This window comes from Camelus dromedarius, chromosome 31 (assembly GCF_036321535.1).
Source record: "Camelus dromedarius isolate mCamDro1 chromosome 31, mCamDro1.pat, whole genome shotgun sequence".
Lineage (NCBI taxonomy): Eukaryota > Metazoa > Chordata > Mammalia > Artiodactyla > Camelidae > Camelus > Camelus dromedarius.
Window position 1 is genome coordinate 16,636,742 of NC_087466.1, and position 524,227 is coordinate 17,160,968.

General features: G+C 41.2%; 11 protein-coding genes, 1 long non-coding RNA gene, 4 other non-coding genes and 1 pseudogene across 40 annotated transcripts; 6 read left to right on the top strand and 11 right to left on the bottom strand.

Moving 5' to 3' along the window:
* The first annotated feature begins 8,878 nt into the window (after nucleotides 1-8,878).
* Nucleotides 8,879-173,288, top strand: HECTD4 (HECT domain E3 ubiquitin protein ligase 4). Of its 9 annotated transcripts, none has more exons than XM_031442742.2 (76): nucleotides 8,879-9,253; nucleotides 49,157-49,674; nucleotides 53,122-53,211; nucleotides 54,077-54,207; nucleotides 57,004-57,112; nucleotides 57,777-57,915; nucleotides 60,326-60,496; nucleotides 71,665-71,857; nucleotides 75,794-75,952; nucleotides 79,784-79,897; nucleotides 80,649-80,789; nucleotides 84,680-84,912; nucleotides 85,289-85,434; nucleotides 86,127-86,197; nucleotides 86,825-86,930; nucleotides 87,519-87,639; nucleotides 88,326-88,454; nucleotides 90,368-90,492; nucleotides 92,041-92,194; nucleotides 92,564-92,664; nucleotides 94,237-94,435; nucleotides 96,538-96,684; nucleotides 97,816-97,920; nucleotides 99,023-99,186; nucleotides 99,759-99,992; nucleotides 101,007-101,199; nucleotides 101,393-101,497; nucleotides 101,993-102,081; nucleotides 102,520-102,695; nucleotides 104,662-104,797; nucleotides 104,891-105,032; nucleotides 105,129-105,295; nucleotides 108,170-108,316; nucleotides 109,008-109,192; nucleotides 111,141-111,294; nucleotides 112,177-112,457; nucleotides 112,637-112,826; nucleotides 114,061-114,142; nucleotides 115,466-115,668; nucleotides 116,343-116,478; nucleotides 117,278-117,460; nucleotides 117,925-118,089; nucleotides 118,490-118,659; nucleotides 119,592-119,707; nucleotides 126,841-126,944; nucleotides 129,082-129,243; nucleotides 129,369-129,517; nucleotides 129,782-129,861; nucleotides 131,925-132,088; nucleotides 132,941-133,178; nucleotides 134,273-134,409; nucleotides 134,872-134,998; nucleotides 138,346-138,483; nucleotides 140,070-140,206; nucleotides 141,733-141,893; nucleotides 145,916-146,097; nucleotides 147,282-147,487; nucleotides 147,783-147,913; nucleotides 148,222-148,427; nucleotides 150,109-150,288; nucleotides 152,573-153,879; nucleotides 154,902-155,109; nucleotides 157,557-157,780; nucleotides 157,867-158,018; nucleotides 159,358-159,464; nucleotides 160,118-160,244; nucleotides 162,572-162,762; nucleotides 163,840-163,986; nucleotides 164,807-164,926; nucleotides 165,491-165,646; nucleotides 167,106-167,209; nucleotides 167,445-167,666; nucleotides 169,099-169,265; nucleotides 169,551-169,746; nucleotides 170,307-170,529; nucleotides 171,115-173,288. In XM_031442742.2, the coding sequence occupies exons 1-76, from the start codon at nucleotides 9,077-9,079 to the stop codon at nucleotides 171,249-171,251; spliced, it is 13,287 nt and encodes a 4,428-aa protein (XP_031298602.2). In that variant the 5' UTR covers nucleotides 8,879-9,076; the 3' UTR covers nucleotides 171,252-173,288. The 9 variants fall into 9 exon arrangements, with proteins under 9 accessions (XP_031298602.2, XP_031298604.2, XP_031298603.2 ...); XM_031442744.2 differs by having other exon boundaries at nucleotides 160,121-160,244; XM_031442743.2 differs by having other exon boundaries at nucleotides 159,361-159,464.
* Nucleotides 33,899-33,963, bottom strand: LOC116150081 (U7 small nuclear RNA). Its single transcript, XR_004133756.1, has one exon. It is a non-coding gene; the product is annotated as a U7 small nuclear RNA (small nuclear RNA).
* A 9,554-nt stretch (nucleotides 173,289-182,842) lies between the features above and the next one.
* Nucleotides 182,843-203,087, bottom strand: TRAFD1 (TRAF-type zinc finger domain containing 1). The gene is made up of 12 exons (XM_010995837.3): nucleotides 202,959-203,087; nucleotides 200,302-200,360; nucleotides 195,695-195,830; nucleotides 195,528-195,581; nucleotides 193,255-193,657; nucleotides 192,393-192,599; nucleotides 187,948-188,024; nucleotides 186,469-186,699; nucleotides 185,303-185,423; nucleotides 184,282-184,621; nucleotides 183,967-184,039; nucleotides 182,843-183,737 (listed from the first exon to the last, which is right to left on the bottom strand). Exons 2-12 carry the CDS (start codon nucleotides 200,346-200,348, stop codon nucleotides 183,681-183,683), a joined length of 1,746 nt encoding a protein of 581 aa, XP_010994139.2. The 5' UTR covers nucleotides 200,349-200,360; nucleotides 202,959-203,087; the 3' UTR covers nucleotides 182,843-183,680.
* A 9,647-nt stretch (nucleotides 203,088-212,734) lies between these two features.
* On the bottom strand, nucleotides 212,735-212,918 carry LOC116150090 (U6atac minor spliceosomal RNA; annotated as a pseudogene).
* A 14,036-nt stretch (nucleotides 212,919-226,954) lies between these two features.
* On the top strand, nucleotides 226,955-287,699 carry NAA25 (N-alpha-acetyltransferase 25, NatB auxiliary subunit). 4 transcript variants are annotated; one of them, XR_010378592.1, is made up of 25 exons: nucleotides 226,967-227,035; nucleotides 236,423-236,508; nucleotides 237,005-237,143; nucleotides 242,553-242,671; nucleotides 246,752-246,826; nucleotides 247,961-248,068; nucleotides 248,437-248,515; nucleotides 250,062-250,173; nucleotides 250,758-250,847; nucleotides 251,890-252,059; nucleotides 254,022-254,134; nucleotides 260,943-261,150; nucleotides 261,967-262,056; nucleotides 265,662-265,842; nucleotides 266,534-266,633; nucleotides 271,512-271,663; nucleotides 272,208-272,333; nucleotides 274,255-274,498; nucleotides 274,926-275,049; nucleotides 275,773-275,838; nucleotides 276,967-277,064; nucleotides 278,194-278,304; nucleotides 280,301-280,462; nucleotides 284,259-284,411; nucleotides 284,500-284,634. XR_010378592.1 is itself a non-coding variant. In XM_031442732.2 (24 exons), the coding sequence occupies exons 1-24, from the start codon at nucleotides 226,978-226,980 to the stop codon at nucleotides 284,620-284,622; spliced, it is 2,919 nt and encodes a 972-aa protein (XP_031298592.1). In that variant the 5' UTR covers nucleotides 226,955-226,977; the 3' UTR covers nucleotides 284,623-287,699. The 4 variants fall into 4 exon arrangements, 3 of the variants coding, with proteins under 3 accessions (XP_031298592.1, XP_031298594.1, XP_031298593.1); XM_031442732.2 differs by lacking the exon at nucleotides 284,259-284,411 and having other exon boundaries at nucleotides 226,955-227,035; nucleotides 280,301-280,447; nucleotides 284,500-287,699; XM_031442734.2 differs by lacking the exon at nucleotides 284,259-284,411 and having other exon boundaries at nucleotides 226,972-227,035; nucleotides 284,500-287,699.
* Nucleotides 238,694-238,809, bottom strand: LOC116150094 (small nucleolar RNA U109). The gene has a single exon (XR_004133767.1). It is a non-coding gene; the product is annotated as a small nucleolar RNA U109 (small nucleolar RNA).
* Nucleotides 287,700-290,563: 2,864 nt separating the features above from the next.
* Nucleotides 290,564-298,821, bottom strand: ERP29 (endoplasmic reticulum protein 29). The gene is made up of 3 exons (XM_010995839.3): nucleotides 298,506-298,821; nucleotides 293,232-293,370; nucleotides 290,564-291,381 (listed from the first exon to the last, which is right to left on the bottom strand). The coding sequence occupies exons 1-3, from the start codon at nucleotides 298,647-298,649 to the stop codon at nucleotides 290,879-290,881; spliced, it is 786 nt and encodes a 261-aa protein (XP_010994141.1). The 5' UTR covers nucleotides 298,650-298,821; the 3' UTR covers nucleotides 290,564-290,878.
* A 202-nt stretch (nucleotides 298,822-299,023) lies between these two features.
* TMEM116 (transmembrane protein 116) lies at nucleotides 299,024-384,131 on the top strand. Of its 9 annotated transcripts, XM_064481212.1 has the most exons (13): nucleotides 306,185-306,410; nucleotides 306,981-307,027; nucleotides 307,980-308,043; nucleotides 315,542-315,595; nucleotides 315,675-315,806; nucleotides 323,608-323,712; nucleotides 326,756-326,805; nucleotides 327,700-327,783; nucleotides 328,125-328,263; nucleotides 329,995-330,139; nucleotides 330,726-330,799; nucleotides 371,785-371,887; nucleotides 383,969-384,131. In XM_064481212.1, the coding sequence occupies exons 1-12, from the start codon at nucleotides 306,363-306,365 to the stop codon at nucleotides 371,872-371,874; spliced, it is 1,032 nt and encodes a 343-aa protein (XP_064337282.1). In that variant the 5' UTR covers nucleotides 306,185-306,362; the 3' UTR covers nucleotides 371,875-371,887; nucleotides 383,969-384,131. The 9 variants fall into 9 exon arrangements, with proteins under 9 accessions (XP_031298598.1, XP_010994146.1, XP_010994147.1 ...); XM_031442738.2 differs by lacking the exons at nucleotides 306,185-306,410; nucleotides 371,785-371,887; nucleotides 383,969-384,131 and adding exons at nucleotides 299,024-299,131; nucleotides 331,533-332,007; XM_031442737.2 differs by lacking the exons at nucleotides 371,785-371,887; nucleotides 383,969-384,131 and adding an exon at nucleotides 331,533-332,007 and having other exon boundaries at nucleotides 306,197-306,410.
* On the top strand, nucleotides 307,586-307,693 carry LOC116150074 (U6 spliceosomal RNA). Its single transcript, XR_004133751.1, has one exon. It is a non-coding gene; the product is annotated as a U6 spliceosomal RNA (small nuclear RNA).
* On the bottom strand, nucleotides 312,211-312,282 carry TRNAD-AUC (transfer RNA aspartic acid (anticodon AUC)). Its single transcript has one exon. It is a non-coding gene; the product is annotated as a tRNA-Asp (tRNA).
* Nucleotides 339,561-342,615, bottom strand: LOC105102554 (disintegrin and metalloproteinase domain-containing protein 1a). The gene is made up of 2 exons (XM_031443283.2): nucleotides 342,500-342,615; nucleotides 339,561-342,153 (listed from the first exon to the last, which is right to left on the bottom strand). Exons 1-2 carry the CDS (start codon nucleotides 342,613-342,615, stop codon nucleotides 339,687-339,689), a joined length of 2,583 nt encoding a protein of 860 aa, XP_031299143.2. The 3' UTR covers nucleotides 339,561-339,686.
* Nucleotides 357,771-361,760, bottom strand: LOC105106748 (disintegrin and metalloproteinase domain-containing protein 1a). Its single transcript, XM_011000526.3, has one exon. The coding sequence runs from the start codon at nucleotides 360,676-360,678 to the stop codon at nucleotides 357,988-357,990; it is 2,691 nt and encodes an 896-aa protein (XP_010998828.3). The 5' UTR covers nucleotides 360,679-361,760; the 3' UTR covers nucleotides 357,771-357,987.
* Nucleotides 364,693-397,168, bottom strand: MAPKAPK5 (MAPK activated protein kinase 5). 3 transcript variants are annotated; one of them, XM_010995847.3, is made up of 14 exons: nucleotides 396,507-397,168; nucleotides 385,966-386,039; nucleotides 385,411-385,486; nucleotides 384,580-384,677; nucleotides 382,508-382,616; nucleotides 380,982-381,071; nucleotides 380,139-380,234; nucleotides 375,212-375,292; nucleotides 372,500-372,687; nucleotides 370,503-370,623; nucleotides 368,449-368,579; nucleotides 368,087-368,202; nucleotides 366,942-367,046; nucleotides 364,693-365,080 (listed from the first exon to the last, which is right to left on the bottom strand). In XM_010995847.3, the coding sequence occupies exons 1-14, from the start codon at nucleotides 396,540-396,542 to the stop codon at nucleotides 364,986-364,988; spliced, it is 1,416 nt and encodes a 471-aa protein (XP_010994149.3). In that variant the 5' UTR covers nucleotides 396,543-397,168; the 3' UTR covers nucleotides 364,693-364,985. The 3 variants fall into 3 exon arrangements, with proteins under 3 accessions (XP_010994149.3, XP_010994148.3, XP_064337281.1); XM_010995846.3 differs by having other exon boundaries at nucleotides 368,081-368,202; XM_064481211.1 differs by lacking the exon at nucleotides 364,693-365,080 and having other exon boundaries at nucleotides 366,909-367,046; nucleotides 368,091-368,202.
* A 10,593-nt stretch (nucleotides 397,169-407,761) lies between these two features.
* On the bottom strand, nucleotides 407,762-435,339 carry ALDH2 (aldehyde dehydrogenase 2 family member). The gene is made up of 13 exons (XM_031442736.2): nucleotides 435,167-435,339; nucleotides 425,432-425,536; nucleotides 424,138-424,278; nucleotides 422,950-423,029; nucleotides 420,575-420,686; nucleotides 419,950-420,078; nucleotides 419,441-419,554; nucleotides 416,950-417,052; nucleotides 416,480-416,664; nucleotides 413,391-413,555; nucleotides 412,011-412,168; nucleotides 410,586-410,700; nucleotides 407,762-408,184 (listed from the first exon to the last, which is right to left on the bottom strand). Exons 1-13 carry the CDS (start codon nucleotides 435,290-435,292, stop codon nucleotides 408,152-408,154), a joined length of 1,566 nt encoding a protein of 521 aa, XP_031298596.1. The 5' UTR covers nucleotides 435,293-435,339; the 3' UTR covers nucleotides 407,762-408,151.
* Nucleotides 425,536-460,586, top strand: LOC135319746 (uncharacterized). Its single transcript, XR_010378593.1, has 4 exons — nucleotides 425,536-425,721; nucleotides 432,352-433,251; nucleotides 458,417-458,657; nucleotides 460,485-460,586. It is a non-coding gene; the product is annotated as an uncharacterized LOC135319746 (long non-coding RNA).
* Nucleotides 442,515-478,498, bottom strand: ACAD10 (acyl-CoA dehydrogenase family member 10). Of its 3 annotated transcripts, XR_004133615.2 has the most exons (22): nucleotides 478,400-478,498; nucleotides 474,000-474,199; nucleotides 471,426-471,574; nucleotides 469,808-470,002; nucleotides 466,444-466,602; nucleotides 465,574-465,733; nucleotides 464,206-464,347; nucleotides 462,779-462,847; nucleotides 461,124-461,305; nucleotides 459,064-459,214; nucleotides 457,802-457,947; nucleotides 456,893-457,066; nucleotides 452,920-453,320; nucleotides 449,631-449,771; nucleotides 449,027-449,164; nucleotides 448,816-448,906; nucleotides 447,787-447,945; nucleotides 446,775-446,947; nucleotides 444,961-445,104; nucleotides 444,770-444,859; nucleotides 443,904-443,981; nucleotides 443,253-443,304 (listed from the first exon to the last, which is right to left on the bottom strand). XR_004133615.2 is itself a non-coding variant. In XM_010995849.3 (21 exons), exons 2-21 carry the CDS (start codon nucleotides 474,184-474,186, stop codon nucleotides 443,164-443,166), a joined length of 3,180 nt encoding a protein of 1,059 aa, XP_010994151.1. In that variant the 5' UTR covers nucleotides 474,187-474,199; nucleotides 478,400-478,498; the 3' UTR covers nucleotides 442,515-443,163. The 3 variants fall into 3 exon arrangements, 2 of the variants coding, with proteins under 2 accessions (XP_010994151.1, XP_064337280.1); XM_010995849.3 differs by lacking the exon at nucleotides 444,770-444,859 and having other exon boundaries at nucleotides 442,515-443,304; XM_064481210.1 differs by lacking the exons at nucleotides 444,770-444,859; nucleotides 447,787-447,945 and having other exon boundaries at nucleotides 442,515-443,304.
* A 104-nt stretch (nucleotides 478,499-478,602) lies between these two features.
* On the top strand, nucleotides 478,603-506,272 carry BRAP (BRCA1 associated protein). Of its 2 annotated transcripts, XM_010995850.3 has the most exons (12): nucleotides 478,603-478,833; nucleotides 480,570-480,731; nucleotides 481,408-481,606; nucleotides 482,828-483,017; nucleotides 486,970-487,083; nucleotides 488,782-488,930; nucleotides 492,425-492,500; nucleotides 492,959-493,097; nucleotides 493,466-493,575; nucleotides 495,637-495,726; nucleotides 500,231-500,334; nucleotides 503,830-506,272. In XM_010995850.3, the coding sequence occupies exons 1-12, from the start codon at nucleotides 478,752-478,754 to the stop codon at nucleotides 504,191-504,193; spliced, it is 1,779 nt and encodes a 592-aa protein (XP_010994152.2). In that variant the 5' UTR covers nucleotides 478,603-478,751; the 3' UTR covers nucleotides 504,194-506,272. The 2 variants fall into 2 exon arrangements, with proteins under 2 accessions (XP_010994152.2, XP_031298590.1); XM_031442730.2 differs by lacking the exon at nucleotides 500,231-500,334.
* The last annotated feature ends 17,955 nt before the right edge of the window (nucleotides 506,273-524,227 follow it).

The window sequence follows — 524,227 nt, forward strand, 5'->3', positions numbered from 1 at the left end:
TGGGTTGTTCGCAATTACTGGAGGTTATGAATAAAGCCACCGTAAACGTTCATGTACAGGCTTTTGTGTGGACATACGTTTTCATATCTCTTGTGTGAGTACCTACTAGTAGGACTGGCTGGGTTATATGCATGTTGAACTTTGTGAGACACTGCCAAACCCGTTTTGCATCCCACCAGCAGTGTTTAACTGTTGCAGTTACTCTACTTCCTTCTTGGCTTTGGGTATTCCCAGGTTTTTTTTAAAGTTGAGTTATAATTGATGTGTTTCAGGTGTATATCATAATGATTCAGTATTTGTATATATTGCAAAATAATCACGTAAGTCTGGTTCACACCCGTCACCATGCATACTTAAAAATTTTTTTTTCTTATGAGAACTTTCAAGATCTACTTTTAATAACTTCCAAGCTTATAATGCAGTGTTACTAATAATAGTCATGTTGTACATTATGTTCCCATGATTGTCTTTAATTCTTGTGGTTCCAGTAAATTTGCGCTGATAGTGATAGGTTTTGATGTATTTTTGAAACAAATCCAAACATGCCCCAATACAGCCCTTCAGTGGCTCCTTACTAAGGTTCAGTTCCAAAATTATGGCCCTCTGACTGGCCTATTTCTTCAGTCTCTCTTCTACTCTGCCTCTCACCATGTTGAGTTTCTTTAGTTCCTCAGATTGGGCTGTTTGCCTGCTTCAGAGATTTTGCATGGGCTGTATGCCCTGTTGGACTGCCCTTCCCACCCTATGACTGGCCCCTACTGTGTTGACCAAATAGTAGTGATCATTTGACTTGAGCAGCTTACCCGGCAGCTAGGAAGGAAACATTGCTCAGACCAGTGCAAGCATCTGGTGGTCCACTTGACAGATGCGTTTATCATGATGAAGAAAAGATAATGTGGTTTATCAGTGTGAGCTTAGGACTAGAGCGACCTTCAGTGTATTGAAAAATAAGGTTTCTGTTTTTCCTGCAGATTCACTCCACTTCTATGCAAGGATGTTCATTGCAGCACTAAAGGTTCCATCAGTAGAGGATTAGTTTACATCCATACACTGGAGTTTAATGTGTTATGAAGAATGAAGTCGTTGCATAAGAACTGTTAGGAAGAGACCTCCATGACATGTCCAGTGGAAAAAGCAAGTTGGAAACATGACCAGATGCAGTATCTGGTCCTAGGTTGGATCCTGATTTGGAGAAACCAACTATAAGGGATACTTTGGGACAGTTACAGAAATTTGAATATGGACTGGTCAGTAGAGTGAAAACTTACTAACATAAAGACATGGTAAACAATAACTTAAAAAATGTTACAAGATAAAATGCATAGGGTTTCCCCCATCTCTGGGGGACCACTGTAGTTTAATCCCAACTTGCTACTCCAGGGTGCCTCCCTGTGAGGATCAGTTTCTCTACTCACAACCCTTCTGATGCCGAAATGTGTGGGTTTTCCATACCAAGCAATTCTCCAATTCTCTGCAGACAGTTCAATCCAATTCTGATGTTACCTACCCGGAGGTAGCAGGGGCTCCACATGTTAAGGGCTCAATCCCACAAGACTGCCCCTTGTGTCGGATGCCAGTCACAAGCAGTGAGTGGGTCCCCGGTTTTCCCACACTCAGCTCTGCCTTGGCTGCAAATTGAGGGTTCCCACTACTCCCTCCTCAGGTTTGGTAATTTACTATAATGGCTCACAGAACTCAGGGACACACTATGTGCATTCATTCACCGGTTCGCTGTAAAGGATACAACTTGGGAGCATGAGAGGGGAAGGGAGGCTGTCCTGTGCATCGTAGGATGTTGAGAAGCATCCCTGACCTCTACTCACTAGATGTCAGCAGCAACTCACCCCAGTCACCCAGTCATGATGAGAATCATTTCCAGACATTGCCGAACATCCCCCAGGTAGGTGCAATAACCCCTAGTTGAGAACTGCTGCTCTAGATCTAGCTCCTGGTCCCCCAAGCCTCACCCCAAGTGTGGATCAAGTGCTTCTGCTCTGTATTCTCAACTTGTCCATCACAGACAGGACTTCTTGCCCTGCAGCATGTGTCCTGATTCCTTGTCTTCTCCCCCATTAGACTTTAAACTCCTCAAAGATAGGAGCTATGACTCAGTTATAGCTAAGGTCTAGCAGAGAATAGGAACTTAATAACTCCTTGTTGGATGAAAAATTTCCATAGGTAAGTTTCTAGGAGAAATGACGGATCAAAAGATAACAATCCTTTTATGACTTTTGGTATGTATGGCCAAAGTGCTTTCCCCCAAAGACCATGCTGATTTAAAGTACCACCAGCAACAGATGGGGTGTTTACCCCAGAGCTTCAGCATCCCTGGTTCAAATGAAAATCTTTGAATTAATAGGTGAAAAATGGTGCCACATTTAATGACAGCTAATACTGAGACCTTGTTCATTCTAGGCATGGTGCTGATAGTCCTGCCCGTGTTAAGTCATTTAATCCTCACAAAAACCTTGTTTTTTACCTAAAATAGGATGATTACCATCATCCTATTTTAAGGTGGGAAAACTGCAGCACAGATGTGAGGAGTCACTTGGCGGAGGTGACACACGAAGGAGCTAGGACCCAAACTTAGGCAGGCCGTGATTGAAATCCCACACACCCTGCGTTTCCCGCAAATACTTTTCTTTAGTTACTAAGTTTTCCCACCATCCTCATGTTCATTTCGTTAACTCATACACACCAGTTACCAGAATTAAATGTGACATCCTGGTGGTCATTTTGTGATGTGTGAAATGTCAAATCACTACGTTGTGCACCTGAAACTAACATACTGTTGTAGATCGATGTGCTTCCAAAAACAAACAAACACAAACTCGTACAAGAAGAGGTCAGATTTGTGGTTACCACGTCTGTGGAGATGGAGGTTGGGAATGGGGTAGGGGAGAGGGAATTGGATGAAGGTAGTCAAAGATACAACTTCCAGTCATAAGATAAATAATACTATTTGTGTAATGTGTAATGTGATTAATATAATTAACACTACTATATGTTACATATGAAAGTTGTTTAGAGGGTAAATCCTGAGTTCTCATCACAAGGAAGTCACTTTTTTAATTTTGTGTGTATATGAGATGATGGATGTTTGCTAAACTTACTGCGATAGTCACTTCATGATGTATGTAAGTCAAATCATAATGCTGTGCATCCTAAACGTATGCAGCGCTGTATGTCAATTATAGCTCAATAAAACTGGAAGAACAACCACGACAAAACTCCAGGACATCCTCAGGGAAACTTCCCCTCTTCTCAGATCAGGTCCCTGGACTTCTCATCCCCTTTGGAATTACTTGTTTAGAGTTGCTTTCTCATCCTAAGCTTCACGAGGGAAGGAAGCTGCCTGTCTCCAAGAGGGAAGTGCCAAACCTAACATTTTGTCTGGCACAAAGGCGGCACTCAGTGAATACTCAGTGAATGAAGAGATAAAGTGTTTGCCTTTCTTCTTGTGAAAACGCTAAGATTGTGTCTTTTACCCACTTTTCCTTTATGGGGTCTACCTTTTCTTAATCTAAGTTCTTGCAGCTGGGGAGTGCTTCCAAATTTGTAAATCAGAATTGGAAATTCCAGAGCTGTAAGTCCTCTGATGTTCACAAGAGGGCGGCAGAGAACACAGCATCTTTGGGAGCTCCAAGGTGCTTATTCCTCCAATGACAGTTGCACTTCATGCCGCTTCCTCTTGGAGCATCAGCGTGGAGTCTTGTCCCTTAGTTACCGTAATCAAGGGAGCTCTAAGGAGAATTTCTCCCTCTTCATTTTCAAATATCCTTTACATCCGATTTCCTTTCTCTGCCGCCTCACAGGCTCACCTGTGAGCTGAAATAATCTTCCTTGAAATAAATTGTAAAGAAACAAAAGACGGAGCCAACCAGATCACTTGGAAAAAAGGATTTTGAGTAGGTGTATGTGTTTCCTCTTTGAGACTGTGATTAGTGAGATGGAAATAATCAGTCACCCCCACAGATTCCGTCAGTGTGTGTGCATGTGTTTATTCAGCAGATGTGTGCATGTGTTTTTTCCCTTGGTGTTTTGAAAGGCCTTAAAAATTAACATGGCTGCTTTGTTTAAAGCTATTTCAAGCTCTATTAAGGCTTATCAAAGACCACTTATCTTCACACTACACTCACATTTTTGTGGGCGTGGAAAGGATTACAGACTTATTTTAGATAGTCAGCTGGTGTAGAAAAGCCAGCAGAAGGGAGAGATATCGCAAAATCCCAGAGGGGCCCCAGCTTGAGCCAAGGCCAGTGAACATCATGCCAGCAACTGGGGCAGCAGGGAGATGGTCTCCATCAACAAGCTTGCTCCCTCTTGGGGAGATGCCTCCCGGGGGAAACCGAGGTCTAATCTATTTCTAGCCCTTCTTCCTCTTTGCTTCCAGCATAGGTTGCCCAGCCAACACCTTCTCTTGTGTCTTTTCCCATCCTGAGCCTCCACTCCCAAATGGAATAGTGGAAAGGACAATTCCAAAGGAAAGAAATCATAAACCTTTCTATGATTCTATGAATGGATGTCTCCTGTGTGCGTGGTGTGTGTGTGTGTGTGATCTTGACTAAATTTGGAATCTCTGCCTCCAGGCTTCCAGCGTAGAGTTCTTTTGACCAGGGACTTTGTCTTGCTGATCTGTTCTAGAAATTCCCAGTACATGGTCTTTTTCTAGAGGGGTTTCTATAAATATTAATTCCTCAACTGCCTCATCGTGGTACGGTGGCAGCCATGCAGTCCTATGACTAATTAATTACTGTTGCTAAAATATTAAGTAACTACTCATTATGCAGTCTAAAGACTTTCAGCCCTGATAGGTGCTGTTTTCATTAATTGAAGTGAAGGACAATATAGATGGTCCCTGACCTAGGATGGTTCAACTTACAGATTTTTTTTACTTTACGATGGCATGAAAGCGATGCACATTCAATAGAAACCATACTTCAAATTTTGAATTTTGATCTTTTCCTGGACTAGCAATATGCAGTAAGATCCTTTCTTGTGATGCTGGGCAGCAAGATGTGGCTCCCAGTCAGCCATGTGATTATGAGTGGGACAACCTATAGACTTATGAGCATCTGTTTCTTACTTTCAGTACAGTATACAATATGTTATATAAGATATTCAACACTTTAGTATAAAATAGACTTTGTATTAGATGATTTTGCTCACCTGTAGGCTAATGTAAGTCTTCTGAGCACATTTTAGGTAGGCTGGGTTAAGCTATGGTGTTCAGTAGGTTAGGTATATTAAATGCATTTTTTGGCTTTTTCCAAATGCATTTGGATATTTTCAACTATACAATGGGTTTACCTAGACACAACTCCATCATAGGTCAAGAAAGATCTGTAGTTCTTGAGTGTCTTGACTCCTGATCTTTAAATATAAATCAAGAAGGAAGAGAATTTTTCTTTGAGCCACACAGAAAGGTTATTTAGATTCCGAAACCTAAGCATTAAAAAAATTGTGATGGTTGCCATTAGATTTGGAAGTGGCAAGCAAAAGAAATGAAGGGGTTGCTTTACAGCCAGAATAAAGAAGCTGGGCTTATGGAATCAGACAGACCTGGGTTCACATCTGAGCTTTGATATCTACTGGCTGTGAGATATTGAGCAACGTATCCAATTCAGCCTTGGTTCCATCTGTAAGTTGAGGGGTGGTGAGTAGTAATATTTCCATTCTACATGCCTCTCAGGATTTGACACCTGCTAGAAGCTTAGCAAATTATTGTGGAATGAATATCATGAAAATGAAATTGACAGTCATTGTAAAGCACATGAGATTGTTATAACAGCACAATGTATATGAATTACTTATTTGGGAGCAAGGCAGTATAGGATCGAGCCAGCTAGGGGTTCAAATCTCAATTCTGTCAAATCCTAGGCAGGTACAAGTCATTTAATTCTGAGCCTCAGTTCCTTGTAAAATGGAACTATTAATGAATACTCAGAAGGGTATTGTGATGGATGTATGAGTGAAGGTACCCTGATTCCTAGGTGCTGAATACATTTTTTTTAAAGTTTCGCTTTTTTCAAAAGGAATGCGTGCTCTAGGAAGAAAACGTGGAAAAGGTTGCAAAGCACAAACCACAAATCCCCCAGTCACCTGTAAATGCACTGCTGAGATTCACCCAAATGTTATCAGACATGATACCTTCCCTGTTTTTTCTTCTACACCTATAATCATACATGCATGTAATTTAAAAGTGCAATCATACAGTAAACAAATTTCAAAATTTCCTTACTATTTTAGCCTGATTTTTTCCATTTAGCAATATATCATGAATATTCATTTGTAGTAATATTCTTCATAAACATTATTCTACATGGCTTCACAATATTCCATCATATGGATATACCATTATTATATTTAACCAGTCCCATATGGTTGGACACTTAAACTGATCATAGCTTTTCCTCTTACAAACAATACTGAGCTATACATCCCTGTATGTACATCCTTGACTATGGGTCTGATTATTTCCTTCGGACGACTTCCTCAAAGTTGAATTCCTGGATCAAAATGTATACACTTTAATGTTCTAATCTATTTGTCTATTTATTTGTTTGTTTGTTTATTCTTCATTAAATTTTAATTTTTTAGAGCAGTTTAAGGTTTGCAGCAGAATTGAGGAGAAGGTGCAGAGAGATGCATGCACTCCCTGCTCCCACACATGCTTAGCCTCCCCTGTTTTCACAATCCCCCAGCAGAGTGGTACATTTGTTACAGCTGATCAACCTAATTGACACATCATAATCCCCAAATTTCACAGTTTATATTATGGTTCCCTCCCAGTGTTGAACATTCTATGCATTTGGACAAATGTATGATGATGTGTACCCAACATTACCGTCTCATACAGAGCATTTTTATTGCCCTAAAAATCCTCTGTGCTTTGCCTCCTCATCCCTCCCTTCCTGCAACCCCTAGTCACCATGGATCTTTTTATTTTATTTTATATTCCAGAATTTCTATTTGGTTCTTTTTTATAATTATCACTTCATTGGTATTTCCCATTTCCTAAAACATTGTTCTTATAATTGTTTAGACATGGTTTCCCTTAGCTATTTTTTAAATTTTTATTTTTTAAGATTAAAACAATTTTTAAAATTGAAGTATGGTCAGTTTACAGTGTTGTGTTAGTTGAAATAGATCAATTGGGCTTATAATGTTGTGTTAATTTATGGTGTACAGTATAGTGATTCAGATATATCTATATATATCCTTTTCATTATAGGCTATTACAAGGTTTTGAATATAGTTCCCTGTACTATACAGTTATTTAGCTATTCTGCATATAGTAGTTAGTATCTGCAAATCCCAAACTCCCAATTTATCCCTTTCCCCTCTGGTAACCACAAGTGTGTTTTCTGTCTGTGAGTCTGTTTTTGTCTTGTAAGTAAATTCATTTGTGTCATTTTTTAAAATTCCACATATAAGTGATATCACATATAAGTGGTATTTTTCTTCCTCTTTCTGGCTTACTTCACTTAATATGACAATCTCCAGGTCCATCCATGTTGCTGCAAATGGCATTATTTTATCCTTTTTTATGACTGAATAGTATTCCATTGTATATATAAACCACATCTTCTTTATCCAATAATCTGTCAATGGACATTTAGGTTGCTTCCATGTCTTGCTATTGTAAAAAGTGCTGCTGTGAACATTGGGGTGCATGTATCTTTTCGAATTAGAGTTTCCTCTGGATATATGGCCAGGAACCACTGATCTTTTTATTTCCTCCGTAGTTTTGCCTTTTCCAGAATATGATATAATTGGAATCATACAGTGTGTAGGCTTTTCAGATTGGTTTCTTTCATTTAGTGATGTGCATTTGTTTCCTCCATGTCGTTACATGGCTTTATAGTCATTTCTCGTAAGTGCTGAATAATATTCCATTATCTGGACGCGCCACAGTTTGTTTATACATTCACCTACTGAAGGACATCTTGGTTACTTCCAAGTTTTGGCAATTATGAATAAAACTGCTATAAACATTCCTATGCAGTTTTCAAGTCCTTTGATACCAATAAGTGCTTTATTTATTTAAGTATACAAGCAATACAAAGATAGCAGTCTCACCTCGACCGGTCCAGACGGGTCCCACTCTGCATGGCTACTCACATTAACAATTTGGTGCATATTTTCCCACACACTTTTCTCTACAAATACAGTTCTTTCCTTTCTTATTTTAATAAAAATGGGATGGCAGGCATATTTTTAAGGTGTATGTCAATCAGTGTTGAATACCGATGGAATGTAACAACCGTTTTAAGTCCCTCTCAGCATTCAGTAAGTTCCAGACAATGGACACCAATCATTGTTACTGGTGCTTAATTTTCACCAGGTTTTGAGTGCTTACTGAGTACTAGAATTTGTAGTAAATATGAAGCACCTACTGTGCGCTTCTACCAAGTGCTTATCAACAATTGTGCAGCGCCTGCTTTGTGCCAGATTTTTGCATCTATCTCATTTAAACGTGAAAGCAGGGAGTGAACCTCCACGCTCTGCCCAGGTTGGGGACTCTAGCCGGAGATTGGGGTGCACACCCGAGGAGGGGGAGGAGGCAGTGGTCTCTTCCGGTGCACTGTAGACCCAGGCGCCCTCGAATGGCTAGAGGAAGAAGGTGCGCGGGAGGTCAGTCTGAGGACAAGTTGCAGTGAAAGGCAAGGCCGAGGTCCACCGGACCAGGCGGCCCCGGGACGCGGAGCGGTGGGCGGGGCCAGACGAGTGGGCGGGGCCGGTATTGTCCGGTCCGCGGGGCATGCCGGGAACCCCGCCTCCAACATGGCGTCTCACTGACAGTTGGCTGCTGATAGGCAGAGGCGGATCCTGCTCCTCAGGGCGGCGGCGGCGGCGGCGGCGGTGGCGGCGGCGGGGCTGGGGTCTCCGGGGCCAGGGGTGGGAGGATGGCGACTCGGACCTCCTAGGGCGGAGCTGCACGGGCGAGGCGGCGGGTGGGGCGCTGCAGGCGGACGCGGCGGCTGCTGCCATGGACTGGTGATCACGGCGGCTCCTGCTCGTGTCTCCCCGGGCCGGGCGGCTGCTTCTCACTGCAAACCCCTCAGCCGGGGCCATGGGCTCTTCGGCGGCCGCGGCGGCGGCGGCGGCGGCGGCCGCAGACTCGGCGCAGTGGCTCTCGGTGAAGGAGGAGACCATCTTCCTGCACGACGGGCTGATCCGGGTCACCGACCTGGCCGAGCTGCCCAGCGAGATCCTCGGGGCCCCGGAGGCCGCCGACACCGACTTAGAGGTGAGCGAGGCTGCCCCTGGCCTTCGCCATCAGTTTAGTCCACCCACTCCGCATCCCCGGGGTCGGGCCCTCTCATCTGCGCCTCACCCCGACCCCGAGGCCCCCGGAGGCAGCCCCAGCAGGTGTGTGTGTGTGGGCGCGGGGCAGGCAGGTGGGGGCCACGGCCGCAAGTCTGCACACCGCCAGCCTCCCTCCCTCCCTCCTCCGGGCCTCAAGCCTGTGGGGGATTTCATTTGTGGTTTAATTTTGAACGTTCCGACTCCCAGCATTTTATTAGACGATCACCCGGCACGGCCTTCACGCCCGGGAGGAGCCGCCGCCGCCTCCCGGACCCTGTCTCCCCTCCCCCACGGGCCCCCAGGACTCACCTCAGGGCACACCCAGGTTGCTTAGCTTTGGGGACATTTTAATTTTAACGCTCTACACCTCCCGCCTGTCATTCCCCAGGGGTGTGTGTGTGTGTGTGTGTGTGTGTGTGTGTGTGTGTGTGTGTGTGTGTGTGTTGTTTGCTTTTTCGGGAGAGGGTAGTGGCCGTCCGTGATGGGCAATCCAGCAACTACTCTGTGTCCAGCCTTAGAATGACACGGGGCCTTTGTCAGGGAACCAGGCGGTGTGGACAGCGAGGGGGATGTACAGCGGCCCTCGGTGCGCAGGGTCACGGAGGTTTTAGGCCGCAACGCCTTTTTACGAGCTCAGGGGGTCGCGGAAAGCCCAGGCTTCGGAGCCGTGGCAGGAGCAAGAGCAAATCTCAGCGATTGTGTGCTACTGGGTTTGGGGCAGAAGGAAACCAGATATGCTTGGTAGATGGGAACTTTCCACGGACTTCACTTCGTTTCGTGTTTGCCTAGGGATGGCAACACTGGCAGGATAGGTTCATGAAGGCTAGCAGATGCTGACACTGCGCCCCCTCCACTTTGTGGGATGACATTTTGCTGTGTAGGTAGCATGGGGTGTCACGAAATTCTTGTCGCAAGGAAGACTCTCTGGGGCAGGGCGCAGAGAGGATGGCCTGTCTTCTGGCTATAAACGGAATGCGAAGAATCTGTTGTGTTTTGAGGTTTTGCAGGCACTTTGGCTTTCAGCACAACGAACATTTATAGAAATGGGTTAAAACCATTACTGTGTGTTTCTGGAAACGGCACTGATGGGATCTCGTTGGCCGAGACATTTGGACGTGCCTGAGATGCGAATGCGTTCCTCTGTATTTTTGTGTCTGGTTTTGAGGTTGAGGTTGCAACATTCCCATTGCGAAGTGTGAATTGACTTATTTTATAGTCTGGCCATCCAAAAAAGGAAGATACAAATTGGTGGGGAATTCCTAATACGGAATCATAGTTTTATTATGTCTCATTTGGGCCCATTCTATAAAAAGCAAGGTGTATCTGAGTGTCTTACCAGCTTGAAAACTCAAGGGGTATTATGCTATAATGGTGGAATCTTTGGCTTTCTTGTATGTGAAATGTGGACATCGGATGCTCTTTGTACCTTAGAGACCAAGTTCACAGGGCCAAGATTTTTATGTATGTAATTTATTTATTTTTAGGATTAAAAAGTATAGGAATAGTTAAAAATACCTGAGCTGTTTAGCTGGCTTTCCTAAGCTGTTTACTGTATTTTGAGCATCTGTCAAATATTTCTACAGAAGAATGATTTTAAGAGAAAGAACCTCTCTGGTCTGGAAGATTTTTTAAAACCTCTTAAAAATTGTATATATCTGACCTCTCAGAAATCAATACCTGTATGGGTGATAAACATTTCTGACTGGTAGTAGTGAGGAACTTTTTTCATTTCTTTCCGTATGTTAATACAGGGCACATAGTATTAGGAGAAATGGATAGCTGAGAACGTTTTTTTGGCTGTTAGATTTGTGTTCTGTGTAGGTGTATTCATATTTAATTATTTAATAATAATAATATTGATTAAGTTTATCCTGTGTTTCAGGCATCATCTTATTAAATTCTCAAAAGGATCTTGGTTTAAAAAAAAAAAAAAGGATCCTGATAGTTACATATTGTTACGTCTTGTAACAGTTGTAAATGTTGTACCCATGTACAGGTGAGGCAAGTAAAGTGCAGAGCAGATATGCAGTGTGCTCCAGATCACACGTGGTGGGAGAAGAGAGCCTGGTGTGTTGGTCTCAAACATACCTGCTCCTAATCATAATATTCTACTACCTTCAGTCATGTATGATACATTTGTAATTATTTTAAATTTAATAAACTGAGTACAGGTAGAGTAATAGACAGATATGTTTATTTCCTTTCTAGTAATGTATTCTTTTTTATTTGAGGAAGATTAAAGGTTCATCAACTTTTTAAAAACTAACTTTTGAAATTGCCACCACTCCTACGAAGCATACTCTTCCAAGCCTGTCCTTCCGGTGGACATCTGGGTGAAAATGACCTTTTTTTTTTTTTTTTCGGTTTTAACAGAGTTTTATAGTTACATAGAATCTTTCAGTTAACAATTTTGGATTAAGAAAGATGAGACTCAAACTAAGCCAACTAATTTATGATTGACAACCTTACCGCATAAGACTACGCTCACTGCAATAGAGTCTCAGAATTTTAGAGCAAGAAGGAAGTTTAGACTCATTTCCCTCATTTTAGAGAGAAGTTGTCTAAGATCAGGAGAGGTTATGGCTTAGTGGCATAGCTAATTATGGCAGGGCGAATGAAAACTCTGGTTTTCCTGTGTTTGAATTCCAATGTTCTTTCACTCTGTAAATGCTGCTCAAAGTTAAATGTCAATCTGAAAAAAGAACCCATCCTAAGAAGTAGACTAACATTGACTTAGCATTTTAATTTAAGCAAGAGCAGAGCATTTGAATTAAAAATTTTCTTCTCAGTTAATTCTAAACGGAAGGTTTTTGTTTGTTGTTTTTTCAATCAATAATGTTTAATCAACAAATTCGTTCAACAAGTGTTTGTGGAATTCAGAGGTGAGCTGAGGCCGCTGTCCTGGGTGTTGGGGACATAGGGGATAAAATAAAATCCTTGTTCTTAAAAAAGCCTCTATTTTAGTGAGGGATAAAGACAATAACAAATTGTCAAACACAGGACATGTGTATATATGTCCATGTATATAATATGTCCAATGACAAGTGCTGTGGATAAAAGTATTGCTGAGTAAGAGGGGTGGAGAGCAATGAGGGGGGCGGGCAGGAAGGGAAAGCCTAGGATGGCATTTGAGACCTGAAGGAAGTGAGAGTGTACCATATGGCTACTGGGGAAAGCACATCCCAGACAGAGGACGGCAAGAGCCAAGTTTCCCTGTGAGGGAAGCAGCCTTAGCATCCTTAGTTTGGAGCTCTGAGCCCAGTAAGCAAAGGGGAAGAAGAGAATGAGTGATAGGAGATGGAGACGGGGGGTGCAGCTCAAGTACAGCCTTATAGATAAGGACTTTGAATCTACTCTGAGTGAGTTAAAGATGCAGAGTAAAGCTCTTTTTTGGCCTTTAAAATAGCTATCTGTATTTAATTTTATGTTGTTGGCAAAAGCGAAGGCATGCAGGAGATTATTTTTTAAGTGTTGAAATAAATATAAATTTAAGAGAAATCAAAAAGCAATAGCTCAAAAATGACAACTCAAATATTATTGAATTTTGCACCACATTTCATAGAACATTAGTCTTTTTAAAATAAAGGGAATTTACAAGAAAAAGGCATTAGCTTATTTGTGGACGTTCCAAAAGACTTCCTATTTCATTTTTCTTTACAAACTCCAGGAGGAGTCAGGGATCATACATAGGGATGTTGACAGAATAGCTAATTGACTTGGCTCAAGGTGGCCAAGGTATTTTTTACCCCGTAGTTTAATTTTGAACCCAAGCATTTTGGTTAGTGTTTTTCATTATGTTTGTTTATAAGCTCCCCTCACCAAAGACTTGAATGTAAATGTTCATGGCAGCTTTATTTATGATTGGCAAAAACTGGAAATAATTAAAATGTCCATCAATTAAAATGTCCATCAACAGGTGAAGGGGTGAACAAGTTTGGTACACCCATATAATGGAATACTACTCAGCAATAAAAATGAATGAACTGTTGATACTGACAACATGGATTTATGCTGAGTGGAAGAACCCAGTCATATAGGAGTGCACACTGTAAAATTCCATTTATGTGATATTCTAGGAATTGTAAACTAATCTGTAGGTACAGAAAGTAGATTGGTAGTTGCTTGGGGATGGAGGCAGGCAGGAAGGGATGAAAGAAAGGATTGCCAAGGTGCATGAGGAAACTTTTGGGGTGATGCTTATGTTCCCCATTTTGATTGTGGAGATAGTTTTATGTTGTCTGTATACATATGTCAAAACTCATCAAATTGGGGGAAGCAGGGTTTAGCTCAAGTGGTAGAGTGCATGCTTAGCATGCAGGAGGTCCTGGATTCAATTCCCAGCATCTCCATGGAAAATCCAAATAAATAAACCCAAGTACCTACCCCCCCCCAAAAAAACTCATCAAATTGTACACTTGAAATATGTGCAGTTTATTATATGCCAGTTATACCTCAATAAAACAAAATCCACACAAGCCCAGAATGCTTTACTGTTTCTATTTAGGAGGTGAGAAAAGGCTCAACAGAGTTTTTTGTTCAGTTTGTTTTTTTATCATGTAAGGGAAGGAGCACTTGGGTTTGGAGGTGATCACCTGAAATTGTCAGGGCTTTGAATACTTATGTTACACTCAAGTGAAATCTTTAAGGCAGTATTTAGTTTCACAATTGTTGATCTGTGTTCCTAGGAGAATACTACCACCTATTTATCCTTTGGCCAGAATTCTTTGGACAGTGTTTATGTGCTTTTAGAGAATTCCAAATTCTAGATTTGGAAGAATTAACGTATAAATGGATAAGCTATCTTTGTTCATCAACAGAATTAATTACCAGGTAATTAATGAGCACTGGAATAAGAGTCACTGAATCTTGGTACAGTGTACTGTGAGCTTTGGCAGATAGCTCAAAAGCTCTCAGGCTTGGCTGGCTAGCAGTAAAGTCAGGACAAAGTACCTGAAGGCTGTGGGAGGCAGTGTTGCCCAGAGGTTAAAGTCCAGTTTAAAGAGTCAGACTGGGATTGAAATTCTAGCTCTGTCCCTTGTTAGCTGCGTGACCTTGGGTACATTCAATACCTTTAGTAATCCCTGGCTTCTTCCGCTGCAACTTCTTTGTCATCATTGTCACCACCTCTACAGCCACCAGGACAGCAGCATCAGCATATGTCATGCCAGGCTCTCTGCTAAGCTCTTCCTACCCATTATCTCATTTAATCTTCACTGAAACCTTATGTGGTTGATGCTACCTTTATCTTTATTTTACAGAAAAGGAAACTGTGGCACAGAAGTGAAGTAACTTGACAAAGGTCATACAGTCAGTAGCAAAGCTGAGGCTGAAATAGATCTGTCTGATTCCAGCCCAGGTTCCAGGCTCGAAAAACAACTGTTAAGACTGGCTTGTCGTCTGTAAGGGGGATAATAATAGGGTTAATATAAGGATTAGACAGGGGTGGATGTGATTATGGACTTACAGTGTTTACTCTCTTTAGAAGGTGCTGTGTTGCTGAAAAGTTATTTTGTGTATATTCAGTATATGAAAGCATATGAAAGCAAAACTATCCCATCAACAAATTTTTTTTTTTCTCTAGTAGTGAATAGTGGAGAGCTTGCTTTTTTTTGGTGTGTTTGTGATCCCTCTGGAATTTTCTCCCTCCCCAATTTGTTTGGAATATGGCTGGCAGATGAGATAGTAGTCTCATTTCAACTTTCCTCCAGTTGTACGCCTAGGGTCTTGCTAAATAAATCAGTTTTGATTATTATCTGTCTTCTTGGCTTCCATACTGACTGTCACAAAGTACCACCTGTTGGCCAGGGCTGCTGGGTGGACTGTCATGCACCTGTTCTTTCCTAAGTCACAAGGTACCTGTGGTGATAATTATGAAAGGACTGTCAATTCCAGAGAGTGCCCATGCTTTCTCCTCCCACTTCTCTTTCTGGCTTGTTTTACAGCAGTGGTGGTGGGGTGAACACAAGGAGTGTAGTCTGCTTTACAAGATATTTAGTCAATAGTTGTAGACAAATGTAAATAACAACTGGTGATCGACTATGGGACAAATGCGTAGTTACCTGAAAAGGAGAGAAGACTGCAGAAATTGTACAACTATTAGTTTGATCCTGCATTTTTAACACAGCTTACATATCCATTAAATTTATGTATTTGTATATTTATTTTTAAAATTTTGTTTGGGGTGGGGGAAGTAATTGGGTTTATTTATTCATTTATTTATTTTAATAGAGGTACTGAGGATTGAACCCAGGACCTTGTGCGTGCTAGGCATGCACTCTACCACTGAGCTATACCCTCCCCCTATTAAATGTTTTTTAAACATTACATGAATACATTCTTCTAAAAAATGCAGGTGAAACTGAAGTTCCTTTTAACTACCATCACTAATCCTGTCTCCATCTACTCCCCACCCCAGTTAAATCAATGACCAATTTTTTTTGTATGTTCTTCAAGACCATTTTTAAATGTGTGTGTTTGTCTGTATGTATACATAACACTTAGCATTTTTCTTTTTTACATAAAAGAAGTGATGTTAGACATATCTTTTTGTAACTTGCTTTTTAAAAAAAACTCAGTGATACGTTTTGGTCTTTCTACATATAGATCTACTGCATTTTTTTTAAAGGTGCTGCACAAGATTCCAGAAATACCATAGTTTATTTAGCCATTCCCCTACTGATGGGTGTCTTAGTTTCCTGTTGCTAACACATTATTACAAACTTAGTGGCTTAAAACAACACAAACTCGTTCTCTTACATTTCTGGAGATTGGAAGTCCTAAATGAGTCACATTGGGTTAAAGTCAGGTGTTGGCAGATCTGGTTCGTTCTGGAGGCTTTAGGGGAGAATGCCTTTTTCAAAGCTTCTAGTGGCCACCTGTATTCCTTGGCTTGTGGCTCCTTCCTCCAGTCTTCAAAGTTTATCGCCGTAGTATCTGATGTTATCATATCATTATCATTTTCTCCTCTGACTGGCTCCTCCTGCATCCCTTTTACAAGGACCCCTGTGACTGCACTTAGAGCCCACCTGGATAATCCAGGGTAATCACCTCATCTCAAGATCCTTAATTTAATCACACCTGCAAAGTCCCTTTTGCCACCTAAGGTCACATTCACAGGTTCCAAGGATTAGGACATGGACATCGTGGGAGTCCATTATTCAGCCTACCACAATGGATCTTTTGGTTGTTTTCAGGTTTTCACTATTAAAAATGGTCCTTCAGTGCACATCCTTGCATTTCTGTTTGTGCACATGTTGGAGTATTTCTCTAGAGCAGGTCCTGAGAAGTAGAATTGCTGAGTCATAGGTGACCATTTCCAATTTGAACAGATACTGCCAGATTGCTCTCCTAAGTGACTACTCCAATTCATACTCCCAAGTTACACAAGTTACAGTGCTTGATAGGACCTCTTTTCCTCACACCGTCATACAGACCATTTTAGAACTCATGGATTTGCTGAAATTTATCGTTTGCTTAAGCCAATGGCTTGCGCTCCAGCAGATGAGTCCAGTAGATGTAATTGGGTACCTGGCTATGCATGTCGAATCATGGTCAGCAGAGAGAAGAGTTTTTTGGTAGTGCCGCCGAGCTATTTTCACTTCACTTCAGAGGACCTGTCTTCTGGCTTGGTCTCCTTTGCCTCCTGACTCGTTTTGGTCAGTAATCCAGTTCATACAGACATTGTCCATATATAGGCAGGAGAGAGCCACAGCTTTGTATTCTGATGGTCTGGGGATGCTGCCAGAGGCCACCCAGTCTGGGAGGAGATGCACTGGCCCCTGAAGTGTGATCGGCGTGCATAGCAGTTGTTAGGCAGACTATTGGGACGCAGACTATCTTAAAATTTTCTCTCTTACATGGCAATATAAGGAGTAATTCTACATTTTTTTGACCTTTATGAGAAATAACTGATAGTAAGTTCTATTTTTATGCTATGCAAAAATTTTTTGATTATAGAGAAGTAATACATGGATGTTGTAGAAAATAGAGAAAACACTTAAAAGTACGAGAGAAAAGAAATAATTCTTTGATTGCACCATCCAGAAATAGCCATATTAAATAATTGTTTACTATTTCCTTCTTAAATTCACATTTATATATATTATTATAAATAAATCCAAAAGATTTTTAGTGTTTGGAGTGTTATGTTCTTGTTAAAGTTTGGTAAATTATAAATTTGCAGTAATTATTAAAGTGTGTTTCTGTAACCTGTTATTATCGGCAGTTTATAATTGAGAGGGATTTTTTTAGTGCTGTATGATTCCTCTCCCAATAATACTGAATATTTGTGTGGAGCTTTGAGTTTATGGAGTGCTATTAAGCACAGTTGTAGAGTAATTAATTAATGTTCTGTGATGGGACACTTTGGAGTGGACACGTTTGAATCCCTGGTGTTTCTACTGAAACCTGCACAGTGTAGGTCAGAGCACAGTGTGTAGCAATTTTAGATTAACAATAAAGAGATACGTAATTTGCAAACTATTTTATGCAAATTGTAGGTTTAGCAACACTAATAACTACAGATGTGTGGTTAATGTAGTGGTTTTATACCAACAAAATATTAACATTCAGCTTGTATTTGTAATGGATCTTTTCAGTGTTTACTATATATTTTTTGAGCTCTGTAGTTTGCATTACTGATTTCAAATGAACATACTCTAATATAAGAGATCTAGCTATTTACAGGACAGACTAAAAATCTGGACCTTTTATCTCTATTGATATGTTTGCTTTTCTTAGTCTTGAAATAGAATCATTAAGAATGTTAAAGGAGAATCTGTGTCAACATATTTTCATCAAAACAGTGGCAAATAACAGAAGGATTACCTTTATTTCTTGATATTGATTCCTTCTTGATCATTCAGTTGTGGTGTGGCTGAAAGACAACTACTGGTTTATTTAATCTAGAAAAGAGCAAAATGGGTGATGGAAAGATAAAAACACACTTGGGGAACTCTGGAGGAAGCATTTTTTGGATGAGCTTATAATGAAAGTTTCCTTTCCCTCGGGGGTTCTGAACCTAAATAGGATTCAGGGATCCTTGGGATCCAGGAATCTAATTCAGGGGCTATATGAACTTGGATAGGAAAAATTACATCTTTATTTAGTCATATCTTTAGCTAGAACTCAGCATTTCCTTCAATTATGAATTTGGTCAACAAATCCTAGTAGTATTGGCAGTACCTGTGACCATGTAACCAATAGAAATCATAGATATTTTCATATCATATTACAGTTGTTGAACATGTCTTAAATACTGTTTATGCTCACCGTTACTCAGAAATTACGGTAAGCATTAGCTCTTGTTATTCAGCGTTCTAATGAAGCTCCTGTATTAACATCACAAATTTGTTTCTTAAGATATTTTGGTAACTGTATTTTAGGATACAATAATTGGTTTCTTATAATCCCATGCATTTTGTTTTATGCATTTAAAAATGTTATCTGAGATGGGTTGGTAAGTTTCACCAAACTTGCGAAGGTTTAGGGCCCCTGAGATAGACCATGTTTCTGCCAGCATCTTTCCCTTTTAAGTTGAAGTTTGCTGCAGACCAGCATAGTTTGCAGTTGTTTGAAATAAAAGTGACCACATTTTGGAAACTCGTTAATGTTTTCTGTGATAGAAAATTTTATCCTCCTACAATTTTTTCCATTACCTACTGACTGCAAGCTATTAGCTAGTAGTAATTTTCTTGGGTGATCTGATTTTTGCTCATTTGCCAAACATGGTATCAATAACCAAGGAAGCTATATTTTTTAAAAAAGAAAATATCTACTAAAAATGACAAGCAATTCTTTTGAAATAGAACAATTTTTTGTTCATCAAAAATTTGGGATTTTTCCCCCCTCGTCTGGGGAGAATGTTGGTCAGCTGAAGCTATGGGAATGAAAATGCATTAACAGACTTTATACTGGTATCTTACACTGTTAACAATGAGCCATTTTAAACAGGTGGCCTCAAGCACTAACAGTTGGTATCCCAGGGGAAACATTATTTTTCATGTTTGAAATTCATTTTCCTTTCATCTTCTCTGTAGAGTACAATTATGTGATTGTGGTTTCTTTTATTGTTCAAATTGTTATTTTACACTTGTCTTGTCAAAATTTAGCAGTTTTACTTAAATAGCCTCCAGAACTGTGCTGTCCAGTTGGTAGCTACTAGTCACGTGAGGCTATTGAGCACTTAAAATGTGGCCAGTCAGAAGTAAAGTGTACCGAAGGTGTAAAATACACAGCAGATTTTGAAGACTTCATGCCAAAAAAGATGTAAAATATCTTCATGATAATATCTAAGTTGGTTAATTGTGGAAATGATAGCATTTTGGATATGAGGTGTTAAGTAAAATATATTATTTAAAGTATACTAAAATTAATTGCATCTATTTCTTTTTACCTTTTTAAATATGGCTACTGGAAAATAATAAATTCCATGTTTCACCTATTTCTGTTGGACAGTGCTTTTATATATAGAGGTCAGTAAACTGTGGCCCTCATATCCAGTTGTCTGTCTTTGTAAATAAAGTTTAATTGGAACATAACCAGCTTATTCATGGACATATTATCTGCTTTCATGCCACAGTGCAGAATTGAGTAGTTGTGACAGAGACCTTTAGGCCAGTGTGCCTTCTAGGGACTGTCATGTATACTGTTTTCATTTCATCCTTTCAGTGGCTCTATGAGGCAGCAGAGGAGATAATAGCTATTTTAGGAAAAATGGCTTAGAGAAGTGAAGTGATTTGTTCAAGGTCATATAATTAGTGCTAGGCCTGTAGTTCATTTCTTGGGTGATTTTCCACTGTACCTCTGTTTTAGGTAGCACTTGTTCTTGATAACCTGTTATCTTTGAGACAGTAGTTAATGGCACCTATTACTCAGCCAGAGTAATCTTCCTGCAGCACAGTTATGTTACATCCTTGTCCAGATCTTCAGTGGTTTCCCATTTCCTGCAAAATAAAATGATATTTCAAGGTAGTTATGATTTGGCTCCATCTACCTTTCTAATCTTATCTCATTACTCCTTGCCCCCACCTCCCAGATTTTACAAACTCACCACATTCTCTTCTACACTCTTGGCTTATGGGGTTCCATTGCCTTGGGGAACCCCACCTCCACCTTTGTAACCCTACTCTTTATCCTTCAAGTGGCAGATCAGATGCCGCTCCTCCATGAAATTTTCATGATGCCTACAATTAGAAGCAGTCATGCTCTCTTCTGTATCTCCATAGCTGTGCCTTATGTATATTAAAGTTACTTATTTGCATCGTGATCACCCTTACTTACTATATTACAAGCTGTTTGAGGGCAGCCACTTCATATTGTCCGTTGAGTACCTGCCCTAATATATTAGGAGCTCAAATATTGGATGTTGATTGGACTGAATGTTAAAAGGGGCATTTACTTATTTTATTATTTTTATTTTTTAAAAGGGGCATTTAAAATGCATAAGAGTATGATTTAATGAATAATATCATGAATTAAATACATAGATGAGGAAAAATTCATTAATAGAGAATAAAATAAGATGAGAATAGGTGGTTATCTTTGATGAACAAAAGGAAACTAGTTCAGGTAAGACTTTAGGCATTTTAATTGCAGTTATGCTTTGCATTGTAGATAAGAAGAAAGAACATATCCCAGTAGTTGTAATAAATGTTGTCAGTGCTGTCATGTGGATAATTTGGGGTTAAGATCTTTGATTTTGTATACAGCCTAATGAATTTTGCATAGAGAATAGTGAATTCCTGAGAGATTTCTGCAAACAGGTAGATTGAAGCAGTTAACTGAAAATACCTTGCTCTGATCATCATTCTAAAAATCTTAATGAATTTGAATGAATTTTGTTTAATTTAGTTGTTCTATGGTTAGGTATCAAACTGGAGCACTGTTCTTTTTGTTTTGAGCTCTTCTGTGTAGAGATTTTTTTTTTTTTCAGGGTTTTCAGTGAACTGTGTCCATTTACCAGCTTTTATTGAGTGGCAAGGCCTCAAGGACTGAACTGTCACAAAAATTATATTACAGGATTTAGCATAATCTAGTTACTGATTAGCATAATAAGGCTGGTAATCATAATTTATTTAAAACATTACAAAATGTTTACAATTTTAAAAACTAAAATGTAAGCATTTTATGAAATCTGAAAGATGTAGAAAAAGTATAAAGAAGAAAATAAAATCACTCATATTACCACCACCTAGAGATGAGTTTAGTTAACTGTTCCCCTTCAGACTTTTTTCTTACATGTACACTTAAACGCACATATATTTTAAGAAATCGGAATTACTATATATACATTTTGTGTCTTGCCCTTTTCACTTAACATTGATGTTATTTGGAGGACAGTTCTCTAAAGCTTCTAGTATTGTTGAGAATATATTTTTTTAATCCCTGAATAGATATTAAAGCCTGCATAGTATTTCATTATATGGGTATTCAATGATTTATTTACCCGATCCTCTATTGTTGGATATTTAGTCGATCCTTTTGAAAAGTTTTTAAAATTAGGAAAATAGTTTTTATAAGTAGTGAGATTCTTCCCTTTAAGTAAGCTACAGCACACATATATGACCACCTAGGTTTTTTTTTACCATAAGTGAGAATGAGAGGCTTCAGAACTGTGCTGTAACTGTGTAAACTGATAGGATTATTCCATTCATTTTTATTTGCATAATCAAGTTCATATTTCTGATCATGTAAGGTAATACATAAATTACACATGTAGTCTGTGGCTTCATAAAGTGCTTTATTTAATACAAAATTTTAGGAAAGCAACACATATTCAAAATTCTTAAGTTTCTAAAGGAAGTTCAGGAAAAAGCCTCCTTCGTAGCCTTGCCTCCCCTGCAGCCAGTGATGCCCTCAAAGGTATTTAACGCACAGACAGGCTGATGCTTAGAGGATTCCTGGGGACTTTAGCTCCTGCTCTGCCCACCCTCCTTCCCTTCACTCCACGGCAGCCACCCTGGCCTCCTGGCGTTCGTCATAGGTCAGGCTGGCAGGTCCCAGAGGCTCCCTTTCCTCAGCGCCTTTGCTGTTCCCTCTGGATGAAGTTAGCTTCCATAAAGCAGCAGTCCACAAAAGTGATAGAGATGGTATTTTGAGAATATTAAAGTATGAAAAACTTAGACACTTAACATAGTAGAAAGCAAAAATAGCCATATTATCAAGGGCAGCTTTAGCTCTGGTAGCAGAGCAGTGGGAGAACTTTGGAACAGCTAAAACAATGAATCTTTCCAAACAGATACGAGCAGCTATGTGCGTCCCAGAGAGTGCAGACAGAAATCGTACTTTAAGTACCACACATGGCAGAGGAGACAGAGGACTTTTTAGTTCAAAGGTTCTCTAGATGCAAGACTGTGGCAGTTCCACTTAACTGGGACATACAGTGTTAACCAGAACTAGAGCTGTTCTCCCAAATCCTGACCCTACAGATTCATTGTTCTTTAAGTAGTTCTAGTTGGTGCTAAAATGTCACCCTTCCTGCTAAATTAAACAGGCACTTACATGGTAAGCAACTATGTATCTTGCACAGGACTGTTTAAAAATATGTATAAAGTACTATATTGTATGGGTCTTTCTTTGCCTGATGTTTTTAGAATGCATGTTACTATGTGGGGCCATGCAGAATATGGTGCCCTCTGGGATTTAAAGAAGAATGATATACTGAGTCAGTCACAAACCAGCAACCTGGGACTTCTAAATACAGGAGTCTTCAGGGATGTGTGGACCCAGAAAGCGAGCCCGTTGGTTAAGCCTGTAGGTTTCAGCATTAATACATCTAGCCGTTTTTGCCACCTGTCACAACTTCCGTTCCTTGATGATATTTTAAACTTTTTTCATGACTTAGATTTAATTATTACTATGTCGGATTTTCTTTTTTTATTTATTATTATTATTATTATTATTATTATTTTTTACCATGTCGGGTTTTCAGAGACTGATTTGTAGGCGAGCTGCACTCCAACCCTGAATGATCCCAAATAAAAGCCATTGTAGTTGGTTGGTGTTTATCCCTCTTACTCGGCTACATCTCCTTGCTGTTGGTAAATTCTTACTCCTTTTCTCTGAGCTTATTCTTCCCTTTTTAAAATTTGTCTTGCCTCCATTAATCATGCCATTGGTATGACACAGGTGGCTGTCATTAGACAATGAGGGTTTTACTTGCCAATCACATCACATCTTCAGCATTCAGAATCATAGAATTTGTGGGGCTGAAAAGGATCTTGAGATCATTTAATTCAGCCTTTTTTTTTTTTTTAAGAAGACATTGAGTTCCTTTAGCCTGTAGTGGTCATTACTAAGAGCTTGGAAGCTGTTGAAAACCACCTTGGAAAATTAGATACTTTGCATATAGAGCAGTGCTCCTCTTAAGTGTGGGCCACATACCATGACAAGATAAGTACAGGAATTGAGAGTAAGCATTTAGAAATGTCATAACAGATTGCTAGACTAATTAAACAAAAATTTTTTAATGGAGGTACTAGGGATTGAACCCAGGACCTCGTTCATGCTAAGCATGTGCTCTGCCACTGAGCTAAATCCACCCCCGTAGGCTAATTTTATATCCGTTGAACTAACAGTAAAACTTGGGACCTGTATTTTTGTCTTTTTTTTTCACTTTTAGGGGATGCTAATTGATTTTACTGCATTTTACAAAATTTTTGTTCTGCAGTTGATTGCCAAAAAAAAAAAAAAGAAAACCCAAACTGTTCCTGCACCCAAGATAGTTTGAGAAGCAACATTTAGCACATAGTAGGCACTCAAAATCCAATAGCTTCCTTGTTTCTTTTTTTAAATTTATTCTTTCTTTCTTTCTTTCTTTTTTATTGAAGTATAGTTAGTTTACAGTGTTGTGCAATCTCTGGTGTACAGCACAATGCTTCAGTCATACATGAATATATATATATTCGTTTTCATATTCTTTCATATTCTTTCATTTGTAAGCTACTACAAGATATCGAATACAGTTCCCTGTGCTATACAGGATAAACTTGTTTATCTGTTTTATATATACCAGTCAGTATCTGCAAATCTCGAACCCTTATTTATCCCTTCCCACCCTCTTCCCCGCCCCACCCCTCCGTAACCATAAGTTTGTTTTCTATGTCTGTGAGTCTGTTTCTGTTTTGTAAATAAATTCATTTGTCTTTTTTTTTCTTTTTAGATTCACTTCCTTGTTTCTTAAAAGTTTGCATTTATTTTGGGTGAAGATGCTAGATATCTGAGTAGCAGATAAATGAAACCTTACTTTATAGAAATGAGGTGATTCAATTTGACACTGCTTGTTTTCAAATATAAGCAACTTAGTTTTTTTTCCTTTTTAAACTTAGTCTATGCTTTGAAGAGAAATTTACACACAGGAGAATTGTAATACATATTTGCACTAATTCTTGGAGATACTTCATAACATTTAATGTGCTACTAAATCCTAAGCTCAGCAAGGTTTAAGGAACTTAACTTTTTGGTAGCTAGCCACATCCATAAATATTTGAATACATCATGGCAGTATGTATTATCTTCTTGAATAAGAGAAGGAAAAGATCAAGTGAGAAGCACTGGGGCTTTTGTCAGTTTTCTCATGTCATCCAGCTTTTGGAAAGTACATAGTTGTAGTATTATTTAGCATTCCCATTTTGAAGCAATTTAGTGCCACATACAATAGCTCTTATATTTTTAGCAGTCCTTGGTTATTTTTTGAAATTAGAGTAGTCTTGTCCTGATTTTTAAAATTGAATTAAATTGTAGTTAAGCTTATATATGATACAATAAATACAGACTATCAAAGGCTATTAATTTACCATGGTTTACAGGTTTGAGGGACATCTTTTTCATATTATCAAGATCATGAAATTGCCACTCCCTATTTAAGGATAAAGGAATGTCAATGACTGAGCCAAGTGACTCTCCTCAAATGTCACCCCTATAAAAATTCTGTTTATAATCCAAGAATCCTTAGAAACAAAATCCCTTTGACTTATGAGATTTCATTTTGGCAGATTTAAAAAATTTTTTGAATGTTAAGAAACCTGAAATGATTGCTTTTTGCTTGACAATACCATCCACCTCCAAGTGATACAATACACATAATGTAATAGGATAAATTTTTATCCATATAATGAAATGAAATGACACATTTAAAAAAATCCTATTTGGAACATCCTTAATCTTATTCTTATTTAAATATAGAATAAATATTTGATCTGTAAGGCTGCATTGCTTTTTGTTTCAAGCCTCATTTTTATTTGGACAAGGCTCAAATTCTTTTTTCCTTTATTTCTTGCCTTTAAAAATTTTTTTTTAATCGCAGTATAGTTGATGTACAGTATTACACATGGATGTACATTATAGTGATTCACTATTTTTAAAGGTTATACTCCATTTATAGTTATAAAGTATTGGCTATATTCCCTGTATTATACAATATACCCTTGTAGCTTGTTTTATAAATAATAGTTTGCACCTCTTAGTCCCCTACCCTTATATTGCCCCTTCCTCCTTTCTTCTCCCCACTGGTAACCACTAGTTTGTTCTCTATATTTGTAAGTCTGCTTCTTTTATGGTATATTCACTAGTTTGTTGTAGTTTTTAGATTCCACATAAGACAGTATTTGTTTTTCTCTGACTTATTTCACTTAGCATAATATCCTCCAAGTCCATCCATGTTGCTGTGAATGGCAAAATTTCATTCTTTTTTTTTTTCTTATCAAATTCTCTTTTTTAAAAAAAAATTTGAGGGGGGATAGTAATTAGGCTTCTTTCTTTCTTTTTTAATGGAGGTAGTTGGGGATTGAACTCAGGACCTCATGCATGCTAGGCATGCCCTCCAGCACTGAGCTATACGCTCCCCGCTCAAATTCTTAATATCTGTGATACTCGAAACTAACCTAGGATTTGAAATAACAGCATACACCATGATTGAGAGTAATTTTGCAGTGATGAGTTAAAATGATTTGAGATTTGAATTGTTGCTGCCTGGTTTTAATAGGTTCATTTGAATAACACACCCAGGTTTCCCCCTCTTTCTGTCTCTTTTAGGAGCCAGGCTGAAGAACTTCAGAAAAAAAGAATCGTTATTATTAATCTTGTCAAGTGCATATTACATTTTGGCAAATGCTGGTGGATGAGATTAAAATTACCCTTTACATTTTAAAAGATATTTCTTTAATGTCATTAGCAAGCAGGTAGATCCTAGGAGGACAAGAAATGAACTTTCTTTTAGGCTAACTTTCCAAAGTTTAGAATTTATTTTGGGGTTTTGCTTTGACCCATGAAGAATATGGTTGTAGTTTCTTAAAGTAACACAATTTATCTCTCTTCAGCAGTCATTTTGAAACTCAAAGAAGGGCCATATTTTGGAAAATATGAAAGACAAATAAGAAACTGGAACTCTTTTCGTGGGATAATACGTTGTTTTATGAGAGAGATGATAAATACTAAATAGTCTATACGTGAGTTAATAATTTCAGAGCCCTTTCTCTCCAGTAGCATGTTTAGGATTTAGGGAAGCAGCCCAGGCTTGATGAAATATCCATTAGCCTAGAAGGGTACCTGGTAAGAATCCCTCACCTGTTCTTAAGTTGCTCCTTGACTATAATGAAACCATGTGCTGGTCCTGGAATCGGCAGAGATGCCAAGATAATACTGTTAGAGAGGTCAGCATAGTTTTATCCTGGTAATAGTGGCGACTAGTCAAGGTGCTATCCAGTCTGGTTCTTAGTTCTTAAGAAATCCTCATGCTTGTTTCCATAGGGTTGTTATTCTCTTTTGGTCTAGGTTAGGGCAAGGACTGCATCCCTGTCATGGATGTTTGTTAACATGAAAACAATGATGCTCCCAGCCTTTTGTTGACTGACTTGTTGCAATTCTGATGTTTTCTTCACTGCAGACAAGATTTCATCACTGCTAAGCACCAGTTTCTGCTGCTGAGTTTTTGAGGATCAATTAGAATTATGCTCTCTGTGTTTAAAACTCAGGTTGATAGTTAAAAATTTTTTTCCCCCTTTGCTTCTTGTGTTTTCAAGTACCTAAATAAAGCAAAGAAAATTTTTGTTGTATGACTAAGTGTTGCTCTATGGCCGTATCCCTGTGGGGCTTTGTGCCTTAGTATAGGTGACCCGAATGAAGTTCAGCTCTGCACTGGGTTAGATCATGCCCCTCCTTGCTGACTGTCCCTTTTCATCCCTGCCTCCCTTTTTATCCCTTAGAAATGCTTTTAATGGTCCCAAGGGAGGCTAGGTAATGCTAACGTTTTAATGACTTTTAGGGTCAACTTCCCCAACTTGTTTTTATATCTGAGTGATTTCAGCTAGTTTTTGCCTGTTTTAGGACTTGAAATGTTAGTAAAATAGATATGAAACCTTTTTCAAAGAAGCCTCTAGTTGCCTGTCCTGATAGGGTTATACTGATGGTCGCTTCCTTCCTAGTTTCTAAAATCAATTCATGCACAATCTAGTTTCTCTAAAAATAAACTTTCAAATAGAACATTAATATTAGTTACTTTTTTAAACAACGAGGACCTATTGTATAGAACAGGGAACTATATTCAATATCTTGTAATAACCTGTAATGGAAAAGAATCTGAAAAAAAATATATATGTATAACTGAATCACTTTGCTGTACACCTGAAACTAACACAACACTGTAAATCAAGTATACTTTGATTAAAAAACTATTACTTTAAGATATATACAAGATGCAGTTCTAGTCATAAAATGTACTTTCCATATTAGAGCCCAGTTGTTTTTTTTTTTAACATCTAAAGGGGAAATGGAGTTTCAGTCTTCTGAAAAGGCAAGGAAAAATCCACAGTCTTTTGATAAAACCAATTCAATATCATAAGCTAGAGAAATAGAGGTTTTTTCCTTCAAACAAAAACAAAAAACCTCTGCTTCTGAAGGAGTCATTGTAAGATTGAACAAAGCTTGTAGACCATAATAAGGAAAAGCAGAGCCCTTATATAAAACCTCAGGTTTCATGAAGAAATAAAGTTTCATGAAAAAACGAAAGCAGAGAACAAGATTGTCTGGAGCAAATAGAGAAAACGGGAGGCCCCAAAGCTTGGGCAGAAGGGTCAGGACAGTCCCCTGGCCTCTCACTGTCATTGATTAGATTTACCAAACTGTGCTCTTAGATGTTAAGGAAAGACTTCGGCTAGTAGGTTATGTTTCTGTAGCAAGCAACTACCAAAAGATTTCTGGGTCTTACTATTTGATTTCAATATGTTCAACTTTCTCAAAGGGTGTGTTTTTCTCCCCTTGTGTAGATCATAAGCCGTCCTGTTCAAATTTCACAACACAGTTAAAAAACTTTGAAACTTTGAGTGTATTTCTTATAATTAAAGTGAATCAAGTGAGTTATGTTTTGAGAATTTTAGAAACCTACCTTGAGGTAATGGGGAAGAGGTGGGTATTCTTGCTTCAAATCATTGTTTGGCAGCTCAGAGATGTCAGATGGTCCTTACCCTTTCCTCTTATCCTTTCCTCAGAGTTTCTCATTGTTATTGTATCTTATTTATTTGAATGGATGCGCGTAAATAGCAGAAAGGAATCAAGATGTCAAAGACCGGCTTGAATACAGCCTTACCATAAGGTGTAGTTTCTGTGCATATGGAAACTGTATACCTCTGTACCGTCAAAAAAGGAAAACAGCGCCCTCAGCAACTCCACAAAGTAAAATCTACCCTCAAAACTTTACTTACAAATTTTCCCTTTTTTAGGTAATCTAATACTCAGTGACAGTAATTCATTCATCTAACATAGTAAGTTATTTCTTTGGCTGTTTCTGTTCCAGCCCTCCTATTCTGAGGCTTTTCCATAGGACTGCTAGTTCCCTATTCCTAGGCTAGCAAGGGTTGTGTCTAGTGATCTTATTTGGGGTTGTTCTTTTTCATTTTTCCATGTTTCTACTTTGCAGGGGCCTAATATGGCCCAAACTAAATGGATGTCTTATGTTTATTGATGGTTTTGTTTCCAAGTCATATTCAAACTATGACATATTTTAAGTTTCCTGATATGTTTAAGAGCTGGGCATTCTGTAAAACAAAAAAACAAAAAACCTTAATGGGAAAAGTTCTCAATTTCCCCATAACTGCATGAATATTTGTAAACCAGAGCCTCTTAGCCTACTTAACTACCCACAGTGTGCTATGTTTGCTGAATATTTGTTAAATTGAACTAAAGCACCAATAGATGAGAGGAAACTGGCATATTAGTTATGGACCTTATTTAGTCACATTTCTGAGAGGTAGCTTGGGATGGACCACTATGTTTTTGTTTTAAAGACTAGGAAACTGAGGAACAGGAAGATTAATGACTGACATGCCTTGGATTAGCAGTTTTGCCTCTTACACTAAGCAGTGTTTTCTCAGTTAAGCCATGTTACCAAGTAAGTACATAAGACAGCCTTGGTAATGAAATCTTTCTTGAGCATTGGCACAATTTGTCAGGCAATGTAGCATTAAAAATATGTAAACATACTCTGTTACAATCTTCCATGATTTATCTGTAGCTTTCATAGGAAAAAAACCCAACTAAACACCAAATTAAAAACTCTCATTTTTACCCCTTCTCTAGAAATTTCTATTTATTAAAGTGTGAGATTTATTTGTATCTATCTAGCCAGTATGAATAGTTGATAGATCTAGAAATCTCCAGAGTTGTCTTTGTTGAGGTACCTGCTATAGTCCTCTTTCCTAAGCCACTCAGTTGGTTTTTTACTATGACAAGATTCTACAAATTGGTTCCCTAGAGGAGAGCTCTGTGGTATTGGGAGCCGCAGTCTGAGATAGCAGGAGGAGGGCCAGCTGTGTGCCCTTATCTGCGTCCTGGCAGACACTAAACAGACCCGACCGTGGCACATTTGGTGAGAGGCGATAGTGTGTCAGAGCTGACGATGAGCTGTGGCCCCTTCGTGCACTGGGGACATCCTTTCTCACACTAAGCTGGATTTACTTTGGAAACAAAGAGATTTGAATTCTTTGTAAACACTAATAAAGCGAGGCAAGAGGGCTGTGCTGGGGTCGGCTACCTGATAATGCCTATAGAAAGCTGGGTTCAGATCATTCAGACCAGCAAGGTATAGGAAATCAACCCTTACCCAAACTGAATAGGAAACGAGGTGGCTGATGAATGAAGGTGATGGTTTATGCTGCCGCTCACACTCCAGTGGATTTCTGATACAGGTTGGAGCTCTTCCTTAGGGAGAGTAAAAGGCCCTTAATGTAGATTGAACCACAACTTAGTATTTGGTTCCAGTTGACCGAGCTCGCCATGTTAGCCCAAAGAGGTGACCTAGCCCTCTCAGCAGAAAGGAGAGCAAAGTGTGGTGTGATGTGTGGTCCAAAGTATTGGCATCATAAATCAGAGCTGATTACATGTGGACAGTAAAAATTGAGGGTGTGTCTTGCTGACAGCCTTAAGCATTTTAAATTGGATTTTTTTCTTATGATGAAATAAAGTCTTATTCACTTGAGGGACGCTGTAAAGATGTTTGATTCTTTTGAAGCCTAGGAAAATGAATTCATCTGAGAACACTAAAGCATAGAGTTTATTAGATAAAAATATACTGAGAGATTGGGGAGGACCTCTTTTACTTCATTGGCTTCATATCCCTAATAAAGAAAAACAAAATAGAAACTTTAAACCTTTAAGAAGCAAAGTCTGGAATTTGCTTTAGACTGCTTAGAAGCTTGGGAGAATATGACAGTATTGCCCCCAAAATCAGTGAAATCAAAATAAGAAAAGTTATGCAAAATAATAATTTTTTCCAGTAACATATGCTGTTTTCTCAGAAATGATTATTACCTTCCTCACTTCAGCATGTTATGAGAATGGCATGTTTATTTTGGGTTTTGTGTCTAAAAAGACATTTGATACCAAAATAAAAATTGCTGTATTTTTATTACCAATAGCCTTTCCCCTCAAATATAAAAATTTTCAGAAATATAAAATTACTTGAGGTATTCCCAACATTATTGCTTTTCTAGAATTAAGTAGGTTTCTTTAGTCAATTTGTTTTTCTCCTTTGCCCTCACACCTTGCCAGAAATAAAATCCTCCTCCACGTGCACATCCTTTTTTACTCCATAACACTCCAGGCACTGTTTCTAGGAAATGGTTAAAATTAAGAATAATGTGTTTCCTGCTGACCACCATGTTGGTACTGCCACAGCTGAATTCTGTGCCAGTTTCTTCTGCCATCTGTTCTCAGCATGGAGATAAGTTGAGATTCATTCAACGAGAGAAAAGCAAAGCTACATGTTTCATCTGACTTCTTCCCCAAGAAGCATGGCTTATCTTTGCCAGTTAGTCTTCACTAGAGAATAATTTGATGTGGAAATATCATGCAACAAATTTTTAAAATGTTGATTTTGAGGGATTTTTAAAGTAGTAGAAATATTTTTTGTTTTGTAGCCTGCTTTATTTGCCTAATATTTTATATTTTAAATAATCTTCCCATGATATTATATCCAACCTTCCCCCTGATTTAAAGGCAGTTTTTGCTTATTGTACACAACTTGGAAAATAAAGAAGGTAAAAATAAACCATAATTTCTCCACTCTTAAGATTTTGAATCTTTTCCTCTCCTCCCCCCATATATACACTGTATATGTACACACATACATTTATATATAAAGCATATACATGCACATTTAAAAAATAGGATTATAAAAATTAAAAATAGGATTATGCTGTACCTACTATTTTAGTGAATGTAAATTTAAAATTTTTGATCCCTAGTTCTGGTTGATACAACATTCAGGAACATCATAAAACCTGTTTCAAGGACATCTAGAATCTGCTTGTTGAAGCTTATTTCTCTCAACAATGAAATTGATTGGTTCCTTAACTCTTACTTTAGAGGTTGCTTACAAAAATAGAAAGAGGCCAGGGTCTTCCAGATAAAATATATGGTCCTCTTAATGCATACCCTTCTAGAACACTTCTTGTGTTAATCTAGTTATTTCTTAATATCAAAGCAATCATAAGTTTTTTTCTGTGCTGCAGTGATTTGAATAAAAGATAAAGAAGTTTTTCCACTTCAACTCGAATACTTGATCTTTAAAAACTTACTTTTATCTTCACTGTGCTCCACTATTTTATCTCTATGGCTTGTCCAAACTAAGAAGTGAACTGTTTCTGCTCAAGCCTGGGGCAAGGACTTGGCAGGGCCAGTGAAGTGACAGGCTGAAAAAGCTCAAGCAGGGAATTCTGTGTATTGTCCTATTACACGTCATCCATATAAATGGAATGTGTTTATAGTTCATATGGCAAGCAATTGGCATGAGAGCAAGCACAGCTTGGGCCGACATACTGTCCTTATGTTCTAAATCAGCAATTCTTAACACCTGTCACGGGCCCCCCTCTCCTTCTGCCCCAAGCATCACTGTGTTGGGAAACCACAGTGACTGGGGAGAGTGTGACTTATCTCTCAGCTGTGTTGGAATAGAAGGAAGGTTGTGATTTGTCTGCTAGGGGTCTGATATCATTCCTAATTTCAATATGCATATTGATGATTCATGGTAGGTAAGTGAAGTGCAAGTAAATTCCGTATTTTACCTGGCTGAGTATTTCAATCACTAGGTTATTTCCAATTCTGAGTTTCATTTTTCAAAGAACCCACTTGATGGATACCAACTCATTTATCATCAGAGGTTGTTTTTTTTTTTTTTTTCAGCCTTATTGAAGTATAATTGATCAGTAAGAGATTTAAATTCAATACTTGTCCCCTCCATGAAATATATACCTACCTATTTTATATAATAAATGATATATATTTATGGAAAAAGGAACTGAGGTATGAAGAATTTGGGCCCACAAGCATTGCAGACTATAGTCAGAATGTCAGATTCAACCCACAGATAGGTTTTGTTTGACATGCTGAGTTTTAAAAAGTATTTGCATTTAGGAGGAACTTGCATTCTCCAGTTTGTGGTGGACCTCGCCATTGCCTGTAGATACGTATGCACTAATTCACATCATTGATAACCTGTTTTAATATGAAACTCAGTATCTCATTTTCTCTTATTTTCAAAAATGAGATCAACAGAGTAGGGCAGTCACTGAACTCACCTCCTGCTCCTTTCTCCTTTCCCCAGCCACTGAGTTCATGGTTGGGGAAAATAAGTTGCCAGTGACTCTCAGAGCAATTGTGGAGGTTGTAGGAATTCAGGAACTATGGCAGCCTCAACACAAAAGCTTAATCTCCTGCTTCATGTTATAAAGTGGTTATTTTCTCTCTCTGGAAACCCAAGAGTGGCTTCAACCAATAGACTGTCTTGGTTTTCTTTTGTGTTTTGGAGAATGCAGCATCTGGCATTTAAGAAGTTCATCCTAGCAAGAAAGGCCAATTTGTATGTTCATCTTAACAAAAAGTTTGCGTGGCAGTAGAGGATGGGTGGGTTTTCCACCTTATAGCTGGTGAGAATTACTGGGATGCCTATGAGATATACAGATTTCCAGGACCTCTGATAGAGGGTGTAGGGGAGTATGCTTTTCTAACTAGTGCTCAAGGTGATCCTAACATGTGTGGGAAATACTGGTAGTGCTGTTCAGAACAGGGGCTCTGTTTACAGACTGCCTTTATTTTTGGATGGGGCAGGATTCCCATGTGGACCAGAAAACCTGCTAAACAATTTCTAAAAGAGCTGTGACATTTGAGACTGCCTTTTAATCCCAGTTCACCATTTACAAGTGATTTTGGTCATTGGTTTAATCTTCCAAACTAGCCATTTTCTTATCTAATGGGGACAGCACTACTACTTACCTACTTCATGTTATGATTTTCCAGATTAAGAACCATAGTGAATCGAAGCTTCTTGGCACAGCCCCTGGCACATAAGCATTTGGTAAATTTTGCAAATGTAGTTTCCTCACCACCAAAACAGTTCCCTCCTTTGAGCTCTTGAACTACAGCTTTCTAGAGCCTTTAGGAAAGACATTTGCTTTTTACTCTTTCTAAAAGAACTTCCTAAAAAAGTAATATCTGTTCTCTGGAGAAAATTTGAAAAAGCAAAATGAAGGAAAATATAAATTACTTGTACTCCATAATTTCATGAATTTACTTCCAGTCTTTGTAGGCAAATGTTATAATGTGATTAATGTATAACTAGTAATTTTCTTTTGTGAAATACTTAATTGTCCTCACATTGCTTATTTTGCTATTTACCTTTTTACCTGCTCTTATTAAGATTTTGGTTTTTTGGTTGGTTACTTTTTGTTTGTTCTCATAGATAGGGTTTAGAGTCTTGTTTCTTGTTTTTGTATTGTTTCATTGTTCATGATTTTTTTCTTAATCCAAGAATTTTATATGCAAGAGGAAAAACTCAAGATGGTCCAGAGACCTACTGCCATTTTTGTTTCCAGTCTCCCTTCCTCCCTGTTAGTACCTACGTGCCTCTGCTATGTTGAGCTTTTTATGAACTCTGAGTTAAGCTAGTTTTGGAATTTGTATTTTGGACTGAGACCTTGCTGCCTTACTTAGTTTCTTACAGTGTGGCTATTCACCAGGCCATGTTCTTTATGCTTAACTTAAGTTGGTTCAGAAATCATAGGACCGCTTATAACACTGGTTTTAGTTTGCGACTTTAGTTGTTTTTTCACTAAAACAGGACAATTGTAGGATAGTTCCGTAGTTGTTGATTTTTCTCCTTAAAGCCTTTAAGAGTTAGAAATGCTTTGGAGTTAAAAATTTAAGTTTTCCCAGGAGTGACAGTTCTAAGTAAATGGAAATCTAAATTTATTACAAAAATTTAAGTGATCTACATACTTGCCCCTGGAGTTCTTTGCAGAGGTACTTAGGATTCACATTCAGCCCTATTCAAATCCCGTTTCATTGTCCCCCTACGATAGTTGGCCTCCTTCAGGCGTGTTCATCTCAACTCTTAGCTTGTTTCTCACAGAGCCTGAAGATGCTACTATAGGAGATATGTAGTATTGGCTTTTTTTTGTCACCTCAGTAAATGTTATAGGCATGTTTTGGCAGTTTTGTTTTCTTCTACTTAGTGTATGTTACAGCTTGATTCATGTATGTGTGTACATGATTTATATATGTGAATATGGACTATATTTTGAATTATATGTAATTATATGTGTATTGTGTCTATATGAATGTGTGGATTATAATTATTTTAATAGAATTCACATATGTGAATTATATATAATTATATTATATTATATTACTTATTTATTTGTATGAATTGCCCAAGCCTCATTCTTTTAAACTTCCTCACAAATTATTTAGCCCTCCTCCTGTTGATAGGCATTTTAGATTCCAGTTTTTCTCTAATACAATGTTCAGTGTCTTTGTACCTCCAAATATTTTGAATGCTGCCAGTGCTTATCAATACTTGGTACATCAGAAACCATGTCAGAAATAAAGTTTGCTGAATTGAATTTGAAGAATGCTGATTTATTTATTTAGCTATTTACTTATTTACCTATAAATAGAATTCAGTAGTATTTGTTGAAATAGCAGTATTATTAAAAAATGTGAAGCATAGTTTTGTGAGACTGTCAGTATCACTAGTCAGTATCACCTATATGCTCTGGGATGTCATGCTAGTTGAACCTATTTACAACAAATCTATGTAACAAAAATATTTTTAAGCCTAGTTGGTGGAAATTTATTTTCTGTCATATTTGGTATACACATTTCCCATGCAATAAGAAAAATTGACATCTTTGGAAGTGATTTTTGTCTGTAGTTTTAAGAGTTATAGTGAAATTCTAGAATTGCAGTTATATGATTTTGACAAAAAAGAAAGAGCCTTATTTTTCATTTGATCAGTAACCCCTGGGTAGTACAGAGTGTAGTAAGTTAAATGTACATTGATGTGGTAAATTATAGTGTTTTTGAAATAAATCTCCAACATGTAAGATTTTTTATGCTTCATCTTGTTGTCTGCTACATTGCTTACTAAAGAAAAGATCCCTTTGATTAAAAAAAATCATGTTGGAAAGAGAAATTGAACTTTAGATATTTTGTGACATTTCAGAACATAGGCATAACATGATATAATTTGATATATTTGGCTTTGGCAGTAAAAATTAATCCATCCAAAATCTCACAGAAGCAACTTCTGGCTGTTGAAATCCGTAATGCACTAGGTCTTTTTCTTGTGATCATCGTGTATCATTTCTAGGCAAGGACTTTATAATTCAGAAGTTATGATAGTAAAAGTTGTACCGAGAATTTTATGTATTTTGCTGTAATAATTTATAAAACTGTTAGAAATGTGAAATTACAGATTCCAGATAAAGGTCATAAAAAGTGGATTTTTTAGTGTTTTCCTGATCATGGGACAGGGCCTGTAGCTCACCAATAAATCATCCATATTTCAGATATCAAAGTGAAGCTATGGATTATGAGCCAATTTAGGTTTTCTAATGTCCAGATGAGAGGAAAATGGATGAGCAAACCTTTGGGGTTGATAGCCCTATATAATTATTTTGGGTGAGCAATGTTTGACATGTGTTAATTTCACCAGAAAGTTGCCCTTAGATGTAAACCCGTTTTAGCCAAGAGTTTCTGGATTTGTCTCTGATTTGCTAAGAGCTGAATATCTAAGTATCTAATAGGGTTAAGCTTTGTGTTATCTTCTTTTTAGTGGTTTATCCTTAGATGCCTTCCTCCCTGCCCCCAACAACATATTAAGTCTTAGCTACAAAAGGTACATTTAATTTTAGCTAGTTGGTTAGTTTTTCTGAACATTTGTTCTTTGCAGACTGAGGGAGACAGATGGACTTGAATTCTAAAGTGGAATCTTTTGATTTAGTAGAAGAAATAACCAGTAAAGTGATAGACGAGGTTTTTGGGCAGTTTTAATTAGTCAGGCACAGCTGTGAGTAGGAATTGGTGAGAAGGGCAAGATGCAGTGGCATAAAAGATGAAGCATTTTTTGTGTTTCTTAGAGGTACTTAGTGGTCAGCCGTGGTCATCAGTAATTTTTAGTGAGTAGTCGCTGGGTGCCTGTTTGTGTCCTTGCCTAACAATTACAGGCCACAGGTCTTTGATCTTATAAGCGACAAAGTCCGGATGATACTGATTTCAGCTTTTTTGTTCTTGCTGACTAGAGGAAGATGAGGTCAGGAGTCCCATTAGAAGTGCTGACCTGGGAGACTGTTTGCAAATGGTGCCTCATTGTGTCTTTTGCTTTCTGTTGTTTTGTTTTGTTTTCTTTGGGGTCATGCATGTTCACTGTCAGGTAGCATTTTTATGAGCATTTGCTCATTCAGTAAATATTTATTGAGCCTCTGGTATGTGCCAGGTTCTCTGGTGCTTGGGATACATTAGGGAACAAAACCGGACAAAAAGCTGTAAGCTATACTGACTGACTTTGAAAATAATATTTTAAAAAATAATTTTTAATTTAACATTTTTATATTTATTTATTATTGCATTATTTAATTATTTTATTTTGGCAAGGGGGAGGCAATTAAGGTTATTTTTGAAGGAAGTACTGGGAATTGAACCCAGGACCTTATCATGCTAAACATGCGCTCTACCCCTTGAGCTATACACCCCCCTTGAAAATAATTTTAACTAATGTTACCGAGTGCTTACTACATGCCAGGTGCTGTGCTCTGTGCCTTATTTAAGGAGAAACAATTTAAAACATGCCAAGATTGTAGTGCAGAAGATAAAATGATGAACGAATCTTAAGTCTGCCCCCTTGAGGAGGTTACAGTCTATCAGAATCCCTTTGGCAATAATAATTATCTATAAACCTTGTATTTTCATTGAGTATATGATTAGAATCTCTCTTGTGCACAATTCTGAGGACTGCCAAATTTCGCAGACCGGAACTTTCTACAATGGGAGGTTGCTTCTTCACACTTAACGGCAGGTGGCAGTAGTTAGGTAGGCTTATTGTGTGCACTCAATCAAGTGGTTACTAAAAAGCAGGAGTTTCCAACCTTGGCCAGGTGATTCCCCGTGGTGGGGGCTTCCCTTACGTTGTAGGATGTTAAGCAGCGTCCCTGGCCTCTACCCACTAGATGCCAGTAGCACCTTCTATTTGTGTTATGACAACCAAAAATATTTCTAGGCATTGCCAAATGTCCCCTGGGAGGCATTAGGAGTCTCTGCGCCAGGCGTTAGTCTCCCTAGACAACCAGCAGCTCCTTCAGGAGACAGAGCCAACCACAGCATCACCCAGAGCTTAGCTCGTGCCATCAGCTCACACTCTTCCTAAAAATGTGAAGCGCTTGGGCTGTTCACACCTTATACTGGGATCTGTAGAGAAACAACTAAGTGCTTATCAGTAGTGGGGAGAATGATCTTAATCCACTTTTCAGGGCTAGAATAATCAGTGGGAATTACAACATTTATTATTATTAAATACATTATAAATTCAAAGGTATATATGTAAGGTATATACATTTGGGGTAGAATTTTTGAATATTTAAATTAAAAAAAATATATATATATTCTGTTACTCCACAACCCAGTTAAGAAATGGGCCCTTACCAATACCTTTAAAGCTCTCTGCATGCTCTACCATCCAACTGTCCCTCTCTCCCACATAGGAAACCACTATCCTGAATTTTGTTTATTTTTCTTTGCTTTTCTTCATTGTTTTATCATATTTTGCACACAGCTCTAAACATTACAGAGCTCAGTTTTGTGTGTTTGAAGACCTTACTGTATAAATGTAGTATGCCATATATTTTTTTTGTGACTTGGTTTTTTTCCCGCTCCACGTGCGTTATATGATTCTTCCATGTCGATGTGTGTAGCAGTACTTTTTTGTTTTCACTGCTCTGTAATTATATGACTACATCACAGAGTATCCATTCTGTTAATGGATGTTTGAGTTGTTTCCAGTTTTGTTGTTATTATAAACGATGCTGCTGTGAATATTCTTGTGCTTGTCATCTGGTGTTCATGTGCAGGCGCCTCTGCAGGGAGTTACCTAGGGATGAATTGCTGTAGCGTAGGCTGTATGCATGGAGTAGGCTGAAGGATGGCTTCCAGAGATACTGGTCCTGATCCCTAGAACCTGTGAATGTTACCTTATATGGAAAGAGGCTCTTTGCAGATGTGATTAAGTTAAGGATCTTGAGCTAGGGAGATTATCTTAGATTATCAGGTGGGCCCTAAATGCAATCACAAGTGTCCTTAATAGAGGAGAGGCAGAGGGAGATTACACGGAGTATAAGAGGAGAAGGCCGTGTGATCACAGAGGCAGAGACCGAAGTGTTGTGCCTACAGCCCAGGAATACCAGCAGCCACCAAAAAGTGGAAGAGCCAAGAAATGAGTCGCCTCCTAGAGCCTCCGGAGGCAGTGCGGCCCTGCCAGCACCTTGAATTTGGCCCAGGGAGGCTCATTTTAGACTCTGGCCTCCAGAACTGTGAGAAAAGAAATATCTGTTGTTTTAAGCCACTAAGTGTATGGTGATTTGTTATAGCAGCCATGGGGAACTAAGACAATGCATTTTCATTTTAACTGGACAATGCCAATTGTTTTCTAAGCTGTTTGTACCAATTTATATTTCCACCAGAAGTGTGTAAGAATTCCTGTTGTTTCACGTTCTTCTAAGCATTTTGGTACTTTTGCATTTTACCAATAGATTTTTCTAAGCAGTTCTATGAACTTTAGTGTAAACTTTAAAAATATAGTTCAGAATGCAAAAACAGATGAGTACACTAATAAGAAGGTAAAAATGTTGATATTGAATACTGTTAATAATGAAGGTGAGGGGCTTGATTAAATTAATAAATATGCTGTAGATACTGTATTATACCTATTATTTCTCTTGCCTCATCTCCTAACCACTAAAATTAATATCTTCTGCATACACTCTTTCTTCTCTTGAAAATAATCCAGTGACTCTTTGGTACTCATTACATGAATTGGCATGCTCTTTAGTTTCTGTTTGGTTTGTTTCTGTTTTTACTCTATCCCACATTAAGTCTTTTTGGCTAAATAAACATAGATTGGTAAAATAGCATTTTTTGGGAAGGGGCAGTTAACTATAACCTATCTGCTCAATAAGATGGTATATTTGTCCATCTGTTTTAAGGGAACAGATGTTAGTTATCAGTTCCAGAAAACCTATCAGGCCCTTGTCTCACAAAATATATTGTTTGATGATAAACATGTTCCACATGCTAACAATACTTGTATCTTAGAACTGTATTTGATGCTTAAAATTTTTTCTTTAAATGTATATTCTCATTTGATTAATTTCTTTCTTCTGTTGTGTTCCTTAAAGGGAAGCATTTAAGCAGATATATTTATATACCGAGGAAACTGGGTTACTCATAGTTGTTGGTAAACCGTTTTGAGAGTCCCAAGAATAAGTTTCTGTTAGCCAAATTAAGTGGCAAATTGAGGTGATTTAGCCAGGTCTCTTTAAGACTGCTTATTTTAGTAGAATCCTAGCATTTGAAGAAGAAATGCCTGTGTGTCATTTACATTACAAGAACTATAATAAAGGGCCATCCAGTTTCTTCTTGATTATGGCCAGTGATGGGACCCTAACAACCTCTTAAGCTTTTGGTTTTGATAAGCTTTTTTTAAAAAACAAAACAAAAAAAAACTCTTTTCTTATAAAAAATTTGGAAAATTGCAAAAATATTAAAGTAGACAGAATTGCATAACAAATCCTTATATGCTCATTAGCAACTTCAACAATTTTCAACTCATGCCAATCTTGTTTCAGCTGTATTACCACCTATTTCTCTCTTTCCCATATTATTCCCATATTATTTTGAAGTAAATCTGTGACATCCTATCATTTTATCCATATGTATTTCAATGTGTATCTGAAAGATAAGGACTCATTACAAAAACCGTAATAATATTTCATATCTTTAAAAATTAACTAATTCTCTAATTAAATATGCAGGCAGTGTTCAAATTTCCAATTGTCCTATAACTGTGCTAATATTTTTAACAGGTTAATTGAATCAGGATCTAAATAAGACGCACACATTGAGATTGGCTGATTGTTTTTTAAACTACATGTTCTTTTTTTTTTTTTCCTGCCTTACAATTTATTTGTAGAAGAAAGTTGATACATTGTCCTGTTGTGTTTCCCACCGTCTAGGTGATGCTTATTGTACCCACTTGGAATAGTTTAACATGTTTTTTCTGTCCTATTTCCTGTATATTCAATTTCCCTCTTTATTTTTGGTAAGACTGCTTCACGGGTGGTGGTGTATATTTTTCAGTAGGCACATAATGTCTGCTGCTTTTTGTGTGATGTTTGCAGCTGCTAATGCTCAATGCCTAGACCTAGTTACATTGAGATTGCAAAATAATGATAGTCTGCCTTTCTTTCATTTATTAGCTGGAATTTTTCTATAAAGAGAAGTTTTCTTTCATCAACTGTTGCTTACCTAGGTGGACAGTTTATAGGAGAAAGGCAGGATAAATGATTGAATCTTTCCCTATATTAACTAATTTTCAAAATAGAGTTGGTTTGCCAACATCCTTCACTTTTTTTGCTTTGTAATATCATTATAAGCTTGTGGAGGTAAATGTATTTGATGTGTAGTTCTGTCCATTGAAGTTATTGTCCTTATTGGTTTGGCAAAATCATTGTTTCTCAAAATGGACTGTTTTTCCAAAGAAGATATACAAATGACCAATTAGCCCATGAAAAGATGCTTAACATCATTAGCCTTCAGGGAAACGCAAATCAAAACCACAGGAGTCACCACTTCACACTCCCCTGAATGGCTCTAATCAAAAGACAGATAACAGGTGTTAGCATAATGTGGAAAAATTGAAATCTTCATACATTACTGGTAGGAATGTAAAATGTGCAGCCACTTTTGGAAAACAGCTTAACAGTTTCTCCAGAGGGTCAAAAGAATTACCATGTGACTCTGCAGTTTCACTCTTAGGTTTTCATCCCTTATGTCCATACAAAAACTTGTTCTTGAATGTTCATAACAGTATTGTTTGTAATAGCCAAAAAGTGAAAATAACTCATCTCTATCTAGCTAATTAATGGATAAATGAGTTGTGGTATACCCATAAAATGGAATATTATTAAGCAATAAAAAGGCATAAACCACTGATACATGGTACAACATAGATAAATTTTAAACATGTTAAGTGAGAGGGCAGGCACAAAATAGCTCTTAGAGTATAATTCCATTTCTATTAAATGTAAACAATAGTTAAATCTGTAGAGATAGTAGATTAGTGTTTGCCTAGGGCTGAGAGATTTCGGGGAAAATGGGGAGTGACTGCTAATAGATACAGAATTTCTTCTGGAGGTGATGAAAGTGTTCTAAATTTATGGTAATAATTGTGCAACTCTGTGAATATGCTAAAAGCCATTAAATTGTATACTTTTAAAAGAAAGTATGTGTTGCCGAAACGAGCGTGGACTGTATACTCTAATTTAGTGAATTTTATGGTGGGTGTATTATACTATAATAAACCTTTTATAAAGATTATTATGTTTAAAAAAAGGACTACCCAGAGTCACCCAGAGAGCCTGTTTTAGGTGCAGATTCCAGGGTATATCCTAGACCTCTTGAAACAGTGTTTGTAATTGGATCCCAAGACTCTCTTTTGAAAGTAAATACATCCAGGAATTCTATTTGCATTATTATGAAGTTCTTTGTTGGGCCGTGCATCCCAGTAACTTTCTGTTTCTGCCTCTTCTGAAGCAATAGAGAATAAGTCTTCATCTTCCACATGACTGCCCTTGAGTCTTATGAAAGCAGCTCCCCTTTCCAGCTCATCTCTTTTGAGGGCCACGCATCCCTAGTTCCTTAACCATTTCTCATGTGACATGATTGCCAGATTAGTCAAATCACCCTCTTTTGGACACATAGTCTGTTAATGACTGCTTAAAATGAGGTACTTTGAACAGGATATTCCAGTTATAGTTTGACTATTGCAGAATATAAATGGGATTATTAGCTCCCTTGCTTCTGACACAGGAATTCTACTAATGTATTAAGATTGCATTAGCATTTTTTAAACTGTATTGGCTCCAATGAAGCATGTGTTTGATTCAGACCTCCTCTACCCCACCTCCAGCACTCCCAGCTTTTATCTAGTCAGGTCTTCCTTCTTAGAGGCTTATCTGGGAAAGTTCCCTTTCTTGGTTGTGATCTGGTCCAAAATAAGAAAGTATCTTTAATGTTTTAACAAGTGTTTAGCAGTTTCAAGGTTTTCAGAGCACTCCCTGTACATTATTTCCTTTGATCTTAATAGTGTAAACCCCTTATTTTATAGATAGTAGAAACACAGACTGAGATAATTCAAGTAAAATGCCTAAGGGGAGACGATTATTTGCTGAGGCTGGGCCAGAACCTGGTTCACCTAACTGGGTGGTTTGTAATGTTGGCTGTATATTGCCTTCACCTGAGTTTTTAAAAAAAAAAAAAAAAGCCTTGGTCCCATCCCAGGTATTCTGAGTTCATTGGACTAGGGTGGAGCCCACTCAGTATTGTTTTAAAGCTCTCAAGGCAGTTCTGATGTTCAGCCAGGTTGAAAACAACTGCTCTAACTCACGTCTTGGTGTTCCTTCCCCCATCACAGGTATTTTCTTCATCTAATTAGAAAGCTCTTATATGGAAAAGGAAGAATCATTTTCCATTGCTCCAGAAGGCAGAATTATGATTAGTCCAAGTGAGAGAGGGTTACTTGGATGTGCAGTGGGAACCAGATGTACATCCTAAGAGAATTATTCTTGGAATTTATGTATCTTCTTCATTAATCTATCAAACATTTATGTGCCAGACACTTTGCTAAGCTCTGGTGATACAAGTATGAATAAGACATGGTTTCCCCCTTTCAGGGCTCACAGTTGAAAGGGCGGGTAGACTTAAATACCATTAAAGTAAATGGCATGTGTTACACATGTTGGGAGCTGTATAATTTCCTTCTTTAATTTGTTATATATAATATTTTATTTATTATTGTATTATTTGATTATTTTACTTTGGCAGTTGGGAGGTAATTAGGTTTATTTTTTAGAAGAGGTACTGGGGATTGAACCCAGGACCTTGTGCATGCTAAGCATGTGCTCTACCACTTGAGCTATACCCTACCCCCTTAATTTGTTATATTTTTGTATTTTTAAATTGTCAACAGTGATTTTCTTACTAAGATATATTTATGCTGAGGATTTGAATATGTCACACAATAGTAGTCTTTACATTAAGTATGTAATTCAAGAATAACAGGTAAAGTTAGTCTTTGCATAGATATCTTTTCTTTAAATACTCCTAATAATAAAATTTGTAACAGCGTTCAAACCATCTCGAGAGTTCATTCCTACATCTTTCTCTGAATTTTATTCTGTCGATTACTAAGCATAGGAAGATGATCTGTATTGGTTTTGTCAAGATTTTGTGTTGGTGAAAAAAATTTTGTAACATGGAGAAATTTTTTGATTTGGATTTCATGCCTCAGATCAACTTTGAAGTCATTCTGTATACCACTCACTGCATTTCCTTTATAGACATCATCTATTAAAAATAAAACATTGATACATTCCTATTGAAACAGCAGACACATTTTTCCTTATAGTTTATATCTGACCATCTGATAGAGGTATGTGCTGGATACTATGGAAACACCAAAAGGTTATTCTGGAAAGGGGGGGAGAGAGAGAGAGAGAGAAAGAGGAAGAGAGAAGAAATCAGGGTTTTTCAAAGTTGGTGGTGGAGCAGAGCTGAGTTCTGAATGATAGGTAGTGTTTAGACTGAGTGGTGTGGACGTTCAGGCCACATTGGCCACGTTTAGGGAGATGGAAAAGTAGGACCCTGGTCATGGAACATGAGAAAAGATAAAAACTGGGCAGGGACCAGGACAAGATGGAATTTTCATGCAAAAAGAATTTGAACGGTAATTTCTTACATGTGGGAGTCCTCACAGTTCCAACAATCCTGTTCTCAGTAGCAGTTATACAGGGATCTGGGAAAAATCATCATGTGCTGGAGAAAGTTTTATAGGGCTGAGCCAAAGCTGATTAATCTGGTGATACGTGAGGGTCCATTCATAGTTTTGATCCAAGCCTTAGGGGCTAAAACTCATGAATTAAAGTGTGAAATTTAATCGTGGTTATCAGTTAAGACCCTTTTGAAAAATAGGTGATGTAGAAAGAGAGTTTGAATATATGTTTCCAAGACTGGATAAGGTCATGCAGCCTCAGAGTCTAATTTAATTGATAAGTGATCCACTCTTGATTTCAGCTTTCGTAGTGGAGATAGAATTCCATCCTTCCATTCATGATTCATCTACTTGGTTCACTGAAACCATTCTCATCTTCTCTGAGTTGCCATATGCAATTCAATTTGGCCATGATTGCCATCTTCATAATGTGAAAATGGTAGGAAAACCTGTAGAAGGGTTTAAAAATCCACTCCATCACTTGAGAGGGTTTTGGTATTCTGTAGCCTCTACTGAAAAGTTTTGTACTAGGGTTGCAAGTCTGGCCAGTTGATCTGCTTTGGAATAATTCAGGTTTAAATTCCTTTTATGCTGACAGGTTCGTGTAATGAATTGAGTCGGTTAATGTTCCATACTAAGGAGCATAGGAATTCATTTATTTGCAGCTTGAGTGATCCTGAGTTTTAAATGTCCTTTCTTTTTGGAGAATGAAAGGTTTTATTGTCCACTGGTAGTTCCTAGGATCCATAGTAGTGTCCCCCATCCCACCCCACAGTTCTCTCTCCTAGCCAGGAGTATAACCAGCCCTACATTGAGAGAAATTGCTGCCAAAGTAGAATAGGTGGGACTAGTGAATGGATTTAAGGAAAGTACTTCCTATGGTACTTGTGATTATCTTTGTCAGATATGTCTCCCAAATGTTGAATACATCAATTGTGTTCCCATTTGTTTGACTAGCAGTTATTTAAAGATAGTGTCTGCTTGTGTAAAATATTAGCTCTAGCTATGACTGCTTTTCTTCAACATAAACTAACTTGTCATCACTGTTACGTTTAATTTTTTTAATAGAGTGAAAAACCCCTCATGTTTCTGTTGTCACAAATACTAATGACATTTCAAAACTGAATGCATATGCTTTACATAACCTAATTATGGGGCATACACAATTTTTATACTGCTTTTTATTGTGTGATTTTAATTATTTTTATTTATGGCATAATATTCTACTGTGATATGTTATAATTTAATTGAACACTTCTGGATTTTGAGATTGCTTCCACTTTTTCCACTATAATAAGACTGCAGTGAAAATCTGTGAATTTTTATTTCTGGACTCTTTCTTTAGGATAAATTCTTAGAAATGAGATATCTTTCTACTTCTTTCAGAAGTAGAAGCTAATACATCTTTTAGTTTCTTTCTTGACCCTTTGAGAGAATTATATCTCTGCTCTTCTGAACAGCAAGGTTGATGGAGATTGAGATTTACATTTAGGGGAATACAGTAGTTCATTCCCCAATCCTGACTTTTCTGCTAATTATTAGCCTAGTTAGTTTCCTTATTTCGATATATAATACTTTCTATCCCATGAAAAGCCTCTATATGCTTATTCTCCCTGCCACATTTACTTGAAATGCATATTGGCATTTTACATTTTGCATCATGGCTGACAGGTACATGTTCCATATTTTCCCAGATGGAAAATGGAAATAAATTGGCTAAAATGATACGATCCTCTATAACTGTTCTTATGTCAAATATTGGAGTCTTGCTCACAGCCAGATTTGGCTGGCAAAGAATATCTTGCCTACTTTCTCTTAGCTTTCCAGAGTGATTGTTGTTTAGCTTGAAAATGTGTATGCCATGTATGATAAATCATATAAAGACTATGAGTTACTTTGAATGTTGCTCCTTTAATGGGGGTGACTTCAGCATTATCACCGAAGTATAGTTAGTAAACCTTCCTTCTGATTAAGGGTGATGGGAACCTTCCCTTTTCCTTAAATAGCATTTTTCCTTTTTAAAGACAAAAAAATACTAATTTTCTAATGACATTTTGGTCTTTTATCTTATTTGTCAAGAGCTGTCACTGATATGATGATCTGAGACAAATTATTTAATATTCATAAGCACCAGAATAGATCCTCCATAGCTCACTTACTAAAACCCAAAGGTCTGATGTCTTTATAATATAACTTTAGGCCATGACCTTCAAACTTTAGAATTCTTAAAAAACAGCAGCATATTGGACAGTTCTTAGTTTTCATAAGGGGCCACTGAAATGGATAGTGCTGAGTAATCTAATGGATTTCTGAAAGCGTAGTGTGCTTTAGATACTGCTAAATCAATAAACATTATAGTCACTTAAGTGTGTATGTTATATAATATTGGGTTAATTATATTATAACTCAAATCCTTTTAGAATATTTGTCTTTCAAGTAGAATGCTAAAAATATAACTGAAGTGCTTATAAAAATAGAACCATGGGAAAAATGCAGAAGTATAGTATATATATTTCTTAGCTAATGTTAATATTTGGAGTTAGCTACAGATTCTGTCATAAACATCAGTTTATGAACCATGAAATACCATGTTTCAGAAGCACTTACATTTTGAGATTGACAATAAAAATAAATAGCTGGGTTTAGTGTTACTGAATTGTTCTTTGATTCTTGAGTCCAATAAAAGCCTGTATTGAATTTTTTAGTAGTTGCTTTATATAACATAAGTAGCTGGTCAGTGTTGCATAAGTAAAAATATATTTGGAGCACATATGTATTTTATATCAGAGTTGTTTTGGGTAGAAATTACAAAATCAATATTGGAAAGCTTTTAAAAAATGCAATAAAATTTCTTACTTGTTTAGATACTCGTAACTGAGAAGATGATGAAATTTAAAATTTTGTGATTTTTTTCACGTTTTCTTTGCTTTTGTGCCAAGCCTCTTCCAATCTCAACTTTCTGGTCTGCTGAGAACCAGACCCCTCTGGCACCTGATAATCTGTTTTCATGTGCTTGCTCTAAGAATACCTTCCTTTATTTGTTGGATACAACACTTCATTCATTTTAACTTAGTCAAATTTATATGTATAATTCTTTGCATCATAAATTTAGTTTGAGTCTTTTTTTTTGTAGTGTAGAGAAGAGTTTTATCTGAGCCGAATAGCACTGGCCCGGAAGCCCGCTTCCCAGGTTCCTCTGAGGGGCTGCTTCGGAGAAGCGTGGCTTCCAGCACAGTTTTATATTTTATCAGAAAAAAATAACATTAACAAGTCAGGGATACATTTCTTCAAGGTTTCAAAAAAAATGATTCGTTATCTTGATAAAGCAGTTTACTTTCTTAGTTAATTGAGGATTTGATGGTTTTATTTTTTCCTCAGCTGTTGAAAATCTCAAGAAGGTCTCCTGATAATTGTTTTTGGCAAGAAATTAGTGGTGGTTCCGTTATCAGTGTGAACTAGATAAATCTATACCTATCACCAATTGAAATAATGGATTAACAGTGGTAAGAATGGAGTGTCCTTCAAAATCAAAGATTAATAAACAATCACATTATTAGTAGGTATTTTTGATTTTGAAGATAAAACTTGTTCTGTTTTCACTGACAATCCACCTGGTAATAGAAGTTAGAGATATAGATTTATAACCCAGGCATTGAATAAAGATTTACACCTCAATTTTCTAGAATGTTACTCAACTTTTTGTTTTCCAAATCAACTTTTGACTTCCGCACTTAATTATTTTAATGATTTGGGTCCTAATCTCACTTTTAACAGGAGCACTAGCAGAAATGCCAGGGGAGGGGGGTGAAAGTCAGCATCAGCAACCTGGCTTTACAGCGCCCATTTTCGTATTTGGTCACAATGAAAAGAATTGTTGATGTGGGCCATTTTTAGATACCGTTGGATAGATTTGCTTCCATCGATGAGAGCAATGGTGAAAGCTGTACACACCAACTTCTTCTCTATTGATTCTTTCCTTAGATTTTAACATTTGAGACCAAGAACCCGACAGAATTAGCAGAACGTTTGCGCTCTGTTTGTGGGAATCAGAGTAACGCTTACGCCCGCCTGCTGGAATACCGCCTGAACGCCCTGCGAGGACTGTGGAATGCCCAGCGCCAGCTGGCCTTGGAAGAGCAGCATGAAAGGGAGAGCTCGGGGGATGAAGAAACTTTGGCCCTGCTCAAACGCCAGGGCTTGCTGCAGCAACCCGAGCAAGCTCCGTTCACATCGAGGATGGGGCTCCTGCTGGTCTTCCCCCTTATTCAGTCCCAGAGTAGAACAGACCCCTCTCTCTGTAACATAACTGCTGAGGTGCTATTGAACTGCCTTCGCGACTGCCAGCCTTTGAGCTTGACCAAGGAGCCCGCCGACTGTCTCAATGGAATTGAAACTTTGCTGTGCTCCTGGCTAGAGGAGACTTCTGACACAGGCCGACACATCCCACATAAGCAAAAAGAAAATGCTGCTGCTGCCCTGGTGGCTTTGGCATGTGCCAGGTAAGGAAAATCAAAAGTGCTAACCAGTGACCTTGTGACGGCTGCTGCCTGGGTTGGGTGAATGAACGAGAGGGCAGCGTCCTCCAGTGGAAGGCTTAATATTCAGAAGTCGTTCTTTGCTTTCAGTGTTGAATTTCATAGCCTTGATAGTGCATAAGATGCTTTCACCAAAACTTGGCACTGGGGAGATGGAGCTGGAACCTAAGTTTAAGTTTTTGCTTTCCGTTATACCGTGATAACACCTTAAACAGTTTAAAATGGAGAACACTCGCCACTGTCTGTTCACCCCTTCGATGATTAGTGTTTTGCATGAGGTAGTTAGTGGAGGATGTTATGTTTGTATTTCTCCTGGAAGGAGCATCAAAAAAATATGCAGAGGTTTTAATTTTTTTCATGCGTGTCTATAAGGAGTGCATCAGCGAGGGGGCGGGTTATTACTCACCCAGACTCGGTCACACAGACTTGGTCACAAATTATGTTTCTGCACCTTGATGCTTGGCTTCATCAATTTAATTAAAAGCTCTCTCTGTATGTATCAAGACCTAACAACATGCTGTCTTTGACGTGTAAGTTGATGTTATTGATCCACTGTCAATAGGAAGTATGTTTTCCAGGAGAGGATTTCTTACATTCTCCTGCCCAGTAAACTGTGTGGTCATTCTCACATATTTGTGAGAAAAAGGTTCACTACCTTTGCTTTCCTCTAACCTAATTGTCTAGGGACCAATTAGGACCATGGTCTGACAGATGAGTGTCACTAATCTATTCCTCTCCCTTCAGAATTTTTCTTTGATTGTTTCCTTCCTTTTTTTAGTGAAGCATGTGTGGGAAAATTCTTCTTGGAGGATTATGAGGTTCTTAGCTATAAGACTTCTTCCTCTATTTTTATGGTTTCAAAGTTGACCTTTAAATGGTTGAATCTCAAGCTATTTTTAAAGCAAAATGGCACCAGTATTTATTGTCAGTTTCTTTGCCCTGAGCGAACTGTCATAGCCTAGTTTTAGATCCTTGAAAACTGTAGTTGATTATGGAAATCCTGACATGAGCTTAATACTGGAGACATTATTGGGTGACCTGTACTAAAATAAGTTTCTGTGTAAAGGCTTTATATTGGATTGATTTATTTTTGGGGGGTTATGCAGAGGACAGTTTTGAGCCCTAAATAGATTTGTTATTAATGCAAAAATCTCACTTTGGGAAATTTTGCTTTTAGGTAGTCCTATCTTTAGATTTAGGATGTCTGGAATAATCATCAGCTCTTCAGTTTCAAATGTTTTAATTGAACATTGGATCATAAACTCACTTTTTTAAAATTATGGTCCCTAATTTAGTCTGAACCACAGATAGTTATTGAAATTGCTTTGTATATTTGAGATTCCAAATTCCATTCAGCAGAAATGTTGAAATGAGTGTTTATATTTTTTTCTTCTTGAGTGTGTGTTTTTGTTTATGCTTTTAGATGGTTCCTGCATTCTTTTCCTAGTATTATCACCTTGTACTTAGCTTTATTTACTTCAGAATTCACATGCTTTCCAGTGTTAGGTCATTTCCTTTAACGAAATTACTAGGAACATATTACTGAACTTTTGAGAATGATGCTCTCAAAGACAGAATGACTTCTCCAAAATATGTTGAAGATGTTTTTTTATTCAACCATCATTTATCGAACACCTCTGATGTTCCTCTGCCAGGAACCTTGGGAAATAGTGAGTCATAGTTTCTAATCTTACAGTTGAATGGACTCTGGGCAGTTCATTTCATAAATCATTATTGCTCATTCACCACGTGCAAAGTAGCCTTCTAGGCAGTGGGGCTATAGCAGTAAGCAAGGTAGATGATCCCTCAGATTGTGAAGTTTACATGAGAGTGAGACAGGTAGACAACTAGCAACAAATGTATATATAAGATATTTTCAGAGAGGAATATTCATTGTAAAGACAAACCAGGATATTTTGATAGAGAGTGACTTAAGTGGAAGTGGGGATCAGCGTTAGCTGGGGATACCAGGGAAGGCCTTACTGAAGAGGTGACATTTGGACTGAGGCCTAGATGATGAGCAAGAGCCAGTCACACAAAAAAGCCAGTGACGGGGTGTTCCAGGCAAGAGGAGCAGCAAGTGGCACGGCTCTGATCCTCTTCCTGTGCTTGGGGTGACTGAAGGGCAGCAGCGTGAGCAGGGCGGCTGGGATGCAGGGGTAGAAGGAGGGGGCAGGAATGAGGCTGGCAGGGCCCAGATGAGGATGTAAGGGCTTGGGAGCCATGGAAGGAGTTTAAATTGTACTGTTAAAATCTGATTGGGTCTGGCAGGTAATATCTTACAGCTGGTTTAATGGTTTTAAGTGTTCCAGTGCGCTTTTGCCCCTTTATTTTAACTTCATTGTACCCCAGGGAGGTATCCCTGCTGGATAGATGAAGCAGCAAAAACCCATAGGAGTCTGGTGACGAGACTGAGATGGTGCCTAGGGTGAGTGGCAGAGCCAGGTTTCAGAGCCTGGGGGTCCTGACTCCCAGCTTGTGCTTTTATACCCAGTTGCTGCCTCCCTTCCTTAGACGGTTCTTTGGTTTTGATTCTTTAAACACCAGGGATAGTGAAAGGGGCAGTTAAGAGGAGAACTCTAGGCCTCCTTGGCCCCACGTTAGGTGTTCCATTTCTTTTGGGTTTAGGCACATGATACCGAGCAATTAAAGTCTTGGCTAAGAGAGGAAGGCAGCAATCCGAAGTCTGCCCCTCTGATACAGGCGATCATTTAGTTCAGGAAATGTTCTTGTGGTGATTTATACTTAGAATCTGGCCAGGTAAGTCCTGTGCATCTTAAACGCACCTTCTTTTAGATGCTACTGACTATATTACAGACTTCCCAGAGCCTCAAGCCTTGGGAACCAAAAGAAAACCAGGTGTGGGTGAGCTCTGCAGGCATTACATTCACATAGTTCACAGCAGTGGGAGGCAGAAGAAACACTTCTCAGCCCAATGTATTAATTATTTGAATGTTTTCCTTTTAGGTCATATTTAATGTGATAGGGTTCAGTGAGATGTTAAGTAAAATGGATGAACTTAACAAATATATTAAAAAAAATTAAGCCTGGAAATGCTGTTAGATTTTAAATATTACCTCTTCCTATGAAATCTCTCCTCTAGACTAGAGACTGACTTGATGACACATATCCAGGCCTAATAGCCACATGTTCTTTGTGCTTGAGCCTTATGTTTTGAACTTTTATGTTAGGGGAGAGTTATTTACCTTTGCAAATGCAAGAAGAATATCATAACTGGTGTACAAACATCAAGTTTTCTTTGTACAGCACTTCTGCTGATTGGCAGAAGCAGACACACTTTGGAACCAGGCACATTTTGGAACTTTCCCATGTGGTTAATAAAATTAACTTTAACAATCTTATTATTTGACGTTTCAGTTTTGACGGTTTTTTGTTCCGTTCTGTTTTTAGGGGATCGTTGAAAACTTTTGTTCATACAGTTCATCTATTACAGAAACAGACTGATCTAGGGTCCCTGCCCGTCGCCGATGTGCTCTATAGGTAAGATGTCACTTTCAGTCGCCACCCTTCTCTACACAAGGGAGGTTTGTACATAAAAGCTCTTTTAATAAGTAAATTGCTAAAGTCTCTTATCAATTAATGATTCATATTTTTATTTTTTATTTTATTTTATTAAAAATTTTTTTCTATGTAAAGAATTTTTACAACTTTTTTGGGGGGGAGGTAATTAAGTTTATCTATTTATTTATTACTTTTTTGGGGGGTACTGGGGATTGAACCTGGGACTTTGTGCATGCTAGGCATGCACTCTACCACTAAGCTATACCCTCCCTGCTTAATGATCCATATTTTTAAATAAGCATGTTATTCTATTCATCTTAAGTGAGAATTTTGTTTCTTTCCTTCTTTGAAGGTGTTCCCAGAGAATGTTGTTTTTCATTTTTTAATTTTTGTGGATTTTTTTAAAAGTGCAGTAGTTTGTCATGAATTCTCATTGTAGATTTCGAGATGACAATATGTTAAGGTAAAGAAGAAAGTGAAAATCATTCATGATCTCATTACTCAAAGATAACCACTCCTAGTGTTATGTGTGTTCTGTGTGTTTCATAGTGCATACCTCTCTCCTTCCCTCCTTCCATCCCTTTCTTCCTTTCCTTCTCTGTCTCTCACATACACAAGTATACATGTAAAATATATACATTTTATACACAGCTACAATTTTATAATATTTCTATAAGCATAACTTCATAATTTTTTAATTAAAAAATATGTATCATGAATATCTTTTCAGATGTATAACATTTATGTAAAAGTCCTTGTTCTTTGAGATGGTAAGTAGACTTTCACCTCCTTGCTGAAATGAATGATCTCAGTGTCTTTATGATTCTCTCTCTCTCCTTTTTAGGCTGTTACTTTTGGAAGGCGGGCCGGGATCCCCCTCCTGTTTGCTTGGTGGCAAACACATAGTATCATGGGGATATGAAGACATGTTGCCTGCACCGGATAGCAACACTGGCTCCAGTTCTGAGAATAAAGGTAATGGAGGGGTTTTGGTCCTGTAATTGAAATTAAGATGTGAAAAGACTGCTTTTAGATCACTGTGGCAAACAATTTAAATATAACTCTGTGTTCCTTTTAATTAAGAGCTCAAGGTTCCTATACAGTGTGTTCATTGTCTGCTTTATCAGTAAAACTATAAAAGCTGATACTCAGTGAGGTAAGAAAATGGATAGGTTTTATTATCGCAAGGGAAAAGGATCGTCTATACACTCCTGCCAAGGAGGCATGAATTACTTAAATTGGTTCCTGGGTATTTGAATTTGGGCTTGGGGAGCCTTAAGTTGAGTTTTTCTGTCCACGAACAGAGTATTGAGGTTGCTGCCTGATACTGTTTCTTTTAGTAATTTATTGTATGTGTTGATGAGCCCTCCCGTCCTAAAAGCAAAAAACCATGAGATTGTTCAAAGGAGCATGAATTATCTCCTTTAAATAGAGTGGACAGGTTAAAATGTTTTTACACAGTTTCGCAAGTATTATATATCAGTTTATTCTGTGATCTCAGCGAAAATGGCAGAAGGTCTATTAAATGACCTGCACTTAACTTGCTGGATGAATTAGGCCTCTTAATTCGCTTAGTAGATGTACTGAACTGTGCTGTGACACACCAAACCGGTGAGGCCAGGGGGCTCTTCTTGACCGTCTGTGCATTGCTGCTCCCACCTGTGGGGTTGCAGGCTTGCCAAGAGTCTGCCTTGCTTCCAAACCTGTTTGTTGTTGTAACTTGTACTTGTGATTATATCGTTAAATATTACGTAATTGATGAAAGAGGAATTTTTCTTAAAACCCTAGGGAATTGTTTCCATTAAAAAAATGGAATGTTTTAGAAAGACTCAACAAAGCGAATCTCTAAGAAATGGGTGCTCTCTAAGAAATTAGAGTGGGATTCAGGGTCTATTCTGCCCACCCCTTCACTTCACACCCTTGATGGGGGCAACTTTCCCAGGTAACGGTAAGGGTACCGGGTGCAGTCTAAGCATGAGCCACCCCTGCACCTCTCACCAGGGCCTGTGCCTTTTCGCAGTCCGCTGTTTCTTCCAGGCAGTCATGTGCAAGTGGTGAGAGGAGCAGACAAGACTTCGGGATGTGAGTTATTACTTTCACTGACTCAACTAGAGTCAACAGGAGAAGCGAAAAGCCTGCGATGCCTAAGAAGTTCTTAACCATTACAGGCTGAAATTTATGAACTCACACAAAACCAAGCCCCCTTCTTTACACTCTCCTTTTAGTCTCTCCTTTGGAGTAGTTTCTCACTGAGGATGATGATATTAAGCTGATCTGTGTTTTGCTTTGGTTTTGCTTCTGGCTAGAGGATGTTTTCCTTATATTAACTTAAAAAGTAATCTCGCTTAACTTCTAACATGGAAACATTTAACGTATACAGAAGTTGAGAGACTACTGTAGTAAACCCTGTGTTCTCACCCCTCAACTTCAGCAAGTATCAACTCCGGCCAGTCTTGTTCGTTCTGTCTCCTTCTCTCCCACTCCTTGTTAAACCCATACTCAAAAGCCTTTGGCCTTAATCTAAAGAATGATGAATAAATGTATTTTTGTAAGTTTTAAGTTAAAATGTTTAAGGAGTGAAATTAATATTTTAAAAATGGTTACCCATTTTAATTGTTTTTTTTAAGAACCAATAGGAACAAATCTAATCGTCTTGAATTAGTAGACTGAATTTTTAAGATAACAGCATATTCAGTACTAATTTGAGTACTGTGACCTTGGATTTCCTCTAATATGACAAGTTGTAGAGAAACTCCGCTTAAACATAGTAAATAGCTTGATGTTTGAAAACAAGCACTGAGAATTTTATTTATAAGCTCTCTTTTTAAGGTAAGTTTTCTAGAATACATTAATAAACCATTTACTACCAGAGAGACACTGTTTTAGCTTGGGGAATATACAGCTAAGGGGAAACAAAATTGCTGTTTTTAAACGGAAGAGATATAACATTGGGCTGTGTCACTCTAGAAATTTAAAATTAGGATCTCTAGATGGAGAATCCACAGGAGCATATTTTAGTTCAATGTGTATCATTGGTATATCAACATAATATCATTTGCTGTTTCTGGAGCACTGACTTTGTACCAGAGAGTAATGTGTGTGTTTACCTATGTTGTCTCATTTAACTGACATGGTAACTCTTTTTTTTTTTTTTTTTTTTTTTTTTTTTGCTTCATATGGTTACTTTTTTTGTGCATATATATTTTTATTGACGTATAATCAGTAAAAGTTTACAATGTTGTGTACAGCATATGGTAACTCTTGAGGTACATACTACCCTCATCTTACAGATGAAGAAACTGAAGTTCATAGAGGCCCATGGTCAACTAATAAGTGCCCCAAACTCAACTCTCACACCTTTTTTCTTAGAAAATCATTAGGGAAAATATTGTATTCTTAGTCATTTCAGATTAGTATTAGGAATGCATGAAGTTAACTCAGTATTTTTGCTATTCAAAAAAAAAAAAAAAAGAAAGAAAGAAAGAAAGAAAAAAGAAGAAACAAAAGATCTTTGGCAGACCGAACCAGGTTTTCCTGCTAATAAGGATCTGACCTCTTCCCCTAATCTTGGTCAGTGATCGTACATACATTTTGGAGTTTGATTTGGGGGTTCAAACCATTTTCCCGGGAAGTCACATTGAAAGACTTATTTTAGAAGTGAGAGGTTATCTTTCACTCAGCCTCCTAATGGCTTTTTCATTAGAAAAAGCAGGTTTATAATCTCATTAGTAAAAGCACGTATATAATTTACCTGTGAAAACACAATTTCAGATGCTGACTTGGGACGCTGTCTCACGGCAGATGGTCTTTACCTGTATACTACTAACTCAGTTGGAAGAGGAGTAAGCAAACTGGGGTCTGGATTACATGGCACGCTCAGGTCAGTTGCATGGAACTTGCTGAATGATTTGGCTGGAATGTTTTCCTCATTAGGTAGATCTGTGATGAAGCCACCGGGGGGTGCGGGCTGTCTCCCCGTAGACTGACTAGTAACTACACAAGTCTGAATGACTTCAGATGATTTTGGTTTTCTGTTACTGTTACTTTCTGCCTCTTTTAATGCATTTTGCTTTGTTTTGACTCTATACTTTGGTAGCCCTAAGATCATTGTTTCTAGCTTCTATCCAGAAATTTCTCTAAGATCAGAGTTTCTATATTAGTGACTTTTCCATTTTGATAAATGGATATTTTTCTAGTTAAGCCTGTTTGTCCTTGGATTCGACATTGGATTAGCAGTAATTTCTCAGTTGAGATATAAGATCTATGAATTGCTGCCAAAAGAAACCACAGTTTGAGATCCTTATGCATATTTAATTAGACCGTTTCCCCAACTTTTTCTCCTCTCCAGTTTGTTTGTGGGAAATTAATATTTTGCCATAGTTTGTCAATCTCTGAGTTAATAAAATAGCTTCACTCTCCTTTAGATGTCTTGCACATTTAGTCATTAAAAAAAATTAGGGGAAAGTTTTGTTTTTGTGTGTTGGAGCTCATTGCGGGGCTTCAGACGTGTCCCAGTGACAGCCTGTATACTTCTTTTCCCACAGAGGTTTTGTGTACTGCCGGAACGAGGAGCTGGAACCTGGATGGGTTGCTTTTGGCAGTGGCAGTCTTCTCCATCGGCCTGTGTCTTTCGACAATAAACCTCACTCCCTTTTCCAGGTCATTGACCAGAATACCCTTCAGGTAAACAGAACACCAAGGCTTTGTCTTCTGTATTTTAGAGACAGTAGGGGAATTTCATGACATCATCAGTAAGAGTAACAATACAGGTGATACAGTTTCCTGCCAGAGTGGCATCCTTTTAACTGTCATCATTTGGGCATTCTGGTTTTTCTCTGTCTTAAGTTTTCCCACATGATCTGAGTGAATCTGCTCTCTAAGAGTTTCTAAGGCCAACAGACCTTTTTTTTTTTTGGTGGTTAAAAAAATTTTCTAGACAAAGATGGTATAAATACTAGGTTTTTTTTTTTTAACCAGATCTATTTTGGGAAGACATTATTTTCCTATTCAGTTTGTTCTAAACAGCCTTTCTGTGGGAATGGGATCTTTGAAATGAGTTTAGGTAGATTCATTGTGTCAGGGATTAAGAGCTCTCACAGCACTCTCTTGTGGCACTTGCTGCATTGCACTGAAATCACCTGCTCTTGTGTCTAACTCCTCCCCAAGACCACTCACACCTTTGGGTCTGGACCCTGTCTTACTTTGTGTCCCTAGAATGTAGCACAGTGCCTAACATTTAATTGACAATAATAACAATTGATAATGATAATGACCATGTCTCTCTCTGTGCTGGGTCCTGGCCTTGGCATTTACTTCCTCTCCTACCTGTGAGGTGTGACTCTGGCAGTTTCATCTTACAGTTGAGGCGGCTGTGGCTAGGCACATTGTGAGCACTCAGTAAGTGTTCATTGTTCAGGGAAGGAATGTAGCTCAGAGAGGTTAAGTAACTTGCCCCACAAGAAAGGCAATATGAGAAGTTGAACTCATCTGCTGTAGAGTTTGGGCTCTTTGTGCTACAACTTTCTGCCTTTCAACCAAAGTTGAACTGAATGGTTAGAGTTACCGTCTGTGGAATGAGTGCCCTGGGAGTGATCACATCCAGGACTTAAGTAGGCTGTTGCATCTGTTCTCTCAGTCAACTGTGCCTTTCCTGGAGAACAGGGACTAAGTCTTATTCACCTTGCATCTCCGGAGCAAATAGGAGGTGCTCAGTAATTGTTCAATGAGTAAAATGAGCAGATAGATGCCAAACTGACTTCATTTCTTATCACTAATGCAGACAGTTGAGACTATTGTCTATATTTATTTAAAATAGAGTTATAAGCCTGAGAGTTAAACCGATGTTAAATCTTGGAACATGGTTGGCATTTGAAGTAACGTCAGTATCCTCTGTGTTGTTGCTAAAACTTTGATGTTGTCTAAGAAAGTAGTGTTGTCACTAGCTAGGTAGATACATTGGAACAATTTGGGGGTAGCTTAAGCCAATCAGGAGCTGTCAACTTTCTAGATTTCTCGGCAGTGTAAGTTTCGTAAGTTTCAAAGTGTGGTTATAGCAACTAAATGATTTTTTAAAAAACTTTTGAGATAGACAAAACAAGTCTGGAAAAAAAGTTAAAATGGAATGAGTTCAGGGGTCAGAAGAAACCTTAGGAAAACTAGTGACTCACCCAAAGAGATGGAGTAACTGAAGGTCATTCTTACTGTTCCCTGAAGGCATCTGACTTTCTCTAATTGTTTTTATTGGGGGATTTTCAGTTCTGCTCCTATTCTTGGATTTAAAAAAAAAAAACAAGAAAACCAAAAAACCTAGCCAGCAGTTTTCTTGATTCTCATTTTCTCTCATTTGAAGTGCTTTTCTCTGGCAGTAAAAATTAGTACATAACTGCACATTTAATGTAAAGTGATGCAGGACTTACTCGTTATACTGACACTGAAGAATGTTTAGTATTAGAAACACATGCTCTTGTGTCTAATGTAGAGAGCTGGTGTTTGTCTTTTTCCTCCTGATGGACTTGGTGAGTTTGAACAGGCCCTAGTGTGCTAAGTTAGGATGTGTGTGTGCCTTTGTCATTTTCCTCCTTCCTCCTTCTCCCTCTTCTCTGGCCTTTTTGTTTTCCTTTTGCTTTCTCTTTTTTGCCTTCCTTCCATATTTATTAATTTTTGAGTTAGACTCTGAATTAGGTGCTGGGGATATAAAGAAAAATAAGATATAGTTTTTGTTTTTTAGATGTAATTCTTTAATTTACTAAGGGAATTTCAGAAAGTACTGATTCTCTGAAACCTTGTTTTGAATAAATGTTTGATAAAACATACATGTATAGCAAATTTAGAATTAATACTTTTTTCCTATTAAAATGTAATTTGAATTAATCTCAAGAATCTTTTTATCTGTTGCTTGGCCCATTGTATGAGCTTTTATATTTTTTGTCAGGTAATTTTCATATATTATTCTTAGAGATAAATGTCAGTTTTATTTTGACTAGGAAACTTACTGAGTTCTCTTCTTGGACTTAACAGCATTAATGATAAACTGATGGAATTAATCAGAATTTACATGCCACACTAATGAAGTTTCCCTCCCCTTCGTGTGCAGGTGTGCCAGATGGTGCCAATGCCAGCCAATCACCTCCCTGTTGGCAGCACTATGAGTACTGTGCACCTTTCTTCAGATGGTACTTACTTCTACTGGATCTGGTCTCCTGCCAGTCTGAATGAGAAAACACCTAAGGGACATTCTGTCTTCATGGACATCTTTGAACTTGTGGTGAGTTTCACTTTCTCATCTGGTGTCTTTGCAGAGATGGCTTTACTTGCTTTCTTTTTATATTGGCTTACAAAGGACCTAAAGAAACTTGGAGTACTTAAACAGTTATTCATTCTTGCCTCAAAAATGATTTTTCACTTGGATGCCTTTGAAGGTTTCTTTGTTTGGAGTTGTATGACACAAATAAAGCCAAGCTTTTTGAAGGTTAATCCAGCAGCAGAGTGGAGATAACCGTCGTTAACGTGAAGACAGTGGGTTTTTAAGTAGAAGTGCTCATAGGCTTGGAAATTTGAAACAAAATTTCAGTGGCAAGATTGGGTCTGTAGATGGATATTGGGAATCTCTGGGAGAGATGACAGTTAAAATTGAGGGAAAGCATTCATTCATTAGGTATTATTTGAAAGCCTGCTGAAAGCCAGGCAGTGTGGTTTCAAGGTGGTGGGAATACAGTGACGGGCAAGGGGGACGGGATCTGTGCTCAGGTGGAGCTTGTATCCTGGCTGGTGGGTGGTGGTGGCTGAGAGACAAAATGTGAACCATAAGCAAGTGAGCATATAAATGGACAACATGATTTTAGGAAGTGAGGGAAGAGTAACAGCTGACCAGATGAAGAAATTGGGGAACAGGGGAGGGAGGAACATTCTAGGAGAAGAGACCACAAGTGCCAAAGCTCTGGGACAGGAGCGAGCATGTGTGTTTTAGGAAATGACCGTGGGCTAGAAGAGCTGGAATGCAGAGGAGAGACTGGGAACCACCGTAGTCCGATCTGCACTGTGCAGTGCAGTAGCCAGTAGCCACATGTGGCTATTTAAAGTTAAATTAATCAGAATGGAATACAAACAAAGCTTTAGTTGCTCAGCTGCATCAGCCACATTTCAAGTGCTCAGGAGCCACATGTGGCTGGCTAGTGGCTACCATATTGAACATCAACGATAGAAAACATTTACATCATTGAAGAAAGTTCTGTTGGACAGTAGTCTAGATAGTATTTGTAGAGACTTGTAAATGAAAAAATTGCCCCAAGGCATATCTGTGACAAAACCTTTTTTTCATGGTGTAACTTACGGCTTCCTTCTGGGAAGAAATTAGCATTCCTGAAGGGGAGAAAAAAAACGCAGAAGCATTTTCTAATAAACTTGAATGGGGTTAAAACTTGTTCTGGGAAAGCAGTCACCCATCCCGCCGGCTAACTGTCAGTCTGGTAAACTTTAACTGTACATTCTTTTCTTTTTCTATCTAATTTCTCAATATTCATGAATCATTATCTTTTCTTATAAAATGTCTTAGCCAAAGTCTATCTTCGAATTGATCTGCTGGAGATTATACTGCTTAAACATGTGTTCATAATTAAGTGGTCAGAAAAGCCTTTCTTAACTCAATTAAAAAAATAAAAAATTAATTAATAGATTTTGACCAACTTAAAAAAAAGAAAAAAGAAAGGCCTTTCTTTTGTTTATTTGTTTTTAAACAGACTTACCAACTGATTAAAGGATTTAGGTCTTTGTCCTAAGAATAATGGGAAAACATTGAGTTCCCCCTTTCCCTGATATGCTTTTGTTAAATTAAAAAAAAAATTGTATCAAAGAAAAACATGCACATGGATTAAACCTTCGGGTAGCACATCCATTCTCACAGTGACACGTGCCATCCCTGGCACTCTCCTCACAGACAGTTGTTTAATCGTGCCAGCTTTTCCTTCCACTGGTGGTTACCTTCATATCACTAAGTAAAAGGCTTACATTACTGTTTCTTGATCTGCTAACTCCATGTATTGTGTGTGTGTGTTTGTTTCATTGTTGTTGTTTTGTTTTTTGCTGTGATAGATAATTTGGCTCAATTCATCCTCTTATTTTTCTCTTCCTTCCTCCTAATGTATTTATTTCATTCATTTAAAGTCCTCTTTTGGAGGAGGAGGTCTTTGTAACTGAAACCTTTATTGCTTGTTCCTCAGCTCTAGATAGTAGCTCTTGTCCCCCAGCCTTAGAAAATGGAGACAGTAGTGCCCCTTCCTGTCCTTCAGTGTGAGAAGAGCCAAAACTCAAAGTCTATATTCAGGGGAATCCCAAGAGGAAGGAAGGTGATTTCACCCCTACCAAGCCTTAAAGAGTCTCAAGGATTCAAGGCATCAGATATGGTGCAGAGCCCTTGTGAGACCAGGATGTAGACTGAAAGTTTATAAAGTGAACTATCATCCTCCTTCCTGGTGCACACAGCATTTGTGCTCAGATGCTGGCTGCCCAGGCAAAAGTCTAGACATTTCTTGTATTAAGAAACTGAATTACCCTGGAAAAAGACCCCAATATGCTGACTTTGTGGTTCATCCAAGGAAGACACTTGCTGCCCCAGTGAATCACCCACAGGTGATGTCTTCTTCTAGTAAGCAAGCCTCAGCCATGTGCATAGCATCCTGACTAGTGCTGAACTGTTTTAAAAATAGTAACAGTAAGAGCAGACATGAAAAAAAAAAAAATCCCAAACAAACAAAACCCAAAGCTTTGGAGAGGCTGTGTATGGAGGGGAAAGGAATAGATTTTAAAAAGGTTGGCAAAATAGTGATAATGATTAAAGCCATGTGATGGGTACATGGGGAGCTCATTATACTATTCTTTCTTCTTTTGTGTACATTTAAAAATTACCCTAATAAAAAGTCTTAAATTTTTAAAGCAGACCATTGGGGATCTTTAGACAAATGAGGCACATCTCCAGTTTGGAAATTTAAAAATAAGAAAAAATATCAGAACAGCTAGTAGAAAGAGTAAAATAAAACTTCCTAAATAACTACTCTGTGAGATGTGAAGATGTGCATTCATAAAATAGAACAGATTGTTACGAGAAAAGAACTATCAGAATGAGAAAGAGCTTCTGGGAATTAAAACTATGATTGTCAAAATTTAAAAATTGATAAAGGGATTAAAGATAAGAGGAAATCTCCCAGAAAGTAGGACAGAGAGATAAAGAACAGTAAACGTGAGAGAGATAATAAGACATAGAAGAGTAATCCATCTAAAGTCTTACAAAGAGGAATTCCAAAAAGAGAACAGAGAAAATAAAGAGCAAGATAAGATCAAAAAAAAGGAAAAATGTCAGACTAAAGGACACTGATGCCCAGATTGAAAGGTATTTGACACAGCGAATGAAAAATGTACACACTGTAGCACATCATCTTAATTTCAGATTCTCAGGAATAAAGAGGATTCTAAAGCTTCTAGAATAAAATCATGCACAAATGATGAGGAATAGGAAAAGCATCAGGCTGCTCGATAGCATTACTGATGTGACAGTGGGGCTGTTCTTTCAAAATTCGGAGGGAAATCAATTTCTAACCCAGAAGTCAGTAGCTAACCAAAGTATCAATCAATTATAAAGACAACAAAGATATTTTTAGCCATATAATTATACAGTCAAAAGCCCATCCCTGCCCTGGAGGAAAATAGAACAACCAAAAGCCTCTGCCAGTGGCATGAAATAAAAAGTTGGGGAGGCAGGAGGCTGCTCTAGGTGAAAGGACAACCTTTGAATCACTTTTGGAGTCTGAATCAAACAAACCAATCGTTTAAAACAAAAAACTTTTTGGAGACAGTTTGAAATCTGATTATAAAATGAGTCTTTGATGAAACCAATGGTTTTCTTCTTGTATTTTTCAAGTATGATAATGGCCTTGTGGTTGTATAAGAATGTCTATATTTTTAGAGATGTGTAGTGAAGCATTCAGAAGTGCGATTACATGATGTCTGGGATGTGTTTTAAGATGCTGGAGCAAAAAGAGATGAGTGGGTTAAAAAGAGATGAGTGGCCACATCTGGATAATAGTTGTGTCTGGATGATGGATATAGGGAGGGTCACTATACTCTTCACTGTTTTTTGCATATGTTTGAAATTTTTCATCATAAAAGAAGACATTTTTAAGCATCACTAGTTTAGCAGCTTCTAAAATGCTGACTTGGGAAGCTAAACATAGAGTATCTATCTGGCTTACTGCCTATGGTACTTCCACGGAAAGGAACACTGTGTAGCCATCAGAAAGCACGGACTGAAGTAGATTAATTTCCAAGTTATATTGTTTAGTACAAAAAGCTAGTTCTAAAACACTATGTGTAATCAGTACCTGATGTGTAATAAAAGTTGCAGTGGGGCACATGGGTTCTTTCTGGAGTTGTCCTTCTGCAGTAACAGCTTTCCTCTCTCATGGCTCATTCATCACAACATACAAATACACGAGAGGATATCCAGTCTTGAAAGACCAAAGACAACCCCTTTGATCCATACTTGCCTCCATTCTCCTGTCTTTGGCCCCCCTTTACAGCAATACTCTTGAAAGAGTTTATTCTTACTGTTTTATGGTCTTTCCTTTCATTTTCTTTGAATCCTCTCTAGTCAGTCTCATATCCTCACCATGCTACCAAAACAGCTCTTCCCAAGTTCGCCAGGGACTTCCTCGTTACTGAATTCAAGATCAACTCAGTCTTCTTTTTACTTGGCTCTTTAGCAGGATTTAACGTGGTTCTCACCCTCCTCTTCTTGGAGCTGTTTTCACTTGGACTTTGGGACACCCCCAGACGTCTCCTGTTTTTCCTGCCCAGCCTGTCTTCCCTGCCTCTCAGCAGTCATGTGTGCCAGGACCTAGTTCTAGGACCCCTGCTTTCTGCTCTTTCTGCTCTTACTCTCTCGTTGATCTCATCCTATCTTACCATTTGAACACCTCTATACAGGTGATGCTCAAATTTGCTTCTCAGCCAAAACTTGTCCCTGAAACCCTAGATGTGTATTGATGTGGATGTCTTTTTGTATATGCACAGAGTATGAGACTTTTCCAGTTGGAAGTCTGATTTGCCCCTCAAGCTAAATATACCCTCAACCAAACTCCTGATTTTACCCCAGACCTGCTTCTCCCACAGGCTTTCACATTTCATTTAATGGCGTCTGTGTCCTTTAAGTGCTGGCTGGAGACCTTTGATGTCACTCTGGATTCTCTTTTTTTCCTTCCTAATTTCCATGTCCAGTCAGCACATGCTACCTGCTTTACTTTCAAAGTGTCTCCCAAATCACGTTAGCCTCTGTAAAGGTACCATGTGATTTGGGCCGCCTCTCACCCAGCTCTAGCCACAGCTGGCCTCCTTGCTGACACACAGACACACGGATTCTGCTCCCACCTCAAGGCCTTTGTGCTGGGATGCCGTCCCACAGATAACCACATGGCTTGTTCTCTCTATTTTTTTAAGTGTCTGCTCAAATATCACCTTAGCAGAAAGACCTTTCTGACCATTTTTTATAAATTATTTTATGTAAAATAAAATCTTGTCCCCACTTATCCCCCATATTCACAGATGTTTTTCTTCATGGCTCTTATTACTACCCATTTATTTGCTTATTTATTGACTGTCTCCCTTGCCTAGAATGTCAGCTCCGGGAGGGCAGGGATTTTGTTTTCTTTTGTTGACCACAGGATCCCCAGCACCTAGAACAATGCCTGGCACACAGTAGGTGCTCACTAAATATTTGTTGGATGAATGGAAACATCACAAGAAACTGGCAGCACTGATTGCCTCTGGGGAGGGAGGATGGAGGGGCAAGCAGTGCCTTCCACCATTCATCTTTGTATGTGTTTTAAAAGTTTAAAAACAGGCTATAAAAATTAAATTTTTATAAAATTGTATAAATTTTTTATAAGAAGGAAAAGTTGGTTAAGCATTGAATTCTCTTCAGAGGTTAAGATTGAGACCAGAAGAGGTCTTTTGGATGGAGAATGTGGAGGCTGTTGGTGGTCACCGTAGCAAAAGCTCTTGTAGGTGAGAGTAAGGGCTGGAAGACGGATGGAGTTGGTTGAGGAGTAAGGTGGAGAGGACGATGCAGAAGGATAGATAATTCTCTCCAGAAGTTTGTCATGAAAAAAAAAAAGATATCTGCAGGAGGTAGTAGACTGGGGACATTGAAGTATTTTCAACTTCCTTAAAAAATATTTATATTCTTCATTTTCGTTGATATATCCTGAGAAAACATTGGTTCCATGGATAAATTAGAATGAAGGAAACTTTGTTAAAGCAGTTTCACTCAATTATTTGAAACACTTCCAAGTAACATGCAAAAAATCACATGCCAATATATTATCAAAAATAAACTAGCATTTGACAATTCAGTTATTTCTTAATTCCATTGAAAGCCAAGATTTTTAAACCATTTGACATTCAATAGGATTTTTCACCCAGTTATTAGAATCGTTCAGTTTCTTAGTTTTAGGCTCATCTATGTTTTCACAGATGGCAAGATTTCCTTCTTATGGCTGAGTCCTTTACTTTGCTGATCCATGAAAACTTTTGGTTTCTAAATAGTATAAATATTTGCCACATAAATGTGGCTAATGATTATCATTGGAAAGAATTTGCTATGAATTGTGATTTCACCCAGATACTTGGAAGTATTGATAAGTTTCTCTCCCAATTTAGTGGTAGTTGTATTGTTTTAATGTTTTAGAAATATTGTTTTTTAAAAAAGATAATGTATTCACATAGTTAATAACACTGAAAATGGTACAGAAGTCTCTCGCCTACCGGCCTCCCAAGCCCAGTTTCCCTCCTGGAGGCAAGTAATGCTAACATTTTCTTCTGTATCCTTCCAAAGATATTACGAGCACATATGAACAAATACATACGTAAGTGTTTGGTTTTGTTTTTCTGTTGTTACACAAATGGTTTAAACATCGTGCCTTGCTCAAGTGGAGTGACGAGAGAGCTGAGTGACAAGAGGGAAAGTTGGAGAGGTAGCCAGCGCCACTTCTTGTAGGGCCTGGCAAGGTACTTGGAATTTATTTCAAGTGACATGGGAAGCTCTTGGGGAGCTTTGAGCAGGATCCGATTTTAAAAGTTCATCATAGCTTTTGGGTCAAGAATAGACTAAAGCAAGATTTCCAGATTCTTAAAGAGACTAAACAACTATAGAAGGGAGCATGTATTTTATAATCAGTAAAAGGTTAAATGTTAAAAACATACTTTTTGGCAGCTTGAAACTGCAGTGTTTTTCCATTGTGTCATTTTTCATGAAAAATCAGCCAAGCTTGGCCTACAAACTAGGCCTCTTGGTACCTAGGATTGAGGGAGGGTAAAGGATTGAAGGATTACCTAAACTGAAGAGGCAGCTGGAGTAGGGTCCAACTAGCTGTGCTTATCTCTCAAAATGATTTCTTATTAACTCAGAATGGAATTAGATAACTAATCGTTATATAAGGTAGAGGATGGTCTTAAAGTATATTTAATAGTTACACTGTTAACGTGGAACAGCCTCTAACATTTGGATCCTAGAATTTCTGTGACTCTTGGGGTATCTGCCGCTGCTCGGCAGACCGCCTACAAAACTGACTTCGAGCAACAATGAGTTTTGGGTGAACTGGGCTCAGCTGGGTGGTTCTTCTCCACGAGGTGAGGCTGAGGTCACAGCCGCAGCTTCCCTCCGCTTGGGGCTTGAATGGGCCTGTAACATTTCAAGTGGCCTCTTACCTTCCAGAGTCTCTCTCCACGTGGGGTCAGTAATCCAGGTTGAGCCTCTTGATAACAAAGAGGCAGGCTTTCAGATGGGAGCTTTTCAGGAGGACAAGTGCTTATCAAGCCTCTACTTGCATCATGCTTTCTACTGGCCACGCCCAGAGTCTGTAGCACCAGGGCCACCAGTGTGACAGTCTGCTGCTTGGAGTCACAGACCTTGTGAAACTCTAAGACACTTAGAATTCTGGCCTTCAAGACTACAGAATGGCTGGGGCATGGAATTTTCCGGCTTGATTGGTTACTTCTATACTGGGCACATCCCAGCTTGAGAATCTTCGGTGACTTTTTTACCTTTCCAGGGCACATGTTTTGCATCCTCACTTCTGTTTTGTTCTGAGAGTTCTTCCTGCCCCCATGCGCTTTCTATAAACTGCTGTTCTTTAGATAGATTCTGTGACAATTTTAGTGCTGTTTTATTCTGTCTCTTTCTAAATACATGGTCAGTATGGTAATGGACATACTAGGTCCCTTCCCCTCTTCACCCTACAGGTTTATTATTTCCTTTAAATTATGATCTGGGTGACTGAGATGCCCTTCATTCATCCAGTATTAATCCAGTACCTTGCCTGGGTAACAGGGTAATAAGCCTTTGTTTTCAAGGTGCTTACATTAGTGTGTGGGGAGTTAGAGATTAAGAAAGTAAACAACAAGAGCAAAATAATTTCAGCTAGTGATAAATGCTGGGGAGAAAATAAAACAGGATAATGCAAAAGAGAGTGAGGGGGGTGAAGGTGGGGAGCCACTCTGGTTTGCCTGGCAGACAGGGCCGTTCTGAGGAAGGGCATTTGAACTGAGATGTGCCATCCATCCTGACAGAGAGGGTGACCAGCCGTCCCTGTTTGTCTGGGCCCGAGCGATTCCTCGGGGCATGGGACTTTCAGTGCTAAAACCGGGATGATCCTAGTCAAATCAGAAAGGTTAGGTAGCGCAGGAAGAGGAAGCAGCAAGTACAGGTCTAGCCTTAGTAGGCAGCTTGGCATTTTGGAGGAGTGACAGAAGGCAGTGTGGCGGAAAGCCTGGTGGGAAAGGGGAACAGAGGCAGATGAGGAGGGGTGGTCGGTGCATGTCAGACCCTATGGGCCTTACTGGTAGGTTGGATTTTATTATAAGTGGGTTGTGAAGCTTCTGCAGATTTCAAACAGGGAAGGACGTGGTTTTATTTACCTTTGTGAATGATCGTTGGCTGGTGGGTGGAGAGTGAGGCATATAGGGGTCTAGGTGGAAACGGGGAGACCATTCAAAGCTGATTTGGTCATCGGGCTTAAGATAATGGTGACTGGGCCAGGGAGGCAGCCAGGAGGGAAGTTAGTCCCCACTAACTGTTCTGCTCCTTACTCCTCCCAGGCTCTTCCCCTCCTTTCTAAATCAGTACTAGCTTTTTCATCCCAAAGATTAAGATGAATCTAACCAGACGGTGGGGGTAAAGTTACATGGTGAAATGTGGATGTGTTAAATTTTAGGTGACAGTAGACTATTCTAGTCAAAATGCTGGGGAGTGGGAGGCAGTTAGAAAAGTAGGACTAGATCTTTGTAGCAGGATGGGTCTCTATATAGAAACGCGGGAGTTGCCACGGAGAGTTGGGGTTGGATTTGGGTGAGGGCACCGATTTGTTTATTCAGCAAGGCTTCAAGTATGTATTGCATGCCTCCTAAGTGCTAGAAATTTGGTGAACAAGCAGGCAGGATCCCTGCTGTTGGGGATCCGGCATTCAGTTGGGGTGGGGGAGGCAGAAGGGCAAACAATAAAGGAACTAATGAGTAAGATAATTTCAGAGAATGTTAGGTGCTGTGCAGATAACAAAACTGGCTGATGTGCTCTGGCTTGTGGGAGGTGGGTGGGTGGAGATTCTTCTTTAGATTGGTAATCATGGAAGGTCTCTTTGAGGAGGTGACATTCTACCTGAAACCTGAACAATGAGAAAGAGCCAGCTACACACAGAAGGATCTAGGGGCAGTGTTCCAGGCAGAGGTCTTGGATGCCAGAGGCTAGGTCTAATCCAGACAAACTCCCATTTAAGTAAGTGGAGATAGGAACCAGCAAATAAGAGGATAGCAAGGAGGGTAGGGACTGTTTTCGTTTTTGCTCATTAGCAGAGTACCTTACACACAGGTAAGTGTTCATGTTAAAAAGAAACAAACCAGGATTGCATTCTACCACTGAGACTGACAACCATGGCACAACCTACAACGGAAGTCAAGGAAAAGTTCGATGATTTTGATTTTAGGTTATTTGTGGACCATCAATAATGTCCAGTTGTTAGAAGGGGCTGAGATAAGTAACTGCAAAGGGTTAAGAAGCTGGGGCGAGGGAATAGAAACAGCATTTTCGAACTCTCTAGGAAACCCCTTCGCTTATCGTTTGTGAATGTGTTGTAAAAGGCTCCTCCGGCAGGTCCAGCCCTCTCTGGGAATCCTGCCTGGCCGTGCTCCTGAATCTGTTCTCTTTCTCTTGCCCCTTCTCTGTTAACTGTCCTCTCACTTTGGACTCCTTTGCTTTTTATTTGCTTCTGGAAGCCTTGCCATTTTGTACTCCTTTTCTCTCTTAAGTCCTGCCCACCTGTTTTTGAGACTCCAGCCAGATCTAGGAATTGGGTCTGAAGGGGGCAGTGAATACAGAGGCTGCATGAGACATATTTGAGACATTTGACAATGAATGGAAGTGGAGAAGAGGGATGATGCTGCAATGGGCTACCAAGGTTTTCTTTAGGATCTCAGAGACTTGTGAATATTCAAAATCGAGGAGAAGAAAATCAGTAGAGAGGGAGACCTTGACCATGAAGGGGCAGACAGCTGATAATTAAGGGAGCAGTCAGAGAGGAAGCAGAAGTGCTTCTTTCTTAAATAACACGAGGTGCAGTACTTCTTCCTCTGAATTCAGAGGAAAGGAAAAACATACGAGTTGGATACAAAGATTCTTGACTTGGAAGAAAGATGAGCGGGAGCAGCTTACAGTAAGTGGTCTGGATCTTTTTTAGCAATAAAGAAAACCAGGTGGTCTGCTTAAAGTCAGACTCCAAATTGGTGAAAGAATTTTGGAGTCACCACTCCAGGGATTTTGCTGGGGAATAGTCAAGTGATGAAGGAAGAACGGCCAAGTACCAGCAAGGATCCAGCTGAAGCTGGCATGTATTTTCACCAGACAAAGTCAGCCTTTCTCCAGCATTGCTCTGCCAATACCCATGTTAACTGCTGTTAATACAGGGTTTGGATTTTGGCCACTAATTATATTTCAAGAAGACATCCTCAGAGTTGTACTTAATAGTTAATCAAAAACTGATTGATTTGTTTTCCTCTCATCTTACTTGTACCTGTCAGAAGCTTGTAATTAGTTAGAGCTGCCTGTGAAATTCAATATAAGGAATTTTAATCAACAACCTTTTGTAGAACCCATTAAACTTGGCTGATCACTTTTAAAATCTGGGCTGTTATGAAACATGAAAGCTCTCAAACTTCTCATAGGCTTCTTTTTGTTCTCAGTTTCTGTAGAGCAGGTAAGTTTTGAGGTATACACCTACTCACGTACAATTTTGGGAAATGTTTTCAAGTAACCAGATGACAATGATATACTTCTCAAGTAGGAATTTGCTAACTAAATGGAAACAGATATCATTTTACGGCTTTTTTTCCCCCCTCTAGCTTGAAAATGGTGTATTTGTAGCCAACCCGCTTCAGGAACGCACAATTCTAATGAGAAAAGAGGGCGAGTCTGCAAAAAGCATTAACGAGATGCTTCTGAGCAGACTTTCACGCTACCGAGCCTCCCCGTCCGCAACTCTGGCTGCCCTCACCGGCTCCACCATCTCCAACACCCTGAAAGAGGACCAGGCAGGTAGGCTGCACTTCGCTCATTGTGTGTTTACCTTATGTAGCTCCAGTTAGCTATATATATCTTTTAAGACTTTGTTTTTTTAGTGGCAGTTTAAATTTACAGCAAAATTGAGAGGAAGGTACAGATTTTCCATAGAGCTCCTGCCCCCAGGTGTGCATAGCCTCTCCTGTTATCAACGTCCCCTGCCAGAGTGGTAGGTTTGTTACAACTGATGAACCCCACTTGACACGTCATTATCACCCAGAGTCCATAGTTTACATTAGGGTTCACTCTTGGCGTTGTACATTCTGTGGGTTTGGACACATGCATAATGACACGTCTCCATCATTACGGTCTGGTCTCCTCCAGAGTAGTGGTACTGCCCTACAATTCCTATTCATCCCCCCCCACCCCCCACCCCCTGGCCGCCACTGATCTTTTTATTATCTTCATAGTTTTGCCTTTTCCAGAATGTCATATAATTGGATTTATAACTATGCAGCCTTTTCACATTGGCGTCTTTCACTTAGTAATATGCTTTCACAATTCCTCCATGTCTTTTAATGGCTTAATTGTAATCAGCTTGTAATTAGTGCATGCTGCCTGTGGAATTCAGGCAGTACTTTTTATTAAGGACTTACAGTGTACCATACAAAGCACTTTGCTTTCCATAGTTCACCTTTTATGTCCTTCCAGTCATTGTTCATTTTTTTTTTTATTCCAAGCTAATACATGCTGCTGGCTGTGGACATGAATTAGCATGAGTCTCTAATAATTCGAAACAGCTCTGTCTTTAACTGTACATACCTTACCATTACTGCTAGTGTAAATTAATTGATTTCACGTTTAGCACATGCTTCATGAATGTAAAGTAAAAGACTCATATTTAGCATCATCTTCACTAAATACAATCTTGACCAAGCAAGCAAGAGGCAAACCTTCCACAACAGAGATGGCTTTTTCTAGAATTTGTCATTTAGAGTTTGTACTTTAATATTTTAAAATGGATAATATGTTTGAAAGTGAAGACAATATGAAAAGATATATGCAGAGAAATCTTACTCCCACATCCTGGTATATTCTGTAATTTGCCCCCAAGCTGCCCCCTGTAGGTAACTCTATTTATTTGTTTTTGTTTATCCTTAGAGTTTCTTTACGCAAAGACAAATTAATTTAGAAAGACAAATTTATATATTTTTATTGTTCTCCTTTTCTCAAGAAAAGGTAGCTGCCCTTTTTTCACTGTTTAAGGAATTTTTATTAAAGCAAGAATTTTTTAATCCAAATTACATTTCCTTGCTCAGTTATCAGTTCTGTTATTTAAAATGGAAGTGACATTCTGAGCTATTCCACGGTAAAGAATTATAAAATTAAAGAAAGGAAAGCTTTAAATTTTTGTACTTTGCTGAAAATTCTTTTTTCCAGGGTCTATAAAACATTAATTTGTTTTTATATTATAGTATTTTTTTTGTAGTTTTTTGTTGTTTTTAAATCAATATGTAATTTAGGACTAGCATCATGTTTGCTAGACCTGGCATTTGCTTGGTACATAAAGTTGAGTTTCCTTTCCTTTTTTTATTTATTTTATATTTTGTAATGTTTTTTTCCCGTAATATTTAAGTTTTTTGATGTTTAGGTACTTTTCTTCGGTGAAGCACGAGTTTCTTTTCGTGGTCCCTGATAAATTTTAAACAGTTGTAACACCAGTGGCACTGTTAACTGCACATTCTGGGCAGCCTTCTTTAGCTTGGTGGGAAAGGTAGCCTTCTAAATACACCGTTTAGGACTTTCAAAGCAGGAGTTCTTAATTGGGATAAATCTTTCAGAAGTTCACAAACATGTTCCCCCAAAGTTTTAAGTTACATCTTATATGTGTCATTGTGATTTTCAAGGTCATATATGATCCCCCAAAAGTTAAGAACTATTATTCTTGAAGAGTTTTCATATTCTGTACAACTACATGAATTTATAACAAATCGTGACCTGTAGTAAAAGAAAAGGCTTGAAAAAGATGCCATGTGTAGAAAAATGTATCTGAATTAATATGTTTAATAAATTTAATGTTGAATGAAATTAAAGCAATTTTATACTTTAATCCTTTTATATATTGAAACGTTAGGAAGAGGAAATATTTGTGATTAATTCTTACAGGTTATTGTCGTTATTTTGAGCTATCAAATTTTAAATATTTATTAGTCCATATTAGAAATTAAGAATCGTATTTTACTTCCATACGTCCCTATTGTATCAAATATGAGTGGAGAATTTATTAATAGTTTTTATAACTTGGGTATGTGGATAATTTGAGTTATAGGAAATACTTTGTAAGGGGACAGTCCTTTTTACCTAAATATTTTCCTGACAAGGTGAAGGCTTGATATGCATTTATCCTTTGGGAGAAAATTGAATCCTACCCTGCACAATAGAAATACTAAAGGAATGTGTTTGTTGCATAAGAAAATATGGGTGAAGTCAAAAAGAAGACTCAGAAAGCGAGGGTTTATTTAGAATCCTGTGAAAACTGGTATCTGTATTCTAAATATATGATCTCACTCATTGTACTTTTTTTTATTGAAGTATAGTCAGTTTGCAATGTTGTGTCAATTTCTGGTGTGCAGCACCATGCTTCAGTCCCATAGGAACATGCATATATTCGTTTTCATATTCTTTTTCACCATAAGTTACTGTGAGATATTGAATATAGTTCCTTTTGGTATACAGTATGAACTTGCTGTTTATCTATTTTATATGTCTTAGTCACTCATTGTACTTTTACGCACATTCTGTCTTTATTCATTTAACATGTTGTTGCTGCATAAAAATTCACCAGTTATAAGCTAAATGGACTTCTGACAATTAATTCAGAGGGTCTAGAATTTTTTATCCTCTGATAACTAATACCTATTACCATGTTAATAAGAGTAGGTCTGTTAAAAATATCTCGGTGAAAATATGCTCACAAAGTTGCTAACTTTTCAGTCATTCCCCCTCTTGGGTTTCTTACTTACGGAAATTTATGCTACTGGATTTGTGTCCTAAGTGAAGAATATACTTGTTGGGGACTTGGAGTTTTTTTTAAAAAATGTAGCTTTGTAGAAGCACAAGCATTCAAAACAGATGACAGATTTGGTTTCACCTGTCTTATTTTTCTAATCTAAATCATCTAAAGACAATTTTACGTCACTGTAAACAATTATATTTTACACCCTGACAGCTTCCTGGGTAAAACACTCTGACTGACTTTCAGTTGCTGTCATTGGTCCTCACTAGACTAATATAGAGAAAAATCTTTGAACTCACCCTGCATTTTCAGATCTGCCAATGAGTAAGAAAATTAAAGTACACTTTATACCTCGTGATTAGAAACAATAATTATTTTCTTAATGATAGTTTATGTCACTGACCCTAAAAAAAATACATCATGGGTCATAAATCCTGCAGGCATAAAATTATTTTGTGATAGATAATTGTAAGAGCTTTTATTCATTAGCTATAGGTTGAAATTTCTGGCTGATTTCATGTTCGAAGTTGTTTGTAATGAAGGTAGTATCACAAACCTGTAAAGAATTTGTTCTACATAAAATGAAGAGCTCTCTACTTGAGCTACCATTTCCTAGGGGAAGCACAAACAGTAGGATTCTTTTTTTATTTTGAGGGTTAGTCCATGTGAGGATTCATTCTTTTGAAAGATTTTTTTAAGAGACATAAGGGCTTATTGAATTCTGGGAACACCTTTGAGAAATGTTCAGCTCATGTAACTCAGGAGGTTTGGGACCAGACTGTGGTCCAGAAGATCATTATTTTTTCCTTAGCTTGTTACTTCTTGCTCTGTTTTCTGAATCTGAGTATATCCTTGTTAGAATTTGGGACCCCCTTATTATACTCTCATCTGTTTTGGTAATCCAATTGATCTGTGTGTCAACTGTTTCTACTCACCATTTTCATTCCTTTTACCAGCAAATACTAGCTGTGGTCTTCCTCTAAAAATGCTTCGAAAGACACCCATTTATACCTGCGGCACATACTTGGTGATGCTGGTCCCGCCTCCAGGGGGATCAGGCAGCTCTGCCACTCGGTCTCTTTTTGGTGGAACAAGTGGTTTGTCATCTTTAAAAAGTAAGTGAGCTTTGTTTTGTGTCTTTTTTCCCAGTTTGTCCCCAACGTTGAAATTTAAGTTTTTTCCTATTAGTGATTTAAAACTTAATCTTTTAAACTATTGTTTGCAATAGCTTGAGAACAACAAAAACCCTTATCAGTATAGTTACAGGCTAGGAGGAATTAAAAATAGAATTTTTATAGGTGATGTAATAGTACACTTCTGAAAACTATTGTCCTATAAAATTACTAGAAATAATAATGAGGTCAGGAAAATTTTAGGAAATAAAAGAATCTGTTGGCACATAATTTACTATTGACACAGCAAGAACTCTACCCACTGTAGAGCTGTTAAAATAAGTCTGTGAAGTGCCTCCATTTTAGGACACATATACGAAATGTTAAGCAGAATGTGTGTATATCACACAAAGTACATGCAAAATTTCATTAATGTTGTTAAGTGTACGTATGTTTTTATAAAAGAGCAAGGCACACTATAGTAATTAAAGCAATGTGATTTTGGCTTCAGAGTGGACAAATAGTTAAATAAAATGTAGACTCAAAAAATGAGTCTTTTTACTTTGCAATTTTCTATCTTTCTTACCTTAGGGACATCATTTAACCCCTCTGAGCTTCAGTTTTCCCAACCTGTAAAAAATAATAGGCTAATAATATCTCACACTATTGTTTGGTGTTCATATGCAATAGAGTATGTTAGAGTATTTCTAGAAACAAGAACAAAACCCCCCAAAATATTCCTTTTATATATGGTAACACCTATTTTTTTGTATTCTTTTTTCTTTGAGATTTGATTTGTTTAGGTACATAAAATTAAACTGTTTTAGAATCAGTTTATTTGTTTTCATTTTCTAATATTTCATATTCTGTTCTCTATATAATTTCTTATAGTTCCATTAAAGGGTCATATTTTACATTTAAGTGAGTATTTAAGAAAACATTTCTTACTCTAACTTAAGCCTGCAAATATAAATTTGACCTCAGCAGTTTAAACAAAATCATTTATCTATTATCAACTTAACTTTTAGGCCATTTCAGGCCATTTCAAATAGTTGTGTATGTTTCGTTTTTAGATATTCATAACAACTTCAAAACTCTTTTGCCTTTAGAATCAAATTGGTTAGACTTTTTCTCAGTAGCTTGTTTTCTCTAACATGTGACCAGCATGTCCCCTTCAGCCCTTGAATAAATGATGTAATTTTATTATTACTCTATTTTGAAAAAAATAACAGCTTTATTGAGATATAACTTACATACCATAAAATTCGCCCCTTTAAAGCATACAGTTTAGTGGTTTTTAGTATATTCACAGAGTTGTGCAACTATCACAATTATCTAATCCTAGAATATTTCCATCACTCCAAAAAGAAACCCAGTGCCCATTAGCAATAATTCACTTTTTTCCCCCTCATCCCAGCCCCTGACATCCACCAGTATACTTTCTGTCTATGGATTTACCTATTCTAGAATTTTCATATATACAGAATTATATAATATATGTACTTTTGTGACTGAGGTTTTTTTTTTTTTAATTTATTTAAACGTAATGTTTCCAAAGCTCATCTGTATTGTAGCATGAATCGTTACTCCATTTCTTTTTATGGCCAAATCATATTGGTGTGGATATGTTCCATTTTGTTGACATTTGGGTTGTTTGTGTTTCTTGGCTGTTTGAATAATGCTGTTGTGAGCATTCATGTACAAGTTTTTGTGTGCACATGTTTTCATTTCTCTTGGGTATACACATGGAGTAGAATTCTGGGTCATATGGTAACTGTATGTTAACCTTTGGAGGGACTGTTAAGCTTTTCCAAAGTGGCTGCACCATTTTATATTCTCATTAGCAGTGGTTCCAGTTTCTCCACATCCTCTCTGACATTTGTTACTTTCCTTTTTTTTTTTTTTTTTTAAATAGCCATCCTAGTGGATATGAAATTATCTTACTGTGGTTTTGATTTGTAGTTCCCTAATGACTAATGATGTTGAACATCTTTTCTTGTGCCCATTGGCCATTTGTATATGTTCTTTGGAGAAATATTTATTCAAATGCTTTGTCCATTTAAAAATTGGGGTATTTGTCTTTTTATTGACTGTTGGTCTTATGAAATCTTTTAGTCTCCTTGGCATGGCTTTGTTCTTCAATTGAAGTTGGCCCCATTTGTTTAAAACAGGCCTTCATGGTGCCATGTTTTCATGAAGGTATAGCTTACCCAGTGATTCTATTTTAGACCAACAAATAAAAAATAAATGTTTAAATTCCTTCTATGTCTTATCCCACATTGTTCTGTGAGGAGGCTACTCAGTAAGTGGAAGAAGAGATGCTTGCCGTGAGCTCACAGTCTGGTTGGGAGGAACCATGCAGGTGTGTGAAACAACCAGAAAATGCTGCACAGTGCTGTGTCACTGCCTGCACCCTGGGGAGCAGACGGAAGTGCTGCAGAATCAGAAAGAAAGGGGCATTGTCCCGAGTGGCAGAAGGGAGACTTCATGAAGTTCTAAGTCATGAAAAATGGCTGTTATTAATATGAGTGGCCACGTGGGGGAAAGGCATATGCATGGTAAACACCATGAAAAAAGCGATTTGGAGAAGAAAATTTTGTTGGTGTGCAGGATGGAACAATAGAAAATACAAAAGAAACAAAAGAGTACAGTTTAGATGATAGCTCAAGTCAGGCGTGATGAGAATCTGGATTACTAGGGTGATGGGAATAAGAAAAAGAAACTTGAGAGGCAGTGCTAGAATTTTCTGTTGGAAAGTAGGGAAGAAAATAATCATAATAGCAGCAGCTAACTCCTTCGGCCGCGGCAGCCATGGCTGTGCCTAAGGGCCATGGGGTGACCATGAACATGAGCGAGCTGGGGCGTAGCCACAGCCACGGGGCCTCACCAAGTGCACCAAGTGCGTAGGAGACATGATCCAGTGGGTGTGCGGCTTCACCCCTCAGGAGTGCATGCCATGGAGATGCTCAAGATCTCCAAAGACAAGCAGGCCCTCGAGTTCATCAAGAAGAGTGGGGACACACCCTTGTGCCAGGAGGAAGAGAGAGGAGCTAAGTAATGTCCTGGCTGCCTTGAGAAAAGCAGCCCGCCAAGAAGGATGGAGCTGCGTCCCCTCTGTGCACAGTAAATCCTTTTCAGAGAGAAAAAAAATAATAATAGCAGCTAGCACGTAAGTGTTGGTGGAGATTCTTGACATATTTTAACTCGCTTAATCTTCACAGCAACTGTATAAAGTAGGCACTTTTATTCTCACCACTTTACATAGGAGGAAGCTGAGAGGTTTGGTAAATTTCCCAGGGTCACACAGAAGTGGTGGAGCTGAAATTGAAACCCAGAATCCGAAAGCTCATGCTTGTCATCACAACACTATCCTGTGTTAAAGGAAAAGGCCAAAGCGTCTCCGAGTGCTAGAGCCAGGGCTTGGAAGGCTAGCAACTGAACTGTGTTTGAGCATCCACGAACCTTTATTGAGCACCAATTATCTGTAAAGTATTTCCTATAAATGTTGTTACATAATTAATGTAATTAATGTATATTGATTATCATAACTCCTCTTGCAATTACCCCTTTGACAACCTATGTTGAAAAAAACCTGCATGCAAAAGTTGTCATTTTAAAAACACTTTCGAAAATATGGTTCACTATATTGGAGGAGACTTTGTGACAGTTTCTTTTGTGGTCTTATGTGTGTCTCCTCATTGTCGCCACCAGCAGACAACCAAAAAAAATGTGATTTTTATGAAAGTCCTGTTAAGAGGCTAAAGTTTAAGTTTTGAAAAGTAGACTAACCATCATCTTAAGGCTTATTAAACAGCTTAATGTTTGTTTCGGAAGTCCTAGCCTCTAGCTTGGTGTACAACATCTCGGATGGTCAGTTCACGAGTCGTGCGGATCTCATAGATGCTGCTGGAAGCTCTCTGGGGCGTGGTGCTCTTGTACCAGGACTGGGTAAGAAATAAATGCCCACACTGCCTTGGAGAATTCAGAGGTTTAGCAGTTTCTCTCAGAAAATTTTGCCAATTCCCTGCGGCATTGTAGTTTCCTTGAAAGAGAGAATCTTTTATGCTACTGTTTAATTTTGAGGATTAATATAAGAAATTGCCATATTTGAAATTCCTCTGCATAAATTACTGTGAAAGATACTTTCCATTAGGTTGTGTGATGATACCTGTAACAAATTCTTCTCAAAGTTCATGCCATAAAAAGGTTTATTTCCCCAAAGGAATTGATATACTTATTGTTTAAAAATGAGCGTTATGTAAGACATCCGATTTTCCTCTTTGCCTTGGCACCTAGGAAGCTCACATCTAAGTTTTGGGCTCAGTTACTAAGGCTTTTATTGTGTATCAGTGATCATTAGTCCTGTTGTACCTGGGTTTTAATGTAAGCCACTTAAATTGGAATTAAATTTGGAATTAATTTGGAATTAAAAAGGTCACATGTAAATCAGTTACTAAGAACTATCTATTCCATAAGAGTTATTCCATTCTCACATAGGACTTAAGCAAAGTAGGAATTGAATCCTGCCTTCTTACTGAACCCCAGTTTAATGCTTTGCCAGGTAAATAATTTGGGAGTGGGGACGTGGCTTATCAGCATTGGGGAGAATCTTTGCCCTTCCTTTCTTTAGCAGTGCTTCTGAGAAGTATGTATACAAGCAGATGACATGCTGGTTGAATAAAGGATGCTCTTTTTGCAGGCGCCTGTTATGACACGGTGAACAACATGCTGTGGACGTGCTCGAATGACTATATCGATCAGTGGTGTAATCCTGGGAATCAGGCCTTCCATTACGTCTGTCAGAGACTTGGAGTCAGCCACATCATCACTGAGCCCAAAGGTGAGGTGCACTCGTAGTCCCACAGGAAGAGAGTTTCCCTCATGAAGTGTGAGAGAGCGCAGCAGCGTTAGTAAGCGGGAACACAGCCCAAACAACACATGTGTCAACAGCCTTCCCTCTTTGAATTGAGAAGACAAAAATTCTAGTTATCTGGTTGGTTTGTAATTGAGTAAATAAGTGTGTAGATAAATAGAGCTTTTGAGGCAGTCTACAGACTTTTTAAAAGGAAAATTGTTATGTCCCTTTTGAAGTTGTCAGAACTTTGGGTCAAAAATTGGCTCTATATTTGTACTCGGCATGGGATTATATATGCTGTTACTTTGCTTTGCATCAATAACGATTTACTTATACATAAACTTATAATTTGATAGAATTACTGGTAAGGACCTTTATGTTTCTTAATATTCAGATTTTTAATATTAAGTTAATATTAAGTCAACTTAAGAGATACGGAGCAGTGAGTAGCTCAGCAAATCCTCTCCCGATAAAGCAATAACAAAATGGACTTGAATTATCAAAAATAACTATTTCTAGGCTCTGGAAATTGACCAAAGGCTTACGCCAAATTGAGAAGTGGTATTCATTAAAAAACAAAACAAACAAACAAAAAAACAAACAACAAACCACTGAACTTTGGTTAAGAACAGTAGAAGTCTGTGGTGTTCTTAGCTGGGGATACTCCTTTCCCACCACCTCAAGCCCGGTCAGTGCAGTAGCTCCACCAGGGTGGGGCCGGTCATGTCAGCGAGCAGCTTTGCTGTCAGAGGGGGCTGACTTGGTTTGGAGCAGAGCAGGGAAAAAACTCATGCTCAGCAGCGATGTCTGCAACAGTAGTCGTCTTGGTGGCATACAGAGAAACCGGTGGCTTAGCCTGAGGTTGTGGTCCTGGTGAGGGCCAGCAGCGAACCAGCAGACTAGCCAGAATTTTACTTGTGAGCTCTGGGGAGTGAGAAAGCTACAAAGGGCTTTTATAAGCTCCCCACACATCCACACAGAGGAAGCCAGAGAGGGCCCAACCTATTCACACAGGCATGCCTGCCAATGAGCCTGCATACACACATGCAGAGATTTGAGGGGGCCCAGCAGAAAATGAAAATCAGGGAAAAGTTTAAAACTGCCTAAACTTTGATGTGCTTCCCCCAAAACACACAAGTCCATCCAGGGTGGAAGAATTACTGGCCCAAGGTGTTTGAGTACAACCTCTGACCCAGGCGGGGTGACCCCTAGGAAGGCAGGCTTAAAAATAAGAAGAAGGATAATAAAAATAAACAAATGAAAGTAGAAAGTAAAATGGAAATGAGGATTAAAAAAAAACAAACTGGAGAAATCCGTAGCTAAACACCTCAGGGTGAAACTCAGATATTGGGCTTGTTAGCAAATGAAGATTTTTAAAGTAGCCTTTATAAATAAATCCAAAGAACAAAAGGAAATGACATTTAAAGATTAAAGGAAATACGATGACCATGATTAAACAAATAGAGAATTTCAACAAATAATTTATTAACCAAAAAAAAAAAAAAAAGAAGAAGAAGAAGAACTAGTTGGAAATTCTGGATTTGAAAAGTTCAGGAACTGAAAAAAAAACCATCAGGGTGGCTCAAAGCAGATTCGAGAAGGTGGAAGAAAGAATTAACAAACTTGGATGTAGATGGATAGAGTGAGCCTATCTGAAGACTAGAAAAGGACATTTTTAATGAATACTGGGGAAAAAGACCTCAGTTTGGGGTCGTCTGATGTTTTCCCATTTTAAACTGAGGTAGTAGATTTTGGGGAAGAGTACTGCAGAGGGGAAGTAATTTTCTCATCACATCACATCACAGGGTACGTGATAGCAACATGACTTATTACTAGTGAAACTAGGATTGATCACTTGGTTGAAATGCCATCTTTTTTCACTGCAAAGTTACTACTTTTCCCTTTCCAAAATCTGTTAGAAGCAAGATATTAAGCCCACTTGAGCGCCCCCTCCTGGAAGGAAAAGCATCAGAGAATTTATGGACACATCTTAATTACCTCAGTAATTAATAAATATTTTGGGAGAGGTGATACTTTAAGGCTATGAAATTATCTGTTACCTATTTCTATTTCTTTCTGAGTTTGTTTTGATAATTTGTGTCTTCTTAGAAACTTGTGCGCTTTATCTAAGTCTTCTTGTTTTTTGGCATAAAGGTGCTCATAGTATTATAATTTAATTTTTATAGGGTCAGCAGTAATTTCTCTGCTTTCATTCTTGATTTTGGTATTTGTGTAAATTTACTAAAAAATTGTATTTTGCACTTAGAATGGGTGAACTTCATGGCATATGTACATTTTATCTTGAGAAAGGTAGAAAAGATAACTTTCTTTTCTTTTTTGCTGTTTATCTATATGTTATTGACTCCAAGTTGTTAACTCCAAGCCTCTTGCCTGGACTCCAGACTGTGTATTCACCTCCATTTGGATGTCTAACATCTTCAACTTAACATGTCAAAAACAAACTCCCTGTATCTCCCCCCACAGATCTATACCTACTGGGTCCCCCATATGCCAGCCAGTATTTGGATCACTATTCTTTCATATACTCAGACCAAACACGCAGGGTTATCTTTGACTTTCTTTCTCTCATTATCCCACACCCAAAAGGACATCAGCAAATCCTGCCAACTCCTATCTTCAAGATGTAGCCCAAGTCTGACCATTTCCCTCTGCCTCTGTTGGTGATCGTCTTCACCTGGATTATCCTAGCAGCCCCCAACCCCGCTGGTCTTCCTACTTCTGCAGTCACCCTCCTCCACACCTCTTAGACTCTGGCTGCTGTGTGGAGATGAGCCTCTTACAATGTTGTAGTCGGATTTGTCACTCCTCTGCTCAGACATCTCCAGTGGCTTCCCATCTAACTCAGGATAAACATTAAGGACCTCATTTAATGAAAGGTCTTTTTGAAAGCTACCTTGCACAGTACTGCACAGTACTGACCTGAATTCTGTTGTAAGGCCAAGACTCACAAAGGCACCGAAGAGAGCGGGACCCAGCCAGCCCTAGGGTTAATACACAACTGAAAAGTTTAGTTTGGGCACGGTTTACCTTCTGTTGGGTTTCCATGATCCTTTCCTCATAGTTTCCAGTGCCCACAATCCTTTTGCAGCTCTAAGACTCCCTGACCCAAGCTTGCCTCTTTTTCCTTTTAGGTAGTTCATTTCAGCTGGTTTAAGGAAAAAAGCTATTTCTTTTTGCACTTTGCCTGTTTAGATTATTTTCACCTGCATTCCCTGAATGCCTGTAACCATCCAGGAGGCATTTATTATTATATAAGAGGGTGCTTGTCAGCTCTCACGAAGTTGAACTGATGGCTGTCTAGGGTCTGGTGACTAAATGAGATCACAATGTTTGAGATACTGTGGGAGGAGATATTTCTGGCCTGAGGAGGGTGCTGGGTTCCACTATAAAGGAGGCATAGAAGATGAAGAGATTTTTCTAGAAGAGTTACCAGCATGGAATCTGAGCTAAGATGGCTTGAATTCAAATCCCAGCTCTACTCCTTAACATCTGTGTGACCTAGGGCGAGTTACTGCACCTTCCTGATATACTCATCTGCAAAACAGAACTGAAATAGTCAAATTTTACAACGATACTGTGAGGTGATGCGTGTAAAGCATTCTGCCCATTGTCTAGCATATGGAAAGGGCTCAAGAAGTGGTAGCTACTTAAGCTCTTTAAAAAATGGAAATTCCCAAGTGTTTTCGTCTCAGCGTTCTATGGCAGGGAGGTGGGTTCTCCAGCAGGAGTAGAAGAGATTGGAGCCAAGATACTGTTTCCTAGTGTGCGTGTGCCTTTTATAAACCAGAGATATGTTCCTTGGGGACCACCCACAGAGGTGTCTTTCCTCACTGAATTTCCTTTTCATCTTCTAGATGAGGCTATAACCACGAATGAGGTTATAAACCAATTATTGCACCACGTTGGTGCGATGTGCATACACCAACTCAATCTTCTTGCTACCAACCCCAATCTTCCAATCACAAGTGTCTTGGGCAAGCAGCATCCGATCGAAGCACACCACCTCAGCAGTATCTGTGACATTATGGAGAAGGCCATGGTTAACGGAGACACCTGTATTATACGCTGCATTCTCGTTGTCTTTCAGGTAAATACACTGTTTTGAGGTAAATAAAATAGAGAAAAAGAAACACAAAACCTTGGCTTCAGCCAGCAAATTTCTACCAGAAGAAAAATTTAATAACATTCCTGTTTTACATCTTAACACATTCTAATCCTGTAATTAGAATTATCATCATATTCATTGCACTGCAGTTAATAGAGCATTGCTATATGTAGCTCACTGCAATTAATATATGTAAAATATTTACTGTAATTATACCATTACACAATAGAAGAGATTGTGGTTAAGAAGCCACCTTGGGATTTATTCATAAGAATAACTAGAATGTACTTTCTTCATAAGGATAATTTTATCCCCAGTAGAATTAGCATTTTTAGATATTCCCGTTATGTTTCTGTAGGTGGTGTTTAAATTTTTCTTCAGCCCACAAACTGAAAGGAATCGAGACATCATTCGACGGTCGGGATTGCTTCTTTGGCAGTTGCTGATGGCACCAAAAGATCAGATTTGCCCTGAAATTCAGAAGGAAGTCTGCCTTGCCATAAGGTAATCAGCACATGTTTTCTTGGTGCTCTTTGCAGAAGGCTTTTCCTGCACCGCATTGGAATCTTCCCTGCAGATTGGTAGCCTAGATGTCTCTTTCCCCATCCCACAGTTAGGACCTTACGTGTAGAGGATAATTTAACTGGAGAGAAGTTTGTGGCCCCACTCCCAGAGAACCCAAGTCATCCATGTACATAACTCCTCATCTCGACTTTTGGATCTTAAAACAACAAAAGGAAGAAAACAATCTTTAAGTAGATATTTTGATGGTTTACAAGCAGATGTTCCTCTCACGTGGGACAGCGTGTGGCAGGGTGTTAAGAAGCTGACTTTGGCAGCTGGCAGACCTGGATTCCAGTCTTTGCTCTGCCCCGTACTACGCAGATGGTTTGGGGGGGCGCACAGTCTGCATACAGCTGACTTGACTGCGTTGACTTTTTACAGCTGAGTTCCCTTTACCTAGTTCTGCGCCTAGCCTCCGATAAGCTATCACTTTGGTAATTCACAGACATGAGAAGGAGAGAGAGATACCGTTTATCAGGGAGGTGATTGGGCTGTATCACAGTAGTGAATTTAGACTCAACTGCTTTTTTTTAGTGATGAAACTACTCAAACTGGCATCTTTAATAAAAATTTAGAGTTTGGATTTTCTAGAACATGAGTTTAAAAGCTTTTTGAATTTTCTGTCATTTCAGCTCTGGTTTAAATATCTTGTACCCGGGTGAAACTGAAATCAATAACTTACTTAAGCTGGTCTTAACAGAAGGTGAGAATTATCCTTTAATTATCCTTGAAAAACCATCCTTTTCTTTCCCTAAGGAAATGACTGAGTATTAAGATTTTTTTTTCCTTCATATCTGTTAGTCAGTATTATTTTAAAAATGCATCTGCACATATGCCAACACTTCAACTAGATTGAAAGCAGAAACCATGCTTGATATATCATCAAGCTTTATAAACCTCCTTCTTCCCCACTGTGTAGCATAATGTACCTGACTGTAGATGTTTAATGAACGTTAAATATGACGATTTCTTGGGTTTTGTAAGCCAGTTTTTTCCCCACATGTTAAAACCCAACTTTAAAGTTAGACTAAACAACAACAACAAAATTCACCACGTTAAAGACACTCTGCATTTATAAGCAACATTAGTTCAAGGAATTAGAAATCACACTTCATGAAATAGCCAGAAAGTAGCTACACTTTAATGAGGATGTGCTGGGAAGAGGAAGTCTGATTGGTTGTGATGTAGTTTTGCTGTTTCTGTTTGTGTAAGTACATATACCTGGTGCCCCTAGATGGTTGACAGTCTGCTCATTTTAAAACTTTTTTTATCGCATCAGTTTTCTAAGAGTAATTATCGAGGTAGTTTATGGAGCTTTATTCTGTGTTAGGAGAGAGAAACAGCGGCCTCTCCCAACTGCGGGATGTGATCCTAACCAACTTAGCTGAACAGCTTCAAAACAACCGATTTGGCAGCGAGGAGGATGATCATTACAGGTGACACCAGTTATGTCATTCACTACTAGTTTTTTCTTTGTGTTTTTCTCAGTAATTAATTTATATTTAAATACATTTGATCTACTTTAGTCCCTTAAAATATCTCATATGGTCATTAGCATGAGAAGTCTAAACTGTGGGTCACTTGAAAGATAATGAATCCCACAGTCACCCTCAGAAATGATAATGCACATTTTGGTTTTATGAATAAAGTAACGTGGGCCTGGCCAAAGAGTACTTAGCAGAAATAACGGGTGGAACTCATGTAAGAAAACTTGGTGGAGGGCATCGTTCAGATTGCTGGTCTGTGACAGGGTGAGGGTGTGGTCAGAGTTGGTGAGGGGAGGAAGGTGTTTCTTTGCTATTTATAAAATATTTGGACTAGGTGCTTGGGTACTGTTTTGATTCCCTAAGTTAGATTTAGGTAATACACCTAGTTGTTAGCATCATTACTGAGTAAGGTGATTTGCTTAAGAACCAATGAATTTTGTACTGTCTATTTGTCGTCTTGTCCCAATTGTATAAAGTTTATCCTTTTATTAATAAACCATCAGTATCTTACTGTTACATTTCTCCTGCATTTTAAAGGCTAAATGATGAACTTTTACACTACATTCTGAAGATTGTTGTACGAGAATCCTGTATCTTAATCACCAAGTGCCAAACTGTCTCTAAAGATGATTTTCAAAAACTCCTTTCAACTGTGCCTGTAAGTAAAAATGTGCTTAATGAAAGCAGAATTATATCGTGTCCCTGTTTTCATTTTACTGAATTGAGATGTATGTGTACACACATACTTACATTCTTTGCAAGGATAGACTTAATTGATGAAAGTCAGTGATCATGCTTGTCTTAGAAACGTAGAACTAGACAAATCCACTGGAGCTACTTCCTCCAAAGACTTTATTCCTCCTGCTTAAGTGTCTTGATGCAATAAATTCTTAGACTGAATTTGGATAGTCTCGCTTTGTTTAAAACCCTGAGGATTTCGCTCCTGTTAATTTTTAATTTAGCATTGTTTTCTAAACCATCAGTGGTTTACAGAGACTGATAAGAACCAAAAGATTCTTTTATGGGCTTGAGTAGAATCTTCTCTCGTGGAGATGCATGTAAGGGGAAGAGGGTAGGACAGAATTATTAAGAGGCAAAATTCAAGTAAGTATCTGAGTGATTAGTGAGAAATACATAGCAGAAGGCAGAAAGTTATTGGTAAATGTGTCAAATTATGTATCAAAAGCCATATGGAAATAAGTCTCCTGAGAAACTAACTTGGTCTGTTTTCTGTACTTTCTCTTTTGCTTCCCTTGTCGAAATCTTTTTTAAAAACATGAGGATTACATGAGCCCTTCTCTGAGTAGGGTTTAGATTATTTAAATGCCCTTATTTGTATTAAAGGCTGCATCCTCCTGCCTGCGCTATCTGATGGCAGTTCAGAACCACCTTCTCAGTAACACTATTTTGATTAAACCTGATGAGAATGATGACAGTGACAACTCCTTGCAGGGAGAGACATTGAAGGTACAGGTAAACACCAAGCTTTATTCTAACAATGCTTTCTACCCAGTGTGTAAAGCACAGCTTAATTGGCTAACTTTCTGTGTATGATGATGTCAGATTTCACCATGTGGCTTATAATTTTGTGAGAGGTAACATTAGGTCACTCATTTCATAGATTTTTATGTCATTGCACAGTGGTTACCATACTTGTGACACTCTCATAATGTGTCATCCATGTGCTCCTGTCAACCTTTTTGTGCCTTTGTTTATTTTCATCGTTTTTTAAAAACTATTAAAATACGGCCCTTACAAGTGATCGCAGACGCACCCGAAAGTTATATGTGTAAATATGTATCTATAGAGAGAGAAATGAATCTTGGAACACAACATTTAAAACAATTTTGACATTTTGGCTGGTTTATCTTGATTCAAATAATTTTAAAAAGGTGCTGATTTTCTCACAATCCTTATATTGACTGATTTCTGAATCTATAGTTCATATCATTTTTGGTAATTATTTTCAAGTTAACTTCTGTGTAACTCAATAATTTATTCCCACATAGCAATTTATAGCAATCCACAGATTTTTTTTTTATAGCTGTGGTGGTTATAATTCTGACAGATGCTTGATGGTGGTGTTTGCATTATTCTTCAGAACTTCACATTTGTGGGAGAATTAGAGAAATCAATAAGAGCTTGATTCTTCCTTAAAACATTGACTAAACCACACTTAAAAATTAAGTGAGGAAGCCCTAGTTAAAGATTATAGTTTGCCCTTTTCTTACCCCTTTAAGCATGTATACTATGTAAATCTGCTAGTTCATATGTATGGGTTTATCTCATTATGTAATCAGTTTTTAAACAGGATTAATCATTTAAATTCCTGACACTGTTTATTAACTTCTCTTGCCTTGGTTTCCTACTCGGTAGAAAGGGGCCATAGCATCTCCCTTGTGAGGTTGCTGGGAGAATTAGAGCGAGGCCTGTGTGTCCGGTGCTTCGGGGCGTGCAGTCAGTAGGTGATGGCTGATACGGTTAGTGTGACTTCAGCCATGATTTTTCTCTAGCCACTTCAGAATTCCTTTTCTCTTAATGATGAAAATATCTTAATAATACCCAAAAAGATCCCAGAAAATTCCAACATTGAAAACCGGTGTATTCTATTTGAAAGGCTAAATGTTATAAATTCTTAATTAACCCATGGAAGGAAATACTCTTGGCAAATGGCAGAGTAGGCTGCCTTGTCTAGTATTTCCAGGAAAAATAAAAGATACAGATTTCACCTAAAAGGTTAGTTTGGTTGTATTTTTTCCTTTCTAGAAAATAATTGTAATCTAAACATTTCTATGATTGTAACTAGTGTCTTTCACACATTATTTAGTATTTGTACTGCCATGAACTCTCTAATAGTTATTTTTGATGTTTAATAGACTAACTGCCTGTGACTTTAATTGAATTTTTTAACTTGCCTGTTTTCAACTGTAATGGTTTAAAACATTAAGTAAAAAGGTCACTTGTACTGTTTCAGAATGTTGTGTTTTTGTCTCATTTTATTCACCGCCTATACATGCGCCTTTTACTGTTCTATTTTTCTCTTTAGCTATCCTCATACCACCCAAGGCAATCTTCCACCTGGACAGTTTCTGGGCTGGCCACCGGGAGCTCTCTTGTGCTGGAGGGGATGGGAGAAATGCCTTTTCTCCTAGGGACTCGGTGTGCTCCCCGTGAAATACTGCGTATTTCTGTCAGCACTCCAGACTTTAGCCTCCCAACTCAAATTGCTACTTGCCATCCTAGCGGAACTTACTGCTTTGGGCTTATTCTGGCCACCTCATTATTTAATTTGGAAATGCATCATTAAAGGCATCATTTCATGTTGTCATTGTGAGTGTATATTCATCACAAAGCTTAAAAATAATTTGATGATATTTTCTACCTAGGAACTAAAGGTCAGTATTTTGGCTCTTGCCACCCAAATCCTGACTGGATGTGATGAAGTGTTGGAAATGCTACAGCAGGTCACAACTGCCCTCATAAATAGTGACATAGCTGACCGGGAGCAGAGGTGAGGAAATGTGTTGTGGGCTGTGACCTGCTGCCCTTCAGGAAGAAGAATTTGCTAATGAGAGAGAAATTTTTTAGAGCAGAGCATCAGATATTCATTTAATATAGAGGAATTTTTGTGAGAATAGATCGAAATGGCAAGTGTTTCAAAGCCAAATGCAAGCCAGCTCTTTAATGGTTCTTTTAGGTGAGACTGGGCTGACAGCCACCATATAAGGGTCGAAGGGCTATGGTGGACACCATCATCTCTGACGCTTGGGTCTTCTGCCATCATCACTCCCAAATTGGCCTTTCTTTCCATTATCTAGATCAGCACCTGTGTACTTAGTTTCCTTATGGCAAGTACTCTAAGGAGGTAGAAGTGATTCAATGATACAGACAATCAACTGCTGTGCAAAAGATGACACTGACATGATATCTCAAGATTATACTGTAATTTTACTTTTCCAAATACAGGTGTGATCTGTAGGGTAAGCTTCTCTTTCCCAGTAATAAAGCTCTTTCTCGATCCTCCCCATTAAAATTTCTACTATGGCTTGTTGTTAGAGATGAGTTACATACTGTGATTATTGTTGATTTCAGTGTTGAGATGCTGACCTGAAACAATCCTACAGTGTAACTTTTCCTCCAGTAACTCTGTCTGTCCCATGTCCCTCATGTCCCTGTTTCTTGCCCATTCCTGGAGAGTCGGGGGGCAGGTTGGAACTGAGAGCAATATAGTCCAGAAAGGCATTGCACTGGGGCTTGTTAGCACATGTAGGGTTCACTGCTGGCATGTGCTGTAGACCTGCCCTGGGGATGAAGTACAGTCTGAGAGCCTGGGAGACATGAGGACTGTTTCTGATTCCAACCCCAGTATCTTAAGTAGTTTTAGAGAATTTGCATAACCCGCATGTTTGAGTTCTTCTGGCAGAAGATTGAGATACTAAGAATGTGATTTTAGGAAATCATTTCATAATATATATATAGCTTGAATCATTATGTGTACATCTTAAATTTATACAGTGATGTCAGTTATGTATCAGTAAAACTGGGGGAAAAAAGAATGTGATTTTGAAGACAGATTAAAAATCTGCCTGCCTCTGTCCTCCACGTGAACCAGTTTCTCTAGGTTCAAAGTGGGTTTTGCTACTCTGGACACCAGAGTCAGTGTTGTAGCCACTCACTGTCTCCCTGTCAGAGATTTGGTGCAGCACAGTGACCTGCAGCCCCAGAGCCAAGGGAACTTGGCGGGTGATAACTACCTAGTGTTGCTGTTTGCGTTTTAGAACCCATTTATAAAGTACTTTGAAGGTACTGTGAAATGCGCCATATAAGCTTCTTTGGGGGCAAATGACAGATCGAAGGTGAAATCTATTACTAGATTTCTGTTCTCTCCCTCTTCCTCACGGTAGGTGGGAAGTTTGTGAACTGAATTGCTATAATGACAGGTGCTTAACTAGTTCAAGGAGATACAGTTTAGGAGAATTTGTCAGAGAAGGGCGATGTAAGTCGCTTCTTTGCATGATTGAGAATTGCTTAAGCTGTGTGTTTTCTTGAACTTTTGTAGGTTAAAAGGCTTGGAACAAGTTACTAAGGCAACTATGCTTGGTCACCTTCTCCCAGTTTTACTGACCTCCCTGATGCATCCAAATTTACAGACTCTGACCATGGCCGATGCCCTGATGCCTCAGCTCGTGCAGCTGGTACTCTATACTAGCCAGGTATGATTGTCGGTGTGCCAAAGGGAACTGCTCCTTGGGATCAGGAAATAAAGATGGAGTGAAGAAAAATACCGTGTCACAAAAATAAACTGAAATATTAAAGGAAAACATTGAGTTTGTTTGGCTAAATTACTTACTGCGACCTTTTAGCAAGAGTTAATTGCTGGCAAGCTGCTGTCCACGATGCTCCTGAGATCCTGCCATAATATTTAGTCTCCTGAGCCCTTGCTGGCTGTTGGTAACTAGCATAAGTGACATGTTCCATTCAAGTGTTAGTGAAGGAGAGCAGACGAGGGTTGGAAAAAGATGAAGTACCATCCAGATAACTGACGGTACGCACTGGGACATGATGATGATTTTGTGTTTCAGACGGCTCTGCTGCTCAAAACCCAGTGTCCATTGTTTGCCGAGGTGGGCTGTTCCCCATGTGGTGCCTCAGACCAGAAGGGCAGGTTGTTCCCAGATGAGAGGTAAGGAACGCCGCCTCCCCGCAGGAAGCCCTGCCACGTGTCCTTCTGGTGAAAGCTCAGTACTCCTTTCACAACAATGATTTTTAGCAAAACTGGGAAAAGAAAGAGACTTCAGGGTCAAAATTCTGCAGGTAATCATAGAATTGCTTTGAATATTATTGGAACAGGTTAGAATAAATTTCCCTACAGATCAAGAAATTAGTTCAAAATTGACAAATTCTCATATAGTAATGTAAAGTATCATGACAGTTTCTTAAAAAGGTAAACATAACATCTACCGTATGACCCAGCTTATTCCACTTCTAGGTATTTACACAAAAGAAAAGAAAGCACAGATTCTTACTGAGACCTGTATGTGAAGGTTCGTAACAGCTTTCGTTACAATAGTCCAAACAACCCAAATGTCCACCAGCAGGTGAAGGGATAACCACACTGTGGTCCACTGATACAGTGGAATCCTGCTCAGCAATAATAAGGGATTAGTACTGATATCTTCAACAACACGGGTGAATCTTAAAATACTTATGCTACACTCAGCATAAGGAAGCCAGAGCCCCCTAGAAAGTACATTTTGTATGATTCTGTTTATATAAAACTCTAGAAAATGCAAAATAACTTCTTGTGAAAGAAAGCAAAGGAATGATCACCTGGATTACCAAGACGAAGGAGGAAACTTCACAGGTGTATACGTATGGCCAAACTGACCAAGTTGTCTGCTTTAAATATGTGTGATTTATTATATGTCAATTACACCTCACTAAAGCTATCTTTAAATCCATTGGTCAGAAAAGAAGGACTTCTAGATTTCTCTAGAGCAGTGTGCTATACAGTTGAGCTTTGTGTGGTGGTGAAAATTTGTATCAGTGTGTGGTTCAGTGCTGTCAGCCACGGCCATGGGCTGTTATTGAGCACTTGGGATGGGGCCAGTGTGACCAAGAAACTGAATTTTGCATTGTATTCCATTTAGATTCAATGTAAATGGCCATATTGGACAAGTAGCCACCATATTGGATAGCGCAGAGCTGAAAGAGAGTAAGAGAATTCGGCAACAGCTGAGTTTAGTTTACAGGAGTTTGTGTTCCACAACCTTGGGCTGGGGAGTCCTTGGGTTCAATTTCAGTAGATAAGAGGACCCACGAAGGCACTTGTCTTTAGTAAAAATTGTAGAAAGTAGTCATGTAGACTCATGAGTTTTTCATGATTTAGATATCAAAAAGGAAACTTTACAGGACACTAATCCTGTGGGATTTGGAAAGTGGCCAATTTTAAAGGTCCTTTGCAGAATCTTTTTTATTTTTCTGGTGAATTTTTAATGAGAGTTGGCAAGATCTTCTCATGGATATGAATTGGGCTTCCCCCTTGAAAATGAGGGGGGAAATGCAAATATATTATCTAACAAAGAAAAAAGAACCTTAAACAAAGGAATTTTTTAAATGTTTCTGGTTACAATGTCGTCATACTGCATGTTGTGGAAAATTAAAGCAAAATTTCTTAACCTTTTGTGTTTTACTGTGTCTGCATTTTCCTTTCCTTGCTGTTAAGCTAAATCACTTTCTCTTTGTCTGGTTTTAGAATGCTGGAAGAGAAGGAAGAGCCAGGCTTTCTCACTGGTCTAAAGATTCCTGCTCCGTGGGCTGCTGGGAAGACTGTGGAAACAGTCCACCCCGTCAGAGACAACTATAAATTTAAAGAAACTGTCCATATCCCCGGAGCTCGCTGCCTGTACCTCAGATTTGATAGCAGATGCTCTTCACAATATGACTATGACAAAGTAAGCAAGAACTAGTTTAGTATTGCTTTTACCTCTAATAGGCTGATTTATTAGATGCTTCTTATTTTTCTTTGCCGCTGGTCACCATTCTTGACTTATTTCTGCCTGCAGATCACTTAGGAGAACTTTCCTAAGATAATACCTTGAAGCGTAGTGACTTGGGGAATCAGAGCCTGCACTTCTGTGGCCTAAGAACAGTGTTGTCATGAAACACTGTTGAAAGTGGACTTTTGTAGGCTTTCAAAAGTTCAGATCTGAGTCAAAGGAAATTTTTCTTTCCAAGCTGTTTATTTGCTGCCTTCTGTGCTTGGTATTCCTGTAGACGTGGGTGACCATTCATCTAGAAAGGTCTTACTGCCCAATTCTTGGGGCTTCTCATGTATCTTTTGGGAGAAGGTGACCTTTTAGCACGGTTTCAGACGTGCCTAGAATCTGGTTTACGTTTATTTAAATTATGTGTTCTTTTTTGCCATTACCTCAGGGCCCACATAGATTTTGAGAAAGTATAGTTTCCAACCTAGTAGCTTAACAATTAAAAGTAAAAGGAAGCTCATTTTAGGGGTTGAAATATTTACTTCTGTTTCTAATTATTGCATTGTAAACCATCGTGCAGAACTTCTGAGGAAAGGCTAAAGAAACTGTGATACATAACATATAAGAACAACTGAAGGGTTGTCTGATCGCGTTGTAAATGCACAGGGTTATTTTTATGTAGATTGTTAGCCGTTTCTTGTCTCTCTGTGTGAACTGTGTAAGGGCAAGTGGTCTTAAATCTCATCAAGGGAGATTTTTAGGTTAAAAATAGAGGACTTCTTAACTGTATATACTGAGAGGGTGACACACATTATTAGGCAATTTATAGAATCCTCTTTCCCATTATCTTTTAGGATAGTGAAGATTCCCAGATGTCTGAAGGGGCTTAAGACTTGCCCCTCTAACTCACCTTAGCTGGAAACAAGGGAATTTAGAAAATTCTTCGGTGGGCCTGTCAAAAACGTATCTCCCAGCATCAGTTTATCCCACTTGATAGCTCCTGGCGTTAGCTACCCACATTTCCTCCAGTCAAATGATATATGACTATTTGAAATGGAACAGGTTGCCATTTTAGCTGGTGTCATTTTGTTTCTTCTTTTAAAAGACAGTAACTTGCGTCTTCTGATATAGCTAACCGCCACCTGCAGTAGACTTAGTGTTAAGTGTGGAGGCACGGGGAGGCTTATTATTTGGATAAAAGTAACACTTACTTTTCCAGTGGTCCCTGGCTGGTGTCCTCCAAAGGTGCAAAAGGGTAAGAAATCACAAAATGATTAAGCATCCAGAGCTAAAAGTGCAGTTGTTAGATCCGAACTGAGCTCAGAGGTGACCAGCGTACGTGTTACAAGACAGAATTTGGTATTTACAGAAGCCAGAGCCTTCTTCCTGTGAAGCTATTTGAATGCCAAATGACCTTTAAATGTTTTTCCTGCGTATTATAAAGTTGGTTAATTGGATATAAACAAATAGCCTTTATTGAAGAAAAATGTTGATACATGAAAACTGACCCAAGAAGCAGCAGCCCCCTTTCTGGCCCAAATCTGTGTCATTTTCTTTTATACTATTAAGCAATTTTCTAAGAATATATGGCTTATTTTCAATTTGTTGCATTTTCTTAAATCCTCATTCATTTTTTTCCCTTTTATTTTGTTGCTGTGTTAGATAATAACCATCTTTCCATTTGTATTTGCTCACTTTTTTAATATGGGGGAGGACTTAAAGGGGCAAATTGTACCTGTTATTAATGGGTTATATGTCATTACTCAGGATTAAAATAGCTATTTTAAAAAATACAATAGCTGAGTGTAACATTTTAATGTGAGGTCCCCAAGCCAATTAAATTGTGGTAATATTTGTTACTACTCTGTGGCTGCCCTGTAAATACCAATGACTGATTGCAACTAAATTAGTGTCCATTGTATCTTTAAAAAATATTATTTTTAAGAAATATTAGGAAATATTAGTTACATTATAATGACACCAATGCCTGGTTGTAAATGTATTTTTAAACAAACATTTTTTTTGCAGCCTTTTTATTTGTAGATGTTGTTTTTGTTTTTCTTTTACAGTCTAACAGTATATTTTCTGTTTTGAAGTTGGTGATATACGCGGGGCCTAACACAAACAGTAGGAAGGTTGCTGAGTATGGAGGCAATACACTGGGATATGGCAGCCGTAGTGTCTTAGGAACTGGTTGGCCGAAAGACTTGGTGAAGGTATGGTATCCAGGCATGTTTGCTTCCTAGAAAAGAAAATGAACTTGCATTCCTCACGGGCCCAAGTATTAATGATAATTCTAGAGAACAATTTTCCATGGGGGATTTTGTTGATGTGGGGCTACTTTGCTAGGCCTGTCAACTCACTGCTTTGTTTAGAATGACTGTCCTTTCCCTTGTACGGCATCAGACCCCTGTCCGCTCCAGAAATGGTATCTGTTCCATAGGTTGCTCCATGGACTGAGGTTGTCACAGCATTTCTGTCCCAGTGCATTAAAAGGACTACTAATTCTTCCCACTTACTTCTTCTCGAGACTCCCTTATGAGGGATATCTTGGAACCACAGGGCTATTGTGGTTTAAAAATGTGCAATCAGTGTTTTCAAATGAAGTTGGACCTTTGGACTAAAAATAATAATCTCTTCTCAAACTGGTGAGATTGGAGCCATGCTTTGAAATGTGGGCCCTTTAACTATAACGGATCTACCTAGAATATGAATTTGAACTGAAATGCCCACTAAAACCTGAAAATCCATCCAAAGACTGTTCCCAGAGCCTTTATCTCACATACATTATGTACCCTCTTTAATTCAGCCATAGATAGCAAGTTACCTCCAGAAGCTGGTCTGGATGTATCCAAATCCAGATGAGCACAATACTTCTAATTGTTCTCTGATTTCCTGCATTTAGTTTCTTACTCATGGTGTTGGTTCTACAATACAGAGCAAGGTCTTCCAGCACTGTGTCTTGTGTTCTTCAGGATATTGGCTAATTGCCTGCCTTATTGGCACAAGTGAGGTGGCAAAGTGGTGAGGGGGAGGGCAGAAAGAATAGAAATCTGAGGAATTTATTGAAATTATGCTCAAGATTTGATCTTGACTCTGGTCCTGCTGTTGGGCAGTCGTTGCCCGTTTCACAGATGCCTTGTTCCCAAAGCTACCTGGTCAGGAGAAACACCCAAAGGGTTGATGTCCAGATGAGAGGGGATGGAATTTGAATCAAAAAAGCAAGTGAGAAAAGAAGTGAAATCTGCCTGTGGTCCTTTTGAAAGTAAATCTCTGAAAATTCATTGCTCCCTTGAATTGTGTGTCTTGTTTTTAAAGTGCGTTTCCCCCCTCCCTTAAATTTTAAGGTGGAAGGAGATACAGTCACCTTCTCCTTTGAAATGAGAAGTGGCCGTGAACACAACACTCCCGATAAAGCTATGTGGGGCTTTGCTTGCACGGTTCGCGCTCAGGTATTTGACTCTAACCACTGCTGTGACCATAATGTACCTTTCCCATGTGCCTTGGTTACATACATCATATTTGCCTTGGAAACAGGGCAAAATATGAGCTGCTGTTTTATCCATCTCTTCCATTTGACAATAATAGACTATGAACAGAAGTAATAGTTTTATGAAATAAAACTAGTTGAGACCTAAAAGCAGTACAGCTCCACAGAAAGAATCCCTTGCTAGGGGCTCCATCTTCAAAGCCTGGAGAGGTGATCTGCCTCCAGCATCTTTCCAGAGGGTGAGGAAGACTAGAAGACCTGGTAGAATTAGGCCCTTGGATTCTGGGTTATAAGAGTAGTAGGATCAGATTATTGTCATTCTGTTCCTAAAGGCTCTTCCTGCTAGTCTAGATCTGTCTCAGCTTAATTACTCGTGTTACACTTTGTGTATAGGTTTAATCTGCTCCTTTTAGCAGTACTAGTTACTGTCCTCCCAGGAATCTGTTTGAATAAATTCTTCTCTTACCTGGAAAAAAAGGGAGAGTAGCAGGAGTTCTACTTTGTAAAACATATTTTAGACTTGTAGGTTGCTTAAATTTAACCAAACCAAAACTCTCTAGAGTGGAATTATCTGCTAGAATGTAAGCTCCGTGAGAGCAGGCGTATTTGTTTTGTTCTCTGCTTTCTCTCAGGCACCTAGAACAGTGGCTGGTACACAGTAGGCACTCAATAAATATTTGTTGAATGAATTCAGTGTAATCATTGACAGCATCTTCGTTCAAGCCTAGGATGGAGGTGACAAAATGAAATAGTGATTTATACCTGGGAGAGGTACAGCAGAGGGAAAGCTCTCCAAAAAGTCTTGCGTGAGATTTGTGCTGTTTCGAATATGGAGTCGTATCGGCCCTTCTCTCTCCAGAATTGTGTTGAGACTTTCCTCTGTGGTCATTCCAGTGCCACCTTCTTTCTACTCTTGGTGTTGGGTGCTGTGTCTGTGTCCCGTCGCAGTGATGCTTGATGCTGCCCTGTGAGCGTCATAGTGGGGGCAGTCCAGTGCGGTGCAGCGCAGGCGGAGCGCTCCGCCGTGTCACTGACCAGCGCGGTTTGCCCCGTCTGCATTGTAGGAGTCTTCAGAGGATGTGTCAGGAGGCTTGCCCTTTCTGGTAGACCTGGCTTTAGGTCTGTCGGTGTTAGCTTGTTCCATGCTGAGAATCCTGTACAACGGACCAGAAATTACCAAAGAAGAAGAAGCCTGTCAGGAGCTATTGCGGTCCAAACTTTTACAAAGGTAACAAATGGCTCAAACAGGACTACCTTTGCTCATGAGGGAAAAGGACTTAATGTAGAAAGCTACTTTTAGTACGTTTCCTAGCTGATTGAACCTACTGCCTGCGAATCCCATGGGTATCATTGTGTCTAAGAAATAAGATGAAAATTACCCTGAAGTGCCTTGTGGCTCTTACTTTACTAAATTTGAAATTACAGTCTTGAACTACATAAGCCTTTCTCCAACCCAAATATTGTTATAATTAAATTAAAAGATCCCCAAAAGGATGGGAAGATGGACAATAAAGCAAAAATAGCAAAATGTTTATTCTAGAATCTTGGCTTTGGGTATATGAGTGTTAACCATATCATTCTTTCAACTTTTCTATGTATTTAAAAGTAAAATGTTGGGGAGGAGGTAGATTCCCAAAGATGTGGTTTCATATAATGCTCATTTTTTTAGTCTCTGGAGGAAGTTTGATGAATAAATACTTAATATATAATGTGATCCTTCATATATTTGATATATCTGCAAACTTTAAGAAGTTTTCCAGATAGAAGAGGGAGTGAAGAATCTCTTTTCTTTATGTCCAGGTGCCAGTGGCAGGTGGAGGCCAATGGTGTGATCTCCCCTGCCCTAACTCCAAGCCCATCTCCACTGCCACTGACCATCGAGGAAGACAGAGAATTCACTTACCCCTCTGATGTCCTAGTGCCTCCCGTTGGAAACTACTTTGACCTACCCCGGATCAGACTGCCTCCAGGAATCATGATAAAGCTCAGGGAAATTTCTGGGCGTGCTAGACCTCAATTTAGACCAAGTATAAAGTATGTTGCTATATAGCATTTTGTTTTCCCAATTGAAAAATCGTTTAACCAAGTGAAGGGTGTGTATTACTTCTTGTAGTCTAGTAAATGAACTTTTAATTTTACGTGTGCTTAATGACTGTTAGCCAGGTACTCTGGGGAGTACCCCCAGATGGTAGTCTGGGTCAGCGGGTTTCAGAGGGTGGGCTTCCAGTCAACAGCGTTAGTATTCCCTGAGAATTTAGTTCCTGGGCCTGATTTCACACCTGCATAGTCAGAACCTCTGAGGATGGGCCCCAGTAATCTGTGTTTTGACAGGTTTTCCCTATGATTCTGATACATTTTAAAATTTGACACGTTCTAGGTTGTTCTCAGGTGATTTGACCTTCTACTGAAGGTAGCCATCACCTTTGGTTTCCATAGTCTAGAGACGTTTCTTTATTTTTGATGCCTAGAGAGGTAGTGAAGGTCTTTAGTCTAGAATGTGAAGTCTTACAGTTACAAATGTCTTTGCAGTATTCTTGCTTAAATCAAGTCTGCGTTGCAAAACTCTTCTCTGCCTTCTGAGACACGATTGGCCATTTCAGAGAGAAAACTTTGAAGAATAGATGAAGTGTGACATGAAAAATACAGAAGTACCACTGTTTTCAGCCCAACCCTCCCTAAGCACAAAATACTACAAGTTGTAATACTGCATACAATTAATTGACCGATAAATGGTGCCAAAGGCCTTTTGTTAACCTTAGAGCTGGTCCAGCTCTAACATAACTCAAGCTCAAAATATACAAATCAGAGAAAATGAAGTCTCTTTAATTTTGATTTTCAGTTTCACCAGCCAATGTCAGTTTTATCAGTTAAATATGTTAAATTTTTTCAACTTGTTATGAAAGCCGTCGTAATGTTCGTGCCTCTTTATTGTAAAAATTGGATATGATGAATATTTAAATCGAAGCCTGTATTTTGCTACCTATGAAATACAGTACTGGTAAGCGGAGAGCATGGCACATACCTGGCTCATCTCCCTTGTAATTACAGAGAAGTAATTCAGCCAGACGTGATGGAGGAAATGGTGGTATCATGTGTTATTAAGCACTTGAACTTGGTTGATGCACTGCAGTCCCTAATAAATTTCCAGTATCAAGAAGAACATGCTGAGGAATATGATTTATTGTGTAAAATCATGGGAGAGACATTTAAGAAACTCAATGCCATGGAGAGACAGCTGCAGGTAAGTGAAAGTTCAAAAATTTAGATGTCTCTTCTAACTATTGGAAATAACTTCTTTTCTAGAAATTTAATGAAGTTCAAAATGTCATCTGAATTTTAAAAAGATGATTGTGACTAAAATTTCCAAATTTACACATTGCATTTGTTTTTATTTTGCATCTAGTTTCATGTTGTTTTATATTTTAATATGTCAGAGTGTTGCAGAATTGGAACAGAAATGGCAAAGTGAGGTTGATGATGCCATGCAGGGGAAACTGGAGAACAACATGCCTTTCTTCTATGATTACCATTTTAATGAGGTGAGCAAGTTGTATGACTTACCACTGGGGCATTGCTGTTTACAGTGCAGAGGTTATAGACCATGTGTATAGAGATAAAACAACGTCACTTCTTAAAATGTTGTATACCTCAAAACGTACCCATTCTTTGAAAAGGGTTAAATTAAGTTCATTAGATCAGCATGTCAGTGATAACAGAGAATAAGTTGCTTCTTAAGCTGTTTAACTGATTAATAGTGTTATAAAGCAGTTTTCATCATTATATTTTACCTTTAAGCCTTAAACAAATAGAAGGCAGAGTTATAAGCACTGAAGAAATCCCCAGAGAGTAGTCAATGCCATTTTAATCATTAAAATATCAAATAATAATTTACAAATGTGCTTCTGGCATAGAAGTATAGACCAAAGATGGTAGGGTTTTCCCCCTGAAATTTGTCTGTTCCTTTTAATGTATACGGTAAAACTCGGTTTTTGCAGATTCTGCATACCATCTTTTCTTGATTTTTCCTTCTTTAGAACAAAATGAAAGAACTAGAACTTTTGTGTTCAATGAAGGAAGTCTCCTTTGATGGAAATGATCTTGAAAATATGGTCCTATCTCTGAGGTTAGTGATGTTAGTAACTGTGTAAAGCTAATTTATCACCTTGATGCTCAAAACAAAGTGTGCAGATCTAGTCTCTTAACAGATTTTTTTTAAAAATATTGTACATTCACTACATACTTTAGAGTTGGAATTCATTGGATAGTTTGGGAATTTTGATTTTAACCTTCAGAAGTTAGTATATAAACATTTGAAACTGGGTATAAGGAACTAAAACTTGCCACAGTTTATAGCACTGCTCCCCTCGATGGGGAAGGAGGAAGGTGAGATATATATATATATCTATATATATGGAAGAATATATGTATATGTATGTATGTATGTATATATCAGGTTTCTTTTGCTTAGTTTCCCCTCTGTCTTCTCATATCCTTTGTAATTAAACATTTTGGTTTTGGTAAACTAGAGAACGACTAAATGCACATCAGTCTTTTTTTATAGGGAGAAGTTCCTACAAGAAGTGAACTCTCTTATTCAGAAACCCTCGCACCCACTGGCTAAAACGAAGTCGTTAGTGAAGAGCTTAATGAACCGAGCTGAGCTGTTGCTGCACGTCACCATTGCAGCCCAGTCCGGCCTCACAAGAAGCATCTCGGGGACCCCTGCAGAAACACCGGGTACTGCTAAAAGCCAGCCCTGCAAAGCTCTCTGCCCTAGTCTGTTCATAGAACAAACATCAGCTACTTAAAAAAAAAAAAAAATCACTTTGTATATTCCTAGAAAAGTAAAAGAAAAAAAGGAAATTTCAACCTTTTTAAACTTTGCCTTTTACTTTTTCCAACCAAGAAATATTTTTCATTGATTTATGTGTTGGTTTGTGAGCCATCTGAGCATCAGGGGTGCCTCCTTTCCCGCCTTGTTCAGTGTTGGAGGGGAACATCTAAGGAGCTCAATGGCATGTTTTTATAATCCAGTGCCCCTTATTTTTAGATTATGATTTGTAATTTTCATAGTAACGTCTAATTAGTCAACACTGTGAATCTTGTAATACATCATATTTTCCTCTTTACTTGAAGCTGAATTTGCATTTCATCTTTAATTACCTTCTGGCATGAATTCCGTTATTAATTTTTTTCTGGATCACATTTTAATTGTTAGCCTGAAAATACATTTCTCAGGGAAATGAATGAGTCTTCTTCCTTAAGTGAGATCCACAACACTGGGCAGAACCCATAATAGCAAGTGTTAATTCTTACCCTGAGAGAACAAGTCGAATAAACATGTTCTTAACTGAAAGACTCCATGTGATCTAGCCCCATTGCCCAGTGGACACTGTGGAGCAAGTGAGCATGTTTTCATCCCAGCTGATTGCCCAGGGCTCCTGTCACGTGGAGAGAAGTCTAGGATGAGTCTCAGGTTTCTGACCCTAGTAATAGGGTCCCCCTCCCTGAGAACATCAGGGCAGGTGCGCCAAGTGACCGGCATGATCCCCTGCCAAGATGGTCTGCTACACCACATCCCTGGCCACGTTAGCCCTTGGTTCATTAAAGGTCCCATGAAAGATTTAACCACTCAGTAAGGCTGGTGATGCTTTCCAAGAGGCTCTTACCATTAGACACGATGAACTGGTAGTTTCCTGAGAATAATGTCTTCAAAAATTATAATTTTTTTAGATTGAAGCTGTATAACATTCTTAAGACAGATTCGAAATGACCTCAACTTTCTTAACCTCTTTTTTTCTTAGCTAATCTTCACATGTAGTTTTGTCTTCTTCCATTAAAGTGTTGTTTTATAAAACAGTTATTTCCCTGGATAGGGTTAAGATGTATATATCTTATAGAAAGGGCCAGTCAGATTCTAGCTAAATATATATATTTATTTATTTATTGAAGTATAATCAGTTACAATGTGTCAATTTCTGGTGTACAGCACAATATCTGAGTCGTGCATATACGTACGTATATTCGTTTTCATACTGAAGTGTGTTATTTACACCAGCTATGATCAAAGCAGAGGTGCCACCAAATGGCAATAAGTCAGATAAGTAAATCTATGATTAAAAGGGGAAGAAAGATCATCTCTGGAAAAAAAATGGATCTGGAATTATTTGAATTCAGATTTTCTGCTTCCAGAACTTACTTTCTCTGTCATCTCTTGCTTTTTATTTTTTTATTTTTAACTTTTTTTGGGGGGGGTGTGATTAGATTTATTTATTTATTTATTTTTCAGTGGAGGCACTGGGAATTGAACCCAGGACCTTGTGCATGCTAAACACGCACTCTGCCATTGAGCTATACCCTCGCCTCCCTCTCTTGCTTTTTAGAATGCTTATATTAAAGTGAACATTGATAGTTATGAAATCAAATGAGTTTTCAGTCTTTCTTTGGAAACCCAATTTAATAAAAAGATTTTACTTTTTTAAGCTAAAATAATTTTTAGCCTCAACGTTTGATATTTGAGGCTTTAAAAAACTGGCCTAAAGATCATCTGTGTGCTGGGCTAGCTGGTTTGGTGGCTGAAAGCTCACAGAAAGCGAAGACCCTCTCAGACAGTTTGGTAGTTTCGTGTTACTTTTTCCGGTTGCTGCTGTCCTTACAAATAGGATAGCAGGTACGTCAACCTTTTTATTCCTTTCTGTTCCAGCTTGTAAATCAGCCTCAGAAACAAAGGTGATATCTCATGCTGTGCGGCAGCCTGTTTTTCTTCGCAGCATGTCAGCTCCTTCTGACCTGGAAATGATTGGTAATGAAGATTTGGAATTTACTAGAGCAAATCAGAGGTGAATGGCTACTGGCCAAGGTTGGATTCCCACATGTGGCTGAGCACATTCATCGAAACACATTCCTTGAGCGGGTTTTTTGTTTGGCCGTAGGCGGCGCCACGTGACCAGCCACCGCAGCAGCTCCTTTACGCTCCTGCAGTCATTGGCCATCGAGGACAGCAGGGACAAGCCCACCTACAGCGTGCTGCTGGGGCAGCTGTTTGCTTTCATCGGCACCAACCCTGACCAAGCTGTACGTCATGTTTTGCCGATTACAGATGCGTAGCAGCGAACACGTGAGGTTCCTGTGACAGCAGGAGTCAGGTGTGCTTCCTTCTCATGATTTCAGGTGTCCAGCAGTAGCTTTCTCTTGGCCGCGCAGACAAGGTGGCGGCGGGGAAACACTCGCAAGCAGGCCCTGGTGCACATGCGGGAATTGCTGACGGCTGCCGTGCGAGTCGGGGGAGTGACGCACCTCGTGGGTCCGGTAACCATGGTCCTTCAGGGAGGCCCCAGGTCAGTTGTTTCTGTTAGTTTATACTGTCCTGTCTGGAATGGGCTAAAGTCATTCCAAAGATTATTCTTGGGGTCAAATCATAGACAGTGGCATTTGCTAATGTTTTCCCCTGAAATAATGTATTTTTATAAAACTGGTACCTGATTTTTTTTAACTTTTTTTTTTGAGTAATAGTCATTTTACAATGTTGTGTCAAGTTCCAGTGTAGAGCACAATTTTTCAGTTATACATGAACATACATATATTCATTGTCACACATTTTTTTTTTTGCTGTGAGCTACCACAAGATCTTGTATATATTTCCCTGTGCTATACAGTATAATCTTGTTTATCTATTTTACATTTTGAAATCCCAGTCTATCCCTTCCCACCCCCTACCCCCTTGGCAACCACAAGTTTGTATTCTATGTCTATGAGTCTGTTTCTGTTTTGTATTTATGTTTTTTCGTTTTCTTTAGATTCCACATATGAGTGATCTCATACGGTATTTTTCTTTCTTTTTCTGGCTTACTTCACTTAGAATGACATTCTCCAGGAACATCCATGTTGCTGCAAATGGCGTTTTGTTGTCGGGTTTTATGGCTGAATAGTATTCCATTGTATAAATATACCACATCTTTATCCAGTCATCTGTTGATGGACATTTAGGTTGTTCCCATGTCTTGGCTATTGTAAACAGTGCTGCTGTGAACATTGGGGTGCAGGTGTCATTTTGAAGTAGGGTTCCTTCTAGATATATGCCCAGGAGCGGGAGTCCTGGGTCATATGGTAAGTCTCTTCCTAGTCTTTTGAGGAATCTCCATACTGTTTTCCACAGTGGCTACACCAACTGGTACCTGATTTAATAAAAAAAAAATTCAACATATATAGCAGAAAGTAAGTCTCTTTACCTTCCTTCCCTTCCTAAATTGAACTCTGTTCATTAAGAGCTTGTTGTATCAACTACACATACATAAATGGCCGTTTCATTCTCTTTGTACACATAGGGGTGTTTGTGTGTGATGTTTTTAAAAGTCTATTCAGATTCTATTACAAATACCTTACTGTAGTCAGAGTTGTTTTACTCAATGTGTCTTGGATATCTCTATCTTTTCGTATTAATACATGTAGATTTGCTTTATAGCTTTAAAGAACTTTGTGGACTGCCATCTTATGGATGGCTGTATTTTGTTTAACTCATTCCCTGTTGATGGACACGTAGGTTCATTTGTTCATTCTTTCTTTCTTTCTCTTTTTCGCTCATTCTCTCCTCCCTTTCCTCCATCCTCCCTTCCTTCTTTATTCCTGTTTTGTTTTGGTTTGCATTAACAGTAGTGCTGCAGTCAACATCCTTATATCTATATTTTTGTATACTTTTGTACTTATTTTTATTGGATCAAATTTCTAAAAACATAGCTGTAGATACTAACTTTGAAGAAGGGTTTATAACTTATTTGTGAGGAGTTACACTAGTTCCCTATTGGGCTTTAAAAATATTCAGATAGAAAAGATATTCTCTATAAGTATTGGGCTGGAGCTGCTGGAGGCTGCTTGGGTCTCCTGACAACTCTGAGGAATTCTGACCAACAAGCAGAAGGCAGTGGCTGGAGGAAAAGGTGTTAAGGAAGAGCTAACATGAATGTCTTGAGAAATTTCAATGTCAGTCAGGAGAGACCAGGTTATTCTTTCAAAACGACTCCAAAATCTCAGTGGCTCAAAAAACAAAATTTTAGTTCTTGCTCATGTCCATCGCAGGTCCATCTTGGCTCATGGCAATCACAGAGAGCCCAGGACAGAGAAGGAGATCACCATCTTGGAAGCTGTCAGGCTCCTTGTCAGAGCTCTGGCTCATTGGCCAGACTGATGACATGCCCACCCACCCCCAGGGGTGCCCAGAAGGCATCGTAACACTAATGACTACACAGCTTACTTCCAGCATATTTTCTCTATAACAGTGGCAGCATTATTCCTTTTTCCCTCATTACAGTTCTCTCATGACATTATTAATGTCATATGCCAGACATCTGTAACATAGGCAGAAAATCCCAAAGCATAAAATAAAAATCACCTGTAAATCCAGTATCTTACACTAAAACATTAATAGGTTTTATTTTATTTGTTCAGTCTTCATTCTAACCAGAGAGATCTCCTATCATGTTTCTAGTAGTCGTCTAGCACTGCATCAGATTCCTGAACCTTTATTAAGCCAATTTCCTGTTTTTAAACCTTAGGTTTAATTTATTTGTCTTTGCTATTATAAACAATATCATGTTGTATATCTCTGTAAATAAGTCAGATAGTTCCAGTTTTCAACTACTTTTAGTTGCTACTGAATCTGTCCCGGGCTGTGTTTTTACATTGGGAAAGTCTTATTTCATATCAACTGGACTCTCGTACTCTGCTAATAATTGGATTGTGAACATGAAAAGGACACTGAGCTAATCTATCTGTGACTTGGTTTTCTCATTAGTACAATTGGATTTATAGTATTCAGCGTGATGTGGGATATTATAGGCACGTCTCAAATAAATGGTTTCTTTATTGAATAAGTTTGGGAAATGTTGGATTCCATTCTTTTCACCTAGAGATATGAAAAGCTTTGAACTTAAAAGGCTCTGAGTAGTGCTAGAATGAGGAGCCCTGCTTACCTAACTGAGGATTTCCCAGACATCACTTGAGAGTGAGCATTGTCTTTGAGGCACACTTAGAAATCCTGCCCGACAGCATTCTGTGGTCCTGCAATTTGGGGAACACTGATCTCCAAGACTCCTTCAGTTCTGGATTCATCCAGACACTCCTGGGTTGCTCAGAAGAACTCCCCTGCTCTTTGGCTCACTATTGCTCACTATTCTTGACATGGTTCAGGAAGCCTGAGCTTTGGTTCTGTTTCCTAGAATTGAAGAACTGACCTGTGGTGGGATGGTCGAGCAGGTCCAGGAAGCCTTTGGCGAGACCATGACCTCCGTTGTGTCTCTGTGCGCTCGTTACCCTATCGCGTGTGCCAACAGCATTGGACTTTTGTGCACCATACCTTACACCAGGTAAGCAAGGAAAGGCTTTTCATTGTGTGTATGTTACACCACAAGGTAGTTGATTAAATGGGAATATTTTTTAATTAAAAAAATTGGATTTTTTAGTTTTGATTATCCAGTGACACTAATCACTCATTAAATGAGCTCATCTCCTGACAGACACCTAAAGTTACTATGTAAATTACTGATTGTTGAGTTCCTACATGATCAAAAGTGGATCCCCATTAGGGATTATATTACGTTGTCAAAATGGAGAGGTTTGAAGGAAAGAAAAATGTTCCTGGAAGATTACTTATATTTTAGGCAAAGTTTTTGCATATGCACACTTATTTCTTCTCTTAGTTACTTGATTAATAGTTTGGAGATGTCAAGAACTCATGCAGTCATTCTTTGAATCCTCTTATGGTAAAATGTTTGGTTTTTTCTTTCTATTATTATGGTGACCTTGTGTTGATTCCTTCGAGTTTTACTTTGCTATTCAGTATGAACTAACCAGAACTTGAAGTTCATTATTTATGAAGGAAATCTCATTCTAAAAAATTTCTGTGTTCAACTTACACATGGTCGTATCCTAAGTTCTGTGTAGACACAGAACTCTACTGACATGTTTATGCCCCTTTGATAACCTGAATCTTAAGTGAGAAGTTCCTGAGGGCCAGTCGGTTACATTTCTTTTCTTGACCCTTTCTGCCTGGCCCAGGAGTGAGGAGAAGTGCCTGGTACGCAGTGGCCTTGTTCAGCTTATGGATCGACTGTGTAGCTTGAGCAGTCAGACCGAGTCCAGCTCCAGTGAGAAACAAACCAAGAAGCAGAAGGTGGCCACTATGGCCTGGGCAGCCTTCCAGGTGCTTGCCAACCGCTGTGTTGAATGGGAAAAAGAAGAAGGTAAGAAGCAGGATTCCTCTCTAACGCATCAGTTTCTTCCATCAATATGTTTATTAAGTATTTGTGCTGGATGGGAGAAAGAAAGGCTATATTAAATTACACAGTTAAATTGGTTTAATCAATTAATGATTTCCTGGGAGCCTCTTCATTGGCACGGTTCTGTGAAAACTTACAGCTACACTGGGCATTAAACAGCATCCTAACCTGGAGGACGTTATGCTAAGTGAAATAAGCCAGACACAGAAAGAAGGATACTGTAATGATCTCCCTTATGTGTGGAATCTGAAAAAGCCAAACTCCTAGAAGCAGAGAGTGGAATAGTGGTTGCCAGGGTTTGGGGTCAGAGGGAAATGGGGAGATGCTGTTCAAAGGGACAGACTTTCAGTTATAAAATGAACAAGTTCTGGGGATCTAATGTATAGCATCGTGCTTGTAATTAATAATACTTTATTGTATTGTAAAAAAGTCTTTTGTTCTCACCATGTACACACACACACACACACACACAGAACGCTAACTATGTGAGGTGATGGATGTATTAACTAACTTGATTGTGGTAATCACTTCACAGTATATCTGCATATTAAATTATTATGTTGTACAGCTTTTTAAAAAGTCACATTCTACAATCTGAATATATACAATTATATTTGCTAATCATGCCTCAGTAAAGCAGAGCGAGCAGGGAGGGACAGTAGGCACTGAAAGGAGTACAGTAACCCCAGGAAATTGAAGGCATCTTTTATCTCCTTCCTGTCAGCATTGCTAACAGTGTCCAAATGAATATTTTTATGAAATGTTTTTTTCAGTTGCACTTTTGAGGTGCAATTTCCAAATTATATTTTTTAGTCAGCAATCCAATTTAAAAAGTAAACTTGAAGGGTAACATCTCCATAATATCCCAGGTATATAGCTTGTTTGTTTATCCATTCACTGTGCATTTTGTTGTCTTGAGAGCCAGCCATAAGATGAATGAGGTATTGTTCCTCCCCTAAAAATTATGGTCCAGTTGGGGAAGTAGACCAATGCCATGATCAAGGTGCCCACAAAGTGCTGTGGGAGCGGAGCGTAGAGGTTCCCACAGACCAGCTGTGCTAGGAATCAGGCAAAGCCTCCCAAAGAAGGTGACATGGAAGTTCTTCTTAAAGGATGAAGAAGACTTCCCAAGCAGAATGAACAGTAAATAACAAATAATTTTTGTGGCTTTTACAAGAGATGCTTGAGGGAGGCTCTGGAACTTATAGTGAAAATGGAAAGATCCAAAAAGGTCTTTTATTTTGTTGGAGAAGAGTTAAGGTGTGAGTCAAAAATCAAGATGTTCTCCAAAAAAGAAACAGACTCACAGATACACAGAACAAACCACTGGTTATCAGTAGGGAGAGGGGAAGTGGCAGGGGCAAAACAGGGGTAGGGCCTTAAGAAGTACAAACTATTATCTATAAAATAAGCTACAAGGATATATTGTACAGCACAGGAAATATAGCCACTATTTTATAGTAACTGTAAATGGAGTATAACCTTTAAAAAATGTGGCTCACTATATTGTACACCTGTAACTTATGCTGTACATCAACTGTGCTTCAATTAGAAAAAAAATCAAGATGTTTTCATTACAGTAAAATGATACTTCTCTGTCAATCAAAGTATGTTCCTGGGTTTTGTGTGGATTAATTATATTCAATTTTAATTAAGAATAATGTCTTTCCCCAGCATTGAATCATTTTTCAAGTTACTGTTACCTTTTTTATGTACAGTTGTTATCTAATGAGGAGATACTAATTGAATGGCTAAGAAATACTGAGCAGTTAAAGAAGAATTGGGCAAGGGGGGAGCTTTAATGGGGGGAGCTTTAATGCAGGGAGGCCAAGGGGCAGGACTCGCCACACCTGCCGGCTCGCCGTGGCGTCCTGAGGTTTTCACTGTGCTTTGTCTTTCTCGAACTCTGAAGGCGGTTCCACAGAAGCTGTGCACTCAGGTCTGGCCCGTCAGGTGTCCAGCCTTCTCACGAACCATCTTGCCCGAGCGACCGAGTGCTGTGGCAACCAGGCTGCGGGGAACGACGCTCTGCAGGATGTCCTGAGTCTTCTCAATGACCTCTCCAGGTGCGGAAGGCCCGCTGGAGCGGGGGGGTGGGGGGAGGGAGGTGCTTCTCCTCTGAATGCTTGGGGTTCCTTTGGGTGGTGGTTGTCTTTAGAAACATCTAAATCACCGGGCTGTTCTGAAATGCTCCTGCCTCAGGAGAGACAGGAGAGTAAAGTCATTGAAAAACAACGTTTAGTCACAAAATGTGAAAATTATTGAAGTGAAACCTACATCACAAAATAATATATTTGCTTTAATACTTTGCTGGCAACAGCTGCCAGCCTTCTGAGTCAATGCGGTTGAATTCAGTAACCAAAAATCTTTCTCCTCATTCTAGCAAGATTAAAGAGTGATCCATCAGGACCTGTAATTAATTCATCTTCTCATGCTGTGTCTTAAAAAGAAGATATTCTGTGGAGGTTTAATCACGTGTGAGCTGTGAGGCTCACAAAAGCTTGTCCACTTCAGGCTGCTTATTCTTTGGTTTCTGCCATGGCAGGTCCCAGACTGTTGAGGCCAGTACAACACTGTATTATCTCTTTAATCTTAAAGCACTCCTTAAAAATGAATAAAAGACTAAACTAAAAGCCTCCTCTTTTGGGTTTCCAAGTCTTGGTGCTCTGTGAATCGTGCTGAACTATAGGATCTCGATTAAGTTAAACGTCAGGGATCAGAAAATATTTAAAAATCTTTTTAAGTATTATTGGTCAGTTATGAGCTTTCATCAGATGTTCACCAAAAAACCTCGATTCTTCTTCATAAAAACATATTTCTAAATCCATGTCTTCCTCACGAAATCTGAAATCAGCAGTTTGTTTAACCTCATTTAGGGAACTCCTGCTTCTGAATTTCTGTGGCTCAACATTCCCAGCGTTGTGTGCCTTGTCTTCCTCCCTCTCCAGGAGCCACATAGGAAAAGCCATCCTGAGCCAGCCAGCCTGTGTGTCCAAACTCCTCTCCCTGCTGCTTGACCAGCGCCCATCCCCAAAGCTGGTTCTTATCATTCTTCAGCTGTGCCGGGCAGCGCTCCCGCTCATGAGCGTGGAAGACTGTGGGAACGTGGAGCTCCCACCCTGGAGCTACTCCGTCCCCTCCCTGAACAGCGAGCAGGAGGATCCCAGCGACCCAGCGTCCAAGATCGCCTCCTTGCTCTTAGCAAAGCTGGCCGATTACGTGGTCCCAGGTGAGTAGCCTCCTGGACGGAGAAAGGCCCTGAGGCACTGTGCTCCCTGTGATAAAAGGGAGAGAGGAGGCAGGAGGGGCAGAGCCAGCAAGAGGGAGGAAGAGAAATTCCCAAACCAGTGCTCTCCCTGTACAAGGTTGCTGCGCAAACAACTTGGTAGTTTTTCTGTTTACTTAAAGGATGTCAGACAGTCCTTTCTCCAACCGCTTCCGAACCCGACACCACATTGACAAAAACCAGTCCCAAGAGTTCCTTAAAAGGAGATAAAGATCCTGGAGAAGAGAGTGAAGCGGTGGATGGCAAGCTCTCTATCTTTATCCACAAGCGGGAAGACCAGTCATCCCACGAAGTTCTCCAGCCGTTACTAAGGTGATGCTTGTAGTAGCTGCGTGTCTTCAGACGCTAGCCCCGTGGCAGGCACTGTGCTGAGTAAGCCCCTTACAGGTCTCAGCGGTCTCAGCCCTCTTACCACCCCTGCGAGGTAGCCACTCTTACTCTCACCCTGTTGTTACACATGGAGAAACAGGCAGAGCTGAAATGTGGATGCAGTCTCCCTGACCTCAGAACCAAGCTTTTAACCACAACTCTACTGTCTCTCCAAAACCAACAGAGAGTGAAAGCCCCATTGAGAAAGTATCATTTGTGTCCAGCGGAGAGTCTGCAGTGTGACTGGGGCTCTGAGAAGGAATAATGCAGCTTCGTTTTCAGTTACTGGCATCCTTCAGCCATTGGTAACTTTAGGGATACCATTGACTATGAGGTGAAGAAATAAAAAACTAATTTAAACCTTTAATTTTTCAAAGTATGAATGGTATGATGGCTCAGAAAGGAAGTTAAAGGATAATTATTGCCCAAAGATTACAAACCTACAGGGCCCTGTTAGTGGAATCCAGGACAGCGGGAGGGCCTGCCACAACACACAAGGGAATTTAGAAGAGGTGTTGATGTCTCCGATGGGAGAGTCCTCTCTTCAGATGAGTGATTGGATGATGGTGTCATCTACATAATTGTGTCCCTTGTCTGCCCTCATGGCAGCTGAAAGCACTAACGGGCATGGACCAAGCAGGGCCAGGGCAGGTCAGCACTTAGATGAGGAAATCTCCAAGAAACAGTCCTGGGCATTGCAAAACGTCATAGTACAAATTTGGTGACAGATTTTTTTGGAGAGCCAGGTTTATGAGGCAAGGGGAGCTGAATTATTAGAAAGAAAGATCCACTCTTTCTACTTACACCAAGGCACGAATCCAAGCTGTTAAAATCCCCTCACCTAGGGATTTAGCTCACTTACCAAGGCCTCCTGTGTGCCGGCCTTCTCTTTATTTTAGGTTCAGATGGTCACTTTGTTCAGCTCGTAAATTTGTGTGTCATTTTCATGTCGGTTTTTAGTTATCATTATAACTCTAAAAATAGCTGTTGTTTTGATCCCTAAAAGTGCTGTAATTAAGCAATAATGAATCATTTCCTTTTGAAAAGTTGAGTCTCACTGTGGATTTGAAAAGTCTGTTGTGCATATAATGGACTATTAGCAGGTTGTGTCACGGCCTGCAGCCCCGCCTTGACCGTGCCTGTAAGATCGTTGCCTCTTTCTGCCTTCCCATTTTAGCAGCTCAGAAGGACGGCCCTTCCGACTTGGTACTGGTGCCAACATGGAGAAGGTGGTGAAAATGGACCGAGACATGACAAAGGTAACCCCAGTGTGGAGGAACCTGCTCTGACAAGACACACAGTCGAAGGACATTTGCCATGCTCCAGGTTTTCAGGAGGAATTTTTTTTTAATTTCAAGTTCCCACAAAGAGGCAGAGTGAGAAAGTGAAGTTAGTGGCTTAACTGAGGCCATTTTCAAGAGAACTAGTCAAAATCAATTTAAGTTAAAGTTAAATCATTAAAGTTAAAAGGTAAAAGAGAGCTCTTGGTTTTGACCTAGGAATTTTCTTTTCTTTTTTTTTTTAAACATTTTTTATTGATTTATAATCCTTTTACAATGTTGTGTCAAATTCCAGTGTTCAGCACAATTTTTCAGTTATACATGAACATATATATATTCATTGTCACATTTTTTTCTCTGTGAGCTACCATAAGATTTTGTGTGTATTTCCCTGTGCTGTACAGTTTAATCTTGTTTATCTATTCTACAATTTTGAAATCCCGTCTATCCCTTCCCACCCTCCGCCCCCTGACCTAGGAATTTTTTTAGCTCTGTTAAGGAAGATTCACAACCTAAAAATACTTTAAAAGTGATCATAGGGTAAAAGGCTAAAAGAGTAATAATAATAGATAAGAAATAAAGACATATAGCCCATAAAAATATAAAAATATGCCAAGGCTCACAAATTACACAATAAATAGAGGAATGGAAACAATAGTAGCATATCATTTTCACCTGTCACACTGATAAAGTTAAGAAAGACTAGTGATACCCATGACTGCCGAGGTGAGGGTAAACAGGCATTTTCAAATACCCAGAGACAAGCGTGTTCTTCACAGTTCTGTTTGAAAAAAAAAAAGAAAATAGAATATCCATGTGCCCATAAACAGAGACTTTTAAAGAAACTGTTACATTCATCTAATGAAATACTGTACAACTGTAAAAAATAATCAGGTGGATCTAGATATGTAGACATGGATATTCATGATATGATAGCAGATGAATGATATCAGTTATCAAAATTCATGATGTCTTGGTAACTGATAAAAAGAAAGCAAAACTGTGTATAATGGGGAAAAAAACAAAACAAAACAAAACAAAAAACTGTGTGTAGTAGGGACCTATGAGTGTGTATGTCAGAACCTGCATGGAAGAAATTCTAGAGGACTAACAATTATCTCTGAATAGTCAGGATTTGGACAAGGGATGTTTGTGGAGATTTTACTTTCTACACATAATTTTTTAATATTTGAATTTATCAAAATGAGCCTGAATTGCTTTGACAGTTGGGGGAAGTAGATTCTTAAAAGCATCAAGCTGAGTGAAAAAGAATATCATGAATGTCTTCACACTGCCCCCCAGGGTGGCTGCTGTGAAGTGATCACAGAAGAGGCGGCCGCTGCTCTGCGGAAAGCAACCAAGTGGGCACAGTCGGGCCTCATTGTCAGCGTCGGGCCACCCGTGGAATCGGTCAACCCAGAGACTGTGAGTGGACTGTCCACAGGGGACAAAAAGAAAACCGCCCAAACCTCCATTTGCCGAGAGAGGAACTCCGAACTTGCCAGGTAGAACCTTTCACAGGAACGAAGCTTACTTAGTAAAGGGCTCATGTTCAGGGTTTTAATTTTACATCCTCCCCTTGACCTCCTGGAAACAAGGACTGAGGGCTCAAAATGCCCATAAGTTGTAGTTGTTGCTCTCAAAGTCAGGTTGGCGAGTGATGACCGTCCAGGTGGATCGAGGTTGTGAGGGACGAACACGGTGGCACTCAGCGCTGAGTTGGATGTCTGTAGCCGGAGGGTCATCTTTTTGAGAAAAGGTCATCACCAGGAACATCAGCTACAGTTTTTTTGAGCAGTGATAGTAAACTCTGGCCTTGCTGCCTTTACTTCTTCCAAGCGATGCTTGTCACCATCCCAACTGTACACAGAAGCTTTCTAGTTGGAGAAAGGATGAATGAGGGTTGCCCCTGGGTGTTCATGTGAGGTGTTCTGTACCTGCTGGCCAGCAGCACAAACAACACAGTATCTCTCCTTTATCCTGATGTCTTATATACACTTAAAGTTTGAGCCATTGTTTTAAAGGCTTCTTCAGTTACCAGAAAGAATGGGAGTCACTGAAACCCACTTTTTTCTGATATAAATAGAAATGTTTCCGTATGATGCTAACCCTGGAGGCCATTTCTCTCCTGTCTTCACCGTCACTGGGCAGTGACACTTTTCCCTGTTGACGCTTGCAGGACTGACCCTGTCCGACCTTTCATCAGTGGGCATGTGGCGAACAGCATGGCTGCCGAAGTGATCGCCTTGCTTCATAGCTTGCTGATGGCACCTGAGTCAAACGCTGCTCAGATATGGACCACGACAGCAGAGAAGGTTAGTACACAGTTACTGCTTAACTGAGGAAGCCAGACAGAAGTTAATGTTCTCTTCTAGCAAGGAACATTTTAATAAAGAGAGATTTCCCCCAGATTGGCCAGATAGACTCATTAACTGTGTTTCTTCTGAAGTTTGCTTTGATTTAGCAATTTCAACTCTGTTAACCTACATCTCCTGCCACTGCCAGTTCTGACTTCACAGAAGACAGAACAGTATTCTCAGGGAAAGAATGGTGCTCCTTGTTTCTCCTCCTTGCTTATGTGTACCTGGTACTGACATCAGAAAATCACACAGCCTCGCTTTACTGGATCTGTTAAGTGTACTTACTAAGTCCTAAGGAGGCCCCTGTGTGATTTTCACTCCCTGAGTGCTCTGTCAGTGATTCATCTCTAAGTTTCATGAAAACTAGAGTTCAGTAATCAATTTCCCTTTTCCCACAGTCATTCTTCAAGTGAAAACCTTCTAACATGTCCTAAAGGTAATGGGGTTGAGGTGTAGGCAGTGTGACGCGATGGTTTTCCTTCAGATAAATTTTTGCTTCATTTTAAAGGTTTTTTTCTAACACAGTGTTTGATTATCCCATAGTTTGAGGTTGGTATTTCCTGTTCTGTGTAATTACATAAGGCAAATAGGGCAAGAATGTTAGTGGTTACACCGGATAGTTATTTCACCCCTCCTATATCCGGAATTCTTTTAGTACCTGGTACCCAGGCACTATTGAAAATACTGCATCACCCCGAGGATCACAACCACCAAAGCCTCAACTCCTGTTGCTTGGGCTGCTTCTTATATTTAGGTTTTGTCTCGTGCGCTGATGTACATTCCACAGCTGGGGAAATATGCAGAAAGCATTCTGGAAAATGGCAGCAGTAGTGGCCGAAAACTCGCCAAACTTCAGAGAATCGCCCGCCAGGCTGTCGCCGCACTGTGTGCACTTGGAGGCTTCAAAGAGACAATCAAGATAGGGTCTGAGGTTCAGGTAACCAGCCACCATTTTCCTAAGGCATCACTCTCCCCTGTATATCAGCCTCCATTGATTAACTGATCGGCCGTAAGACAAGTATCAGCCACCCAGCTGGACAGAAATCCTTGTTCTTTCGGGCTAAGAAACTCATGAATTCTAGTCTACACTGTGCTACAGATTATTCAGATATTGGTACAGTACTATATAATGTTAACTGCAATACTTGTATCCTGCGGTGTCATTAATATTGGCAATATTTTAGAATTGGAAGTTTGAATTTATATTGTATTGTGATCACCTTGATATAAGGTTTAGGACCTGTTATTTTAACTCGTGTTCACAGCTTGGTGTCTGTTACAGTAAACTATGACTGTAATGCCGATAGTGACAGCTATAAATTTACTCTTCCCACTTGTCACATCAGTAATTGCTTTCACCATCAGAGCTGGCAGGTAGGACTAATCCATCTGTGTCTCTAGGTTTTAGGTAGAGGAATATCAGGAAGCATCGGAGTGGTGGCTTCTATCAATGAACAGGAAGGTATAGCCACAGTCAGATTCCCACCCATAGACTGTAGAAAGACTTCGCAAGCATCAGACACATTGACTATTCCATTGTCTAGACTTTGTGTTCCAAGATCAGAGGTAAGGTGATTTTTAAATGCATCATAAAAATGTCACTGCAAATGGTAACCATACTGTAATGATTAATCATGGACATACACATTATAAAAGCACAAATACTTGGTTTTCTTAAATTTTACTTGTGATGTTTATTTATAGATTGGGCATAATTACTTTAGAGTAACATTTGTGTGAAAATTTTCACCTAGATGACAAAATTCATTTCTTTGGTTAGGAATATTCCACAGTGTTCCATATGTTTAATTGTTTTGGTCTAGTTTGCAATTTTCTGTATGGTGATTTGATTTTTTTTTAATGAAATTTTGAGAATTAACTCCAGATAATAATAACATCCTCATTTCTTATAAACTAACTACTTGAATTTAACTTTTTGCCATGCCCCCCCGCCCACCGCCATCAGGCATTGCCTCTTCATAAACTGTCCATTACTGAGAAGGTAGTACAGGCAGTCCAGTCCATGTTGCTTCCTCAGGAGGGAAGTCTCTCTATTCATACCTCACTTCCTGCAACAGGAGATGGGTCAGCTCCTGTGATGGCAGTCGTTCGGCTCCTGGCTGAAATAAGGACAAGGTGAGCGCCCTCCAAAGATCCCCTAATGTGCTGAGGTGGTGCAGGCCCCAGAGGCAGGGGTCCTTGGTGGGCCCTTCTGCTCTGGGCATAGTGGGTCCACGGTGTGATGTTCATGCCAAGCTGAGTAACAGAAACTCGTCTCTTATGCTACATTCACTACAGTTTTTGTTGCATTCCCCGAGTTCTGCAATTTTGGGTGCGTTCCCCAATTTCTGCACTTGGAAGTAAAGTTTAGCTGTTTCCCTAAGAAAAGAAGCACTCAGAATGTAATACAAAGTTCAGTAAAAGAACTTTGTTCTGTCACAGGAATTCTTCTGCCACTTTGCTTTTTTTAAAGTGGTTCAGACCGCTCCAAGTGCACATACCTATATGGTCCATTACTTTCCAAACTGATGAGGAAAAAATTAGCCAATGTTCACCAGTATTGTGTTGGAAAGAAAAACAGTCTTTTCCTACAAATATGTTTATTTACCATTAAATAACAGCAACAGATTTCTCTTTTGATAATGAAATTTCTCGGAAAGTTCTAGTATGTATTTTGAATCAGGTGAGAGAGATCATTGTACAGATTTTCTAAGCGTTTGGATCCCTCTTGTTCCCAGGTCGTTACTACTGCCCATGGGGCACAGTTTAGGAAAAGCTGTTAAAGAGATGATCCCGCTTCTCACCTGGCACTTGGTGTCTCCATTTAGAGAAATGGCCACCATCTTCCCTTTTCTGATTGCACACAGTGTCAGCAGTTACTATGTGGGAAAAGGGAAGTTAGTTATGTATTTTGAAACGAGTCCAGCTCAGAAAAAAAGCAAGAGGAATGGGGAGTTTGAACCTGGTTTAAATTAGGGGATGAAATTGATTGAAATGTTTTTCACAGTTGACTTTTTAGAGAATGACCATTGATGACTTTGAAATATTATAAATCTTTTAACATTAAGAGCATGCCTGGTCATGGCCCAGCTTTTAGAAGACAGCTTATTTTGTGAAGAATTCATACAGCAGTGTCCAGCAGCTGTTGAAGTTCTTAACCTGGTAGCCCAGGAATGCAGTGCTGGTGAGTGCCTGTTGCTTTCCTTTTTACTCTATTTTATTGAGTTTTATCAGCCCTTTGACAGTTTGATAATGGAATGTTAACTGTTTTCATATACACATCAAACAGCTGAACTCAAAATACAACACTTATCGTGATTTACTTTCATTTCAGATCTAGCAATGTAAACAAAAAGGTATATATTGATCTATATGCCAAATAGGAAATCAGCACTTTTCAGTTTAACTTCTGGACCATGTCAGTGTTTTCTTTTCCCCTTTCATACTAATTGCCTTTATTTCTCTATTAGAATTATTTATGAGCTATCCTTAGAGCTGCAGATATTTCTGACTATTGTCATTGGCTACATTTGAATTCAGAGTCAGGAGTTGGCACTAACATCCATCCTTGTGTGTCTGCTTATGGAAAAGTTCAAACAAATACAAAAATAGACTGTTTTTGTATAATGAACCCTCATGTTTCCATCATCGAGTTTCAACAGTTATCAACTCCTCACCAAGCCTGTTTCATCTACACTGCACCCTCCTGGATTATTTTTAAACAAAAATTTAGATACTCTGTTACTTTATCCATAAATATTTTCAAATGTCTCAAAAATAAGGACTCTTAAAATAACCACAATACCATTATCACATCTAAAGAATTAACAGTAACTGTTTAATATTAAATATCTAGTCAGTGCTCAACTTTCTAATTTTCTCATAAAGTCATACTTGTTTTTACAATTGTTTGCTTGAATCAGGATCCAAATAAAGTTTGTCCATTGCAATTCATTGCTGTGTCTTTTAAATCTCCTGTAAAATATAGATTCCTCTCAGTATCTTTTTTCCCTTGCAGCTTATTTGTTGAAGGGTTTCCCGCAGTCTAGATTTTGCCCTGTGGTGTCATTTAACATGTCCTTTTGTCCTTGAATTTCCTGTAATTTGGTAGTTTTCCTGAGTATTTTTAAGTGAAAAATTTACCTTATGTCTCCAAGGATGTAATTGGACTCTAAATGTAATTGTTCACAGTTAGATTAGCATTTCTCCAATGCCTTAGTACTAGAATTTTCATAAACTGTAAGTAAGAAATGAATCTCTTTAACTTCCTTAACGGTTTTAGTTTTATCTTTTTTTTTTTTTTTTTTTTTGCTTTTGGTCATTTTTGTTATCTGTATTATTTCCTGTTTCTCATGCTGTTTGCTTTTTTTTTTTTTTTTTTTTGCCTTTTTTTTAGTAACTCTCTGATCTCTTTTTTGACCTTAAATTTTTGTCCTTTTTCATGTGGCAGTGATTTCTGTTGGTTTGTTTTTGTGTTTTAATTTGTCTTCATTCTATATCTGTTTTACTTCTCAAATACCCTTTCTTTAATAAGGGTGGTTCTGTGGAGCCAGCAACCATTAAAAAACCTCAGAGAATGGTTACCAAAGGGGAAAGAGAAGGAGGCATAAATTAGGAGTTTGGGATTAGCAGATACAAACTACTATAGACAAAATAGATAAACAAGGTCCTACTGTATAGCACAGGGAACTATATTCAGCATCTTAGAATAACCTGTAATGGGAAAGAATCTGAAAAAAATATGAATATGAAAAAAACATATATATGTGTGTGTGTGTGTGTATTACTGAATCACTATGCTGTGCTGTACACCAGAAACTAACACAACATTGTAAATCAACTATATTTCAGAAAAAAAAAAAAACCTCAGAGAGACCCCGAGAAAAGATAACAAAAGAAAAGAAGCTTGCTTTCTAAGCTTCTCGGGTGAACTTACTTGTTACTAAATTATCTGCTCATAATTTACTTTTGTACTTGTGTAGTAGGTGGGTCCTTTGTTCCCTGACTCTGCTTTTTAATAGTCTTGGCTTGGGTTGCATCCTAAGACATATTTGACTGATTTTAGCAAGCATGTAACTTGCTGAATGAATCAATTGCTTTTCTGTAGGATTCTTTCTGGGTACCTTTTATACGTTTTATAGAATAAAGGGGTCATAAGATCTGTAAATTTAACTTTGGTACTTAATGTACAAAATAATTTAGAGCAACCGGTTTTAATAATAACCCACTCAACCCATTTTTCCTGTGGAAAAGAACTCTGTCATAACAAAGAGTTGGAAAGAAATGTGTGGGAAAGTTCTTATTAATTGCTACAAAAGAGAAGACTATGAGCTTATACACAGCAATTTATATTCTAAAACAATGCCTATGTCAAGTTTAACAGTCCTTAATAACTCATTTATTAGATTACCAGAAAGAGCCCTGAGGTTCAAAGTACATATCCACGTTTGCTTATTCCCAAGTCATTTACCTGTATTCAAAACGAAAACAACTCTGCATCTGAATTACTTCATTACACAACAGTGGATTCTTACAGCCTGTAAGGGAGTCATAGTCTGTGTTCAAAAGAAATACTGTCTAATAAATGACATTCAAAGTGGTGGGTAGAAGAGAAAGAGTACTTTGATTTTTTTTTAATGTATTAAGATTTCTTAAATTTCTTCTATGAAAGTGTCATAAAATTTATAGGCACTAATATATTGATTCTCTGAAATGAAAAAAAGGTCAATGAATTCCTTCTGTTATTTTACTTCATCTGGGATAAATTAATCCTCAGACTTGGCCATTGTAATGTTAACTCACTCATATCTAAATTTTATGGCTGCTTAATCCAAGGAAAAGAGTGCCTAACTCCATTTGGTCTTCCCAGGAAGGGAGCACTACAGAGCTTTTTCCCATGAAGAAATATTCCCTAGAAGTTAACTGGGTCTCTTGGTCGAAAGAGCATAGGAACCAAATTGTGAACCTGAAGGAAAGGCTTGTAGTGACCAAAAAAGTTCTCAACTTTATTTTACACTCTTGCAGAAGCCAGAATCTCTCAGATTCGCTGTTTCCTCTTCTCCTTCCTAAATGTACACACTCCCTGAGCCAGAGGTTCTCACACTTTGAAAGTTCATAAGAAACCCTGGGAAGCAAGTTTAAAATGCTTTCCGAGCTCCACCAAAGAGTCAGAAATCAAGGGTTGGCCTGGGCAGTTGTGACTCGAGTGGTCCTCACACCTCACTTGAAGAAACTGCTCTAAGTTTTGCCCTGATCCTCCTTCTCTGCTTTATCTGCCCTCCCTCCTGCTTTCATGGCTTCTGCTGTGGGCAGTTCTTCTCTTGAGGTCCAGACCTGGTGTCTGTTTCTCGCAGAAGGACCAGACCCTGCCAGCCTCATGAATACACCACATTTGAAACCAAAGTTATCATTTACTCTGGAGTCCGCTCTCCTTTCCAACTTCCCTGTTCTAATACTCAGACTGTTTTTGACACGCAGGCGCTGAGTCAGATATGACACTTCCTCTCTGGTCCTTTCAAATCCAATCAGTTGCCATATCTGAGTCTTCCTTTGAAATGCTCCTGAAATTTATCCCTTTCCTGTTCATCTCCAACTCCTTAAGTCGGGTGCTTTTTATCTCATGTTTAGACGTCTGCATTATTCTCCAAACTTTTCCTTCTTGTGCTTTGTCTTTTCACGTTGTCATCACAGTCACCTTCCTGAAGGCCCAGTCTGAGTGGCTGATTGTCAGGAGCATGGAGCTGTCACCAAGAGGCTGGCTTCCCTAAGCATGGTCACTAATGTGAGGTTGTCATTTATAGACTGGAATGAATTTACAGCCAGTTCTGGCGGGTTATTTGTTACTGTGGCTAAAGTACAATCAGTCTTTTCTTTCTTGAATTTGAAGTCTGGGAGCTTTTTATTCTCACACTAAATGCTGTAAAGTCTCCTCTTAACAGTAAGCCTACCTCACAGCACATACCCCTCAACTCTGCCCAACAGACCCCGCTTCCTTCTGTTCCTTCCTTCTAAGAGTTGCTTTGCCTTTGTTATCTGGTATGATCCCACCCGTCTGCGTTGAAGTGTCTCCGTGACACTTGTTACTGGTTGGTTGTAAGGACACCTGCTACAGACGTTATTCGCCATATCACCCAGCATTCTGTGTGTAAAGTCTCTCAGAATAATTTTTAAGTCATTTTAACAAAAATGATTGGGAAGTGTTTATTAAAAATAATTGGGCTCTTTTTGACTAGTCAGCTTGCACTTACGTAATGGTCTCCACAAATCCTGTAACTGAATAGTTTCCCTCTTTGGCTTGGCTACTGGGAAGCCCAGGTCTGGACTTGTGTCCCCTACCCAGGCGTAAATAGAGGACACTGGACACACACCTAAAGGCCTGGCCTTACTCCCGGCTTCACTTTGACTGTTTTATCTTTGCCTCATCTACCTACCGCTGTCTAATCCATAACATTGGATTGTGTTAGGTGTCTAAGTGTCTGTAGATGCTAAGTATAAGTCAGCAAGTCTTTCTTGCTACTATCCTAAGCAAATTCTGTGGTTTACTCTTACTAGACTACATTTCATTCCTCCTAAGACATCTTTTTAAATTGAAATATAATTCCCATACACACAATCTACTATTTTAAAGTGTACATACAGTTCAGTGGATTTTAACATATTCACAGAGTTGTGCAACCATCACCACTATCTAATTCCAGAACATTTCTACCCCTAACCAAAAAAAAAATCTTCCATATTCATTCTGTCTAACCCTCTCCCTCAGCCCCCGGCAACCATCAATCTACTTTCTGTCTCTGTGGATTGCCTGTTCTGGACATTTCGTATGAATGGAATCATGCAGTATGTGGCCTTTTGTGTCTGGCTTCTTTCACTTAGCATCATGTTCTCAAGGTTCATCCATGTTGTAGCAGGTATCTCGTAGTTCATTACTTTTTATGGCTGAATACCATTCCATTGTATGGATAGACCACGTTTTATTTATCCATTGATCAATTTACGAATACTTATGTTGTTTCTAATGTTTGGCTATTTTGAGTAATGCTGCTGTAAACATTTGTATACAAGTTTTTGTGTAGACGTAAGTTTTCTGCTGCATATATATAGAAGTGGAATTGCTGGGTCTTATCGCAGTTCTGTGTTTTAACTTGAGGAACCTGCTTCCTTTTCTGAGAAACAGTTTTCAAAAGTACCATTGCAGCCATTATGGGAAACAGTATGGAGAGTCCTCAAAAAACTAAAAATAGACTTACCATATGATCCAGCAATCCCACTTCTGGGTATATATCCAGAGGGAACTCTAATTCGAAAAGATACATGCACCCCAATGTTCATAGCAGCACTATATGCAATAGCCAAGACATGGAAACAACCTAAATGTCCATCAACAGATGACTAGATAAAGAAGTTGTGGTATATTTATACAATGGAATACTACTCAGCCATAGAAAGGAATAAAATAATGCCATTTGCAGCAACATGGACAGACCTAGAGATCGTCATTCTAAGTGAAGTAAGCCAGAAAGAGAAAGAAAAATACCATATGATAGCACTCATATGTGGAATCTAAAAAGAAAGGGGAAGAAAAGGACACTATGAACTCATTTACAAAGCAGAAACAGACTCACAAACATAGTAAACAATCTTATGGTTACCGAGGAAAGAGGGTGGGAAGGGATAAATTTGGGAGTTTGAGATTTACAAATCTTAGCCACTATATATAAAAGTAGATAAAAAAGCAAGTTTCTTCTGTATAGCACAGGGAACTATGTTCAATATCTTGTAATAACCTTTAATGAAAAAAAACATGAAAACAAATATATGTATGTACATGCATTACTGGGACATTGTGCTGTATACCAGAAATCCACACATTGTAACTGACTGTACATCAATAAAAAATAAATAGTAAATAAATAATTCTTTTTTAAAAAGTATCTGCACCATTTTACATTCCCACTAGCAACGTATGAGGGTCCTACTTACTCCATACCCCAGCCAAGAATGGTATTGTCTTTTGATTATAGCTTCTTAGTAGGTGTGAACTGGCATCTCATCGTGGGTTTAATTCACATTTTCCTAATGACTAATGATGAGCGTCTTTTCATGTATTATTAACCATTTGTACATCTTCTTTGAAGAAGTGTGTATTCAAATTTCCTGCCCATTTTTAACTAGGTTATTTGTCCTTTTTTGTTGAGTTGTAACAGCTCTTTATATATTCTAGATATACTCGTCAGATACGATTTGTGAATGTTCCCTCGCATTCTGTGGGTCATCTTTTCACTTTTTCAAGTGTCTGTGGAAACACAAAGGTCTTTTATTTTGATAAGTCCAATTTATCTAATTTTCTTTCATTACTTGTGTTTTGGGTATTATATCTTAGAAAACATTGCCTAATCTAGAGTCATGAATATTTACACCAATATTTTCTTCGAGGAGTTCTACAGTTTTAGCTATAGGGGATTTTTTAGGTCTTTGATCCATTTTGCATTTTTGTGTATCATGTGAGGTATTCCTGAGAGATCTGATTCTAGACTGTTATAGACTACTCTCGTAGTGCCAAACCGGTGAAAATTTCCTTCCTTCTCTGTGGATTGAAATCCTGCCTTCTCTAAGATCTAACTTATTAATGCTGTCTGCACTGAGCCTTTCTGGATCCTGGAATGAAGTCAGTGCTCACTCATCTGCACCTGTGTTTGTGCCTTACATCACATAATAACACGCTCCAGCTTTGTTGTTCTTTATCGTGTATGTGTATACGTGTCTTATCTCTCCTCCCCGAGTGGGGGCTTCAGCTCGTATTCACTTTGTATTGTCCAACATCTAACGCTGTGCCTTGCTTATAGGAGGTGTTCAGCAGACTTTAAGAACTCGGACTTTAAGAACTCAACTTAGATTATAGGAATTATCCCTTTCATTTATTAGAGGATAAGAATATCTTTAATTTCTTGAGTGTTTGCCCTGTGCCAGGACTTGGCTAAAGGCTTTACTTGTATTATTTCATCTCCTCTTCACAACTACCCTGTGAGGCACAGGCCCTATTAGTACCCTCATATTGGAAGTGAGATGGTAAATATTGAGTCGTGGAGCCAGATTCTGAATCCCGGCAGCCCAGCGCCATAGCCTTTGCCCTTGACCACATTGCTACGCTACTGAGCTATGCATAGTAGACAAAGATGTCTCAGGGTGTTTGCCCTTTTGTAAGAATCTGAATAATCTCTGTAAGCATTTTATTGCTCTGACCCTACTCCAGGAGAGTTGGAACCCTCTCAGGGGTTGTAGGAATTGTTTTCACATATTTGATGTATCCCCTTCCAGGAGAGCGCCTGGCAGTTGTGGAGGTGCAGTGTGAAAGGCTGAGGATGCTCTATCGGGACTGTGCTCGGCCCCCGCCGCCTCCACTGCAGGCGGACCGGAGACAGGTGAGCCCTCTGCAATGCCCCACGCCTGCCACCTGTCTGTAGCGCGCAGCACTAAAGAGTTAAAAGAATGCCAAGCAGCACGTTAATAACATTTAGAGTGAGTGTTTGCAAAGTCATTGGAGGTGTATGCTCTGCAGTAACATGTTATCATTTTTGAATGTCGAAGCACATTGATTTGACATTCTGAATATTGAAAGATTATAGCAGAGGAGCAGAACTCACTAATTTATAAATAATTTCTATGTTACCTATAACAGAAAGAACAAGAAAGCTTTTTCAAAATTTTAGATCTATAGTTCATTTCATAATAAAGCAAAAGAGGCACTTTCTCAAAAGTGAAAGACAAATATCATATGATATCACTTATATGTGGAATCTAAAAAACACAACAAACTAGTGAATAAAACAAAAAAGAAGCAGACTCAATAAAAAGTCTCATTAGGGGGAAAAAAGCAAAAGAGGCAAAAATGTTAAATTTTGATATATCTGTGAATGTTCTTAGCAGCACTACTCATAATAGCCAAAGTGGGAACAGCCTAAATGTCCATCAACTGATGAATGAATGCATAACATGGGGTATAGTCATACAATGGAATATTGAATAATATTCTATTTAAGGCTGAATGCCTTACAAAGTAATGAAGTGGTAATACATGCTACAATGTGGATAAACCTTGAGATTATGCTAAGTGAAAGAAAGCCGGTCACAAAAGAGCACATACTGTATGATTCCATTTATAAGTAACGTCCAGAGCAGGCAAATCCATAGAGCCCGAAAGCAGGTAGGTGGTTGCCAGGGCCTCGAAGGAGAGAGGGATGAGGATTGACGTCTGAGGGGTACAGCTTCTCTTAGGAGGTACAGAAATGTCCTAACATTACATTGTGGTGACAAAAGCTCAACTGCATGAATATACTAAAAACCATTGAATTGTATACTTTAAATGGGTGAATTGTATGTTCTATGAATTTTATTTCAGAAAATCAGTGCTTCTAGGTAAGAGTATACAGTTCTATAGGTTTGAAATTATTTCAAAATGAGAAAGTTAAAAATACGTGAAAGAAGAAATGTCCCCTGAAAGCTCAGCGTCTCCGGTTGCTATTGTCAACGTGTTAATGATACATTCCCTATAATTTTCCTAATTACAACTGGGTTTCTACTGTCCGTGCTGTGTTTTGTGTCTAGCTTCTCTCCCTTCGTAGATGGTGAGCCCCTTTCCATGTCCATCGATAGCAACCTAGAGGCTAGTGTGCTTGTGCCTCGGTTTCCTCACTCAGGTTTTTATCGTTCACATCTGCATCGTCTTCAGTTGTCACCGTAACAGTGATCTGATGCATGTCCTTGGAGCTAATTGTTACATGCATCTTTCACTTCTTTTCTAGGGTAAAAAGTGAAATTGAGGGTTAAAAAATGTGCTAGAGAAGCTTGACATTTTTGATTATTAGATTTACTTCAAATTATGAAAGTGAAAAAAATGAGGCAACTAACCTAAAAGAGAAAATGGAAGGGTAATCATGTTACTCCTCCTTAGCTTTGAGCTGATGATTATTAAGTCATAGAAATATAAATTCTAATTACTGAATGAACTAAAAACTTTGCCCTGTAAACTATCCTCGGAGCATGAGGAGGTGAAGGCCTGAGTCTGTACATGTGTGGAAGGAGGAGTAGATGTGTAGGAATTAAGGGGGAGGGTATAGCTCAGTGGTAGAGTGTGTGCTTAGCAGACATAAGGTCCTGGGTTCAATCCCCAGTACTTCCGTAGACAAATAAATAAATCTAACTACCCCTAAAATTATTTTAAGAGAATAAAAAATATAAAAAACTTCATTTGTCATGAAAGAAGATAAACGATGTCTTAAAGGGATATTAAGCTTTATAAGTATAGAAGGAGAAATATAGAGGTAAGTGTCAGAATTAACAGTTAAAAGACAGTGTTTCTAGAGAGCACGCCTGGGCATAGGGAAGGAGAGTGCCTTTCTTCAGATGAAGAAAAGTTTCCTTTAGGAAAAAAAAAACCTTTAAAAAAAAGATACTCCTATATTATAATACCATTAGAGAAACATTATTTTTCTCCTTTGGGAGAATGAAGGAATTTGTTTTTGCAGTTCTGTTGAATGAGGGTGTTTTTCCCCAATGCAGCCCAAAGAGATCACGTGGAGCCCCTCGCGAGTGTTCCCACCCGTCCGCGCCTGCATGTTCTCCTCGCACCTCACCTCCGTCACCTTCCTGGCCGACCCCAGCGCTGGGGGTGGTCTGCCCCGGGGCACGTTTATCTATGCCACCTCACCACTGCCTGTTCAGGTGAGAAATCACATGACACACTGTCTCCTGCCTCTTTCCTTCAAATGTGAAAGAAAAAGCAAGTTCAAGAGCAGGTTCTCTTTGGTGAGCCCTCTGATCATCTGCCCACTTCTGGTGTTTTTCAGGCCCCATCTTTCTACTGGGAAATTGAAGTTGTTTCCTATGGAGATACTGATGACGACACTGGACCAATAGTTTCCTTTGGCTTTGCTACAGAAGCAGAGAAACGAGATGGGGCTTGGACGAATCCAGTGGGCACTTGTCTTTTCCATAAGTAAGTGGCTACTATTGCTGTTATTAAAAAAAAAAATGGTGGGTGTGGGCATTTTAATACTAAAGTGGTATCATTATAATCTCTACCCTAAAAATGTAGAAATTACCAGTGGAAATATACTCATGTTTAGTGATCAAGAATAGCTCTTAGGATTTCTTTTCCAGTTACTCCCATGCTACTGCCACTGCTCCACCTATTCACTTCTTTGCTCCTCTGTGTTGGCTGATCAGCTTTGTCTTTGACTTCCCTTTGTTTTTTTCACAGCAATGGCCGAGCCGTGCACTACAACGGCTCCAGTTTATTACAGTGGAAGAGCGTTCGCTTAGACGTGACTCTCTCTCCAGGTGAGTGCGGGGGAGTTTTGTTTTGTTTTTTTTTAACCCTGTGTATTTCTTTTGTTACCAGGTTTTGGTCAAAATAGGTTAAAATTAATTAAACTTAGCAACTGGAAACAGGCACTGTGTCTTCTAGTGAAAACCAAACACTTGTCATAGCTGTCCCCTAGTTTACTCCAAATCTCTCATTTTATAAGGCACCATCATCATTAAAGCTTCTGATAATTTGGGAATCACATTGACTTTTGTTCCTTCATCTTTAGAAAAATCTGAGATATTGCTTTTCTCTGAAGTTTGGTCCTTCATCAGCTTTTCACTGATGAGCAGATAAATGCCTTCAAAAAAGAACTCTACCTGTTGCCATGAGCACTCAGGTGCATTATGGTAGATAAGATACCTGCTGGAGACTTTGTTCTCAGTAGCCTGAACATCTTTTGCCCAGATGTTTTAGTCACATAGTCAATTCAATTTTAAAAATCTTTCCCCTCTTCTTTTTAAGCCTCCATATAACTAACTTGGTCTGTATAGTAGATGAATTGAGGTCAGTCCTACCTCCTGCAGGGGAAGCAAAATACAGGCATTGTCCTCTTGACATTAGAGGCAGCCAGACATGTTGGCTGCTTATTTTCAGGTGATACTTACGTTAGCATCATCTGGGATAAAAGTGAAATTATTCTATGTGATAGATGATCTGGACAGCTTGGGTAGGATTTACTAAGTCACTCAACCCAATAGCTAACTTCTGGCAGCTATCTAGGGGGTAATTTTGTCATCACTTGTCCCTGAGGGAGCTGGTTGTTATATTGCACTTTTCCAGTGAGCATAGTGTTTTCAGTTATGGTCAAGTTATGCGTTGGAAATGATTTCCTGGCAAGTTGTTTCTCTCTTACTTTATAGAGCAGAACTTTGTAGTCTCAGCAGAGTACTTAAGTGCTTTAAGCACAAAGGGAGGGGGAGTAAAGAGGGCAGAGTAACCACGTTCATGGTTTTTATTTGTTTGTTGCAGTTGATTGTTACTTTGATCATACTTTGGTGTTTGAGAAAATTTTGGACTAGACTTCCTGCTAACATGATACCTTTAGAGAAATGTGTCTGTGTGGGAATAGGAATCAAGAACCCGCTTTTTGCAGCAGGATCCCAACCTCTCAACGCCTTTCAGTGTTCATTCATCAACAGATGTTCTGAGCAGCTTCTATATGCTGGGCCTTCCAGGCCAGGCCCTGGGGATGCCATGGTGAACAATGACAAGTCCCCAGACACTGACAAGCCCAGCCTAGTGATATTAAAAGCCTGTGAGATGCTGTGATCAGAAGCAATCACAGAACTTCGAGCACTTATTGAAGATAGCTTAATTACAACAGCTTAATTATACAGCTATGTGTGCTAGCAGCTTGCCCGAGGAAGCCTGTAATGGTGCTGATGTAGTGGACATGGTCCCTTTGGTTCCATGGTCCCTAAGTTTATTCTAGTATCCAGTCACCTCATCAGAAAGCAGCTTGCTTGTATTATTTTAGCTTCTTACAAAGACGCCTTAAATACGTATAAGTGATATGGGACATAATGTGATTTAACAGTGTATGTTTAATTTACATTGTAGGATGAGTTTTAAATTGTATTTTTTAGACCCTTTCTAAATCTTCTGCAAATTTACTGAGGAAATATTACCTTTTTATCTTTATGCATAAATAATCTTACACATGTCAAAAGATAAAAACTTGTATTCCTCTATTTGAAAAGTGTTTTTCCTTTTTGTCTTGGCTGCCTGGAAAATAAAGGCTATATTAATATGTAATTGTGGTAACTAACTTAGCTCAAATGCTAGATATTTTTCTTCTTCTAAACAGTTTCCTTCTCTTTTTAAAATTGTTTACCTCTATTGTGCTACTTTATATATATCTAAATACAAAGTACTTCATGTCGTTTTCAGATGCAGCTGATGGCGATGGCATGAATAAATAAAAACCAAGATAGTCGGTGATATGTGGCCTCACACCGGTTGCACATTGAAAGTTTATGTAATAGTCAATAAATGGGGGAAAAAAGTGTTATTCCCTTCCTGTCCTCTGCCCTAGGTGACGTGGCCGGCATTGGCTGGGAGAGAACAGAGGGGACGCCGCCGCCTCCGGGGCAGCCAGCTAAGGGCCGAGTGTACTTCACGTATTGCGGGCAGCGCCTCTCTCCGTATCTTGAAGACGTCTCTGGTGGGATGTGGCCTGTGGTTCACATTCAGAAAAAGGCAGGTTGTCTTGTTGGGAAAGGAAACCCAGTTCTCCTCAGTAATTTGTTCTGTCAGGAAAAGGAAAATTAAAGATACCAGACGTGGCCTTGGTGTGGCTTGGTCTGTAACCTGGGGACCTGGGAGAGCCAGTGGTGTAATTCAGTCTGAACCCAAGGGTAAGAGAAGATGGGATGAGATATCCTAGCTCCAGCAGGGGTGCAGGGAAAGGGGGTGAATTTCTCCTTCTTCTGCCTTTTATTTTATTCAGACCCTCAAGGAATTGGATGGTGCCCACTTACACTGTGGAGGGCCATCTACTATGTCCACTGATTGAAATGCTCATCTCACAGACACACCCAGCAGTGACAGTGTTTAATCTGGTGTCCTGTGGCCAGTCAAGCTGCCACATGACATTAACCTTCACAGTGTGACTGAAAGCCATAGACTTTATGGAAGCAAGTACGAAGCAAATCTGATCATGTCCCCATTACGCTGAAGAAGTGATGTTTGAGCCAGGTCTGGAATATTAACTGGTTTAAACAAGCAAAATCGGAGCAAAGAATTTTCCAGGTGAAAGGAAACAGCATGTGGCATCGAGTAGAAAAGAACAGTGTTAGAAACTGGAAGGGTCACTGTGTTTGAGTAGCAGACAACGTGAGCGCGAGGTGAGGGGCAAGGCGGGCCTGGCCGGCCCTGCAGAGCTGGAAACACCGGGGGACGCAGGTGCCCCGGCCCCTCTGCCCGGGTTCACGGATTCCACAGCTGGGGCTGTACTTCTTGTCTGACAGTGACGTTCACCTTGAGGTGTTAAAAATGAATACGTAAATAAACCCAGGTCCCTTCCAATCCTTTCTTTTGTCTCTTTTCCAGAACACCAAGACTCGAGCTAACTTTGGCTCCCGCCCATTTGCCTATGCTGAAGGGCAGGCCCACCGCAACGCCGCTGACCTGTGCACCGACCTGGCAGAAGAGATCAGCGCTAACTTTGAGGCCCTGCCCTTTGCCATGGCATCTGACAGTGACAACGATGCTGGCACCAGCATTGCGTCAGACCCTGGCACTCACGGGCCACCCTGCCGGATTGCTGCTGTGGCCACTGCTCAGCAACGTAGGTCACCTCCTCCCGGGGCCCCACTGCTTCCGGGGAATGCAAGTGCTATTAATTCCGTGCATCCCTTTAACTTGGGCGCACTCCAGGGCCCACTGGTAATGGGGTAACAGCCCTGGTAAAACAGAACGGGGAGCAGGAGGAAGTGTGGCAGGTTGGAAGGGGCATCCCCCACACGTAGGAAGCCTGCCACTTTTCTGGGCCAGCAGAGCATCGCCACATGGAGATAGAAGCCTGAAAGACTGCCCACGTTTTGTAAGACAGCTAAGAACCCCAGAATTGTATATGAATTCTCCTAATTTAATAATGTTAATCACTTTTAAAAACTGTTTTAAAATGGAAGTCATTGAAAATAATAAACTCTGGAATCTAGGTGGTGGGTGCATAGATGTGCACTTAAAAAAATTCCTGATTATTTGAAAAATTTCATAATAAGATGGAATAAAGCTGAGCTTCCTGAAATGAGATGTCTGCCACCATGTTTGGCCCTTGGGATACTGGTTTGAAAAGTTTTAAGAGTCTGTTTTACAGGGGAGGGTACAGCTCAGTGGTACAGCACGTGTGTAGCATGCATGAGGTCCTGGGTTCAATCCTCAGTACCTCCGTTAAAATAAATAAATAAATAAAAGCCTAATTACCTCCCCTGCAAAATAAACAAAAAAATTTTTCTTTTCGAGAGTATGTTTTAGAGGGGAGTCTGTTTTAGCTATTACCACTGTAATAGCTCAGTGGTAGCGTGCATGCTTAGCATGCACAAGGTCCTGGGTTTTAAAATTTTTTTAAAAAAGAGAGAAAAGGAGAGAAAAATAAAATAAAATTACAACTCCCTTAAAAAAAGAAAAGAGTCTATTTAATTATTTTCCGTGATGAAGAACCTTCCAAAGTCTTTGAGTTGAATGAATTATACCCATAAAAACTATTTTAGGATGCAGAGCAATTATAGACGATTAGTTATTCCTTTGACTCTGTGCTTTAAAACCCCTCCAAGAACTAGGAGTCTTTCTGTCACGCAAATTAAGTGAATCTGGTTTGTCTCAGGGTGAGAAGTTCACGTGCCCTTGCCTAGAATTCACTGTCTGTGTGCTTTGTTACAGAATATGATAGTGACACTTCCTGTCATTATAAAGTAGAGCTCAGCTATGAGAATTTCATCACCTCTGGCCCAGACCCCCACCCGCCTCCCATTGCAGATGACGAAAGTGATGACGATGACGACGATGACATTCCGCAGGTGGGAGACCCCCGGCGTTTGCTTAGGCCATGAGGAGTGTTTGGATTTGAGTGTGCAAGGCTGGAGTTGTTACACCTTCAGGCACATCACTGTGTCTGCACAGTGACTCTGTGGTATTCATTTTTCTAAACCAGAAGCATCAGTAGCAGAATGTTGGGCTCCACTGCCCAGTAGCAGTCCGGGTGTTGCAGAAATGAAGTACTTTGACAGTAATTCAGCAGTAGAGTTGGGGATCATGTGAAGAGTTTGTATGGCTTTAGAGGGAAAGGAAGAGCTTGCCCCAGTCCAGCTGTCGCCTCCCCTGTGTCTGAGGGTGCAGTTAGTTTGGTGGTCCGCACGGGATGTTTCCGTCCCTGGCATTTGAGTGGCTGAAGAGCTCAGGGGTGAGAACTGTGAGTCAGGGAAGGACTGGTGCCCGCACGAGGCCTTCCTTCTCCGTTCACGTGTGCCTTCTCCTTCCAGGAGGACCACTATGCCCTGCTGGTGAAAGCGTGGGAGACCAAGGTTTTTCCTACTATCCGAAGACGCTTCCGCAATGAAGCAGAGCGGAAGTCGGGCCTGGACCAGATAAAGGGAGCTCTCCAACTAGGTCTGAGGCTTTGTGTTTTCCTAAGGAGCTCGATTCATGACATGAAGAGATGCGTGTAGATGAAATACAGGATGTAAATCAGAAAAAGAGGCTCGTCTGAAGTCGAGCCAGACCTGACAGTATCTTCTCCCTGGGCCTTTACTGAACTTGGGAGTATTACTTAGCCTTTCTAGACTTCCCTCACCTTTAAAATGGAATCGATAATGGTAGCCACCTCATACGTACATGAAAAATAAGAATGAATACAGATAAAGCTCCTAAGAGCAGCGTACATAGTAAACATTCAGTTAAAACAGTTCTAAGTGTTGCGGTAACTCAAGTGATGATAGTGAGGTCTTTCTCCCATGGCCAGCAATAGCGCCAAGTCTGACTACAGACAGCAGATTATGAGTGAGTCTGAAGTGCAGATAGCTGATTCCTGTTTTAAGGCTTTTCCTCATCTGTGAAACACCTGCTTTTTGAGATGCGCAAATGCCTTTCCCCAAGAGGCCCAGCCGCTCTTCTGGTGGAACCTCAGTTGGGGTTTTCTGCCGTCATCGTGGCAGTCAGAGATGCTGTAAGAAGATGGTTTTGTCCCTGTGTCAGCAGTCTTTCTCCTCTTGTAACTTTTGTCCTGACTGAGACTAGAAACAAGGAGAAAAACCACTAAAGGGCCTTTATTTCCTCATCGACTTACATGCTGAATCTCTGATTTCCAGTGTATCTCGGTGATCCCTTTTTCTCAGACTGGTGCCAGAACTAGTCAGTGTGTGTACCTACCCCCTTTCTATCCCCAAAGCTAAGACCAATGACAGCGGAACGATCGTGTTCATATTTAACCGTGGAAATATCCACTCATCCTCTGACTTGGTGTCATCATTTCCACTCTCATCAGAGCCCTCTCTCAGCTGCCAACCCAAATTCCAGGGCAGATCATTCATGTTCTTCTCTTTTCTTTTCTCTTAAGAGTTTCAGGCAGAGGGAGCAACATCAGGAAGATCCTCGGATGGGAGTGAGCTTGGGTGGAGGAGGGAGCGGCAGTGAGGCTGAGCCAGTGTCTGGAGAGCAGAGAGGGTGAGGGAGGAGCTGCAGGAAGGACGAGAGGGAGCAGGGAGCTGTGGCAGCCTTGGCAGGGACTTTGCGTCTTTGATTCTGTGTAAAATGAGGAGCCTTTGGGAGGTTTTAAACAAAGGAGAAACGTAATCTGCTGTAGTAGGTCCTACAGATGGACAGATAATTCATGCCCCTCCATTCACTCTCAGCATCTGAAAGAAAATGCCGTGTCTGTGTTACATCAGACTGCGGAGCAGATTTCATCTTGTTTTCTGACGACTTTCCCTTAATCAGTGTGATACCAAACTCGCTGCTCTCTGCCATGAAGCACCGTACACGTCACTGACTTTGAGAGCCAGGAGGCTTTGTTTCTGTTGTATTTATTCAGCCGTCGATTCATCCAACACATGCGTCCCGGGGTCAGGCCCTATGGTAGGGATTAAGGAGTCTTCTGCGAGCAAGACACAGACGGTCCCTCCTCCCAGAGCTTACATCCTAATGGGAAAGAGGTAATGCAACAACATGCCCCACGTGGTGAAGGCTGTGTGTGGTCAATCAAGAGGCCACTGCGGGTGTAAGGAGGGCAGCCCGGTCTAGCTTGGCTGCTCACACAACATAGTATTGAAGCTGGGACCTGGAGCTAATTCAGCAAAGCAGCGTTACATTTCCAAGTAGGACACACTGTTTGTTCCAGGAGTCTGGTGCTGCTTACGGCTTTGGGAGAGTGAGAAGGGGGAGAATCTTTACAGTGTGTAGATAGAAGCTCATGTGTGTGATCATGGGTTGCCCTGCCTTCATTTTCATGTAGGTTCTGCTTAACTCGGGATTTCTTTTTCTTTCACCATTTGGTCCCAGAGCCATCTTAAATGTCCGTGACCAAGTGTGCCTTCTCTTCCTCTGCTCACAGTTTGGAGGAGGGAAAATATAGATAACACAGCATAAAATTTTTTTATCCAAAGGGAGCTGCGAGACAGAGCCAGACCCACGACTCCTGGCCTCTTGACTCACCCAGAAGTGTCTGTGGCCCCCTGACACACATGCTGCCAAGGGATCTTCTGGGGCTCCGTCTGTGCAGCCATGCAGGTCATCTGAACCACATTAACTTAAACATGAAACATTTACCTTTCAAATACAGTCTCCTTCAGTGTAGCTGTGGCAAAGGCCGAAAAGAGGATAGGAAGATGTCTCTAGTGCCCAAAGGGCCACCTCTGTGAGGGTCCTGTTGTCAGGACCCCAAGGAGGGTTAATGAAACCATCTCTGTGCTGTGCATGACTTAATTTGACATTTTCCCCACGTTCCCAGGTTCCAGCTCAGTAGACAGCAGAGTTGTTTTTTTTTTTTCTCTCCTACCCGCATTTCTTTGGAAAAGTTAGAAAAGTTGCAAAGACTACTTTTCCATAATCTTCTAATATCAGGCCACATGTCACGTTATTCTCTCTGACACTTCTTTCTCTAAGCATCCTCCTCTAATTGCAGCCCCTACTTAACTGGCTCAGAAAATTGCTATGCCTTTTCATTACAGCAAGGCCAACAAAGAAAGGAATGGTAGTTAAGTGTGATGGAGATACGCCTTGTTTAAAAGCAGATGCTGTCAACACTGGCATCCACCACTTCCCCAGCGGTTTGGGAGGTGGGAGGCGGCAACAGCAGATGGAAACAGGGTGCCCCACCTCTCCACCCTCCCCACAGTGCTGCTTTCTTCAGGGCCTTTCACACTTACTTACTTGTTTTATTCATTAATAGTGGCTGTTGTTATTGAATGAAATGATGTCTCCTCAATCTGAGAAGGAAGGACAGCAGATTCCAGTAGTGGATGAAAGTTAGTGTAGCTCTCTGTCTCTCTTAAATAAACAGTATGTGCTGGTTGTAGCAATGATCAAACACAGAACAAAAGCACAAAAAGTAAGAAAAAAACCCACCACCCTCACTTTCTTCTTACTCTCCATTTGTCATGTAGTTTATTCTCTTGACCTAACTAAAATGAAGTGACTACATGATAACGGACCATCATTTTTAACCATTCTCTATTGATGAATATTTTCATTATTTCCTTCTTCTGTTATATTTCCCAGCAGCACTGCGGGGAGTGTTCTCACACCTTTACACACTCATGTTTGTGTTTCTGTGGGAGAGACTGAGAGATTTCTAGAAATAGGGCATTGAGAATTTTAAACTTGGTAGACACTTCACCTTTGCTAAGAGGTTACGTACTCCTACAAACAGTGTTTGAAAGATCCTCTTATCTCTTCATTCTAGGAATGAGTCAGTGTCGTGGTTGGACTGAAGATCGTGTCATTCTGTTCTGTTCTTCCAGGCATGGTGGATATTGCCCGGCAGACGGTTGAATTCCTTTACGAGGAGAACGGTGGCATCCCCAGAGACCTCTACCTTCCCACCATTGAAGACATTAAAGACGAAGCAAACAAGTTCACAATTGACAAAGTTCGAAAAGGTTTTGCTTTCCCCCTTCCTTCATCTGTGAAACCTCCTCTGAAGTGAGAAGTTGAGTTTTCCCAAGCATAAGCTTGAGTCAAGCAGCTGCTGGCTTTCCTAGGGTGATTTTCCTCTCTCTCAGTGCCGTGACCTCTTCCAGGCTCTCCCGTGTGAGGCCCTACAGCTTCCTGGAGGGGCACGAGCAGATGCTTGTCTGGCCTCTGGGGGCCTCTTGCACATTCCCAGAGCGACTGGCGTGAGCCGGGGGAGCCGGGACGCTGGTCAGAGGGAGGAGCGGGGCCTGGGGGGAGCACTGCAGAGAGGCCCTCAGGCTTAGTCCTGGCTGCTGAGCTAGTAAACCAGGAGTATGTGGTTGTGCTGTGCTGATTAGAATTTGATGGAATGTGTCTATTCTTTTGATTAAAAATCTATTGCATATTTTGAGGAAATTAAAATACAGAAAAGCACAAAAAAGAGAATTTCAAACCACTTATTATTAGACCTTCACAAAAATATCAGAACATCATGGACAGAGTTAGGCATATATATATTTACTTTTCTTTTTTCTTTATTCCTTTTCTCTATTTTTTGAGAGATGTAATTCACATGCCATCCTTTTAAAGCCTACATTTAAGCGGTTTTCAGTATATTCACGAAGTTATGCAACCACCAAACCATTGCCTGCAATTCCAGAACATTTTCATCCCCCTAAAAGAAATCCTGTACCTGTACCACTCCCCATTTCTCCTTCTCACTAGCCCCTGGCAACCATTAATCTGCTCTCTGCTTCTATAGATTTGCCTAATCTGGACGTTTCGTGTAAATGGAGTCATAACAACACGTGGTCTTTTGTGTCTGGCCCCTTTCACATGGCATGATTTTTCAAGGTTCATCCCTGTTGTAGCTCATGTTGGTACTTTCTTTTTATGGCAAAATAATATTTCATTGTATGGATAATTCCCCATTTTGTTTATCCATCATCAGTTGACGGGGACTTGGGTTATTTCTGCCTTTCGGCTGTTATGAATAATGCTGCTGTGAACAGCCGTGTTCTAGCTTTTGTGTGGGTATGTTTTCATTCCTTCTGGGTATATTTGTGGGAGTGGAATTGCTGGGTCATGTGGTAACTTTATGTGTAAGTTTTTGAGGATCTGCCAGATTGTTTTCCAAAATAAGTGCACTATTTTACATTCCCACTAGCATGTGTGAGGGTTCCATTTTCTCTACACCCTGACCAACACTTAGTATTGTCTGTTGATTATAGCCATCGTAATACCATCGTGAAGTGGTATCTCATTGTGGCTTTGACTTGCGTTTCTCTAACAACTAATGCTGATGTGTATCTTTTCTTTCTTTGGAAAAATGTTTATTCAACTTTTCTGCCAATTTTTTTTTTTTGTCTTCTTGTTTTATTGTTGAATTGCCGGACTTCTTAAACAACATTTTGTTGTATTATCTTCCAGACTGAGCTGTGTCCCTTTTGGATTAGAACTAAACTGAGGGTCTTGATCAGCGCCGTAGAGCTATTTTAGACCCTAAAATATAGGGTCCCAAGGTGATAATGGTACTTGCTCCTGAAAAAACTTCTCGCTCTCCCCTCCTCAGGTCTCACGGTAGTAACCCGCTCTCCAGACAGCAATAACGTAGCCAGCAGTACAGTTGGAACCGCTCTGCCCAAATTTGCCATCCGAGGGATGCTGAAAACCTTTGGGCTTCATGGAGTTGTCTTAGATGTGGATTCAGTGAGTGAACACCTTTTATATACACTGAGACTTTCATGCCCAGACTCCAAGTAACCTCAAAAAGTGATCACGCAGATAGATTACTCTTCAGCTTGGGGGGAAGAAACCAGGCTGAGTGCTGTCATGACAACTGACTTGCCTGAGATTTTCTCATGGGCCCAGATCAGGGCTGATGACAGAATATAAACTCCTGACTCTCAGTGCCGTCAGCTCCCTCAGACCGTGCCGCCGCCGCCATTGTTTTCCACCAGCCGTGTTCATACTGCCCCTACGTTCTAGCTACCTGAGCTCCAAGGGAAGGTCCCCCTGTTGTCCTTGATGAATGGATAATCTGCTATTGTCATGATTGTCATACAGACTCAAAGAAATAGTTTTGTGATTTTGATATCGTCATCTTACTGCTTCTCGCATCCTCGGTTTCCCCACCTGGAAAACAAGTGTATTAAACTAGATAGTCATTTTCTTCTCTGCTTTGCGGAGCCCTCTCAGGGGCTCAGCAAGGACTGCGGAACGGGAGGTGGCAGGGAAGAAGGAACAGAGACAGGGAGTCAGGGCCAAGCTGAAGCTTTCTTTTGAAAACAGAGTCCCGTTTGAAAGCCATGACTGCATGGTCCTCAGGTTGTAAACACATGCTTGCATTTAAGTTTCCCACGAGGGAAAAACTGATGAAATGGTACACAGGTTAAGCCTAAGAGTCTCTGATAGAGAAGCACCAGTCACCGTGTAGATAGACTTTGTATCTGTCTAGTCTAGAGAGACACATAATGTTAGGTATCATTAATGCTTTGAAACTGAAAGTCTTACATCTTTGACTGACTCTCTTTTACCAGAATGTAATTGAAATCATTACATTTTTAAGAGAGCCTTTTGGCTGGTGGTTTACTAAGGTGAACTTTCAGGCAGAAAATTCCGTCAATAATACTGTTAATCTCCCGCTACCTTATGATACAGATTTCTGATTCTGGTTATCAGAAGTTATAAACCTGACACTATTTTTTCAGCAGTGGAAATGTGTGAAAGTAAAATTAGAAAAATAGAAATTTTGTTCATCATTCTGTTATTCCTCAAGTCGTTTGATTCCCTTTAATATTAATCCCTAAATAAAAATTACATTGCTGTTTGAATCCAGAATGTATATGCATGAGCTTACTTTTAAAATTTTTCTGGCAGTAAAATAGAGCTGTCAGATTCCCTGCTTTTACCGAATTATTAATACAAAAACAATGAACATAAATTTTACCTGGCAACAGTGTGTGTTGAACTGTTACTGAAATATAGCACTATTTAAGTTTCTAACTCATGATTACATTGAAGTTCTTTAATTTATTGTACCAATTAAAATTCGCCAACTGGTATGAAAAAGACTAAACACTATCTGAACTCTCAACTCTCTGATATGACACTGCATTTACTGCTATAAAAGTTTGATTGTATATATATATACACACACACATATTTAAACATGGGAAAAATAAGTCAGTGCTCAAAGAAAAAAAACAATTAGACATTTCCTTTTCCTATTGTAGGTGAATGAATTGGTGCAGGTAGAGACGTACCTGCGAAGTGAAGGTGTGTTGGTGCGATACTGGTACCCTATTGACATGTTGGAAAGGCCTCCAGCAGGCTACCGAAGGACTGCCACCAATGGGCTGGTCACGCTGGACAATACCAACCTTCAGATTCACAGGTAAAATTGAGCCCCTCTTTTTGGAGGGTTGCAGGAATCCACTGACTGTGTCTTATCTCACGTGCCGTTCATCGTTGACAAGAAAGCTTTTCCTTCAAAGAGCTGAGAGTTAGAAGGAGCTAGTAAAGGTAATAGAAAAATTTCAGGAGTTGGGAAGAAAAGTTCCATCACCCAGTATCACCTGGCCTGTCAGGCACTCTGCTGTGAGCTGGGGAGATGGAGGGGGAGCTGGAGATTTGGAGAGTGTAAAAGGAGCAAAGCAAGACAGGAAGAGACAGTGACAACGACCGACGAGGAGTCCAGGCGCTGGGTGAGCAGCGAGCTCATTTCTGTGATGCTAACGAGGTATTTCTTGCCCGCTGCTTTGTGCCCAGCGCACTGCAGGGCCTCTCAGGGGTCATGCGCCTGGCCTCAGTGGATTAAAACCTAAATATCTGGCAAAATTCCCTCACGTGCACCTGTAAATTGTTTCAAGCCTAAAAATTCTTGCCATAATTCAGAGGAAAAGGAAATAATAAATGGAGTTCTCTGATAAAAGTTTCCATAAACTATTTTTCATGCTGTTCAACCATTAGCATCACAATTTCTCATTATATTGTCAATTTTGAACCAACCTGAGTATATTTTCAGCTTAGATCTCTCATTGGAATGGTAGGTACGTGCATCCAGCTGCATCCTTGCCATTGTCACCCAGATATTCCGTCGCTCCATTGGGTGGTCTGAAGTTCAACTTGACAGTCAAATTCACAAGGCCAAAAGAGGCCGCACTGGGCATTTGCTTCACTTAGGAAGATCCAGGATGGAAGCAGGGCTATCCCCAGGGCAGTGTCTTCCATGTGTTTACAGCAGGGGTCGTGGTCATCCACACAGAAGTCCAGGGGCCGTTCTCTGACCCCATCTACCCAGTGACAACCCGCGTGTGAGGGACAGGCTTCACATGGTCGTGTTCACGTGGTGGCTGAGCAGCCCCACATCCCAAAGAGAAGCCAGTATCTTTTGTGACAACTCCACAGGCACAGCTTCCAGGGATTCTGGGAAGACATGCCCAGTTAGCAAGAGTCGTGGTACCCCCGAAGCTGTGGCTCCCCACCAACAGTGTTCTCCTTTCAGTCCTCCCAGTCCAGATGCAGCTTGCCAATTGTGGGTCATTTTGACCATAAGCAACATACCTGGTGATATTGCTGATATTCTGCTTTTGTCAGTTTTCCAAAGAATGGAGCTGAAAGCAAGTTCACCAAGTCTGTTCTTACATGGATGAGGCACTGGCTTTGTTGACCGTTTACTTACAGATAACCTAATAGCGCCTGAAATGTAGCATGTGAGGCGGAATCTGGTCCTCCTCCTCCAGCGGTCTTTCCTTGTCTCTGAGGGGCCCCAGGGGTCATCCTTTGTCCTCACAACCGCATGTAACCAATCAGCAAGTCCTGTTGGCTCTTCCTACAAAATACATCCCAGTCTGTCTACTTCTCCCCATCTCCGCCACCACCACACTAGTCTGAGCCTCAGCTCTCTTCTCCCCACGACAGCCGAAGTGATCTTTTAGAAGATCACAAATCAGATCATTCATGTCTCTCCTCTAATTTAAACCTTCCCATGGCGTTCCATCTCCCATGGAGTGGAATTCGAGCCTGGATCACGAAACCCTCTGTGAGCCTGAGAGTCTGTCTGCCCCTCCAGCGCCCTCTCCTGCAGCTTCTCTCACACACCAAGCTTGTTCCTTCCTTGGCATCTGTGTTTGTGGTTCCCTCTGCTTACAGTGCTTTCCCAGAACTTTGCTCATTCTTGTCACAATAAATATGTCACCTTTCCTAAAAGGCCTTGCCTCACCATCTAATCTGAAGTAAGCACACAGTAGCACGTGGTCGTAGACTGTAATTTACTTCCCTTCCAGGACCTGATGTTTTTTCTTTTCTTCTTCTTCTCCTTCCCCTTCTCCTTCTCCTCCTCCTTCTCCTCCTCCTTCCTCCTCCTCCTCCTCCTCCTTCTCCTCCTCCTTCTTCTCCTCCTTCTCCTCCTTCTCCTCCTCCTTCTTCTTCTCCTTCTTCTCCTTCTTCTCCTTCTTCTTCTTTTTTTTAATTTGCTTATTCTGTATCTTCTCCCTCTAGAACATAAGCTTCCCAAAAGCGGAGACCTTGTCTGGGTCATTATTGGAGCCCCTAGTGTCTAACCTGGGCCCTGGCTCTCACACTGTAGACTCCAAATATTTGTTGAAAAGAATCCCCAAACATATATGCTCGACTATCAACATAAACTATTCAAAGTTTGTAAAGCTTTATTTAATAAGACTTCCATATTTTTGGCAAATTTCTCTGATTATTGACTATTGACTAGCAACTGAGACAAAAGGCAAGAAAGTGCTTTGTAGAGTGCTAGGTTACAGATACAGGACATTTATTATCAGTACTAATGCAGTGATCTCGGTACTGGGAGAAATATGAAACATGCCACAGTTTGATCAGTAAAGTGACAGAGTTTCCGGTCGCAGTGTGGGTGTTCATCAGAGGTGCGCTCTGTCTGAAGCACTCACGTGGATTGGGCTAGGACTCTGGGAAACGAGGTGGAGGGCTTGCCAGCAGAGCCTTGGGAGGCGATGACAATCTTGCAGGGTCGACTGGAAATAGTCTCACTCCAGCTTCGCCCTGGCACGTGAGCTTCTGAAACCCGGGGAGGGAGCGGAGCGGAGTCTGGAGGGTGTTCAGCTTTCACAGTCAGACCTCATCTGTTCTGCTGCCCTGCTCCTATGAGCTCTGCTAGCATAGTTGACAGACAGACTTGCGAGGAGGGAGGAAGCAGCTGAAGTTGGTTTGTTTTAAATTCTGGCCCAAGAATATTGCACACTGTTGGAGAAGAGAAAGAAGCCAGCTACCACGCAGCATCTTAGCTGCCTCCTCTTTCATCTTCGCGTCGTAGCTCTACAGACTCATCCGGTGTTACGTGTTGGGTGGCGGTTTCTTTCGTTGCCCTTTGGCCCAAATCTAAGTTATGAGGGACCAGCGTTACCTTTAAGTCAGGTCAGTAGGTGGTATCAAATGACCCTTGTTGGCTCTGAGTGGGGTTTAGACCTAGACTTCAGAGAAGCAATGAGGCTGCTTCTAACTTGCCTTTTTGGTTAAGTGCGTAATACCAGGAGAATTTTAAATTATGGGGATTAGCTAATAAAATAGAGGGAGCCTCTATTTTATTATGCTTAGCATTAGCTAGGTTAGATTTTTTACCAAGAGGTGCGTTTCTAAATGAGACCTGCTTAGGCACTAATGAGCTGTTATTCAAGGTGAATGCCAATCAGTTCATACATTCATCACAGAAAAGGGGTGAACACAGTGACATTTTTATGATAGCTTTACTGAGAGATATTTCACATACTATGTGACTCACCCATTTAAAGCATAGAAGCCAGCGGTTTTTAGACTGTTCAGTTCTGCAGCCATCACTACCATCAATTTTAGAACATTTCATCACCCAGGAAGAAACCGCACACCCACTAGTGGTCACTTCCCATTCTCCTGTCCCCTCCTCAGCCCTGCCAATCTGTTTTCTGCTTCTGTGCATTTGCTTAATTCTGGACAGTCTATATAAACAGAATCATACAGCAGGTGGCCCTTCGTGTCTGGCTTCTTTCACTGAGCACAGCGTTGTCCTGGTCCATCCGTGTTGTAGCCTGTGTCAGAGCTTCATTCCTTTTACTGGTGAATAATAATCCACTGTACAGATCTGCCGTTCCACAGCTGATGGACATTTGGGTTGCTTCCACTTCTTGGCTACTATGAATAATGCTGCTCTGGACACATGTATATGAGGCTTTCTTATGTGAACATATATTTTCATTTGTTTTTCTGCAGTGATTTTTGAGTTGGGAAAAAAATCAAACATAATTAAATGTGGCTTTTTGTTTAAAACACAAGTGTCTAGCTCAGCGTACAGAACCTGAGATGCAGTCCTGCCCTTTCAGCCGCCCGCGGCCCTGCCCAGTGTGGGGGCCGAGCAGCGACGCTCAGTTTCTCTCCCCTGCCCTTTCCTTGCAGGGAGCTGCTGCGATGCGAGGCCGCGCTGGCCCGGCTGTACTGCCGCATGGCCCTGCTCAACATCTTCGCCCCGAAGCTGCCTCACCTGTTTACCCGCCTCTTCCACATCCCTGCCATCCGGGACATTACCCTGGAGCATCTGCAGCTGCTGTCCAATCAGCTCCTCGCTCCTCCCCTCCCAGGTAAACCTTGGCTTTGCTGCTGTCACTGCAGAAAGCAGCTCCAGGCTGGAGCAGCCCTGAGAGGGAGCCAGGCGCCGAGCAGGAGCGGTGCTCCGTGGGCTCATTCTCCACGTGAGCGGGAGGAGGAATTCCCCGCACAGGACCTTTACACTTAGTGTAGGTGAACCGCATGAAAGATCGCGGTTGTCTTGGCAGTACTTTCTCACTCTTTGAAAAATCTAAGTATATTACATGACATTTTAGTCGTTAACCTGTTAAGCCGTCATTGAGCTTCCCAAAGTAATCATGGATCAAGGAAAATGAAGTATTACTTATGAAATCTGGTCACTGTACTGGGGTCACAGACACTCTGTTTGGCATCATAAAGAAAGGAAAGCGGTCCTGCTGTCAGACTCCTCCAAAGAGACCTAACTGATTCATTGTGACTACAGGCGGAGCGGTTTTAATGGGCCAGCCTGTGTGCGTCGGCTCAGCTTGGGGCCCTCAGGGTGCGGGCCGGTGCTGGGTGTTCGCTCCCTGGTGAATGCTATGTGATGAATCTGCCCGCAGCCCAGGTGAACACTCAGGGGCCCCTTCTGTCTTTCTCTGGCGCCTTGGCCCCCAGCCCACTTCCCTTGACCTCCCAGCAACTAAGATGGGAGCAAGAGGTAAGAGGGCTGGCGACGTTCTGAACTTCGAGGGCATCTCACAGCCATGGGGTCCCAGCCGGGGCCTGTGTGAGCTGCACCTCCATGGCCCACCCCAACAACGCAGAGGCTCTGAAACAGACTTAGAATGCTTTCAAGTGCTTGTGGAAGAAGCTTTGCCACAGGAACAACACTTGCTTTACAAACTCCACTCTGAGTCGCCCTGGTGGTCCCTTGGGGCAGCTCAGGGTGGGTCAGACTCCAGGAACTCCTGATCCAAGCAGCTCCAAATCTACCTGATTAATAGACCTGGACCTCCACTCACGACTTTAGGAAACATTTTTTTAGCTTAAAAGAAAGCAAAAATGTGAAGACCACTGAACTCCTGAATCTACCCTCTCCGTGGGGTCAGGTTGGTAACATCTATTAGCCAAGACATATGTCCAGGCTGTCCCATCCCAGTTATCTGGACAGGTTGCTCCTTGTTTGTCACTTAGGGTCTCACAGTCCTTGTCCCCCGTGGTTCTTGTCAACTTGTGTCTTCGTTCCTGTCCCCAGACGGCACCATCAGCTCCAGCTCCATCCTCCTGGCACAGTCCCTGCAGCACTGCATCCATGCCCAGAACTGCTCGGCCACGGACCTCTTCTACCAGGGCAACTCCCAGACAGTGAGAGAGTGGCTCAACGTGGCCATCACACGGACCCTGCACCAGGGCGAGGAGAGCCTTTTGGAGCTGACAAGACAGATCTGTTCTTTCCTGCAGGTAAAAATCTAAAGCTCTGACATCCCTGAACCGGGGTTACAATTTTTAATTGGAAATCTTATTGGCTGACTAAAAATGACACTTTCTTGCTCAAGCCTCCTGCCCCACCAGTCTGCTTTTCTTCACAGCTCCCCTGTCTTGGCCCATCTGTGGTGTCCTTCCTCCCAGTGGGCTTTTTTTGTCCTCCCCAACCTGTTATAGCTTATGCATTGGTCTGTCCTTTGCCTGGGAGCTGAGAAGATGAAATGCTCTTTTGGGGTTAACCTATGGTTTTCTTTGTTAAATGTCTCTGCAGACGGCACCCGAGCAGTTCCCCTCTGAAGAGTTCCCGATTTCTGAGTCTAAAGTCAACATGGATGTTAATTTCCCTGGGGCAGCTTTTGTCGTTGTGTCTTGCAAAGAAAGCCAGTCTGGATTCCGCAAAGAGTAAGTTGCCCATTCTACAGGAGATGGTGATGGGGAGAGAAAAGTAAAACGGATGCTGGAGAAATTGACAGGAAAAAAAAAAACCTCACGTAGTTTTTATTCTTTAAGTCATCCTATATTTGAAAGTGATTTACAGTCCTTCCCTTACTTCCATGTTTTGGAAATTAGTTTTTATAAAGGATGACCTGAAATGTGGAAATGACTCATACGTGCCCAGTTCTCACTTACCCCCTTCTCACGACGAAGTGTCCGTTGGTGCCCCCGGCGTGCATGGTGGGATTCTGCTCACACTCATCCCCCCTCCTCAGTTCCTCTCTGTACAAGGCGCCATGGGCGCGGGTGCTCGTGTACGGGCTGGGCCACAAAGTGAAGCGCAACGGCCAGCTCAACCTCATCGAAGCCGTCTGCTACCCGCGGGACGCGTCTCCAGCCAACACGGGGCTCACGCCGCCTCCTACCACCAACCAGTACCCTTCTGTGATCCTCTCCACAGACAAGGTGCACATCAAACTGGGTAAGTCTCTGAATTAGCTCGCAGTCATAAGAACAGCTTGAAGTCATTCTCTGCTTAACTTCTTTGTGAAAGCTGGAAGGATTTTCTACCTTGCTGTGTTCCGCTTTCCTATGAGTAAAGAACAGGACCGCGTGGGCAGTGTCTTTCAGAGACAGGAGATTAAATGTTCTCCCTCGCCGGCCCGGGGAAGGTCTGGCAGATGCTGCCCAGGCTGCAGTGGGGATTTCCTTTCCTTTCACAAGTGTGTGCTGGGACACATACTGTTTAGGACGACCTGAACAGAGCCGTCTCATCACTTAGCTGTAATAATCCTGGCTGTCATTCCTCACGTTCTTGTGAAAACAGAATTCTTTTGGGTGTAATGTGGCTCCCTGAGACACGGGCCTCAGTGGTCCTCCACGCCCCATCTAAATGGTAAACCAAGCCTGGGAGGGAGGCCCAAGTGCTCTTGTCTCCCTGGTGTCCTCTGTTCAGCCTCTGCAGTTTGAAGTTTAGTTGAAGGCTCTGTCTCTGTAAATCCTGAAGACGTCGCTGACTGGCTGCTTTATATGCCGGGCCCCGCTGACTCTGCTTCTGCATGAGCGCACAGTGGGGAGGAAGACCTAGTCTCAGGTTTCCACTGTGCTTCCTTGGCGTGTTGGACAGGAAAAGATGGACATGTGTTAGCTGGAGACAGTTACAAAGATGTATTTAAACTTTCAGCCAAAATTGAGCCTTGGCTTCTCCACAGCCGCAATCCGGGGACATTGCATCTTCAGGGAATAAAATGAAAGGACATTTCTTAAGTGATTTGGTCAGTGCTAAATAACTTTATGATCTCTTTTTATTAGGGTCTAGGGAGTTATAGCTCAGTGGTAGAGTGCATGCTTAGCATGCACAAGGTCCTGGGTTCAATCCCTGGTACCTCTGTTTGAAAAAATTTTTAAAAATAAATATTAGGGTCTATTTTTTTCATCATATTTTGCCTAGACTGTTTTTTAAAACTTTATGTATTAAACAAAGATGATCTCTGTCTTACCTATCATTCCCCAGATAAACACTCTCCCCAAAGTACAGGCCAGTCAACGTGGTTCCTCCTGACTTGGCCAGAGACCCTAGACGCCCTGACTTATGTCTGGCCAGTGCTTGTGGAGGGGGTTGGGGGGTTAGGGTGTGAGGGGGATCAGGCCTCAGGGCCTTTCTTCTCTCACCGTGGGCGGCTTTGGTCAGATTCAGGCCACGGCACTGACAGAAGTTAGTAAAGAAGAGTCAGAGCCCAGGGTCCTGGTAGTGCCTGAAGCCTGGGGGCCCTTGCTGGTCCACTCTGTAAACCTCCGATAAGCTGGCACTCCCTGGGACTGCAGCGGCACCGGGCGGGGCTGTTCCAGCGAAGCATCTTCTAAAGTCTGACTTACTGTTTCCCTGCCGGTCATCGGGCTGACGGGGCATTGTTTGTCCTTCCCTGTCCCCTGCTGCCCTTTGTCCCACTGTCACACCAACAAGAGGACATCCTCCGGTCCTCCTGCACCTGCAGCTGAGTCTGTCTGGAGAGTGGGGAGTTATATTTCTTCTCGGCCCCAACACATGGGTGGATGGGCTTTCCGGCCCTGGCTATCTGCGCACACCTGGCGGGTCTTTTTCACAGGCTTACTTCGATCAGGTGCTGCCGCTCACAAGCTTCCTTCCTGGGTGCTTCTTCTAGGGGTGTCCCCCCCTCCTGGAGCCGTGCTGGTGTTGCACTCTCTGCCCCTGGAGTTCCCGCTGGCTGTGGCCTTTGCAGAGCAGCTGCTGTCCTGGAAGTCAGAGGACGGCGAGGGGAGAGCCGAGGACGAGCCTGACACCATCCCGACGTCTGTCCTCCTGCAAGTGGTGGAGCTGCTGGGTGAGGCCTCCCTCCCCTCGGGAGCCTGAGGAGGGGGCTTGCCGCAGGGCCTGGGGCAGCCACAGGTAGCCCAGGCGGCGACCGCTCTCGTCAGGTTGCTGTCATTTGAAGTGGGCTTGGGGAGTTGAGTGGAAGGTGCTGTCTAGACTTCCAAATCCATGACTCCCAGAGTATTTCCATTATTTTGAGGGAAATAACTAACCAGTTAGGAAAATAAGATTAATTTTATCATACTTTACTTTAAAACACAAAAATATGCCATTTATGGTAACTTTGAAGGTGAAAGGTGGCATGGAAGTGAATGATGTTAGAGAGTCAAACATGACCTCACAGCTCCTGAAAGGTTAAGAAGAGATAGCATTTTGGAAAAACTCATGGAATGGTTAACTTAAGGTTTGTGCATTTAGCATATGTAAATATACTTCAAGAATTTTCTAAATATTGAACTTTAATGATGTGTCTGCTTAAGTGTTTAGGGATAAAACATACTGATGTCTGCAACTTATTTTGAAATGAAATCAAAAGCTAAACTGAGTCTGTGGGTAAGCGGAGGGGTAGACAGATGTGTAATAAAGCAAACACAGCAAAATGTTAACGGTAGAATCGAGGTGGTGAGCATACAGATATTTACTGTGTAAGTCCTTCAAGCCTTCTATATTTTTATATTTTCTCCTAATAAAATGTTGGAGGGAAAAACATGTTGCAAACTCAGATGTCCTTAAGGGTCAGGCAGATGACGTCAGTGAGAGAAATACAACACAAATGTGGGCCCGGGACTATCCATGAACTGGAGGGCACGTGCCCTGGTGGGCAGCCACTGCACCCTGCTGCTCATTGCTGTGTAAGAATGTGGCCCCAGTCCTGCCAGATACTATCACTTTTTATTTCAAGAAAAGCCAGAAATCTAGATACTGATGTGAATTTCCCAATTTTTTAATGTTGAAAACAAATTCAAATTCTTTAAAACACACTGGGCAGGGCGTGGGGGGAGGTGAGCAGGGAACCACTGTCTGTAGGAACAAGATGTCTGTGGCCGGTCTCAGCCACGGGCCACCATTTGCAGTTTTAGTGGTGAAGACTTCTCTCCGAGGCCGTCCTCTTCCACAAGTGCCCAGTGGCAGAGGAAGGACAATGGAGAAGGAAACACAAACATCTGAGGTCCACAAACACCTGGCCCTGGACCCCACTGGCACTTGTCCCCTGTGAATAGCTCCATGAGTGCCGATGTCCCGGGACAGCCATGAGTTCATTTTCAGTTGGAATTACCGAACAGCGTCACCGCTGAGAGTAGTCAGCCTAGTTCCCTCCTTTGTAGGCTCCGGGCTTAGCCAAGATGATCGGTAAGTCAGCTGGACCTGGACCTTGCGACTCCCTGCCCATAATGTGACTGTGGATATAAGACACACGTCTGGCATGACCAGGACCTTGGCACAGATGTGTGGCCCATCACTGTTACAGACAGTATTTCCCAAACTTAGTTGTTCTCATGCCTCCTTTATGTGATTTCTGCCATGTCTACCAGTCATGTGTGTCATGCGTATTGATTTGTTCTTGTGGCAATCAACTCCTTTCTCCTATTTTTAAACTTAAATTTAATTTCAAAGGAAACTTTGTGTTGCTACTTTAAGTGAAAAATTAGTATGCCTTGCTATAACTATAAGATAACTATAAAAATAAAAAGGGTAAACAATTACTGTTATGAAATGTGACTAAATACTGTTGCCTGTCAAAGGCTCTCGGTCTCTGGCCTATTCTCTGTTAAGAATATTCTAGCCCCACAGGAAGGCTTCCTTGTTGACAAAATCAGGACAGAAAGAGGAATTAAAAAGGAATAATTTTCCACGTGTGTTTCTGTGCTGTTTGGTAAAATTGGGTTGTATGCCCCCAGTAGGAAGCATCCCATGGTTCAGGAAACACTGTTCTAGTGATTTGTCACCAACCTGCTTGATAACTTTACGAGAAAGAAAGTAATGATGTGTCAGCCTGAGCTGCGGAAGCTGGCTGCGTGCGATCACACGGCACAGGGGTCCAAGCCGCGGGCTCTGGGGCCAGCCTGCGCGACCCTCCCTGTGCGACTGTGACTGTGCGGTGGCGTGTGAGTCCTTCAGCTCTTTGAGCCTCTGCTTCTTCATCTGTGAGATGGGGATGAAGGATGTGGTACCTGTTTCACAGGGTCGCTGTGAGGGCTGACTCCATTAAAATGCCTAGAACAGTGCCGGGTACATTGTAAGCTGTGTGTAAGTGATTGCTTTTTTTAATAAGTATTCCTTTTTATTTGCCTCAGGAAACTTCCTCTGGACCACGGACCTGGCGGCCTGCGTGAAGGAGCTGGTTTTCCAGCTCCTGGCAGAGCTCCTGCGCACGGCGCATGGCCTGGAGCAGAGGAAGCACCCCGCCGGCCTGCCCTCCTCCGTCGCCCTCCAGCTGAACCCCTGTCTGGCCGTGCTCACGGCGCTGCAGTCGGAGCTCCACAAGCTGTACGACGAGGAGACGCAGAGCTGGGGCCCGGGTGGCGCGTGCGGAGGCTCGGGGGCCGCGGCAGCCCCCGACCACGGCCGATTCTCCACGTACTTTCACGCGCTCATGGAAGGTTGCCTGGCGGTGGCCGAGGTGACCCTGCCCACCAACATGAGCGTCACCGCCAGCGGGGTGACCTCGGCGACCGCCCCGAACCTCAGCGACTCGTCGTCCTCCTCGTCGTCCTCCCCCGGGCAGACGCCGCAGAGCCCCAGCCTCCTGTCCAAGAGGAAGAGAGTCAAGATGAAGCGGGAAAAGGCCTCCTCCTCTGGGAAGCGGCAGTCCGCGCGCTCAGTGGACGCAGACCCCGCCGTGCTGAGCATTGGGGGCAGCAAGCCCGAAGATATGCTGTGGTTCCATCGAGCCCTGACCTTGCTCATCATCCTCCGGCACCTCACCAGGAAGGACCCGCAGGGGCTGGGCGTGACGAGCGACGCCATCGCCGACGCCTGCCAGGCCCTGGTGGGCCCCACTGCCCACAGCCGCCTCCTGGTGATCTCCGGGATCCCCACCCACCTGGACGAGGGCATCGTCCGAAGTGCCATCCGCAAGGCCTGCAACGCCCATGGCGGGGTCTTCAAAGACGAGATCTACATCCCTCTGCAGGACGAAGACCCCAAGAAGCCCAAAGACAAGGCCGAGGGCGGTGATGGGAAAGCCGAGCCAGAGAAGACCCTCAGCTTCCCCAGCACAGACAGCGTGGAGGTGAGCACGTCCAGCAGCCCGACCCCTGCCGTGAGCGTCAGTGCCTCCGCGTCCACCAGCCAGGCCTCCATCTGCAGCTCCCAGGGCATCTCACAGGCGGTCAGCGACCTCTCCGCGGATCCACTGCCCTCGGGCCTCGAGCTGCCCATCCCCGCGGGCCTGTTGGAGCCCCACGTGGTGTCCAGCCAGGAGAGCCTGGACATTTCCTTATGCAGCACCGGCAGCCTGGGCAGCCTGGGGAGCCTGGGGGAGCCACTGGACAACGCAGAGACAGCCTCGGGGTCGGACATGGGCTCCATGTACACAGTCACGTCCCTGGACAACCAGCCCCTCGCAGTGCGCCCCATCAAAGGCTTTGCAGTCGTGGAGGTCAGTGTGCTCGTGCCTTGGCGACCACTTAAACCGTGAGCAGTAAGAATCCCCCGGGCCTCTTTAAACCTTCTAACATTATTTCCAAGAGACTATCTGATAGGTGACTCTGGGGCCCTTAGGGGAGACAACAAACACGTATCATGTCGATTGTCTGTGTTTGGGGTCACATCTCAGAGCGATAGCAAGTCTGATGTCAGGAAGTAAACACAGTTCGTTGTTGAGTGCGGGGCGGAGGGACATGGGGGCTCAGAGGGGCTGACCCTTCCTGACGGTGGGCTTTACCAGGTACTTTCCAACTCAGGCCGCACTGGCATCTTTCAGAGTGGCCTCGGGCCTTTAGAGCCATTGCCGTCAGCAGGAGGGATCCCTGCTGAGCAGGCAGAGATCAGACTTGCTGTTCGTTCTGTTCCAGTTGATCATGAGTTTCAGGTGGTGCGTGCGTTGTCGCCAGCTTACATTTCTGCTTCAAGTTCCCATTATTTCTTGGGCCTCCTTGTTTAGAAACCCTGCATCCTGTGTCTCGTGCACCCTCTCTAATGGGAGTCAGGGGTGAGGTAAAACCTGCCCTCCCCCTTATTGGATGTGAAGAGGAAGGCGCGAGGAAGAAACCTTGCACCGTCTTGTTCCCCACCCCAACCCACCCCATGGGCTCTGAACAGAGAGCTCAGGATCCAGCGGTTGGCTTCCTCCCCAGAATCACTTCTTTTAATCTGTCCACCTTCTTCTTGGGGACTTTCTTAGAGCCAAGCATGAACTTTACCCCACTGGGCATCTAGGTAAAGCCACAAGCAGGGTTTATCGACAGAGGTTTCCAACTGAGTTGTCCCCCTGTAAGTCAGTGCTGTTGGCAGTTGAGGGAGGCTTTACCGGCAAGGCCAGCTCGCCCAAGTCAGGCGATGCCCACAACACTCAGGATGAGTGGAGGCTTTCAGGGATGGCGGGAGGGAAAGAAAGGGCATACCTGTTGAATGACTGATGTCTCACTACTCAAGTCCTGACCCTTTTCTTTGTTCACACAGATAAGATCCCGAGCCAAAATCGAGAAAATTCGAGCAAGTTTATTTAACAATAATGACTTGATTGGTTTGTCAAGTTTGGATGGTGAAGACGAGTTGATGGAAATGTCCACAGAAGAGATTCTCACTGTGTCTGTAGTAAATCAGAGTTTGTTTGATACACAGGGGAGCCCAGGGTTAGAAGATTATTTCAACGATAAGTCAATTAAAGGTGGGTTATGGATTTTTTTTAAATAATAGACTTTCTTTGAGCAGTTTTAAATTTACAGAAAAATTGGAGCAAAAATCACTACCCCCCACCTTGCCCAGTTTCCCCTGTTCTAACATCTTACTGTAAAGAGGACCTCTGGGGGTCACAGATGGAAGAAATGATTCAGAGGGTACTGGGGACATGGGACAAGAGGTTCACTGCGTGGCTGACAGAAGACGCATTGTGTGCATCTTCACATGATGCAACGAGAACACTCCTACCCTCTCCCAGCAGAGCTTTCGGGGCCTCAAAGGCCGCTGGGCCGGCCCGGCCGCAGGCCTGCCGCGTTCAGCCAGCCCGGGGACCACCAGGAAGGGCTAGGCCGCAGCCTGCGTCAGCCTCCAATGTGGGCTTGCGGTCAGGTAGTTTTACTTCTTTTTGTCTAGCCAGGCTTCCCGTTGCTCAAGATCCAGTGTCTTTATTTTGTTTTGTCTTCTGGGGCCAGAATGTGCCAAGTCCACTGCTGGTAACCATTTGGTCCTATGCTTGAGGAGGCTAATGCCTCACCCTTTAAAACGAATTCTTGGGTAATAAACAGTTCCAGTTCCTTTTTTAAAAAGTCCCGCTTTGTCTTTCTGGTGGCTCTTAATGTCGGTGGACCCTGTCTGGCTTCCCTGTTTCTTTTGTTCACCCAGGACGCAGGCTCTACCGAGGCTCCATGGAGCTGCACCCAGCAGAGCCTGAGGCCAGGACCCGCCCCCAGCTGTGCCTCAGAAGTGGCAGCAGTTTCTCTTTTTCCTTTTTATAATTATAGTCCTTTGTGTTGTCATTTTTATTCTGTATCAAAATTTTTAATTTATGTTCTCTTTTATAATCTTTAATACTATTTAAAACTTCACAATAGAATCGTTGAGTTTGTCTTGTTTCGTGTTTTCTGAGGACAGAAATGTAATAATTGAGTATGGGTTTTGTTGTTGTTTCAAATTATTATCCCCTAATCATGAAACTTTGAAATGTTCCCTCAGGACTAGGACCAGAGTGAGGTCCCCCCAAAACTCAGTTATCTCTGTGAATAATATTTTAATATTTACAAAAATCAAAATAAATGCATAATATCCATGGTGAACAAAATACTAAAATTTTAATAAAGACAGATCAGAATTACTGATTTTTCCTTTTGAATCTGGCTTTCATACAGTTGGCATGGTACCATTTTAATATTTTGCTCATCATGGGTTTTTTTTGTATTAATTTTGATTCTTTTTTGAACACTGTATTAAAATATGTATCTTGATCTCTGAGGTTTTCGGAAATCTTGCGCCTGAGGGGCTGCCTCCCTCTCCTTGCCCTGTTCCCGGCCCTGTTCCCTCACTGGTGTGTGTTCCCTCAACTCTCAGCTGCACCACGTAGGGGCGGCAGGTGTAAGATCTGTGGGAGCTGGGAGGTCCTTTTCTGCCGTAGTTAATGCTTCACCAGTCTTTTCATACTTCAGTCTGAATTTAGTTCTAGTTCCTGATTGTGTGATAGTCAAACCTTCCACATAAGGTACTCAGTATTTTGAGAACATATTTGCCACGTAACAGCCACACATGTTTTCTTTAAGTTGTGGTTCTGCTGAGTCAGCTCTTAGGTCTCCAGTTTGTGCTCTGGTTCCCTCAGCCGGGCTTGACCTGGAGGCGGCTCTGGAAGGTCAGATCCCCCGAGAAAGAGGATGAGGAGGATGGCGCGGGAGCAGAGGGGCGCGATGAGCACATCAGTCTGGCTCGTAGGTCAGGGCCCTCGGCCTCGAGGAACATGCAGATGGGTCCTGACTAGCCCCTTAGGAAAGGCGAGGGCGCGTTCTGGAGTGCTTGTCTGGGGCCAGAAAAAAAAATCTTTTTTCTCGTGCTTGTGGACAGTTTTCTTGTTACTTGAGAGAACTTTCTTTTCCATCTGCTGGTTGTACTAGTTTTGAAACGTGTCCTCTGATAATAACTCATTGAACAACTTGTACTTCGCACTAAAAATACTTGAGCCTCTACGTCCCCTTGTTCCCTGAGGACTGTCCCTCACGGATGTGTTGTTGAAGTTAAGAGGGGTTCAACCGCCACAGTACAAAGACCCGGGGTACAGAGGCTCCAACCCGGTAGAAAATTATTTCTTGCACACGTCAGAGCCCAGAGAGAGCCCCAAGGCCGGCCATCCCTGGGGCTTGTCATGTCCCTGGCCAGCGGTGAGGGCGAGCACAGCAGAGAGCACACGGGCCCCGGCAGGGCTCACGGTCCACATCACGGGTGTCACTGAGGTGTGTGCCCAGAAAGGGGAGACCAGGGCTTGGTGGGCAGGGCGTCATCGCCACTAAATGCCCATTTCCCACCTTCAGAAATAAGTTGTTGATGGAAAATAAACAAATCAGATGCTGCAGGGGGCTTACCCTGACAGAGTGTGCTCACGGCAGAACTGTTTGCCCTGCCTCCACTCTGCAACAGGAGAGAAGCTGGTGCCCGGGGCCAGAGAGGTGCTCACGGAGATATTTAAGAGCTGTGCCCACTCGGAGCAGATGCTGAGCCTGACCCCCGTGAAGCCCATCAAAGTGTCTGACATTTACCTCAGCAAAGAGCAGATCAACTCCCAGACGCCAGGCAACCTCCTCCACCTCTTTTTCACCAACGTCCGGCCTCCAAAAAAGGTGCTGGAGGACCAGCTCACCCAGGTAGCACCCCGACCCGCCGCGCCTGTGCTGGGCCCTGGGGCGCGCCGGGCCGAGCCTGAGCTCCCTCCCGCCCTGGTGCCCCGCAGATCCTGAGGAAGTACGGCGTGCCGAAGCCCAAGTTCGACAAGAGCAAGTACAGCAAGGCCGGGAAGGAGCAGCACCCCGGGAAGGTGGTGAGCACCAAGCGGCCCATCACCAAGCCGCCGGCCAAGGACAAAGCCGTGCTCAACAGCGTCAGGTGCGTGACCGAGGAGCTCGGAGAGTGGGCCAGGCTGGGGGACGCGGGGCCAGCGCTCAGCAGGCTTCCTGGGCGGCTGTTGGCCCCTCTGGGGAGTCCTGGCTCGGCTCTGCTCTGCTGCTGGAGTCTGTGTGGTCCTCGGCCTCGTCAGCGGCAAGAGAACATTTCATTTGACGCACAAGGATAGTCAAATCTGGACCGTGCCAGCTGGAAAGCAGACTAGTCTGAATTAATAAAACATCAAAAATGCACAGAATTGTTGAAAAAGTCTAATTCCTTTACCCACACATAAGACATATAGTCGTGGTAGAATGGCTGTAAAGCACCTACGTGCATGTTGGAAAAAGTGAATCACACCACACATAGCAAATGCTTTAAAATAACTGCACGATGTTTTATTTGCGCATGTGTATTATTTTCTTACATTTTAAATGGCTAAAATAGGACAATATTCAAAAGCATACACAGTGAAAAGCCACCCCTCTTCCCCTCCATCCTTAAGCCTCCCGGGTCCCCTCCCCGAGACTGCCTGTGTCACTCACGCAGCTTTCCAGGACTCTTCTGTGTACACCAGCAAGCGTATACACACCCAAGTGTCGGGAACCGTACAGAATGTCTGTACCGTGCCGTTTCTACTTACAACTAATTTTGGAGATGATTCCATATTAGCACAAAAAGAACTTCCCCCCGTCCTTTTTTAAAATAGCTACATAATAGTCCATGTGTGGATGTGCACACATATTTAATAGAATATTCTTTAGATACAAGCTTATGGCTCTCAAGTACTCACAGTTGAAATTCAGATGGCCAAGTATTACCGAGCAGGAGTCTCTAGCAGACTTGTTTAAACTGTCAGAGAAAAAAGTGTCTTTTATTAATTAAGGATGCACACATGGTGCTTTTAAATCAGTGCCGTCCTGCAGAACTTTCTGCTGCTTCCCTGTGCCCTTCAGCACAGTAGCCACTGACCGCATGTGGTCCTTGAAGTGGAGCAAGTGCCGTCAAGGACCTCGGCTTACGATTTTATTGTAATTTAAACTTAAGCAGCTACACCTGGCTGGTGCCTGCTTTTTGGACCGTGCAGCTCTGAAACACGTACAAAGAATGTTGGAAAAGTGTCTCTTGGAGATTTTTCACATTTTAAAGCATCGATTTGTCCTTATAGTTTGCTCAGGAAACTCTTCTTGGTCAGAACAAAGCTGACGTTGACCCCAGCCCTGGCTGAACCATCAGCCCTGGCTGGGGGAGGATGAACCGCAGCCTGGAGAGGTTCCGCGCACCCTCTGCCAGGAGGAGGGCTGGGTGTGAGGAATTCTGATCCCGCTGCTTTGGTCTATAGCAGGACTGCCTTGAGCGAGAAGAAGCCCACAGTGAAGCCGAAGTCACCGGAGAAGAGCAAGCCAGACGAAAAGGACCCGGAAAAGTCACCCACCAAAAAACAAGAAGGTGAGTGAGAGGCCTGGGTCTGATGTGGGCTCAGGGTGGCTTCCAGCCTGGGGACCAGCCTCCCTGCTTCCCCCAACCGCTGGCTCCCTCGGGTTTTAGTTGAGGTTGGGCAGCCCTGCCTCAGACACGGAAGGCAGCCCTGGCCAACTCCGATTATGCCCCAGGACACTGTCTCTGCCGATCGAACTTGTGGAGGGCGAAATGGCAGCTCCCGAAATACCGCACTTTCTAGGGAAGAGAGATGAGTGTGACCGAGAGTAAAGGTTGGAGATCTGCTCAGAAGAGGCACTACCTGGGGCATTAGAGCCCTAGCTTCCTGAAGGCCCCGGGGAGAGTTGGGGAAGGGCCTCTCGTGGTCACAGAATGGCTTAGTGGGGAGTGTCTCTGAGCTGATAGGAAGTCAGGACTGAGGGGAAGGCGCTGCGCCATCCGTGACCCGCCGGACGACGCGCGGCTGCGGCTCAGAGTCCCCGTCAGGTCGGGTCATTTTGTCTTGGGCAGTGGGTGAGATGGCCAGGTGACGGGCCCTGGAGTGACGGGAGGCGGAATGAGGGTTGGATGAACTGGGCCCTGAAAGACAGAGTGTGACGGGAGCACATTGTGAGGCCCTCGCTTCTCACTGGGTTCTCCTAACACTGTGAACACCTTTCCAGCAGTCCCTGAGGAAAAGTACCTGACCTTGGAAGGGTTTCACAAGTTTGTTATTGACCGAGCCAAGCAAGACATCCGCAGTGTCTGGAGGGCCATTTTGTCCTGTGGCTACGATCTTCATTTTGAGAGGTAAGAGCCAGTGCCCGCTGATACCTGGTGTAAAGGTTGTTCTCCGTCACTAGAAGCTCCCCCAAGAAATTACTTCTTGGGGGGCCATTCCTTCGGGCCTGTTTTTAACGCCTACTGAGTTATTTGCTAATTTTTCATAAGTGTTAAAGGTGGGTTTTCTCACGCATTTGGAAACAAGCCCTGTTCTAAACAACAGAAATTTATTGTCTCACGGTTCTGGAGGCTGGAAGGCCAAGACCAAGGTGCCGCAGGGTTGGTTTCTCGGGAGGGCTCCGTCCTGCTGTGCGCTCACGTGGCCTTCCGTCGTCCTATGAGGACACTAGTCCTTATCGGATTAGGGCCCCGCCCTTATGGCCTCATTAACCTTAATTACCTCTTTTTCAAGGCCCTGTCTCCAAATAATCTTTTTTTTTTTTTTCAAATACAGTGAAATATATGCGAATTGGTGGAAAGGGGACCCATTTCAGTCCCTATCAGGGATGATTTCTTATTCAGAAGAATCTTTTTTCCCTGGAGCCACACTTTCCCTCCCAGTCTCCATTGCCCTCTCTTCCCCTCAGGCAGGAGCGAAGCAAGTCACAAGTCACCAGGTCTCCAGGACCAAAGAAATACTGTTCCCCTTTCTAGCTGTAAGTGAATCCCAGGCAGACAGGATGTTGGCAAACCAAAAAAAGTCTCCCTTCCCTCTCCCCCTGGCTTCTCCCCGCTCTCCCCAGGCTCTCCCACACGCAGGTCCACCATCCTTCCCTGCAGCAGGACGTCCCAGGCCTCAGAGAAGGAATGGCTGTCAGGAGCATGCCTTTTTAAAACCCTGTTTTCAGAGTTGAGAAATTGTTTGCTGCTTGGACCAGCGCTTGGTACCTTCACTGAAGGCTCACAGATGGGCCTTGGATCATGGTGGCAGGGCCAAGTTCTCTGACTGGTACTGGAAACCAGTAAGAGTCATGACTGGGGCCAGAGGGGAGGCAGTTGTTAAAAGTAGATTCACCTACTTTCGACTAGAAAATGCATTCCAAGTGGGAAGGGAGCAAATCGGACTGCAAACTAATTCCAAGATGATGCATCTGAAACAGCTGGAAGGGCTGTGCTGTGGGGTCACAGCGATGCCCTGACACATCCAGCCTGGAAGGGGCTGTGAGGGGCCCTCCCGGCAGAGGGGATCCCCTTCCAAAGGAGGCTAGGTCCCTCAGAGCACTCTCGGGGTAGGACAGAGGTGGCCTGTAGCAAGCAGAGCCTGACAGCAGGCTCCACCACCTCCCTGAGCCAGGTGACCTCCCCATGATGCACCTGGGTGGCATGTGGCCCACTTGAGGTGCCTCGGGCTCCAGAACTAGAGGCACCTGTCCCCTCGCCTGCCCGCCTGCCAGCCTTTCTTAGGCTAATAGCTCCATGTTTGTGGAATAGGGACACGTGCACTCAGTAAAACCGCGTGCAGCGTGTACAGACACGAGGAGATTGCCTGTGGCTCTGTGCCCGGGGTGATCACTTTGAAATGTTTCAGTAAATACCTCTCCCAACATTTTTGCGGGGGTAGATTTTTTCAGTCCAGTAGGGTGGGGTCAGACAGGACACACCACTCCGCAGTCTGCTTTTTTCATTTTCCCACGTCATTCGGTCCTGTGCCACCAGATGATTTTGGTGGCTGCCCAGCAGTCCACAATTAAGGGGCAGTGTGATTTAGGGCTGAAGGTGCTGTGGTGAAGCAGCCTCACAAATGCAGCTTGCCTGCCCGTCCAAGTAGCTCCATGGATGAACCCGGGGGTGGGATCGCTGGGTAAGGGCTGATGGCCCAGTCACTCGGCAGCTGGCACTTCCTGTGCCCCCAGAAGGTGCTGGGCACCGTACTGTGTGCATCACAGCGTCCTCTTAGTCCTCAGGACAGCACACAAGGCCGAGCTGTCACCAGCTCCATTTTATAGATGAAGAAACTGAGGCTCAGGAAGTAGCTGTGCTTTGTAGCCTAGACTCCAGAACCCTGTCCTTAACCCTTGTCTCCTGAGTACGTGGCCCCTGAGGAAAGCATAAGACCCTGCTGCCCACAGACGAGAGGGCTGCACGCATGGCTGTGTGCGGCCCAGCTCCCCACACAGGCTGTGCCGTCCTCCCTCCTGACCCCAGCCCGCTCAGCTTGTTTCTTTTGGAAGGAGCTTTCCCCCAGCGAGGAGCAGCCCTTCTGCAGTCAGCATCTTGTTTGAGCACCAAGAAACACCTGGGAGGCAAGGCTGTCTTAGAAACGCCCTCTGGGAGCTGGGATGTGGCTCTGGAGGGGCCCAGCGACCCCCCCACCCCCCGGCGCTGCTGCCCCACCTTGCCTCTCCCTGCCCCAGGTGCGCCTGCATCGACGTCCGGCACGCGCACAAGGCCTCGAGGAAGTGGACCCTGGAGATGGACGTGGCGCTCGTGCAGTACATCAACCGGCTGTGCCGCCACCTGGCCATCACGCCCGCTCGGTTGCATCCCCACGAGGTGTATCTGGACCCCGCGGACGCCGCCGACCCCAGGGTGGCCTGTCTCTTGAGTACGTGGCCCCATGGGGAAGCCTTTCGGGGTCCACCCTCTGCACTGCCCTGTGGGGGCCTCCCCCACGACGGCGCGGGGGGTTTAGAAGAACTAGGTGCCCTTTACACGTCCATTAAACAAATCCTTGGGAACACCCGCTGTGAACCAGGTGGGCAAAAAAAGAGGAAGAGAAAGACAAGAAGCTGTGCTTGCGGCAGATTAGAGTTTGTGAGGCCTTATCATGTGCTCAGCGCAACCAAGCCAGGCAGCTGACCCGGGAGAGCGCGGTGGCTGGGAGGCGAGGCCCCTGCCCAGGGGCCGCCACAGATGCCCGGCTGGCGTCGGGGGCGAGCGGGATCAGTGCAGTCTGGATGCATGTGTTAAAGGCTTCATCCCCAATTACAGGAGAGCCGCATGTTTTTATCAAAAGCTAGGAATATACAAAAGAATTCTGCACACAAAGGACGTTCCCCACAAATCCATCCCTGCAAGATGACCCCTGTCATAGCACGTTGGCAAACGGCCCTGGACCGGCCTCTGTGCCTGGCCGCACGTGCCCCGGGCTCTGCTTAGCCCTCTCGGCCTTGCTTAGCCACGGGTCCGGATACTGTGAAGGTGAACGTCCGTCTCCCAGTTAGAGAGGAGACAGGTGTGAGGGCGGACAAGTAAAATCTGCCAGTGTCCCAGTTTCCTGTTTTTGATGTGTGCTGTCGCATTGGGAGAAGCTGGGTGAGAGGTACCCAAGATTCTGCATTATTTTTGCAACTTCTTATAGCCTGTAATTTTTTCAAAATATGGTACTCAGCCCGGGCACAGCCCCAAAGGCCGGCTGAGGGGGCCCTTGGATTCCTTAAGAGCCCGGACTTCGCCCTTCGCTCCTGCTTGGCACACGGTCAGGGAGATCGGGGCCCCACTCACTCACAAGCAGCCTCTCTGGGTCCCAGGGGTAAAACCCCCTGTGGGAGCCTCCTGGCCTCACTTGAAATGCCCCACTCTCAGGGCCCTCCCCGTGACCGGGCCACCTGATCATTCACAGATGGGGAGTCTGGGCCTCACGGGGCCGAGCCCCCGCCTGACCGCTCCTTGTGCCCTGCAGACGTGCCCATCGAGAGTCTGCGCCTGCGCTTCGCCCTGCTCCAGTCCCTGAACACCACGCTGGAGACCTTCTTCCTGCCGCTGGTGGAGCTGCGCCAGACGCCCATGTACACCCACAGCATCGCCGCCCTGCTGAAGGAGGCCAAGGGTCAGTGCCGGGGGCCCTCGGGCTGGGACCCCACCACGGGGTCGCCGCCGTCACCTGGCCTTGGCGGCTGCCCAGGGTGACACCCCGACACCCAGCCTTACGTTTGACACACAGTCTCCTGTGGAGCAGCGGGTACCCCCAAGAGCAGTTACTAACAAACTGGGAGAAAATAAATTTACTAAAAATGTTTTCAGATTATTTAGAAATAGATCAAGTTAAAGCTCTGACTCTCTAGCTGCCCCCTGCATTGCAGAGGTGACCATTGCTAACAGATGAGTGTCTGTCCTTCCAGACTTTTCTGTTCACATACAAATGGACACACACTTGATTTTTTTTGTTTGTTTTTTAATTAAAAACTGGGCTTTATATGTTCTGTTCTGTGACTCTGCTGCCCAGATCTGTGTCAACGCGCTCAGAACCTCCTTGCCTGACCGTCCGCCATGCAGGTGCCCACATCCTTAGTGATAGATGCTTCGGTGGTTTTTATTTTTTGTTGTTTCAGGAGCGGCCACAGCAATACCTTGTTCTCTGTGTACTTGGGTTTGTATTCCTGAAAGCGAGGTGTCTCCTGAGCGTGGCAGGGTCCACAGGTTTAATTCTGGGTTCATTCACATTTGGGTGGATACTAATGAATTGCCCTCCAGCAGGGCGGGACCTCCTGTGCTCCCCGCAGCATGTCCTCCCCAGGGGCCCGCAGGCCGTCCCGGAAGAGACTGGACAGACCCACAGGGGACAGTGTGGCCTCCACCAGGCCTCAGGGTGACTGGGAAGGAGAGGAAGCCGCGCCATCCCAGCTTCTGTCCCACATTCCTCCCTTCAGGGCTGATCTTTTATGACACGAAGGTGACAGTCATGAATCGGGTGCTGAACGCCACCGTGCAGAGGACAGCTGACCACGCGGCGCCGGAGATCACTCTGGACCCACTGGAAATTGTAGGAGGTGAGCTTAGCTACACAGACCAGATGATGCTGACAGTAGTGCTTAAACTAGTTTATTTCTTACACATAAAAGAAGCCTCTAGAAGAGGTGGGGTCCAGGGCTGCTCTGACAGCGTGTGGCTTCCACTTCCCAGTCACTCCCGGGCTCGGGGCTCGTTGTTCCAGGCTGCGGGGGAGGGCGGGAGAGGTGGGCCGAGTCCTGGCCGTGGACCTGCTCAAATCAGGGTTCTGGCACCAAAGAAGAGGGGAGGCTGGATACTGGGGAGGCAGCCAGGCGTCCCCACCACAGCTTGTGAACAGATAGATGTCAGGAGGGACAGGAAAGGAGGAGCCAGGTGGGCGGCCGCCCCAGGAGACACGCGGAAGGATGGGAGGGGCCGACCACGTGGGATGGGGTGGGCTCCTTGAGGGACCCACGTGGTGGAGGCGTGAAAAGTCCAGAGATGCTCCAGGAGCAGGAAGGAGGCAAGGCGGCGGAAGCAGGCCGGGCCGGCCAGGCGGCTGTCCCTTGGTAGGAGGCCGGAGCCACCCCCACGGGGTTCGACCACTTGGTTTCTCTCTCCAGGGGAGATCAGAGCTTCTGAAAACTCCTACTTCTGCCAGGCGGCCAGGCAGCTGGCCTCTGTGCCGTCCTCTCAGCTTTGCGTCAAGCTGGCGAGCGGCGGCGACCCCACCTATGCCTTCAACATCCGCTTCACTGGGGAGGAGGTCCACGGCACCAGTAAGTGGCAGCCCCCCCGCCGGGCCCTCAGTCAGCCACTTTGGCAGGGAGGCTGTGTTTAAGATGTAAAAATTGCCAGGGTGATTTTTAGCCTAAATGGACCGAGGTCTTCCCCATTAGCCAGAGTAAAGCCATGTCCTCATGTCCCTGCTCTGCACAGGAGCAGGGCTGCCCCAGAGCCACCATCTGTCCAGGCTCTTCAGACCCAGCCCCCCGGCCTTGCCCCGTCCCCATGGACTTCAGCCCAGTGCTGTCCGGGCTTGGAGACCATGCTTCTGATCAGCACTGGGGGCGAGTTTCTTGCTGTGTGGACCCAGGAGAGACACCTTCAGTGTGGATTGACTTCTCCAGGAAGAGTCCCTGTTTGTGGGGTTGGTCGGGTTAAAAGCTAGTATGCGCCCTGTGAGAGACGAAGTTGCTCGTGGCCTTTTCACTCACGTTTGGCCCCAGACATCCAGGAAATGCTTCCCATGCTAAAAGGGAAAAGAAAATTCTTCCACTGGGCACTGGCCAGCATTGTGGCAGCCTCTGGGCACATCTTCCAGGCTCCCTGGGCGCAGCTCTATTCACTGAGATACCAGAACGTGCCAGGCCCAGGCTAACACCTTACACTCCTCATGACACCAGCACTGGCCCACTTCACAGATGGGGAAATGGGGGCTCCACACAGCTAAGCAGTTTCCCCAAGGTCAGGCAGCTAGCTGGGGTTCAAACCCAGGTCTGTGTGATTCCAAAGCCCAGCCCTTGGCCTGGCAGCTTCAGCAGACAGGGGTCTCCTGCTTCTCCGTGGAAGCTGAGTGAGGGCCAGGCCCTGACATCTGTCCCCAAGCAAGTCCTCTGCCTGGCTCTGACCAAACAGTGTGTGCACAGCTGTCCTCGGAGCTCCCTGACCTGAGGGCACTGACAGGGAGGGGCTGAGGAGACCCAGCCACAGAGAGGAGGTTTGCGAGACACCCAGAGGCACATTTGGACCAGCAGCAGGAGAGGGTTGCTCCTTGCCCATTGCCCTGTGCACAGAACCGTGGGTGCATCCATTTTAGTGCTCACTGAATGTACATGGGACACCTGGGCTCAGCAAGAGGCAGTGCCAAGGAAAACGGGGCCTGCTGTTGGGTCACATGGATGTGGGTCCCACAAGCCCGTGTGTCATTGTCAGCTTGCAGCTGTGAGGTGCCCTGAGTAGGATCTGCCTTTGATCTTTTCAAATCCCTGAAACTAGCCTGGAGGTCGGTACAATTACTGCCTCCAGTTGAGAGATGGAGGGGCCGAGGCCGGTCAGGAAGTGGAATGATTCCTTGAGGTGGGGTCACCCAGCTTATCCCCGGCCCCACGGGTTCAAGTCCAGTCTCCCAGCCCTCAGGCGAGTTCTCTCCACTCCACCGAGAAAGTCACGGTCAGGGGGCAGATGAGGTGCTGGTCCTGGTGGGGGCAGGACTGAGAGGCCCCGTCTGTCCCGCAGGCGGCTCCTTCCGCCACTTTCTGTGGCAGGTGTGCAAAGAGCTTCAGAGCTCCTCGCTCTCCCTCCTCCTGCTGTGCCCCAGCTCCGCCGTCAACAAGAGCAAGGTAAGATGCTGAGGCCCCAGCCGTCGGCTCCCTGAGGGGCGGTGGCTGGGCGCGTGCGCGCGTGTCCTCATCGGCTCTGGTCCTTTCACCAGGCTTCTGGCGGCACAGCTCTGAGACAGGGGCCTGCCTTGCAGGGGGTCCTTCCCGCCTCCTGTGGGTCACGTGGGCCGGGGACACATGTTCCAGGGGGAGCAGAGGCACACGTCAGTCACCTCGCCTCCGCCTCCACTTTCAGGGCAAGTACATCCTGACCCCAAGCCCCATCACCTACGGCGAGGAGCAGCTGCTGCACTTCCTGGGCCAGCTGCTGGGAATTGCGATCCGAGCAGATGTTCCTCTTCCCCTGGACCTCCTGCCCTCCTTCTGGAAGACGCTGGTGGGCGAGCCCCTGGACCCCGACCAGGACCTGCAGGAAGCAGACATACTCACCTACAATTATGTCAAGAAATTCGAGAGTGTAAGTGAAAAGCGTGTTTTCCCGGGGTGGCAGTGCCCTGTGGCCCACTGTCTGCTTAGGCCTCTGTGTCCCACCCGCAGACTGACGGGGCTCTCCCGAAAAACATTAGGGAGCCTGGGGCATCCCCGCTGGCCAGGCTTGCCTCACGGGGACAGGAGCCGCTGGCTTCCCTCCCTGTGGACAGCAGCAGACGGGGCGACCTGACCAGCCTGTGGGGCCTGTTAGGACACAGGGGTGAAGGGTTCCTGGCCACTGAATGAGCAGAGGTGTTGGGTGGGAACTGCTCCAAGTAGAGCCAGTTCCACTTTTAAGCGCTTGGTTTGAGGGCTTCGCGAGGAGCATGGGAGATCAGCTCCTGGGCCTCACCTGGGCAGGGCCTCACCTGGGCCAGGGCCTGGAGAACGGGGCTGTTTCTCCCTGCCCTGTGTGCTGGGACCCACAGACACAGCGACCACAGCAGTGTGTGACTGCCCCCCTCCACACGCAGGCCCGCCCACCTGTGCTCAGGGCTCAGGCTGCCACCACGTCCGCCCAGTGGCTCAGCAGAGTTGCCGAGGCCAGGCTGGGGCTCCCGTCCGTGGCCAGGGAGCGCCGAGCTACTCCCCGATTATGTGAGGCCCGTGCTGGAGGGCTGTGTTCAGAAGTCCTCACGGCAAGGCCAGGAGGGAGGTGAGGCTCAGAGAGGTCAGCTGGCTGGGAGCAGAGCCACCAGCAGGGCTCAGGTCTGTCCAGCTGGAAAGCCTGTGCTTTTTGGCCCCACACGCTCTCCTCAGAACAGAGACTGTCCCAGTGGAGCGTGGAGGTGGCCTCTGATCCAGCCCCCCCGCCTTGGGCCAATGGTGTTTGGCCTCCGGGGAGCAGACTTCGTGTCAGAGGAGGTGGCATCTGTCAGCAGAAGGAGATGTCAGCTGATCGGCCTCCCCCGACACAGACATGACAGGCCCTCTGAGGGGCCTCATTGCCGGACTCTCCATAGTCCCCTTAGCTGCCTCTTGACGGCAACGAATGCAGGGGAGCAGCAGAGCCGGGGTCCTGGATAGCAGTTGGCTTCTCAGCAGAAACAGCTGATGATGGATTGTCTAAAGGGTTAAAGCAGGACACCCCTCCCACTGTGGGCTTCGGGGTTCTGTCACTGCCAGGCGCTGCTCTGAGCAGTCTTCCCGGGGCTGTGGGTAGCGGCGAGGGCCTGAAGCGGGCAAGAGATGTAAGACGGTGTCCAGGCAGACAGCCCAGCCGAGGCTTCCGTCTGGAGGGGATGGGCAAGACCCCGGAGGGAGCCGGGGTACCAGAGCCAACAGGCCTTGTCCATGTGCCTAACCCTGCCACCTGCCCAAACAACACCCAGTGTTTGCCCAACTAGGGATGGGGTTCTGTCTTCCGGGGGCCTCGGGAGCCGGGCAGCAGTGAGCCCCACTCCGCCCCTTCCCTCCAGATCAACGACGAGACCGAGCTGGAGGCCCTGTGCGCCGAGATCGCCTCCCAGCACCTGGCCACCGAGAGCCCTGACGGGCCCAACAAGCCCTGCTGCCGGTTCACCTACCTGACCATGACGGGCGAGGAGGTGGAGCTGTGCAGCCGCGGCCGGCACATCCCTGTGGCGTGAGTGCACGGGGCCGAGGTCGGGCCGGGGGCTTCCTCCAGGGGGGTCATGAGGCAGGAGTTGGGGCACCAGGAGAGAGGGTGGAATATCTCAGTGGAAGGACCTTATTCAGAAACATGGACTCAGGCAGGTGACTCCCAGAGCAGGAGAGGAATTCATGAGCTGCCTGGTCTGGGAGATCTGGGTACCGGCCTGGGCCCCTCTGCCCAAGCGGGTTTGTACCCCCGGGCCCTGGAGCAGCCCACAGGGCATCGCCCCTCATCTGCGTCCCCAACACCCTGCAGGTGGGAGAACAAGGACATCTACGCGGCAGCCATCCGGAGCCTGCGGCTGCGGGAGCTACAGAACGTGGAGTGCGTGACGGCCGTGCGGGCGGGCCTGGGCGCCATCATCCCCCTGCAGCTTCTCACCACGCTCAGCCCGCTGGAGATGGAGCTGCGGACGTGCGGCCTCCCTTACATCAACCTCGAGTTCCTGAAGGTCGGTGGCCAGGCTGGGCGGGATTGGCAGGCGAGTCGGCAGTGGCCTGTCAGTACCTCCTGTGTCCCCGCACTCTGTCCCCCTACATGTGGGAGGCTCTGTGCTAACCCCTGTCTCTGCTGAGTAAACTGAAGCTGAGAGGTCACTTGCCCAAGGTCACCCAGCCAGGGAGCGGTAGAGTCAAACTTGGGGCCCGAATCACCTGCCTCCAGAGCCCGTGAATTAAGGTGAAGCACATTTTTGCCGAGCCTCCTGCATGCCTCAGCCAGGCCGGCCCTTGCCTGTGCCAGTGGGGAGGCCTTGCCCAAGTGACTTCACCTACTGGGAATCGTGACAGGACCCGCCCAGTGGGGTCAGTGGGGGACGGGGCCTAGTGCACAGGCCACGGTCACACAGACACAGTTACAGCTCTCTGTGGGCCTGGCCACCACTGTACTCTCCCCGTGTCCTGCGGCCATCGTTTCTCTGCTGCACCCTGCCCCGGGATTGGGCCCGGCCTGGGGGGCACTGGGTTAGCAGAGGGCCAGGCCCGCTTACGTCTGGGGATCTCTCTTCCCCAGGCCCACACCATGTACCAGGTGGGGCTGATGGAGACGGACCAGCACATCGAGTTCTTCTGGGGGGCACTGGAGATGTTTGCCCAGGAGGAGCTGTGCAAGTTCATCAAGTTTGCCTGCAACCAGGAGCGCATCCCGTTCACCTGCCCCTGCAAAGACGGGGGCCCCGACACAGCCCATGTGCCCCCGTACCCCATGAAGATTGCCCCCCCGGATGGCACAGCAGGTACTGGCCCCCCCGGTTATGTTCCAAGTGGGGACACACATGCCCCTCTGTTTGGAGCCAGGGCTGCTAGGCCTTGCACGAGGGGGGAGAGCAATGGACGGGGACCCCCAAACACCAAAGCCCAAAAGTAAATGAGGGAAAGGCCAAGGGAGGGAGGTCAGAGGTCATGTGCTTCTCAAACTTGACCTTCACCAAGTGGCAGAACAGGCTTGATGTTGACACGTCTTCTGAAATTTTAAAAAGCTACAAATCCAGAAATGTTTTGATCTTCTAACTTTTTAAATGCAGCAAAATAATTAAATTTTAAAAATCAAAACAAAACTCCTTGCTGGCCAAACCTGCCTGCAGCCAGATTCTGTCACAAGTCAGCAACCTGCTGCCTGTGCTGTACGGGGTGGTTACGGGTCTGCCCTTTCCTCCCCCAGACTCTCCCCCTGCCCCGCCCTGCAGGCCCTCGTCCCTCTCCTGCTGGGCCTCGGGGTTAGCTTGCATCCGCCCAGAAAGGCAAACCTGGAGGCGGAGGGGCCAGCCAGGCCTCTGTGGGACCCGGGCCCACACTAACGCCGGCCGATGTCTCTCCTGTAGGCTCCCCAGACTCTCGGTACATCCGAGTGGAGACCTGCATGTTCATGATCAAGCTTCCCCAGTACTCCTCGCTGGAAATCATGCTGGAGAAACTTCGTTGTGCCATCCACTACCGCGAAGACCCACTGAGTGGCTGAGGGGAGGAAGCCCGAGTTAGGCTGTCACCAAGGCACCGCTCCACCGGCCTGGGAAGCCTGCCGCTGCGGGCACTTCCCTCCGGGGCCCTGCGTGAGGAGTTGGCGACATTTTGCTTTTCCAAACTTTTGTCCACATTCCGGGGCCTCGTGGAAGACTTACCCTTATGTATTTGTATGTTTCGTGGTGGGTCGGTTCTTTTGCTACCTGTTTGTGGTATGTTTGTAGGATAGTTTAGGTCCCAGTTTGTGTCTCATTTGATCTTCCTGGACATTGTCCTTCGTGGCCACTGGATTCTGATGCCCCGATGCCTCAGCTGGTTCCACATCATAGAACCACCCAGCAGGAAGCTGGTAGTGAGACGCCCTCGGCCCACAGAGTGTCCTGCTCCTTCTGCAGCGCGTCACCACAGGCTTGCCGTGCCCGTCCGCCCCGAGCTGGAGGTTCTCCTGGACGCGGCTCCTGCAGGCCTCCTTCCACCTCGAAATGGTTGGGCTAGTTCCCCAAACATGGGAGACGCGCCCAGGGAGCTCTGTGTGTTCATCTTCGGGCTTTAGAACCTTGTTTATGGTCTGGGTTTTTTCTGAGGAAAAGCCCACAGTGGTTCCCCTGTCCCTTCCCACCCAGACAGCCCTCTCTGCTCTCCGACTCTTCTGGGCCCTGGTCCGACAGGTTCCCGCTGAGTGCTGTTCAGGACCAGAAGACCAAAGGGTAGAGTTACCAGCTGCACCTCAGTTCAGGAGTTGGAGGCACAGTGCTCAGGTGGGGGCCTTCTCCCGAGACTCTGATTGAACAGGAAAGCACACGATTCAAGCCTGCCCCACTTGCGTACTCAGAAATGGCCCAGCCTCGCTGCAGATTTTGTGATGTGAGGAACAGAGGAAAGGGCCACATCCCATTTTAACAAGAGCTCTCTGAGATGCTCTGCCCATTTGAGGTCTGCGTCCATGACTAAGACCTTCAAGTCCAGATGGAGACACCGGGGGTCCTTCCGCCCCTCTAGCCAGGCCTGCCGTGCGGCCCCTCCCCGCCCCACGTGTGTGTGTGCCAGGGCTGAGCTGCTCCAGGCTCACCCACTGCCCCAAAAGTGCATTCGTGCCCCAAATAGGTCTTTGTCCAATGGTACTTTGTTCGAGAGCAGCATATGCCGTCTTGTTGGACACTGTCATTTTGGGCCTTGCCAGTTCTCGCAAAATCGCGTCACTGTATTTATTGTACAATATTGTGAATAGTGGGAGCTCTGAGTGAGTGCTGTCTAGGAGGCTTTGGAGTGTGAATGCTGGTGAGAGAAAGAGGGTGTGCTCCTCCTTTCTCTGCTGTGGCCCTGGCCTGTCGGAAAGATGTGTGGATTTTAGAGTTAGAGCCATTAGCATCCATCTCCTCCCTGTTATTCTTAGGAAATGCGTTAAGGACCATTGTAGAAAAGATTCCCAGACCTAAGGAAAAGATAAACCGGGATGAATCGTTCGTTGCATCAGTTACATTTGATGCAGGAGCAGTCACGTCCGGAGGTGAGTGCCTGCAAGCAGCTGCCCTGCTTGGAAGGAAGACGGTCGGCCGCTCCCTCCCGGGGGCCACAGCCCCCTTGACTGGGGGTCACGTCAGGAGGTCATCCTGACAATAAGGATCCTCTTATTTCATTTCTGCATAATGATGAAATGGCCTCTGGATTTATTAGAAGTGGTTTTTCCTCCTCGTACTTTTAAATCTTGTTCCCCCCATCCTTCCTATCCCTTGGATGGACTCAGAATTGTCAGCTACCTCCCCAAGAGGGGTTTGGTGAGCTTCTGTTGGCCCATCACTGGACTAGATCTGCTGCTAACGTGACTGCTTCTCCCAGAGAGCACATTGAGGTCCAGACAGATCCAAACCTTGGCCCTAAAAAACGTGTGCTGTAAAGTTACTTGATGTATATTTATTATAATTATTTATGGTTGCATTTAACAAACTTTTCATTCAATTTGATGCCATTTACACCACTGCTGTGTAAAGGAAGCTCACGACAGGAAAAGTTGCACCAATAAATAACCTTCATCTAATTTTGATTGACCTTGAGCGCTGTGTGGTCGTCATGCACTCTTGCTGAGAAGACTCAAAGGCCAGTGCGCTCGGCTGGCTCTGATGCTTGAGGGTCGCCAGGAGGCCAGGAATTAAAAGTGTTTCTAATCATTATGGTCTCTGCACTCGGAGCGATTCTTGCCCCACGCGCTTACCGACTGCTCGGCACCCCGAGTCTCTGTCTTCGTATAGAAAGCTGGATTGACAGGATGGAAATCCGAGGTCAGAGGTAAGCCTGGCCCTGCAGGTTCTGCCCGCTCCTTGTCCTGGCGCTGGTCTCTGCTCCTGTGCCGGTGTGAGGCCTTTCCTCAAGTGAGCTGTTGCTCCAGTAAAGTCCGGGCCTTTCTGAGCCCACGTGTCCTCCCTCGGCACAGGCAGGGATTTAGAACTACTTCTTGCAAAAGGAAAGTTCACAGAAGAGGTGAGGACTTATCAGCTCCACGCTGCTTTCCAAGATTGACTCTGCCCTCTTCTTGCTCCTGTGTCCATCCCAGACATACTCCTGACCACACACACAGATATACACACACACACACCCCTGTGGTCTGCATTCAGGAAAACCCAGCCAGTCTCCCTGACTCATTTATCACCTCCCCGTGTTCTGTGGGAGCCCTCACTCAGACCCACTTCATTCTCACTCTCTTGACTCCATTAGTCAGTGCTCACTTTTAGCGAATGCGTTCTACGTATGTCTTTATTACACAAAGAGCAAGAACCCTCTCAGATGAGGAACAAGCAACTTTCCCTTCTTCTCATGTCTGTCTTCAGGGTGCTAGAAACGGAGCAAAAGTGACCACTCAGAGCAGAGAGATGACCTCTGTCAGACATGCGCAGCTGGGGCGTGAGTTACCTCTGCCCTCCGAGCACAGCAAGGACTCTCCTGCTGTCTGGGATGGTGGAGGAGGCCATCTCCTTTTTAACAAGTTGCCTCTTTATATATAAAAAGTATACTGTATATATTTTTATATATATACACACACACACACACACTCAAAATATGTACAGAATTACACCATCCAATAATGAAGATATCTATCCTCATTAGTTATTAGGGGAATGCAAATTAAAATCACAACAAGGTATATATACTGCACCACCACCAAAAGAGCTAGAAAGACAATACCATGGTTGGGAAAGATGTGGAGCCAACAAAACACTCCCCCACTGCTGAGGAAATGTATCGGACAACTGCTTTGGAAAACTGGTGCTGTCTATGCACTTCCTCTGTGACCAGCAATTCCACTCCTAAATGTAAATCCAACAGAAATACGTCACCAAGACACGTTTCCAAAACATACAGACAGCTTATACAGCTCAACAACAAAAAGAACCCAATCAAAAAACGGGCAGAAGACCTAAACAAACATTTCTCCAAAGAAGACATACAGATGGCCAACAGGCACATGAAAAAGTGCTCAGTGCTGCTGATTATCAGAGAAATGCAAATCAAAACAACAACGAGGTATCACCTCACACCAGTCAGAATGGCCATGACCAAAAAGTACACGAACAATAAATGCCGGTTGCTGTTAATAGCGGGGTGTATGTGTCTTTTTGAGTCAATGTTTTTGTTTTTCTGATATATGCCCAGGAGTGGAACTGCTGGGCCATGTGATGGTTCTATTTTAAGATTTTTGAGAAACCTCCACATTGTTTTCCACAGTGGCTGCACCAATTTACGTTCCCGCTAACAGCATACAAGGGTTCCCTCTTCTCCACATACTTGCCAACATTTGTTATTTGTGTTCTTTTTGATGATGGCCATTCTGACAAGTGTGAGATGATCTCTCATTGTGATTTTGATCTGCATTTCCCTGATGTTAGTGATGTTGAGCAACTTTTCATGTTCCTGTGAGCCATCTGCGCTTCCTCTTTTGGAGAAATGTCTGTTCAGTTCTGCCCGTATTTTAAGTGGGTGGGTTGGTTGGTTGGTTGTTTGCCTTTTAACTGAAATACCGTTGATGTAATACGTTAGTTTCTGGTGTGCAGCGTGGATGGACTCGGAGGGCGTTACACTAGTGAAGTCAGACAAAGACAAATACTGTAAGATATCACTTAAATCTAAAAACACAACAAACTAGTGAATATAACAGAAAAGAGACTCACAGCTGTAGAGAAGGAACTAGTGGTTACTAGAGGGGAGAGGGAAGGGGAGGGGCAAGATGAAGGTGGAGGATGAAGAGGTACAAATTATCAGGTATAAAATAAGCTACAAGAATGTACTATACAGCATGGGGAATAGAGCTAATGTTTTATAACTGTAAATGGAGTATAGCCTTTAAAAATTTGTGAATCACTATTGTGTACCTGTAACATATAATATTGTACAAACTACTATATATAAAACATAACAAGGTCCCACTGTGTTGCATAGGGAACTATATTCAATACCTTGTAAATAACCTATAATGAAAAATATAAAAAATACGAAAAAATATATAACTGAATCACTATGCTGTACACCAGAAACTAACACAACATTGTGAATCAACTACAATAAAAAATTTTAAATGATCAGTCTAAGAGAGTCAACATCCAACTGTAATTGGAATTCTGCAAAGGAGAACATAGAAGAGAAATTACCAAAATTATAAGAAAAATCTGAAAAACTCAAGAGGACGAGTTTCTAGACAAAGTGCTCACTAAGTGTCTTTGAATGGAAAAAGAAACTACCAACACAGAACACAGGGAAAGTTCAAAATACCAGGGACAGGTATTCTAAAAAGCTTCAAGGCAAAAAGTCAGTTACATTCAAATCAGAATGACATCAGACTTTATAACAACCTAGAAAGTAAAAGTAATGCTTTCAACACACTTCTAATTCTAGCCAATGTAGATGAACAGAAACCAGACTTACCCTCCCCTTCTAAAAGGACAAAAACAAAAACAAACAAACAAACAAAAATGACAAGTATACAGTTCTTAAGACCATCAGGCTTGAAAGACAGAGATCTGAGAAAAGAAACAAAGTGGGCTCTACCATTGCCTCTGCTTGTGGTCGGGGTAGTTTTCAGTAAGCAGCAAAGGGAGGGGAAAGCCAGGGTGGAACCCAACCGTCCCCCTGAGCTGAGAAGACAAGGCATCTAAGGAGACCAAAGCAGCTAGCATACAGGGCAGAGGAGCAAAAAGGAAAGAATTCACAGAGAGAGAACTCTGTCGCTCTGCTGAGAATCCCACTCAAGTATGCAGCTGAGTACTGAAAAGCTCATGAATTAAGGAAACTGCCAGAGGCTGGGGAAAGAACCAGCCCAAACAGATTAGAGCCGGGGAAGAACGAGATACAGTTCCTGTTTCCACCAGCCAGAGTGAAAAACAGTTTATGGGACATCAGTTTTGCCTTAGTCTTGGAGAAAAACTAGCCCTAGGCTAATCACTGCTCAGGCCCTACCTAAGAAAGCTTACAAGTTTGTTCTAGAAGGGTCAAACTGTTTCCAAGTAACCAAATATGAGAAACAAAGCTCAAGAATATTTATAGGAATACAAAAATAGCCAGCACCCAAGTAGATAAAATTCAGAAATATCTCGCATCCAATCAAAACCCATCAGACGTGCAAAGCAGCAGCAAAAGCACCCAGAAAGTATACAAATGATAAATTAATAGTCAGGGGCATTAAAACAATTATTAGAGCCATATTTTATATGTTTAAGAAGCTAGAAACAATGAGCATATTAAGTAGAGACATGGGAAATAAAAAACCTAAACTGAACTTTCAGAGATGAAAATTGTAATGTCTGAGATGAAAACTACACTGGATGGATTAACAACGGATAGGACTACAGAAGATTTAGTGAACCTGGAGACATGGAATAGAAACTATCCATCTGAACACAGAAAAAAGAATCCAAAAAAGTGAAGAGCATCAATAGCCATGGGACAAGTTTATGCAGCCTAATGGATGTGTAAATAGAATCCCCCAGAGGGGGAAATGGGGAAAGAAGGAAAAAAATCTGAAGAAATAATGGCTGAAATATGATTGAAAACTATAAACTCAAGGATGCAAGAAGCTTAATGAACTTAAAGCACAAAAAACAAAGAGATGGGTGCTGGTGATGGTTGCAGAATAATGTGAATATACTTAGCGCCACGGAAGGGTACAAAGGCACACTGCAACCAAATTGCTTAATATCAGTGATAAATAATATCTGAAAAACACCCCTCAAAAGACACATTATGTACAGAGGAACAAAGATAAAGATGGTAGACTTCTCACTGGAACCAGTGCAAGTAAGAAAACAGTAGAGCAACATATTTAAAATCAGGGGGAGGGGTGGGGAGGAGCTATAGCTGGCAAAAATATCTTTCAAATAGGGAAGGAGAGAATAGGCAAGTACCTAGAGATGGAGATCAGGTTAGTAGTTGGGGAGTAAGGGCTTAGTGGGTATGGGGCTTCCTTCTGAGATGAAAAGTCTCCAATTAGATAGTGGTGATGGTTGCACAACACTGAATGTACTTAGTGCCGCCTAACTGTACACTTTAAAATAACTGAAATGTAAAATTTCATGTTAGATGTATTTTACCACAATTTTTTATACGTGAAGGAGAAAGAAAGCCCTTTTCAGACACACAAAAGCTGAGCTGCACCACAACGAAGTTAAAGGAAGTAATTCAAGCAGGAGGGAAACACCAGATGGAAATCTGGATCAGCAGAAAGAAAAAATACCAAAATAATGACTACAGGAGTAAACGCAAAAGACATCTTTCCTATTTAAATCTCTTTAAAGATAACTGACTTTTTAAACAGAACAACAGTGTGTTGGGGACTTATAACAAATACAGAAATAACTGTGTGACAGTAGCACCGAGGCTGGGAACCATGCTGTGGTAATACTAAATATGAAGTGGCATACTATCGCTTAAAGCTAGACTGAGGTAAGTTAAAGGTGTATGCTGTAAGTCCCATAACAACTACTTAAATAATACAATAAACAGTGATCACTAATAAGCCAGCAAAGGAGATAAAATGCAATCATAAAAGTATTCAAAAGAAAACAGAAAAAGAGATAAAAGGAAATAACACGAGGCAGAGAAAATGATGTATTTAAACCCAATCATATCAATAATCACATTAAATGTAAATGGCCTATACACCTCAATTAAAAGACAGATTATCAGATTGGCCCCCAAACCAAAATCATAACCAAAAGAAACTGACTTTAAATACACAGATACAAATAGGATAAAACTGAAAGATGGAAAAAGATGTCTATGCTAACACTAAGAAAGCTGAGAAATGTTAATATTAATTATTGAGATTTCTATGTTAACATCAAAGTATATTTCAGAGCAAATATTAAAAAGAATACAGGTCATTTCATAATAATAAAAAGGCTGATTAAATAAAAGCATAACTATCATAAGTTATTGCAGATCTAATAACAGGAGTTGAAAATAATGGAACAAAAATTATAGAATTATAAGGAAAGACAGACAATCCTCAATTATAACAAGAAATTTCAAACAGCCCCTCCCCCAGTAATATACAGAACAAGGAAACAGACACTATCGGTAAGGATATAAACCATTGTTGACCTACCTGCCATTTATATAACACTCATCCAACTGGAAGAGAATGCACATTGTTTTCAAGTACATACAGAACATTTATGGCCTGGAGAATACTCTAGGGATTAAAAAAAACAAGTCTCAATAAATTTTAAAAGATTGAGTTCATACAAAGTATGTTTTCTGACCACAGTGAAATTAAATTAGAAAGAATAACAAAAACAAATCTGGGAAATATCCAAGTATTTGGAAACTAAGTTGTACACTATTAAATAGCCCATAGGTCAAAGAAGAAATCAAAGTATTTTGAACTGAATGAAATGAAGACACATCAAACTTGGTGAGATGCAGATAAAACAATTCTTAGAGGGGAATTTCTAGCACCAAACCGTTATATTAAAAAGGAAGGTCTCAAATCAGTGACCTCAATTTTGACCTTAACTTTGACCTTAAGAAACTAGAAAAATTAAAAATTAAGCTCAAAGTAAGCAGAAGAAGTAATAAAAATCAGAATGGAGGTCAATTAAATGAAAGCAAAAAAACAGTGAAGGAAGTCAATGGAACCAAAGTTGATAAATGTAGTAAAAATAAAAACTGATAAATCTCTAACACAGTGGTTGCCATGCTATGGCCTATAATCCCGCTGTTTTTGTAAATAAAGTTTTATTAGAAGTCTCACCCATTTATTTGTTAGTGTATTGTCCATGGCTGTGTTAGCTCTACAACAGCGTTGTTAAGTAGTTGCCATAGACACAATACAGATTGCAGAACCTTAAATATTTACTATTTGGCCTTTAGGAAAGAGTTTGGAGATCCTTGCTCTAGCCAAACACATCCAGAAAAGGGAAAAGACACAAATTACCAACATCAGAAATGACAGAGGTGACATCACTACAAATTTTAGATTTTTTTTTTAGTAAGGAAATACTAAGACTATCTTTATGTCACTAAATTAAACAACTGACTGAAATGGACAATTGCCTTGAAAGACACAAACCATCAAAGTTCACCTGAGAAGAAACTGATAATCTGAATAGCCCTGGACCTGTTCTTTTAATTGAGGTATAGTTAACACATTACATACAGTGGAGTGATTTTGAGAATATACTGTTAAAGTGAAAAAAGCAAAGTTCACGAGTGTTTATAATTTGCTACCTCTGGTGTAAGAGAGAAGAGTAAATAAGAAAATACACATGTATTTGGTTATTTTGGCAAAAAAAAAAAAAAGAGGAAAAGATTTGGAAAAAGAAAAAACAAGAATAAAACAGAAACTAGTAAGATGGGTTGCCCACAGACAGTAGGTGGAAACAAGGTGAAAGGATGGAGATGCTGAATGGAGGTGGAAGGTATGAAGGCTGGTGACACTTTTGAGTATATGTAGTTTTAACCTGGAATCATATTAATATTTTACATACTGTAAAATACCATCAACAAGTGTAGATGGAAAAAAAAACTCTTAAGATGAAGTATAAAAAAAAAAACTAACATAAGTATTTCAAATGAATAACCTAACCACACTGAAGGATGACGGAACAAAAACTAAAGTAAAATTTTGAACACATTATTTTGACTGTATACTCTCATAAATAAAGTCACAAAGAACTGTAAACAAGTGTTTAACGCATTCGTAGGCTGTTTTTTCTGCAGTGGGAAGGTTGAGCAATTCTGAAACTAGCTTCTCTGTACTTTAGGAATGAGCAAGTAAGTAAATATATTGAGAAAAATGGGAGCCAGATTTCATTGCTGGAGAAGACAAAGGACAGAATAGACCTTGCGATGGATATTGGCTGTGTTCCTATGAACTCATGGTGGTATACAGATACAAAAATAAGTGTATGCATGGATCTAGCATACATACATAACACATACATAATAAACATACACACACACATGCTAGTTCCTGTCTACTGAGATGACCTAGAAGCAGTAATCCCCTGCCCCCATGTAGTAGCAGCATACATACACACCTAGCGCCCAAATCTTGGTTTCTAAATTCTGTTCTTCCCTATAAGGATCCAGGGTTTCTGAGCAAAATGACTAATTCTAGGGCTGACGCAGGAAAAAATACAAGATAAACCTGGAATATCTTATACCAGAAAGTAAGGATGTGCTCAAGGAATAGCTGGCCATGCCAAAACACAGGAATCAGCCAAATCTGGTCATCAAAATAAACACATTTGAGTATCAGAATAAATGATAGAGATGGATTATAAAAAAAAATTGAATTAAATAAGAATCTATTTTGTTATAAATGAAGGAATGAACAGGGGAGAAAAAACAGCTCTTCCTTGAAGTAGAATGCCAACTAAACTGTAGAAGGAATGATGGAGTCAGAAAATCACCATCTGAATAGTATTCAGACAAGAATCATGCATGCTAAAACGAGTCAGTCAAGGTTTGATGAGGAAGAAGGTATTTAGTCTCAAAATACCCCCTCCAAAATACTTAGTAATTAAAAAGAGAAAAATAGTAACTTTACAGCAGTGAAACCTGGCAGACTTAACCAAGTGATCAAAGTTCTCACCAATAGTGAGACAAGCTGGCTTCGCAGCCACGTACCACATGACGCACTGAGAAGGAAATTTCCTTCCATTATCTCTACCAAAATCGTGTAACCAGAATCTAATCGTAAGAAAACACCAGTCAAACCCAAATTAAGGAACATGCTACAAGGTAACTGGCCTATACTCTTGAAAAAATGTAAGGTCATTGAAAACAAAGAAATCTGAGGAATTGTCCAGTTTAAAGGAGGCTAAGGAGGCAAAATAACTAAATGCAGCCCATCATCCTGGACCAGAGAAAAATGGTTCTTTTATTGTAAAGCTCAGTATTGGGACAAATTTGGTATTGGTAAAATTTGAATAGGGTTTGTAAATTAGATAATGGTAGTGTGTCAATGTTAATTTCCTCATTATTGGACTGTGGTTAAATTAAAAACTTAAAATGTCCTTGTTCTTAGGAAACACACACTGGAGCACCTAGGGTTAAGGGACACCACATCTGCAACTCCCTCTCAAATAGTTGGGGAAAAAAATTATAGATGGAATGCTGAAGCAAATAGTTAAAAAGAGCAATGCTATCAAATGTCATGATTTGGAAATATGGCAGTGACTACCTGAAGAAATAGTTTACAAAACACAGCAAAAAAAAAAAAAAAAAAAAGTTAAAAAACACCCCAAAGCAAGAGAATTTCTGAAAAGAGGACAAGGAATTATTTCTCTTAGCTTTACTTCTTAGTTGCATACAATACTTTTAAAAAAATCTCAGAAAGTGTATCCATTATAAAATGTTTAGAAACTATAGATTACTTTAAAAAAAAAAAGTAAAAGCAAACCAACCCTCTGCTATTTACTCAACGTCTAATCCAACCAGAGGGAGGGGGAAAACGTTTTACTTTCTCTCAAGTCTACCTGCACCCCCTAAAAAATGAGTTATGGGCAAAATGACTATTCTCCGCCCCAGCTGAGAGGATCCTTCCTTCCACCTCTTTTAAGTCCCAGGGAGGGAGGAGGGTGGCACAGCCTTAAGTCATTCCTTTCCACCTATGAAATCGGGGCAATTCTTCCTACTCTTCCTGCCTCCACTAGGTTCTTAGGAGAAAAACAAATGCGCTCAAAATGACCTTAGGTGCTAGATGTTCGAGTGCCAAGTGTGAGGTGCCGAGGGGTGATGGATAATTCTACTAAGGCTCAACTGCTCTCAGGATTGAGGCTTCTGAGGAATCTGCCTTCCTCTCTTCTGTTGGAGGTGGTTCGCACGCCACCCCCCACCCCCACTGCCAAATCATCCTCAGAGCTGCAGTCACCTGTCAGTTCTCTCAAAGTCCAGGAAAAGAAAACCATACCCTGAACGCCCGGCGCACTCAGAGGGAGCTCACACTGCATCTGCTGCTTGGGCTCCAGGAAGCGCAGAGACAGCCCGGCCCCGCTTACCATTCCCCGCTCCTCACAGCTGCCTCCAGCCCACTCCGGCCTCCCTGAGGTCTCCGAGGACTCCGCAGAGCATGCAGGAGAAGGAACCACAAGACTCGGCTGAACTCCAAGTACAAACTTTATTTCTATTACAAGGATGTTAATAATAATAGTAAAATTAAAAGAGGGGGAGGGGGCTCTGACACTTGGTCTTCAGAGCAAGCCAAGAGCTTGGGCCTCAGTTCAGATTAGGACAGAGCCCGGCACAGCCCTGAGGGGGAAAGGGAGCCCCCGGCCTCCTCCAACAGAAGGCAGTGAAGACGAAGAAGCGTGCTCCCCATCAGAACAAACGGCAGTGATGCCAAATGCCAGAGAAGCAGATTAAAACAAAACACCTAATCCACTCACCTATACCTCAGCTCATCTCCGAAAGCCTTGCTCCTAACACATATTGCAACTGTCCTGAACGCTTTACCAAAGCTCCTCCACACATACCAGGGGCCCAAATTCTAGAGTGGGGATGGGCAGTACACAGGAGAGGTTACCCAAACGTTCCCAAATTTAGGCCCCCGCAGGGAGGAGCATCACCTCACTGGTGGGTACCAGGTTCCCAGAACCCTCTCTTCCTTACACCAGGACCACACAGCACCAAGAAGCAGCGGTGACAGTATGTCAGAAGATGGAGCCCTGGTGGGCTGAGAGGTGGTAACTTACATTTCTGTGCTGCCAAAAGGCAGCAGCTAAAGCTGAAACATTCTCAACAGCCTCCCTGCTAACCCTCCTCCCTCAAACCCCCAAACTCCCACAGCACAATCTCAAAAGACACAAAATGGCCATAACCTAGAAAAAGTTAAAATCTGTAAGATCGCCCCTTCCTGCAGAGCTCGAGGAGCGGGGCTGCAGCGCAGCGAGTTGTGTAGAGGAGGCAGAACCAACACGCAGGCTGTCTGCAGACGCCGCTACTCTTCCTCCCCCTCCTCCGCGTCTCCAGCTCCCTGCTGCTTGGGGGCTTTTGCCTGTTGAACAACAGAACACAAGTGAAGTTTACAGAGAAAGGGAGAAAGCAGCACTCCTGAAGAGCCCCAGAAACACCAAGCTTTTATGGAAGCCTCCTTGTGAAAGGCCCAGAGAACAATCCTTCAGCCACAATCGGCCTACACCCAGCTGCCTCTCGGACCTCAAGACCCACAGCAGCCCACCCACGTCTGAGTCCTCGCTGAGCACCGCAGGCTGGAGCCCGCTCACCTTTGCGGTCCTGTTGCGGAAGTTGGTGGTTGTGGGGGTGCCCCGGGGATTCCTGCCACCTTCACTCCTACCACTGAAAGAGAAGGATTGGAAACTAGTTCCTGAGATGCCCCTGAGCAAAGGTCAGAAAACTCGGAACAGAAAGAGCTGGAACCAGAACAAAGCAGCTCTGCAGGAGCAGGTGAAACTAACGAACAAAAAAAACCACACAAAGCAAAAGAGCATTTGGAATCAGGCCACAGTACAATCAAAGTCCACACCCCCACGTTCTCCTGAGCTACCTCCGAGCTCCACTCCCAGGCCTCTGGTTCTCACCTTGCTCCGTATCTCCCTGAAGGCCCACGAGGGAAAGAGGGCACAAGGTTTTCTGGGTAGAGACTCCGAACAGGGTGAATGGCTGGAACGTGCCCAGGGGCCAAGGCCCCGTTCCGGCTGCTCCGACTGCAGCCCCGCATGCCCTGGCTGTCTGAGTTGTTGAGCTTTGGTGCGCGAGGAGGGCTGGGCTGGCACGCGGCCCTGGTGCCTGACGTGGATGTTGACAGGCGGTTCGAAGTAGCTGTCATATTGTTAGTGGGTCTGCTGGGGGGAAGAGGGTAGGTGGGCCCTTTAGCCGTTTTCTGCTTGAGATCATCCATGTAACCAGAGGACAGGTCTCCTGAGAAGAGAAAAGAGCACCAGCTTCAGGGAAAAGGCTGCTCTTGCTACTAAAGCTGGATTCGGGACAGGAACAAAGGATCCTGGGTAAAAGACGACTGCCCTACCCCTAGAGGATGCTGAAACCCACGTCTCCAGGACAGGCTTGGGAACATTAATCCACACAGTATAGCACCTAAGTCCTCAAGCACAGCCTCCTGACTAGTCAACAACAGTGTGCAAGCAAACCTTGAAAAATAATTTCTAATTGGCTTTGTAGCAATTGAGTTTCAAAAACAGATTACTTGCTTAGTCACGAGACTATTAAATAATAACAACACGGATAATAAATTTGAGTGCCCTACTCTAGTTGAGCATATTTCAACTAGAAGCAGGCACCCAGGGCAGCCACAGTTAAGGTCTGAAAATGATCTCCAAATTACCTACTAAGGGCACCGACAGGAGACCGGCAGCTGAATGAGCACTCACTCCGAAGCACGTCTCATGGCAGTCCCCAAAGCCATTACCCTACAAACCTCCACTCGAAACAGCTCAGTCTAACACGGGGCCACAACTAGCCACAAGGGAGTCCCCAGTGAGATCATACTGTACTTGGTAACTCAGGATACAGGCAACCCCCATGTCAGAAGAGCAGAAGAGAAGAGGGAAGCAGGCCCGAGGCAGCAGCCAGTCTGCGGAATACCCTGGTGTCTGACACGCCTCTTGGGCAGCTCTGGTGAGGTCTCCCGAGGCTGGAAATCTGGTCTAGGAATCCCCTCTGACACATGGCTGTTTGTTGTGGCTGGGCGCTGGTCACACTGGTCCTGACAGCAACAACAACAAATTAGAGAATTAGTACCTCTGCGCTGAGTCATTCCTAGAAGAGAGGGAGCAGCGGGATGAAAGGAAAGAAAAGCAGGTGGGTGCACACACCTTATCTGGGGGGGCGAAGGGGCAGACGATGGGGCAGGATAACTCTGACAATCACTGAGAGGAAGGGACTGGGACTAACAGACAAACGCATCTGGAACAGACCAGTCATTCCTGCCAGCGCTCAGTGCACTGACAGAAGCTGTCTCTGATTTGTGCACGGATGAGGGAAGGGTTGGTCTTGGGAGCCTGGAAAAGCAGGTCTACATTTTGACCACAGAGAATCTGCACTGTTGCTTATTTTGTAGTCCCCCTAGGAGACAGCAAGCAGTTACTTATCTACTGCCTGATCCAAAAACAGAAGTCTTTATCACAGACGTGAAATGTGTGGTGTTCCAGCAACAGCTTTATAGCGTCAGCCACAGGAGCGCCCCTGAAGTACCTTCAGTGTTAGCTCCCACTAACAAGCAAGATGGGCCAGAAAAAGTATTTTCCACTAAGACCCTGGAACCCTACACTGCAAAAGCTGAAAAGGGGCTTCAGATTATCTAATCTAACTCCTTCATTTACAGACGTCCCAGTGAGGGAACAGGGCCTATCCAAGGTCAAACATAAGGGCAAAGCTAGAACTAGATCCCGGTCTCCTGGAATGCAAGACACAAATGCCACCCCAACAGGAAGAAGCCACCTGGTCAGAGATAGAACACATCAGTGACCTCAGGGAAGCTCTCCTCTAACCCCTCTGGGAAGCCCTCCACGCCTGCTTAAATGGAGTCCTGGTTCCCTGGACCTCACCTAGTGATATGATGATTTCCATTGCCAGAAGGCCTGGAACTGTATACCTCATGCAGCTCACAAAACAAGGCGTGGCCAGTAGAGGGATCAGGTACACATGCAACTTAAAGGCCAAAGCAGCATTCTCAGCTCTGAAAGCCTGCAGCTCGCTCACAGAGGATCAGCAGCACGGGTGAAGGGGACGGGGCCTCCGAAGGTTCTTACCTGGTGGTGGAACAGCACCTCCTCTTCCAGCTGCACCCCGCAGAATTCACACGGGATGATGACGCTGTCCTCCACAGGAGGTGAGCTGCTCAGCCCCATCAAAGAGTCAAACTGGTTACTCGCAGCCTGCTGCATTAACTTCTGGAAGATGACCTCAGGGTCCTCCACCCCTTTGGGGGAAGTTCTGCCCACACTGAGCGGAGGTAAGGCACATGGAGGGTTACAGCTTGTCTGTCTCAAAAAACACAGGTTTAAAAAAAAAAAAAAACAGCAGAGGTTAAGGAAAAAACTACATTCTGAAAATATTTTCTAGAAGTCACACAATTTTAATAATGCTTAATATTGGGGATCCTAAAGGGAAACTAAAAAGGGTCAAGGGAACGCAGATGGAACACTCACTTTGCTTTTTTATTTTAAGTGTTTCTGTTCTGTTTTAATTTTTTTATCATATGTATGTGATTATTCTTTTCAAATTAACTCGAAAAGATTCAAATTCTTCCCACGGCCATACAGTAAGAGAGGCCCAAGCATTCTTTGTTATCCCTATTCATGTATTTTCTGATCCTGCTCCCAAAGCAAATACCAGATGTATTTGTTCCACTTGTGGGGGGTGCATTTCCACCCAGAGCACAGGGACCACTTAATATTACAGAAGTGCCAGACTAGACCAAACCAAGTCAGACAGTAAGAGTGTTGAGGGGAAAAATGGCTCCTTCCACCAGGTAATCTTCCAACACAAAGGCTATTCCCTGATCGTTCCTAAATAGCTCAAGAACTTTCAGTCATTCAAAAATACCTGACAGCTTTCACTTACCAGGTATCGAGAGATTCAGAAACTAAGAAAACCCAGAACCTACCCTCAAGGAACTCAGTCTAGAGGTGCAGACCAACAGGGGATCAGCAGACCACATCACAGGGTGAAGGGGACAGGCTAAGAGCGATGTGGGCTTCTGGGGAGCACACAGGTGGGACACCTCTGGCCTAGCCTTCAGAGTGTTCCACAGGATGGTCTCCTGAGAGTCATATCTGAACCACATCTGTAAGTAAGGGCTGTGTGCTGCTGGGTGTGTCACAGAGGCAGGGGCAGAAGGCCATGCATCTCCAGGCAGAAAAAGTAAAGTGCAAGAGACCCCTGACCCTTCCAGAAAACTGCAAAGACTTCAGGACGGCTCTAGTAAATCACAACGCGGCCTGAGAGGAGACCAGGTTACAAAATGGTCAGCAGAGATGTACACTATCACCACAGTACGGAGGGAGCAACTGGGCCTGGTGGCGTGAACAGTGCTTTGCCCAAGAGGGAACAAGCTGAGTTCTCATACCCACATGTCAGTCACAAACACCAGAGTTAAAAACACAGTTGCTACCCCATCATAGTAGCTGTATTAAAAGTTTGCTCAACTTCACGGGGCCTGCAACACCAATTATGGCCTGTACGTGTCCATTCTTAAAGCTTAAAGCCCTCAGTAACTCACAACACACCTGATGGTCAATCAGCAGGTCCTCTGGGTAGAGCTCCTCACAAAATTCACAAGGCAACATGGTCTCATCAGCCGCACCTAGGTATCAGGCCACACAGTCAGACTCAAAATGAACAAAAACAACTTGATTCAATTTTTTACCTACCTTGGGAGGTTTGATAGGAAAGTTTGACTTCCTTTGCAATTTCTTAGACATAGCAATTTGTGGGGCTGTAGATCCTCAAAGTGAAACCATCTAAGAGACAAACCCTAAGCAAAAAACTTCCACTACAGAAAGAGAATTACTTGTCACCATTTCTGAGGAGCAGTAAAGTAGTAGTTTACCCACTATAAAGGAAGAAATGTACGTGTGTCATTACCCTAGGCACTAAGAGCCTTTTGCGCATTATTTCAATCCTCAGGAAAAACTTACAAAATAGATCCAGATGACCCTCATTTTACAGACGAAGGCACTGAGGCTCATATATCACATTGGCAGACAAATATCCTGAACAGAAAAACCCTCCCAGTACAAAGTACAAAAAAAAAGGTGTTAAATAAAAGTAATTTAAATGAGTAAATAAGAGCAATTTTAAACCTAGGATTCCCAAAACACAAGAGCCTCAGTGAGACTTTGAACAAGTAGAGGGTGAACAGTGAGAAGAGGCAAGGAAGCTTGCCTGCCTAGGTTCTAGCTCTACAGAGAAGAAAGAAAAATCTCCAATAAGGAATAGTAACCAGAGTTTGGCCTTTACATGGGTTTGAGTGGAGAATCTACATTTATGTTTTTACATACATTCACATTGCACAGTTTTAAGAAGCTCAATTTAAAATATCTATCCCAGTCAGTAGTAATCCCAGGTGTCTGCTGGAGGCATATATAAATAAATACCCTCAGAGGAACACACCCGAAAACTTAACGTTAACACACACACATACACATACAGGCAGGCAGCAAGCCACCATGAGTGAGTCAGCAGAAATAACAAATTGGAAAAACCAGACTTTAGATGTATTTTCAGACACAATAGAAAAATAAGTATATTTAACATGTTTAAAGATATGATAGGAGAATTAGACCACGACCACAGAGGTAAAAGAGATTATTTTTAAAATGATGAAGCACACTGAAGAAAAAAGAATCAAACAGAACAAATGAAAAATATATATATACAATCATTAGAGCGAAAGTCTCAATAGACATACTAAACGACAGACTAAGAAGACAGATAAGAAATTACCCAGAATGCAGCACAAAGGGCAAGGAAATGGAAAATGCAGGTAAAGAAACTGAGGACAGAAAGAAGTCTAACAAACCTACATGGAATTTAAGGAGAGACTACGGAGCATGGAAGACACGCAAAAAAAATAGATGAAAAATAGTAAATTTAGAATCAGGAAGGCCATTAAATCCCAAAAACTTTAAAGCAAGTGAAATCAACAGGAAACTGCAGAATCCCAAAGACAAAAAGATCTTAAAATCTGCCAGACAGAATAAGAGAGAGACACCTACAGAGAAAATAACAAACTAACAGATGACTTCTCTATAACCAACAACAGAATAAATAAAATAGTATCTTCAAAGAACTAAGACAAAATAATTGGTAATCTAGAACTGTATGACCAGAGAAACTATCAATATGAAGACAAAATAAAGATGCTTTCAGACAAACCAAAAGAGAGAATTTACAATCCATAGAATTTATAAAGAATTCACCTCAGGAAATATATCCTAAAAGGAAATTTGGAGAAACAAGGAACCATGGATGAGCAAAGAAAATGGTAAATATATAATAAATAAAATGATTAATGGAATGAGTATATAAAACAAGAAATGTCTATATCATTTATAAATTCTAAGGGTACTGTATTAATTAAGAGAAGTATGATACGTTGATTAAATTTAGTCTTTGCTAAGTTAAATATTAACATGCTAAAATTTCCAGGGCAACCACTACAGGAACAGAGACAAGAGAATAAATTAGAAGCTAGCAGAAAGATGGAATGAAACATGCAAACAAAGAAAAGTCAATAAAGTAATCTAAGAAATGGCCAAGAAAGGAAAAAATAAAACTACACTAAATGCAGACTCTTCACTTGCCACAACTATGCTACTGTGATTTTACTTTCTTCACTAATCTAAATGCTCTGATAGAAGTCAAGTCTGAACCGCTGATAAGAAGACTCACGATGAAAAGACACTGCTCAGAGTTTGGAAAACACTTTATGTGGGACTAGGACATTTTCCTAAGGGAAAGAAGCAGCAGCTATTAAAACAGAACAGATCAAAGGTAACAAAAGGAAGACCTGAATATCAACATTCCATAAAGGGCTGCCATACTTAGACATGGAAAAGACTACAAAGCTAAACACTGAGAAGCCTTGTTCTGCTCCCCCAAATTCAGGATGTCTCCCTAATAAAATCAGCTCTTAAACAATCCCACTGTATTATACATTCACATATTTTATACACAAAGAATATAAAGCTATCTGAGACCTCTGGGGAGAACTGGGAAACTCACCAGTGGGTGAAAAAGACATGTTCCCTTTTACACACTTTTACTATTTTCTATTTTTATTACATATGCAAATTATCTATTTTTACACCCCCCCCAATACAAAGCATTATTTTTAAGGGAGAAAATACAGCCTAAATAGTAGTTTTTCAGCCTGTGGGGACATAACCTTCTAAGACATCAGAGACTCATCTTCCACAGTCTTTGAATCTACATGTTAACCAGCCACTGTCTAGAGTAGACCGTAAAAAAAAAAATACTGCACATGTATTTACTATTCTTCAAAGTAATGTAATTTATTGTAATTAAGAATATACAAAAATTTTAAAAAGGAAAAATGTCATTGCCTATCCAAATTTCTGTTAACACTACCATTTATCTCCTTTAACCAGGCTATAGAAAGACCCAACTTCAATGCTTGGAGCCAGGACCAATTCCTATTTTATCAAAACCAACAAAATGTTAAGAGTTAATCCTACTGTTCTTGGAATCACTATCCTTACAATGACATGAAGAAAAACCACAGCTGAGAGCTAATTCATTTTCAAGTCCCTAAAATCTTACAGCGTGAGGGTTTTAAATATGATATGCATTTCTCAAACATATTATTCTCTAAACAAAAGACCCAATGGGCGGTTCACTGCTCATAATCCAATTTTAATGTTTTAAACTTAGGGGGTCTTAGGGAGCAGGCTATAGCTCAGTGGCAGAGTGTGTGCCTAGCATGCACAAGGTCCTGGGTTCAATCTCCAGTAACTCTGTTAAAAAAAAAAACATTTTTTTTAAAAAACCAAAACCCTAATTACCTCCACCCCTCCAAATCAATCAATCAATCAATCATAGGGGATTTTTCTTTTGGAGGGGGGATCAGGTTTATTTATTTATTATTTTTTTAACAGAGGTACTGGGGATTGAACCCAGGACCACCTGCATGCTAAGCCTGCACTCTACCATTGAGCTACATACCCTCCCCCACTTCAAAGCTTACTTTTAATTCATGAGTCCAATAATACTAATAAAAAAGAATTGTTTTTAAATGGGGGTGCGGAGGGAAGCAAAGTTCTCTACAGAAGAATGACAATAAACATAGAACGAAGGATAGGAACAGAAAAATTACCATTTTAAAATCGCCATAGTAATACTTGATTCAACCAAGAAACATCAGTGAATACTAAAACTGCTACATAAGACTGTGTAGATACCCTGTTCCCCAACAATCTAAAAATAACATCCTGCATATACCTATTATGATGTAAGAAGGCTACCTGTATAATGGAGATACCTGGCAGACCCCACTTAAATGAATAACTGGACAAACTGGCATCTTGAGGAAAACACAGCATGGCCAAATAGCATTCCTGCCAAAACTGTAAGCTGAATTTAAACATGGGAAAATAATCAGACAGATCTTAATTGAGAAAGAAATATTCTACAGAACAACTGGCCTGGACTCTTCAAAAATGCCAATGCCCTAAAGGAGAAAAGGGAGGTGGGGGGAGGGGGCTCAACTAAAAGAACCTAGAAAGAACTAAATGTATTGCACAATCCTGGATTTTCAAAACAAAACTAAAAAGGACACTATGTACAAGGAGGGAACCTTCCTGACAGTGATATTTGTGAGTGCCCTTGTTCTTAAGAAATTCATCTTAAGATGCAGGAAGGATTTAGGGATAAAATATTATGTCTGCAAAGTATTCTCAACTGGTTCACAGGGGAAAAAATATAAAGAATAGTAAAAAAAAAAATTAAAGTTGGTGAATACAAATGAGGGGTATACAGATACTGGCTGTACTATTCTGACAATTTTTAAAAATGAAGAGTTGGGGAAAGCTAATAAACAAAATAAAAAAAATTCATTCTCATAAAAACTTTCCATTTTAAACGAATTGTTTAGTGTTAAGTCTTTAAAAAACTGTACAGAAAGAGGCTAGTGCAGAATAAACAAACCTACCCCTTATGTCATCCAGAGCATTGGGACCTTCACGGGACTGGTCTGCCTCACATATGACCCTCCAGAAGTCCTGCTCTGCCATGCTGGGGGCCTGGCCTTCATTCTGCAGACTTAGGGCCAACATGAAGTCCAAGTTCGCACTGTCTTCACCACCCTCTTTGGGGGTCCGTCGGCTTCTATTCCTTTCCTGCCTTTCTTGTTCTTCCACTGCGGAAAAAAAAAACCAACCAATATTCAAGATACATTAGAGGTACTGCCATCCGTCAACTCAAGTCCATGCCTAGCAAATATTCAAGGTTTATAGGAATCTGTGCAGGAAAAGAGGTCCAGCCCTTCAGTTCTTACAGGACTCCATATATTAAGTGCCATGGTAAAAGGCTCCATTATTATTCTAATTATTTTATTAATAAGCAATATTAATGAGCTATAACTGAGGCAGATACTATGCTAAACATTTTACATGTATTTTCTACATTATAGCAGAATGGCTTTAAAGCATGGGGTCAGATTGCCTGAATCCAAATTCCAGCTCTACTACTTAACTATGCTCATAAACCGGCTGCGAGCACTAAATGAGTTAATACCTGCAAAGCACTTTGCAAATGTCTGAAGCACGCAGGGCATGCTAAATAAATGTTAGCTATTAACAGCATCATCATCCATCAACCCTGCCATCCAAGAGTAATCCAATAGCAAAGAGGTTCTGTTATTCTCACCTATAGGAAAGTTAAGTGTTCTTCCTCATGCTACCTAGCTACAGTCAGGTTTCTATAATTAAGATTTATTTGGCTCCAAAGCCCTGTTCCCATTTGCCCCGAGATCCTGATGTCATTCCAGTTTTCTAATCCCAAACGCAACTCACGTAGATTATTCTGAATTGGAAACCGGGCTGTCACGCTCCTTTGGTTGGTGGTCCTGGTATGGAAAAGGTCAGATTCAAAGGCTCTCAGGGGCCTTCGAGGTAGCCTTATGGGTGGGTCCAGAGCTTCAATTTGTCTGAGTTGGGATGCAATCCAGATCCCATCTTGACCCCAAGATTCATCATATGCATTAGGTGGCATGGCAACCTCATCTCTCTTCTCCTGTCCATCTCTCCCACAAACGTCAGGGTGAGTCTTCAAATCTTTCACCAGGACATTGCGCCCACAATTGCCACACAACTCCGTCCGGGCACCACAGTAATCTTCATGGTCCTTCAGTTTGAGAACAGAAAGTTCCAAATCACAGTGCTGGCAAACGGCAAGCCGTAGAGGACACTCAATCTCCTGCAACACAGAATAATGAGGCAGTTAACATGCAAATCTAAGACAGGCCATGTTTTAGTACAGGGCAAGGAAAGCAAAAAGTATTCACAACAATACTCGCTTCCAACCCTGCTCTGCCTGACATGATTTTCTATGTATTTAAGAGTTACAGCTTCCCTCTTTGTCCTGCCACCAGGTTCTACAAAAGGGAAACTCTTATAAGGAATTTATTCAGTCACCCTCTCATCACTTTGTGCACACATTACAAAGTAACCCACAATCAGCCTGAGAAGTACAGGAACAAAAAGCACACCAATTCATATAAGCTTGTCAAAGCTCCCCTCAGACCAATTTCCCCTTACTACTCCAATTTGTCTTAAGTACCTGGCAATGAAGAAAAAGGACTGCTCTTTAGAAAGACATTGATTTTTCTAATCTGCACATCCACACATAGTACTGGCTTTAAATTAACGAAATAAACCAAGAATCACCAATGAAGATGACCCAAGAATGTGAATGTATTCAGCAGATGATGGACAATACTTTCACATTTAATTTGAAATGGTCACTAAAGCACTAAATAATTTAAAAGATTAAAAGGAATGTTACTATGATATGGACATTCCAAAACTTGGGAACTTAAGCTAAGAACTTCAATATCTACAACTGTCAAAGCCTGACTTGCAAGAATGTTAAGAAATACTTTGTTCTTTTTGTTGTTGTTGTTTTTGTTTTTAGGAAATACTTTGTACTTGTACTTTTATGATGATTGGTGTATCACCATGTGACTCCCAGAAATAGCTGGGAGAGAAACTAGAAGAGGAGGGCAGTTGATTGGAGGTTGTTTTATGCACCAAGTAGATGTTAAAAGTCACAGAAATACTCATTATTATTGTTTTTTGCTTGTTTGTTTTAGTTTTGAAGGGTTTTTTGTGGGGGGGTGGGGATTAGGTTTGTTTATTTTTTTTAATGGAGGTACTGGGGAATGAACCCAGGATCTCATGCATGCTAGGTATGCACTCTACCACTGAGCTATACTCCTCTTCATTATTATTAACATAACCTCAATCATAACCCCTCTTGCTGGTTTGGCCTAGTAAAACATAGGTCAAATGCTTAAAAAAATTAATGAAATGTGCTAAATTATTTATGAGACGTTTATCTCTGAGCTGTGGGGTCATGAGTTATTCTTATTTTCTTTTTATATTTTCCAAATTTTTTACATTGAATATATGAGTCACCTTTTAAACTAGTAATTCATTTATAATTTTAAGTCACAAAAAATGAAATGCACATATCTTAAGTGCATACCTTGATGAATTTTTATATATGTATTCACACTCCTGTGTGACCACCAACTAAACACTTCCTGGGATTTTTTAACTGGTGAATATGCTCATTCAATATATAAACTCATTCAACTATGGCCAGTTTTATCTCAACTAGGGGCCACATGATACTATGTTTTCTCTCATCAAATGTTCTCTGAGAATCTCTAGGTGTAAACAACATGTTATCTAAGTGATCGAGAAGTCAAAATGAAATTACAAGATGTAAGTAAGGCAGGCTTTGTGCTAAAGAGGTCATATCACACTATCCAACCCCAGGCTTGGTTTAGTGCTCAGTGAGCCTGCCAACAGCCAGACCCCAGCACAAATGACTCAGTTCCAAAGAGAAAGGCTCTGAGGCTTGAGCACAAAGCACAACAGCCATTCAGCCAAATCTAGCAGCAAATAGTTAAAGCTTCAAATAGGCTTTGAGTGGCAGTGTGCATGGAGCTGGTGGAGAACAAACTCAACAAGACTGGCTTTCTGCTCTGCATGTGGCTCTGTAACCTTGGTAGGACTGGCCCCATGGTAACTCACTCCCTTCACAATGCAGGGAAACCTACCTCATGCTTCTTTAACTGCCTCTTCTCCAACTTCTTGTTACATTTGCAGGTCACCTAGGGTTAAGAAGTAAGAATCAATAAATTGGCTTTGTGACAATATGCTCACTTGCTATTACACAATAGCAAGTATAATCCATTTATGAACGTTTGAATACTTGGTGGTTCACCTGACAGTGTTCTGTAGCCATGTGAGTCTCCATGTCAGATTTGGGAAATGGTTCCTTGCAGATAGGACACATACCAATGTTCCTTTGACAGTGGATCTCATGGATGATAAAGTTAAACACAGGAATTTCTTTTTTGCTACAGAAATAGATCAAAGAAAAAGGCAAGAATTACTGGCATCTATACCCAGAGGTATCACATGGAAATCTGTCCTGTCTAACCTTTAGTCTCCATTACTTTTCTTTAGTGAGTATCTAATGTACTATTACTGTTACTACCCCTGCTTTTCAAGAATTAACTCCTGAAGGTTTTGAGTCTTCTGTGCAACACTGAGTTATCAGTGCTAATACACTACCTCTAAAAGCTCAGACTCACTTTCTAGATGTCAGAGCCACAACCAATAACAGGAAGTCAGATGCCAAGAAGAGCTGAGCTAGGCATCCAACCATGCCCCAAAGCACAATGATCCACTCCAGGAGTATTTAAAAAAAAAAAAATTTCACTACCAGTCTCAGGTAGGTTTAATCCCATTAGATTTTATTCCACTAAAAGTCAAACCAAAAAGAGCAGATGCCAGCTTTGGGACAGTCAATGGAGAAGACAAACTTGCCTACTTTATGTCCCACATGTCTTTCAAAGCAGGCTGGATGATAGTTGGGAACAAGCTCTGGCTGGGCTGGTATAAATGTCACTGCAGAAATGTACAAAAATGAAATTCTGAACCCCTTCCCCCAGTCCTGTCACCTCATTCGTTCTTTGCCATTCTCCTTGAGTTTAAGGTATCCAATTAAAGACCATATCTAAGTTAAGAAAAGGGAAGATACGACAATCCTGACTGAAAAAGATCATTTAAATTTAACAAGAGTATATATATACACAAACAAGAGGCACATAATATTCAAAGGCCTTCTATTTACTTATTTGGTTATACCCATTAGGAAACTCCAATTCCACAGTCTAACTAAAGAATGCATTAAAATAATGCGCCTATAGCACAGGGAAATAGATTCAAGATCTTGTAGTAGCTCACAATGAAAAAGAATATGAAAATGAATATGTGTATATTCATGCATGACTGAAAAATTGTGCTGTGCACCAGAAATTGACACATTGTAAACTGACATTGTAAACTCAAAAAAAAAAAAAGCTGAAAAAAAAAAAAAGAATGTGCCTATAAATATGTCACCTAGAATAAATTTTCAGAAAATAAAATACTAAATAGGATAAATAGCTAGTTACAGAACAAATTTTTTTTCAGATTTTGGGGGGGGGTAATTAGGTTTATTTATTTACTTATTTTTGGAGGAAGTACAGGGGATTGAACCCAGGACCTGGTGAATGCTAAGCATTTGCTCTACCACTTGAGCTATATTCTCCCTCACCCACAACAAATCTTTAATAACCCATTTTGCCTCGGAAGCTAAATACTACAGAAATCTTCTCCCACACTAAGTTGTAGATAGCTTACTGCTCTTACATAATCTTCATACATAGTCTAAGAAACATTTCAAAGTAGGATGACTGATATGCCTCCAGCTATAGTCATACTCCCAGTCTGAAAGACCAAGACACCAAAAAATACAAATTCATTTTCATCCAAAGGTAGAACTATTAAGGTAGTTCTCATGCTAAAACTGGAAGGTGACACAGAATAACAAATGTAAAAGATGGGAAGGAAACTAACAGATAAAGAGGGAAACTACCAATGTTTTGACACATTTAATTTCCCCCTTTTCTCCAAAATTTCCAGCTTTCTAAGGAAACCACTGGCTTTAAATTCAGCCTAACTATCTCAAAACTGTAGAATATTAAAATATACAGTGGAAGGAGCTATAAATCAAAGTTACCATTTAAATCTATTAAATCAATAAATACTAAAATTAGTAAATCCCACTATTAAAGATGTTATAAAACTAGTACTTTAATTCATCACCTATGGTAGTGTAAAACCACTGATTATAAACAGCCTAAAAATATGTTTCTAGGACCATAAAATTATATGCTTTTTAACCCAGTAGTCCCACTCTTGGGATTATGAAGATTTTCATTTAGAGTGCCATAAAATGGTAAAAAACTGAAAACCATTAAAAATGTGTAAACAAGGAAACAGCTAAGTTAAATATGGTACACCAACAACGTGCAAGAAGCAGAGCTGTATGCTGATTGCAAATCCTCTGTGCACAGATGCCATGAAAAATTAAAGCCAGTAATTACTGATTACGGTGCTAAGATTCTAGATTCTTTTTTCATAATTTTGACAGTAATTTTCTTAACAGCAAAAGTCAAGAAAATGAATGTCTAGTTTTTATTTTACAGATCTATTTAGAATAATCTCCTGACATAGAGCATTCTGCACACATAAGGCCACTAAAATTTTAGAATTAAAACAGAAAATATTAAGGACCACAAAATAATAACATAAAGAAGCAAGAATCAAAGGCAGCCGTCAGGTTAAGACCACAGAGCAGTATTTACTACTACACATTTTCACCTATTCAGATACCCTGAAAGAAAAAGATAAACAATATTTACAACAATTACATGAAACAGCTGCCTGATGGTTTTCTTTTTAAATTTAACTGCCAAGATAGTCCCACCAAACATTACAAAGCAGACAAAATACCAATACATTTGCTTCCTACCTACAGATAATATCAAGATGGTTTAAGTGAGATAAATGAGAACACAATTCCATTCTAGATAAAACCGCTAAAAGCCCCAAGGAAGGACTAGCAAAGCTACAGATGAAATCTCATTTTAGATAGAAATGACTGAAAGGCAAGCCAAGGCTTCCAGAAAAACCCCCAAACACAAGGAGCCAGAGATTAATTCTTTAATACATGCAAAGATAAAAAGTCAAAATCTTTTAACATTGAAACCCTGTTTCCTAGAACCGAACTCTCCCATCAAACAGACAATACAGTAAGAAAAGAGATAACATGCAAAAAACATCTTCAATCACGATAAACTATTCTTTTTACTGGTCCAGTAGGTCTAATTGCAGCTAGTATTTTTTGAACAACAGAACAACAGAAATATGGCTTAGGGAACAACAGAAATATGGCTCTAAAGACAAAATTTTAAAGCCTGGAATTTAAACAGGGCTACTTAGATAGGAGGTTTGTGCTGGCTTAATCAGCTTTCCATGCTAATCTGCTTTTTTTCTTTAAATAAATTGCTTGGGCTCCAAATAACCTTGTTTTCATTAGCTTTCCATTAACTTACACTCCCCACTTTTTTTTTTTTTAACTCCCTTAGCATAGTTATTTATATATTGTCCTAGGTTTGAGATTCCTTCAGTTGGAGTGGACTGATAAAATAAGAATATCTTAACTGATGTCAAAGCCAATATGTCTGTTTTCTTATAAAATCACAATGTTTCCTTGTGATTTTTTGTATCACTGGTTATTATACTTTGGATCTCAAACAGTACATATAAAACCCAAAGTTAAAAAAGTTTTTAAAATGGCAAAAGTAATAGTGGCACAGTAGGAAAAAATACCCTGTACAGCAAGACACCTTCACAGAAATGAAATCTTAATTCCACACAGGGAAAGAACATTGTGCCCAGCAGCTGCTCTGATTATATCCTAATGCCGTCAAGAAGCTGAGAAGAAAAAGGCAATAAAAAAAGAAAAATTTTTATCTGGCTCAACCTTTCACCAGTCTAGGTCGAACAACTTTTCTCATCAACATCTCTTTCCTTCTACCAAATTTGGTAAGTTAAACACAGCACAGGTAGCTCTGCCTTGCTTTTTTCTTTAGCTGTCAGTAACGGAACTCATATATTACTAAAACACAAGCTCTTGAGAAATCCCGACCAGGAACTGGCTGATTATCAGCTGCGCTAAGTTTCATTTCAGTAAGAAAGAGTTGCTCTTTCTTGTCACTCACGTGTGTCAAAAACATCAAAATAAAAAAGCCTGACATTCAAGTCTACACCCAGTCTAACAATTTTGGAATCATGAAATGATAATGATTAAACTAGACTGCTGAAAACTTTGACTTTTTTTTTCTTTAAGCAATGGAACATTCCCTCAGCAAAATTCTTTATAAAAACAATTAAGCTGCTCTGGTTGAACTGTTTTTTCATTACTAGACATAAAGCCAAGCTCACTAAGCCTTGCTCACAATCAACCTCAAGACAGCCACTGCCGCCATTCAGGGAAATCCTTGCAACACACTTTGAAAGACACTGCTCGAGTCCAAGTATTTCATTATATTTTTAGTACCTTTAAAAAAATATACTTTTCAGAAAGACAAAAAATAAATTCCCTTACCTCTATGTCAGAAAAGTGAGGCTCCAAAGCAGTCAAGTGACTTGCCAAAAGTCATTAACTAATTACAGATAGGAACAAGAGCCCTGACTCCCAGCTTCATCCTGTAACTCTAGTCACTACTCTATGCTACCTAAACTAAACTAACCAGCTTGTCAAATTTAAAACAAGCAATCTTATCCAAAATTGTTAAAAAAAAAAAAAAAAAGCTTTAGTCTCATATATTTGCACCACATACTATACAGCTCCAATTTTAACCTGCCAGTAAATAAATCAACTCTTTACAGAAGCTAGTTTGTCCTCATTCCAGAAACATTTCTTAGATTTCTTACCAGTTGTCACACAGTCGAGTGTCCTGGTCACCTTGAAATTCAGCCATCTCTAGATGTTCCTGAAAACAATAACGTGTGATCTTTCAATTTCATTTCTGCTTTTAAGGATGACATGCAAAATACAGAAACAAACAGTGCACAGAAAATGTCACCGAAACCAGTGCATTTTATTTAATATCCAATATACTTGGGTTTTATCTTTTTATTATTTTTTGATTTTCATTTTAAAGTAATTTGACGTGCAAAAACAGTACAAAGAACTCCCACATACTGCATATATGTATATTCATGTATGACTGAAAAATGGTGCTGTACACCAGAAATTGACACAACATTGTAAACTGACTATAACTAAAAAAAAAAAAAAAAAAAAAAAAAAAGAACTTCCACCTACTTCTCACTCAATACATCATAAATAACCATAGTAAAATTATCAAGTGCAGGAAATCAATACAATACTAGTAACTAATCTACAGATCTTATTCAAATTTCACAACTCATCCCACTAATACCCTTTTTCTGTTTCAGGATGCAATCCAGAGTCACATATGGAATTTAGTTGTTATTTCTCCTTAATCTTCTTTGATCTAGGGATTTCTTCAGTCTTTCTTCATCTTTCATAACCCTTGTTAAATATACTGGCTAGTTATTTTGTAGAATGCCCTTCAATTTAGGTTCATTTTATGTTTTCTTATGATTAGTACATTTTTGGCAAAAACACCATAGCAGTGATGTGGTGCTCATCTCAATGCATTAAATCAGAAAGCACATTATATCAACAGCCTTATTAATACAGATGATGCTGCTGAGCACTTCATTGAGATAGTGCCAGGTTTCTCCAGTGTAAAGTTTTTCCTTCTTTCTAAACAAGATGTCAAGGCAGAAAGCAAAGTCCTGGCAACTTTATTACCAATATTTACTTTAGATTATCCTTTTCCGTGACGCAAAATGTTCTAAAATGCTTACCCCTAATGGGGCTCTCTAATGGTTTTGACATTTCCAAACTAACTCACGTTTCAAAACAAGTACTGTCATTTAACACACTAATTAAGTTAACATGTTAACCCTGTGTGCCACTTGTACCCTAGTACTAAAAATACTTTACAAATTAAAGAAATACAGTGTCTGATCTCTGATTTAACAGAACAATTTAGTGATTGAGAAAAACAAGCAAAAAACCCAGATATACCTTAAGATGAATATTTTGATGGAAAAGTAGACAACTGGAGATGGAGTAAAGGGACTCTAGATAAAGGTGTGAGGGAAGACCTTTCTGAGGAGATGACATTCAAACTAAGACCCGAATTGCAAAGAGCCAGGCATGCAAAGAGTAAATAAGATAAAGGATGCAGTTAAGGCAGTGGGCCTAAGAGTCAATGAAAGAAAGTACAGATAGATCCGAAAAAGCAAAATGAAAAAAGGGGAATCAGTCAGGACCTTATCATGTAGGAGACAAAGAATACTACTCAATTATATTCCAAGCTCAGTGGTAAACTACAGAAGAGTTTTAAACTAGGGAGTGACACTGTTCAAGATACCCACTCTGTTATGATGTAAACTAGCGTTAGAAAGCATCTACCTATGAAAATAAATTAAGTTGCCAAAAGCGGGAAGCCTCATACTTTTCCCAGGGCTGACCCACTGACCCTGGACGTGACCTATTTCAGCCCACTAAGCCGAGGCCAGAGCCTCGGATGAGGTGAAGTGCCCGGTTTTCTAGCTGTAAGGGGATTGGGATGACACGCAGGGCTCAGAGTTGGCCCCTCTGAGGGTCAAATTCTGGTTTGGCCACTCAGCAGATGTGCTGTGATTTACCCTCCCTGGGCCTCAGATTTCCCCACACAGACAAGTGACAATGGTCACTGTGAGGAGTAAATGAGCGAATGCAAGGAAGTGCTTTGGTAGCGTAAATTTCCTTGAAACCTTAGAAGGAAGCCCTCTTTTACAGATCGACCAGGATTCCCGGAATTTCCCTGTGCGCGAGGGGGTGGACACACCACCGTACGGTCCAGACCCGGTACGAGGCGGTTTCCAACTGTCCCCTCCCCCAACGAGGTAGATGAGGTCGGAGATGCGGAGGGGAGAGGGCATCAGCTTCGCAAATACTAGCCACCATTTACTGTGCCTCTATTGACTGCCAAACGCTTTACATAGACAATCTTTCAATCCAGACCACAACCTACAAGGTGAACGTCATCCTCCCCTTTTCAGGGACCGCGAAAGCGAAAGTCAAGGGAGACAGTCGCCGTACAGTTGTTCAGGGCGGGGACTCAACCCGGGTCCGTCGGCGTAGAGCCCGCACCCGGCCACCTGCGACCCCCTCACGCTGGCCGCTTGGGGCTCCGGCCCAGCTCCGCCCGGGGCGCGGCGCCCACGGCGGCGCTCCGGACGGCCGCCTCCCGGTCCCCCTGGGGCCAAGGCCGGGAAGGGGCGGTGCCGCCAGGGGCTGTCGAGGCTCCGGTTCCCAGAGAAAGTACGGCCTCCCCCACTGGCCAGAGGAGACGCCGCGGCGCAGGCATCTTTCTCCTTACGAGAAACGCCGACGACCCCAAGGCCCAGAAGCCCCTCACCCACACACCCCACCCTCGGGATGCCGGCCTCCTCTCGAACTGGAGGCCACAGGAAGCTCCCCAGGCGCGGCCCGTCGCAACTCTCACCCGGGAAGCGAGGAAAAACGCCGAGCGGACCAACCAGCCACAGACCCAGAACCTCCTCAGACAGCCCGGGCACTGAACAACGGCCCCCGAATCCGCCTCACCACTTCCGACCGTCGCGGAGGAGCCTGCCCATTGGCCAGGGTCGGCCCCGGCTGTCTGCGCATTGGGTAGCACAGCTGTCGCTCCCAGAGTCCCGCCTTCTGCGCGCCGATTGGCCCCTCGGAGCGCTACGGGGCGTGTCCCTAGAAGTCCCAGCCCTTGCACATATGGAAAGGAGGGCAGAGACCTGAGCTATGAGCCTAGTTCAGGGTCCAACAACTGTCCCTGCCACAGGCTAATAATATTTGCATGAATAATACTGCACAAACAGTACTAATATGCCTAATATATTAAGGTAATGGCATTTGTTCTTTTGTCATGAGCCATTAATACTTATTAGTCATTCTTGTTATCATTATGCCTCGTGCAAGACATCTGCAAGGCTCTGCCCATATTTGAGCACTTGGCTTTTTGCAGTGGAAGACTGAGCGCCTGAGATAAAGGTTTGAGTTCCACTTTCTCCACTTGCTGCCTGTATGGATTCTCTGAATTCTTCCCTCATGAATAATAATTTTTTAAAAATAGAATAGTTAAATATAACAGAGAACATACTATTTATAATACAGCAATTTAAAGTCATGATTTTATTGCAGATTATAATTGCAGGATATTCATCACATAGTGCTAAGCAGGAAAAGCGGGTCACACAGCGTTATTTGTAACCGGATAGAGTAGTTTAAATAGGCAGTATATTCTCTGTGATTCCAAATACATAAAGTTCTAAATCAGGAAAAATTGAAGTGAGAGGAATTAAAATAATGGCTCCATTTAAAGGGTATGGTCTACAAGGAAATATGAGAAAGAGTTGTAAGTCCTGGAAATGTTCTATAACTCAATCTACCAAGTGGCAAACACAGATGTATTAATTAGGAAATTGTCACGAGGCTGTACAGTTAGGATTTAAATACTTTATATTGTATGTTAAAGAGAACATACCATCAATACTGTTCTGCACCTTGACTTTTTTTTCTTTTTCTTTTTGTTATACTACATAATCTGACTTGGAGATCTATCCATTATTAGCACATCTATCTACAGCATCTTCTTACTTTTTTCAATAGTAATTCCATTGTATGATGAGCTGTGATTTATTCAGCCACTCCTCTGTTGATAGATGTTTTGGCTACGAAGTTTTATTTTTGAATACAGCATAACTAATACCTGAAGTCAGAACTACATCAGATCAGCCTCACTGATTTGCTCAGCAAATGTATAGAGCACTCCCTATGTGACAGGCCCCAGATAAGATTCTGGAACTTCACTGGCAAACAACAGGTTAAGCTCCCTGCCTTCCCAGAAGCTTCCCAGGGAGACAGGCACAATGGTAATAACCATGAGTGTGATACTGCTGTGGTATAATAAAGATTATACTGTATCTGGTTTCTGTCCCTGGTTCCTGGCACAGAACTTCAGAAAACTTCGGAATTTCATGAGTGGTAGGAGTGTCTATGTTACACTAATGAGGTGACTCAAGATGGGCCCCTGGACAGCTTTAGAATGGTGGGTTGGTCACCAGAAAGACCCATCACATGACTGATTGGACTTTTCCACCTCCAGGGACTGGAGGGGTCTGGAGATTGAGTTCAGTTGTGTGACCAGTGATTTGCTCTATCAAGCCTAGGGCTGATGAAACCCCTCCAGGCACCTAGGCTCGTGGGAGCTTCCTGGTTGAACATACTGAGGTGCCTGGAATGTGACACACCCTGAGTCCATGGGAGAAGGCACAAAAGCTCTGTATTGCCCCTTAGGCTGCATCCTCTGTGTCTCTTCATTTGGCCTTTCCTGATCGCTATCATTTATAATAAAGCTGTAATTGTAAGTTTAGTGCTTTCCTGAGTCCTGTAGGTCATTCTAATGAGTTATCAAACCTGAGGGAGTCATGGGAAGCCCTGAATTTGTAGCCAATTGGTCAGAAATATGGTTGGTTTGGGGACTCTCAAAGTGTGGCTGGCAAATGACACGAGGGTAGTCTTGACGACTACTGAGATCTGCTTTTCACTCACAGCAATTAAGTTCTGACAACAAACATGTAAGAGTTTTTCCTCACCAACAACCAATCTTCCAACTCTTGGGTCTTCAGCTGCATATCCTACAGTCTAATTGAATTCTGACACTAACTTCCTGAGGAGTTGGCATCAGATCCCACAGATTAAAAGCTCAGTCCCGCAACACTGCTCCTCCTCCTCCCCCCACTTCAGATCCCAGCCATAAGTCCAGTTTGTCTCGGGGACTTCTGACCAACCAGCTATAAATTGAAGGTTCCCACAACTCCCTCCTCCTCTTTGATAACTGGCTCTAATGGCTCACAGAACTCCGGGAAACACTCTACTTACGTTTACTTGTTTATTAGGAAGGGTATTATAAAGAACACAGTTGAACAGCCGGATGAAGAGGTACATAGGGCAAGGTCTGAATGGTCCTGAGCACAGGAGCTTCTATCCCCGTGGAGTTGGAGTGTGCCACCCTCTTGACACACAGAAGCTCTCTGAACCCTACAGTTGAGGGGTTTTTATGGAGATTCCATTACACAGTGGCACGACTGATTCAATCAATGGCCATTAGTGATTAACGCAATCTTCAGCCCCCTCTCATCCTTGGGAGGTTGAGAGTGGGATGAGACCAAAAATTCCAACCCTCTAATCACGTGGCTGGTTCTTCTGGTAACCAGTTCCTGTCCTGAAGCTATCTAAGGACACAAAGAGTCACTTCATTAGTATAAACTCAGGTATGGTTTAAAGGAGGTTATAATGAATAACAAAAAACTCTTCTCACCCCTAACACACACGGAAGTTTCAAAGGTTTTAGATGCTCTTAGGCCAGGAACTAGGACAAAGACCAAACATTTCTTTCTTGCTGTATCACCATATCTCAGGGATTGAGCCCATAAACCTTTGGAGTCAGGTGCTAACTACAGAAGGTTAGAATCAGAATTGAGTAAGTGCACCCAGCTGAGGATGAAACAGAACACGTGCTTTAGTGGAGAAGCCCAGTTACAGCATAAGACCACACAACCCACGGTGAGACGCCACAAAGTCTTTGGGCCACAACAATTAATTAGGTGTAGTTTCTGCTTGCAAGGAATTCAGGTTGTTTGCAAACAGGTTTCTGAACTTGGAAACCGATTCTCCCATAGCAGCAGTGTTACAGTGGTGATTTCCACTCTCAGGCTGCCCCACAGGTTACTCAATGTGTACCAAAATGTCCCACAATCCTATGAACCAAACAGAATCATTTCAACAAAAATCCATTTTCACTAGATCAGCAAGAGTTGTAGGGTTTTTTTTTGTCTTATAATTAACAATCTTGTCTAATAAAGAAAGCATTATAAAAATCGGAATCCCTGAGAATATACCTCCTTTCCTCCCCACTCCCCTACCATATCCTGCAGCCACAGCCACAGAAAGGAAATCATTTTCCCCTCCTTAAAACTGCTATGCCTTTTGAGCAAGAAACTTTAAAGCCAACTTATATATAGGAATCCTCATGCTATGTAATGACAAGGATGACTATTACTGTTTTCAGGAATGAAAAACAGCAACAAATGGGCCCTGAAAAGGACACCAGTTAAATAAATTATACTTCAGTGGAGCTATACAAAAAGTAAAAAGAATTAAGTATGGAAATTAAGATACACAACACATATTGTTTTTATGAAGAAGAAAGTTGAAAAACCAAATGTGTTACCAGGACTCTATATTCATAAATACAATATTAATAAATAATATTAGTAATATTAAACTGTTTATCTAATGATGTGTTAGAATAGGCTTAGGAATAAACGGGAGGAATAATCCAGTCCCAATGGTAGCCTCTGAAATGTTGGGTTTACAAGGCCTTTCACCTTTGTCTTTTTTGGGGGAGGGAGGTGAGAATTTCACTTCTTACAAGTAGGTTATTTTTGTAAGCAGAAAAAAAAAATTCCTATTTCTCCCTCTGCTTCTGAGCTGACCTGCACACAGTATATTGATGAGAGAATCATAAGACAGATTTTTTTAACTTGCTGACTGCTTTGTATGCCTTCATGGTTGAATGATCTATAACATAATGTATTTTTTCTTTTTTACCTTATCTTTTCAATTTTATTGAAGCATAATTTACAAACAAAGCAGCCATCTTTAAGTGCACAGGACAGTTTTGACATGTGTAACTATGACTACAATTGTAGATGGTTTCGACCACCCCTTAGCCAGCCCCTGGCAGCCCACATCATGCTTCTATTACTGCAGAGTGAAATTTCATGTAAGTGGGACCATACAGTATGCTCACTTCTGCATCAGGTTTCTTTCAGTCATCATGTTTCTGAGGTTCACCCGTTCCCTCGATCATATCAATAACCAATTCCCTTTTTTTACCTAGTAGTGTTCTGTTGTAAATGTCCATCAACAATTTGTGTTGATGGACATTAGACTTGATTCCACTTTGAGGCTAATATAAATAAAACTGCTATGAACGTCTGTACAAGCCTTTTGGGAGGACATAACGTTTTTATTTCTCTTGAGTTAATACTTATAACTGGAATTGCTGGATCACATGGTAAGTCTATGTTTTAATTTTACAGGAAACTGCCAAACTGTTTTCACAAAGTGATTGTACCATTTAACAGTCCCACCAGCAGTGTATGAGAGTTCCAGTTGTTCCACGTATGTGACCACTTGGTATAAATACATTTTGAAAGAACAAACAAAAGAATAGCACTCCTGTCTCCTGGGAGCAACTAACTTTCCTCCCTCTGAATTCAGAGTTCACAGTAGGAGACATCAGCCAGGGTAGCAAAGAATAAAGTAGAAATAATGACAAGCTCAAAGTTCACTTGACTCCCAGGGGTGCCTTATTTTTACTGGCTGGTACTCAGCAGCAGATTTAAAATTTACCAACATCTGATTTCTGATCAAATGAGGTAGGCAGGGCATGTTGATTACAACAGCAGCAGAAAGGATTTTAGGTAGGAATTGCTTCCCCATTTACTAGGAGAGAATCTATAAAAGAAGCTTAGATGCAGTTCCCCTTAGGCAGTGTTTCTCCAACTGTAGTTTAAGGAACAACTCCCTGCCTCCCACCCATTTGCACCAGAATCATCTGAGGGCTTGTTAAAAATTTAAATTGCTGGTTCCCGGACAACCCCCAATGTCTTATACCTGCAAACAAAATCCAGATTTGCTGAATCTGAGTGTTGGGGAGCATAGCCTGAACTTTTCCCTTATCGGCCCCCGCAGATTCAGCCTTGGATGGAGTGGAATTTTGATAAAGCCCTGGGGATAGGTGTTGCCTTGCTCTTCCCTGCTCTGCCAAATTCAGGTCCCAGCCAGGATGGGGGTGGGGGACCCCTCTCTTCTAGCCAAAGCTGTCGTTACCCAGTCTGAGAAATCAGGATGGACTTCCTCCTCCCCAACATTTCCCCGACGCCCCGGTTCACACACAGACACGCAGCCATCCTCTGCTCCCCTCAGCCTCCGCCCCGGCTCAAGGTTAGGGATTTTCCCTAACTGAATGCAGCTTCTCCTGTGTCTAGCCCACACCCGCTCTCTTCCTTCCTCCCAGCAGCTGTCTGGAGTCACATATTCCTGGCCTGGTGCCGCGCTCAGACTGGAACATAGAAGGCACTCAGTTCATACTTGCAGAATTACAACAAGGTGTTGCTGGTGGTGATTTCTGTTTTGTAGGATTTGATGGTTTTCTTTATGAGCTGCTTCATATGAAACACTAAAAGGTAGTTTTGTTTTTGTTTGGCCCAAACCAAATCTGTTTTCATTGAATTGGACTCCATTTTATTCTCAGGCATCTCGTTTGTCCTTCCCTCAGTTCTTATCCGGCTCCATCCATGTTTAGGTCCCTAGTCCCACCTGCCCCCATGCTTAATCTTTCTGGCATTTTTTTGGGTACAGCGAGGGGCAACTCTGGCCGTGAGCGAGTCCCTGGTTCCCTGGCCTCCCAGCCAACCTCCATCCCAAGTCCCAAATACATTCTCCCTCTCCACTCATCTTGAATGCCTCTGGAGGAAGGGACTAATAGTTTTGATTTAATTTGTATCGGGGTATATGACACACAATAAAGTACAGAAATCTTAAGTGTATCGTGCAATGAATCTTTCATAACAGCTTTCTTGAGATGTAATTCACACATCATCCAATCCACCCAATTAAAGTGTTTTAGTGATGTTTAGTATATTCAGAGAGTTGTGCAACCGTCACCACAATCTAATTTTTGAATATTTTTGCCACCCCAAAAAGACCCTTGAGCTCAGGAGTAGTCACTCTCTACTTTTCCTTTATCTCTACTCTGGGCCTGGGAACCAGTGTTCTGCTCTCTGTCTCCATGGGTTCTCCTATGCTGGACATTTATATGACTGGAATCAGACAATATGTACCTTTTGGAGACTGGCTTCTTTCCTTAGCATGATGCTTTTATTGTAGCATGGATCAGTACTTCATTTTTTTTCACTCCTGAATAACATTCTTTTGTAATGGATATACCACATTTTGTTTTTCCAGTCATCAGTCAATGGATGTTTGGGTTTGTGATGAGCTAAATCGTGTCCTTCAGAGATTCATATGTTGAGGTCCTAATTCCCAGCAGTTAAGAATGTGATTGCATTTGGAGACAGGGTCTTTAAAGAGGTAATGAATGAATTTATTAGGGTGGGTTCTAATTCAATATGACTGGTTTCCTTAGAACAAGAGGAAATTAGGTAAAGGGGGGAGGGTACAGCTCAGTGGTAGAGTGCGTGCTTAGCATGCACGAGGTCCTGGGTTCAATACCCAGCATTTCCATTAAAAATTAATTAATTAAAGTTACCCACCCCTGCCAAAAGAGGAAATTAGGACACAGACTCACAGAGAGGAGACTATGTGAGGATACAGGCAGAAGACAGCCATCTATAAGCCAATTAGAAAAGAGGCTTATAGAGAAAGAAACCGACCCTGATGACGCCTTGATCTCTGACTTCCAGCCTCCAGAATGGTGAGAAAATAAATATCTGTTGTTTCAGGCACCTAGTCTGTGTACTTTGTTATGGCAGCCCTAGCAAACTCATAAAGAGTTGTTTCCACTTTTCGACTGTGAATGAAGAATATTGCCTGTCATATCAGTAAACAAAGGGTGCTGCGGCCATCAAGTCATCAGCCACTACTGCCACAATGAGCCAGAGGGAACTCAGGATGGAGAAAAGCAGGCAACCCGGCCTCTGCCACCACCCTCAATGTGTAGCCTGAGGGGACTCGGGATAGTTCAGAACAGGATACTGGCCCTAGATAGCTAGGTGCAGATCAAAGGAATGATTTCAGTGAGCCCAGACTTTTGCACATTCCCATCCATAGAGAAGCACTAAATTCCTTACCTTGAGATATCTGGCTTTCTTTAATTAACAGTAATCTTTTGATGCTCCCACTACCTGGTCTTTGTTGCAAAAACCTCTATATATCCTGGCTTCTCCCCTGACTCTATGGAGCTGTCTTTCAGAGTGACCTGAGAGGCGTAACCTAGGCTTAAATCCTCAGAAATGTCTGCTGAATAAAACTAACTCTCAACTTTTAGGTGATGCATTTTTTAGTAGACAAGGTTTTTATGAATAATGCTGCTGTGAACACTCGTATACAGGTTTTTGTGTGGACATGTTCTATGTTGCTAGAAGAAATTCAACTAGGAAAGGAGTTTGCACAATTAGTTTTTACATACGTATACATGCATGTTACCACCAACCAGATCAAGAAATAGAATGTTTCCAGCACCAGTAGATTCGCTTAGGTTCCTTCCCTATTTGTCCCTATTCCCTATTCCTACAGGACAACCTGTCTTCTGACGTCTATCATTTAAGAACAAGTTTTGCAAACTCCCCACAAAAAATAAGTAATAATTATGTGAGGTGATAGAAGTGTTAGCTAAGGCGGCAATCATATCGCAATATATAAATGTATCAAATCAACATGTTGCACACCTTACATTTACGTAGATTTTATGTCAATTATATCTGAAATAAACAAATAAAAAATAAGTTTTACCTGTTCCTGAACATCATGTAAATAGAATAATACATTATATACTCTTCTGTGTCTCACTTATTTCATGCAATATTTTGGTTATTATATTCACTCATATTCTTTTTTTTCCATTTTTTAAAATTTATTTATTTCTAACTTTTTTTATTGAGTAATAGTCATTTTACAATGTTGTGTCAAATTCCAGTGTAGAGCACAATTTTTCAGTTATACATGAACATATATATATTCATTGTCACATTTTTTTTTTTTTTGCTGTGAGCTACCACAAGATCTTGTATATATTTCCCTGTGCTATACAGTATAATCTTGCTTATCTATTTTGCATTTTGAAATCCCAGTCTGTCCCTTCCCACCCTCCACCCCCTTGGCAACCACAAGTTTGTATTCTATGTCTATGAGTCTGTTTCTGTTTTGTATTTATGTTTTTTGTTTGTTTTGTTTTGTTTTTAGATTCCACATATGAGCAATCTCGTATGGTATTTTTCTTCCTCTTTCTGGCTTACTTCACTTAGAATGACATTCTCCAGGAACATCCATGTTGCTGCAAATGGCGTTATGTTGTCAGTTTTTATGGCTAAATAGTATTCCATTGTATAAATATACCACATCTTCTTTATCCAGTCATCTATTGATTTAGGCTGTTTCCATGTCTTGGCTATTGTAAATAGTGCTGCTATGAGCATTGGGGTGCAGGTGTCATTTTGAAGTAGGGTTCCTTCTGGATATATGCCCAGGAGTGGGATTCCTGGGTCATATGGTATATTCACTCATATTCTTGAGTATAGCCTTAGTTTGTTTATTTTCCTTTCCATATAGTATTCCAAATAAACTGTAAACAGGTGATAATTTATTAACCCATTCCACGATTGATGAACATTTGGTTTGTTTCTATTTTGGAATGAATACTCTTGTTCTTAGTTAGATATGACGTTCACTTCTGTTAGATGTACACCCAAAAGTGGAATTGCTGGGCTGGACTCTAGAGTATCCATCTATTTAGTTTTTGGTTATTAAAACTTTCAGCCATCCATATATTCATAAATATCTCCAGCTCTTATGAGTTGGTGATTTTCAAGTTCTTGCAGTTAGCCCTGGCTTATTTTTTTATTATTATTATTTTTTACCTAGCCTATTAATTTCCACCTGTGAGTTTTAGGTTCCAACTTCTTCTATTTCTCACCGACTCCAGGGGATGACTCAGGCACACACCCATTAGTTAGCCACCTGATGGTCACCCACAGGGGCTTAGACAATTGGTAAGCTGGGAGGGGGAAACAGGACCTCTGGCAGGGAGTAAAGGGGGAGGTAGCTATTAGGGAGTCAGTTCTGTGTCTGCCACAGGAAGGGCATTCATTCCATACACTCTCCCTGTGGATAGAGGTAGAACTTTTTGGCAGTCTTCAAAAAAATCCATTTTGTTTGGTATGTTGCACATAGTCACAAGTATATTCATCTATCACTGAAGGAATACTTGTGAAGCCACTGCTAGAAAACAGTTTCCTAATCCAGGTGTCAGGCCCTGAAATATGCTATATGTGGGTCCTCAGGCTCTGAGATGTTTACATTATTTTGTCAATTCTTTTTTCTTTCCTCTCTTTTTTTAAAAAATTGAAATACAGTCAGTTCACAACGTGTCAAATTCTGGTGTATAGCAGAATGTTTCAGCCATACATATACATACATAAAAAACGATGGTTAGAAGCCACGAAGCAGGTGGCAATGCCTTAACCGTGTGTGTGTGTGTGTGTGTGTGTGTGTGTGTGTGTGTGTGTGTGTGTGTGTGTGTGTGTTGTCAGGCCCAAGGCCCTCTTCCATTCTTGTCAAGGGGACCTTGACCTTGCTAACCTTCTCTCCTTTCATACAAGACTATTTTGTCAATTCTGAAGCAGGGGGCTAGGAAACTCAGCTGACTTCTAGGGGCTCATACATATTCATAAGGAGACTGGAGATTAGACCCGAGTTCCCAAAGCATGCTGGGAAATTTCTCAGCCCTCCTGGTTAGCAGGCAGAGTTCCTCTGCTTGCCAGCTTCCTCATCTCCCAGATGCTTGCGCAGAGTCCTTCTAGTTCCAAGGGAGGAGACTTCTTGGGGTCACTTGACTCATTGTCTGATTTTCTGGAAAAGCTCTCAGCTCTCTCTTACCACCAGCTGCGTAGAAAGTACTTCCCATTTCCCACCGGGGAAGAACCTTAATGCAGAAGCATTGTGTTTCAAATAGTTTGAGGGCTGGCGGAATAAGCATAGTTTGTCTGTCACATTAAACTGAGGCAGGTCTTCTAAGGCTGGGCTGACCTTTTTAAATGGGCGTGTCTGGCACCTAGCGCAGGGTGGCACCCAGTAGACACTCAATAAATGTTAAATAAAGGGAAGAATTATCTAGTATGATTTTTGCTTTATGTGCCCATTTCAGAAATCTTTGGCTACTCCATGGTCACAAAGACATTCTTCTATGTTTTCTTTTAGAAGCCTTTTTACATTTAGGTCTATGATCCATCTTGAATTAATATCTGTATATAGTGTAAGATAAGGGTAAAGTTTTTTTGTTTTTTGTTTTTGTTTTTTTTAAGAGATATCCTGTTGTTCCATTTACTGGGAGGAAAATTCTTTCTTCCACTGAATTGCACTTGGGCCTTTGTCATAAATCCAAGGATACGAAGGAGTCTACATCTGGACTCTGTTCTACTAATTTATTTGTCCATCTTAGGCCAATACTACATCATCTTAATGACTGTAGCTTTATGGTAAGTCTTGAATTCTGGTAACATAGTTCCTTTTACTCTGTTCCTCTCTTTTGAGATTTATCTTGGCTATTATAGGTCATTTGTATTTGCATATAAATTTTAGAATCAATCTGTGAATTTCTTAACTGGTTTTTAAGCTCTTATCTTTTATGCTTTATCTCACCAGAGAACTGATGACAGGGCAGCACTACTTCCTAGACTCTCCTTCATTCTAAATCAAGGACTGCCTTCTTGGCATCCAGCAGCCAAATGCAGCTGACAAGGCTCTCCCCAGAGTTCAGCAACTCAGAGGCTGTATAGAGAAAGTCCAGACTCAGAACACAGAATCCAGCCAGCTCTGCAGATTCCTTAGTTGTGGCCCCCAGCTTTGACCTGTCTTGAAAGGAGCCTGTAGATTGTCCTATGACTAGGCAGAAATGCATATGGAAATTTAATATATGATAAAGATGGCATTGTGTGCTTTGTGAAAAAGATGGATTATTCAATAAATAGGGCTCGGATAAACAAGAAAAGATAAAATTGGAACCTTACCTCATTATTCACACTGAAATTCCAAACAAATCAAAGATTTAAATGTTAAAAACAAAATCATAAAAATACTAGAATTCATAAAGTAATTTAAAAATAATATCAGAGTGGAGAAAGGCTGCAAACAACAAAACATTTCTTCATTACAAAAAAAACCCCCAAAAAACCCGTATCTCAAAAGTCATAAGGCAAACAATACACTGGAAAAAATATTTGAAATAACTATGGCATAAAGCCAATTTCCTTGATATAATATAGGGTGACTATATGAGGGGAGGGTATAGCTTAGTAGTAGAGTACATACTTAGCATGCATGAGGTCCTGGGTTCAATTCCCAGTACCTCCAATTTAAAAAACAATAATAATAAATAAATGAATAAACCTAATTCCTCCTGCCAAAAATATATACATAAAATGTGACTATAAATTAATAAGAAAACACTGACAACCTGAAAAAAATGACATTGATGAAAGATTGATAAAAGAAAATAAATTATAAATTGGTCTTGAACTGATTAAAATATGCCAAATATCATTCATAACCTGAGAAACAAGAATTCAAATTATACTAAGATATCATTTTTCACTACAAGATTGTCAAAGGTACAAAGATTTGAGAGCACACTGTGTTGGCAAGGGAAACTGGAATTTTCACATACTGGTTGTGAGAATGAAAATTGGTACAAACTTTGTGAGGTGAAATTTGGGAACATTTATCCAATATTAAGTAGAAAAAAGCAACTTTTCTATAAATAGTATGATAACGTGGAAATTTTAAAGGAAACAGAACTATCATTTCATATTATTGATGAATACATACATATGTAATAAAAATATTAAAATATGGAAGGATACTTGTCAACAGCGGAATACTGGTTATCTCTGGAGAGGCAGGTAGGTGGGAGATGAAATGTACATGCAGTATCAAGTCTGTACTTACAAAATGTTAATATTTGTTAGATCTCTGTGATATGTATATATGGTTATTATTCTCTTACAGATTTTGAAACATTTAATAATTTTTAAAATTAGGAAATATAGCTTATAGAGGGATATTATTAGGGTGATGGGAATGTTCTAAAATTAAACTATTATAATGACTGCATGACTTGGTAAATTGTACTAAAAATCGTTGCACTCAAAACAAGTGAATTCTGTGGTATGTAAATAACACAAGTAGAGTATTAAGATTATATACAGCTTAGAAAACTTTAACATTTGCTAGGTTTTATTTATTCATTTTCATTTATTTCTATTTTTAATTATTTAATATTTTATTTATAGTCAGTTTACAATATTGTGTCAATTTCTGGTGTACAGCATAATATTTCAGTCATATGTATACACACATATATTTGTTTTCATATTCTTTTTCATTATAGGTTATTATAAGATATTGAATATAATTTCCTATACTATACAGTATAAACTTGTAGGTTTTATTTTTAAAAAACAGTTAAAATGAGATCCATCCTGGGGAGGGTATAGCTCAAGCCGTAGAGCGCATGCATAGCATTCATGAGGTCCTGGGTTCAATCCTCTATACCTCCTCCAACAATAAATAAATCAATAAACCTAATTACCTCTCCCTGCCAAAAAAGAAAAAGAAAAGGGATCCATCCTTTTGGATTTGAAAGTGGCCTAGGCAATTCAGCGTTTGTATGCCACCTGGTGGACAGAATTGGAAGTGTTGGGGTCGACAATGGCCCTAAGACATAGTCTCTCTTTTTCAAATAAGGAAAAGGAGGGCCAGGATCACACCTCGAATCATTGGCAAAACCAAGACCATAACCCTGATTTCCCCAACTCTTAGCTCTTGGTTCTGTGGTTCTCTGCCTATATCTCTGTCTACCTTTATTCTGTGCCTACTTTGTGCTTTTGGCCTTCTTTATGCTAAGTATTGTGGGAGATTCCAAGATATTATGCCTACCAGGGGACATGTCAGACTTGGGTAAAATTCCTTCCTTGGTGTCTTGAAGTATCAGGAGGTGATTTCTCCAGTTTTAAGGGGAGGGAGTACTAATATTAATATTAAAGATAATAATAGTACACGGCTGTTGTTGAGTGATTTCTTTCTGCCTTTTTCTTTACATGGACATTTATTCCTCCCCTCAATCCTATGAGATAGGTTCTTTTGTTATCATAACTTTACAAATGCAGAAACTGAGACTCGGAGATGTTCAGTCACTTGCTTGGGATCACACAGCTGATAAATGTCGGAGCCAAGATTTGGACCCAAGTCTGTTTGATTTCAGAGCCAGAGTTACTGTTTATTCTATTGCCAAAAGTGCATGAAACCATGCAGGAACTGAACCATGAAAACTACAAAATATGTCACTTTTCTGCTCATTCTGTGGAGGATTAGGATTAGGATTAGGTATTAGATCAAGATGGAAAGGAAAAATACAGGAAGAAAAATCTCTGGCCATTCCTTTTCATTTGCTGCAAGAGAAACAGGGAAAAGGAAACAAAAACAAGGCCACTATTACGTTTTCAGACTTAGCTCTTTGTTGAGCTCTAAGCTCCTTTAAAGGCCAAGGACTGTCTACTTCACATGTGTATTTACAGAGCCCAGTGTCAGACCTAGATTGGAGTAGATGCTCAATGCATGATTAAAGGCTAAATTTTTCAATGATCTAAAGAGAGGGAGGAGCAGAAAGAACATTCATCAGCGTTAACATTCCTGGTTCTACCACCAATGAGTCAGATGACCCAGGACAAGAAGTCACTTCCTATTTCTGAACCATGGTTTCCTCATCTGCAAAACAAGAAGAATCAAGTAGATAGTCTGTGAAGACCCTTCCAGCCCAAGACATCCTACATTCTCTGAGCTTCTAGAAGCTCCATCCCACCTTTTTGTCCTTAATTGTGAGCCATTTTAAGGTTTTCTAAATTATAGCATTTTAGATTTAGGTGGTGTTGTAATAATATGAATTGCTAATATCTTATCAGATATTTATGAGACAGTTAATCAAGTTCTTCACATGTATTAATTTGCTTTAGCCTTACAGCCACCGTCTCAGTTAAGCACTATCATTCTTATTTTACAGATAAAGAAACTGAAGCACAGAGATTAAGTGACTTGCCCAAGATCACATGATTAGTAATTGGCAGTAGCCAGACCCAAACCCAGACAGTCTGGCGCAGACCCCAAGCTCTAAACCGTTGTGCTCTGCTGCCTGCCTAGGCTAGGACCTTAAAGAATCATTAAGTCCAAATACTTGTAGTCATCCCCCTGACATCAAGGGTCTTGCATAAAGTAGATGTTCACTAAGACACTGATGACCTGGCAGGAAAAGCATCAATATTTAAGGAGCTGCAAAAACAGATATTAATATCTGCATTTTATAGGTAAGAAAACATAAGGATTTTTAAAAATAATTTGCTTGCCCTTTTTTTTTTTTTTTTTTGCTTCACCATTTTTGAGTATCAGTGACAAGTCTGACCTAAAGGTATCAGACTCTGGCCATGCAGTCAAGCCTTGCTACCCTGGGAGGCAAGACCAGAATATCCTCTTTAAGGCAAGTGAACAAGGAAATCTTAGGAGCCCTGAGTCTCTGGTCTTCCCCACTACCAATCATTCAAGAAGATCACCTTGTAGGAGAAAGTCCACACCGTCACAGGCATGACACAGAATCCTTGGCTCCGTGACAAGCTAGACATTTTCCCTCCTAGAAAGGCCCGGGATCGTACAACAGCAAGGCTCGGTGCTGCAATGGAAGCCCAAGATTCCCCTCTGAAAGAATTCACTGAGCACTGTCTGGACTGGGGTTAGAAGCCGCTGAATGCCAAGCTTGCCGGGGCCTAACCTTGGAGTTCCTATTAAAAGTATAGGTTGAAACCCATGGGCTAAAAAATTGCTCCCAAATCCACAGTTAGAGCCCAATGCCCAGGAAGAGCTGGACTGCATTTATAGGATCCACTTTTCTGTAACACTTGTTCTATTGCCTTTCCAGGTTGACATGTCTGAGCATCACTCCCAGCCTGAATATTCCAACAGGGCAAAGACAGTATCAGTATGTTACCAGCAAAGGTTATTAACAATTCCTGAGAAATAAAAATAGAATCTGGCTGGGTAGTAAAGTCTAACCTTTCATTTCTCCTTTGTGCTGCTTAATCTAGTTTTGCTTGCTCATAGGGTACCCTGTGCTGAGGCCTTGCACTGGACCCGTCAGACCAGAGTTCCTCGTGGGGACCGGCTGCTCCGGACACCGCAGCTCGATGGGCTGTGTGCAAAAGTGGTGCACCTGGCGCTGAGGGCTGGAGCTCCAGCAGCACAGCTGCATCCACCCGTGAGATCTCTGCCCCCTTCCCCACTGCCGGGAACCCTGTAAGGCAGCCGCTCAAGCCTTTCAGGAAGAGCATGGACTCCAGAGTGTGAGCTCACATCTTCCCATTATTTGGTCAAAGAATAAAACTTTCCTTGGCTTCTGAACTGAACTCAGTCTTGTTCTATCGGCTCAAACCGAGAGAGGTGATTAGGAAGGTTTACTGAGTCTGACTGGCTTCCAACAAGGGGAAGAAAGTGTCAGGCTGATGAAAGGCAGGACATTTCTCTCATCCTGCAGATGGCTCCTTGGTCCCAAGGACATAGTCCTACAACAGGATGACTTACGTCCCACAGCTGCTGCATTAATTCCGAGGACATATCCCAGTATTTCTCTCTCTGTGCTCTTTCTTCCCTTGAAGTTTCTGTTTCAGGGCTGAGCTCCACGGGAGAAGAGAGCCAATAGTAGATGACTGGCAGCACCAGAATGAAGACCGTGAGGGCAGAGCCTTTCAGTAAAAGACCCCGCGGCCCTACCAGGGGCTGGACCTGTCTCCATCGGCTGCCTGGCTGATGGCTCCCCACTTGAGTGTTTCCCTTTTCTCTCTCTGAGGAATAAAAGCAGCTCTTTTTCTCACTTTATCCCTCTGCTTCTATTGAGAATTCTTTCTCAGTTGGCGAGCAAGGGGTCCACATTTGGAGGGGGGTCTTGCCCACCTGTTTGGTGGGCTTTCCAATTTGGGGGTCCCTCTATCCGCTAATGAAACAATATTGGGCAGGAGGACCCTTGTTAGGGCCTGGCTAGAAAGGATCGGTAAAAAGTATACCCCATAGCACTTTATAATAAATTTATGTTGCATAGCAATTACAATAATCACCTTCTTTTGTATCCTACTCTAGTGTTTACAAAACACTTTCACCTCTGTTAGTTCATGACAGCCTCAAAACAACTGTGTGACAAGTACAAAATGTTTATGGTGCCAATTTGACAGAAGAAACAGAGGTTCCAAGAAGTGAAGTAACCTGCCCAAGGATACACAGCAAGTTAGAAGCAGATCTGGGGCCAGGACTGAGGTCTTGATTCCCAGTGCCAAGGCCTTCCTATAATGTCACTCCTCTTAAGGACAGCTGCCAATCATAATTAAGTTGTCTGTCCTCTGTCTCCCCATGCTTTCCAGTCCCTAAGTTATTAATAAATTTATCATCTTTTTTAAATTCTTTTTTTTGTTTGTGGGGGGAGATAATCAGGTTTATGTATTTATTATTATAATTTTTTAAATGGAGGTTCTGGGGATTGAACCCAAGACTTCTTGCATACTAAGCATGTACTCTACCACTGAGCTGTGCCCTACTTCCGTGATTTTGTCTTCTACACAGTGATCAAATGTATTCACTTTTCTCCATCATCATTGCTGCCACTTTATTCCAGGAATTTTTATCTATGGCCTGAATCTTTCTAACAGTGACCTGTCACCAGCATTCTGGTCCCCTCCAACACACACAGCAGTCAGGGTGATCTATAGCCTTGCTATTCAAAGCACCACCAGCATCACTTGGGAGACTGCTGGAAACGTGATGTCCCAAGCTCCACCACAGGCCTACTGAATCAGAATCTGAATTTTAATAAGGCCCCAAATGACTCATGTAACTTTGACCTGTGCATGAAAAAGTTTGAGAATCAGTGAGAGGAGAAACCAGAGACAGGAAGAAAATATTTGCAAAAGATATACAGTTGGCCCTCTGTATCCATGGGTTTCTCTTCCCTGAATTCAATCAACTGCAGATCAAAAATATTCGAAAAAAAATTCCAAAAAGTAAAACTTGAAGTGGCCACACTAGCAACAATTTACATAGCATCCACATTGTATATGGTATTATAAGTAATCTAGAGATAATTTATAGTAAATGGGAGGATATGTGTAGGTTATATAAAATACTATACTATTTTATATAAGGGAGACTTGAGCATCCATAGATTTTGGTATCCAATGGGGTCCTGGAACCAATTCCCTGTGGATACCAAGGGAAGACTGTATCTGGTAAAAGACTTATTCAAACGTAAAAAGGACTCTTAAAACTCAGCAATAAGAAAACAAACAACCTGATTAATAAAATGAGGAAAAGACCTGAACAGACATGTTACCAAAGAAGACATACAGTTGGAAAAGATGCTCATATGTCATTAAGGAAGTGCAAATTATAGCAACAGTAAAAACCGCTTCACGCCTATTAGAATGGCCAACATCCAAAACTGACAACGCCAAATGCTGACAAGGATATGGAGCAACAAGAACTTTCCTTCATCGCTGATAGGAATGTGAAATGGTACAGTCCCTTTGGAAGACAGGGTGGTTGGCAGTTTCATACAAAATCAAACATACTTTTACAGTACAATCCAGGAGTGATGTTCCTTGGCGTTCACCCAAATGAGCTGAAAACAGTTCACAAAAAACTTGCACACAGATGGCTATAGCAGCTTTATTCATAATTGCCAAAACTTGCAATCAACCAAGACATCCTTCAGTAGTTGAATGAATACACTGAGGTGTGCCCGGAAACTGGAATATTATTCAGCACTAAAAAGAAAGGAGCTATGAAGCTATAAAAAGGCAATGAGAAACCTTAAATACATATGATTAGGTGAAAGAAACCAAATTGAAAAGTCTACATATAGAAGGATTCCACATATATGACATTCTGGAAAAGCCAAAACTGTGGACACAGTATAAAGATCTGTGGTTTCCACAGTTTAGTGGGGAAGGAGGGATGAACTGGAGGAGCACAGAGGAATTTTAGGGCATTGAAACTATCCTTTATAATATTGTATCGGTGGATATTTGTCATTATACTTTTCTCCAAACCCATAGAATGTACATCACCGAGTGAAATGTACAACCCTAATGTGAAATATGGACTTAATTTGAATATGATATGTTGATGTAGGTTTATCAGTTATAACAAATGTACTGTCTGAGTACAGGACGTTGGTTGTGGGGAAGGTGGTGCATGTGAGGCGAGGCAGGAGTTAGGACGCCCCCTCACGGAGCCGGGGAGCTCTCTAGCTGCGTGCCTCACTGCATACACACCATACACCCGTGTTCCTCACTGTTCTTGACCCAGCAGAGCAAATCTGCCACCACATAGGACAAGAATGATGGGCTTACTCCCCTGTTCTAAGTCAAGAAAATGGTAACCACCATTTAATGAACACCTACTGTATGCCAAGTGTTTTCCCATGATGTCAGCTCTAATGTATACAAGAAGGGTGAGCGTTTGGCTCCTATGGGGGTCATCTCATTTGTTACCTGCAATGACTCAGGCCTGCCAAGGGTACCTCCCAGGGAGCAGGTAAGGACAGGCCCAGAGCCAGGTGACTATTTTAGCCTTAGGCTCTGAAGACAAGAGGTAGGAATAAGAAAACAGAAAGGCCAATTCATGCAACTTGAATGACAAATAGGCTTTCAGGGTGGAGGGAAACATATTCTACCCAGAACAGTGACTGAAGGATCTAGAGGCCTCTGTTAGGTAGGTCTGTATGCTCTGGCCTGCCACATTCAGTGAACGGGGTGCTGAGCCTGGCAGCATTCCTCTGGGGCCCGGCCAACAAAGGTAACCCAAGAACATAGCTGAGTAACCACAGTCCTGGCCTGCAGCCTCCTATGTGCCCCCCTTGCTGTATTTTTCCATTCTCGGAAATTCTTAAAACTCAGGTAACTCGCCAGCTGTTTCATTTGTGCCAAAGATGAACCCCAGGTCTTCTGTCTCCTCTCCCTTTTCCAAGCCAGACCTCAGCCCTGTCCTACGTGGCCACATAGTGGGCCTGGGGTCAGCTTACCAGAGGCTCCTGACCTTCATTCTTGCTGCTTAGCATGATTTGGGGAGCATGGCATTCTCCCTGGGATAGGGTTGCCAGATTTAGCAAATAAAAATACAGGGCACCTGTACACCTGAAACTAATATAATATTGTAACGCAACTATACTGCAATTAAAAAAATATAGGACACCTGGTTAAATGTGAATTTCAGATAAACAGTGAATATTCTTTTAGTGTAAACCCAAATACTGCATTGTATTTTACCTGACAGCTCTACCCTGGGAGTATTTAAATGCCTTCCATTATTCTAGAGCAAGGGTTGGCAATTTTTTTTTTTTTTTTTTGTAAAGGGCTAAAGGGTAAATATTTCACCCTTCTGGGTCATATGCTTTCTGTTGCAACTACTCAATTCTGCTGTTGTAGCACCAAAGCGGATACAGACGATGCAAACATGAGTGGGCATAGCTGTGTTCTATAAAATTTTATTAGGGATACTAACCTTTGAACTTTATATAACTTTCACATGTTGCGAAGTAGTCTTCTTTTGATTACTTTCCCCTAACCATTTAAAAATGTAAAAACCATTCCTGGCTCACGGACTGGACAAAAACAGTAGTAAGCTAGGTTTGGCTTATGGGACATAATTCGCCCACTTCTGGCCTAAAGCAGAAGAATGAAACTTTTGTCTGAATCCAAACCACAAGAGATTAGTAAAGATACAGATTGCTGCTAAAAAAAAAAAAAAAAAAAAAAAAAAAAAAAGATACAGATTGCTGGGCCCTGCTCCCAGAGTGTTTGATCCCAGTACGTCTGGGGTAGTGACTAAGAACCTGCATTTCTAACAAGTTCCCAAGTGATGCTGATGCTGCTGGTTGGAGATCACACTTTGAGAACCACTGACCTAGGGGAGCACTTCCACCTGATGGCAAGCTCTCTCTCTGGGGTTATTTTAAAACCTCCTCAGCCTTAGGAATGATTTTCCATGAGGATCATAGGTTATGCTTTCATTGGAGGGACCCCTCCCCATCCCCACTCTCAATAGAATTTCTCTGTGCACTTGCTTCCAGAATTTTCTCTTTTAGCTAGCCTCAGGACAGAGTTGGGATGAGAGTTTCTAGTGTACTTGGTTTTTTAAAACAAAGTAGCACCACCTCATTAATAAAAATGATTCATTTACACATTTGTTATTTTGGAATAATTTTAGATTAACAGAAAAGCAGAAAAAGGGATAGAGAAAGTTTTCATATACTCCTCAACTAGTTTTCCTCAATGTTGACATCTTATATTACCATGGTGCTTTCGTCAAAATAAGAAACCAACGTTAGCACAATACTGCTAAGTAAACTCTAGACTTTTTTTGAATTTCCACTGATTTTCTGTCCTTTTTTCTGTCCCAGGATCCCAACCATGATATCACATTACATTTACTTGTCATGTCTCCTTGGGCATCTCTGGTCTGTAACAGTTTCTCATTGTTTATTTTTCATCACCTTGACAGTTTTGAAGAGTACTGGTCAGGCATTTCATAGAATGTCACTCAATTTGATTTGTTTGATGTTTCCCTTACGACTAGTCTGGGTTTATGGGTTTTCCAGAAAAAAATATTACAGAAGTGAAGTTCCCTGCTCATTACCTCAAATTGGAGTACGTGAGATCAATATGGATTTTCACTGGTAATATTAACTCTGATCCCCTAGTTAAGGCAGTGCTTATCAGGTTTCTCAGCTGTGAAGTTATTATTTTTCCCTTTCTATACTCAGCTCTTTGGAAATTGGTCAATAATTAGAACCCACACTCAAGAGGGAAGGAGAAAGTTAAGCTTCACCTTCTGGAGGGGGGAAATTTATACGTATTGCTTGGAATTCTGTAAGGAGAATGTGTCTCCTCTCCCCCATTTATTTATTCAATAATTTATATCAGTGTGGGCTTTTGTATTTTTACGTATTTTATACTTTAGGTTAGAATTCTGTTATTTATTTTGTTGCTCAAATTGTTCTAGTTTGGGCCACTGGGAGCACTTTCACGTTGGCTCCTGTATCACTTTGACCTGCCCCACTCCAGCCTTTTATATTTTGAGCCCTTCCCTTCTTTCTGGCCATACAAGATGCTCCAAGATTATCTGGTATATTACTGGCCCCAGTCCTAGAATCAGCCATTTCCCCAAGGCACCCTGTTTTGTTTCACTGGAGAGTGGTATTAGAAACCAAGATCTGGGTGTCAGGTGTGCTCGTTGCTACTTAAAAATTTTTTTTAAATATATAAACAACTCAGAAAGTAAGGAAAAGTTTAAAAAAAGAAGTAAATAGGCCCCTAAATTCCATCATTAAGAGATGAAGAAGCTTGACGTTTGTAAATATCCTTTTAGAACTCTCTCTCTCAACACATGACACCTGTCTTTTTTAGCTAGGTAGCTATCCATAAAAATAATTTTTTTCAAGCCATACATACTCTTTTATAACATGCTTTATAAACTCAATATGTTATAGACATCTTTCCACATCTGTAAATGAGGCCCTACTTCATTAATTTTAATGGCTGCCTTTTTTCCTTCTTATGGTTTATCATAATTTATTTCACCTGCCCCTCTTGATGGATCGTTAGGACCTGAGGATTGTTAGGAAACAATCTCTATTTTATATTTTTCTGCACTCTGCTGATTATCTCTTTGGAATAAAAGGATTTTATTCTGGCTCAAAAGGCTTGACATTGTTTACCTTTTTTGAGTGTGCACTATTTTTGTAAACATAAAATTTTAAACCTTTAAAAAATTTAAAATGTAATGATGCTTATTGTAAACAAATCAACCGGTGCAGCTATGTATGAAGCAAAAGAAGAAAACATCTGCCCTCCTAAAAGGTAACCACTGTAGCATTTTTGGTATTAATTGCTGAGAGTGTGGATTTGGGAGTCAGACCACTGCAAATTTCACCACAGACTACTGCGTGATCTTGGGCAAATGACCTAACATGTCTATGCTTCAAATTTCTCATTTTAAAATGAGAATCACAATAGAACCTATTCGACCAGTTTGTGAGAATGAAATGAGATGAGGTATGTAAAAGAGCTTAGCACAGTTTCTAGCACATAGTAAGTGCTCAGAAAACACACACTTATTGTTACTATTATCATTAGAGTTTTCTTTTGCTGGGTATGTATATTTAAAATTAGAATAGCAACTTCTAACTTGCTCTTGTGATAGATTCTAAAAACGTTTGATCTAGATCCCTTAATTAGTACTTTTCCAAAGAGTGGTCCTTTGATTGAATCAGAACCTCTAGGGGCAGAATCCAGGAAACTCATGTTTATCAAGTTTCCCAGGGGATTCGAATTTCCACTAAAGTTGGAGAATCATTTTCTTATATCCTAAAAGGCCCAGAAAGGGAGAGAGATGGAACATCAGCAGAAGGGGGTCAACCCCAGCTGGTCAAGGCTGACACATGGGATACCTACTGGGCCTGACACAGCGTAGTGGAAGGCTTGACTCTGGTTCTGTACTAGAAGGACCTGAGTTTGAATCACAGTGACTAGTGTGCCCTTATGTCATGACCCCACTGAGCCTGGTACACCTGCCTGGCTCATCTGCCTGGCTCCCTTCCTCTTCCACTTTAAGTCTTTGACAATTGTCACTTTTTCAGCTAGGCTTTCCCTGATCATACTATATAAAACTGCCCTCCTCTTCCACCCCTAGTCCCTATTCTACTTTCCTCAGTTTCATTTATCATCATCTAATATACTATTTATTTTACTTATTTGACTGTCTCCTCCACTACAAGAAAGCCTCCATGAAAGCTTTGTCTATTTATTGATGTATCCTTGTGCCTAAAACAGAGGTGACATGTAATAAGCACTCAATAACTGTATGTTGTATGAATAAACCAACTAATAAAAAGAGAAGATAATACCTAGGGAGATCCTAGGGCTGTTATGAGTATTAATAAGATAATACATCTACAGCTTAGGACAGTGTCTAGGCTCATACTGATCGAATTACTTTTCTCCTCCAGTTTTACTGAGGTATAATTGACAAATAAATTGACCATATTATTATAAATCTAGGATGCTCCTTAGTTGCCTGAGCACAGGGAGAGGGGGTGATGGAATCTCGAACTTTTCTGGCAGATTTCTACTGTTGATAAGCATCCCTTTCCTCTACTGTCCCCTAGGTCACCCTCCCAGAGGAGTTCCTGGTTCCTCAACAATTAACCAAAGACAAGTCCAACTGGTCCTTCTGCACAGAGGAGAAACAGGATAAGCAGGAGCAGTCGAGCGCTTTGACCAAGAGGTTCTCCCCTCCTTTCCTCACTCCCCAGTAGGTGACTCGGAAGGGATTTTAATAGCAACGCCCGTTTCTGCAAGCTAAGTTGATTCCACTGGCAAAGAGGAGGAAAGGTTTCCACTGAAGTGGCAATTGGGAGTCGGGGTGCGGCAGGGGGTGTCGTCCCTTTCCGCGCAGGAGAGTTCTGTCGCAGCTCCGCGACTATCGCGATAGACAAGCGAGACCGGCGCTGGCCCTTTAACAGCCCCTTTCCGGGGGCCTGCCCCGCGCGTGCGCACTGCGGTTCTGCGCTTGTCATCATGGCGACGCGGGGCCATGTGCAGGACCCTAACGACAGGCGCCTCCGGCCCATTTACGGTGAGTGCCTGGGGCCAGTCTGGTCGCCAGCCGGCTGCTCCGAGGGTTGCCGAGGCCGGGGCGAAGGCCCAGGAGGAGCGCTGAGGGGCCAAGAGCCGGGTTGGCGGGCACGGGGGGCGGGCCGCGCGGGCCTCTAGGCCGCAGCCACGGGCCTCGCGTAGGCGCCGGCCGGCCCCTCCTGACCCCTGAGGTGGCAGCGGCGCGGTCAGGGCAGCGGCAGGTCGGTAGAGCTGGCTCGACAGGCAGCCCGTGTGAGACACTAACTCTAGCAGAGACCTGCGCTGCCCGCAGCCTGCGTTGTTGGGGCCACACCAAGGGAGATCCAAGGTCTGCCCGCAGGTGGAAGCTGGCTCCGGCAAGGGGTTGGGACGCCCTACTTGGGGGAAAATTCCCCACTAAAGACTTTTTACTTATGGGAAAGGGGTCTAAAGTGTTGTCTGACTAACTGTGCTCGGTGCACGTGGAGAAATAGAGGTCCAGAGCGGGGAAGGGGCTGACGCAAGGTCACCCAGATCGAGTCAGGAGCAGGCCCGGATTTGAGGCTCATTCCAGAGCTCTTGGTGGTGGAACAGCTGCTCTGGGCACACGTGGGAGGCGTGGGGGTTGGGGGGGGGTGTCTTGGGACCAAAATAGCGGTAAATAGACTGTAATATGTAATAAATCGTGTCGAGGGGCAGGCAGGGCTTTTCCTTTCTGCAGCTTCTCTGGTTTTCCCTGCAGTTTGCCTTACGCGTGCCAAGTGGATCCCGCTCCGTAACGCTTATCTCAACCTGCAGGCTTTAAGACCTTGACGTCATTCTGCGACCCAGGTTGTGAAAAGTCACATATTTGGGTCAGGGGGAAACACCTCTTCAATAATAGAGCAGTTCTGTAATTGGATAGTGGTCCCTTTTGTATTTCCTTTTCTCTTAGATGGTTGTATGGTCTTGGACTATCTCAATTCCTGATAAGGAAGGCTTCAAGGTCAGTGGTTTTCGCAAAATTAGACCTCGTGTTTATAGTGTGGATACTGCTAAATGGAGGCATCTCTGCGTGGCTGAGATGATTTAACTTTTTTTTTTTTTTTTTAAAGAGGGTGACTTTATGTTTCTGGTACAACTGGTCCTGCTTTTTGTAATTTGTGTGATGCTTTAGTCTCATATCTCACTTGATTCTAGCAACAAGGTTGTGAGGTGGGCAGTAATAATAGTAGCTAATGTGTATAGACTGCTAATTATGTCAGTCACTGTCCTTGGCCCTTTATATTTATTATTATTTAATCTTCACACATTTTCCTGAGGTGGATAGTTTTCCCCAGTCCTATCTTCCTCCCTTCTTGCCATTTCTTTCCACAGGTGAGGAAACTGGGGCTTTACTGATGTTGTGTAATTTCTCTAAGGTCACTCAGCTAACATGGAGTTAGGATCTGAACCCCTGTAGACTGTCCCAGGCCTACTCTTTTAACCACTGTGCTAGATATCACTTCCCTTTGAGCTGAAGACACTGACTTGCCAAAGGTCACATAGGTGGTGAGTGGTTGATTTCCATTTTCCCAGGACTTCATATTCTTATGCCCCCCAGTGTATATTTTCAAAGGGCAGAGATAAAATATACAAGGGTGACTGAGGGTAATAACTGAATCCAGGGTTCACAATTTGTGTCTCATTACAGCTCTCTGCAGCACTTGCCTGCAGACTTTTTTTCTTTTTTTTTTCTTTTTTTTCTTTTTTAACTAAAAAGTTTTAATACTTTTAAGAATAATTGGATTTCTGAAATTGTTTTCGAGGACCAAAGAAAAATGCCTTTGGTGTCCCATAGTTCAAGAATTAATAATGTTTTGAATTACTTAATTAAAAAAAATAGTCCATTTCACATTGCTAAACATCAGAATATGTTAGCCAGAAGTGACAGGTCATATTCTCAAAACTGAAGCTTGAATTATGTAACTTTTGTTATAGTTACATGGGAAGAAGATTAGAAGAGACTTTGTTAGGAATTCCAAGGCGATTAATGTAAACTGGCAGGAATAGGAGAAGAAAGACTGTCCTTGACTTCAACAATTTTGACTTTTGACCTCTAGACTTTGGGACATCCTCTGCTTTTGTGTTTCAGTACATTAGTACCCCTAACCCACTATTGTTACTTGAATTTAGACATCATTAGCTGACAAATGAACAAGCTCATGCATGGTGGTGCTTGCCCACCAGCCAAAAGTTCAACAACACTCAGCATTGATCAAGGGCTTATTTGTGTGCTAACTGTCCTACTAGGTAGGTAAGATTATTGTGACCATAATAGTAAACTGAAGGCCCGAGATTTAACTTGCTCCGAGTTGCAGCTAGTAAATTGTGGAGCTGGGATCTGAACACAAGCATTCTCGCTGGAGAGCTCAGCCCTTCACTGAGTATGGATTCAGCAGCATCACTATCTTTGTACAGCATTATTTGTGCTGCGAAGATTTAAGATTTTACAGCTGTTGGAAACTTTGCCCATAACCTCAGCTCTTGCTGATATTGTTGAAGTGGACAGGGTGATTAATTGTGAAATTGTGGTGCGTTGAAACTATTTTTGGTGTCTAAGTATGGAGTAGTTGATTAGTTGAACATCTTCAGAGTACATCTCCTTACTCATAAATTGCTAAGTTTGGATATTGTATTTTTGGGTTTTGAAAACCACCCTGACTTTCCTAGAACACCTACCTTACTATTCATTCTTCTTTTGGGAAAATTATTCTCTTGTGATTCTGAACAGATTTTGTATTCTCACCTGACTTGGTAAACCCTAGTGCTTTCTTTACCATTATTATTAATTTAAAATATTTTTAGTGGTTAGGGAGAGGGTAGGGGTAGAAGTGATGGTCAAGTATGGCACATAATAAATTTTTATAGGATATAGGAATTGCAAAATAAAAATAGAGAAGTTTCAAAGAAAAAATATTCCCATGGTCTTTGGAATACACACAAACATACGCGTTTGCTTTTATGCCACAAGATCCTTTGTTCCAATTTGTTTTAGTGACTTGCAGTCTTGCTCTAGCCTGGATCATGTGTAACGTGTTTCCCAGTTATGTTTCCTGAATGATAATCCCTTCTTTGGTGAGTTAGGACATTTCCCTTCTATGCCTGGCCAAACTCCAGGTAATTTTTCTGTTATAGTTCATTATTAAAACTTCTCAACTATTCAATCGAGTGTAGTATGTATTCTCTGAGCCTTCTGTTGGACAGTGTTAGCTCAGCGAGTCTTGTCCTGTTTCACCCCAGGAGTGGTAGGGTGTCTCACTGAGTGAAGATTATCTTGCCTTTCTGTAGAAAAGTCACTTGGCACAACCTAATTTCTTCTGTTCTGAAATGATGGCCATTTAAAAAGCTCTGACTTAGACTTTTAAATTCTAAAAACATTTTGAACGTAAAAAGAAAATGTTAATGCACAGAAATTCTCGGATGAGTACTAGAGGGTAGTGGGAGAAGGTAAGATTAAGAGACAGTCTTTTCATGTTATACTTGTATGAACTGTTGGAATTTTTTTTTTTTTACCATGACGTGCATTCTTTTTCTTATTTAAAAAATTAATTGAGAAGACTTTGAAAATTTTAATTTTATAGCAGGAAGCCATCGCTAATGACTGGATCTTGGAACTTCCTGTTATGGTCACTTTGTATGTATGTATCTCTCATTTCCTTAACAGACAACTGAGTTTCTAGAAGATTTTTTTCCCTATACAGTTTGTTCATTTATGCATTCCTTTCTCCATTCAACTTATTTATTAACGGCCTAATATGTGCTTGGCACAATGTAGATAGATGCAGGGGATAAGTGAGTATCAGACGGCACAGACATGGTTTCTGCTTTCAGGGAGCTTGTAGTCTCAGGAGATTTTTAAAGCAATAGTGTGCATAATCATTACATTTGTGTTAAGGGCTTTGAAGGAAAAGTACAGGCTGCCATGAGACCATACACTATGGGCATCGCAATTGTTGGAGACAATTCAAGAAAAAAGTTTTCTGTGAAAGTGACATTTTACTTTGGACATGAAAGAAGAGAAGAGGTTAGTCAGGCAATGAGATAGGAGGAGTGATGGACAGAGAGAGTATGTAAAAAGGAGCTTGTTCTACTTGAGAACCTAAGAAAAGACTTGTGTGATTGGAATGTAGAGAAGGTTGAGATGAGGCTATACAGGTAGAGGCAGAGGGACTCCACTTTGTAAGCCAATTTAAGGATTTGAAATTTGTTTTAAAGACTGTGGGAAGCACTGAAGAGATTTAACCAGGGAGTGGGATGATCAGGCTTGCACTTTAAAAAGATAGCTCTGAATGCTGTGGAGGAAATAGTTTTAAAGCGGGCAAGCGTAGGATGTAAGGCTTGTTAGAAGGCATTATTACTTTTAAAATTCAACCCCACCACCCCCTATCTTGAACATATTAGGTATTTAACAGAGGCTTATTTAATGTTTCATCTTCGTAAAAGCAAGGCATTTAGGATTTTTAAGCAAAGGACATTGTAATTTAAAAATGGAGCTATCTTAATATTCAAGTCTTTTTCTTAATTGGAGCAATATCTATAGTAGTTTCCCAAGCCCTTGTAGGAAGTAGAAACGGTGCAGTTTGTCAATTTCAGCTGCTCCAGAGACTTTGAAGGCAGAAGGGAGAACATACAAGTTAAAGGCTTTCTTTTTTGTTTCCAAGACTGATCCCTTTCCTGTTTTCAGTATTCCTAAGTATGATTGGACAGATTAATCTCAAGGCCCCTTTACAGGGCAAGTAGACAGTAGGCCTGCATGTGTCAGGGCCTACTGCTGTCTTGTCTGCATCTGCAGGGAAGAGGAACTTTTGTTGGAGTGTTACCTAGGTGGCTGGCTAGCTCATTCATTCAACAAATTTGGTAGTTTCTTGCCAATGATTTAACCCAGTGTTTCTCAATTTTCTATCATTCCTTTACCCAGCCTTACGATTTAGCTATATTACAATATCATCTGTACTATAACTTAATATTCTTCTCTAAGTTTACCTTTAAACTTAAATTTATTTTAAAATAACCTACCATTAGTGAAAAACTTACTTGCCCTGAGAAGACAAAGCCATAAAAAGATGTACTTCCATTGAAAACAAAACAGTATTATTAAAGTCTGAACTAGTTTCTGATGGTTGTGAAACTCTGAGACCTGTTCCTTCTCTGTTTAAAAAAAAAAAATAGACACTAGCAAGTATTAAAGAAGTGATAGGCTAAAACCAAACTGAGACTGTCTCCTTAATATAAAGGAAATATTAGAAAAGAGATCAACTTTCTCACTATTGAGTGTTATATAGTGCTGCCTGCAAGGACCACCTAAAACCATTTTGGTTGGAGTGATACCTATGCTTTGAAAAACACTGTTTTAACTGATACATCATTATCTTATTGTTTTCTACGTTTGTGGATGGCTGATTTTGGCTTGCTCTCTTATTAAGGGAACAATACCAATCCTCATGATTGAACAATTACCCTTGAGTAAGTTTTAAAAAGACTAAAAAACCAAACTTACAGGATCTATATTCAATAGCTTGTAATAACCTATAATGAAAAAGAATATATGTATAACTGAATCACTATGCTGTACACCAGAAACTAACACAACCTTGTAAATCAACTAATTTAAAAAGAAAGCCTGTTTTCTTCAAGGGCTACATAATTTATATTATGGAGTCAGTTGTATAAAATGGAAATAAACTTTCCCCAAAAGACTCAGCAACCAATTAATCAATAGTCACCTAGCCATCCAGAAAAGGGGAGCCTGACAGCGGTCTGAATGTGATGAGGTATCTTAGTTAAAACTCTTTTGGGTGCAAGGAACAGAAACCCATTGACAGTAACTCAAGTAAAGGGAGGTTGTTTATAAATCCTTGTGTGAGCTTAGGGCAGGAATGCAGTGTTCTAGAGCCTGATGGAAACTGGAAAGCTGTCAGGATCTGAAGTTTCTTTCTCATATGCTCATCTCTGCTCTTATCTGTGTGTGTCTATTTTCTCTGCTTTGTTCTTCAAGCTGTTTTTTTTTTTTTTCTTTTCTTTTTCTACTTATTCATCAGTTTACCCAGGCCCAACATGTTGGTTTTGTGGCCACACCAAGCTGAGGGGATAGATTAGGGGGAGGTTACTAGCCTCTCCCCCCAGGCTTAATCAGCACTGCCTCTTCCCCAATTTTTTGATAAAGATAATTAACATTCTTTATTCTTTCATAATTGTTATGTGAATGAAAAGTCAAGAGATAACTCCTTTTCTTCACTCCCCATCAGCCAGTTTGCATTCCTTAGGGTTCCTTCCAAGTGAAAATTCTGGAGCTGCCGCTGATCATCTCAGACTGGAAATATTTATTGCCTTCCAAATGAGGTTCTCCATAGCTTTCTGACTCCGGATTTCAGTGTTGCAGTTACAGATTACCAGGAAAAAACTCGATTAACCCAGCTTGGGTCAAGGGTCCACTCCACTGGGCTTCAGTTTCATGGTCTAGACATGCTCATCCAGTTCTACCCCTTCAGCAGAATCTGTGGAAACCATTCCCAGAGAAGAGGGTGTGGGTACAGTATATCAGAGCCTGGTCAACAACAGAGGGAAAAGTTACATATCCTTACTGTCCTAACCTTTGGTCTGATGTATTTATGGGCAGAGCCTCAGAGCTGAGGTCTCATCAAAGATAACTGCTCTTTGAGAAGACTTCAGGATATGTCCTGTGAACCTGCAGTCTTACAGTACTGAGTCAGAAGTAACTTAGAATGCACTCAGAATGAGATCAGCACCAAGTTTTAGGAAGAGAAGATACCATTTATTGAGCTGAAATATCTCTGTCAGATATTCTGTAAGGACAAATGATGGCCTATCAGGTGAGTTAAGAGTTTAAGAAAACTGGTATCAGATATTTAGGTGTTCAGGCCAAGATTGTGTGCTTTTAGATTTCTGTGAGTCTTCAGTCTCTTTACCTGAGTATTGATCTCTTCTAGATTGTGATTCCCTCCAGAGTAAGTTTTCTTAATCTTTTTACCTAACCTTACTGGTGCTCATCAACATTCAGTGCATTGAAAAAGACTAAAGAGATGAAACTCATGTGTCCATGTGGCTGTATGTTAAAAGTTTTGGTAAAGTTTTCATTGGAGAAAAATTGAAACCATTAGGTAAAATGATAGTGTGACAGGGCCATAAAGCATTTTGAGTTGTCTGCGCTGCCTCTGTCCCTGTTGCTAACTTGGGACCTTGATGAGCAAAGAGGGACCAGTAGTTGTAGTAGATTGTGAACTAGCCTGTGTTCATTCATCTTTCTATATTTCGAATCAACAGCTACCACCCTATTTGCCACATATAACCCTTCTCACTTTTCTAGAAATGAATCTTTGCTTTTATTATACATATTTTTAAATAAATAGACTATTTTTTAGAGCAGTTTTAGGTTAGGTTTACAAAATGGAAAATAGAAAGAGTTGCTACACCCCTCCCCACCACGTTTCCCCTATTATTGACATCTGCGTCAGTGGTGCATTTGTTACAGTTGCTGAGCCAATATGATATGTTATTATTAACTAAATTCCATAGTTTACTGGTTTACATGAAGGTTGATTCTGTGTTATGCATTCAATGGGTTTTGACAAGTATCTGATGACATGTATCCACATTAGAGTATCATACAGAATAGTTTCACTGCCTTAAAAAGTCCTCTTTTCTCCACCTGTTCATCCCTTCCCCAGCTTCTGGCAAATACTGATTGTTCTACTGTGCCTATAATTTTTGCCTTTCCAGAATGTTATGCACTTGGAATCATATAGTATGTAGCTTTCTCAGATTGGCTTCTTTCACTTAGCAGTATGCATTTAAGTTTCCTCCATGTTTTCTTGTTGGCTTGATAGCTCATTTCTTTTTATCACTGAATAATATTCCAGTGTATGGATGGATATACCACAGTTTGTTTATCCATTTGCCTTTTGAAGGACATCTTGGTTCCCTCCAAGCTTTGGCAATTATGAATAAAGCTGCTGTAAACATTTGTGTGCAGATTTTTTTTGTGTGAAAGGTTTTCAACTCATTCGGGTTGATAACAAGGAGCAAGATTGCTGGATCATATGGTTAGAGTATGTTTAATCTTTTTGTTTGTTTGTTTTTTGTTTTTTTGGGAGGGCTTGAAGGTAATTAGGTTTACTTACTTATTTTTAGAGGAGGTACTGGGGATCGAACCCAGGACCCTGTGTATGGTAAGCATGCACTCTACCACTTAAGCTATACCCTCCCCTCTGAGTATGTTTAGTTTTTAAAGAAACTGCCAGTCTTCCAAAGTGGCTGTGCCATTTTGTATTCCTATAAGCAGGGAATGAGAGTTGCTCTTTCTACATGTTCTCACCAGCATCTGGTCAATAGATTAATTTGAGTTGTTTGTGCTTTGTATGTCCCTGTGCTGATTTGGGACCTTGATGAGCAAAGAAGAACCTGGTAGTAGGTTGTGGACTGGCCTGTGTTTAGTCATCTTTCTATAATTAGAATTGACAGCTACCACTGTTTCCCATTTAAAACACTGCTCATTTTCTTTTAGATCTTCTCATCTGGAATCTTTGCCTTTTTTTTAGAATTTGAATAATAGTTGATTACTTTTCTTCCTTAATACAATTTTATAGCAAGTCTTCACTTGCTATAAATTTGGAATGGATGCATAGGGAACCTAGAATTCGAGTTTTCTTCAAAGTCAGTGCTCGTTTCTATTTCAACCAGAGTGTATGCTGGTGCTGTTTTCCCTATATCCTTGCTCACTCTTTTTTCTGGGTCAGGGGAGGGTAATTAGGTTTATTTATAAACTGATTTATTTTTATGGAAGGTATTGGGGATTGAACCCAGGACCTTGTGTATACTAAGCATGCGCTCTACCACTGACCTATACCCTCCCCCCATCCTTGCTCATTCTTGATACTGCTGGACTTCATCCCCCACCCCCATTCCCTTCTTATGGCGGAAATCCTCTTATTTTTTCTTCAATGAATTATTCTTAACTCTGTGGCACAGCAAGTACTCATTAAACATTTTATTGAAGGAACATGGTCCATTTGGTAATTTGAAGCTTGAATATAAGAAAGGGTTCTTTTTAAAAACTGAAAAAAAATTTTTTATGTGACTAAACCCATTAGTTTCCCATAGGTAAAAATATTAATATCATCCATCATCTAAATATGTTTGGTCTTGAATCTTCGTTAAGGACTAGTGTAATTGGATTATATTGCTTTTGAATGAGAGATAAGAATGTAAGATTATATTCTGGACCATACTAGCCATTTAAAGTTCAGATCAACTCCATGATGCTTCTAATACCGAATTAGGATTCTTTCTGAAACATCTGATGCTAGCCTATACATTTTTCATATTTGTTGGTGAAGGAATATAATAACTGCCATAATTTCTGTTTTCATAGATTATCTTGATAATGGTAATAATAAAATGGCAATTCAGCAAGCAGATAAATTGTTGAAAAAGCATAAGGATCTTCATTGTGCTAAGGTAAGCTCATTTGCCCTTGAGTTACTTATATTTGGTGTGTTATATATTGCAGTCTATAAAGGGAAAGATTTTTAATTAATCTTTTTGGTGACTATCTGTTTTTTCAGAGTATTTTTTAGGCTACTTATTTTCCTGATCACTTAAATGCCGTAAATAGTATTTACATAAAAGCTACTGCTTACTTCTTTGGACATGACTTACCTAATTTAAATATTTTATTTTCACAGAGTTAAATTTAACTCTTTGAATTAAGCAATGTTGTGCATTCTTTCTGTTTTGTGCATTCTTTTTTTTTTTTGTTTTTGTTTTGTTTTTGTGCATTCTTAATTTGACTGAAGTAGAAAAGAGTCTTTATTCGCTGATATTTTTAGTAATATGGTTTAGTTGATTCACAACCTTGGCATACCTTACAACTTATCTAGTGTTTTCTAATTGGCTTTCTTTGGTCCATATTTCCTTTTCTTTTAAAAACTGATTTGTCTTTTCTTTCTATCAGGTTTTAAAGGCAATTGGTTTACAGAGAACTGGAAAGCAAGAGGAGGCCTTCATCTTGGCACAGGAGGTGGCAGCTCTTGAACCCACAGATGATAACTCACTGCAGGCACTGACTATTCTTTACCGGGAGATGCATCGACGTATGTTTCTCTTTTCATTGTTTTTAAACCTGAGCTTAATTTTTTGGATATTTCTAATTGGCTTGTCTATTTGTCTGATTTACTTTTCACTCATGATTTGAGTGCATGGCAACAAGTGAAATAATGCATTAACCATGGCTTGCAAAGACTGTAGACAGAAAGAATATTTTACATATACTTGGATCCTTGAAATGGAATGAGGACTTGAATTTCATTTATGACATTTTGATTTGCTAAATGAAAGTGTTGCCTTTCCCCCCACTTTTTAATATGGAAAATTTTAGCCATAGACAAAAACAGAGAATAGTATAATAAATCCCATTGTACCCATTACCCACCGTCAGCAGTTATTGACCCATTGTCAATTTAATGTATACCCCTCTGCCTGCCAGATTATTTCTAAGCATATTCTGGATAGTCTATTTACAGTTTCATCTGTAAATAAAGTTTTTTATTGTTAATTTCTTAAATGTTTATTATGAAATACATATTTTTAATAATATATATTATAGAATAATATATTTTATGTAACACATTAGAACATTTGATGTGGAATAAATGAACATTCATAAACCTACCACTCAAGTTAAGAAATATAACATTATCATACAGGCATGTCTTGGAGATATTGTGGGTTTGGCTAAACCACCAAAATAAAGCAAATATTGCAATTAAGTGAGTCAAATTTTTTGGCTTCCCATTGCTTGTAAAAGTTATATTTACACTATACGGTAATTTGTTAAGTGTGTAGTAGTATTATGGCTAAAAAAAGAATGTATATATCTTAATTTAAAAATACTTGATTGCTAAAAAAATGGTAACCATCATCTTAGCCTTCATGAGTCATAATCTTTTTGCTGGTGGAGGGTCTTGCCTTGATGTTGATGGCTGCTGGTTGATTAGGGGGTAGTGGCTGTGGCAGTTTCTTAAAATAAGACAACAGTAAAGTTTGCTGCATCAATTGGCTCTTCCTTTCATGAAAAGTTTCTCTGTAGCAAAGCATGTAATGCTCTTTGATAGCATTTCACCCACAGTAGAACTTGTTTCAAAATTGGAGTCAATTCTCTCAAACCCTGCTGCTTTATCAACTGAGTTTATATGATATACTAGGTCCTTTGTTGTCATGTGAACAATCTACACTGCATCTTCACCAGGAGTAGATTCCATGACAATAAATCACTTTGTTCATCCATAAGAAGCAACTTCTCATCTGTTCAAATTTTATCATGAGATTGCAGCAAGTCAGTCCCATCTTCAGGCACCACCTTTAATTCTAGCTCTCTTGCTATTTCCACCACATCTTCAGTGACTTTCTCCTCTGAAGTCTTGAACTCCTCAAAGTCATCCATGAGAGACGGAATCAATTTCTCTCAAACTCCTGTTAATATTGATATTTTGACCTCTTCCCATAAATCACAAATATTCTTAATGGCGTATAGAATGGTGAACCTTTCCAAAAAGTTTTCAATTTGCTTTGCTCAGATCCATCAGAGGAATCACTATGTATGACAGCTATAGCCTTATGAAATCTTTTTGTTTGTTTTATTTTTTAATGTAGGAGAAATATACTGCTACTCAGTCTCTACCGTAAAGTTGGCAGCCCTGAGAATTCCTTTTTTAATGTAGCATGTTACGGATGTATTGCTGCTTCCAAAGGGAAATGTATTTCTTTTTTTTTTTTTTTGTGGGGGAAGATAGTTAGATTTATTTATTTATTCTTAGAGGAGGTACTGGGGATTGAACCCTGGACCTCATGCATGCTAAGCATACGCTCTACCACTTGAGCTATACCCTCTTGCCTGGGAAATGTATTTCTTAAAGACTTGAAAGTCAAAGTTAGATCCGTGGGCTGCAGAATGGGTGTTGTGTTATCAGGCATGAAGACAACATTAATCTCGTTGTGCATCTCCATCAGGGCTCTTGGGTGACCCGGTACATTGTCAATGAGTGGTAATATTTGAAAGGAATCTTTCCTGAGCAGTAGTTCTCAACAGTGGGCTTAAAACATTTAGTAAACCATGGTGTCAAACAGATGTGCTGTCATTTTGTTATTTTTATTTGTTATTTGTTTGCTTTGTTATTCCACTTATAGAGCACAGGCTGAGTGGATTGAGCATAATTCTTAAGAATCATATCACAGGGCCATAGGGCCTTAGGGCCTTAGGATTTTCAGAATGGTAAATGACGACTGGCTTCAACTTCAAGTCACCAGCTGCATTAGCCCCTAACAAGAGAGTCAGCCTGTCTTTTGAGCTTTGAAGCCAGGAATTGACTTCTCTAGCTATGAAACTCCTAGGAAGTATCTTCTTACATTGTTTAACATTGTTTCATCTACATTGAAAATCTGTTGTTTAGTGTAGCCACATTTATTAATTATCTTAGCTAGATCTTCTGGCTAACTTGCTACAGCTTCTCCATCTGCACTTGATGCTTTGCCTTGCACTTCGCTGTTATAGAGATGGCTTCTTATTAAACCTCATAAGCCAACCTCTGCTAGCTTCAAACTTTTCTTCTACAGCTCCTCACTTCTCTCAGCCTTCATGGAATTGACAATTAGGGTCTTGCTCTGGGTTAGGCTTTGGCTTAAGGGAATATTGTGGGCGGTTTGATCTTCTTTCCAGACCACTCAAACTTCTCTATATCTGTAATAAGGCTGTTTCACTTTTTTATCATTTGTGTGTTCACTGAAGTAGTACTTTCAATTTCCTTCAAGAATTTTTCCTTTGCATTTACAACTTGGCTAACTAGAGGCCTAGCTTTTGGCCTATCTTGGCTTTAAACATGCCTTCTTCACCCTGTTTAATTATTTGTAGCTTTTGATTTAAAATGTCAGACCTGTGACTTTAACTTTTACTTGAATACTTAGAAGCCATTGTAGGGTTATTAACTGGCCTACTTTCAATATTGTGTCTTAAGGAATAGGGAGGCTGGAGGAGAGGGAGAGAGACAGGGAAATGGCCGGTTAGTGGAGCTGTCAGAACACATACTTTTTTTTTTTATTATTAAGTTTGAGTTCTTATATAATAATGAAAAATTTGAAATATCATGAGAATTACCAAAATGTAACAGATACAAAGTGAGCACATGCTGTTGGAAAAATGGTGCCGATAGGCTTGGCTTAGACTCAGGATGCCACAAACCTTCAAAAACACAGTATCTGCAAAGCACAATAAAGCGAAGTGCAGTAAAGCAAGGTTTGCCTGTACTAAGAAGGCTTCCTGTGTTTTCTTCCTTGTTCTCATTTCTCCCTGTACTTCTTAAGAGATACTTGTTAACCTGAGTATTTTTTATTCTCTTGCTTTTCTTTGTTTTATTTAATTTTTTAAATTGAAGTATAGTTGGTTTGCAATGTTGTGTTAATTTCTGATGTACAGCATAGTAATTCAGTTATACATATATATATTCCTTTTCATATTCTTTTTCATTATAGGCTATAACAAGATATTGAATGTGGTTCCCTGTGCTGTACACTAGGACCTTGTTGTTTATCTCTTTTATATGTAGTAGTTAGTATATGCAAATCCCAAACACCGAATTTATCCTTCCAGCCCCCTCTTTCAATCTTGGTAACCATAAGTTTGTTTTCTATGTCTGTGAGTCTATTTCTGATTTGTAAATAAGTTCATTTGTATCATTTTTTTAGTATCCATATATGGGTGATACCATATGGTATTTTTCTTTCTCTTTCTGGCTTCACTTAGTATGACAATCTCCAGGTCCATCTATGTTGCTGCAAATGGTGTTATTTTATTCTTTTTTATGGCTGAGTGGTATTCCATTCTTTATATATACCACAACTTCTTTGTCCAGTCATCTGTCAAAGGATATTTAGGTTGCTTCCATGTCTTGGCTATTGTAAATAGTACTGCTGTGAACATTGCATGTATCTTTTTGAATTAGAGTTTTCTCTGGGTATATGCCCAGGAGGGAGATTGCTGGATCATATGGTAAGTCTATTTTTAGATTTTTGAGGAATCGCTATGCAGTTTTCCATAGTGGCTGCACGAAACTACATTCCCACCAACAGTGTAGGAGGGGTCCCTTTTCTTGACATCCTCTCCAGCATTTATTATCTGTGGACTTCTTAATGATGGCCATTCTGACAGGTGTGAGGTGATAACCTCATTGTAGTTTTTATTTGCATTTCTTGAATAATTCTCTTGCTTTTCTTTAAATCTTTATCACTTTTGTTTTTCTAAGTAATATTATTAGTTTTGCTTATTTTTGAACTTAATATAAATAAATTCATTCTATATATGTTCTGTGACTTGCACTTTTCATCTAATAGCCAAGTGGTTGTACTTAATTCATTTTTACTTCCACAAAATACTTCGTTGAGTGACTACATAAGAATCTAGGAGCGGAGGTGCTGGGTCATAAGGTATATACATGTTCAGCTTAGAGATAAACATGATGTCAACTTGTTTTCTAGATTTACCCTCCTACTAGCAGTGTGTAAGAGTTTTGATTGCTCCACATCCTTGTTGTTGGTATTCTTAGACTTTAAAATTTTTTCATCAAACCATCACGTTGTCCTTCTTCATATACACAGTTTTTGTCAATTGTTTCTCAATAAAACTGGAAAAAATAAAATAAGACTTTTGCCAACCTAGTGGGCAGAAAATGTAATTTTTTAGTTCAATTTTGTTTTTCATTATTATAAAAGATAAAATTTAAGATTTGAGATATTATATCTGATTATTTAGGGATTATGTTGATTTAGGATATGGATTCTCTCCCAGTGTTTAAAAGAATCATTTATCTATCCTACAAGTATTGGTGGAATGTTTCTATATGACAAGTATTATATCAAAGTCACAGATGAAGGGTGTTCTTTCTGCTCTCATGTTACTCATAGTCTATAAGGAAAAATAGGTCAATATTGCATTATGTATTAATAAATTGTATAAGACAGTTACTTAAAAGATTTCTAGATGGCAGAAGGAAGCAGTGATCAGACTAGGGTGGAGGAGCAGAGATGGTGTTCAGGGAAGGATTACATTTGAACTGGGTCTTGGATGATGTTCACTAAGTAGAAAAGAGAGGGAAGAGGGAACCAGGCAGAGGGAGCACTGTAAAGGCATACATCACTGGGAATCTAGTGGAACTACAGTTTGATGTGGCTGGAGCATAAAATGCTGTGGGGAGTTCGGAAGAAGACAGAGGCTGGATAGATCCTAGAAGGTCTTGTACGTTGTAAATGTGAAGGGGAGGTATGACCTATTCTGTGCTTCATTGAGTAACACCTAAGCAAGAGCAGAGTAATGATCAGATGAGGCAAAGCAAATACTGTCTTCTTCCTTGATGATAGGAGACACCTATTTCCTCCAAATAGGAAAAAAAATTATATGCTGTTAAGATTTGTTTTACTTCAATAATTAGAGAAAATCCTATTTCTCTTTGTCTTAGCGGAGTTAGTCACAAAACTTTATGAGGCAGCTGTGAAGAAAGTTCCCAACAGTGAGGAGTATCACTCTCACCTCTTCATGGCCTATGCCAGAGTGGGCGAGTACAAGAAGATGCAGCAGGTAACTTGATCCCTAAACCTCCCGGCTGTGGGATTTTCTGTTAAAGCCTTTTTAATGTGATTTGACTGTGGTGGTATGTGTGTCTGCATGTGTGTGTTTGCATATGTGTGTGTAGAATTGAATCTGTGTATTTGTGTGTGGCGATCCAGTTATTTTCTTTGTGTTTTAAAGATAAACAGTTCAAGTTCTTTAAATGTTCTATTTCGGAAATTTGATTTTTCTTCTTTTGTGGCCTGAAGGTATGTTTGGTTCGGTTCTGGTAAGTCAGCTTCAAATCATCCCACTGAATCAGATTGCTGCTGTATTTTCAGAAAATGGGCAGAAATCCCAGAGCAAAAAATGAACAGACAATAGAAAAATTAACTTTAAAAGCTTACATCTATTTTGTTTATTATTAACTGTTTATATATAGCCTGCTGAGATTTTTAAATAAGGGTGGGGGAAATCCCTATTGCTTGGGATTTTTTTTAAACTTTTTTTTTATTGAGTTATAGTCATTTTACAATGTTGTGTCAAATTCCAGTGTAGAGCACAATTTTTCAGTTATATATGAACATACATACATTCATTGTCACATTCTCTTTTGCTGTGAGCCACCACAAGATCCTGTATATATTTCCCTGTGCTACACAGTACAATCTTCTTTATCTGTTCTACATTTTGAAATCCCAGTCCCTTCCCACCCACCGTAGGATACTTTTTTTTTTTTTTTTGCTGGATGTAGCTTATCTGCCATGTAGCACATTTTAGGTGTTCCTTGTATACACGTGAAGGAGCTACATTTGCACTAATAGGTGGGTAAAGCTGGCATCCCAGAGAAATGCAGTTTGCACTGTAAATCTCATAAAGGGTTATGATGTCAAGCTAGAATTTTTTTAAAGAAATGCTTTGTGGGTATAATGTCTTAGGGCAAACCTTTTGTACACGGGTTTTTGTTTTGTCTCGTTTACTTGAAATACCTAATAAAGCAGGGAGGGTGGAAGATACTATATTAGATAAATCCTTTCTCTTTAAAATCAATCTTTGTATTTGCTTATGCAAGTTTTAAAATTGGAATAATTTTTTTTGACCCAAATATAATTATTTAAAGAGATTTTTATCATTATTATTTACTGTTGCGGTATAGTCTCAGGAATAGTATGCAGAGATTATAACTTTTCTCTTAATGTAAAATGAGTATATTTTTTTAAATTGACAACACTAATATGTATATACATATAAATATTTAGTATCATTTTTCTTTCTAGGAATATGTTTTCAGCAAAATATATTAAATGTACATTTATGGACATAGTTAAAGAAATTACAGTTCACCTATATTGTAGGAAAAAATGCAGCACCCCATCCCCTCCCAAGTTTGTCTTTATCTGTTGACCTAGAAAGATGTTCCCAGTATACGTTACTTGCGAAGAGCAGGTTGGAAAGTGGCCTTCTACTCCCCTCACATCCGCGCCTCCTTAATAAAGGGTGTATCTCTAAGTATATGTACTGAAATGTTACCAGGAGATAGGGCTAAGGATACCTTCTATCTTAATTTCTTTTCTTTCCTTTTTTTAAAAAGCATGTGTTAGTTTTATGATCCCACAAAATATATTTTTGAAATATATATATACACATACTTATAAAATAACAAAAAGTACAACTTCATGCAATAGCAATACTAGGGTAAATTTTGAAAAAAGGGAAAAAATAATCTGCCACTTGAACAGATTTTGTTTACGTATGGTTTAACTTTACATGTTGCCAGAGATATATACAATTTTGCGTGTTGCTTTTTGGAAACATTGCACTGATGTGACTTAACAGGTTTTCCAATGTGTTTTACCCATAGCATGCTTTTACATTATTTTATTCTAGTGCATTGGAAGAATGGAGCACTCTAGTGTTAATGTTTTAGAATGGAATGTCTAATTTTTATTCTGCCTTTGTTGCTCTGAAGGTAGTTACAGTTCTTAGCTTATATATATATTTCTTCTGAAAGGAGTATGTCAGTCTAGTGTAATAGGTATTCTGTAAATTACATGTTATGCTTCATGAAGGTGAGGGCTTTTGTTTTGTTCACTGCTGAATCTTCAGTTCCTAGAATAGCATTTGCAGGATAAATATTTGTTAAATAAATGGGTGATTTGCATAAATTGGTGGAGGTAGGAGGAAGGGAAGCCAGGGAATCAGAAAATTAGAGGATGTTTGCCTCATATGACATCTCTGGCAGGAAGTATTTAAAACCATCTTGAGTAAACAGTTGCTAGTCATTCATATGGTGATTAGACTTTCCTTTTTTTGTAAGTGATATTCCTGTTTGCAGCCATGTTTTTCAAACTTGTCTCTGGTCAGAGGTTTTCTATAGCAGCAGAATGTTAACATCTGCAAGATAGGGTGTGGGCATGAAATTTTTCTTATTTTTTATATTAAAAAATCATGGTAAGTTTATATTCTATTCCTTTTTATTTCTGTATGTCATTATAAAAATGCTTTCTTTCCCTCAAGTTATCAAGTAAAACTGATTTTCTAACACTTTCCATTCCATTTCTCCAGAGTTTGATGTTAGAAGCAGGAACCTCAAGCCATCTTAGACTCTCCTTACTTATCCTGTGTGCCTATTTTGTGTCTAGATCATCTTGATTCTACCTCCAGTGTCTTTGAGGTCTCTTTCTATTTGATCTACCTTATCCTGGTTAGCTTCTTCATTGCCTCACCTCTTTCTTCCTGTTTTCTTTCTTCACAGTACTGCTAAAATATTCTTCCTAGAAGAGTATAGATACATACATATCACTTCTTTACTCCATATAGACTCCTTTTTGAATGACTTATAACAAAAGTACCTCTGTCTTTTCTTTTCACCCTTTTTTCTGTTACTGCTCTTAATTTTTTGTTTCAGCCAGATGTTCTACTTGTTCTTCTCAACAGGTCTTTTCTTTTTTTAATGTTTTTGTTCGGTTACTCATTTTGCTCCTAATTAGAATTGATTCACTCACTTAGCCATTGACCCTAAATAATTGTATTTGTGTATGTATTCTTACCCCCCGCCATCTTTGCCTGTAGGCATTCTGTTTGACTTTCAGAGTCCTTCTGAAAGACTGCTTGCTACTTTGGAGAAGGCTCTATTGATAAAGTTCTCTTCCCTACCTTTCCTTAAAAAAAGAAAAAGGAAGGAATAAACAAACTTATTAACCTTGCCCTCCTTGGAAACACCTTAGTATGGTGTTTTTGTATAGGGCATTTATTTTTGTTGCCAAGTATATTTTAGTTGTTCGAATATTTGTCTTACCTGTTTCCCTAGCTTTTAAGTGCCTTGAGGATTGGGACTCAATCTTTGTATCCTTGGCAGGGATAGATGGTTCCTTTCACTTAATGAGGGGCTCCATGTATTTTTCAAGTGGATTGAAGATAGGCAAAAGATTAAAAAATAAAATAGTAACTGTGTTAATTAGCTAACAGAGTTCTTAGCGTTGATTACTTGTTGGCTATTTATGGACAGATTCTCAGGTGTACGTGAATAGATCTCCTTTGCGCCTTCTTGCCATGTTCCTGCTTTTAAGTATTTGCATATTATACATTTCACAATGAAAGGGTTCAATTCTAATTAATGGTATCTTGACAGAACCTGAATATTTTCCTCATCTAAGAATTATTTTTTGCATTATGTCATAGTAATCTTACCTAATTTTGAAGTTTAAATACCCTGTCTGGATTTCTGCATTTATTTGTTTTTACTATAATTAGTGCAGTGTCTTCAGTAAAGTTATTTATTGATGTACGTTCATAAGCCAAATTTTGTGTTTGGTAGTTTACCAGAACTATATTGGATTGCAGTATTTTCTAGAAATACAGGGCTTCAGTTTGAGAGAATCTGATTCAAAAGGTGAAGTATCATTCCTGATGTAAAAATTCACCTTTGTGATTTGCCTCTACTGTTACCCGATAGAGAATATTCATCAAGTCACTAGGCACTTGACAGTAACTGGGATATTTAAACGTGTTGCTATTCTTCTAGAAAACTTCTTGGCACATATCTCGGTCATTAACTGCCCTCTGTATGGTGCTTTCTAAATTAAGTGTTTATGGCTCTCTGTCTTTCAGGCTGGCATGGCTCTATACAAGATTGTCCCCAAAAATCCTTACTACTTTTGGTCTGTGATGAGCTTAATTATGCAAGTGAGTATGGCATTCAGAATGGGATTGAGATTTTTGTTTTTGTGTATAGTTACTGTCCTTAATGTGTCCTTTGAACATCTTGAGTAACGTGTTGCAGCATGTGTCAGAGACTTAACATATTGTCAGTTGATTTTTTTGAACTGGGGAGATTTGGTATTCTTTATGAGTTGGTATGTCGGTTTATTTGTGTGTAGCACAAAGTATATTTTCCCTGGATCTTAGATCCATTATGGGTTATTTGATCAAGTATGAGCCTTAAAATGTTTGATATTTTGACTTGAGGTTTATCTTTAAGATAAGACAATATTGTTGGTTAGTGAACAAGGTTATTGAACTGAGTGTCCTTGTTTTATCACTTCGGCTTTCTGAGCCTCAGTTTGCTCTTTTGCAGAATGGAGATGCTCATCTCCCAGAGCAACTGTAAGGACTAAAATGGGATACTGTGTAGGAGAGTATGGGGAGGAAGGAATTAAAGTGTAGCAGTTAAGAACAGAGAGGCTCTGGGTTCAGACTGGTCTGCTTTCAAATATTGACTTCACCACGTCTTGGAGAGCTGTTGGGGAATCTTCTAGCCTTAGCTTACCTATAAAATAGGCAGGATAGCTACCTTGAAAGGTTGTTCACAGGGGTAAATGAGCTCTGAGCAGAGTCTTTGGTGATTTTAAAATGATTAATATCATGCATTCATTTTAATTATCATTCTAAGATAATTAGCTAATAGTAAGCAGTACTGTAAATAGAATTGGCATTTCTCTTTTAATATGTGAAGATCTCAAGAAGACATCTGAAAGGATTTTCTCTTCAGATACCTAGTACTCTATATATAATAAACAGTATAGACATACACCTTCTTAACATATTTCTAGAAAAATGTATGAATGACCTATTTAAAAGTTATATCATAATGTGGAAACTGCATTTCAAGAATGCATAGGATAATGACTCTTTAGTAAAGAAATCTCTTGTAAAGTAAACCACTGTCTAATACATCTTGGCAAGTTCAAATTAGGTCTGATATTTGACATAGTGGATTGATAATTATGTGCTGGAGTCACAATAATGGTCTGCATGGTAATACTATAAATAATGCAAACGGGGGAAATTAGAGTGAAATGTTTATCTTTTCTCCTCCAGTCTATATCAGCACAGGATGAAAACCTCTCAAAAACGATGTTCCTGCCCCTCGCTGAAAGAATGGTAGAAAAAATGGTGAAAGAGGACAAGATAGAAGCAGAGGCTGAAGTGAGTAATTTAAGCCCCACTTTTGTATTTGCATGATTTTGATATTGTTACAGTATTGCAAACTGTTGCTTTATTCCATTTAGAGAACTGGGTCGTCACTCTTGCCTTTTGTATAAATGTGAAGCTTTGCAAGCCCCTGGCTTAGGTAAAATGAAGTGAGCTGTCTCTAGCATTTTTCCAGCAAGTGCTGTCTGCTGAGATAGATGCAGATAGAGGAGATACTACTGTCTCATTCTCACTGTTAGTTTCATCTCATGTGAAGATATAGTGTTCTTCTCTATTAGATAACTTTTTAAAAACATACAAATGACTAATCTTTTTATTATTGAAAAGTTTCAATTATTGCACTTCTTTGTTTTTTCTGTAAGGTTGAACTTTACTATATGATCCTGGAACGTTTGGGAAAATACCAGGAAGCCTTGGATGTCATCAGAGGAAAATTAGGAGGTAATTTTCAAAGTTTTCTTAAGTTTTTTGTTTGTTTATCTGTTTTGTTTTTTTCCCTATTTGAACATGACAAATGTTTATTTTGGAAAATTTCTTCCTCATACAGAAACAAAGATATAAAGACATTAAAAAATCATTTGTGATCATTTTATATTCTTCCAGGTTTTTCTGTATGTTGTACATTAATTTTTAAAAAATATTTTAAAATTGAAATTAATTCATGGATTCAGAAAATTCAAGGAATATGAAAGATTTTACCCCAGGTCTTTAGTCCTCTGCTCTCTTTGTCCTTCTCCAGTTGCTTGGTCTGTCTGTCCTTTTAAAGTATCTGTATCTTCCCCTTCCCTTTGTTTTTTAATCACATTTGAGAATGTACTGTACCTGGCCCTTACTCAGCACGATGTTTTTATTAAAGCATTTTTTTCTTTAAAATTTTTAAATGTTAATGTTTCTAGTTAGGATTTGTATTTTAGATTCAAACATTCTTTACCTGCCTGTCCTATGAAGGCCTTTGAGTTTGTGACCTTTGCTCTGCATATTTTTATACTCAATTTTTTTTTATCTTAACAGTGCATCTTAAAGATATACCTCACTATCTCACTCTCTTTAATAACTGCCCAATGTTCCATAGTGTTAATGTAGACGGTTTATACATAACCAGTACATGATGGATGTTTAGACTATTTGTAAGGAACATCTTTGCTACAAACCAAATTGCCCTCTGAGAGGCTATAGTGTGCATTCCTCCCACCTTTATTTGCTGTCAAATTGTAAGAGGGTCTGTTTCTTTGCATACTTATTAACCTATATTATCAAACTGTTATATCAAACTTTTTATGTTTTTTAATCAGATAGATAAAACATACCTTACAGTTTTTTATTTAATTATGAGGGAAGACAATTATTTTTTCATTTATTTAAAGAACATTAATATTTTCTTCTTCTCAGCTACTTTTCCTTACCTTTTTCCTATTTCTAAAAATTTGGTTAATCTTATTGATTTGCAAGAGCATTTTACGTGTTAAAGAAGTTAGCTCTTCTCCATTGTTGAGAGAGTACTTCTTCCCTTTTTGTTGGAAAACTTATTTGTATGAACTTCATAGATGGCTTTAACTCTTCCGCTATTTTTGGAAATTTGTGACAGAGACTTTGGTTCCTACATATTTACACATCTTTGATTTCCTTAGGAGAAATTTGTGGGAATGCAGTTATTGTTTTGACACCCTTTATGGGCCTTGGGAGTAACGAAATGTAGATGAGTAGCAGATCTCTCATTAGGTCCAGCCATTAAAAAGACTTTGTTTCATATAAGTATGTATATCCTTTACTAGACTCTTTGCTGTCATAAAACTGTATCAGAAATATACTTTTTTTCTTTTCAGTAAAATAATTTTTTTGTGAGATATTAGTTTGTATCTAATAATAGTCCCATTTTCTAAGAGAGTGAATAAGAAAATGTAACAGTTTCTTTCTTGTGTTTGGACTTTGTTCTGGTTTCTGAGCAGAAATGAAACCAGCTTACCAACTTTAAAACTTTTAATTGTAGAGAAGTTGACAAGTGAGATTCAGAGTCGGGAAAATAAATGCATGGCTATGTACAAGAAGCTGAGCAGGTGGCCAGAGTGTAATGCCCTTTCCCGGCGCCTCTTACTGAAAAAGTAAGTAGATGCTTTTTTTTTGGACTGTAAGAGTGGAGTGGGGCTTTCAGGTCTCACTATTGATTTTTTTTTTGGTTTATGTCTTCTGAGATTTCTGGGCATAAACTAAAATCTTTTAGTTGTGTGTCCTGGATATTTTTTTAAAGTTTTTGATGAGCCTTCATCTCTCAATAACAAGGTATAATGGTACTTATGCCACCAGGGTGCTGAGTGTTCCGAATGAATGCTGAAAATCATTACTGTGTCAAATTCAATATTGGTCTGAAAGAGAGAGCCCTTTCCCAACCTCTCTCTTCCATTTTAGAAAGCACTAATGTGGGGAGTTTTCTGTTAAGAATATTAGTTTTCTAGACCTGGTCATTTTATTGAGAGAAAGAGTAGTTTCTCAAAAAAATTTGACTTTGAAAATGCCTCTGAAGTTGCTACCCTTTCAGGGCTGCAGAAGAAATCTAGAGGGAAGGTTGGGCTTCTTCTAATAAAGACTAAAATATAACTTAGAAAATAAGTTGAATTATCATGGTTCCTGAGGCAGATTTGTCACAACTTGGGTTTAATCCTGTGTGCACCATTCAATCTGATTTTAGCTCAGATGACTGGCAGTTCTATCTGACTTATTTCGATTCTGTCTTTCGACTGATTGAAGAGGCCTGGACTCCTCCTGCTGAAGGTGAACAGTAAGTTGTCTTCTTTCCTGAATTACAACACTTTATAATAAGGATTTCATTGTAAGCCTAATTGAATTCTTTTTTTCTGTCTAAATAATGTATCCCTTTCAAAGTAAGATTTTTTTTTTACAATTTAAAATTTTAAAATAGATACATGTTCATTGTAAACATCTTACATTAGTACAGAAATATATAGTGTTGAAAGTGTTAGTTCCTAGTTATCCTACTATCCCAGAAATAACTTTTTTTCTCCCAGTTTTACTGAGATATAATTGACCCGGAAATAGCTCTTGATAACAGTTTGGTGTCTTCCAGATTTATTTGGAAAAGAGAGTTTGGTGTCTTTTTTCTACATGTATTTAAATTATGCATATACAAACAAGTATTTTTATAAAAGCGGGATTATCTTAGATGTAATTGTTTAATATTCCCCCCCCCCCAAAGTATATCTTGGGCATCTCTCCATATATGGTACATTTATGTCTAATTCATTCTTCTTGGTGGCTTAAGAGAACTCCATTTTAGAGATATACAAAATTCATTTAATCTGTCCCTGTTTATAAACACTTGGATTGTTGCTGATTCCTGTCTTGGGGGCTATTACAGATGATACTACAATAAACATGAATGGTATCTTTTTAAAAAGTGAATATAGAAATAGGAGACAAGAAACTAATTATGAACTGATGCTTTATAATATTAACTAAGTCATTTAATTTTTCTCAGCCTTTATTTTTCAAGCAATAAAATTTACTTTTATTTTTTATTAGGTATATTTTATATATGTAAAATTATCCATTCTTTAAGAAAGAGGTAGAGGTGGTTAGTCGTGCTGCAGTAATCAGATGCCAGAATTGGGAGGAATCATATGTTGTGTTGACGGTCAAAATATGCTCATAGCTCTCTTTTTTTCCCACTTGTATTGTTTTGTAAATTATCAGAGTATTTTTTCTTATTTTTAATTTGTTTCTTGAAATCAGTTTGGCTTGACTTCAAGTTTTGGGTTGGACAACAGAGGCACAAAATACCTTTTTCATGTGTTTATATCCAGCTCTTTAGAAGGAGAAGTACATTATTCTGCAGAAGAAGCTGTGAAGTTTATAGAAGATCGGATCACAGAAGAATCTAAAAGTTCTCGCCATCTCCGAGGACCCCATCTAGCTAAACTGGAGCTGATTAGACGTTTACGACATCAAGGTTTTAATGATGAGTATAAATTGGGTAAGAAGCTGTAATGATGCTTGAGAATGCTGGAGAAGATATAGGGATGCCCTTAGTACCCAAGTGCAGTATCCATTCTCTGAGGCCTACAGTGATAAAGTTGTGTTTGGGAAGCAAATGTCTTCATAACATGAAAATATTTACTAATGAATGGATCACTTATAAAATTAGCCCTTAGTCACACATTCACCTTGGCTTAGCTTTAGCATCTCTCCCTGTTCCATCAGAGTGTTTGTCAGGCATTCTTTTGCTGATGCAACAACAATGTCAAAATCAATTTCAAAGTAAATTCGTTTTGTAAAAGTTTCTGGATTTCAAGAGTGAATGAAAGATTTCTTGAAAATCTGCTGTAAGCACTCGCAAAACCATTTATGAAACAACATCTGGCAGAGTTAGAGCAATTAACAGTTGAGAAAATTTACAGGATAATGACAAGATGGGAGAACAGAATGATTTGGATAGTAAAGCATTAAGAGAGGCCTTCAGGAAATTTGATGAAGCCCTTAGATGTTTTTGTAAATTGGTTCTTTTTGAGCTTACTGCACAAGAAGCGAAGATTGTCATATTGTACTAGTTGAGATTTTTGTGGGAAAAATAGCACCTCTGCCTCTGAAAACAGGAATTCTTTGCTCATTCTGTGAAGCTTATAGTTTTAATTATACCCCCAGTTTTATTAAGTTTAAGATAATAAACATTTTTACTTTTTCAGTTTCATGTTTTAAGATAAAGCTCCAAAGAAAGCTTCCCCCCCCCCACTCATCATTACAGAAATTTGGTTCTCATTAAAAGTTGATTAACTTAAAGAGGGACCAGTTGTCTTGAGATGATGAGCCCTTCTCCATACCTAAAACCTATCTTAGAACGTCTCTGTCCATTTTAATCATCCAATTAATGTTCTTTGCAGCTCATTCGAAAATTGACCATACATGCCTCTCTCATTCCCTATGTAGATTACTCACAACAAATTTTGAATTCCATGTTGACTTCTTTCTTTTGGTCAACCTTAATAACCTTAGTTTGTGTTAGTTCTAGAATTGCAATAAAATTTTTTCAGCAAAATATTAAAATAAATTTCAAAGAATTGCTTTCTTTTCAAAGCTGGATATAAAAAACCATGGGATCTGCTTTCACATTTGGTATATTTTCCCCATCTTTCTCTTCCCTCTCGCCAGCTGGAATCTTATAAATTGGTGAATTTTTCTAGTCTCCACAAAAAAATTTTTTTTTTTTTTTTTTTTATCAGACCAGTGAGTGATTGTTAGTCTCTTTTGGATCACAGAGACTTGTGAGAATCTGCTTAAAGCCATGGATCTCTGTTCCCAGAAACGTGAGCAGAAATTGAGACCTAAAATCTTATAGAGGCCCTGTTAAAAATGTCTGCTTCCAAACTCTAGTTCAAATTGAGAGCATTTTATTTTTACTATTTTTATTTTTAATTTGAGGAAAAATAAAATGAACTGGTGCCTTTTTACATATCCAAGTTTAAATTTTCCATAGTGAGTGACTTTGGAATTACTGGCCTGTGGCTCTCCGTTTATTTCCTCTTCTGTTGGTGTGCCTGTTAAAAAACATTATCTTTCATTTAGATAACATATATTTAATACTTGTTAAGTAGTTCAGGAACTGTTGTGGGGAAAAACGTATTTGTTTAATGTTTGCATGTAAACTTAAGTCTTTATTTAAAGTTTAATGGAAAATTTTAAAGTATTTTAACTTTAATTGAATGAAAAACTTCACATTTCCTCAGTGTAATAACAGGTAAACTGAGTTTGTGAGATTCAACTCCTTTTCAAAGTATTTATTTTGAAACTGGCAAGCCATCTTCCAGCCCTCATTGTCATTCTCATTCAAGCAAAATTTTCATTTAATTGAAATAAATGTTTTTCAAATCAGACTTCTCACTTAAATTAGAAATTGCTCCATCCATGAATAATTTAGTGATTTTTCCCCCCTCTCTCTTAGGTGATCCAGAAGAATTAATGTTCCAGTATTTTAAAAAGTTTGGGGATAAACCTTGTTGTTTCACAGACCTCAAGGTGTTTGTTGACCTCTTGCCTGCTACACAGTGTACAAAAGTAAGTACAGTTGAGAATTCTGTTGGGTGCATGTATTTATTATAACTAGGTTAAATGTTTGGGTTTCTGTTCTAAAATGAGTAAGAGTGGTGAGCATGAGATATCAAGATAACTGCTCTATCAAGCCAAATTAACAGTCTTACTAACTCAGTTTACCTGTTATTACACTGAGGAAATGTGAAGTTTTTCGTTCAATTAAAGTTAAAATACTTAAAAAATTTTCATTAAAGTTTAAATAAAGACTTAAGTTTATATGCTATCAGGTTAAAGGCATGATTTCTTGTTAAGTTAAGCCACAGTGGGAATAAACCCCTGATAGATAACTGGGTTCTCCTGTTTTGTATTTATATATATATGTGTGTGTGTGTGTGTGTGTGTGTGTATTTGAGATAATTGTAGATTTACATGCAGTTGTAAGAGAAGTAATACAGAGAGATCCTTATACCCTTCACCCATTTTGCCTGAATGGTAAGATCTAGCATAACTATAGTGTAATGTCATAATTAGGAGATTGATATTGATATGATCCACTGACCTCATTCAGATTTCACAAGCTTTACATGTGTTCATTTGTGTGTATATGTGTGGTATGTTTGTGTGTATTTAGTGCAGTATATAATGCACGTGGATTCATGTGACCACCATTATAGACAAGATACAGAATAATCCCACCACAAGGATCCCCCCATGTGCTACCCTTTTTTCCCCATAGCCACCTCCCTGTATTTCCCCCTTTACCTATCCCTCTCCCTCAGCAACTACTCATGTTTTCTATTTCTGTAATTTTGTCATTTTAAGAATGTTATATAATGGAATCATATTATGTGTAACCTTTTGAGATTGACTTTTTAAACTCAGCTTAACTCCCTGGACTCACCCATGTTGTTACATGTATCGTATCGTGTTCATTCCTTTTTATTGCTAAATAGTATTCCATGGTATGAATATAGCACAATTTCTTTAACCTGTTGGAGACCATCTGGGTGTTTCCACATTTTGGCTATTATAAATAGAGCTGCAGTGAACATTTGTATGGGTTTTTTATGTGAACATAAGTCTTCATTTCCTTGAGAAGAATACCCAGTAGTACAGTTGTGGGGTCTTATGATAGCTACATATTTGTTTTAAGAAACCACCAAACTTTTCCACAGCAACCATACCTTTTAAATTCCTGTTAGCAGTGTATGAGTGATCCAGTTTCTCTGCATCCTCATCAGCATTAAGTGTTGTCACTATTTTTCATTCTAGCTATTCTAATAAGCGTGTAGTGATGTTTCATTATGGTTTTAATGTGCATTTCCCTAATGGTTCAGGATGTTAAACACTTTTCATGTGCTTATTTGCCATCTGAATTTTCTCTTCAGTGAAATGTCTGTTGCTGTCTTTTGCTCATTTTCTAGTTAATTTGTTTTGTTTTGTTTACTGTTGAGTTTTGAGAATTCTTTAGATATTCTAGATATAAGTCCTTTGTCAAATAGGTGTTTTCAAGGTTTTTTCCCCCAGTCTGTAGTTTTCATCCTCTTAACAGAATCCTTTGCAGAGCAAAGTTTCAAATTTTGATGAAGTCCAATGGACTTTCCTTTTAATGTCTTACCTGATTTGCTGGAAACTATAGCAGGTAATTGCTGATTACTTCAAATCATGATTTATTCTTGCTGAAGCAGTCTGAAACTTGAAATCTTAGGGATTTTTAAAAAAATAAATTTGAAGACCTAAATAGATATTTCTCCAAAGAAGACATACAGATGGTCAACAGGCACAAGAAAAGATGCTCAACATTGCTAATTACTAGAGAAATGCAAATCAAAACTACAGTGAGGTATCACCTTGCACTAATCAGAATGGCCATCATTAAAAAGTCTACAAATAATAAATGCTGGAGAGGGCGTGGAGAAAAGGGAACCCTCTTACACTGTTGGTGGGAATGTAAATTGGTGCAGCCACTATGGAGAACACAATGGAATATTATAAAAAAGAATGAAATAATGCCATTTGCAGCAACATGGATGGACCTAGAGATTATCATACTAAGTGAAGTAAGTCAGACAGAGAAAGACAAGTATTATATCATTTACATGTAGAATTTAAAACTAATACAAATGAACTTATTTACAAAACAGAAGCAGACTCACAGACATGGAAAAGAAAATTAATGGTTACCAAAGAGGTGGGGAGGGACAAATTAGAAGTATGGGATTAATGGATACACACAACTATATATAAAATAATTAAACTGTATAGCACAATGAACTATATTCAATGTCTTATAATAACCTAGAATGGAAAAGAATCTGAAAAAGAATATGTATTACATATGTGAATCACTTTGCTGTATACCTGAAACTAACACAATATTATGTCAGTTATAAATTTATAGTTCAATAAAATTTAAAAAATAAACCTCATTTTGGAATAACTTTATTTACAGGAAAGTTGTAAAGATAGCACAGAAAGTTACACAAGACTCTTCACCCAGCTTTCCCCAGTTAACATCTTAAATAACAGCGGTACATTTGTCAAAACTAAGAAACTGAAATTGATACATTACTATTTACTGGCCCCTAGACTTTATTTGTATTTTGTAGCTTTTCCATTAATGTCCTTTTTCTGTTCTGGGATCTAATCCAAGGTACCATGTTGTAGTCAGTTGTCATGTATTGGGAGTTTTTGTAGTGAATGAATCGATTCAAATCAATTATATATTGAGAAAGGGGATCCATATCTGTAGACTCTTCATCCACAGCAACATGAATTGGATTGCTTACCCATTGATGAGAACTTCATACCCTGTTCCTTATTAAAGGCTTTTAGTGTTTAGCCTAGAGTATCCTTGGTAGTAGGCAGTGGAGTACTGTACAGTTGGGAAAGCAGTATGCCCAAGGTAGGATAGAGCATCATATAAAGAAATACTGATATGTATCAAGAGAGTCTGTGACTTTGATCAGCGTTATTCGTGAAAAAGTCTAATGAGTGAAGATTGGAAGTCTTCCTATCACAGGGCTGCCACTACCTGGAAGACCAGAAAACCTCTGTCATTCCCATGGGGAGTGAGTGAAGCTCAGTGGGAGCACAGTGGGGATGACTAGAGTATTTGCTTGGTGACCATAGCCTTAGCCCACCAGGAGTCCATACTTTGGCAGTCTTTTGGGGGGGTGGGTAGGTAATTAGGTTATTTATTTAATGTAAGTACTGGGGATTGAACCCAGGACCCCGTGCATGCTAAGCACAGTGCTCTACCACTGAGCTACACCCTCCCCCATCCTTTGGCAATCTTGAGGTTGCACATCTAGGGCAGATGGGGCAGTGCATTTCCAAACTGGTAAGTAGCCAGTGGTCTCTATTGGGCTCTGAAATGACTATCACCATTCACTTTGGTTTAGAAAAGCTGTTTTCGGGATGTTGTGCTTAATAGAGTGCATGCCAAGCTTTAGAAGTTTTCTAGATAAATTGTAACATACCCAGAAAAGAGGGTTCTGGGTTTTAGGAGGACTTGAAAGCCTATGAGAGAAAGGTTGAGTAGAAGAGAGGTTTGGTCTGGTAAGGACAAAGTACTTTCTTATAGTTTGAAAAGCTCTCTTGTAGAAGAGGGATGAGAACAGGGACCAGCAAGAAGTTGCTGCAGGGAATTAAGAATTTGGCTCAGTGAGAAAAATCATCTTTATAGTCAGAATTCTCTAAAAATACAGTATGTGAGTTTCATGTAACTAGAGGGATTTAAGCAGAAAATAGAACCATTGGGAGAGATTCGTTCAGTAAGTGTTGGACATATTTGCTGAGTGCTAAGACAGGGAACGATTGATCATGTTTTATAGTGCTTGCCATCTTATAACTTGAAACATAAAATGTTGGGAATGCATCAGAGGAATGCTTATGTTGCCTTAAGCTGAAATTCATATAGGTTTGCTAATATAAATTTAGTATCAGTAGCTCTACTTGATTGGCATGTTTGAAAATCTTAGGTCACCTATGTGGCACCATGTAGTAATAATCTACTGGGAGGAACCCTCCAGAAGTAACAAAATACTAGCAGTGTTGAAGTGGTCATTGTTCAGTGAGACAAAGGTTTTAAAGCTGTTGCAATGAGTTTTGTAGTCCTATGTAAATTTTTATTTGGGAGGGCTAATTTTGCTGCCACAACTTTTTAAATGTAGGATGACTTCAGTAGCTAAAAATCCTGCCACTCAGCAGTATGTTTGTCAGAGGGTTGCAAACTGTCCGAGTAAGGTCCATACTGAGAACTGTTGTCCTAGTGAATTAGGAGACACATCTTTTTAAAATGAGACTAGCCTCTAAGAGTGGGCCATTGAGTCCAGTTATCCTTAAGTGGCTCACCCAGGGTGACGTTTTTATCTTTTGTTTCCTTTGCCTTGGGGTTTTAACCTAACAATAAAGTGATTCCAGTTTTTAAAGAAGCTTTTTGCATAGCGGTAAAACTGTACAGTTTAGAATAGAGAATGGATGTATTGTTTCATGACAGAAACTGGAAGATTCTTCAGCATTCATTAGAGAAGGCCTTAATAATAAATACAACTTGATATATAAAATGGTTTACAAGAATGGAAGAGCTGGCAGTAGAAATTATATAGGCATTTAATCAAAAACATGAAAACCAGTGCTGTGGTTTCTTGTTACAGATATGATTATCTGATCATAATAATTAAAATGAAAATTCATACAACTGTAGACAAATTGAAGCAAAATCATTAACAGATGTGAAACTGCATGATGAGTGGGATTTTTATTTTAATTTACTTTTTATTCGTATCCAAAAATTACATATATAAAATTGGAAAAGTCAAATGGTACTACAAGGCTTATGTTGAAAAACAATTGCAGCTCTTTGCCATCTCCAGCCCTGGTTCTGGCTCTGTACAGGTAAATCACTTTCAACTCTTTAACTGTTTCTTCTGTTATACACCTCCGTTTTTCTGAATTATAGGCTTTGTTTATTTTTACAGTTATAGTCTTCATCTATTGCTGTCCTACTGTGGAAGGCGATCATTTCGTTCATAATATCCCACATCTTCCCTTAAGTACTTTCCCCCCAGTATAGTTCAGTCATAATTCAATATATTTTTATGACTAGATATTCACAGCCACTTCGTTTATGGAGATTACCTTTCTTGCACAGCTTTCTTGGAGTTAATATTTTTTGTTCAGTTCACCCCAGTCAATCTGACAGAACTGTAAAGATATAAAACTCCTCTTGGTGTAGTCTGGAACATTAGGGAATAGTTCTGTCCCATTCTCCCCTTAGGTCTGTAGTATTGCTGGTTCAGTTTCTCCTGGGGGTAAAACAAAACCTCTGGCTCCTGCTGGGTTTAGGAAGTCAGTTAATGAGCTTGGGGAGGGGTCTAACTTCTTAGAGAGAATTTAGCAAATTCTCCTGTTTGTCTCACCAGCACTTTAGCTTTTAGGCACACCTCATGGCCTTAATTTCTGAGTCTTCTAAGGTGCTATGGCTGGAAGAGGCTTGCTGCTTATTGGTGGTGTCCCTATTGCATACTATTGGATTTCAGCTTTCTCGGCCCTCTATTTTGATCATTACTTACCACCTGCCCTTTTTAAATCTTGTTGATGTTTTTTATTTGGTGTCATCTCTTCATATGTTCTTGATCCTTAGAGGCTGATTCCTTTTTTGTTCTTTACTGTCATCTTAATAGGGTTATGGAAGGGAGTAAAAATAAGCCTGTGTTTAATAAATGTGTGACTGGAACTGGTATTTTTAAAAATTTATACCAAATTTAGAGAATTAAAAACTTGTTTTTAAATTGAAATATAGTTGATTTACAATGTTGTATTAGTTTTTGGTGTACAGCAAAGTGATCCAGTTATACATATGTATATTCTTTTTCATAATCTTTTTCATTATAGGCTATTGCAACATTTTGAATATAGTCCCCTGTGCTATATATACAGTAGGACCTTGTTGTTTTATCTGTTTCATATACATAGTAGTTTGTATCTGCTAATTTCAAACTCCTAATGTATCCCTCCCTCCTTCCCCTGTGATAACCATGTTTGTTGTCTATGTCTGTGAATCTGTTTCTGTTTTGTAAATAAGTCCATTTGTATAATTTTTTTTAGGTTTCACATGTAAGTAATGTCATATGCTATTTGTCTTTCTCTTTCTGACCTCCTTTACTTACTATGGTAATCTCTTGGCCCATCTGTGGTGCTGCAAATAGCATTATTTTGAGAATTAAAGACATTTCAATGCAGCTGTTACCATTGGGAAAAACTGGGTGAAGGGTATGCAGGATCTCTCTGTGTTATTTCTTACAACTGCATGCAGTTATAATTATCTCAAAATTAAAGCTTTGATTAAAAATGCAGTTTAAAGTGACTGACATGATATAATCATTACTTTCAATGTATACTGTTTAAGAATTTATTATATCAGTATAATAGTAGGTTTGTTTGGAGTAACCTTTTTTTTATAGTCTTCCTAATTAAACATTTTCATTGCTGCATTATGTATTATCTTAATATATTACAATTTAGGAAACATTTTCACAATTCTTTTCATCTTTTAGTGCATATACTACATGGTATTGACAAAATACCTTTGGCCAGCAATGAACGAGTGTGCTAGTCTCACTGGAGTTTTATCAGCATTGTGTACTGTTAGAAGTGTTTTTGTCTTAGTGATTTTGGTAGACAGAAAATGGTATGCTAAAGGGGTTTCAATTTGTATTTTCTCTTGATATCTCTTTCTAGACTATTTAAGTATTTGTTAATTATGGCCTACTAAAGACTAGTTCTGTTTTGAGAACACCTGTGCACCTTTCTTCCCTCTACTTTGCAGTTTATTAATCAGTTACTTGGAGTTGTTCCTTTGTCAACACCAACAGAGGATAAGCTGGCACTGCCTGCTGACATCAGAGCTCTGCAGCAACATTTGTGTGTGGTGCAGCTGACGAGGTTACTTGGCTTGTATCATACGATGGATAAAAATCAGAAATTGAGTGTGGTCAGAGAATTGATGTTAAGGTACCAGCATGGACTGGAATTTGGTGAGTAACCGTTCAAAATGTGCAGTCGTTCCTTGATCTGCTAAGACTTTGAAGTCACTTTATCGTTCATAGCACACTGTTTTAACAACGCTTTTGGCAAGGAAAATATTTTGTCAAGTGGGAACACTATCCAAGTAATAAAATGCAAAGCCTTTCTGAAGCTTGGCGTTTTGAAAAATTGTAGTTGGCTCCCAGATGTCCATATCCTTCCTGATCTGGTGAGCTTACTCTTCATCACATTGGGGCTCATATGAATTTCATAGAGTTTATGATTATTGTCATATTTTCTGCTTATAGACCTTAATATTCTTAATATAAAGAGTATGTAAGTGAACAAAAAGAATAAGTTGTGAGATAAATAGTTTAGAAGTAGATGATCTTCAGATTGTTTAGACATGTGTGATAAAATATAAATTATCTGACTCGATGATATTAGTATTTCTCTAACTGTATTCTAAAAATACAGGTCAAGTAGCAAGCATAATACTTTAGTTATACATGGCCTTTGGCTTCTGTTCTTTTCTTTACCTAACACCTCCTTCCAAATCTTGCTGTTCTCCTTTTGAGACCATTTGGAATACCACCTCTGTTCTGAAACCTTTCCTTCTGCTCCAGCTGAGTGTGGTCTCACTTTCTTTTGACTCTTTTGATTCATGGCTTATATTTTTCTTCTGGTATTTTTACCCCATTCTTATTAGTTTCTTTTCCTCTTTTTTCTCTTCTCCCTCCTGTCAGTTTCTTGCTTTAAAAAAATCCTTTGGGGCAGTAATAATTGAACAAATCTTAAAATACAGATATGATTTTTTTTCCCTATAGGGAAATCCTGTTTGAAAACCGAATTGCAATTTTCAGACTATTACTGTCTCCTTGCTGTCCATGTGCTTATTGATATATGGAGAGAAACAGGTAAAAAGCAGCAATTTCAGTTTAACTTTACTCTTTGTTTTTATTGATTATAAATCCTTAGGCTAATTATATAATCCAAGAATTTGATTTATGCTTTAAGGTTTTCCTTCCTTGCCCTTCTACAGGGTGCTTCTAGAAGAACCCAAGTCTCCAAGTACCCTCCTCTCTGTAATCAGGATAATCTTAAATCAGTGGATATCTGTTCTGTTTTTAAATGTTTCTGAATAGTGAGTGAACAACCTATTACAAAGTTACAATAATTAAAATACAGAGTAACTGATTTAGAGTTAGATGTATGGGCCCATGGAATGGGATAGCCATTTTTGTTCACTGAAAAAAAATTATATACCGGAAAATACTCTCTTTTTGGAATATAGTTCAGATTAGCCTATTAAGACAAAAATGTAATACGTGGTAAAGGAAGCATCATTCATGAGTTGTTGAACAAGAGAAGGATAATTCAGCAAATGGTACTGAGATTGCCTTTTCTTTAGGTCTCACCCTCTGATGTTTTCACATATTAGCAGCTTTTTGAGAAAAATATAACTTTAGCTACTTATTGCGTATTATTCATGAGAATAGCCTACAGAAGAAACAGAGCTGGGCAGACAGTGATGTACAAGATAAGATACAACCCTTGCCCTCATGGATCATTTCACTGAGCACTCAATTTTGATATTATCCTCCTCATGCTTAAAATTCTTCAGATACACTATTTTCCTGAGGATGAAGGTCAACCTTATTTGGATGGTTTACAATGCTCTCTATAATCTAGCCTCTACCTGCATCTCCAGATTCTTAAGTACTTAGAGCCCTGAATCTACTTTTTTTTTTTTTTTTGCTACTATCACTGAACATCATGTTGCCTATCTTTGAAATAACTTTCTTACCTCCTTCATCTAACTTTTATTCAAACAGTGCCTCTGACCAGCCTGTCTTGATTTCACCCCCTTTCTCACTGCAGATTTTATGCCCTTTCTGAACTTTTGTAGGACATTGTATATACCCATGTGATACTGTATTGTACCAGGGGTGGGGACGAAATCCTTTTTATCAGAGTACTTGTTATCTGGAGTCCCAGATTCATGAGATTGCTTTGGGCCATAAAAGTCATCTTAATATAAAAACCATTAAAGAACTGACTACTTAATAATTTTGTCCCTATTAAAATACCCTTTCCCACTTATTTCTAGCATCTGTTCTTGCTCATAGTGACTATGACTTTGCTAATCTCTTGGTTTTTGAGCAAGATATCTGACCATATAATAATAATAACTACAGTCAACATTCGTTGATCATCAGGCACTTGAAAGTGTTTTATATGAATTTAAACCTTGTAACAAAACAGTTAAGATTGTTACAGTTTAGAGAAAGAAATTAGATAGACTATCCAAAATCCTATAGTGCAAATAAATGGTAAGTTATAGCTATTATAAGGATGCAGGGTTTCTTGAAGTCAGTGAAAGTGATGTTGAAATGCTCCAATCATAAGCATAGTCATTGTTCAAGGTAGATCTGACAAAAATTAAAAATGTATAAAAAAATTGATGAGAATGTTGAAAGAGACTGATTTGAATGTGAAAGGTTTAAGAAGAATGTGTTAGGAAATTGATGGTGCTCTGAAATATTTTTGCAACAAAAGCATTTCTTTATGATTGTGCTGCAAAAATAAAATGGGGAGTGAAGAATATCATTTTCTCCCTCCAGTTTTATTGAGATATAATTATTACATTGCATTGTATTAGTTTAAGGTATACGATATGATTTGATGCATGTATATATTGCAATACCACAATAAGTTTAAAGTGTCACATAACTACAGTTTCTCCCCCTTGTGACAAGAACTGTTAAGATCTTCTCTCGTAGCAACTTTCAAATACACAGTACAGTATTGTTAACTATAGTTACCATGCTATATATCATATCCCCAGGACTTACTTATTTTATATATTTTCATTATATCATTTTGTTATATTACAAAATTTAGTTAGAAAAATTTTGCTCCCCAAGTCCTCATCAACTCTTGATGCTCCTTAATTGGTGAAGAATTTGCATAGGGTTGTAGTTACATACTAAATTTTGTAAAATAAAATTAGATGATAAATGTCTTCAGAACATTGGGTTTAATAGCTCAGAAGTATAAATTAAACCACTTTTTTCTATTTGAAATTTTGTTTCCATGTAAAAGAGATCTTTAAGTTTTTTGTTTTAATTCTAAATACTAATTATCCTTGAAAAACTAGGATTTTAAGAAGTTACCTACTATCTATAATTGTCCAACGGTCTCTTCTACTCAATTCTGAGCCTCTTGAGACCAGGAACCACCTATGACTCTTATCTCTGGGTCTTATATTTAGTGTTACTGCAGAGTTTAGGCCACTGATTATTGAATTAAATAAAATTACGGTTGTGAAGACCGGGTAACAACATGGGAAAACACAAAATTGGATGTATGCCATGATTACTACTGTGTATAAAAAATTATAGTTCAAAGCAGTACATTAATCATAATGGCAGTTTGAGTAGATCATGGGTAGTTTGCATAGTTTGGGTAGGATTATGGATGATATTTATCTAAAACTCCAATTTTTGGTTATATCTTGTTTCTTTTCTCTTAGAAAAAGCATATACAATATAATTTTAAAAGATCAGTGCATGACTTATTTTAGCTATTTTTTCTAACTGTAAAAATATCTTTTATTGTAATTTTGGAAAACAGTTTACTTTAACCTTACTTTTCCAGCTTCTAAAAGGCACTCTAACATTTTTATATATTTCCTTCTCTCTTTCTTGTGCATATTTTATAGACTTGAGATGAACTCTTCACACTGATTTGAATTCTGTGTGTTTTACTGAACATTATTACATAATTATTTTCCCTCACTATTAAAAACTCCTTGTTAAACGACTGTATGATGTTTCCCTGTGTGGGTGTTACTATAATTTACTTAATCATCTGTCCATTATTAGTACAATGAATATTTTTGTATAAAAATTTTATCTTTATTTCTGTTATTTTCTTTAGATAATTTCATAAAAGGGAAGTTACTTATTTTTTAAGACTATTGATGCATGTAACATATTGAATTTTGGTAGGCCAAAAAAAGTATATCATTTAGTTTATTAATGAGCAGTTTTGGGGTTTTTTTTTTTTTTTTCCAAATATTAGTTGACATCCTGTTAGTAAAGTACATGTGGAAGAAAAATGATGTCTAGAGAAAGCATCTGTCTGGGGTCTTGTAGAGAAAATCCAGTACTGGGAAGGTTGGTGGATTCCATTTCTCCTTCAAAATCCATCTCTTCTCAGAATCTAGGGTCCTGTGAGATTCTAAACTTCTCTCTCCACAAGACCTGACACCTTAAAGTTTGCATCATTTTTGCAGATGCAGTTTAAAAACTGAAGTCACTATTGAGGGACTGTCTATTCAGGGAAATTCTCTGTTTTGCTTACAGTTGTGTATCTAAAATTTATTCTCGGCCACCTAACCTCATTCTTAGAATAGTTTGGAGGGGTGATGATGTCAGGAAGTTTTTGTTTTTTGTTCTTGAGACACCTCCATTTGCTGTCTAGATCCGCGGATAATGCTGTTATATTTTGGTTCTAGGTGATGAGACCGCAGTGTGGCAGGCCCTGACTTTGCTGGAAGAGGGATTAACCCATAGCCCTTCCAATGCTCAATTCAAATTGCTGCTTGTTCGAATCTACTGTATGCTGGGAGCATTTGAGCCAGTGGTGGATCTGTACTCCAGCCTTGATGCTAAGCATATCCAGCATGACACCATTGGGTTGGTAGTATATACTCTGAATAATGAGCAGCCAGCTAAGGAAGTGGAGGGGTCCTCATATATGGAACGCTAACATTTTGATTTTAGCAGAAAAGTTGTTTCTGATAATAAGCTTCTTAGATTAAATAATCACCTATTATAATCCATTGCAAAGCATAAAGAGTTTTATATCTCTTAGCATTTTGTGGTAATTTTAAATTTGTACGATTTACAAATGATAAAAAAAAAAAAATTTCCCCCAGAGACAGCAAATAGTTATATCCTTTGGACTCTTTTTCTTACCACACATTGTTTTTGAAATCTTTACTTCTGCCTTGCAGTTGTGGCTGACACATGTGCTTTATTTCTTGACCCCAGAGATCCTTTTAATGTATATTTTGATTTTTCTTTATTTTCTCAATGCCCTGTAGAGCTGTTTAAGGAAGACAGCATTCTGTTCTCTAACAACTTGTGTTCTGTTAATCATCTGAGTATGAGAAAACATAGCATAGAACTTTAGGTCTCCCACAAAAGTAAATTAACTTTGCTGGTTTTCTTTTTAATTTGATTCTGTGGCTTAAATAATTTCTATGGCAGGATGTGTTAATGTTCCGTATGCCTAGTTATTTCTCTACCATAGTAATTTGAAGTGTAGTATTTGATACTAGAGGTGGTTAGGTATAACATTTTTTTTTCTTTCCTCCCAACCTAGTTATCTTTTGACCCGATACGCTGAATCCCTAGGTCAGTACGCTGCTGCATCCCAGTCCTGTAACTTCGCGCTCAGGTTTTTCCACTCCAACCAGAAAGATGTAAGTGAAAAAAAAATTTTTTTTTTAATATGGTCTTGCCTGCTGAATGCACATGATTCAGAGAGCATCTTCCCTTGGTTCACAAGTCATGTGCTGAGGTGCACCACGTTGTACTTGCAAACGCCCTTAGGCCATAGCTCACTGGCTAAGGCTGTTAGAGGTAAAGGGTTATTTGTGGTTGTTAGAATGGGTGTGTTAAATAGAATCCATGTGAAGTTGCACTTAAAACTGGGTCTTAGCTGAAAAGGAAGTGTTATACCTCTTAGGTCTGTCTTTTAATCTCTAAGAGACTTTCTAAGGGTATAAGAAATAGCCCACTAGAGTTTATAGTCTAGGATGCCATATATGATTCTGCCATAGCAGCTGTTCTGTTACCTTTATTTCTGAAGTTTATAACCACTGTTCTCTTAGCTAACAGAGAATGCACTTGTATTTTCTTAGAACTATAAAACTGACCAATTGAAGGGCATTTCAAGAAACGTAGATCAATAGCATACTTTTTTAAAGTAGCGATAAATAAGATAAAGCTTTTATGTGCCATAATGAAAGGATGGGATTTGCACCGTGTTTTTCACTGCAAGCAGACTTGGTCTCCACTTGTCAGTTAAGCAGAATTTTTTGTAGAAAAACATATGTCTCTTACTCAGTCGACAAGCAGTGCAGAACCACCCAGGAACATATGTGGAGATAAGGCTTGTCTCTAAGATAGTCACTAACTACTTGGTTTCATGTGCTTCTGAGACTCATCACTGGAATTCGGCCATGCCAGCTATTATCCGCCCATAATGTTCCAATTTCATGGTCTGACAGCAACTAAGGAACTTGGCAAGGAAGCTGGTTTCTGAGGTTCTTCTTGGCAAATACTCATGAGGATTTTTTTAAAAAACTCTTTTGTAACTATGACGGCTATAGCTAATTTATCTTCCATCTAATTTGTTAGGAGTATATTAAATAAAAAACTGGGACAGGGCAAAAGCATTTCTGAACAATAGAATATAGGTTTGTTATTCTCATCTTGCATTAATTATGTTCGGTTATGCTTCAGGGTATGACCTAGAGGGCTGATGAAACCCAGGGTTTCTGGGTTTCATCATCATCAGTTGGCTTTTAAGCTCTTTCCCTCTCCTCCCATGGCTCCCAACAGTGACTCTGCATCATCAGTTGGCTTTTAAGCTCTATCCCTCTCCTCCCATGGCTCCCAACAGTGACTGTATCTCTGTTCAGACTTCATTTTGTGCTATAGCTTCTGATCAGGGAGAGACGAAAGTGGGTATCAGCAGCTGAACGTATTGCTCAGAAGGTGCTGGCCCTGCTTTGGTGTCAGAAGGGCATTTCTAGTGCTTTGCGTCTAAAATCTCCTAGCATGAATGGGCAGTTGGGTTATAAATCTGGGAGTTTTCACTGTGTGTTCAAGTGTCTGTGCTTGCCCTTCTCTGTTTTCAAGAAGTTTCACTAACTATTTAAAAAAAAAAAAAAATCGAAAGAAAAGTGTACTTCAGATCTCATTATTCTGGGTTTCATTTCTGTATTTTTTTTCTTCTTTTAATTTTTAATTTTTAAAAATTGAAGTATAGTTGATTTATAGTGTTTCAGGGGTACAGCAAGGTGATTCAGTTATACATATATATATATTCTTTTTCAGATTCTTTTCCATTTTAGGTTATTAAGAGATAAATATAGTTGTCTGTGCTATACAGTAGGTCTTGTTTATCTGTTTTATATATAATAGTGTGTATCTGTATCATTTCTGTATTTCTAAGGAAGAGTTAAAGAAACATTTGATATACTGAAGGATCCTTTTGAAAGTTCGGTTTCTCGAATAACTTTGAGGTGGGATTGGGGGGTAAATAAAGGATTAATCCAAGTCTGGTGACTGGTTTTACTCTAGTTTTCAATCATCCAGCATTCTAGAGGAACTATATTGTTCATGATTGGTCAATAAAGGCACATTATTTTATAGTAATAAAAATTAAACTTTAACCCCCCCCCAAATGTTGTGTCTCAATAGTTGTTTTGAAAACAAAATGGGAGGGAGGAGGATGAGGGGTCATAAAAAAAGAAAACACACACACACACACACACGTATACAGAAAATAAAACAACCAAAAGTATTGTAATAAGGAAAGGAGATCCGAGATCCGCAAGAGTGATGAGAGGGCATGTTGTCCACAGTGGCATTTTGTATCTTTGTTTGATGTTTTGCTGGTGGTTGTGTGTAGCAGGAATGACTAGTTCATCTGAATGTATGTAATGCTGAACCTGATAACATTAAAGCATTTTAGTAATCTGGGACTAAGACTCTACTTGAAATTTATTTTTATTACTACTAAGAAAACAGCTACTTAATCATATTAAAGTAGAAAATCTGGGAGGGGTGCTGGAGGCAAAAGCAAAATACAGCAAGGATAACATACCTTAAACCTTAATGCCTAGCCCAAGTCACTAGGTAGGAAAATGGAGACTGTGGTGTGGACTCTTTCCTATAGGAATTTGAAGCTAAGAAAGATCACAGTTGTAGTGTTGTACTGTATGTATTAAACCTTCTGATAGTGTTAGAAATATCTCTCTGGAAAGCTAAAACTCTCTGCCCTACATCTTTTATTCTTGGTAGTTTTTGGCATCCCCAAATGGTTTTTCCTGGAGTGATGTATTTCAGTTCTCAATTAGCTCATTGAAAGAACACCTACTCCTTAAAGGGAAAATCTGCTTTGTAAGGCTTTGTGCTGTGAGATTGAAAGTTATATTTGGAAGGTTTCCATAGGGGTTTTCTTACTGGAAGAGTCATTGTCTGCTGTCGTCTTACTTTGTTGTAGATTTTTATGATCAAAAACTGAGCTTAGATTTTCATATGTCCAAAAGTTGTTTACATGTTTATACTTAAAAAGTTTGCCTTTAAAAGTCTCATGAAGATCATTATTCAAGGGCTAGATGTCTAAGTATTTTGCTAATTTTTTTATAATGACCAGGGTTCATTTCAGGATTCCACATGGGATCTAAATAGCCTCATTGGTGCATAAATGAATAAAAACGGGTATAGACACCATTTTCTGATATTCAAAAGTACTTAAAGTACCCATGGCTTCCGGGTTTGCCTGCAGTCCCAATGGGGGTTGTTTCTTCAAATTCTAGTACTTCTTCAGTCCTTTGTTCTGTTGGTAGCTGCCCAGGCCCTTTGCTAGCTCTGCAGTAACACTTTATTGCAGTATTAAAGGAGGACTATCTTACAAAGAGAAGCCAGAGAGCTATAGTTACCTTCTTAGTTTGCTAAAGGACTACATTCCCCTTTTGTGGCCCTTTATTTTTCTCTTGCCTTTTTTTCCCCTAAAGTGGTATTACATGCACCACTCAGAAATTTAAACTACCCTATGCTCGGTAAGGCTGAGTTCTTTCCTTTAATCAGTGTATTTTTGAGCTGTAATGAATAAATCTGGTTGGAATCACCAAAGTCAAATTTTTATCCTGATTAGTTGCTGGATCACATGTTCATAACCAGCTGGTTTTTTCAAACTGTACGTTCCTTTTGCAAGGGCTGATGGTAAACCTTGCTATATTTTCCAAGCCAAGAGGCCATTGGATAAGCATCTGAGTTTAGAGTATCCTGGCCTCTTCTTGATTGGGCGTATCACTGTCCTTTAATCACGCTAGAAGGTATACTTAAGCTTTTTCAGATAGTCCTTCTTTAAACCTGCAGGATCACAAGTAATCTTTTTAATTTTCTTGTGTCCGTCCGTCTTTAATTTCTCCAGATACTGCAGGCAAACAGCTCGCCGAGGTGTCCCATGGGGGTTTAAAAGCCGCATCGAATGCAGTTGAATTAGCGCCCGTGGCGCAATCCCGCGGCCTGAAATGAACCCTGCGAGGCTGTGTATCAGAGGGTATGTTGTTGACTATTGGCCTATTTTCCTATTGGGCAAGTTATTCGGTCATAATGGAGATGGGGGCAGAGCTGACCGAGGCTGTGCAAGAAGACTGGTTTTTCTAGGAGCTATCTTTGGGGCAGACATCAGCTCTCCTTGGCCCAAAAGAGTGCCCTTCTGACTTCTGATCCTGATGGCATGGCCCACACTCAGGAAATGTTCTTCCCTGAGATTTTCTTCTATTGTGCCAGAATTTCTGTTTAGAATTCTTTATCTTGCCTTTGTTCAGGCTTCATCTGTATACATGTATTAATCTAATTAAAGCACACGTGGTGAGCATTCCCTTTACTTTGTTTATGGAATTTTCCAGCATAGTAGTTTGGATGAACAGGTCGCCTGGTTTTTGAGTGCTTTCTGTCCTCAGAATGGATTATGACATGAATTTTTATAGGTCTTTTGTTTGGTGTCTTCCATCTTGATGTAATGCACATATGCCCTGTGTTTGTGATAGAATATTCAGAAGTAAGCAAAACCAAGGAGCAGCCTGTCCTTTTTTCTGAAGGAGAGTGATTTTTATTTATGGTGGTAATGGGATGGTATATTATTCTAGTGTTTTGGGGAACCTTTGTATAAAGCAGAGTTTAACTTAGATGCAGAAAAACATGGAGTAAGATCCCTTCCGCAGTGGCACTAACCAAATTTTTGACTGATGTAGTATAAGAAAACCTTCAGTCCTGTTGAACTGAAAGACATAATTGCTAGAAGAAAGTCTATGTGGTTGTAGCAGCAGCTGGGTGCTATTAGTAGTAACAGTAGTAAAGCAGACATTTGACTCCAGTATAGGATAGAAGAAAAAGAACATTTTTAAAAGCTGATATTCTACTTGGTGACCAGGAACTTTAAAGATTAGATTCAACATCTTAATTTTAGTTTGAGTGTTGTTTCATTTTGTCTGGCAAGGTTTGCCTTCACTGCCTGATCTGTGAAATATTTATACCATGGTGATGTCTTTCCTTCCCAGACCTCAGAATATATTATTCAAGCTTACAAATATGGTGCATTTGAGAAGATCCCAGAGTTTATCGCTTTTAGGAACAGGCTGAATAATTCTCTTCATTTTGCACAAGTCCGTACTGAACGGATGTTGTTAGACCTTCTACTTGAAGCAAATATGTAAGTATTGCACAAGAGCTAATAAGGAAATAAGGGTTTAGAGCAGATGCTGAGAGCCACTAATAGGTCTCATGGGTGTCATCAGTGGGCTTACGCTAAGGAAGAATAGGGGGAAAAAAGAAAAATTAGGAAGGGACAGGGAAGAAAGGGGAAGGTGCCTGTCATGGGGAGTGATAAAGAGTACAGCCTGCACCATCCCAGGTTCCAGACAGAAGCCAGCTAGGCCATGGCCATTATCCCTGGTCCATATTGTGTTTACAAGGTTACCCACATCCTGCAAACATGGGATTTCAGGAATTAATGCTGGTGAACTTTACTTTGGTTGGGCCTCCACATGCATTTCTCTTGCCGTGTAGCAGGCCAGTATTGTCAGGGCTTGGTTCTGTTTCACCTTATATGAGCTTTTACTTGTTAATAAAGCCTTCTTTTCTTCCTTTGCTCTTCTTTCCTTTTCTCTCTTTCTAGTAAAACAAAGTCCTGGCTAATATGTTTTCATGGCTATTTTACTATTGAACAATACTTAAATAAATTTTCTATATCACAGAACAGCCAGCTTAGCAGAAAGTATAAAGTCAATGAATCTTCGGCCAGAAGAAGATGACATTCCATGGGAAGCCTTGCGAGACAACAGAGACTTAAATGTTTTCTTTAGCTGGGATCCAAAAGACAGGTAACTGAAATTTAACCCCAAGCAATTTATTGTTAAAGAATTATGATAAATTTAAGAGTTTTAAAATTGCATGTATATATAAATATATAATATAAATATAAATAATAAAATATGTTAAAATATTTAATGAATATATATATATATGTATATGTGTGTGTGTGTATATATATATATATATAAAATAACAAGTTTGTTGTAGGGATCAGAAAATACAGATAAGCCAAAGGAAGAAAATAAACCTCATCCATATGTTGAGATTCCTGGTTAATCTAAAAGTTAGATCCTCCTTCATAGAGTACATGAAACAGATTGCAGATGGATTAAAGATTCTATGTTAAAACTTAGAAATTCTAGAAGAAAATATAAAAAACATTTTTAAATGGTTGGGAAGGCCTTTCTTAGCATTATACCAGATCTGGAAACAAAAGATTTGACCTCTGTAAAAATTAGCCTTCTATATAGAAATAAATTTATTAACAAGTTCTAGAGGTATCCGGTAAATTGGTAAATTTCTTCATATATATTAATATCCTTCATATATACAGAGAACTCAATAAATCAGTAAGAAGATAACTAAAAAACAAATGAGGCAAAGGGTTTAACAGGAAGTTCAAAGAAATGCAGTTTACAGCAATAAAGATTTGTTTTTTAATCTATTGGACAAAGATTTAGACTATCTGATAAAAAAGATTAATCCTTATTCTCAGCAGGATTATGGGAAAGTGGTTGTTGTGCACTTATATGGCAGTAAAACTTTATATAACCTTCCTATAGGGAATTTCAGTGATAGGTATCAACACTGAATTGTAAGTACCATTTTATGCAGCAGATCCACTTCTAGGAAAGTGAAAACTAAGGAAATAAGTACATGAGCATGCAGAAACATGTATATGAGGTAGTTCTGAGTATGCTGTGATTTGGGGGTTGCCACGACCACATTCAGTGATTTGCTAGGACTCGTGGGACTGAGCATGTAGTCATACCCACAGCTAAGGTTTATTGTAACAGAAGGATATGTGACAGGAAAAGCCAAAGAAAAAGACAGAGGTGCAGTATGGAGAACTCCATGCACTGACTTCCAGTGTTCTCTCCTTGCTAGGAAGGAACATCCTGAGCGTGCTCCTTTCTCCAGCAGCAAAAAATGCAGTTAACGTGTGCAATATTTCTGCCCAGAGAAGCCTATTAGAGATTTGGTGCCCAAGGTTTTTATCAGCAGGTTACAGAGGCACCCTCTGTCTAGCTTGTACCGACATTCCAGACTCCCAGAAGGAAAGCACTGTTCACCCTAAACCACATGGTTTGTACAAATAGTCTAGGCACAGTGAGCCACTGTTACATTGAGGGAATGGTTGGTGTTGCAGGTTCCCAGACATCAGCCAAGGATCAACCTTGCAAGCAGGCCCTTCTAAAGACAATAGCCTTAGGCTTGCTATGTTAACTCTTTTCTGCATATACTGTCATAAAAAGATGCAATTTATGAAATAGTATAAACACTGTGAGCCCATTTTATTTGTTTAAAATATATTAAGTTATGTAAATATTTTTAGTTAAATTTTGTACATCTGTATTGCAAAAGTCTGAAAGAATCTGTATCAAGCCTGTTAATATTGTGGGTTCTTGGTTATCAGGACACATTTTCCTTCCCTTTTTTTTTTTTTTTTAACTTTTCTGTCTTTTGAAATTTTTATGTTATATGTTTTATCATCAAAAAAAATAAGTCTCAGTTAAGGGGAAAATGACCTGTTAGGTAGGTTATCATTCCCATTTTATGGATACCAAAACAATTGGTTGATCCAAGATCATTCAGCTGTTAAATGAAAACTGAGACTGTTCAAAGGTGCCTTGACTGATGAAAGTGAACTTTGAAAGATTTAAAGGCAATACAAATAAAATAGATGGTTTGGGGATGTTTCTTTTTAAGGGATGTTTCTGAAGAAGATAAGAAACTTTCCTTGGAGGAGGAGACAATGTGGTTAAGAATCCGTTCCTTAACCTTGAGGCTGATCAGTGGACTCTCAAGTCTTAACCACTCTGTGGAGCCAAAGAACTCAGAGAAGACCACTGAGAATGGTGTATCCTCCCGGATTGATATTCTCCGTTTGCTCCTTCAACAGCTGGAGGTGGCCCTGGAGACAGGAAAGCGATTTATTGAGAGGGAAATTAAGGTACCATCAATGTATATTTACCATCAAAGCTGCAATAAGCTGTACTGTCTTTTTGAAAATAGGAATTGGGTGATGGGTGAGTAGTAAAGAACAGTATTTTGTCCCATCTACAAGAAAAAGATCAACTTTTTAAATTTGGAGAATTGCAGAGGCTTCCTCAATATCCAAACTGGGTAGTGAAGAAAAGCAAAATTGCTTTTTTTTGTGATGGTAAATTTTAAATAGTTATCAACAAACTAATACAGCATTTCTGTTTTCATTGTAATGATTTGGTTATTATTAGTTTGCTGATGAGTGATTTGTAACTTAATCACAGAGACAGATTTTTATCCAGTAGTTACCGTTCTTTGTTTACTTATTTTATATTTTATGGATTTAAATGTCAACGGATAAAAAGAACATCGCTTTTTTTTTTCCTCTTTTCTAGTATCCTTTCCTTGGTCCTGTACCTACCAGAATGGCTGGATTCTTCAATTCTGGTTGTTCTCAGTGTCAGACCAGCTCTTTTTATCTTGTTAGTGATATTTATGAGCTAGACACCAATGGTTTAGGTAAGTATATACTTGCATGAGCGTATTTACTGGGTCTTTGTAACTGAAAACTTAATAAATGCAACAAAATATCTATAACTTCATATATTTGGGAAAATTTGGAAGAGATGGGAGCTGGAAGTTGTTCTGGAATGTCTGGTTTAATATACGAGAAAGTGCATTCACAGGTTACAAAATAATATTTTAGAAGCTTAAGTCCTTTCCATATTTAAAATCATTTGGAGGGGCCAAAAGTTAAAGAAATCCTTGATTTGTTGAAATATTATTGGATTTCAGATTTAATTCTTTACTTAAAAATGAAGGCCTAAACTTTCTAGAGAAGAAATTTTTTTTTTAAGCTCTCAACCCAGTGAGAATCGCAAATACCATATAGGCTGTGTTTTTTTGTTTGTGTTTTGTGTTTCCTAAGTCATATTTGTAGACCTTGTCATTTAGAGTATTTGAAATACATAGATTCCTAGTCCTTCTAGAGAATTTTAGGGAGTGCTTTTGGAAGAAAGGTTATTATTACCTTTCTTTTCTTTTTCTCTTTCTTTTTCTCCTTCCTTTTCCTTTTCCTGTCTTTCATCTTTCTTTCTGCTCTCAGTAATGGAATTTACATGCCTGTGGGTGTTAAGAGAAAAGAAAATGTCGTTGCACATGCATTGCTTCCAGGTATTGGTCTTGCTTCTTTATCTTACTAAAAAAAGGAATTGAAAGTTTTTCATTGTTTTTCAATTTTAGAGGATACAGTGGAGATCCAAGAGCGAGTAGAGAATAGTCTTAAGTCTTTACTAGAACAATTAAAAGGTACGTATCCTTACTGTGGATTCCCATATAGTACCTGATTGTCTGACAGTAGCTCATTTTTAAATAGAAACTTGAAAAGGATTTGAAAATAATAATGCACGCTTTTGGTATTTTTAAAGACTTGTTTCTAACTTTAAAAAGTTTTGATTACAAAAGTAGTAGTAACCTGTTATAAAATGGTACACAGATGGGTGTGATCTTTTCTGGTCTCCCAGCTCCATTCCCCCAGAGGTAAGTGAGTGTGTGCTGCTGACACTTTGGAGTCCATATTTCAAGATACTACCTAAACAGTCATAGATGTACTAATGGAAAAATGTAGTTCTGGTTTTTTTTGCTTTTGTTTTTGTTTTTGTTTTTTATGAAAAAGTATAATATGTGCTTTTCTGGTTTTACTTTTGTTGTTATATTGGACATCTTAAGCATGCCAGTTATTTAAATACACCCCATTTGTTTTACGGGCTGCATACTATTCCACAGTATTGTATCAGTGTCCCGGATTTATTTATGTACTCTGAGTACATAATATATTATGTATAACAGTGCTGAAATAAACATCTTGGTACACAATTGTTTGGGTGCTTACTTGAGTTTTTCTTTGGGATTAAATTCCTAGAAATGAAATTGTTTCATAAACGGAATTTCAAATCTATAAGTATCTTTCTTTTCAGGAGCCTAACAGTCTTTTATTTTATTGTTCAAATGAAGACAAAATTAAAAGATGATTAAGATTATGAGAATAAAACATGGTATTTGTTATGAAGGTGGAATTCTACCATGCATCTTGATCTTTTAGTACATAATGGCACAAGTTCTTCTGAATCATCCACTTGAAGTCTTAATTTTATTGTGCCAATGGCCTATCAATGAAAAGGCTTAGCTAGTGTTTAGAGCCTGGAATATATAATTTATAAGTCTACTTTTTATGTTTTGAAAACAATAGAGCAGTAGTCATGTGTCCTTTTAAAGAGCTTAAAATAGATAGGCTTTGGTGTTTGGTTCATTGGGGTGGAGGAACTTTCTGGATTAAGCCTTTATATTTGCTTATTCTTTATTAGATTGTGCATTGTGTTCCTAAAAATAACGTTGAAACAAAAGCTGAATAAAACCATAAAATATTTTTGTTTTCAGATGTCTTCAGTAAATGTAAAGGTGATCTCTTAGAAGTTAAAGGTGGTAACTTGAAAACACATCCTACTCTTTTAGAAAATTTAGTCTTCTTTGTTGAGGTATGTGTTTGTTCTCTTCCTGAAAAACTCAATTTTCCTTAATTGTATGCAAGATTAATTTTTCAGAAAGGAACAGGTAATAGGTATCTTATACCTGGGAATTTAATCCCCCATCCCTGCCTATTGTTAATTGAAAAGCAATTTAAATTTTCTGAACTAACTCCTTCCAAGAATATCAAGAAGATTTCTTTTCATAATGCTAGGGTAAACTTCTTGAAATTTGCTGTACTAATCTCTAAAAATTCCTCGGATTCATTCCAAATCTAGCTGTTTTCTGTTCATTCTCCTTTTTGACTTAACTATTATGTAGTTTAAGTTAATTCCACCAGCTTTTTAAATTTCACTAATGACCGACATTCTGCATTATGAAGGAGAATCCAAGAGCTGTTGTAGCAAAGTTCTCTCTTTTTCAGCCAGAGAGAAAAAGAGGAGGATCATAAACACTCATAACCCATTGTATTTTTTCCTTTTCTTTCTGATACATGTTTATTTACTTTTCTTCCCTACTAGTGTGTAAGCTTCCTGAGGGCAGGATTCTCTGTTTTGGTGACTGGTACATTGAAATGCCTAAGAGATAATGAATGAATGAACGAATGAATGAATGAGAAAGAATTGCATGTATATGTACATGTACACACTGTGTAAACAGAAGATGTGTAAACACCTAACTTAATACAAAGGAGAATATGTGCTGACCAACCTGGGAGATTTCTTCATATATAAGTTAAGGTTTGCAGATGAGACAGTTTCTTACCTGGATGGAGAGGTGGATGGGGAGAAGCATTTTGTAAGGAACCTTTGGATTCCATGCCTAGGAATTTGGACCCTTTAACTTCAGTGAAAAGGATGTCATGGAAGGGAAAGGAAATTGGACGGAGTGGAGAGTGGGTTTAGAGCTGGGAAAGCCAGGGGAAAAAAAAGATCTAAATTATTACAGAATTCTGAGCAGGAGATGAGGAAGACCTGGATCAATGTGATCCTGGAAATTGGAGAGTGGAGACTTAGAAGAGAAATGGAAGGAATGTGCATAGAAGAACTGCACAGAATTTGTTTAGTCCATAATCTTTGTTCCTCATAGATACCTTGAGTGTAATCCTTATAGATGAATTTGCAATTTTTCCTTTTTCAGACTATTTCTATTATCCTTTGGGTGTCCAGTTACTGTGAGAGTGTCCTACGACCATACAAGTTAAATTTACAGAAAAAGAAGAAGAAGAAAAAAGAAACCAGCATCATCATGGTAAAACACAAGTGACAGTCTGGCCACATGCTCCTTTTTCTTTTCACTGTTTTCCTGCATGGTGTAAGAGACCTTAGGATCCTATATGCATTCATTCTCTCTCCTTAACTTAAAAAAAAAATTATACACCTGCAGGAAAGCTGAAAGACTAGTATAATGACACCCAGATATCCTCACCTAGATTCACCACTTATTAACAATTTGCCACATTTGCTTTTTGTTTGATTCTAATTTTTAAAATATTATAAAATAGTGCCACTATTAAAGTATGGACAAATTACACCAGATGAGTTTATAATACGATCTTAGGCTATCTCCTAGGTCTGAGATTACTATATATATATATATACAGGATTCCCCTGCTATCCAAAAGTACGGCATTCCTATGAAATCTTTTGTAAGCTAAAGTGGCATAAAGAGGAGAAGCTATTACTCTAGGCTACATCTTGCTGATGGATGCAGAAAATAAACTGAGATAAAGCACAGATGCTTACAGACAGTGCAAAGCGGTGGCGGCTTGGTGCTGAGTGTAGTTCCAGTGCCACTCTTGTTGCTAGGGGTGTGTGCTGCTTCCACAGTAGCTTGCTGCCCACCCTCCCCTCCCCAACCCCCTTTTTTTCCCCATTAAAAAAAATGCTCTTTGGGTTTTTTTTGGTTGACAAAAGCAGGTACTAATTAATGTAGGTCTTTCAAAAAAGCTAAGTGGCATAAAGCAAACTGTAGAAAAGCTGGGGATACTTGTATATATTTTTACATTTCCCAACAGTGTGGTGTGTCTGTATCCTTACCCACTGGATAGGCAAACATTGGTACTCCCTCTTTTTTAATTTGCATTAAAAGAACTCCATTGATGTTCAGCCTTCAAAGAAGACTTCTTGAGTGAAAAGCTAGTTGATTGGCTAGATTTCTTGTGTTTATCTGTTTTTAAAATTTATCTTATTGCTGGGATTTCTTTGATGTATTTTCTGTTCTGTTTTTGCCCCAACTTTTTTATTGTGGTAGTAGTATTTTTTCCATTGATATATTTTGAGCTATTGGGTTCTTAACATAACAGTGTTATTAATCCTTTTACCTATAAGATGCAGTTTTTTTCAGTTTGTCATTTGTCTTTTAACTTGAGTGATTTTTTGGGGGGTCAATATAGTAACTTTTTGAAAAACAAAGTTTTTTTTTTTTTTTTAAATGGCTCCTAGGTTAGTATAATGTTTAGAAAAGCCTGTTCAATTTAAGATTTGCAGAAGCCACCACCTAAATTCTCTTCTGGTGCTTTGATGGATTTTTTTTTAAATTAAGTATCTAAATCTATTCGGAATTTATTTTGGTATTTATTATTTTATTTATTTTATATTATCTCAGTACCATTCATCCACTTGAAACCACCATTTTGAAATGTCACCTTTTAAATTCTCTTATATTCTTTGCTCTATCTTGGGACTTGTTTCCTTTCATTCTTTGTTAATTATATACCACTATCATCTGGATTTAATGTAGCTTTATAATATATTTAATATCTACAAGCTTAAGTTTCCCTTTTTTTCAGAATTCTCTTGGTTGTTGTCACCCATAATTTTTTTCATTAGAACTTAGAATTTCCATTTCTGTTATCAACATTAGAGAAAAATCTCAAAGACATAAAGAGAAGAAATGAAGTCCTGGTTCCTCTCATCTCCTTCAGTGTTCCAGGAGATTCCTAGTCTGAAGTTAATGACCAACTAAGATTATTTTTTTTTTTTTTTACTGATTTTTCACCTCCAGTTCCCCAGAGCAAAATAAGACCTCATTGTATAAAAGTCATTGTTGCTGAATTAGCATTATGTGGTGGTTATTAAATTTACCTTGGTTTGAGAGACTGTCTTAATATACAAAACTATATTCATCCTTGTTATTATTAATAGAATTAAGTAATGCTATAGCATGAAATTAGTATAGCTTATGTGATATAAGCATGGGAAATATGTTTGACAATCTTTCAACTTTTTAAAAAATCTTTTTCTAGCCACCTGTCTTTACCAGTTTCCAAGACTATGTTACTGGGATTCAGACATTAATTTCCAATGTTGTGGATCATATTAAAGGGCTTGAAACACATCTAATTGCACTTAAACTTGAAGAACTTATTTTAGAAGACACTTCTCTCTCACTGGTAAGAGACTACATGGTAAGAGACTGACTGTAGGTGATCAGCACTAAGTTATGTAGATATGCAAATGTTCTTATCTTTATCACAAGGACAAGTTAATTTTGAATTTATCATTCTCTCCTTAGGATTTGGGATTATAAGGTGCCTGGCAGTAGTTTTTTGCTGTGTTATTAGTGGTAGGTTCTCCTCCTCCTTCATTCCCCACATCCCTACCCTAATCCCATTTTTGGGGTTGTTCTTTTACTGTGAAAACTACTGATGAATTGTTGAGGAATAGAATTAGTACTGTCCCCATTTTTTCCCTTTTTTCTTTTTTTTGTGAGGGTGGAGATAATTAGGTTGGTTGGTTGGTTTGTTTATAGAGGAGGTACTGGGGATTGAACCCAGCACCTTGTGCATGCTAAGCATGTGCTCTGCCACTTGAGCTGTATCTTCCCCCTAGTACTGTCCCTATTTTGAGAACCCGAGGAAACCAGCCAAACTTTTAAGATCCAGGGACAATCTCTTTGAGTGAGAACTTAACTTCTCCTGGATGGGCTAGATCCAATAACTGGAAAACTGCCAGCCCAGCAGTTGTCACTTCAAAAAGGAGAGATACTGAATATCAGAAATAATTAAGTCAGTAATAATTAGGCCAGAGCAAGACAGCCAAAAAGGAATGGAAGCAAGTATAGAATCAAAGGTACCAGTTGTTAGATTTCTCCTGATAATTATTTTAATTTGGTTTCTTAAAATTTTGCTGGCAAAATCCCTGTAAAGTCTTACCTTTAAAATGTGGATGCTTTTTAAAAAGTTAATTGAAAAATTGAACAAATGGTGTCAGGTGAGTTAACATGCCCCAGCCTGGAGTAGGCATAGGATTTTGTTAGAGGCCAGAAGGGCAATGGTGGAGCCACCTGTTTCTGGCTAGTTGTTCCAGTGATGAAACTCTGATCTTGAGGAAATGCTTTCCTTGAGTAGTTTGTCTGACCTAAGCCTCTGCTGAGGAGGGAGCTCATCCAGTAATCTGAAGGCAGCCATCATGCTAGCACAAGCCCTATACCCAGGCCCTCCTAGGGAAGGGAATGAATGGAATCTTGCTTGGCACACCAGCTTTAAGAGGTTATAAAACCTCTCTTTTGTAAAACTTCAACATGTTAGAGCTTTTAACAAGGGGTGTACTGTGTGTAGGGGCTCAGAGCATTTAAAATTTTCAAAGATAGATTAAAGAAAGAAAGCAGACATAATGACTAGAAGTTTGGTTTTAGCTAGTGAAGTCTTATATTCAGCTATTTTCCTATGTACATTAGAATGAATATAGACTTCAGTGGCTATTAGAAGTACTAATTGATGGATTATTAATTTAGTATTTTTGCCTTCCTTTTTTTAAGCCTTAGATTATTTTGGAAAGTAAAATATGCACAGGGGTAAAAAAAAAATTCAAAGAGTAAAGAAAGAATATACAGTAAAATGTCTCCTTCCCATTCTAACCCATTCCCTAGGTCGCTTTTCCAAGAATGAATTGCTGTTATCAATAATTCCTTGTGTACTCTTCCTGAGTTAGACATAATATACTTGTAGATGGGTTTTCTATGTCCCTCCTCCCACCTCTCTTGCCTTTAAACACAAATGATAGCATACTATACACACTGTTTTGTCTCTTGCTTTTTGTATTTGGTCTCTAGATCATATAAATACTTACCTACCGTGTTTTTTTAATTGCTCTGTAGTTTTTCGTTATTTCCTTAGAGACACAATGTATGTTTGTTACAAGAGAATTAGAAAGTAGAGAATAGTGCCTCCCAGTTCCCAGCCCCAAGGGAGTCCCAGTCCCACCAACCAGAGTCACACCCACCTCTCCCTCTTCCATATTCCCGTAACACATCTGTATCTGCCATTAGCCTTTATGACTTCCAGGCCCTGTGAAATAGGTACATCCCGGGCAGGATTCTGCCTTCTGCATGCCAAAAGGGGGGACACTTCCTGGTCCTTTTGGACCACTTTTACATACAAAGAAATCTGGTAATTTATAGTAGTAGATTTGTAGCTGTTTAACTTTTTACTTTTTAGACTAAACATAAACTCGTTCTCTACTCCAACTCTCATGCCCTTTTGTGAATAGTAATAGAAAAATAAAAACTTAAAATTACAGTACCTATTTTGAAAAAAAGTCTTAAGGATTGCACACTTGAACAGGTGTCAGATTACTTCATGTGGTTGGGCTTTGTTGGGCATCTTTAAGATTGTCAGTAAGTAGATACTGATTTATTGAGCTCACTATTGTTGGGCTAAGTGCTTGTAGAAGTACAGTGATCAAAGACCTGGCTGTAGAGAGACTGGCTACAGAAAGATGCATATAGATTACTTACTAAGTTGGAGATACGATATAAGCACAGAAACCTGAGTGAGTCAAAAAGAGGCTCACTGGAAAGGGGACATTTGAGGATTAATAAATTTTCACCAGGCAAAGAGGAAGGGAGGAAAGGAATCTCAAGCAGAAGGAGGCACAGACAAAAAAATCACGGAAGCAGGAAAGTGAATTGTATGGGACTGTGAGTCATCTGACAGAGTCCGCGCACAGTAGCTCTGCTGTTGTTGAGATTGTTGAGTGGTTGTTCTTGTTAAAAGATCTGTCTGCCTCCTGAAATGAGGAATAAAATTTCTCGTTTTGGTTATTCTAGAGGTTATCCTTAACTCTGAGCTACTCTCTAGATTTTTCAAGACCTGGTTCTGTCCTCATCCTTTGACCTCAGGAAAGTCACTTAACCTCTTTGGGCCTCAATTTCTTTATTTGTAAAATGGAAATCATAATAATACTTCATAGGATTATAGTGAGGATTAAACAAAACAATAATGGCCTTATATTGCCTTATTTTGTTAAAGTCATAATACTGAGCGGCACTGGCCACCAAATGTAGGATCCATATAGTGCTGAGTACTTTCTTTTGGGTTAAAAAGAACATCTCTTCAATTCCATTTCCGTTGGGTTTACGTCTTTTTTTCTTTCCTTTCTTTCTAAACTTGAAACACCGTGGGCTTCTGGAGTACTACCGCCTTGTACTTGTTCTTTTGAACAACTGCATAGTATTCAAAATATGAATGCACCATAACTATTGGACATTTTAGGTTGTTTCTTTACATTTGCTTTTACATACAGTACTGAATAAAATGCATTTGTTGTACATGCCTTCTTATGCATATGTTGGGTGATAAAGTGTGCTTACCTGGTTTCTTTTGGGCTTTACAATACTGCTAACTTCATGTAAAACTAGCCAGTTTTCAACCAACCACCTTTGTGTGTTTGAACACTTCATCGCCTTTATTTTTTGTGGTCTCTGCCACAGATCAAGCATACGGCAAGTATTTAACTCACATATTTGAATAGCCTTAGGAAAACTTTGGTCTTTTTTAGTTGTTTGGCCTCTGGAACTTGTGGACTTTGTCATTATGGAGGGAGGTCTGTCAATATTGTAACTAGAAAAGGTGATACTGGTCAATTTGATGCCCTTTTAAAAAGTGACTGATAATATCTAGATTAATAATAAGTTTCTATATGAAAATGAATATCTGTATCTATATGCATGACTGGGATATGCTGTCCACCAGAAATTGACACATTGTAACTGACTATACTTCAATTAAAAATTGTTTTCTACTTTTATTTCCCGATGAATCTAATAATCAGAAATCTCCTTTTTTCTACTTTGTATAGCTCATAACAAAATAGTAGTGATTTTATGGCCAGTCTACTTAGTAATAATTTTCTAACTTGTTTCTTGATGAAAACTAGTAATCAGAAATCTCAGTTTTCCAACTTTATATCATTTATTAAAAGGTTACTTGAAAGAATAGTAATACTAAAGCAACAGGGTCTCAGTGAAAAGTCACATGGAAAAATATACATCTGTGATGAGTTTAGCCTTCTTTGCATTTAATGAAATTGAAAATGACCCACTCTGTTCTGATGGAGCTTGCAGAGTGTCCAAAGGTAATGGTAATTTTAATTTATATCTGAGGAACTGTAATCTGGGGGAATGCTTTCTGACCAAGACTACTAATTCTTATCTCCTTTGTAGGAAGAGAGAAAATTTTCAAAGACTGTGCAAAGGAAGGTGCAGAGCAGTTACCTGCACTCTCTTCTGGAAATTGGGGAGCTGTTGAAAAAAAGACTTGAGACCACAAAGAAACTAAAAATTTAAGTTAGTGTGAACCACAGACACTGATAACTCTACAACAGAAAATGACATCATCTTCCCAGGCAAAAGCTACATCTGGTTGACCATCATTTTAATCCAGAACTTCCTCATAAAATGCATGAAGGACTTTGATCGTGAATTAATTTTTTAGGTATTAAATGTATACAACTGATTAAATTATTGTATATAAACCAGAAGCAGGACCCTCATCTGGGTTTGACCACTTTTTATACATGTTCATATGCATATGGCAGCCACAAGAGAACCCAACTTTTTCTCTTCCCTTCTATCACCAGAAACATCTGGTGGGGAGGAGGGGTCTATAAAAGCAGCAATAGAAATTAAGCGTAAAGCATCGACCTCAGAGCAGCTGAATTGCTCTACTGTTATAGCATAGGGCGTTTTGGTCTGCTCCTGGAGCCTTAGAAAGCAGAAATAGAGGGGGCCCGTGACTGGGAGCAGGCCTTCTTTCCACATTACCAGTTTAGTTTTGAGGCTTCCTCAGTTGCTTGGCTCCCACAGAACCCAAGGCAGGTACCCAAAGGGCCTCAGGTGAAACTTGGCATAAGCACCTGCCACTGAAGGGCGTCACTCAGAGGACCACAGGCCCTCATTTTTCAGCTTAATAGTCCCAATGGCCGAGACCTCCCCATCTTAGCTCCTGTGAGAGTAAATCACAGATAGGCTTCAGTTAACTTGCAGCTGTTTGGAGGGAAAAGTAGTGCAGACCACTTGTAAGCCTGCTGAGGATTAGCTTGCTGTCTTTCATTTATATGGGAAAGATGCGAATCACTGTTTTAAAGAATAGAGGTGTACATAATTTATGCAGGCAAGTCTACTACCAATGTCATTGGTTTTGTGAGATATATATATATATATATGTATATGCTTTTACATATATATGTCTGTTTTCAAGCATGTATACATGTATGTATACATGTATGTATACATGCTTGAAAATAAAGATTTAATACTTTAGTGTTTTTTAAGTAGGGGGTTTGAGAAGGAAGGAAGCAAAGAATATATTATGAAATTAACCTAGGTTTTAAGTTTTAGGCTGGCCAAAAAAAATGTTATCCATTGGGTTTGAGGTTCAGTTTACTTTTTTCAGACTTGAGAATTATACCAGGATGGTGTTTACATTGTTCGCCTGGAGCTCCCCAAGACTGCAGCTTCCAGAGGTTGGTCTGACAGAAAAGATAAACATTGCTCTTGAAAATGTTACAGTTTATACAGTTATTTTAGTAACTTTTATGTTTGAATCTGTGCTTCTGTTTTTGGTCTTTGTTACTCAGATACCATTAAAGTTAGTAATTCTGTAAAAACAAAGAAATGAATTTGATGAGGAAATTCAAGTGTCTGATGGAGGATTGGTCTCAAAGATCTTCAGGGTCCTTTCCAACTCACTTATCCAGTGAAATGTGATACTTTTTTCTTTTAAAGCAACCAAAAAAGAGCTTGGAAACTCTCTGTATGCAAAGCAATTGTATTTTGTTCCCATCACCTTGACTTTCTTAGATTCATAATTTGATATAATTAATAACTGTCTCAACTTCCAAGAAAACTTTGTTCAAAATTAATGAATTACCTGTTCAAAATAAGACTTGTTGGAAATCTTAGTCCATCCAGGAATTTGAAAAAACTAGTTTTGATGTAAGTTGGCAGCCACAACTATCACACCCCACCCTAAAAGGAAGAACTACCTTGAACAAGATGAACTGAAAATTCTGATTCCAAATCTAATTTAATAACAATATATCATAACTTCATAAAATGATGGCCTATTTAAATGGAACTTTGTGTATGGGGGTAGGGATGTGTGTGTATGGCATGTGTTCTTAAAATGATGTTTCTTTGAATATCCAAAAATACTGTACATAGAAATAGAAATGCTCTTTGAAATAAGTCTATCAACTGACCATGATCAATCTAGCATATGTGTGCTCAGTAGGCTGGGCTTGGTCCTCAGGGACAGTGTGTGACTCCAGTGGTCTACCTAACTAGTCTCTTGCCTAGGGGCATCTGGGTCCTTTACTGGTTTTAGTGACAGATAATGTTACATCAAGGTTATGCTTCCTTTGTTACTTGTTGATTTTCCTACTAAATGTAGCATTTCAATTAGATCCAACCTCTTACATTTTGAGATAATTGTAAAAAAGAATGAAATTATGCAAAAATGGCCAATATCTTTTATTGATCTGTTCTTTTGGAAACTGTCATGCACTATAAATTGTGTACAGTTAATATATATATATATATATATATATATATATATATATATATATATATATATATTCTTACATGAGTAAAAAAGCACCCTCTCCAGCAATTTTATGTCATTGGTATTTGAAGAGAATTCCCAAATAATTCATTGCTGCTGCTGCTGTTTTTGGTTTGTGTGGGTGTTTTGTTTTGTTTTGTTTTTGTGTGGTAAATTGATTATTTAAAAACAAAAAAAGGAAGAGAAAAACACGACTACTGTTTACAGACTGAAAAATTACTGCTTTTTATACTACTGAGATCCTAAGTTGACTCTCAAAAGCAAACATTTGGTTTAAATCACTTATCTGATACGGATAAAAGGTAGAGAAATTTTTAGTGTTCTCCACGTAATGGAAAATGTACAAATGCCTAGCTGTGTTGCCCATCAGTTTTGTATATTTTCATAATTTTAATTGTTCAAAATTGCATTATATTTTGCAATCACTATGTTCAATCTTGATTTGTCTTTCATTTTACCTTTTCATATAAAAAGGGGTTTCAATGTACCTACAGCCTTGTTACTGAAACTCTTCCTACTTTTTGATGTGATTTATTAATATGGGAAGTATATATTCTTCCTTCTTCAGAATTAAGTGAAGCATAGCAAATCTACTTTAAACTAGATGAATTAATTTTATAAACACTTTCATTTTGAGTTGGCATTTCTGCCTGGTTCATTCTTGTTCGGATTCCTAGAAGCCACAACCTTTTAAATGGTATAATTCATCCCAATTTTGTATTGTTACATTCTTCATCAAAATGGTAATATTTGTGAATTTAAAATTTTTACTCCAAGGCCACTAGACCGTTTGTTTAAAGTACTTTGTGTGCTAGCATTCATTAATTCAACATATATGTATTAAGCACTTATTTACTATGTGCCAGTTTCTGTTTTAGGCTCTGCCGATATAATGGTAAACAAGACTCTATAACCTAGTTAGTGAAGGAGGTGAGGGAAGAGACAATAAATACCAGTTTGTAATTAAGTCCTGACTAACGTAAACCAGCGTATGTGATAGGTGGGGTCATGAGAGGACCCCTTGAGTGGTGCCATCTGACCTGAATGATGAAGAGTCAGCCATGGAAAAAAAGGAACACAAGTGCAAAAGGCAGGAAAGTGCTGAGCCTGTTCCAGTGACTGAAAGAAAAGGCTCAGGTGCCTGGGACTCAGTGAAAGGAGTGGCGGGGGATGGATTAGGACAGAAGGCAGAGTAGAGATTAGAACAGTCAGTCACGGTTTGTCACCAGGGGAAGGGAGATTTCCAAATTTAGGGGTAAGTTTAATCAGAGGACTTCAGACAGGCTGATGACATGATTTATCCAGGGGTATGTGAGCCCAGAGGTGGAGATCAAAAGTTTCTTCAGACACAGAACACAGAGGAAAGAGGAGCTGTGTATTTTTCCTTTTTGTCCTGTGATAATTAATGGCCTTATCTGAGCCCTGAAAAAGTTAAGTTTTTGCCTGCCTCTTCAGTTATGAATTAACTCCACTCCAGTATTCCTTTTTTCCTTTAACAAAAGGTGGACACTGCCATTTTCAGCTTTCCCCGAAAGGCGGGCTCAGGTTTATACTTTTTCACATTCCTTGTTTTTGGGATGCTGTCACTGCCTCAATGCAGACATGTATTTCATAGTAGCAAGTAGAGGATAAGCAACCATGTGCCAAATGCTTATAAAAATTATTTGTGGGATACCTACAGCAGTTTAAGCTTGAGGAGCACACAGCTCGTTTTTGCACCCTCAGCTTCCATATATCTTAGTAAAAAGGGGCCCCAGATGATGTTTTTACGTATGAGAAAAAGAGTTACTGGAGATACGGCTACTAAGACCATCCATCCAGTGGGGTAGTTATCTGGATAAAATTCAAACTCTTAAGCATTGATGAAATTAGCTAAAATGAAACAAACACACCCCCCCCCCCATACACCATCTCATTCTTTGTCTTGATGGCCATGTTCAAATTCTCAGATTCTATCTTGGTTCCCTATTAAATAATTAATCTCTCCTGAAGCAATTCTAATGTTTTTGTTGTTGTTTGTGGCACCAATTACCAATGACTATTTGTAAATTAAAATTATTATTGGCATTATTTGAGGTAACACGCAGGTTCCTTAGAACAGGATTCTTCATGTCGGATCCAGGAGCTCATTTGCTTCAGTTTATCTGGAAATTCCCTTAAAATTGCATATTCTTGATCAATTCTAGGAAGCCAGTCAGTCCACAGCCTTCACTACATACTGATTAGTAGCATTTGAGTCACAACTTTAGTAACTAGATGCCAAGAAGTAGAGGAAAGGAATCCATGTGACGTGTTAGGGAAGATTTTTATGTAGCATATGCAAATCACTGCAGACTCTAAACTAGAAACAGGGCTCATCTTTAATGGAAAATATTTGATGCAAAGAGCCTCTAATGCATGATAATCTAGTCCTGCCCAATAGCCCATTTCTTCAATTCAAGACCTGAGGCTTATAAATTATGATACCCAGATGGATCCATCCAATGAAGTGCCCACAGATGTGCTGCCACCTTTCTTTCCTCTTAAAATTGAGAATCAAGATGAGACCACATTCAGGGACTGGATGCGAGTCGAGTTCTTTCCCTACCTGCCATTTGTCTTATTTCCACAAGACAGTGAATACGTAATTCTTTGGAAGTGACCCTGTTTTAGATAGATGAGAAAAAAACTAGAAGAGCTAAAGCAAGTTTACTAGTGAGAAGCATCCAAAAAGATCTTCCAGATTTTTCAGTTAGAATTGAAATGAGTAGGGGAAATACTGAAATTATTGGGCCTATTATACATAATAGTTACCCACTTGTCAAATGTTGAGTTATCTATGCTGGTTATGGGCAGGTGTTTAGGTCTGAACATCTTTTATCTAGTTGGTTTGAACTGTTAGCCTAAGGTGCCACAATTTTTTTGTTGTTCCATCCAATTCAATACATGGATTTTCCTGCATTTTTTGTTTCCGGTGATTTTAACTGCCCAATCTGGCTGAAGCAGAGCAATGTTAACAATTTAAGATTTTATTTGCCAACTCTGCTCAAATTTCTTTGTGTGGGTGTAATTAAACATGTTTTGGGAGCTGCAATTTGGTATTTTCAAATGGTTAAATAAGAAAGTGTGGATGTTACTGTGAAGCCTACCATTACAGGTAATTGTTCACTCTTAAGAGAGCTGAAAGTCAGGACAGTGCTCTCCCTGCTCTGCTTTTTTAGTAGATGGTACTTACTGAGTAAATGACAATGACAAAGTGACTTAGATGGACAACAATCCCTTTTCAAAAAAACTTTCAAATTGGAAACCTCTTTAAAAAATCCAACTCTTGAAGAAAAAACCTATGAGATTATATTGGTAAAAGTAAGAATTTGCTGTATTTATCTCATGGAGTATGGAAAATAACTATCCTGAGGTTAATTAATGTTGCAATTCAATTTTAAGGTCCAGAAAATGGACAATGCATTTTACTACCCACAGTCAGTCCACTTGAATCTGAACACTAGTGGAAAGTAACAAAAGTAGGCCTTGAGCTGGGACTAGTTTCCACAGTGTTACCAGGAGAGTCTGTTACCCTGGTAGAATGGAGTCTATACCACCTTAGATTAAAAAATAAATTCAAAGGAGAAAGCAGGTCATAACCCAAAGTATAATTTGTAAAGGAAAACTGAATGGCTTCAGGTCTACTTAACCAAAACACAGAAACTTTAATTGGGTCAGAATTATACCTGTCAAGAACCTGGGCAGTACACTCTTCTTTACAGCACCAATTCCTTCTGAGGGGGGAGTTCTCAAGCCATCTGAGCAAGTGTTCCAGCTATACCTGTTGCAGAGGTGTCCCAAGTATGGTCACATCAGCATCTATATCTGGGCATACTCAGATTTCTGGCTTAGTGCCACTTTTCCTGTCACTCCCTTATATCCCAGGAGGGTCTCACAGCCAGCAGGTAACTTACTCCCCACCCCCACCCCTACCCTGGAAAACCCTGGAGTGCCTTTTTACAGCTCCTCCTTCTCAGCCCCCTTCTTCTGGAAGGCAGTCAAGATATTTAAGCTTTTCTGGAGCTCTTCCTTCTTCCCGTCGCTCATCTTGTTCTTCTCAATCAGCTTGGTGATCCGGGTCATCTCTAATGCTGGGAAGTCCTCACCTTGGTCTAAGATCTTTCCCATGATCTTAAGGTATTGCTCGGCCCACTTCTTCTCAGTCTCCTTCACACTAGTGAGGTTGTCCTGCCCCCGCTTCAAGAGGGCCTGGCGGGCCTCCATGCCAGAGGCCTTGATGAACTCCCCCGCAAGGCTGTCATATGCAGGTAGGCAACCAGGCATACCTAGGTAGACCCCATGTCCTTTTAGCCAGCGCTGGATGGCTCCAACCTTAACTGCCCCACTGTACAGGACTGGGTTCTCAAAGTCCCCATCCTGGAAGAGGTAGAAGACGGGATAGTTCTCCTTGTCCAGCTTGTATTTCTCACTCAGCTCCATATTCAGCTTGTCACCGTAATCTATGAACAGAAACCAGAAATGAGGAGCAAGGAAGGCGGGGCAGGAGACTGCTATGAGACCTATCAGAGCTGAGGGGAAGAAGAATCTTCCTGGCTGTCTGAATTCCTCCTCTGCTACTTTCTAGCCGTGTGGCGTTAGTCAAGTCATTTAACCTCTGAACTTCATTTTCCTCATGTGAGAAAGGGGAATTCTGAATATTTATTGCATGCCTGCTATGTGCCAGGGACTGTGCTAAGTGCTGGGGCTTAGCTGTGATTGAGAGTATTAAGCAATCTGACCTCAAGGGGCTTATACTCTTCGAAGGGTGAGGAGAGAAAATAATAAGCAAACAAATGAATGTAAGGGATTAGTGCCCTGATGAAAATAAAACAGGGTGGTAAGACACAGTGACTGGGTAAGACTGCCCACTTCGGATGGTCATGGAAGGCCTCTCTGTGAAGATGACATGAGCTGAGGGACCTGAATTTGAAGCCAGGCAAGTGAAGATGTGCAAAGTTTGTCTCAGGCAGGAAGGATAGCAAGAGCAAAGAGCTCTGAGGCAGGAATGAGCCGGGTTGTATTTAAGGATTACAATGTGTGGTCTGGCTGGAGCTTAGTGAACACATGGTAAGTAACAAATGTCGTTCCTATACAAGGGCTGTTGGGATGACCCAGTGAGGGGAAATGTGCACTCAACCTGGCAGAGTTAAGTGCTTAATACGTGGTAGCTGTTAGTATTTACTATGTCCTTCCCAACAGGCAGCAACAGCCCAAGGGCTGATACTGACAACTGGTTTCTTACACCTGGCCAAGAAGAAATGGCCAAAACCACTTATGACTGGGTAGTAGTATAGGAAGTGTGGGGTTCCAATCCCAGTTCTGTTACTTTAAACTCTGTAATCTTGAGCAAGTTACTCTAAGCATCCGTTTCTTCATTTGGGGGTCACAGAATTTCCTTCACAGAGTTGTCACAAGGATGACATACATGTAAAACACTTAGCACAGTGGTCTGGCACATAGTAAACATTTGAGAAATGCCAGTTATTATTATTATTATAGCCCCCAAAGAAGTGGACTCACAATTGAGTCAGAACTGATCAACTGCCCTGGAGGAGGGTGACAGCTATCTTCTACCCAGGGCTAGACTCAGGAGCGTACTAGGGAACTGAGGCATCTCAGCTGGGAGGAAGCTGAGAGGGAAGAACCTACCTCATATAGGAACACACACTTAGGTGTTCTGAATAACCGTGTTTCTGCCCCACTGTCTTAGACAAGTCTTTTATGCCCCCTGAGCTTCAGTTTTCCTCAAGTATGAAATGGAGATAATGCATGTGGTTCCTCAGACAGGGTTCAGGTGAAGATAAAAAATGCAACAATTATGTATATCTTTATAGACTCAAAAACCACTAAATGTTGGCAACTGTATATTAAAGTTGTCAAGATCATTGAGAGCTGCCCTTGGTTTAATGGCAGCTCTGGTGGATTTGGGCTAAAGCCCAAACCTAACAGTTTTGGTACAAAAGGGCTGAAATGAAGATGGAAGAACTGACTGCACCCCCTCTGACCACAGTTCCCTGCAAGGAGAGCTCTAAGTTCTCACAGTAAGTTTGATGTCAGTGTGGGTTGGAGGGTGAAAGATGGTGAATTCCCTTCCCTCAGGCACTTGCAAGACCAAGCTGAGGTTCTGTGGTCACTGAATTTGTTCAAGCTAAGCTTCCTATGGGTACCAGATTCCTTGAGAGGACATGACCCCATTTACACTGTGTGTGGCTCAGACAGAAAGGCACTAGGTATCCCCACTACAAGTAGGGAAATAATTCCTAATTTCCTCCCTCTCTGCCCTCCCCAGTTGTCCTGGATTTGTTCATACCTGAGATCCCCACCTCTGCCACCAAGAGATCATCACTGGAAGCCGAGTTTTCAGCCAGACGCTTGAACTCATCCTGCTTCTCACCGTAGGGGTACTGGGTGTCGAACTTCACCAAGACGAACTTGCTTTTGGGAATAACCTGAGGGCGTATAGAGCTGAGCAAGTTGGGGTTTCAGGGGCCTCTGGAGCTAATTCTCTTTCCCAAGGGACCCTTGTTTAAGAAACAGAGTGGAAACCAAGCCCACAAGGGAGACAAGCTCTTATACATGAATATTCATTCATTTACCCATAGATTCATTTAACAATTTTGTGGTGCCTGCTATGTCCTTGGTACCCCACCAGGTCCTTGCTCACATGAATCAAACTGTATGGAATAAACAAAACTCTAGATGTATTAAGGCCTTTTCCTCCAGTGGCCCTTTTGGTAGGACTAAGGAGACACTACACACTATGCTGGCCCCTGTCATGCCCATCATCCCAGGGGGCCTTTCTCTAGCAATGAACTAGAAATCTGACCAAAACCAATCAACCAACCAACTATAAAGGAGTTAGCACCACAGAGGACACTTTGGCTAGGGAACCAAGAGTTTGAACTCTGCAATTTCAGGGCTCACAGGAAGTTGCTGAGAAGCCAGGCTTGGGACAATGTCCTCTCCCTAAACCACAGTTCCCTTTAGTTAGATCTCTAGGTCCTAAACTGTCAGGGTCAAGACAATTCAGTGGGATTTAGTACACTAACCATGCTGTGCAACCATCACAAATATCTAGTTCAAGAACATTTTCATGACCTGAAAAGGAACCACGCACGTATCCATTAAGCAGTCATTCCCCAGGTATCCTTCCCCTAAGCCCCTGGCAACCACTAATCTGCTGTCTATCTGTATGGATTTGTCTACTCTGATAGACTTATACAATATGTGACCTTTTGTGTCTGGCCTCTTTCACTTAGCATAATGTTTTCGAGATTTACTCATGTTGTAGCAGGCATCAGTAATTCACTTTTTTATGGCCAAAGAAATATTCCATTGTATGGATATATCATATTTTGTTTAGCCATTCATCAGTTGATGGGCATTTGGGTTGTTCCCACCTTTTGGTTAGTTGTGAATAGTGCTGTTATGAACATCTGTGTACAAGTTTTTCTTTGAACACCTGTTTTCATCTCTTTTGGGAACATACCTAAGAGTGGAAATGCACGGTCATACAGCAATTCTATGTTTAACTTATTCAAGAATTCCAAGGGCTTCATTTTGATGGTTTCTCCCAATGTACAGATTATTAAAATTATTAGATAAACTGCTTCTGGTCACTAGCACTGCCTCCCCTGCTTCTACAATTTTTTATTTTTCTTTCTTTTTATTTTTGTACATATATATTTATTAAAGTATAGTCAGTTTACAATGTTGTGTCAATTTCTGGTGTACAATTTGGAGGGGGTAATTAGATTTATTTATTATTGTTATTTTTTTATTTAACTGACGTGCTAAGGATCAAACCCATGACCTCGTGCATGCTAGGCATGTGCTCTACCACTGAGGTATATACCCTCCCCTATTTTTCTAATCAAAGTCATCACTGCCAGTTAGTTTTTCATTATAGGCAATCACTGTCATAATTAAGTCAAGCTGACGTTATTCCAGCTTTTGATATTCCTTGTTCCTTATTGTGTGTTGATGTCCATTTGATTTTGGGTTTTAAAAAATATTTAACAGTGTCTAGGGACACAAGGGAAGAAAAAGGGACCAGAACAGGTAATCTTTAAGTGGTCACTGACCCCAAAAAGTCTGAGCTCTGTAGGCCTAAAAAGCAGGGAAGACTTAAAAATATAAATCAGATCACATCCCTCTGGCCCATATGGCCTTATTTCAGTTCAACACAAAATCTTATTCCCACTTAGGGCTTTTTCATTTGCTGTCTCTGCTGGGTGGAGTGCCCTTCCCCTAGTTCTGTCCATGGTTGTCTTTTTATCATTCAAAGCTCAGTTCGAATATTCCCTTCTAATGGAGAGGCCTCTTCCACTCAAACCATCTCATACTGCCTCGTTTCCATCCTACTCTATCATGCTACCCTGTGCTACCTTCTTCACTGCATTAATCACTTTCTGAAATTCTTATTTGCTTGTTGTCAGTCCTCTCCACTAGAATATACACTTGTGAGAATAAGGACCTTGTCTGACCTGTTTTCTGCTCGTGCCCAATAGTGCCTGGCACACGGCAGATGCTCTGAAAGTATCTGATAAATGAAAAAAAAACTAGAGCAGGCTTTGGTAGCAGGTGCTACATGTCCTGGGGAAAAATTTTTTTAAAAAGCATAATACAGAATAACCTACCTTCAAGGGGCCTACATTTATATTATGGAATAACATTAATAACCATACAGTGGTCTAACACTGAAATAGAATTGAGAGACCTTCATCTTTTACCTTCACCTTTCTAAGGCATCAGCAAAATGGTTTTGAATGGCAAACATCTGCACAATGAATTTTCTCTTGTTCTTTTACTCAATCTGTACCTCTTAGAAATCTCTATCCTTTCCTCATCCTTGAGGAATCAGCTCCACTATAACCTATATCTAGGCAGTTTACTTCTTCACTGTACAGATGAATTCATTATTCATTTATTCACTGAATAAAAAGGTACTGAGGAACTGTCATGTGCCAGGCACTGTTCTAGGTGAATATGGTAAAGAAAACAGACATGGTCTCTTATTTCTAGTGATGGTAAAGGGAAGAAACAAAAAAAGACATTGGAAATCATAGAAAGGCAAAGCACGGAACAAGGCCTCTGGATATGGTAATACTGCGAAGCTCCTTTTTTGTTCAGTGGAAGAGAGGGAGACTTAGAATGGGACTGGAGAAAACATTTGCTCCTTCATTCAACAAGTTATTGAGCATCTTCTATGTAACAGGTAACCTGGTAGGTTGTGCACATGATCAGTGAACAAGATAGACAAAGTAGTTCTTCATAAGCACATAATGTTCTAATGTGGGAGAAGATACAATCGATAAGAAAAAAAAAATCAGTGATGAGTGCTCTATAGAGAAATCAAATAGGGTAATGTGACTGGCACTTTACGCTGGGGGAGGGGGAAATCTGAGAACGTAACATTTAACCTAAGGCTGAAAGATGAGGAGCAACCAGCTTTTCAGACTGGGAAAAGAATGTTCTAGTTACAAGGAACTGCCAGTGCAAAGGGCCTAAGGCAGTAAGGAGCTCCAAATATCCAAAGGATGCAGGGCACGGCATGAGTGCCTGGAGCAGAGGAGACAAAGAGGAGAATTGGTTAGAAGAGGAGAGGGAAGCAAGGCTCAGATCATGTAGGACTCAGGCTATTGTGTGAATGGACGGAGAGGCTCAAGACTGAAAACAGGGAGACCAGGGAGAAGGCTACTCTAATGCTAGCCCTAGACTAGGGTGGTAGCTGTAAAGATGGAGACACACCAACTGATTAGGAAATACTGCTAACGTTACAGGGCAGAGTTTCCTCTAAGTCACACTTGGTCTGTGATGTTATCCCATTTCCATGTTTGGGAGGTAGGGGTTGTCAGGTTGCCAATAAAGACCCCCAAAGCATAGTGTGCTATGCCTGACAACCAACCAGCCATACCTACACTCTTAAATTCCCCAAACTTTTACTACTCAACCATAAAAACCGACAACATAAAGCCATTTGCAGCAACATGGCTGCTCCTGGAGAATGTCTTTCTAAGTGAAGTAAGCAAGAAAGAGAAAGAAAAATACCATATGAGATCGCTCATATGTGGAATCTAAAACAAACAAACAAACAGCATAAATACAGAACAGAAATAGACTCATAGACATAGAATACAGACCTGTGGTTGCCAAGGGGGTGGGGGGTGGGAAGAGAGAGTCTGGGATTTCAAAATTGTAGAACAGATAAACAAGATTATACTGTATAGCACAGGGAAATATATACAAGATAACAAGATAACTCACAAATCTAAGTATCGGAATACTGATATGAGTTCTGCTGGACTAACTTGTAAATCTAAGTTAATTAGTGTTGGTTTGCTGTTCATGGTTTTTTGCTAGCCAGCTGGATTTTGAAAGATATATATCTGGCTTTGGAATGTTGGTTTGCTGCCTCCCTGTCTCCACTTTTGTGATAATGATGCTGCTAAAGCTGTTCCATGCCTATTGGCCGAATATCCCAAGCTTGTACTTTACCCTATAAAACCTCACGCACACGTCTTGGAGGTGCTCAGAGCTTCAGAGCAGAAGCCCCTCTGAGCCCGCCGGCATAATACATCTGAGTACTCCAGCCCTCCGAGTGGTGCTTGTTTCTTGGCTGGCCCGTCATTTCCGCAACACATGTATAATTGAAAAATTGTGCTCTACACTGGAATTTGAAACAACATTGTAAAATGATTATAAATCAATAAAAAATGTTAAAAAAAAATTTCCCAAACTTTGCCTTGAGGGAGCCACAGGTGCCAACTTCACGACAAGGAACCCTTTTGAAAATAAGAAGAGTTCAACCACTTGAGACAGATTTAGAGCTCCAATTCTTGATTTCACTTCCCAGTAATGGGTACAAATTAAACAATGAAATGACTGGCTCTCTCTCAACACTTGACTTGCTCGTCTCATAGGCAAAGTTAAAAAGGTGCCAGTGGGTAAAGACACGTGCAAGATTAGGGAGCTGGAGCTGCATCCAGCCTTCAATATTTACCCACTCAAAGGTAGGGACGAATCCTGCCATATCTCGATCCAATTTTAATTGTCACCAGGCCCAAGACATTCACTACAGGGAGGGTGAAGGGAAGCTTATTCTTAACGCTTGCACTTTTTAAGGAGACGCAAAATATCTGGACAGTGGCTGAAATCCACGCCAAGGGAAGAGGGGCGCTGAAACGCCTGCTAACAAGCCGGGTTTCCACTCCCGCCCCACCTTCCGGGTCTCCTACTTGGAACTCGAGGATTGGATCTCGCCCGGCACCGCCCTCTTCCCGTAGGTGACGCGAAGGGTTACCCGGCTCCCTCGGCTGCCTCTCTGCAGTTCTTTTGCTAAAGAGGAAGCAAGTACAAATACTGCAAAGGCAAGGGAGCGCGAGGACCCTGGATCACGAACGCTCCATGGTCATGAAATGACCTCGGCCCAGAGTCCACCAGCCCTACAGGATGGTGGGAAGTCCTGGGACCGTCGCTACAGACCACCTCCTGCCAGCTCTCGGTCCCCAGCGTCCCCGACGGGCGCGCGCTCCCCTGGGCCCTCTGGCCGCACCTGCGCGCGATGTCCCCCCCACACCATTACCTTGTAGAAAGTGATTGTATCCAGGGGAAGGGCGCCCTTGGTGTGCAGGCCGCTGCCGCCTTGCGGAGCGGAGAGCAGTAGGAGGAACAGGAGAAGGGGAAACAGTGGGGAGAGAGAAGCAGCGCGGGACATGGCGGCAGCCATAACGCCGGATTCAGGCAGTAAGGAGCTGGGAAAGCTGTAGTGGAGAAAGCGCGGAGTCGGGAGTCACGTGGCTAGGAGGGCCGACTCGGGTGCGCGCACGTGTACAGCCCTGCAGGCTCACGCCGGATTAGGGTGAGAGGGAGGGGCCACGTGAGGGGCGGGGAAATGGAGCTGTCGCGCGTGCGCACTCGGCGAAGCTCTTGCAGGCCTAGGGTGAGAAGGCGGGGACGCGTGGCGGGAGGGGGCTGCTGGGGGAGGAGGAGATGGAGGAGACTACCGCGCACGCGCACTGAGCGAGGCTTGCCCGCCGGCCCGCCCCTTTCCCGTCCTCCTCCGCGTGAGGAGCGGCGCGAAGCGCGTGCTCGGCGTCTTTGCAGGCTTTCGTTCGCTGCCTTTTCTCTTTCGAAGATGAGGAGACCAGTCGTCGTTTCTTCCTGCCTTTGGTTCGTCAGGCAGTCGGTTGGGACCTGCTGCTCCCTTCGGTTAGTCCGTCAGTGAGTCTGACTGTGCTACCACTCCTCACTCGGTTGGCCCAGTATTACCCTCAGTCAGTCATACTCCGCCCCCTTCCCTAGCCAGGACCCGAGTTGGTCAGTAAGACTCGGCTTTTCGTCAACATGGCAGTCGGGGTCGTCCTGCCCCCGCCCATTCCGATATGAGGCCTACTCAGTGGTGAGTGCCTCACCGGGGAGACGCCAGGCTCCTATAAAAACCGGCTTGCCAGAAGGCGGAGTACCCGTCTAGCTATGTCCTAGGCTACCTGAAGTTTTTTTGTCTTTGTTTTTGGGGTTTTTTTTTAAGTCTTAGTAATTTTAGTCAACAGGTGTTTGTTGAGGATATGGTTTTCCCTGCGGGAATACAGAATCGAGATGAACGAGACAAGGCTCTGTACCCACGAAGCATGATGGTGGGGGAGGAGGAGACGTAGGAACAGTGATATAACCATTACAGTGGAATTGGTAGGAAATAAGAATATATTACAGCCTCTTGAAAGCACAAATGGAGAGTCAGTCATTCCTGCTCTGGAATGTTGGGGAAAGTTATAGACAGGAGATGACTTGAATGGGATCTTGAAGAGGAGGCATTTACAAGGCAAACACCAAGGGAAATTTCTAGCTGGGGGAGAAAGCATGGTGAATCTGTGAGGGTAAACTGGGGCACGTTGTAAAGGGTGTCATCAAGCTGAAGGGTTTGGAGCCACGAGAGGTTTTAACCAGGAAAATGATGTTAGATTTGCTGTCACTCAAGAATAAACGGGATGGATTGGAAGGGAGAATGCTGAAATTAGGGAGGTTGATTGCAGTAGTCTAGGTAGGAGGGGTTAAGGGCCTGTAATATGACCTAATAGTAGAGATTAAGAGGTAAGGATGGAGTTGAGAAACTTTCATAGGGTAGAATTCACAAGTCTTGATGAACAAGTGATTGTGAGGGTAAGAGAATAAATGATATAGTGCATTTTAAGGGGCTTAGCACCAAATTAGCCACTACATGTGTCAGATAAATGTGTGTGTGTGTATAAAATCATCAATGATAACAGGATCCATAAAACGTATATATGTATGTATATGCATGGCTAGGACATTGTACTGTACACCAAAAATTGTAACTGTACTTCAATAAAAAATAAAGTTTGTAAAAAAAATAATAAAAGTTTAATTAAACTGAAAAAAAAAAAGAGAACAGGATCTAATCTTGAGCAGCCAGTTTGGATAGAAATTTTGAGAGAGAGTCTAATATATGTGTGTGTGTTGGAGAGGGTCAGAAAAATTTATTTTGAGTTTGCCCTAATGAAGTATTAAAATTTTATTTACTTGTGACTCATTTTAGAGCGGCACAAACAAATGATAGAAGTTAGAGGAGTGGAACTATCCTGTGAACTAGGATAGTTAAAGAAGGCTTCATGTAGGAGGTGGATATGGAATTAAGCTTTGGAAGGAAGAACATTTTAGGTGGAGAACAAGAGAAACGGGCAGAAATGGAAATGAGTATGATGTTTTGGGGGATGACTGGCTTGGCTTGAGGAAGTTCTCAGAACTGTAGGTAGTAAGACCGTTTTAAGCTCAGGTAGGGGAGAATCTTGAAAATCAAACTAAGAAATTTCCATTTTGTCCTGTAGTCAGTAAGGAGCTGTTACCCACTTCTGAGTATATGAATGCTTTAAATTAGAATGATTGATTGGAAGTGACTTTCTAGTCATGACTAGACTAGTTCAGAAGTAGGTTTTGAAAAAAGTGAAGGAAGTGGATTGGTTGGAGAGGGAAGGGAAATATTGGTACTTTGCCATGAATTGCAAAAGTACAGTAATTGTTTCAGTGCTTCCTTTTAATAGTGCCCTGGTCCCAGTCAGTTCCCTCATGATGTAGTTAGGTTCTTGGCTTCAGGACCTTGACAACAGTCCACATACGTAAGCCAAGTATAACCCTCCATATTTAGGAAGTCAAAATCCCACAATTGATACTGTTGTAGAAAATCAAAAGTCTCACGCTGAGTGTTGTATGGCAGAAGGGAGGAGGAAGCATCAAGTCATGTTACTTGAGTGTGCACATGACTTAGTGTACCGCTGGAGTAAGGAGGAAGGAAAATGGCATGGTCTGCCAGAACAACTAATATATAAATTCTCCCATCTTTTTTCTAACATCAGCAAGCCAGTGAACCCCAGGCTTACAGACATCTTTGCTATTTCTCATATTCACAAGGCACGTTCCTGCCTCAGAGCCGTTCTACTGGCTTTCTCCTAGAACACTTTTCTTCAAGATATTCATATGGCTGGCTCCTTCATTTCCCTCAGGTCTTTGCTCAAATGTCAGTATCCTAAGATCTACCCTGACCATCCTTAAAATAAAATTGCTCCTCCCTGATGCTTCCCTGCTTTCCAGCTCCCCTTTCTCTGTCATTTTTCCTCCATAGCATTCTTTAACTTAACATACTGTATAATTTGCCTTTTTTTCCTTACTGTTTCTTATGAGGGAAGGGTTTGTTTTTGTTTTTCTGTTTGGTTCACTGTTACAGCCCCAGAACCTAGAATGGTAGCTGGCACATGGTATATGCTCAGTAAATATATGTGCAGTGAATACATGAATCATGTCAATGACAGAGGAATATTATGTGGCTGTCTCTCAAAATTCCATTGGTCCTTTCTGCATTCTCTTCTTAGATCACATATTGTTCTTTGGAGCTATCCTATCCCTTAGAGCTAATTGTTTTTCCCCTGCAAGGTTTTGTTGATGTTAACACTAGTTCTTTTGACATAGATGTCTCAATGAATACTTAAAGCAGATTTCATGTTAAAAAATTATTATAGAAGGAAGATTTACTCCACAGTATGATTTTCTGCAAGCCCCATCCTCCTTTAAGAAGCCTTTCAATATTTAGTAACTATTTACTGAACATTTTTTATATGCCACACAATCTTCTGGGGGCAAGGCTTACACTGTTGAACAAAATAGATATGCTTACTTCAGTCCTAGTGGGGAGACCAACATTAAATACTTATACAAATAAATATCTAATTAGAAATTGTGATAATTTCTAAGAAAGACAAGTTGAGGGCCTATGAAAGAATATGATGGAAGATTAACTTGTATTGGGGTGCATGGAAAACCTCTACAAACAAGCATATTTAAGCTGATATAAGACCTAAAGCATGAATAGGATTCAGCTCTCAAGGAACTTAGACTCAAATGATGAGACAGACATTAAATAATTATACAAATAAATTTAAATTGTAGATTAATATGTATAATGAAGCATTTTAGGAAAATAAAACTATGGGCAAAGGTTCTAGGAGGAAAAAGCTTGAAATGTCCATCATGAGAGAAATTGTTGGGTAAAGTATCTTATGTGGAATATTATACAGCTAACAAAAAGGATTAGAAGAATTTGTATTAAGGTGGAGATATATCCATGAAATAATTGGTGAGAAAAGCAATGTATACAGAAATATATGATACGATTTTAAAAACCTACCACCGTAATAACCCCCATACATGTGTATATGTATTTAGGTATATTTTAATGAGCACAGAGAAAGATGTAGAGAAACATACCAGGCTTTTTGCATTAGTTACAGTGTAGGGGAGGGGAGAGAGGGTAAATTGGACTCTAACAAAAGGAAAAAAAGATTACTATGGAATAATGTTGGGCAAAAAATGTAGGATATAAAATACTAGCTGTAGAATTATTACAAATATGTAAAAATTAAATACCATAAGGATAAAGACTTACAGTAACAACAATAAATACAACTTGATTTTGATGAGATTGCAGCAAACTTTTAGATTTTATTATTTTAGACTTCTTACTTTAATATTGTTTTTTCAATAAAGTAACATTAAAAACCTCACAGACATTTTAACATCCAGCGATCAGATCATTTCAGCAGACTAGTTTTTCTTTCTTCTTTTGTCCCACTTTCAATCATGTTATTTTGTCTTATTTTATGTACTGCTGTAAGCCACCTGATGTATTATCGAGGTCAAAGTGGGATGTAAAGAAGTAAATAAAAGTTCTCTCTTACAATGTTTGTTTTACACTTTTCATTCTAAATATTACTGTTTTCAGTAGGAAAGTCAAGATATGTTAATCATTAATCATTATACCATGAATTTCAGCAGTGGGACATTTCCTTACTTTTGTTCCAAACTTCCATTTTTTGGGTAACAGCTTTATTGTGATATAATTTACCTGCCATACAATTAATCCTTTTAAAGTATAAAATTCAGTGGTTTTCAGAATATTCAGAGTGCAACCATCACTGCTAATTTTAGAATATTTTTGTCACTCTAAAAAGAAGCCTGTGCCCATTAGCAGTCACTCCCCATTCCCTCCCAAACTACCTTTCTAGCCCTAGGCAACTATTAATCTACTTTGTCGCTATAAATTTGCCTGTTTTTGACATTTTGTATGAATGGAATCATAAAATATGTTGTCTTTTGTGTCTAGCTTTTTCATTTAGCATGTTTTCAAGGTTTATCCACGTTGTAGCATGTGTCAGTACTTCTTTTAATTGCTGCATAATATTTCACTGTACCAATATAGTACATTTTATTTCTCTGTTCACCAGTTGATGGACATCTGTGTTGTTTCTACTTTTTTTCTATTATGAGTAACACTGTAATGAACATTTGCGTGGACATGTTTTAATCTCGAGTATATACCTAGAAGTAGAACTGGGTTTATACCAAGGAGCTGAGTTATAGGATATGTTTAACCTTTTGTGGAACTGACGAAGTGGCTGCAATATTTTATATCCCCACCAGCTGTGTATGAGGATTCCTATTTCTCCACATCTTCATTCATTGCCGTTGTCTTTTTATTATGGCCATCCTGGTAGGTGTGAAATATCAACTCGTTGTGATTTTAATTTGTATTTCCCTGGTGGCTTATGATGTTGATCATCTTTCCACGTGTTTATTAGTTGTTTGTATAATCTTCGGAAGAAATTTCTAATTTAAAACCTTTGCCCATTTCTAAATTGGGTTGTATTTTTATTACTAACTTGTAGGAGTTCTCTATATAGTCTGTGTACAAATCCCTTATTAGATATATGGTTTACAAATATTTTCTGTTCTATGGGGTTGTCTTTTCACTTTCTTGATGGTATCCTTTGAAGCACTAAAGTTTCTAATTTTTAAGAACAATTTATGTATTTTTTCTCTTGTTGCTTATGATTTGTTGTCATATCTAAGAAGCAATTGCTTAGTAAAAGAACTCTCTTGATGTCACATTATTTTTTTAAATTACCTTTCCCTATTTTCCCATTAACCAGTTCCCTGTTAAAGTACTGTAGGTGTTAAGAGTGAGAACTATGATCAGACTGAGTTGGAATGTTGGTGTTACAATTTGATAATTCTGTAACCATAGGGAAATGACTTCTTTTAAGCCTCAGTTTCTTCATCTGTAAAATAGGAATAATATGACTTCTTACCTCAAAGGTTGTGTTGAGAATTAAAATGCTTACATAGAAAGCGCTTGCTAATTGGTAGGTATTCTTACTAGAAATTTTCTTTAAGTACTATTTTTGCTTAACTAAAATACTTTACTAGGTAGGTGTTTTTCTTGACTTTGTATCCACTGCAGTAACTTGCTCATGGTAGAAGTTTAATGAATATCTGTTAACTTAAATTGTTTTGTAATATATGGTAGTAACCCATTACATTAAATGAGAGCTGGGATGTGTTTTAGCTTGCTAAGGAGCTAAGTAAAAAGAGAAGGGGAAGCTGAAAATAAGTATCACCCAGTTCATCATTTGGGCTTAGTTTAGCCCTTGTAGAAAAGGAACATGGGAGGATTATGTTTCCAAAGACATTTCAAAGGGGAACCACGCTAAATATACAGAAGGCAGGGGGTTAATTTAGAGAGAAAAATGGAAAAGTAAATCCCTAAATGTTGATGGGTGGCATAAGACATTTTAGAAGAGATGCCAAAAGAGAAAAGTTCTCCTGTCAAGAGCAGAAGCAGACTGATTTGCTGTGGCTGTTTTCTGAACAATTTGAGATTTGTTCTTAACTGAGACAAGAACCCTTTGTCCCAAACCATTCTCTTATGATTTGGTGAGACTGTCATTAGTCCCCTCACCCTTATTAGACAGATACATGATTAGAGGCCTCAGAACACTCCCTAAGATCTTATGGTAGGAATTTCTGATCCAGAAATGTACTGGTATTTTAATTTGTTTCCCTCATAATTTAAGCAAAGTGATTAGAGCCTACCTCCACTTAGCAATGTCCTATCTTCTACTCTATGGTATTCTTAATTTCATATGAATAAATGAGTAATATATTTAAGTTACTCAACCCATGCAAATGATATGATTTATGTTATAAATAAATATTTGTAAAATTTATGACGGTATGTTCAGATGAAAGGTAAATGTTTACATAAATGAAATGTTCTTCCTTCTGCTTTCTCTTTCCGCCAGTCTTTTTCTAAATTTTAGCAGTTCTTCCAGATAATGTTCAAATGTCAATCAGTGTATATTATTTCTATGTGCAGATTATTTGAGATTTTTGTATTCAAGCTGTTTTTCTCTACTATATTATAAGCTCCTAGAAGTCTGGGTCTGTGTCTTATTTGTCTTTATATTTTCCATAACATAGTTTTACACAAAGTTGATATATAAAGATAAGTATTAAATGAATTGTGTAATTTAGTAATATAATTATATTTCTGGTGAGAATTTCTGGTACAGAATATTTAAGAAGATGTTACTATTAAATAAATGTGAGACATTAATAATCCCTTCTCATATCTTTCCTAGGTATTACTAAAAGCTTATTGAGTGAATATGCAGTCTGTCTTCCCCAACACAGGCTTTTGTCCCTAAATAAGGGCAAGTTTTAAACAGACTTCTTTTATTCCCCATCTTTCTCTCCTTTTTTCTATTCCATTTCTCTCTTACAGCTCTATTTATCTTTTCACGATGACTCATTCTCTCTACTTCTTATTATTCCTACCTCTTGGCCCTTCTTACAATTCCTAATGCTTTTTAGAACTTTGTTTCCTTGTCACCTGCTCTTTCTGTTTTTGTTCTTTTTGCTTGGCTTTCTCCTCCACTTATCGCCACCTTCTCTCCTTGCCCTCAAGGTACAGGGCAGGAGTGGGTAAGGAGGAGCTCAGCTGGGCTAGGGGTGGAGCCACCTGTTCACCGCTTGGAATTCAGAACCTGACGGAGAAGGATCTGGCTGCTTAAATTTAGCCGAGGCTGAAATCCGTATGGCCTTCCTACTGAAGGCTAACACTTTGGAGGGCAATTGGGACTTGGTGAGATTAGGAACTGCCTCTCTCTTCTTTTTTTTTTGCTCTCCCTTTCCTCCTTCCTGTTCTGTATTTTTCACTCACAGTGTCTATCTCCATGCTATTAACTTTTCTTTCCTTTTCCCTGTTGCTTACTATTCAGTTTTTTTCTCTGTCTAGCTCTGTGTCAGTCAACTTTATTTAGTATTTGTTTGTCTTTTCTGTTACCCATTCTTCCTACATATGTTTGCTCTCTCTCAAAATTTAACTTTTTCTACCTCTTCTCCATTTTATTCTTCCCTGTATTAGTTTTCTTATCCAACTCTCTTTTTTTCATTCGGTCATTTTCTGTCCACCTCTCTATTCTCTTTATCTTACAGTTTTCCAGAGATGTAGCCGTGAGAAGGGTAAAAAGGTCACCTTGTCTTTCTAGGGGCCTATTCAGCCTTTCTACTCATTCTCAAACTTGTAGTGTGTTTTGATTAGACACTGAAGAAGAGTTTGCACTCTGTACAGATAGTTAATAAACAGTGAAATTAGAGTAAGGTTGGATATTAAATTTAAAAGCTTAATTTTATACTTAATTTCTCTATTTAGCTTTTTACTGCAATACAGTGGATACAATTTGTTATGGCAACTCTGAGGTAAGTTTATTTAATCTCATGTAATGTGACTAAACTAGTATAAGCAAAGCTGGAGAATCTTGAAGTCTTTATATTTTCCCCTGGGGATTTGCTTTTACTCTTCAGCTAGAGAGAAATACTTTTCTTTACCATGTTGATATTTTCTTTTTTTTTTTAAGTTGAAGTATAGTTAGTTTACGATGTTGTGTCAGTTTCTGATGTATTTCATCTTTCAGTCATACATATATTCCTTTTCATATTCTTTTTCATTATAGGTTACTATAAGATATTGAATATAATCCCCTGTGCTATACAGTAAAAACTTGTTGTTTATCTATTTTATATATGGTAGTTAATATCTGCAAATCTCGAACTCCCAGTTTATCCCTTCCTACCCTCCTTCCCCCTGGTAACCATAGGTTTGTTTTCTATGTCTGTGAGTCTGCATATTGATATTTACTGATTAATAAAATGTAATAACATCAACAGTAATAATAACAAAAAATAGATTGAAGGATAATCTCTAAAAATCAAAGGACAACTGGGTCAACAGGATTAATTTGCAAAATCAGTTGCAAAGTACTCACTTTGGCAGCACATATACTAAAAATTGTAATAATACACAGAAGATTAGCATGGCCCCTGCTCAAGGATGATGCAAAAATTTGTGAAGCATTCCATATATTTTTATCATTGTATTTTTTTTTGGTGGGGGGAAGATTACTAGGTCTATTTACTTATTATTAGTTTTGTTTTTTTTTAATGGAGGTACTGGGGATTGAATCCAGGCCCTTGTGCATGCTAAGCCTGCACTCTACCCCTTGAGGTCTACCCTCCCCGCATATATTTTCAAAACATATGTGCAATCTATTTTATATCAATTATATGTCAGTAAAGCTGTAAAAAAAAATCAGTAGCAAAAAAGAAGGAGCCCCAGTTGTCCTATTTAATGATAGTCTTTTATTTCTGTCAGTGTTATAGGTTCAAGTTCACTTATTGCTTATGCTGTATTCCAGAATATACAGAAATCTCCAGAGGTGAGCAATCTCTTTTTTGTTGGATTTGAACTTTTAGTTACTTAGTCTTTGAAATAAATAAGAGAGGTGTCATCTATAAATGATGGATTAATTCTATGAATTGCTTGTAAATTTGTCATTGTAATACACTGAGATATTTTAGTTACTGCCAATAGATCTCTCTTTTCTTGTAGGTAATTATTTTAACTATTACTTTGAATACTGAGGGATTGACTAAATGTGGATTAGTGGATAAATGTAGATTTTTTTGGTATGCATTAATTACTACAGTTAAGGAAATGGGGTGTTGTTTGAAGCCTATATTCACTCTAACCATGGTAGGGTCCTGCCTAGAAGTAAATTTTGTGATGTTGATATCTTGGTAAAATTGCTAGTGGAGCTAGAAATAGTTTAAAGACAGCTATACGGAAGATATTTGTTTTGCTGTTCTGGCCCTCTAGGCAATCACAGTTTAATGGTGAAAATAGAGTAAAAATACACCCTATGTAAAATTGTTCATACCAGAAAGATCTCGTCAAAAACCTTCCTTTTTGCTCTCCTGCCTGAGCAGTGTTCAAAAACAAAAACAACTCTTCCTTTTTTTGACATATAAGTGATAAATAAAGATTGTATATATATTTTAAAACACCCAATCAAAACCAACTAAATAAACCTTCCTGATCAAGAGAGAACTTGGGAAAGTGATGAATTTGCTAAGCTCGATAAAGATTTTAAGAGAAATGTTAACAACTGTTTTTCTAACTAGACCAAATGTTGCAAAATTAAGCAAAATGTAGTTCAGGACATGTATGGGAAAGCTTTTATAATGTGGAAAATGTCATTGGGTTTTATTGGGCCCACTTTAACTCTGTATGTTGGACGCTTACTGTGTTTCAACTGCTTTGAATGTTTTACAAACTTTATTTTATTGATCCTCATCATTCTCCTATGAGAAGGATGGTATCAGCCTCACTTTACAGATGAGGAAATTGAGGCTCAAAGTCATGAAATAACTTGTTCAGGTTATACAGTAAGTAATAAAGCAGAGATTTTCAAAAGTCCAACTCTTAAATACAGCCCCCCTTCAAATTAAACACAGTTTTAAGTATTTATTATATTCTAGGCACATGTGCCCAATGTTTAAAGTACATTTTTCATTTAATCCTTAAAATAATTCTGTGAGGTAGATATTATTAGTCTGATATTATATGTGGGTAAATGGAATCCTAGTGAAGTTGAGAGACTTTCCTAAGGTCTTATAGCTAGTAAATGTTTGAACTAGAATTTGAGTGCAGACTTGTCTTGTTTCAAAGTCTCTCCCCACATACACTTTTAAACCATTGAAATATAATACCTAATGAAAAGAGAATTTTTAATTTCAGAGGTAGAATATGACTATGTAAGTAAAACTAGGAAGTAGAAGTCTTGATACCGTATTGTCATTGCCAGCCAAAGTAATCTTAGGTCATACATCCTCTGATGATTCAGATTTCCCTAACATTTGTTTCCTGAGTGTTTGCTGAAATTTGAGTTCATATGTGATTAAGTTAATGAAGTATGAGCTACATACTGGATGGAGGTACACAGAGATTCTCAGTCTCAGCATTGTTGATCTTTTGGGTTAGATGGTAATTTGTTGTGGGTGGCTGTGCTGCATCTTAGGATGTTTAGCAGACTTTACCCATTAGATGTAGTAGCAACCCACCTTCCTCACGCAGTTATGACAACCAAAAATATCTTCAAATATTGCCAGTTGTCCCCTGAGAGAGGCAAAGTCACTCCTAGTTAAGAACCACTGCTGTAGAGTGACCTATGGCCTGACAGTAAGTTAGAGCCTTATAAGGATGTGGGGTCTAGTTTGGCCTTGGATGTGACCTTTAATTTCTCTGGCTTCAGTCCTCTTACCTTTCACATAACCAGAGCATAAAGGACTTAATAATCATTAGTTCAGTGGTTCCTGCACATTGTTTTCTTGGCCTAAGGAAGATTCCAATTTTTCCATCTTAAAAATGTCAGCTGTACTCCCTGTTTTCTTTTATTTCTTCATCAAATAGCATATTTAATAGCAAAAACTCATGGAAGGCATAATCCGAAAAAGGCAAAAATTATTAAATTAATGATTATAGTAGATTGGAGAAATCCATGGAAAATCTTTGAGGGAACTAGCTGATTAGACGGTAACTCAGTGAGGCAACTTAAAGAGAAAAGAAAGTGGCCCAGGCCAGCCAGTGTTAAAAAACAAACAAAAAAACCCCCCAAAAACCCAAAACAACTTGAGGCAGATATACTTGACTGCACTTGTGTGACATGTGACTTCATTTCCTCGTGGAGGGCACTTTTTTTTTAAACTGGAGGTACTGGGGATTGAACCCAGGACCTCCTACATGCTAAGCATGCACTCTGCCACTGAGCTATACCCTCTCCACCTAGGTCACTTTTGATATTTTTTTATAACTTGATTTCACTTGAATAGAAATATTGGGAAGTAAGGTTTTAAAGAGTATTAACATGAGTTATTTTAGGTCTTTCACTTTACCAGGATACCTGGACCCAGAACCTCCCTAGGGAAAGTCTTTATATACAGTGTGTTCTGCCCTTGCACCTTATTTTGCTCTTGATTTAAATTAGACAAGTGCAAATATATATGTTTTCTTAAAGAGTTTTTGCTTTCATATTAAGGGCCATATCTTAAGTAAGCTTTTTCATGTCTTTCGTATTACCAAACACTGTGCTTATTATATTTTTCTTAATACATGCTCTGTATCATACTTTTCTTTGTATTACCTTTGATGTATTGTCTTACTGAACATAGAAGGGATGAAATCCTTTTTAATTTCAGTAATAGGTGCTTAGTTAAGTTTTGTTGTTTAATTGATTTTATCTCCTTTTACTAGAACTCATGATTTTTCAGCTATGAGTAAAAGTATATAAACTTCTTTTTATTCTTCATTTCCCTTCCAAAAACTTTAGGTATGTTTTAATGGCCAGCAGCTCCCTATATATAATAAGGCTGTTTCCTGAATCAATGACAATAATTATGTTTTTGCTCACAAAAGTTGCTTAGCTGCCTTTCTGCTCCAGAGTTTTGTATTCAGTTTTAATTTTTTAACCATTAACAGTTACAGACTTGTAGTGGGTCATAGGCCAGTACAGTCTATAAATATGACACCTGGCTGGAACTTTAACAGGCTTACCTGGAGCAAAGGATATATAAGGTTAAAATATATATGTATGGTTAATTATATTTGATATCTAGTAAATACAGTTTTAAATATTATTTCACTTGTTTTTGTTTGTGGTAGCCAAAGCAATGTGACCATTTACTCCTATTGGCAAGGTATTAGCCTCTTAACTTTCCTTTCATTTGGAAGAAAGATATGAGAAAAATTCCCTTTTATACAAGTGAGAAGATTAGTTCTTATATTAGTATCTGATGACAGCTTGAAAATTTTTTAACTCATATATTGTGAGATATATCAGACATGATTTGGAATGCAAAAAACAAGTACTATATAATGAATGATTATAAATAAAAACTAGGGACAAGAAATAGAAATTGCCTGTATCCCCAAACATTACTACTGTGTTCCTTCCCAGTCACAACCCTCCCCCTCACCTCTACGGGTAACCACTATCCAGATCTTTGTTATAATCATTTCTTTGCTTTTAGGTAAAGTTTTACCAGTAATGTGTATATCCCTAAACAATTTAATTTTGCATTTTTGAACTTGACATAAATGGAATAGTACTGTCTGTATTTTTTGGTATGTATTGTTCTGTGATTTGCTTTTTCCCTCGATATTTGTGAGATTTACCTGTGTTGTTGTGTATAGCAGCTCTGGCTCATTTCTTTTTCATTGGTGTTTAGCATTCTATATTATGAACATACCATAATTTATCTATCTACGGTGCTATAAACAATCTTGTACATTTCTTCTGGTGCGTACATGCAAAAATTTCTCTACTGTATTTACCTAATAACAGCATTGTTATAGGATATGTATATCCCTTAGATAATGCCAGACCTTTTCCAAGTGGTTGTGCCAGCATTGTATGAAGGGTCCTATCGCTTCATGTTCTCATTAATACTTGATATTGTCAGACTTAAAAATTTTTTTTTAATTTTTAAAAATTACAAAAATATTTTTTGAGGGGAGAGGTAATTAGGTTTATTTATTTATTTTTTAACAAAGGTACTAGGGATTGAACCCAGGACCTTGTGCATGATAAGCACGCACTCTACCACTGAGCTATACCACCCCTTCAATTATTTCTTTCATAGATTTTTGTGTTTTGTTTAGGAAAATTTTCCATAACCAAAAGTTGAAGACATTCTCCTATATTGTCTGAAGAAAACCTTTACAGATTTTGTCTTTCACATTTAGGTCTTTAAACTAGTTGGAACTGATTTTTTAATCTGTGAGGTAGAAAGTAGGGCCCGAATTTCATTTATATCTGTATGGATACCCAACTGTTTTAGCATCACATTTTGAAACAACTGTCCTTTCTCTATACATCTGAAAGCCACCTCTATCGTATATCAGAAGTTTAACCAAGACTTATATGCTGACAACTACAAAACATTGATTAAGGAAATTAAAGATGATTTAAAGAAATGGAAAGATATCCTATGCTCTTGGATTGAAAGAATTAGTATTGTTAAAATGGCCATGCTACCCAAAGCAATCTACAGATTTAATGCAATCCCTGTCAAATTACTCAAAGTACATTTCTCAGAAAAGTGGAACAAATAATCCTAAAATTTATATGGAATCACAAAAGACCCAGAATTGCCAAAGCAATACTGAAGAAAAAGAATGAAGCTGGAGGAATAACCCTCCCAGACTTCAGATAATATTACAGAGCTACAGTAATCACTGGTATTGGCACAGAAACAGACCTATAGATCAATGGAACAGAATCGAGAGCCCAGAAATAAACCCACAAACTTTTGGCCAATTAGTCTTCAACAAAGGAGGCAAAAATATACAATGGAGAAAGGACAGTCTCTTCAGCAAGTAGTGTTGGGAAAACTGGACAGCCACGTGTGAAATCAGTGAAGTCAGAACACTCCCTCACACCATACACAAAAATATATTCAAAATGGCTTAAAGACTTAAGATTCTATAAACCTCCTAGAAGCAAACGTAGGCAAAACATTCTCTGACATAAATCTTAGCACTGTTCTCTTAGGGCAGTCTACCCAGATAATAGAAATAAAAGCAAAAATAAATGAAGAGACCTAATTAAATTCATAAACTTTTGCACAGCAAAGGAATCCATAAGCAGAACAAAAAGACAACTCCCTACAGAATGGGAGAAAATATTTGCAAGTGATGAGACTGACAAGGGTTTAATTTCCAGAATATATTAACAGCTTATACAGCTTTAATAACAAGAAAACAAACCCAATCAGAAAATGGGCAGAAGACCTAAACTAGCTATTCTCCAATGAAGACATACGAATGGCCAATAGGCAGATGCAAAAATGTTCAGTATCGCTAATAATCAGAGAAATGCAAAAAAGAACTACCATGAAGTATCACCTGTCAGAATGGCCATCATTCAAAAGTCCACAAACGATAAATGCTGGAGAGGGTGTGGAGAAAAGGGAACCCTCCTACACTGCTGGTGGGAATATAGTTTGTTGCAGCCATTATGGAAAACAGTATGGAGATTACTCAAAAAGACTAAAAATAGACTTACTATATGATCCAGCAATCCCACTCCTGGGCATATATCCAGAGGGAACTCTAATTAGAAAAGATACATACACCCCAGTGTTCACAGCATCACTGTCTACAATATCCAAGACATGGACGCAACCTAAATGTTCATCGACAGATGACCGGATAAAGAAGTTGTGTTATATTTATACAGTGGAATACTACTCAGCCATAAAAAATTAAAAATGCCATTTGCAGCAACATGGATGGACCTGGAGACCATCATTCTAAGTGAAGTAAGCCAGAAAGAGAAAGAAAAATATTGTGTGATATCACTTATATGTGGAATCTGAAAAAAGACACAAATGAACTTATTTATAAAACAGACACAGACTCACAGACCTTAAAAACAAACTTATGGTTACCAGGGGAGAAAAGGGGTGGGAAGCGATAAATTGGGAGTTTGAGATTTGCAGATGCTAACTACTGTATATAAAATAGATAAACAACAAGTTTCTACTATATAGCATAGGGAACTATATTCAACATCTTATAGTGACCTATAATGGTAAAGAATATGGAAAGGAATATATGTATGTGTATGTATGACTAAAACATTATGCTGTACACCAGAAATTGATACAACATTGTAAACTGACTATATATCAATTAAAAAAAGTTTATATATATACTTAGGTTTGTTTTGGGCTCTCTGTCCTGTTCCATTGATCTGTTTGTCCATCCCTAACCTAATACTGCTATATCTGCACTCTAGCTTTATATTGCTTTGATATGTGTAGGACAAGTCCTCCTTCTCCTTTTTCTTCAAGAGTATAATGGTTAACTTGATATTTTGTATTTCAGTATAGATTTAGAGCCAACTTTGTGAAATTCCACAAGAAAATATGTAGAGATGTAATTGAGATTGCATTTAATCTGTATATCAATTTAAAGACAGCTGACATTTTCATAATATTGCATCTTACAGTCCATGAGCCTGGTATATTTCTTCACTGTAGATGATTGGTGTCTTTCAATAAATATCTTACAATGTTCTCCACAGAAGGGCCTTAACTGTTTTCAGAAAAGTGAGAGTGGGGAGGCCAAAAGAGGAAGGATACTAGAAAATGAAAAAAACAAACTTCACCAATCTGGTCAGAAATTGTAAGACAGCATATACAATTCACACTGATATTTTTCTCCACCTTGATCTTTCACTGATATGTAAACCTGTAAGATGAATAAGGTCTGAGGATCTAATGTATAATATGGTGACCATAGTTGATAACATTGTATTGTACAGTTGAAACTTGTTCAGAGAATAGAACTTAAATGTTCTCTCACACACATGCAAAAAGGTAAGTATTGTGAGGTAATGGATGTGTTCATTAACTTGGGGGAAATCTTTTCACAATATACACATATATCAAATTATCACATATACTTTAAGTATCTTAAACAATTTTGTTTGTCAATTATACCTCAATAAAGAAAAAAATGCAAATTAAACTATATGAAGATTTTTTTTTAAAAGCTGTTTTCATTTTCTTTGAGTTCTCAACCTTATCCAAAAAAACACTCAGGTAATAATTTCATTTCCTGTTGTTAGAAGATGTCGGCTGTGCAACTAGAGCACTTTAAATTTCCCATTTGTGGTATGTCTCCATCACAAAACTTCTCATCTTTCCATTCTTTCTTTTTGACCCTGTATCTGAGGAAGGAATGCCTCTGTGAGGAAAAGTTCCAATGCTAATACGTCCATGAGTACTCTGATTGCGGAACAATTGGGGTAGTTTCGATTGCAGATTCCTTCCTGCCTAGAGTATTACTATTCCTTTACTTTCCCCCCACAGTCAACCAATGGCAGAGACTCCAGAAAAAATTATGCCTGGTTTCCTACTAGAAAGGTAAAACGTAAAAATAATTGATTGTTACATTTTCCTGGCTATATCATTTTTGAAATTATTAATTTGATTGGTTTGACAGATAAGGCCACTCTTTTATCTGAGCTTCTCTGACCTCCTCTTGGGGATATGCTGGCTCATTGAGGCACTTCTCTATGGAACTTCAGCAGCCAATAAGGACATTGTCTGCTATAACCTACAATCAGTTGGGCAGGTGAGTGCTGCTAGATTGTGACTGTACCTTGCAAGAAAGGTGCACTTAGATTTAAATAAGAAACAAAGATAATCCATCCTGGGAAGTGAAACCTTTTTGTTTATTGTTACATTTCAAAGCAATAGCTTTTTATTGTTTTTCCACATTAAAAAACTTATTTATTGTAGAAAATTTGGAAAATTCAGAGAAGCAAAGAGATAATTAAAATCACCTAGATATAATCACTCTTTAATATTTTATGTATATTATATATTTTCTAATCTTTTCCTCTGTTGATGTATACATTTTAGAACAAATAATACATTAATTCTTTCTGTAATCTGCTTTTATTATTCACCATCCTGTGACCATATTTCCATGTAATGGGATATACTTCTACAATATCTTGTGAGAGTACTGCATGTTTTTAAAATTACGTTAATATAATAAATACTGACTTTCGGAAATACTACAGATGATTGTGTATGAGTTGTATGTCTTTCACAGATTTTATCAATGGATTAATCCACATATTACTATCAGTATTTAATGTTTCTGAGCAGTGTGAAAAAAAAGAGATTAATATTCAGTCTGTACTCACTGCTAGATGCTTCCTCAGGGATTTATTAGAGGGGAAATTTGCTTCAGTTTAGTAGGAAAATAATAATATGTAATTAGTGTGAAATCCATGTAATAATAATGTTACTTATCTGATATGAATATAGATATCTTAGAGACATACTTTACTCAATCCTGCTAATAACCTTATAAATTAGAGATAAGACTATATTGTTTTCTCAGATGATAATAAACAGTATTATTTCTCAATAATAATATTATGGTCTTAGAGCTGGAAAAAAAAATCTGCATTAGAATCCTGGACCTGATTAATTTTATAACCTTAGGCAAGTAACTCTTTCTGAACTTCAGTCTCCTAAATCTGTAAAATGGTCATTAATAGCATTTACTTTGTGCTTGGCACAAGTGTGATGAATGTTACTTTATTTTTTTAACTTCCTTGAGCTAGCTGTACATATAATAAACTACATATATTTCAAGTGTACAATTTGATCTTTTTTATGTAAGTGTGAAATCATCACCACAATCAAGATAACAAACATTCCTATTTTCATCACCCCCTAAAATCATTTCAAGTGTATTTTCTTTTACCTCATGGACCATATACATTATAATAGTTGCTTTCAGAAATATTTGTTGGATATTTCCAATATCTGGCTTATTCCTAGGTTGGTGTTTGTTGATTGTCTTCTCCCATGAGAATGAGTAACCTTTTTTTGTTCTTTGTATCTTGAATGTAATTTTTATCTCATCATCTTTAGGAAGTGGTTCAAATCTTAGTCTAGTTATGTAAGTCTTGGCTGTACTGGTTTGGGACTGTCATGTGCATGTGTGGTTCAGGGATTAGGCTGAGACTTGTATGGAATCACACATAGAATTAGAGCATCCTGTTTTCTGGCTCTGTCATTTCTGGAATCCCCTTCCTACTTCCCTGCCTCAAGGGGGACTTTCTCTGGTTTCTATGGCTTAAAAAATGGATTTCTATTAGAGATTTAGGTGCCAGCATTGAGCAGCATCATGATTGGGGTGCACAATTGAGGCAAAACTGAGAGAAAAAAAGGAAAAAGTTTGGGAAACTCACTTCTGTGTAGTTCACAACTCCATGTTAGACTCCCTTCTGCTAGCCACTTGCTTTTTTTTTTTTTTTAAACTGTTCAGAGTCCTCAAGTAGTTGATTTTTATATTTTTTCCAGAGTTTTTGTTTGTAATCAGTGGGAGGGATGGGCTATAGAGAGCTTAAACACACTAGCTAGTTTAGTTTTAGTTTTTTAATTGTGGTAAAATATATACATAACATAAAATTTACCATTTTAACCATTAAAAATTTTTAACCTGTGATAAAAAAAATTGTATTACAAAATTTAATATCTCAGCCTCCTTTAAGTGTACAGTTCAGTAGCATCATTCACATTGTTGTGCAACTGTTACCACTATTCACTCCAGAAATTTTCATCATCCCAAACTGAAACTCTGTATCCTTTAAAAAATACATCTCCATTTCTTCCACCTTCCAGCTGCTGGTAACCACCATTCTACTTTCTGTCTCTATAGAATTGACTAACTCTAAGTACCTCATGACAGTGGAATAGTACAGTATTTGTCCCTTTGTGTCTAGCTTGTTTCACTGAGCTTAATATCTTCAAGGTTCATCCGTGTTGTATGTGTCAGAATTTCTTTTTTGTTGTTGTTAAAATATAGTTGATTTATAATATTATATTATTTTCAGGTGTACAATGTAGTGATTCAATATTTTATTTGATTATATTCCATTTAAAGTTATTATAAAATATTGGCTATATTCTCTGTGCTGTACAATGTATCTTTGTATCTTATTTATTTTATACATAGTAGTTTGTGCCTCTTAATCCCCTCCCCCATCTTGCCCCTCCCTCATCCTTCTTCCCACCGTAACCACTTGTTTGTTAGGTATGTCTGTGAGTCTGTTACATTTATTTGTTTTATTTTTTAGATTCCACATATAAGTGATAGCATACAGTAGTTGTCTTTCTCTGACTTACTTCACCAAGCATAATAGCCCAAGTTCCATCCATGATGTTGCAAATGGCAAATTTTCATTCTTTTTATGACTGAGTAATATTCCATTATTTTTTTCTTCTGTTTTTTAGGAGCATGTTATTTAGTCTCCACATGTTTATGTTTTTCCCACTTTTATTCCTGTAATTGATTTCTAATCTTGTGCTGTTGTGTTTAGAAAACCTGATTGATACAATTTCCCTCCTCTTAAATTAATCGAGACCTGTTTTGTGGCCTAGCATATGATCTATCTTGGAGAATGTTCCACATGCACTTAAAAAGAATGTATATTCTGCTGTTTGGCATGGAATGTCCTGTAGATATCTATTAAGTCCAACTGGTTTAATGTGTCATTTAAAGTCATTGTTTCCTTAATGATTTCCTGTCTTGATTATCTGTCCATTGATATAAGTAGGGTGTTAAAGTCCCTTATTGTTATCATGCTATTGTCACTTTCTCCTTTTATGTCAGTTAATATTTGCTTTATATATTTAGGTACTCTTACATTAGGTGCATATATGTTAACAAATGTTATAGCCTCTTCTTGTATTGATCCTTTCATCTTTATATAATGCTCTTCTTTGTCTTTTGACTTTGTTTCACAGTCTACTTTGGGGAGAGGGTATAGCTCAGTGGTAGAGCACGTGCTTAGCATGCATGAGGTCCTGGATTCAATCACTGGTGCCTCCATTAAAAATAAATAAATAAATAAATAAATACATACATACATACATACATACATACATACATACCCTTATTACTCCCCCAAATTAAAAAAAAGTGAATGAATAAATAAGTAAATCTGAATACCTCCCTCCCCTCAAATATTAAAAAAAAAAAAGATATTTTAAAAAATACATGATGTGGAGGAGGGTATAGCTCAGTGGTGGAGTGCGTGCTTAGCACACACGAGGTCCTGGTTCAATCTCCAATACCTCCATTAAAAATAATAAACAAACAAAGAAACAAACGAACATACCTAGTCACCTCCCCCTGCAAAAAACAAACAAGAAAATAAACTCTACTTTGTCTGATACTTGTATTGGTACCCTAGCTTTTTTTCTTTTCCATGTGTGTGAAATATCTTTTTTCCATTTCATCACTTTCCATCTCTGTGTATCTTTAACTTTGAAGTGAGTCTCTTGTAAGCAGCATATTGTAGGTTCTTGGGTTTTTTTTTTTTAAATCCAATCAGCCACCCTATATCTTTTGATTGGAGCATTTAGTCCTATGACATTTAAGTGATTGTTGATAGGTATGTTATTGTCATTTTGTTAATTGTTTTCTGGTTGTTTTTATAGTTTATCTCTGTTCATTTCTTCTTTTACTTTCTTCCCTTGTAGTTAGATGATTTTCTTAAATGGTATATGTGTGTTCATTTCTCTCTAGGTTTTGTATATCTATTGTACGTTTTTGATTTGTAACTACAAATCTGCAGCCACTGTGGAGGACAGTATGGAGGTTCCTTAAAAAATTAAACATAGACTTACAATATGATCCAGCAATCCTACTCCTGGGTATATATTGGGGAAAAAAATACTAATTTGAAAAAAAGATCATGCACCCCAATGTTCATAGCAGCACTATTTACATTTCCACCAACAGTGTAGGAGGATTCCTTTTTCTCCACACCCTCTCCAGCATTTATTATTTGTAGACTTTGGCAGGGGGAATAATTAGGTTTATTTCTTTATTTATTTTAAAAGAGGTACTGGTGATTGAACCCAGGACCTCAGGCATGCTAAGCATGCACTCTACCACTGAGCTATACCCTTCTCCCCAGGAAAATGTCTGTTTAGATCTTCTGCCCAGTTTTTGATTGGGTTGCTTTTTGATATTGGGTTATATTAACTGTTTGTATTTTTTGGTTATTAGCCCCTTGTTGGTTGCATCATTTACAAGTATTTTCTCCTATTCCGTATGTTGTCTTTTCATTTTGTTGATGGTTTACTTTGCTGTGCAAAAGCTTTTAAGTTTGATTTGGTACCATTTCTTTATTTTTGCTTTTCTTTTGCTTTGGGAGACTGATCTAAGAAAATATTGCTGCAGTTTATGTCAGAGACTATTTTGCCTAGGTTCTCTTCTAGGAGCTTTTGGTATCATGTCTTATATTAAGTCTTTAAACCATTTTGAATTTATTTTTATATGTGGTGTGAGAGACTGTTCTAATTTCATTGATTTACACGTAACTGTCCAACTTTCCCATCACCACTTGTTGAAGAGTCTGTCTTTTTTCCATTTTACATTCTTGCCTCCTTTCTCATAGAGTAGTTGACCATAGGTATGTGGATTTATTTCTAAGCTCTCTATTCTGTTCCATTGATCTGTATTTCTGTTTTTGTGCCAGTACCACACTATTTTGATTACTATACCTTTCTAGTATAGTCTGAAGTCTGGAAGAATTACAGTTTTTTTTTAGCTTTGACTTTTTTTCCCCCTCAGGATTGCTTGCAGTTCTGGGTCTTTTTTGATACCACATAAATTTTAGGATTTTTTTTTGTTCTATTTCTGTGAAAAATATCAAGAGTATTTTGATAGGGATTGTATTAAATCTGTAGATTGCTTCTGGTAGTATGACCATTTTAACAATACTGATTCTTCCAATCCAAGAGAGTGGAATACTTTCCCATTCATTTGAATTATCATCTATTTCCTTTATCAGTGTTTTATAGTTTTCAGTGTACAGGTCTTTTACCTTCTTGGTTAAGTTTATTCCCAGATACTATATTTTTTGACATGATTTTAAATGGGATTTTTTTTTTTTACTTTCTTGTTCTTATATTTTCTATACATTTTTAAATTTCCATATATTAATCTTGTATCCTGCTACCTTACTGAATTCATTTATTAGTTACAATAGTTTTTGTGTTGAGACTTTAGGGTTCTCTATATAGAGTGTCATGTCATCTGCAAATAGTGACAGTTTTACCTTTTCCCTTCCAATTTGAATACCTTTTATTTCTTTTTCTTGTCTAATTACTGTGTCTAGGACTTTCAATACTTTGTTGAATGGAAGTGGTGAGAGTGGGCATCCTTATCTTGTTTCTGAATTTAGTGGAAAGGCTTTCAACTTTTCATTGTAGAGTATAATGTTGGCTATGGGTTTGCAGTAAATGGCTTTTATTATGTTAAGATATGTTCCTTCCATACCCACTTTGGTGAGAGTTTTTATTATGAAAGGATATTGAATTTTGTCAAATGCTTTTTCTACGTCTTTTGAGAACATCATATGATTTTTGTCTTTCCTTTTTTCAATGTGGTATATCACATTGATTGATTTGCATATGTTGAACCATCCTTGTGACCCTGGAATAAATCCAACTTGATCATGGTGTATGATCCTTTTTATGTATTTTTGAATTCTGTTTGCTAATATTTTGTTGATGATTTTTGCATCTATATTTATGATTATGTTAGTACCTTGGTGTGCTTTCTTCATGTTTCTTATGCTTGGTTTTGTTATGCTTCTTGGACATGGTGGCTTATATTTTCATCAGATTTGGAAAAATTTTGGTCATTATTTCCTTAAACATATTTTCTGTTTCTCCCTGCCCTTCTACTTCATCTGGAATTCCAATCCCCTGTGTTAGCTTTCGTGTATTGTCCCACAGTTCACTGAGGATTTGTTCTTTTTTAAAAGTCTTTTTCCTCCAGGTGTTTCATTTTAGTTTCTATTTGTGTGTCTTCAAGTTTATCATGTTTACTAATTTTTGCAGTTTCTAATTTTCCATATTTTAAATTTCATATACCATATTTTTCATCTCTAGAATTTCAACTTGGATCTTTTTTATATCTTCCATTTCTCAGTGTCATGCTCATGCTTTCCTTTACCTTCTTGGACATAGTTCCTTTAACATTTTTGTCTCCTAATTTTTATAATTATGTCATATATGAGTCCATTTCTATTGATTAGTTTTTCTCTTGGTTATGGGTCATATTTTTCTGCTTACTTACATTTTTACTAACAATATGTTAGTAGGTGCCTGACATTATAGATTTTACATTGTTGGGTGTTAGATTTTATATACATATATGTTCCTTTAAATTTGGGGGTTCTGTCTTAGACGTAGTTAACTCTGCTTCTGTTTGATTATTTTTGAAGGCTTGCTTTTAAAGCTTTAGTTAGGGCAGCCTCTCATGCTGATTAATAAGGCAATACTGTTCTTGTAATTCTACCTTATTATTCTATAGTACTGCCTTTCCTGCCTATGGTTTAGGAAGTCTTCACACATTGGCTGATGGGAACACAAACTATTCCTTTAGGGATTCCTTTAGAGATTGTTCTACCTCCTTCTTTCTGGTGTTTTTTTTAATCTATTTTTCATGGTTTTCTCTCCTATATGCATAGATCAATTCTTAATCCAAGACTTGAAGGTACCTCTGCAAATCTCCAGAGCACTATGTCTCTGTGTGTCTACCTCTTCTCTGATAATCTGCTTTACAAATTATAGCTGCCTTTGCCTCCCCAAACACTGAAATCTGTCTCCTCAGCTCACCAATATGGCTCATCTCTGTTTGGATTCCTTGTCACTGCACTCACTTTTTCTAGCCAATGAGCTGGGGAACTTCATGGGTTCAGCTTGTTTGTTTTTCACTCTTTCAGGGATTACTGTTCTGCACTGATCATTATCCAGTGCTTGAAAACAGAATTTTTTTATGTATTTTGTCCAATTTTTAGTTTCTAAGAATGAAGGGCAAGTTATATTTCTGTTACTTCATCAAAGACAGAAGTAGAAATTCCTTCTCTTGGATTTTATCCTATGGCTTATCTTCTCCACTCTTTGATGCCTTTAAAGTTTTAAAGGATATTTAATCCAGCATGTTTAGTTCTTAGAATGCAAAGTTTGATTCTGACAACCTAGGCTGTCATTATTAGAAGTGGAAATTCTTACATCCTTTTAATTGAAAATTTTAAAATAAAACAGAAAAAGATTCTGTGATATCCTCATAAAAGTAGAACAGTTGGGTGAGAGCAGATAGATAATGCTAAGGTTCTTCTGAACAGTCAAAAGGATAAAATAAGGAAGATAGGACTTATTTTAGGTAGATCTGAGTAGAATTCCCAGACTTGGCCCAGTTTTGCATGGTTTGGATACTAGGTTGTAAGTTACTCATAGACGAGTAGGTAGGATTCTTACAGGAGAAAATAATGAAATAAATTGAAGAAAGAGTGAGACAGTTATGATGGATTGTTTTGATTTTCACCTAGATATTCTACATTTCGTCATTTTTCTACACTGTCAATTACATCTGGTATCTGTACAAAGAGCTAAGGATGAAACACAACCAGAATGGCCATAGCATATTTCCACTGGTAAGTTTTATTCAGAGCTAATAGTTAAGAACAGTATGTTAAATCAAACCCATATATCCTTGATAAACAGTATAAGCACTCAGCACTGGCTTAGCAAATTCATGGGAGTTAATAAAAGGAAAAACTCACAGTGTTTCCATTCTGTTGACATGACTTTCTCTTCTCTCTTGCCACCACTGTCACCACCACCACCACCACCACCAATAACAACAAAAGGATTTGATTATAGGAAACATTATTTACAGTATTGCCATTCCTGCCTCTGTTCAGTAAGGGAAATCCTTCATGGTTCTGTGCCAATCCATTATTGTTGTTAGAGTAAAAGAAAAAGATCTTGGAGAAAAGTTAGGGAAAGTGCTCCACCAGCTAACATGGGATTTGGGCTACAGATATTGGAAATGGAGAGTGTTTTCTGCTCTGCTATATTTCTTTGGTATGTGTGGGTAACAGATTCTGGTTTGCAGAAGGACGGAGGAATTAATGTATGTAATCAGAAAACAAGATGGAGCCAGGGAGCAGTTATCTTTCCTTCTTTAGTTCACAAAGAGTTTTGGGACACTGTCTAATATTATAGTTATGAACGAGAGGAGAACACTAAGTCAGTACATCTGGATTCTTTTTTGTGTGTAAGTATTTTACGTATCATTTAATTCCCCTATTTCAAGTGTACAGTTAGATGGTTTTAAAAGTAAACTTACCCAGTTATAAAATAATCATCAGAAATCAGTTTCAGAATATTTTTCTTCACCCCAATAAAATCCTTCATGCCCATTTACCGTTAATCTCTTTTCCATGCCCTGCACTAGGCAACACTAATACACTTTTCTGTCTCAATAGATTTTCCTTTCCTGGACGTTTCATGTAGGCATTTCATATATCATACAATATATAGTCTCTGTCTGGTTTATTTCATGTAGCATAATGCTTTTGAAGTTCATTCATTATAGTATGTATAAGTAATTTATTCCTTTTTGTTGTTGAATAGTATTCCACTGCATAGTACACTTAGTTTCTGAATTTCTAACTCAGTAAATCACTAAGTGATCTTGGCAGAAGACTTTTAAAAATCATGTTAGCAATTTTTATTTCATTAAATGTCTTTATGTATTTTAATCTTATTATACATGTATATCTTTTTATTGAAGTATAGTCGATTTACAATGTTGTGTTAGTTTCAGGTATACAGCAAAGTGATATGTTATCTGCATATATATATTCTTTTAAAAAGTTCTTTTCCATTATAGTTTATTGCAAGATATTGAATATAGTTCCCTGTGCTATACAGTAAATTCTTGTTGCTTATTTATTTTATATATGGTAGTATGCATCTGTTGTCCCTCCCCCATTCCCCTTTGGTAACTGTAAGTTTGTTTTCTATGTCTGTGAATCTGTTTCTGTTTTGTAAATAAGTTAATTTTTACTGGTTTTTAGATTCACATGTACGTAATACATATGATATTTGTCTTTCTCTGTCTGACTTACTTCACTTGGTATAATAATCTCTAGGGCCATTCATATTGCTGCAAATGGCATTATTTCATTCTTTTTATGACTGAGTCCGTTGTGTGTATGTATATATATACATGCATGCATATATATCATATCTTCTTTATCCATTCATCTGTTGATGGACACTTAGTTTCCTTCCATGTGTTGACTATTGTAAATAGCATCGCTATGAACATTGGGATGCGTGTATCTTTTCAAATTAGATCTATATGTATTTCCCTGAGCTATGCAATATGTCCTTGTTGCTTATAGAGAAAATTAATTTTTGAAGGAAAAGTGGAGAGACATAATACTAGCTCTCATGTATAATATTCTGTTGCTTTCTATGCATACAAATGCACATATTGTACTTCTCTTTATAACCCATACTATGACACTAGTTCCAAGAAGACAAACCGTATCCCCCAATTTTAACCCCACTGCCTATTATTCTGTCATTATAGCTTTATATCAGAAACCCTGAAGTTTTTTTTTCATTTTTGAGTTCTCTTATAAATACTGCAGCAAGACTTCTGCCCTAAACTATTACCAGTCAGTAAGCTTTTTACCAGAGATTGATTGACAACCGGGTAAGAACAGAAATTAAACAAGAATAGCCACCTGCTGGATAGGGGATAGAATAAAAGAAGAAACATGAGTGGGAGAGGTCACCAGAGACTAATTTCACCTATCTCCCATTTTACCTGAAGTCAGCACTGGCTCTCCTACTTTAAATCATTTGCTATTCCTGATCCAGAGTTCATAAGGCATATCAGTTCCCCGTCTCTGATTATTGATTAATTGCTCACTTACTCCTTATTGATCCCTAACAGTGGCATTCCTGAATATGATATGATCTCTGTCTTAAAATAGGAAACTGTTTGTTTTCTATTATATTAAGATGTTCTGTTCAGAATCTCTCTCTGACCATAAACTCCTAGTAGATAGAAACCATTCTTCTGTAAGGTTGCTGTAAGGTTGTTTTGTTTTGTTTTGTTTTTACAATGTCTAACACAACTGGGGATTTTTGAAATGTTCTTTCTTCTTGAGTCTGATAGGTCTTCTATTCAAAGGATTTTTTTGACTCTGCCCTATCAAACTTAATCCTGGCCTATTATGCTTTCTGATGGTCATCTTATACATAGACTTTTACTCCACCCATAAGGTCTGAAAAGTCTGCACTTCCCTGGATCTAAAAGAGAAGAGAATTGAACCTGAATCCTTATTAGAAGATGAAGGATTACTGTGTGATGACATATTTGCCTTTCTTCTTAAGAGAATTAGTTGTGGTATCTAAATCTTATATTAAGCTACTCCCAAAGGTCCTCTTTGTGGCTAGTGTACTTTTTAGAATATAGTAATACAGATAAAGTTCTCTTATCTTCAGTGCTAAGAAACTATCTATTTCATTGAATTTTATAGCAAATATAGCTTGACTCAAGCAAACTGGCTGTTGGGAATTTTTGTACTGTCAAATATTAGTGATGACCTGGTATTTAATATAATATGATATGATTGGCAATATCCTGAGGCATTACATTTATTCTTTTCATAGGTTATAGATTATACTTGTCGAGCTGGTCAAATAGCTACCATTTTGTCAAGGTAAGATTGTTTCTTTTCTTTCTAGCAAGCTGTAGACTCTTATTTTTTGGAGGTCCAGGTAGGAACAAATAGGAGTCTAATGCTCTTTATTTCCATTGAGTCTGTCACTCCTAGGTCCTCACAGAGCCTTACTGAGTAGGAAGGAAGCAACAAATATATGATCATTGATTCCATTTTCCCAAATAGAATAGGCAAGCAATTTGAAGTTACAGATTGGGTTTTAGCCCCAGTTCTGCCATCAACTCTATGAGACCTTCAATAAATATTTCCCTTTAAGTCTTTGGACTTCTAATTCCTTTTCATATATCATGAAAAGTTGTAATAGATGGTTTTTCAAGATCTTACCTACCTTCATAACATTGGGTGAGACTCTTAAAATTAAGCTTAGAAAGGGTATAGATGTCACCTCAAGTGATGGTCACATTGAGTTGGTTTTAGAGTTTGTAACTTTTACTCCTGGATCTTATCCTCTTACAGGGATCTGAATATATTTAGCTGGATAAATAATTAGTTACTTAAAGGTATGCTTGGAAAAGCCCTGAGGAAGGGGCTGATCAGAATGAAGTTGTACCTGATCACCATGGGATCACCAGACTGATCACAAAGCTCCTTGGTAGATTTTTCACTTAATTTTGACCCACTTGGATTTTTATCTGACCATACAACTCCCAGAGACTCTCTATGAAACTCTGTTACGGTCTTTTAACCTAGATATAAAATGCATTTCTGCACTCCACTTCCCCAGGAACTTGAAAAGTAGGTATACTTAAAGTTTTTAAGGTATTTTTCTTGAAGAAATTAAATGTATATGTATTTGTGGAGAGTGGGTGGGGTGATGGGAAAAAGGGATAAGAACATCTGAATATTAGGGTGACAAATTTCTTTTCCTCCCAGCCTGATACCTCTACTATTGATGATACCTGTATTCTGTTTGGGCAATGCCAGTGAATGTTTCCGCAACTTCAGCCAGAGCCACAGGTAAGTAAGGACCAAACCTATCATTTTCATAGTAGATTACACCTATTTTTTCTATAAATAAAGATAGAAGAAGACTTTCTACGTACATTCTGGCCAAGGTGCATGTATTTGAAATGGGCTGTGAAACAAGGTGTGTAGTCAAGTCTGAAAATACGTAAGTAGAAATACAACACAAAGTAACTAGAAGGTAGTGTGTAACTGAAAATGAACAAGGTGCTATGGGCAAGACTTAGCTAAATGGTAAGTAAAACTATATACTCATTAACTTCTCTTGTACCAGGTGGATATCTCTCTGGTCTTGTATCTGTAGCAGCACTTCTGTCCATTGATTCTCTTCCTAGGTGTATCCTGATGCACTCACCACCATCAGCCATGGCTGAACTCCTGCCTTCTGCTAACACATCAGTCTGTAACACACTTTATTTTTATGGGCTCATCATTTTCCTGGCCAGCTTTCTACTCAGCCTCCTCACCATTGTGGTATGGTGCCACCCTACCTGTCTTTATGGAAAGAGGGAGGATTGGGTGGAATTAACAAGCCTGAGAAAGAGGGGATGAAGAGGCACTTCCTGTAGTCCTAGAACTAAAAAAGTGGCTAGTAGATATTGACAATGTAATTACGACCTTAGTCTTTTGGACTTCCCAAGCCCAAGCAATGAGTAGGGAAAAGAGCCTGTATTCGTTATGTGAGAATTACGCTCACTCTAGAACTAACGTATGTTCCTGTGGATCCGCATGGAGGGCCAAACCAGAAAACTAGTATGTGTCAGGTATATTGTTTGTGTAGTATGACACTCTGAAACACAGGACATGTTCTTTGACTTAATTTTCCAAATAATGAAGAGTTTTCTTTTCTTAGTTCTTTATTCACTGTAAATTTGCATTTATGCTATGTCTAACTGGATTTAAAGTGCTGAGTGGCTCAGGCAGTTTTTAAATACTCATTCGACATCATCAGAATGATGGACAATAGAAATAACCACTCGTGGGACAATACCTTATTTGTATATAACTGCCTAGTACGAAATCAGTAGGCAAACAAATATGCCTTTTTATTTGCCGTATCTACTTTTTAGTATCATTTTCTCCTTTCTTAGTATGCTGGTTCAGGGATTACAAACTATCTGCTTGTAGATAAGCTTTATCCCACAATTCTTTTTTTTTTTTTTTGCTAGCACAGCTAGCACGTGTGAATAAAATATAATTGTGAAGAATTTTCTTTGATAATTCAAAAATAAGTTATGGAGAAAGCTTAACTCAAACCAGCAACTTTGTAAAGAATGCACATTGACAAGCATATATTAAAATGGCCCTGATGGTTTACATTTAGAACTGATTGACAAGAGGCCTCCCAAAACCTGGCACCCTGAGGATTCTTGTTTGCTTTTCAGAATATCCCAGACTTCAGCTGACATTGAGAATTAGCATTGTGATCCTTTTTTAATCAGTAGACTGTGAACTGATTCTACTACACATAAATACCCTCAAATAAGTTCAAGCCTCTTTTTGATTCCTATGTCTGTGGGGAAAGGAAACTCCATGGCTAAACTTAAGTAACTGGGTTTTTAATGTAAAGAGTGAATCTGGATTATTAGGGAAAAGTTTCAGGTTTGGTCAGATTTTATTACCCAGTTTATTACCTAATTTACTCCCCACAAAAAGGACATTGAAGTGATTTATATTTCTTTCACTAAGTAAACCGTATTCAAATAGCTCCCAAATGGAAGGGAAAAACAATCTGTTTTCCATCCAAGGGCAAGAAGAGACTTCCTAAAATTTTTTTTGCTTGGAGTTGAGAATTTGAGCTCAGCCACAGTGCTGATGTATTTATTTTTAAGGTTTTCTAACACAATCTCGAATAAGGTAGTTTAAAAGAGGGTCTGCTTAGATCTTAGTTTTGACTTCCCATGCATAGCATATTGTGATTAACCTCAGTGAGAAAAATAAAAGCCTGAGGGTTGATGTAGGATTCATGTATTGAACATGGTAACCACACGTTTGGCTAATATCTGTCCATTTCCCTGGCCAAGCAAAACTTCACTGTGGAGATAATTTTCTCTCAGAAAAAGCCTGATCTCAGATGGTAAAGATGGGAGGATGGTCTTTCCTGCTGTCAGATCCTAAGAGAATGATTCCTCTAAAATGATAGGCTAGACCTGGGAAGTTTTAATAAGCCTTAGACAGACTACTTACTGCTATACCCTTATTTAGGTCTTAGTCATCCAGGCCCAGACACTTTATAAGAAGTTTGTGAAATCAACTGGCTTTCTGGGGAGTGAACAGTGGGCAGTGATTCACATCGTGGAGCAGCGAGTGTGCTTCTATCCAGTGGCCTTCTTTTGCTGCTGGGGCCCAGGTGGGTATCTTAATGGAAAGATCTGGGCAATGAAGAGGGAAAATATTGCTTTGTGATCAAGCAAAGTGGTCTTACCAAAAAAGGATGAAGACAAATTCCTGTTCAGCATGTAAAATTTACCTTGGTCCCACCCATATTTCCAGTTTTTCCCAACCATCTTAACTTCTTTTTCTTATGTTTTTAAATTAAGATAATTAGACACAAGATGCAACCTCATATGAGAGGAAATGTCCTGACTGGACTCAGAGATACTAACACCTGCCTTTCCTACTACATAAAGTTATAGTGAGGATCAGATTGGGTAATGTCTATGAAAGGACTTGGGGAACATAAGAAGTTAAGAATTCTATCTTATGATCATCCTGTAGTATGTCGTGCCACCATTGCTACTCTAACAATCTACAAACTTTAAACAATGTGGAATAGCAGCTGGAGACCTGAGGCCAGTGGCTTATATAACTGGTTACTGTCACTGCTAGTCTTCATTATGCCTCTAATTCTCACAGTGCTTAGGCATGTATACTGAAAAACTTTATGCTTAGTTAGCCAGGGTTAGCAGCAAGATTTATACTTTGTGTTTTCACAGCTGTCATTTTGATGATCATAAAGCTGACTAAGCCACAGGACACCAAACTTCACATGGCCCTGTATGTTCTCCAGGTAACACTTTCAACATCCAGCATCTCTGTTCTTATACTTTTACACTGGCATTATTCAGTAAAGATGGAGTATATCTTTATACATTTCAAGAAAGAAAGTATATTATTTACATTTAGTTATGAAGAATATGAAAATTTCCTCACAGATAGGTGGATACTTCTGTAAAAGTGCTGCCATACATTCCGGAGCATATGTATCTCTGGCCAACTTTATTGTATTGGTGTGGTTTAAGGGACGGGCAACAAAAGAGAGATCTAGCAGATAATGTTCTTATGAAACACTGATAGTGACATGATTCTGCCTCATCCAGAGTGGGATAAATTAGCTATTCTAGGTGAATGGAGAGAAAGGAGTAAAGAAATGGAATGGTTCTCTCTTTTCCTCCTTTACAGATTTAAGGTTTTTGCAGGGCTATCTGACTGTTTTGATAGGGCAGTTTTCTCAACCCTAACCTGGGAAATGGGACGATAAGGAGAGACATTGAAACCACTAATCATTGTCCTTATATGTATACTAAGAAATATGACTAATTCTCAGTTATCCATGATAAAGTACAGTGTGAAAAGTGTTCAGGAAAAGCTAGAAAAATAAGGGGGAAAAAAACTGGCACCAGATCTTGATGTTTGAGGCAGAGGAAATATAACAATGATTTATAAATAAGGAGAATGGGGGCTATTCCTCAAATCTCTGAAAACCTGAAGAATGGACTCCATCACCCCTTCATCTCCTCCAGGCTCTAACAACATCGTCCCAGGGTCTACTCAACTCTGGAGTATATGGCTGGACACAGTACAAGTTCTACCAACTAAAGCAAGAGGCTCGGCGTGATGCAGACACCCAGACGCCATTGTTATGCTCACAGAAGAGATTCTATAGCAGGGACCTAGATCCACAGGAGTCTACCCTTGCCTTTGGTACTAGCACCTCTACTATTCTTTAAATGTATAAAACTGGAACATCCGGGAACTGGAGTTACTCTACACAAATGGATTGAGAAGAGTTTTGGGGAACAACATCTTAAGTTTTTTCTAGCCATGCTTTAAACTAGGGGAATGAAAGGGAATATAGTGCCATGGTTAGCAGCTACCCAGGTGTAGGGGTCAGAATCTATCCATTATTCTCAGATTGACAAGTGATTCTTAAAGTCTTTGTTCAGGAAGATGAAGCCACTTTCCACATAAGAAATAAACTCATATTACTTTGATAAATATTAGATTTGTCTAAGTCTCTTTTAGAAAAAAATAAATTCCAGGTTATTATTTATAAAGGTATTTCCAGGCTCTCTACTCTGTGGTTGTTGGGGAAGTAGTGTGGCATGCAGCAACTTGCTCAGATCTTTCCATTACTATTACTCTCCCTGAGGTTGTACAAAGAAAGTCTTTGATTTACATTCTTTGAAGAGTTTCAGAAACTCAGAATAAGCAAAGACAAAAGCTGTCGAAAAGGGTGATAGTGGGATCCTCAGATACACCACATCCTGGTCTCTTATATGTTCAGTACTGGTCTAGGCCTTAACAGTAGGAATCATCCTGCTCTAGAAAATTAAGGCCACTCTTCTTAAGTTACAGTGGATAATAAGATTTAAAAGAAATCAGGATTAAAAGAAAACGGAATCAAAACCTTCTCAGCTCTCATTTACAAGCAAATCCATTGTAGATTTCATAGTGCTTATATGTAGGATCAGGTTGAACTATATGAACTTACCATTTTTGTAGGTGAAAATGGTCTAATATCAGTTTTACATGGTTCAATCTGACAGTAAGTGCTAAATATATGTTTATTGAATAAATGAGTAAGCAAGTGAATGAATGACTAACAAGTAGAATTTAACCTTTGGGGAAAGAAAAGATTCCCACACTGAAGAGGCTCATTCATGGGTAGGGATGTTTAATGCTTCTTCCTCTTTAGTCATGTAACGAGTAATATTTGGCCTCTCCAGTTAAGTCATGAAGAAGACCAATCTGAGGCCAGGGTATCGGATACTATGATGCCAAAACAAAGGAGAAAGCCAAATGGACAAAGGCTGGAATGATAATCAACTAAAACATTTAAAACTAATAAATCAGATGCTTCTCCCTGTAAATTCCCTTGGTCTGACCAAGGCAAAAATCCTTAAGATTAGAGAAAATTGACAGAGTAGATTATAATGGGGGACTAGACAGTAGAAACTCAATAGAAATGTTAGGGAGCTCAGTAATAGCTCTTTAGGTTTTAGGCCATGAGCTTCAGCCTTACTGTGGATGGTAACCTGGCCTCATTCTGTCAAGATCACATCTTGAGGCCTCCCCTTGTCCCAAAGCTCTGGAGACCTGGTTTCTGGGTAGCAGAGAACAAGAAAGATTGTCTCATCTAGAGAGCTGCTTTAACTTCTTTTAATTAAAAAAACTAATAAGCATTCAGCATACAGAAAGACAGATAGAAACAAGAATTCTCATTTCCATAGACCTTGTGGGACACCAGAACTAAGGACTTCATTTCTTTCTTTTTTTTTTTTTAATGGGGATATTGGGCATTGAACCCAGCCTTGTGCATGCTAAGCACACGCTCAGCTGCTGAGCTATACCCTCCCACCAGGACTTCATCTCTTAGTATCACTTCATATTTGACTTTATTGCCAGAAAAAAAGGTTATTATCAAATATTTGTCAGGTTTGTTCATCTTCTTCTCTGACTCTTTTTTTGCATTGACATAGGTCTTAGATATTCTGTGGATGTAGGCAAACAAAAAGATTGTAGGAATGAAAAATAATAAAAGGTTAGGCAAAATTAGGATTTTCATATCAGCTTTTCATCCTACTAAGAATAAGATAGCCATTATTCAAACTACTGTTGTAGCCTTTGAATTCACATTTAAGAGGGGCATACAAATAGACACAGTTCTTAAAATGTCTGCAAACATCCCTTTCATGGCTTGCCCAGGTTGTAGTCATAGTGGAGTATAATTGGATCTAAACAAGTTCAACTAATACATATCTTCTGTGGACCACGTGTTGTACCATCCTTCACCTCCCCCTCATCAGCCCCGTCTGTGGCTTCAAAAGCCTTCACACCCCAACATCATGTGTCCTGCATAGGGAACTGAGTGTTTTGATGTTTTTCAATGCATGGGAGCCTTTAGATGTTTTTACATAGTAGACTCCCACATTTTACATCTTTGGCCTTGCACTTGCTAAAGACCTTAAACATCCCTTTAGATTCACTGCCACAGTTCCCAAACCTGTCTTGCTTGGTATTCAACTTTCCTGGACAACCTTTGTGCCCTTTCCAAAGATTTTTTTAACACACACAATCTCCAGTCTTCAGCACCAGCCTTGGTAACAGTAACCTTGTTCCTTGCAAGAGGTACTGTCTTGCTTGTAGACATCTGTCTGGTGCCACTTAGGGGTGCCATTACAGTATTCTGGGAGGTCACGTTCATCGACACTGAGGTGGCAGGATGTGGTTGTCCATAAAAATTTGCATTTTTTGCAGTAACATCTAAATGCATAATCTGAACCCTTCTTCAACTGGCATGAGGGCAGACAGCAGTGATCCTTTTGACAATCAAGGACATTGCCATAGTCACATTCTTTTATCCATTATCTTATTCTTACAATATGGCTTTCAAAAGGAGCTTTGGCTCTCAGGTTTATTAAATAGGCAGCTCTCTGTGCTTATGCAACAACTTGTGGAAGTAGTGGAAGCTGCATTGCTGAAGCCCATATCTACAGTAATAAATTCATACATAGTACAGAGGTTCTGGCCATGGTACTTTAAGGGCACATGGTCATGCTAACTACTATATATAAAATAGATAAACAAAGTCCTACTGTATAGCCCAGGGAACTATATTCAATACCTTGCAATAGCCTATAGTGAAAAATAATAGGCAAAAGAATACATATAGAGAGATAGATATAGATATAACAGAATCACTATGCTGTACACCAGAAATTAACACAATGTTGTAAGCCAACTAAACTTCAGTTAAAAAAAAAAAGAAAACAGGAGATAATACTTGACATCAGTACATCAAGAGTCCAGAGGCCGTGGTCTTCCAGAGGGCAGTAGCTTCCAGCATTCTTGTGCCTCAGTCCTTTACCTGGACACTCTTAAACAAACCCCAGGTCTCCAACTTCCAGCTTTTCTCTTAACAAAATCCTTCCTTCTCAGTGATCGACATAACTGTACTCCAAAAGGAAGTAATTTTGCTTACACTGAAGACAGCTCATCTTTAAGTTTAGTTGAACTGTATAAATCATGTCTCAACTATTCTAGTGAGGAATAGTCCTTGAGTTTTATCTTTAAATAAAATAAAATCTCACTAAAATATTCTCCCACAAATAAAGCAGATTTTGCCTCTGACTCTGATTAAATAAGAACTACTGAGAATTGAAATGTCACAGATTTCAAAGATATAGGATTTGTCACATAGGTAAGATCATGGTCAAAAAATTTATCTCCCCCTCCCACCATCAACCTCTGGAAGTAGGAGGATTTTCCATAACAGAACATAAGGTAGTAGAGTGTGTGTGTTTGTGGGGGAGGATTATTGCTTCTCAGCCTTTAGGCTAAGATAAAGTGTGGGAGAGATTTATGGGAGATTTGTCTACCCATTCCAGAGTAATTACCTGGAGCCATGGCATGTATTATGGGAGTCTAATAAAGGAGCTCAAATATTTTGACAGCTTTAGGTATAGTAGCGGGGGGGAAAATTATTTTACTTATTTAGCATTTTCAATGGTGGAGGAAGATTGCCCTTTAAAAAAAAAATTTCATTGAGATTTTGGTCCACATCCACCCAAAATGACAAAATGCTACTCAAGAAGAAAGCTAATAACATGATACTTAGTGGTGAATAGCTAAAAGCGTTTCCTCTAAGATCAGGAACAAGACAAGAATCCTACTCTCGCTGCTTTCATTCAACATAGTATATTACAAGTTGTAGGCAGAGCAGTTAGGCAAGAAAAAGAAATAAAAGGCATCCAAATCAGAAAGGAAGAAGTAAAACTGTCATTACTTGCAGATGACATATAAAAAACCCTAAAGACTCTAACCAAAATACTCCAAATGTATTAAAGACATGAAAGTAAGATCCCAAACCATGAAATTCCTGGAAAAACAGACACAAAGCTCCATGATATTGGTCTTGGCAGTGATTTTTCAGACCTGACACCAAAAGCCAAGGCAACAAAAGCAAAAACAAGTGGAACTACATCAAACTAAAAGACTTCTTTCTGCACAGCAAAGGAAATCATCAACAGAATGAAAAGGCAACCTCTTAAATGGGAGAAATTATTTGTAAATCATGTATTTGATAAAAGGTTAATACCTGAAATAAAAAATGAACTTATACAACTCAATAACAAAAAAAAATTTTTTTTAATGGGCAGAGGATCTTTATTAACAGTTTTCCAGAGAAGATATACCAATGGCCATCAGGTCCATGAAAATGTGCTCAACATCACTAATCACCTGGGAAATGCATATCAAAACCACAATGAGATATCACTTCATATCTGTTATCAAAAAGGCAAGAGATAAGTTTTGGCAAGGATGTGGAGAAAAGGTAACTGTTGTGCACAGTTGGTGGGAATTGGAAAAGCCACTATGAAAAACAATATGGAGGTTCCTCAAGAAATCAAAAATAGGACTACCGTATGACCCAGGAATTCACTTCTGGGGATTTATCCAAAAGAAATGAAAACACTAACTAAAAGTGGTATCTGCACCCCAGTGTTCATTGCAGCGTTATTTACGATTGCCAAGTTGTACAAGCAACTTAGGTGTCTATCAATGGATGAATGAATTAAGAAAATGTTATACACACACACAAATGGAATATTATTCAGCCATAAAAAGAAGGAAACCTTGCCATGTGTGACAACTTGGATGGACCTTGAAGGCATTGTGTCAGGTGAAATCAGTCACACAGAAAAAGGCAAATACTTTACTTATTTGTGGAATCTAAAAGAAACAGAAAACCAAAAAACTGAACTCACAGATACAGAGAACAAATCAGTGGTTGCTAGAGTCAGGACGTAGGGGGCTGGTGAAATGGATGAAAGTGGTCAAAAGGTACAAATCTCCAATTATGAAATAAGTAAGTCTTGAGGATATAATATAGAGCGTGGTGACTATAATTAATACTACTGTGTTGTATATTGAAAGAGTAGATCTTAAAAGTTCTAATCATAAGTAAAAATGTAACTGTGTGATGATGAATACTAGCTAGACTTACTGTAGTGATTATTTTACAAAATATACAGATATGAAGCATTATGTTGTACATCTGAAACTAATATGTTACATGTCAATTATATCTCAATGAAAATTAAAAATAAAAGAGAAAACTTTAATAAGATTGAAGTTTGGACATAAAAAAGCTAAATTATTGTTAAACCAATTTAATGCTTTTTCATTGTGGGCAGGATTGCATTCATGTGAGGTTATGGTGATATATGATCTGGATTTTCAGTAAGTTATTTTTTAAAAAATTTCTCCTTCACTGAAATTTTCTCCCAGAAAATGATGTGGAATCTAATTCCAGGCTATGAGGATATTCCTAAAAGTCCTCCTACAGGAATAAGGGATGTCAAGTCAGTTCCAAGGAGGGAGATATCCTATCCGAGTACCCCAAGAGGGCATGACCCCTGAAACCCAGAAGCATATCTGCAGCATACAAATGTGTTTTCTTTTACACATTGTAATTTCCATTTTTTTCCTCAAAATCTGGATAAAAATCTAGAGCCTGGACTTGCCTGTGCTTCTAGGAACTAAGCGAAGGACGAGGTGTCTGTTGACCTGAGACAGCACAGAAAAGACAGTAGTGCTCAGGGAAGGCAGGAAAGGATGGCAATAAATCACCATCAGAGTTCTCACAGGAGCAGCTGGCTGGGTCATGAGTGACTACTAACACAGATTATTGGAATGTGTAAGCATTCGTCAGACTCCCCCAAATATAGGAATCGGGTGAAATGATACACATCCTAGAGGCAGTCACACACAGTGCAGAATGAACTGTTGTCACCTGAGTGTTCCAGTAAACTATCCTTGAACATGGAGATTTTACAGCCCAAGTTACATCTCCCTGCTCACTCCTGCCTACATTAAAACTGGCACCTCCCTTATCATAGTCTTTCTTTCATTTGTTGGAGTTTGGGATTTTATAAACCTTTTGTGACTTATTTGACTCTTTATAAATATTTAGGAGTATTGAATCTAAGGAAGATTTTGGTTGTGCTAGGGAGTGGCAAGAGGCATCCTACCCCAAGAATGAATTTGGTCTTATATTTTAAAGTCAGCTCTGGTTAAATCATTCACTTGGTAAACACTTATTAAGCATCTACAATATGCTGGGCCCACAGCACTGAATAAGATGACAGCTTGAAACACCATGATGTTAGGAGAAAAGACATTTTCAGCAATAATGACTACACAGTTTGTGGGCTCATAATACAGGTCAGTTAAAGACATGTTGAGTGTCTTTCCTGTCACGTTTTACTGAAAGGAAAAGTATATACGATAGTAGGAAATGTAGACTGAGTCACACCTGGGAAGAAATCCAGGTACCACCACTTACTAGCTCGAGAGAAAATTCTCTTTGGTCTCTTTCCTTATGAACAAGATAGAGGTTTCATAGGGTGGTTGGGAGGATCAAATTAAGACAGTAAATGTAAGGTGTTTAACACAGTTCCTGTCACAGAATGAATAATGTTAATATTATACTTGCTTTATGCTATCTTCACAGAGAAGTTATCTACCACATCCAAAGTTGTTACCTATAATTGGAGAGATTCCTTCTGATGTCAGTCAAGTTATTAATTTCAATAAATAAAAAAAGAAAAATAGAAAAGACAAAATTTTATTTTCATACTTTACTCAGTACTGTGGTAGGGGCCTCTCTACTGTATAACATTAGTATAAATACTGAGGGTGGGTATAGCTCAGTGGTAGAGCGCATGCTTAGCATGCACGAGGTCGTGGGTTCAATCCAGAATTGAAAAAAGTCCCCATTGGAAAAAAATTAATATAAATACAGTTTCCTAACTAGGTGATATTCCATCAGACATGATACATCTGAAGGTACTAGTAAAGAGGAAGGGATATGAAAGCTGCCCTAGAAGAAAAAGAAGCATTTTATGTAAAAAGAGACTGGACCTGGGAAGTAACCAGTTGAAAAAGTACACACACACACACACACACACCCATACCCATGTTAAACATCTTCAAACATATGCCAGTTTTGGAAAGGTGGGGCAGTCTTCAATAAGAGACTTCTGCCTTATTGGTTATAGTCCATCCCACAGAGTCCCAGAAGAAAACAGACTCAATAACTATACCACATGGAATCTGAAGAGACGTCTAATCTGAATAGGATTTTATTTACTTATTTATTCATTCATTTAAAAACTCCTTGTTTCATGAATGCACACTTACAGTGCAAATGAGAACAATCTGTCACATAAGAAAACTGTCCTCACATAGTAGGTAGCTGTTACTTAAGTGAAAATTCAGCTAATAGTAATAAGTGCAGGTACCACTATTAGTTTATGTCAGACAACTTAGATGAAAGATGGTATGTCCTAAAAAAGGATCTGTGACTAGAAAAGTTAGCCCAAGACAGGAACGTTGATGACAGTAGAGGCATGTGAAGAGGTCAAGTAAAATGTGAAAAAGCAAAAAGTAGTAATATATTTAATACAAGAATAAAACCTTTATTACCAAAAATGAATAATGTGACAGGAAGAAGCCCTCCTCCTACATGAGTATAATCTTGTAGACGTTATAATCCTAGCTAGAGCCACTGAAGCTACGAATTCCCACTTAACCTTTGCTTCACTAAGCTGCTCATCCCCACTCAAACTTAAGGTGTTTGATGTATCAGGCCTCTTTCTCCCTCTATTGTCTTACGGCTCTGATTCTTCCTCCTCCTCTTCCTCCTCTTCCTCTTCCTCCTCTTCCTCTTCCTCTTCCTCCTCTTCTGGGGCCTCCACTGGTGGAGCAGCCTCTGCAGGAGGCCCTTCTTCGGGTGGTGGAGCCGCTTCTTTCTCTTTCTCCCGTTTGCAAAGGCAGAAGATGCAACACATTATAATTGCTAGTATTATGAGGAAAAGTATAATAAATAGTATTATCGCCGTATCTAAGAGTTCTTCTTTTTTGCTTCCGGTAGTGTTTTGACTTCCACCTCCAGCTGGTGGTTCTGGTCCTTCACTCATACCAGGGGGGCCACTGTCCACACTACCACCATTTCCTGCAGTGTTGCAGTCAGGGGGAGCAAAACCACCCACACAGTGGCAGTGCTTCAAATTGTTGCAAACTCCTTTCCCATTACACATTTCTTCTGGTTTGCAGTCATACCCAAGCACTGAATGATCACTACAGATGTGATTCATGCAGACACTGTTGTCTCCACAAGTACTGCCACCCCATGACGTTCCTTCATCCGGGATATCAGTAGTGTCATATGCATCCATGACCCAGCAGTAGTCATTTTCATGAGGGACCTGCAACACTGTATGCTGGGGTCTGATATCTGGTAGCTGTTTGACATTTGTACATACAACTTTACCACAAAATAAGTTATTATCTTCACATTGAACATATTCTGGGTTACTATTCGTGGGACTACCACAGTTTCCAAACCTGTTCCCTTTCTTATTGAGTGACCGATAACACTCTTCTGGGGCAGATTTTGCAGGGTACCCAAAAATATCTAAACATTGGTTATCAGCAGTCCTGCAGCGTCCTTCAAAACAATAGTGCACTTTTTGACACGACGTACCGTCTTGCTTGTAGCGGTCTGGGGGACATTCTCCAGAGTCACCAAGACAGTACTCTGGGAGGTCACACTCTCCCACAGCAGGACGGCACGTGGATCCAATTTTTTCATATTGGCATGAATTATTACAGCAGGGTCCAGGATTACAGACTGCTTTCTCCTTCAGCCTACATGTTTCGTCACAGCATGGGTGATTGTCACACTCAGAACCACAGTCACACTGCTCTGTCTCATCCACTATACCATTTCCACACTGGACGTCCCTCTGTAAGCGGCCTTTGTGCCCAGGCTTGTTAAACAGGCAGGCCCCTTTGTGTTCCCGGAGGAACCGGTAGAAGTCGTCAGAGCTGCAGTTGCTGAAGCCACTTCCTTTGGTGATATTTTCATGCATGAGGCAAAAGTGTTTACCTTTACAAATGCAGGCCGAATGGTCGTGCTGAATCCCCAAGTTGTGCCCAAGCTCATGGACCATGAGTGCTGCAAACAGGAGGACATCTTCGTGATGGAAGGACTCAACAGCTGCTGCAAAAGCACTTGAACAGGCGCCACTGAGAAAGGCCTGTCCCATATCCTCTTTAGGATGGTGTCCAACAATCATGTGGGCAACATCATGCTTCACACGATGGAAGAGCTGCTCGTGTCTCCAGCTATTGAAATTCCTGAGTGCAACTTGCAGGTCCATTGGGACGCCTATGAGGTCCCCCTCGGTCCAAATCTCCATTCCAACCAGCACCACCTCTGTGTTGATTCCCCTGGTGAAGCTGTTGGCCAGAGCAATGATGTCCATTACTCTCTGGACTGTCTCATTGACGTCACTGCCCCACATCTGGAACCGCTGGTTGTTGACCACGACGAACATCTCCACGTACTTGGTGTGTGACCACAAGTAGGACGGCACCTGCAGACCGCGAGGCCTGCTGCTGTCTCGTTGCCGGCTGGTCGGTGCCACTTGGCTGTCCTTGGAAGTGACACTACAGGAGACGTGAGCTTCGTGTGCCATGATGTACAACACATGTTCAAACCGTTTTGAAGAGTGCATGGGCTCAATGCCATAGGATTTTTCCTCCTTAATCAGGATGCCCCTGAGGCCTGAACAGGTGTTGACGGAAACAAAAGAACCTGGGACTCCTTCTATGTAGCCTTCGTAGTGACAGTCACGTGCGACGAAAGGCATTTCTTGCCCCAGGATGCCGCTGTGGTAGCTGAAGACTGGAAAGCTGTTGAGAAAGTAGTCTCTCTTCACCGTCAGGTGTATCAGCTGCTTCTGGCCCTGCATAAACAGCATATAGGACACCTTTTCCACTGGGTCTTCCCTTCCCTCCACTGTCAGACTCTTGGGGATGACTATTTCATAGGAAGAGTAATATACTGATCCCAGGTCACCGTACAAGCTTGGCAGGAAAACCAATACCAAGACCAGCATGATCCCCGACATGACACGTGAAGCTTCTGGCAGTAGTGCCGGCCTCAAGCCCTTCATCTGGGAAGCCCAAGTCTCAAGCACTCTGCTAGCTTCATACATAACCACTTGGTTTTTCTGGAGACAAGATGAGAAGGGGGCAGAGTCTCTCACAGATGGTGCCACTGCCACGGCCCTAGTGAGTCAGTTGATGATGTAGGACCTCTTTCCATCAGCAGGAGCTCTGCCTGACACACAGACCCTCTGTCACAGGTATTAGCCTCAGATCTATGCTGACTGCATGGACGGTGGCTACTGCCTACCTCTCAGAGGCACAGCCCCTGGCTGTGTCCTTTCCAGTCTTTCTGATCTCTCTGTTACGCTTCAAATAGTGTCTTTCTCTGTGACTTCCTTCCAGCATCAGCTTCAGCACTTCCTGGTTAAGGTCCTTTTGACATTATGAAGTGACATAATCATGAAGAGGGACAGCAGACTCTAAAATGCAAAACCGTATCTTGAGAGAGGAAACAAAAGCGCCATACCCTCTTGGATTGGACCATATGGAACGCCCCTCCCCCACCCCTCCTGTTGTCCGTTGCTCGGCTGACTCCAAATGTTCCAGGCCAGGGGGCTTGGAGGACTCTGGTGGGCACTCCATTGCCCAATTCCCCCTCTTCTGAAACTCTTGCTCTGTACCACATGGACATCATAACTCTGGTGGTCTTTACCACACAGTGAGGCCTTATAGTGCTGTGCCATCCATTAGATAAGACCAGTGGGGTGGCTGCCCTGTGCCCCCAGATAAACCCATGGGGCAAACAACAATACTCCTATTTCTTTAACATCATCAGAATTCAGTTTCTCAAGGTCACTTTATAACACTGTCCAGAAGTGTGTATGGGGGGTGCCATTAGAGCAGTGTCCGCTTTGGGCAGTTATCATGGGCACACTGGTTGGTATCTCCAAGCCTATTACCCTTCTTGGGCTGGTCCTGACACGGCAGTATCTTAAGATGATGCCTTTTGAAGATTAGGTATCCTGAAAGTCTCCCCTGTGTTAGGATATGACCTCCATGTGTTCAGTGACCACTTCTGTTTGTTCATCCTTGTAGCCCTCCGTGTCTGGAAGAGTGCTTGTCCAAGAGTAGATGCACAAGACTTATTTCTTGAATGAATAAATAGCTCCCGGGTATGGTTGCTGGGATGTGTCATCTGCTGTACCTTATGTGTGTGTACTTGCTTCATGTCTGCCCTGAACATCTGAAAATGTCTTAAGAAAGACCCAAAAAAACATGGTGACTACTGGCGCTGTCACGAGCTCAAAATGTACCCCTTTGTACATTTGGCCAGTCAGTTCACTCTCCTGATTTCTTCTTGCCTCGTATTTCCCTGAGAAAAATAGAAGCAATCAAAAGAATGCTTGCACATGTGGACACCAGATGTGTCCACCTGTATCTAATGTCCCTCCCACTACAGTGGATAAACTGTCCAAGCTCCTATCTAAGGCCAGTCCTTTTACTTGTGAGTGAAGTGGCCTTCCCTTTCAGTTTCTCATGGACTTCACTTTTCCATTTCTCCCTTCTCTCTTTTACACCCTAAACATCTGTCAGTCCATTGGATCCAATCCTATTACATGCTGTATTACCTCACCTTCATAAAACCATCCCTCTCAGCCCACATCCCCGTCCAGTTGCCATCCAGTTTCACCTGCTCTGTTGTATAATGAAAGTCTTTGAAAGAGTGTATAGATATTCTGTTCCAATTGGCATCACTCCTTTGTTCTTTACTGAAATTTTTTTATTTTGACTCATAGCACAGTCAGAAAATGTGCATGAAACAGAAATATAGTTTTCGGTAAATGAGTAAAATGAGAACAGCTAAGCCAGGCACAAAAGGACAAATACCTTATAATCTCATTTATATGAGGTTCCACAAGTAGTCAAGTTCATAGAGACAGAAAGCAGAAGAGAAATTACCAGGGGCAGGGGAAAAGAGTAATGGACAGTTATTGTCTAAAGGGTATAGACTTTCAGGGTGCCACGATGAGAAGTTCAGGAAATGGATGGTGATGATGGTTGCACAACAGTGTGAGTGTGCTTAATGCCAATGAACTGTACACTTCAAAATGTTTAAGATGGTTGATTTCATGTTATGGATATTTTACTGAGAAAGAGAGAAATAGGGAGGGAGAAGGAGAGAAGGGGGAGAGAAAGGTAAACACTTATGTAAGTAAAACCCTGATCAGGTAAACAACAGTTTAGCTCCATAGAAGTCACCTATGTGTCATTGCCAATCATAACTCCTCCTGCTTGAGAGAGATCATGATCCTGTCTTTTATGGTAACGACTTCTTCACTTTCTTTATTAATTTGCTTCCTAGGTATGCATCCCAGAATTATGTAATTTGATTTGACTTGTGTTTTAATAACAGCTTTATTGAGATACAATCACATACCATAATATTCTTCTTCAAAGTGTACAATTCAGTGGTTGTGGTATGTTCATACAATTACGCAACCATCACCACAATCAATTTTAGAACATTTCCCTTAGCCCCAAACAAAACTCCCTTATCCGTCAGCACTCACTCCCCATTCTCAGCTCCCTTCAGCTCCCTCCAGCCCCTGGTCACCACTGCTCTACGTTCTGTCTCTGTGATTTGGTCTATCCTGGACAGTCCCCATCAGTGGAACCTACATGTTGTAGTGTTCTGTGACTGACTTATTTCACGTAGCACAACGGTTTCAAAGATTAGCCATGTTGTAGCAGGTATCAACACTTGCTTTCCTTTTGGCCAAATAATATTCTTTTCTTATGGATGTGCCATATTTTTGTGATTCATCAGTTGATGAACATTCTGGTGGTTTCCACTTTTTGACTATTATGAATAATACTTCTACGGACATTTCGGGACTAGTTTTTGCATAGACACGTTTTCCTATCTCTTGGGTGGATACTTAGGAGTGGAATTGTGTGGTCATGTGATAACTGTGTTTAGCCTTTGAGGAACTCCCCAACTGTTTTCCAAAGCAGCTACACAATTTTACACTCCTGCCAGCAATGAATGGGGATTCCAGTTTTGCCATGGCATCACTGACGCTTGTTCTTGTCTGTCTGTTTGACTGTAGCCATCCTAGTGGATGTAAGTGGTATCTCACTGCAGTTTTGATTTGCACTTCACTAATAACTGGGAATGTTGCACAGCTTTTCATATTCTTATTGCCATTTATATCTTCTGTGGAGGAATGTCTCTTCACATCCTTTGCCTTTTTAGAACTGAGTTTTTTTCCTCTTGAGCTGTCAGAGTTCTTAGTATTTCCTGGGTACTAGTCTCTATTAAACGTATGTTCTTCAAGTATTTTCTCCGAGTCTGTGGGCTGTCTTTTCACTTTCTTGATGGTGTCTCTTAGAATGGAGAATTATTTCACTTTTTTATTCTGTTAAAATGCTCAGAACCTAAAATTTCACAAAAGACCCAGAATTGCCAAAGCAATACTGAAAGAAAAGGATGAAGCTGGAAGAATAACCTTCCCAGATTTCAGACAATACTACAGAGCTACAGCAATCGAAACAGCTTGGTATTGGCACAAAAACCAGCATATGGATCAATGGAACAGAATCGAGAGCCCAGAAATAAACCCACAGACCTATGGTGAACTAATTTTTGACAAAGGAGACAAGAATATACAATGGAGAAAAGACAGTTTCTTTGGCATGTGGTGTTGGGAAACCTGGACAGCCACATGTGAATCAGTGAAGTTACAACACCCCCTCACACCATACACAAAAATAAACTCAGGATGGTCTAAAGATTTAAATATAAGACAAGACATGATAAACCTCCAAGAAGAAAACATAGGCAAAACATTCTCTGACATAAATCTGTTCTCCTAGGGGTCTACCAAGGTAATAGAGAGAAAAGCGAAAATAAACAAATGGGACCTAATTAAACTTACAAGCTTTTGCACAGCAAAGGAAACCATAAGCAAAACAAAACGACAACCTACGGAATGGGATAAAAAATTTGCAAACGATGCCACTGACAAAGGCTTAATTTCCAAAATACATAAACAGCTCATATAGCTTAATAACAAAAAAACCAACAACCCAATCTGAAAATGAGAAGACCCAAACAAGCGATTCTCCAGTAAAGAGATAAAAATAGCCAATAGGCACATTAGAAAATGCTCAGTATCGCTAATTATCAGAGAAATGCAAATCAAAACTCCCATGAGATATCACCTCACACCAGTCAGAATGGCCATCACTCAAAAGTCCACAAACGGGAAATGCTGGAGAGGGTGTGGAGAAAAGGGAACCTTCCTACACTGCTGGTGGGAATGTAGTTTGGTGCAGCCATTATAGAAAACAGTATGGAGATTCCTCAAAATACTAAAAATAGACTTACCCGATGATACAGCAATCCCACTCCTGGGCATGTTTCCAGAGGGAACACTAATTTGATAAGATACATGCGCCCCAATGTACACAGCTGCACTATATACCATAGCAAATTCATAGACACAATCTAAATGTCCATTGGCAGATGACTAGAAAAAGAAGTCATGGTATATTTATTCAATGGAATACTACTCGGCCATAAAAAAGAATAAAATAAAGCCATTTGTGCAACATGGATTGACTTGGAGATTGTCATTCTAAGTGAAGTAAGCCAGAAAGAGAAAGAAAAATACCATATGATCAGTCATATGAGGAATCTAAAAAAAAGAAAGAAAGAAAAAAGAGGACACTAATGAATTCACCTACAAATAAAACACACCTGCAGACATCGTAAATAATTTTACAATGATAGGGGAGAAGAGATAGGGTAAAATTTGGGAGTTTGAGATTTGCAAATGTTAAGCACTATACATGAAAACAGATTTTAAAAAAAACAGATTTCTTCTGTATAGCACAGGGGACTATTTTCAATATCTTGTAATAACCTTTAATGAAAAAGAATATGAAAACAAATATATGTATGACTGGGACATTATGCTATACACCAGAAATTGACACATTGTAACTGACTGTAATTTAAAAAAAATAAAATAAAGTTTACCATCTTAACCATTTTTCGGTATACACTTCAGTGGTATTAAATACTTTTATGTATTGTGCAACCAGCACCACTTTCCATCTCCAAGACACTTTACGTTGTGTAAAACTGAACTATACTCATTAAACTACAAATCATCATTGTCTGCTTTCCCCCAACCCCTAGCTACCACCATCCTACTTTCTGTCTCTGTGATTTTGACTAGTCGAGTACCTCATTTAAGTGGAATCATACTGTATTTGTCTTTTTTGTGACTGGCGTATTTCCTTAGCATAATGTCCTCAATGTCGTAGCACATTGCAGAATTTCCTTCCTTTTTAAGGGTGAATAATATTCCATTGTATGTGTATTCCACATTTTGCTCATCCATTTGACCCTCTGTGGGCACTCAGGTTGCTTCCATGTTTTCGCTCTTGTGAACAGTGCTGCTTGGAACATAGACATACAAGTATCTCTTCAGGAACCTGCTTTCAATTCCTTTGGGTATATACTCAGAAGTCAAATTGCTAGATCACATGGTCACTCTTATTTTTCTTTCTTTTTTTTTTTTTTTTTTTGAGGAATCCCTGGACCATATTCCACAGCAGGTGTACCATTTTACATTTCCCACCAATACTGTGCACAGGTGTTCCAGGTCTTTCCATATCCTCTCCAACACTTGTTCTTTTCTGTTTTGTTTTTATTTTGGTTTTTAGTGGCCATCCTAAGGGATGCAAGATGGTAGCTTACTGTAGTTTTGATTTGCATGTCCCTAATGATTAGTGGCATTGAGCATCTTTCCATGTGCAAGAGGCCATTCGTGTATCTTGTATGGAGAAATGTCTGTTTGGGGCCTTTGCCCGTTTTTTGAATCAGGCTGCTCGTCTTGTTGCTGTTTTAGAAGTTCTCTATATGTCCTGGATATTAATCCCTTACCACATATATGACTTGCAAATATTTTCTCCCATTCTGTAGGCTGCCTTTTCACTTTGTTAACAGTTTTTTTTTTGATGCATAAAAATCTTATATGTATATATATATATATATATACACACACACACACACATATATATATATATGTATGTATATATATATAATTTTTTTTTCCTTATGGTGTCATATCCATGAAATCCTGGTCAGATCCAATGCCATGAAACCTTTGCCTTATGTTTTCTTCTAAGAGTTGTATAGCAAGGCAAGTCCCGTGAATGGGGATTTTCCAGGGAACTGCCAGACATGCAAATTAGTAACAGTGCTATGGGAATAAGGCTTTTGAGGGGGCTTAAAACTGTTCTGCTGATTCCACTGGGTGCTAGGCTGCCTGTTTTCATAGCCATTATCTAGTGGAGATGATGTGGCTGAGATGTAGCTGGGATGATGAGTGGGGACCGGAGGAGAGGGCTGTGGGAACAGGGCAATTAAAACTTGACATACCTTCCTTCTCTCACCAAGACTGAGCAGTTAATTATTGCTTTTGTTTTTGTTTTTGAATAAACGGACCTCAGGTGGTTCTCTGAATTTGCTTTATTTCTGTACTTCCAAAAGTGTTCAGAGAAAGCCACTGGAGTCATCCTCCATTGCTGCCTTTCTCTCACACTCCATCTGCTCCATCAGCAAATCCTTTTAGCTCTGTCTTACAAGAGCATACCCAGATTCCAGCCTCTCCTCACTGCCACGACTTCAGCCATCCTCCTGAAAGCTTCCACCATTGCCCACTTGGCAAATTACAAGAGTCCCTAAGGGGTCTCTGCATCTGCAGGGGCCCGTCTCCCTGGGCCTGCCTGCTCCTCACTTACGTAGCAGATGGAGTGATCCCTCGGTGCCTCTCCGCTCCGGTTACTCCTAAAACCCTTCCATGCTTCCCACCTGCACTGCAATAAAAACAGAATTCCTTTGCAAGTCTTATGTGACCTGGCTCCTCCCATAGCTCTCAAGCTGTTCTCCTTGATGCTCACTCTGCAGATGTGCTGATCTCCTTGGGGTTCTTCAGATGTGTCAAGCAGGTTCCCATCTCAGGACTTTTCACTTAGAGTTCCCTCTCCCTGCTTTGCTCTCCCCACTGATACCTGCAGAGCTTCTTCCCTTGCATTCTACGTGTCTCTCCTCAAAAGTCACCTTGTCTGGTAGGACTTCTCTGACCACTGGCCTGAAATAGCTGAAAACTCCACCCTGATAACATCACCCTTGTTCCCCTTGCACTGCTTCGTGTTGTTTGATCACACGCATCTCAACTTGGCACATCGTATAGGTGTCTGTTTATTTGTCAGGTTCGTAATTTTTCACGTTTTCGTGGGATCAGAGACTGTCTTATTTACTACCGTTTCCCCAGTACTAGACCAGTTCATAGTTAAAGACTCAGTAGTGGCAGAATGAATGGTTGAATGAACAAATGCATGAAGAAGAGGGAGAGGCATGTCTCCGTCTCTTATTACAGTTAGAGTTCTGTAAAAAGCATCAAGCTTGGACACAAGGCATGGAGTGTGCAAGTTGGCCTGTCCTGAGCCATTTGCACATCAGTAATTGAGGACAGTCAGGAGAGGCAGAAAGCTAGCATCCTTACTTAGGGTCCAAGGAGCAGCATTGCTTTGAATGCCATCATGGTCTTGTGTGGAGCTCTGAGGAAAAGGATAACGTCCCTACCAGTCTTACCCGTAACTGGGCCCAAGGCAGTGATTGCCACGTTAACCAGAGCTTGTGCCTCACCCCCAGAGATTTACAGTTGAGTGGCAGAAATAGAGTGTGTTTGCAAATGGCCATATGGTAGGTCAGAATGCCTTAGATGTGAAGGAAATTGAGCATTATGATTTGATAGTGGATAAAGCGTCTTGTTGCTGAACAACTTACCGGTAACAATACTATCTTACAGCCGTGATCACCTTTGATTTTAAGGTCTTCTCAGCATTTATTTGAGCACCTGCTGTATGCCAGGCATTACACTAGATGCCAGCACACACGTTGCCTGGTGGAGCCTCTAAGCTGCTCTGTGGTGGAGAACCACCGTGTGACCATCCAGCTGAGGAGGAACCCAGGCCCGAGGCAGTGAAGTTCCGTGTCTCAGACCAGTCAGCCAGAAAGTCACACCTGGGATGTGGGTACATGGGATATGAAAGCCCCCTCAATCAGAAGAAAGGTGACTGTATTGTTTTTAAAAAGGCTGTTGTTTGCTCTCAGGAATGTTTTCCTGGCTGGATGTGTCAGGCTAGAAGAACACAGGACTCATAGCTTACACAGCACACATGCTCAGTTCCAGGGGGAAGTAAAGAGCTCTCACGGTGCTTAGGAAACATATTCTACTGTTTTCTCTTATGCTTGAGTTGTTGTGGAAAACACTTTTAGATATTTACATTGGTTAAAAAAACAAGTAATGGGACAATAAGGTGGATTAAAAATGGTGTCTCTTCTGGCAAAGCTCAGGAAGAAAACCAACAGGTTCTTCTTTAGGTGCGTTACTGTATAAAATGTAAATTCTTCAGTGCAGACTCGCAATAGCCAGGGGTTTAATGTTACAGGTCACGTTTTGTTGCAGCAGTCTTCATTTTCCTGTGAAGAGATTCCTGTCTGTGAGCTTTCCTTAGATCGTGACCCATCAGTTACCTCAAAGGAATCCATTCTCATTTAAAAAGCAAAGAATTACTAGGTCACTTTTGCTTTATTTGGCATGTTTACTTGCATTTCTGTACTTTCATAGTGACCTAATTTATCCGTGGAGCTGTAAAGGATGGCTTTGGGTAGATAAGGGGTCAGTGGAAGGCATGAGGGAAAGAAAGCCTTTTCTCCTGTTCCCTGGCACTGACACTAATGCCTTTTTTATTTCTACTTTAACATGAAATTGTCTGCACTAACACACAGCCCGTGATTATTAGGTGACTGAAGTTGCGTTACTGTAAGAAATGTGGTTGTGGTTTCAGAGTTTATATCTTTTGTCTCTTACAAGGTTTTCTTTCCACATTTCTCCGCTAATGCCTGAGCATCTCCAGAATGTGAGATTCTGAGAACATGCTCGTGAGTAAACACATTTCTCACCCTCCAGGTACCGTGGAAACTTCACTTGATGATAAGGTTGTGTATGTGCTCCTTGTTCGGCAGAAAACAACCACCTGATGGTCTGTTTCAGGCTGCCTCCCCTATAGGTCCTTTCCATGAATATCCTCAAAGAGAACCCATGTTTCATTCTGAAAGGAGAGGAAGGTATGCTAGAGCAGTTTCAGGCACCTCACTGGAGCTGTGAGAGGTGAACTAAAGAGGGGAAGGGAAGAGGAAGGCCATTCAGGGGAAACAAGATTGTGATCAAAAGCCTGGAGTGGCAAGTGGCCATGGTATGTAGTGAGGACAGAGGTTCTTCCTGTTAGACATGCCGATAAGAGGAAATGCTTGTTTTCCAAAGTCCTAGGAGACAACGGTTGGAAATGGACAGGAGGATCCAATTGTCACAGTTCCTTAGTGCCACATCAAGTTTACATTTTCTACTCTAGATAATGTGTGTGGGATCTGGGGACGCTGGGCATAGGGGTCCAGTAGAGGTTCCTGAACTCCAGACTGGTAAGAAAATCAGTGTCTGGGGAATCTTAGGAGGGTTGTTAGCTTGCCTGCCCAGTGAGACAGATGACAGCGATGAAACAGACATGAGGCTGCAGACACTTGGTCAGTCATGATTCCACCTCTGCTGTTTCCTTTTTAAATATTAAAAGAAATATTTTCTAACTACGATAAGAGTCACCATGGCTTTGTCATTCACATAGTGATCTAGCAATTCGTTATCCTCATGTATTTAAATGGGGCGTAAGCTCCTCATGTAAGAGTTCCATAATTTTATGAAATAACAAAAGTGGCCTTGGATCTTTCTTTCCTATTCTTCCTTAGTTCAAAAGTTTTTAGAGCTTAATGTCCAGAAGCAGGGGGAAGATTAATTTTAAATAGTCAGCCTTTTGCAATCATTCTTGGAGGAAGCCTGCACCTGCTTTTGAGAAAACATTTCAGTGAGTGTATTTGCCCAAAGGAAAGCAGCAGATTTGTATTCTGAAATTAAGCTGGTAAACACAAGGAGTTTTTTTTTTAATTTTTAGATTAAAGATTTTTTTTAACATTTTTTATTGATTTATAATCATTTTACAATGTTGTGGCAAATTCCAGTGTTCAGCACAATTTTTCAGTCATTCATGGACATATACACACTCATTGGCACATTTTTTTCTCTGTGAGTTATCATAACATTTTGTGTATATTTCCCTGTGCTATACAGTGTAATCTTGTTTATCTATTCTACAATTTTGAAATCCCAGTCTATCCCTTCCCACCCTAGAACCCACAAACTTTTGGTCAACTAATCTTTGACAAAGGAGGCAAGAATATACAATGGAATAAAGACAGTCTCTTCAACAAATGGTGTTGGGAAAACTGGACAGCAGCATGTAAAACAATGAAGCTAGAACACTCCCTTACACCATATACAAAAATCAACTCAAAATGGATTAAAGACTTAAACATAAGACAAGATACAATAAACCTCCTAGAGGAAAACATAGGCAAAACATTATCTGACATACATTTCAAAAATTTTCTCCTAGAAGAAATAAAAGCAAGAATAAACAAATGGGACCTAATGAAACTTACAAGCTTCTGCACAGCAAAGGAAACCAGAAGTAAAACAAGAAGAAAACCTACGGAATGGGAGAAAATTTTTGCAAGTGAAACCGACAAAGGCTTGATCTCCAGAATATATAAGCAGCTCATACGACTCAATAGGAAAAAAATAAACAACCCAATCCAAAAATGGGCAGAAGACCTAAACAAGCAATTCTCCAAGGAAGACATACAAATGATCAAAAAGCACATGAAAAAATGCTCAATATCACTAGTTATCAGAGAAATGCAAATCAAAACTACAATGAGGTATCACCTCACACCAGTCAGAATGGCCGTCATTCAAAAATCCACAAATGACAAATGCCGGAGAGGCTGTGGGGAAAGGGGAACCCTCCTACACTGCTGGTGGGAATGCAGTTTGGTGCAGCCACTATGGAAAACAGTGTGGAGATTCCTCAAAAGACTAGGAATAGACTTACCATATGACCCAGGAATCCCACTCCTGGGCTTGTATCCAGAAGGAAATCTACTTCAGGATGACACCTGCACCCCAATGTTCATAGCAGCACTATTTACAATAGCCAAAACATGGAAACAGATTAAAGATTTTTTTAATTTTGCAAAGTACTGTAAAACTTTGTTTAGTGCAGAATTGCTTCCCTGGGAGGCTGATGATACCACCTGTGTTTAACATAAATCTTTTACTTTTTCTTTCAACTGAGCCCAGGGAAGAGAGTGCGGTTTCACTCCAAGTTATGAGGATATTCCCCAAAGCAGTCCTACCTGGACAAGAAGAGATGTCAGGTTGCGGACATCCCGTCCGAAGAACGGGAAGACTTATCCAAGTCTCCCAGGGAGGGGCATGACCTCTGGATTCCCGGAACATTAATATTGGCTACATCCAAATGTGTTCTTTTCCACACTGTAAGTCCCTTTGTTTCCCCCAAGTCTGGATACAAATCCAGAGCCTGGACTTGGCTGTGCTTTGGGCAACTAAGGGAAGGGCCTCGGCCTCCACTGGCCTCAGGGACACAGAGAGGACAACAGCCACTCAGGGAAGGCAGGTAAAGGATGGCAAGAAGTCACTGTCAGAATCTCCTGGGGCAGCAGCTGGCTGGGTCATGAGTGGCTACCAACACAGATTATTGGAACGTGTAACCAGCCATTCCTCAGAATCCTCCAAACATAACGGGGAGAAGAATCAGGCAAAAGAGTGCACTCTATAGACACAGTCACACAAAATGCAGAACACTCAGCCTTGAACCTGGAGATTTCAGACTCAAGTTACTCTACCTTCTCTCTCCTGCCCACACTGAAATTGGTCACTGCCCTGCTGTGGTCTATCCTAAAGAGCTTCAGCCTTCAATCCCCAGACTTTGGGGTTTCCACACATTTTAAGATTCACCTGATAATTTATAAATATGTTCATTTCTCAGTCACTCTTTCAGAGCAAGTTCATTCGCGTAGCTGTCCTAGCCTTTGCTTCCTGCCTTTAACGTGGTCTCATAGTCCTGAGGGTCAAACATGAAGACAGCAACTAAGAGTTTAAAATAGTCTGTACAACTTTCATATTGGCTAAATCTGTGTAAATTTTGTTGTCAAATGTTGTGAAATCCTAAACTGGTTTTATTGATTCCCAGGTATCTACCTGACTTTTTTTTTTTTTCTTTTCTTTTCTTTTTTCTTTTTTTTTTTTTTTTTTGAGATACAAGTAACAGAGCGCTTTATGTCAGTTTCAGGTATACTACATAGTGATTTGACATTTACAGACGTCTGTCCCGAAAGTTATTGAAATAATATCGACCATATTCTTTATGCTGTATATTACATACACATGGCTTATTTATTTCACAACTGGAAGTTTGTACCTCTTAATCCCATCATCTGTTTGCCCCCACAACCTCCTTTCTCTCTGAAAACTGCCAATTTATTCTCTGCGTGTTTTCATTGTGTATGTTTTTTAACTTCCAGATAGAAGTAATATGTCACAGTATTTGTCTTTCTCTGTCTGACTTATTTCGCTTGCAAAGTAGTCTGTAGATCCATCCATGTTGTTGTCAATGGCAGGATTTCATTTTTTTATGGATGAATGTGTGTGTGTTGCACACACACACACACACACACACACACATCTACTTTACCCATTCATCTACTGATGGTTACTTTCATATCTCGGATGTCGTAAATAATGCTGCAATAAACTTTAGGGTACATACATTTTCAAATTAGTGTTTTCATTTTCTTCAGGTTAATACCTAGAAGAAGAATTGCTGAATCATACGGTAGTTTTATTGATTTTTTTTTAGGACGCTCCATACTGTTTTCCATAGACTTGAACCAACTTACAGTCCCACCAACAGTGCACAAAGGTTCCCTTTTCTCCACATTCTTACCAACATTTGTGAATTCTTATCTTTTTGATGATATTGATGAAAACCCAATTTGACAGGTGTGGGGTGATAGTTCATTTGTGGTTTTGCTTTCTTAATTTCTCTTTTTGATACTTTATTAGGGTATAGAAAGTCACCTTTACTGTACTCACTTACTAGTCCTAATAAGAATAGTAGTCTCTAGGATTTTCTTGGTATAGTATGTCATTTGCAAACAGTGACAGTTTTACTTCTTCCATTCTAATTTGGATTTCCTTTATTTCTTTTTCTTTTCTGGTTCCTGAGGGCTCTTTTTTTTTTTCTCAGTTCTTTTTTGTTAATTGCCACTACTTTGTCTTCTAGATCACTGACCCATTTCACTAAATCTTCTGTTCTACTCTTCCTTGCAGTTACTGTATTCTTCATCTCCGTTTGTATCTTCATTGTATTTTCTGTCTCTTTCTTACAAACTTCTAACTTCTTATCCTGTTCATCCAGTACTCTCCCGAGTTCTTTTAACATCCTTATGATCATTATGTTGAATTCTTTATCGGACCAATTGCTTATTTCTTCTTGATTTAGCTTGTTTTCTGAGGTCATGCCCTGTTCCTTCATTTGGAACATAGTCCTCTCTCTCACCGTTTTTGCATGACTCCCTGTGTTTATTTCTGTTTTCAGAGCCAGAAGTTCTGGGGGCTTATCCTCCTAGTGCAGGATCCTCAGGCTTGGGAACCCAGTGTGGGCCTTGGACCTTTTGGAGAGGACCTTTATGATTGTGATATCGCTGTTATTTCTGGGTTGCTGTCCCTGGGATGCGGGTCCTAAATCACTGCAGAAATATTCTGGGAATGAAGCTAATCTCCTAAGCCCACTTAGAAATACCTTGGAGAAAAATCACGGAGCTCCTCCACTCTGGCTTTCCTTTCTCCTCTCTTCTTACAGTGCTCTGGCCAGTTTGCCCCTATCTACCTGAGTTGTGGTCCTTAAAGAACACCTTTCAATTAGCTAAGCATAATTACCCCATATCTAAATCATGATTCCCTTATATTTCTTAAGTTGTTTTAAAACTTACAAGCTTACTAGCTTTTGTCATAGTCATCATCAGCATGTGCTCTTAGGAAGGTTATGGCTTCTGTTCTCCACTGAAGTGCTCCTCAGCAGAAATCCTCCACATCTTTTTCAGAAGTCTCTAATGACAAGTTTACACTAGGAGAGCTTCAGTTACCCCGTTTCCCTCTTGTCCTCAAAGCTCTCAGGTGACTACCAACTAATAGCATGCTTTCACCCCAGATCGTGACCTTCTGGCATACAGCATTCGGAGACATGGTTACCAGCAAATCTTGTGGCCAGGAAACTTACATAACTGAAGGCTTGATTTTGGATTTTGCTCTGAAGTTCAGTTTTGTTCCACCAAAAGTAATTAACATAAGCTTCTGGAAGGCAGAAGCCAGGTCTTATCCTTCTTCTGTTTGCTCTTTTGTGCTCACGTAGGGGTAGGCAGTTCGAAGAGAGACTCAGCAAATGTACCATCAGAGACTGATGCTCAGGAACTCCCGTGAGACTCAGAATACTCAACCTGTAGCAACACTGCACCTGAGCAAGGTTTCGGTTGTGCCACGCCTAGGGACTAGCAGGTGGCATCCATAGAGGTTACCCTCCTACTTGAAGGTTGGCCCTGGTCAAGTTGTTCATTTGTTCAGCATTTACTGGGCACCTTCAATGAGCTGGGCTCTCAGAGCTGAGGAGAAAGGACACAAACCTGCCACTCCACGATGTCAGGTTGTAATAGGGGAAAAGACACTTTCATCGATAATGACTGCACGATGTGGTAGGTTGCTGAGGGAGATCACGTCTATATGTAAGGTTTTTGTTCCATTAGAGTCACTGAGGAAGAAGCCACGCACGCTCTGGGCAATTAAAGACATGTCAGTTGTTTCCCCACTCACTTTTTTTACTAAAGGAAAAGGCTCACGAGGCAGTGGAGAATGTAGGTTCGGTCATACCTGGGGTGAGATGCAGGTTCTGCCCCTTAGTGGCTCCAGAGCAAAACTCTCCAGTCTCTATTTCCTCATGTACGAGATGGAGGTCTGATAAGGCAGATAGGAGAATTAAACTAAGACAATGTTTGTAACATATTTAGGATGGAGTAGGTAATGTTATGTTATACGTGCTTTGTGCTCTCTTTACAGTCACTTACCTACCCTCCAAAGCTCTGTTATTTTGGACTGTCAGTCAACAATATGTAAACTTTAAAAAGGAAATGAGAAATAAGTACGGTAAATAAAGTACAAAACCAGAAGAAAGGAAAATGAATACTTCCAGCGGAACTTGGCACTGGACAAGGTTGCTTCTTGCCTAGGTTGCTTCCCCTCCCCCATGGACCCAGGCCCAGGGTGATCAGACCACCCTGGAGCAGAGGTAGCCCCTTCCAGAGAGCCCCAAAATGAAGAAGTCCTAAGGACTAGGATGCATGAAGTGTGAAGTGAGGCTTCATCTGAAAATAGCTTATTTATTTTAAATTAACTTTCTTTCATGAAAAGTAACTGTCGGGTAAATCAGATTACTCAATAGGTAACATTTAAAACAATATTGTGAGTGGGATGAATAATCCTGTGATAGTTCTAGATATAGATAATACTATATATGCAAGTATGTAGATGGAACATAGTATGAACTGAAAAATAATTTCAGATTATAAATTGGATGAAACAAAAGATAGGTATGATCCATGAGAAAAGCTTATATAAAATTGTTTCATTAAATGGGAAAAAAGCAACCATATAGAAATTTTATATATGATTTCATATATGAAAGTATAACCAAATTACTAAAATGAATATTGAAAGCAAAGGGTTCCTTGTTCCCATGTTAGTATCTTTCTGTAGACTATATAATCCAGTCAGAGCCACAGGAGCCATCAATTCTCACTTCACTTTTGCTTCTCTCTCATTCCCACTCAGTGCTTGAAGTATTTGGTATTTTTTAATTCTTCCTCCAATCCACTTCTGCCTTGGGTTACTGTTGTCCTTCACCTGCTACCTCTTATGGTGCTGTCTCTCCTGGGGGTTCTGGTGGTGGGGCCTCGGGTGGTGGGGCCTCGGGTGGAGGGGCCTCTGGTGGAGGGGCCTCTGGTGGTGGGGCCTCCGGTGGTGCGGCCTCCGGTGGTGCGGCCTCCGGTGGTGGGGCCTCGGGTGGTGGGGCCTCGGGCGGTGGGGCCTCAGGCGGTGGGACTTCTGGTGGTGGGGCCTCTTTCGGTTGGGGGGCCTCTTCTGGTGGAGGGGCCTCTTCTGGTGGAGGGGCTGCTTCTGAGCCCTCCTCTGGTACGTCCTCTTGTATCCCCACTGGTAGGAATTCCATTATGAATACTTCGCTACTGGTTTCCTCTGAACTGTCCTCTGAAGTGCGGCCTGGGGTCTGTACTGACTCAAGTCCAGTCCTGATGCTAATGAAAAATATTGCAATTAACAAGAATAGTAAAAGAAATGCAGGGAGTATGAAAATTATCTTGCTTATCTTTCCAAAGTCAACACTACGATGCATAGGACTGTCACTTACATCTCCACTTTGAATTTCAATTAGTGCAACAGGCGGACCACTATCCACACTACCACCATTTCCTGGATCTCTGCAGTCAGGAGGCGCATAACCAGCCTCACAGTGGCAGTGCCTTAAATTGTTGCAAACTCCTTTCCCGTTACACAATTCCATTGGTTCACAGTTGTACATAAGTACAGAAGTATCAGTGCAGAGGTGATTCATGCAGACTTTGTGTGGGGCACAAAGAGTGCCAGTGTGCACGTCTCCGTCATCTGGGATATCAGTAATGTTATAGGCATCCATGCTCCAGCAGAAGTCATTTTTGTGAGGAATCTGCATCAGTGTATGACTTGGTTTGATTTGTGGTACCTGTCTAACATTTGTGCATATAAGTTTCCCACAAAATACATTATCATCTGCACACTTCAAATATGTTAACTTAGGCGAGTTTGTAATACCACAGTTTCCAAACCGGTCCCCTTTGCTGTTCCTTGAAATGTAACAGTTTTCTGGGGCAGACCTTGCAGAGAACCCAAATATATCCATGCACTGATTATCAGGGTTCTTACACTGGCCTCCAGCACAATAGTAGATTTTCTCACACAGTGTACCGTCTTGCTTGTAGCTGTCTTGAGGGCATTCTCCAGAGGAACCATCACAATACTCTGGGAGGTCACACTCTCCCAAAGCAGGACGGCACATGAATCCCCTAGGTTGCAGTTGGCATTTAACACAGCACAGCCCATCACTACACTCTGCCTGCTCCATCAGCCTGCATGTTTGGTCACAGCACGGGTGATTGTCACACTCAGAACCACAGTCACACTGCTCACCATATTCTACCACACCATTTCCACACTGGGCGTCCCTGCGTAAGCGGCCTTTGTGCCCAGGCTTGTTAAACAGGCAGGCCCCTTTGTGTTCCCGGAGGAACCGGTAGAAGTTGTCAGAGCTGCAGTTGCTGAAGCCACTTCCTTTGGTGATATTTTCATGCATGAGGCAAAAGTGTTTACCTTTACAAATGCAGGCCGAATGGTCGTGCTGAATCCCCAAGTTGTGCCCAAGCTCATGGACCATGAGTGCTGCAAACAGGAGGACATCTTCGTGATGGAAGGACTCAACAGCTGCTGCAAAAGCACTTGAACAGGCGCCACTGAGAAAGGCCTGTCCCATATCCTCTTTAGGATGGTGTCCAACAATCATGTGGGCAACATCATGCTTCACACGATGGAAGAGCTGCTCGTGTCTCCAGCTATTGAAATTCCTGAGTGCAACTTGCAGGTCCATTGGGACGCCTATGAGGTCCCCCTCGGTCCAAATCTCCATTCCAACCAGCACCACCTCTGTGTTGATTCCCCTGGTGAAGCTGTTGGCCAGAGCAATGGTGTCCATTACTCTCTGGACTGTCTCATTGACGTCACTGCCCCACATCTGGAACCGCTGGTTGTTGACCACGACGAACATCTCCACGTACTTGGTGTGTGACCACAAGTAGGACGGCACCTGCAGACCGCGAGGCCTGCTGCTGTCTCGTTGCCGGCTGGTCGGTGCCACTTGGCTGTCCTTGGAAGTGACACTACAGGAGACGTGAGCTTCGTGTGCCATGATGTACAACACATGTTCAAACCGTTTTGAAGAGTGCATGGGCTCAATGCCATAGGATTTTCCCTCCTTAATCAGGATGCCCCTGAGGCCTGAACAGGTGTTGACGGAAACAAAAGAACCTGGGACTCCTTCTATGTAGCCTTCGTAGTGACAGTCACGTGCGACGAAAGGCATTTCTTGCCCCAGGATGCCGCTGTGGTAGCTGAAGACTGGAAAGCTGTTGAGAAAGTAGTCTCTCTTCACCGTCAGGTGTATCAGCTGCTTCTGGCCCTGCATAAACAGCATATAGGACACCTTTTCCACTGGGTCTTCCCTTCCCTCCACTGTCAGACTCTTGGGGATGACTATTTCATAGGAAGAGTAATATACTGATCCCAGGTCACCGTACAAGCTTGGCAGGAAAACCAATACCAAGACCAGCATGATCCCCGACATGACACGTGAAGTTCCTGGCTTTGGCGTCAGGCTCAAGTCCCTTTTCTGCTGAGCCCAAGCATGAAACTGTACCTTACCCCCTTTCAAGGCCACTTGTCTTTTCCATGGTGAAGGCAGTACAGAGGCAGAGTGTCTCACGGAGTCTGCCACTGACATGGTCTTAGGGAATCAGTTGATGATGCAGAGGCCGTGCCCGGCAACAGGAGCTCTCCCTGGCATGCTGAGCCTGGAGACTCAGGTCTCTGCCCCAGATCTATGCTGGCTCCCTTATGGGTGGGTGCTGCCCAGCTCTTACAGACTTCAGAGCTGTGTTTCTGTTCTTGCTCTTCTCTCTTGGCCTTTGGCAGTTTCCTTACTTTATGGCTTCCTTCCAACAGCAACAGTTTTAATGCTCCTTGGCTAAGTTCCGTTTACCCTCATAGAGAGAGATACCAAGTAGAAGGCCTGTATTGATTCGGCCAGTACTGCTACTCAGGCAGAATATCCTTAGCTTGGCCCAGGCCACACTACTCCTGATAGCCGTTAATTTGCTCATTCTTTGAAACCCAACATTCTGGCAGGAGATCGGGGGGAGGGGACAGGGATTCCTTGGGGATCTCTGAGCAGGACAAAGTTCTCTGTTGCCCATTGCCTCTTTTCCCTATTTCTGTAGTATTGAGAGTATTGTTTCCCAGTCCAACCCTCCTTTATCATGGTCTGGTTTCCCCCTTTAATTCAAGAAAACTTCTATGTGGATACACAAATTCTTCCTCATTAGCTTTTGTTCATAATAGATGAGTTTAGACATTTTGTATCTGCATATAAACATAATTTTTCTCTAATAAGAAGCTTTCCTAATGCACAGACATATTAAGTGTTAAATGAAATGAGCTCAGTTTCACCATGAGGGCTTACAAGTATCTCAAATCCAAGTTCAATTCCTTCCAACTGCCCCATCATAAAAACAAAGTCCAGAGTAAAAAGAAACTCTGATTGACCAGGTATCTAGTTATCATTTCATCGAGAAAATTAGAATGGACTCTATAAGAACTTTTTAAAGACTTCGCTTTTGTAACTAAAATTGAACTGTAATGTCTATAGAAGTCCTCAGATTTGGTTTTGATGTCAATCTCCTGGTGTATTTAGCAATACAATTTTAAAAGGAAAAAAAGGGGGGAAATGCGCTATCTATCCACATTCCCAGTCAGGTATTCATTCTCCTTTATACACTGAGATGAACTAAACAAAGACTCTACCTCTTTTATCTTTTCATAAAAATAATTTTATATTAGGTCAGATATTTACAACATAATATCTTCAAAATAAGGGTTATGACTAAGTACCACACAATGGAGAAATGCCCTTTCTAATTCAAAAAGGAATAGTACAGTACTACCAGATCTCAGATATGAGCACGAAAGCAGATCAGCTCATTAACTATGTCCAATTAATGTCACTTAATTTCCTAATACAGATGATAAAATTTATCATCTGCATCCAGCAAGGAAATTCATACTGTCATATCACAAACCCATTAAAAAAAGTAGAGGAGAAATGGTGAAATGATTTCTAGCTGGATTTCTTTTCTCCTTATATTTTATATAATAAGAAAGCTTCTTAAAGTTAGGTAATTTGGAAATTATAACAGATTTAAGATATTCCCCTGTGTCTTAACCAAAGAGGCAGGGCAAATCAGGTTAAGTCATTTTGGGGGATAAAAGAATCAAATCAATAATGAAAGACCACTTCTATTTTTTAAATAAATAAAAATATAATTAAAATTAAATATCCAATTTTCCAGTTCTCAAATTGAAACACATTTTTAAAATAAATACACGTGCACGCAAGCATTCACACACAAAATCTGATTTAAATCATTTGACTCCTACTTTAACCAATAAATTCCTTCAACTTATTATATCTCAAATGAATACAAAAACAAAACACTTTTTACAAAGCAGTTCCTCCTATGTATATGTTTCAAACAATTTCTGACAGATGTTCTCCTATGCTTATACAATACATTAGCCAGAAAAAAATACAAAAGTTGTTTCACATCAAGCAGATTAATAACTATGGTAAAGTCTTAAGGTATCTGAGTGATAAGTAATGGTTTCAGTGAGCAGAAGATTAGCAAATCATGTAGGAAAACTGGAGACTCCAACCCCCTGCCTCTGAGAACTGTTCTAATAATGTGAACTTTCTGCAGGTACAGGCATTAGAAAGACAGGCCAAAAGAGACAAGGATGATTTTGTTTCACTTCCAGTACATGCGAATTTTGCTTTATTAGTAAACCTGACTAGTAATTTTCAAGCAGAATTTGCTACTGGTCTACAAACAAACTCTATAAACAGAATTCCTCTTTAAAGATCAAACAATGCTGAGTCTTTTGGGAGTTACTGTCAAGGAGCTCTGTGTACGATCAGACCCACTTTTGAGTTACAACAGCTGGAGCATCCTCCAGGGTGTTCACAAACTTTCAGCACGGACCTGTCTAGACACAGCACTCATTTTGGAGGCCAGATTAATTCAGCCTGAAGGGACTGAAACAAGAGAAAATGCTGCTCAGCGTAAAAGGAAGCCTCATATGGATACCTTTTTAGATCATGCCTAAAATTCGCCACATAGTGAAGGAAAAAAATCATCCTGAGCCTTTAGAAGACGCCCAGATAACAAATTTGATAAGTTAACGGTAGACTGGGCATGCTAGAAGGTTCCTCTGAAGAAAAAGAAGAGTAACAAAGTTAATTACTGCCTTCCTCTCCCCGGCAGATACTGAAACTCTGCTCTAAGATAAGAAAAACAACAGGTATTTAGTTGTTCCAGTGCAGAGTTTTTCCTGATTACAAGAAGTGATTTGTAACAAGTGTTTTTCAGCATTTCGCTGAAAAACAGAATAATTCAACCCTTAATTCAACTCTCAGCTAAGTTTTCTGGTTAGTAAATAAGAAAACATTGTTCTTCTCTGTTGCCTAACTCTTTAGGTTTTGCTATGTTTAAAAATACTGAATTCTCCTTACAGGGTATCCATTTATAACAGTTATCAGTCACCTAAGATTAGTGAATCTTACCTCAAAAAATGCATTGAATTACAAATTCTCTAAGATAAAAAGGAACCAATGTAATAAGGTGGTTTGGATAAGATACTTTGTGTTTTTATCATATATTCCCACAGTCATTCACACACAAGGGGCATACTAACCAAATGTCACCATGAAAACATATTCAGCAAAGTGGAGGAGTAAGAAAAGAAGTGAGCTCTGTGGGGTCGATTTTGATTGAAGAGAATGTGGTAAGACAGAACTGAATAACTGAGCCTACTGATCCTTTTCCTCTCCTCTGTGAACCGGAGGTTGCCTATTAGCTCTTCTATTTACCTACACAGAACCAACAACTAAGAACTGCTAAAAATAAATAAATAACAATGGTTTGTTATGAAAGCCCATAAGCACAATAGCAAACTAGAAAAACATCTAGCCTTGTTTTCCATTCAAATAGCTGATCTCTGGGTCAGAACAATGCTTCCTGAAAATGAAGGGTACTGAACAAAATAAATGCAGCCCAGGGGGATGCCAACATGAAACCCAGGCAGAAACATTAAGAGAAAAAAGGTAAGGTAGCTTTAAGAGCAAATAACCTGGACCATCTTAGATGCTAATCCAATAGTCCAGCTTTTATATGTAACTTTCTCAGAAAAATCATCCCATAGAGGGGTCCAGAAGAAACGGGAAAGGAAATAAGAAGTAATGGAGTTGGTGAGGCCTACAGGAAAGGGTGCAGACAGAGCAGGACTTCGAAGGGTGGAGGGAGCAGGGGGGAAGCTGAAGCTCTAGTTAAATATGAAAAGAATAAACTCAACAGAGAATCCCATTAGACTTAAGAAATGTACCAATACCTTTCAACAAATATGACAAAAAAGAAATGTTAGCACTTTTCTCTAGGGAATAATAGATAACAGAAATAGGGCTCACCTCCCTGCCTCTTCCATCATGGTAGCTGACATCCTGTGAGTTCCAGCAGGCAGTCTGCAACATGGATCCATAAACATTTCTTCACACCAGAGCTAATTCCACTGATAGTGCAGAAAGTAAATACACAGGGCAATTGAAACCAGATTCCACAGTACTCAATTCAACTGTTTACTAAGCAGAAAGGTCAATATAATTGGTCCTTTGCCTACCACTGGCGAGTGGTTTTTTGTATACTTTATTACAAATAAAACATCTTGCTTAACAATGCCATCTGTCATCTTTACAAACATATGACTAAACAATCCTGAAGTAATAGTACATCTCTAGGAACTGGGCTTTTCTTAAAAAACAAACAGATGAACTATACTATTAGTAAATCCTGTATCTAAATTTATACAGCATCTTTAAGCAATGTGGAAATGTAATTATGATTCATTAATTTACATAAAAATTACTTTATACATTAATGAATAATTTTTCAAATTGTTAAAAAACAAAGTCTGAAGCTGTCATTATTGGGATTCGTGAGAAGTAGTTTGCTCTTCTATCACTTGCTTCACGATTTCTGCCAGTTTTAGTCGATCTACTTTATCTGTGAATCCACGACCTGAAATCCAAGAAAGGAAAAGGTCAGTCTCCAAACTGCTTGGGAGGTGATAAGATTCTTGATAAGGACCCAATAAGATACACCTTACCAGTGTCAAATTCACCCTCACCAATGGAGGAACCATCCCCAACACTGATCAAAAGCAGTTCAGATCCCCCATTTTTCAGGTAGCAATTGAGCAGTTCATTAACCTGGCAGTAAAAATCCAATATTCAGTACAATAGCACAGAAGGAAACCATGAAGAGGGAGAAGTTCTTTGTAATACATATATGTACAACAGACTCATATCTGGACTATTTAAAGAACTTCTATACATCTATAAGAGAACTACAACTCAACAGAAAAATGGGTAAAAGAATAGGCCCTTCACAAAATCTGAAAGACCAATAAACGTTAAAAAGTGCTTGAACTCCTAAGTCATCAGGGAAAGGCTAAGTAAAACAACACTGACTGCAATAACAGTGGTACTTACTAACTAGAATAACTAAAATAAAAAAGACAGACAACAGCAAGTGTTGGTGTAGGGTAACTAGAACCCTCCTCAAACACTGCTAGTGGAAGTATCAATCTGTACAACCACTTTGGAAAACTGAGTATCTACTAAAGCCACGCAGATGACTATCCCCACAAACCAGCAACTCCAAGCCTAGATACATAAATGAGTTCAAAATATTCACCAAAAGATACACACATGAGAGTGTTCACAGCAGCACTTTCCTTAATTATGAAAACCTGGAAACAACCCACATATCTGTTCAACAGTGGAATTGATAAACATAAATATTAAAAATTTTTGTATACATAGAAAAAAAGTATATATAGAGAGAGAAAGAATATACCTATATTTATATGCATACACATATATATATAATGTGAATGACTTGCTGCTACACACAGCATAGTTGAATCTCACAAATACAATGTTGACTAAAAGAAGCGAGACACAGAAGAATGCAGACTTGCCCGATTCCATTTACATAAAATGTAAAACCAGGCAGAAGTAATATATAGTGCTAGAAATCAGGATCGTGATTACCCTTGTGGAGAGGGAGGTAGTAGTTAGAAGAGGGCACATGTTCCACTACATGTTCTAGGTGCTGGGTACAGGGAAGTGTTCACTTTGAAAGTTCACTGAAGTGCACACTTCAAATGTGATCACTTTTCTGTATTGATAGTTCAAAATCTTAAAAAAATAAAAATCCCAGGGACGCTAATCTCTTCCAAGTATGGGCATGGCCAGGCTAGCGCTCTGCATTTCTCACGTCCAAGAACCAACCCAGGCAATGGGTTTGCTCCCTTACCTGAGCATCCTAGACCTTAAGTCTAGTTTAATCTGCTAAAGTAGAAAGACATTACAAAAACAGCTCAAAAAGTACACCTCTACCTTGTTTGCCTGTGGGGAAAAAATTCAGTAAGCAGCAGATCTGGCACTCTCTACTCTTTAGTGAAATAGGTCTTCTCTAAGCTGATCTCTAAGATCAGCAGGGTGGACTCTGTGGTACTTTGCCCTCTTTCTCCCCTTCAGAGTACACTGCTCCTTAATGACCTGGTGAACAGCTCAGGGATCTGGATGCAGTTCTGAGATCTGACGGGTTTTTTTTCCCAAGTGGCGTGTGGCAGGGGCCCTACAGCAATGAATCCGCAACACATAATTTACTTGAACTCTGGAAAAACAAGCAAAATATCCAGATATGCCTGGGCAATTAGTGAAGGGCTAGCCTCCTACCCAACAACATTTCACTCACTCTCTGGCCCCACCTCACCTGAAAACAGCCCCAGCTCAGCCCCTAGAGATCCTGCATGTTCTAAACATAGTTGCTTCTCTGCATTCCGGAGGAAAGGCATAATCAAGGCTCCTACCATTCCAGCTGAAGCTTTGCAGGGTATCTCTTAGGAGTTTGCATTCCCGGTTATACTTCCAAGCTTCCTGCACTACTTCATTCAGCTTCTCATCTTCATTCTCTCCTATTGATAAAGATGAAGAAGTTGTGTTTTCCTGCAGCATTAGGGGATTTTAGTGTCAGATATGGAAGGATATGATGTCCAGTTTGCTGAGAAGTGACAGTTAAAGGTGCAAGCTTTACCAGACACTGTCGTTGCTGCTAGTCCCTACATTACAGGTAGACCGCTTCTGGTCTCTGAATGCCTCTGCTCTGAAAGCCCCACACAAATCCTCTGAATCCCCCAGTCTTAGCACTGAGGGATGGGAAATAGGCAATATCAGACTACTGCTGAGCAAAAGTGCCTGGTTAACCTAAGAGACCAAGAGAGGGAAGGAGAACAAGGCTGAGTGGGCTAACTTCTTTCTCCTAAGCTCGTTTCTTCCTTTAGAAGGCTACCTGAGGCACTCTATGTGAGTTCTCTTAAAACCCAAGGACTCTAGGAAGACCGGTCAGTTCAACAGTTTTCCACCCTGCTACTTGAAGCATCTCATTCATCTGCTGAGCAAAGCTCATCACGCCCCATTAAGTGGAGAGAGAGCATACTGAAAGCTCTCATTTAAAAGGACTCATGTGTAAGTCACACTCTGCTCATGAGACAAGTAGCAGCAGGGGCCAGTTCTGGACTTGGGAGGTCTTCTCTTTATATTCACAAGTCAATGGCAACCTTGTACTATAAAGGCTCCGGAAATGATGTTTCCCGACCTGCCTGACCTTCCCACCCTAACCTTGACCCTGTCCACATCTTCCATTCTCCAGCCTCTATCCTGTGACCTCGTTAACAAACTAAGAAAACAAAAAATTACATGCTGTGCCCAACACTGGCAATTAAACCCAAACTAGAAATTTCACAGGAAACCAAAGGAGGAGAAGAACTTAACCACATTTCTGAGTTCCCACTGTCCACTCTTTTCAGTGGGCACAGGCTAATTTATATAAGGTACTTATTCTCTTTTAACACAAAGATGAAACAGACAAATTCAAACTAAACCACTCCTTAAGTCATGTGCACATGCACGCACACACAGACACACACAGACCATTCGTAAATGATGTAACCTTTACCAGCCTGGGGGAGAATACACTGAGCAATCACATCTCGGAGCTTTTCCAAGGCAACATTTGAATCCTCAGCTCCATTTTCACGGTCGTGGATATAAACACCATCCTTTGGCTTGGTGCTTTAAAAATATGGGAAAGAGATAATAACAAGGTGAGACTCAACAAATGTTAATGCTAGACATAAGGCAACCGATTTTTCAGATAAATAACTATAGAGTATCTCCAACTTCTGATGCTATTTAAAGAAGTTACCCTTTCCACCTTCTTACAAGGCAGAAAAAGGGCAGACCCCTGGCTGACCTTTCAGAACCCTGCACTCAGTCACACCAGCCATGAGGAAGAATCAAAGAAATAAGCTCAGTTACCCAAGTAATTTCCTCTTCCTTAGAATGGGGTTGTTCACAGAGTGCAGGGGTTTGAGGCTGACTTTCAGATCCTGGATTCGCATGTTGGCCAACTGTTCCGCATGGGCCTGCTGGATTCCTGCAACCACCGCCTGAATGCAAACACTGTCATCAGTTTCTCACAGTCATTTCTGGGCACCTAAAAAGCTAATCTAAGAAAGTGGGGAGGAGAATCTCAAAGAACTAAGAAGGCAACTTCACTATTATGCTGGGTATACAAAGTCTGATTAGGCAGAGGACTTTTCCCCATGGAGCAGCAGGGCCCAGGGAATACCAGGCAAGCCAAGGGCCACACAACAGCTAGCCCTTCTTCCCTGCGGGGAGACAGAAATGCAAGTAAGAAATACTCACACGGCTCATGCTCAGTTGTTGGCAAGGGCAAATGTAAAGAGAGGCATACATGTACATCGGGCGAAAGGCTGGCAGGCTACTGCCTGAAAAGCCTCCCTGACTGGCATTTATTTACTGCCCCTGTGGTGTAGACAGTCACCTCAGCCCTGATGGCTCAGAACCCCAGCCATTTCACATGTTGAGCACAGCAGACCCTCAAAAAATGATCTAAAATCCAGTCAATTAATTTACAGTGAGAAATAACTGTCATGAATCTACCACTCTTCAAGTCTGTCTTTATGACCAGTGCATCCTCTCACTATGGGCGGACCAATGAGGGAAGGCAGAGAATCAGCAGAAAGCTTTGTAAGAACAAGAAGATCTCATTTTTGTATTTTTTAAAAAAGGACAAATTCTGTGTGTCCCTAGAAAAGTGTGTATGTATCTCCCTAGAAAAAAATCAGGAAGGATACATGAAGCCATAGATCACCTCACCTCTGAAGGGTGAGATTGAGGCAGGAGAATGAAAGGGAACTTTGGCTCTTTATTTTATATACTTCTGTATTATTGGAATTTCAACAGCAAAACTTGACAGTTCAAAAAAGTCGTTCCTTAGTGAGCATGCAATTAGATCTGGAACAGTTGGAACTCACTTAAGGGAACCATAGTAACTGGCCCTGGCTACATACATGCCCCTGGACCCTTGGCTATCTCCCCCTCATCAGCAATGGCCCAATCAAAAAAGATAGGAACAGCTCAAGGTCGTGAACACAGGCTCCATCTAGGCACAGCTTAGATGGACAATATTCAGCTTCTGCATATGTGGCCATTTTTCCTACACTCCCAAGTTGACCAGCCTGCATCTTGACCATATCAATTCTTTAAAAATACGAATGCACTGTCAACACTACAGTTCCACTCTATAGGCCTAGGAGCTACCTGTCCTCATTAAGAAGATTATGCATATCCATACTTGGCTTCATTATGCACTAGTCTTAAAAGTAACTCCAGAAGTCAGTCTTACTTCTTCATTTCCAGGATCTTGAGGAAACCCACACTGTAACCCTCAAGTGCTGACAAACATAGGATATAAGTAATCCTTTGGTTTTTCGGACTGAACAAACCATTTCTGGACTACTGGGCATATCTGAAATAGGAAGACAACTGCACACAAATCAGAGATAACAGAAAACTCTGTTCCTTCTAACTCTCCTTTCTCTCCCATAGTCTTAGCATCCTTTCTTCCTATTCTCTTACTCCTTCCACTTCAACTCCATCCCTTCAAAGTGGGTAACACTCAGGTGTGTGTCAGTGCCTTTACCTCAGCCACACTGATTCCACACCACACAGCTCATTCATCTGAATGTCTATTTACCACCTTAAACAATATCTAAAACCTAAGCGACTTCCCTTCATCCAAACCAGCTTCATTCCTGAACCCCATGCTACAAATATGGAAACCCAAACCTCATACTACAAATATGGAAAATAGTCAGGCCTTGATCTGGTCTTCTATGGAAAGAAGTTCTTTATTTCTGACCTAATTTTCTGGAAATCAGAAATGTTTCTCTGCGAAAGACTGCGTTGTTCTGCGCTGTTTTGCCTTTCACCCGTCACTGAGTCAAACCCCAGCATTCCTTCCCCAGATAGCCTTTTCGGCCAACAGAATAAACATCATTCAAAACCTTATCCATCATCAGTTGAGCAGAGGGTAGCACATTATCCAGGGCCTCAGTTGAGTTGAGCCAGGGGTGATCCAACACTCCCTCGATTGTAAGTCTTTCCTCTGGTTTGACCTTCAAGAGCCTGTGGAGAAAAAGCCAACAGGGCTTAGGCACAGTTGCTTCCAGAAGGCCAGGAAGTTCCTGGGTCTGGCTCTAACCAGCTCCAGCTTCCGACTTTCTACCAACTCTAACAAGCCTAGGCTTTCCATCTGCAGCACAGGGGTGGGGTTCTTGTCCTTAACCGTTAGTTGTGAGGGCATTGTGTCCTTAGGTGGTCCTTTCTAGACTAAACAAATTGAGGTTAAAGTGGTAGGAAAAGGCGTAATTCAGTGATACTTCAGAGTGAGTTCTAGGTTTAGTAAAGTAATCCTAATTTGGCTTATAGTTCCTAAGACCTTGAATCTTCAGACCATTGTTTATAGGACAGTGGGCTATAATTTCCAAAAGGGACTCAGAGTGCTCTTTTGGCTGATAGTGGCTGCAAAATTAGTTGAGGACCCTTGCAGTTCTGAAAATCCAGGTTGCTACTTGCAGTAAAACTCTTAGATGTCACCATATGGCAGGATATGAACCCTTTATTCCAAAGACGTTCAAAAGCTAAACATCTAATCTGTGAGGAGATGGCATTTCCTTCTAAGCCTAATGTATGGCTCTGTACCACTGACTTTTTGATCATAATTCTTTACATCTTGTCCATTCATGCTTATGCAATTCCTAGCTCACCCCAGCATATTCTCTGGGCCTTTTACAGCACTGCCTTCCAAATACACAGCCTTACATTCCAAATATCAGAGTCAGGACAACATGCCTACTTGCTCGTTCAGGTTCTATGCAAACTTTTGGATCATTGTGAACAAACAGCTTCAGATTCTAAGGAAAGGATTGTTTAGAAAAGAACCCCAATGCTGAAATAAGATAATGTTGTTCTGAGGACAAAAGATATATTCTATATAACTGCAAAGAACCACTTAGAGGAGATTGATGTTTTGGCTAAGTTGCTGAGAATACAGCATGGAAATAGCATGGGAAGACCACGGATGATTTAAACATTGCCTCCACCCTCCTAAAAAACTTTCACTTGAATATTTTAGAAACGAGTTCTTTTTTACATATATACATAAATACCTAACCAACAGGATAAGCTCACTTCTGAAAGAGAGTGATCTCCAAAGGAAATGGCTGTACTGTTAGGAGACATTTCCCAGGTTCTGCCCCTTTAATGCTTATTTTTACTGCATTACAGCTGAAGAAACTAAAACCAAAGAAGGAGAAATTACTCAATGAAGACCAAGCAGTAGGAATGCCAGAACAGTGTCCAAGTCGCAGACAGTGAGCCTCTCACACAGGTAGGCAGAAAAAGCAAATACACCTCAAATGTAGGTCTGATTTCTTACTTAATGCTAATTTCTCCAAAGAACTCTGAATGTCAACTCTCCCTCATCCACTCACTAGCCCTAATTCTTCTAAGTCTTTCCATCTTAATATATGTCAGAGCAACCAACTAGCAGTGCGAAGGCTTGCGGGTGGGGTCTAGACCCTGCACAACCGATCACACACTCCCACAGCAGCCACAGAGTGAAAAGCCAAAAGCACTGTGCTCATCTTAGCACCCCAGTTCAATTCCAGGCATCATGTCCATTCCAAATGACTAGCCTTCATGCAAGAAGCATACACCAGGGGGTTTAACATTTAAGCTCCTGAATTAATGCTCACAGATACAATGACTACCAAGGGACCAGGGTTCAACCCTGGAGACAAATTCCAGGAATGCAACAGGAGGGAGCAAAGCTCCAATTTCACGGAGGTGTAGACAGTAAGAACTCTCATCTCAGGCTCTGGGGAAAAATTTCTTTGATGCTAAAATGGGAAGGAGCATGTCTGAGAAACAAAGGACTTTTCTCTACCCAGTAGTCCTTTGTGACCCACCACCTCCCCCACCCAGCAGCCCAGGGACTCACTTCCTCACAACATCTTTGGCCATCTCTGAGATCTGGCTCCACTCTTCCTCTGGGAACTCAAAACTGCCTGTCATGATCTTTCTCCGCATATCCTTTGGGATAGTCCGGCTGTGGTGTTTGGAGTAAAAAGGAGGGTATCCGCACAACATCACGTAGATAATCACCCCTAGGGACCACAAGTCACAGCTCTGAAAGCAAAAAGAAAATGGTCATTCACAGCAGAAGCACAGCCCCAAAATAAAGCCCCTAGGACTGACCCAGAAACAAACCCCTGATATACACAGGCTGATATTACCAATAATCACTTAACAGAGACTGGAAGAGATACAGCAAGTCTTGAGAGAACTAATCTGTCTTATTTGTTACGTGCTATCAACACTACGTATATGCACACCATGTATACAAGTGCAGCCTGGAGTAAAACAGTCACTTTTATTCTCACTGCTTAGACCCAAGCTGCTATCTGATTGCTGCATACAGATGTAGAATACTTTGTCCCCAGCCAGAAAGTAATAGATGTAAGGCAGCTGGTTGTGAAACATGTATTCTGTCGACCTGGGCAGGGTTGAGGGTGCAGGAACAAAGCAGCTAAGACACAAGTGGGCTGACCCCATAAAATAGCACAAGTCATCTTGTAAAGGCTCAAAGCAGTTTGACACAGATCAGGGGTTTGTTTCTGGGTCATTCTGGAGGGAAGAATGGGAGGCTAAAAGCAATCCTTTGTCCACAAAGGGCTCACTGTGTCCATTTGCAAGACCATTCTTGGGGAAGATACTGCCACCAACTACCATGTCTGTAGGTATTAAGGTGATTCCGTGGCCTGTAGTCACAGTGCTATTATTAATAAAGGATTCCTATTTTAATTAAATGCGGCTCCACCTGCCTTGGACACTGGGTCCTTAGAGGCTTCAACTCAAGCCTCTCCTGAATTACAGGACAAAAGCAGAGTCTGCCTGAGAAAGGCAGCCCACGGAGCCTGTCGCTGTGGCCACACGTTCCTAACACCACATCTGTGTGCTGCTCTGAGAGAAGCCTGGAAAATGAGGCGTCTCAGGAGCTCTCACCCACATCTTGGCATCATACTCCTAAATATTTACACATGACATGACTCATGCCATAGAACATAATCAGAAAATTACAGTGGTGAAAAGAAATCTTAAAAAATAGTTCAAGTGAGGAAAATAGTTCACATGAGGAAACTGATACTTCAGAGATCTCGTCACCTCTAAGGTCCTCTGTCAAGAGTGAAAGAAACTAAGTGCACCAGCCAACATCATGCAGCTGAACAGTGGTGGAGTCACAGCAAGTCTCCTGGCCTAATGCCCCCCCCCCCCAATTTAGGTTGATGTATTTATTTAATTTTTGGAAATTTAACTACATCTTATTACATTATTTTTATTTAAAAATTACTTGCAAATGTAGCATTCAGTGTTCTCTTAGTTGCCAATATAAAGATTATAACTAGACCAACATATATACACATTCAGAAGTAATATGAACTCATTATTTCAAAAATATTACTCATCTGTGGTGTGTAAATTTTATTAGTGTCATGCTAATTCACAAGCACCCCTAGGTTCACAAAATGGAACAGGAAGAGAAGAAAAAACTAGTACTGGGAAATAATATATCACACAAGAATCCACTGCGTTCATGCTGAGAAGACTGTGTCAAGTAAATGAATCTCCCTTAGCCAAGTGCTTCTACCACTCAATTCCTTCCTGCATGGGGAAGCAGGAAGCAATTTCTGACTCAGACACTATAATTAGCACAGCCCTCACCTTAAACCTTCACTCTATTAAGGGCACAGCTGCCTATAAGGTTTTAATTTATAAGTGTGGAGCAGTGATTACCTGGGGACTGAACAGTGTCAATCTGTTAATCAGTGAAAGCAGATGTTTGGGGTTCCAGTCACACAGTGCCAGTGCCAAGTGGGGGTCCTGAGTGCCGTGGGAGCCTGTGTGTTCTTTGATTCGTATGTGTGTGTGTGCGTGTGTGTCTGCATACACGTGCATGCGTGAGTTAGGAATATGTAGGGCCCTGTAAGGTGTGGGACCAGGAAGAGCTGGCCTGCTTTTTTACCAGCCTCAGCTCCCTCTCTGTCACCTACATCACCTTCAGTCCCCGAGCAGCAGCATTTCTTTCTGATCTACTCAGTGACTCCGGGACCTCCGGGACCTCCAGGACCTGTTTCAAGAAGCCCTAAACCTCTTGTACTTTAGAAAAGAGAAGTTTGATGCACAGGCTACAGATTTAAGAGCTGTGATAGTACCATGTAGCACTTAAGGATACTTGCTACTATGTGTACTAGACCCTGTTCTAAGTTGGGTATTTTATGGGGTTAGAAATAAGGGCACCATAAATGGCCAAGGAATATTCTCTGAAATGGTCTCCACCTCAAAAGAGCAAGACAAACATATCTTTTAAATATGGTCAGTGGACTACCCAGCTAGCCAAATGAAAAACCTCCAGGTGACCATCGTCTTTGGTTCCTGCTGCAAAACCTAAATTGGTAAGAATCTTATTTAATATTTCATCAGACAAAAACTTGAATTCCAAATACTCTTCTGCATGTGTGGCTTCTTTCAGCCTCTTGGGCAGGAATATTAGGGGACGAGAATGGAATTCACCACCTTCCCAAAGGGCCACAAACACCTCATAGGAGAAGAGGGACTACACCCGAGGGGTGAAGAGAAGTGTCTCTTCTGCTACCTTGTTGTACGTGTAGGGTGTTGGCGAGGTAGGTATGATGCCAGATTTCTCCTTCTGATGCCTTCTTTGTGCCTCCAGTACCTGTCACAGTCATAGAAAGGGCACAGTTTACTAAAAATCACACCAATGATCTGCAACTTGAGATAGACTGCTGGAAGGCTGAAGAGGGTAGTCAACAATCAACAATTTAAAAAAAAAAATTCTACATAAACTTTCAAAAACCTTTTTTCTCTCTTATAATCAGCAATTTATCAGTGTGTCTGCCTAGGTCAAGGACATGAAGATCAAAGTCCCTGAAGGAGACTTATCTCTTCTTCCTGCCCATTGAAGCATCTGAGATCACCGACTTTTTCCTGGGGGCATTCCCTATGCAGCTGTAAAAGCAGACTGGTTCTGGCCAATGGTTCAGGTTCATGGGGGGCCTGTTGCCAGGGAGGGCTGTAAGGGTCACAGCGGCCTGGGTGTTAAGTGCTCCAGGGAGGTAACTACTGCCACCCACGGGACCATCATCCTGGCCAAGCTCTCCATTGTCATGTGCAGTGGGACTCCTTGGAGCACAAGACTGGCAAACCACACAGCTCCTTGAAGGTGACAGGATTCTGCAGCTCTCTGCGGGAATGCATCAGCCTTGCACTCAGACCCACTGCTGTTGTAAAGCAATCTTCACAAATCTTCAATGACAACAAAATTCAAACATTCACCAATATAATATTATAACATCCAGCATCCAAACAAAATTTATTAAACATGCAAGGAAGCAGGAACATGTTATCCAGAACCAGGAAATGGGATCTATAACCAGGAAAGAAAAATCAATCAAAAAAAGCAGACTCAGACCTGACAGAGATGATGCTATCAGCAGACAAGGAATTAAATAAGTTATTAAATATGTTGCAGTACTTACAGGTAAAATTAACAAAACGAGAAGAGAAACAGATGATATAAATCTGAAATGAGGAACTTCACAGATTAGACAATGCAGAAGAGTAGTGAAATTGAAAACCTAGCAAGAGAACCCAGCCAGAGTGAGGCATAGGTAGAAAAAAAGATCAGAACCTCTGTGCTGTGTGTGATCTAACATACATATGACTACAGTCTCATAAAAGAGGCACAGAGAGGACAAGCAGAAAAACATTTGAAAAAATGTCTGAAAATTTCCTAAATTGGTAAACACTAAAAAATGACAGATCCAAGGAACTCAACAAACCTCGAGCAGGAAAAACAAACACTCACACCAGAATCAAACTGCTGGGACTTCTGTTTCTGTCTATGATGTAGAGAGCTGGAAAGTGTTACTCCCACCTTAACAGCAAGGAAAAACCACATAAAGTACAAAATCATCACTTTTCTTGAATCCATCAGGGATCTCAAAGCAACAAAGTATCTTTGTCCCTTCAAAGAAGAGACAGCATGCAAAAACTAGCTCATCTGTGACAGAGCCCAGGAGAAAGCATTATAGCCTGCCATATGGGTAAAAAGTATTTGGCTAAATTTTTAACAAATTGCTAAAGGCAAAGTTGGGGCTAGCACGAGGGGATAGCAGACCCCCCAGGAGCAATGGAAACAAGAGGTGTTCACATCCACTTGTGGGCTCTTCTACTTATGAAACTGAAGAAGACAGGACCTGCCCAACACAGAGGCTGGTTCAGAAAAGAGATACCTCTCCATCCCTCGCCACTACCACCCTCCACCAGGATAGCAAACACCAAGTAGTAACAGCAGACTACCGCTAGTGGTGGAGAAAGACTACGAAGCAAACACCCCCCTGAGGTACCGGCAGACAGGCAATGCCAAAGCTGAAGGTGGAGAAGAAACATTAAAAAAAAAAAAAAAAAAAAACCCAAAACACCAAAAAACCTGTGGCACCCCAACCCCTACCCTAAGCACAAGGTAACAAGAGAAGAATCTCAAGCCAGTGGCACAGTAAAGGTAACAGTAGCAACAACAAAGCTCAAACTCAGCTCAACTCCTGAGCGAATGACCCAACCCCCCTACCCCCACATTACAGGAGTAACAGCAGAAGCAGCAAGCCCCCTTCCAGCATAAATACTATTCACCTCCATCCCTACAGATCCTAAAAATATTTAAAAGGTTAATAAGGGATTATCATAATTTTATGCCAATAAATTCAAAAACAAATAGTCAAATTTCTTGACTCAAATTACTAAAACTAGCTCAAGAATATAAAAATTCAGTAGATCTATACCTATTTTAAAATTGATTACATCATTAAAAACCCACAATGAAAACTCCAAAATACCAATCTTATACAAACTGTTTCAGAAAATAGAGGAAGACATAATTCCCAATCAATTGTATGTCAGTATTATTACCCTGATAACCTGAAACAAGGCAAAGAAAGACATTATGAGAAAAGATTATGGACCAATATCCCTTTTGTTAAAAGACACAAAATCCTTAACAAAATATCAGCAAAACAAATCAATCATCATGACTAAGCGGCGTTTGTCTTAGGAACGTTAAGAATGGTATAATGCCCGAAGATCAATTAATTCAGCATATTAACAAAAGAAAAAAGAAGAAATATATAATCAGCTCAACAGATGCAGAAAAAGCACTGGACAAAATTTATCACATTCCCTTTCAGTAAACTAGGAACAAAATGAAATTTCCTCAACCTGATAAAAGACATCTACAAAAAACATAACAGTTAATGGTGAAAGACTAAACATTTTTTCTGCAAGATAAGGAGCAAGGCAAGGGCATCTGCTCACATCACTTATATTCAGTAGGTGGTCCTGGCCAGTACAATAGGGAAGGACAAGAAATAAAAGACAGTCATACTAGAAAGAACAAAGTAAAACTATTTTTATTCACAGATGACATGACTTTGTATGTAGAAAATCTTAAACCTACAAAAAATCTACTAGACTTAATGAGTGAATTTAGCAAGATTCCAGGACCCAAGAGATCAAAACTCATTTTTATTTCTACAAACTAATAACAAACAATTGGAAAATGAAAAATTTTTTAAATGTCATTTCCAATAGCATCCAAAAACATAAAATATAGAGAAAAATAAGAAAATAGGTATTAGACCTACACACTAAGAAATACAAACATTTTTGAGAAAAATTAAAGACCTAAATAAGTGGAGAGATACACCATGTTCACTGAGTAGAAGACTTTATACTGTTAAGGTGTCAGTTCTCTGCAAATTCATCTATAGATTAAATGAAATCAAATCCCAGGAGGCTTTTCTGTTATAGACAATTAAATTCAAAAATTCATAGAGGGGTCCTGGATTCAATCCTCATTACCTCCACTGAAAAAGTAAATAAATAAACCTAATTACCTCCTCCTTGCAAAAATTAATTACATTAATTAATTAATTAATATTTGTAGAGAGATGCAAAGGATCCAGAATAGTCAAAACAATTTTGAAAAAGAATAAATTTGAAGGACTTTACTTATTACACTATCTGAGGTCAAGAGTTAATAATAAGCTACAGTAATCCAGATGATATCGCTTTAAGGACAGACATACATATCAAATAAACAGAATAGAGTCTAGAATAGACCACACATACATGGTCAGTTGATTTTTGACAAAACTGCAAAATAATTCAATTAGACAAAACTGTAATGTAATTCAATTTTTTTTAAAAAAGAGGGAGACACGAGGGTCAGAGGCAGAGAGAGACTGGAAGATGCTACACTGCTGTCTTTGAAAATGGAGAAGGAGGCCACAAGCCAAAGAATGCAGGTGGCCTCAGAAACTAGAAAGGCAAGGGAATGGATTGTCCCCTAGAGCCTCCAAAAGAAACATAGTCCTGCTGACACCCTGAGCCATTTCAGACTTCTGACCTCCAACACTGTAAGGTAATAAAAGTGTGTTGTTTTAAGTCATTAAGTTAGTGGCAATTTGTTACAGCAGCAGTAAAAAATTAATACACATATATGATAAAGAACTTGTATTCAGAATACAATAAAAAATTTTCTATCTCAATTATAAAACCAACAACAAAAGAAGGGCAAAAGATTTGCACCCATACTTCACAATAGAATGTTGTACCCATATTTCACAACAGAATAGCCAACAGACACATGAAAAAATATTCAACAACAGTAGCCATCAGGAAAATGCTATAATTATATCCATAATGAAGTAACACATACTTTCCAGAATGACTAAAATTATAAATACTAACAAACATGATGAGGTGGTGATAAGAATGTGAAGAAACTGTACATTACTCGTGCATATATAAAATGGTATAACCATTTTGGAAAAATACTGTACCCAAGCCGGGGTAGAATATGTCCCCTTAAACCTGTAAATTAATTTCCTAGCAGCTTTATTCATAACAGTCAAAAACGGGGAACAACTCAAAATGGTCATCAGTCAGATAAACAAATGTGGCTTAGTCATATGATGGAAAACTACTTAGCAATAAAAAGGAACTAACTACTGATACACACAGCAGCATGAATGAAACTCAAAAACATGCTGAGCCAAAGAAGTGAACACAAAAGGTACATGAATTCCATTCTTACAAAATTCTCCAGCAAGTGAAACTAACCAATAATGACAGAAAGTAGATCACTGGTTTTAATTAAGAGGATTAAGTTGGGAGCAGAATGACTTCAAAAGCACACAAGACAGCATTTGAAGTGATGGAAATATTTTGTATCTTGATTGTGGTGATGTTCATGCAGGAGTTTGTCAAAACTCATGAAACTACACTTAGGATCAGAATATTTTACTGTGTATTAATTATATCTCAATAAGATTGATTTTAAAAGAATAAAATGCCTACACCAAATTACATAGTCTATATGTATCTGAAGCTGAGCTCTCCCCTTTCCATTTGTAGTACATGCCTACTTATGCTGTGGAATGGGAGAAATATGAGTCTATAGGCAGCTTGATGATACATCTATGGCAGAAATAGCACATGCTTACCTGTGGTGCTACGTAATATGGGGTAAACTGAGGTGTCATCAAGTCACCTTGGTCAATTTTGGCAAATCCAAAGTCACACAACTTCACTGGGGCATCCTGAAATAAAACAAATGGGAGTTACTGCTCCAGAGGTCTCGGAAAATGTTAAAGGAAAATCCAGGTGCAAGACATGTTACCTTAAGCTCTCATGAGTTTCTAGCTGACACCTGAGCCTATGAGTAGCGTGTCCTCAGGTCTGGAGATAATGATTTATATTTAGGAACTGTTCTTAGTAATGCAGAAGTAAGGAATTTCTACCCAGTCACAGCCTTGTTTTATAACTTGTAAAGGCAGCAGCACTAAAATCAAGATCTTAGCCAAATGCGGCCTATCTGCTGGCCCATCTCTCATCAGTGCAGGGTGTGCTTCACCCTTAACATCAGCTTCACGATAGCGATAGCCAGAGCAGATTATTTGGTGGGACACAAAGCATGAGGCTAGGGCTGCAGGGGAAAACACACCTTGTCAGGGTTAACAGCAAACACAACTATTAAATTTCAAGGTAATATATATCAGCATGTAGACTCCTGCCCCTTCCCAAAGTCCCTCCAAATAATACCCCAAAATCTTAAGTCATAAAAATACATATTAGTATCATCCAAAATTATCAGTGCTGGGGTATGTGCAATTTCTCTGAGCCTCTAGCAAGGGAACAGGTGGGAAAAATAAGTTGCTTAAAGCTCTTTGGCCTAAAGTTTCTTCACCATGGATTCAGAGCACTCCAAACACAAACACACCTACATACCATTCCTGAACTACGTTGAGAGTAGCAGCACTAAAATGCAGAAAAGCAAGTCATCTCACCAAAGAATTATCCTTGAAGAGCAGATTTTCAGGCTTGAGGTCTCTGTGCGCAATGTTTAACAAGTGACAGTGCTGTAGAGCCAAAGCTATCTGGAAAAGGACATAACGGAGCAACTGTATCTTAGAAAAGACAACTCTTTAATGCCCCTGGTTTAGAGAACTCAGGATGTTAAAAAATGATCTTTATTAAGTCAGTTAGGACTGTGGTCAGTTTTCAATTTTAAAGCAGAAGTCAAGTAAGACTTTGGGAACTAAGAAATAGAAATGAATTAAGCTTAGTTTAACTGCAGCTTTTATTTTGTTAAACAAAAAGAAAAACACAACAGTAAAACAATTCTCTGTCAACTAAACCCAATGGTTAAATCCTGTATGAAATGGGAAAAATTAAATGCTTCCACTTCCGTTCATCTGAGATGTGACAAGCACTGCAGAGCGAACACTGGGCCAGGCAGTCTTCAGCAGGCCTGGGTCCCCCCCAGCCGGGCAGTGGCACTGACGCCTGGCTCAGTGGCGACCTGCACTCTCCAGGGAGCCCGACTGCGAGCTCTGCCTTCAAGAACAACGGAAAGCAGCTGAACGGACTTTTCTACCTGATGTTGCAATTTGCCCATCCTACTTTTGAAAATGTTGCCTGTTCAGGTGGATTTGAAGGGGTCTGGTTTTACATAAGATTCTCAGAGCTCATCCTTTAGTCCTAATATTTGAAAAATACAAGCTGTAATTTTTTTAATTAAAAAGAACAAATTCTATCTGTTCTTCAACATGCTGTATGAAATTGTCTTGGCATTCTAAGTATCAGTTCCTCCCTACCAGAAAGGAGGCATCAAAAATGCTTGAGGCTCATGGAAACTTTGGAAGAATTTTTTTATTAAGAACCAGTTGGGCTATGTGTCCAGCCTCTTTGCTTTGCTTGCTTGGCCTGAAGATAAACCTTGAGGATTCAGCTTTTCATCTCCTCAAGAAGTTATTTCCAGTTGGATTCCTAGCATTGTTTATGATGTAAATCATTCCTCTAGCAATAAAATGTGATGTCAAAATAAAACATAACCAGGAGTAACCCATAATTACAAAGGCCTTAGAATCCTATTAAAATCTGATGAGGGAAAGGTGACCCATAAGCAAAAAGTTATCTTATATACAATTGTCTTAGAACATATTTTTACATCATACAATCTTTTAGGTAGTATCCGCAGCATTTTATCTCAAAGTCCAATAACAGTGCTTGGAAGCTATAATTATAAAGATTATCTACAGTCTAAAAAGTTGTTAAAATTACCTTCCCTCCAGAGCTTATTTAAATCTTATAATAGGCAAACAGTTGACAACCACTTATGAATACAATCCCTCCTCAGAGCATAAAGAGGTCACATTCCTTCTGTCAAGGCATCTTTTCTAATTACATAACAAAGCAGGCAATGAGAGATCAAATAGAGCTTTTCTTCAAGCTTTCTTTTATTCCCCCCAATGAAATTGTGCTTGTTAACCAACACCGTTGGCAGTTTGATTGGTACCCGGGGTTAACTTGCCTGCTTTGTTACTTGGCTGGCTTGCTTCTCTGTAAAGTGCCGGTGCTGGCTGATTCTGTGAAATAGCTCTCCCCCTTCCATCATCTCCATTACAATTAAGAGTCGAGCCCTGTTTGAAAGCATTTGATTTTGTTAAGTTAAAAAAAAAAAAAAAAACTGAAACATCAAGTAGCTAACCTAGATGCCTATCTACAAAGTGTGTAACTACGTCCTAAGCTACCAAGCCCCTTTGGGTTGGACCCCTTGTCACTACCAGCTAGTCACTATGAGTAAGGAATATCCCTGACCCAAAAGTTTCTAAGAAGCTAAAAGAAAGTAAAAGAATTAGTCTTGAAGGCAATGATCCTTTCGAAGATACTATACTTAACTTGTTATTGCTAGATGTTAAAGAGCGGGAGGTGTTTTTTTAAGTGAAATGTGTTGTATATGTATTTTAGGGAAGCTAGACTGAAAGTATATTGAAAATAGAATATGACTTTGTGTGGGACATGAATTTCAAGTCATTTGGTTGGGCTATTTTGGCACTCGTGTGTGTGTGTGTGTGTGTGTGTGTGTGTGTGTGTTGTGTGTGTGTGTGTGTGTGTTGTGTGTGTGTTGTGTGTGTGTGTGTGTGTTTCCCTCTCTCTACTCCCCACCCCTACTCCACTAGTTTTCCATATGACCCACAGCATGCCCAGCAAGATAGCTGGATAGAGTTACACAGCCATTAAATAAAAGCAAAAATTCTCATGTTGTCAAAAAAAAAAAATCTGAGTTTTGGTTACCATTATTTGATATAAATGCTTCCAGCTTGCATCCAAATGCTTTCACCAACAGAGCATAGTTTTAATAAATAATCATCTGATTATCCATTTGTTTTACAAATTCATCTTCTTTTTCCACCTGGAAAACTCCTACCCACCCACTTCAAGTCCTAGTCCCCACATAACTACCTTGTGAGACACTTTGCCTCCCCCAGCCAACAGAGAGCAGCCCTCCTCCTTTGTAGCTCAAAATATTTTATGGATGCCTCTCCTTGGTACTTATCACATTGCTATGATGACAGATTTATATCTCAGCACCCCGCCCCCCAACAGAAACCATAACTTTTTAAACTGAATTCCCTGGAAGACTTAGAATTCCACCCAACATTTGGAGGCAAAAAAGAATGATGCTGACTTCTTCCTTGAAAAGGAATGTCAGACTAAGCAATAAGGAAGGGCCTTTATGCCATGTCAGCTTCTAAGACATTGCCTAGAATATATTTGATCCCCTTTGCTAATTTGAAATAGAATCTCATTTAATTCCATCTTGCATGCTTTTTCTAAAAGAGAAAATAATCACAATAATCAGGGGCTCAGGAGAGTGGGTGGGGTAAGATTGGCAACTGAGTTGTTAACTGCTGAGGGTGGGTGATGGGTACTTGGTGTCAACTGAAAACAATGCACAACCTAAAAGTTGAGAATTATGTGTTATTTGCAGGCTTTCAGAGGACTTCAAGCCCGGGAAACAGCCTCTCAGATGGCCCTAAGGGACTGCTCGGAAGAGGTAAGGGAGGAGCCAGGATATATAGGAGTTTTTGCAACAAAGACCACAACATCAAAAGAATACTGTTAATTAAAGAAAACCAGATATCTCAAGTTAAGGAATTTAGTGCTTTTCTATGTATGGGAAAATGCAAGAGTCTGGACTCACTGAAATCATTCCTTTGATATGTACCTTAGTTATAGAGGGCCAGTATCCCTTGCTTTTCCATCCTGAGTTCCCTCAAGGCTCACCATAGTGGGGGTGAGGGGGGACAGCTGCAATCTGATGGCTTGATGGCTGCAACATCCTTTATTTACTATTTACTGATATGGCAGGCAGTATTTTTCATTCATATTGGGGATTCACTACATAATTCTGTCTTTTAAAAATATTTGAAAATTTCCAAAGTAAAAAGTAAAGGAGAGAAGGAGAAAGTGGAAGGAAGGGAGACAGGCAGAGAGGGAGGGAAGAGAGAAAAAGAAGGCACAAAAGAGCAGACGACCCCACTACACTTTGACTTACATATGTAGATGTGGGCATGTGATAATAACCCCGTGTAGTCTTACCTGGGGCTGGACTCATGAGGAAACTGTACACTGTTAGCAAACACTTCAATAATTTGCACTATATTTGGGTGCGTGGCACACATCACGTGCAGACGTACCTTAAAGAGAACAGAGGAAATGTTTCTGTATGTACGGCATGCCAATATTTTCTCTCAGAACGTCCCCAAACTGACCACACTAGGCCTGAGGATGAGCCTAATACAGTAAAAAAAAAAAAAAAAACAAAAAAAAACTTATCACCTGGAATGATGAAAAAAAAAAAAGTGTTTTCATACACAGATTACCTCCTTAATGCTCTTTCCATGGAAAAACCTCACCAACAGATTTACTTTGTACTATCCTACCTATAATTCCTCTTATTTCAGAAATTATCATGTATCTCTGAACAAAAGAATAAGTCCTTCATTGCGTATTATTAACATCACCACATCCAAATAATGTAAAACACATCCTCAGAGCTCTCCTGTGGCACCCTTTCAGACAATATTAACCAGAACCTTCCTTGAACTATTTTACCCCTACTCTTCAAGGACCTTTTCCAATAAGCAAAAACTAAATAGAAACCTGAATACTTCAGGGTCAAAAATCACATTAATTGAAAAAGAATGAAAGGTGGTTGAAAGGAAGCAAAACTCTACTAACAGCTTTTGGTGTTGATGGATGCAGGACTGCTTTATAATGATAGCATAAATAGGGGAAAGGAATAAGTATGAACATAAAATTCCTTGTGCATCTCTGTATTGTCCCCAGGAAGCTGCCTTACTTGTAAAAAAAAACTCTTGGGCACTTCAAATATTTAGGCAAGTCAAGGCGAGAGAGAAAGGACCATACCTCGTTTCTAGCTTTTGGACGATCCAAAAGAATTTTCAGTGCAAACCGTTCTTGGGTAGACTTCTTCACACAGACTCTAGATTTAGAGAAGAAATTCAATCAGAAATCACCTATGTTACAGTGAAAACTAATTTAACAAGTTCTTCTCTGAGAACTGTACTTCTAATCAAAAATATGTCCAGGCACATCAGAACAACCTGCCCCCAGGGCTAGCAGGTGGAAAGGCAGAAAGGCATCTCACCCACCCTTCAAGGCCTCAGCCATGTGAATCAATTTGAGGTTGGCCCAGATAGAAAAAATGGCCTCTGCTGGCTACAAGTGACTCACACAGGAGCTCCACGGTGTCGACATCTTAAATTATTCTGTTACAGACCATGTGACTCGGTCACTTACATATATTTCTAAATAGATGAAAAAAGCCTATCATAAATACTTCTACTTGTTAAATTAAGGCTATTTCACAAATCTGACACATCTGAGGCTTCTAACTTAAGATGTATTTCAAATGGCCCTTTTTAGAACAATTTTGTCATAGTTTGCACATAGGTCTCTTACCTAACTGGACCACTAATTCCAGCTCCCAGCTTCTGAGTCCAATTGATATTGTATTCTTCTAAAATGGAGGTTTCCTATTAAAATAAAAGTGGAGGGGGCAGAAAATGATTCTCCAATTAAAAAGCTGAATAGTTAAGCAGAAGTAGGATAACAGAAGACATTCATGCTCAACAACTCATCTTCTGAAAGACACTGATAAGCGGAGCTTTGTGTAGGGCTTTATAATCAGACATTTTGCCTAAATGACTACACTAGGTTAGGCATTGTTTTCCAAAAAGGGGGAAAGCAAAAACTTTACGATAAAAAGAAATTCTTCATCTCATCTGCAAGATCCATTTGAGTAAATACTCATTGTGGGTTTTTTTTTTTTTTCCTGAAATGTGGGAGGAAGATACTCTTTCAAAATGCTTCACTAATAAATACTTATTCGCTCAAACGGTCAAGTGTATTTTCTGAGATTCTAGAAAGACTGGTCTGATATATGCTGCTGTGGATACAGGGGCCTATATCCTTGAACAAGTTGATCAAATTGGAATAACTGAATGAACTGAGGCTTAAAACTTCAAGTAAAATAGTAGTAAATATCAGTAAATTTATCTAGTTTTCAACAGCACTATTTTGAGTACAAAGATACTCTGTCATATGCATTGTGTAACTATATTTTTACAGTTTTTAAAAATAGTTTCCAATAGCTTTCATAGTTCCAGATAGAGCCTCTACAGTTTCAATTAAAGTTTTTGTGGAATTCCTGTCTAGTCACTATATATTGAGCTTCTGTTGCCATATGTTTTTAGGTAAGAAAGCCATATATTTAAACTGTGGTAGCCTAAAATTCATTTTTCAGGGTTCTACAGGTAGAATAGGAAACCAACTGCAGACCAAACTCATGAGACTTTCAAACTGCTTTTTTTGCAATGAAAATCGGATAAGCAATTATTAGCACCAGAATCCTGATTCCCAAGTATAGGGATGGAATATTTATTTGTCCATGTAACACAAATTCATTGAGCAGTTAGTAAGTGCCAGATGCCAGGCTAAGTTCAGAGATGAAAACAGAGCTTCTGTCCAATGAATATGCAAATGTATAAAACGAGCTTAGAAGAGCATTCATCCGCACACCTTTCTGCTGCCAGTTCTTGATAAAGTTTCCTATCATATAGTAAATGCTCAATAACTATGTAATGAATTGCTAGAAAGGTGGACTAAAGCCAGGTGATGGTGGGATATTGATTTGGGAGGGACCACTAAAATCATTACACAAACTCTCTTCTGAAAAACTGTACAACAGGGTTAAGCGGCTTGTGAAGGTCACCTAGTGAGTTACAGGCACTGATAAGACTAGAATCTATGACTCTGGCCTCTTCCCCAGCATCATTCTGACTATAAAGGATAACTGCCCAGGCATTGAAGATTAGGGAGGAATCCTGCCCAGTTAGGGAGGTTCCAGGCTTTGTCTCTACTCACCATCTCCTAAACAGAATTCAAACCTATCTGCTTGACCTGTCTACCTCCTTCATGTTTCCACTGCCTAGCCAGCTTGATTTAGAAGTATTTGAGAAGACAGAGAGGAATGTAGAATTGGGAAAGAGGGAATTAGAGCAGTCAGTGCTTCCTGGTAGAGTAAAATCATTTGCCAAGCCTCTCCTCTCAACTCTAATGGAAATACACACTCATAGGAGACACAGTGGAACAGAGAGATTTGTTCTATAGAATTATTTGTTATAAGCAGATCAAAGGACTATTCATATGTCCAGTTCTGGGTTGTAAAAATAATATTAGAGCAGATTCCTCACTGCACTGGTGCTTATTAAGATGGTACTCTACCTAATGGACAGCCAAGAATTATAGAGGCTCTGACTGGAGTTTTGACACTTGGCTTTGCAGAAGGTAAGAGAGGCACCGCCAGGACTCTCCACAGCCCTGATTCTCTCTTTTGTTTTTCAGTTGAAGTATATTTGATTTACAGTGTTCTGTTAGTTTCAGATGTACAGCCGAGTGATTCGGGTTATACATATATATACCTTCTTTTTCAGATTCTTTTCCATGATAGGTTATTACAAGATACTGAATATCCCTGTGCTACATAGTAGATACTTGTTCTTTATTTTATATATAGTAGTGTATATATGTTAATCCAAACTCCTAATTTATCCCTACCCCCCCTCTCCCCTTTGGTAACCATAAGTTTGTTTCCTATGTATCTGAGTCTATTTCTGTTTTGTAAATAAGTTCATTTGTATGATTTTTTTAAGATTCCACATATAAGTGGTATCATGTATTTGTCTCTGTCTGACTTACTTCACTTAATGATAATCTCTAAGTCCATCCATGTTGCTGCAAATGTCTACAGCCCTAACTTCTGAACCCCATTTTTCTTAGGTCTCTTGTCCTCTTTCCCAGATTTAATTCTTGCACCTTTGTTGATAGTGCCATAAACACTAACCAGTGCTAAGAATTCACCAAGCCTAGCTGGGCAAAAGAAGTAACAGTCTCACACCAGTCAACTCTTCTATGTGTAGATGGCCTATTTTCTCACGTATTTTAATGACTAAGAGAAGGTAGAAAGGCATGGGTCAATGTAGATACTCTACCGAAGAAAATTACAAACTACCTCAAAGGCATCAGTGACAAACACATTGACTGAGTTCTGCTTAAGAAATCTATTTGCTGCTTTAAATAAGGATATAGATACATGGAATGAAGTGCAGTTTACCCTTGAACAAGACAGGAGCTTAGGGATACTGACCCCTGCACTGTTAAAAATCCACATATAATTTAACAGTCAGCCTTCATATCTGTGGTTCCGCATCCATATATTCAAACCACAGATCATTTAATACTGTAGTACGTATTTATTGAAAAAAAATCCACATATAAGTGTGTTCAAACCTGTGTTGTTCAAGAGTCAACTGTAATTCTTGAGAATCCTTCTAGACCAAAGGTCGGCAAATTACAACCCACAGGCAGACCTATCCATTGCCAGTTTTTATAAATAACAATATTTACAAAATAATAAAGAAAAATAAATAATAAATGTAATTATAACTAATATAAAAATAATACAGTGAAAAGTAAATAATAGTATGTACTAGATTTTTAAAAGATCCAACTATGCTATCTATAAGAGATACACTTTAGATTCAAAGATGCAAAGAAGTTAAAAAAAAATGATTTCAACAAATAGTGCTGGAAAAACTGGATATCCTCATGCAAAAGAATGAGGTTGGAACCTTACATAAAACCATATACCAAAAATTAACTTAAAATGGATCAAAGACCTAAATATAAGACCTAAAACAACAAAACTCTTAGAAGAAAACACAGGGCAAGGGTTACACAGCACTGGATTTGTGACAAAAAACACTATTAATAGAGTAAAAAAGGCAACCCACAAAATGGGAGAAAATATTTGCAAATCATGTATCTGATAAGGGATTAATATCCAGAATGTATGGAGAACCCCTAAAACACAACAACCAAAAAACCCAAACAACCTGATTCAAAAAATGGGCAAAGGATTCAGACATTTCTCCAAAGATACACAAATGGCCTATTGCACATGAAAAAATGCTCAATGTCATAATCTTTAAGGAAATGCAAATCAAAACTACAACAACAACAAAAAAAACTACAATGAGATATCTATCACCTTGAACCCCTTAGGATGGCCACTATAAAAAATTTTTTTTAAACAGGAAAGTACAAGCATTGGAGAGGATATGGAGAAAACTGGAATACTTGTTCACTGTTGGTAGAAATGTAAAATGGTATAGCCATTGTGGAATACAGCATGGCAGTTCGTCAAAAACTTAAAAATAGAAAGACTATATGATCCAGGAATTCCACTTTTAAGTATAAACCCAAAAGAACTGAAAGCAGGATCTTGAAGCGATATTTCTGTGTCCATGTTCAAAGCAGCATTATTCACAATAGCTAAAACATGGAAGCAACCTGAGTGCCCACAGAGGGACAAATGGGTAAGCAAAATGTGGGATACACATGCAATGGAATAGTATTCACCCTTAAAAAGGAAGGAAATTCTGCATTATGCCATAAGATGGATGAACTTTGAGGATATCATTAAGAGAAATAAGCCAGTCACAAAAGGACAAATACAATATGCTTCTACTTATATGAGGTACTCAGAGTAGTCAAATCTGAGACAGAAAGTAGAATGGCAGTTGCTAGGGGCTGGAGGGAAGGAGGCAATGGGGAGTTATTTTTGATGGGTACAGTTTCAGTTTTACAAGATGAAAAGAATTATGGAGATTGATGGTGGTGATGGTTGCCCAACATTATGAATATATTTTATACCACTGATCTATATATGTAAAAATGATTAAGACGGTAAATTTTATGTTATATTTACTTTACTACTATAAAAAAAAAAAGAAAAAAAAGAATGGAAAAAGACATACCACAGGTAACCAAAAGAGAGCTGGAGCAGCTATACCCAACAACAGACAGAATATACTTTAAAACAGAGGTGTTAATAGAGAAAGAGAGGCACCTTTTATAATGATAAAAAGGTCAACTCATCAGGAAGATATGACAATTATAAATATAGATGCATGCACCCAACAACAGAGTTCAAAAATACATGAAGCAAAAATTGACTGAACTTAAGGGGAAAATAGACAATTCAAAAATAATAGTTGGAGATTTCAATAGCCCCATTCTCAATAACAGAAAAATTAGAAAGTCAGCAAGGACGTAGAAGACAACACTATAATCAGCTTGACCTGTCATCTACAAAACTCCATTCAACAAGAGGAGATATGTATTCTTCCCAAGTGCTCATGGGCTATTCTCCAGGATAAACCACATGTGAGATCTTAAGTCTCAATAAACTTTTGAAAATTAAAATTACATAAAATTTTCTAACCATAATGGAATTAAGCTATAAATCAACAGAAGAAATCTGGGAAATTTTAAAATGTGTAGAAATTCATGGGGGGAGGGTACAGTGCAGTGGTAGAGCATGCACAAGGTCCTGGGTTCAATCCCCACTACTTCCGTTAAATAAATAAATAAATAAATAAATAAATAAATAAATAAATAAACCTAAATTTTTTTAATGTAGAAATTAAATAACATGCTTCTAAATAACCAATGAAGAAGACATAACAAGGGAAATTAGAAAACAGTTTGATCTGAAGGAAAATGAAAACACAGCTAAAATGGATGCGCTACAGCTAAAGCAGTGTTTAGATGGAAATTTATAGCTAACAATGCATCTATAACAAAGGAAGATCACATATCAATAACCTAAGCTTCTACCTTGAAAAACCAGAAGAACTATACCCAAAGCAAGCACAAAGAAATAATAAATAAAAAGTAGAGCAAAAATCAATAAAATAGAAAACAGAAAAGAGAAAAATCAATGAAAACCAAAAGCTGATTGTTTGAAAGATTATCAAAACTTTAGCTAGAGTGACTGGGAAAGAGAAGAAATACAAATTATAAATGTTAGGAATGAAAGAGGGTTATCACAGTAAACCTGAAAGGAATCAAAGCATTATAAGGAAATACCATAAACAACTTCATGCCAACAAATTAGACCACTAGATGAAAGAGACAAATTCCTAGAAGGATACAAATTCCCAAACTGACTCAAAAAGAAACAGAAAAGCTGAATAGACCTATAACAAGAAGCTGAATTAACTCTGAAAAATCTTTCCACCAAACAAAGTCTAGGATCATATGGCTTCAGGGGCAAATTCTACCAAACATTTAAAGCAGTTTCTCAACCTCAGCATCATCACTGACGTTTTGAACCAGACAACTCTTTGTTGTGAGGCTGTCCTGTGCATTTTAGGATGTTCAGCGGCATTCCTGGCCTCTACCTGCTAGATGCCTACCAGTAGTGGCAACCAAAAATTTCTCCAGACACTGCCAAATGTCTCATGAGAGGCAAAAACTGCTCCTTGTTGAGAACTACAGATTTAATTAAATAATACCAATCCTCTACAGACTCTTCCAGAAAATAGAGAAGGGCATACTTCCCAACTCATCTATGAAGCTACTAGCATTACCCTCATACCAAAGCTGGACAAAGGCATCATAAGAAAACTATAGACCTATCTCTCTCATGCCTACAGATGCAAAAATCCTCAGCAAGTTATTAGCAAACTAAATAAACAAACATATAAGGGGGCAGAGGGTATAGCTCAAGTGGTAGAGTGCATACTTAACATGCAGGAGATCCTGGGTTTAATCCCCAGGACCTCCTCTAAAAAAATAAACCTAATTACCTCCCCTGCCCCCCCAAATTTTTTTTAAAAAGAAACATAAAAGGATGGTTTTACATCAAGAATGCAAGATTGGTTTAACATCTGAAAATCAATTAATATTATTATGTACCATATTAGAAATAAAAAGCAAAAACCATATGATTCAATAGATGAAGAAAAAGCATTTAACAAAAATCCAACATCTATTTCTGATTTAAAACAAAAACAAACAAACAAAAAAAACTCCTAGCAAACAAGGAATAGAAGGAAACTCAATTTGACAAATAACATATACAAAAAAACTTACTTAGTGATAAGTCTGGAAATTCTTTCTCCCTGAGATCAGAAACAAGGCAAAATGTCCACTTTTGCCACTTTCATTCAACATTGTACCTGAGGTTCTTCCCATGAAATAAGTAAGAAAAAGAAGTTAAAAGTATACATACTGTAAAGGAAGAATAAAACTATGTTACTTGCTGAAGACATAATATATGTAGAAAATCCTAAAGAACCTACAAAAAAAAACCTACTAGAATAAGCAAAACGTAGTAAAGATGCAAAACACAAAATCAAAATACAGAAATCAACCATATTTCTATACACGAGCAACAAAAAATCCAAAAAATGAAACTAAGAAAGCAATTCTATTCTTAATAGTATAAAGAATAAAATATTTAGGAATAAATTTATCAAAAGAAGTGCAAGAGCTATATACACTGAAAACTACAAACACATTGATGAGAGAGAGGACAGCCTTAAAAAGAATGGAGAGTCATACCATGTTTTGGACTAGAAGACAGTATTGTTAAGATGGCAAGTTGTCCTCAAATTGACCTACAGATTCAATGGAATCCCTGTCAAAATCCCAGCACACTTTTTTTGTAGATTTTGACAAGCTGATTCTAAAATTTATTTGGAAATACAAAGAACCCGAATAGCCAACTTAATTTTTAAAAAGAAAAGCCAGGTTGGTTCTCACACTACCCAATTTGAAAACTTACTGTAAACTTCAGTAATCACATCACTGTGGCACTGACATAAGGAAGATGATATGGATCAATGAAACAGAAAAGAGAAACCAGAAAGAAACTCATACAATTATCATCTGATTTTCAACAAAGGTAATTCAAGAAGCAAAAGACAGTGTTTCTAACAAATGGTCCTGAAACAATTCCATTTTGGAAAAGTTTCATAGTTTCTTAAATAGTTAAACACAAACTTACCGTACTACCTAGTAATTCCACACCCAAGTATTTACCCAGAAGAAAATGAAACATGTGTTCACACAAAAACTTGTATGGACAAGTTTTACTTATCATTTTATTCATAATAGCTAAAAACTGGAAACAATCTAAATGTCCATCAACTGGGAAAGGAGAAACAATAAAAGTTCCTCAACAATAAAAAGAAATGAACTACTAGTGCATGCACTTACATGGATTGAGCCTCAAAAGTATAAGAGAAGCCAAACACATGAGTACATACTGTATTTCAATCATTTGTAATTTCTAGAGAAGACAAAATAATAGTGACAGAAAGCAGACCAGTTGTCTGGGGTGGGAAGTTTGGAGTAGAGGCTGACTAGAGTGAGGCAGAAGGAACTTTCCAGGGGGATGGAAAAATTCTAAAACTGGATTGTGAGGATAGATGCACAACTTTATAAATTTACTAAAAATTACTGACTTGCACGCTTAGATTGGGTGAATTTCATGGTATGTAAATTATAGCTGCAATCTTTTAATGTTTTTAAAACTAAGGAAATGAATTTTCATTAAATTCATCAGATATTGAAACTCTGCCATGTACAATAGAAAACAAATGTGTGACTCTCTAATCCCAACATACTCGTTATCCAGGTTTAGCTAAGTGACTTGGGAGTAGTGAAGTCATGGGGCTATGGGAGCAGAGACAGAAATGAGAAGACAGAGCCTCTGGTTGTAGTCAGTTGGCCTTATCCTGAGATCTTTAAGAGTAATAGGATGAGATCTTCAAGTTCAATCAGCTGGCTCTCAGGTAGTCAGGCAACAGAAGTTTAAGTGCTGTGGTGAGAGCCCAGGAAAATAGCTTTTCCAGCTGAATTCTAGAGGTCTCAGTTCTCACCAAATGAGGGACAGCCTCAGAAAAGCAAATCAATGACTACAACACAGACCAAAAGTTTTATTCGATGTGATGCTTGCTGGCTTGCTTCCAAGGGAGTATATCCAAGTCAGTCCTGGTTGTTAGATCAGGTATTTTCAATTCCACTAATTATATTGGCTGGACACAACCAAATTAATAGGAAGATTCACCAATGACCTGTTAGTAAGTACATGAAGAAAAGCTAAAAAAACTCTTAAGAAAATTGGGTTGGACAATAAAACCAACTGAAGAAGACTACAACTCTTTCTAAACCATTAAGCCGCTATGAGGTAATAGCCATTGAGTTCTTACTAAATGTTAGATACTATAAGCACATTTAGATATATGTGCTTATTTAATTCTCAAACCTATCCTGAGCTCGGGATATTTTCTGTCCTTTTTCGATGCATGAGGAAACTAAGGGACAGAGAAGTGACGTGACTTATGCAAGGACACAGCTAAATGAATGGCCAGGCTGAGATTTCAACCCATGAGTTAACCTGGAGAAACTACCATAACCACTCAGTAACATTGCCCCACCTCTCCTTATGTATTTGCCCACTAGAATTATGTCCCTCTTCTGCTCAAAACTCTCCCAGATTTCCCCTTCTACTCAGGGTCAGAACCCAAGTTCTTATAGTGGCCTACAAGGCCCTATGCACTCTGGCTTCCCATTACCTCTCTCAAACATAATCTACACTGACCCCCTACATTCCAGCCACTTTGTTGTTCCTGGATTACCCAAGACCTCCACCTACTTCAGAACCTTTGTGCCTGCTGTTCCCACTGCCTGTAATATTCCTCTCCAAGACAGTGAAGGTTTGCACCCTCATTCCCTTCAGAGCTCTGCGCAATTGTCACCTCTCAGAGAGGCCTTTCCTGCCTACCCTTCCTAAAATAGCACTCCCCACCTTTTTAATATTTTTAAATTGTAATCACCTGGCAACGTTTATTACCTGTTTCCACCATCTAGATAGAAGCTCTATGAAAGAGGGACATCTAGGAGTCTGGCTTTGCACCAGTAGTGCCTAAGACTACACCTGGCACAAAGCAGGTAATACTTGTTGAATTTAAAAATCTGCCACATATACATTGATTCACAGCCCAGTCATATAATTTTAGACAGTTCATCACGCTGTACCAATTAAATTCAAGCCAAAAAAAAAAAAATGGATCTACCAAAGCAGTTTTTTAGAACCTTTATTTCTATTATTTAAAATTTGATCTTCCTTAATGTGTATGTTCTGTTTTGATGCCTCCTTTAAAAGGTAAATTTCCTTTGGAATGACTAATGATTTCTATAAATTTTACCACCCCAAATATTGTTAGAAGTGTAAGTTCTTAATTAGTTATTGGAAGTGGTGATTGTGGCTTGAAGGGGAAAATAACCCTGTCCCTCAAGGGAAAACGAAATTCTTAAATGCACTGAGTTGACTTAAAACTGTAAAATAAGTAAATAATACATATCAAACTTTAAACTTAAGTGTTCAACTTACATAAGAATCTAATTTCCTAGGTTCAGCTAGATGATAAATTTCTGACTCTTAGTGCCCTAATGCCTCAGTGTTTGCCTGTTTGAAAAAAAAAGGAGTAATAAAACAGGTTTTAAAAAATGTGTCACTTTATTAGGGTCACTTTGGAACACACATATTTTCTTCTCTTTTGGTTAACAAAGCAGTAAGTCACAGGACACCGTTAGCGCTTTCTAAATAAACTCAATGCTCCCTAGGAAGAAAAGGACTATGAACGACCTCCTTTTGAAACTGTAGATTTCCAGGAGGCTGGATTAAAAACAAATCTGGAGCGATGGGTAAAGTTCAACTCTCCAAGAGCTGTTGCAGTAGATCATCCGGAAGCAAATACAGACGGCACTAGGGGAGTGATCGAAAATAGGCCTCCTCGGTCCTACTCAAATCAAGTATCTCCATGCCACTAACTTTCCATTTTAGCTAAGCACAAATGACATCCCCGCTTTCAGCAGGTAAGTCGGAGGGAGTCTGACATCCCTCCCTACACACACACACACACAAACCCTTCGCTCCAGCGCTGTAAAACGCAGTCCACGGAAACCAGGGAAGACCGAAACCCGGGAGCTGGTGGAACTTCCAAGTTCTCTCCGCTTTCTGAGGCTGGAGCAAAGAGAAAAGCCATAGGGACAAAGCAGGGAGGAAGGGGGCACCAGCCCCTTACCTTGATGGCTTTCTCCATGTCGCTCCCCTCCGACATGCTCCGCGGGGCTCCTATGACCCAGAGCAGCGGAGGATGCGCAGCTGCCCGAACCCACCGCAGCCGAGGGAACAAGGGGCTCAGCGCTTGGGACCCTGGGCCTCGGGGAGACGGCCAGCAGCCGCCCCCAGGGACCGGCAGGGACGAGGGCCCCGGCGCTGGCTCGGCTTCGGCGGGCGGCTCTAGGCTGGCGGCGGCGGCGGCGGCAGCGGCGGCAGAGGCCCCCAGGAACAAGCCTTTGTGTTGGGCCCCGCGCGGCTGCCTCCCGGCCTCATCCCCGGCCCGGGAGGCAGGATCCCGGGGCAGGGCGAGGCGGGGGGAGCCCCGATCCGGGGCGCTGTGCTGGGGCCTCGCGGGGCCGCTGTTTAGGCCCGGGCTCGCCAGGTCCTGAGAAGGAGCCTGCGCCTCCGCCTCCGCCGCCGGCACCGCCGCGAAGCCGAGGCCGAGCCCACTGCCGCCGCTGCTGCTCCCGCAGCCGCTTCAGCGCCACACATCGCCGGGACACCCGCGCCGGGCAGCCCCGCCGGCTGCCCGCCCGCCGGCGCTGTGCCCCGCCTGAGCTTCGGGCCGCCCCTCCTGCCGCCCGACGCTGTGCCCCCACGGCTCCACGCGCCCCTCGCCGTGCTCCGCTGGGGTTTCTGAGCTGCCCCCGAACCACGCAGTTGATTTGCAGGCATCCGCCAAGGCCTCCCCAAGGTAGCGCCACACCCAGGACAGGGCCCCGGGCCCTCCGCACCGCTGGCGCCGTGCTGATGACGTAGAGGGTCATGGGCCCGACGGGGCGGGGCTATTGGACCTCAACACCGGACTCGAGTGAATACGGGAGCGTTCACAGCTCCTCTTTTCTTCCGGCGCCGCGGACAGGATTTAGGGCGCCAGAAACACCCTGCAGAGGGAGCCGGGGATATTGACTCGTGATGGAGGAGAGGAAACCGTGGCCCTGGCCGAGTCCTTCAGTAACAAAAGTTACCTGTAATAATAGTAATAATAGTCATATATACGGAGCGTTAACTTTGCTCTTTTCTTCCATTAGTTCCTTTCTTTATAAAGTAGGCTTTTGAGGCTGGTAGGTAAGTATGTTCTTATCCCGTATTAACAGATGAGGTAACTGAAACTCTCAGAGAACTGAGCTCACTTGCGCACAGTTGACAAGTGGTCAAGTTAGAATTGGAACCCAAGTTTGTTCTCCTTACACGACACCAACAACCTATCAGAAGACCCTGCAGGAGCTTTTGGTTAATCACGTCTTGATAGTTCCACATTCATTCACGTATTTACTGAGTACCGCTATGTACCAGGCCCACTTGACCCTAGGGAAACAGTAGAAACAAGACACGGTGCCTGCTCATGGATCTTCCTTTCTGAAAACAGAAGCAGAAAATAAACAGGGAAAAACTCAGTTTGTGGATGCTAAGAAGAAAGTAAACAGGATGCTGAGGTAAGAGAATAACTGCATATGGAGACTTTTTCCAAGTAGATGATCAAAGAAAGACCCCCCAGGCGGTAACCTTGAAGCTGAGACCTCTGATGAATGAAGGAGCTGTCTACTGGAAATCCAAGGAGATTTCTGGGCAGATGAAACAGCAAGTGCAAAAGTCTTAAAGTGGAAGTAAGCTAAATGTGCATTTCTAACAAGTGCCCAGGTGATGTTGACACTGCTGGTCCATGACCCATCCCTTTGCTAGCAAGGTTCTAGGGCTCTCTTACTCACCCTCTTTAACCTTGAGACTCCATTTTCCATGCCTATTTCCCAGGCCCACATTTCTTGAGTTTAAAATAGCGCAGTCCTTCATAATGCCCCAGTACAATTTCTTATATATCACTTTGGGCCGTTGTAACACACCTACTCAAGGGATACACAGTTGGTCTCTGCCATCAAAGGGCTCACAATCTAAAGAAGGAAGCAAATTGAATACAGCATAGTATAGGCAATACACGGAAGTGTGTACTAAGTACAAAGTAATTCAAAGGAGGAAATGATGCTCTTGGCGCTGGGAGGGAAGGATACCTAGCATCCGGAAGGAAATGAGCTTTAAGTACCATTGCAAAGGAGACATAAGGGTAGGGACCCACACTGATGATACAACACGTTGTAATAAGTAAAGAGAGCAACAGTCTGTTTGCTGGAGTAAAGCGGAAAGAATGAGAAGCTCTATGAGTAAGTGCTCAAAAGAGCTGTGGAGTTACCAGATCCACAGAATAGCTGATGCTTCATTTCCATCAAGCTTGGTTCAACTTGAACATGGGTGAGAGTGTGTGAGTTGTACATGGCTGGTATGCAGTGCATTAGGAAAGGATGGGGCAGGGGAGTGGAGGGAGGGAGAAAGGGGCTACGTAGGATGAGAACAAGGAAAAAGGAAGCCCGCTGGGCTAGGGAAAGGGGATGATCTTGAGGAGACGATGTGTGTCTGAGGATGGGGAAGGGCAGGAATGATAGGCTGAACCCCATGTGATGTGTCACTCCCTCTTGGCCTCCCAAAATCTTCAGTAAGTTTTGCTTTCAGGCATGTTTTTGCTTTGGAGAGGATCAATCTAAAAAATTCTGAGTCCTGTTTCAAAGTTAGCATTGGGCAATAGCAAAAGCTGCCTACCAAGGCCCAGTCACGTTTGAGTTTCTGTTACGTGAATTTTTTTTTTTTTACAAAAATGGCAGTCTAACCCAGGAGAAATGAAAACAAATCCACTCAAAAACTTGTACACAAATATTCTTCGCAGCAGGATTTGTAACAACCAAAAAGTGGAAACAACAGATAAATGGATAAACTAAGTGTGATACATCCATATGATGGAATAGTATTTGGCAATGAAAATGAAGTACTGATGCATGCTACACTGCATGAACATTACACTAAGTGAAAGAAGGCAGACACAAAAGGTCTCACATTCTCACACACTATGATTCCACTTATATGAAATATCCAGAATAGGCAAATCCCTAGAGACAAAACAGATTAGTGATTGCCAGGGGCTGGGGTAGGGAGAGTGGGTGGGGTTAGGGAATGACAGCAAAGGAGTACAGGTTTCTTCTTAAAGCAGTGAAAATGTTCTAAAATCTACTGTGGTGATAGATGCACAATTCTGTGAACATACTAAAAAAATTGAATTGTACTATTTAAATGGGTGAATTGGTATGTGAATTATACCTCGCTAAAGGTATTTTAATGAGGAAAGGAGGTGGGGCAGGAAGGAAGGAAGGAAAGAGGGAAGAAAGTAAGAGTAAACTGTCTTTTCTCATGATAAACCAGTGTCTCAAACTTTAATGCACAGACTGACCCCTGAGGACCTTATTAAAATGCGCATTTTGATTCATTAGGTGTGGGGTGGAACGTGGGGGTCTGCATTGCTAAGAAGCTGCCTGGTGCCGCAGAGGCTGCCAGCTGGTCCTGGACCACACTGATGAGTGAGTGTAGCCACCTCCAGGGTGCTCATCACCCGACAGCCCCTGCTTAGGGGATGGGGTTAATATCTAGTGAGTACCATGTGACCCCATCCTGCAGCCACAGCTGACTGGCTCAGGAGTGGACATCTGGACCAAGCTGGGACCATCAGAGGCTCTGGGAAACTGAGACTGGAATGTTAAGCCAGTTGTGGGTCGTGTTGTTCAGGCCAAGCCAGTCATCATCTGCCTCATGAGTATTAAAGTGGTGAAAGCCAGTCTGCAGACAGAGGAGAAGGCCGCGGAGAGAAGCAGAAGAGCTCAGCATCCCACCTCTCAGGCCCCCATCCTGCCCCAGATTTCTCCCTTCTTGACAGAGTGATGTCTTGTCCCTCTGAATGCTGCCGAGTGGTCACTTGATGGACATTTAAGTTGTTTGAAGTTTTCTGCTATTACGAATAGTGCTCAGGAAGAACACTTAGGAAATAACACACTTTGTGCACTTGTCCAGTTGTTTTCTGGGATAAATTTTTAGCAGCAGATTCCTACCAGAAAACTCATACCAAGTTATAGTCTCCTATAGTGTGAGAAAATGCAGTTTTTTTTTTTAACCTAAATTTCTATTTCTTAAATATAACATGGTAAAATTTGACAGTCTGTGAATAGAAAGTTCTAGCATTTGCTGAACTTGACTCAGCTCAAATCCTCCAGCCTCAGAGTTGGGAGGGGCCCTAGCAATCATCAAGGCCAACCCCATGCCCACAGTACAGCTCTGTGTTTCCACAGCATCCCGGCCGGGGCTCCTCAGTGCCGCTGGAACATTTCCCTTGACCTGGCCTGAACCATCCCACATGCAGCCTTTTCCACCCGTGGCCAGAGGACTCCCGCTTGCTTCCCTCACTGTTAGCTGACTGGCTCTGGTCTCTCCTTTGGAAGCCACAGAAACATCCCTCTTCTGGGACGGCTTCTCAGATGTCTCACTTGGCAGCTTTTTTAAAAAGCATTTTATTATTGTGGTAAAAAAAAAAATGTAAAACATAAAATTTATCATCTTAACCATTTCTAAGTGTATAGCTTAGTAGTTTTAAGTGTATTCACAGAGCTTTTCATCTTGCAAAATTGAGGCTCTGACCCATTAAACAACCACTTCACTTAGTGGCCTTTTGAAGCCCAAATGGACAGTACTATTCTGAAAAGGCACAGTTTCCCAAGAATTAAAATATCTCATTTGACAACTGTGATTTCCCCTTTTCTAGCTGAGAAACAAGACACAGAGATTACCACAAATGTACAGGAACATGACATTTGGATATAGATTTTTAAATAAATCATTAAACACTCAGCTGATGACGATTTTTTTTGTTGTTATTGCCCAGGAGGTGATATCCCCATCTCCACCCTTTACAATGGGATTGCAGAGAGAAGTCAGTAGGAGTCAGAAATGTGTGAAGATCAGGTGATGTCTTACTCTGTTCGAGCTGCTACAACAAAATGCCACAATCTGGGTAGCTTATAAGCAACAAATTTATTTCTCACAGTTCTGGAGGACAGAAGTCTGAGACCAGAGTGCCAGCGTGGTTGGGTGAGGGCCCTCTTCCTGGTTCATAGCTGGCGTATGAGAGTCTCGGATGAGGCAGAGTAGGACCAAGAAAGATCACTGGCTTCCCCCACGGTGATCCTGTCACTCAGATGTTTGCAGTGTTGTCAAAAGCTCCTGCAAATTTTGTGTCAACGTGTATCGAATGAAATTTCCAGAATTTGGTAACTGAACTGTGGTTATGTAAGAGAATATCCAGATAAAAATTCAAACACAATAAAGCGTTAAGAGATAAACAGGCATGATGCCTGCAATTTACTCATAAATGGCCTAGAAAAAATATATATATACGGGAGGTGAGAAAGGGGATAAGAAGTGATAGAGCAACTGGGGAAAAATACTAAAAGTGGATGAATCTGGGTAGAGTATATGAGAGATTATTGTACTATTCTTAAAACTCTGTAAGTCTGAAATAACTTCAAAATAAAAAGTAAAAAATCAAACAAACACAAATCTTTCTGAAAGAGGTTTTGTTCCCTCTCATATTAAGGAAATGAACGTTTCTGTGTGGAAAAATCAAAGAATGACCTCAAGTATTTTTTTCTAGAGCACTGGTTCCCAAAGTGTAGCCTCCAGACCAGCAGTGTCAATAGCACATGACACTTAGTAGGTACACAGTAAATATTTATTCCTGGGGCCACAAGATTGGGGTCCAGATTTATATCTTCCTGAAAAAATTTTTTACCATGTTTATTCCCTTTTCAAAAAAGGTTAATAAAGTCAACATAAATAAATACCACTGCCCTTTCCTGATTTCCCCACCCCTGGCAACCGCCAATCTCCTTTTCCTCTCTCTGGATTTACATCTTCTGGACATTTCATATACATGGAATGAGACAATCTGTGGTCTTGTGTCCGGCTTCTTTCACTTAGCATAACGGTTTCAAGGTTCATCTATATTGTAGCATGCATCAGTGCTTCGTTCCTTTTTGTGGTTGAATAACATGACATGGATACACCGCGTTTTGTTAATCCATTCATCTATTGATGGATATTTGGGTTGTTTCCACCTCTTGGCTATTTTCTGAATAGTGCTGCTGCGAACATTCATGTGCAGGTTTTGGGTTGTTTTGGGCACGTGTCCCTGGCCTCTTGGTTCTCATTGCCTGGCCTGCCAGATGTTGCCCGTGTTAAGTCGTGTCTTAGCGCTGTAGGTGTACTAATTGCCCATGAGGTGGCGCCTATGCTTAGAAAACGCCTCATCAGTCGGGTCCTCCAAGCTGCATGAAAAGTTCCTTGCGTCCTTTATTCAGCCAGAATCAGACACTTTCTCTTGGGCCCTGGGCAAGGATATAGGCAGAAACAGCAGCTTTACACCCAATACTCCTGTGACTGACCCACATTCACATACCCAGAGAGATTAGGCTGTTCATAACCTGAGAACTTTGTTGTCCCTTCAGACAGCTGCCAAGGTTCTAATTGGTTCTTGTCACTGAAAACACAGGGGGATTAATAAGTGTCTAGGATGTCAAAATCAACATTACAGACATTTCTTAATAGCTAGAATTTCCTTTGTTATTCATCAGTTTAAAGAGTAGATTTTCTTACAATTACAGCGAGGCAAGAAACTACATTTCTCTGTTTTTTCCAATTCACCCCTAACAGGGTTTTTAGCAACACTGGAGTACTAAAAGGTTGGCAGTAACTCAGGAAGGGACTCTCCAGTATCTGTGTCCCCTCCTTCGGATAAGAGCACCAGTTTTCTTTTGGGATCCATCCCTCTCTTGCTCTCAGTCCAGTCAGACTAGAGGGGACTTCAGTCCTGGCCCCAAGGGTGGATCATTACCACTCAGGTCTCAGTGAGTCACCACATCTCATCCCACTGTGGCCAGGATGTCACATCAACTGAACCAGTTAGCATGAACCTGAGGGTCTTTGCTGGGGCTGACAAAAAGGGACTTTCTCCTAGCCAGTGGACTTGAGCTTGGCAGGATGGATGTAAGACTTGTTCTTGAGGGCAGTTGGTTCTTCTAAGAATCCAGAACCCCCCAGAACCGAAATTGGTATGGTATGGCCTGAAAATGAAGCCCACGTGCCAAAGGTAAACCCAAGAGATGGAAACGTTTTGAACTTCTGAATCAAGCCATGGCCAAAGCCATGATAACATGATTTTGGAATATAGGAACCATTTTTTTTTTCACACTGGTTTGAATCTGGTTTTATGACACTTGCAACTAAAATATTCTTAAGTGATAACACTGTATAGAAAAACTTTCCAGAAGTAATCTCACTCTACATCATGAGAGATTTGGATTGAGTTGGTGGTAAGGTGAGGCCTAGGGAAGGCATCATCCTAAATCTTGAGGGTGCTGTTTTACCTTGTGGTAGAGATTGCTATTTGCCTCCTCAAATCCTTTTTCCTTTTCTTCTTTCGAATTAAGAACTTCAGTTTTAGCTAGATACACTGATGACCAGCAAAAAGATAAAATTCCTTATCCTTTTTTGCAGCTAGATGTGGCTGTGCATCTAAATTTTGTCCAAAGACATAAATGGAACTTTTATGTGCAACCTCTGGGAAGTTGCCTTATAGGGAAGAGTGTCCCACCTTTTTACCATCTTGCTCCCTGGAATGTTGATGTGATGGCTGGAATGTTAGCAGCCATATTAAACCTTGAGGATGAGGGCCATAGTCTAGGGATGATGAAACATTGAAATAGTAGGAACCCACGTCCTTTAAAGACTTTGTGAAGTCACTGTAATAGCCCCTGACTGCCCATCTCTAGACTTATTTTACCTGAGAGAGAAATAAACTTTTAGCCTTGTTTTAACTATTATTTTTGCCTGATACACATGTGGACTGGGAACAAATCAAGGAATGGAAGAATCAGAATCTTGTAACTCAGTGAAAGAGACACCAAACCAGCTAATACAAAGTTAACACTAGATTTGCTTCCATAGTTCCTAATTCATCGTTCCTTCTAACCAGTAAAACCAAACATTAAATGTATGGTTAGTGCATGGAGGGTGACAATGCCCCAAACAGTATAATGTCACAATTTGGGCACGTCCAGTCATCTTACTGTGACACTTCACTTCAGTGCAATCGCTTGTTCATTATTTCCATAGCTAGATTGTAAGCACTGGGGGCCAGTAATGTCACTGGCATTACTCTACTCCCTGAGGAAGCAGTTACCTAGCATAGTACCCGGCCTGTGGTAAGTGCTACTTACGACTTCCTGAAACAAGAAATAGATGAATGAACGGAGGGAAAAAAAGTAAAATTTGAAAAATCTAAACAAATTGCCAGAATGATTTGTTAACACATTGCTGCAAGGGAATGGTCATCTCAAGTCTCCTCATTTATCTCCTCCAAGTTGGCTTGGGCAGTTCCCAAATCTTAACCATAGGTGTCAGAGAACTAGTGAACTGAAGGTTATGAATTGGTTCCGTCTGAACTGCTGGAGGGAGACTCTTGGCACTGGGAGGTGTACTTAGTCCTGTTTCCCAAAGTAAGCTTTGCCCTTACTGAGATGATTTCAGGTAGTACAAAGGCAAACTTTGTCTTAATGATTACATATCTGTAAATTATCCAAACCTTACAAATGTGGCCAAGAAGATAAATGCACCTCCTTTCAACGTTGTGCCAAAACACTGTTTAACAGGCTCACCCAATGATTTTCTCGTTCTCGTCCTAGGACAAGAGTCAGCAAACTGTGGGCCGGGAACCAAGCCCAGCCTGTGGCCTACTTTTGTACAGCCCTCGAGCTAAGAATGTTGGGGTTTTTTTCCCCCATTTCTAAACGGTTGTAAAAACAAAAAATACAAAACAAACAAAAAAAGAATATGAAAATGAATATATGTATATTCACGTATGACTGAAGAATTGTCCTGTACACCAGAAATTGACACAACATTGTAAACTGACTATACCTCAATAAAAAGGAATTATAAGAAAAAAGAATATATGACAGAGATGTTTTATAGTCTGAAAAGCCTAACATGTTTATTTTCTTGGCCTTTTATAGAAAAAAAATTGTCAACTCTGCCCTCGATTATAGAAGTGTTTGAACTTGCTGTTAGCAAATTAAGAGCTCACACTCGGTGACGCAACCTCTAATTGATAGATTTCTAATTGATAGTAGAACAGTAAATGATTTCTATCTGGTAAAAACAGAACGTTCATGGTTAGTTACTGTCTCTTTGTTTTGTAGGACATTAAGCAGTTTTGTGTCTAATGTAGCAATCTTAACCTAACATTCGTTTATTAAGATTTTGCCCACAAATTGCCAGTTCCCCAAAGTGATTTTTGAACCTGCTTCAGCATCTTATTAATTAATGAGTAAAATCATTGACCTATATTCATTTCATATTCAATAGGAGTCGTGTTTTTAACTTTTAAAAATCAGACTTTGACATGCATTGATTATTGCTTAGAGTAAATATTAAGTAGATAATAGTGGTACTCCCATTTACGTAAAAGGCATTACACAAACAGGCAAATAACCCAGACTCAGACCTTCAGGAATTGAACTTCTGGCGAGAAGCCTAGAAAGAAGTGAAAGACAGTATGAATACCACCTAGGGGGCGCTCTTCCCTGCCTGCAGCGAGCCGGGGCCCTTCTTGTCCCTCCGTGATGTCACTACCTTATCACTCTTATTGCACCTGGCGTCTGTATTATAATAATCTCTTTTGAGAGTCTCTCCCCTCACCAGATCCTGAGCTTCTAGAGGTAGAGTGTCTTAGGCGCCTTATTTTAATCTCCTGGGAAGGGTTTATGAGAGACGCATGCAAGTATGAGGGGCATGACCTTTTCTTCCCAGAGGCCCAGCTTGGGCCGGGCGTCCCCTTTGGCACTCTCAGAACACCCTCTCCCTATCGTGTCCTCATGTGTAACATTGCTCTCCCCAGGTGGAGGCAAGTTCCGCAAGGACAGGGACAGACATTTCAGCTGACCTGGTGCCACCGTATACCCCAGTGTGTGGTGTGCCAGCTAGAGCCTAGGAGGCTGCAGAGTAAGATGGGAGAGCAGCGGGGGCGCAAGGGGGGTTTGCCCATTGCCACTAGGTTCACCTGTCAAGGCACTGCTGTTGGTGCTTACCATCAAAGCTAAAATCCTGGTTCTTTCTATTGGCAGTGAATCCCATTTCATCTTGAAGCAGCATGAACTGGAATACCCCATTATTGGTGACTGGTCAGAAAATCCTCGTCTCCTCAGTGAGGCACACTTATTTCAGGTATGAACAGCTATAGAATGATTAGATTTGTATACATGTACAAAAATATGTACATATAATCTAAAGGATTAGGTTTACTTGTATTTCATTATTTTAAGTTTAGTAACATTGCTTTGCTTTCCTCTTTTTTATGACATCTTCTATTTATGGCAGTAAAATGCTTTTTTTAACGTATTGCAATAAGGTATTTAAAATTTTTTTTTACCTAATAAGAGTCAATTTAAAGAAAAGAAGTAAATAATAGTGCAGGTATATGCATATATGACAAAAATCGTGAAGTGCTACTCAAATAAATTAGTCTTTAGTGGAGTAAGGATTGCATATCAAGATGTGGCTTAGCCTGAGTGAAATAAGGCCAGGAATCAACCAGTGAGCTCCCTCACTCCCCCGACACTGTCTGCAAAAATGATACACGTGTGTTTTTCTTAGGAAAGGATTGAACTCTGCCTCAAATTCTTAAAGGAATCTGTGACTCAGACATGATCACAAACTTCACAAACCACTGATGTGGTTCGACTCTTTTTGCTCCAGTTCCATTGCTTACCAAGGAATCCTCTGATTCCTAATTTACCGATGATACTAATTACTAATTTGCCAGGTCCCTTGACTAAAGGAAGGCAGTGTTCTGGATATGAGATTCAAAAGGTCTGGTTACGAGAACCATAGACCTCACTTAAAATGAATAAATTGACATCTGGTTTTCAAATCAATCTGTTATGAAATTGGTCCAGCAGGTATAGCGTCTCATTTGGTCTGACCGAGTTTTTGAACTTACAACACTGAGAACCAACCTTGGACATCAAGTGTGTCCTTCCTGGTTTACCTCCTCCTCTCTGAGGGCAGGGGCTGGGAGTCCTGTTTAGCTGTCATCCTCAGTGTCTGCCACAGGGCCCGCCATAAGTGGGCAGGCCAGAGGTATCAGCTGATCACACACAGGGGACCAAGGCTGCTTCCCCACAGTAGGGGAGGGGTGGCAGTTGTACACAGTGACATAAGCACAGAGGGGGCGACATAGTTTTGTGACTACATCTCCTTCGGTTATTGAGATGGGAGAAAGAATTACCCAAAAAGTGAAGAGCAACACTGTTTTTAATGAGTTTTAGTTCACAATACAAAGCAAGGCGCTAGCTGTCGCCCCAATGATAGTATAATGGTAAACAATGGCTTTTTCTTCCCCTGTTAAGGCAAGTTACAGAAGTGTATGTATCAGGTGGACAGGAGAATACATTTGACCCTGAAAGCTAGTAGTACTGTTGCAGTTTAAAAGGTTTTCCATATACCCTTCGCCCCAAGCCTACCCTCTTTATTGATTCAAATTCTGGAACTTTCTTGATCCAAGAGATCCTGTGGCCGAATTTCTTTTTTTTGAGAGCTTTAGCACGCAAGGGTCATTTCTCTCGGTTTTGTTGCTGTGCGTTGAACTTTCCATCACTGGATGAGTAAGGAAGCCAGCGTGGTTCTTTATGAGTTCTTCTGAGGAACTTTGACTGTGACCTGTGAAAGGGATGCAGAGAAACTGTCACGTCTTCATGCTTCCCTGTGGTCTGCAGGCACCCTCAGCTGGGTGCTGCTCATAGCTTGGGCCATCTTGATGGCCAGCTGCCCAATCCCAGGAACCACTAGGGCTGTGTTCTGCACAAGGTCACACTTTGCCTCCCCTTGACCTAGTCATTCTCAGCCAGTGAGGGGGCGGGGGTAGCAACTGTGCCCCCTAAAGGGCAGTGGGCAATGTCTGGAGACATTTTTGATTGCCACATTTGGGATGCTCCTGGCATCTAGCTAGTAAAAGTCAGGAATGCTGCTTAACATCCTATGTTGCACAGGATGCCTCCACAACAAAAATCATCCAACCTCAAATGTCCATAGTGCCAAGGCTGAGAGACCCTGACCTGGATCCACTGTGTTCCTCCACAAGAACCAGAGCCAGGAAAAAATAACGTGCTGAAGCTTGCAGGTGTTTCAGCGTGTTAAGTGGGAAGATTCCAGATTCAGATGGATGTGGGCTTGAATCCCATCTTTACTCCCTACTGAGCAAGTGCTTGACCTCTGTGTGCCTCATTCCCCCATCCGGAAATGGGATAACAGCAGTGTCGCCTTCACGGGGTCATTGTGAGCATTAAATGAGGTAACACACATAAGAAAGTCTAGCACAGATTCTGGCACCAAATAAACTCTCAGTAAAAAAGAGTTTAAAGGAAGAAATTTTCTCACCAGTCCCCCCTTGCAAACTTGACTTCTCTTCTGAAAAATCTCTATTTTTGTTAGGATCATCATTTGAGTTCCTAAAGCTCAAAATACAGGAATCTTTATCATGAGCACTAAGCACAGTGCCTGGAACAGAGTGGGTGCTGGGCTGAGTCAGCTTTGCCGCCTTCGCCTGCATCCTCTAACACTCTCAAGTCATCATCAAGTCCTGCCCCTTCTTTCTTCAAACACTTTCTCCCGCTTCCCCCAACATCTCACTTCCTGAGGTCTCCGGCGTTGGCAGCTTGGCTTTCTCCACGAGTCACCTCAACTCAAGCCTCTCCTTTTCAGGCTCTCCCGCTGCCCTCCAGGCAGTGCTTAGAAACTGCAGATCCTCGGGGGCTCAGTCCTAGCCCTCCCTCCCCCATCACCACCACACACCTCAGTAAGCTCCATAACTGCTGATGCGATGACCTGTTACAGGCCAGTGACACCTCAATGTCAGTTTCAAATCTGGGTCTCACCCCTTGTGGATACTGGGAACATTTCAATAAGCAAGCAAACATGTTTACTTTATTCCAGTGATCTTCCAGAGAACACAGGTTGTATCTTATTAGAGCCACATACCACAGAAGGTTATTCCCAGACATTCCACTGTAGTGCTGAATGAAGACCACGGTTTGCCTTTCATAACTCTGCTCCCCCTTTCTCATCCTGCTTCCTCCTGGCTGGGCTGTTTCCCCTGAGCCGTCTGTTTTCCGATCCTAGAAAAGCCTGGATCCACCTACTTCTCTCTTCTTAAAATATCGCTTGTGAGTATGTTTCCTGGTCAAATTATATTTAGTGTTCGTTGTAAAGAGGAAATCATTTCCACTTTAGTATCTTTCCTGTCTTTTTCTAATTGATAAAGATATCTGAGTATCTACATATGTGCGTAGATAGTTTTTAAATTGGGCTTATACTGTGTACTACTTTTCATCCTGCTTTTTTACTTTAAAGTATGAGCATTTTCCACAGCAGATATTCTACAAAAATACTTTAATAGCTACTTAGCATTCCATAATTTATTGGGCATTTAGGTTACGTCTGTTTTGTTTTGTTTTGTTTTGTTTCATGTTAGACAGAGAATGCTGTGATGGGTATTTATGGAAATAAAGTTTTCTTGGTATTTCTGATTAATTCTTCAGGCTATATTCCTCCTTCTCAAATTGTAAAAGCAAAGGACATAGGTATTTTTATGGCCCTTGATATCTGATGGCTCATAGCTTGATTCTTTGTTTTGTTTTTTGGATGGGAGGTAATTAGGGTTTTTTGTTGTTTGGTTTTTTTTTTTAACGGAGGGTACTGAGGATTGAACCCCAGACTTCATGCACGCTAAGCACACACTCTACCACTGAGCTCTACCCTCCCTGCCCATAGCTTGATTCTTTTTTTTTTTTTCATAGCTTGATTCTTATTAGGAGAATTTCCTTACTGCTTCAGTACACTAGGATTTTTCCTTCCTCTTCGGTTTTATGGAACTTGGTGTATAACAAAGCCCAGCTAAGGGTCGTGTAGGCAGAGTGGTGGTCAAGTCCCTAGTTATTCCTCAAGAGACAGAGACTGGCTCTTAACCCTCTTCTGTAGCTTCCATGGCTTAAAACAAGAAACTCGCAATAAACACTGATGGACTCCGGCACAGAGGAGAGGGCTGGGAGGCGCCCATACTCACGGTTTTCACTTCAGTGTACGCCTGCAGCCCATACTCTCCCAGCTCCCGGCCATTCCCAGACAGCTTGTAGCCACCAAACGGGGACTGGGCCCCAAACACATCATAGCAGTTGACCCTACAATTTGAGATGAGATTTCAGAAGTAACGACTGGGGAATAAGCATCATACCCCTCGGGCCTCCGGTACTGCTGTAAAATTCTGTTGAGGAAAATGGATGGGCAGAACCCTAGTAATCCCAGTCACACAGGAGTAGAAAGCAAGCTGCGTGAAATAAAGCCGTAAGTCATCGCGTCCTGCCTGGTGTGTCACAGGTGGACGGCAAATAACAGGGTGCATCATGTGCTAGCTTCCCATATTAATGAGTCATCTCTGCTACTTTCTGCTAAGCGTTTTTGAAATTATTTTAATTATTAAATTTTAACTGAATTTAAAACTCACCTCTTTAAAGGTGTATAATTCAGCACTTTATAGCATATTCACAGTGTTGTGCAACCATCACCTCTATATAATTCCAGAACATTTCTATCATGCCAAAAAGAAATCCTATACCCAGTAAGCAGTTACTCCCCATTCCCCCGCTTCTCCGGCCTCTGGCAGCCCCTCTACTTTCTGACTCCATGGATTTGCCTATTCTGGACATTTCATATAAACAGAATCATATAATATGTGGCCTTCTGTGTCTGGCTTCTTTCACTTTGTATTATGTTTTTCAAGGGTCATCCATGTTCTAGCAGGTATCAGTACTTCATTCCTTTTTATGGCTGAATATTCCATTGCACAGATAAGCCACATTTTCTGTATCGGTTTATAGACATTTAAGCTATTTCCACCTTTTGACAATTGTGAATAATCTGTGAGTATTCAGGTACACTTTTTTTGTGTGTAGATGTATATTTTTATTTCTCTCAGGTATATACCTAGGAGTGGAATTTCTGAGTCCTGTGGTGAGTCTACGTTTACCTTACTGAGGAACTGCCAGACTTTTCTATAGTGGCTGTAACATTTTACATCCCCCCACCCCAACATGTGAGGGTTCCAATTTCTCCACATCCCAGTCAACATTTGGTATTTTCTGTTTTACAAATTATAGCCATCCTAGTGGGTGTGAAGTAAGTGCTAAGCATTTAGGATAAGTGTTACACAGGTGTGGGCCCTCGGCTTTGGTCTCCTGCCCTTGCTGTAGCTTGGTAAGGAGCCCCAGGCATCCATCTGCTTGCCCAAGAACAGCTGCGTGGGCATATGTGCTGGAGGGAAGTTTAATCTCCTGGAGGAGAAGGGTGGGGAATCTCTATCTGCTACACCAAACCCTGACTCAGGAGGAACCGAGCCCAGCACCCCAAGTCTGGGATGTGAGCACTGGACTCTAGAAGGCCCTGGCTTGGGGATCTCAGCCTGGGTTGTAAGGAGCTGCTGGGAGGCACTTACCACACAGTGCCAGCCTGGAGGGCTTGGGACAAATAATTGGCCTTGTCCAAGTCCTTTGTGAAGACAGCTGCGGCCAGCCCATACTTGGAATTGTTAGCTCTCCCAACAACTTCCTCTATGGTCTTGAACTTCAGGATCTGCATCACTGGCCCGAAGATCTGGGGTGAGGAAGCACAGTGAGTGGACGTGGCAGACACAGAACCACCTATTATCTAGCTTTCACAGAGCCAACCAGATGATTCCAGATGTGGTGATAAGCCCCTAGACACACGCTAACAGTTCCAGGGGAGACAACAGCTCCTGTACTCACTGGAACACAAAGGGGAGGAAGCTAACGGGAGCTAGTGACGGTCTATGTGCCACGGGCCTTACATACCTTATCTTATTTCTAAACAGTCCTGAAAGGTAGAAGCCTGCACTGACAGGTTACATGTAGATTTAGCTTAAAAGACTGTAAGTCAGTCATTCAGCAAGGCACACACTAGACACTGAAGAAACTATGAACAAAGTAGGGTCTCTGATCTCAGGATGTTCCAGGTTTATCTTACACTATCCTTGCCCTATTTCTGAGCCAGCTCTACAAGGAATCCTGGGTCCTTTTAGTGGGCAATGGGGTTCAGAAACCAAAACATGAGAGCTAGGTGTGCCTGTGCTGTTGGGGTGCGGCTGCTCCCAGCCCTGTCAGGGAAGAGTCCCGGGGAACAGACTGTAAGTGACTGGAATCAAGTGTTGTACTTCTTTACCCTGATTCTGCGTTTTAATATTACTTTACTTTGAATTATCCACGAAAGCGGTGGCACTGTAGTCTTTTCCCTTCACAGGGCCGCTAAAGAGCTTAACCCAGCTGGGGAAGTAGAGCAGGTCTGAACTCCACCGGGGCCGAGTGCACACGTCGGGTCCCCCTTGGCTCTCCAGTGCCCGTAGAGCGTGTGGCTCTAGGCATTCAAACATTATTTGCGAAATGAACGAATGAATGAGATGGAGCTGCTGCCCTGTGTTCATGAGTGCTATGGGGAAGAAGGTCAAGGGATTCTCGCCACATAAAGTCAACCCTTTGATCTAGTCCAGTGTCCTGCTTACATGAAGGCCACGAGAAGGGCCAGGCAGAGTCATTCCTTGACTCACAGCTCGCAGGGACCAGAACACACAGGGCCTGTGGGCTGTGCCAGAGAATTCAGATGTTCTCCCCAACCGTGGGCAGCCATGAGAGGCTGAAAAGGAGAGGGCCAAGATCAGAAGTGAATTTTAAACAATCTGTCCTAGGCATAGAGCCAGGATTTGGCCCGAGGCCTGCTCATGCGTCACAGTCTCAAGATGCTGGAGTGAACTGTCCACTTGTCCTCCTAAGAACATTCCCCCGAGCTCTGGACCCATGCTAACCTCCTCTTTTGCAATGGTCATGCCATCTTGCACGTCTCCAAACACGGTGGGCTGGATGAAGTAGCCACGGTCAGCAGCCGCCCCTCCACCACACAGCAGCTTTGCCCCCTCCTCCTTCCCAGATTTGATATAGCCAAGGACCTTCTTAAACTGGGTTTCATCCACCTGAGGGAGAAGGAGCCCAGAGTTACAAAGATGCTAGAGCCAGACCTCTCCTAGCTGTAGGCTTAGAACCACACGGGCAAGGTGACAGCTGGGAAATGGGACAGATCATGAATAAGCAAGGCCAAAAACATTTAAAGAAAGGTTCCACCAACCTCATTAGCCCTCAAAGAAATGGGTGTCAAGCCCATTGTTTTTATTTTTCAATAATGAGATTAATAAAAATGTTAAGTAGTAAGAAAATGCATTGATGGCTAGGGTATGACACACACTTTGTAATATTCATACTCTATTAGAAGAACTAATACAACATGTCAGTTATATCTCAATTAAAAAAAAAGACTGTAAGCTGGTACAGCTCTTTGGGAAAGTGGCTTATTAATATTGGTCAAAAAATTAGATGTACAGCCAGAAAGAGAAAGAAAAATACCATATGATATCACTCATATGAGGAATCTAAAAAAAAAAAAAGAAAAGAAAAAGGACACTATGAACTCATCTACAAAACAGAAACAGACTCACAGACATAGTAAACAATCTTATGGTTACCAGGGAAGGGGGGTGGGAAGGGATAAATGTGGGAGTTTGAGATTTACAAATCTTAGCCACTATATATAAAAACAGATTTTAAAAAAAGTTTCTTCAGTATAATACAGGGAACTATGTTCAGTATCTTATAATAACCTTTAACGAAAAAATATAAAAACAAATATATGTATGTATGTGCATGACTGGGACATTGTGCTGTACATGAGAAATTGACACACTGTAAATGACAGTACTTTAATTAAGAAAAATTTTTTTCAAAGTTTCTTCTGTATAGCACAGGGAACTATGCTTAATATCTTATAATAACCTTTAATGAAAAAGAATATGAAAACAAATATATGTATATATATGCATGACCAGGACATGATGCTATACACTAGAAATTTAAAAAAAAAAAAATTAGATGTTCATATCCTTTGACCCACCAGCTATTTAACTTCTAGGAGTTTATTCTACATGGGACAAAGGGACCTGAACAGGGCTGGTCACATCTTGTAAAAGCAAAGAACAAAAACAATTCTAAGTACACATCCATAGAGGGACTGGTTCATATAACCAGCGGTACATCCATATATTCTGTCATCATTAATAACAGACCTGTAAACTAGCTGACCCAGAAAGATAGCCTAAGATACTGTGTAAAGAGAGGGGAACGCTTGTAGAACGATATATGTGATATAATCCTATTTTTGTTAAAACGAACGTACCAAAATGCAACTCTATGATGCCTATATGTGTGTGGTTACCTATGGGGAATGGACATGGAGGGGACCAAGACAGTCTTATTTTTTATTTTAAACTCTTTTTTTATTAAATTTTTATACACATTTGTATTACTTTAATAATTAAGCAGTCACAAACCACAAAGGAAAACAAGAGAGAAAAAGAGATGTTGGGATTCATAGCAGCGCTATTCACAATAGGCAGAAAGTGGAAACAATCCAAGGGTCTACCAGCAGATGAATGGATAAAGAAAATGTGGTCCATCCATTCAAAGGCATATTATTCAGCCATAAAAAGGAGTGAACTACCAAGTCATGAAAAGACATGGAGGAATCTGAAATGCACGTTGTTAAGTAAAAGAAGGCAATCCGAAGAAGAAGGAAAAAAAAGCCTAATCTGAAAAGGCTACAGACTATGTAATTCCAACTATATGACATTCTGGAATAAACAAAACCAAAGAGACAGTAAAAAGGTCAGTGGTTGTAGGGCTTAAGGGCAGGGAGGGAGGGACAAAATGGTGGCAAATGGGATTTTTAGGGCACTGAGACTATTTTGTGTGACACCGTGATGGTGGATACATGCCTCGATTCACTTGTCAAAACCCACAGAAGGTACACCACCAAGAGTGAACCCTAATGCAAACTGTGGCCTTTAGTTAATAATAATATATCAATATTTGCTCATCAAATTATAACAAATGTATCACACCAATGCAAGATGTTAGTAACAGGAGAAACCAGCAGGTAGGGAGGGTAGGGGATACATGGGAACTCTATACTTTCTGCTCATTTTTCTGAAAAATAGTCTATTAATTAAAAAAAAAAAAAAAAAGGCTGCTGCCTTGGCCAGTCCCTGGAGCCTGAAGAGTGCACACCAGCAGGGCAGACACCCTCAGGATAACAGAACCCACAGAGAGGCCGCAGTGGGCCCCAGAAGTGGGCTCAGGGCTGTGTGCAAGGGACTTGTGGGAGCTGGGAGCATCCAGGATCCTGTGGACTCTGGGAGGGGGTGGCTGGAGGAGGCCAGTGCAGGGCCCTGTGGAGAGTGAGCCTAGGACAGGCGGGGTCTAAGGACAGTGCTGCAAAAAGGACCAGGATGTGAGAGGAAATGGTGGGGAGAGGCACTGTGTTTCTTTCTTTTGTAATTATTATTGACTGTATTTTTACTGATTAAAATGAATACATGCTCATGGTAAAAAAAAATTTTTTTTAATTTTAAACCAAACAGTTCAGAAGAGTATCAAGTGAAATGAAGTCCCTCCGCTACCCATACCATGGCCCTCCGCCCCTTCCCAGAGGAAACGGATTAACAGGTATGCATGTGTCTTTCTGGCAGATGAATTTTTATGGAAGGCCAAGGTCTAGGAAACATGCGTTCCCTTCACACAGACGCTCCTAGTGTTTATTATGTGTATGTAATTTACAAAGGGCTTTCCATTATGAATTTCCACCTCAAGGCCACCCTGTGAGTTAGGGAAAGTAGGCATTATGAATGAGAATGGCTCAGAGAGGGCATGTGGCTTCCCAGGGGCACACAGCTGGTGCCTGGCAGAGCTGAGATTTGAAGCCAGGCCTGCCTGACTCAGAATCCAAGGCCCTTTCTGTTCTCCATGCTGGCTCTGGACACTAAAACCTACATGCAGCTGTTGGACTTACCTGAGGCCCCTGCTCAGTCTGGCTGTCAAAGGGGTTCCCAACCACACGAGACCTGGCCCGGGCAACACTCCGCTCCACAAACTCAGTGTAAATGTCCTCCTGCACAAAGGTCCGGGAGCCCGCACAACAGCACTGGCCCTGGTTGAAGAACAGGGCGAAGTGGGCCTGCTCCACGGCCCAGTCCACTGGGGAGGCAGAAGGTGGCCGTGAGAAGAGGAGGAGGAGAAGCCTGGCCCCAGCGGCTGCTACCCTTAACCCATTACCACCACCAGCCGCGTCCATGCCCACTGGGTGCCAGAGCCTGTGCCGGGAAAGACAGGCTCGATCTCTCCCTTCTAAGTGTGGAGGCCGGGTGGCAGACAGGAAGAGCAGCGGTCATAGCCCACTGTGGTAACGCAGCCAAGGGGAGGAGGACTGCAGAAGTGACAGCTAGTGGCAGGCTGATAGCAGACCTCCCCCCGAAAACTTACTGTCAGCATCTGACATGATGATGTTAGGGCTCTTTCCTCCTAGCTCCAGGGTCACTCTCTTGAGGTTACTGTTCCCTGCAGCAACCTGGATTAGGTGGCCAACCTGTAGGGAAGCAGAAACAGACCAGCTCTCAGTGGGAGGAAAGAACCAAACACTCTCATAGACACAGAACAGAAGCCCCCACAAAATGAAGTTGGATTACAAGAGACCTGGAGGATTCCACCCAATCTGGCCATTCACTTACCATTGCTGCCCCACCCCTCTGAGCTCCTAGGATGACAATGACAGTAACAACAGGAGTAGAGTCACTGCCGGGTGGCTTCTGCATACTGAGTACCATCTGCACTGTGCTGAGTGCTTTGTGTGCATTACGTTCAGCCCCACAGCAACCTCAGAGGTAGGGCTGACTCTCTTCTTTGATTTAGAAATGTGGGAGCTGCAGCTCAGAGTGGTCAAGTCACTTCCCCAAAGTCACAGAGCAAACGTGGGATACGGATTCACACTCAGACGGCCAGCGTCCAGCACCAGCTCAGACAGAACTGCTATCCTGCCTCTTTCACGCAGTGTTTTAAATGGTGTCTCTCAACACAGGGCAAGGATGGGTGCTTCTCACCTCCATGTTCCAAGACCCTGGCACAAAGCCACCCGATGTGCTGAATGAACACATGCATCTCAGTCAGGAAAGCCCCTTGGCAAGATTCTCAACATCCCCTTGAGGCACTGATTTAGGTAGTGACTAAGCAAAGAAAGGACCATGTCATCTTGGCCATCATCCTGCCCTCCTGGAACCACCATTACTGCATACAGACTGCACGTTGGGAAGTATCTTTATCTCAGGGGGATCTGTTTGAACATCACCTTCATTCAGCTATGCAGAGTGCCTTCTCTGAAGTCATGTGATGAAGCCTTCCAAGAACTCAAGGATAGGGAAAAGTTACCTCTTTAGAAGGAATTTTGTCCCTGCTTTCAAGGAGATTATGTTTTGTTTGTTTGTGGGCAGGAGATAAGTAGGTTTATTTATTCTTTCGTTTATTATTATTTTTTAAAAATTTAACAGAGGTACTGGGGATCGAACCCAAGAACTTGTGCATGCTAAGCACGCACTCTACCACTGAGCTACACCCTACCCTGCCTAAAGGAGATTATGTTTAAGGAATCATCAGGCATCTTATTTGTCTTTGTCTCTCAAGGGCCTGACAACAGAGCAGCACTCATTCACTCATTCATTCACTAGTTGAGCACCTACTCTGGGCTAGACCTTTGCTGAACACATCATAAGCTTTATCTCACTCACTCCAACCCTATGAGGTGGGAGCAGTTTTTATCCCCATTTTACAGATGGGGAAATGGAGGCTTCAGGAGGCTGACTTGCCCAAGGTCGCACAGCTAAGTAAGTGCTGCTGGAACAGTGACTCCGAAGTGCATGGTCTTCCCCACTGCACCACACCTCCTGTCTCTACTACATAAACAGTGCCATCCGTATTTTAACAGAACAGATGGAGCCCCAAAAGACATTGAGTGAATCACCCCATGTCATAATGACAAGGCTGGGATTTGAACTCGTATCTGTCTGAAGCCCACCCTTTTTAAAAGTTTTTTAAACCATATGCTACTATGATGAGTATATGAGTGTGTCTATTGACCCAGGCCTGTAATTGTTCATTTTTAGTTATGATCAGTATTTTTGTTACTATGAACCGTGATGGAGTGAGCATCTTTGTCTATGCATTTTTTTTGTTATTTTTTTAAAACTTTTTTCATTGAGTTATAGTCATTTCACAATGTTGTGTCAAATTCCAGTGTAGAGCACAATTTTTCAGTTATACATGAACATACATATATTCATTGTCACATTTTTTTCACTGTGAGCTACCACAAGATCTTGTATATATTTCCCTGTGCTATACCATATAATCTTCTTTATCTATTCTACGTATGCCTGTCAGTATCTACAGATTTTGAACTCCCAGTCTATCCCTTCCCACCCACCTCCCCCTTGGCAACCACAAATTTGTATTCCATGTCTATGAGCCTGTTTCTGTTTTGTATTTATGTTCTTTTTTTTTTTCTTTTAAGATTCCACATATGAGCGATCTCATATGGTATTTTTCTTTCTCTTTCTGGTGAAGCCCACACTTTTTAATCACCAGAGCAGTGCCAGTCAAGAAGTCTGACACGGCACAGGTGTTTTGACCTTGGGCAGGTGGTCAGCTCTGCGCTTTGTGAAGTCTAGGCAGTCTTGGTCTCTTTATCCCACATGAGATGCTGCCCCCACCCCCCAGCAGCTGAAGTTTCAACCAATCCACGAAGAGTTCCACCTTGATGGTCACTGCTGGCGCACGTGGGGCCCCTCACTTGAGCTACTCAGAGGCAGTCTTGTGACAGACCCTCGACACAGTACCCAGAGGCTAACTCTGAACGTATCATCCTTTGAGGACAGGGCTGCCTGAGCCAAACACACCACGAGCTTGAGGTCCTGGGGTGCCTTACCTCAGTGGAGCCTGTGAAGGCCACTTTGTCCACATCCTCATGCGAGGCAATGGCGGCCCCGGCTGTGGGGCCAAATCCAGGAACAATGTTGACCACACCAGGAGGAAAGCCAGCCTGTGGGCAAACAGCCAGGGACACTGGGAGTCATCCTCCTGCTCCAAAGGGCCTGGACAGAGGAATATGCATCCCTTCCCAGAGAAACCGAGGCAGTCTGCCCGCAACACAGCTGAGCAGTCTTACTGGGTACTGCTCAGGAACTGTAAGTGGTACAGTGAGGAACCTGTTGTGTGGGGTTCCCTGTGCCCACCCCCCATAACGATTTTCATTCTTGAAAGGGGTCTTGCAGTGAAACCCAATGCAAAAAAGAGGTGAAAGGGGGCCACTTCGGCCGAAGTGTACGAGGTGGGGGTCAGAGGGGCTCGGCCCCCACTTTGGGGCCCTTCCTCGGGACTCCTGTAGAGCAGGCCTGTTTGGGCATTTAGAGGTCAAGATGGACACGAGCCACGCACCTCCTTGATCAGGCTGGCCACATAGAGGGCAGTGAGTGGAGTCTGTTCAGCCACCTTCATCACAACCACGTTTCCAGTCGCCAAGGCTGGGCCCAGCTTCCATGCTTGCATCAAGAGCGGGAAGTTCCACTGCAATCAAGAACAGCCACCCCCCAAATCACAGCCCAGAGCTGCCTCAGCAGCAGAAAGGACCAGCCCAGAGAGCAGAACTCCCTGTGCTCCCCCCACAACTCAACTGTAGGTTTAAGACAGATGGAGGAGGCAGGTGGTGGATGATAATATTAGCAACCCACGTTCATCAGTGCTTTTTACGTACCAGGCACCATGCTACATTGTCGAATGCACTCCTCCCTACCTCCCTAAAACAGCTACTGTGTTCACTTACACTTTTCAGATAAGGAAACCGAGTCCCAGGGAGATAAGTGACTTGCCCGTGGTCACAGAGTTCACACAGGGCAGCAGCGGTTGGCTTTATTAAAGCCCACGTCCTCAACCACTGGCCAGGCCACCTTCCAGCATCATCCACAGACCCTCCCACCTTGGCAATGAGCCTGACCAAGATCACTGCCTCTCACAGCACTCCTGATAATAAACCTTCATTTGTTTTTATGAGGCTAACACTCACCGGGATAATCTGCCCGCATACCCCCACAGGTTCATGGCGGGTGTAGCTGAAGTAGTCCCCATCAATGGGAAGGGTTTTCCCATGGTACTTATCAGCCCAGCCAGCGTAGTAACTTAAATTAAAAAAAAGAAAATCCAAGCTTAATCAATGACTGTCAGGGACCCCTGTAAACCCTGGCAGAAAGGTAAGATTCAAACTGGTCCAGGTGGGTCTTTCGGATAGTTGTCTCTGCTCTTGGCTTATTTCCAGAAAGAATTAACCAACTGCTAGGGTCACAGTAATCCATTCTAGGTAACTAACCTCTACACCTCAGAGTCATCCAGGGTACTTGTGAAAAACACCAAATTCCAGGCACCCACTGCTGACGTACTCAGTCTGGCTCTCCAGGGCTGATGCTCAGGAATCGGTGTTTTTAATAAACATTCAGATTTATTAAACCGTGACTGTGGTACCGCCTAGCACCCTAGGTTAGCATCTGAGAACCATGGGTCAGCTCTGGTGGGAAAGTGCAAACCCACGTAACGGCTGGTACTTGCTGTGTGCAGAGTATTGTACTAAGACTTGGTAAACAGTCACCAGCAACAAATCAATGACTGGGTCCCAACCCTGTAAAATTTACTATCCAGACACAGAGGGACACAAGTGGCAGAAAAGCACAGTGAGTTAGAGCTAAGGGGAAAGGAAGAGCCGTGTGTTAGTAGTACATGATGGTTTTCAGGGAAATGAACGGTGGGGGAGAGATGCAACATGTAGGGCAAAAGACGGGTTCGTGAAACGAATGTCAAGGTTAGCCTGAGACCGGAGTTGACCTGGGTTTGAACATGCTTTTGTGACCTTGGGGAGAAAAATAGCCAGGGAGTTGCCAATTTGTACCAATTAAGGCAACACTGCTCCCTTCCTCCCAGGTCTATAGTACACAAGTTTCCATGCCTCCAAACAGGTATTTAATCGGCACAAAGGCAAACTGCTAAAACTCAGGACGGCCTGGGGCTCTGCCTTAGATTCATCAGGCTGCTCCCTCTGGGGCATCCTTGCAGATCCTGGCACTGCTGCCATTTGGAGCTGGACATTCCTTTGCTGAGGGGCAATTCACTGCATTGTAGAATTTTTAGCAGCATCCCTGGCCTCTATGCACTAGATGCCAATACACCTGTCCTCAGTGTGTCAACCAAAAAGGTCTCCAGGCATTACCCACTGTCCACGGGGAGACGTGACTGCCCTGGTTGAGAATTCCTGTTATGGGGATAACTACTGTTTTGTTGTCCAATCCCTACTTATCTTCTTCCCCTCCACATCCATCCACACGGTCATAGGGGAAAAACCATTATTTGCACAGCGGTCTGTACACTTGGACCATAGCTGGACAGATTCAAGGCCAGCCAATCTGGATCTCTCCTCCAGGAATTTGGCATGAGGGCTGAGGGACTGGAGCTTAGTCTGGCTGGAATCACGCATACGGAAAGAAACAAGCCTGGGTGTGGGCAGCCGGGCCACATAAGAGGCCAGGGTAATCGAGAGAAGAATGGAGCAGGGGGGCAGCCGTGAGACTCGGTGTCTTTCTGGATTTAAGACCCCGACTCTCCATAGCTGCACAAGTGAGGCTGGGTGAGTTCCTGTTACCTGTGACCCAGGGGCTCTGACAAAGCTCTTATTCCTCATCTTACATTTCTTGGTCATTAAAATGTTTATGATTAAACTAAACCCAAAGCCAACAAAAGGAAGCAAATAATAAAGATTAGAGCAGAAATAGATGAAAGGGAAAACAGAAAAACAAGAGAATCAACAAATCCAAAAGCTGGTTCTTTGAAAACATTCACAAAATTGACAGACCTTCAGCCGAACTAAGAATATTAGGGAGAACACACAAATAACTAAAATAAAAACAGACGCGGAGACATTACAACCGACCTCACAGAGATAAAAAGGATTATACTACTATGTGCAGTGGAAGCCAACAAATCAGAAACACTAGATGAAAGGGGCAAATTCCCAACTAACACATAAATTACCAAAAATGACTCAAGAAGAAAGACAAAAGGGGGAGGGTATAGCTCAGGGGTAGCGCGTGTGCTTAGCATGCATGAGGTCCTGGGTTCAATCCCCAGTGCCTCCATTAAAAATAAACAAACCTAGTTACCTCCCCCTGCAAACAAACCTCCCCCAAAAAATTTTTTAAAAAAAGAAGAGAAAACATGTATGTATGACTAATTACAGTTTGGGGACTGAGGGATTATTCCCATGAGATAGAGTCTAACTTAGAGCACATTTCTCCAACTCCTACGATCCTTCTACATTATTCTGCTTCTACCCTCCCCAGCAACACGCTCCCCACTTTGACACAGCCAGAACAAAGAAGAGGAAGCCTGAGCCCGTACCGGAGACATTTGAGGACCATGTCCAAATCCACCAGGTAGGAGATGACATAGGGCTTGCCATTGTCCAGGGTCTCCAAGGCCTGAGAAAAGAGAACAAGGTGATGCAGACAGGCGGACGCAGGAAAGAATTAGAGCAAATGGGGAGATGAACAGCACTGGGGCTCAGCACAGACTGAGAAGGGCTGGTGGCTAACTTTGTGCTAGACTTCCCAGCCTTTCTGGGCCATTGCCCCTCCCTCTTCAATGGCAGGGAGCATGAGAAGGGGGATGCGAGAAGGATGTACCAACTTCATTCAATCTTTTCACAAACACAGTTTTTCGAGCTTTTGCTCCATGCCAGATCTAGGTGCTGGGAATACAGAGACAGATCATGGAGCTTATAGAGCAGAAAGTCAGCAAATAATGACACGACTGTTAGTCACAAGTGTTCAGGGTGCTAGAAAGTGCCCAACCCAATCGGAGAAACTCCAGCGTGAGAAGCACCCTGTAGGCTAAAACCTGAAGGATATGTGGGAGGACCCAGGCAAAGGTGGAGGTACAAATGCTGATGAAGGGAAGAGCACCCTGGGCAGAGGAAACAGCATGTGCAAAGGCCCAAAGCTTGGCAGTGAGGAAGCTGAGGGAGAGCTGGTGAGCAGAGCTGTGTGTGTGAGGGCCACCGCCCAGCATGAGTTGGGAGATGGAGCCAGCCCAGGCAAGGCCTAGTAGACCATGTGGAGGGGGGATTTTATCCTCAGGACACGGGATGCCATGGAAGGGTGAAGAGCAGAGTGCCATGGTATAATCTGGCTTCTAGAAGGTTCACTCTGGCTGCTGTGTGCAGTATGGATTGGGAGAGGAAAGGGTACTGCCTCCTGGTTTCTTCCGCTGCCTGCAGCCAGAGAGAAGGCCCACCATACAAAGGGGGTCTGGGAGAGGTGTCCATCCCTGAGGGTCTTTATCCTGGGAAGGCTTCCCCATCATGGTCCCCTTAGCCCCTGAATCGCCTCCTTTCTTAGCCAAACTCACTGCATCAAAGGAGACACTAAGAGGCTCCCCAGGTTGGTGTAGGGGGGTACCCCAAAGGTGTCCAGCCTCTGCCATTCTAACCAGTTACTTGTCAGTAATGCAGCCCTTTCCTGGCTGTCCACAGGATGCTCTGAGCCCATTCACCTTGTGGGATGAGAGGGGAGGGGGCTGAGAACTCACTGCCAGGTAGCTCCGGTCCCGCTCAATCAGATCGGCCAGGCGGTTCAGCAGCCGGCCCCTGTTGGACGCATCCATGCGGCGCCAAGGCGAGCCCAGCTGGAATGCAGCCCGGGCAGCCTTCACTGCCCTGTCCACGTCTTCCTGGAAAACACCCACCAAGGCAGCTCAGGCCCTCTCAGCAATAACTGCCTCCAAATACCTCCTGCCCCGCTGCCAAATGCACCCCACAGGGGCTTCAGTCAATGCCCATGTGGAAAATGCCCCAAACAGTCCCTCCCAACCTCACAGGGCCCTGTTTGACCAGCTTCAGAATTAAGTGGTAGGGTTTCTCTCCCTCCCAGGAGTCACAGTGGGAGTGAGGATCCTGGCAGTTTTCTTTCCTGGATTTCCATTTCAAAATTGCCCCAAGAGTTTTGCAAGGAGAGGCACTCGGGGTAAGTGCTTAGAACTGGCTGTTTTTCCCTTCCTCCTTCCAAAGCAAGCCTAGTGAATGAACCATGCCTTCTAAGACCACTGGCAGTCTCCAGCAAAGGCAGGTTTAACCAGCTTCCCTCTCCTTGAGGAAGCAATAAAATGAACACAGCTAGCATTTTCCATATAGGGAGATGTGTCTCAGGAGGTGGGGAGCATGGTTTTCATTAATACTAAATACATTTACCATCAGACTACCCTATGAGCCAAAAAAGTAGTCACATTTTCTTTTACGAAAGGGAGTAAGACCTTAAATGTACATATAGAAGACTGTCTTAAAGCAGAGGGCAGGAGGCATTCTTGAATTATTTTTAATGCTTTCTCTATTTTAAAAAAATGAAATATTTTTTACTGTAAGTCCAATTTTTAAATTTTAAAATTAATATTACTGTTTTTATATTACTATGAGTATATGTAATTAAAACAAAATACAAGACAGACACCAGAGCTAGATCTCAGGAGACCCCAATTCTGCTCAACAAGATTTCCATCTAGCTGTGTACTTCCTTTCTCTGACCTTCAACTTCCAGGTCTGGAAAGGAGAGACTGGATTAGATGTTCTCAAATTCAATTCCAAGCCTACAATTCCACAACTGTATGATTTCTTGAACCCAGGTACAATCTAGCACCTTTGTCTACAAGGAAGAGTTTCTGTGGCTTTACTTACTCAAAAATTTTAATTGGCATTTTTTTAGTTATGGAAGTAATACACACATGGTAAGGTTTCAGCCATACAAAAACATATAAAATTAAAAAATGAAACCATCCTTGCCCATCTCCAACCGGCTCAGCCCTGCCCCGAGGTTAAGTCACCAATTCTCACCTTGTCCCCTTCAGCTACATGACAGATGACATCCCCGGTGGATGGACTGACCGTGGGGAAGGTTTTCTTGCTGACGGCGTCATGCCACTCATTGTTTATGAAGATCTGCAACGAGAAGGAAGAAAGTCCTCAGGACCAGCGCTCCTCCCGACACTACCACCAGCGATGTTAAAAAAAAAAAATCAGGAAGTACAAATGTGAATTAGCTTCAGAGGGATGTGGCCTGTAAGTTAAAAGCACAGGCGTGGAGACAGTTTGAGCTGGAGCACCCAGTCTGCCAAGTGCTGTGGGTAAGTCACTTGACCCTCCAATGCCTTGGTTTCTTTGACCTGAAAAATGAAGAGTACGTTCCTACATTATCAGTTATCTGTATCTATTGCTGTGTAATGTCACCTCAAAATCTGCTGGCTTAAAGTGATTTATCATTCTCTCTCAAAGTTGTGTCCAGTGATTGGGCTCAGGTGGGCAAGGCTTGCTCGTGTGGTTGCAGAGCAAGGGCACCTGGGGCTGCAGGTGCGAGCTGGCTTCTTCACTCATCTGTCTGGCACCACCTGGCAGCCTGGGCTTCCTGACATTATGGCAGACGCAGGCTAGTCGGGCCTCCCACGTGACAGCTGGCTTCCCCAGTGTTCCAAGACACCAGGCAGAAGCCGAAAGGCTTCTTAAGAGCTAGCTTCAGAAATCACATGGCCTCATTTCTGCCACCAAATTCCATTGATGAGTGTGAGTCACAGGCCCAGTCCAGACTCACAGGAAGGAGAGGCGACTCCTCTGCTTAGGAGGAGCTGCAAAGAATGAGCAACCCCCTGTCCTCTGCCTCACTACTGTGAGGGTTGTTGTGAGAACCCGGTTAGGTTATTCTTTCATCCACTCAGTAAATACTTAGTGAACACCTGTGATGCACCGGCACCATTCTAGGGCTGAGGACACCATGGGAACTAAACTCAGTAAGAACCTTTCTCTCGTGGAGCTGGTGTTCTGGTGGGTACAAATAAATAAACAATCAAGTACACAAGGCAACCTCAGATTGCAGTTTTAAGTGCAAAGGGGAAAAACAGGATCCAGAGAGTATTAAAATGAGGGAGGAGAGAGAACTCTAGCTGGGGTGGTCAGGGAGGGCTTCTCGGAGGAGCAGGCATTTGACTTGAGCCCCAACTGATGAAAAGGAGCCAGCCACCAGAAGAAAAGGAGGATGAGTCCGGGCAGCAGGAACAGCAAGTGCAATGGCTCTGGGGCAGGAACAAGTGGTGTATCTGAGAAAAAAAAAAAAACAGGCAGCTAGAGTTACTGGCGAACCGGGAGGAAGTGCTAGGAGATGGGGTCAGAGAGGAGGGCGGGTCCTGTGATGCCCTCAGCTCAGGGGGAAGCAGCTAGCAGGTCATTTCCAGTGGAGAGAAGGGTGTCGCAGAAAGAGTTCAGGCTGGAAGCCAGGTGGACCGAGTTCATGCTGGACTCAGCCCTACCCTGTGCACACGCTCCCCTCTCTGAGACTCGGCCTCGCCTCCTGATGACCTTCGGAGCAGGAGGAGGGTCTGGCACGCTCTCTGTGACCATTCTGAACATCTGTTCCCACTGTCACCCCGAGTGCAGGCTCAGGTCTCACAGTCCCACACCCAGCAGCTTCACTGAAGCACTAGAAGCCAGAGGTCAGGGAGCTCCAGAGGGAGGCAGGCCCTGGTGGGTGGGGGGTGAGCCTGGCTGGTCCTGTACTGTTCCCTCCAACCCCTTCCCCCTAGCTGACCAGGACGGTTCACCCAGTCCCACGAGGAAGGATGTCCTGCCCACCTGCATGTCATGGAAATGGTGAATGACTGTTTCTAGCTACTCATTATGTGGCAGCGCTGGTACCAGGAGCTTTCTGCACCTGGCTTATTCCCATTTAAACCTCACAGCAAACCTAGGTGAGCTTCATCCTCTCCACAGTGGGGGACACTGAGGCACAGAACAGTCAAGCTACTTGCTCAAGATCACACAGCAGTGAGGGCAGAGCTCGGATTTAAACCCAGGTCATCAGAACTCCAAGGCCTGTGCTCATTGCCCAGTTCTTCCCCCAACTCCAGCCTCCAGTCAGAGCCCACGTCTGCCTTCAAGGAGGTCAGAACTCTTGTTTCCTAGTCTCCATCCTCATGGTGTACTTACTGCCCTATTGCAAGTCTGATTTTGACTTTTTATTATGGGTGCTGTGAAAAGCACCAGCCTCTAAGCCAGACAGACGTGGATGCGAATCCTGACTCTACCCTTCACAAGCTGTGACCTTGGGCCAGTCCTCTCATATCCAGATGCTTCATCAGCCCCTGGGAATAATACATCTGGGGGCTGATGTGAGGATTAAATTCAATGAGGAATGTAAAGCTCCAAAGCCAGGACCCTACACACAGTGGGTCTCACCACTACAATCACAACATCACTCCAGATGCCTGCACAGCAGCATACTAAATTAGTTCATCCGGAAAAAGTTCTTATTGTTATTTTGCAAAGATCAGATATGAAGTGGCAAAGTGGGCCAATCTGGTCAAACTCCCCAGTCCTCACCCCTTCCTCCCTGGGCAGGGCCCACGCTGTGCCCCTGATCTAAGACCACTCCCTGGCACCTATCTGCCTCTCAATGCCCTGGATTTGCTGAGTCACTCTCCACTGTTGAATTTTCAACAATTCATCCTCCCCTCTAACTGACAGGAGGAGTTGAAATACTGAGTTACCAAAATGTGATACAAAGACAGGAAGTAAGCAAGTGCTGTTAGAAAAATGGAGCTGACAGGCTTGCTCAATGCAGGGTTGCTACAAACCTTCAATTTGTAAAAAAAAACAACAACGCAGTATCTGCGAAGTGCAGTAAGATGAGATCCGCCTGTATTCCTGACGGGGCTGCTGCAGCAAACATCTTTGACGTGCATCTCTGCAAACTTGGGGCAGATTACCATATGAAAATTAGAATTGCTGACTGGAGGATAACATGATCCTTGGCTGCCTCAGATATCTTTTTTCCAGGCCCCTGAGGATTAGGAACTGCAAACAGAAACTTGGTGTGGGGGAGGGTGGCTTAGAAACCGGGGCAGGGACAGCAGAGCTGGGAGAAGGGGACTGGAGGACCCTGGGGAGGAGTCCTAACCAAGGCAAGGACAGAGCGATATTCTGGTGCCACCGCCACCTCATGGCAATGGACAGTCATAAACTGCCCGAGGTCACCAAAAAAGGTTAAATACCAATAGCTCCAATTTACAGAGGCAGGACACATTCTAGAAAAATTTTATTTTCAAACTTTGATGGATGAAAGAATTAGGGATCTGTTACCAAGGAAATTTACATCCCTGGAGTATGTCATTTTCCCCAAGAGTGAGTGAGCAAATGTGGTTTTCTATCCTGGGGTGACTCCTGCTGGCACTGGCATTTTCAGTAACAGTTGGGCGATTTATATCTAAGAGAAAACAGATGCTGTCTTTCATATCACACAGTCCTAAGGAGAAATGCTCAAGATAAACACGGAATGCCACACACATTCACACTTCTACATACAATCATCTAGAAACCTCAGGGTTAGTTTGGGGTTAAAGCCAAGGGCAGCCACTTCCCCTAGACTTGCTGGAGACTTATGGCACCTGACGCCAGCCTTCCCCTCCCCTCCCCTCCTCATCCCCCAGGGCCTTTGGTCCCAGTTCCTGGATTTCCACCCCCTTCTGGACTTTCACCACTTCCAAGATGGGAGGGACAACTCTCCTGTGGACTGTTTCCCAGGCAGGCACCGTTTCAATTTGTCAATGTGCCAATGGGCTTATGGTTTGGCAATCTCTATCTTGCTATAATCCATTCTTCTGGTCCATTTTATCACTCCCTGCATGTCCCCACAAACCTGTTCATGTTAACTCCCATATTCTTTGCAAAGACGCCCTTTGGAGTGGAACTACTGGATTCCAGTGGCTTGCTACTAGAGAACAAAATTGTAAACACAGTTTCATAAGGGACGACTATTCATGTCTTCAATAAATATTTACTGAGCAGTGATTATATTCCAGTCTTGGTGCTGGGAATACAAATGTGAACACAAACTCGGCTCCTCGCATCTGATTTCAAATATTCAATCCAGTTGTCTCATAAAAATCTACATCCTTGTTTGACCACAGGGCCTGGTCACGAGGCAGCACAGCCTGTGGCTAAGGGCGTATGTGATAGAGATGGACAGAACTAATCTTGAACTCTGGTTTCATAATCTATAAGATAGGATGTGCTTCCTAGGTTGTTAGTAGGATGAAAGGTGAAAATGTAGGTACAAGTTATCAGGCAAAGAGGGCCTGACAGATCATAAGTGATCAATAATTATGATTATAGGATCAGGGGACACATGTGTGTCCACAACACACACATCTGGTCTCAGTTTGACCTCAATACCACAAACGTTCTTATAACCCAGTCACCTGTGGCTCAGCATGTTCCCAGCACGTCCTAGGCAGGCAGGAGATACTGAATGGCATTCATGTTCATTTATAATAGAAGCAGAAGTAACCAAGGTGGGGCCAGTGAAATCCTCAGATTCCCTGGCTTCCCTGAATCTATTGTTTATACAATGGATCTTAAAACTCCTAAACAAGCAATTAAACCAGTGCGATCAGCGTGGGGAATATTTCACTTGACTCATTTGGCATATAGTCACGCCAGGCCACTGGTTGCCTAACACAAAAGACTCTCCCAAGGAAAACAAGATAAATCAAATTCCTATTCTGTATATACTGCTCGTCAGCAGTGATTGTCTGCAGGGGTGGGGCATCAGAGGACTGCCACTTTCTTTTTTGTTGTTGTTTTTATATTAGCTTACAGGCTACTAATTTTTAAAGAAACAAAACATTTAAGTCAAATTCCCCTTGAATCATTAGCCACATGCAGATTCCCTGTGTAACTCAGCCATCAAGCCAAGGAGCATTTTCCTTCCAGAACATTTTTATCCATTTATATATAGCTTTATCCATCCACATTCAGTGGGAAGTTTGCTTTGGTAGTGGGTTTAATTAGTTTACATCTCTCAGAGTGGTGTACATTTCCTCCCCTTGAAACATTGTTTTTGAGATCCATTTATTTATACAGCTCCAGCTAATTCCTTTAACTACTGCATGCAGAGAATTATTCCTTCCTGTGGGGGACAGTATAGCTCAAGTGGTAGAACGCATGCTTAGCATACACAAGGTCCTGGGTTCAATCCCCAGCACCTCCTCTAAAAATAATACAAATAAGTAAACCTAATTACCCCCCCCAAAAATTTTTTTTAATGTAAATAAGTAATTTTTTTCAAAAAGAATTATTCCTTCCTATAACTGTTAACATATGTTGTTTATCTATTTCCTCATGGAACACAAGCTGGCTTATTTCTTGGTTTTTGCTAACATGTGGCAACAAACATCTCTATGTGCCCATGTGTATTTCCAGTATTTCCACCTCAAAACACACTTCTGTAACGTTTGACTTTTTGACTGAGGATGTATTACTGTTTGAATCAGAAAATTCTATATAGGGAGATCCTTTCTTAATTCCCTTTTGGTCAGTTCTCTCTTTAGTTTCTGAGTTTTGTGATCAAGAGACTAAAAATAGAGACACAAATTTAATTCATCCCAAACTTCCATTCAACTTTACGGCAACCTAGCTCACCCCTTCAGGAAACAACTTACAACTACAACAGCTCCCACATAAAATGGAGTTATATCATCATTATATTGTAAGCTCAACAGCATCACTGTTATCTCCTATTTAAGGCTTCAGTAAATACAGAGATACAGCCAGGCACATGTTAAGGGCTGTGCAAGGACTGACCCTCTTTTATCCTCACAGCAACTATACCATGTAGATGGGATTTTTATCCCATTTTGCAGATACAGCAGCTGAAGTACAGAATTAAGTAACTGCACCCCACCCTCCATATCCCCCCTTTCCTGCCTCATTTTTCTCCATATACACTGATTGCCTTCCTCACATTTCACTTATTTGTCTATTTCCACCTTCCAAGATGCAAGCTTCCCATGGGTAGGAATTACTGTCTGTTTTGTTGATTGGAACTGGGGGTGAGACAGGCTGGGACCTGGGACCCTTTGCTGCAGTGCTTGCACCTGGACAGATGTCTCCTCAAGCAACAGAATACACAGAAACTATAAGGGACTAAAATTAACTGTGTACATGCCCAGTTGGGGCAAATTATGAACAGGAAGATACAAAAACAGGACCAGATGGCTTTACAGGGGAATTCTACCAAACATTCAGAGAAGAGTTAATGCCCATCCTTCTAAACCTATTACAAAAGATTGCACACAGCACCACCAATGGGGTAGGCCAACCACCCAGGCCACCCCTCTGGCCTGACGGGTGGATCCGCCCCCACCATCACCCCATTTAAGGGATCAGCTCACCCCCACTCAGGGAACAAGCAAGGGAACCTGTTATTTGTTATACTTGTTTAGAGAAGTCATTCTGGCTTATACATGAGTTAACTTGAATTTTATACTAACTAAAATAGCCTGTTTGTGGCCTATCAGACATGTATTATACATCTGCTTTGATTATTAAAGAAAAGGGCAAACTGACCAGAAGTAAAGTATGTCCATGTTAGAGATAAAAATTAAATGCCCCTCCTCCTGGGATGCCAATGCTACTAATCCCTTGATGATAAGACTCCCTTCCCAGGAGCCAAGGCCATACTGACTCCTTATGTACGTGCTGGTCTGTTCTTTTTTTTTTTTCCTGAAGCCTTGAAGAAATGTAACCCTGACTTGTTTAACGTTCTTTGTTCTGACAAGATACAAAACTGTGCTGGAAGCCATGCTTCTCCAGAGCAACAACTCAGAGTAATCTGAGAAGCGGGCTTCCGGACTAGTCCTCAGTTTGGCTCAAATAAAACTCTTTCCTATTCTTATTACTGATTGTTTATTGATTGTTTTTGTCAACAGTTATTATCATCAATCAACATAAATTGGTGATGTTGAAGAATAAAAAAAAGAATTAGTCACGCCTCATCCAGAGAAATTACTCTGCCGAAACCACAGTCCCTTGGGTTTTCTTTGGAGTTGCCTTTTACAGATCTTAATTACTCTCCAAGTCAGGGAAGAAAAAAAAAGAATGAAAAATGAAAATCAGTTTCCTTGACAGAGGTGTGTCCCTAAAACCCACCAAGGATGAGAAACGTTGATATTCATGAAGACCGGCCATAAAGGTCCCTGCAGGTGAGTGGGAGGTGGAACTCGTCCTGAAATCTTCCTAAGCCAGCCAAGAAGATCTCCCCCAACCCTGCAGCTCCACACAGGACAAGGAGAGGGAAGAGGACCCAGGAAGGTCAGCCAGACCACCCAACTCTGCCTCTTTTGGGTTAGGAAATATAGGTGTGAAGGAGAAGCCCTATTGCCTGTGCCCCACCCCCAACCCCAAGGAGAGAACCAACAAGCTTGAAATACAGCATTCCCCAGGTGCCCTCAGGAGAGAAAACCCAGGGCCTACAAGAGCAACTTCAAAGCCTATTTAAGAACTCCTTTTGGGGAAGCTCCAGACTTCAGACCAGTTCATTGAACATCAAGGGACCAATAACCCCCAGGGAAATTCCAGGCATATGATCTGGCTTGTACCTAGAGCCCCTGGTAAGAGACTCAGAATTTTAGGATTAGTCTTGGCATTCTTGCCCACAGGGTTTGCAACAATACAACACTGAAGACGACCCCAAGGAGCTTTAAAAGGGACCAGTTCCAGCAGAGTGTAATGCTCATGTGGATTGCTTTGCAGCCCTTAGGAAGAATAAGTAAGCTAAGAATAGGAAGATAATCCAGATACTCTGTTCAGTGAGACAGAGCTTCAGAATGGTAAGTGCTATGATCTCGTTTATGTTAAAAAAAAAAAAAAAAATCTGATGCACACTCACTCATGGGCTCTCTCTCTTACAGACACACACACACACACACACACACACACACACACACACACACACACACACACACACACACACACAAATGCAAAGAAAATGTCTGCAAGACCACAGACCTACCAGTTAACAGTGCTCCTGGAAGGAGTGCACAGGGGTAGGTGGGAAGTTTCATGTACTCTCTGCATTTGTACCCAATAAGCAAGGGTTACTTCTATGATCTTAAAAAAAAATCTGATAAAGAAAAGTAGCCTCAGAAAGATTCTACTCTGCTCCCTCAATTTACATTCCCAAACTAAATGTGCTATCTGCCAGGACTGTGTGCACGTTTGAAACCTGTTTCCTCACCTCCAAGTGAGCACAAAGTAGCGTAATCTTAATTAGGTCCTGTGGCTACAAAGGCGTGGAGTGCTACCGCCCTTCCCTTGAGAATATTTCTGCTACATCTTTTTGATGTTCAAGTCTTTCAAGCATGGTTAAGTAGCCTACCGAGGAAGCAGCAGGCGCTGCCTTTTTGGCTTGTGTTATGCATGTGTGTTTTATTCTATCTTTTTTCCCTAATATCCGTTAAATCACATAGATGTACCTTCACTCATGGCCTGTGTGTAGATTTGCAGCCAAGCTCTCGGTCAGAGAGCAGGTCCCCGATAGAAACCAGTCAGCCAGGGGACGGCTCTACAGCATCCCAGGTTAGCAGTGATCCCTTTATTCCCACCCAGAGTTGCATCAGTAGTACCATAGGAAGTTCTGGTTATCAGTTACTCTTGGGAGCCTAGATGTGAACCCCAACTTTGCCACTTACTTCAGATTCAGTAAACCTCTTTGTAACTCAGTCTCTTCATCTGTAAACTGGAGATAAGCACGGTACCTACCTCCCGGGGCTGTTTTAAGGATGAAATGACAACACAGGTAACCGTTTAGATTGGTGCCAGGTACAAAGGATGTGCACAGAGAATAGGAGCTTTTACTCCTGTAAGTGCCCACTGGGTTTATGAGGCTCTGTGCTGGCCCTCTGACCTCCTCCCCACTTTACAGAAATGGAAGGGCAGGAACTATACTTGTTGCACAAACAAAAGGAACACTTTCATAGCCCAGTTCCCCCTCTGAATTCCAGCACTTTACCCAAACTCACAGATCAAAAGAGAAAATATTCCTAAGTCGTAGTTGAGCAAGAAATCAGGCACTAGTAATCGGTGTTATCCTGGAAGGCCATTCCTTACTTTGATTAAAGAAAGCCAGCTCTTTGGAAGGCGCCGTCACCATTTGGGGACTGCACTCAGTGGCGTAGGTCCCCACCTTTTCCCAATTTCCTCATTGGAAGCGCCTGGACGCCGAGTGGCCTGACCTCTCCCTTAGCGAATTGGTGAACCTTGGCTGAAAAGGACCCCTCCTTTTCTTGTTTTTCCTTTTGGCCTTCCTTGGAAGAGGGCATGAGTCAAGGGATAAAAGAGATAACTCCGAAGACAGAAAAGGTTCCTGCAAAGAGGGTCTTAGATGGACATGTCCCCTGGGTGGGTGATATGAGGACTCTGTGCAGATATAGGGGCGATTAAGAAGCTCAAAAGCCGAGGACGATCGAGGGGAGGATGGAACCCCGAGAGTCAGCCTTGGAAAACGGAGTCAAATAAGCGGCCAAAGTCACGGCCAGATAATGGAACTTAGGTGTCAGAAGTGGCGAGAGGGCCAAACCGCTCACAGGCAGGGAAGGGAGGGTGTGCAGAAAGAGCAACTGCAGCAAACCACTCGGGCCCCAAGTGGGTAAACTGAGGCCCAAAGGGGCCCCGGGCCTTCCCAGCAGGCGGGCTCCGTCCCCGCAGAGAACGAAGCGCTGGCCGGGACGGGGCCGGCGGCCTCACCTGGTTGTAGATGACTTCGGGCTGCTGGTTGGGGGCCGGCACGGCCTGGGTGGCGGCGGCCGACAGCAGGCGGCGGCCCAGGCGGGGTCCGAAGCGGGAGGCCGCGACCGCGGCGCTGCGCAACATGCTGAAGGTGCAGCTGGTGCGCGGGGCGGGGCGCGGACGGCGTGTGCTGGGTCCCAGGCCTCGGGGATCGCGATGCCCCAGGCCTCTCCCCGCCCCCGGTTCTGCCGCCAATGGGCAGGCGCGGGGGGGGCGGGGCCCGGGACGGGCTCGCGCCTCCACCACGCCCCCGGCGGAGCTGCCCCTCGGGCCCCTGCTGCCAGTGCGCGCTCCCGGGGAGCGGATCCCCGACGTGGCACGCCGCGGGTGTAGACCTCGCGAATTCAGCGCGCACTGGCTGAATCCCTACTGTGTGCCTGAGCCTCTAAATGTGTACAGGCCTGAACCGGAGCGACCCTGACCCCGACTTCCGGGGCCTTACACTGTAGTGGAAGAGAATGACCTTAAAATAATTTCAGAGAGTGATAAGGGACGTGAAGAAAATGAATAAGGTGAAGAGGTGGTTAAGACAGAGGGCACTGCTTTTAAATTCCGAGGCCAGGAAATGACACGTGAGACCTGAATTGTCAAGGTTTGTGCCTAAGGGAGAGCTTTGCAGGGGGAAGGAACAAGCAAGGGAACTTGAGATGGGACCCCGAGATGGGACCCCCTGGCTTGTGTATAGAAAGGGAAAGACTGGAGGCCAGCTAACAAAAGGGGAGAGAGTTGGGGGCTGAGGTGAGACGTGAGCAGGGCCAGAGCTGGAAGGATCTTAGAGATGAGGCGTTTGGCACAGCAGAGTGACTTTCTTGTTTTCATCTTAAACTCATTGGTTTCTCATTCTGTGGAGAATGGACTACAGGAGGGCAGGGGTGGAAGTAAGGATCTTGCAAAGTACTTTATTCCACAGACATCCTGGGCATGGGGGACAGGGGGGAGGAATGAGAGAACATTGGATAGGAAGGCAGATGAATACTGGGTCAAATGTGTGCATTTCAGTCAGACAAGTATCAGCAAAAGCCCAAGAAGGAGAGACGTGGCAGGAGTTGCTGAGCTGGGCAGAAATAAGTCTTTTGATAGCAGAGAAGCAGAGGAAAGGGGCTCACCTAGGTAGCGAGTGCCTAGGGAGCTAGCTGTCTGAGGCTCCAGCCTTTGGAGCTGAAGCCAAAGAGGTTTACCAAGGCCCAAGTATGAAGTACCAGGCAAAAATGTGTTGATCCAAGGTCTGAAGGAGGCCAGCAGAGAGAGTGTGTTTTGCTTTGCTTTGAAGAACTAATATGATGTCGGAAGGATATCGTAATAGTTAACAGAGCTGCTAAAATAGATATGCCACAAAATTCTGGTGGCTAAACACAAAAAAGTCCCTGCCCCGGGGGAAGGTACAGCTCAGTGGTAGAGTAAGTGCCTCCCATGCACAAGGTCCTGGGTTCAATCCCCACTACCTTAAACAAACAAATAAACCTAATGACCTCCTCCCCCCAAAAAAACAAAAAATTAAAACAAAACAAAACGAAAGTCCCTGCGCATGTGAGTCTCATACGGGCATTCCCCTCCAGGCAGGAACTCAGGGACGCGGGCTGTTTTCTTTGTGTGACTCTGAGGTCAAAACCTAATTCCCACAGTCACCCTAGGGCCCAGCACCATTCCAGACAGCTGGAAGAGAAAAAAATCATCAAGGATGGCACAGGGGAGGTTTTTATAAGCTGAGCCTGTTTCATTGACTAGAATTCAGTCACGTGGCCATTCCTCCATATACAGGAGTCTTGGAAACAGGCTCTGTGCCCAGGAAAAAGAGGAGTAGGTTTGGAGATCAGCTGCAGAGATAAGACTGCAGTGTGAGTCTCCATCTCTTCTCCGAGTGCAGCATCCAGCCCCCACTTCCCCTTCTGCAAGTCGTCTTGCGTTTTTCCACCTAGTAATGTGTGTGACAGATCTTCTGTAACAGCACCCAAGGAAAGTGCTCTTGGGTGGACATTTAGGTTGTTTCCAATCTTTTGTCATTACAAACAATGCTGCAATGTATATCCTTGAGAAATTCATAGAAAGGAAACTATTAAGTCAGAGGATTTGTACAGTTTAAATGTAGCTATTGCTATATTATCCTCCATAGAGATTTGATCAGTTTATGCCTCGACCCCTGTCATGTCTGAGTTTCCTCACGCCTTTTACAAATTTATCATTTTTTTTTAAAGCTTTCCTAATCTGGTAGCTGCAAAATAGCATTAATTTGCATTTCTCTTCTCAGGAGTGAGCTTGAGTGTCTTTGCCTATGTGGAGTCATGTGTTCTCCCTCTGCTACAAACTGTCCATGTCCCTTGCTCATTTTTCTATTGGAATCATTGGTTTCTTTAAAATTGATTTGTAGGCACTTACGTATATCAAAGCAATTAACCTTAGTCTATCAGATGTGGTGTAAATACCTTGTCAGTTCTCATTTATCTTTTTACTTAGTCTATGCCTTGTTTTTTTGTTTTGTTTTGTTTTAGAGGGTTTTTTGGTTTTTGGTTTTGGGGTTTTTTTTTTTTTTTTTTTTGCCAATCTTTTCTTTTATGCCTTCAGGCTTTTATGTCATGTCTAGAAAGCCTTTTCCACTCTAAGATTATTTTTAAACTTTCTTCTGTATTTTTCCAGTACTTTTTTTCAACTTTATTGAGATGGAATTGACATGTAACATTGTGTAAGTTTAGGTATACAGCATGTTGATTTGATACATAATGCAAAATAATTACCACCCTAGCATTAACTAATACCTCTATCATGTCAAATAACTACCATTTCTTTTTTGTGGTGAGAACATTTCAGATCTACTCTCTTAGCCACTTTCAAGTTTATAACACAAACACAGTTTTGTAATTATAATCACTGTGATGTACATTAGATCTCCAGAATCTATTCAGATTATAACTGGAAATTTGCACCCTTGGACCAGTATCTCCATTTTCCCCACCCCCAGGGTCTGGTAGCCACCATTCTACTCTGTTTCTATGCGTTTGCCTTTTTTAGATTCTACATATAACCAAGATCATACAGTATTTGTTATTCTGTCTCTGACTTATCTCACTTAGCATAAAATCTTCAGGGTCCATCCATGTTGTTAAAAATGGCAGGATTTTTTTTTCTCCTTGTTGAATTGTATTCTGTTTGTGTGTGTGTGTGTGTGCTCACGCCACATCTTTATCCATTCATCTGTTGGCAGACATGTTGTATCTGTGTCTTGGCTACTGTGAATGGTGCTGCAATGAACATGAGAGTGCAAATATCTCTTTGGGATTGTTATTTTAGTTTCTTTGGAATTTCTTTGGACTCAGAAGTGGGATGGATGAATCATAAAGTAGTCCTCCATACTGTTTTCTATAGTAACTGTACCAATTTACATTCCCACCAATAGTATGTTAGGGTTGTCTTTTCTCTACATCCTCCGCAGCACTTGTTGTCTTTGACTTTTTGATGAGAGTCATTCTAACAGGTGTAAGGCGACATCTCGTGGTGTTGATTTGCATTTCCCTGATGCTTAGTGACTCCAGTCTCTTTTCGTGTACCTTTGGCCATTTCTTGTCTTCTTTGGAAAAATGTCTACTCAGTTCCTCTGCCCGTTTTTTAGTTGGGTTATTTGTTTTATAAGTTCTTTCTATATTTTGGATATTAACCCTTTATCAGTTATATGATTTGCGAGTATCTTCCTTCTGTAGGTTGCCTTTTCATTTTGTTGATTGTTTTGCTGTGCAAAAGCTTTTTAGTTTGATGTCATCCCACTCACTGATTTTGGTGCTTGTGCCTTTCGTGTCATGTCCAAAAAAATCATTGCCAAGACCAATGTCAAGGAAATTTTTTCCTATTTTAGGAGTTTCATGGTTTCAGGTCTTATTTTTAAGTCTTTATTCCAGTTGATTCAAGTTAATTTTTGTGAACTATAAAAGATAGGGCCCAATTTCATTCTTCTACATGTGATTATCCAGTTTTCCCAACACCATTTATTGAATGTTTATTTTCTAGTACTTTTATTGCTCACATTTTACACTCTAAAGTTTGGTTCTTTTATTAATTTTGGTGTAAGGAAAGATGTAGAGATCCAATTCTTTTTTTTTTTTTTTAGATGTTACTCAGAGTTCCTAACACCATTTATTCAATAATTAATCTTTTCCCCGCCCATATGAAAAGCCATCTTGTATACTAAATGCCTTTAAGTAGTTGAGTATTTCTGAGCTATACTCTGTTTCATGGATCTGTCTGTCTCCCAGTTTCCATGGGAGGCTATGCGCCTAACTTCTAAAAGCGCCAGTTAGCAAACCCAGGTAAGTTTCATGAGGACCAGCGCCTTCCACCCTCCCTGCTTTTTGTGGATCTAGCAGGGAATTGCCTGTGTAAACCCCACCATTGCCCCTCCCTGCCCTCTGTGCAAATGGAAGTTGAGGTCAGTTCGTGTCAGGCCCTCTTTCCTACTGCAATAGCATGGTAACTGATTAATATCTGTCCTTAACACTTTAGTGTCTGTGTTTATCTGTGACAGTTGTTTATCACTGTGTTCTCTATCTAATGCTGACATGATAGAGAATTCCCTGAAGCCACTTCTCTGTTCAGCCACCTTGATTATCCTTCTGCTCTGAGGCTCACATACATCGGGGAGGTTGACGGAGGGAAGAGATCTGTAGCCATGTGGCACCATGGAGGGCAGTATAAATACCTATCCGGATGTCTCAGAGATGTTCAACTAATGCTTCAGCCCTGGGCTTGCCCTGGGTTTCCCTGTGACTGCAGAGAGGCAAGCTGCCATACCGCCCTGGCATCCCCAGAGCATCCCTGGGGACTCTGAAGCCCTGGGTGGTGACAGACAGGGACTGTCTCTTAGAAAACACTGGGAAACTCTACAATGGGAATGTTGGTGGAGAACACTGGAGCCTGGTCTTTCAACATCACTCCCAGTGATGTCCCAGAAGGGCCCCACCCAGGCAGGTTGCCCAGAATCCAGTCCCTCTTATAGCCTCTATAGGATTATTCTGGAACTATCTGACAGTATCTGAAATCAGGGCTTGGGGAAGCACAGCCATTGTGGATGCCAAGACTGTAAGTCACTGCAGGAAACAAGAGGAGGAGGGAAAATGGGAAGGAAGGGATGGGATCCCCGCCAGAGTTGGCATCCCTGATGGAACCCTGAGGACCTGGGACTGTCATGGGACCTCTAGGGAGGGCTCTACCCTATGGGAATATAGCCCCCTGATGCTTTCCAGGAGATGAGCAGGGGAATGTGTGTTCGACTGCTTCAGGATAGAATGTTGCTGTGAGAAAAAAAAATTGTTAGTATGTTATGATCACACTTTATTCCCTTTCCTAAGACAAGCTAATAATAAGGCATGCCCAGCCATAAAGGGATGGTGGCAAGATGTTAAGTGTTCCCTGAATAAAACTGGTCAGGCATGATCATCACCAAGCCAAGCTTGTTAACGCCCAAGCGTGTACCCACAACCACACACTGACTCCCAGTCCAGAGACACAGTGATGGGCCATCACCACATGAGTTACCACATTTGGCCAACCAGAAATGCCAGCTATTTGCTGAAGGTGGAAAAAAAATCAGATTAGGATCAGGTTAAATTTCCTTTATTCTTTGCTCACATCTTGCTAAGGCCCTGCCCTCCCATCCCCCTACTTTTCCTTCTCTTTTCTTTCTTTTAAAATTTTAAATTTTAATTTTGTGAGTGGTTTCATTTTGTGGGTGGAGTTCTCTGCAATGTTGGGGAACTCTGACCAGCTCTGATCCTCCTTTATTCCTTCTTCATCCTAGTGATCTTTGGAGAGCAGAAGGAGCTTTTAAAAATTCAAATCAAAGTATGTCACAGTGCTACCAAAACTTGCCATTTTGGCACATTTAGAATCAACACCAAATTCCTGACCAAGGTCCCTGAGGCCTCACGTGACCCAACACCTCCCACATCCTACTCTCTCTGCCCTGCACCCCAGACACACTGGGCTAGCCCCAGGGCCTCTGCACCTGCTCCTCCTTCTGAAGCACCCTTGCCCATTCTTGTCATGCACATCTGGCTTAAATGCCTCTTCTGGAACAAGTCCCCACTCCTGAGTCCCCAGCACCCCACCCCCAGCAGTACCTATCACAGCACCCACCACAGCACCTACATGGTCTCAGTCACTCACCGCCATCCCCTACTTGAGACATGGGCCCCTTGATAATGGCAGCTTGACCTGTTTGTTTTCCTGCACATCGCCCCAAGCCTAGACGAGTGCCAGGCCCAGAGCCGGGTGCAGCAGACAGCGGTGAGTGGAATTATTTCACAGCTTGGGAGACCCTGGATGCGGGACTGCTGGAGGCTACATCTCCGACTTGCATTCTTCAGGCAGTGGTCACTGTCCTGCCCCAGTGCCTCCCCGCTTCACAGTGGAGTATCTGAGGGAGATGTGAGGTTGCCCCACAGCACGGCTTCTATTTTCATCCCTGTAGCTGCACTACAGAACAAGCAAGGTTAACTTCAGAGGCCACATGATGCATTGGGCTACCAGCCAAAGCATCTCCTTTTTCAAAACAAACTCCTTCCTAAGGCTCGAAGCAGGAACTCAGGCTGCTAGAACTCTGCCAGAGTTTGCAAAAGATTGTTTACCAATGTGGCTGGTGTTGTGATAGCAATTTAACTTTACCTTTCTTGAGCAACAGGCAGTGGAGGATGGTGTGCCTCCCCAGATCACTGAGGCAAGAATATCTGGGGAGCCCTTTCACAAACCCCGCAGGACTCCCCAGCACCCTGAAGGGCCATGGCCCTGGCCGCAGCAGCCAGGCACCCTCTCTGGTAAAGCAGTTCCCTTGAGGGGGTCAAGTCTGCAGTGCAGCAGACGAGGGGAGAACAGTCCCTGCCCATCTGGTCTGACCTGAAATGGGCAGCTGTTGGCCACATCATCACAAATGATGAGATTAGCAGACTAGGTCCTAACAGCAGGTGGCTTATCTCTGCCTGTTGCCTGGGCTCATGGGGCACCCACGTCTTGAAGAGCTCAGACCTCGAGTTAGTGAGCATTTCTCCTTTCTCCGAGAGGATGCTGCTCTCTGATTTATAATGGCACACTGCCCACCACCTCCCCTGCCCCCAAACATTCTAATCATAGAGCAGATGGAGGCGTGACCCTTACACCGTAAAGCCGTGGTCCTTTGCTGACTTTTACATGAGCCACCAGCAAGGCGGCCGGTTCAGGACCTACAGGGGTCACGGCGTCTGTGCCCACCACGCACACAGGTGGGCCATGCACTGGGCAGAATCCCAAGTAAACTCACATACGAGGAGGCAACTGATGTACTGAGACAGACTGGCAGAAGCATGAGCCTTTATTCTCCATTCCTTGTGTACGACATAGAACATTCACAAAGCCTGTGAGGTGCATTTTCTTGTTCTTTTGTGTTTCCAAAGCCCCTTTCCAAAATAACATCTCAGTGTTCTGTGTTTTGGACATTCAAAGGAAGAAAATCAGACGGCAGTGGCTTCATGATTTTGGTTTCCTTCTTTCTTCCCCGGAGCGCTCCCACCCTGGGTCTGTAGGCTGCAGCTATCAGCTGGGGGTTCGGGGGATGGGAAGGCACAGAGCAGGAGTCCCCCATATTTGGGAGCAAATACAGGCACACCGCCCCAGCAGGGTTCATAGTATTTGTCTAGATTCCCACAGTCTTCATGCACCAGAGCCAGAGAGAATGGGGGCCTGGGCTAAATTTTCCAGGCTCTGTACCAAAACCCACTCAGCTCTTGGCTAATCCCCCTCCTACTTGCCTAAAACAGGCTTCTCGCTGAAATGGTTTTTCCACAGGGACCCAACAAGGTTGAGTTCACAGTGATGGTTCCAGAACAGAGCTTCTGGGCAGGGTGCAAGAATCACACATACCAGGCCTTTCAAAGTGCATCTTTAAAGTTTTGGGAAGCCCAGGCCCAGCAGCAGGGACATTCAGGCTCCTGTAGTCTGCAGGTCTAAACGCGGTGCTTCAACTCCATCTTGGCCACTGCCGCCCGGTGAACCTCATCAGGGCCGTCGGCAAAGCGCAGCGCTCGGGCCCAGGCCGAAAACTGAGCCAGTGGGTAGTCATTGCTCAGCCCTGCTGCTCCGAAGGCCTGGCAGACACAGATGGGAGGGAAGGAAGCCCTGAGTGAGCCCTCGTCCCCGAGAGCCCCAGGAACGAGTGCTTGCTCCTAAGATCTCAGAACAGCTCACGACACCCACCTTCCTGGGGATCTCCTTTGACACCTGCGTAGCAGCCGTGTTTTGGAAGACTTTCAGGTGGGGCTGCTATTATTGTCCCAAGGATGCCAGACTCCCCAGGTCTGCTATGCTAGGTGACGTCTGCCATCAGGAAATCCCTATGTCAGGGCCAGATGTTGAGATTTGGGAAGGATTATCCCTGTGTGGTTAGGAGGCTGGGCCTGGTGTTCTAAGGTCCTAGGTTCCCAAAACTCTGAGCTCAGCTCCTTACAAGCTGAGTGACCTTGGACAGGTCACTTCACTTTTCTGTGCCTCTGTTTCCACGTGTTCAAAATGAGGCAGGAATACGACCTCTCATAGGGTTGTTCTGAGGAAGAAAAGGAAAGTCACGTGGGTGGTGAGTGTGCAACAAAGGGCGGCTGTTATGTTACAGGAGGTTGGCAGCTGAAAGAGGGAGTTTCGCAACTATAGTAAATATTCAGACGAACAGTGGTCCACCATCTGTGCTCACCTGAATGGCACGATCAATCACTCGGTAGGCCATGGATGGGGCCACCATTTTAATCATGGCAATATCCAAAGCTGCGGCCTGCAAGGAAGAGGAGATGTGGTGGTTAGAAGGGCACAGCAGAGGGCAGAATGCCTGGAAGAACAATCAGTTTCATAGGGAGGAGTGGAAGTCATAGCTCAGAAGAGAAACCTGAGGTCCCGCTGGGCCACAAGCTCCATGAGGCAGCCCTGCCTGGTGGGTGTACAATACTGAGGGGCATGGAGGGGGCAGTGGTGTGGCTAGGAGGGTGACTCAGGATGTTGTAGGGTGTGAGTGGTTGTCTGGTCTTCCCAGGTGACGGGGAGCATCTCCTGCACACAGAAGGCAGAGTGGGAAGTGGCTTGTGCTTCATTCAGGGTCACAGCCAGCTCTGTTTCCAACCAGACAGTGGACCAAGGCCAGCCAGGACTCTGGGGAACTGAGGGACAAGGATCTGTCCTGGGTGCAGGCATCCAAGTGCAGTCCCTGAGAGCCCTCATGCCTGGCACTAGAGTGCCAGAGAGCCAGGAACTTGAGCCTGGGTCACCCCCATTACTAAGGCCTCTCCGCTAAGGGGTGGAGGCCCCAGGGAGAGCTGGAGGAGGCAGGGGACAGCGTGGCATCATGTCTGGCCATTAGGGGCACTCAGAAAGGAATAATGTCACACTCGAAAGTAAAGCCTCTCTTTTGGCTAATTCCCTTGCTTACTCTTAGTTTGCCTGATGCCTGGAAGTCCAGGTGTGGCTGTAGCTGAGGCTGGGGTCGTGTGGCCTTGTCAGGCCTGCTGTCTTGGACCCAGATATTCACTGAGGCAGTAAAACAGAAAGTTCAGTCCTCTTTTATTATACCTTTTCTGTTTTGAAAAGCTGCCCAAGTAGTTCCAAGGAGAGTTGAAGCAGTTATTTACGTCAAGGAGCCAAGTGCTTTCTCTGTGGTCCCTGAATGGGGGAGGGAAGAGTCCGCATCTAGAGATTCCAGGGATGGCGTCCCTCACCGCAACCTCGGGACCTGTCATCTCTCAGGCTCCCCGACCTCCTACCTTACTTCCCGCCACGTCCATGAGGTGGGCAGCTTTCAGCACCAGCAGCCGGGCCTGCTCAATCTCCACGCGGGACTGGGCAATGTCTGCCAGGAGCGTGCCCTGCTCTACCAGGGGCTTCCCGAAGGCCACGCGGGACTTCACCTGCAGACACAGGAGACTCGGGAGGGAGGCACAGGCTGTGCCCTGCAGGGGAGGTGGGTGGGAGCACGGGGAGGGCAGGAGAGGAGGGGGCAGAAGCGGCACTGTGCAGCTCATCCGCCGCTTTGCCAGCTCTCCAGCCCCAGGAAGCCTCCAGGGAGGAGAGCCAGATGCAGACAGTGCTCTCCGTGGGCACCGCGGAGCTAGTCAACCTGGTGGCTGCACAAATTACTTCCAGAGACCCCTTTACTCCAGCCATTCCGTCCCCTTCCGGGTCAGCCTGGCTGCCAGGCAGGAACAGTTCTTACATGATCTGAGCCTCCTGTGGCTCAGAGTGACTCTGGGAATTAGGCAGCACCTAGGCATGCCTCATTCAAGTTCGGGAGGGCGTCCTCCATGGGGCCTCCTTCATGCCCTGGGACACCTGGGGAGCACAGTCCGGTGCCAGAGCCCCCTTGTGGGCAAGTGTTACAGCAAGGGGGATCCTCGAGTCTTCAATGCCACAAGCAATCAGAGAAGGTTATAAGGAATTCTTTTTTCCCTTTTTTCCCCTTTTAAACCGAAAACAGTCATTACACAAATAAAATGTCTCATGTCAGAAAAAGTTTACATTTTTCAGACCAAAGAAAGAAGAAAAGACAAACCCCTTGGCACCCCATCATCTAGTCCCTTCCACTAACTATCTGGTGAATGCCCTTCTAGACTTTCTGTATGCAGAAAACATCATGTGCAGTATTTACAAAAAATGGAGCCATACTCGATATAATGCTTTGTAGCCTCCCTTTCCCCCCATTTAAGAACATCTCTGTGTTAAGAAACAGATTTCTATAGCATCATTTTGGAATGTCATTGCATGCCCAAACCAGGATTCTCTGACCAGTCTCTGTTAGCCTTATAGTTGTTCCCAATATATTATAATCACTGCTGTGGTAAACCTCCTATAGTAAAATCTGATTACTCCCTTGTGACCAAGTCCTGTGAGGGGAATGGCCATGTCAGTGCTATGCACCTTCTAAGACTCGTGACATGCACGGTCACACTGCTCTTCAGGTTGGGGCTGGAGTACTTGCACCTGAGCACTTAGGATTTTTCAAAGGAAAAAACTAGTTGGTTTGCTTGGTAATCCAAACATACTGGACCACCTCTGTTCTTTGTAGAGTGTCTTGTGAAGTACTTGTTTGGTCTCAATGGTTTGCTTCATCTTCCTGATAGCGATACCACTGATTTGAACTACTGTTCCCAGCAAGAGTGTTCTTTTGTGTGGGCTTCCAGCCTCTGAGGGGTCATACCGGAGCAGAATTGTGTAGGGGAAGGAGGGTGGTACAGGGCTGCGGGCTGGTACTCCTGGTATCTGATTTTTAAAGATGACCTGGTAGCAGGAGTGGCCCTCAGCAGCCCGTGACCCTGTGGGCTTTGGAACCTTGCCCTCAGCTGGCCGCCACAGAGCCTACTTCTCCTTCTGGTCACCTCAACAGAGTGAGGCCGAGTCTCTACATTTCAGACTTTAGCGCAGTAGCAGATGCAAAGCAGAGACAGGGACACAGCTTCTTGTAAGGAACGTCACCTTGAGTCACCTGCTAAGTCTGCCCTCAGAAAACGTCAGAATTTGATGTCTGACAGGAAAATAGATGGGTGGTTCTGGATGGGAGCAGGGCTCCAGGGGAAGCACTCACTCGGGCCTTCATGAGCGCCAGCGCCTGCTCCGAGTACCCAATCAGCCGCATGCAGTGGTGGATCCTGCCCGGGCCCAGTCGGCCCTGGGCGATCTCAAAGCCCCGGCCGGGGCCCAAGACCATGTTCTCCTTGGGCACGCGCACCTGCTCGAACAGGACTTCACCATGGCCACCTGAAAAGACCCAAACGGTTCCCCTGAGTCATCTGCCTACCCATTTTCCTTGGACGTGTTTATCCCTTGCCTCGGACAGGTCATCTGCAGCAACATTCCTGCCCCTTTTCTAGCTTCTAACTGGGACGTGGCTGAAGGGAGAGGGAGGGCAGGAAGGAACCTATTAAAGGTGGAAAGTGAATCACTGGTCTACAATATCAAATGGATAGTTTGCTGTTTGTTTTGTAAAACATGACTCTACCTTAAGCTGAAACTCCCTAGCGGTGTGTGACTTTAACAATGTAGTGACGCTATGGAAACACTGAAGCCAAATGAGAACAGCAGCAGCAGAAGGAGCTCCTGTGAGAGGACCTCCAGGCCTGGAGGTCAGTTGTCCACACTGGGGTCTAAAAGAGAAGGTCTGGAGGGGAGGGTATAGCTCAGTGGTAGAGCGCATGCTTAGCTTACACAAGGTCCTGGGTTCAATTCTCCTCTAAAAATAAATAAGTAAACCTAGTTACCTCCCCCCTAAAATAAATAAATAAATAAAATAAAAGAGAAAGTCGAGGGAGCACTTCCTGCCTCCTGCCTCTGTCCTGTGTGGCCTCCTTACCTCACAGAATCCTGTTTATCTTATAAGTTTAGAAGAGAGAAAAAAAAAAGGATAAAAGTGTGTCTGCAATTTGCCTGCATGGATGATACTCATGTATGCAGCTAAAATGTAGGAGCACCTGGCCCTCCAAACGTCATCATCCCCTTCGAGGTGTTACTTCCTGAGCTGGAGCAAGGGCTGCCCAAAGCCTTCTGCCCACGCCCTGACCCAGACCCACAGAGAGGTGAGCTGCTCCCAGGGGGCTAACCTGGTGCGTCCTCCAGCCCATACATGGTCAGAGGCCGGATGATTTTTATCCCCGGGGTATCCATGGGAACCAAGAGCATAGACTGCTGCTGATGGCGTGGGGCATGTGGGTCTGTTTTTCCCATAAACACACAGAGTTGGCAGCGAGGATCCAGGATGCCTGCCAGGAAGGGAGAGAGACAGACCCCATCATCTGACACCAGGGCCATCAGAACTTACAGGCACAGTCCTAGCCCAGGAGAGCCGAAGCCGGCAAGCAGACAGAGCCCTTGAAGACATCACGTGATCAGGAGAGCACCTGCAGGCTCCTGACCAGCGATAAGAGCAACTGGGTTTCGTCCCAGTGAGAAAGGAATCCAACATCAAACAAGCAATTTTTTTTTCTTTAAAGCACATCATCAAGTTGAAAATATAATTTAGAGACAAGAGACTAGAAACCGCTACTTTATCACAGGCAGTGAGAACACAGTGGCTTCGGGCACAGGTGTCAGAATTAGGCCAACCCTGAACTCTGGGTTCCCTGCTCGCGAGTGGGGAGCTAGAACCTTAGAAAATGACTCAAGTCACTTCTCCAGCCTCATCTCCTTTTCTGTAAAATGGGGATAGTAACAGATACATTCCAGAGAAGGGTGGGGACTCAGTAGGTGAGGAGGGCCCTGCAGCGGTCACGCCAGGATGATCGCTAGCCCTCTGCTGCAGCACACCTGGTCTCACAGAGGGAGGACGCCACCGAGGAAGTGACTTTCTGCCTTCCCTTAGGGAAATGCCCATGGCAGGAAGAAGAGAGAGGGGAGTCAATGAGACTCCTGGAACTGCCACCCGTGTGGTCACCTGATGACTCATGCAGAACCTCTGGTTCTCCCAGGGTTTGCCGCCTTTTCTGGGAGCACAGAGATAGAATCTCCTTTGCATCACCTGCTAATGAAGCTACTCTCTTCCAGAGTTTCTGAGACAACAGCAGGGGAGAGAAGACAAGCTTATCACTACAGAGCCATGTGTGTAAGTGAAAAATGAGTTTCAGGCCAAATACCTGTGATCCACCACTTGTGACCGTTTATGACATAGAAACCATCCTCCTCTCGGATGGAAGACTCAATGTTGGTGGCATCTGAGGAGGCAACCTGAGTGACAATACATTCTGATTAGAGCTGGTGAGAGTCCAGTGCAGCAGAGACTAGATGGGGTCGGTGAGGGTCTGGTCTGATGAGGAGCGCCTGTGGGTGGTGGCCCAAGCCAGGTACCTGGGGCTCAGTCATAGCAAAACAGGAGCGGGCCTTTCCCTCCAGCAACGGAATCAGCCAGCGGGCCTTCTGCTCCTCGGTGCCGTATCGCACCAGCAGCTCCATGTTCCCTGTGTCTGGAGCAGAACAGTTAAAGATCTGAAAAGGAGAGAAAACATAAGGGTGACTCCTATGTCCATATTCAAAACTTAAGACCCCTCAGAAGCATGGACTGGGGCTCCTTCCAAGTCACAGGCCCTCTGAACCCACACAAGAGTCCTTCCTCTCCCCAGGGAAAGGCACAGACCCACAACAGTTTGAATGCAGTAGCTCAGAGCCCCCTGGGGGAGAGAAAGCAGACCGGAGCTGGGCTGCCGCCCCACAGCAGCCGGCCGGGCTGTGCTCACACAGCTCCCACCTTCCCGGGAAGACACCCACCCCGAGCTGCTCTCTTGCTCTGGCTCCAGCCACCTGGCCGTAGTGTCCTCCCTCATGAGAAGAAGTCTGAGTCTGCATCAGTGTTCCTGAAGCCAGTGCAAATTGGAGGGAACCGGGTCAACCTGGGAGGGTGGCTGTGGAGGATGTGGAGGACGAGGATACCCTCCTGAGCTGAGGAAGAAAGTACCTCGGGAGCGTACAGAGACATGCCCATGAGTTCACACAAATGTGCGTACTCCACGTTGGTCAGTCCTGCTCCGTATTTTTTCTCGGGATCGGCCTCCACAGGTAGGAAAAGGTTCCAAAGTCCTTCAGCCCTGGCTTTCTCCTGTCACGGGGAAAAAGAAGTCAGGGATCCACAGTGGGTGATTTCATTTTATTTTGGCCCTTGGGAAATAATGAGGTAGTCCGAACCATCAGGCTGGACATAAACCCTGCAGATCTGTGAGAGGAGAACAGAAGGGGACCTCAGGATGGCCAAGTCCTAACAGTGACAGCAGCAATCAGGTCACTTCCCTGGTGTCCATGTCCCAGACACCCCACATACCCCGCGGTACCCCGTGGTACATCACTGTTAGCTTCGCTACTGTTGTAACAACACAGCTTAGAACTCACTCCATGAGCACATGAGAGTGAAGGGTCCCTTACTGCACCTGATGGGAGCCGGCCCAGGACATCTGGTGGCAGCCGCAGCTGCTTCGATGAGATAAGAAAGGAAAGCCCCTGAACCAGCTTCCTTTATGAGGCACAGCTTCGTTCCTGGGAGAATAACCCTGGATTTCTGATTGTAGCTCCTGGCTGGGAAAGTAGGAAGTCTAGCCCGGAGGTCAGGAGCCCAGGCCCTGAGTCAGTCGGCTTGGTTCAGACCCAGCCCCACCACACTTGCTGGGAGACCTTTGGCAAGATACTCAATCCCCACAAGGCAGTTTCCTCTTCTGTGAAATGGGAGTGACTACGCGTCCTACCAGGCAGGACTGCTGAGTGTAGCAGTACAAATGGACTGCGACTAACAGGAAAAGGAACCTCATGAGAAGGTTATCAGGAGCTCAGATTAGAGAATGAGGCTTGGAAATGGACAGGAACCCGGGCAGCTCAGAGGATGGCGACGGGACAGGCTCCTCCGCAGTCGTGCTGTGCGGTGAGTGACTGCCAGCTGCTTTCCGTCCTGAAACACTGATTACTCTCTCAGTTCCAGGAAGGGACAGCCCAGCTGGCCTAGCTTGGCTCACATGCCCACTTCGTGGCCAGGGGGCTGGGCTGCACCTTGACTGACAGCTCTGCCAGACTGTATTCAAAGTGGGAGGGGAGGCCCCCAGATAAAAGTGGGGTGCTGCTACCCAAAGAAAGGGAAAGAGACACTAGGCAGCCAACCTCACTGGGTGGCTGGGAAGATTAAAAGAGGTGATACATAGAATATAAAGTGTCCAACACAGAAGCTGGCGGGCTGCACTAGGTACTGGTGATTATGGGTACAATCATCATCGCTTCTTCTCACTTGGAGGGCACCTGCTGGCTGCTTTCTACAGTATATGCAGAAGGCCTGGTCTCTATGACACGTATTTCTAGAAATAGCGCACATACTCGTCTTCTTGTTGTGTTAAGCTAAGTAGCTCACAGTGCAATGACCAAGGAGAAGGACAAATTAATATTAACAAACAAAGCAGGAAGGGAAGGGAAAAGAAAGAAGCAAGGGTGTTCGGAGAGGAAGAGTGAGGAGATGGATGTAGTCATCTCCTTGTGCGAGGGAGGAAAACCCACAGAATTTGAGCCCGGGAGATCTGGATTTGAGTCCAGGTGCTACTGTTTCTAGCTGTGTCCCCAGAAATATTCGATTCCTTATCTTTAAATCAGGGTTAAGAATGCTAACCTCACAGGATCTGTGAGATGCAGTGTAAGCACCGAATACTTCTCATTTATGGGTGGTGATAACACTTTGGAGAAAAGCCATGAGCCACAGTTTCAGCACCCTACCCCAAATCGTAGCTGTCATTATGATTCCCATTCAGGTGTGACTGGAAGCAGAACGTTCCCTAATCTAGCTTTTTCCTAGGCATTCTAAAACGAATCTAAAACAAGTCTGGAGGTGTTCGCAGCATGACTGTCTGCTTTTCTGATGCTTCTGTGCACTCGATTGGTACATCAGATGGGTGAGGATTAAGTGTGCAGGCCAGCAGGTGGGGGATAGGGCATTCCCCGCATTCACGATGGGAGCAGAGATTGGTAAGCACCTTTCTGATGAAAATTTGGCAGTATGTATGAAAACTGGAAATGGTCTCATTTTTGGACCAATATTTTTCCTTCGAAGAATTTATACGTTCGAGACAGTAAATATACAGAGAGGTATGTAAGAGCATTTGATGCACCTTGCTTGCACAGGACCCAAACCCCATCTTATTCTGGGGGACACCCCCACCTCAGACTTGGCGTCCTGAGGAAGCGTCCCATGGAGACCTCCTGGCTGATGCTCTCCCTCAGCCGGCCTTCGCTCGGCTTCTGCTGTCTTCTGAAGCTAGCTCTTCAGCCTCCCTGACCATGTCAGGAGCTAGCTAAAGTCCTTTGCTGCTTCAGTGACCCAGAGTGGCCTAGACTGAGTCACCCACAGTGACCTTCAGCCGAGGGGAGGATAGACAAACATGGTGCCCCACACTTTGGTCCCCTCAGGGGTCCGTCTCCAGGCACTGATGTGGGAAGGTGATAAATCATGGTATTACATAAGCAAGTGGGCTTTCAAATGTAGCCACAGAAATAATAATAATAATAATAATATATTATGTAATAGAAAAAAGGAGCTGGGAGCCTAATAAACCAAGTTGTTGACAGTGATTATCTCAGAGGGCAGAGAATTTCACAGAACTCTTTCTGTGCCATGAACTCTTTTCATTTTTGAACTTTGGTGATTTTGCAATAGGTGTGTAACTAGGGAAAAAGAGATAATGCTATTTTTTTTTGAAGTAGCTGATGGTTGCATCATAGGCAGAGTATGTGCCCCTGAAGATGTCAAATAGCTTAAAACTAACACAAGCCCAGAATAATCCTGACAGAGAAGAGCAGTATTTCTGTCATCACCTTAAGTGGTGTCACTGTGTGTCAGCAGAATAAACAAGTTTACAGTTGACAAGGCCCTTCAGCTTTGATGTTATGGATCCATTAAAGAGAGACTGTATTAAATGATGTATTTTATATCCTACTGTTTCCAATTCAATATGCATAAAATGAGCCCACTGCCCCAAGGTTATAAACCCCACTCCTCGGCCTGGGCCGAGCTATTGGGTGCAGATACGGTCACAAGGAGAGAATGATGAAGGGAAGCTGAGTTATCTGCAGCTGGCTCTTCCTGACGATGCCAGGGGCAGAGACACTTCAACTCAGCCCTCCCAACTCTTCACTGCCTGGGGAGGGAACGGATGTGGCTGGTGGACGGGCTGAGGTTGGCTTGTGCTAACCAGGTCTCCCCACCGCTCGAAAGGCCGCTTTACCTTGAGATCTTCAACCAGTGGGGAAGGGGTCCACCTCTTGGCCGAGGCCTGGTGACTCCGCAGCTCTGGCTCAGCGGGGTACACGTGTCTCTCCATAAAGTGCTTCAGCCGCTGATACAGCTCCCTGACTGGTGGGGAAAGGCCTTCTGGAGAGATGACCAGCACCCCCCTGGTGGCATGAGCTGGGGAAGAGTCTGTCGAGGTGACATAACTCCTCATGCCTGGGGGCCTCAGCAGGGACTGCGGCCTGGCCCACGTGTGATGGGACCTTGTTAACAGTTTGGTGGCCGGCATCTCTTTGAAAACCCGGAACCCTTCTTTGACTGCGAAATCCCATGCGAGATTAGACATAAATTCAGTCAGCTTTCCACTCTGTTCTGCGGTCGCCGAGCTTGCCTGCCCTAAGCAGAAGCAACGAAAAGTGGTGAGTACCCCCAAACAGCCCTTAACAGTAACTCTAACACACGACACTACTGTTGTCATGGCAGCAGCCAGCACCGCCTGCTGAGAACCTGCCACGCTCCAGGCTCCGTGCTAAGTGCTTGACATGTTTAATACAACTCACTGAATTCCTGAATCTGTTTTAATCCCCACTTTACAGATAAGGATCTGGGTCTTAGGGAGGAGATGTGCCCAAGCTTACACTAGTGGGCTGGGAGCCAGAAGTTGAACTCAGACGGCCTGCTCCCTGCTCTTTATCGCTTCTTTTCCTCAAGAAACTAAATTAAATCAGGAATTCCCCAAATCACAAATTCGTTGTCACCAGTGGGCTATAGGAAGCCCTGCCATGAAATTGATAATAACAGTGTCACAAGGGATTGAATTAATGGCTAGTTTCTGGGCACCATTATGTCTAGATCAACACCATCATCAGCACTGCCAGCACTCACTCCAGTCGTGCTGTTTTTTTTTTTATTTAATACAAGCACCAAGATTCTTTTTTAGAGGAATTTTGAAAAAAAAATTTAATTAAGGTGTAGTATATATACACTCTCTTTATAGAGTGCACAATTCTGTGTGTTTGGTCAGGCAGATAGATACAGGATGAGTATTCTGATCCGCCCCAAATTTCCGTGGTGTTCCTTTGTACCCTTTCCCCATGCCCCCGAGGGGCAGCAGTCATCTCTGTCCCTGTGGTTTGTCTTTTCCCCAGTGTCACGTAAGTACATACATCATAGTTGTTTCAGTGTGGCTTCTTTCACTCAGTGTATCTGGGATCCATCCCTGGGTCTCCTTGTCCTGTGAATATTGCCTCTTTGTGGTGGGCTTCTTCACAGCCGGCCTTTCTGGATGCTTTTTACCATTTCCATCTTCTAAAGAGACTGTTTTCCTCCGCCGCTATGTATCGATAAATGGATCTTTGCGGAGGCCTGTTTTACTTCTGGCTCCTGCCATGGTCAAGTGCTAGTTCTCAAAAGAACCATTTGCATGCAGCTTTGGTGTTAAAGGTATTACACTATTCCTGGCCAGGAAGCTAAGATGTCCCATTGTACTAGCAAACCCACTGCTGGGCTCTTTCTTTAAATTTTTCATTTTGGAAAATTTCAAAGATACAACTAGAGAGGAGGAGACAATGAAGCTGCAGGTTCCTATCGCTCAGCTCCAGCAGTCACCAGTGAAGAGCCAGCCTTGTTTCATTCTCTGCCATCCCCACCCCCGCTGCCCTGGATTTCTCTGAAGTAAATCCCCCAGACCACCTCATTTCATCTCTAAATATTTCATTTATGTCTAAAAACAAAGGCAATAATACCATTATCACACTTAAAAAAACAAATAACTGCGACTCCTTAATACATCAACTCTCCATTCAGAATTCAGATTTCATTGGCTGTCTCATAAAAAAAAAGTTTTTTCAGATACTTTCTTTTTTCAAACAAGGATCGAAATAAGGTCCAAACGCTGTTTTTGGCTGATGTAACTTTTAAGTCCCTTCCAATCGATAGATTCCTTTTTCATCTTCTTTTCCTCTTTTTTCTTGGTTGAAGAAACTGAACTGTTTCCCAGAATCAGGGTTTTTGTGCGTGACTGTGCCTCAGTGATGCTGTTTATCGTGTTCCTCTGAACTCTCTGTCTCCTCTAAGTTGGTGGCTGGCTCCAGAGGCCCCGTCAGATCCAGGCTGGACTCTTGGGGGAAGCCTCAGGAGGTATGTAACATCCGGCTGTCTGTCTCTTGGTGATGTTATCACCATTAATACTTGTTTTACTGATCCATTAAAGTATTAGGGGCAGCAAATTGGTGACACACCAATTCTATCATTGTGTCCCAGGATGCTTCTCTAGAGAGAAGCTTTCCTGCGTCAACTGCTTGGTTAGCCTGACATATAATTTGTATAGGAAAGACAGGATAAATGCTGGGCTCTTCTCCTTTTATTTAGCAGTTTCCAGAATAAGGGGTTGCCTCCCTGGCAGCCTCTGAAGTCACCAATGAGACTCTACCTCTTTGTTTGAAGATCACTCTTTACTCCTGGATTTAAGCATACGTGATGTGTCCCCATCCATGGCAGTTATCATCCTTATTTTATTGGTGCTCTAAGTTTCCTGTCATGAGCAAGAGGGAGTCTCTTCGAGTTGGCTCCTGAGACCTTTAGTTATGACCCTCGTAGTCTTCAACAACCCCCTTCCCTTCTGTATGGCAACATGTTCCAGGCTCATCTTGTAGATATTCTGCCCTAGACCTGAAATCAGCCACTTCTCCAAGGAGTCCTGGTTCCTTTTGATGAGAATGGGATTTACAGATTATGATGCAAATAATTAGGGGCATTTAATGCTGCTGGTTTAGTCATTATTTCTAGGTCTTTTTGGTAGATTCTATCTGCTTGCTTTCTACTTGTCTTCCTTCTACACAGGAAATAAACTTTAATCTGTCCTATTTTCTTAAATAATTTAGGACATAGATTATTTCCTTTGCTACCCTATAAAATTTAGAATTAAATCTAATAACATTATGCCAACCTTGCATGTATGTACACGTGAACACTCCATCGGTGACGTACGTGTTTATCCAACCATCAGTTCTAAGTGGTCATACATAGCTTTCTTCCCAAAAGTTCAAACTTGAAAGATACAATCTAGAATATCCTGGTTCAATAAAGTACTTTCCCAGGTACATATAAAGCACCATCCAAGAAAATACAGTAATCTCTTTTCTCCTTCAATTTGGCAACATCTACAATAATTTTAAAGGCACATACATTTAACCCATCAATCCCAATTCTGGGAATTTAGCCTTCAGATATGTTCACATGGGTGTATGAGAAAGGATATTCATCAACCACTCTTTGTGACTGCAAGAATCTGCAAACAATCCAAAGTTACATCAGTAGGGGTAGTGGTTAACTATGTTACAGTACATCCACAATGGAACACTATGCACAAGGGGATGCACTACAGAAATCAAAAAGAATCATGTAGATCTGTACATATGCACATGGAAACCTCTCAGTGAAATATTGTTAAGTGAAAAAAAGCAAGGAATTTGCCTTATGTAATTGTCAAATACATATGTAAGCATTTATATATATACACATACAAATGTTTCATAGGAATTCTTATGCATGTAAAATTTTTAAATCAAGGTACTAAAAATTACACATAGGATGATCACATTTTTATAAAACTTGGAGACAGAGAGAGAGGTGACAGATATGCAGAAAAATTGGGGAGCCCAAGAAGTTCTTAATAATAGCTTTTGTCTTTAAGAAATGGAGCTAAGAAGTGAAATAATTTTATATTCTTCTATATGACTGAATTCTTATCATGTCTGTTTTTAACTTTAAAATATTTGTGTACCTTATTTTAATAATTTTAAAACAAGTTTAAGTATTTTCTAAAATATATATATGACGTCATACACTTAATTCAAATGATTGAATTACCTGACTCTTGTAATCTGGCCACAAAAGGGTTTCCGGGCAGAGAAGCCCCTTGGCTGTGACTCAGACCCCTAGGCCAACTCTCCCAGGTGCCCCCTTACCTGTGAGGGAGCGTTTGTAGACCCCCTGCAGGATTGCGGCTATGCGGAAGAAGGAGAAAGCCAAGTAGAAGTTCCAGTTCTCGGTGGGAGAGATCCCCATGTGAAGACAGTACATCCTGAAATACTCCTCTACAGTCGGGATTCCCAGATCCGTCAAATCACAGTCACTCAAACCTGAGGTGACAGACAGAGTCAGGACTGGGCAGTGACGCCACACTCCCCTGTGGCCGCCAAGTATTTAAATTCTGAAAATTACTCTGGCCCTTGGAAGTTGGCTTCACAACTAGTTCAAAGGGTTCTAGCTCATTATTTCAGGCTGGCTGGAATCCAAGCTTGAAGCTATTGTTCACAAATTGGCTCTTAAAAGTTTCAGACTAAACTGGCAGTAAAGGAAGGAAGGCAGGGCCTTCACCTCCAACAGGACCACAGTTCAGCATTATCTTCTATCTGTCATTTGATAAAAATGGTATTCAAAGACCTCGCCAGATTATTAAAAAGATAACTACAACAAATAAAAACGTTTACAGATTTCCTTCATTTGTAACATTCTGATGGTTTAGAAGCATGTAACGTAATTCTGTTCCTAGGAATTTACCCTAGGAGTAGACTTTATATCCAGGCAAAGATATTGCTACAAGGATATTCACTACCTTTTTTGTGGGAGGAGAGGGAAGGTAATATAAAAAAGGAAGCAAAGATCCATACAGGAATCAAACCAAATGTCTTGATTAAGTTAATTCTGTAACAATTCAATCCTATGCTGTCATTAAAAATCAAGCTGTAGAAGAAATACTGAATATCTCATTTTTCACGAAGCAGCCCAGTCACAAACTATTTCAGCCGAGTTGGCCCCCAGGCTTTGAGAGTGGAGCTGGCGCCACCCCTCGCACCCCCAGCAGCAGCTCCTACCTGGCTGAATGGGAAACCCGGAGGGCAGGTAGTGAGCCAGGCAGCTGTAGGCCACATCCGCAAGGGGGTCGCCTAAGGTAGAAAGTTCCCAGTCCAGGACAGCAAGCACCTCGTTCTTTTCCGGATGGAACAGCAGGTTGTCCAGTCTGAAGGAGCCAAGGAAGGAATGGAGACAGTGCTAAGAAACTTATCAATCACTAGGGTATACTCTGTGCTCGGCGTCTTGCGTTGTCCCTGCAGACACACTCCCCAACCCTCTGGCCCTGTGTGCCCTGGGAGCCTGTGTGGGCTGCGTCCACCAGCTCCCTGGCCTTCTGGCTCAGTCGGGCTCAGCCAATGGGGACACCAGCAGGAGAGTGGACGAGTGCCTGCTTATGAATTCCCTCACCTCCCTCTTAGCAGACAGCCCAGGGATGGTTGTGTTTCTCTCCCGAGGGCCACAGCTTTGGTCAGGCAGCCCTCTCCACATAGCCACCCTCTCTGGATTTGGATCATTTCTCCTTCCCTGAGGAGTTTTAAAACAGGTCTGCAATACTTTGACACTCCTGCCACAAAAGGAAGAGTCTAGTCCTTCACCCTTTGCAGTATCTCATGTCTAACAATTATTTAACACAGGTGGAAATGGTGCTGAGTGACTCCCAAGACGAGGACAGAAGAGGTGACCAGCTCCCACCCACCCCTCTCTCTCTCGGAGCACACAGCTTTGCAGCCCTGAGCCACCAGGAAGAAGCCCAGCTACCCAGAAGCTACTGGAGACACCATGTGGGAAAGAAACCACAGAGACAGAGAGAGAGGCCAGGGAGCCCGGCTGTTCACTTCTTCTCCGCCCTGTGCAGGCGTGTGAGCGAGGCTTCAGGTGAGTCTAGCCCCCAGCCTGAGAGCCACCCCAATGGCTCAAACAAGCCATGCTGTCCCTAGACTGCGGACTCAAGAGTGAAATCACCGCTCTCGCTGTTTATGGCCACGCAGTAGGAGTCGTGTGTCACGCAGTGGTTACAGCTGGAGCCTGCGCTTGCACCTTCGGACCTGGGGGTGGTACTGACTCCGCTGCTGCACGGGCCAGCCCCCCATCACCGAGAATGATTCGGCCCCAAATGTCAATAGTGCCAAAGCTGCGAAACCCTGCCTTCAAGAGGGAGAGTCTGTATCGTGGATAATTCTCATCCGTAAATTGGGCAAAGACCAGCTGCCAACTTCCCCTTCCAATGCCCTTCCCATCACTTTCCACATCTAAACATCAGCCCTCCCCACGCCGTGTCGACCTGAAGTCCCCATGCACCACCGTGGTCCTCTGCTGCCTGGGGAGGTGGAGCGGCAGCCACTCGATGAGCCTTTCCATGGCTGGGATGGCGCTCGTCTCCGAGGCTCGATACTGTTTGATCCATGTTTGCACCTGGCGTGGAATATAGTCCCCTGAGGGAAAGAGGATTAGAAAGTGATGTGCCAGTTCAACACCCTCCAGAGGGTTGGAAAATCAACCAGTGCAGTGAAACCCTTTGAAATGCTCTTGGCATCACCTTCCCATGACTGGAGAACTTCCCACATGGTACTCCTGCCCCCTCAATGTGGAAGCCCCTGCTGACTTGTACTTGGCTGGATCCCTGTGACCTGGGCATTGTTTCCAGCCACAGGGCCTCCAAGCCTGATCCCTGGCCTTCTCACAGATCCTGTGAACTTCCTAACAGCCTTTACTAAATCCCTTTTTGACTGAACAACAGTGGTTGGCTAAGAGTATGGACTCTGGGGCTGGACTGGGACTGCCGGGGTTTGGTTCCCAGCTCTGCCATTCTCTAACTGTGCAATCTCAGGCAGGTTACTTAACCTCTCTGGGCCTCAGTTTCCTCATTGATGAGATGCTCCTCATAGAGTTGTTGGGAGGATAAAATATGTAAAGCCCCTGCAACTGTTCCTGGCATAAGTACCACATGAGTATGTGCTGTTATTCAGATGTTTGCTGAGAAACTCAAGAGTTACCACAGCTGAGGAGCTTGGAAGTTACATCTGGGATCATAAACTGGAGGGAGCTCTGGACTCACCTGGCTCATAGTCAAGGTTTTCAACTGATTTAGCCTCTCTAAGCCTCCACTGCTTCACCTGTACAAGGAGTGTACTGACACCCAAATTCCGGCGGACTGTTGTGAAGGGCAGATGAGATCTATATAACATGCCAAACACTGAAGGCTGCTCAATGAATAGTGACCATTATTATTGTCACTGTTACTTGCTTTCAGTTGACAGTTATTGTCACTATTATATAATTAATAACAATAAACAACATGTCAGGTCCCTGGCTCTAAGCCAAACCCTCATTCCTCGTCTGAGAGAAAACTGGTCCCCAGAGACTTGAAGACAAGGACAGAGGGACTGGGCTCCTCCCGTGGAGTCCCCTGCGCTTGGGGCATCCAGACTGCCGCCCTTCGGAGAATCCAGCAGGGCTGTCAGAGGTGGAGGTCAAAATCCACAGGAATTTAACTCAAAACAAATCGCACCTAATTTAGAACTTCCAGTTTTTGGTATTGAGGGGGGTGTGATTAGGATTTATTGATTACTATGGAGGTACTGGGGAGTGAACCCAGGACCTTGATGCATGCTAGGCATGCGCTCTACCAGCGAGCTATGCCCTCCCCTCTGCCCATTTTGTAATCTCATCAGCAGTGTTGTTCATTTCTCTTTGTTCTGGCAGGATAATGAAAGCCCTTGCGAATGCTGGAGTCCCTGTGCCCCAAGTTCTTGACCTCTGTGAAGATTCAAGGTAAGTTAGCAAAAGCATGGAGACAATTGTGATGGTAGTTATAAAACTGTGTGTTTGTCAAAATCCATAAAATGCTACACTTCAATACACCTGATTTAAAAGGAAAAAAAAACTTGAGAATAACAAATGCTTGTAAGGACAAGGAACAACTAGAACTCTCAGACTAAAAAAAAAGCAGAAACAAACTCTACAAATAAATACCTTGGCATGAATTGCATCGTAAATATCTGTCCCTACTGAAAAGAATATTTAGAGGAAAGAGTGAAAAACAGAGAAGAAAGTACATGTTATAATACCTTTGGCTGGTATCAGAAAAAAGAAAGTGTCAAGTGATATAATGAGATAAAAGTTGCAGGAAGATTCCTCAGTCCATGAATGGATTTATCTCAGGACAAGATGTCTCCATAAGCGACACCTTCATTTTAATGAAACTGGATTTCCAAGAAGGAATCTAACAAGCCCACCTCCCTTAGCATACTGTTGGCCTGTCAACCTCTGACATGATGCAAATCCTGAAGCACAGGCACCAGAGGAAACAGCAGCGCGACAGGTAAGCGGGCTCATGCTCACCGTGTTTCCCATAGTCCTCCAGGCCCGCGGCCTTGATGTCCACACTATGAATGTTGCACAAGACTCTGTTCATGGCAGTGTAGATGGCCCGCCTCTGGCTGGGCTCCAAGCCAGGCAGAGAGGGGTCTTTGTAGATGACGCCTGGGCAGTACTCCATCAGATAGAAGGGGGTGCCGATGACCCTGGGAGGGACACCGACAGGGTGCTTCAGTGGCTGGTGACGTAGCAGGCTGTTAGTCATGGCACTGCTCTTTCTGTCCTGTGTGTACGCTTTGAGTGCTGGGTAGGAGTTCAGGCCCAAAGTACTGGAAACTCCCTTTTTCCTTTGTACATAAGCACAGGGGCTTAGCAGCACTCCTTCTCCAAACCAATCCACACACACAGCCCAGTCTGCACTTCCTTGCCAGCATGCCTCTCTTCTCTTCCGTCCACTTATAGAAATTGGCATGGGATTAAGTGTGATAATATAGGAAAGCAGCAGCATGTTGAGAGGGGGGTTTGGAGTCATACAGAACCAGGTTATCTCCAACCTCTGCCCCTTCCTGGCAGTGTAATCCTGAGAGACTTACAAAGCCTCTCTGAGCTTTGTTTTTCTTAATCTGTAAAGCTTCAAAGCGCACTTATGAGAATTAAGGGAGCAAATATATAGGGAGTATTTGGCTCCAATGATAAATATCCCTTCTTCTTATCGATGTTATTTATTTACATCAGCATCCAATAGTATGAATGGCATATAGACCACCGTGAAGTATTAAGGTTACACCACAAAATTTCATTAATCCACCTTTCAGTCATTAGAAATCAGTTTACTTCTCTAAAAAGTTATTTTAAAAATTTTACCATTATAATTATTTATCTTGACTTGAAGATGGGATTGATAATATATTATTAAATTATTAATAATTATCTTAAGGGTAATAATGCTGCTGTGGTTATGAAAGAAAATGTCTTTATTCTTAGGAGATGTATGCTGCCTGACACTTCAAAAGGTTCAAAAATAATTTATACACATATATAAAAAATATTTATTTATAAAATTATTATATAATTATTTAATGAAATTTAGTTAATTACATTATAAAATAGATATTACTTTATAAAATTATCCTATTATATGACTATTACTATTTCTATACAATTATTTAATACATATAATACACACATACACATATATACACATACACATATATAGAAGCCAAATGTGACAAAATGTTAACAATGTTTTCATCTAGATGAAGTGTGAGTGCTCACTATACTATGTTTTCTTCTTTCAGTTTCTCTGTGTTTCAAATATTTTGTAATTAAAACATTAGGAAAAAAGACACAGACACAAAAAGCATATTACAAAGCAATTCAAAAACAGTTCAGAAAATCCATAATAAAAAAATTAACAAAAATAAGCAACATGAAACTACATGGATATATTTTTTTAATGTTAAAAAAATATTTTTTTGCCAATTCTCATAAAAGCAGTCATTTATCTTTCAGGATAAAGACCTGTGAACTTCTAAGGGAGATTGATATAAAATCTCTTTTCTCTTCTACCCAAATTTTATTTGTCTTTACTCTAGCAAACTAGAGCTGGAGTTAGTATATGGGCTTTCCTCTTCTGTAGCTTAAATATGCAATGGAAAAAAAATAAATCTATACATTACCTTGAATCTTCACAGAGGTCAAGAACTTTGGGCACAGGGACTCCAGCATTCGCAAGGGCTTTCATTACCCTGCCAGAACAAAGGAAAATGAACAACATTGCTGGCTGAAGTGATGAGATGTTCTCAAAATTATTTTTCTTGATGAGGAGGGTATAGCTCAGTGGTAGAGTGCATGCCTAGCATGCACAAGGTCCTGGGTTCAATCCCCAGTACCTCCATATAAACAAACAAACAAACAAATAAATAAATATATAAAACCTGATTACCCCCAAAATTAAAAAAAAATTTTAAATTTTTAAATTATTTTTCTGATTTAAAATTAGTACATGCAGAAATTAAAATGGAATTCTAAAAAAAATTCTAAATAGGGAAAAATCTTTATGTATTAATTTACTCACGAGTGTTACTTATAATAAAAAACTGGAAGCACCCAAAAGATACAGTGATTTTGAAATTATTAAGCAAATCTTCATATAATTACTTGTTGCAACGGTAACAATAATAGTAACAGCTAACATTTTCCGAGTGTTTAGTATGTGTTACGAACTCTAATAAATGCTTTGAATGTATCATTAATTCAAAGCATTCTCACAGTTTTGTGTTATGTTACTATTAGGATTCCCATTGCCCAGTGACACACAACTAGTATGTGAGTGATGGAGTCTGGCTTCACACCCAAGGACAGTAGGATTCCACAGCCCTGTCTTAATGATTATGCTATTACTACAGCCAATAAAACAATGCTGATAATAAAATGAAAATGTGCATGATAAAATTTTAATGAAACGATACATAGTAAACTATATACTACTTAAGCAACTATACAGAGTAATATATTAACTATGTACTTTTTTAAAAGGCGTATGCGTTGAAACAAAAATATTGGAAAGGAACACATCAAAATGTTTACCATGGTCATGTTTTCAGGGGCCCAAATAATGTCACCAGGACCTATTCATTCTCTCTCTCCATCTCTCAGTATATCTTTCCTTGATAACCCCAGTGAACATGCCAGCATACCTCCAGAGATGGACTACTTGACCCAATATGGGTTTTAGGTTTGTTCTTGAACCAGTCACTGTGATCGAGAGGATGCATTGTTCAGATTGGTCAAACTGGGTCTTGTGCCCATCCCTGGAATCACAGTTAGGTCAGTCTCATCCAAACCATGTGGACCTACACTAAGGGACAGCTGTTTCCCCAAAAAAGGTCTAGGTATTACTATCAGAACATCTCTTCAGGTAGAGAAGAGAGAAAACAAATTCCTGAATAAGGTTAGGGGGCATGATCTTATTTGAAATAATTTTGGAGAGTCATACTTGTAGTTTTAAATGTCTCAAGGCACTTTAATGGAGGGCTGACTTAGCTCAGGGGCTGAGCTGCAGAGGCTGGGTGGGGCCAGCAGGCCCTGGGCTCTAAGAATTTACCTGAACTCCCTCTCAATTGCATGGGCAGATGGAAGGAGCGTCCCCGGGGGTTTCTTCCTCAGAACCAGCTGGTGGTTAGCCAGCTTGATGTAGTAGGTTGGATTTGACTGCCCGTGATCAAACTGGAGGAGTTCCAATGGGCCTGCAAGTTTGAAAACGAGGAAGACTCAAACCAGCTCTGGAGGACAGATCTGAACAGACATTCTTCGAATGAGTGCTGCATTTGGGATGCAGAGCATCCTGATCTGGGATGCACTATAAGGAAAGCACCTCCTCCCTGCGTACCAGATGTGACTGGGTCTCAGGTATACCCTGTCACACTACAGTGTGGCAAAGTTCACTGGATTCACACCACAATTTTCACTTTGTGCCGGTGTCCAGTTTTGTCCTTCTTGCCAACTCCTGCTCCATGAAGAAAAGCTTTTTAGTTCTGTTTATCAACCGCAAGCGCAGTCATGGCAACCCATCTGGCTAAACAGAATGCTTCAATCCGAGGACGAAAAATGCCCTTGTGCGTCCCTCAGCCCATACTCGGCCACACCACGCCCAATGCTGGCGTGACAGCTGGAAAGAGCTAAGCAGAGGCCTGCAGCTCAGGCCGAAGCTGCTTTCAGGAGATGCGACTTCCCACCCCAGCAGGCTGAACCCTTGCGGCTTCCTTAAAGAAACAGCCTAGATAACCCTCGGCTTCACAACTAGACTGAACTCTACACACAGATTCATTTCAGTTGGTAAGAAGAGCAGGACAAGGGAGTTTGCCTGAGTTAGTGGTGTGGTCACAAAGGGCCCCTCAGATCTGAAGAGGCTCTAAGCACAATCTGATCACTGGAAAACATTCTCACATGAAGCTGCACACAAAAAGCCTTTTTCAGGGATCAAATAGATGAGGCCAACCTTTTATCACCAGATAGAAATTTCGTCAAAAGCTCATGAAGCACCTGTTATTCTGAAGGTGGAATGTGGAGAATGAGAGAAGGAATTTTGAAGAGATGGAGACAACTTAACACTTTGAAATTCGCGCAGCGCTGAAGTCACCTTCACAAAACAAGCTGTCATCTCAAAAAATTGGAACCACTCCAATGCCCCAGACACATGCTGCAGTCTCCAAGTGCCGCTCCTCCGTGACAGCCCTTTGCAGGTGACAGCCACCACACTGCACTCTCAGGTGGAAGAAGGGCCAAGTACACTTTCCAGGACCCATAAAAAAGGAGGTTAATGCTTTTTCCCATGCAGAACTGAGAGAAGCTCTCAGATCCGCTGGACCCAGTGGCTGTTTTCTTCACCCCGTGGCATCTATGTCTCAGAGGGACCGAAAGTGAGACCCTGACTGAATGCCTAGCCTTTACCAAAATTCAGACACTTAAATACCTGTGGTCTGGGTCCCCAGTAAGTCTCTGAGGTACTTCTCCAAGGAGTCTTTTGGAATTTCCATTGTCTTTCTCACAGGGCGAGTGTTTGGAACAACCTTTCTCAGCATAAAACCCAGAAGAGTTTCCAGTTCCTTTACTGCGGTCTCTGGGTCATTAACCTGGTTTCAAAGAGAACACTGAACATGGACCACAAGTCAACGCTGACCTCTCCTCTTGCCTGTTCTCTAAGAGGGTCATATTTTAGACAAATATTCAAAAAGTCAGTTCTCTGACAAAGGACTTTGGAGCTAGGAGAATCAGCTGCTGAGGAAGCTGTAGAACGAGTTCCCTCCTCCCATTTAATTCCTAACCACATTAAACTTTCTTACCTGCTGGGAAGAGCGCTGGTTAAAAGTCCATCATACTCCCTCATGCCAGGAGGGAATATTACGTAGTAGCATCCACTCTGTCCCTGCGGGCCTGTCAGCTTCATAATGAAAACCCAGACTTATTAAGCTAGATGGAAGCCACCTCTAATGCGGCTTCTCCTGCTTCAAAGCCATGACCTGGGGTGGCCCCTGTGGCTGGTAGCTACTGGCTCCCCACCTAGAACAGCATCACCAGGCCAGTCTGTCAGCCCAACGTCTACAATTACCTGCTGTGTAACTCTTTTCTCAAACTGCCTTCCTAGTACTGTTTGTCTTACTCCCCATTAAAGATACAAGCTGCTAGTCACCTAGATTTCATAATTAATAAAAAACAAAAAGACCAGGGCAGCATGGGCAAAAACCACTAAAGGCAATTCCAACTATGAGTGTAAGAGGACCTCAGAGAAATGCTTACACTAGTGCCTGGCGCACAGTAGGGGTTCAAAGAATAGTGACCATACCTTAATGGTGTGAATACCAAGGCTGGCGGCTGCTTTTAGATTCGGTCCAAGGTCGTCAAGAAAGATGGACTCAGAAGGCTGCAGGCCGAGCCGCTCCAAGCACAGCTTGTATATCCTGGGGTCCGGCTTGCAGACACCTTCCAGGCAGGATTCCACGACCTGAGCGAGGGACAGGAAGGAGAGATGGGGGCCCCTAAAAGTGGTGCTCCTGCACGGGCAGTGGTATATTTTTTTGAAAAGAAGAGCAGGAGGAGGACAGTTGAGATTTGTCATAACAAGTAACTCAAGAGTGATATGATATAAAATGGTGTTGTTTTTTTTAAGTGGGGTGATTTGGAAATATTGGGCTGCAACCTGAGGGAAGACTCAGAAAACCAAAGTCCTGGTTCAGACACAGTGACCTTATTAACTAAGCCATGATGGGCTTCAGATTCCTCATCGATCGAATGGCAACACTAATGACCGTCTTACCTACCTGAATAGTTGCTGTGAAACCTAATGAAACTTGAACGTGTTCCAGAATGACAAAGCACTTTGCTCGTGTTAGGTCACGTGGCTTATACAGAGCAGAAGGAAAGCTATACGTTTCTGCTTCAGGGAAATTATTTTATATTTTTTTTCAGAAAAAATACACTGTTAACTGTTACGAAAAAGACATGACTTTAAAGTCTGTATCTCAGAAGTTAAAAAACAGCCATACTCAACCTAGACAGATAATTCCCACAGGAGGGCTGACACCAAAGAGGTGGCAAAGACAAGGTTCCTTTCATGCAAGGAGCCTCCTGTATCCTGACAGCCTTGCTTCAATGTGCATCTGATATGGAACTGGGGGGCTGCTGACAGCTCAAGGAGAGCCCTGAAAAAGCCACCTTGGTGTCAGGCTACCTCTGATCCAACAACCCCCAGAAGTCCTCTTACACCGTCCCCAAGGCCTTGATCTCTAGCAAAGTGGGCCTAAAACAGCCACAGTGGCCCTCTGATCCAATACCCTCTGGTCCACCCTAAGAACAGAACGAAATCCCTCACTCACTCCTGAAATGACCCTCGCTCTCCAAGACCAAGGCCCAACCTGAGGACCCCGAAATTCCCATCATTCAAGGCTGGAGAACTGCCCTTTCAGGTACATGAATGTCCTGAATAAACTGGACCTCTCTATCTCACTCTTCCTGGTCCGCTAAGGACCTGAATGAGCTAAAGGAAGACAAAGAAGCACCTTCTAAAGAAAACCTCAAAGATGGGCCGCAGAGAAGCCAGGTATTTCAGATGCTAATCAGCAGATGAAGGGGCAGGAAACCAGCACAGCTAGCCCTGCTGAGACCAGAGATGGGGGGAAGCAAGCCCAGGGCAGGGGGCCAAGTCCGACCAGCAGACGGCTCCTCTCACAGGTGATTACATCTTGGGAAAGTGAAAACATTCTTGAGATTTAAGTTGGATAAGAGCCCTGGCCTCTTTCTATTCTATTTTGCAACATACAAAAGTTGTGGTGATGTGTTTTACAACAATGTGAATACACTTAACACTACTGAACTGTACACGTAAAAATGGTTAGGATGGTAAACCTTATCTGATGTGTTCTTTTACAATAAAAAATACGTAAAAATTTTTTTTAATTCAAAGAAAACAGATGAAAAGTGTTTTGAATGTCATATACAGCTCAGCAGAGATGGAGTCCTACAATATATTATTGGAGATTTAGGAAAAGCCTCCAGTGATGATGGAGATCACAGGAGTAGTTACACTAGCTGTTTGCTTTTCAATTTTTTTTTTTAATTTTCCACCTTATAGCTTCAGAGAACAAAAACATAAACTATGATCTTGAGAAAATGGATTTTGAAAACTCCAGGTCTCCTGCAGCCCTAATATGAAAACTCATCAGAAAAGCTGTTGGTTGACAACTTTGTAAACTGACTATACTTCAATAAAAATTTAAAAAAAAGAAAAGAAAAGCTGTTGGAAAGCACATGTCAGAGAGCCTGTGAAGTCTGAATAAACTAGTCCATTGTTTTAAGGAAGTTTACAGGTCTTCTAAATAGTTGACAGGCCCAGTTGTGAGCCTGGGCAACTTAATTTGTCCACATGAAGATTATCCTGACAGCCACACCAGATGGAAGGAAATTTGGAAAATAATCACAATGTATTGAATACTTAACTGTGTGCCAGGCACTATGCAAAGTGCTTTGCATGCAGTATTCTCTGGGATCTGCACAGCAACCCTAAACAAAGAAACTGCTATTCCTGAAGAAACTGAGGTTCAGGGACTCAAAGCCACCACCCATAGCAAGCTGTGTAGACAGGATTCAAACCTGCAGAGGTCCCTGATCACTCCAGAGAAGGATGCTTGGAGAAGGGCTGTGCTGGGGGTGGGAAGCGGGGCGAACTCTGTCTCTGACAGGCTTTCTACGAGGAGGAGGACGGAGGAGTGGAAGGTGAAAACAGCATTAGTTCGGAAGGTTAATTTCCAACCCTTGTGCTCTGAATTTCTGCTTGTCAACTGGACTAGATTTTATGTTCTAAAATAGCAGTATCCAATAGAACTTTCTACAATGACGGAAACGCTGTATCTGCCCTGACTAATATAGTAGCCACTAGCCACATGTAGCGACTGAGCACTTGAAATGTGTGTATTCCAGAGGGCCGGGTTTGTGCCTGTCACGCTGAACACGGGGTCCCTTCACACCTGGCCCGTGCCCAGCACTCAGTAACTGCTCAGTAAGAATCTGGTTTCCTGACTGAGTGAAGCTTCAGCAAGTTATTTATCAATAGTTCATATCCATCCCAGGATAACGTTCTATATTCTCCTAGGGAACTGGGGACTCTCGCCGAAGCAACCTTCTGGCACAGAAGGCCACCTCCTGACACAGTATCTTCTCAGGTACTCTGACATCTAGCCCTTCATGCTCTGTCCCATTCAGTGGCCACTGGCCATGTGATTATTTATTTACATTTCAGTTAATTAAGATAAAATAAAAACAGTTCCTCAGTGACACTACCTACATTTCAAGTGCTTAATAGCTATATGTGACTAGTAGCAACCATACTGGATATTTCCATTGCTCCAGTAAGTTTTTGTGAACAGCGCTGGTCAAAGGATTAATGCCACAGAAATAGAGGGCCACATGGTTGGTCTTTGAAGAGCAAAGGTCCAAGGACCCATTAGCATGTGAGGGCTGACAGAAGTACATGTGCTAGCTTATGACTAAGGTTCAAATCCAGAATGTAAGGGAGTCTCTAAAGGGGAGGTTTCAACCAGTTACCAAATCCCATGAATGTCTGACCTTGCTAAGAGCTCAGTGTATTTTAATGCTGCATCTTGAAGCAAAGACAGAGATTTGATTCTGATTGTTCTGGATCACTTCGAGCTTACCACGTCAAACTGTTTCCGGTCCAGGGGCAAAAAGCTTTTCCCATCGGGAAGATAAAAGTTATTGCTCAGGACTGCAGTTTGAAGGCCTCTTGCTCGAATTTGAGTTATGGCCTCAGTCATCACTGGGAACTGCTTCGCCACTCGCTCACTGGTCAGCAGAGAGAAAAAGGAATCCACAGGCACGGAGGTCCTTGACTAAGAATGGGGGTGGGGGGGGAGGGAGACCAGCAATCATTAAGAGTGAGAACAGCTTATGACTAACAGAGAAAAATACATATTCCTGGCTTCCTACCACGACTTGGTCATAAGAGACCAGGCCTTTGGCTGGCTGCCTAAAGGATACTGTGTCCCTCGGCCCTTGAGCAGACCTCTGCATATAAGGCTGTAAAAAGGGACTTGGAATTAGGGTTACAATAGTGAGGGAATGCAGCCATTTATATTAGTATTCCAGTTAAGTGAGTTCTTTATGTCACTCACCCATTGTCAGTTTTTAAAGTATCAATACTGTGAGAGGATGCATTAAACTCTAAATGTGTATTAAGCAGATGTAATTTAATTTTTAATGATCCGGAAGACATTTAATGATTTTGTATTGCCTCAGCATCACCATTGTGAACTGAACTTTTAGTTTCTGATCAGTTTTTGTGTTTTTAAATTCAATCTGTGTTGGTTTTGAAAACTCTTATTTTATCATGTCCAAAATCTGCAAAGGCAAGTCTGCTATTTTACTTACACACACACACACTTAGCAACAGCTTTATCGAAATACAATTCATACACCATACAATTCACCCATTTAGACTGTACAATTTTTTTAATACATTCACAAAGTTGTATAACCATCACTACAGTAAATTTAGAATATTTTCATCACCCTAAAATGAAACCCTGTACCCAAGAGCAGTCACTACCCAGTCCCCCACCAACCCCCAAAACTCCCAGTCCTAGGCAATCCCAATTCTACTTTCTGTTTCTATAGATTTACCTATTCTAGATAGTTCATATAAATGGAATCATATGGTATGTGGTCTTTTGTGACTGGCTCTTCTTTCACTTAGCATAATGTTTTCAATATATATATGCATGTTGAAATATAATTACTTATGTACTTATTTTTAAATTGTGGTAAAATATACATAACATAAAACTTACTATTTTAACCACTTAAGTACAGTTGAATGGCATTAAGCACATTCATTTTTGTGTAACTATCACCACCATCCAGCCATAGAACTTTCTTTACTATATTTAAAATTCTATTTTACCAGGGTTATTGTGAAGATTATGTGAGTTAATATAAATAAAGAGCTTAATACAATGCATAGTACGGAGAAAAGGCTGGATACCATCACTGTTTTAAACAAGCTTTCTGATCAAAGCCATTGTGTGACAACTCTAATTTCAGATGAACAACAGCTGATGTAAGGCTTAGTAAGTAGCATTTTTTTATTCATGCAGTTAGAGAGGAGTATCTGGGGATGGAAATAGCTTAAAAACTTATAATGGGTTATTAGGTTTTTCCTTCTTTACTTGTGGTTTAAGCAACTTAATGGATGAGTGTTGCATCCACTACTCTAGGCAAAAAGAATATGGAAATTCAAGTATGTTTATCACTTACAATTTCAGAGCAAAGTCTCCCAAATTCTTGTAAGAAATCCTCTGTTTTTATCTCTGCTCTCATAAATTTCATCCAGGGCCCATTTTCGCCACCTGAGATGAAGGCCTTCAATATAGTTCCGGAAGGGATTTGATTTTGTACCTCCCATTCTATTGGAAGTAAAACACTCGGTAAGTGAAATAACAGATGGACAAATGGCTGGGGTTTGGGGACCAGGGGAATTACCATGCCAGTTCCTGTGGCATCACTGTGGTCCAAGGTGGGTTCTATTGGGAATTCTGAGAATTCTTTTAGCACTGACTATTCAATAAATGAGACTGGCCTGAGTTTCAAAATGGGAAAAATTAAATTAAATCCCTGTTTCACACATCATCACAGGAATAAATTCCCAACAGATTAAATATCCAAATCAGAAACATAACACTCTAAAACTTAAAAACAACACAGAACATCTTTATGAACTTGACTTTCTTAGCCAAGAGTTACGAAGAAAAACACTTTTTATGATGATTTTGCTGACATCAAAAATGAAAACTGTGGTATAGCAAAAACATTATCAATAAAATAAAAGGGAAGCCCCAGAATGGAGAAATACTTGCAAATTATGTAACAGACGAAAAAGGTTATTATTGCAAAACAACAACAAAAAATGAGCAATTCACAGGAAGGGAAAACTGAATGACTAATTAACGTATGAAAAAAAGCTCAACCTGAATATTAAAATAACATACAGAGGTAAAAAACCAAGAGACAGCTTCTTCAGCCATCACACTGACAAAAATTAAACAGTCTGATCATATTATTTTCCCTGAATACAATGATAAAGTGTTTGAGCTGTGCTCTGAATTTTTTGTCATGTGCATACTAAATTTATAGTAAACCAGTAGCTTAAATCAGAGCCTGGCAAACTTTCTGAAAAGGGCCAGAAACGGACGCTATGTAAATGAATGGGCATGGCTGTGTTCCAAAAAACTTCATTTTTATGGACACTGAAATTGGAATTTTGCATAATTTCCACACACCACAAAATATTATTCTTGTTTTGACATTTTGTAACTATTTCAAAACATAAAAACCATACTTGGCTGCTGAGCTATACAAAAAACCATACAACGAGCCAGATGTGGCCCACAGGCTGTAGCCAACTGAGCGCTCTCTGGCTTAAATGTGAAAAAAAATAGTAAGTATGGTATTTGAGGTGATCATAATGCTAGTGTTTGCTTATCAAGTGACCCTTTGCATAGGTCACTTTAAATAAAAGATGTTAGGAGTTCCAGTCAAGGAAAAACAAGGAGAAAGTAGAAGGTATTACCACTTTGTTCATTTTCCATCTGACATGTTTTCTGAGCCAGCTCTGAGCTGAAACTGGAAAGGTGATGTGACTATATCCCAGACCTGGGGTCCTAGGTTCTAAGAGCCCCACAGCAGAGATAGGAAATTAGGTGGCTGATAGGATTTGACAGGTGGAACAAGATAGAGATCTAAACTCAGGTAGAGGCAGTGGCAGTGGAGAATAGATATTCTGGAGGAAGTCAAGAAAATTCCCGCCCGGTGATCTTTATGTTCTCTGTGAAAGAAGAGATTCAGCTGTCTGCCAAGTATGAAGGTTTGGGGTGGGAGGGTATGATGACTTCTGGGGGAGTTTGGTACAGTCCTGTGGTAAATATGAGAGGAATGAGAGTAGAGGAATAGAGAGGCTGAGGGCGACGCTACAATTGGAGCTTAAAAAAAAGCTCACCTAACTGGTTTGCATAGCTGGATAATTTTTCACCCAGAATCACAGAAAACCTGAACTTGGGTGTTTTTAGCCTGGAAAACTGTCCAACCAGCCACCAGTATAGGTCAAAAGGACAGGGACAGCTGTTTGGTCTTTTTCCTTTCCTGCTGGCTGGAATGACAATGTGATGGCAGGAGGTGAAGCAGCCAACAGAGACCCATAAGGTACTCACAGCAGAGCAACACAAAACAAAGAACCCAAGGCCCTGATATCACACAGCAACATACTAGCCCCAGACCACAGACCTAGTTTTCATATAAAAGAGAAATAAACTTCTGTCTTCTTCAGTCACTCTCGTTAAGAGGGGCTGACAAAGAAAGGATCAGAGACTAGAAGTTTGATCTTGTAGGTGCAAAAGCAGGTTTTGGGAGGTGGATGGAAGAAAGAAGGTTGTGATCAAAGCAGGATTTCAGCATTCAGAAGTAGTTCTCAGGGATAGGTAGTTAAACTCTACCAGTAACAGCAGTAACAGTGGCAGCTCATAAGTAATTGAGAATTTAAGATGAGCCAAGCACTCGCTCTGCTCTTCAAGTGCTTTCTCTAGATAATCTCATTTAACTCTCCCCAAACCCCATAGAGGTAGATGCTGTCAATAGCTCTAATTTAATGACTAAGACTCAGAGAAGTTGAATAACTTGCCCAAGATACTCAGCCACTTAGTGTTGCCTGGCATTTGATTCAAGACTAGGAACAGTACCCAATGGGACCACACTGCTGCCCAAATGTTCCTCTCTGTCTCCTCCCACCACCCACCCCAACCTGGGTCACCAAAAGCGAAAACAAAATGACATGCTCACCTGCAGCCACTCTCCCTGGAGAAGGAATGAGAACTCCACCCATGTCAAAAATCACCGCTCTGTACGTGCCGCTTCCAGAATGTGTCCATCGCCGAGCTCCGTGGCGCCTGCGCTGGCCGTGTTTCAGGAAGGCTGCCTTCCAAGCCCGCTGGAGCTGCGAGGACTGGAAAAGCTGCCTTATGCACATGCTGAGGCCGAGGCTGTGGAAAAGAAGGCACAGGGCACAGGGTGCTCCACTGCCCCCAGTCCAGACATCTGCCCTGATGCTCAGGGTACCACCTGGCCATCTCCACTAACCTCCAACCAGCGCTTCAGACCACGACCAGAACTGAACTTGTTACCGAACAAAAGTTTGTGTACCTGACGCACTGTGAGGCCAAACTGAAACGTCGGGGTCTGGAGCAGAGAGAGGTTTATTGTAGGGCCAAGCAAAGAGGACAGGCAGGTCAAGGTCAGAAAAACCTGAACTCCTAAGTGATTTGGAGGGGAATAGTACCCATAGGCAAAATTTGGGGTGAGTGACTTTCTTCTGATTGGCTGGTGGAGAGGTAACAGGATGGTGCTCCAGGAGTCCTGTGCTCAGCCTGAAGTTGCCACCCTCCACCTGGTTCCTGCAGAATAACTCAAAGATATTGTTTTATATATATATATATATTCCTTGAGGAGGAACCAGGACCCTGCCCCAAGGCTGCACTGTTGTTTCTTGACTGTTCCTCCCTGGTCTCTGCATTCTCTCTCTTCCCTAAGGGAGCTGTTTAGATCTGCCCTTTGGAACTCAGGAAAGGAGTTCAAAGAGGCTGAATGAAACCTATTTCTTACAAACAAAAAACGGGGGACATGGAAAGGACTTGTATCAGGAAGGACCCTACAGGGTCCTGCTCTGTTTCAAACTCAGTATCTCCGCCCTCCTTGACCACCCCTTTCCTAAGTTCCTTAGATCAGGAGTCCACTAGTCTCCTAGCTGCCCAAGCTAGAAAACTGGATTCACCCGGCTTCCCTCAGTCCCCCAGCTAGACCCCTGCACTCGGGGTGCACTGTGCTGCCAGTCCCTCCTCCAGAAGCTCTCCTTCTACCTCTTTGCACTCTCACTGCCGTTAGCTCACCCACAGAACGTTCCAGCAGCCTCCCAACTGGTCCCCAGGCCTCTTCTCAACCTCATTCCTTCTTCACTCTTCAGTTATCTTTCAAAACTGCAAATCTGATCACATCCTAACCTCCTTTAACTTTCAATGCCTCCCCACTGAAGGTCAAGATAAACTCTGTTCCTTAACCCGCCTGAGAAGGCCATCTGAGATCGGCCTCTCCCCTTTTGGCAGCAACTCTCCCTCGTATTTCACCTTAACCTGGATGATCTGGACACACACATCACCTGCAGCTTCCTCAAACACGTGGTGCTGTCCTCCGGCTTCCAGGCCTTTGCGTATGCTGATTCCTCGGCCTGGAATGCGCCCTTCCATCTGTTACCTGGCTAATTCCAGATTGCCCTTAGGTTGTAGTTTACCTCTCACTTCCTCCGTGAGACCTTCTGGCAACCGGAAAAGACAGATGAGCAGTCTCCCCTGTACCCTCCCGAGATGCCCGATACTCACCTCCTAGCACTCACGATGCCAACACACCATCATCCCCCCTATAGAGCAGGGCAGTGCCCTCCCAACTGGTCTCCATTGCCTCTTTTCTAAATTTACTTTCAAAAAGTTCAGGGATGAAAAATCATACACACACAACTCACATCCATGTATGTAAACATATAAATCTATACACGTGTATATATACATGTGACAAAATGTTCCTAAGTGTTAGTAATGAGTCCATCCAGGTGAAGGGTATATGATGCAGGGTATAGAAGAGATCACTATACTATTCTTTCAACTTTTCTATAGGTCTGAAATAAAAACCTGGGAAAACAAAAACAATTAAAGCAACTTGTATTTGCAGTCAGTTCTGCATGACAGTCTTTAAGCTTCTTATGTGATTTCTACAGTTAAAAATCTTCCCAATAATTTTTTTAAAAAGCTTCCTAAGAGGCAAGTTAGAGTAAAACAGCCTCTTAGAGTTAAGACAGCCTACAGGTTCATGGTCACTTAAGTGCTACCGTAAACGATGTAAGACTCAAAAGAAAGGATTCTTAAGAAGTAAACATTCAAGATTATATAATGTATTTCTTATGTAATTAGAAATTTGCTGAATTGAGGAGTGAATGTTTAAAGGAAGAAAGTAGAAGTTGATTTGCATTTTGGGTTTTACTTCTGTTCCTACCTCAAGGTCAAAGTTAATGATGGAAGGAGAAATTCATTTATAGGCCCTTAACAGTGTCAACAGTTTGTCTGAGGGCTTAACAGTGATGAGAAGTGTCTCATCCTCACTGAAGACACTGCCTTCCTTGTACTCCTGCTAATGGTTAAGTGGGCAACACACCCATGACTAGCTCGCTTCTTCCTTCCAACTAGAGATGGTGGCGCTGACCTAGCCACTTCCCAAGGCTCTCTTCAGAGCAGGATAATGCTGTGATTCTTCATATCTACAGGCCGTGGTACCTGCCCACTGACTGCAAAGCCTTTGCCCACTTTATTTGGGCATAAACTTCCATTCTTTCTTTAACATCACAGCCTTAGCTTTACCTCCTCTAGAGAGACTGTTCTTTTTCCTGGAAGACTCTGACACTAGTTTTTTTTTTTTTTCCCCACTCTCATTGTTTCTTCTCTAGAGCACTTAACCCATCACAGTTATGTATCCATGTCTACTTGCTCCTATAATTGTAAGCTCTGTAAGGAAAGGCCTATCTTATTTCATCTTTGTCTGGTGTGTGTGTGTGTGTGTGTGTGTGTGTGTGTGTGTGTGTGTGTATGTGTGTCTGTCCATCCCCTGGGACCTAGCAGTGTCTAGACACATAGCAGGTGCTCAGTATAAACTGAGTTGGAAGGATGAATAAACTGGATAAATCAGAAAATGAAAGCAGGGGACAGGCATAGTGGTTGGAAGCTATTAAGAACTTTAACAAGTCCAATTTGCTCATCTCTAGCGAATAACTCTAGGTCTCTGGAACTGGCACCTTCCTTTAGTGCCATAAAGAATATCTGTCTTCTCTCTCCCTCTCAGAATAAGACTAGTATAATAATGTAGACTTACTACTTAAATTATGCTTCCATAAGTATGCACACATAGTATATTGTCACATATTAAGGAGATGGTTTAGTAGAAAGTGAGTGTGGCCTCTGGAATCAGACTGCCTGCATTCATATCCTAGCTCTGCCACTTTAGTTAAGTGTGAGACCCTGAGCAAGTTACTCTCTCTGAGTCTCAGGTTCCTCCTCTGTAAAATGGAAATAATCATAGTACCTGTTCCATGAAGTTGTTACCATTATATGAGATAAAGTATGTAAAGCACTCGTTAGTAGCTAGCACACCACTAAATATTATCTACTACTGTAATGTACTATAAAAAAGTTCACACCAGGTCTCATATGTATAAGTATGTGCATATTGTATATGCACTTTCTCATATATCAGTGATTCTCAACAGGGGTGATTTGGCTCCAAGGGGACATTTGGGAATGTCTGGAGATATTTTTGGTTGTCACCACTTGGGGGGCGCTTCCTGTATCTAGTGTGTCAGGCCAGGGTTATTGCTAAACATCCTATAAAGCGCAGAACATACACACACCCCCCGAAGAATTATTGGGACTCAAAGTGTTAATAGTACAGAGGCTGAGAAACCCTGATACAAACAGTGTGTACTGAAACTATTTCACTGGGTGCAGTCACAAGCTATAAATATCGTATGGTTGTGTGATGCATGTATAGTCCATACACCTACGCACGTCCAGCATGTGCTGTGACGCAGCTTACATATCATGATAGTGTATACCTAGAACACCACCGTGTCAAACATATGCACTGATTGCGGCTCTCCACGTTTATACACTAAAGGCAATCTGAGATGCTGGAAGAAGTGCTTAATCTCAGAAAAACTGATACATACAGAGCCACAGGCTCATTTCATCCTTAGAGCTGTCTTAAGGACATTATCCCAATTCTACGCAAAACCTAGCTCAAGGTCACACAACTGGTGACCAAGGTCATTTCCATAAGAACAGAAATGTACATGATATTCGCCAATGTACCCCCCCACCCCAACAGTCCCCACTCCCCCTGGGCCCTCAGAGGAATCCCCTCTCGGAGCCTCAGCGCAGCTATCTGTAAAGCGTAGCTGACACAAGTAACCCTGCCTTGAGCTAGAGCGAGGGGGTCACACAAGACAAGAGGTAAGCGCTATCCGCAGGGCGCGGGTCCCTCGGACAATTCGGAGAGCCTGCGGAGCCAGACACCCCTCGCCATCAGCTGGGCAGGGCTGAGGGCGAAGCCTCTCGGGTAGATTAAGTCGGGCCTGGGCGCAAACCCACCGATCCGCCTAAGTGGGGCCCAGCGCGGAAGATCCCGGTAGACAGCCTCCTACACGACCTCTTGGTACCCAGTCCGGAAGGGAGCAAGCTCGCCTCCGTGCCGACGCGTCAGTCACGTGGTTTCCTCCGCACCCAATTGGAGCCCGCGTTGCTCCGCGCCTGCGTATCCTCCCGGGTCAGCTACGGCGGCCGGGAGGCGGAAGTGGAGGTTGTTGTGGTTCCGAGGGTTGCGCGAGAAGCTGCTGCTGCTGAGGCGGTGGCCACGCTGCCCGCCCCGGGCCTCTCGGCCTCTCGGCTCGTCTCCCAGCCTCGCCTGAGCCCGCCGGGGCCCGCGCCGGCCAGCGCCTGCCCTATGAGTGTGTCACTGGTTGTCATCCGCCTGGAGCTCGCAGAACACTCGTCGGTCCCCGCCGGCTTCGACTTCAGCGCCGCCGGTGAGTCCGGCGGCCTCGCCGCCTCCCCTGTAGCTCGGGCTTGAGCTTGGGGGCTCGCTGTCCCTGAGTACGGGTCCGGGTAAGGGCCGCAGCGAGGGCTTTACCTCAGGAAGAAGCCGAGAGGTGGCTGGGATCCCTCTCATTCCATCCGTTCTTAGGAAGGGCCTTCCCAGATGGCATCCCTGGGAAGCCTTTCCTCTCCCTTCCTTCCAGGTGCCTTCCCACGGCGGCTCAGTTTATATTTGGGCGCGTCGCTCTGTCCGCCCTGGGTTAGAATTGTTTGAGTTGATTCCCTCTAGGCTTTGTGAAAGTAGAGACTGGGTCCTCAGCGACGCTGACAGACCCTGGTTTAATTAAATTGTTCCTCTTTGGAAAGCTATCCATTTAGGCGCCCTGTAGCAAAATTTATAATTTTAACTAAAATTGGTACACTTTCTATATCCGAACACTGTATTAAACACTTTGTGTGCGTTTTCTCTAATTCACAACAACTCTATTAGGTAGATGGGTGTATGACCCTTTTACCGATTGGAAAACTGAAGCCTAGTGTTTAAGTGCCTTGCCGACTATTATCTGTAAGTGGCAAAAACTGGTATTCTAACTCAGAGAGCTGGATTTGAGAGTCTGAGTTCTTCATTATCAGCCACACAGCCTCCTTAGTGGGGAATACAGAAATATTTGTTTCTTGGACCTCAGTCAGTCACCTGACAACAACATTCGTTCAAGAGATACTTTTTGAATGCTCACTCTCTGTTGGAGCTTTAGATGTGTGCAGAAAAAGAGACGTGGTCCCTGCTCAATGGCACCAGCAGTTCGCTCCAGTTAGTGGAGACAGATTAATTAAATAATTACAGAATAACTGTAGAATTACAACTGTGTTAAGTGTAGTGAGGGAAAGGAAGAAACAATTTGGAGAACTATTATAGGAGGATCTCTTTGGCTTGGAGAAGGGGTCTGGGGCTAGTAGGGATGATGTCATTGCAAACTTCCCTGAGTATGTGAATTTTGGAGCTGCAAATTAAAAATAATGATTTAATAGGCTACTGAGTCCTGAAAGTCAGCTAAATTGACATTAGCCACATATACACGTCTGCATGGGTCAGTCATTGATCCATTAATTTATTCAGCAGATCTTGAAAGAGTTTCCAATGTGTGCTAGGCAGTGTGGTATAAATGCAGAGGATATAGTGGTGTGCAAAACAGGCCTGGTCTCTGCTGTGACAGAGCTTATATTAAGGATATTTCAGTCAGGTCTCTACATTTCTTTTCCATTTTTGTGTGTTTTTGTGATTTAAGACAAGGATCACAGATTTTCATGGCATGGTAGAGTAAGGCTAACCCAGGGTGTTTAAAAAGTTTCTAAAAGTTTTTTAAAGTTTTTATTAATTAATGGCCTTGATACCTTCAATTGTGGCTCAATAACCAGTTTCACTTTACCGAGTGTTACTATATTGTTGGTTTATCTGAGTAGAATAATCACTGTCAAAGCTCTTACTCTTGTTCATTTGCTTTAAAGTGCATGATTTTCACTAGAACAGCCCTGCATTTCTGAATATATTGCACTGGGCATTTGTTGACTGTCACGCACTGCAGGAGCCCCAGAGGTGATATGGACACTGCAAAGACATCTTACAGTTTTTTGGGGAGAGAGAAAAGGGAAACCTATGGATGGAAACATTGAGAGTGGAGAGGAGCTTGTTTTACTACCAGGTATTAATTTTTCATGTGTTCTTTAGTCGGGGAAATGTCTGATGAGGAGATCAAAAAGAAGACACTAGCTTCAGCAGTAGCCTGTTTAGAAGGGAAGTCACCAGGGGAGAAAGCAGCAATCATACATCAGCACCTTGGCCGTCGGGAAATGACAGATGTGATCATTGAAACCATGAAGTCTGACCCAGGTATGCTGCCTAAAACCCTAGGCTGTCTTTTGTAAATGTTTCCTGTTTTATACTTGGTGTTCAGTGAGCCCCTGATTATGACCCCGAGCATACTTTTATCTTTCAGAGTCTCTGTGAGGTTACATGAGGTTGTCAGGCCATGTTTCAACTTCTCTAAATATTTATCCTAAATTAATGCTCACAAGCTGGGTTGATAACTCTGTTCAGTGAGGAGAGCTACTTACCACCTAGGTCAGTGGCAGATCATGTTTCATCCAGATAAGCATGTTGTGTCTCCCCTGGTCAGCTCACTCCAGTTAGGGCAGTGGATGTATATTGCATCTCCAGCGTGGCGGCGGTCAGAACTGGCAGGTTTGGTTTTCAAACTTAATAGTCCTGAGTGTTTGTCCCCTTGGGAGTGCATAATGGAAGACACCTGCTTTATTTTGGTACTGCCAAATGTAAGAGCCATCCTTGAGTTTCTGAGGATATTAATGAGATTCTTTAACGGGGCAGGGAGCACTTTCAAGTCAAGATGCCCCCAAAATGCTGTTGTTCTGTGAATATGGTTCTTAATGCGATACATTATAATTGCTCTATCAAAGTTTATTTATCTGACTTCAGATTTTCATCTCATTAGAATTCTTCAGCATATTTACTATCAGTGTATAATCTGCTAATTTTTGGTTTGTAAAAGATGAGCTGAAAGCTGCAGTGGAAGAAAGGAAGTCTTCTGAAGCATCCCCCACTGCACAGAGAAGTAAAGATCAAAGTAAAGAATGCGTAAATGCTGCTCCTGATTCTCCATCCAAACAGCTTCCAGACCAGATTTCATTCTTCAGTGGAAATCCCTCAGTTGAAATAGTTCATGGTATTATGCATCTGTACAAGACAAAGTAAGAAAAACCCTTTCTTCTTTTGAGTTTATTTTTGCCATAGGGCAGAGAAAAAAAATCTCTCACCCGGAAGGGAAGTGGATATCTTAATTTTCAAAAGGATAGTACTTTCATGTTTTATGTGTTAAAAAATTCTGAGATGTTTTATATGTGGTTAATCTTACAGTTTGGGTCAAAGCTTCTTATCAAAGTAATATGTAGGTACACTTGAGAAAATACCTAGGAAAATCTTTCCTGAGAAGGTAGGCAACAGGTGATTGGGAGATTGAAAGGAAGGAAGATAGAAAAGAAGCAAAAAATTATAAATGATCTGTAACATCATTGTAGTTTCATATTCCCACCAAGTCTTTACTAAAGAAGCCTCTCAGAGCAATTAATGGGTTGCAGTTTCATCACATCTTTCTTACCCTTCTCTGTGGTCCAAACAAGCCTCTTGGAGGCCAAAGGAATGGAAGCATTTGGCTAGATAAATTTACAGCCTGGGCCACCAGCTCCTTGGATAATTGGCAGGTGATCTCTTTAGAGGCTTTCCTTGTCCTAACTTGTTTGTTAGGTCCCCACTGGGAAACAGAGTAGTACTCAAGTAGCCATTTTGGATCATACCTGATCACAGCTGCAGGGAGTTTGCAGCATTTCAAAAGCAAATTGCATTGTGAGAGGTTTTTCTTTCTCCTCTATTCCAGTTATTCCAACCCAGCAACACTTCTGTAATCTTCAGTTACATCCTCGTGGTTCAGAATTCTCCTTCTTGTATTTAGAGCACTTTTGTCTTTTAGACCCTTTGAGAGAAGTCAGTAGTTAGAATTGTGCGTCCACATTATCTAATGACAGTTATTATTAAAGAACGAATGAAAAAAACACTAAAGAGAACAAACTACAAACTGCAAATTTGCCTAATGCAGATTTTTAAACATAACAAGGCTTTAACAGAAGATTAGAAATATCAGTGGTTAAAAAAAAGAAAAAAAAAATCAATGGTGGGTGAAATGTAGAACATTTCAAAGCTTACCTCAAACTCCCCTGCAAGTATATACATTCAGGGATTCTGCATTTGCCCATGTAGTGTGTATTTTCAGGTAAAACAATGAGCTGTTTAAATTGATTATAAAGTATTATAAGTTTTTTTTTCCTATTTTCTTGGACATAATAATTGTCTAATTAGTGTTGTCTGAACTAACCATACCTCATCTATTCAAGACAGTCTAATTATTGTCTTATTAGTAAGATGACCTCCTTAAAAGAAGATGTGAGGCGCAGTGCCATGCTGTGTATTCTCACAGTCCCTGCTACAATGACCAGTCATGACCTTATGAAGTTTGTCGCCCCATTTAATGAAGTAATTGAACAAATGAAAATCATCAGAGACTCTACTCCAAATCAATATATGGTGCTGATAAAGTTTAGTGCACAGGTAAAAGTTAAGATATTAAAAATCTCTTTGCCACAGAAACTGTTTTTGAAACTGTATGATACTGGCTATGTGTGATTTGCAACGTTTTGCACTTAAGAGCCTTGATATCTTCTAGGGTATTGTTGTAATTCTAGAAATATTTCCAAATTCATCAGCAGACATGCAATTCTAATTCATACCCATTATTTTTTCAGAATTGGATTGGGTATGAAATCTAGGGTTGTGTTTGTTGGTTTATTTATTTATCCGTAACTATTCCAGTAGAACAGTAGCTCCCAAACTTTTTGAAGCTGACACCATATTATTTGCCATTATAAGACTGCCCCTGCTTTTATCATTCTCTTTTTAGTAGATGTTCTTTGGCACATTTTTGAAAATAAAATCAATTTTATAGTTTAAAAAATTTTTATTTATTATTATAGTATAAATTTCGGGGAGGTAATTAGATATTTATTTGTTTATTTACTCTGATGGAGGTACAGGGGATTGAACCCAGGACCTCCTGCATGCTAAACATATGCTTTACCACTGATCTATATCCTCCCCTTTATATTTTTAAAACTTTGGTTATAAGAGGAGTTTTGTGACACTCTTTGAATTATTAAAGGTGCTTTAGGGTTCTAACTGGAAATCACTGCAATAGAGAGACAAACACTGAAAGAATAGTGATGTTTTCAGCTTTTAAAATCCTTGAGCATTGTAACAGAGACTTTTTGATTTAGGTAGGTTTTGCCATCTAGTCTGTTTCACTTGTATTAAACATCATTTTGCATGCACCTCGGCTCTAAAGTTCTTAGAAAGATATTCTCTTGCTTTTACATTTTTGTTCTTTTTTTTTTTTAATCTCTTTATTTTTAGGGGGGGAGTTAATTAGGTTTTTTATTTGTTTTTAATGGAGGTACTGGAGATTGAACCCAGGACGTCGTACATACTAAGCATGAGCCTCTCCCACTGAGCTGTAAGCCCCCACTCTGTCCTTTGACCAAGTACAAGGTGCTTACGTTTACGGATCTTTTCTGAGACTGTGATACAGCTTACTGCATGCTCTTTCCCGTGGGGATAGAGCCCTGACCTTGGCATCATGAGTTGTACTATTTATTTGTAATACTGGATCTTCGGGTCTGAGGCTCATCCTATCACGGATTATCTAAGGCCTAGAATTACCCTCCTGGTATAAGACTTGAAGTTGTTAAATTAATATTGGGCCCTAGTGAGAACAGACTCAGTAGCCACCTACTCCTGAGTACCTGCTAGATGCCAGGCCTGTGCTAGGTGCTTGTCATGCGTTAGCTCCTTGAGTCCTCTCGGCTGTGCCATGAGGTAGGTGTCTTTCACATTTTATAACTGAGGAAACAGACATAGGTAAGTCACTTGCCCAAGGCTTTACAGCTAATAAATGTCACAGTTAGGATTCAAACACAGTCGGTCTGACTCCATAGCCCGGGCAACTATGTTCTTATTCCCTTCTTTTTCTCACCAGAGAATTTTTATTAAGAACTGGGTCAGGGGAGGTTATAGTTAAAGTGGTAGAGCACATGCTTAGCATGCACAGGGTCCTGGGTTCAATCCCTAGTACCTCCTCTAAAAATAAATAAGTAAACCTAATTACCTCCCTCTCCCTGCCCAAAACAAACAAATAAAAAAGAACTAATAGGCCTTCTCTGTGTCTTTTGTCATCTCCTGAATTTCCGTTGGCCTCAGCTTTCTGCATGCTGGAGGTGTTAGATGTGCCCAGAGAGTTGTACTATGACCTTTAGGAACCTTAGTCCTTGGGTAGGGAATTTGTTATTCAGGATACAGGAAGGCAGGAGGGGGTTCAGTTTTATAGTCCCTGGGGGCAAAAAAGGACAGACAACCTCTCTACGGAGTGTGCTGGCTCATTTTCCCTTGCATGCTCAGGCCAGCCTAGGAGACCCCTCTTTTGAAACTTAAAAATATGTTCTCAGCACTAGTGGATCACTGTGATAGTAAAGGAATCCTGATGATAATGGATTTTCCTTTTTCTGAGTTCATCCTGAGAAGAGAATAATAAAATCAAAGGAGTAGGAAAAAACAAAAGCCGAGTTTCTTTAAATCTGGGGCTCTATACAATGCAAGCATTTTAAACGAGTTGTTTCTTCCGTGTTTTTTGCAGTCAGCTTCAGGCTTTTGTGCATTTCAGCGATGGGTTGAAGTGGGAACCACATGTATTTTGTGCCCTGCTATTGTCCTAGTACATAGCATGGTGCCTGGCACAGGCTGAGTGCTCAGTTAATATTTGACTAGGGGAAGTTGTATTTCCAATACCAAGATTTTAAAGAAATTGTGTTCAGAATGTACACTTCTTTGATATATATAAACAGCTTCCCCAAGAAGGGAATAATTTATTTGGTGTTGAGTAAATTTGGTCACATTTCCAGTATCACCAATCTTTTCCCTTCCTCTGAGGGGGCATGGTCGCTTAGGGAGCATTTACAGAGCTGGGGGCGCCCCCGGTTCCTGGTGGTGCCGGCAACCCTGAAGAGCTGGCCCACGGCCCTCATTCCCTCTGCACCTGAAGCCGGTTGCTCATTGTGCTGCTTGTTCATCCAAAAGTATTTGAGGAAAAAGTCATTCCTAAATGGGGTAAACCCTTTTAGGCTGCCTCGTCTTAGTATTAAAAGACATTTAATAGCCTAGAACTAGCTTTCAAAATTTTGAATTTCAGATGCACTGTACCCAGTACACAGGTTGTTTCCTGAAGGAAAGCCTCCCACTGCAGTCCCCCACTGAAAAAAAAAACAACTTTGTTCAGAAGTGAGCATCCTTCCTCAGTGGCTTAGCTCACTTGGTCGTATTAAGAAAGCATAAATAAGTAAGAAGCCACACTTGAATTACATCATCAGAGTGAAATGAAAAGCTACTGAAAAACTTCCAGTGGCTGTAAGATTCAGAACCCTGTGAGTGCAGACAGCAAGGACTATTTTTGCCTGGTACAAGTTGAATCCCTCCCTGGAGGTTGGCAGTGCGGCATTTCCTCTTGCTGAACACCCTTCCTCTCTTCACGCAGCTTGTCTGCATTGGTAGGGCCAGAGCACACAGCTTCCTATGTTTGGGCGGCTGCCCGTGTAAGAGTGAAGGCCAAGGCTTGTCTGAGCTCAGCTGCCTATGAAAATTGCTGAGCTTAAAAGCTGCATTTATCCCTGTGGTACTTTCTACTAAGGCTAGACAGGAAGGTTTGATTTACTTGTATCCGTATTTACAAATGGATGTGTGTCTTTGCAGCTTTCTGTGTCTTCCACTGCAAGGGAGCGTGACCATTAGTGTTTGGAAGGCTGGTTCACCTTGGACCTCTTGACTTTGGCCAAGGGTTTAGCTTTTGGTATTACACACGAGGTTGTTTAAAACTTGCTGATAGGATCCTTAACCTAACTCGCATGCATCATCATCATCATCATTATTAGTTTTATTGAAAAGAAGTTGACTTTTCATTCCATACCAGTTCCACTGGTCCTGTATTTTTTCTAACATAGATGCTGACATTTGTTTAAAAGAGCTCTTCCATAACAGTCGTTGGTTACGATTTGGTTCCAAGCTTTGCAAAAATAAGCATTGACTTTCAGCTGCTGTGAAAGTGCTGGCTAGAGACAAAAAAAAAAAAAAAAAAGAAATCAAGGGAAATGTTGGCTGTTGCTGGTTGAGTACGTATTAAAATTGTGGTAGCTGACAGCTTATTACACTTCAGTAGCTTCTGCTAATTCAAGTAGAACTGTCATGTGTCAGGAAAAACTGCAGGGATGTCAGATACTGACCTGTAGAGTTCAGTTCACTTACGAACCTGCTTCCATAAATGTTACTTTTGGTGGTTGCTTTCTCTCCTAAGTATACATTTTAAAAGCTGATGAAGAGAATAATTGAAGCCATGTGTCTTGAATATAAAGCATGTTTTCAGGCTGTCTCTCAATTTTTTCCCTTTCCCCGTTGATGTACCTAGGCTGACGCTGATAGTTTCTATATGGCATGCAATGGCCGCCAGTTCAACTCAATAGAAGATGACGTTTGCCAGCTGGTCTATGTGGAGAGGGCCGAAGTACTGAAATCTGAAGATGTAAGTGTGAATAATTCTTACCTTTGATAGAAGTGTATCACATTGGTATAAAGTTGAATGTTAAGGTATCTGTGGAGATGTACAGACTAGGCCCGTCTGTGAGACAGAAAGTTAGATGAGTGGTTGCCCGAGGCTGAGGGGGAGAAGGGAACAAGGACTGCTAACAAGGACGAGGTTTCTTTTGGGGGTGATAGAAATGTTCTAGAATTGGGTTATGGTGATAGTTGCATAGTGTTGTGACTAGACTAAAAACCACTGAATTATACACTTTAAAATGGCAAGTTTTCTATTATGGGAAATTCATCTCAATTTTTTTTTATTGCCCAAATTTTTTGTTTTTTTTGAGGAATACTCTCTTTGTGGTTGAAATTTTGAGTATTCATCTCTTCCAGATCGATGAAACATGGCCTGGAGCCTAAAAGAAATGTTTTTGTTTTAAATATTAGCCTTTAATCCTCGTCTAATTCTTGATTCTGTTTTGATAACAATTTGTAATTGCGTTGATCTCCCACCTTCCCTGGGAAGCTTTCCTATAATATGTGCTCACTTGGATCATTTTATGAAATAGTAGATTCAGCTCTGTTATCCTTTCAATATTTTGTTTCTTTTAAAGTAGAGCTAAAGGTCTTTTTACCTTGAATTCAGCTTGATGGGGATAAGTTCTGATTAGATTGTTCTGTCATTAGATTAGGTGGACTCAAAATTGGCACGTGCTAAAGTCAGGCTTCCCTTTTGTCAGGTGCTTGCAAGGCCTTGGTTTTAGAAATTCCTTTCTCTAAATGAACACAGCTTCTTGAGAGATTTCCTGTAAATATCTACATTCCAGGGACCGTAGATTAACGTGACTTTTGTCAGCATGTCCTTATGTGTTTGCCTCCTCACCTTTGCCTCAGTGGTCCTAACAGTTGGTGGAGCTCGGGTCAGACGTTGCTGTGTTAGAGGTGCCTCTTTGACCACCCAGACTGTTATGTCCCCTATTTCACACCCTATTGTAGCTTCCTGTTCTTTTCTTTCATAACACTTATGACTATTGGTAATTACACTTTTTATAAATCTTGAATTTTGTCTGTCTCTGCTAGATTCTAAGCTCTGTGGGGACAGGGACAGACTGTTTTTTTGGGACTTACTGACTCTGTTTTTTCTCACCATTGTTCCACACCTGGAACAGTCTCTGGCACACATAGAGGGACTTACTAATTACATGTTAAATGAATAAATAAATAAAATCTGTGTCGTTGATACTACTATCACTTAGTGGAAAGTGTTAAGTTTTAATTTACTCTGTGGAAAAATCATTCAAATCCACTCCTATCCTCCTGCTTTTTTTCCTTTTTTGTTCTATTTTAGTCATGGCCATTCAGAGCTAGAGCTCAGAGACTGCTAACATTTTAGAGTCTCTGTTAAGGTCTGGCAGCAGGCTCCCTCCCTAGAATGTCAGCTCCCTGAGGGCAGGGATCTCTGTCTGCTTTGTTCACCACTGTATCCCTGGTATTCCTAGCACAGTGCTGGGAATAAAGGAGGTACGCAATTAATACTTGTTTCATGGATGAAAATCTTACCAATTTAGGTTATTTTCACAAAGCAGTAATACTGAGAACATCCTCCCAGGAGTCAAAAAACAATAGGAAAACTATTGCTTTAAAAAAATATGTTAGAACTGGTGGATGAGTGGGGCTCACTGGAGGTGTTTCCCTGTAGGGCGCCAGCCTCCCGGTGATGGACCTGACTGAGCTCCCCAAGTGCACCGTGTGCCTGGAGCGCATGGACGAGTCGGTGAATGGCATCCTCACCACCTTATGTAACCACAGCTTCCACAGCCAGTGTCTGCAGCGCTGGGACGACACGACGTGAGTGCGGGAGCTCGTCCCCAACCCTGTCAAAGCCCGTTGTTACCCTTTCCCAGAATTAAAAGCAGCCACACATCCCTACCCCCCAAATAAACCACTCCAGGTATTCGATTTTATAAACCTGTTCAAGGACAACCACATGGTCAAGAGGTCACATGGAAGGGCCATCCGTGTTTTTTCTTTGCTTTCCTCGATTCACATGGAAGTCAGCGTTCCTAGACCAAGTCTAGAAGGCTGATTCTGAATCCTTCTGGAATGTCCCAAAGCAGCTTGAGTTGTTCTTTCCTTCCAAGAGCCAGAAAATGAGAAGGGGGAAAACGTAAAGCTTAACTTGGAGACTCTTACACTAAAATGAAGTCTGGGTCTAAAATCTTACTCATCACCTGCGCTATCATTTACTTTGGCTTTCTTACCAAAGATTACTGGGCCACGGCAGTCTGATGTTTTGGGTTTAGCGTGCTGTTGGTGGCTCGGTGGCCAGTAGTAACGCAGTCACTGAGTGTGAGGCACACGCCTGGCCTGTTTCCTAATGCAGCAGAGGCCTCATTTGTAGGGTGGTGTTGTGCAGACGAAGAACTGAGGTATAACTTACACTTTTTTTTCTTTGTTCTGAATTAAGGGTTGCTGCTCTGTTTGCAGACCACATTGTGGGTTTTAGCTAGAAAGATAGATCAGATGCTGGCCTTGTGGTTTCCCAGTACAGAGAGGAAGATGCAGAATCAAATAATCACACAAATAAATGTGAAATCACAGCCATTGCAAGCGTTACAAGGAGCAGTGTTGCAGCGTTGTGCCTGGAGGACAGGACCCTGACCCAGCTTGGGCTGTCTGAGAGGTGGCGCCACACGGAGAGTGAATAGGAGTTAGCCAGGTGAAGAGTGGGAGCAGAGAGAAGGCAGCGTGGGGAGGGGTGTGCATGGGAAGGGGAGGATCACACCCCAAAGCCCAGGAGTGAGGAGGGGTGAAAGTCCACAGGAATCTCCCTTCTCCATCGCCGCATGACCAGCTTTCACAGAGCAGGGGCCTCGTCTGGCTGTTCATTCACACTAAGCCAGAGACCTGATGTGTAGGAGGAAATCAGTAAATTTCTTTGAGCACATAAATAGATCCTTGCTCTTTCATGGCTTATTTAACTGGAGAAGAATCTTGCCCCAGTTCTCTAGAGTCCTTGGTCAATTCTGCGGTGTCATTTGGGGGTTCTTCAGAGAATTGTCCAGGTTTAAATTTGCTTTGAATAAAGCCATGCTGAGATGTATACATTCTGTAAAGTGTTTATCTGTGTCGTGTGTCCATCTGCTCCACCATTTAAATTCCGGATGCTGCTTTGTTTCCTCCACTCCAATTTTAACTTTCAGTACAAGTTAACTTTGTAGGACTGTAGCATTTTCAAGTTGGAAGTTTCCTCGAGGACCATCTTGTCCAACCTCCTCATTTTACAGAGGAGGAAACTGGGGCCCAGGGTGAAAATTAGCATGCTCTAAGTGTCAAGGCAGAGAATGCCAAAACTGGGACCGAATTCAACTCACCGGCAGCTGCCCTCAAAACTGTGCAGTGCCTTCAGCAAGTGGGTTTTGAGCCTCTGGATATGCCCAGTACAGTGCTGGGTGCTGAGTGGGAGAGAATCACAGACCCTTCTCAGGAACTTTCACATCCATGAACATGCATACAGTTCAGGGGGGGCCACTGGAGGATATAGAGACGGCTCCCCACTGGGGGGGTCTGGAAGGGCTGCTTACAGAAGGCAGTGTTGGCCCCAGGTCTTGAAGGGTGGTTTCTTATCAGGGAGGATTTCCCCAGATACCTCCTCAGGAAAGTAAGATGACAACCCATAATTATTTTTGAAGGGAAGGCAGAAAGAACAAAAACTTAATTATTTTTTAATGGACAGATGAGGTGATGTATCGCAGAGCTAACTGTATGGTACTAATAAGTTTATTTTTGTAATTTTTCCCCCCTTTTCCCTTTTTATTCTCAGGATCATACATTTCAGAAAGATCATTCTGGCACAATGTAGAAAATGAGATACCAGAACTTGTTGTTTTCTTATCTCACCGCTGCCACAGCCACCACACAGACTGAAGGGGTGACAGAGCTAATTTCTACCCTTGGCAACGCTGCGGCGTACAAGCTGCCGCGTTTGTTATTTCTTCAAGTGTCTCCTGTCTTCTCTTTTGATACTACAGAAAGAGACAGACTAAATCTTTTAGCTTTGTCTTGGGAAACACAGTCCTTATCTGCGATAAGAGCTTGATGTTCTTCCTGCTTATTTCCTTTTCTTGGTTTTATTTAATCAGTTGGGTGACAAATTGATACTAGTGATATCTTGAGCCTTCTTTGTTCTCGGTGCCAATTCAGTGAGCCTCAACTATAACCCACTTTCTATACAAAAATATTCATGACTGTAATTAGCATTACTTTGTCTTGAATATAATAGAAAGGGGTTAGTGGATTTTTTCAGTGCTTCCCCCCCCCCCCCCAGTTTTACTGAAGTGTAATTGACAATCAAAAATTGTATACATTTAAGGTGTACAACTAGATGACCTGGTACATATACACATTGTGAAATTACTCACCACAGCCAAGCCAGTTAGCACATCCATCACTTCACACCTTAACCGTTTTCCTTTTTTCCTTTTTTTCTTTTTTTTTGGTGGTTAGAACACCCAAGCTCTACTTTCTTGGCAGATTTCAAGAAAACAGCACCATGTTGCCAGCTGTAGTCAACTTTGATGTACACATACCAGTTCTCCAGGACTTATTCATCTTTCACAACTGAAAGTTTGTACCCCTTGACCAACATCTCTCTATCTCCCCCTTTCCCAGCCCCTGATAACCACCTTCCTTCTCTTTGTATCTACGAGTTGTGCTTCTGTGCCATTTTTACTGGCTTTTTGTAAATCAAAACTTGAGTACTCACAGAACACTGGTGTCCTCTTTCAGATGAAATTCATTGTATGGTTAGATGTCATGTGCATTTTATGAAGTACATTAACATTTCCCTTTTTCTTTTTTTCTTATTTAGTGAAATGTACTATAGATTTTAGTTTCAACTCTCAGGAGCAACCTTGAGAGGACAGGGTACATTTTGAATGATTTAAAACTTTGGGAAGTAGTGATAAGTTAGATTGAAGTAAAAATACATTATGAGCAAACAGACTTGAAACCAAATTAACAACTTGTCTCTAGTCTCTGCTTCCCACCTGTAAATGTTTAGTCTTTGATTACCTAAGCATTAGACAGAAGAGTGGAAAAAGGTATGAAGCAGGTCAAGATTTCTCCCTTTTACTCAACTTTATCAAGATTTTGTATTTTTTCATTTTGTTTGAGAGTATCTTGAAAGTGTTTGTCTTTCGAGTGATAGCCTTAGTTATGGTAAACGTAAAGATATTATATAAGAGAGGGAGGATATAAAATTCAGCTTTGGACTTTCGGGTTCTGTGACTGCTGTCTTTTATATTTAATCTGTATCATTATTTTTTTCACATCCTTTACAGGTGCCCTGTTTGCCGATATTGTCAAACACCAGAGCCGGTAGAAGAAAATAAGTGTTTCGAGTGTGGTGTTCAGGAAGTAAGTAACGAGTGGTGGAAAAGAATGATGAACACAGCTTTAATTCTCTGGGCTTTTCTTCTGCCCCTTGTGGCTTAAATTCTTTTCCATTCTTTTTGAGACTGATTTTTTGCTTCCTTTTTGTCCAGGGTCAAGCAAAAAAATAGAAATACACAAACAATTTTACTCCTAAACAAAATACTTCTTTGCTTTCATTCTTTGTCCTTTGAAAAGCCCTAGGCTTTTGTTGATGAATGGTGATTTTTTTTTTCTCACTATTTACATGGAGTTTACATCAAAAACCAAAGCAAAAAAATGACCCATAAAAGTATCCTTGCTTCTTGGGTTTTAAGCGTGTTTATTCAAAACTCCTGTAGTAACAGCTGTAAATCTCATCCTGTGTCAGGCCTCTTTCCCCCCTGAGTGGACCAGGTCATGTATTTTTATGTAGCTAAGTTAGGTCTTAACCTCCTTTGCAGAACCTTTGGATCTGTTTAATCTGTGGGCACATAGGATGTGGGCGGTACGTGAGTCGACATGCCTATAAACACTTTGAGGAAACCCAGCACACGTATGCCATGCAGCTCACCAACCATCGAGTCTGGGACTACGCCGGAGGTGAGCATCACTCTCATTTTCTAATTTGGATTCATTCTGTCTGATTACGTCTCCACCAGAACCTCTCCGCTTTCTTTCACAGCTTGAAATCTTCCCGACAGCTGTGGCAAATCCCAGATCTCATGGTGGCCCGTAAGGCACCATTTCCTATGAATGGCCTGAAACATACAGTATAAAGAGAGTTAACACTTACACTCCTGCCCGCTTACTCTTTTTTTAAATTCAAACGATTGAACCCACTTTTAAAGAAGTATTGCAAGGGATTTAATTTGGATTTGTAAAAACAAAAATTTTGTCAAAGTTAAAGGCATATGGAGACCCTTTCATTCTGAAGAAACACGCCTTGGTTGACTTACTCTTTTCTTTAGATAATTATGTCCATCGACTGGTTGCAAGTAAAACAGATGGGAAAATAGTACAGTATGAATGTGAGGGTGATACTTGCCAGGAGGAGAAAATAGATGCCTTACAGTTAGAGGTAAGATATTTTATCAGTCATTACTGAACACCTGTTTCTATTGATTTTTACTATTGTAACTTGAAAGATTGGGCTTTTTATTCTGATTTTTTTCTTTGAGAGTCTGTGTTTCACTGTGCCTTACTATTTTCAATGTAATGTTCCTAGTTGCCTCAAGTTTAGTATTAAGGTTGTCCTCTGGGGGCAGGGAATAGCTCAGTGGTAGAGCACATACTTAGCATGCACAAGGTCCTGGGTTCAATCCCCAGTACCTCTGTTAAAAATAAATAAAAACTTCATTACCTCTCCACCAAAAAAAAATTAAAAAAAAAAAAGGTTTCCGTAGCTGTGATAAAACTGGAAGTTAAGACCCTGCCTGTTGGCATCACAGTAGCAGTTGGAAATTGAGCAAACCTGGTGAGGATGAGGAAACCCCAGAAGCATCTTCCCATGCCGGAGAAGCTTTTCCACTTATATTGGCCTGGCAGTTATGAATTGGATGCTTATATAGATAAAGCCACTTTGGGGTACTCATATAATTGAGGAAACAATAATAATAGCATGATCTGATTTTTATTCACAGTTGTAAAATCCCATCTACTATAAAATTGATGTGTAAGTTTGATGGTAGGAAGGAAAAGTTTAACATGTCCTGTTTTATATACATTTCAGCATGGTTATTTTAAAAACAAATACCTTAACCTTGGGAGGAAGTGGACATTTGAGAAGTTGCTTATCTCCAGAGTTTTAAAGTCAATGGAATGGCCTAAAATAGGGCTGATGTTGTTAACATTAATAAATTATATATGTATATATATTTTTTTTGGTGAGGGGAGGTAATTAGGTTTCTTCTTAGACAAGGCACTGGGGATTGAACCCAGGACCTCATTCATGCTAAGCATGCACTCTCATGCACTATACCTCCCCTTATAAATTATATTGATGTGGAAAAAGTTCAGATCTTTAATGTTAAGTTTTTAGAATAAGTAACTCTTCCACATTAAGTGTTTTCATTCAGTGAATATTTATTGAGGGTTGCTGTCTGTCAGCCACAGTTCCTGGTGCTGGGAACTCAGCCTTGAACGGACTCCCTGCCCTCATGAAGTGTATGTTCTAGTGGCGTGCACATTCTCCCAGTCGTCCTTTCTCTCTGTTGCTCTTTCCGTCTCTGACCTCCAAACATGATTAGATTTCGGCCAGTCTTCTAGAATGGTCTTTCCAAAATGCAAATGTGATCTTGCCACTCCTTGGCCCACATTTCTCCACATAATTCCCCAGAGCCTTCCATTGCTCCATCCCTCATACCCTGCCTCGTTGGTGTTACTTCATCTCTAAAGAGATCCTAAACATTTGCAGCTCACATCTTGGTCCTGTGTTCTCCAGAATCTCTCTCCCTCTCCTCCTGTCTATCAAGAGCCCTCTCAAATATCACCTCTCAGAAATCCTACCAGATCGTCCTGTCGTAAGCCGTCTATCCTTTCTTTGTAGTTACACGGCACTGTTTGTTCATTCATGCGCTCAGGCAGCAAGCATTTCTTGACATCCAGAATGTACAAGGCACTGGGTACAAAAATAAAGATACAATCCTCGCTTTCAAAGAGTTCACAGTCCAGTCAAGGAGAGAGGAAGGTAAACTGATGATGAAGTGCTCATGCCCTAGAAGTGCTCATATCCTAAGTGCTGTTAATGAAAGTAACAGCGATGAGGTTGCTGGGGGGCACTTAACCCAAAGCTGGGAGTGACAGGGCTGGCTTCCCAGAGAGGGGTACACGATTGAGCTGATTTGAGTTACGCGTTGATTTAAAACCATGTGATTCTAAAATCAGCCTAAATAGAAACGTAAGAGTCTTTTCTTTTTTTTAATTGTACATTTCTCTGTCCCCAGCTAGATTGTAAGCCCCCAGAGGACATGAGTGTAACTGTCACCTCTGTGTTCCCCTGGTTTATTGAGTGGAACCAAGGTGTAATATACATTCAGAACATTCCTCTTACTCTTGCAAGTCATTATAAGTCAGGTTTTAATTGAATTTCAAGACTGACAACAGTGACCTATGTTTTTGTGCTTATTCTCTGCATTTCTAGTATTCATATTTACTAACAAGCCAGCTGGAATCTCAGCGAATCTACTGGGAAAACAAGATAGTTCGGATTGAGAAGGACACAGCAGAGGAAGTAAGTTTCTGGTTTGGTGACTGCTGAAATGCCGCATGGTAGGACAGCCTGATGGTGGGTGGAAGAAGGCAGAGCACAGACAAAAAGGAATCTTAAGACTCTTTCTTCTCAGTCTGACCTAGAGGGAGAGAACTGTTTTGCCTGTAAACAGAAACCTTTGTTAGATGTCAGTTATATCTCAACAAAGCCTGCGGTGGGGGTCGGGGTTGGTGAGTGGGGCAGAAAAAAGGAAAGATCTAGAGTCAGCTGGATCACCCCAGCAAGGTAACTCTAGATTAGCATTCCAGAGGAGGGAGTGCTGAACACCTGAATTGTCATTATAATGGAGGCTTTGCCCCTGAAGGCAGTATCAGGGAACAAGAAATTCTAGATCACAAGAAGAATGAAGTTGCTCAAAAAGAGGAAAAGGAAGAGACAGAAATATAGTATTGCAAATATAATCAACTAAGCATAATTTCGGAGAAGGGAAACGGGCATATATTCTCCCCTAGGACTAGTAAATCAAAAAGAAGTTATTACAATTTTATTGTTTGCTGCGCCCTATACTAAGTTAAGGAAGAAATAAAATACTTGGTATGTATCCGAAAAAAAGAAACCTTGAATTTAAAGCCTTGAGGATTTTGGTATTTTGAGGTTAGGGTGTTGTTTGTTAACCTCAGTCAGGTTTTCTAGTGCCTTGTGCAATTCCATTTAAAAAAAATAGAAGTATGTACATGAGGGTTTGTAATTTGAGTCAGCCAGTTGGTTTGTCAACTTAGGAACAGCTGCTTTGGGGAGCTGAATACGGGCTTCTGAAACACCAAGATGGTGCTGCGAAATTGAAGTGAATATAGAGATCAAAATGCATAGTGCTATTTCTTAATAAAAAAAAGAAAAGCAGAAATTGAAGGGAATAAAATTAAGCAGAGATGCTGGAGCTTTGAGCTGTCACCATGGCACCTTATTGGTCTAGGACAGTGGTCTTCAAAATTTAACAAATGATCCTTTAAAGAAGAGGCCATTCACTACTCCAATGGGAAAAAGAGAAAAGTAATGTGATTTTGGTAGAAACCTGGCCCAGAGTGACCCAGAGTGACCCAGAGCTCCACCTCCTTGGTTTTCCCTTTATCTCCTGCATGTACAAGGAACCCTGAGGGTTCCAGAGAAGGGAGTTTGAAAACCAGTGTGCACCTGAGCATTTGTGTATAACTAGGGCCCTTGGAACCATTCTCAGGATCTAGGGACAATCATCATAATTCAGTGATTCCCTTAGTGTTAAATAAAGGCTTTTGAATTTTGTAAATGATATTTTAATAACTTTGTGTATCGTCACCAGTAACTGGGCCGTCAGATGGGGGATTCTGGGTTTGGGGCTCTCCTCAGTGGTAGCTAGTAAATTTCCTGGAGCTCAGCAGGCAGAGCCAAGCTCTTACTTTATGCCAGGCCCATGGGCTCCAATTTCTGAGGATGCCCACAAATGAAGAAAAATCAGGTCTTTTTCATTGAGGCTTAACACCAGCTTTAAAATGATCCTCAGTGAAAAGTTCATGATGAAATTCTTAACAAGAACCTTCTAATCATCGGAAGTACCTTTCCATAAGTGCTTCAGGTCACTTGACACACTGCTCTGGATGGGCTTGACTGGAGTTGGTGTGGGACGGATGCGCCTCTGACAGCACTTGGCAGGCAGAGTAGGCAGGCAGAGCAGGGGTCGTTGCCCTTTGGTGTCAAGTTTTGGGCTCCCAGGGAGGAGCCCTGGCGACTCCGAGCAGCCTCACTAATGCGGTTTTCTATGGGCTATCCCAGCGTGACCACCTTAAGTTCTTTGTGCAGACCCTGGAGAGCTAAGCTCAGGATTCTCTCTGCTTTCTAAGATTCTTTAGGATTAACTGCATTCCTTAACACATGCCTATGAAAAGCAATTCAAGGGGCAGGGATGCTAAAAATGTGACACTTTTGTGTGTTTACTTTAAGGTGGGGGCATGGTGGCCAGCAAGGGCAGCCCCAAATAAAAAGCTTGGAGGGGAAAAAGAATGTTCTGTTTTCTAGTAAAAAATGTCACTTATCTGTAAGTTAATGGGTGATCAAGCCTTTTGTCCCCCTTTTGACCCGTCCTCTGTCTGTCCATTGGCACCTCCAGCAGTAGAGCAGGTGCAGGGAGAAATAGTGACTGACCCATGCATTTCACTGTCAGCAATTCTTGGTCATGGGCTTCGTCAAAAGTTAATGCAGTGGAGGGGAGGCACCGAAGGTGAAATTCACTGTGGGCTTCAAGTATAATACAATTCCAGTCCCCTGGATGCCTTAGGTAGCATAGTTATTTTAGTGTGTGAGCAGAGTCTGTTCTAGAAAATAGAGGTCATACCCACTTGAAGTTTCTCAGTTTTCAGGGAGCCATGTGTGAAGAAAACAGAGTAGACCTTCAGTGCAGGCGAATTCCCCTCTTTTCTCTTTAAACCTCTAGCTCCATATGTAAATCGCAGTTTTTCTGTCTGGATTGTGAAATGAGCTTGGTGGGCCAAACTGGCATTTTTATTAAACAGAAGAGGTATCAGTGTATCGCATTTAATATTGTTTTGTGAAACTCTTGTTTCAGGGGTGTGTACATATACTAAGTGTTTCTTACTGAGGGCTGATGGCCAGCAATGTTTTTAAAACCACTAATTTAAACCACTGTAACATTTATCTATAGCAATATTAAAAACCTCTTTGGGGTTACTTGGTATATTTCATCTTGATTTAGATGTGTTTGGCTTTGTGTTTGTTTTGTCTTTGGTGATCAAAACAATTTAGTTCCTTTTGATGGTTATTTCTGTCCTTTCCAATTTCCCTAAACTGACGGAGTCAGTCTAAGAGAAAATGTCAAAAGGATCTAGTGGTCTTATTTTAAAACAATGTTTAGGAGAAAATTAATACCAAATAGAATTAGAGCAATTTTAAAGCTATTTTTATTTTTATGACACAGAGGAACTTTTATAAGTCTCCCTTTAATTGCATGTTCTTCCAACTTAATGATGTTGGCTCTCAAGTTAATTTCTCCAGAGCAGTTATTTTTGTTTATTTAAAAAAAAAAAGGCGACACAACGTTGTAAAATGATTATAAATCAATAAAAAATGTTTAAAAAAAAAAAAGGCAAGAGAGCAGTGCTGTTAGAGACCTGCTAGGCAGGCCTTATGGCACATATTTAAAAAGAAAGTGTTGGAAGCAGTGGCCCCTTTCCTGGCCTGATGGATGCTGCATACATCCTGGATCTCTGCTAAGAGTTCAGATCTTACCCAGAGGTCACTTTTCCTTTGCTGTAGAGCTTTGGCCTCCTGTCTAGTGCAGAGAAAGATTTAGAACCTGGCTTTGGACCCAGACCTGGGGTCCAGTCCTGGACCCACCTCACTCTGGCAGGGCCACCTCGGGCATATTGCCTTACCTTTCTCTAAGCTACAGATTCTATAAAAAGCTGACATCCTTAAGTTATAGGCTGGTTATAAAGAATAAATGAGATACTGCCTATAAAACATCTATCCGGTGCTTGGGCTGTGGGATTTAAATTCTCAGTTTCTTCTGTTTCCTATACTTAATCACCTCATAATCCACCTGTCTTCTCCGGTGGCCCTTAGACCAGTAGAATTGAGGCATTCCCCAAGTCTGTAAATCTCCATGCCCTTATGAACCCAGTGTTTACCTAGCTAGACTTCAACAGACTTCTGGCTAGGATTGCTGCCATCTGACACTTGACACACGAGAATTTTCAATTCCTCTAAAGTTTTTATGATAATGTAATATGAATTAGTTCTCTCTGTAAACTGCCTTTATATGAACTCAATAAAACAAGAACTGCTCATGTTCCACGTGGCTTCATGGAACATGAGGAAATTAATAGTGAGTTTGGAGGGAAAACAAAATCCAGACAGCTAGAGTCAGCTGTTACAAGTATCTTCAGATGATTTGGATAATACAGCTGACCCTTAAACAACACAGGTTTGAAATGCACACACCCACTTGTACGTGGATTCTTTTTTCAGTAGACGGCCGCTGCGGTCCTGAGGGATCCGTGGTGGTTGAATCCGTAAATGCGGAACCTGGATGCAGGGCCAACTCTAAAGTTAAAGTTATACTCCGCCTTTCAGGTGCCTCTAACCCCCATGTTGTTCAAGGGTCAAGTGTAACTTTGAGAATATGATCCCAGGAGTTAAAGAACAATGGGGAGTTCTGGTGTGGCCTCTGACAAACCACCTCCTGCTCTATTGCCTGAAGCTCTTTCTTCACTTTCAAGCAGTTTCACTCGACATGAGGAGCTCCTGATCCCTTGTTCATCCTGGTTTAGAGAAATGGTAAGAAAAGAAAGGATTTCTCACAACTTTTATTCCTATTGCAGAAACTCTTTCAGATGGTTGTCTAACCTTTTCTAAGTTTGGCTTGTCAAAGTTATAGACAGGTAATTGGAAAAAATAAATAAATTGCAAACTGGGCCCCCAAGGCCACACAGCTTTGTCTCTGTGAAATGAAACTGATCTCTGTTTGCGCTTTCAGATTAACAACATGAAGACTAAATTTAAAGAAACAATTGAGAAATGTGATAATCTGGAGCACAGACTAAATGATCTTCTGAAAGAAAAGCAGTCAGTGGAAAGAAAGTAGGTATAATTGGCCTATTCTTTAAATTAGCTCTTATATTCTAACAGGCTCCATAAATAGATAATCTCCTTTGTACCTATGGACACACTCTCATGGTCAAGTGTGTGGATCACCAGGTTTTCAGGGGTCTCTCATTAAGTGGAACAGATTTATTGTGACTTCCTGTTTATTGAAAAATGCAGTGTTTCACACCAGATGGATGCCATGTGGAATTCAGTGCTCTCTCCTGATGCCCAGGCTCACGATACGCACAAGCATCTTCCATTTTTGCCTGTGGAAAGCAATTTCCTTGTGCCCAGAGCTTCTCTGAGCCACGATGCCTGAGAGCTGGCAGTTATGGAAGAGACTTCTGTCTAAGCTGGAGATGGCATGTGTTCTGGCCTTGGTCAGGAATTAAAGGCCAAAGATGTTGAATATGGAGCAAAAAAAACTCATCAACAGCATGACAAGAATATACTCTACTACTGTTAATTGGAAAGATAGTTGCTGCTGATCAAAACTACCTTTCTAGTTCAAGTTATACTCACAGAAATAATTGGATTTTTACCTCCAGACAAATGGATGAAAAATAAATTTAAGGGGGATAGTTGTTCCTTAAAAAGTTTTTTTTTAATAATCCTTTTATTGTGGAATCAATTTAGTTTTATAGAAAGGTTGCAAAGATAGTGCAGAGAGTCCCATATACCTTTCACCTGTTCTCCCCCATTGCCAGTAGTTGGATATTTTTAGTAGTGTGTGCGTGTGTTGTAAAATCTATATAACATATATTTTGCCATTTTAACCATTTCATTTTACAGCTTAGTAGCATTAAGTACCTTGACAGCATTGTGCAACTAATCACTGTATGTTTCCAGGATTTATCATCCCTACAGAAACTCTTCACCAAAGGTGTTTTTTAACTGTTGTAAAAACACTACAACATTAATAGAAATAAAAATAAAAAATTCTGTTATACTCTCAGCACCCTAACATATTGAACTATTCCAAAGAATTTAAGTATTAAAAATGTGAAGTTTTCTTTTACCCTCTAAATCCTACTATCAGTGGTAACTCTTATTAACGGTACCAGTGAATATTTATTGTTCCATATCTTTTGCTGTACCCATATAGACATCTCACATCTTTTTTCCTACAAAAATTGAATAATACTAGGTACTCTATTTGGTAAAATACTCTGTTTTAGACTTTTTTTTGTATTGGCACACGTAGATCTATCCTGATCTTTGTAACATGGTATGAAGCTCCCATAATTTTAACCAGTTCCCCATTGATGGACATGTACGTTGTTTCAAGTCGTACACTGCTGTTAACAGTGTTGCAATAAGCATCCTTCTCCGTATGTCATTTAGTGCAGTCCTGTATATTATCTCTTCAAAAATTTTCCTCAGGTCCTTTCTCTCTTTCTCTTTCTGGGGCCCCTATAATGCGAATATTAGTGCACTTCTCATTATCCCAGAGTCCTCTTAAACTATCCTTATTTCTTTTCATTCTTTTTCTTTTTTCTGTTCTGCCATAGTCATTTCCACTAATCTGTCTTCTAGCTCACTGATCCATTCTCCTGCCTCATTTAGTCTGTTCTTGGTTCCTTCTAGTGTGTTACTCATTTTATATTTTCCAACTCTTTGCTAAAAACTTCACTCTGTGCATCGGTACTCCTCTTGAGTTCTCTGCACATTTCTGCCATCATTACTTTAAACTCTTCTCCGATAAATTGCCTATCTCGTCATCACGTATTTCTTCTGCGATTTTATCTTGTGTTTTGGTCTGGAAGATATTCCTCTACCGCCTCATATTGTCTATCTTTCTATTTGTATTTTTAGGTGGGTTAGTTACATTTCTTGACCTTGGAGAGGTGGGAGACGTCCTTTGCATCCCAACGGTACACTCCTCCCTTGTTACCCAAGGGCCAGGGTCCAGCTGGTCCCAGTGTAGAGTCTGGTCTGTGTGGATTCCTTCCACAGGCTTCGAGGTTGTTGTTTTCTTATTTCTGGTATCTGCCCCCTGGTGGATGAGGCTGAACTAGAGGTTTATGCAGGTTTTCCTGGCAGGACTGCCCACTGCTGGGTGAAGCTTGGTCCTGGCCCTCTGGTAGGTAGGGCTGTGTCTAGAGGTGTGTGTGGCTTAGAAAGTTGGCTGATGGGTGGGGCCGTGTTCCCTCCCAGTATGTTGTTTGGCCTGAGGCTTCCCAGCCCTCAAGCCTACAAGCTGTTGGGTGGGGCTGGGTCTTGGTGCTAATGATCCAATCAAGATGTCAGCCTCCAGGAAAGCTCATGTAGATGAACACTCCTAGAATGTCCGCCACGAGCCTTTATGTCCTGGGGGTGAGCCACAGCTGTCCTCTACATCCCCAGGAAACCTTCCAAAACCAGCAGGCAGGTGTGGCCCAGGTTCCAGTGAAATCACTGCTTCTGCCCTTGGACCTGGTGCACGTGAGATTCTGTATACACTTCCCAAGAGAATGACATCTCTGTTAAGCCCCACTGTCCTTCAGAACCAGACGTCCTGGGGTCTCTTCCTCCCAATGCCGAAGCCTGATGTGGGGCTCAGAACTCTCACTCCTGTGGGACAGCCTCTGTGACTTAACTGTTCTTCAGCTTGTGGGTCACCCACCCGGGGGGGCATGGGGACTGATTACATTGCGAGCACGCCCCTCCTGCTGTCCCGCTGTGGTTCCCTCTTTGTGTTTCCAGTTGAAGAAGATCTTTTTCCCTAGGTTGCAGTCTTTTTTTTTTCCTAACAGTCAGTTGTGTTTTTGTTGTAGTGGCGAGGAAGTGAGCTCATGATCCTACTACGCCGTGTTGACTGGAAGTCCTTCTGAGTGTATTTATTTTATAGGACAAATTCCTAGAAGTAGAAGAGCTGTGTCAAAGGGCAGGTGAAATTTTGATTTTCATAGATGTTGCCAAGTTGACTTCCAGGGAGTTCGTACAGTTCACACTCCGGTGCCTGCGCGTGGGAGTGCCTCTTCTCCCCCATCTCCGTTCTGTGGCATTCTGATCCATGAAAATGGTGTCTCAGATGGTGTTTTAATTTGTAATTCTTTTCTCGGGAATAAGATTGAACATCAGTAAGGCACTCCTTAGTCTTGAAAACTCTTCTCCAGCAAATGCAGGGAGGTCAGAGCACTTGACTGTTTAAGAATGTCACTTTTCCTCATAACTTCTTTATCACAGCTGTCATCTCTAAGCCACCCATGTAAACAAAACAGAGAAGCAGTATAAGTTTTACCATGAATCACAGAATAGTTTCTGGTATTGAAAAATTTCTGATGCTAAAAAAAAAGTTGTCTCAAGGCTACACTTGAGATAACTAGAGTAAAATTCTTATTCTCGGTAGCGGCTGCAGTGGCAGGAAGCCAGTCTGCGCACCATGGGAGGAAGGGGACTGCCCTCAGTGGATTCTGAGGTCACATCTCCTCTCTTCAATCCCAGAGCAGAAAGGAGACTGTGTCAGCAAATGAAAAATGGGCTTTGTCTCCCTTTGTTTCGTAAAAGGTGCACTCAGCTGAACACGAAAGTGGCCAAACTCACCACGGAGCTCAAAGAGGAACAGGAGATGAACAAGTGTTTGCGAGCCAACCAAGTCCTCCTGCAGAACAGGCTGAAGGAGGAGGAGAGGATGTTAAAGGAGACCTGCGACCAGAAGGACCTGCAGATCACCGAGATCCAGGAGCAGCTGCGGGACGTCATGTTCTACCTGGAGACGCAGCAGAAGATCAACCACCTGCCCGCCGAGACGCGGCAGGAAATCCAGGAGGGACAGATCAACATTGCCATGGCCTCGGCCTCCAGCCCCCCGTCTTCGGGCACCGGTGGGAAGCTGTCCTCCAGGAAGGGCCGCAGCAAGAGGGGCAAGTGACCTTCAGAGAAGCCGATGTCCCCGAGACTGTTTTCCCCGGCTCAGCGTGGGCTTGCTGGGGCCTCAGCTGAGTGTGAGGGTGGACCCTGAATAAGTACAAGTGAGGATCAACCCGCAGTCGTCTGGACCTTTCATTTGCTAGTGTGTGTGTGACGCAGGGCGAGGGCTGCCGACCAGGAGAGCTGAAGGAAGGGGGCAGTGTTTTAGATTTAGAAGGTGGCTGCTTTTTTCAACCGGAATAGTTCACTAACCTCAGACGTTCTGACGACCATTTTGCCTTCCTACTTGAGAGATGCCCCAACTCTGCTGTGCAATTGTCCGTCGTATTTATTGAGTTGTCTTTGACATTCAGTTCTGGGCTCAGATTAAGAGGTCACATTTTTTTTTTGTCCCCTCGAAGGTAACGTGACCTAGCCCTAAAGCACCAGACCTCCCCAAGGTCATAGCACGTTCTTGAGAAAGAGGTTCCTTGGGCACTGAGGAGTTATGAAAATTCCCTAGCGTAAGTCTCCTGTCACTGTTCATCCCTCCCTGCCTCTGGGGAATTGAAGAATTGGCTGAATGTCACAAGAGGCTGGGTCTGTAAACCAGGCACTGGCCTGTCCCCAGCAGCCGTCTCCTCTTGCTCCAGGTCTACCCAGTGAAAACAGACAGCCCCGGCCAGACCCAGTGGACCCAGTGTAGGGAAAAATGGTGGCATTCCCACTTTGTTTACTTGTGATGCCTCCCGCCTCATTGTGAACCTCAAAGAAGGAGGCTTAAAAAGAATGTTTGCTCCAACACTCAAATTTCAGAGTGGATTTTCTAGCACCCAGCAAGGATAAGCAGGCATTTATCAGCCGTATGAAAAGGCAGAGTGAGGCCGCTGGCGGGCTGGCTGGCTGGCTGGCTGGCTGCTGTGTAGTTCGCTGGGATCAGTATTTACTGAGTGTTTACAAAAGACTGGGCTGCGTGTTCAGGTTGTGGCTAGTGGGAGCTTGGGCAGATTTTCAATTTTGCTTTCAAGATATAACCAAAGGCTGTTGCTAAATCTGAAAACTCGAATTTTAACAAAGGTCCCTTTAAAACAGCCATATAATGCTTGTGGGCCAACAGAGGGACTGAGTACCTTCTCTAGAAACAGAAATGTCAAGTAATTCATGATAGGCAGTAATTGAGCCAAATTAAAGTAAGACCTGTTTTGAAATTTAGCTTCCAGAAGACTTAGCTGGATAGGTTAACAAGGCGTACTGTTAAATGATGAGTTTTACTTTGTCTTTATAATTAGCCAAAGTTTTCAAATTATCACACTAAAGAATTGGTTTTTAGCCTATGATTAGGCCTCATCCTCTCCGACCTAAATGTCTTACATGTTACTTGTTAGCACGCCAGCTGTATCCCTAAATCACCGTCCGTTTTTGTGGGATGCGCTGCAGCGTCTCCCAGAGGACCTCACCTGTAACTTGGCAACATGAATGTACTCAGACGTTCTCAATTGTTACGTAGGGCAGACCAACTCTGTAAGTCCCCCCGGATTTACGTATACAGATATCTTAAAGCAAGCACGGGAGTGGGAAGCAGAACATAATTCTCTTTCCTATAGAGATTCTATTTTATTTAAAATCTATTTTTACACTAGTTAGAATCCTGCTTTTTTGGCCAAGTATTTGTCTTGCATGTCTGACCTTGCAGAAGCTGGGGTAGATGGTAGCATACGAACCAAGAGAACCGGAAGTAGTTTACGAAGCTTGCTCGCTCCTCATCTCTGTGATCACCTCCGTCAGGCAGCCCAGCTGGGAGAAGAGTTTCAGTACAGGTGGGATAAGTGCTCTGAAGGGCTGTGCCCAGAGGAATGAGCAGATAGGCAAATGTTTCTAAACTACTTGAAGGTTTTTAAAAAAAAAAGTTCCAGAAAAAAATCTTCTCAAGATATGTAAAGAAAAAAAAATTTTTTTTAAACCAGTCACAGTCATGTTTGAATCTGACAAAATTACTTAAGATAGAAGCTGTTAGTGTTTTCTGCAGGATGGAAATGAACCACTTAACATATCCAGACTACCTTGAACAGTGAAATTGCATTAAAATAACCCAACTTGGAAATGATTCTGCCCGTGTGAAATCTGTGTCTCTCTGACGTCTGCTTGGGAGCTTGTACCTGAATGATCCAAGCAAAAATAGCTGAACCGGACACAGAACAGGGGAAATTCTCTGAATTTGGAGGCGTGGGGTCAGAGAAGACCCAAGCACACAATTCTTTTGCAAACTAAAAGCAGTCAGTGTCTACACCTGAGCCATTTTTCCAGGCCCTACACCAAGCTGAGGCTGTTTCATGTTTGGAAACTGCCACAGGTGTGACTTGTTAGGACCCACTGGGTGAGATCAAGCCCTGAAGCGACTTTCCCCTCCCTGCTTGCTCGGTGAGGTTGTCCTCATCCAAAGGGCTAAGAAACTGATTCAAACAGCCAGCCAGTAGAGTATGGAGAACTTGGCAAGTCGCAAAGAACCACCTTCTGTCATCACTTGGAAACCCCTCTTCTAGTGCAGTCGGGATCCACAAGCTACAAAATAACCCGTAAGATTTGGCTGCTGCGCACGGTGCCACGTTGCTGGTGGCAGATTTTGGCTTGTTGTGATCAAGTCCATGGGCTTATCTCAAAAAGGAAAGTCACTCTTACAACATTTGAGGAAAGTTACTCTGTTTTCTCCAGGATAATGCTGATTTAACTGTCGCAGTGAATCTGCTGTGTAACTTCCTTCCTGGCAGCAGAGGAGAAATTTTTCAGGAATTTCTTAGGACCCAGCTCCTGCTCTTTAATTGTGCTGGGGGGCATCTAAACAACCCAGAGACCTGGCCAGCACCTTAAGTGAGTTTAGGAAGCCACCAAGTGTTCTCTGACAGGCCTCTGCTGCTGGCCAGTCTTCATTCTTGCCTGTGAAAATTCCTGAAATGGGAGTCCTAGAACATCTGTGTATACCAATAGATGTAGCTTCTAAAGTTAAACATTGTAAATGACAGTAAAGAGTGAAGTAGTAATTGAGAGAAAAGGCTTTCCCTTTAGGAACCCTGAGTTTTGCCCAGAGCCAAAGCCAAGTGGCTCCTCTGTGATGATGTGAAATTGATTCCCACCTTCAAACGCAGTACTGCAGTCAGCCCCGCACATGTGTAAAAGCATTCTTTGCATTTGTGCATGTGGGGACTGCAGGGAAGTTGTAAAAGGCTTCTTTTATTTTTTTACCTTTTTTGGGGGGTGAGAAGGGTTGTGGCCTCTTTTAGCCTAATTAATGTCATAATCAGCGTCTTTATCACCCTCTTTTCATTTTGTAAATGAAGCAGCCACCATTTACCACCTGACACCAACCCTTCTTACCTTGCATCCCTGAAACTCACATGCCCTCCCCAGAAGGCTCAGTCACTTAAGGACAGTAGATTCTGTCAGACGTCAATTTTGAAAGCTGTTCTTCAAGAGGCCAAAACTATTTCAGAAACACTGTAGCTAGTGTACTTGCCATGAACACTGAGCAGTCCCCTACTATAATTCTGGAAGCTTAGGAGACTGTGAGTTGGTTCTTAATCTGGATTTTGCATTCTTGCTGCATGGAAGAAGGTCAGGAAGAGATGACCACTCTGTTGTTTTATATGAGATGACTGTGGTCTTTGGCCCCTAATGTTGAACTCCTTGGGATCAGAAACTTCTCCCTGGAATCATCTACAAAATGTGGTTTTGGTACTTGGCTTGGAGCTGTGCTGGTGCAGATAACATTTGTCACTCCAAGGCTAACTGCCAAGCACACAGAGTGATCAAAAGCAGCTTTGCTTCTTTTCAGACCATTTTCTAAATTCCCTGACCCCAAAACTCCTTTCAGATCCAGCCTCTCGGAATAAATGCCAAAAGGCTTGTCCAGGGATTGGGGGGGGGGGTCAATCAAAGGGTGAAATCACCTGCAAGGTCTTGGATGATGGTGTATGACACCCAGGATAAATCTAGAGTAACACGAGTGATGGTGCAATTCTTTTCAAAAGAAAAAAGTGAACCTATAGCACACTGAACATAAGTGTCAAATAGGAAAAACAGTTCTGACTTGGCCTCGGTGAAGAAGTCTTTGGCCATCTTTTGCCTGGAAGAAGCAGCAGGTCCCAGACCAAACCTTGTATATTTGTTTCCTCATTTAAAGAGAAAGCACACTGAGATCCCTACAGCTGCATCAATTCCTGGTTCTGAATTCTCAGTCCCTTGGATATGGCCCAATGGGCCCAAAGTTCAGACTTTCCCTAGAGGACTGGGAGAAGCCTAGTGCCATCAAAAGAACGAGGTTGTTTCCACCACTTGAGAAACTTGCGTGTTATCACTTTACATCATTACCATAATGCTTAACACGAAAAGACTGCAGTGCTAACCGAAAAAGAAGGAACTAATTTCCGGGCAGAGGAACAGATCATGGACAAAGACCTGGAAGTGAAGGAGAAATGGAAAATTTTAGGAGGAATCAGGAGAGTTGCTCTCTTGGAAACACTCTAACAGAGCAAATTGTGACTTGTCACACACAGCCAGCGGGTCCTCTAGCAGCATTTTCCAGGAATTATCTTTTGTGAAAGACTTTAGCCTTAATCGTAGCTATGCCCACTCACACATTCTGATTAGTTTCTGCTCACTCGGAAACTATGAGCCCAAAACGGTTTGCCAAAGGGACCGCAATAGAAGAGCCACGTCACAGCTCCCCCACCTCCCTGCTCCACCTGTCCTTGGGGGAAAAAATGAAAAGCCTCCTTTCAAAACGCAGGCCGCAGGAAAACAGCTTTCGTTGCATTTGTTTCCATGCTGCAGAAAATCAACACTGACTGGCTTTGATCCCAAATAGGGCCAACTGCAGAACGCTGAGCTTCTGCCGCCTCCGGCCTCCCTCCCCCCAGCACATTCGACTTCAATTATGTGGGAACAGGCCCGGGCCGGGGGCTGCTGCCAGAACTCTCCTGGCCCCGAGCGAGGAGGCCCCGTGCTGTGGCCCAGAATCTTTCCTAAAAGTCTATGCAGGATCGCTTGCTTGCTGCCAATCCTGCACTCTCTCTTTGGCGAGATTCCTGGCTCTGTTTGGCCAGAGTCAGGCTAAAGCTCTCTCCTGTTCCTTTTTTTCCGGGATGCTGGGATCCTCTTTCCTCCCAGCAGCCCCTTTGCCCCTCACAGTTGTAAATCAGAATGTTCCACTGCTTTTCAGAACCAGAATAATCCCCTAAGATAACCCACACCAAGTACCCCCTCTCTTCTCTGTCAGCCCTCAGGAAAGAGCTGCCTTTTTGGTGAACTCTTAAAACGAGTTTTCTTTTCACCTTCTGAGAGAACATTCTTGTGGGAAGGGAGGTAATTGACGCTAAAAAAGCCCTGATTGGATGATTGTTCTCTGGTGTGAACCCAAGTGGACTACAAGAACACCCCCACGAGAGACCTCTTTTCCAGCTCGTTACTCCAGGTAGGCAACCCAGAGGGCAGACCTGAAACCTCTCTTTTACTTGGTGAGACCCAAAGCTGATAGAGGCACCTTGCTCTTGCTGAGAATTAGAAGCGGAAGCAAGTCCTATCTTTGTTGACCTTCGATTCCAAGTCTAGCTCGCATTTGAATTGCAAACCAAGTCCCAGACTAGTTACTGTGTAGAGTGCTTGCTTTACACTGTTTCATTCAGCCCTCAGCGCCAGCCTGTGAGGTAGGTAGAGGTATCCCATTTTACAAATCAGGAAACCGAGGCTCAGGGGGGTACAGTTCAGCCGTGGCTTGAGGTCCCCGAGCTGACACGAGCTGGGGCAGCGCTCCATCTCAGCGTTGTCTGACCCCTGAATCTGGGCTCCTCATCACTCCTCTCTTAAGGCTCTGCTCACGTGGGGACAGTGGACCCTGTTTTGTGGTTGCTTTGGGAAAAGAGCCGAGTACAGAGTTAAGACTACTTTTGTGTGAGGACCGTGGTTCTGTGCACCCACTCTCTCCTCATGAACTTTCCAACCTCTCCCTGCCCTCTCTCCCACTTTAGCAGGGCCTGAGCCAGAGCAGATAAAGGAGGAAGAAAACAATGCCAGGGCTCCCCCTCCCCCCCACCCCACCCTGGCTACACCCGAGGGCTGGCTTCATTTCTATCGCCTTCCATGGCCCCTCCACCCTGCAGGGCTCAGAGCCCAGGCCACACTGACCAAGGAAGCTAAAGTCTCTGTTCTTTTATATCCAGCTTCATGGGAGCAGAGGTGCTTCCCCAGCTGGAAAAGTTGCTTCTGGAACAAAACTGTCTAGACCCCAAGGAATCCTTCTTTTGAGCGTGTAGACGCCGTTACTGCCCCCAGAGGCACAGTCAAACAGGCATAAACGGTAACTGGAAACTTCAGATTCTGGAGGGATCGGCTTAATTTGTGGCTCCAATTTATTAACAGAATAAACAGGGGAGAGAGAGGGCCTAGAACAAGATTTTTATAAACTACTGAGTGATATTATGAAGCAGTGTTAATTTGGCACGTATAAACTGGGGTGTGTGTGTGTGTGCAAATATCTTCCAAGAGCTTTTTCTTTATTTTCACTTTATCACAAGTCACATTTAACTTACGATATAGATTCAATATCTATGTTTGCTACGTTTTCACATCTCCACTTATTTTATCCTGTTTACAATTACACGTTCTAAATGCTGTAAAACAGCAAGATCTTTGTCTCTTAAAATATACGAGTATGTTTGTATGTTTTTTAAACTTTTTATTGAGATATAATTAACACAATACAATGCAGCTTTTAAGCATTCTGTTGGACGAGTTTTGACGGTTGTCTACATCTATGTAGTCACTGCCCAAATCAAGATGGAGAACATTTCCATCTCCCCCAAGATAGGATGTTTTATTTTTAAAGCAGAAAAATAGAGGCAAATTGAGAGCACCCTTTTCTCAATACAGGAAATCATTATTTCTTCCAGGATTTTCTAGGCATATATTTTTTTAATACGGTTTATTTGTTCTTTCAGCAGTGAACTTGAGGGTCTACAAGTACCAGATACTGTCTAGGTTCTGAGGATGTGATGGTGAATACAACCATCCCAGCATAGCTCGCCTGAAAACAAACAACTGTGCACAATTTCAGATAACAGGCAAGAAAAGTGAGACAGAACAAGGAGATGGGAGGGAAAGGCTGTTTCGATGCTTGATTTGACCTTCCGGCCTCCAGAACCATGGGAGAACCGTCCTCTGTCGCTTCAGCCCCCTCAGTTTGTGATACTGTGTGAAACTGACACTGGTCTTTGCTTCCGTTCCTTCTGACAGCTTCGCTCTTCCCCAAGCCGACCGCTCTGTGTGCAGGCAGCCTGACTTCAAACGCTGTCTCCTCAGGAAGGCCCTCCTGGTCTCCAGGGCTGGCCTGGCTGCCCCAGGCCTTGCTTTCTCCCTCACATCAGCAGTCCTGCCCTCTCCTCAGTCACATCAGCCCCTCAAAGCGGGGGATGCTCAGGGCTCCGTCCTGGCCTTCCTCTTCTTTCTCCTCTCTCTTTAGGTGAGCTCACGACCTCCTGGGGTTTTTGAAAGACCATCTTGATGCAGTCAAATCCTCAGATTTTTACCCCTGGCCTAGACCCTGCTCTGAGTTCTGGGTTCACAGATCCATCTGCTTGCTTGATGTCTCTATTGGGATGTGGCATCTGTGTCTCAGACTTCACGTGTTTGAAAGGAATTCTTTCATCCTCTCTGACAAATCTTCCTCCCCTCGCAGCTCTGGTCTTTTCACTCAAAATAAGAACCATCTTCATAGGTAAAAAATCAGTATTTATAGTATAGCATAGGGAACTATATTCAATATCTTACAGTGACCTATAATGAAAAAGAATCTGGAAATGAATATATGTATGTACACGTGTGACTGAAACATTGCACTGTACACCAGAAATTGACACAACATTGTAAACCGACTAGACTTTGATTCAAAAACAAAAAAAAGGGAAAAAAAACCAGAACCATCTCATACATCTAGGCATGCAGCCTTGATTCCTCCCTTCTTTCCCCTCACTGTCCATCAGCAGGACCCGCTGGCCCTGGCCCTCAAATGTCTGTGGAACCTCCTCTGTCTTCTCCACCCGTTTGGCCACTGCTCGACCCGAGTCGCCGTCTTCTCTCCCAGGGTAACTGCAGTGGCTCCCTTGCTGGTCTTTCCGCTGTTATTTCGCTCCCTTCCAAATCATTCTCTACACAGCATCACTGCCCTGCGTACAACAGTTATGAGACCAGTCAGTTGTTTTCCTGGATCCTAGAGTAAAAGCCAAAGTCTCCCCTGAGCCCTGACCTGCCCTTCCAACCTCACCTCATACCACTCCCCTCTCCTCCACCTACATGAAGCTTTCCTAGGGCCACCGTAGCAAAGTGCCACAAACCAAATGGCTTAAACAACAGAAATGTATTGGCTTGGAGTTTGGAAGCCAAAAGTTCGAGATGGAGGTGGCTACAGGGTTGGCTCCTTCTGAGAGCTGAGAGCAGCTCTGTTCCAGGTCCTCTTCCTCTCCCAGTGTCCCCGGTGTCGCCGGCAGCCCCATTGCCACCTCACAGGGCTTGCTTCCCATGTGCATCTGCGTCCAGATCGCCCTCCTTAAAGACACTGGGTGTAGGACCCACCCCAGTGACCTCATTTTAACTTGATTACCTCTGTAGAGACTTTAAATCAGGCCCCATTTGGAGGCAGTGGGAGTTAGATCTTCAACACAGGAATTTGAGGGGGACACGGTTCAACCCGCAGCACGTAGGTTTCACTAGCCCAGCATTTTCCCACCTCGGAAGCTCTGCGTGTGCTGTTCTCACTGTGCGGAAGCCTCTCCCAACCCCTTTGAAGGACTGGGGCCTTCCCTTCCTTTAGGTCTTAGCTCTTGTGTCCCCCCTCCTTGGAGAGTCTGTCCCCCACCCTCGCCCCTGCTGAACAGTGGGTGACCCCCGAGCTACCCCTGGCTGTTGTTCTTTGTCTCTACTGTTGGCTCCCTTCATAACATATAAGACAAGGCGCCAAAGTTTTATTTGTATTTTTTCTATCTCCTTTCAGTAACTGGAAACTCCCTGAAGCCAGGCTCTGCATCTGCTCCTATGTCCCCAGTTTTCTGGAGCAAATGTCTGGGTAAAGGTTAACTAACCTCATCACAGCACAGAGCTAGACTTAGACCCCATGCCTCTCGCCTCCTAGCTTCTAACATCCCCTGCCTAAGAAAGTTTCTTTCCATGGGAGCGTTAGTGAGAGGCAAGCCTCCGAACACGCTATTCTGCGCTGTCACCACCGGCAAGGAACTAAGCCAGGGTGCTGCCTGGGCTCCCAGCCCAGCTTCTCCCCTCACTAGCTGTGTGAACTTGGTTCCATTTCATACCCGCTCTGCGTTTCCCTTCCTGTCCTATAAAACTTGGGTGGTGATAATACAGCCTGTAAAGTGCGTAGCACGGAGTTCAGCAAATGTCAGGCACACAGGAAGAGGAGAGGAGCTCCTCAGTCAATATTCACATGTAGGAGATAATATTATCTCCTGGCGTATTCAGCTAGTGCACACTAAGTGCAGGGTGCTCTGGGGGACACAGATGAGCAGCATGGTGACCCTGCCTGCAAGGAGTTCACTGTGGACAAGCAGAGATCTGGCAGGTCAGCCGCCGAGCCTGGGCAGGTGCTGCCGTGGTGCAGAGGTTATGTGTGTGGGTTCAAATCCCAGCTCAGCTACCGCCTGGCAGTGTGATCTAGGGAAAGTTTCTTGACATCTCTGTGCAGTCATTTCATCTCCTGCAGAATTGGAGAATAGCATCTGCCCCTTACAAGATTGTTGGGAGGATGGAAGGAGCTAGTGCTCAGCTCCGTGGGCACCGTCTGGGAGAGCTTCTACCGCCCCTGCTCTCCTCTGGGCTGTGTTAGTGGCCCTGAGCCTGCTCCCTGGTGGCCCGGCTAGACGGTGTGCATTTTGAAGGTAGGGACCATTTTCCTTCATCTGCACAAGGTCTGGCCCAGGGAAGCCTTTCAACACAGGACTATTGGAAGGAAGAGAGGGAGGCCAGGCAGGGTGTAACCAAGGGGACTTTACAGGACTGAAGGCAGGCCCTGGGTGTGGTCACCGGCCTGATGCTAGCACCTGGCACAGCCCTGGAATGTACAGGGCTTTCCTGAACACACACTGAATGAATTGGAAAGAGCAATGGGAAGGATGTACACAAATGCCACAGGGTTCAGAAGAGGGCAGGGTAACTGGCGGGGCATGTGGGGAAAGGCTTAGGGACAAGGCTGGAGTTGGGACGGACCTTGGAAGGACAGAGCGAGCTGGCAGGCCCCGTGCCCTCTGTCTTTGAAGCCTTAAGGCAAGTGTAGAAAGTATTGCCTCAAGCAAATTCTGCCTGCGTTACAAGAATGTATCTGTGAGGATGCCTTTAGCTGCAAGTAATAGAATTCCAGCTCAAAATGGCTCACTCAGTAAGGGGATTTATTATTTCACAAAACAAGAATGGAGGTAGGTCACGTTCTGGATTGGTTAAATGAACAGCTCAACAATCTCACCATAGATCTGATCCAGAGCCCTCCCAAGAGACTTTCCCTCATGCCCCATGAGGACAGTCATGATTCACCTCCCGAGACTGGGGATGGGCCTCACCCCAGACACTCAGAGAGGGCGGATGTCTGGACAGTTGTGCTGCTCTCTTAGCAAAGAGATGAATAGTGACTGGTCACCGTTGATCCTGTCAGTCCTATTTCCCTGTGCAAGAGGTTGGTCAGGGGTGGTCATGTGAGTTGATTTTAGCCAGTGAGATGGAGGAGTAAGTCTGTTGAGGATTTCTGGAAAAGATTTTATCCCCTGAAATGAAAAATGTGAAAATGAGAAAGCAGTTTTTGCCCCTCCCTTCCTTCCTTCCCTCCCTCTCTCCATTCCTCCCTCCCTCTCTCCTTCCTTCTTAGAATGCCTCTGTGTGAGGATATGATGCTTGGTGTTACAGCAGCCATTTTGTGGTCCAGAGGGACGATGTTGCTGACACGCTGAGGATGGCAGAGCAAAGAAGCTGGGCCCCTCGCATGCAGGGAGAACCAGCCTTGGAATTACTCATCTCTAGACAATGAATATAGGCAAGAAATAAACCTCTATCATTTAAGTCCCATTAGCCGGATGTTCTATTACTACAGAGTAAAGCATTCCTAATTGAGAGAGTCTCCAACTCTATCTGACCTTACTATCTATACATCTCACATCCCTTCTTTGCTGGTAATAAAAAAAATTGAGGCTGCTGGTGACCATCTTTTCTCCCATGTGGGAAGAGACTACCTGAGAATAAAATCAATAGAGGAAAAAAAGCAGAGGGGAGAGACAGGGACCAATCCCTGATGTCTTTGTCTGAGCCTCTGGATCCAGCCATGCCTGAAGTTAGCCCTTCTCCTGGACTTTGCAGTTACCGAAGCCAATAAATGCCATTCCTTTATTTATTTATCCTCTTAACCTGGGTTCTCTTGATTTTCTGTCACTGAAACAGTCTTGATTAACATACTGTGCCCCCAAGTGCCACTTCAGGGCCTTCTTTCACATCACAGATCATCATAAAGTCTTTGTCAAGGAGATGAATTCACCACTCTCCCTCCTCTTTTCTGCTTCCCAGACTTGAGTGCTGCCCCTGTCAGCATCACTCCCTCCAGAGAGGAGCAGGAGAGGTGACAGGAGGAGACTCAGGGCACATCGGGGCAGTCGGGGGTCATCGTTGCTGGGTTTCTACAGCAGGCAGAGCAGTAGACCAAGGTAAAATCTGTTAGTCAAGATTCACTCAGGCACAAGTGTCAGAAATCCAGCCCCAACGGATAGAAGCAGAAAAGGGAACTGCTTTGCTCTCATAAAGCCAAGTTCGGGGGTGGCGCAGGCCTCAGGGACTGTTGTCCCCTGTCTGCCTGCCCAGCTCACTCACATCAGCCAGGCCAGCACCTTGAATTTAGCCCCCTAAGACTCATTTTGGACTTTCTGCCTCCATAGGTGTGAGATTATGTATTTGTGCAGTTTTAGTCCACTAAATTCATGGCAATTTGTTACAGCAGCAATAGGAAACTCATACAGGCAGGGTACGAGAACAGCGTCTGGTTGCGAAGACCTTGTCTGCTACTCCAAGAGATTTGGACTTCATCTCCTAGAGGACAGGGAAATGAGAGACTTGTAAGGACAACGTGATTGGCAGGGTAGCTTAGAGAGAGAACTCGGGTGTTTGTGGGAAGGATGGATGGGGACCAGAGGCTGGAGACCAGAGAGGCTTTTTAGAAGCTCAGGTGAGAGGTGGTGGCTTGGTGTTAAGCCAGTGGGGATGGAGCAGTGGAAACAGATGGGGAAATGGTCTCCAAGTTCCCGAGGGCTGGATCAGTGAGTCCTGTGTCAGGTGGAGGAGCCCAGTGGGCACTGTGCACACAACACACACACACACACACACACGGTGCTCCTTTGAGTGGAGGTAGGGCACACCAAAGGGGGAGGAACAGAGATCTTTTTAACTTTAATCAATAAAACAGTCATGCCAACGACCCAGTGCCCAGCACAGGGGCCTCTTTTCTATCACTCTCCTGCTTCCCCTCTGCCTAAGACTAAGCCACCAACCATGTGTCAGGCCTTGTCCTAAGCACTTGACAAGTATTATGAAATAACACCCTCAGTCAGCCCTGTAAGGTAGGTACTGTTATCACCTCCATTTTCTAGACGAGGAAACTGAGACACAGAAAGAAAAGTGAGACAACTTAGCTGTGATCACTCGGCTAGCAAAGAGTAGAACTGGCGTTCAGCCCAGGCAATCTGGACTTGGGAGCGAGGTGATGCTGGCTGGGAGGAGAAGGGCAATGGATGTGAACTTGAACATGAAGGTCCTGCAGGACATCCAGGTGGAAATGAACAGCAGGCAGCTGATGTGTTGGGTCTGGAGCTCAGAGCAGGGGATATCTGGGGATTCATCACTGGCTGTGTGTGGCCAAGGCTATGGGTGTAAAAAAGAATTCCCAGAAGGGAGTGTAGATGTAAGACAATATGAAGGCTTAAGATAGAGCCTGGGGAGCGACGGCAGTTGGGCAGGAGTGAAAGAAACAGAAAAAGAGTGGCCTGAGAGGTCAGAGGAGGGCCAGTTGGGAAGATGTCCAGAAACCAGTCTTATCAGGGGCATAGGAAATGGTGGTCAGTGGTTTAGTATGAGGCTGAGAGGCCAAGCAGGATAGAGACAGCAGGAAGGGCACAGGGCACTGGGTCGTTGGTGACCACTGCCAGAGCACTCTGAGTGACCCCGCAGGGCTGGCAGCCTGGTTGTCCAGGACTGAGGAGGGCACAGAAAGTCGGGACGTGGAGCAGCCAAGGTAGACTAGAAGCTTGGCAGCAAAAGGCAGGAGAGTGAGCTGCAGAAGCTCAAGGAAGATGTGAACGTTTTGTTTGTAGGTTGGAGGACATTTGGACATGTTTACAGTCAGCCGTAAAAGACATTGAAAATTAGGTGAATATCTGTTGCTTTCACTTTCTCCTTCTTCTCCTAAGTGCAATTTTCCTTTGGGGAACTGTCTTTGCCCCACACCTTGATGCATAGTCTGTTCCTACTCTGGAGGTAGTCATGTGACCAAGGCCTGGCCAATCAGGATGTTCTAACCCCCCAGCCACAGTGATAGGTTGATGAAAGGACTTGTGACACAGTCCTACCCAATGAGCATTAGTCCTAGGACTTTTGCTGGAATCCTGTCTTCTGGGATTGCCAAGTTGGTCAGAAAGGAAGCCTGGATCTGTAGGGGGCCATCTTTGCTACCATGGAAAGAGGACTTGCCTCAGAATGAAGTGAACACAAATGATAACAGAGCTGAGAAATGGAGAGCGACTAAGTCCCAGTGACATCGTTTGAGTCCCCAAGTCTAAAATATTCATCAGCCAGTTTGTGCTAGGTTTTTGTGCCCCTTGAAATGGAGGGTTTGCCTTAAATAGGGAAGAGGAGGTATGATTTGTGTTGGGCAAGGGCAACACCTGTTCTTGAAATCACTCACATGTTTGTTGGCCTTAGTTTCACACTAGCTGTTGCAAGAGGCTTTGGTTCCTTGCCATGTGGGTGTCTCCACAAGTTGCCTGAGTGTCCTCGTGACATGGCAGCTGGCTTCCCCCAAACTGAGTTGTCTGAGGAAGAGGGAGCGAGAGTACCAGCTCAGGTGGAAGCCGCAGTCTTTTTAATAACCTAATCTTGCAAGTGACATACCAGCACTTCCACCATACCCAGTTTGTCTGAAGTCAGTGACTGAGTCCAGCATAATAAGGGAGGCATATAGGAGAATTTGTGGGCATGTTTTTAAGCCACTGTACCACCCGTCAGGCTTCCCCTGACATCTCATTCATGAGATTTGGGTCACGTGATTATACCTGAACCAGTCACTGGTAAGGGGAATGGATTGTCCTAAGATTAGTCACTTTTGGGGCTGGGCTCAGCTTCCTGGTGGCTCAGAGCTGCGTGGGGGAAGGGAGATGCCTGAACAAAATCCAGGAGAAAGGAAAGAATAGATGCTGGTGAGAAACCAGCAGTGAGTCCTGTAGGCGGTCCCCCGGGGTGAGTAACTGTGATAGGCAGGGAAGATGTTTCCAAGAAAGAAGAGCTAAATTTAATACTTAATTAAGTCCCAGATTCTTCAGTAGTGTATACTCACCAGAAGAAGGAAGCGTAAGATGAATGGAGTTCCCTTTCTGACTTGGAACTCTGTTTTGTCCCCTCTGCCCTAGAAATGTTGTAATTTATGTTCTCTGCAGAAACACAATAATCTTTTTTATCACTGGGTCTTTGCAAAAATGTGAACTATTTCATAATGAAAGTCAAGGTTGTGCAAATTAAAGGATCTAATATGAAGCCAAGATAGTTTTTTTTTAATTGAAGTGAAATTCACGTAACATAAAATTAACCATTTTAAAGTGAACAGTTCAGTGACATTTACAGTGTTGTGCAACCACCCCTGTCTACTTCCAAAACATTTTTATCACCTCAAAAGGAAATCCCATACCCATTAGTTGTCACTCCCTAGTCTCCCCTCCCCCTAGCCCCTGGCAGTCCCCAGTCTGCTTTCTGTCTCTATGGATTGTCTGTTCTGGACAGTTCATGTACATGGAATCATTTAAGATGTGGCCTTTTGTGTCTTAATGCTTTTATTGAAGTATAGTCAGTTACAAAGCATCAGTTTCTGGTGTACAGCATAATGTTCCAGTCATGCAAGTATATACATATATTTGTTTTCATATTCTTTTTCATTAAAGGTTGTTACAAGATATTGAATATAGTTTCCTGTGCTATACAGAAGAAATCTGTTTTTTATCTATTTTTATATATAGTTGTTAACATTTGCAAATCTCAAACTCCCAAATTTATCCCTTCCCACTCTCTTTCCCTGGTCACCATAAGATTGTTTACTATGTCTGTGGGTCTGTTTCTGTTTTGTAAATGAGTTCATTAGTGTCCTTTTTTTTTCCCTTAGATTCCACATATGAGTGATATCATATGGCATTTTTCTTTCTCTTTCTAGCTTATTTCACTTAGAATGACGATCTCCAAGTCCATCCACGTTGCTGCAAATGGCATTACTTTGTTCTTTTTATGGCTGAGTAGTATTCCATTATATAAATATACCACAACTTTTTTTTTTTAACAATTTTTTTTATTGAGCTATAGTCATTTTACAATTTTGTGTCTACCACAACTTCTTTATCCAGTCATCTGTCATTGGACATTTAGGTTGCTTCCATGTCTTGGCTATTGTATATAGTGCTGCTATGAACATTGGGGTGCATGTATCTTTGCAAATTAGAGTTCCCTCTGGATAAATGCCCAGGAGTGGGGTTGCTGGATCATATGGTAAGTCTACTTTTAGTTTTTTGAGGAATGTCCATACTGTTTTCCATAATGGTTACACCAAACTATATTCCCACCAACAGTGTAGGAGGGTTCTCTTTTCTCCACACCCTCTCCAGCATTTATTGTTTGTGGACTGTCAAATAATGGCCATTTTGACTGGTGTAAGGTGATACCTCATTATAGTTTTGATTTGCATTTCTCTGATAGTTAGTGATATTGAGCATTTTTTCATGTGCCTATTGGCCATTTGTATATCTTCTTTGGAGAATTGCTTGTTTAGGTCTTCTGCCCGTTTTTGGATTGGGTTCTTTGTTTTTTTGTTATTAAGTTGTATGAGCTGTTTATATATGCATAATGTTTTTGAGGTTCATTTGTGGTGGTATCAGAAATTAATTCTCTTTTATGACTGAATAATATTCCATTGCATGGATATATTACATTTTGTTTATCCATTCACCTAATTATGGACCTTTGTGATGTTTCCACCTTTTGGCTACTGTGAATAGTGCTGCTATGCACATGCATGCACACATCATGTATTATTTTGAGTACCTGTTTTCAATTTTGGGGGTGTACACCTAGGAATGAAACTGCTGAATCATATGGTACTTCTGTGTTTCACTTTTGAGGAACTGCCAAACTGTTTTCTAAAACAGCTCCAACATTTCACATTCTCACCAGCAGTGAACGAGGGTTCCAGTTTCTCCACATCCTTGCCAGCACACGTTATTTTCCATTGTTTTGAACGTGACCACCCTAGGAGGTGTGTGGTGGCAAGAGAGATTTTAGAGGTGCCCAGTAATTACCTAATTATCTATTTCAGACCAACAGGGTCACAATCTTACATTTGATTTTTGTAAAAAAAAGAAAAAAAAAGATGCAAGGAAGAAAACTAGGCTTTTATCCCTCATCTATCCCAATAAGGCGGGGCTTTTGAACAATCTGAGGTTAGAAATGTCCTCAGAAATGCCCGTAGGAAGTAAAATTCACTGAGATATGCATAAAAATGAAAACTAACAGGAGAAGAGTGGAAACCTCTACTGACAACACTGAACCAGAAAAGTGGGAAGAGTTGTGATCTCCTTGTTACAATGAAACAAAGCAGGGAAAAAAGAAAAACAGCCAGAAATCAACTTGTTACATGTATTTGTATTAATCTGACCATGATCAGAAGAGTTTAATGGAAATGCACTCAGACATATCTAGCATTTATATTTATCTATCTATATGAATATGGATAGATAGCAATGCAGATACAGTAGAGACATATCTGGGTCCATTTCCAATAAACTCTCGGTGTTGTCTGTATTCATACAGATAGACAGGTGTTGATAGATGCAGATACGGATATGTGAATAGATCTCTTTTACCTTTTAGTCATTTTCCTGCTTCTCCAGGAGTGTATTCAAAAAGCACAACCCACATACACAAATGACACACATAACTGCATTTAAAGTCCATTAATTTAAATAGTCGTTACTTCACTAAAATATTTGCTGAGCATCTATTAAGTGTCAGGCAACTTTCTAGGCTTTGGAAATACAAACAGTAAAGTTCCTGCTGTTGTTGGCCCTACTTTAGAGTGAGAGGCAACAGATGACAAGGAAACGACCTCATATGTATTTAGTAGTGATACATGGTCTGAAGAAAAACGTAACAGGTTAAGGGGGTGCAGCGTGATGAGGCGGGTGCTATTGGATATAATAGGGTGCTCAAGGAAGACCTCCAGGAAGAAGAAACCAAAGTGAGGTCTATGATCTGAATGAAGTGAAAGACTGAGCCATGTGTATACCCGGGGATGGGCATTACAGCCAGATGGAGCAGCAAATGCAAAGGCCCTGAGGCGGGTGGACTTGGCATGCTGGGAGACACCAAGGAGGTCTGTGTGTCTGGGCTGGAGTGAGCAGGAGGAACAGTGGAAAGAGTGGCAGGTTGAGGAGGTAGTGAACTGTCAGATATTAGAAGTCAAGGTGAGGTATGTGGCATTTACTCTGACATGGGAGCCATTTGAAGATTTTTAGCATGGGAACCACATGCCAAGACTTGTGTTTTTAAAGGATCTCTGTGGAAGTTATTTGGAAAAAATGATTTAATTGTGAGGGAAGAATGGAAGCGAGGAAACACTTTAGGAGGAAACCCTAGCAATCATCAGGATGGGAGATAATGGTGGCTTGGACGAGGGTATGAGCGATGGGGGTGGGAGATACAGCAGATTCCGGACATATCATATCTGAAGGTGAAGCCAACAGGATCTGCTGATGTACTGCAGGTGGAGAGAGAGATAAAGAGGAGCCAAGGACAATTCGTCACTAGTGTTGGTGGTGATGTATTTGAGCAGCTGAAACACTTGAGGCAGAGTTTCCAGGGCAGGGGCAGGGGACTGAGGCGAGCAGAGCTGAGCTCTGGTTACCCGCAGAGTTTGAGGGAGTCCATTAGGAATCTCGGTGGGAGATGTCAAGTAAGTGGAGTTCATGAGGGATAGGGGCTGGAAGAAACAACGTGGGACTCTTCAGGGAATTTGTGGTACTTAAGGCAACGGGATTGGATGAGACCATCTAGGGCTCGTAGATGGGCTGAACCGAGGGTGTGTCCATGCTGGGAGGTCAAGGAAGTGAGGAGGGACCAATGAGGGATGGGGAGAACCACATGAGAGTCAAGGCCAGGGAGCCAGGTGACAGGAGTGTCTCCAGAAAGAGCAGTGATCAAACTGGACAAACCTGCTGATAAGTCCAGTAAGATGACGATTGAGAATTTGCTGTGGGATTCTGCAGTGGGGCAGCCATCAGGGACCTTGATGAAAGCATTTCTTTGAAGGGGCAGGGCTCAGAGTGAAGGGGAATGGAGGAAGAGGGGATGGAGGGCAGCCCTGGGGGAGGTAAGCATCAGGAGAGGATTACTTTTGTAAAGACCAGAGGTACTATAGCATGTTGGTTTGCTGAGAAGAATGAGGCAGGGGACAGCAGCGCTCTGGGGATGTCCTTCAGTGGAAGGGAGACGCCGGGATTTAGATGAAACACTGGCAGACCATCTATTCCAACAGTGGACACTTTTACAAACACAAATAATCTTCCTGTGGATAAGCCTGTTACTGAACTTTGAGTTTGAACCCCTTGGGGTTTATGTAATAATAATATGCAAATAAATGTAGTAATAATAAATAATAACTGTTAATGATATGTAAGTAAAGCATCTACATATTCTCTTAGCACCAAATCCATCTGACAGTAGTTTATTATTTATCGCTACTTTTAAAAATTGTGGTAAAATGTGTATTAAATTTTCCATCTTAACCACTTAACTGTACAGCTCGTTGGCACTAATTACACGCACAACGTTTTGCAACCATCATGACTATCTAGGTCCAAATTTTTTCATTACCCCAGACAGAAGCTCTGCACCCACTAAACTCTAATTCCCCATTCCCCCCTCTCCCCAGCCCCTGACAAACCACCATTCTACTTTCTGTCTCTCTGAATTTGACTACTTAAGTACCTCGCGTCAGTGGAATCACGCAGTATTTGCCCTTTTGGGTCTGGCTTCTTTCACTTAGCGTGATGTCTTCAAGGTTCATGCATGTTGTAGCTTGTGTCAGAATCTTCTTCCTTTTTTTTTTCTTTTCTAATTTTAAAAATCTTTTTGATTTTTTTTGGGGGGGTATTACATTTATTTCTTTCTTTTGATGGAAGTACTGAGGATTGAACCCAGGACCTCATGCATGCTAAGCAGGCACTCTACCACTGAGCTAGACCCTCCCCGCCAGAATCTCCTTCTTTTTTAATACTGAATAATAAAATATTCCTCTGTATTGACTGACCACATTACATGTATCCATTCATCCACTGGTGGACATTTGGGTTATTGTTACTTTTTTCACTTAAAAAAAAAGTAATACTGGGGACAGTGGGACGGATTAGAAAAGGACACAGGGAAACTTTAGAGGATGATGCATATGTTCCTATTTGGATTGTGGTGATGTTTTATAGATGTATGTATGTTAGAAGGCATCAAATGAAACACTTTAAACATACAGTCTGCTGTATGTCAGTTACACCTCTATAAAGCTGTAAGCAAAGGTAATATTTAATTCATTCAAAGAGTTCCCAAGGGGTACCCAGTAAATAACAGGTCTCCTTTTTTTTTGGTCCCCAATTCTCCTTCCCAGGGAGAAACCGTTATCAGTTCGTTGCCTTCCAGACATAGTCCAAGCACACATGGGCTTATATGTTATTTCCTG

Bases quoted from the DNA above. Each gene is read 5' to 3' on its own strand.
- HECTD4 (XM_031442742.2), top strand. From the start codon at position 9,077: ATGGGCTCTTCGGCGGCCGCGGCGGCGGCGGCGGCGGCGGCCGCAGAC. The intron at 96,685-97,815 runs GTATGGTATCCA...TTAAATTTTAAG, and splicing joins GGCCGAAAGACTTGGTGAAG to GTGGAAGGAGATACAGTCAC. The intron at 132,089-132,940 runs GCAGGTTGTCTT...TCTCTTTTCCAG, and splicing joins TGGTTCACATTCAGAAAAAG to AACACCAAGACTCGAGCTAA.
- TRAFD1 (XM_010995837.3), bottom strand. From the start codon at position 200,348: ATGGCTGAATTTCAAGGTGACCAGGACACTCGACTGTGTGACAACTG. The intron at 188,025-192,392 runs GTAGGTTTGTTT...CCTGATACCTAG, and splicing joins TGCTCTGGATGACATAAGGG to GTGCGGCTGATGAGACCATG. The intron at 183,738-183,966 runs GTGAGCGGGCTC...GTTGTTCAACAG, and splicing joins TCCGCAACAGGACCGCAAAG to GCAAAAGCCCCCAAGCAGCA.
- NAA25 (XM_031442734.2), top strand. From the start codon at position 226,978: ATGGCGACGCGGGGCCATGTGCAGGACCCTAACGACAGGCGCCTCCGG. The intron at 250,848-251,889 runs GTAAGTTGTCTT...GTTTATATCCAG, and splicing joins CCTCCTGCTGAAGGTGAACA to CTCTTTAGAAGGAGAAGTAC. The intron at 280,463-284,499 runs GTAAGAGACTGA...TCTCCTTTGTAG, and splicing joins CACTGGTAAGAGACTACATG to GAAGAGAGAAAATTTTCAAA.
- ERP29 (XM_010995839.3), bottom strand. From the start codon at position 298,649: ATGGCTGCCGCCATGTCCCGCGCTGCTTCTCTCTCCCCACTGTTTCCC. The intron at 293,371-298,505 runs GTAATGGTGTGG...ATACGCCCTCAG, and splicing joins ATACAATCACTTTCTACAAG to GTTATTCCCAAAAGCAAGTT. The intron at 291,382-293,231 runs GTATGAACAAAT...TTCTGTTCATAG, and splicing joins GGCAGAGGTGGGGATCTCAG to ATTACGGTGACAAGCTGAAT.
- TMEM116 (XM_031442737.2), top strand. From the start codon at position 306,363: ATGGCCTTCCTACTGAAGGCTAACACTTTGGAGGGCAATTGGGACTTG. The intron at 323,713-326,755 runs GTAAGTTTTATT...TTCTTTTCATAG, and splicing joins GCCATAGCATATTTCCACTG to GTTATAGATTATACTTGTCG. The intron at 327,784-328,124 runs GTAAGTAAGGAC...TTCTCTTCCTAG, and splicing joins AACTTCAGCCAGAGCCACAG to GTGTATCCTGATGCACTCAC.
- LOC105102554 (XM_031443283.2), bottom strand. From the start codon at position 342,615: ATGGAGTGCCCACCAGAGTCCTCCAAGCCCCCTGGCCTGGAACATTTG. The intron at 342,154-342,499 runs GTATGGCGCTTT...CTGACTCACTAG, and splicing joins ATATGGTCCAATCCAAGAGG to GGCCGTGGCAGTGGCACCAT.
- LOC105106748 (XM_011000526.3), bottom strand. From the start codon at position 360,678: ATGTCAGTGGCAGACTCCGTGAGACACTCTGCCTCTGTACTGCCTTCA.
- MAPKAPK5 (XM_010995846.3), bottom strand. From the start codon at position 396,542: ATGTCGGAGGGGAGCGACATGGAGAAAGCCATCAAG. The intron at 384,678-385,410 runs GTATGGTCCTTT...GTTCTCTTTAAG, and splicing joins GTCCAAAAGCTAGAAACGAG to GTACGTCTGCACGTGATGTG. The intron at 372,688-375,211 runs GTAGCAGAAGAG...TTTTGCTTTCAG, and splicing joins CACCCTACACGTACAACAAG to AGCTGTGACTTGTGGTCCCT.
- ALDH2 (XM_031442736.2), bottom strand. From the start codon at position 435,292: ATGTTGCGCAGCGCCGCGGTCGCGGCCTCCCGCTTCGGACCCCGCCTG. The intron at 420,079-420,574 runs GTGAGTGTTAGC...TCTTGATTGCAG, and splicing joins TATGCGGGCAGATTATCCCG to TGGAACTTCCCGCTCTTGAT. The intron at 416,665-416,949 runs GTAAGTTTTCGG...CTGCCTCCCCAG, and splicing joins CATCATGTCAGATGCTGACA to TGGACTGGGCCGTGGAGCAG.
- ACAD10 (XM_010995849.3), bottom strand. From the start codon at position 474,186: ATGTGCATAAGGCAGCTTTTCCAGTCCTCGCAGCTCCAGCGGGCTTGG. The intron at 466,603-469,807 runs GTAAGCTCGAAG...TCCCTCGCTCAG, and splicing joins ACCGGAAACAGTTTGACGTG to GTCGTGGAATCCTGCCTGGA. The intron at 462,848-464,205 runs GTAAATTCTTAG...TTGTTCTGGCAG, and splicing joins GCAATTGAGAGGGAGTTCAG to GGTAATGAAAGCCCTTGCGA.
- BRAP (XM_010995850.3), top strand. From the start codon at position 478,752: ATGAGTGTGTCACTGGTTGTCATCCGCCTGGAGCTCGCAGAACACTCG. The intron at 480,732-481,407 runs GTATGCTGCCTA...GGTTTGTAAAAG, and splicing joins AACCATGAAGTCTGACCCAG to ATGAGCTGAAAGCTGCAGTG. The intron at 493,098-493,465 runs GTGAGCATCACT...TCTTTTCTTTAG, and splicing joins AGTCTGGGACTACGCCGGAG to ATAATTATGTCCATCGACTG.